The following is a 540206-nucleotide window of genomic DNA, read 5'->3' on the forward strand; positions in this document are numbered from 1 at the left end:
TGGCTGCTTCTTTGGGGCTGTTCCATGGCTTTCTGTGAGTAAGGCTGTGGCAATGCATTGTTCTTCTTGGATTTGGAAGCTCTCCAATTCATATTCAGCTGCTGTGGAAAAAATCCTGAAAATGCACAGACTTGTCTTGTTTCCAAAGGCACTTCTGACCCAGGCAATGTATTCTAAAATCCTTAATCATTTTCTGCTTACTGAAAATCTTTACTGACTGAATAGGTATTTTTCCCAAGTCAGATATTAAAGGAGAGAAGAGATTTCTAACATGATGCTTAAAGATTAACATATATATATGTATGTAAGCACAGTGAGAGTATAAATTTAAAATATGATGCATATATTTTCTTCTAAATTTAAAATGAATAAATTAATCACTTGCTTTCCATTTTGTATTTAGGAATATTTAGATGCTATTTGATGCTATTTATATTTTCCAGGGCACCTCTTCATAAGAATAATTTTTTTATTAGGTGCTATTAGGACTGTATTTTAGAAGACATTTAAAGCCATATAAAGAGGTAAACTGCCAACCAGCACCATCAAGGTCATTTGAAAAAGATGCTCAGACTAGAGAGCTGCAAAAACAAACTTTGTTTCTTCCATTTCTTGTACTAAACTTGTGAAAACCAAGTGGAACTTTGCAAATCAATAATTAGACTCAAGGAAAAAAATAAATAAACAAGATCTCTCTTGTGGTGTTTACATCTACTTTATGCATCGGCAGAAGTAAAGATCAATATTTGTGAAAGTAATGTCCTGAGCAGATTTCCTTCCCCATTGAAAACACTGCGTGACTCAATGGGAAACCTTTAGAGGAGGCAGTGCAGGATCTGCCCTGGGCTCCCAGCCCAAGGCTGTCAGGACAGAGCTGGTTGCATATAACACTCCCAGCTCTTCCACTGAACAGTATGAACAATAGACTGATATCCATGTGCCTGTTCTCCTTTTCTTTTATACAGTCTTTATCCCAACTGCATACTCTTCTAAACTGTTTGGGTGTGTTCTTCTGATCTGCTACTGCATTTTGTTTTCTTTTCAATGTAAACCTGTTATCAGTCAAAACCACAAGTTACATTAAGAGCATTTTAAACGATTTTCAGTATTTTTATATAATACATTTTTTTCCTAAACAGCTGAAAGCCGTAAAAAGTTTGCTTTGAATTCTTCCCTAAGATATCTTTTTAAATACCAGTAGAAAGGAAGTTTAAATTCTGTGTTTTAAGCAGTACAACCACTTCAGTATCCCCTATTTCAAATACAAAGCCATAATATTTAAAGCATAAAAAAATAAATATTTTACTTCACTTATCAGTATGACTGTAAATAAAAGGTGTGTCCTTCATTGCCTGTTTTAACATGACGTGGAATAGGTTTCATTTCAATTAACTCTCAACTAAGTTAGCTAATAAACAGGAATATCAGGCAATGGCATGGCACCACCCAAGCTGCTAATACAAAATGATGAGTGAGCAGCGAAAGGTCAGTCCTGGAACTGGGGCCTGCAGATGCAACCTGATTTTCATATTGATTGTGTTTTCCAGTGGGCTTCAGGTCAGGAGCTGAGACCTCAGGGCTTGCTCTGTCTGCAGCTGTCTCACGGTTTTCTTTGCTTACCTTGAGCAAGTTCTGCAATGTTTCTGTACTGCTTCTCCAAGGATAAAGTAGGTCTAATGTTTATCAGTATTGCAAAGGCATCAATGCCTTAGAAAAGGTCTTAGGTGTTCCCCATGAGGAAGTTGCTATGTACAATAAAAGATTCACTCTGTGTGTGTGTGTGTGTGTGTGAGATCTCAAGGGTTAATGTTTCTCTGCAGGTTTGCAGGATATTTATTTTTACCTGTTGTTAAATCCATTGTGAGTTAATGAGCTTTTTTTTACAAAATGGGTTTACAACCAGGAAAAGAGAAGATACAGGCACCTGTTCTGAGAGGGGAGCAACACAGAACTGTATATGTTATACCAAAAGCATTTGTTGATACATAACAGATAAATATGCAACTGCATAATAAGGTTGAGATATGAGACTAAATGTTCAAATAGGTATTCTAATTAGAAAGGACATGTACATCTACGTGTAGAGAACCTGATGGTGAGAAAATGACAGAGATTCAGCACTACAGTGAATTATAAATGTCAAATTACAAGGATGCATGTAAAAAAAGCTTGTAACTGTTAGGAACTAGACTCTGTATTCATGTGAAAGCTGTTGCCTTTATCATCTTCTTAGATCCCTCTAAGGTGTTCTGTCATTCACTGTCAAATTTTCTACGTAAGATAGTAAGACGTGTGTCACACAAGTGTCCAAAACTGCTCCTCTGCCTTTGTCAGGACACACCAATATATTTTGAGGGGTTTGTAACCAGAAAGAATATTAAGCAGGGGCTCTGCTTAAGAATTAGTAGTTAGTTACAGAATTTTTCCCCCTTGGATGTGACAAAATCTAACACATGATGCCCAAAATGTAGGGGGAAAGGGAAGCAGCAATGAGTGTTCGGATGGCTGTGGGCTCAATAGGTTGTTAGAGAGCCATAGTCTGCACAACAAAAATGGATGCTAACTAAATTTTGATGTGCAAGAGCATGTCTTTAATTTGCTAGGTATTTTTTTAATTAAAATGTAAATAGCATTTAAAATTCTTCTCACAGACCAAGAGCAGCAATAACACCTACAGAGCTCTCAAGACACCTGAAGAACTTCTTTGATGCATCTGACACATGGGGTAGGTACATTTAAATGAAAACAGTTGACTACTTTGAGTGATATTTTTGTTTCCACACAATATTGATTATTGCTTCTAAAAATTTCTAAACATCAGTTGCGAGATATTAGTTGCATGAAACGTGCAAAATACTCAGCCATGAAAGTGTGGTGAAAGTCCCTCCCCAAGTATAACTGACTTGGCAGGACATTTACCATGGTGCAGATGAGTTGCATGAAGTCAGGGCTTCACATGAACAAAGTCTGTCTGCACAAGCTGTGCTCAGAGCCTTGTGCACACACAACTCACTGAAGTGCTGCAGAGCAATCACCTGGAGCCTCTGGAGGTCCCTTTTCTTAGCTGTACCCTCTCCTTCAACACAAATCTCCAAGCTTGCAGAGCTTATAGTGCATTTCCTCTAAGGCCTTGGAGACTCAACACCGTGTTACAAGTTTTGGGCAGTGGTAGTTCTTTCAGCAGCACCCATCCTCCAGCCAGGGTGCTCCTCACCCTCACAGGCTGAGGCGAGGCCATGGCTGCACCCATGGCAGAGGCTCCCCGAAGGTTTCACACGTTTGTCAAACAGAGCAGCTGAAGCCAGAATGGAATGGAATGGAATGGAATGGAATGGAATGGAATGGAATGGAATGGCAGGGCCAGCTCAGTGCTGGGTGCTGTGCATGGTTGTGTCACCCTGCTCACCACACTCTGAAACCTGAGCATCTTCTGCTGGCTGCTCAGCAGCACTCACCAGCCACAGATGCTGTGCAGGGGAGCTGCCCACTCTGACAGCTGCCTCTTCTCTACTGGTCTGAAGGGACAGCTTCTCCAGGTCAGCTTTTCCAGTGGGGAGCCCAGCAGCTCACATTTTGTTAGGTTGCTCGAAGTGAGTACAATGGCTGGGAAAAGAAGCAGGCTGCTGACACCAATCTCTCTAATATGCTAAAGCTGGATCATGTTCTGCTCAGAGGGTCTGATAGTATCAGCCTCCAGAGAATCAGTGTCTGACACTCCCAGTCTGTTGTTCATATTGGTTTGGTCTCAGCTGAGCTATTTCTAACAACGAAGAACATATCTGAGCGAGTTACAATTTGCTGTAATCATATTTTTCCAGTTTTTCTCTGTGATAATTACTCCCATAAATATCATTGCTTCACCTCAGCTCAACAGAGTGCTCTCTGTTTCTGTGCTCAGTCCCAACCTTCCATATTTGGATTGCTGGGGAAGAACAATGATAGCATTTGTTGTTACCAGAACCACTCCAGCTATGGGGCTGTTGGGGCTTCCAGGGCTAGTTCTCTTTCTTTGCAGTATTACTTGTTTAAAAATGCCTTCTGAATTGAAAACCAGTGAAGAAAATGCATTAAATTTCACCTATGTTTAAATTAATTTGATGATGATTATGATGATAATAATAATAACAACAATAATAATAATAATAATAATAATAATAATAATAATAAATGTTTGATTTGTTTTTCAACCAGGCAGAGACTTGAAAGCCAGAAGCCAGGATGCAGATTTTCAGTTAAATGTCTCTGGCTTTACTGCTGGTCCCTGGACTTAGTTTAATGATAGAAAATGTTTTTAATGCAGTCAATGGGCTGAAGACGTCCGGAATTCCAGTTCCTGGCATGGTTACTAGCAGCTTTTCTGATAGACTCTTAAAGCAGGCTTTATAAGACTATTGTCTATTTTCAACTAGTGGTTAAGAGTCACAGACACTTCAGAGTGCCAGGCACAAGCAGTACCCAGAAAGGAGGTGCTTGGTCTGAGACCTCAAAAAGCAGTGAGTATAAGGGAAAGTAAAAGAGGCAAGAATATGAAGATTGCTGTCCCCATTTTAAAAGTGGGAAATGTGGCAAAAGATTAAAGGACTAGCCAAAGTTACCTCTGTTGCCTATGGCAGACCTGGCATTTGATGCCATGTCTCCAGATTTCTAATTTACCCTCTTCACTACAAGGCCATCCTTCCCCTCCAGAAAATGATATATAGGTATATAAATGTGCATTGATGTAATGCCAAGTTATAAACCACAAGCCTTTCAGAACTCATGTCCCTGATAGATTACAAAAGAACTTGAAGTCAGGAGAATTGTGGTTTGTCTGACCTTATGCTAATCATTCTCCCTACTTGTGTCTTGGTCAAACTGAAAATGGATAGAATAATGAACCCTTTTGAAAACCGTAATTTCTGGGTGTTGGTCATGACCCAGTTTTTTTAAGTTGCTAGGATATGGGTATAATCAGGGAAATGAAGATTCTATCTTATGAGACAAGACTGGAAAGCTTGATTTAAACAAAAGAAATTATGAGAAGGAATAATAGTACGATGTGAGGGGAGTAAATACCAGCACTAATTAAGTTCAAGGACAAAATTGGCATCTGAACAAATTGATATAAAACGGGCCCCTAATAAACACAGCCTGGAAATCTTAAGTCAAGTTATGAGATTCTGGAACAGTTTTCCAAGGGGAATAGTAGGGCCAGAGAAATCCTGATCAGTTTGTGAACTGAGTATCATGCCTAAGAAAACCAGAGAACCAGACTGTCAGTCCAGGCAAGTGCAGCGTCCCCAGGTAAAAGCCAGGACATCACCAAGATGTAACGTCAGGTGATGTTCTGGAAAAACATTGCAACTGGCTACTTCTAGCTCAAATTCCATCATGTGTATTTTGTTTTTTAGGCTTCTCAGCTCAGAGCCTATTCAATTCCCTGATTATCTCACCAGCCTCACACTTGAGGTGTTATTCAACATTTCCAGGTAATCCCTCCCTGCTCTCAAGAGCCAATGCAGGAGCAGACCTGGAACAGGTCAAGGTAAGGTAACATTAAACAAGAAACTCCTCGCGTTGGCCGCTGAGGATGGGAGAGTGGGGTAGCGGCGGGCAGGGGCAGGTGGCAGGGCAGCACACACAGCCTTCTTCTAGAACGGCTGAAGCCCTGTGCAGAGGCTGGACCCTGCTCCCACGGCACAACCTTCTGGACGGGACACCTGCGGCCCGGGCGGGGCCCGAGCTCCTCGGGAGGGGCCGGGCGGGGCTGGGAGGGGCCGGACGAGGCGGGCGCTCCTCGGGAGGGGCCGGGCGGGGCGGGAGGTTCTCGGGCGGGGCCGGGCGGGGCGGGCGGTTCTCGGGCGGGGCCGGGCGGTTCTCGGGCGGGGCCGGCGCTCCTCGGGCGGGCCCCGGTCCCGCCCGGCTGCGGCCCCGTGCGCGGCCAGCAGGGGTCTCCGCCGGTGCCGCTCCGCCCCGCGCCGCGCAGGCGGGCTGTGCAGGCGGTCTGTGCCCGGGGGCGGCCCGGCCCCGCTCCGCTCCGCTCCGCAGGCACCGGCAGCCCCGGGCAGCGCCTCCCCCCGCCGGCTCCAGCCCCCGCCGCGGCTCCGCGGGTGCGGGACGGGCCCGGAACGCCCCCGCGCAGGTTCCGCCCGGCGCGGCTCGGGGCCGGGCAGCGGGACCGGCGGAGCGGCAGCCCCGGGCCGGGAGGGGCGGCGGCTGCCGGCAGACAAAAGGCCGGCGCGTGTCCGCCTCTGCGGCAGCGCGGGGTGCGCTCCCCCTCCCCGGGCCGCCTGCGGCAGGGACCGGGGCCGCCGCCTGACCGCAGCCCAGCCCAACCCGCCTCGCTGCGGCTCCGCGAGCAGACCGCCATGTGTGAACGGGGATGGGCGGCGCGGCGCGGCTCCGGTGTGGCCTCCCGAGCGGGTCCGAAGCCCGTGTGCGCAGTGTTAACCCCGGGCAGGGAGCGGAGAGAGGGTATCAGAGCCGGTCCTTACAAACCGCGTGTAGGTGTGATGGGAAAAAGAAAGGGAGCGGCCACCTTTTATTAGGCACTGAATCTCCTGAATTAAAAGCAGCAAAACCCTAACTAGCTCGCCGTAACGCTGGGCTGGCTGGGTTTTTTCCCTCTAGTACAGCATTTTGTTCGTTACCGTGTGAGCGGTGCCGATGCGTGCGGAGGCACAGCAGAGCGTGACTGCCGGAGCGGCACCGGGCGGTGCCCAAAGTTCCGCTGTCTCCGCAGGAGCAGGAAGCATCCCTTTGGGTTTGGGGGGCGCGGGGCTGGGGCGGAGGGAGGGGCTGCTGCCGGGCTGCCCCCTCGCAGCCGCCGCCGCAGCCCGCCTGGTTTCCCGCGAGGTCTCCCTGGGATCGGGAGTGAGAGAAGCAAACTCTCAAGTTGTGCCCGAAGAAAAGTTGCGCGACTGGAGAAGTCGGGGGGATCCTGAGTGTCGCCACCCGCTCAATCCTGTTTGGTGCTGGGTTCTTACTGCTTTTTCTTCAAACCCAGGGAAAGGGTTTGCCTAGGAAGCTTGCCGCAGTCTTATGGAGACAAGGGGAGAAAGAAAACAACGCGTCTTCAGAGTGACATCTCGCCTTGTTCAGTCTTCGCGGGTTGGAATGGAGGCTGAGGACGGCCTGAGCAGTGCTGCTGCCGGCTTTCCCCACTCGTAGCCCCTTCCTAAAGAAAACACGTCTGAGCCCTCGTGGTGAAGAACCAAACCCAAAAAAAGTTGGATCTTTGTCGAAGAGGGCCCCGGGGGCGCCGAGCCCGGCGGTTCCCGTCCGCGGAGCGCTCGACAGCAGCGGAGCGCTCGCCGCGGCTGGGACTTGACCTGCAGAGGGCAATAGTTGGACGCAAATGCCAACAAAGGCAGCGGGGCTCGCTGGCTCGGCGCCGCGGCCGGGACCCGAGAATGCTGTGTAGGTAGGCAGCAGTGCTTAATTAATGTGTGTTGAAACAAAAGATCGGGTAAAGTGTTTCATTTGTCTTTAGGCTACGTTTTTAAGGCTAATCTAATTCATAACTGTTAGATTTATTTTAAAGATATTAGCAGAAACTTCCAGGAGAATCATGGGGTTGACTCCAGAATTACCCTAAACGATAATTGTTTACCGGAATGTTTACATTCGGCTGCTTGGATTCGTTATTATTTGCGTTATTATTCTTTGCCACCCAGACGGGAGAGGTGGGAACGAAGGGGAACTTTCCTAATTGTTGTAGCGATTGTCAGGCGCAGACTTTGTAGGAGGAGGCGGCGGGGCCATTGTGTGCGGGGCCGTTCAGCACCGGCGGGCGGAGAGCTCCGGGCGGAGAGCTCCGGGAGCAGAGCTCCGGGAGCAGAGCTCCGGGTGCGCAGCTCCGGGCGGACAGCTCCGGGCGGAGAGCTCCGGGTGCGCAGCTCCGGGTGGGCAGCTCTGGGCGGACAGCTCCGGGAGCAGAGCTCCGAGAGCAGAGCTCCGGGCGGACAGCTCCGGGAGCAGAGCTCCGAGAGCAGAGCTCCGGGCGGACAGCTCCGGGTGCGCAGCTCCGGCCGCCCGGGCCCCGCGGGCCTGCCCGCAGCCTCCGCCTCCGCTCGGGGCGGGCGGAGCAGAACTCGCCTTCGCTGGCCCCAGCAGCCCTTCTCCCCGCATCAGGGAGTGGGAAAGAGCATCCCGACGGGCGCACTTTGTCTCCCCGTCGGTGTGTGTAGACGCGGCTGCCGTAGGCGTCTGTGGCTTTTATAATTACACATAAGGCTTTATAACCTCATAATTCAGGGAAGACTAGAAAACGCGACCGAATTGGAGTGTTGGCAGCAGGGGTGATTGCAGGTCTGGATGCATACTCCGTCTCTTCCCAACTCGCCGCCCCCTTCCTCCCCCCCCACTCCCAAATCATATTTATCTGAGATTATGTCAAATTTCAGTGATCGGAAATGTCTTGCCCAACCGCCATTCCCGCTGGAAAAAGTCAAAAGGGTTCCTGGCATTAAAACGACCTTGCGTCATTCCTGATGAAATTAGCAGAGCTACTTGTTTAGAGCTTTGCTAAGGATGCACTTCGGTTGCAGTAAGAAGTAAGAAATGTGGGGTTTAACCCCACATCTGAGCAGGATCCGTCTGCTTTCACTAGCTGCAAGCCTGAGACCTGCACTTGAAAGCGCCTTAGACCTGCAGTCCATTTTTCACTTGTCTTTAAGTGCAAGCGATGGGAATTGCTAACCTCGGCTAAGAAAATTTCATTTTCCCCATCCTGCTAAACGGTTCTGGTCGACATATGTTTGTTATCAGAGAGAGGTGCTATGAACACAGAGCCATTTTCTTAGCAGCTCTTTGACTCTGTGTTACCATAGTCCCACACGGCATTGGTCCTTTCCCGTTGGGAAGTCATGAATAAGAGACTATGAAGCTTGCACGTCAGATCTTCCTCAATTAATCCACCATTAGCATGTTCGGGATCCTCTACTGGATGGTTAACAGCAGCTTTGGTAACTGTATGCTGTCCATACCCAATTATGCTCTGCTAAAAATGAACTCTGCAGAACAACCTTCCTGAGCTGTCAGTGTCTCCCGTTTTCCTATTTTAACGCTTGTGTGTAGTGGCAGGCGACAGATGGTGTAGATCAGATCGATTTGATTGCATTAGGCGATTTTTTTTTTCCTCCTCTCCCCCCCGACTCCTTTTCTGGAAGCCCACATTCATCTGAGAGGCGATCGCCGGGGACATGGGAAGCAAGAGCAGCCGCCGATGTGTGAAAGCAACGAGACATGGCCAGCCAGAGGCGCCGGGGTCCCTTCACGGGGTTTGTTAACATGGTAATCCGGCACCAGGAGAGAAAGCTGCTTTCTGCTGCCCAGAGCCCATTCCCCATCACACATCAGATGACTCCCTGGCTTTACACACAGTTGGAGTTCTGCTCGAAACCTGGATTTAAAGGGTAAGCGCTTCAATAGAGGTGGATTTCTGGTGGTTAACTCGGGTAGGTGGCTAAAGGAGCGATCTTCCAGCGATTTTAAAAAGAGGCTCCCTTTGAGCGGGCATAAATATTTTCTTCTTTTTTTTTTTTTTTTTTTTTTTTTTTTTTTTTTTTTTTTTTCTTTTTTTTTCCCTGTGCTCCCTCCCCTTTCACCAGCGAGCCCCCTAATTCAGAACAATTTCTCACACGGGAAGATATCTCGCCTCTCTATTGACGGATGGGATCAATATTCCCCCCTCTGAAATTTGCTTTTCGTGGAGAGCCCGAGCTCTGCTCAGAGCTCCGCTCCTCATAGCTTAATTGTTTAATTCTCTCCGTCCGATCCCCTCCCTTCTGTGCGTGATGTGTGCGGGCGCGGCGGAGGAGGCGGAGGTGGCGGAGCTGCCCCCGGGGCCCTTCCCGGCCCCGCCGGGCTGGCGCTCCGGCACCCGGGCTCTTTGGGCGCGGAGCGGGGCTCAGCGCCGATAAACATGGCTTTCCGGAGCCGCTGAACAAAGGTATTTAGTGGCGCGGCGCGGCGCCACGGGCACCTCCCGCACGCCGCGGAGAAGGTGCGAGGCGGGCGGCGCGGCGGGGGCTCCGCTCCCCGGTGCCCCAGGGCGTGCTGCCGGCCGGGAGCGCCGGGGGAGGGCAGGGCTGGGGCTGGGGCTGGGGCTGGGGCTGGGGCTGGCAGGGCCCCGGCAGCCGCTCGGGGCGGCTCTCGGCGCTGTCCGCCGCCGCGGGTGCTGGGGGGTGCGGCGGGCCGGGCCGGGCCGGTGCGGGGCGGCGGGGCCGGGCACGGCAAGTTTCGGCAGGCGCTGTGTTGGCGGGGAGTAGTGGGGGGGCTGCTGCTCGGGGAGGGGAAGGGCAGTGTCAGATGGACACAGCGAGAACAGCGCTGGCGCCGCGCGGGGCTGCTTTTCCCCGAGAATCGCATTCTTTAGTATTAAAAAAAAAAACCAAAAACAACCCCCAAAAAACCAAAAAACCCCAACCCCACGCAAAGTTTGGATTTCTGCCTAATTCTCGATGCATTTGTGGAGCGCCTCCCAGTTTCGGAGAATCGGTCTAGGGTATCAGTATAGAGTGTTTTCGCCACGATTCGGTGCATTTCACTTTTTCAAACGGCTTTTGTTCAAGTTGAAGGAAACCCACCGCATCAGTTATTTGAGTTCCAACGCCTGCTAATGGGGTTACAGCCTTCAGTATCACAGCGGGGCAAAATTACAGTGTTTGTTATTTACTTTCCAGCTGCCATTTAGAACACGACTTAAAAGCTTGCTGTGTTAGAGGATACAGGAAATTACACATAAAATGAGATTAAAATAGAGGAGAGTGTGTTGGAAATTATTTTTAATTATTTAATGTAATGTAGCTATCAAAGTATTTTTTTTTCTCTTTCTCTCTTTGTTTTTCTCATTTGTTTCAAATTCAAGCAAGAGTCTGTGATACAAAACAAATGCTGTCTTCTCGTATGTTTTCATAGGAAGCATAGTGGTAGTACGTCAACAGAGGCAAGGGCTCATGTTAAGGGAGAAATCTCTAGGAAAAGCAAGCATCTTGTATTAATTTCAGTTGGAATCTTATCAACAAGCTGGTCAGTCACCGAGTGCAGTGGGTAAGGAGGGCTGTGTGTGCTGCATAATTACTCATGGCTGAAGAAGTGCGGAGTACCCCTGCTCTGCGCGGGTTCGGACCGCGCGGTGCTAATTTCATTGCCCCCTCCCCACCGCTCGCACGGAAGCTGGGGTGAAATAGCACGGAGAAGTTCCTTAGCGCTAGGCGAAGTGTGCTGTGCCATGACGTTGCAGAGATCCTTTCTATTTAGTTGGCGAACAATAAACGTTTATTATCACCGCGGCAGATCATCAGACAAAGCTTCCCCCTCCCGCCTCCCCCAGGCACGAGCGCCGCTGATAAGGGGACTTCTCCGGGTGACAGGCAGAGCCGCAGGCACCGTTCGGAAATAACTTCTTTTATTATTGTTATTTTTCGCCCCGGTTGGCCCTGTGCAGAGCTCGGCAGGGCGCGGCAGGTGCCGGGGCGGAGGTGCGCGGAGCCGCCCCCGCCCGCGCCGCGGAGCCGCTGCCCGGCTCGGCGCCCGCAGCCCCGGGCTCCACACGCGGGGAGCCGAGCGCGCTCCATTTGGACTTTGAAGCCTTTTTCGCCTTAGATTTTTATGGCGCTAGGAGGCCTGACAGAGGAGTGCCTCTGCTGAGATCGGAGCCTTTGCTATTTTTTTCTTTGATTTTTTTTTTTTTTTTCCCCTCTCCATCGCCTTCCTTTCCGCCCTCCCTCCTCTTGGTAGCACATCGAGTCAGTGTGAGTCAGGACTTGTAAAATGCATTTCCAAAGCCCAGATGAGAAGTCTCTCAGGCGTGTCTGCTGCTTTATCGGAGCTTTCCCAAGCCCACCTATGCAAACAGATTTGTAATATTTGTGTGCTTGACCGTGCATCTCTTTTACAGGAATCTGTTGCTGCGTATGACATCTCTTGCAAGCTCCCAGAGAGAATTGATGGAGCATACAGCTAGGGAATAGGATTCCAGAGAAGCACAGAGGAAGAATTCAGGCAATCACCAGGTAAACTCAGCCTTACTTTGATTTATTTCCTTTCACCTCGCCTGCAAGCCCTTGCCCACTCCAGTAAGGGAGCAGGAGAGCAGAGGGGTCTGTACGTGTGTGTATTAAATGCCTGCTCCTCTCGTTCGCTTCCTCAGGATGGGAAGGTTCAGCGTCCACTGGATATGGGACAAGACCGCTTGGCAACCCTTGTGGATTCTCCTTCTTCTAGAGGCGAATTGTAGTTATGGATTTATTGTCCCGGTGCAGCACTTCCACCAGCAACAGCAGCAGCTTTCTGACTCTCTTCGGTGACGGGTATTCTTGGGTGGATAATACGGATTACGTTGTTATTGCTTAAGAATACGCGTAGTCGAGGAGAGTACCGGCGGCGGGCAGGCAGGCAGGCAGCGCGACCGCCCCCAGCCCACCAGCTGGCTCCTCACCTCCTCTAGTTGCCAAGGTAGCACCTTTTCCATCTTTTCCTACGCTTCGCAATGTTTCATTCTGTGTCTCTGCCCGGGCGGGGGGAGCTCGAACGCCCTGTCTCTTGCGGAGGGGGGTGCCCGGTGTGTGTGTGTGCGTGGGAGCAAGCCCAGGGCTGGGAGGGCCGCGGCAGGGCTGGCCGGGCTCTGGGCAGAGGGTGCCCGGGGGAGCCGCGGCCGCTGCGGGCAGCGCTCTTTGGGCCGGGGGAAGGCTCTCAGCCCCGGTGCCCGGCACTCGGGCGGCAGCCCCCAGCCCGCTCCGTCCGCGGCCCCTCGCCCCTCTCCGGGGAAGCCGAGGCGGCCGGGGCTCCCTCCCACCGGGACACGAGTGCCCGCAGCTGCCCCCGGCTCCGTCCGCGCCCCGGCAGAGCCCGAGAGCCGCCCCGGTGCCTCCCCGGTGCGGGCTGGGGGTGCCGCGGGCGGGCAGGGCCAGCGCCCCGTGGCTAGCGTGGCTAGCGTGGCGAGGGACACCCGCCCGGCCGCAGAGCGCCCCACGCCCGGGGAACCCCCTTTCCCCGGCTGCCGAGGGGCTCGGCTCCTGGGCAGCAGTTTGAGGCCGGTTGCTCTCAGTTAAAGCAATGCCCCTCTCGCTCTTTTATCCTCCCCCTGCAACCTGGTGAGGGCAAGTTTAAGAATCCACCTTCACACCAGCTCCTGCTCAGCAGAGCTTATCAGCTTCTGAGGCTCCAGATTGAGATGCATGCTCAGGGCCAGAGCTGAGGGTTTTTTTCCCCTGTGCAGCTCAGGTGGTGGCTTATTTGTGCCCTTTCCGAGGGCTCAGGACTCCCCAAATGCTGCTTGCAGCTGGGCAGGTGGGAGGCACAGCTAAGGGAGTGTTGAGTCCCATAACCAGCCAAGACATGCCCCATTGCTTTAACGCAGAAGAAGTGGATCTGTCCTTCTCTCCAGTCTCAGCAGCAGGGCACAGGATTTGGTTAAAACCCTGATCAGTCTTTCAGATGTTGTGCTTAGGAAAATCCAGGCAGAGTGTTCATAGTTCCAGTATTTTTTCCTCTGCTCCCAAGCCTGGCAGAGAAAAGCAGCAGGGTGTGATCATGCCTGTATTTTGCCATTCAAGGCCTCTCCACATGCCCATATGATCCCAGGTCTTGTTGCCACGTAGTCACAATTGTGAGACCAGATTTCAGCCTCAAGTGAACTAGATCAGAAGCCATTTTAAAGCAAGACCAGGAGTCCTGTGATAAGACAGCCTTTTTGAATGCATCCTTCCCCAACCTCAGCTATGATGGGGCTAGGAATGATTTTTAATGTGGACAAGCCAGACGTGGGGTGATCGTTGAGAGTGTGAGGTGGGCTGATGGAGAATGTCTTTCTCTCTGTCTCTTGCATAGAGATTGAAAGGCTGTCAATGTTCTACTTAATAATTTCCAACAACTGCCAGAGCAATCTTAGTCTGTTGCCTTTAGTAGTGAGTGGAGCGCTCGTTGTAACACAGACGTGTGGATCTGTTATTCTTTAGACACATCTTTGATGCTAGCACTCTGATCCTTGTGTTTCTCTAATACTACTTGAAAGCAGATTTTTTTCCTTGTAGTTTAGTATGTTCAACAGCCTCAGAAATAACGTTAAATTATGCTTTAAAAATACATGATCAGCTGCTAAATCATAGTCAGTTCAGCACCGTAACAGAGCCACATTCACAAGTGCTGCAGGAACAGCGATGGAAACAATATTTTAAAATCCAGGTTTGTATTACAAACCTTCCTCTGGTCAGAGCTTTTAGTTGACATTTTCCCTTGAGCCATGACTTACAATATTATTAAGAATTCCCATTTCATCACATAAAGGGTGTGGATTTGTTTGTTCTTTGCTTGGTTGAGTACCTTGTGTAGTATGTATTGGACTGGTACCCATAAATACAAGATCAGCAAATGGTTCTTTATACTTGGTTTCTTCTAGTTGCTTTCTGTAAAGCATGATGAGATGGTTTTGCTGAATAATGCCTTAATGACAGGGCTGATGCATTTTTAATGCATGTACTCTTTGTCATTGTCAGAATTAACATTTTGATGATTGTAGATTTCTCTTCTCTAAAATCTTTTGGGAATTGCTATGCTATGTGGGTTAAAAGAGTGAAAATGTAAGATCCGATTGGAGAAATACTGGATATGCTCACCAAAATGATTCTAGAATATTGTGGAAATGCTCAATGTGGACTCTTAGATGATGTTTCCCAATAGCATGGTCTCAAACAGACTTCCCCCATTTATTAGCAGTCACAGGGGTCTGTCACACATGTATATTGAAGGACAGAAGGGGTCATTTCTGAACAACAGACCTCTAAGTAGTGACTATTCATACTATGGGTCTGATCCTGGCAATGCACGTAGCTTCCGTGGGACTCCTCAGGAAGGCAAGCTTGCTCATGTTAAATCCAAAATATTTAGGGCCAAATCCTACTATCCAATAGAATAGCAAAGTCCCAATTGATTTCACTGTGGGAAAGATTAGACCTCTAGTGAAAGGGATTTTTTACAATGCTGCAGTTTCCTACTTTGCTTTAGAAATTGTGAATCCTGTGTGCTAAAAAAATAACTCTAAAACCTTTCTGCCTCTAGTAGTCTAATGATAGTTCATTAACGACAAAAATTGCACTAAAAGTTTACAATGGAACATAGTAAGAAATTACTTTATAAATAAGGGGATTTAATTGTACCAGTATGAGCATTTCCTAGGAAATTTTAGAATGAGGTTTGTGGCAGCACCAACTGTGCATTAACAGCTGTTTTGGTGAGGGCATATTTAATTAATTCAGAATGCTAAATTTCTGTTTTAAAATTGGTTTTGTAATCTGCATCCTGGTAGAAAATTAAATAAAAAAATTACCCGAAAAATAATTACTTGAACTTAGCCTTGTCTTTAAAGGCCACAATCCTCTGGAGATTTGTATCTGTGGGTAGTTTTCTCTGCTGGAGCAGCCTCGAAGGCTGCTGCCATGGTAAGTCTTTGTCATGCCAGGGCCCCCAGAGCGGTCCATGGCAGAGCAGACGCTGGTGTGGCAGCAGCCCTGGGGCACAGCAGGTGACACTGTGATACTGGCTGTCCCCCACCCTGCTCCCAGAGCAGGGAGCTGCCCAAAGGGCTCTGTCCCCAGGCACAATGGGCACATCCTGCCCCAAGGCTGGAGAGGGAGAACAAGGAGTAGTTTTGGTCCCTACTGTGAGCAGGGTCACAGCCCTGCCTGGCTCTGCATAGTGTGAAGCATTTCTCTGCTTAGCAGTACCCTAAATTAAGTGCTAGGGACTGCCATTTGACTTCAGGCGCTCTTCCAGAAATATTTAAAACTCCAGCCCTTACATAGGTATATATAAATATACAAATATATATATATATATATGTATATACACAGGCAGCCCTCTCTGAAGAGAGGCTAGAGCATAGCAGAAAATCCCCATTCTCCCAGACCTGAGAGAGTCACAACACCCAGCAACTCACCACAACTCACCTCAGCAGGGGCTGTGCTGTTGCAGTGCGTATTTATGACCTGTGTTCTGATCCCTCTTGCTGCTGCAAATTTGCCTGAAATAAATGCCCACAGTGTTGCATGTAGAGGTGTATGGTTATGCAGATGCTTTTGCTTTCTGCTTTTAAGACTACATATGATTTTGAGGGGAGTGTAAGTTTTCTTCCCATAACAACTTATTGTCTTTCGTGCCTGTTCAGGTGGCTTCTAGTGCTCATAGTGTTTCTTGAGGAAACTGAAAATAATAATATCTATGCATCCACGCAGCTCCACACATACTTTTCAGCTGTAAGAATAAGCCTAACTAGCCTTTTTCTCTGCCTTTTTACATCACACTAGCCATAATGTACACAATTGGATTTTTACACACTTTTTAAAATAAATCACGTCTTTACGTACACAAAAGGCTTTTTCTTCTCTTCCTTTTAATAGATTACTATTTTTCTGAAAAGCATCGCCCCCAGGTATTACCCATAGCTGTTATGACACTTCACCATTTAGTCTTGTAAAGGTAAATCATAACACTCATTATTAAGAGCCATAAATTTTTACCAGAATCATCATCTACCTCCTGAAAGCTTTAATGGTAGAAACATTTCCTGGGCTAGCGCCCATGATGATTACATGCTTTTTATTGCTATCATTTAGTAACCAAATTGCTCAAAAATCAAAGGACTTGATTATCACATACCTGCAATGCATAGAGCTATTTATAAATGTTGGCTCGATAATAACAATGACTCAAAAGAAATTTAAATGACAGGCCAAAAATAAGTAGTCTAAAAGTGAAAAAACAAGCCAGAATTTGTAGAGGTGATGGGAAGAGTCTGACTGCAAAGGACAGAGAGGATCCTGAGGAAGGTGAAGAGAAGAGCCTAGGAGGTGATGGTAGAAGGTTGATGTGACCCAGCTTTTCAGAGTCAGAGGGCAGAGGAGAGGTGAAGCACCAGGGACATTAGGTGAGGAGGCATCGCAGTGTGGCGCTGGAGGCATGCACCAGGGGTGTTGAAACCAGGGCTGGAACATCACACAGGTTTGGTAGTTTGCTTCCTGGAAAAACAAAAAATTAGGTGAAATGTTCCAGAAACTAGAGTGGATTGATTGATGGGAAAAATAAGAGCCTTGAATATATAGCTGAAAGGTGGTTTATACATATTTTTATATATGCACACACACACACATATATGACTATACATACCCAACCAAAATTATATAATAATGCCCATATACGTAAATGAGATGAGTATCCTGCTTTGAAATCGTTCTCCTGCAGAAACCAGTGGGAATTTTCTGTTGATTACAGGGGTTTCAGAATTTCTCCTCTCTGCAGGAAAGCAGTGTAGCCTGGTTTGTGCAAATAGACCTAGAAGCTGTGTATGGAGGGCATGCAGCATGGCTATCAAGAAACATTTCCTTCCAGTGAACCCATACCCCTCTAGCCAGTGGGGATGATATAAAGCAACAGAGCAATCTCCAGGCAGGAAAGCCCTTGCCTGGGAGATGTAAAATTAACTTGGCCAAGACATAGCAAGCAGTAGCCACCCCAGGAGGGCTGGAGAGCCATCTGGGGAGGCCTCCTCGCCTCTGACTCTTGCAACACAGCTCCATGGAGCTGAAATGGCTCCAATCATTTCTCAGCACTTCATACCACTAGAAAGAAATGGCTAGGCCCACAAGAGATAACTTACACTTTCCAAACTGCTCGAGTATTTCAGATTAAGTAGATATTTTTTCTGTTTTAGGGTCAGTTGTCACCACTGTGTTGTTCTGTATCAGCTCATCTGAGTTGCACCCAGTGTACACCCCTTTCACTTTATTGCATGAGGCATGAAATGTTGGAAAAATATAGCTGACTTTGATATTAACAATTGCTGATTCATAACCTTGTTTGTAATGTTAGCGGTTGCCTTACTGAATCAGGATAATACCACAAAGTTTATTAATGATCACAGGTCAAACCAATCTTTTAAATCATTGGAAATCAAAGATAAAGTGATCAACATGGGGCTGGTCTTCTCTAATTGGAAAAATAGGAACATTCTGAACCAGAACAGTACAGCATGCAATTGTGCAGCCTGTTACCAAAAAAAGAACCATCTCACTGCATCTTCCAGACACATTTACATAGATAATGTAGATTTCACATGACTACTTTTAGATTATCTGATAGTAAAAGCTGTGTAAATATTCACATTCTCCTAACAAAACGCTGATAAAAAATCAAATAAAAAGGCATCACTAATTAAAGTATTAAGGATTTATTTTATTTCTTTAATTCATATGGCAAATAGTAAGAGCAGGGAGGTTTGATGCACTAATGTTTCCCACCATCTGGAAACTCTAACAATCATTCTTCAGGAGATAACTTACCTGGTTATTCCAAGCAAATGCATTTTGTATTACCTTTTCATCAATTTGCCATGATGCATTCTTCTGTTTTACAGTTTATTGCTTGCTGTTTTACTGGAGCAACACTTATTACAGGTTCAATGCTCTGGTTGTTAAAAATGACCACTATGATAAAAACTGTTTCTTGTTCTCCTACTTTCCTCCTCTGCCTTGCTGTCCCCCTTCCCGTTTACAATATGTGCAAAAGGTTTGAGGGGATGGAAAGGATTTTCTTTCTCAACATGTTTTATTTTAGAAATGTCAGGTTCATTTAATTTCCTAATTTTTTTTCAGATGGTTTTGAACTACAGAGGAGAGCAGTAGAAACTTTCTCAGACCTCAGCTTAAGAGCTGGTGATTTTTCCATTTTTAAGAGACCTTTTTCCCCAAGTGTTTGCCAGGGTCTGAGTTATTCAGAACACAATCATATTATTACTTGCAAGGTTTCAGTACAATCCCTTTTGTTTTGACTGCTCATTGTCCTTTGTGTTATGACATCATGTGGCTGTCATATCATGTGTCACACATATGATAACATGAATCTATTTGCCTTCAGTTGTTCCAAGAGCCCCTTGATGAAAACTGGATCTCTAAGTCCTGCTCCAGGAAGCAAGAGCCATACCCACTCCCTTTTGCTCTTCTTGGTTAGATGCTTGTGATTTCTGTCGATGTAAATTCTTACCAGCAAAGAGGGCAGGACCAATCTAGACCTTTGGTTAGAGATGAACATAGGCATGTTTAGTTTTCTTTTGCTGGAACTGCAGTGAGGCAGTGCTGCTCACTCTGCTCCAGCCTCCCTGGGAGAGAGGGAGGAAAAACTCCAGTGAGAGAAAGGATGCTGAATGGGCTTGATCAGAAATCCAAGGAAAACAAATCAAATAAATAAATACACACACACACAATACCTAGCTAGAGTTTTCAGGTTTTATTTTTTATCAAATGCAACTCTATTTTAAGTTTTCCACATTTCTTGGATGCAAAACTTAAGCATGTGCCCTGTAGAGAGGCTCAGAACAATAGCTCTGCTTTCTCTAATAAAATCCCTCTTCTGAGATTAACTCTGGAGCTAGCAGTGAGGTCAGTGCTTCATTTCATATAAGTCAGCTCATGCTGACAAGGGTCTGGCCTTCTTAGTGATGGGCTGTTTGCTGCTCAGAAGTGTGAGGAATGGCTTTCTGCAATATCGATAGCTCGCCTTCGCTGGAGTTCATGATCAAATTTAGCTGGCAAGTATCAATGTGCACAGCCAGACTGCAGGGCTGAGAGGCTCAAGCTTGGGCCAGCCACTAAGGTCTGCTTCCTAAATCAGAGGCTAACTATTCCATTAGTGTAAATCAGTGGTTTATAACAATGTCAAATGAGATTTGTGTCAGAGTAGCCCAGACTACCGGTCTTGGGATTTGAAAAGGAATAGAAAAATTAGGCTGCGACTATTAGAATTCTTTTTATTCATTTGGTTTTGTTGTATTTGTAAATGTGCCTGCACACATATGCACGCACATGCATTTTGTTCCCATGGACTTGTGGCCATGTGGCTGCCATTTGACATGGACCTAAGAGCACAGAATCTTCCTCGTGGTGTGGTTTGATTGACATGTGCAGAGATCTCACATAAAGGCTCTGGGATCCCGCTTTTCATCCATAAAAGGAAAGCAGGCAAGCTTCATCCCTGGCTAAACCCTTTGCACAATATACATCAATAATGAGGCAGCATCTATTTATACATTGCTCACTGGAAATGACTGAATTCAGACAGAAGTTGGTGAGGCAGCCTGAGCTCCACCAGCCTCCATGGAGTCTATTGTTAGTACCCAGGATGACTCCTCAGGCAAATGGGGAAGAGAGGCATGATTTGGAGCCTACCCTGCCACGGGAGGAACACCAGCTTCCACGCTTGGCAGGTGGTGTCTCCTCTCAGAGAATGCCTTCTCTGGCTCTGCCAGAACGCGGCAGTCGTGCAGGGGGAGTGCAGCAGAAATGGTCACAGGAGAGCAGCCCTGCTGCTGCTCCCCAGGAAGGGGAATGCTGACTTGGGTTTACCCACAGCTCCCTGCCTTTCTTCATGAGAAAAGGACATGTCCAAAGGGAATGGGAGGAAGGCAGTTCTGCCTTCATATGCACTGATGCCGCCTTACCATATTGTTGCAGAAGGTTTTCAACAGCATTTCTCTACCTAGGAAAAGAAAGGTGCAGTAAAAAAGCCCTGTTCGGTGTTAAGGCATTGGTTAGGTACATCTGTGTGCCAGTTGTCCACCAGCACGTCTCTGATGATGAACACTTGCTTGTCTGTGAGATATTTCTCATAAATAAGGTACTGAGAACCCCTTAGCAAAGCACAATGCAGACAGTGCTTTTGCTCCATATCCCTCTTCACTCCTGCTTTCCTCTGTGGCTCTTGTGTACTTTGCCCATATGCTCTAAAGCTATTTTGTTTTCAGTTTTATGTACGCTTTATGTAAATTAGAAGAATCAAGCTCCTCTGCTTGCTAAATTATAAATTGAGTGGAAATTGGCCGACTCTCTTTAGACTATGTAAGTTATACAAGATGTAAGTAATCAAGCTCAGCAGGCTGGGCTGGGGAGGGAAAACACGTCAATAGCGTGTGCCACGTGAGCTGTGTCCACGTGTCTCTGTGCACTGCTGCTTGCCTTTGCAGCCTCAAACATCTCTTAGCTCCAAAGAGCCAGTCCAGCTGCTTTAGACCATTCTCCAAGATGCAGGGTTATTGCCTCCTTTGGTGGTTTGCTCGGTGTATTCAGTATGCCTTGTATAAATGAACTGCTCTTAAATGCCTGTTTCCACTCTCTTGCTTTAGGATCAGAGTAGATTCAGACTGCCTCCTCTGGGAGCACTGATTCATTTTCCTTCCTTTCTTCCCCTGTAAGTTAAAGTGCCTGTTGATTTTAGTGTCTGTCTCCTTGGCTTAGTCCCTGCTTTGGCTCTATTTCCCCTACCCCACACTGCTTTTCATATGCCTGAATCTTGCCCTGGGTTATCTTTTCCTTAGTAGCCCACTGCAACCTCACAGAGCAGGACTGTGGTGCAAGAGCAGGAGCTTGGCAGTGGCTGGCAGCCTGTGAAACACTGACAGGACAGCAGGGAATTGGTTGATGTCTTGTGTCATGGTGAGATGGTGGAGAATCTGCAGGGCAGAAAAGACAATCAAGTTTTTAGAAAAAGGGGCCTAAAATCAGATACATAGATCTATCTTTACATAGCCAGGTAGGACTAGTGTTATTGTAAGCAGATATGGGCAAGATGCTGCAGGGTCTGAATGCAGGGTCCTCTTAAAACTGTCCATGTTCAGATGCTTATGACACACCAAACAGCTGCCAGAGTGACCAAGAGCAGCCTTGTGCTGTAGGCAGCAGCCTGTGCACCCCTGCAGCACCAGGTTGCATCAGGCAGAACTCAGGGTAGCTCTGCTCTCTGTCTTTTAGCTCCATGCCAGGCAGCAAACAGAGAAAAACATCTTCAGAGAGGCAGTGTTGTACAGTTCTTATCAACTGAAGAACACTTTAAAGCCAGCATCATGGAGATTGAATCTCATTGCCATGGAAAATCCAGGTTAGAAATGTATTGCTGGTGGGGGGAATTGTGGGCATTGGAGGCCTCTGCAGGCATGGCCCCAGGCACAGACCTTTGGTGGGCAGCCTGTTCCCAGGCACTGCACAGCCCTGAGTGCCCTGCTGGCTCTGGCAGGGTTGAAGCATGTGCTCAACAAAAAGGGATGCCAACTGAGTAGTCAGATGGCCTTCAGGAGTCTCAGGCTAGGACTCACAAGGCACAAAGGGGACCCTCTCTGCTCAGGCTCTGCCCTGGAGTTTAGGCTCTCTTTCACTGAGTTCATAAAATACACCTGCTTTTTTAAATTCATCAAATACCTTGATTCAGTGATGTAGCTTCAGAATGTGGTTTGTTCTGTGCAGTCAAATATTTACTGAAGATGATAAAATATATCCAACCTGCCTTTTTAGAGCTGCTTCTTTTAATTCAAAGGGAAGGCATAACCTTTTGTTTCCTGGTGTGATTTTTACTGAATCTCTGCCTACTTTATTTATTAGGCCACATATAAATTTATTACCACTTGTGCTCCCAAATAAAATACTCATAGATTGGTAAGTAGTCTATAAGTTGAGCTGCTATTCCTTGAAATTCATAAAAGGATGGTTTTGATCCATGGAATGGCTAATTAATGCTGCTTTTCAATATACAAAAATTAAGTTAACAGTAATTAATGTAGCTAGCCTGGAACCTTAGGAAACTACTGCCAGCAAGTGTCTTTTGGTGCACTCAAGAGGATGCAGTTTGATTGTTGGCACCAACAGACAGGTTGGGAATTGTAAACATGGTAATTAGCAGTAAGTTTCTGGATCTCAACTTGCCAGACTGGCAGCCTGATTCTTGGAGTAGTTGTCGCATGGGAGGAGGGAAAAACAAAGTAAGGGAATTAGAGCAACCTTGCATTGCTCCACCAACATATGCTGCTGGACCAATGTTTTTCTTGGCAAAAATCTCTGACAAGCCTTAAAAGCAGCATTGCAGCCCTACTGCAAACTGTGAACCTCACTGCAGGCATCAACCAAGCAACTGTCTCTGGCTCTTCTGTTTAAGCTATGAGTGTTGCTCCATGGTAAGGAATTTCAGAGCCTGAGATCCTTCCACTCCACCTCTGTGGTGGAGCAGAGCGTTGATAAGGTTATCAACAATAATGGGATTAAAAGAGTTAAAATCCAGCTTTTGCGGTAATCCCGGAGTATTCTATTGTTGAGCTATCAAAGATTAAGGTTATAGTAACCTTATTAATCCTTGGTGTAGTGTAAATAAAAAGGAAATGTCAACCTTAATTCCACCATGAAATTAAATCTTCACTTCTCTAAATGATGATTCAAACGCAGCTTACTGCAGCCAATGTGGTTTATGAAAATGTGTGACCCATGTGAATGTAAGAAATCCAATCTGAGAGACAGAGAGGAAGGGGTGATAAAGCATGGCACTTGTTTAGTTTAAAATGAAAAAAAAAATAGTATTAATTCAGCTTGTATGTCTGCAGAAACTATACCTAGAGCCAAAAAAGTATACAAAGAATTAGGAAGGGACTGAATGCTCAAGGTGTACATCCCTGTGAGGCAGAGAATGCAGCTGCCAGCCCACAGCAGGACAGCCATTCCTGTGCCAAAAAGCAGCCACAGCACTGCTGGTGGTGACCCCATCCCTGTGCCCTGCTTGCAGGACACTGTGTGGCCCTGTTAATGCTGCCCCAGGAGCAGGGACAGGGGGCCCTGACACAAGAGCTTACCCGAGCATTGATCCACTTGTGCTTCCAGTGCCAGAGACAACGTGATGAAAACCAAAAAATGTCAGAACTGGGATGGTTGCTGAGCCTTCTGCAAACAGCAAGCCTCCACAGGTGCTGCTGTGAAGGGCACAGATTTTCCTGGATAGGGTGATTTCCAGAGGGGTGAGAGCTGCCTCTTTTGGCAATGGATGTTTTCCTCCTCACCTGTGCTGGGCTCAGCCCCTGCTGATCCTGCCCACATAGGAATCTATAAATAGGTGTGACAGTGGCCTCTGGGACTAAGTACCTGAAGAGAGGGAAGGAAAAACAGACAGACAGACAGAGCTTTGCTTAGAAGTCAATGGGATCTGGACCAGGTAAATCTGTGTTTCTTTGTGAGGAGTGGGTGGGGAATTACAGTAAGGGGAAGTGGGCTGAGTACCCCTTGTTATGCTTTTTTGACTTGGAGTAAAAATAAAGTAGTGGTAAAGTGGGGTGATTCAGAATGATTCTGCATATTAAATAATCACTCACTCCAAGTGTGGGAGAGTGGTAGTTAAGCATCAAGGAGCTGCCTATAGCAGGAACTGAGCTCTCTGGAGAGCAAGAGGCATTGCCAGAGAAAAAGAGATGGTTTTAGTGGGGCTATTCCCAGGGAAAGGGGCTTTTTCACTTCAGGAAAACCCATCTGCCCCATGGTCTCTGCAAGTCTCCTAGAAATTGGTGGGTGTGTGCACTGACAGAGCTGGAGAGTGGGCATGTTCTGCGTCTTTGTATTGTTTACTCCAGTTCTCAAAAACTGATAAAGTTGCATAATGAAACCCCGGCTCATAAAAGCACTCATTTTAAGATGTGTTGTTTTTTTCCTTCTTCACTCACTGAATCATGCTCTTCTCTGGCATGGATTGTCACAGCTCCAGAGCGTGCACTGGTTCAGATGTGCCTGCTGGGTCCTGGGGCTGTCTCCATCCCTCTCCTGCTGCAATTGGTACCAAAACACAAATTGGCTCGCTCTGGCTCTTCTTGTCTTTCTGCAGTATAGGAGCAGATAATGGGCCCATGGGGTTGTTCAGAAATATTGCTGGTTTCCAGTGCTAGCATAATGGTCCCTTCTAGGTAGTATCCCTTTCCTGGACAATTTCCCAGTAAAATAGTAAATGGCAACTGCAGAGCAGTAAAGGCAATGGCGTATTTGTTTGACTGACATTTCAGAGCCTGCAGAGCAAATGCAATTAGGATCCACAGTGTGCTGCAGTTTCCTTTCTTCATTTCCCTACCTTGGAAGAGCTACTGTTAGGATCAGCTGAAGTCTGGTCCCTGCTGCCTTAGAGTGGTGGAGATGCTCCAGGGATGGAAGGCAGCGTGTGCCCAAGCCTGTGTGAGCTCCCTCTGCCCTGGGAGCAGCACCCCAGAGGGCTCAGCTGGGACAGGAGCTGCTGCCACTCCCCTGCTGGCACTGCAGCCACACTAGTTTTGTGAGTAGGTGTGCACTTCCCCTGGACTCAGCAGAGCTGACACCAGGGTGGCTCTGTGGCACTAAAACCTGCCCTTCTCACTGGGGAGAAATCTGTCCATGCCCATGGATCTGTGCTGGGCAGAGCAACACAGGGTTTGGGCTACCCTGGCCTTCCCCAGGAGCAGCTGATCCTTTCTTTGGAATATTGCAGGATAGACAGTTGATGAGCTTTGAGCACTTTGATACAGACTTGGCAGCAGAAGGAAATGTGAAAAAACTGGTGGTAATCATTCGGATTTGCCTGAAGGAGGTAATTGAAAACAAATTACTCCTAAAAGCCACGGCCATGGTTAATTGTGGTGAAGCAATGTGGGCCACTCACCTGTAGGAAAAGACTGCTAGAGGACAAACGGGGGTCAAAATTGTTTCAGCCCTGGGGAAAGAGCATCTCAGCCATATAATTTGGTTTGTAGGGTTATTCTGTAGCTCCTAGATTCTGACATGAAAATCCAAGCCTGCAGAGCAACAGTTTAATGGCTGGAAATAATGCAGCCAGTGATGGCAGGAGCAGCTGTGGCTTGCCTTGGTGGCAGGGGGTGGCCAGGCTGTGGCATCCCTTCTGCCACAGGCAGGTCTGAGCTGACCCCACAGGAGAGGCACAGGCAGCTGCCACATCCCCTTGCAGCAGGATGGGGTCTGCAGTGTGCACAGAGCCACCACCTACAGCCTGCTCCAGCTGTGGGTTTTACTTTTCATTTGGAACATTGCTGCCATGCACTGTTTTATTTGCTAGCAAATTTAATCATTGCAATGTCTGCTGTTCCTGGTGCTTCTTGGATGCCTGGACACAGGCAGATGCTGATGCCTGTGTGAATTGATGTTTTGCAAACCTCTTTGTCTCTCAGAGAAGCTCTTTCCAAAATGCTATTGTAAGGATTCAAGAGATGAAAACAATGATGAAAAGGATGATCCAATTTTTACTAAATTACACTTTTTCTAGATATTCTGATTCAGAGTTCCTGCAGGATAAAAAAATTAATTCTGCAGCTTCCTGTATGTGGTGACATATTCCATACCAGCCTCTTTCGGGACAGATCCTTGCTCCAGCCTCTTCCATCTTTGCTTTGTATTCAGGGAACTAAGTACAGGAGCACACTACAGCCTGTGCCTCTCTGTTTGCTCCCTGTGCCAAGGTGCAAGTGGAGGAAACACAGGACAGTATGAAAAATGGGAACTAAAGTTTCTCAAAGCACTCTAAATGCAGGGCAACCCTGCTGAGTTTGTGATGTTCATGAGCATTGGCTGAAACTGCTCTGAAGTCCGGGCCACCCCAATTGGAACCTCAATTGCAGCATTTCAAAAAGGACATTAAAGTATACATATGTAGCACAAGTATTAGAATATGAATACTCCCATCTAATCTGAGATATGGGAAGAGGCTCTCTTTGGAAGAGAGAGAGTTATCATCCTTTGATAGTTCAACATACTCTTATATAGAAAACTAAAACATGCTGATTTGAATTATTATTATTATTAGTTCTGACAGCTTTTGGGAAGTTTGATATTTTAGCTATTTCTCTTCTATTACAACAAAATGCCCAAGTGCAGAAAAGCCTGTCCCAAGCAGTGAGACAGTGTTAGGGACATGAAATCATGCTCCCCTCTGTGGGAGTCTGGCCTGCACGAGGGCTGCAGGCTGTCAGGCTTTCCCAGTGGAATGGCAGCTCTTGTTTTTAACATGTTGGATCATGACTTGCTCTTCCACTCGGTATTGGGGTTGAAAAATACTGTCAAAATGAAAATACAGGGGGCTGACTGAGAAATCAGTGAGTATGCTACCTGGGTGCTCCAAATTTAAATATAATGATTGATAAGGGATATAAAATGGGTGACTCTTTTGTCAAGCCAAAAGATACTCTGTTCATATGATGCAATTTGAAGATGTTTATTTTACAGTTGGTGTGCCCCTGAATGTGCAGGCACATGTGAATGGAATAACTGCAGTATTCCAGCTCTGCCTGGAGTTAGGTGCTGTAGTAAGCTGGCAGTATGAAATGTACTATCAGTTCCCCAGGGGCAAGCACTGTACCTTTACAACAGTGTGGAAGTCTGAGTAGTGCTGGGTCAGAATGTTTTATCCCACATAAACATGCAGGTAGTAAATTTAATTTCACAATCCCCTTAGTTTCCTTTATTTCCTTTTATTTCTTTAAGCTGGAGGGAAAAAAGGGGGGAAGATGTGTCTCCTATGGAAGGAAAAGTTCTTGGCAGGACAAAAGCTCTGTGCATGCTGCTAAAGGTTAATGGACACAAGGAGCTGCTGGACATGAGCTGTGTGTGGAAGGGGCTCACAGGGGCCAGATGGGGTCACCTGGGACCTTCAGTGGTCAGGGGGTGGATCATTGTCAGGAGCAGATACAACCTAATCCCCCAGAAAAACATCAGATAACCAACCACACGCTCAGGGCCATGGCCCTGGGTTTGTCCTGTGCTGCTGCTCCTCATCTCAGGGTGCTGCTGAGTGCCAGCACTGCTCTACCTTGCTGTGGCTCTGCCTGGGACACGAGGGGACAGCCAGTCCCTGGGCAGGGATGGCACCCCTGAGCAGTACAGCAGCAGCTCCTCCCTGCCAGCCCAAGGGATGTGGCTCCATGGCTCCAGCAGGGTCCCTGGGCTCTCCACCTTCAATTTGTGCACAAAGCACAGTTGGTGTAAGAGGATGTCCATGGAAAGAAACTGATGAAGCCAGGAAATTATTTTCTATGGTAAATATATATACTTATATTATTTACACTAATACAATATTAATAGTTCAGTGATTTTTTCCCTCCAAAATCTGGTATTACCTTTAGAAAATGAAAGCAGGAACTCACAGGAAATCATAAAAGAGAGGAATCTTGGTTAAAGAAACTGCAGCTAAGGATCTCTCTCTTTAGGAACTTCCAGTCTTTCTGCTGATGGATTCCAAATAGCTGCTCTAAAGCTCTGTAAGACTGAGTATGATTTCCAGAGGATATATCCATACAATGTTTTAAGCCTGAAAGGTACAAGACAAAAGCTTTTGTTGCATTAAAGAAATCCCTGCAGTTCCCTGGGTTAACTTGCTGCTCAGTGAAAAGCTGGGGACACCAGATTGCCAAGTGGGTGAAGAAAGGTAGAGGGAATTGGTCTGATGAGCTGAGGAGTCACAATCCAGCACTGCAGCCCATGCTGCACCCTCCCTGCCCAGCACTGTTCTTTCAGGCAGGAATAAGCCTCTGATACCTCAGTTTTCCTGCCCAATTACATGAAATGAGATCAGGAAAAAAACCTGTTTACTACAGCATGTTCTAGTTTTCAGATCCAAACAGATTGCTGTACATTGGGTGTGAAACTCCCTAATGTTTCAGAAATTATGCTGGAACGTCTCTGACTGACAGCTCTGAGCAAAGCACTTTCTGAGGTTATGTAAATGCCTAAAAAGAAATCTAACCCCAAATCTTAATTGTGTAGCAGATTTGAGGCCTGTGAATTCTAGGCACTGCCAGATTTTAAAGCCCTGCTGCTACCTTACATAAATACTCATAAATGCTTACAGTAAGTGTCCTAAAAAGATCTTTGGTTGCCCAAGTGAGCTAGAAGGCATTGCAGGGCTGCCCCATCTCTGCTGGTCACAAGGAACAAGCAGTTCTGCCCAGGGCTGCTTCAGCAGGGGTTGGGAACCTGCCCCCTTCATGTCCAGCTAGAGCTGCACATACCAGGGATCACACCCCAGGGAGAGGAAGGAATTTATTTTCATTTAAGATGCCCAGTGGCAGGGCAAAGAGACCTTTCTTTCTGTGTCTGTGCTCTAGCATGATGCAGAAACAATTTTAAGAGGTGTTTATAAATTCCACCTGGGTGTTGCAGCCCTTGCCATGAATCTCAAAAGTGTATTTGAGATTTATTAGTATTGGGCTGCTTCTTACACAAGGGAAGTGGGGGACAAAGAGCAGAAGCTTCTGTGCTATAAGGAAGCACAGAAAATCCTGTCAGTACACTTGTAATTTCATGCTTCTAAATGTTGTTATCCAAATGCCATTGTACTTGCAACTATTCTGTGTGCATTAAATCTGAGGTGCAGAACCCTCTCTCATATTAAAAACCTGATAGCAGCATTATATCTCTCTAATGTTTTTGTGAAAACTCTTGTTAGCTCTTATTGCCTTGTCCTTTGTATGACTAGGGGCTGAAAACCAAGAGTTTACTGCATTGTAGAAATTTCAGAAAGATGTGCTTAAGTTAATAGAAGTCTTTATTTTCAGGGTTTGAATAGGCATGTGAAAATAAGGGATTGAATAATGGCAAAGTTGATGGGACAGAGCTCACTAAATAATGGTTGTGATTAATTTTGTAGAATTGTTCATGAATAACTGGGAAAATGTTTTCTGTATGCGGCAACATCTAGAAGGAGCTGACTCATTATTGCATTTAAGGAGTGGCACCTTGAGTTGTGATCCAATGCCTGTTAAAAATTGCAATTGATTTTTTTTTTTTTTTTGAGGGATTGAATCAGGGTCCTAAAGGACCTGAGACATTTTTCAAACAAAATACCTGTTGTTTCCTTATTTCTTTGCTGCTTATCTCAGGCTAGGTAAGAAATCAGTAAATTATAGCATTCCCCACTACTTCTCTAATGAAGGGAGCAGAGGAGAGGGACAGAACACCTGAGCAAAGGGGAAAGATAGGAGAGGAACAGGGCAGGAAGGGATGACTGGAAATACCAAAGAGAAGAAATGGAGAAAAAGCAGAAAGGAAAGAGAAGCAAAAGGAGACCAGGGAATGGAAAGTAGGAGAGCTGGGGGCTCGTGTGCCCCATGGCTGCCCTAATGAGCTGCTGCTGGCACAGGCACTGTCTGGTGTTCAGCCACATTCAGCTGGCCTGAGATCTGCAAGGAGCATGAGTAAGCACCAGTTCCCAGCTAAATCTCAGCAGGTTTACTGTTTACCAAACCATGACAAAAGATGAAGTGATGTCCTATCTGGCCACACACTGGGCTGTAGGTCCTCTTTCTATTTTATTTATTTTTCTAAGAGAAGAGCTAGCTGATGTTTCTTGCTACTGTCAAAAAGAAAAAAAAAAAATCAGTGATTGTGATTTTGAGGAGCTAAATATTTAAAATAAAATATACATTCATGTAAAGTAATTTCATATAAAGATTCAATGATAACTAAAATCAATGCATCCTTATCAAAGTCCAAAGATTATTTTGTAAGGTTTTTATGCACCATCTCTGTTCTCATTGTACCCTCTTACAGTTACAGATGGGGACAATGAAAACACATGTTCCATGCAATTACTAGCTGCTTCCTTATAAAAAGCCAAAGCCCAATAAACTTCAATATGGAGTAAACTAATAGTGTCCTTGTGAAAGAGCAACCTGAGCAGTTCTGCCCTACTGCTGATAGTAAAAGCAGACCTGTCAATGAGATTCAGCCTTTATAAAAAGCTAGGTAAAAATAAGATTTGAAAGACTTTGGCTTGGCTTGGGATGTTAAAAATACTGTTGTGCTTCCAAGCTGCTGGTGAGCCTGACTGCAGTGTCTGGCTCGGGGTGACTCTGGGTGGCACTTTCACAGATATCAGCAACGCAGAATAGTCCCAAGCACCTCCTGAAACTTTAACATGTGATGGGGCCAGAAGGTAGTTTGGTGCAGTGATAATGATTTATTTAATGCAACTAATGTACTTAAAGATGCATCTGAGATAGTGTGAAGTCTGCCAAGAGCACTTTCTTGGACACCACAGTGATCAATCCAGCCTGGAGGTTGATGGCTTGAGTACAGGTCTGTGGGATCAAGCTACTAATTTTTAGTGGGTTTGAGCTGTTCTTAAACAAACTTTCATTAGTTAGGGTGGCACCACTAAGTCTACTTCCTACTGAGCAATAGGAAGACAGAAAGAGCATCTGCTACAGTAATAGTTTAACACAAATTGATTTAATGTCTGGAATAATAGGAAGCTTACAGAACTTGGATGAGGGATGGAGGAGGTGAGCAGAAAGAGGTGGAAACAGAGAGGAACAAAGCCCAGCTGGCTGCAGACAAAGGAGAAGTGTGTCTTCTCTGTTTTCTTCTGTCAGCTGAAGCACCCCATGCTGCATACAGGAGCAGGGAATGCTTGTGGCACACCTCTGATGCCATTCTTGACTTTGTGAGCTGTTTAGTGACAGGTGAGCAGCCCGTGGGTGAAGCGGGTGTGCTGCATTTTTACCCTTTCAATGTCTCACTCCACAACTGGGAGCCACAGCAGGGTCCTGCAGGCTGTGGTTTACTGAATGGTCTGCTAAGGGGCTTAATTACAGTCTCAAATTCCCAAAGGTTTTTCTAGTCTGTCTAAAATATTTATGCCTGCAACGATTCAGACCTGTTTATGTCTCTTTTTTTGCCTGCTGGGTAAAAAGTAGTTTGGCTTTTACAATGTGTCTGTATGCAGGGTTTTAGTAGCTTGGATTGCTTTTATATGTTTATAATGAAAGTAACAGCCCCTTAAAAATTGGATTATTGATCATGGGAAGACAATAGATATTTTTAATCTTAGAAACAAGACTACAGATAAATCAAATTATATGAAGTATTTTATTTAAAGGCACTTGATTTTATTAAAACTGCTATATCTGGTGTTTGCATAAGTGGAATAAATCTGTTTCTTCCTATGAGGGTTCAGAGGAAACTATGGTAGGAGTTAGCTGTTCTCACTCAGTAAAGTGCACTGATGTCAATAAGTCAAAATTAGTCTCTTCCCAAATTGCAAAAAAACACTGAAAGATTCAAAAGTAAGGATTGGATGGCTGTAAAACTCTCATTTCAGTTGATAAATTATCTGCAGAAGCTGTGATCTGTTTGCATAGGTGCACATGATGGGCTGAAAAATGCACTGAAAATGTGGGATACCATCACGTGCACCTTTATTACACCCACGATGTGTGTAAGTGTGTGTATGTATCTCAAACCTAAATACCCACACACATACTGCACTGGCATGAAGCACCAAAGGCTGCTTTTTGCAGTCTGTGCCACTTTGGATGTCCTGTCCCACCAGTGCCTGTCACAGTCTGTCTGACTGTCCTGCTTGGAATGCAGCTCTTCCCACCCCAGTGCTGGCGAACTGCAGCACAAACACCCTCCCTGTCCTTGTTATCACCAGGTGTCTGAATCTGAGGGTTTGTCTGCACGTTCCAGATGTTTGCTCTGCCAGATTTGACCACAGGAATGTGAGTCCAGTGGGCTGAACCTCATGAGGCAGAGAAGAGCAGCATTTAGCCTGGAGTTTGCACCTTCCATCTTTTCCAGGGGCAAGGCAGAAACCTGGTTTCTCCCTGGGAGAAAACCAAAGAGTAGCTGTGCATTCAAGGAGCTGGGGCTGTGTGAATGCCAGTGGCCTTTGTCATTGACCAGCTCTCTTCAAGCTGGCTGGGGAGCTGACAGGATCTGTCAATTAAATCTCATGCCTTCAGAAGGCAGGAACAAAACCACCATTGCAACATTTTGGCAAAGCAAAATGCCTTTGTTTGCTGGCAAGGGTTTGACTCACGTGCAGCCATGCTGCCCTCTTAGGATGTCAAAGGAAGAGGCTTTGCAAGTCAAATGCTGCCTGCTCACCAGCCCATCTTACCCCAGTGATGAAGTGCTCCAGCACCAGAAGTCACCTTCTGTGTTCAGCTGAGCTCAACTGGAATTGTGCTCTCTGGCTGTGCTGTTAAGTGCTCTGAAGATGTTGTAGGTGCAGAGCTGTGCTGCTGTATTTCAAGTGATCATAAAAACTCACTGGATGAATTGAGAAAGTGTGGCTTTTCATTGTAGCAAGTTTGGACTGTATAAGCAACTCCATCATTGTGCTAAGGCAGCAGATGCAGTTTGGAGGAAATGGTTTGTGACCTGATGATCCTTTCCAAGAGAGATGCTGGGGGCTCCTCATGTCAGAGTAACATTGATGGGACAGGCAAGGGAAGCAGAAGGATCAGACAGTGGGAGAGAATGAACAGAAAGGTGCAATGCAAGCAGAAAACCCCTTTGCCATCCTTCAGGCTTACTCTTGTGCTCAAAGATGTGGGACAAAAAGCAGTAGCTTCAGGAAAAGCTATTTCCTGAAGACCAGCAGAGCATGCCAGGAGGGTGCTGCAGCCACTGTCTCTGCAGCTAAAGAGAGGAGCAAAGCCAGTCCAATGGGGTTGGGCTGCAGGGGTCAGATTCTAGAGCTGGATCTCCCTGAGAGCTGGGTCTGGTGGGTCCCCAGAACCAGGGAAGGCCCTCAGGCCCTCTCCCACACAGGGATTCACAAGCATCTGGAATTGGGTACTGTTGGATGCTGGGTGGGCACTCCCCACACAAGCACCACATCAAAGCAATGTGGATGGCTGTGACCAGGGTGTTTCATTCCCTGAGCTGCCAGCCCTGGGAACACGTGGGTGTCCTGAGTGTGAGCTGTGACCTGTGTAGGGCCCAGGGCAGAGGGCCAGATGCTGTCCAGGGACCAGACCCTGAGGAAGGGCAGCTGTGAGCATGGCAAAAGCCAGGCTGGCCAGGTGTGGTCAGAGCTGGCTCCTGGCTGCCTGCACAGGGCACCTTGCAGGAAGGGTGTGCAGGCATGGAGCCCTCCACTCTCAGGGCTTGGCCATCGTGCTGCCCCTTTGGAGACTCACTGAGGAGCCCTTGGGCAGAGGTGGGCACAGCCCTGCTCCCTGCTGACCACACAGAGGGAGCTGGGCAGCCAGGCTGGGGCCATGGCTGCTCCCTGGAAGGAGGAGAGATATCAGAGAGGGGAGGACTGTGGACTGGGAGAAGGGAGCAGGATAAACCAGCTCCTCCAGGCAGGGGCTGAGGTTGATATGCTGCTGGGTTGAGCTGCATTATCTGGCAGGACTGGCCCATGCTGGGGGTAGTCATCTTTCCTTGTTGGGGGATGTGTTTGCCAGGCCCACAAAGCAGTCACTGCTGCACTGGGTCTTTACATGGTCAGCCATGGTATGTTCTGCTGCCCTGTGATCTGCAATTTCTATTTTATTATTTACATGAACTCAGGCTCTTGCTGTCTTGGGGGAATTTCACCTAAGTAAGCGCTGGGCAAATTTACCTTTATTCAAATCATAAGCAGGAGCACCTTTGACATAATTTTTTGCTGTATTACTTTGTGTAGCTCCCATTTAAAGAAGTTAATAAAGCTGGCAGCTCAGCTCCATTGACTCTCAGCAGAACAGCTCTCTCATTCCTGAGGTCCCTTTCACAACCAGTTATATTAGCACCATTTGTTAGCATCCTGCTTCTCTCTTTAGCACTACCATGCAATGTGCTTTCTTTTGTAGTACTTCCAGCTTGTGAGATAACTCAGTTTGCCTCCCAATGGGGGAGAAGGTATCTGTAATCTGTGTTTCGTGTCTTGGGTCTCTTGAAAGGACTAGAAATCCCAAATGCAGTAACTTGTGGGTTTTCTGTCTCAGAGAATTAGGATGTCTTTGCATTACTGAGCAGGCAAACAGTGAGCAGAGCTTGATCAATAAGAGGCATTGCCAGAGGTCTGCTATAGTCTACCACAGCTGACGGTAAGTGTTGCTATAGGCTATGGAACTAGGAATATAAAATGTCAAATGACAGTAATAATTCATGCATCCTGGGACATATAAAACCAACAGCATGTCAATAGCTGTGGCATGCTCTGCAGAAAATATGCAGGATTTAGACATTGCAGGAGTCTGCTTTATTTTTAACCACACTTTCCTTGGTGAAATATAGACTTTCCCTGTTTGTTAAAAGCATTTATTTTCAGTTTCATGTTGCTACTTCTCTATTAACATTCTAAGAGCCACACAGCTCAAAAGGGGTCCTGAGATTCAAAAAGCAAAATATATGTATTTACTGAAGAAAAACACATAAAATATTTATAAAACAGAGGGTGCAATACTATTTGAGATTCATGGACCATTTCAGCATTCATAAAAGCAAATATGGTTCTCATGTTGGCTTCACCTGGAATCAGACTTTACTAGAGAGGTTACCCAGGAGGGACCTGCCTTAAAATGAAACTTATTACAATCATTAATTTTACATGGAAAATCATTACATTTTACATGGAAAGCAGAATGTCTTGTGAAATAAGTAAGAACTTCTCCAATATTCATCTTCTTTAAAAATACTTCAGGATAATTAATATAGCTTTTCTTTTATGAAAAGATACAAAGAGGGTGAATTACTGCATCTGGGAGGGCACAGCAGGCATAAGAAAAAGATTGTGTGTATCTGATACTTGTTTTCCCCTGTGTCCCTGCTGCTTGGGAATTTAAAAGTGATGGGTGCTGTTTTACTGGTTAAGGCTCCCACAAAAATTCTGCAGATGAAACTTTAATGAGAGAAGTGTAAAAATATATTTGAGCAATCCCATTCTTATGCTTTCAGCTGTTTGCTCCTGTGCACCTCAGCTGTGGGATGTCAGGCCTCAATTTCTCTAAATCTGCATGAAAGTAGTAGGGCAGGACAGAAAAGCTGCATATCACTCATGATTATGTGAATACAGGGCTTAATGTACAGGTAATACTTCTAAAAGAATGTAATATATTAACTGAAAAAAGAAAAAACATCACAAAGAAATCCACTATGCACTCTTTAAATCTCCTCCTGTGAGAGGCTGAGGATTCAAACACACATGAGTCATCTGCTCTTCCATGTGACAGCAATCCCTCTGCTTCATATGCTTCCTGGCTCTCTGTTGTCTACTTGAGAATGTTTTATAAAAGTTATATATTCATAAAATCTCTTAAATATAATCTCCATTATTTGAAGACCATAAAGTGCTTTTGGTGCAGTGGACTGTACCTATATAGACAGGCACTAATAGATATTTTGGCACATCTTGCTGAAAGCTAGCTTGAAACAGAGATGATTAAAATAAATAAAAAGCAAAATTAATCCTGCTAACTGTCTGAGACCTAAGAAAAGGGATGTCTTTGTTCTGATGAGAACATCTTGGCTCGTTCTGCTCCTTTGGCTTGGTTTGGGGAGGATGTATTTTACAGTCCTCCCATGATACTTGGCAAATATAAAGCTGTCACATTGGATACTGCTTCTCTTTGTATTAAAAGAATGTCTATGGTGTTTATATTATGGGGAAAAAGCACTATTTCTACTTATTGTATTTTCATTGTCTCTTTTCTTATGACTGTACTGTTTGCCAGCAGCCAAGGGGCCACTTTGATGCTTGCTTTGATGCCATGGTTTATTGTGTTGCACAGTTGAGCCTTTGGTTTTCCTTTCATATTTGAGCTGGCACACTGGGTGAAAAAAAACCAAACCAAAAATAAAGCTTTTCTGTAATTATGGTTATCTCACGAAGTCTGCATTTGTTACAGCTGCTGGGGTGTTGGAAATCAGTGTTTGTAAATACCTCTATATTCTGATTTGTTTTCAGCCTCAGAGATGTTTTTGTCTGTGTGTGTTCCTCGCCCCTGGGCACTCATAAGCAGCCTTGCCTACCTGCACTGCCTTGGAAGACACCAGCCTGTCACCAGCTTATCTGCATGGTACCACCTCACCTTGCTCCCTCTTCTCACTCTGAGGGATTAGCATCCAAAGAAAACCAGATCAGTCTGGTAGCCATTCAGCCAGGAGAGCAGCAGCCAAAGGCAGAGCTGTGCTGCAGGCAGAGCTGAGTGCAGGGGGAGGCTGGCAGGGCTGTTCTCTGTGCTGCCCTGCTCCAGCTGCTCCAGGCACTGGTGACACCGGGGCTCCTGCCATGGGGAGCCACACCCCTGTGCCCACGGGGAGCCCCACTAGCTGCTCTGTGCTCCACGTGGCAGTGCCAGGTGGGATGTGCACAATGCCCACCTGGTGTGCCTGCTGCTGCTCTCCACATGTCCTGTCTGCGAGCTGCTGAGGAACCGTTCTGTTTCCTTTTGGAAAAGGAGAGGCTTTCAGAGGCTGAGTGATTTGTCCAGGATTGTGCAGCAAATCAATGGGAGAAAAGGGGATCAGGCCATTCCACACAGGAGTGCCTTTAACTGTCCCACAGGCTTTCTAGGGAAAGGCATGCAGGTCCCCAAAGAGACCAATTCCAGGAGTGTTCCTCCATTATTTCTGTCAGATTATTGCTGTGCACAGTGGAGAAATGTATTATTCATTTCTCCTATTCCTAAAATCAATACCTATCAAAATACAAATACAATTTAAATCAAAGGGCACTTATTGAGTGCAGATCCCACTAATTAGGTATGATTTCCCAACAATTTCTTAAATTATTTATCCAAGGGATGGGTGCAAGGCACTTTATATGTCCCAGAGTGAATATTATAAACCTCTTGTCATGATACAGAAAATGTGAAATGTAGTGCAATGCAGTGTGATTTGTAATCTTGATGAACTAATGTAATATCAATATACATCAATCTGTGCAAAAAAAAAAAATCTGTCTCATCATAACCTCTAACAAGATATGTCGAAAGTCAATAACCTTGTGAAATGGACACATATCAGTGAAGGTTACAGACTTTGCTGCTAGGAATCAATTAAAAATGTAATACCCACTTGCAATGGAAATTACTACACCATCACCAAAAAGGAGGTTTACATCATGCATGGACATTTGTCATAAGGGCAGCTCCCTTCAGGCTGGCTACTGGCTCTGTAAGCAATTCCACTGTAATGTATGGCTTCTATTTTTTTTTTTTTTTTTTTTTTAATGCTGGTATTGCTTAGTTTAGCCCCATAATCAACAATCAACATGCAAAAAATATTTATGCCAGATCCAGTTAAATAATTTTTTTGAACCTGTACAGAAAAGAGCCAAAGGTTTGGAAGGCTTTTGTGTACAAATTAGAAAGCAGCTCTCCTGTAAAATGAAAGATTTACAATTGTCAGTCAATAATGTAGATCAATGTTCTTCAATTTTTAATCATAAGGATTTTTCTCATGCAGCTTCTTTGGATCTTAATTTTCAAACTTATACTGCCATCCATACAGCAGATCTCAAGGTTCCATCACAGCAACCAATTGAAAATTCTTGGTCCCATCATACAGATGTGATACCCACTCATCAAATGCTTTCAAATTACTGGTTTAAAAGAAGTGTATGAAATATTATACATGTTTTCTCCTCAATTTTTGAAAATGATTGATAAAATACTCACTTTTTGGCATTTTACTTTGTCCTTGTCATCTGATAATAATTTCAGGACAAGTGTAACTTTGAGGCCAAAATTAAATATTTGAATGGGGAGGGAGGTCCTATGGCTTCAAAGACCAGAGGGGCTGAAGTAAAACTATCAGAGTAATTCAGAGCTTAAACTTTTAGCTTGGTGCTTTCTTCTACAGCCTTAGTGGTGATCAGCTCCCAGGAAAGCCATCAGGAGCCTGAGCAAAAAGCTGTAGGGGTGCAAAGTGCCTGTGTGCTCAGCTGCTGCAGGCAGCTGCGATTGCACTGCAGCCTCAGCAGCGCTTGAGTGCAATTGTGCAACTGGGGATGCAAGGCAGAGCCATAATTCTGAATTTCATGCCATTTTAAAGCACAAGTCAGAATTTTAATGGTATTTCCACCTTCCTTATTAGCTGCACAAGAAGTGTCTTTCAGCCAGTGTTCTGCAAATTCCTTCCTGGTGGTCTGCAAAAGGCATGTTTGAAAGACAGAGATTGGAGGTGAATGCTGGGTGTGTGGAAATGGATCTTGAATTGATGGGAGGAAAAAGGGATTCTGAAATAGCACTGCAATAAGATAACATGGGATAATAAGGGTAGCAGCAAAAAGTTTAAAAAAGCATGCCACGAATGAATTGGATATATAGGATAAATTCAACTTCAATTGTTCAGCTATCCTGCTTGTATTTTTGTTGGTTTTAATTAATGGAAGTTTGTCTGTCAGGTATGAAAAAAAGTTCAACCTCAGTGTTTGAATTAGAGCTCCTAGCTGCATCGAGTGAAAACAGGTAGTATTACATTTAATGTTTTGCATTTTCTCATTCCATTTCAATGTGAATGAACTATCTGGAAGGAATATCAAACACTGCAGATACTGTTTAGTGATATATTCTTCATATCTTCATTCTTTTCTTCTGTCTAATGCCTTTCGTGCATGGTTTAAAAGTGTGTGATTGTATACATGATGGTATATTAGTGACTGCAAGGGTTACCTAAATTCAGACCATGGACTAATTTTATTTTAAGTGCTGGGTGGAAGCATATCTGTTCCAAACAGGTTTGTGAAATGAGTTTTCTGAGTTCAAATCACATACGGTAATGACCACTTAAGTGAACTCCCACACACAAAACAACTTATGTGCAACAGTTCTAACAATGCATCTATCAAATGTCACCAGCATTTTAGTGTTCTGAAATATGTTCATCCTCTCCATTGCCCTGGAAAATTCAGCTCTCTGTTATTGTGTAGAGGATACTAAAGAAAAGCATGTGTTCTTCCTCAAGGAGGAGGTGTTATCTACTGTATAACTATACTCAATAGATATTTTGTGTTTTGCTTGGGTCTCCCTTTGAGAGAGGCATAACATTTTTTTGAACTGTAACTAACACTGTTTTTTAGGCATGAATTGTTATAATTATATAAGATGATGAATATAGTTGAGGTAATAAAACCAAAGGAAACAGTCTAGATTATATCTCTGGATTGTATCCATGGGTTAGAAGTGTGTGGTTTTGCTGTATATCACAAGATTTCAGAAGGGTATAGTTTGGAAATGATCACTCATGGAAGACACCAGCTGAGGGCTACACCTTACCTATGATCCTGCATCAAATAGCTCACTCAGCCTTTTTCCACAGATGTCCTTCCCAAAGATAAAGGTGTGCACAGCCTGCAGCTATCTACAGTGGGCAAACTGAAAGTAAACAAATAGAAATGTGTTCATTTGACAAATTTCTGCTGGAAATGATTTTGCCTTAAACTGTGGAAGGATCAAAGAGCAGCCTTGCAGAACAGTTCTCCATCATTTTGCTGGGGTGGCAGAGGATGGCAGCGGTGCTGCCCGGCCTCTGCAGTCTGTCCTGCACCTGTCCTGTGGAGCAGGAAAGTGCTGTAATATTTAATTTTTAATGAGAGAGCTAAAGCAGGGACAGAAACCACAGGACTTGTCTGCACACCAAAGGGAATTCTGCAAAAGCTGAGGGGTTGAAGAAAGCTGTGTGGAGGCCATGGCTAATAACCTAAACCATTAGACCATCCTCACAAAATCTGTGTTGCCAAGTCTGTTGCCACTGAAATCTGAAATCAAACATTAGCAGCCAAGAACATCATGCTAATTAATTGCCTCAGGAGGACACAATTTCCAAGATGTAATGAAAGATGGAATCCAGCTCCCATATGTCCCATTTGATAGCCCAAGAAAACATGCACACATTTTTCAAAGAAATGGTGACAAATGTCCAAGTACTTGTCTCTCAGCTGAATAAAACTAATCACCAGGCCCAGGGATAGAAATGGCTGCTCATCAGCACCTAGCCTGAAAAGCCAGCCCAGGATATGTCACTGATGAACCATTTTCATTCAGAATGTTGAATGTTGAAGGCAGCTTCACAAGGTGACAGCTGAGCACCAGAATACCTCTGTTCTGCCCACAGAACAGCATTACTCCTGCCTTGCATGCAGCTACCTTGTCACAGGGCTGGTTTATTTTAAAAAAATAATTAGGAACAAAAAAAGGTAGCATGTCACATTCTTGACAAAATACTGGGGAGAAGTCAGAGGGATCAGTGTAGTCACAGATAAGTGCCAGGGCTGCCTTGCAGTGCTATAGGCTTGTCCTTGCTTGAACTTGACATTCCTGTAGATGGGCTGTTAGTGCCAGAGTGCCAGTGGAGCATAGCCCCAGGGAGCAGTGAGGGCTGGAGAGCCTCAGCCCTCCCGGGAGAGGCAGGGCTGTCTGCTGAGGAAGCAGAGCCCCACTGTGAATGGCAATGTCCTGTCTCTGTGGCTCTAAGGCACATGGAGCTGTTCAGCTGGCTTAAAGACATAAAGTTTCTTTAAAATATTAATTTAAATATGCATGAGAACGTCTTTACTATGTAAATACTGCATGCTGTACTCACAGCCTGGGAGCTGCAGGAGTCATTCCATGCTCAGGATGCTCTGCTCGCTGGTGAGAGCTGTTCCACACCATTCCCAGGTTTGCTTGCATAGAGTTGAACAATCAGCTTGTTGTAGCAGACCTGACCATGAGGCATGAACATATTTTGCTGGCCACAACAACAGCCCCAGCCCAGCTCCCCTGCTCAGAGGATGGTGGGGAATGTCTTGGTGCCCAGGGAGAAGATTGGAGAGCCCAGGGCAAACAGGAATACAGCAGGGCTGTGACAGCCTTGCTGTCTGAGCCAGGATTGCCAACTGACCCCTTATCCCCACAAACATCATTAGTATTTGCTAAGTGGTCAAGTCTTGCAAACATACAAAATTTTCACTTTCCTCTTTCACCTTTTACATATGATGCATGGGAAACTTCTAATCTAAAAAGAGTATCTTGACACCCTGTTTGGTAAAAACAGGCATGAGAAAAGCAGGCACAAATTGCACAGCAAATTTTCACTCTAAATATTGAAGAAAATGTATTTTATTCTGTCTATCCTGAGGAGATTAAAGAGCAAAAAAATAAAAAAAGAAAGGTCAAGGTAAGTAATTGTAGCACACCATCTATTGTGTATTTCCTCAAGGTCGCTCCTGTTGTACAGAATAATGGCATTTCTGAACTTCAGTAACTTCCACCACAGAAAGGCACAGCATTTTGACAGGACTCATTAAATCATTTAAAATCATAAGGGCAATTATGCAGACTGTGTGATAGAGACAGGGTATTTTTCTGCAATTGGTCTTCAATTTCACTCTAGATTTTAGGTGACATGAAGCTCAAAAGGAGATCCTAGTGCTACTCTCCCAGAGATGAGATCAACACTTATGAGTACATGTTTTGATGACACAGCTCAGAAAATTGAAGGGATTATTATTATGGAAGGACCAAGGTGATAAGTACTGTGTTATATGTGAATAACTGTCAGTCAGACAAGCCAAGAAAGGTCATAATCCATTATATTAATGTCATAAATGTTATCATAAACTGACATCAGGATGGTAAACTGGGATTATTGCACTTTCTAAAGTGCTGATGTTCTTAAATGACACTGTCCTGTAAAGACACGTTGATATTAATTTTTCTCTCAAAATAAAAGACTAAAGATTTTCAGCAAAACAGAAGTAGTATTTTAAATATTTATTTGGGGTTTTAATTTTTTTTAAAAGAAACTGACGGAATTGTCACAACAGTATCCAAGATACCATGAACAGATGAGAGAGGAGAGACACAATGATTTCTGAATATTTACTGTCCCCCTTTGCTTTATTTGAACTGTAACTTTCACACTCCACTCAGACACCCTCTGGGGGCCACTCCAGCTGAGGATAAGAGAAGCAGGAAAGCAGAGGTGGAAATTCCTGGTCCAGCTGCTGCCCATCCCAAGTGAGAACTGCACCTTTCTGTAACTCACATGACATCAATATTTTTCCCAATACCAAATATGAACTGGGGTGGTGCTCAAGAATGTATGACAGTGGAAAAAGACAGTGGAAGTAATATTTTATGGTTTTTTTGTGTTGGTGAGCATTTTGATGCCCACAGAGAGCAGTTAGCTCATTGGATGTTACCAGTGCATGGCTCCTCTGAATTCACCCAGGCTCCCAGAGGAGGATCATCCGGGATTCAAATGAGATTTCTTCTTGCCAGCATCACAGAGTGCTCCATCCATTGCTGACCAGTTATGAGCCAGCAGTAAATTACTGTCACTTATGTCAGTCTGTTCCCACCACAGGCTCCCAAGGGAGAGTAAGGGAGGTGAACTCTGAGCCCATGCAAATCCAAAGCCTTGTGTCCACACTCACAAACATTGCAAATTCTATATAACTCTGGCATGTGGGTGCACTGGGGGTGAAACCACTATCCAGCTGGACCACTGGTTTCCAGCTTTGGGGGGAATGGTGTGGTAAACTCCAGAAATGCAAGAGGAATTCAAGGTGAGTTTTCACATCCCACACAGAAGGTGAAAGAGAAAAGCAGGGTAAGTACTTCTGGAAAGTGCCATGCTGTATTTACTGACCACATCAGATCAGAGCTGTGGGTTTATGTCTATGAACTTAGAATTCAACATGTCCAGCAGACTCCTGCTGATGCATGGCTGTGATAACACTGACGTGGGCAGGAGGCAGCCAGTGAGTCACTGCACCACTTCTGCAGGAGCTGCCTGTCTGCAGTGGGCACCCCGCTGCACTGCTGAGCAAGTGTACCTCACAAAAACCACCCCAAAAACCTACTCTAGCTTGCACAAGCTACAGATAAACCATGTGTGTTCCATGCAGGTAAAATGTTCAGGGTGAAACCAATGTGGGCTAACTTGAATTGTATGAATAACTGCAAATCATTACTTCAAATGAGAGCATAATGTCTGGAACCACAGGCAGGAAAATACATTTACAGACTATCAAATTATCTTGGGATAATAGTGTAATGCTTTTCACTGCTGTACTTTGTGTTCTTACAGCTGAGCAAAGAATACTACAGCTGGAAAAGGCTCAGAATTTCAAAGAGAAGAGATTTCATAAGTAGACTGCTTCCACAGAAGAGACTGCATTTTCTGTCTTATTTTAGGGGAACATTAAAAACCCCCAGCAAACAAAAAAAGTTATTTTTTTTATGACTCAAAACTACACAGAATAACATCTGATGATAGACAAAAGCTTTAGACAATTTGTCTATTTTATAATATAACCTGCAAAGTGCTTCCTTATTCATATAAGGTTTCTTATCTCTGTGATTGCAACAAAATGCTTTTGATCAAGTGTGTTTTCAGAACAGGCACAACCAAATCAAGTAGCTAAGCTGCTATAGATAGCAGTTTGCATGCATAAATGCTGTTTGAATATAGAATTTTTTGAGCACATTTTTAGAGAAAACAGAGTGCCCTTTGAAATCTTGGAACTAAAGCTATATAAATGCCCTAATGCTGTTTATGGTGTCTGTAGAAGTATATGACACTCAAAGTGCTTTAGGATGCTCCAAAGTATATCAAAGAGCATTAACTTCAGCACAGCTGGGAATGTCCCCAGATTCACTTATGAATGCATGTTTCTTACATCCTGTACATTAACTATAGCTACATACAAGGCCACACTGAATATAGCCTTGCTCATTGAGAATAATCCACAGAGTAAGCCTATTAGGTAAGGTTTAGCATCTACATTTTTCTGCTCACATCTGCTTGCCTGACATATATAATCTGCCTGGATGTCACAGTTTACATCCTATTTTCATTGGATGATAATGAAACTTGATCAGTGTCTTCATCTCCTTCTCTGTCTCTCCAAGAAATATTTCTGCTTGTCAGCTCTCCCTTAGCAGGATTCTCTGGTGTGACCCTTAGCCAGGTCCTTTATTAAAGGGTAGTGCATGCAGGGCTCAAAGGCAACTGTACAATTTATCATTGTGCAAAATGCGTGCAGAAAGTGCTACTTATAAGACATTAAGGAAATAGAAATAAAAAGTGATATAGCAATTTCCCAACCTGAATTTTCTGTACTTCTTTTTCTCTCACAAAAGTCTGGTATATCACTCTTTTAGCAGCAATAAGTCAGTATTGCTTTCTGAAGACTTATGTTTCTGCTGAAGTCTTATGAAACTGAACTGTAGGCACCTCAGTAATTTTAGAACAGCTTAGTCTGAGAGGTAAATTAAAATTAGGGAAAATTAGACCATTTCTAATGAGATGGTTATTACACTGAATAATGATGATTATTGCTTCTGCTTAATAAAACTGTCAGCCAGTGCAAAATATATATTAAGGGAAATTACATTACATTATATTTCTATCAACTCAGAAATTTGGTGTGTTGCTTTCCCAAAAACCATGGAAATAATGAAATGTTAGATAGGGCTTCCTTTTCCAAATAGGATCAAACATGGAGCTTTCAGAAACAGTCCTTTAAAGCCCTGATTTAAAGCCCATTAAATCTAATGTTGTGAAGATTTCTGCTGATTCTGTGCCATGTAGATCAGCACTTCACTACAATGAGCAGTGTCCCCCTGTTGTCTCTACTAAATACCTACACCTGCTTTTCTGTTCTGATTTACCTGGACCAGGAGATGGACTGCATAGGGTGAGACACACTGTTATTTCCAAGGTAAAACAAAGAGGAATATTACCTATCATCTCTCTAAAAATTAAATCCTGCTGTAGAACCTTGGTGGTGAAGCCACAGACACGTAGAGGTGAGGCACCAGAGACATGAAGGACCAGGAAATTCGAGTGCTCAGTATTTTTTTGTTTAAAAGTAGGCACAATATCAATCCCTGCCTTCAGCAAGAGCTGCTGTCTTGAGGAATGAGAGCTGGGGTGGCTCTCTCCTCTGTGCTGGGAGTTTACATTACAGTAAACTGCAAAATGGGCAAAAAGAAGGGAGGTGGGAAGTGAAGAGTGCATTCCTGCTACCACCCCTTCTCTGTGTAGGGCTCAATCTAGAATAAACTATAAACTATATAAACTAAGCCACATGTTTTCTTACAGAAAGGTGTTTATTGCAGATGCAGTAGCAGTAAATTTTACAGATTCTGAGAGAGATTAGATAAACAGCAAAAACTGCATGACTCAATACATGCCTATGCCAACTGAACCAGTGAACCAGGGCACAGAGGTGAGTGAGTCTTTCTGTGGTGCATGTTAAAACCTGGAGAAACAGAGATTTACCATATAATTTTATTTTTTGAGAGCACTATTCTCATACAAAGAGCAATGTATTATCTTAAATGAGGATGATAACATGATTAATAAGTCACAGCACATGCGTTTATCAGGTTTTCATCATGCTCTGAAACATTTCCTAATCAACAAGATTTCACCTTTTATGAAGCCCATTTTGTAGACTTCCATAAAACAGGTTCAACAGTCACAATTTCATTAGCATTATATTGTTGCCATGGTAATGTGGTACCAATTCAATTGATGAGCTTTTCATCCTGGGCTTATAGAATTGCTCCTCCTGTCAAAAATACGTCTATATGGAAACAGCAAACAGACCTTACCACTGGAGTACAAGCACAAAATATCATATGCTAATTTGGCTAGGAATGTATAATGTTACTGGCAGCAGACCCAGAAATCATCAGAGACAGGGTAGAAGTTACTAAGCATGGTAAAGTCACACTTCAAAATTAGGAAAGTTACATTATTTGCTGCAGTATCTGAATGTGTTATTGCAAAAGCACTTGGCTCTACTGTGATCATTCTCTGAAATCCTCTTAGGAGGGCACAGTGCAACTGGGAATATTGGAGGACACAAAAGCAGTAAAGAATAAAATGTGAGCTGCAGGTGTGTTGGCCCTTCTCCCATTCACATGTTGAGCATGTTCTGGGCTAATTGCTGTCTAATGCAACACCTTGTTTCTCTGTCTGTAAAACTGGGATAATGCCCCCTCTGCCCCTGTGCAGAGAACCTAGTGGATATCAAACAGTGAGTGATGGCTGGCACTGCTAAACACTGCCATTAGGTAAAGTAGAAATGCTTTTAACAGCTCTGGGGAAATGCATGCACAGATCTACAGTCTGAGAAATGTCACTGGGAGGATCTGGACTCACCCAGGGAAATGCAGAAGAGATGACAGACTGAGCAGGTAAAGGTACATACGAAATTATGGAGGAAGGATATTCACATCATTAAAAAATCATGACAGTTCGTAGTTTTAAAAAAATACATATTGTAGGCTTCAGGAGAAGTATCTGCAGCAATCTGAGCAAGGAATGCAATGCAAGCAACAATAACATATAAGGCAACAGTGGGGTGGCTTGTTTATAATATGTTAAAACACTTTCTTGTGTATTTGTACTGGTTTTTATGATTGTTTCCTATTTCGGTAGGAAAAATCTTTTACCATCCTAACACATAATGTTCAGTCTATCATTTCTTAGTTTAATCATGTTGTGTCCTTTGAAGCAGCAAGGGTAATTTACAGACAGGATAGTATTCAGTATAATCAAAGATGTGTTCCACTTTACATGATAAGTTTTGTCTGATTTACAAAAGCAGTATCTCCTCTGGCTGACTGAGGAAAGAGAGACCTTAACTTGCAGATAAAACTCAGAGAAGAGGCTTTTCCTCCATTAGGAACTTACTATTCACACACAGAAAGATACTGTTGTTACCAGTATTATCTAGTTATTTATTTTTACCATGATATAGCCACAGGACCCAACTGAGACCAGGACCTACTTGGCTAAGCGCAGCAAAACCACACAGAGTGCTGCAGTCTCTCCATCAGACAATTGAGAAGCCACAAGAGAGACCAGAGAGGCAAGAAAGAGAGAGGAAAAGAGAGCTTAAGTAACTAACTCTAGGTCAGAGAAGAAGCCAGTGGCAGAAGCAGCACAGATCTCCAGTCCCTGCACCCTCCATTGGGATGCCTGTCCTGGTGGGGGAAGGATATACTTGGAGATATCCTCCACCAGATTGTGAGGATTCACACTCTAACTCGTACAGAGTTGTGATTTACCCCCTAATTTCACTGGCTGCATGTGTGTTGTGAGCAGGGGCAGCCTGAGGCAAAGCTTGAAGCCAGCTGTGAAGCCCACCCCCATTACCTATTAAAACACCTTCAGGCTGCCTCCAGGGCAACCCTGGTAATCCTCTCAGGGACAAAGGCTCAGCAATAACCTGTGTTTCTTTGAGCATGTTCAAGGGCACCAGGGTCAAGGTACCTGCCAGAGGAATATTAATGGGTTTCAACACCACAACTGAAGCGATAAGGGATCAGGCTTTCTTCCTTGGGAGTAGGGACTTCCAAATCCAAGCCTGAACAGATGGAGGGAGAGGGAAAAAGAGAGGAGATTTTGGTCACAAGAGCAAGAAATCAGTTTACATCAGAATTTGAAAGCTTTGATCCAGAAGCAATATGTTGTTTTAGAGAAGGAAAGCACTGGCTTGGAGTTTTTCTTGCTTTTTCCTCTCTCTGTCTCTCAGAAATTGGTATAAAGTAAACCCAGTAGATTCTCAGTGAAGAGACATTAATCTTCTGGTTGGTAAATACTTCCTTGTGTTGTGTGGTGCCTGCTGACTTTACTGCTGTTGCAGCCTTTTAAAATTCTTCCAGGAAATCTCATTGGATTTTAACTTCATTTTTTTTTTTTATTAAGGAATCCGAAGGGAGTTTATAATAATCCCAATTTAACTTTTTAATAAAAACTGCAAATAATAGGCTAGCATAGATTTGATCTCATGTACATATCTGATAAAAATTCTGATCTGCAGTAAAATTTGTTAGCTGGGAGTCTGTTGTCATCATATTAATGAATATAAAAGCTGGCAGCTTCAAAATGGCAATATTACAGTAAGCCTACTTTTTTTTATAATGGTTTTGTGTTGTGCATTCAGTATTGATGAAGATTAAGATTTAGCATGCAGATGTAATATCCATTATGATGGGTTTGTCCACAGTGAATTGAGTAGGACATTTGCTTAATTAAAAGTATTTATCTTAGATGATTTAAGACGTATGTCCTACTACTGGACTGATGATATAAATTAGTTTCTTATAATCAGTTCACCACTGATGACTCCTTATACTAAACAGAAGAAGAAGAAGGTAAGAGAAGAGTCAAAGGAAAATAATAGATACCACTGGCTGAGAATTTAAAATAACTTTAGAAATAATGATTAATTAACACTATGCTATGAGCAGGAAATATACATAATCACACCCCTAATGCAGAGACCTAATAAAGCCCTAAGAGACCACACTCTAAGCAGAAAGTTTGGAGATGAAAACATGAACAGACACTCAGATTGCCACCCCTGCCTCCTGTACCTGTGCCTCAGAGGCACTGGAGTTTGGAGGGCAGAGCCTGGGATGGAGGTGGCCCATGGGGTGCAGCCCTGTGACACGGGCTGGGTGTCCTGCAGGGACTCAGCAGGGCGATTCCCTGGCTTGGGAGGCTGGGAGCTGAGCTGCTGGGGCTGGCAAAGAGGGGCAGGATGGAGAGCAAGGCCAGAGCACCAGCAGGGCAGGTGATCTGCTCTCAGGGTGGTTTCAAGTGTGTTTGTAAAGACATACTGGGTGGTTTAATCCCTTATGCAAATATACTTTTAAGGGAGAGCCCCAGTGGGTGCAATGTTTCAATCTTTCTCAATTTTACAGCCCTACAGCCTAAGTTTCCTGGACTAGTCCACCTTCCTTTCTTCCTTGCCAAATGGCTCATGGAAAGCTGTTGATCTTCAGTCTATGGAGACAATCTAACATCAACAACTTTCTGGGGGTGCTGCTACAAGGTAGGGCCACATCTAACTCCCCTGAGCCACCCCATCAGCTCAGTGCTGCTGACTGAAAAGCTCGTGACTCCCACTGCACAGACTTGCCTGCTTCCTGGAAACTGCAAAGCTGCCCCTGAGACAACTGGGCCTTCCACCAGCCAGACACACAAATCACTCACTGAATAGTTTTGGCTGAGGTTGTTGGACAAAAACTTCATAGACAGAGCCAAGAGGAAAGGCAAGAAATATTTATCTTCTTCATGCCACAAGTTGTTTTTTCATTATTTCTTCTTTTCTCCTTTTTACACTCCAGGCATTTTTTTCTTTCTACATAAGCTAATAGGAAGAAATGCTGTGGCTTACTCCAGTCATTTAATTTAAGTAATTTGTTTTAATTCTAAATATGAGCATTCAAATAGCAACTAAAATTTGTTGATTCATGTTACACTTCTGAAACACTAGAAAAAAAATCTGACCTATTGTCTGCTAATGCCTAGATGACATTTTAGGAACAGGAACCACCCTGGGAAGGGCATGTGCAGGATGGGACCTGTCAGTGGAGTGCATGGCCGTGAATCTGGTTTTGATCTGTCCCTGTAATTTTGCAGGTGAGCCTCGGACTCTGCCTGCAGTCTGTGCTCCAGACGACAGCCCCACGATGGCAGATGGAGGGACACTGTCCCAGAGCTGCCACACGCCATGGGACCCCGGCTGCTGGACCCTGACCCAGCTGGCTGCTGCTGGAGATGTGCTGGGGCTGCTTTGGCCCTGCTTGCTGCTGCCTGCCTGCCTCATTGCTCTGAGTGATGCCCCAGCCTGCTCCTGCCCTGTTGTGCTGTGCCTCGGGGCTGGATTGAGTTTTCAATTATCACAATATACAGTGCAGATGCAATGCAAAACAGCCAGTGAGGCTGAGCACGCTGAACTCAGGAGAAACACCGTTAAATAAAAGTACTGCTATAATACCAGGAGGCTGATTGGAACCACAAGGTACCAGTGCCATATCCTGTGGCTTTTATGTTGGTAGACATAGATTTCAGCCATTACACTCTAGCTATCCAACAGATAACTAAGGGGAAATGGATCTGGGTATCTTCACTTGTAACTGATGCACATTTCCCAATAAATACAGAGCCTGGTAAACTGCAGAAGAAAGAAAACATTTGAGATACCTACAAATACATTATGGGGTAGCATCTAACTGTGTGCAACTTAAACTCCCTGAACACAAAATATATTTAAAGTGGTACATCAAGAGAGCTCTGACTTCAGAGAACCAGTGTGTGGTTACTTGTCAACTCCAAATTCAGGCAAGGAAATAAACAGCAAGTGTAGGTCTCAACTTCTCTATTTCTACATGCAGTAACAAGCTCCTAGATAATGATATTGTGATATCTATGTGGGGGTAAAAGATATGACAAAAGAGGAAGAAATAAGTAATAAATACAATAATGTCAATTTTTTTCTGTTATTAACTTCTAGAAAAGCTCAACAGCTGGAATTTTAAAATATTTCATGTAGACAAATGTAAAGAGAACAACACATAAAGTGTGTTTTTTTCCAAAGGAAAATGAAATAAGCATACAGAGAAAATTATTATATTTACTATTCTAGTAGGCAAATTCTAGTTTAGGACTGTGAAATAATTTGAAAATATGAATTATTTAGCCTCACAGCTAGCTTTCAGGTAGATAATAACGATAATTATTACTAGAAATAAATAGTATTATTATCATTCTTGCTTAGAAGAATGGAATATTGATGCATAGAGAATTCTGTATTTGTCCAAAGTCTGTGTTTTACTACTGTAACCATCCTTCTCAAGAACTATTATATATTAGGATTATCCTTTCCCAAAAACTCCTTGATATACTCTTCAGTTCATCAGTTCTAAAAACCAACAAAGCAAGCTTCCTTGTGAGACAGTGCCAGTGAACATCTCCATTTGCATGTGAATTCTCAAGCAGCACCAGTCTTGCCAAAAAAAAAAAAAAAAAAAAAAAAAAAAAAAAAAAAAAAAAAAAAAAAGACGAAGCAGAAGAAGAGAAATGGAATCACGAAAATCAGTACAAAATCTGTCAGGGCCCCATCTGCAACTGGGTATCAGAGTATCAGTAAGAAGCTCTGAGGAACAAAGTTCATTCCAAGTCTAACACATAGTGTATTTTGGTCGATGAAATTAATTCAAGCAGGGAGAAATGAGAGCGCATACCATGAAAAACTCTGTTCCTCCTCTGAGATTGAAGAAAAGAAGCATCACTGTGTGTGGTCTTGGTTTTGGTGCACAGAGCCATGCTTAAACACTAAAATAATCAGTGTGCTCATGTCTCATTTTGATAGCCAGCTGCTCCTCTGAGGAATGCCAGGGAATGAGGGACCTCTGGTCCTGACAGGATGAAGATTTAGATTACCTGTGATTGTTGCAAAAAGCAAGATTTACAGCCAGCTACCTGAAGTAGTATGGAAATAAAATTATAGTCTCTACCCTGGCCTTGAAAATCCCTCTACAAACATGTTTATTTCCTTCTGAATGGGAATATATAAAGGCTGGGGATACTTATTTGTAGGCTATTTTTATATCTCCTCTTCAGAGTCTGAATCTTGCATATTAATGAACTACGGGAAAGAGAAAAACCAAACATTAACACCATTCTGATGCAGCATACTATTTTTCTTTCCCCTTTTTCAACTGTTAGAGTATGCAAATGTTCAGTTAACTGGTCCTCATGTTTTCTCTTTATTGAATTGCTTTCACTATGGCAAATAAATATTCATAAAGAAATGTGGACAATAAATCATTTCAAATAGTTCAAAGCCATTTTCTTTCTAGACTGCATATATTTTCAGCTGTAACTCGCCTTTAATATTTCATTCAAAAGACAGACTTGTAGAAGGACAATAGAGATAATGTGTCAAGTAGTAATTAAAACAGGGAGTAATGATTAAAACCATTTTGATCTACATTCTGGTCTGCCAGATTAATAAACTCCTGTGTTTGTTAGGATGACTTTCTACTTGCTTTATACAGGAACTCAAAATAAACTTCTGTTTGAAGACACTGCAGAAAACAAAGCATTTCATCCCTGAGCTTTGGGGGTCCAGAGCCCTTCCCAGCCCTGGACTTTAGGAATATCTCCTGTACCATCCTAGCAAGATAAACTCAATCAGAAAATGTCTTTCCTGCTAATATTGTGACTTCTCTGGGAAGCAGATCCAGATGCAGAGCAGAAGACAAGGAAGGGCCATCCCAGTGTGTACAGGTAAAAGTAACCTGTCTCATCATTTAGATTTATGCTAAGAGCTTCAAGAGAAATGAAATTTAGAGATCTGGTTAACTTATACATTTAGGGATCTTGGTTCAAATCCAAGTAATAATTATGTTCCTTGTCTCATTGTATGTTTTCGCTGTTAACACACATATTTGGCCCAAACTCATTATCTTTCCTGATATGTTGCTGACTTTAGGCCCTGATTCAACAGAGCACTTACATACAGACTTAAATAAATTGATTTAGGAAAGCATTCTTCTTTGTGTTTAATCTTGGGCAGACATTCAACTTTCAAATCAATGGGACTTATGAACAGCCCTGACCTTTGGGTCTAAATATTTGCCAAATCAGTGCACTGATAGAAATATATTGGAAAAGATACATGTCTAATCAGAATTTTAGTCTCCACTTTCATGGGTAAATACCCATAGATAACACATTATTCTGCTCAAGAAATCCATTTTATAGAATTTATCAGAAAGCCTTAAGTCACATTTTCTGTTTATGCCAAAAATACCAGATGAACAGTAATTCTTTGATAGTGTATCTGTAATGTTCTTCAAATAGATAAGTAAAAGACAGGAGAAGTGCTGCCACAACAAGACATTCATAATTATTTACCAATACCTTCTCAATTGCCCAGTATGTGGCAATGCTTTGGAGAACAGAAAGATGGAAGGTGAGGCAGAGAGATTCTGATATCCCACAGACTTGAAGACAATTGCATATGAAATATCATGGGGAATTCTTCCCTAAACCCAGCATTTATAACACATTGAATTTTGAGTGATCACATATTTTTATTACACAATGAGGGCAGCCAGGGTAAAACCCTGGATGTTTCAGGTAGCACTATGTAGAGGTTATACAAAGGCTCCTATAGTCAAATCTACAAGATTAAAAGAAGTAGCTGGTAAAATAATTGATGCAATGATTCGATGAAATAAAATAATCTTCTTGCTGTTCTTAAAAAAATATTTCACACTTTAGTTTTATTTATTATGTTATTAAGAAGGCAAACAGAGGCTCTCAAGCATTGTTTATTGAGTGGAAACACAGAGATTGTTTATTGAGTGGAAACACAGAGATGAAAGGGGAAGTAGATCACAACAGTTCCTATCATATCATGTAATCTGAAGAGCAATGAATATGAAGATCACAAGAAGATGCAGGAAGAATCAATGGGTGCTACATCTCTGTCAACCACAGAGCAATACTGTGATCCACATGATCCCACTGGATTCTGTAAGTTTGGGAATAATGCACAAAAAGCAGCTGTTCAGCGATCACCTAGCTCATACAATCACATGGATCTATCCTCATCCACCTACACTCACTCTGGAGGTGGTGAGCTGCTGTATTGTACACTCACTGCATGCAAGCTCTGCAGCAAGGCCACTTCCAGCAAGGGGAAAGCACAAGGGTCTTATCCTCTGTGACTCTCATATAACCACAAAAAAAAAAAAAAAAAAAGAAAGCTCAATCTTCCTTTTCCATCTACTGTGCCCCAGGGGAGGAGGAGATTACAACAAATACAAGACAGTCTCTGCCTCTGATAGACATTTCCATACTTAGTCATGAATTGGAGCTAAATTTGCTAATTTAAGTGACCTGCTCTCAATGATATCAATTAGTGTCTAGCAGACAAAGCTTATCAAGCTCAAGGTGAGCAGGAGCAGGTCCTTGGTGGATGAAAGGCTTTTTTCAGTGTGAGGAGAGGATCTCTTTGATCAGTTCTTTAGTTTCCCCTGAAATTTTACTGCTTTAGTGAACTTCATTCTAGAGGTATGTTTTGCAACTGATTTTAAGAGTTTGGGATTTCACATTTTTTTCCTGATACCTTTGCTTACAGTACAGTACTGGCTTTTCTATGCTGCATATAACATACAGGTCATAGAAAAAAAAGTGTTCCCCATTCACTTCACTAGTATTTACACTGCATCTTTTATATTATATTTATATTATATCTATTGAGAAACTAGAAGAAGTCACCAGCTCTGCTATGAAAGGTTATCCTTTTAGGCCTATTCCTGCTGTCAAAGTTTTTCTTCTTTTAAACTGATAATGATTATGATTTGTATCTGAAAGTCACTTTGACGAATCTGCCTTTTGACTTTATTTTTTTGGTTTTGCCTACTAATACTGGGTCAGGTTCTGAAATATAATTGATTTGCACTGGGATTTTCAGGGACAGGCAGACTTCTGAACTGCTGTATGCATAAACTCACATCCCAAGCAATTTAGCTTTTGTCATTATCCTTTTCATTAAAGAAAAGACTAGTTTACTCTTTTGCAAATGTGTAATAAGAAACATGTCAAGGCATGCTAATCATAAGGAAGAAAGTCCTACAGATGCTCAATTTGCTATGCTTTTAGCAACAGTTTAGCATGTGTTACTGTAGATCCCTATGGAGGCAAAGAAGTTCATGGCAGGTTACACTGCAGGAACTGATGGCCCTGATGTAGCAGTCAAGCTAATGGGAGATGAAATGTAGCACAGATTAATTTTATAGGGAAGAAATACTTGTCAATGCTCAACCACAGAAGTGGGGAAAGGAAGAACAAGCATATTTCTTTCTTTCCATGTCTACCTGGAAATTGCAAAACCACCTAAAATAAGTGGGATACAAAGAACTCATTCATATCTTGTATTGTGTTTAAATAATTTAATTATGTTCAAAGCATCTTTATCAGAAGGATGCTTGGTTATGAGTTTTGGGGTTTCTTCTTCCTTTCTTTTATATACATATATATATTTTTTTTTGTTTGTTTGGTTTTTTTTAATTTTTTTTTTTTAATTTCCCAGCCCTCTGGCTTTTCTCCAAGCAAGAGAATAATTCTAACTTATAGCAGATGTAGTCCATCCCTGAAGACTCAGGATCAATCAGACAGAAGGTGATTGTTCTCCTTAGCATCCTAAGATTTACTTTGGCTTAAAAGTCAGCTTTGTGTCCTGCAGATACTTATTTATTTACTAAAATAAATACTACAAAAAGCAGCCATACTCTGCTTGAAAATTAACAAAAACTAGATTGACTTTCTACTCAAAGATAAACAGTTCATCACAGAGGAGTAAGAAAACAAAAGGCTCCTGATGCTACAGAGTTTTAACAGAGTTAAAAGCAGAAGTTCCACATGAACCATGGGCAAGTGAGCAAAGAGAATGAAGAACAGCTGGTAGAATGGAGAGAAGGGGAGGGGATAAAAAAAACAAAACAGGGGAAATGTATATTAAAGGCAAAAGCTTAAACTAAAGAAGCACATGCAGCCCCAGAGGTATCATTGGGGCACTTCAAAAAAGTGATGAATAGAAAACCTCTGAACTCTACTGTGATGTGTATACTGATAATAGAAGTGGCATCTTCAGATGCTCATTTTCTCAAGTAGGAATTGGAAGTCTCTTCCAACCTTGTGATTCTGTGTGAATTGAGGTGTTATGTACTAAAGCTTGGCCCAAACAGACTCGTCTTTTGAGCACTTTCCTTTACTCCTTGTATGTGATATGGTGGCATAGTAACCATAACCTTAGTTGGCAGCCTCTAGGCTGCTGTGGTGTAGTAAAACAGCTCTAACAGAGTTGAGGATCTGGACCTAGATGTTCCCTTAAAATGGGACATGAAAGGTCTGGTTTACCTTTTAAGTTGGCAATAGTTAATTGAGAAAGACTTTAATCAATACTTTATGTGATTTAAACCTGATGCAACCAAGTAGCCTGTCTGTGAGAAACTTTCCAACATGGGTTTGCAATCTCCCTAGGACTCAATGGTATTTGGATGAATAATATTTCTAGCAGGCTAATTTTCTTGCTAATTATCATCAAACACCTAGACAGACATTCTGCTGTAGAAGATATGCTTTGACAAGAACTAAAGTCCCTTCAATCACGGGCAAAAGAAAATTACAAATTCATATATAAAGTGATACAAAGATTTTGAAATCTTAAAGTAGTGTTTCATTACAGTATCTTGGTGCTAAGATACAACATCTTATAGTTCATAGATAAAACACCCCCCATAATTGATTTTGAAATGAAAAGTCACAATCCATGGATAAGAGTCCTAAATTTTATATTAAAAAATAAATTAGGTTGTTGCAATTCTAAATGGCAAACTGTGTTCTCCTCCAACCAAATGTGCTCTGACCAAAGAGATTCTATGCATTTTTAGTTTTGTTGGGTTGAGCTTTATTTCTTACTTTGAAAGGAAAAATAAACCCTACAATACAAACACCAAAATTCACAGACCTATAAAGAGCTTTTGGCACATAAGTCCCAAATGTATTATTCCTATTCCAAAACACTTTGAGGTTACACTTAGTCATAAATGTTTCTTCATTTCACTCTGTGCAAGTAGTATGAGATGAAGGAACAGACTTAAAAGGGGAAAAATTCTTACTGGAAGAAACAAAAGCAGGTATGTCTCTCTCTGCCCTAGTCTGCATCCTTCCAAACCCATCCTGCTGATGCCAAGGCTTGTCCCTCACAAGATCTCAGCTACATCTGTAGTGAGTAGTACGTGCTGGATGTTGCTTTACTCAAGCAGTGCAAAACCAGGTCCAAGGGTGTTGGTGCTACCATGGCTTTACTGGGAGCAGGGGGAGCCCATCTTTAAATGTCTGGGACGTACTTGCAAAGCACATAACCCAAACTCAGAGCAGGCAGTTTGAGGATGTGATGGGAGAGTAACAAACCAAACAGATGGGCCAGCCAGGCTGTTACAACAGGCTTCAACTGCAGCTCTGGCGCTGTGTGTGGGAGCTCCTCCGTCAGGCTGTATTGACTTTGGTGTTTACAATACCTTTGCTTGTAGGATTATCATTAATTTCTACTGTGACTGAGAAAACAGACTTAAAAAATAAAAAGGTCTTTTAAATCCTACAATATTCTGCTCATTTCAGGCTTATAACAAATATCCAGTGACAATGATACATTTTGTCTCTGAAATAAGTGTGAAATTACAAGTATGCATATGTATATGATCTCATTGTCAGTATTTGACAAGCTTAAAAAAAATGTTTTGGCTATAGAAGCCACTGATGTAGGTGTTATGAGACATATGGGAGGGGTCTTTAGAATTTTTGGAATGCTTGAAGCAGGAATTTGCTGTGTGGGCTAAAAGGACTGTATCTGTGGCCCAGCAAGGTGGAGATCACACTTTCCTAGCTGGCTGTGTGGCAGTAGTCCACCTAAGCATTCTGCAGGAAGGTGGAATGCAGCATAGCCAAAAGTTGCCATAGCAATAGATTATTGTGCAGTTAGAGTAAAATCTTGGATCGATACATACTGCAATTGAAGTGAAAATTGGTTTTAATTTTTGGGAAGGAGCTCATAATCTTAAAAAACACAAATGAAACCCCAACAAAACTAATAAACCAAAAGGGGGAAAAAGGCAAAAGAACATAAAAAGAAAAAAACCTTTTATTAATCTGTGTAAGATGTGGGCAGTTCCACAGCACCATGATTTACTTTTTCTCTTGTTAAAAGCTAAATTTGTGTGAGGTAAATGACACCCAGCACAATGCAGTACTTTTTTTGTCAGATGTATCTTTTAGTTTCCGTGAAAATTGCTGTTTTGCAGCATGAGACACATGCAATACACAGTGAAGAAACACAAACACAAATTTAAGCACAAGATTAGACAATGTAATCTTGCTTTATTTGGTGGGGGAAGATTTTTTAAAATCATGATATGTGTTTTATAGCAGTAATAATTTTCAGTGGAAATAAGATGCATTGATGATAATGTTTGTTATAAAGGGTTAATGTCCAAAAGGAATCTGGTTTAGCTCAGATTTTTTTTTTAATGAAATTGATTCTGCTTGATTTGATGTAGTGATCTAATATGACCTTGATTAAATTAGAGAGAAAATGATGATGCAGACTGTTTGTCCTATTGACAATTGCTACCCTAGGCTAGGATGGCAGTGAATTAACGTCTGGCCCATATTTCGCAGGGACCTTGGCTAGAATTAATTTTTTCTATTTACTTTGACCTTGCTAAGAAGGCAATAACTGTTGCTGATGGTGAAGGTAGCCTATATCACTGGTCAGGAATAGCTTCAGGAACTCAGTCCAAACAGCCCAAGACAGATGACTAGCTTGCCATCTTGCCATCAGCACAGTAGTTCAGCAAGGGCATAGGGAGGTACCAGAAGCCATTTATATTATTTGAGCATCAGTTCTTTACTCAACAGCTGAGATTGTGGATAGTCTTTACACATCATCTCACACCAGCAGTTGGGGGCTACAGCTCCATCTGAGATTATAAGTGGAAATTTGCTTTCTTCTATGCAGTGTAAAGGTCCTGGGTAAAAGTCATCTCTATAGCAAGATAGGGAAGAGATTTCTTGAACTGTCCCATAGAAAACCTGGTTAAGTGTTCATTTCTTTTGCCCTATTTGATGGAAGCTAGAGGAAAAGATTTGCTGGTTAGTGCTTTGGGGGCTTCCATTTAAATTTCATCCCAAGTACTATGTTACTTTACAGCAAATTTTTATTAAATGTAAAGCAATATAGAACTTTTTTCTGCAGCAATTTTTTGTTTCTTGGCTTAAACAAAACATTCACGTTAATTACCTGTGTCTGTTAGTGTTGATGGCTGTTGAATATTAAAAAATTCAAGTTAAAATTGAAGTTTGTTGCACTGAGCACTGTAAAGATCTGTGTAAGACAATAGTCTCTATTAGAAAATGATTTTCAATATATAGTCTTTTAACTGTGTTGTGCAATAGGCGCAATACATTTTACTGTGTGTATGGCCACAACTGCTGAAGTTACAGGACAGTGAAAATGAACTCTGTAGGAAACAACTTGCAGGCATGTAAAGAGTACAGTTAAAAATGTGCAGAGTCGTGTTAATGTTTATGTACAACACTGGTGGAGGGAGGAAAGGTTTGCTGTTTTAACGGTAATCCAGTATATATTGAAGTCAGCATGGAAAGAGAAAATGTTGATTTTTGTGTGCTATAGTACCTACATGGGAATATGTCTGAGAATATAAAATGAATGTGTTTTAACACAGCTAAAAAAATAATAAACTTGTAAATCACCATTTCTAAGTAAGAAATTATGTACAACCTCTTTTTCTTTTGCCATTTCTGTTAAAACTAAGACTTCTCTGGTAAACCTGCCTACCAAGCTGACTTATGATGGGGCTAGCACACAGCTACGGTTTTTCTTTTGTAGTGCTCTCATTGGTGCTCTAATAATAGATTTTGCAATGACTGGCAGATTATTTTTTTGGACACAGTGCATAGTTGGAGGTACTAAACCTAGCCTAAAACTGCTGCTGTTGGTCAATGGGCATTACCAAGTAAGGCTGGTGTCACATGAAAAGAGAGACTTCCTCAACCCTTAGTGTGGGAAGATTTACTTGATTCTTAGTGTTTAATTTGTCTGTCAGAGCCCCAGGAAAGCGGAGACCCTTGTACCTGACCAGTCTGTCAGCATCCCATTTGGGGGATCCTTCACTGAGCAGTCCTGCTGGATTGGAGGGAGGTTCAACTGATTGAGGGAAACACCAGCAGTGTAAGGGAGACCCCAGAGGGCTTCCCCTTCGCTGGAATATGTGACCTGCTGCCAACAACTGCCAATGCCCCAAAGAATTCACACTAACTGTTTACAGAATACACTATTAATATAAAATTGTGACAGGTTAAGGTTAGCAGGGTGTTGGTGATAGTGTCTGACCGCAAAAATATACTTGGAGGAATAAAATTTTCAGCATGCACAGAGTATGATTCTTACCCAATAGGCATTCTACAGGGGTGAAGACTGGTTCAGCCCATTGACTGATCTCAGCAGTTGTGATGGAGTCTTCCCTAACTTCTCCCCCTTTCTTGACTGACTTTTGTACCATTTCTTTGTGTTTAGGTGGAGCTCAGTGACTCTATATACTTTGTTACTGATTGTTGTCAAAACTATCAGTTACTGTGTTTCTCTTAGAAAAACACAACTTCTTTGTTCCTTTTTGAAGTAGTAAATTTAGAATGATATAAACACAGTTTGTTTCAAGGATGTTACCCCGGTGACAGTTTGTCTTTAAAAAATAGTAATTTTAAAAAGGGAATAGCAGCCATTTTGTTTGTCAAATGTTTGTTTTATGAGGCTTTTGGAAAGCTATCAAAGTTGAAATGAATTATGCTGCAACTATAGAGACCAATAGTTAAAAACTAGCAGTATTTTGTAAATAATTCAAGAGGCTGGCTTGTACCACATTAGTATCTCTGACAACAAAAGCAACAAAACTGCATAATCCCTTAAAAGAAATAAATCTGCTGATGCTGGGATGAATTCATGCCAATAGTTCAGTGAATATGTTGGCGGGGTCTGTCTGTTTTGGAGGCTGATCCTCCTCTGATCTCATTGCATGTTCCCCTTTGGAACTGCAAGCACAGAAGTAGTTAATTTTGCATGGTTATATGATAAGCAGTAACTCACCATCTCTCACATTTGTCTGAATGAAGAAATACTCGCTGCTGACACAAGTTAGGTATGTAGTAAACCCATTCTGTGGTAGCTTGGCAGTCTGACTTCATGGAGACTTGGGTGCCTTCTGTGTCCAGGGGAGGGAGGATTGGGAGGTCAGCACTGCATCCAGCCAGCTGATATCTACAGGACTCTTGTGTGAATTTAGTATCATTTTCCCTACTACACTGCTGCACAAGGAAATGGCTCCAAACCAGGTTTCACTCAAAGGGCAGACCTCACCCTTGTCAGAAACTTGCTGCCACAGGGAACATAGAAGATGCAAATAATACCCTGTATTGGGCCTCAAGGCCCAATTGTTCCTTCAAAACAAAATTTACTTTTCTCTCTTCTCACCCTAGAGATGTATATGTCTGGAAGGCAGCACCCTCTGCTTCTAACACCTGCAGCTTCCACCACAACAACTATGAGATGTCTCAGAGGCAACTAAGAGATTTCAAAATTTCAAATATTATAATGTTGTTTTTTGTTTTATTTTATTTTATTTTTTTCCCACAAATGATAATTTTGTCACATCTAACTGAGTGGCTGCTCAGAATCTCTAAAATTAAGTCCAACATACTCTTCCTATAAAGTACTTACAGCTTTCTCTCCCTCATGCTTAGTGGTCCAAAATCGCATCAGTCTGAGCTCTGTAATTGCCTGTATGCAATCATGCTAAATGTGTACACTTTTTAGCTCATAAAGACTGGTTTCTTGACTATTCACTTAGCTAAGGTCCAGTAATATGAGAATCACATTAAGACCCTGAAAATAAATTGGGGCACATACAGAGAAAAGATTCTTAGAACAGTACAAATCCAGCACATTAATTTAGCAACTCTCAGGCTTAGTAAAAAATGCAGAATTTGTCTACAAATGCCATCACTGGAGACTGGAAGAGGGGGGGAAAATAGCCAGATTTTTTCCATACCCTAAAATATCCTAATGAAACATTTGGTGGAATTTAAATAGGAAAAAATATATCATGCCAGGAACAAGTTTTACTCTTCAGTATTTCTTTGAATTGCCATGATAGTGATTATCATAAGATGTTTGTGGTGTGAAAATATGTGGGTTCGTTTTTCTTAATTTTTTTCCCCCAAGATGATCATGTTGAAACTTGTGGTCCTCGCTACATCTTAAAAATTATTAAGCACTTTAGGAGATAAGCTTTTGTTTACACTGATACAGATGGCTGGAATAAATTAGTGGACTCACTAAAGAACAGCTCATTTGTAGTTTTAAATGCACTTAGGCCCACATGGTGGCCATTTTGTTACTTATTCATCTATTTGTGCTTTACAGTTCCATGCCCAAAGGCTGTGTCTGACTGATGGTCAGAGCTTCCTCCCAACAGAATTTATAATTGTTATCTCACATCTAAAGAGCACTGGTACTCCTGCACTGTGTTATACTCTGGGTGATCCTGTGTAACTGTCCTCTCTGAAGAGTACTGAGTAAATCCAGTTGCAAACAAGCAGATTAGAAAGGCAGTGCACATCTTCACTGCTCTGAATGTTTTAAGGTTGAGCATTTTCCCTAGAGTGGTGAAGAAATGCACAAGGTTGTAATTACATACTGCAACAAGAGTGCTGCTGTTTGGGAGAGGTAGTCAGAGCAAGCTTCCCTAAATGAAGTCTTGAATTCAAGTCCTCCTGTATTGGATTAGGATGGGGGAGGACAAACAATGACACAGTTACTCTACAGCTCTTCACTTACACACCTTTCAGAAACAGTCCAGTAAAACCTCTCCCTTTCATGCTTCAATGTGCATACACTTGTTTCCTTTCATATTTCATGTGCATACACTTGTTTCCTCCTTGACACTGAAGATGTGCAACACAAATCTACTCATGTTGATGAACCTGGCTTTAACAGTGATTTACCTTGTCCTGTAAAACTAACAACCACTGCTACTATGACACTAGCGTAAGGGAAAAAAATCAAAATAAATCTGAGAAGCTGTTGTGAGCCTTCAGAAGCAGCTTGCATTCTTCATGGCATTTTCTTGCTAATCCCATTTCTCTTGGATTCTATGCATACTGGATATATCACCTTTACTTTGAATTTGGTCGAGCCAAACTAAGACGGCAGAAGCAGCAAATAATTTAAATATAATTCTTTGCCCTTTCTTAAGCAGTAAGAAGGTAAAAGAGCAACTTGGGTTCACTTCAGGCTTTCCCAAATCCCATGAATTTGACAGGTGAACTTTCTTAAGTGTAATGAGCAATCTGGATAGTTAAAACAGGCATTCAGATGTTGGGAGATGCTAGCTGTGAGACTGTAACCATCACTCTTCATCATATGCAATGAGTGAGGAACCTGATCCTGGAATAAAAATAGCACGGGATTAAAGAGTGCCCACTGAGTTCAAGGTACAACTGCACAGCAAATTAAAGTCTGGAATGTCTGCCTCTCTAGTACTTGAACTGACATGAATAAGGGGCAGTTTTGATGAAAAAGTGGGGAGCTGCTCGTACCACATATCAGTACATGGAGACCTCTAGGCTCCCTAATACATCACTGCCAGAATTTGAATGCTGAACTTTCAGAGTTTACAGTTTACCCTTTAAACTTGGAGATTAACTACTGCAATGGCTGGAGGAGGCATCCTTTGTTTTAGATTGCAGATTGTGTTCCTGGAACTGTTTGAAATTGAAGGATATGGCTTTTCTCACCGTCTGCTGCTCTGCCCTCCTTTGCCCTCCCAATGAGGCAAGTATTCCCAGCACAAGGCTGTAGCTGCTCTGGTAGCAGAGAGTGCCTGGAGCTTTTCTGAGAAAGTTCACATGCAATTATTTCTTTGGCATGTGAGCAAACTTTACCTGAAGAGCACCAGGAACAAAAGGTTAATGGCAATTTTTCAAAAGCTTATAACTCAACCAAGCCTCAATAGCATTTCATGTCAGAAGTGAAAGTTAAGATTTTAGTATCCCTGCTCTGTTTCTTCTGCTTTAAAAATCCTGCTGGCAGGAGAAAGAAGTTAAAATCAGAGAGTTAGCACTTAATGTAAAAAGCCCAAACTATATCTAGGCTGTGTAACACCTCTTACTAAAATTTCTTATAACTTCTACTTTAGGAAAGATTAAATACTTGTATTCTGAGGCATGTTTCGCATCTCCTTTTGTCCATTTCTTCCCTGAAACAAAGTTCAGCTGTAAACATGCTCAGTGTTGATAAAAGCACTATTTCCCACAGTTGAGAATCTGGGGTTCAGATGGGTGATCCATGGAAGGCCAGCTCTCCCAAACTCCTGGAGAAAGCTGGCAAACAGCAGCAGGCTGATATAGACTGGCTTTAAAGACAGTAAATTGATTCTCAGCAGAAATATGGGAACAGAAATAAGAGAAGCTGTGATCTAAAGCAGAGTATTAGATTTCTCTGACCTGTGTGTATTGACAGAGTAAGTTTTGCTCCATTTGCAGAAAAAATTTCTACTTCCATGAAACCTAAATGGTGCCACTGTTTATTGGTTTCACTGGTCAAAGATCCTACAGATGTCAGTTTCATTTGAGTTGGTGGATTCCATGGGGGTAACCAAGAATTTACAACTTGCTGAACAAGCCAGAAGATGTCTATAATGGAGAGTTCAGTGCCTGCTTATAGTCACTTTTATGTAAATGCTCCTTTAGAAAAATGGAGGCAAAGTCTAAGTGGTTGGTCACAAAGCAGTTCATTATTTTATGTACATGGAAATATTCCTTGTGAAAATGACTTGCACCTAACGCACTTGTATAGTCAATCTTGTGCTGTAGGTCAGGAGCAAAGACAACTAGAAAACTCCCTAGCTAGCATCAGACCACTGAGCTGCTCAGCAATGTCAATATTAGTGAAATGAACCAAAGACTCTTGGATTTGCTAGAGATAAGTACTAGCAGTGAAGGAGATCCTGCTTCTGATTTTCGTGCCAACACTTCTGCTGCTTTACATGGGTGATTGTAATCAGCAAGAATTGTTATGCAATAGTGCTGAAGCAGAGACTTGAGAAAATATAGCTCTCACTTGAGACACAAAAGACCACAACCTTATTTCTTCATATCTTACAAGGGAAAAAAACCCCCTCCACTGAGCATCTCTAAAGAGCTCATTTACAGAGATGGAAAGAAATAAAATAATTACAAGGTAAAGAAAAATTTCCATCCTATTCTGTGAGAGGCATTATCTCTGGAGACATGAAAGGAAAAGGCAAACCAATTCTCTACTGCACCCAAAGGGTCGCTAGTATCCAGAAGCTTTGTTTCCCAGACTTTTTGTGAAGTCAATAGGAGTGGGAAGCTCTTTTTAATTATTATTATTATTTTTTAATACTGTACTAAAAAGGAGAGAATAAAAGCTAACTGGGTAAAATGAGTGCTGTAAAGAGAAAGAAGAGCAAATCTGGGATATGTTTTAAGAAGGGGAGGAAGAACCCAAGAAGTTGCCTGGCATAAACATTGGAAAAAAACCCCAAATATCAGTTTTAAACTCCTCTATCCTTGGGAAATCATAGAATTTTGAGGAATCAGAGATGTGGCTAACTTAAAGTGCACTGCAGAAACACGTTACAGTTTTTGGTTGGCTAGTTGGTTTGTTTGTTTGGTTTGGGTGCTGTTGTTGCTTCCCGAAATGGAGAATACTTGCTTTCTTTGCAGGCTGGTTGCAGCGGGAATGTTTGTTTCCGCGATATCGTAAATACTGCTCTTCCAGCGGTGAACAATTGCGGCGCTCGGAGGCGGTGACCCGGCCCTCGCTCCACTCCCACCTGCTGGATGGCTCCCGCGGGGGGCGTCTCCGGCGGGGTGGAAGGCTGGCTGTCCCTGCGGGGAGAAGGGCAAGGTTCAGGGGCAGCGCCGGCCGCCACGGCCGGGAAGGTGCGGCCGGGTCCGCCCCTCTGTGCTGGGCAGGAGAGTGACCCGAACTCAGCAGGGCTGGCTGCAGCCGCGGCGTGCAGGGTGCTCCTGTGGGATTGTCATGAGTGGACAAACACTGCCAGGGTGACGTTTGGCTCTCCCCGCGCAGTTTCTCATCCACCACCAGGGAATGACGGGGCAGGGGCGCAGGAGGCCGGGGGCGAGGCACAGGGACGGGCGGAGGGTGCAGCGGCCTGGGCCGTTCCCGGCGGGGCGGTGTGAGGGGACACCCCGGGCAGCGGGGCCCGGAGCGCGGCTGTCCCACCGCGCACCTGCCCCGGCCCCGGCACGGCCCTGCCCGGCGGGGCGGTGTGAGGGGAGACCCACGGGAAGCGGGGCTGTCCCACCGCGCACCTGCCCCGGCCCCAGTGCGGCCCTGCCCGGCGGGGCGGTGTGAGGGGAGCCCCCGGGCAGCGGCAGGACGGTGCAGCCCCGGCGGGGCGGCCCCGGCCCGGCGCGGGGGGCGCCCGCCCACCTGGGCGTTGCTGCCCGGGCCGCCGGCTCCTCCTCTTCCCGCTCTCCGCTCCCTTCCACTCCGGGACTGCGGGGAGCCGGGGGAAGGCGGTGCGGACAGCATGGCTCGTGTGCTGAGCCGGGACCCGGTGGACATTGAGGTACCCACTCGCCCTGCCGGGATGTGCGGCTGTCACTAGCGGGGAGGGGGCTGTGCCCGGCGGCGCCGGCGCCCGGTAAAGTTTGGCGTCGTTAGGAAGTGCCTCGCTGCGGTGCCGGAGCCTCGTCCCGCCGCCCCGAGCCGTGCCGAGCCGAGCGGCCGCGGGCAGCCCCGGCAGCGGCCCCGAGGCTGTCCTGCCGCCCGGGCAGCCCCTGCGGGCAGTGAGTGCCGGGCATTGCCACTCCAGCCCTGCCCCTGCCCCGTCCTTGCCGCGGTGAGCGCTGCCGGCGCCCGGCCGAGGGGCGTAAGGGGGTGGTGCCCGGCGCCTCCCCTCTCCTCGCCGCCTCCTGTCACTCCCCGGCCAGCTCGGGGCAGGGTGTGACCGCCCCGGCCCCCGGCTCTGCAGGGCTGCTCGGGGCCGTGACCTGGTGCGCCCGGGACGGTCTCACGGTGCGTGGCCGATGGCCTCGGGCTCAGCGTCTCGTAGGTGCCTATGGGCCAGCGGGGCTGTGCGGACCCGGCTCATCGCTGTCCCAAGCCGCGCTCACCGACTGCACCCAGTGTCCTCGGGCTGAAACAGCTGCATGGGAGGCTGAGCAGGAGGGCTCAGGAGGCTTTCTCACCTGTGGCATTTGAGGTTTTTGCATGACATTCCTGCAGGTCGTACTGGGTGCTGGAAGTAGGGTCCGGACCTGTTCTTGGGAAGGCGAGCTGGGGTGCAGTGTGACCAAGGCTGGTGCACACGTGGAGAGCTCCTGCTGGTGTTAGCCAGGTTGCAGATCTGGACTTCAAGGTAGCATTTTCCCACCTTTCCCAGGACCTCACATTTGGCTGGAAACGTCATCTCTTTGTGAAGAGTCTAGTAAAACAGAAGTAATAATAAATAAACTTGTGGTTCACAGTCTCATTCTAGCCTGACACAACTTTTTGTTGAGGTATACCTTGAAGTGTAGAATATTAAGTTTGGATTGGGCTAGTGCAGCTCATTGAGGCCCAGACATAATACACAAATACACACAGCAAAAACGTGAACACATCTCTAGGTCAATTGTAACTGAATTTTATCATTAGTTCTCGTATTGAGTTTTTGTGTCTAGTGCATTTCCTAGCTGAGCTGCTGTTCAAACCATGACTAATGTCCAGAAATGGTCTTACAGATACTCTGATAAAACTGAAGCATGGAATGAATGGGAAGAATGAACTATCACAGAAGTCTTCCTGGCAATTAGGGAGGCACTGTGTTATGAAATCAGCACTGCCTATCTTTTACCAGCTCAGTGTTTTCAGAGCAGCCAGTCTTGGATTTTTCTTCGAGTGTTAAAGTTCATTTTTCTATGACAAAAGTTTGATTTTAGTTGTTCAAGCTTTTGAGTATTTTCCTTAAATTTTTAATGCAACATATTTCTTGTATTGCATTGTTTTGCATTTCTAGATACTTAAGACTTCAATTCAAAGAACAATGTTACGGTAGGATCCTGTGTTGGTAATAGTATGCAGCAGTGCATGATTTAGGAGATGAGTTGATGGATTTTGAAAATGCTAGTGTTTGCTTTATTCTGAGGTTTCGGATAGAAACTTTGGTTTCTATACTTCCTGTATTTTTGTTTTCAGTAGTCATTTAAATTAGCAAGGAAATCAGCGCAGTCTCTTTCTAACCAAATGTACTGTCCTGTCCTTCCCCCATCTGTTCCAATAAATTTAGTCATTGTATGGTTTGTCTCCCAGATGAATATATCAATAATTACCCATAATCTAATTGCAGCATTGCAGACGTGTGTGGTTTTTGTAGGTTGGTTGTAGTCCCCCCCTCCGCCCCCCCACCACTTCCTCCCACATAGGACTTTATTTTTTTGGCGGGAGGAAGTACTGCATTTTCAAAAAAAGTGTTTTATCTTTATCTCTGAAGTAGGGACAGTGCCTGTTAGTTAATCCTATCATTGTAGATAAATATTCTCAGTAATTTGTATGTGGAGTGGCAGAGTCTATCAACGTGAGCACTGGCAGCACAACTTGAATGTTGGTCACTTTCTTGGCTACAGTATAAAAACTGCAACTGTCTCCCCTCAACTACAAGCAACTCCACAAACCCCAAACACTGCCTTTTTTTTTTTTTTTTTTTTTATAAAGTCAACTATCAAAGTGTGCTGCTAATATTCCTTGGACACTGATACTCTAAGCAAAAGGAAAGAAAGGTTGTTTAAAAATAGCTACATGTCAAAGTCCCTACTTTGGATTTATGGTATAAGGACTTGCCATGGATTTTTGATTGTTATCTCTCTAAATCTTTACAAGAATTTTTGAAATCTACACTATGAGGGCAGTATTCCCTTTCTAACTTGTAATGTGAAACCCTGAAATGTACATTTAAGCTCCAGAGAATGTTCACAGACTTCATGTAAACTGCCAAATGATACTCTGGGAAAGAAAGTCTTCCATTCTTTTGCCTTGTCTTTTGTTTCACCTGTTTCCTGATTATCACCGTCTGTAAAACATATATTTACATCTATTGCAATCTTCAGAATTCCTTGAAGAATTAAAGTTGTCAAATCAAGTACATGGAAATTCATGAATTGCAAAATGGTTAAGGGTCGAATAGACTCTTGAATGACATTGTTTAGCACTGCAGTCTCTGGTCATTTCACTTAGTGATGTTTGGGTAGTGGATACTTTCCAGCTCTTTGCCACCCAGATGACATCTGGGGGGAAGAGTAGGTCTCCCAGTTTTTTGGAAGGGGAGTGGAGACACTTTGCCACACTGTTGTCACAAACCCAAAACATTCACAGAAAATGAAAACCAACGCCCCAACGCAATTTAGTATGAAACATCGGTATCTTTCTTACAGTAGGTAGGCAGTATGTTGACACTTCACAGATCTATCCTTCCTTCTGAATCATGCTTTGCATATGTTTAAAGGGGAATTGGGTGCTGATGAGTGGGTAATTCCCTGCTAGACCAGCAGCTGGATACCTAGAATGCTGTCACAGATGTTTCCACCCCAGCACTTATGCTTGACTAGTGAGAATAAAATGAAAGGTGTGAAGGACTAGAACCATGCTCTGAAATTGCAGCTGGTGAATTGTCTGAGAATGATCAGGGTAAATTTGTATCACTTTCGCTTATAATGCAATTAGCATTGTCACTTGCAACTCTGTTACGCTTTCTCTTCATTTAGCTTCAGAAAGTATAAAAGGCTTTTAAATCACCTATATTTATTTCAAAAGTTCACCCACATATAATTCATTCCCGTATTTCTTTGGTGTTATATCAGGGTTCAGAGAAATGTTTTTTAAGGGCCAGACTGTGCCCATTGTGTCCTGACCTTAGTGAGAACACAAGAGGCTCCAGGAGTTCTTCAATGCTCGGGAGGCAGTGTGTTTGTTGATTTAGAGTTCCTTCAGCAAGTTCTGCAGTGCTGTCTGAAGGCCCTAATGAATGCAGGATGAGGTTATGGGCTGTTTGAGCAGCTCACTCATGCTACAGACAGCACACCTGCACTCAAGGGCTGCAGCAGGTTCCAGACTCAGCCAGGGGAACACAATCCTTTGTGCCATGCTTCCTGCTGCAGGGAAGAGTCACTTGGGGAGTGCTCCTAAGTCTTGAGAAAGCATTATTTTGTACAGCCTGGAAATTCCACAGTGTTTTAAGTAGCAGGTTTGATAATGGTGGCAGTTTTTCATTCCCTGGGATATACTTAGTAGCTGTTACCAAGCACGGGCTAGGATAGCAAGGTAGGCAAGTTCCACTTGTCAGGCTTATTTTACTCCCAGTGCGAATGGACAAGAACAGTGGAAAAACTGAAGGTAGAAAGGTTTGTCTGAGAGCTGGGCTTTGTGTGCTCACAGTGGGAAGCAGGGCTGGGATTGAAAAATAAAGAACACTGTAAAAAACAGGAAACCTCCAGCAAGATCTGCTAGTCAGCATGGCTCACAAAGTTGTTAGGCAAAGGTTATGTGAATTAATAACAAGCTAGCTTTCTTTGATCTAGGCTAAACTTTTATTTTAAAAGCCCCAGTTATTACAGTGTCTCTCTCTGTTGTAGATACCTGTTAGTTTTTTGAAGTTCCATAATGAAGCTTTAATATGTAGAATATTTTTATGCTGCTGCTTTATAGCTTGTTGTGATGATCAGATGGCTGTTTCAGATTGATGGCTGTGTCTTCCTAGGGTCATTTGACAAGCAGTCAGTGAGAAAACAAAACTTTCTATTTAGCCGTTTTTGCTTAATGAATTTCTCAAGTCTTTTCATTGTTTTAGTGGTTTTATTGTAATAAACTCTTAGCTGAGTGGAACAGCAATTATAGCATGATTGCTTAGACCTTGTGGAAGATTATAGACCACAATTATCATGTCTGTCTTAGAGAATTGAACAATGATTTACTCATCAGGTTAAAATTTGATCTGGCAAGTAGGAAGAAAAGTCTTCTGTGTGGAACATTTTTTCTTTTCACGTTTTATATGCAAATCCTATTGATGCTCAAGGAATTATGTATGGTCTTGCCTCTACTGATGATCCTCTGCCAGATTGTAGCAGTCAAGCCCTCCAAAATAATTATGTCAGGAAAAAATTGACTTGTGCTTTTCATTTTTCTTCAACCTTTGTGTTTTAATATTACTTATGACTTAAACTCCCGTTTTTTCTCCCATTGTTAAAATTTTTACTCTTTTTGTGAGGATTTTCATGTGAGAACTGCTATTCCCACCCTTCTTGTGGCTGAGACTTTCGAGTAGTCATTGCAGTTAGCAACTCTGAAAACAAGAAGGAACTGAAATTAATTTTCTTTTAGTTACAGAAATGAATTTCATGATGATTTTATGTTGTAGACCAAACTGGAATTTTCATTATTTTGTGTTCTTAGTGTCACATCTTTCAAGAAGGTATAAGTACATGCTGATATAGAAAGCCAATATCCATGAGGCAGGATTTTGCTGATCAGCACAGGAGTGGAGCACTGAGGGCAGGCACTTGAGATGCATTTGAAAGAGTTTTAGCAGCAGGGCAGGACTTGCCCAGTTTTCAGTGCAGCCCAGAGGGGTGTGGCTGTGCCTGATGGGCTGGGATTTGCTTGGACCTAAGATTGCTTGGCTCTCTCCATCCTGCTGGTCAGTGTACATGCATGGTGCAGTTTGTGCTACCCAAAGACACAAGCTGCTGCTTTTCCTATTAACACTCTGAAAAATTCTACTGTCCATCCTATCCTGTACCATTTTGCTAGTGTCATTAAAATGACCCAGGGAACACAAAAGTAACTGGCATTGCGTTGGAAGCACAATTCTAGTTAAAATATTGAGAAAAGCTGAAATTCCTGGTGGCTGCAGACAAGCTGGATTGAATATGTCCTGTTTGTTCTGGCTATGCTAACCCTTTGACAGCATCGAGTTCAAATCAAAAACTGCTTTCTCTCCCTCCCTGGTTGCCTGGCAACCTCCCTCCTCTTATTAGCATATGATTTCTATTCCTTTTTTTATTTCATCAGTACAGTGTTACACACTCTGCTCCCTGCCCTGTGCTGTCGCCTTTGAGAAGAGCAGGATTTGTGCCTTTATATGAGACTTCGGCAAGTATGTGATTTGGCAAAGAAATCAAACATTTGGGATTAGGAACCTTTGGCCATAAATGCCTTATCAGAAGCTCAGAGGGTGGTGTTTGTGTGGGCATGTTTTTCAAAGTCTTTTCATTTTCATTTGCAGTCATTTTTATACTAAGGGCAGAATTCTTGCAAATCAGCACAGCATAAATCTCTGGCATCCCTACATGTGCACAGCATCAGTTTGTGAAACGTGCCAACAGAGATTGGCTACACAGATCTTGGGGGGCATTTTGTCCTCTTGGTCTTTATGCAGTTCCATAATGCAATATGCAATGCCATAATTCAAAATATAAATTTTAAAAAAGTCATGTATATCCAGGTCAAATTGTGACTGGGGAAGAAAGCAACTAAAGAAGTAATTGAGAGAATTGTACTAAATTCTCTGGTTTTCTTCTCATAATAATGCTTCTTAGAAATGAGAACATTTTGCCTTTCAGTTGGCCAGGTGTATTCTTTTGTGAAATAACAGGTGATTCAGACTGGATCTATAGTTTAAACTTGAAATTGTTTTTTTACTGTTCATAGCCTCTTACAACTATAATATAGACCCCTTTTTTTTTTTTTTTTTTGCTATTGTATATGGCAAAGAATGTAAGATTCAAGTAGGAGTAGAAAAAGACAACAGTAACACCAAGAATTAGAACACACAGTGAGGAGGAAATGACAAAGCATGTAAGTTTGAGGAGTGTTTATATCAAGAAATAAAGGAGTTTTTCCTTAATATCACCCAAATCATAAATCACAAATGAAATTACCTACTTTTTTGACATCCTTGTTCTCTTATGCTGTGGTTGGGTTTAGCAGTTTCACTTCTTTCCTCTGTCAAAATACGTAGATCTTCCTGTGAAACATCTGGGTTCTTACTGTGGTCACAGAGGCCTCCCTAAGCCAATGTAGAATTTTAAGTGGTTTGAGGTCTTGCAGAGACTTCACCATTTGAATTAAGAATTAGCACACCTATAAAAGTATTTTGTTTTTAATAATACTTCCAGTATTTAAAGATACCATTTTAGAAAGCATTCTTAGTTTGATAAATATTAATGTATGTGATGTTGGTATTTAATTTGTAGATTTAAAGTGATAAACACAATGAAGTCCTTGAAATGCCAAACCTTTCATCTCTGCTCCAGCCAAGGTTCAATTTTATTTTCAGTATGACATTTGCTGCCTGAAGTGTTACAAGTGACTTGACCTTAAAATTACGTTTATTTTAGTTCATTGAAATGGTTGGCCTTTCCAGTTCAACTTGACACTAACGGTGCAAATGGAAGAAGGCAGACATGCTTGCCTGTGACTCTATTTGAAAGCAAATTAAAAAGATATCTAGGTGATGAATCTAAATATTTCCATTTAGATGGGATCCTAGTCATCAGTTAAAGGCAATCATGGTGCATTCTGACATTTTAATTTCAGGTTCAAAAACAATTATATATGTAATTAAGGAGCAAAGTGTCCAGGCAGCCAACCTGTCGGATTTACACGTCTTGTTGGGGTGTGTGGTTTTTTTATTTTTTATTTTTTATTTTTTATATAGGCACCTGTGCACACCACTTTGAGACTGTAGAAGGTGGAAAAATTGAAAGTTTGATGTTAGTTAATGTGTTCTTCATAAGGACACTCTTCTTTCAAATATTAGTCACACACTCAGTGTCATTAAGTTTATATTTATCATGGAGATTGGACTCTGTGCCATTTGCAAAGAGGTTGTTGTGGTACCTAGTTTATTTATTAATATATTGCTACATGTTTGCCTTGGTTTTTGGTGTTAATGCTCTGAGATGCCTTATGTAAATTGGAATGAACTGTCCTGGCTGGGCTTTTCTCAGTCAACAAAACATTTGGCCAATGTGGAGAGGATGAAGCATGCTGCTGTGTAGGAGATGCGTGTCTCCTAAGACAGGGATGTTTTGTTGAGCTGTTCACTCTCTGCAGAGCTGTCTGCCCAGCCTTGAGAGAGGTCCTCGTGTTGCCCAATTGCATCTCTGTCAGTCGATTAAGGAATGAGAATACTGTGCTCTGAAGGGAGCCCTTTGCACTCTTGTGATGAAAGGACAGAAGGCAGGATGAGCTTCTGAGAGAGGAAAAAAGTGCTAATAGATATGTGGAGGGATCTACGGGGAAGGAGAAATAAAATATGCACTGAAAGCAAACTATTGCTGAGTTTAATCATCACAGCATTTTCCTGTCCAGCTCTTGCACTGTTAGCATCTATACTAGCGTCTTGCTCATTATAAAATGCTTGGATTTTCATGATTGTGAAGGGCAGTCTATGAAAGCCAACTCTATTCTGCTCCTAACAATAAGCTGACTATCCTTCCATCCAGGCATGTCTAGCATCCATGCAAAACTCCAGAATTCATTTGTGAAAGTAGGTAGAAGTGTTAGAATAAGTTATTAAAAATGTAGACTCATAATGGGAGTAAAGAAGATTGGAAGTATAAAGAGAGATTTTACACCTGGAAGTTATTATAGTTATTTAGATTGAGCGAGAATAATAACCAATTGTTTTCTAAGATGTATGACACATTTATGAAAAACCTTGAAGGATAAATGGATCTTTTTAGTATGCTACTTCCACAAAGGACTCTATGAATAAAATAATAGTGAGAGAACTCTCAGTGGATGCTGAATACTGCTAATTGATGAAATTATTACTTATTACACTGCAACTGAACTCTGCTTAGAAACACTGTTTTCAGTATGATTTTTTGAAAATGACAGCTGAAATGTAAGAGGCTTTGTATTGAAAGTGAATAGTGATAATTTCTTGATATCTTTGAAATGAAGGATATTTCAATGACAGTTAAAACTGAAAAGTGTTTTTTCTTAAGTGCAGAGATCATGGACTGTGACTATGAAAATAAAATGAACTTTTCTGAAATCAATAAAGTTGACTTAATGTGGATTTATGAGGCATTTTAAAAATAACTTCAACTATTCTATTTATAATAAAGCAGTCAATTATTTGTGTTGGCAGTTTTCATATTATGTCACATTTTAAGGTTGAAAATTAGGTTTGTGAGATAGAGTGTAGCCATCATATTAAGGAAAATTCTTAATTCTAAATTAAATCAGTATTGAAGAATACTGCTGATTTACTGCTCAGGGCAAAAATGGGAATGAGTACCAGATTTTCCTTGGTTTTCTATTGATGAAATAAGAGCCTCTGCTCTTCTTGGTGTGTCTAGTTAGGTCTATATACTAACTCTCATGGATTGTTATCAGTAATTGGTGTAAGCATCTGTGCTCAAAAGATCATGTGTAGTGTAACATTTTGGAATATAATTGCAGGTGAATATGAGATCTAATTTTAGTCTTAACAAATCTGTTCATCAGTGCTAAGATGAACCTCTCTGTTAATTCCAACAGACTTAAGAATCAGAGGGACAAAGTAGCCTTGTGCAAATTCGTGCACATGCTTGCGTGTGGATGTGTGCGTATGTTACAGGAACACAAGATGGGAGATTAGAAGTGGTTCCCAGACTTATTTTGCTTCCATTTTAAAGTTGTGTTTGTTATTGCCCTTTTTTTTCTGTTCCAATTGAAAATGCAAAATTTGAAAGATTTTAGTAAGCACGAACATAGCTTTTCAAAACAGATGGAAGTGAGAAAGTGACAAAAGAGTTGGGAGAAAAAAAAAAAAGTAAAGAAGATAACCACAACAGAAGCTGTTCTAGAATGCTGCTGATGAAATGCAGAAATAAAATGAATACAGGACAGAAAAAATGGAAATATTATCTCTTCTCAAAGTATCTATAGTCTGAGTAAAGTCTCAGTAGTCAGTATAACCAAAACTGTGCTGAAGGGCCAGTACTCTTTTGTTAGGATAGGGTATGATAAGAAAGAGTTTCTGGGAGACTGTAGAATAAGAAATGCTTCTTCAGTAAAGCAGAATAAATTGCATGCTGCTAAATCATGGCTAGGTGAAGAGATATGATGAAATGATTTAGGAACCCTGAGAAGCAGTTAGCACAAAAGCAAAGTTAGATCATTTTAACTCCCACTGTAATGTTCTTTATGCACTTAATCAATGAGTCCTTAGTGAAAAATACGTGAGAAGTCTTGAGTTTTGTTGATTGAAACTTAGATGTGGGTTTGGTTTTTTTTTTCAATTATCACACATTTAATAATAGCTTATAATATGGCTCTACATATACTTTTTATAGGATACAATTAGCAAATCCTTCACACTTCCGTTTTGTTTCTACATTCTAATTATTTTTTTCCTTTTTGATTAGGGTACTCTGGTGTATACATAAAGTTAGTAGAAAATCTGTTTTCCCATCGTCAATTTTGCATTTTACCATTGTATTAGACAGTTGCTACCAAAATTTTTGTAGAAGTTTGAAAACTAGTTGTAAAAAGGTAGGTTTACTTGTTACTTCTTCGTGTTGCAGCAGATTTAGGAAGTCAGTACTGATAGATAGTTGGCATGTTCTTGGAAGAAGTACAAATGTTCACATTTGTTTCAAGCACTGAATGTACTAGATTTTTTGGATGCATATTGTTACTCTCATCCTTGCAATACAAGTTCATTTATTGGACTTTGAAAATCACCTTTTAACAAAGTTTTCAGAACATTGCTTTTCTCAGCTAAAATTAGTTCCGCTGATTTTGCCAATGATTAAACTCAAGCAGTATTAACTTTGCTAATTTCTCTCCTCTGATCAAAAGTTAGTAGAGCATTCACTTGTCATTAACAGACGTGTCTCTAATGCAAGTTTGGGTTTTGCTTAAGCAAACACTCACAATTGAGAGTCCAATTCAGAAATTCAGTTATGGAGATACAATGGCCTTTTTTTGCTTCTTACAAAGTTTATTTTCAAAGGCAACTGAGGTTGCTTTGTCTTGTGATCTGTTTGTCTTGTAGATGTAAATGTATGTATATAATCCTTTTTGCTGTGATCCTTTCAATAAATGACTCTGTGAAGGAGCAGTTACCAAATAATATTTGTATTCCTCATGTAACAGAGCAATTTAATGTGCAAACATTTGAGATCAATTTTATACTGAGGAAACGAAAAAGTTCTGATATACCTGTGATGCAAACCTAATGCTTTAAATTTTGATTTGTAAAGGAGGAAGATGTTTTTGTTAGGAAGATGAAATAGGTGACTTTGAGTGTAGTGGGTATGGCAGACTGGAGACTGTGTATGTGCTTTCTTCTAAAGTAGCAGCAGTCATGAAGCTAGGAATCAAGGCTATGACATGAATTGCTCTGTTTTTTTTTGGTTTTTTTTTGCACTTCACCAAGTAGTTGGATGATCAAAGAATGTCCAGTTAGGGAGAGAAACTACTGAAATATTAACTGTAGAAGGGTAGCTGTACAAAAATTTTAAAACCTTCTACTTTTAATGGCTCTAAATTAAGTTATGTTTTATTCAGCCAAATGAATGCATATAGTGAATTCAGTGCTGAGCAAATCGACCAGAGCTGTGCTCAGCTATGTCTTCTCTGAATTTGCAGTGTAAAGACTAATATTTTTTGGATGTGTTTAAAGTGCAAAAACCTGATCTTGTCACAGAGTAGGTGTCCCTGGAGGTGCCTCAGAACTGATCCTGTGTTGTGGTGAAGTTTGAGCCTGCTTTAGGCTGTATGGTTCTGATATATATATGCTTGTGTTAGATGCATGAATAATTCACTGATACTGGTACTCCTCAGATACTTCAGTAAAGCCCGGAGGGTGAGTATTTGGTTTGGTTTTCCCTGCAAGGGTCAAGGCATTTCTACAGAGATTAGTTGTGTCAAGGAGATAGCATGCAGAGTTTCCAGGAGCATAGTTTACCACCCAGAGCTCTTCCCATAGAGGAGAGTGGTTGGTATCTATGGGAAACAAGTAACACTTTTTGGGTTTCATTTTAAAAACTTTTTAGAGTTTACAGTAATACCTAACACAAATGCATTGGTGAGTTAGAGAAATGAAGCTCTGAATCCGACAGTTAAGATAGCAGCAGGATTGTGTAAACCATGCTTAGGGTTGTGTAATTTTGCTGCTTTGTTAATGTGTAATGCATTAACTTTGTTTATGTAACAGAAAGTGCATGAAGTATAACACACTTTTGTTAAAATAGACATATTCATGACTAAGGCTTTCCCGACTTCTGTGGGAGTGATTTAGAAAACTGCTCATTTTGTTAAGACGTAGTGTTTACATATTGCAGGAAAATCTGCCGACCAAGAAATTCTGTAGTGGTACAATTGGAAATCCCACTATCTAAGTACCTAGTAATGAATCTAGGACTGCACCTCTAGGATACTGATATGCTATGAGGGTGTCACAGGGTCAATTGTCTTTAAATATTAGTAATATTTATTAGTAATATTGGTAATTTACAAAAATAATTTCGTGGGGCTTTCCCTTGGATTTTCCTAAGACTGCCACATTCTTCCCCTGATATTTGTGCTCATTTACATTTCATCAAGCTTTCTCTGGCCTTTGTTGCTTCACAATTAAACCAGGCCTGAACTCCTTTGAAAGCATGGTTTTTTCACCTTTTTGAAATTTTTGAGTGAATTCCTAAGATACATTATCAGCCAGTCACATAAATTGTTTCTCAGGGTTCTCATCAGTTCTGATGCTCAGTAAGGAAATGCATGTTTGCACATATATACAAGTATCAATTTGTGGAAATACACAAGTATCAATTTGTGGGATATTCTATCATAAATAAGCATAGGGGAGAGATTCACAACATTGTCCTGTATTCTTTCAATAATGGAAAATAACATGGAGCTAGCCTTGCAAAGGCAGGACACCATAGATACTTACTTCTTGAACTCTTGTGCTTATCTTCTAGTGAAACAAATTCTCCTGTGACTAGAACTTGCTCTTTCTAATTTGGCAATGACATTTCCATGTATAATGGAGACTTTACATGGTGTGTGAAGTCCTGCATCTGACTGTCAGTGCTTCATGCTGCTTTCCAAGAAGTAGACTAAGTGTGAGAAGTAAAATGTGAATTAGGCAATTCAAGTTAAATATTAATAGGAGTTCATGCCTTGATAATTTTCTGCACTCATGTGATTTTTCAGCTAAGTTCCTTATTGTGGGTCATCTAATCTCATGATAACAAATATGTTTGAGTTCTTTAGCCTTTGACTGAATAGCAATTATACAATTAGTTTCATATTCAGATATACTAGAAAATATTAGTGGAAAAGCCCCAGGTATTTGTTTCTGTCAGTGAATTAACACTTGCATAGCTTTGAAATTAATTGTTTAGTATGCTCATTACTCTTAGAAAAAATAAATTCGTTCTCATTATGTTCACTTGGTAAGAACATATGTATCTTGCAATACATTTAATGTTACTTGCTGTGAGGGAGATTACAACTCTTTTTAAGGAAATTGGGTAGATTAATGGAATGGGGTGGGTTAAATTGCTCTCCACATGCATTCCCTAGCATGCCTGGCCTACTCCTGCATTTTAATTGATGTATAGAAAAGTGTTCTGCTGGGGAGACTCTGAAGCAACTGGATTAAATCAGGATGTAGCCTGTGTATGGCAGGGCTGGGCTGGGGAAACGAGCTGTATGCTAAACCAAGGAGACTGACACATGGGACCTTGTTTTATCACAGACAATCACAGTCTGCACGTGAACTGTTGCATTTTCAACAGCTTCACTGAGGCAGTACACATATTGACCTGTGGTGAACTTCAGGAGGTGTTCGTAAGAAACTTTTCCAACAAGCTACTGGAAGTCCACAGAATCCTTGAAATGAGCAAATATTTACTTATCTTTTTGAGAATTTTACACAATTTTAATATCACAACCTGTGGCAGCCTGAAGATAGATTTTCTGGTCCTTATTCTGGCTTTGAATGAACATAACAAATATTACTATTAATAGGATTACTATGAACTAAATACTCCTGGTGCAACTCATTGGTTTCAGTAGGAGGGTCTCCAGGAGAAGAGTGATCTTTAACTATTGATTTTTTCTAAATGTATTGTTTTGAATGAGAGCAAAAGTCCACATAAACAAGACACCTTTCTAAGGTTGTTGCTTTTGGGGAGAAAAAAGAAAAGCCAAAGATTTCACACCATAGTGCTTTAAAGAAAAGCTTTCAAAATTTGAATTAATGTCACATAATTTGCAAAGATGCTGCTAGAGTTGCAGGACTTTTTGGTGACTGTCTTAAAGTTGCTGCAGTCCCTCCTGTGTTCTAAATTGTACTATTTTTCATAACATCTCCTTTCTGCCTGCCCACCCTCACAGTCCCACTGCTTTTGGAGCATTCCCAATGAGCCTAGTGCTTCCATAACTTTATATTTTATTTTGCTGAATATGCACTTTATTAAGAATCATGTTTAATTGAAATAGCTTCTGATTTCAGGAAAAGGGTGGCTTTATGAGATGAGAATAAAAAGTGTGTGACACTTTTAATGAAATTAAAAGCAAAATTAAATGTCTTTGGAAATTTATGTAGCGTCACTGCAGAGCATGTGCCAAACCTGTCTTGATTTACCTGAAAGTGCTGTATCAGAGACAGGACTCCCAACTGGAGAGTGTATCCTATCTTGCATGACTGCTCTGAAATCACTTACTTGGAGTAATATTAATTCAAATTCCGGAAAAATTACTCACTGTGATATAACTTGCAGCTTTAAAACTTTTACAGCCTTTTCATTAATAGATGATAGTGAAAATTAGAGCTAGTATTTTTTGTGTAGACTTCTTAATCATGCCATTTAAAGTAGAAGCTAAGCAATAAACATCTAATTAATAGCTTATGGTAAGTTTAATCTCAGAAGCTATGTTGCTCTTGGCACAGATCAACATAACCATCTATCACTAAAATTTAAAACTGTATCTCAAAATTTTAAAACTGTAGCTATGACTTATACATGCTAGTCATTCTCAATGTACATTACACGAGTAGATTATTATATTTTAGGATTCTTGCAACCTAAATCAATATCTATTAAACATAAAAATATATATTCCTTTCTAGAAGAGGATGTGTTCTAAAATTGAACCATTCTTCTGTATTTTGTAGCTTATGAGAATTGTTGTCTTTTAAAAGACCTGAAAGAAGTCATTGTCATGGGTAATTATTAAAATAATTCCTTAAGGTAATTATATTTGAGGAGGTCATCTGCAAAATATATTTGAGTTGCATTCCACAGAGATGGGCTCCTTGGCTTTTTTCCCAAAGTGAAGTCTTCAAATTAATCTATGGAAATAGTGAAGGAAGTTATAATACTTTGGTGGTGCCCATAATCATCAGTGCTGTGCAGAGCTGCAGGTTTAACTTGACAGTGTATGTTGTGCCCTGTGCCACAAGTCACAAACTCAACATGGGCTCAGTTCACTTCTGTGTTCTTACTCATAGCCTCATCTCTCTTTTGTTCAGCAGAGTACCACAATGGATTTCTGCTGAAATAAAGTATCCTTACGGCTGATTTGCAGCCATTAATGATAACGGATTTATATCTACTATTAATGTAATAAATGGAGCCACTTATGTAAAACTGTAAAGGTGTAATTCATAGGTTCTGCTTTACTGTACAAATAGCATGTTAACGTGAAATCCAAAGTTCATAGTACTTTGAAAAGGCATGCATTATGCACCCACATCCTCTATTGGGGAACTTGTCTTACCCTTTCAACATCTGGAGGGATCTAACAACAGCTCATCTGTCAAGAATGTGAATTTATATAGCAGAATAAGCTTGGGATTCAGACAAGCAAGATTGCAGGTGCCCAAATAATTCTCACCAATGAACTCTTCCCCTGCTCAGATGACCAGTGTGATTGAGAGATTGGAGGTATCAGGTTTCCTTTCTTGCGTATCCAAGTGGTTTATTTTTTGTTTAGTTGTGTGTATTCATTGTTATTTGTAGTACATACTCTAGAACTTTCTTCTCAGTAATTTTGCACTTACTGGCTGACCCATCAGAATTTATTTGTTGAATTTACTAAATGTCTGACTAGCCATAAGCTGTGAAAAGCCAACCAGGGAACTGAAATGAATAGGAAGAAAACACCCTCACTAATTTCACTTCTGACAGTTCAACTGACCCAAGAGAATTTACATTATTTTCCCATTTAAGCAGTTAACTTCTGAGTTATTCTTAAACACCAGGGACCTCTAGCTAGGGCAGCCACTTTGGTCAGCAATCCAAGATTTAGGCAGATAGTATATTATTTATGTAGTGGAAATATAAGCAATTTTTATATTGTAGATGTAATTTACTATTTTCTGTGCCAGTTTTATTTTAGATTTAATTCTGGGACATGCTGTGCTACGTAGTCCTTTTGGATTTCTGCAACTGTTGCGCTTGGAGCCATGCTCCTGCTGCAGAATTCCAACAGGAGCAAACATATGGGGATTCTTCCGTCCTTGGCTTGCCCCACCATTTGTTCCATGTTTTAAACCAACTGGTGCTGTACCCAGTGGAGTACATCTGTTACAGTTTATTGCTAGGAATTTGCAATTCATTTCAGTTTGCTAAAATAATTATAATATTCATGGCCAAGCATTAAGCAATTATAAAAGAGAGTAGACTAAATTTTACTGAAGTTTTTATGTGATTCAGAACATACTGCCCAGTTTGGGTAATTTGGACACTCAACAGTCAGATAATGCTCTGACAGTTGAGTTTGATCATCCTGAGAAATTCAAGTATCCACTGAGATATTCCTTATGTGGATGTCCCTGCTCTGTTTTAATTAAGGGCAAACTAAATTGGCATAAATAACCACTGAATGCATTTGGTTGCCACATCTTGCCTGAGGTACTCATCTGGGGAATATCCTGAGCTGGAGCAGAGTCTTTGCTGCTGGAATTGCAGCACAATTGTAACACCCTGTGACTCTTTCTGAAAGTCAACAGCATGTAGGTTGCTAAATAGTCTATATGTTTTTTGGATGTTGTATCTCACTTTTTGTCTCTGTGCTTCAGGCAAGCTGGGAGTTTCTGTGTTGGGCTATGTTGCTGTTTGCAGGTAGAATTTTCAAAGAGGTGAGGTTTCTGGTTTGTGGGAAAGTTGCATAACCAGTCAGTTCAGAATAAGGCATTACATAGTTGAATAGAAAGTGACTCCTTCACATTTAAAATAGAAAGTCCCCATAATCAGCACAATAAAATCTTAATACAAGAGATGACTGTTTCATCATTATCACCCTCTGAAGCAGATTTTTAAAATTAGGAATACTCACAGTATAATATTCACAACCCCATCATACTCACCACGTTTCTGTAAGTCAGTCTGGCATGTCTTTGACATATAGTAGCAGAATAAACACACTACTCACCACAGTGGAGACATGTAGTGCTAAAGCCAAGGCTTTTTTATAGGTAAACTGGCAAGCTAATTCCAGAATTTACAACCAACAATGTGCCTGTTTTTGTTCTCTATCACAGACCTGAGTCTGGATCTGTCTCTTGGATCTTTCACACTCATCCCTTGAAAGAAACAAGGTCACTTTTGCTATTGAAATCTGTTACTTGCCTATTTTGAAAAAGAGTTTTGTTTCCAAAAATGGATATCATTTGTTGAGTTACACTAGGATAGTGAAAGATATTGCAAACTTCATTCTGCCTGTGTTGTCAGACCACCACTATGACTTAAAAGTATGGCTGCATTCCTGAGATTTGTGTCCTTGCAAATAAAAGCTTTCTAAGATAACTGAGTTAGCTCATCTCCTCACTAGGCTTAGAAGGGCATTATTTTGATTGGGAAATCAGAGTTTATACTGAAATGATGAAACAGTCAGAAAGAACCCAGGTCTTTTAAAACATTTTTGCTTGTTTTGCTCTACAAGTGTTACTTGGAGTGGTACAATGAAGCAGAATTATGTATTTCTATATGCTGTACATTAAAAATATCTGGGAATGGAAAGAATTACTACTAAATATAATTGTGTTTTCTAGTAATCCTAGAAATGTCTTTAAATATTCATCATCTAAATGGCATGGACAATACAAATCAAAGCAAATTAGTATGAAGTTGGAATATAATGTTGAATAATTGCATTTGATTTTACATAGCTCTGTAAATAAGTGTGTAAAGTGTGATCTACGAGGCTTTGAACCTTAATAGAAATTTTAATCTATATTTTAATGCTTTTTTTTCTTTTTCTACAGAACATTCTGGCTTTAAATCCCCGAAAACAAACACATGCAACTCTTCACTCAACTGCAGCAAAGAAACAAGTCAAGAAGCAATGGAAAAGGAATTCTGACAAAAACTGTTCAGTAAGTGCACATTTATCATTGCATCTGGAACGTGTTTGTCATCGCATCTGGAACAGCCATTGAGGCTGAAATCACAGCTGTGAGAGAGAGAAATTAGAGTGTCTTGTGTTATTCAGTAGCCACATTTGGCTTCTAGTTTGTTCGTGTAGATACAAAGTCTTTTTGTGATGAGCTGTTTACTTTTCAGAACCAATTGCATTCCATACTTTTTTCATTTTTGGTGATTTTAGTAAGTGTTTGATACAACTTCTGTCCCTTTTGTTATGGAGTCTGATCCCTCTCAAGTATCACATCCTGAGCCGTGCTGAGCCCCTTGATTTCCCTGGGTAGCCTCTTCTGCCACTTCCTCCTCTTCATTCTGTTTTCCAAGAGTCACACTGGGCAGAGCAGCACTTCACTATCCTTTCTGAGACATTTAAATCTAATTTTATTTTGCTACAGAAATAAGGGAGCCTGTCATATGTACCTATTTTATACAAATACATAAAGCTTAGGTTAAAACATGACTCTGGATTTTAAATTTTGTGCATTGTATTTATCAGGGAATAGTTGATTTTGGAATAAATATTTTTCTTGCTGTAAACTGTCTATACTCTTCTTTATTTCTGCCATTAGATATCATGATTTTCTCTCTAGGTATTTGAATTCCTAGTCTCAGTGTGATATTTGACTAATCCCATCAGACTTTTTTGTCTCTTTGATCTCTCTCTCATCTGATTAAAAGGTTTGTAGTATTTTTACTATCTTCCTACAAGTTGTCTTACATAATCCTCTAAATTCAGAAATCTTTTAGAGTACTAGCTTCCTTATGCGTCTAATGATATTGGTGTCTTTTCATAGTGTTGTGAAAACACCTTCTCCCACTAAAAGGGATAATTCAGGTAGGAAGCTGATTTTGTTTTAATCAAAAATATGTCATCCAAAACCCAACAAAACACATACCCAACCAAAAATCTCACAAAGTTCTTCAGTTTCTTAAAATCACAAAATCCAGTATGAACAACAAATATTTGCTGGGAGGACCAACACAGGATATCCTTAGCATTTCAGCAATGCTCTTAGTAGAGTTTTCTGTTTTATAGTATTGATTATAAGAATCTATTTCTTGCTATAGCTGATATTCCTATTTTCTTGTACTTATTGGCTTAGATAATGTTATGTGAACTAGAAGCTTATGTACATGAAAACCTTCTGTTTTTGAACTTGGATGATTATTTTGGGATGTCTGATGCAGATATTGCCCACAACTGTCTGTTTCTGCTGCAGACAATGTTGGGCTGCTTAGCAAGTGGCTCCTGGGCAGGTGCAGATGACATTGCCATGTGTTCAGGTGTCCTGAAATCAATACCAGACTGTAAACTCCTCTGTTTTCAGAAACTGTTTGTTAGGAAGCTCAGGAATCCATGCAGCAGGGCAGCTGGGTATCTATGTAGTAACCTAATTAGTCCTTATTTTCAGATGGATAATGATCCTAGATTTTAAAACTCTCAAACTTTTCTTCAGAGATATGCAGCTTACTCTTACTGTGTAAGGTTTACCCCATAGCTTACTATTAGCTTACTATGGCAGAAAAAGTTCTGAAAAGTGAAAAAAATAAAATATTCATCTGGCCTCCCATTACATAAAAGACATCAGTAAAAAATAAGAGACCTTTTACATTCTCCAGATCATTGTTGTTGGGTGGTTTTAATAAAAAAAGGGAATAAAATGGTTGAATCCTTTCCTTGCCTCCTTAAATTAAGAAAGCTAATGTAGGAAAGGATTCATTGAGCAGTTTTTTGTTTTGGTCTAAAGAGCCATTGACGATAATGTTTAGGCCTGCTAATGAATAGATTGAGCTCTATTTGAAGTCCATATCAACTTTATTTGTTTCCATTTCCTTAAAATTTGAATTTGGCTTTTAGCTTTGTATTCTTTTAAAGCTGTTCTGATGCTGCCTTTGCAAAACTACTGTTGAAAGGAAGGTGGGAGTATGAAAATACAAAACTAATTAAATTAACAGCCATCAAAACTCTGAACAAAAGCTGCATCTGCTGAGGCATGCACACAGTGACTTTGTAATGTCTAATACACTTCCAGATGGCAGACTTACATATTTCTTCAGAATAATCACACAAGTGAAATTTTAACTCCTAGCCTGCTCTGAGACACTTTGGGTTACCCATTTAATGAGTTCTGAAGTGGAAACAGAATGTCAGTATCTTTCCTCAGCACTGGAAAAGTATTCTTTTCCAGGAAGGTTCATGTATGCTTTCAATGAGTTCTATTGCTTATTTACTATGTTAGCAACCAAGTGTTGCTGTAAAAATTATTTATAGCTGTAGGTGCAAGTTTAGTCAGCTTTCCTTCAGAAATTTTAACTTAGACATTTGTATCAGAATAGGAAAACTCTTTATTGCTGTGTCACCCTCAGTAACAGTTAGACCTAAGCATTAACACTCCTGTTTCTTATGAGTCATGCTGAAAAGAGGTATAAACAGATGCATCTAGTTATCTGGGGGAACAAAGATTTCTGCTGTCCAGAAAAAATTAAAAGTAGAAGAGTTTTTAAATGGTTGTTCTAATAGTGAGCATTAAAGAAGGGTGCAACATTTAGGTCACATTAGATCATCAATTTACAGATAAAACAAAAGCAAACTGTGAGACTGCGAGGATTTGCTTTAATTTCAGGTCTTTCCTAAGTAGTTCAGGATTGTTTAGACTTTGGATTAATATTTTCATTTGTGGTTTCCAATTCTTTATAATTCAATTTCTGTGTGTGTTTTGTATTTACCTCTATTTAGATCACCAGCTAGGGGGGTGCACATTGTGTGCATTTGCACTGCACCCAGCACATTCACTGACTTCCTTGCTTTATGAACAGGATTTCTAAGTATTATAGAATGAGTTTTGTTTTACCTTGTACATGTGCAGGTTTGTAACTTAAATTAAATTCACCTCCACAGCTTTTATAAATTGACTTGTCACTGGGGAATTCAGTGGGATATTTTGGTTCAGCTTTCTTTTTGATAATGAAATCTTGTAGTTACCTACTAAGGATAGGTGAGAAGTTGATCTAGATCCACCTATGCATTCAGACTTGCTTTAATTTCTGCATTTAGAAATAATTTAAGATTTGCTCCAGATGGAAATGCTGGAAGTATTTCAACACAAGAAGAAGGTGAAAAGGAAATGGGATTTAAATTGGTTTGTAGCTAATTGCCATAGCCTGTAACAGTATTGATTTTCTGGCAGTAGTAGCATTGTTCTTTGTCCTTACATGTGCTAAGCCTGATCAGCATTGTACAAAAAAAGCCTCTCTTCCGTGAACAAAATAATTTTGATGCTCACCTGGTTTTTTTTTTGGTTTTTTTTTTCTTTTTGGCAGGGGCTCACGTTGAGAAAGTACTGTAATGTACTATAATTCTTTCCACCTATTAGAGAAAACCAAATTCTTCACCTTGTCTTTTTCCGTGCAGCATTAAGTTGCAACTACCAGATTGCTTTGTGCTAATAATGGAGTGTGAGATCTGCAATTCACTGCAAGATGTAACAGCTCATGTTGCTCTTCACGTTCAGAGGACAAGGGTACTCCCTTAAAACACTAGTAATAAGAGCTTGCTAAAACTTCAAACTGCTTTTCACTTTGATAGTATTTCTGTGGCTGTCACCACTACATATAAACATCTGTGTAAAGAAATTAGTTTTAAAAAGGTATGTAAATACATCTTGATGTACAAATGTCCAAGCTTGCATAGAAATATCTGTAAACAAGGTGATCTTTCTCAGCTATAATCACTTAATCACTGTGTTACTCTAAGTATTGCCTTCCAGTGAGGTGCAAAAAGTTCACATGATTTTTGTGCCTAATCATGCATCATGCTTACAGAATAATCAAGTTAAAATTTCACAAATAACTGATGGATTGAAGCAGAAATAGTGCAAATTGCAAATAAGTAGATATGAAACTCAGTACACCGAAGGCCTGAAATCAGGAACCTTAATGAATAAATGCTTTTTCAGTGAATAATTTGTCCATTTCTAGACATGTATTGATGAAAGATTCTATATTTATAAATAAAAAATAATTCCAAATATTGTAAAATAGAGAACACTCATTAAAGGAAATCAACTCAATTATATTTATAATCTAAACGTATAGTTTACCTTTGCAAATATTTATTTTTGTCTTCATTGCATATGAATATGCAAGTTTAGCTGTTTTCTGAATGGGTATACAATGGCAGATGTCTCTCTAATCGCTGCTCTATTCAAACATTAATTGGTAGAACATATGTAGAATTCTACTAGTCTGAATAGGTATAGGATAGCAGCAGTCTTTTTAATCACATCACTATTCAACCACTAATTGGTGTGATGATTAAGGGACATTAGAGGGAGCACTTTGACATCTGATTCTTTGAACTGATGTCTGCTCGAGCTGTGCTGTATTCATCATGGCCAGACTGATTTCTTAAATAAAACGCTCTGATTCCCAAATGTGGAAAATATTGCGTTAGGATCTATTGAGGTGATTAGGGAATTTGAGAATGATTCTTTTATTTAACTACTGATTGACTGTATATGCACAAACTATTCATATGAATAATACATGTGTTGCTGAGTATCAGAAAGAGCTGAGAAGTAACATCAAGAGATTTTCTCTTTTCTCATAGTGTCAATAATTAAATATTAATACGCATTTTAAAATGTACCAGTTTAATCATTTAGCAGTCAAATTCCTACTCATGCATTTTTTAGATTAACTAATTACTCTGCATTTTCTCTTATCGATAGCATATGCTGGCATTTATCCCTTTTACTGGAATAAAGTGGTTTACATGTTTATATATGATATCGCTTATACTTGCTCTAAGAAATGCATATGATGAATTTTCTTGAATTTTGTTTTATATTAGTTTCAATATCTTAAGGTGTTTTCATTAGAATATCTCAATAGCTCCGAACTTGCCTGGATGCAACAAATTATGTGGGTTTATGCACATTTTCTCTGTATTAAATTGCAAATACTGGGTGATGGCAAGTTGTGCCAAATGCTTTCTTAGTACTGTGCAAAAGGTTCCTTCTCAGGTGTGTGAAACCATCTCTGCTGCTGTTCAGAGTTCTTCAGGTTTGGTGTTCCTCTTACTTGATGTTGGATGATTCTTCTTTTATAGAGCAGCATTCACCATTTAGTGAGCAGCATTTTGTTCCAGGTGTATTTCTGATCTTAACCATTTCAAAACTGAAGTGTTTGAGAGCTGCAAATTGTTTAGCTTTGCACATAATCATATGACAAAATGAAAAATGTTTGTCTGCTTAAAGTGCTGAATTCTAGGTAAGTCCAACTCATTCAAAATCAGAAGTTAAGAAAACTGTTTAGATCTGTGAACTAAGCTAAACAGTTCAAAACCACTAGTTTTGAGAAGATTAATAGTAATAGAAATATAAAAAAAGTTATTTGGATTTCAAATCCTGATTTGTAAAGAATAATTTCACACTGAACTGTAAAACAACTTCAAAAAGAATATTAAGACTATGAGGATTACCCATAAGGAGTTGAAAAAATGGGATTGATTGGCAAAGCAGGAAATACAGAGGAAAAAATAAGCACTTTCAAAGAAAAAATAAGCACTTTCAAAAGTCAAGTTGAGTCACTCTGGGTGAAAGAAATTAAAACAAATAGTAAAAGGTTATTCAGCTATATAAAACAAATAGTAGAAGATTCTTAAGCTATTTAAACGAAAAGAAATAAAAGAACAAGCAAAGCTAGTGTGAAGACAGGATTAAACATCTTAGGTATTGTCTGAAGTCTTTGTAAATTGTTGTCCTAGTTTCAGTAAAATGGGAATAAAGCAAGAGGTGGCTAAATGGGCAGAAAAGTGCAGAAGTGGAAATTACCCCAGACAGGCCAGAAGGAAAACTTAGAATGTTTTATGTTTGAAATCAAAGGTACAGAACAACATCCATAAAAGTATCACAGAAAAACTGACATGTGAAATTACAAGCTTTGTAGTAGAGCAAGTCCTTGATTAAAGAATAGCCAATGCAGTTTGTGTGTGTTTAAAGATAGAAAATTGATGGGCAGCTCTCGCTCTCTTATTGGCAGCAAGCAAAATTTTGAAAACAAATTTTGAAGCAGAGATTTATTAAATGCATCAAGGAAAATGGAAGATAGAATAAAGCATATTGGGCTTTATTCTTAGGGATAAATTATGACACACTAACAGGGGTTTTAGGTTTTTATTTTTGCCAATCAATAATGAAGTGTCATCTGCTTAGATTAGAATAGTAGCATGGATAAGGAACTGGCTGGAGAGGAAATGAGAGGGAGAAGTGCTTAAAAAAGATCTGCTGGGCTTTTAGCAGAGCTTTTTAAAGGATCAGTCTTCAGATTCATAACATTTAATATTTTCATTAATGAGCTTGACATAAATATTAGGCGCATATTACAAGAAAGTCGACAGGCACTGTCAATACAGAAGGAACTAGAACATCATAAAGAACCATGTGACACTGAAGTTTAGAATAAAAAAAAAAGATAAGAATAAATTTAATAGTGCAATTAAGAGGCTGTACAGCCAAGGGCTGAGGATGAGAATGACTAGGAGCCTAATGTCTGGAATTAAGCAAGAAGAGGATTTAGAAATACCAGCTGATGAGAAGGTGATGGTTCCATCAACTGGGTAAGAAAATCTGAATGTGAACTGAATGTGAAAGCAGGAAGTTGTCACTTCTAGCCTCCTTTATGCTTGAATGTTTTGGACTATGGGGGTCTAAGCATACTCAGGTATGTGGATCTTTATGCAAATTACTACCCTTTAAAAGGAAAAATTAATAGTATGTAGAATAAATTGCTTTTAAATCACATCAGATATATACTGATGAGTGTCATTGAAAAGTTCATGGGGAAAAATGGGTTTGCCTTCAGGTAAGGATCTGGTTACTGGCCAGTAAAGAAGGCTGCACACTAAGCCCAAATGTTGAAAGGCTAGTGATTAGGTGAGTCCCCTTTGTTCTGTTTTTCTGAGTCATGAAACACTTCTGTGTAAAATAGCATCTGACTATATAATTAAAACTTGGTTTGCTTCAGTATGTGCAGGAGCCAAATAAAGTTTTGAAATCTTTTTAGGCATTTTAAATTTAAGTGCCTAACTGCAATGCCTATATATGCCTATATCTATATGATCTATGGGTTCTACTGCGTTCTCTAGTCAGCTCTATGTACCTTACTTCAGCCTTTTATTTTTACAAACAATGCTTTGGGAATGAGGTTAATTTTGTACCTGAAAGTTAGTTTCTCTTCTTTATTTGTGTGGATCATTTGCAGCCTGTCTTTGCTAATGATGTTAAATATCTTTTTAAGGTACATGCTCTCTGATCTGCTTTCTTTTCACTTGCTACTGGTGCAAGTGCTGTGCAGACATCAAATTGCTTTGAGGCTGATTTAGCTATATATAAAATTTCCAAGCAAGAATGCTGATTTTTGATGCTCTTCAGAAATACAATGTTAACATTTTCATCATTTTCTGGAGCTTCATCATAGGTTTGTCCTCAGCTTAATTACGTAGTTATCTTTTGTTTTAGCGTTTCTAGTTTTTGACTCCTCTTCCAAGAGTCCAAATATCCTTAAAGTTTTAGTCTGTTGAATAAGTATAATTTCATCCACTTTCTTTCTCAGAGGTAGTTGGTTGTTGAAAGGAGTCTTTCACTGCTGTGGAAGAAAAAGCAAAAACAAAAAGCAAACCAAACAAAAGAACCCGGTCTGTTGGTGAAACTAGATTAGTATCTTTATAACTCAGTCTAGCTCATGCTGAATCATCAATACTTTGAGAAGTGTGGACTTAGTGAGCATTTGGTTCTAACTTCTGAAGATGGAGCCCATAAGCTTGCATTTTAAAGAGAAGTGTTTGGGGGAGAATTTCACTTCTGTCACGTCTGAAGTAATAAGAAGTAATATCAGTAATCTTTTAATATTGAATCTATAATTTTTCGGTACAAACTTCACTTTATAATTCCACTGCATTTTTGATCATGCTTGGACCATTTTTCCTGCCCTATACAATCTGCAGCCTATCTTTTTTTTTAGTGTAAATCTTTCAGAAGAAGCCAATTAATCTCAGCCAGTAATGCATCCACAGTAACCATTACCAACTAAGAGTTGGTTGAACTTAGCACGTTTTAGTTGCATAAGAAATCTTCTTTACATTCTGTGTCTCAACGATTGTGACAGTAGTAGTATAGGTGAACAGCAATAACATAGAAGTTGCACATGTTTTACAGAGTACATTAGAGACAAGAGGGCAGCGTGCATCAGAGTAGGTGGCCATTTCTTGTGCTGTTGCTGATGCTTTCTCTGGAGTTTTTCTTTCTCATTTATGTTTTCCTCTGCATTTATTTGTCAGTGAATGGCCAAACAATGTGAGAAGGATCTTGCATATATTTGTAGCAATAAGTCTGAAAAGCTCTGTTGCCACCAGGGCTCTAGAAAAGCTGTGGAGAGGTACAGGGCGTTGCTAGGCAACACCGCATGGCCACAGATAGTATTTTTCTTTTAATTTATTTATTCTTCAGTTTGAGTGTGTCCTGCTTGGAGCCATTTGGGTAATAGTTAAGCAAGCACATAGAAATCAGAGAGCTGCAGGAGTGGAATAAAGGAATGCAATATAAAAATGTAAGAAAGGAAAAGCCATGGCACATAATTAAATGACCAAGAGACATGAAATAATTAGTAAGGACTAGGGGAGACAAAGTAAACAAGCATGAGGAAATAGGAGCAGGAGAGGAAAAAAAAACAAGTTATGAAAAAAAGGAATAAAAAAGATAGGGCAGTATTGAAGAAAAATTAAAAATTGGAAGCTCAAACAGTGCATACACAAGGGAAACAGGGAAACTGCTGCATAGGAATAAGAATTAAAAATCAGAGATAAAAATGACTTCAAGAAGAAAAGAGAGAAATTTTGTAATGATGTTAAAAGAATGATGATTTTTGTTTCTTTTTGATTTGCATCATCCTGTTCATTCCTATTACTCTGTTTGCACATTTGCAATAGTAGCAGTGACACTCAGAAGCTGGGGACTGATTAATAAGTCCAATATGTTCCCAGAGAGGAAAAATAATTTAAAGTAAGAGTTTCAGTTTTATTTAGAAATTATTCAGTTGGTTTGGAAATAGCATTTTCAAAACTAGGTTATTGCATTTTATTGAAAAAATGTGGGTGATTATATTAAGGGTGCCAGGTCAAGCACTGGTTGCACAGAGGGAGTGGGTTGTTCATACTCTCCAAGTTAAACACAATAAGCAGGTCTGTCCTGTGCAGTGTTCAGGGACCTAAAAGGCCTTCACTTGCAATAGCTGGAGCCATTTATAGGCTTGAATAGCATAGCAGTGTGAGGAAAATTCTGTGCTAGAGCCAGGCTGGCTGAGAGACCCATTTAATTAGCTCAGGAGCTGTGCTACCTGGCCCAAATGTCTTAAGCACTGTTTGTGGGACCCGAATTACACTCCTCCAAAGAGTGCTAAGCCAATTTCAAATCTAGGAGTCTTGCACTGCAATTCTCTTCTGGTGTATCTTGGCTCCATATGGCCCTATTGCCTAGGAATTGCTGGGAAGGTGCTTGGCTAGTGCTTTGGGCCATGTTTGTCTTGTTCACCTCAGCTTGAGCACAGCAATTTCCCAGAGACTGACAAGAAGGGGAATACAGCAGCCTGAGCTGTCTGAAGGCAGGCCAGAAGGTTTTGGGAGAAGACAACATTGAGACATGAAAGCATTCAAAGAAGTAAAAACCTTACAAAGAGAACAGTAAATGAGATACAGAACTAGAAGAATGCATAGTGCCATAGTGAGGTATTGAGTAGTTAGTGCTCCTCTCTCTAACACAGTAAATGGAACTGAGACCTGAGGCAATATGTTTATCCTGGATGTTGTTCTCAAGCTACATGTGAATAAACAAGCAGCATTACAGCAGCATTCTCTTAATGCTCTTTTGAATGCCTTGCTGAAAGATGTAGCTACACATAAACCCTGTTCATTTCTATGTATAGGAAAATTCTTCATGTAATTTCTTATAGAAAATAAGTCAATACCACTTATTTTCTTATATTTCTTTTGGAAGATTCTAAAGCTTGTTAAACATACATGGTATCTTAAGCAAGATTGCAGTTATTTGAGCAGTTTTCCCTAATTTTTGATTATGCCTGTGTGTCTGTAAATAGATGGCACAACAGATGGTGATAACTTCATAGGATCTGCAACTATTGTAATAGCCTCATACCTCTGATTTTCTGAATATTTTTTTGAGAGAGAAAAAGCATTTTAAGTGTTTGTACTGTCCTACTTTGTTGTTCCTTTCCCACACCCTCCCCAAGACTTGACTTTCCGCCTTCTTAGCAGTGAGTGTAAGCTTTTATTTTGACTAACTTGGCTTGATGCATGATATTTAAAAATAGGTAGTTGTGTAGACTCTTAAACAGCTTTGTGAGTCTTTCTGCATTCTTATTCATGTTTTCCTTTTTTTATTTTGCATTTCCATTTGTTTTTTCTGACCCTGTGTATATCTCAGAGTCTGAGATTGCTGTCTTACTGTATCTTTTGCAATAAGGGTTGAGATGCCATTCATTGCTAAGCACAGTAAGGGATATGTGTAATTATAGTAGTCTATGCACAATTTTTTCTACATGGTATTTTGAAAACAGAAAATTTTAGAAAATTCTAAATCATGATTAGATGATAATTAATGTAATGTATTAATGTAAAATGTGCTTAAATACTTGGCTTTTCTGGACATCTCAGCACAAGGACATGTCTTTTGAATCTCAAAGAAAATGAAAATAGAAGAGAAATTACAGCCTTTTTTTTCATGAAGATTTGTCAATTCACTTCTGTATCTCCTCCTGGCATCTCTCCTACAGTTACCTACAGTTACTTCTGAGTTAACATCTAGTTAAAAACATGAGAGCTGAGGTAACATTTTGTTGGGTGTTTTCATATGGTGTCCAAAGTTCATTAGTAAAATTCAGATTATTATTATTAAATTATTATTATTATTATTATTATTATTATTATTATTATTATTATTATTATTATTATTACTACTACTACTACTACTACTACTATTGCTATTATTACTGTTTTTATCCTTCAAGCTTTCATGAGCTACTATAGTGATGGAAAATCTGAAACAAAATGCCAGCATGTAACATAACTGCACCAAGGTTTTGATACAAGGGTTGTGGTTGACTGCAGCCTTTTCTCTAGTACTTATTTTTTTGACTTGGATAGACACTTCTCAAGTGAATTGAGTTTTTCCAGTTATTCCTATGAGGAAATTTAGTCTCAGTTTCATATTTTGCTGTGTTTCATTGCTACTTAAGTAGCAATGTGATACTGATGCTAATTTTAGATAACATGGTAAGGCAGAATATAAGTGTATATACTCTTCTCTGGATAATTCACCTGGTGAGATACCTGGTAATATTAGTAATATTTTTTGTGGAATTGTTTCAATCACAGCACTGAAGTATTTCACATGTGGCTGTTTCCTTCTCCTAAGCCAAGGACAGAGATGGGATTTTTCCCACTCCTTCTGCCAGACAGAAACATTGGGTTGCTTGGAGCCCAGAAGTCACAAATCCTACAGTGTTCACTGTATGTGAGTCTAATCCCTTGGTACAATTCCTCAGCTGTTGGCATTGCATTTAGCATCTTTTCAGGCTCTTTCCAGGGGAAGTAAGTACTATTTTATGTGAGTATTTTAGATGTTGGAGAGAATTAGGAGCCCACAATTTAGTAAGAAGTGTGTGGAAAGGGGTGGTGCACATGTTTCTATAACTGGCAATAGAAAGACACGATCTAAGATGTGATGTGTAAGATTAGGAGAGAAGGACCTCGGTATGACCTTGCTGTTGTGGTTTAACCCCAGCTGGCAACTAAGCACCACACAGCCACTCACTCACCTCCCCTGGTGGGGTGGGGGAGACAATCAGGAGGGTAAAAGTGAGAGAACTTCTGGGTTGAGATACAGTTCAGTAGGTAAAGCAAAAGATGCACATGCAAGCAAAGCAAGGCATTCATTTAGTACTTTCCCTGGCAGGCAGGTGTTCAGTCACTTTCAGGAAAGTTAGGCTCCACTGCAAATAATTTGGACTGGGGAAGACAAACACCATCATACAGTCATTAAAGTTGGAAAAGACCTCCAAGATGATCAACTCCAACCTTCAGCTACATACCACTATGCCCAATAAACCTTACTGCAGAGAGTAACCACTCTGAACCTCTCTCCTCACAGCTTTATGAGCTAAGCATATGGTCTGGGATATCCTTTGGGTTAGTTGAGGTCAGCTGTCCTGGCTGTGTCCCCTCCACAGCTCCTTGTGCACTCCCAGCCTCCTCACTTGGGGTCTTGGTGCTGTGCAAGTGCTGCTCAGCAGCAGCTAAAACATCCCTGTGTTGTCAACACTGTTTACAGCACAACTCTGAAACACAGCCCCAGAGCAGTTACCTTGAAGAAAATTAACTATACCCCTCCTGAATCCAGGTTTTTTGCAAGAATCTTATGCAAAACAATGAGAAATAGCTGAAGCAGATTAGCTTCAGCAGAACTGGTTGGGAAAACTTTTATTTACTTTTTTTTAAATACTGAGGCAACAGCACAATGAAAGAAAATTTTTGGTTATGGCTTGTCTCAAAATACTGCTGTTGGACAATAAAATGTGCCATGTGAGAGATGAGAGGTGGTGTCTTGGGCTGAGGCAGCAAGCCTGTTATATAGGATTTGCTTTATTCCACTACATAAGGCAGGACTTACTGTCTTACTATAATACTATTTCAGGATGGTGTTTAAGCATTTAATTTTAACTTTAATTTAAAAAAAAACAGCTTTCATATTTGATAATTCTTTAGCTATGCATGAAAAAGAAGAGGTATCCTTTAAGTTGGTACTCTCAAATATGTGGGGTTAATTCCTTAAATTCTTGATCATTTGGGTTCTAAAAGAGCAAGGGGTTTTGGGTATGTTTTTTCTTATGTTCTTTGTTGAAGGTCAAGAACATAATCTGTTCCTTAGGAAAACAGTTCTACCTACATTTTAAAGATTCTTCCTTTTTTCCCAGGTTATGAGCTCTGTAAATGTTAATTCTCAATATGAGTCTGGTCTTTACCTGCATACTCTCATTTTATTTAATCTCAGTGAGTCAAGGGAATATTTGCCTAAGCAGAGTAAAGAATCCCAAGGGAAAAGCAAGCAGGGTTGAGGTATGTGAAAGTAATAGAAGGGGAAGGGAGTATAGCATTTGGGATTTTTTTTTCTTAGTCATTAGTTATATTTTCACTATCAAGTAGAAATAGTATATTTAGAAATTCTGTGAAGAGCCTGTGTCTCTTTATTTAAACTTCATGCTCTTAAAGAATTAGATTGTAAATTCACGTTGAGAATACCAGGCTCTCCAAGAGGAAAAAAGCAGGACTGCAACCGCATTAAAAAAGAAACAGTATTTAGAGGAAGCTTTTGATATTCATGATGTGCATTGTTCCCTGCTACAGAACCCTGTCCCATAAAGGGAAGCAGTCTTACAAGTGTCCTCCAGATGCAGAGGGACCAGTAGTTTGTTGACAAGTCTTCTCATTCATCTGCTGATTAAGTTTAACATTTGTTTTGCAAATAGAAAGAAAAATGTGAGAGGCAAAGGTTTTCCTTTTTTTTCCTCCGTGAAAGTTTTCTCTTTTAAAGCTGAGTCATAAGAGAAAGGAGCATTATAAATTGTCCTGTCTAGTTTGTGGCATCACCTGTGTTCTCTGTTCCATTATTATTTCCAGCTGTGCCTCTGGTTTCTTGCATATCTTTTGTAGTGCTTTATTATTTTGAGCTCCTTGGTCTACTATTTTTTGTGTTGCATGCTTGGTCCTTTCAGAATGTCTTTTCTCACCCTCTCTGTATCACTACTATCTGATGTGTTATCTATTGCCAAAACACGTGGTGTCTGCATCTGCTCTGACAACAGCAGGTTGAATTCAAGCAAGATACCATACCCTTATGTGAACATGAAGGCTGTGATAAATTTGCCACTTGAAATTTGTGCGTGAAACAGCATGAAAAAGAGAGTTAGCAGAATGCCATCTCTGAACTGAACATCTTTCACAGCCCCAGTAAAACTGCAAACTAAAGTGTTAACTGTGTTTAACAAGTAATTAACTTCTATATGATTACCTGTCTTTAAGGATTAAGTGTGCCATATTTTAAAATGGGAAAAATTTAAAAAGTCCAAAATTGCCTGCTTTCACTTCAGAATTTCTAGTTGCTTTAACTGTAGTATTTCAGTAATAATTATTAAGAAAACTCCACACTTGCAGTTTCAGAAACCAGCACATGCATCAGTATTTCCTGGTATCAATCCTGTATTAGCAATATATTGGGATTTGTGGAGAAAATGTGATACTTGTTCTTGAGTTTGCACGTTTGTGCTATTTTTAGGGCCTTAAATTAATATACTGCTAAAAAACCCCCGAGAAAATTAACGTGGTCATGCTAATAAGGCATTGATGAAAGTCTCCCACAGTTCTATTTAATGATTTTTCTATTGATTTTTATTTGACTACTAACACTTAGGCTGGTTTTCTGTTGGAATTCTGCTTTTTTGGATGTACTAATATCTATATTTCTCTAAGAGCTTGCCTGGCCAATGTGGCTGTATAACGTAATGAAAAAAATATTATAACAAATGTTCATGTATTATGAATGGCATGCAGTCAGATGTTCTGTAAATAAACCTGAGGGCTCAATATACTTTTAGCAGATATTAGGAATATGTATATATTTTAGAATTCTTTTAAAGCGTCTGTTTTTCCTTTGTGCATGACTGGTCAGTTAGCAGTTTAAAGCTGCTCTTTCCCCATTTTTGGGAAAAGAACTCCTTGAGAATGAATCACAACAAATAGGAAGATGGAATTTAGTAAGCAGATGTTGAAAAGATGATAATATGTTACAGATAGGATCAAACAATCCTTTTACATGTTTAGGTTTTAGGATTGCTCTTAAGGTGAGGCTCTCTGGCAAATGGCATCAGTTTTGTTTAGTTGCTCAGTGTGAAGACAGTTTCAGGAGGCTTCCTGCATGGAATACAGCTATTGGCTCTTAAATAGCATTAGAATAAATGCAATATATGTAAGTCATTTTACCCTATAGCAGATGGGAGCTTGAGTCACTGAGAGAAGATCAATGGAATCATTTAGCTTTTTGTATTGTTTCAGTGTATACAGTCTGTTCCAAATCAAGAGAGGAGTCTGCTAAGAATATTTAGGTTTCATTGAAATAAAGCGCAGTTTACATCAAAAGATATGCTATTTCAAATTCATAACAATTGACTATTAGTCTGTTTTTAATATTTTTCTTTGGCATGTAATCCTGTTTAATTAGATTCTACTCTCTCTGTTGTTTCAAGATTCCATAAACTGGAGTCTTATATGGCAGCTGTTAAAGCAGGAGTTACTGTCTAAATGATATTCACAATGAGTATTTGGAAGGTTTACAATTATACCCTTGCTAATAAATTGTGCTATTTTCCCCAACAGTTTTAAGTGCTAATCTTCAGAAGGCATTTTAAAATTAGCTAAAATTCTGTCAAGAGATTTACAAAAATTGTTAGCATGAAGATAATTATGTCACAGTCCTTGGACTCCATCTCTGATTGTGTGCATAAATCAGAAAATGTCAGCTGTGTTTTCCCTTAATAATTATCCTTGCAGCAATATATTGCAGCTTAGATTACTATTATAGTGTTGCTTTAGGTTTATAAAGCACAAGTTCATTATTTCTGAAGTTTTCTGCTGATGAAATAACTCAGATTTCTGGAATAAGTGATTATTTGTGTTAGCATTTCATATATATCAATAAGAAGATCAATATGAAAATCAGCTTTCTTTGCTTTTTTATACAACCCCTCAAAAATAGTCAGGTTTTTTGTTACAACTTTGTTAAAGGAGATTACTTCTACAGTGTGGCCAACATTTTCAAAAGAGCTAGGTGATGTGGTTGCCCTTGTAGCATGTGTGGAATTTGAAGTTTTAAGGACTTTTTGGACCAAAAAAAAATTGAGAATCTTCCTGCTGAATCTGTCCTGGATGTAGGTGTTGACAGATTTTTTAGGTCCCCAACAGTTTTGGTAATCTGTTGTTGGAGCTACCTCCTTAAACATAATGAACTTAATTATCAGTGAGCTAGTAAATCCTTCAGAATTTGGACCAGGTTGTCTTATTTTAAGGACTCAGAAATCTAGGTACAAATACACTTAATAAATTAATAAATTAAATTTGTCTGCGTAGACATAGAAAATTGACACAACATATTCTAGGAACCTTTCTCATGGATTATAAAAAGAAAATTGCAAAAATTAATTTGTTTTAGCATTAGCAGTAATAGTTAAATTGAACTGAATAGGTGAGAGCTGTTCTTTCAATTGCTTTACATTCCTTATGTTTAGTACAGAGAATGTTTGACATTAAAAATGCGAGATTCACTTAAGCTTTCTAAGAAACTTTTCTGAAACCATGCAGAAGCAGTGAGTTCCGAGAATTCAGCAATTGTAGCACTAACCTTAAACACCTCTTTCACAGAAGAGAGATGATATTTCAAGTAGGGCTTTTAATTTGGCAGTGTATCAACAAGGATAAGAGATCTACTCAACTTCAGTGGTGCAGGCTGCTTTAGAATAGGTCTTACACTGTTGTCAGTACAAAAGATTTTTATTTCTCAACTATCTCAAAATGTCTGTAGAGACGTTATCTGTAATTTTGAAAGTTTTCTGTGAAGTATTTCAGGATAGATTTAAAGTAGCAGGATATAGCTTAATGTGATCCCACTCTTGCTTTGATGCTTAGAGGATTTATGGTTGATTTCAATGGGAGTGGGGTCATATTTGCCCTACTGTATCACAGAATGGGCAAGTTTGAGTTATGGTCTTCTCAATAACAGCTCTTACTCTTATTGAGGCAGCAGTGCTTTGTGATTTAGGGAAATCCTCAGTGGTGACACCTGGCAATAGACTGCCATTGGTTTCTCAGCTACTTCTTCAAAGTTCTTCACTCAAGAGGCTGAATGAAGAATTGCTTTTCCAATAAGTCAACAATGGGGGCTTTTTCATCCAAGACAAAAAAACATATGCAAGGAAGCTAAGCTGATGAATGTTGAGAGATGCGTTTTGAAAAGCGTGACTTCACTTTTGCCAGAATATCCTAGGTTTTTATTTAAAACTAGAGGGTTTCTTTATTTCTATTCTTACTTAAGCTAGATGGTTTCTTCAACCAGGCCAGAATACTTTGGACTTGTCACCTAAAATAATTGAAAATATATAATTGTGAGCACACAGTCTTTGCTCCTAAAGCCTGCAGTTTATTTTATACATAAAAATAAATTGTAGCAGGGAAAAATAATATTTTTGTGGCTATGAGAAGAAAAGCTTTTCAACTTGTTTATTAATCTTCCTTCTTCCTCATCTTCATACACTTATTATTCATCTTATTTCTGATTAAACATTTTTCGAGTATGCTGTGTGTGGTGTCAAGGGTAGTTGTGAATATCCAGTCACCATCTCCATATTTAAATAGTTGTCATGTCTCATATCATAAACAAGCCATTCATTTTTTGGTAAAAATATAAATACTTGCTTCCCACTCTTGCTTTATGGTACAATAAAAGAATTCCAAGTATTTATCCTAGAATCTTATAAGAAGGAGTATTTAGACACTCATGTGTATTTTTTTCCATGTAATGGTATTTTGAGTTATGATGACCATGTTCCTAATTTCAACTCTGTACTTTTTTTTCCTCCAGAACTTCTCAAGGGTGATATTTAATTTAGTATCGTGCAGAACTATAGATCTGCCGACAGCGATAGCATATCGACTGCTGTATAATTATTGAATCATAGAGTTAAAAATTCTAGACTGCAGCTATGCCCACAAAAAAATCTTTGGCAGTCAGCCACCAAAAGCAATTTTTTTCTTTGCTTGCATTTTGATTTTTTTACTTTAGCTGCTGCTCAAAATGAAACACCTTGGAGTTGTTCATTAGGCTTAAATCTGTGATGAATAATGGACCAAAATACACTGTCCTATGCAATATGCTTATACATAGGAATTATTTGGTAGCATGAATAATAGAATGATCTCAGTTTTTGCTACTGATTTAATACTTCAGAGTGTAAAACTCCCCCTGCTTATGGACAACTGAAGTTTCCTCATTTCCTAGACACATTTTTCAGAGTATTCTCATTCTTACAACTTTATTGGTACTGGTAGCATTTCTCAGAAACTGATATCCTTTCAGATGATCTACAAATACTGCATGTGAGCTGACACTCAGACACACATGAAGTACCATCTATGCACCTCTAGCTATGCTTGTATTTGGTATTTCAGGCGCCCTTTTCTCCTTCCTCTGAGAGGATTAAGCATGCTTGCATGAGTGGAAAAGCAGTGGGTATGATCAGTGTTTGCCTACTCTCCTGTTCAGTACAAATGCAGTAACTGATGACACAGTCCTGTGAGGTCATTCTCCTTCAGGAGTTTGCTTCTGGCTCAGTTTTTAGCTCATTTTCTCCTAATGACTCTATGGTTTGCTCTCCAACTACTGTACCTTGCATGAGAGCTATTTGGCTGAAAGCAGCTGAGAGGGACACTGTCCAGAAACAATTCTCAGAAATGGTAGAAGTAAGTTAATCTTCTTGCCAAGTGAATTGGTACAGCATCTATTCTTCGAGTCTGTAATTCTTTTCTCGGTTGTGTTTTGGTTTTGATTTTTTAAAAAATTTTTTTTTGTTTGTTTGTTTTTGTTTTTTGTTTTTTGTTCTGCATTATCTGGTTGTCTTTATAATGGGTGTATAGGTGAGATGGAGTATTTTGTATGTCAGGCTAAATGATCACAGCATTTCTTTAGTTATGGGCCACCTTTGTTATCCTCCAACCAATTAACACAGTATGGTCTATATAGACAAATAGCAACTGAACTTATTTCAGCATTTTCTACATGGACAGGACTAGTTATTTTAACTTGTACAATCTTGAGATGAGTTAGTTGTGCTTGATAAAAATCTGTGTGCTTTAAATTGTCTGTCACTTTTACATGCTTTATTTCACAAGGTTAAGAATGAATTGTGAGATGCTCAGATTTTGTGAACCTGTCCTGAGGTGCTGGTGACACAGGGTTGTTAAAACGTTGGCTCTTGGAGCAATATTCCAATTTATGTTTCCTCTGGCTTCTGTTTTCCTGGAGGATGGAAAGTTTAATTTTTCTTACACAGTTACTTGCATCTTAGCATTGATGAATCAAGAATCATTAATTAATTAGTATTGTTGATTTGGATTTCTATTATATATTTTCAGTTACTAGCCTGCCTGTGTGTGCTTGGAGCTGAATGTCAGTGTATGTTTATCTGAATAATGGAATATTTCATTGTACAGCTTCCATTTCTTTTGCAACCCCTTTGACTCTTTGAATATGATTTTGCTATGCAAAGGACAACTGATTGTAATATAAGCAAATAAATCACTTTAACTGTGGGACAAGACCTACTGTGACATGCGTAGGTTTTACAAAGGAGAAAAAAGATGTCAAAAAAGCCAAATATGTGTAGCTGTGTTAATTTTTCTGCTCAGAATTGCATTGTTAAAGCGGTAAAACTTTGTATTAAAAGGTCTATAATCTTATCTAAAAATAATGATAGTTTAAATGTTAATTGGACAAGCTAAAATATCTTGCTAGGTCATTTACGAGAATCTAATAATTTCCTTTTCAGTAATGTTTTTGTAGCCTCAGATTGAATGTAATTATAAAAATAAAGAATCAATGCAAATAAGAATAAGCAATAGGTAACTCTTACTGTATTTATTATAACTAGTTTTAAAATGTGGTCTTAATAATTAATTCACTTGTTAAATACTATGAAAGCAATATGAACAAATAATAGTGCCCATAATTTCTTTTAAATTATGGCTACATATAGAGCCTGGCAATCCTGCCTTTGAGGTTGTTAGCAATAGGAACTGTTCTGCCTGCAACTTGTTTCTGTTAAACCCATATGGCAAAATTATGCCTCCCAGAGGTAACTTTTGGTATTGGAAAAAGTTGTGGAGGACAGGGTAACCTGAAAGCTTCCTGTATTGATGAAGCCTCAGGAGAATATGAAAATCCTGTGGAAGATGCAGATGATTAGAGAATTCTTGTTCTCTGGTATTTCAGACTCACTTTGCACAGACACAAATTACTGCACTTCCCAGCATCTTCTGAATCAATTTTACTGTCTTTGTGGCAGCAGAAGAAAAGGATCAGTGCTATAAAGTAATGGAAGCAGTCACACATTTAGTAATAATTTACAGAATATATCAAAGTTTTACTTCGTTTATTGTGACAAAATTGTTGATTTCATATTACTTTTAGAAATATTGGTGAGCTCTGATTTGGAAGAAACATTGTGGTTGCGATGTCTGTAAACAATTAATCTTTTAAATTTCTGTTATGTTTTAAAAATTATATTAAATAGGAATTAAATATGACTGGTTTGTTCCAACAGCACTGCCTGTTTTATTGGGACAAAATTTATAACCTCTATTGTAATTCTAAAATGCTCATTTAGGTTTCTGTTCTCCTGTCTGTTATAGTAGCAATGTAGCCTCAGATAGAGATAAATGAAAAAGAAATTAAAGAAGAAAAAGTAAAAATTCTATTAATTTCATTATGGAAAATTTATAAGGGGATTTCCATGACAACCATATAATAAGATTCATGTTTACTTTAATTCTGAGTTCTCAATGTCTTTTTAATGACTCTCATGTAATTAAAACAGAATGCATAATTTGAGGTAACATAATATAAATCAGTTTTGTTTGCGTGATGCTGAATACTGTTAATACATGGACAATGAACTGTTTAAGAGCCTTACATGGATGTGTCCATTTGTTGCAGAACTGTGAGAAACTGGAAAATAATTTTGATGACATCAAGCACACGACTCTTAGTGAGCGAGGAGCACTTCGAGAAGCAATGAGGTAAGTCTGGGTCACCATAGCAACAGTCACAGATGTGGTAAAGAAAGAGTCATTCTTCATTATTGGGGGAACAAATGAGTTCATTGCCACCATTCAGCTCTATTCTCTAAGGTATTAATTTGTCAGTGGAGAGGCTTCCCTTGAGGCTGTACTTTGGTTTTGAAGCTGCATAAATGTTAAGCCTGACTGCACAGTAAAAAATGTAAATGTTTAATTTGTTATTTAAAATGCTTAAGGGGTGCCTTGCTTTATATTTATACTAAACTGTGAGTGAATGAAAATATTGTTCATCTAAATTCTGTAAGTGTTAAAGCAATTGTACAATGGTGTTTGAACAAACCTGTATTTGCTTTAAATTGAATTTGATTTTTATGTACGTAATTCCTATGTACTCTGATTTTATCACCAAAATTACATGATTTTGGTTTTGATAGTGGAATATAAAAATCTGTCTGGACCTTGACGTGTTGTAGAGATATATGTTTTGTTTAATATCATATTGTTGCACTTAATACTTATTAGAGGATGTTAAAATCAACCAGAAGATGAATTTTCTGCCATCCTTACTTGCACTGCAGAGTATTTGGGTAGAGGACTCCAAAGAAACTTGGCAGCTATGGTGCCTGGAAAAGGGAGTGATTACTATGCTGAAAGGTGGTGGAATTGAAGACAGGTTTCTCTAAAGGAACTCACTGAATAATCAGGAAGATGTTATTTATAGTATTATCTGTGAATCAGAAAATTATATAAACTTCACTTTTAAAGGTTTTGAAATTGGATAGTAAAATGTAATGATGCAAACATAATGCTTCATCTCACTTGCCTGATATCAGACTTAACTTTTTAAACTTGAACCAGTGCAGTAAAAAGTAAAAACAACAACCACCCCCCTAAGAATCTACTTGAAAAAATAAATACACCTATTTGCTTTGTCTGTGTCCTTTATCCCTTGAAATTTATAGATATGTGTGAACGACATGATTTGCATAACTTATGTTCATGATGCTTGTTTCATGTACACTGTCTGCCTGAAAAGGTATTCTTACCTACAAGTATTCTGAACATTTCAACTACCAGTGCTGCAAATAACTGTAAAAATAATGGCATTCACCTTGCTTCATGCTTGTATTGCTTCATACATTTAGGGTTTTCTCCCAGTGTGGTCAGTCATCTGTGCTTGTAAATCTTGCATGTAGTGTCAGTGAATGGAAAGTGATTTAAATTAAAGATCTGGGGAATTTTTGGCAAATGATGCCAAACTGGATTTCAAGTTGCTGCTGTCTTGTAACAGTGTTCAGGTTTGTGATGTTTTGCAATACATGACTCAGCAGGGATAATATTTTAAAAACTTGGGAGCTGACAGCTCTTTGGTGATCAACATTAAATAGCAAGGGGAGCTTTGGCATTTCAAAGGTCTTGTTTCTGTTACAAAGCCTATTTAGAAGATTCTCGTGATTCTTTGCTGTGCAAAGGCACTTTACTATCTCATAAATTTGTATCCTGGCTATTTCTGCTAGTGTACAACCCATTCTGAGAAATAGTTATTGATTGTGAAGAGTGACAGATACTGTGCAGTGCTGGAATTCTCTTAATTGCAGTCAGTATTATATGGTTGGTTGTTTCCCTAGTTGCTTTTTCATTTTGAGATAAAGAAAATACCTCACTAAATTTATACTGTGATGTGTTTTTATAACATAACTTGAGTGCCACATGAAAGGTGCAAAATGTTAATTTAGAGAGGTGTATGCATGTAGGTGCACATATTTTTCTAAGTGCATATAGAAGACACTTGTTATTTTAGGTTGGACAGTTCTTTCAACTGCTGTATAGTTGTGTCATTTACTGGGTGGCTGTGTTTTTCTGTTTGGATCCCAAGATTATCTGTACAAATGTAATTCAAAGGGTGCATTTTTATAGATTCAAGTTCACTTTTCCTTTCCATGACAAGAGTGGACATTGGACCAGGCATGGGAGGGCACAGATTTGCTGACCTCAGTATTATGAGGTACCTGCCTCCTTTGGGTAAGGGAAGCTTGTGGAGAGGCTTGCACATTGCACAAAAGCACTAAAATCATGTGGGCATGAAAGCAGCAGCAACAAAAAATCCTAGTTGGGTAGCTAAGTGGATATGTGTGGATCTCAGATGAGCCTTAAGTTGAGTGGGCAGTCTGCCCAAATCCTCTCTGATTTCCCAGAGTGGTGCTATTGGTCTGCCAGATGAGAAATACAATGAACACTTTTTCCCAGTGCTCCTGTTTGGAACGAGACCTTCCATTTTAACTTCATCTTTGAGAAAAATGGTCAATTTAATATGGGTTTCAGTACACTTCTAATCTATGAGTATCACTGTGCTCTGCATAAACAAATACTAATATCCAGGAAGGGTCTTGTTCTGTTTCCAGCTCTTCAGTATTCAAATTAAGGACTACATGAAAATTATCTTTCTTGTTTATGTATATAGATGTATGTGAAATAAACTTTCTGTAGGGTTTTGAAATTATTACAAAGCCTGTGAACCTTCTCTACTTCTACTTTACAATTATTTTAGATTCTGAACGAGATAATGAGCTGATAGTAGTTTGCCATTATTCATATATAAAGAGTGATATTTTAAGAATTTTATTTACTTGTGATTGCACATAAAATCATAAAGCATTCAATTCAGTTAATGTTTTGCTTATTTTGTTAATGTACTCCAAATGTTTTATTTATTGCTATATTTTAATGCAGCTGCAAAGCTGAAGTAAACAATAAAAATCCATTAGTTTTTTGAATTGGAGCTTATAAATGGACAGACTATTGCTTTGCTTACCTTGAATGTGTATATAATAAATTAATTGGGTATTTTATGTAGCAACTTGGCAGAAAAATATAGATACATACCAATGATGTCAGGTTGTGTAGGTAAGAGCACTGATCTTTTGTTAAACAAAGCTCAATTTGTTTTTAATATATAATCACAGAGAAAAATCTGGATCCAAATCATCAGTAAAACTTCATCTGCAATTTTAAATGTGCTTTTAGACTGGTTTGTCTGCTACAAGGAGATAAATATTTGAGGAGCAGGAAGTGGTGTAGCTGGGTGCTGATACTGGTAGTCTTTTCATAGGTGGTGAAACCAGAATGTGGACTGCTGCAGTAAGCATTCCTCTGGGAAAGTAGGGTAGAGTAGCCTTGAGGAGTCTTAAAATTTAGGAAGCTATAATGAAACCTCTGCTCCCTCAAATTATAAAGTACCTTTTAGGAGAAGTGTGGCAGAAATCCAAACCCAGTTATTAATATCAAATTAGATATTAATAAATTACAAAGGTAAGGTTTAGTGAGTTACTGGGTTTAAAAAGGATAGATTTCAAAAAGCAGCAGACATCAGCTGGCAGGAACTCTTTTTCCTGCTGAATCTGTTCGTTCTGTGTACAGGCATTCATTGCTGTCATCAAGAGAGAGAATCAGAATTGATGAAATTGGGAGGTTGAATATGATCTAAACCTGTGGTCTGTACATTTTATTGATTGTATACCAGCAAAATATTTTTGAGCATGCATCTTCCATATTTGTATGTTTATACATGTATTACCACTATAGTAATATTTTATGTGCATTTTAGAACACACCCAAGAGTGAAAATTAGGAAAAAAAAGAGATGAAGATTAAATAAAGACTACTTAATTTTTTAAAAAAATCATTTATTAATTACACAGAAAATATTTTCTTCCCACATTGATGTGGCTTGTCTTACACATCCAGTGCTTTGGATATCATTGATCTGGACCATCTTTCTGGCTCAGAGCAGGGTCAAGTAGAGCAAGTTGCTCAGGGCTTTGTCCAACAAAAATCTTCAAGGATGAATGTTTCACAGACAATATAGGCAAACATCCTCACATTAAAAAACAGCAAAATTCAAACAAAAAAGCCACAAGCACCCCTCCTGCCATATTTTTTTTTTAAAAAAACAGAATTCCACTTCAGGTTGTGCCTGCTGTTTCTTGCCCTTTTGCTGGGGACTGCTAAGAGCAATCTAGCTCTGTTACCTATTCCCTCCCATCAGGTATTTATACATTTGATAAGACTCCCCCCTGAGCCATCTCTGCTGAGGGCTGCATGTCCCCAGGTCTGTCAGCCTCTCCTGGTATGACAGACTCTCCTGTCCCCTAACCACCTCAGTGCCCCTTTGCTGGGCTCCCTCCTGTACATCCGTATTTCTGTGTTGGGGAACCCAGCACAGGACACAGCTCTCCAGGTCTGGGCAGCAGAAGAGAATCTCCACTCTCAACTGCAGGAAATGCTCTATGATGCTGCCCCAGGTGCTGCTGGCCTTTGCTGCAAGGTCTATCTCAAGGTCCATCTTGTCCTTCAGGACCCCCAGGGCCTTTCCTGAAAAGCTGATTTCCAGCTGGTTGGTTGCATCCTGTACTGGTACCTGGGGTTGTTCCTCCCCAGGGGCAGGATTTAATGATGAGTTTGTTTGTTTTTAATATGGTTCCTGTTCCTCCAGCCTGTGGAGGGCAGCCCAACCCTTTGGAGTGTCACCACTTTTTCTGAATATAGTGTTGCAATTGCTTACTTATCAACTGAGTAGGTAAGCCACCATGGTGGGTTAGGGCAGTGAGCAATCAGCGAGGCTGGTGAGGTGTTAATACGTAAATGGGTCCTATTTGTAGGTGGATATGGATATGGTCTGCCTTGTGAACACTGAGTATGTGTGAAAGCTTTGCAAGTGAAAATTAAAGCTGAGTATTTTTGTGTAGTCTTCTTGTTATTAAAGGAAAACTGGAACGTATATTCGTACTTTGAAATGGGGAAGTTTGCTTATCTGTTTGAATCAGTATAAAAGATACCAAAGTTCATTTAGAATTTTCTTTTGCATTCATGTATTTGCATATGGTTTTGGAAAATATGAACAAGGGAGTGGAGCTTCAACTGTGATTTCCAGTTTGCTAGAAACAGTTTCTGTTAATGATGATATTCACTGTTGTCTTGACAACTGTGCAAGCTGGGGTTAGTAATAATCAGGCTTCTTTTAATATGGTCTAGACTCTCAGATGTATTTGACAAATAGTTTCTATGACTGGGCAAAACCCAAGAAAATTGCAGTGTAAGAAGTTCCAAGGTTTCACAAGTATTCATTAGTTTGCAGAGTAAAAGCTGGAAATTTAGACACGTAAACAAAACAAGTCTGCAGTGCAAACTTGCAGTGTAAAATGTAGTAGCTGACTTCTTAGGGCTCTGGCCTGAGATGTGGCAAATATGGGTTCATGTTCTGGTTCTGAGTCAGACAACTTGGTTTTCCTATTTTAAAAGCATCATAGAGCTCTAAAGTTAGAGGAAACACAGACATGAAGTATAAGGAAATAAGAACAATGAAAATGTAATGATAAATATGATTTTGCTTTCCTGTATTTTTCTTAAACTGTTCTGAGAGATGGGATCAATCTCAGGTAAATTGAAAGGGAAGGTGAGTTAGGAGGAGTAAAGGCTTGATCCGGGTCTCAGAGATTGTTCAAAGAAATCCTTCATGTTCTGGGGAGGTGGAAGCCTTTGTAGTGAATTCCACTATTCCAAAGTTCTGTACTACAGTAGAGCCTTCAGTACTTTCCAGCATTCTCCTGGGGAAGCTGGCTGCCCATGGCTTGGACAGGTGCACCCTTTGCTGGGTTAAGAACTGAGGGAGTAAGTCCAAGTTTCTCTTCTACCTTCTATATTTACACTTTTCTCATTGCAATCACTTGAATGCTGCTTGGGGCATACTTTTTGGGAAAAAGCATGTGATTGCTTTTTTAATTGCGTATTTAACAAAAATGTCGTGCTGCTTCCAAACTGCAGCAACACTTTGCATCTTGGGTGACTAGCTCGTGTTGCTCTGATGTATCTATGTCAGCACCAAGAAAAAAAACACCCTTTGCCACAGAGGACATATTAATTAGGTAAGCCACTGATTGGCTTATTGATTTAGACCCTTATTTACACTGCATTTGGCTTAGAGATATTCCCTAAAAAAATTAACTGCAGAAGTGTTCTCAGAGTGAAAACAAAAAAATCCCATAAAATGGTGGAGTTTAGGGAGTGTTCATCTTGCTCCTCTTAGAATTTATTTTCTATATATGCATCTTCAGAATTTTATAAATTTACCATATTATTAATAGCATATGGAGATGAGGAGATGCTGCAAAATGCTAGTGTTTCTAGTCACGTTTAGTGTTGCATAGAAATGCATGCAGAATGTTAGAAGCACTTGAGAACTTTTAATAGTACATCCATTATAAAGACCCATGTGGCTAATATGAGTTTAATTTTGAGTGCCATTTTGAAATCAGAACTTCACTATCATTCTTAGTTTACATTACAGATCAAACAGATTGCCAACATCACTTGCATTGATGAAGCGTTAGCCATATGCCTTTGCAGTGCAAGGCTGCCCTGGATAAGGATAGCTATGACTAACCAAGCTGCTTATGTGCTAGAAGCTGTTTAGTGGCATTAACAAGGCACTCTTAGGCTGTGCCCATGCAATTTTACCATGCTCTTTGTTGGCTAACTAACTTGTGAGTCACCCTCTAGCCACCCTTTGAGAGCCAGGGATGAATTGCTCAGATCTGGCCATGATGGAATAATTTCTGTCTACAGACAGATGCTGCAGAGCTGTAACATTAAGCATATATAGGAGCCCATGACATTATTGTGATTATTTTTCTCATAATTGTTACAACTCACATTATTTTTGTCATTTCCATGGAGAATTAACTTCATATTTCATTTTGCAATTAAAAAGAAAAAGAAGGTTCTGATACATGTTAAGTCCATTTTTTCAGGTGTCGGGTATAACTTGCACTGAAAATTGTGTGAAACTAGTGATAATGCTTAACTTCTGCACCAAAGAATGCAACTGCTCCAGTCATAGGCTAGTTTATTTAGACGTTGCAGGGAAAGAGATCAAGTTAGATTGTTTCCCTTTGAATGTTCTGGTAAACTGACAAACACAACTTTTCCTGACCTGAAATAGTGTATTGATGATGTTTCTGAATGGACAATATGAAAGGATATTGAATATTTTTTGCTATTCCAGTTGGCAATGTAGATTTGAATGATGCCTTGTAGTGTATATAACCCATACATGGATATAGAACAAAAGGATTGTGAACAAAATAGCAAGCAATATAGTAAAATAGCTAAATAAATAATACTCTCAGATTTGGAAACTGCATTATAATTGCTACTTTTGTTGATATACTGAAATGTGCTTTAGGAAGCATCCTTACATGAACACTTTTGATAAAATCTTGTATGTTTCTCATATGCTCTTTTATATGTATTACTGTGACTGAAATATGCTTTGGGTCTGTTCTGAGTCTGTTATGAGGTAAATACATAATTTCTGTATTTATGTTTAGCATTCCCAATAAATATTTCAGAGGGGAGAGGAAGAAAAAATCCTACTTTGTGTCACTTCCACTGAGGAGAGCCTGATTTTGGTTTTAAATCATTTAGTTTTATGATTTAAAGAAAAGAATTGGATAACAGTCAAAATTTGGTTTTTAACAAACTGCAGGAGATGGTTTCTGATGTTGGTGGTGAAAGAGGTTTTGAAAACCACTGTGACAGATGGCTTACCACAAAGACTCCAAAGGTGGTGTGCAGGGGGTGCAGCATCGTACCTTTCAGTGACTAACAGCCACTCGTGTGCAAATGGAGTAGAAAATTGCACTATAGAATTTGGAGTTCACTCCATGGGTTCCCTCTTTGTTACTTTTTAAAATAAAAAGTTTGAAAATATTTCTGAAATGTGTTCTTTCATTACCATTCAGGAAAATGTGCTCTGGATTGCCAGAGAGACAACGTATACAATATGGACTACCAGGCTATACACTTCAAAAAAGGTTTTGATTCGTGAGATACAGATTTTTAAAAATAGTACAGATATGAGTGAAGAAAATTTGCTGGTGGTTTTGTTATGAGCCATGGCCTTTTGTAGATTACTGATGCTTGATTTCATGTTGCAGGGCTTTGGATGGTTTAGGTAGAAGGTGCATTTTACCATTATAAACCGTAATGAAAGTCAGATGTACACAGAAGCTGGGTGTGTTGCAGCTTGGCAAAGAAGGCAGATGTTTTAGTGGAAGATGTTGAAGCTCATGCTGTTTTATTTAGAAGTCCTTAGTTTAATCTGTAGCCAGCCTATTGAGAGTACCACATTCCACATGTATTTAACAAAGGCCATTTCCTACTTTTGTCTTACAGTCAGAAACCATTCTGCCTTTACAAAAGCTGTTTTACATATATCTGTACTTGTTTCTTTTCAGATGTTTACTGTAGTTCTCAAAAGCTTGAAAAAGTGTAATCTTTTTTCCTGCTTTGTCTTGTCCTTGGACTTTCTGTTGTTAGGGTGTCTTTGAGTACTTTCTCTCTGGAGTTGAGGATACAAAGCAAAGCTATGGGTTTGAGGAAAAAATACAATCTTCAGTCAAAACTGCATTATAGTGTGTCTTTCTGTTGTATGATCACTGTTGCCAGGTAATCATTATCTTTTCTGATTATGGTGGTGTGCTGATTTGGGTGGGATACAGTTAGCTTTCTTCACAGTAGCTACTCTGGGGCTGTTTTGGATTTGTGCTGAAAACAGTGTTGATAACACAGGGATGTTTTTGCTATTGCTGAGCAGCACTTGCACAGCATCAGTGCCAGTTCTGTTCCTCACCCTACCCCTGTCAATGAGGCTGGGAGTGCACAAGGAGTTGGGACAGGACACAGCCTGGACAGCTGACCCCAACTGACCCAAGGGATATCCCACACAGGTGTGGAGGGGGAAGAAGGGTGTGGTAGGCATTTAGAGTTATGATCTTTGTCTCTTCCCAGGACACTAGCCTGCCAATGGAACACAGTGAATGTGGTCTGGGTTTTGCTTTGCTTGCATGTGAGCTTTTGCTTTACCTAATAAACTGTCTTTATCTTTTACCATTCTGATTCTCTTCCTCATTCCATCAGGAGGGTGTGAGTGAGTGGCTTGGTGAGGCTTAGTTGCTGGCTGGGGTTAAACCATGATGTGTGTTTAGAACCCCTTGGTTATAATGACTATTATTAGCTACTGCTACTTTTTTTGCTGCCTCTCAAAGAGTCCTAGCTTTATATTATACTGGCTGTTGTGGTTTTTGGATGTAAGAGCAAACTCCATTTTCCTAGCAGTGTTTTGTATGTTGGTGTGAGGGTGTTTCAGAGATTAAACTGTGGGTCCAGCTGTGCCCTAAGATATTTACCTTCCATCAAAATTAATCTATCTTTCCCCTGTAGACTTCTGAATTTAAATCCTGTTTATTTACTTGAGGCTGCTTGGGAGACCAAGAAAAGATTATCTAAATTTAATGTTCTGATGGAATCAACCTGTTTATTGAAAGTAAGAGTGTAAAGTGTTCTGGGCTTTTTTCAGTAAGACAGTTGTTAAGATATACTGGAATCAGTACCATGCATTTAGCTAATTGGATACACAATTTCACAGAAAGTTTTCCATCATTATTTCTTCAGAACAAAGATACTTTACATGGGAATCTGTTTCATTGGAGCTTGATGTTGAAAAGTTGATGGGCAACCTTTTAAGCCCAAGACCACTTTAGACACCACCTCTGGACACCACCCAGAGGCTTTCACTGGTAGTGCCTAAGGCAAGGCTACTAAGTCTCTTTTCCCAAGAGGGGGAAAAAAAGGTCTCTTCTTTAAAATAAACCCTGAACTCTTCTAAACATCACCATAGAATTGCACCCATTCAAATAAATTTTAATAATTGAACTGTGTGTGGAATGGAATGGAATGGAAAGAATTTTGATGTGATTTCCATCAGAATGCTTACAAAAGACTTGATTAATAATCATAAATAATCTGATACCATTACAATACAATAATATTTTAAAACAAGTTATTTTAAAATAGAATGATAACTTTTTAAACTCCTATTTTAATAATATTTAATATTTCTACTATTGCCACATTAAAAATTAGTGATTTCTATTACTATATATAGTAACTTTTTTTTATTTAATAAAGTAATTATGGCTGCTATCTTTGTAAAGACTATTACCTTTATTACCCCTATCAAATAGAAGTGTTTAATGGTACTGATTAATGCCACAAATACTTTACTTACTGCTATATTGCTTACTGAAGATTTTTCCACGTTTGTGGTCATTAATTAGTATTAACCAAGAATTTTCTTTATAATTGTTAATGTATCAAATGAGGAAAAATGTTTTTAAACTGGTATCTGGCAGTATTACAAAAAAGACAAGAAAACACTCTTTGAGGAGTGTTTTAAAATAGAAAAAATATATTAATAAAATAAGTTTTATTTTTATCCTACCTAATATAGCTTCCTGTTTGAGCAAAAAGTGGTTTTCTAGCCTCTTCCTGCTTAGCTGTGTTTTTCTAATGAGGAGAAGATGCACTTGAGCACGTGTGGAATGGTTTCTGTTCCCAGGGAGCTACAGTGGCTTGCCAGGCTGTTTCATGTTGGGCTGTGCCTCTCAGTATCCACCCCTCAGTCTTCCCATTGCAGATTTGCTTGCATGGCAACTGCTGGTGTTGTTAACCCTCTTCAGTCCTGAAGGGTGTTCCCTTGTGGCTTCTCAGATTAAATATTTAATTAGGGTGGGAATTGTTCTTGTAATTAAAGAACTGTACAGAGCTGTTTAGAAATACTTAGACAGGAATGGTTATATATTTAAAAGAGATTCTGGGTCCATTGAGTGTGTTCCACTAAATAGAGCTGTGGCAGTGTGGCTGAGCACCACTGGCCATGAGGCTGCAGTAGCCCAAGCAGAGGATGTTTCTCGAGTCCATCTTTTCAGCTGCACAATTAGCAGTGTCTGGCATGGCTTCTCTCACAGGAGCACAAATGGCTCCTGTGTATGGTCACATGTGTAGCTATGGCCTGAGAGGTGCCTCTGTGTCACCTCCTGGACACTGGAGCCAGCTGTGCATGGGGTGCTGGGCAGGGCGGTGCAGGGTGGTGCAGGATGATGCTGGACAGTGCTGGACAGTGCAGGGCAGGGCTGGGCAGTGCTGGACACTTCATGGCAGTGCTGGACAGTGCTGGGCAGTGCTGGACGCTTCATGGCAGTGCTGGACACTTCATGGCAGTGCTGGACAGTGCAGGGCAGGGCTGGGCAGTGCTGGACACTTCATGGCAGTGCTGGACATTGCTGGGCAGTGCTGGACACTTCAGGGCAGTGTAGGACACTTCATGGCAGTGCTGGACAGTGCTGGGCAGTGCTGGACACTTCATGGCAGTGCTGGACACTTCATGGCAGTGCTGGGCAGTGCTGGACACTTCATGGCAGTGCTGGACAGTGCTGGGCAGTGCTGGACACTTCAGGGCAGTGCAGGACACTGCAGGGCATGGTGGGGCTGGGACACGCTGCTTCTCCCAGTGCTCCTCCAGGCAGGTGAGTATTTCCATGCTGTCCCTGGCATGGTTGGCACAGGGAGCTGTGACAGGGAAGCTGCAGGGACATGCATGGCCATGGTGGCTGCTCAAGCCCACAGGACTAGGTTAGAAGCCAGCTGAAATAAGCGTTTTTTCAGGAAGGGTTATGTCGGGTGTAGTGCCAGCTGCTTTGTTGTAGAAATCCTCTGCTCCTGGGTCACACTGCTCATAGACACAGTCATTTTGGGGTATCTTCTGCTATTAGAGATCTAACCATTCTAGGCACAAATCCTTCTGTGGGCAAAATCATAGGGAAAGGCTGGTTAAGACCTCAGAGGAGACAGACCCACTCTTCACCCCACAGAAGATGAAATCCCTGATTTTCCTTTTAAACTACAGGAAGGCATTTAACCAGCAGGGACTATACAGAATGAATTTTCCCCTTTTTCTTAGTTGAGATAGATCTGTTTCAGTAAGTGTAAAACTAACTCACTGATTCTTTGATCAATTTTTATTCCTTTATTCTATTTGGGTGAATGAAGACTTTACCTCTAATTTGAAAAGGTCTGAGTAATCTTTTTGCTATTGGCATTGCTAACTATTCTTTCTCCTGCTAGCATAACAATGTCATAACACATAAAATTTATTTTGTTTTAAAACTAAAACTGAAGACAGAGCCTTGACATGCAACTTCTCTTAATATTTTCTCTTCTAACCTACTCATTTAATTCTTGATGTAAAACAAGAATTCATTGCTTTTGTGCTGGGAGCACGAAGCCACAAGTTGATAATGGTAACTCAATGTTTGTAATATAAAGTGCTGTTCCTGTAGTGTGGTCCAATTACACAATAGTAAAGCAGGGATGTAACACAGCAATGCTGCTTTCCTATTTGTTTCAGTAAGTTTAGCACAGCAGGAAACGTGGCATTCTTCCAAGGTAATGCGTCAAGCTTACAGTTGGATGGAGGTGCAATGGAAATTATTCCAAGACTTCGTGTGCCAGCTAATAACTCTCGCTGAATGTATGCGACAGTCGTCGTGTGAAATGTATTTGATGTTGTTTCATTGCAAGGATTTTACATTTTAATTTTGAGATATTATGGTATTCTAGAGATATTAGAAGAAGTTTCTCTGTAGGTGCTACATTTATAGCATTGTAGTTTTAGTAATCAAATGCAATTTCTGTCTGGTTAGAGATCATGTACGCCCTTTTAAAAAAATCCTGCTGTATATTCTAAAATCAGAAGGAAGTACTCCATTAACTAGATCAAATTATGTACATTGTTCCTCAAAAAATGCCCTATTTTTTGAGAATGAATGTATCTAAACCAAAATCTTAACTGCAAATATATGCATGATAGCAACAGAATGTCTCCTTTCTTTTTGAAGTGTAGAAAGTAATAATACATCAGCCGTTTGGCAGCTGGGAGAAATCAGAAATGTCGAGGCATGTTTTTCTGTAGTCATTTTGCTGTGGAGACCTGGGGGTTGGATAGAAATCAGAATTTTTGCAGTTGGTCTCATTCCTGACTAGTTTTCACACTGCTCTAAAGCCATTCCCCAAGTCAGTAAATAACACTGGCGTGTTATTGTGGCGTCAACCCACTGCAACTGCCTTAAAGATACGTTGATATTCTTTACAGCTTTGAGCAGTCCTCAGCAAAATACATACATTTAAAATATCATGGCAGTGGTATAAACAGCTCCGTGGTATATCTTTTCATGTTTCAAATGTGGTGAGGAACAGCCACCGCTTATGGAGCATTAGCAAATAGTTCATAATTAAGGAGTTAATCTTTAGCCTCACTAGCAGTCTTGGAACAGAGGGTGTCAGTGCATATTAAAAACAGAATTAGGTTTTCTTTTTGTGAACCACAGAGAGCTCAGAGTACATAATTTATTTCCAAACAGGCTATTGAATGCTATGATAGGTAAAAATACCAGCTGTACTGCACTTGGTTTGATTTTATGATTATAAAGGTAAAATTCCTCTATATCAGGCTTTTTCTTTTTGTTTGTTTGTTTTTCCTTATCCCCACTGCTCATTTTTCAGTCAGTATTTTTAGAAGGGTATCTGACACCTCTTGCTCACAGATATACAGACATTTCCTCTGTGGTAAGTTTGGGTGTACAATAAAGACAGTGATTACTACTAGTGTTTAAAGCTTTCCAAAGGTCTTTAGTTACATACATACATATACCTTTCTTGAAGCATTTCTGAATGCCTTTGGCAGCATTGATCCAGCAAATGGAAGGTTGGTTGTCATTGGCAGTGTTGGTGTGTTTGTTCCAGCTGGTGGGAGTCATTTCAACACTGACATGTGAAGAGTATATAAAAGAAAATAAAGAACAGGGGAGATGCACAGGGGTTAATCAGATAACCATCAGCCTTGGCCCATGCTTCTGCAGGCAGAAGTAGTGTCAGGTTTGGGAAAAAAAACCAACAAACTACTGAGATAGCTGAGCATCAAGACTCTGCATAGGTCCAGCAAAGCAAACTGCAGACAATTATTAATGGGACTGAAATTGGGGATTAATCACTATTGATATCCCACAGTAATTCCTACTCGTATCAAGAGCACCAACAAATTCTCCATGTGGTTAATATGGTGAGCTTGCTGACTACAAATGTGTGTTGTGTATGTTGTCAGCATTTAAGGGTCCTTGTGCATGAGAATTGCCTCACACAGTGGGAAGTGATAGAAGAGTGTGTTGAGTGGACGAGGGTACATGCTGATTTGGCAAAGGATATGGGATGAATTCCTGGGTCAATAGTGATAATGATCAGAGTGCCTTTCTGATGAATAATTAAGTATGGGGTGGTCAAAATTTTCCTCTCAGTAGTGACATGATTTGGCACAGTTTGTGTCAATATTTAATGAAGACTACACATTTGGGATTGTCCAAGCTGTTTTTAGGCTTTCAGAGCTTTGAAAGCTCTATTTTGGATTGTAAAAAAAACCCAAAAAAAACCAACCAAACCCCTCCCTATCTGAACATCACCTGTCAGGGGTTTTGGGGACAGCAATCACAAAAAGAGGATCAGTCAGAGATAAAGATCAAAACCACAGAGTGACAAAACATGGTTGTCCCTGGATATCCTGGATCAGCATATCTGCTCAACACCTTGCTTTGCTTTGATGACTAGTGCTGACACTGAGATGGAGCTGCTTTTTCAGTAACAAAACTCCAGCTGAACCACCCAGTCAGTATATGTAACATGCTGTGCTTTTTTTCCACCTATTTCCTTGCAGACAAACAAACATACAGTGAGCGAACAAGTCATTACAGTATGCATTTATAATGCTATGAGCAGGCCTGAATTTGAAATAAATAAAGAAATCCAGGTTCTAGAAAAATAAACAGCATCTTTCTTTAATCCAAAGCCTCATACCTACTGCTGTACAAAGCAGAATGATTGCAAAGTCTAAACTTAGTGTTTTGTTTATTGTTATGAATCACTCATTAATTCCTTTGTTAAATTTCATTATTTGATGTTTTCCAGATGCTCAATTATTGTTTTCCTGATTTTTCACCAGTAAATTTGCAGTTATTTCTGTGCATTGTGTGGCAGTGTTGTCTTTTATATTTAGTATGGAACTCCTATTTGACAGTAGTAGTACAAAATAATTTAGAATGTTTGGAGGTGGAAGGACTGTACCACTCAGATGAAGTGAAGATTATTTCTGAAAGCATAACCTACACTGTTGTTGCTGTCTTAAATATGTCTTAGTGCTTTATTTGCTTTTATATCTAAAATTGCAGTTTGATGGTTAACATTGGAAATTACTACAAGAGGGAAGAAAACTTTCAGCCGTTTTATACTGCATCTTGGCTGCAATTGGAACAATAGGTCAATGGCACTAAATATAGTCTGGTAGTGTTCTCATTTTATTTTGCCTTTCGTCCAGTGGATGGATAACAGTCAGTTAATACCTTTAAATATTTTATTTATTTTTTTATATTTAGAAAAAAAGCAGTGGGGACGATTTTTTCTCATCATCGTCTTTGATTGCCAGGTTATTTGTATGTAGAGGGAAGATTCTTTTGGAATAATCAATCTGCTGCTACCCATTTTACTGCCAAGCATTCCTTCTCTATGGTAGCATAATGTTACCTAGGGAACAGCTTAAAGCTGACACATACAGTGGTGCCACAAATTAATTTCACAGTTATCAGGATATAGGGTGATAACAACAACATGAGCTACTGTGAAATTACCATTGTTCCCATTGAGTTACAGTGTAATTATTACTTTTGTGGCAACTATGCAAATAACTCATGTCACCACTGTAGGATGGGATGTGCTTTCCTTTCTCTGATTCAGTACTTTGTGCTTCAGAGACATCTTTATGTGCTATAAACTAGAGCTCTGCTTTGAATTAAAAGCTAAATATGGTTATATCTTCACAAAAAAAAAAAAAAAAAAAAAAAAAAAAAAGGTGAAAAAGAGAAAAGCAATACTTAAGAGACTAAAACCCAAATTCCGTTGCAGTCTGTGCATTATCACCTGGAATCAGGTCTGCAAATATGTGATAATTTAATAAAATAACAACCACACCGTTATTCTTTTGTTGCTTCCAGAATGAAAGTCGGAACTTTCCTTCAAAAAGGGATCTTTGAATTAGGTACTTGTTATGGGACATTTTCAGGTTTCTTTGCTGCCATTTAGCTTGGTAGAAGGAACAGGTGAAGAGATGTTTGATTACATTTATTCATATTAACAGGTAGGAAAAAAAATTGTGAAGCAAGGCTGAGATGCTGTTTCCAGTATATAAAATGGAATGTATCCTTGGCCCTGGACATTGGACCCTGGTTAAAGCAAAACAGCTGCTGAGGCTTACTGATGGTGGAAGATCAGGTCAGATTGTGTGGTGTGTTGGCACAGGTGCTCCTTGCAGTGCTGCAGAACCAGGAAGAAGTAAGCATGCTTTGGGGCTGCAGGGCACCCTGCATGTTTTCAGAAAGGCAAGATCCGTGAGGTGGTTTTGGTTTTATTCTTCTACCCATAGGCTGAGATTTTCAAAAATTCCTACAGAGAGCTTGGATGTGCAGCTTGCAGTTATGTCTGGATAGAGCACCATAAGAACCTTTCAAGATTTTTATTCTAGATAAGTGGCTAATGACCAGATTTTCAAAATTGCTAAGAATTCAAGAGCTTTTAATGTTTAATTGTTAAAGAAAGAATATTTTTGAGATGTGCCATTTAGAAAAACATCACAGCTACTATTGCATGAAAAACATGAGCAAATGAAACTTGATTAAATAAGTCCATAACCAAGAGAAAATCTATACGTGTAAGATAACTCACTATTGTAAAAATTGAGAGCAAGATAGATTTCCCTGAAGGACAAGATTCTGATGACAGGCAAGTTTTCTTTCTTTTTTAGAGTTTAGTGAACTTCATTGACAAACAATCCTATTGGAATGATACCCTCTGGTTTTTTTTTCCCCGAATTTAAATTCTTGGTTTATATTTTTTAGTATATTAAAAAAATGAAATTGAAGAAATCATTTTCTCATTTTAGTTATGACTTTTCAGATATTCTTTTGCAAAATAATGTTTTTAAATCAATATCGAAGTACTGTTTTAAATTGCAAGTAGCTTTTCAAAGGAATCTGTTTCCTCAGTTCTTGTTTCACTGCATGAACAGAAATACAGAACAGCTTGATGAGCCTGCTTCTATGAAGGAATAAATATGAACAACGTTCTGAAGGAGCTGTCTGTGTCCATGAGCATTTCTAAAATGTATGTCTGAACTGTATCACCAAGATTTGAGCTGCAGTAGTTGGGGTATTTTTCAGTAGTTTGATAGTTTCAAGTCTGTCTGTAGAAAGGCAATGTTCAGTTTCTTTCTTGTTCTGAATTTTTTTTCATTAGGTCAACACAATCTGCTCAGGTTTTGCACTGATGGAATAAAGCAGCACCATAAAACCTCTGCAACTGATGATCTAGGGGGAAGTAATCACAAGATAAATAAACCTTATGTTATGGCTCATTTATTATCCGTGTGATGAATAATGGTGGAAAAGTGTGTGGTAATTAATGGACTGGCTTCATGGAAAGACTCCTTTTTATCATATGGCTGTTGCTCTTTTTAGTGGTTTGCTGACAAGTATATTTATTGCAGTATGAGGAGGTCACTAATTAATATGGATATTAGAAAGGCTTTGTGACAATACTCTGAAAAATCTGATTGTTTAAAAATTTTTCTCTGTTCCCTGTTCAGTTATTTCAGTTCTATGCATTGAAGAGCTAAGTTAGTACTTAAGAATTTGAAGAGCTAACTCAGTCATTATTACCTGGGTGCAGTAATCTTTAACCCATATTAAGTTACATTTGAAAGAAACAGTTTGGGCTTAGCAAGAGTTTCTGGAAGATCTGGTGTAATCCTTGCATGCTTTGTTAGGAAGCAAGTCATAAAAGTTTAGAGCCACCAGAGGTGCTCATTGTCCCAGTTTTGGAAGGATTTGGGGATCAGGGTGGGTAGTTGTGGTACTGCAGGGAGCTTCTACTGGAGCCACTAGTGACCCACAAGTAGAAGCTCATCAGAAAAATCAAATGTTGAGTTTTTTATACCTGATAATGTTGTCGAGGTTTGTTTTTAGTTTTTTTTTTTGTTTGTTTGTTTGGTTTTTTGTTTTTTTTTTTTTGGTTTTTTTTTTTTTTTTAATAGATGCAATTTTGAACTATATGGTGGACTCTTTTGTTAAAATGTAACTGGGACCTACCACCACAACTGCTTGCATAAAAATCTAAGGCAAGCCATAGAGCAAAAATTTTCAAGAATAATTTTCTTGCAAAATAGGTAGCACCAATTATTTTGGTCATTAAGGTCAATTATTTATGGTTTCTTAGCTTTACTAGACAAATAATGGTAATTCTGTGCTGCATGTTGAGGTAGATGCTGTTTTAAAACAGCAAGGAAATTTAGATCTCTTCCCATGTTTCAAGTAAGAGGATGATCTCAGCTGGTTATTTGGATGGCATTCTTCCCCCTCATCCATGATGACCATTTCAGGTATCCTAATAGGGAGACAGGAGTGGACTTTTCTTTTGTTGTTAGGCAGCTAATTTTGTCCGCTTTTGTTCCTTTGTAAAATTTTATTTTTTTGTCTCCAGATTACTCTTTAGTAGTTTCTGATGTGTCCCACTAGCATATCACTAGCAAAGAGGGACTGAGCCAAGTCCTGTATTGTAATCTCTTTTCTTTTGCTTATGGAATAGCTGTAGGAAAGGTGGTAGCTTTCCAGACTGATGTTGTGTTTTCTTCTTCAATCTCTGTGTGATTGATGAGTGCTCAAAGTTGTCAGAAGCAGCCTGAGAACTGAGGTCCAGCCCTGACTGCCAGGGAAGTGGATTAGGATGAGGTAGTTTACAAAGGGTCAAACCCCACATAATAACTGAGTCACTCTGCTGCTGCATGGTCAGTTTAAGCCTCTGAAGTGAGGTCTGTAGCAGAGTCCTGGGAAGGTCCTTTGACAGGTTCTCATGACCTCTGTCACACACAGGCAGCCTAATCTGAGCTGGAAATATAACCTGAGCTATAGTATGCACTGTAAGTACTGAAAAGTGGATGTGGTATTGGAATGGTGGGATGTAAAAGGTGAATGAAATCTTGCTGGAAAGGGCATCAGAGGACAAGATACCTGTTGTTTTTATGTTCTCACAACTGGCACCATTTTTGCTTCATGCTGTGACTTTATCCTGAAAAAAATGAACCATGTGAAAATGAGAGAAGTCCTTAGTTATGTTTAATTTGATGGAAGATGGACTTCTAATGTGAAATTTGCATGCCCCTTCCTGTTTGTCACAGGTGCTGGCACTGAGAGCACCTTGGCCACGTCCTTACTTGACGAAGATTTTCTTGCAAGTTCCACCTTCCGGAAAAGACCTAAAATGTCTTGACTGAAGTTGTAGCTCTTTATCAGATTGAAAACTGTGGTCTTCTTGTTTCAAAATAATAAACCTACTATTTCTTCATGTAGGGCCACTGAAAGTTAACAATTATCATCTGTGCTCTGAAGAATATAAATAGTTTCTCCAGGGAAAAATACATAAATCAGTGCCAAATCTCACTAAATTAAAAAAAAAACAAATAACCTATTTCATTTTGGCAGGGTTGATAATGTTCTGATCCTTGGCTTCAGGGCCAACGTATTTTTCTAGGTCTACACAGAAAGATGTTCATGTCATTTCTGCCTCTACAGTAAATAAAAAACTGGATCAGCTCTCCTATGTTGTCTGTAATGAGTTCCAACTGGAGTACTATCCCTCCATCCTTGGCAGCTTAGGCAGCTTTTCAGTGGAGAATTTTCTGTTTTTCAGAATGCAAGATTTTTAACCTCTTCCTTGCTCAGAAAGATACAGACATTGTAACATATGAGATTACCTTAAAAACTGCATCAAAGTTCTGAGATTTAGGGACATTAGTATATTTTGTGTTTAGCCAGACGACTCCTTCACGTTCTGACACGTCTTATTTCTTGTTTGGAGAATTAACTTTCAGTTTTGTTCTTTGTTATAAGATAGAGGTTCTGGCATCCTTTGCATCAAAGCTTGGTACTAAGAGCTGTCTCATACCAGCTCCTTCTATATGATATGAATTTCTTTATCTCTCTCTCACTCCCCCTGCCCCAAAATTACTTTGCTCAGTAGTCTTTCTCATTAGTTCTTTCTCATTGAAACACTAAAGCCTGTGAGAAGTTAGTTCATGATGAAATGATTGCCTGGACAGTTCACCTCTGACCAAGGCAACGAGCAGTATTGAAGTTTTAACTGAAGACAATCTGTGACATTGTATGTCAAATAATGCCAGATAGGTAAAAGTGTATTAGAGCAGTAGTGTGATCTATACTAGCTTCTCTAGGAAATTCTATGTGATTAAGGAATTCCTTGGGGAAGAATGAACCCTTTTCATTGTTTCTCATTCTCCTTTGCTAAGATCCGTGACAAGCTTGCTTTATCTTCTTACTTTGCCAATTTTCAGATTCTCATGGTGGATAAATCAGACCTGGCACATCAGTGTGCTGCTTTACAGCTATGAATTCCTTTCCTCAGCACACAATGGAGACTCAGGAAGGTCCTGACAACTTTGGCCAACACTGAGAAAGCTCTTGCATTTAGTTTTAAACAAAGCCAAATTCTTATGCTTAAACTTGACCATGAGTTTTAGTGTGTGCACAGCATAGAGCCACAGTGCTTGTCTTGGTAAAGGCAATATCTGTACTGTATGTTGCATTTATGTTGGCTCATGGAAACAGACTCAAGACCTTGGAATTCAGCTATTGCTTCTATAGAGATGATGCCCTGGCCAGTGACCTGCCCTGAAGCAGCTCATTTGCTGGAAGTTCTCAATGGATCAATCCTGAGTTTCATCCAGAGACTACCTGCTAAGAACACTAATACTCCTGTGACACCATGGATAGTACTGATCTTGTGTGAGTACATTTCTGTGAGGAGTAGGATTAATAATTAATGCATGTTCCCTCTGTGTAAAACAGGATAATCTCTGACAGATGGTGATTTTTAACAAGAACACTGCAGCAATTCAGATCAGGCTAAGCATGCTTTTTCTGTGTCTCAAAACTAAAAGATGCTTACATGGAAGTATGTAAAGCCTGTATGGCTTTCTTGTACTCTTTTACTAGTTTTGGATCATGGATATACTTCATTTTCTCGAGGTTGTAATAATAGTGGTGGTAGTCTGGTTTTGTCAAATTTGATGACATTATAAAAATGTCTGAATACTTCCTGTTGGCTGTGTCTGTCTGTAGGTGAACAGCTGAGAGAAAAAAACAAATTGCTACCAATAGTAGTAACTTATTAAAAGAAGTCTGTCAAAATATTTTTTATCATTTTTACTGTTATGGTTAATATAAGCTTATAAAAGTTGGGGGTTTTATTTCTTAAATGCCTTCTATAGTGTTGTTGAGGAAACAAGATATTTAATCAGTTCTTAATATTTTTTTTGCTGTGGAATGCTCCCCAGAGATTTAGAGGTCAAACTGGGCACCCATCAGTACAGTCAAGCTGTGCTGGCCTCCAAGGGAAGATCATCTGTCTCCTTCTGAAAGCTGCAGGGATATATATTAATGAGTGATGGAATGGTTGATGTGCTGTCAGGTGCTCGTGCAACATCAGCACCAGGCTGATGTACCAGAAAGACTGCCTGATATGCTATAAACATGGTGTATATTTAGATTTTCTCATTGTATGTAAAGAACTGTTATAAAAAAGCATGCACCATTGCATACTTCAGATGGATGGGTGTCATTGCTTAAATGAGGGCTTTGAATCACAAATGTATGTGCAAGTAGCTATTTTCTTCCATTTGTAAAATACTCAGCTAACTATTCCTCAGAATGAGTAATGTACCATATATAGCATCAAAACAGTGTCTATAGTGCTTCATATCATTTTAAACAGAAATAGATATGTTTATTGAATACAGCATCTAGTTTGCATCCTTGGAAGTATCCATTTGGACCTTCTTTCTCTGGAAATGGGATTTTTGAAATGCTGCACATCTGTTCTTCAGAATATATCTATTTTTCAAACTTATTGAACAGCATATTGTATTTTTCAAAGAAGAACAGTATATAGTATTTTTCAAAGGAACTGGCTGATTATTTAATCAGTTTTTATATTGAGGAGGTTGAGAATATGTGAGAATATCTTTAAGATTACCAGGTCAAATTTAGTACCTGGTAGTTATGAGAGACTGGAGAGGAATTAATAAAGTCACTTAGGAGTTGGCACTTTACCTTCCTAAAGCCCAAGAGCACCTAAATGCTGTCAGAGTACTTAGGCTGCCCTTCCATAAAAGAGCTTCTCAGCACTGAACTCTGCAGTAGGTTTCCAAATGGGCTCTTCCTGCTCCATGTTGGTTCAGTGCTGACAGGTTAACCAAGCCAGATGTACAGAGGGAGCTTAGAAACTCTCTGATACCAAAAGCTACTAGGTTTACCAAGTATTTCACATGTTAAATATGTGAGTTCAAATCCCTGCTCTTCCTGATTTTTTTCACAGCTTAGGGCTCAAACGTAGGTTGTCTGATAATGGTTGTTGTCAAACTGTTTTGATATTTTTTTTTTTTCTATTTTCAGATGGAAAAGCAGATCTCAAATTTATTTCCTCATGAGCAAGTGCACAGTGGTAGCCTTTGGTAAAGGAAAGGCATGGCTGTAGTTTATCTCTGACCCTGTCAAATATTTAGCAACTGAACTCTTAGCAGCTAACATCTTGGCTGCTTTTTTGAGAATCTCTTACATATACCCCTACTACTCTGTCCATTCATTTCGTGTGTGTTAGAAGCCTGAATATCCAAGTTGGGTTGAAGAAGTCAGCTTTACTTAACTTTGGGTCTTCAAAGCCCAAGTCTTGCCTTTGAAGATGAAACAGCAGTCAAAAATACTGTTTCAATACTTGTCTTTTGAATTGATGGAAAAGGAATAGCACGTGCCTGAATGACACAGAAGACAAGCAGTCAAAATAAAAGCTAATTCTCTGAATGAGAGGTTGTGTTGCTGAATGTAAGATTTAGAAGGTAGGATATTTTAAAATACCTCTAAAGTTTTGGAATGGTGAGAAGAGTCAGTCTTTCTTCTGTATCTTCAAGCCTGACCCTGTAATTGAAATCACTTGGGTGATTTGAGGAAAGGTAATTCTGATTTTTGTGGAAATGCAAGGAGGTATATTGCAATTCTCAAGATAACTGTTATCATTCTAATCTTGTTTGTGTTGAGGTGAATTAGAAACAGCTCAAGACAATATGGGATGGCTAGGTTCACTTTAGACTTCAAAGCCTCTTGGATTTTATCCACACGTATTTTTTATGTATCCATTCACATCTCTGTTTTTTATACCAAAGCCTCTGTTTTTCACAAGTGTAAGCAAATGGGAGAGGATAACTACAAAGACTCTAAGAGCTGTGTTAAAAATTATGGATCTGTCAGGAACCCCCAAGAATCTCCCTGCCTTGGGCATATTTGAGCTCTTACTCTTCTTGATTTAATAATTTGATTCAAAATCTTCAGATGAGAGTGGATCAATAACTGGGTGTCTGCCTGGGTAACTGACTTTGTCTCCTTTGAAGTGCAATGAGATTTAGTTTTGCATTCTCTGCATTTTGAATACACACTTCTTCTTATGCCTTGATTTATAACGTAATTTCAGTATTAGCATTAAGTCATCAAAATAATTCCTCTGGATACATTGCTTGGCCCTGGACTATGGGAGAGAGATTTTATGATAGGAGCCATCCCAATGTCATCTCTGTTTTAGACTGCTGTGGAGATTTGAACCAGCTTAAGAAGTGTCTGGGAGCTGTGTATGCTGCTTACCACTGATGTCACTGGGATAAGGCTCTGTAAGGCCTGACAATTTCTTTAGGTGTGTAATTAGTGTGTAGTATGTGTAGAGTATGGATGTGTTTAGTAAGTGACCATCTCACTGGATCTACTGGACAGAGACTGGAAGTGGAGTCTGCACTGAAGAGTAAGAACTGTAGCAGACAGATCCAGAAATACTCCGCATTGCAGAGCCATGAGTGAAAGGGTAGAACTGGAAAGCAGTGTTCAAAAGGGGAGAGGTATGTCTATCCCCTCCATGTGAGCTGAGTTTGATAATGTGGTACTGAGCAAATAATGGTGGTATCTACTGATCCACTAATCTGTAAAATCTATTGTCTCTCTTTAGTTTTGCATATTGCCTCATTGAGATCAATGGGTTATTGACTCTAATAGATTGACAATTGTCAGCTTTACCTGTGTTTACAGACTGAGATAAAGAAAAGAAGTTGGTCTTCTCTGCTGAGTAACTTTCATTGGTATGTTTTACATCTGAAAGACTGCTCTCACCTTCTAGAAAATCTTTAAAAAGTCCTAAGATCTACAGATTTTTGTGGAGCAGTAGTCTGAAGTCTGGTTTCTTTTTCCTATAGAAGTAGATTGACTGGTAAGAATATAAAAAATTTGAAGTTCTGAGTTATGTTAGTACATGGCATTAGTACTGCACTTTTTATGTAGCATAGTGGAAATGCTCTGAGAACATTTTCTGTAGAGTTAGGAAGAGCCTAACAGCAGTTTATTGCAAGAACAAGGAAGATTGTTCTTGCTACACTGATTTGCAGCAAGTTTATTAAATATTATGAGACATGCTAGGCTATGCTGTTGTTGCAGTGGATTTGGGAGACATACTGATGTTACAAGCCTTGCACTCTGTTTTTATTTCGTAGCATTCTGGTATTGTGAAGTTGAGGGAAGCATAAGTATTTCTTCACTTTTTGTTACTCCAGATATTCCTGGGCACGTTGCTGATGAAAATACCTCTCGCATGAATGTGTACTGGGGTGCTATGGTTTTGAAAAAGATTTGAGTAAATAGTAAATGAAAACCTAGGATTGGTGATACTGCTTTTACCTTTTCTTCCACTGCAGTTTGTTGATATTAGCATTTATTTCCACGCAGACAAATAGGATGGGAATTTAACCTGGAAAAGTGATCATCATTCTTATTAGTATGCCTTTGTAAAAGAAATCCCAATGAATCCATGTTCAAGATTTTAATCTTCTGCTTGTTGTGTTTTGTGATCGTGGTGTGGCATGGTATAGCCTTCACATGGGAAGGGCTGCAGTGCTTGTACTGATCCTGCTCTATAGCTCACTTTGGGGAAGTTTGCAATGCTCATCTTGCAACTGGGATGTGCTTTCAAGGAGGAATAAACCATTGGTCCCTTGTTCCAAGATTGGATTGGTGAAGGATTAACAGTTTTCTGTGGTGTCCAGTATATTGGGTTCTTGTACTAAAGTTTTCTCATTAGTGCCTACCTTTTTGCTTTCAGTTAGTAGACCCACTAAAAAGAGAAGTCATGAAAATAAGTTAATGTAATAAATATTTTTCAGCTTTTTGGTTGTGTTTTTAAACAACAGTCCTGTTAAAATTTATGTGTTTAAATCAAAGGTATTGCACTGTTAGACAGAAGTTACAATATCACCATGAGTGGTATGATTTTATTAGTGATATATCTGCCACATGAAAGATTGCCAAATCAAGGTCTGTACCCATGTGACAAAATTAAAAGCTTTAAGTACATCTCACTAATGAATTCTGATATTTTTATCATATGGTAAGTCTGTTCTCAGTGCAGATTTCCTAGTGTTGCTTATAGACTGTATTTAATAAGAGGGAGTGTGGGTTTGTACAATGCTGCTGTCTGGTGCAAGTCAGAATGTGCCTCCTCCCGAGTAGACAGCTGCTGCAGCAATGTCAGGAAGACTCCATGTTACCTTCCCTGTGGCTTCTCCAGGTGCTACAGTGCCTGAAGGAGGTAAAACTTTTCCAGATGTTAGCATCTGCAGCAGAGTAGGGCTCTGTTGATTAAAACTTGAATAGGCTAACCACCTTAGCAGTAATTAACCCAAAGTACTTGTGTGCTATGAAAATGACATTTCATGTTACTGATAGCTTCTTTCTTCCTCTTCCTCCCTCTGTATTTTAAAATAAATGATCTGTTTCTTCTACTGGTTTTTAATAAAAGTTTTTAATACCTCCAAGGGTGGTTACTTTACAGTCTCTGTGGGCAAACAGAAAATGTCTCAACATTATGCTGAGCTTAAATTAACTGGCTGAATAAGAAATGGACAGAGCTAATTCTTTCACATGTGGTTATAGGCACTGACTTTATTACTTCCAGATGCAAAGTGGAGGGTTATGGCTTTATTTTCACCTGGTCCACTTCCCCAAGGATGGCAGATCTGAACAATGCTGAGGGTTGGGCAACACCCTGAGAGTCAGTTATATTCTTCAGGCTGCTGAGATGTCTCAAGTCAAAGATCCTTATATTTAAGGGTCAAAACTGCATTCAAAACTGTAATAGACCATTTTCTGGATGAACACTAATCACAGGAGTCACAAAGCAGCTAAGTTTTATGTTAGCAAGAAGTCATGGTTTACAAAAGAATGTTTTTGAAAAGTGGCTCCTTGGTTCATGATGCTTGGTTCAGGCGTCTGCAGTTTTGTCTCTTGGTTAGTGAGGCAAAAGTTGTGTCACCTATTTTTAGGTTGTGGTGTAAGGCTGAGTTCTGAGCCCACAAAAAAAAATGCTCCTGGTCTCTATTAAAATAAATAGTTTGTAGCTGGGCAGAAAAATTCAGACTGGTTGTGTTAGAACAGTATTTAGATGCATGTTTGTCACATAACCCAAGGTGTACCAATATAATGATTTAGTACAATGCAGTGTGCATGTTCATAAAACACGATGCAAATTTAAATATTTGCAATTTGTAATATGACTCAAATAGCTGTTTTTGTTTAAAAGGAGGATGTGACATTCTGAAAAATCAGCAAATAAATATTGGTTTATTTGTAGCAGAACTGTGGGTTTCTGTGCTGTAAGTACTAGTCCCAGAACTGGTGTCTGTAGCATTCTGAAACACTTGGCCACTTGGAATAGGTTTGGCATTAAAAACTTGGCCTAGCAAGGTGTTTGTGTTTACTTAATGCTTGCTACTGTTGGGTTTTTGTTTTCTTTTTCTTAAGTGACATTTTTCCCACTTGTATTCCCCCACCCCTGGATACAGTGTGTCAGTAATTGAATCTCTTATTTCTCCAAGAATAAGGTAGTAATGTCATACTTTATATTCATGATAAATTCATAAAATATTTAATAGATACTAGCAAGAGCCATTATGAACTGACTATGTAAAAAGATGGAATACTTGAGGGCATTTGTCACACATAATTCATGACTGATGACTAAACTAATTTCAACTCTTCTGGTTGAGTAGGGTTGAGTCCCACACCTTGCGTTGCATATATTGTAAGAATAGTGAAAATGTTGAACTTGTTAATTTTTTGTCTCAATAGAAAAGTAACACTAAATCACAACATCTCAAAATCAGTCAGGTTTCCTTGTTCTTTTGGAACATAAAACTTAGTTTAAATGTTCATAATATTATTTTTATTGTGTGTATTGTGTAAATAGTACACAGACTGTAGAAATGAGGTAGGTGCTTTAAGAAGAACATTTCTTCTTCCAAAAATGATGGTGCATGCAGAGCAATACTGTGAAATATAGCTATATGATGTTTTGCCTGAATCTAAAACGAAAGTATGATGTTTAAATTTTTTCTTAAACCTGCATCTAATTTGAGATTTATCTCTACGTAGTAACTTAGCCTTATATTATGGGAAAAGTGTGTGTTAGAAAAGGATTAGGACAGGTATAATGTTACTTGTGTGGCAGTAATAGGATTCATCCAGTAAAGAAATGACTTTAGTTTAAAATATGTGAATAGTAGTGCTATCAGGAGCTATTCAGAAAAAAATAGCTTTATATTTTCATGCTAAGCAGAAAAATGCTGGTGAGTGATATACTCCCACCAGGCTGATGTTGAGAAATATGTCAGGAGGTTGTTTAGAGCTATTTTCAGGTTAAAAATAATCACCCAAGGATTTCATTTGACCATGTAATATTTTTTCATCTTCTCAGAGGCAACAAGCATGCAATGTATAGTATAAATTTGATGTGCATTTTTAACTATGTGCTAGAAAATTACTGATTTGCACTAATGATAGGGAGACTCTTTTATGAATTACTGAATCGTGCAAATTAGGAAATGAACAAACACAATCAAAAAAAGAATAATGTATCACATAATGTTCTTAGTCTGTTTTGACATTTGTGGTTCAGTGTTAACTGTTTTTGCTGGTACATCATCTTGCACAGTGCTAGTAAACATATTCAAGTATATTTTAGGAAAGATCATGCTAAGCTATCAGTAGAGCAGTTTTCCAGTCACTCCCTCCTCTTTGCTGAACACTGAGAGGGTTATATTGCCCTATGTAATATATTGTGCACATTTCTATTGCTTTTGTTTTGAATTGAGGACAGAGTTTTGCATGGTCGTGTTTTGTAAGCAAAAGAGTATTACTTAAGTTGCTGGATCTTAGCATGTGTAAACCACCAAAATGGATTTGTAGAGAGATCTTCCAAAATACTGTCACAAACTCGGGTATTAATTACTCTGATTTGAATTGTTTTTTTGTATTTTGGGAATTGAATTTTTTTTAAATTTTATTTTTGTCTTTGAGCGATAACTGTCAAAATCCTTTCTTTCTGAAATGCTCCTGCTTTTTGAAAGGGCTGAAGAGGCTGGTCATGGATAAGGGAGTGAAGGGATGAAGAAAAGGTAGAGCTTTTACTGTTCTTTACTCCTGTCTTCATTTTCAGAAAGACAGACGTTTTATGATTGGAAAAATATCCCATCTGGTTATGCAAAAAATTGCCTCAGTATAGGAAACAATAATAGAGGCTATTTCCAAGAAATTGTTTCCAGTCATGAGGTGACTAGTAGTACATTTTGCATCCTTGGTGAAACAGGAAATTAGAGAGTGGATAATTCTATCTTTCTGCTATTGTAGGCTTGCAAACAAAAACAAATTGCATTGACTAAACTAGAAGTTACTAAACACCCTTTAGTTGCATTTGTTATCCTCTGTTCCATTGCTTCGTGTTACATGCTTGAACACATATTGACAGCACAACAAACTGTTTGGTTTGAATTTATATTGTTTTAAAACCATAAGTGTTGATTTGAATTGATATTATTTTCTTTGAGCTGAGTAAGTTCAGTTAGAGGAGGAAGATGTAGCCTAAGTAGCTCTAGTATATTTGGGAGCCTTTCTTGACAGATCAATGTGTAACACACAGCCTATCATAGAAAATATATCCTCTGAATTTACCTGAAAGGGGTTGGAGTGGGATTCTAACACAAAATATCTTCCCTTCTCCTGCTTAAATTCGGTAAGCCAATATCAAGATATCTTCATGAAAATGAGCTAACTGCTTTTAAAATTGTTAACCAGTCAAGTTCTGACAGAACGGAATCTGATAAATCAGCAGCATCATTCACAATCAAAACTCTCACTAGTCTACAGTAACCCCAAACTGGAATATATTCTGCTGGGATCAGATCCAGCCAAGGACAAGGGGAACAATAGGTAGGATTGGCTCCTGAGGTCCTGCAGCCAGGGATGCAGGAATGGAGCAGACTGACAGTAGTAGCTGTCAGGGAGGTTTTCTTGTTGGCTTAATTTGTAAGCATGGGTACCAGAGCTCAGGATTCTTACTGCCAAGAAATTTAATAAGAGCTGTCTGAGTTTGCAGCCAGCAGATCTGGGCATTCACCTGGAGTAAAGAAAACAATTGGCAGCCCTCAGTGTTAAGGAAGAGAGGCACTGGTAAGTGAGCTGTACCTGTGATTGTGTTGGTATCCTGTAAATCCTGGGGTATGAAACTCTGGAAGTTATCAGATGCATTCATTAAACCCTAATGTTTCTGGGTTAGAAAGAGCAATGCTAAAATCCAGGCATCTAAGTCTGGGATGCAGGAATAGTAGGGGAGTTGCTAATGTGTATTGTGTGTGATTTTGTGTAAAAGAGGTACTACTGGAGAGGGTGGAAGAGAAGAAGCATTTTGTACTGATTCACAGGATTTCTGAAATGTCTGTATGACTAGTCTGAGAAATGTAGATCTTTGTGGAGTATTTTTTTATAAATAAATTTTAATATTTTTTCTGTAATTGTTTTCAAATAACTGCATAAAAAAGAATTGCCAAAAGGCAGACATCTGCTCATTTGTAGCAAGCAAAATTATCTACCAAAAGAGAATATTTAAATCCTTCCAGCAGGTTTTTGAAAATGCAGTGCCTTTGGGAAATGAGAAAAGTGTGCTTTTTCAGCCACACTACATTTGCAGTCCTGGGGTTGCTGTGTTTGATGTAGGTCTTACAATTTGAGCATGTACAAAGAAGAACAATGCCACAAATTCAAGAACAGGTGATCTATCAAACTATCATGAACCAACAGATTAATGACTTTTTAATGCATCCTAAAATTTCTTAAAGCTGTGTTTCTCTGAAAAAAACCCAACTATTTCTTTTAATATTTTCCAGTCAGCACTTAACTGCTGAGCCATCACAGCAAATGTATTCGTTCTTATGCCATTAACTATAGTATGGGAGGAAATGTGACAAATGCTTTCCTTTATATAATCTTTTCAAAAAAATGTGAAAATTCTCCTTACTTAGCTTGTAAAGCTGAAACCTAAAATGCAAGATTTTGGTACCTTCTTTTTAGCAATAAATATTTGTCCCATTTTTGCAAACACTGATTATTCTCTAGTTGCCCTCCCAAAGCCTTCTCAATGTTGAAAATCCAGAGTCTTTTCTATCTTTAGCTAGTAGATGGAGTTTTCTTTGTCAATATATGTTGACCTAAAAGACCATGCTGTAGTGCTCAGAAATCAAACTGTTTTTGAAAGATCTTCATGTGGTTATACTTGGAAAATCGTTGTGTATAATCATATTTTAGATCCTTTGGGTACTTTTATTTTAACCACGGTCCTTTTTATTTATCCTAATTTTGGGGTGCCTGGTAAAGTGCTTAAAATAAGGATTTAATTTATAAGGAAAATGAATACTCACGTCACTCCTGTAGTCCTAAATAACTTGACACAGACATGAACTCTTAAATTTTTAGAGTCTGCTTATCTGTATGGGAAACCTCAACTGTAGATAGATAAATTTGCCATTTTAAAAGGCCATTATTCAGCATACTAGGAGAAATAGGAAAGATAGCATAAACCTGGTGGGTCACGTAGTCCAGCCTTCTACAGGTCCATGTAACATGGTGAAAATGTAAAGCTTGAACAGCTCTCTCCAATTAACTAGTTTGCATAAGAGATTTGCATGTAGATTTCTACACTGGAAGAATGAAACTGTGAAAAGGTACAAATATACAATGGAGTGCTTCTGTGAAGCAGCCTTGCTACCAAGGGGCCAGGTGTTAAATTTATTTGGTGATCTACAGACAGGCTTTGTCCATATTTTTTGTTTTATTTTGTTTGTTTGGTGGGGGTTTGTTATTGCTCTGCTTTGGTTTTGGTTTTGGGGTTTTTTTAGCTGGTGGAGAGCCCCAGCTAAAAAAATATAAATGGTGTATTGGTTTCACATAATGTGAAGTCTGGACAGTTACTTTCAGCTATGTCATTTATTCATATTATCATACTGTGAATGTATGAATGTTATAAAATTTCTCCCAGTGAGGGTGGTTATAGCAAAATCTGGATATAGCACATACAAGACCAATACTTTTGTCTTAATGAGTTAGTGTATTTCCCTCTTGCAAACCATTAAGATTGAATTTTCTGCTATCTACTATTAAAATGTTACTTATATCTTTAAGTTCAAGATAAAAAGAATGCAACACTGATTCTTAGTGTAATTTGCTCAGGGTTTGTCTTTACTCTGTGCTCGCCTCTGTCATTTCCTTCTGTGATTTCTGTAATTGTGTCATAAAGCTCTTTTTATTTGCTGAGGGGATGCTGGTTTTGAATCTACTTTTTGAGTAAATTTAAGGTAGAAAAGAAAAGCCAAATAATTATCTTAAGCATCAAAGCATGCAAGAACATGCCACCTATTTAAAAAATGCTTATATATTATAAACAGGGCAACATTATTTTCTTATGACCAAAAAATGTACCAGTTGTTTGCAGCACAGAAAATCAGAACTGAAATAGCAAGCAGATTTCCTTTTTTCTGGTTCTTGATGACTGAGGGTATTAACAAGTTGCATTCTCACTTAAAGTATCTTAGACAAACCTCTTCATTTGAAAAAGAGGATGAAAGACAGTCCTTGTACACATGCAATTTCTAGATGAAATATTAAATCTTAGAATCCTCTGCTGAATTCTTGTAGTTTCCAAAAGGAGGAAAAGACAGGAGTAGTGGCACATGGCTCTCAAATCTGTAGCTGCAGATTTGGTGTAGTTGCAGATTAAGGTGAGGAAGAGTGAGGTCACTGGAGTGCTGGGAACTCACTTCTGGAAGACTTGCATGAGTCTGGCTTAAGAAATTGCTTAAGCATTTTCATTATAAGCAATTGAATGGTCTGACTGGGTCCCACTGGGGACTACATATATTAAAATAGAGCGCAGTTAAGCAGTCTGATAATGAATTGGAATGTTCACTGTCTGGAAGGACTGAGCTTTATTTACTAAGGAAACTGCCTTTCTTTCCATGTTTTAAAACTTGGTAAAAGGTGGTCAGCTGGGATTGATGACTTATCTCCTCCATTGGAAGAATCATCTTTATCAAGTTTGCAGTGGAAAGGTGACTGACCTCTCAATATTCTCTGGAGTTCTAAACAGTGGCAGCAGCCAAAACTGATAATTCTTTTTTGTTTCTGGAAATGTGAAAACAAGAGCAACTGGAACCTTTGAAGTTTTTACTTTTAGTCCAAAATTCAATTATTTAATTTGTGCTTTTGCCTACCTCCAGATTATGCCCAGTATAGGGTCAGGCGTTCAGGTGACACCAACAGCAAAGCTAAAAGCCTCCTGGACTTTTGCCTTCTTTTCTTCCTTTCTCCCACATTCCAACCCCTTGCTAATATTAGCATCATGAGTTGGGAAACGGTGGGAATGCATTGTGTGCAGAGAGCAGTGCAGCCTGACCTGTGAGTGGCAGGGTTCTAGATCAGTATTCAGTCAGATCTGTGGATAATTGCAGGGTGATGGAAAAGAGAGAACTGGGGAATTTTTTGGTGCTCAGATCCTAAAAAGGGAAACTTTAGCTTATGCTATTACTGCCTTTCCCATGACTAATTCTCCACAAAAGTTCTTTGTTTAAATCACTCTTCTGTTAATTGTGGTAGAATTGCTGGCATGCCTAAATTGCAAGACAGATTGTGGTGCTGTAGTGAGGAAATCCATTTCTTCTGGGTTTCTAGTTTTTAATTGAGAACATTTTCTTGAATTTTCAATTAATGCATTTTAGTTAGGTTATATTGTATCATAGATTGTTTATATATATTATTCTTAAATTTAATCAATGTTTTCAGTCTAAATAAGTGGTAGATTTGTGCTTGTGATAATAATGATATATTGAACAGAGTGGCATTTGTAAGATGAGCGTGTATGATGAAGGCATTTTGGGAGAAAAAACACCTTTGACTAAACTTACAAAGTGTATTTTGCCTGAAGTGAACCCAGAGGAGTTTTGTTGACATTAAGATAAACAGACAACAGGTGTTTCATATTCTGGAAAGGTAATTTACACAGGACAAGAACCATGCCACATAAAACTAATTTCTTGTCTCCTAAAAACCCTAGAAAGAATTCTTGATGTGAGTCAAAAAATCTGTAACGCTTCTAGGAGAATAGTCCAGGCAAAAGAAGATTATTGTGTACAGGACAAGCCATAATAAAAACTGTCAGTTCTGTCAACCTTTCTGTCTACAGTCTATAGAGGATTAAAAGGATATTGAACATCGTGTAACAGCTGTCTCTTATGTGAAAGGGATCACTGTTGTGGTGAACATAAATGTAGCCGTTTAAAAAGCTCCACAAGGCGAGGTGTGGCTGGGCCACAAGTGGCTGCTTTGGCAAGTAAAATGCTGCTTTCAAGGACTTGAAGAGCACAGTGTGAGGTCTAAATAGGTACTATCAGTGTTTTATCAAAAAGTGGGTTTCTTGTGTAAATTTTGCACAACTGGATAGTATGGGTACAATCAAATTTATTATCATAAGCAGGAAACTATTGTGTTCCTATGAAGCTGAGAAAATACTAAGAAATATGTAGTATGAAATTTAATCATTAGCAGAGATGTTGCAGATTGACTTTTAAGTATTTGGTTTTTGTAACTAAAAAAATTTAAGATTTAAATAAAGGTATTTTGTTGGTGGCAACAAAACCTTTGACTAGACATAGTTTTTCTGGGACAATTTAATGAATTTTGAATGTTGATTAATACTGTTGAAAACACAGCAATTTCATAATGCTTACTATGAAACAAGAAAAAGGGGACCATGCTTAGAATTAACATTGCTGTAATGAATGGTTGAAATTATTTTCACCATCAATATAAAAAAATTGATTTCTAATATGTCAAAAGGATGATACAGTTTTTTTGATTTGGCATCAGCTGATCTATATGCTTTGTGCTACAGTATTCTGTAAATGGAACTGTGTTTTCTATTTTTAATCCCTCTAGTTTATATAATAGCTTTATTCAGCAACATTATAAATTGGAGAAATGCGATTAAAGTAAATATAAAAAAGTTATATAAACAAAGTGAGTGAAAGGCTGCAATCCTTTAGGTTATATTGCAAAATGATTGGTGAATAATTCTGTATCCCAGTGAAATGACAGGAAGAATTGAAGGAGAGCATCATAACTTGCCATGAGCTGACTGGGAGCAGGCTGCTCCCCTCGGTGCAGGGTGGACAGAGCCCAGCTGTGTTCCCACTGCTCAGTGAGGGGTTAAGAGGAAATCCCACCAACCTACCTTTCCTCTGCTTGGCTCCATTTGTGTGTGTGATCACAGACCAAGATAGCACTGTACAGAGTATGCAAAGACATGGCATTAGGCAATGACAGTTTTAGTGCAGAAATGGAGGTTTCTGAAGGGCTGAATGGTAGTTGACAACAACTCAGAGGATGGACTGTAAAGTGACTGGTGCACACTTTCCTACACCATTGTCATAGGTTCCTGATGGCAGACAGTGGCTCCTCTTTTTATATTATCAACATTGTCCATTAAAATGACGCTATGATGAAAGATGATAAAAAGTTACAGGACAGAGAAGTGGAAAAGCTTCAGACGAATGGGGAAGAAAGGCTACAGAAAACAGGAAGACAGCCAAGCAGAAGCAAAGAGGAGGGGAGAGTTCCTGCACTCAGAGGGGATTCAGAAGTAGATGAGAAAAGAGTTACAGCTGTGTAGAGAGCCAAAGAAGAAAAGAAAAAGATGAGGCATTGATGAATAGAATGATTTGGAGCCCATGTCCATATGATTCACCACCTCTTAAGTGTCCAAAAATAACCTTGTCTGTAAGTGCCATTATTCTGCACTAGGGTAGGAGGTTTTTGTGTCTGAAGACTAACTTTCAACTCTGATCATTTCTTCTTTTCGATAAAAAGCACCTCCCTTACGTGTCCTGTAACTGCCAGAAGCAATGCCATGTCTGTCTCTAATCCTGTAGAGTGCCTCTATTTAAAATTTGCTTCCTCTGGTCATGTGAACTTAGTGACAGAGAAGTAGTGACATTTTTTTATGGATCTGCAGAAGGCTTATGGGACTTCAGGTGACTGAAGAGGCAACAGTGACAATGTGGGAGTCTTTCTTCTTTCTTTAGGTATGAACTGGCATTGCAAATTTACATGATACTGAATGGTTTGTTTCTTATGGCTCCTGTGCACTGCTAACAGGCTGGGCATTTCTCACAAATAGAATATTTTACATGTCATTTTGCAATATAACCTGAAAGACTGCTGCCATTCACCCAGTATGACATATCCAGGACCAGGACATGTACTTGTCTGTAATGCTGTGTTTCTGGTGCCCTTTGTGCTGAGTGTTTCCTGGCAATTAGATTTGGGTTTTCTGTAGTCCAAAATTGTTTTCATAGTTGATTCTAATTGAAGATGTTGTTGCTTTGCCACATTGTACTTAGGCAACAGAGTTCCTGGCCTTGCATGTGAGAATTCTTTTTTCTTGACTTTGAATATTCCTGTATCATTTGTCTTTGGTATACTTATCAAGTGTTTATGGTGTTTTGATATTTAAACCTGGTAAAACATTCCTGGTTACTTTATAATCTCTTTCTCATCTTCTGTCTATTGTGAAATGCAATGAACACAAACACAAAAGGATGTGGGATTTTTCTCTGTGAATGTTAGTTTTGGGTGCATGGCTTTTTGTTTGTTTGTTTGTTTGTGGTTCCTTACCTGGTGTCCCTTACCTTTTTAAAATGAATTTATATATGTCCAAATCTCTGTTTAGGTTGGTCCTTGACCCTCTTTCAGTACAGAAAGAAGCAAAACCAAATAGGGAGAAGGAAGCCTAAATTCTACAGGATTAGCCATAAGTAATTAAAGGATTGAACCTCAAGAGAAAAATCTATGTAATACTCTTCACTTCTGCCCTCAAAGGCAAGGGGCATTCAATTTGGGATTTAGATTTATTTGGAAATAATAGATTCATTTCTTCCTGACATGCACCTTTCTTATTTCAATGCTTACTGTCCCCAGCTCAGTGTTTAGAGTGGTGCAAGAGACATGGAATCAAGAAGAGCCTTGGTTGGGTCAAAGTTTGGTCTCCTGTTCAAACCAATCTTTCTACCATTCTCTTAAAGTTAATTGACCAAAGCCTCAGCAAATACATACAGAACTTCATCTGGGCTATTTCTCTGAGCAGTGGATAAAGTTTTAGAAATTCTACAAGTAGTAGAGCTGGAAGCCTTTTTTCAAAATGACTGTTTATGTCCTGCAGAAACCTGCATAAATGAGTTAGGATTCAATTTGCTTCTAAACCTCTGCCAACAGTAACCATAGTAAAGGTTATTTGGCCTGTTTTGTGATACATGAGGATTTGATGGGTTAACAGCTACAGTTTGTTGAGGCATGTTACTCTGGATTATCTGTTTCAGCCCTGGCCTTTCAGCATTCATGTGATTGCACTCCAGGTGATGTTATTGCCAGTGAGGTAGACAATTGTTCGCTGCATTTTTAGGTAATAACAATACAGCTACATTGCCTTTCTCTGTTTAGAAGCAAAAGTGTGTTAAGAGCTGGCCTATACCTGGAGATGGGGCTGTGGGCCAGATAGTTTTAACTTCAAAATAAAATATTGGGTAAAATTTCAACAACTGTACAACAAAAGCTATTAACTGAAAATTAGTCTTGGCTGTGGCTTCCATTTCTCTTCTGCAGTGAAAAGACTGGTGTTGCCTTTTATATGGAAATTAATATGCATGTGAAGTGAATGTGGTGTCTTTTAAGATTCTAAACAGCCTATATGTTTCTTAAGGAGATGCTATTCCATGAACAATGGGAGAAAAATTTGTGATATAGGGTGTTTTCTGATAGTTAGTAGGATTTTTCTTATATTTTTACTAAGAAATGCTAAGATATATGTTCTCAGATTAGCACAGGTCCATAGGTAGTCGAGAATGTTGTTTGTTTGTTTTTTTTTAGTAGTGAGCATGCTCCTCTTTATTTATTTTTCCAGGAGCTGGCGGGTGAATTAGAAACATTTAATCTAAATTTCTAATTTTTTTACGATATTTTGAACCAAAATCATAGTAATAAAATAACCTTGTAAAATGAAAGGTGGGATTTTTCAGGGTGGGAGGACAGATGAAGAAAAACAAAGGAAGAATAATACTTAATGTTTCTCCATTGGAGTATATGCATGTGGAACTGAAGCTCCTAGTAATTGTTGGTGCATTCCCTTAAGCATGGTATTTTGCCTGTGATTTTTGAAAGGATCAATCACTTGCAGCAATTTATGTAATAACTTTCTGGTGTGTGATTCTACTACTTTATTTATTCTTTTTGCTGATTTGCCAGAATGCAATACCTTTGCTCCTTTGTACAGTAAATGCACTCTGTAATATCTATGATGGTATGGTCAAAGGATAATTTATTGTCAGATAGAAAAATAGGTCAACACTAATGTCACTTGATGATCAACCCCCCCAAGTTTAATAGAACACCTCACCAGCATGCATTCAGCACAGTGCTTGATGTTTTATTAGGACTACAGTACCTTACAGTACCTAGCTATAGCAGGAGTGTAATTACTGAGCTGTCATGGTGATAAGTGGGATTAATGGCAGCCTGGTGCACTTTAGTCTGCAGAGTGCCTGGAAGATGGTATTATTATGAGAGAAAGTCTGGATTGGCATATTCATGGCATCCTCCCCTCCTCCCCAAAGCTCACATTCAAGTTTGCATTACCTGCCCCTCCCAGTAGCTGACATTTTCAACAGCTGTTATTTGTGAAGCAGCTCAAAAATCAAAAGAGAAATAATTTGGTAAAGATGCTTGCTAGTCTGAATGAGTAATCTGTACACAGCTTATTCTGCCAGGTGCCATGCAGTTTTGACATGAGACTGTTCTATATATAATCCACAGAATGTATTTTATGTTCAGTGTGCTTACTCTGATTTTGAATACAAGACTGTTGTATTTTAAAGAAAACCACACTGAGGAAAGTGGAGAGTAAAAAGCCATAATGGAATTGATGTCTTTTTTAATTGCATGATTTTTGAGTTCTATTATTTCCTTACTGCCTACACAGTCAAACTGCTCATCTGAACCCTCGTAGTGGTGTTATTCTGTCTAGTGCATCTCCTTTTTTGCTGGCTTCTAGAACTAGAACTTTGCTTTTTTTCAAAGAAGAGAAATTCTTGTCTGCTTAAAATGCTAAAAGCATCCTCTTGACTCGGGCTGTTCTGGCCACAACCTTTCGAGGTCCCCCTCTCCCACCTTTCCTTGTTAAGGCTTTTATAACATGTACCTGTCACAGGTGGTGCTGGGCAGTGTTATGCTCAGCTGCACAGCTTTTTTCACATCCCAGCTCACTGAACTCGTAATCCAGTGTGGTCTTGAACCCAGGTTTGGCTTCTGCAGGTTTCCCATCGTTTGCAGCCAGTGAGACCTGTTTACTTTAAGTATATCCTCTGGGGCCTTTTTTCCATGACTAGTCCTGTGAGAAAATCCAAGCAGCCACTACCACATGTGCTTTCAAATTTTTCTGGTGCCATATTGTCTGCAATACCCAGCTAGATGATAATGCATAATAAGATGAAGGGCTAATTAACTTAACTAGCCTTCCCCTTCTCTCATATTCCACCTGAACTGAAAAAGCAACAACAAAAAAAACCCTGATGTGTGTGATTGACAAAGTCAGAATAGTGTTTTGCTGCAGGTAGTCCAGTAATTTATTTCCTTTTAAACTTCTCTTCATTTCTTTGTATTTAGTCTACTGGCCTCTTGCAGCTGTTCTGTGTTTTAAAATACTCTGTCCCAGGCAGTTCCACAATGTTGTTACCTAGCACTGAATAACAATAATTAAGGTAGACTTGTGGAACTTACCTAAGTACTTAAGTATCTGGGCTCAAATAATATGCAAAAATCAGATTTTTATTTAGTTTTCCATAGATTGTTAAACTTACAATTTGCATTAATTCAAAATGTTACTAATATGATATTCAGAGAGCATTTGGAATAACCTAACAAATTCTGAGACAAGTAGTGAGGCATTTAGCCTACAATAATCATTGATCTATAAAACCAAGGCTGTGTACTAATACCTTTGTGCCTAATAGAGGACCACTTTACTCCTTCAGATGACTTCTTTTTTTTTTAGGTTTGCTTAATGCAAGTTGTGTAGACTGTCCTAAGGACTTAATCCTTGGATGGGACTGGTGCAGGCAACCAGATCATTACACTGACTATGCAGAAACAGAAAATCAATCTTTATTACTTAGGATGTTTTGCCACCTTATTACTTAGCTAGGTTTTGTCATTAGAAATGACAGGAAGAAGGTCTTAGGGACTTTGGTTGGAAGTATATATAAGACTACTGAATTGTTTTTGAGAGTCACAGACTTATCACAGGAAATTCATCGAAAAGTGACTTGAAAATTCATCAGCTATTCTTATTCTTTGGACATACAGTAAAAAGTAATTCCTTCCTTTGTGGAAATACTGTTGCTTTTGTATGTCTGATTGTCCAACATTCAACATTTAATTCATAATGAGACTTCCAGAACTTAGTTAATAAATTTAGGTTCACAGCACAGATTTTTTCAAATAGGAAAATGAACTGGTCAGAAGTTTAGCAATCATGGATTCCAGGGAAAATATTCCCTCTATGTAATTTGAGGGTTTCCTGATATTTCAACAGTGGTGTTTGTGTGCTTGTAAGTGGTATCCTCTGCCTTCCAATGTAAAGTTCAGTCAAAAGACATAACTAATCTCTGCTGATGACAGTCACTAATAATCATGTAGTGCTTTGAGGTTTTAAATACAAATTCTGTGAAGGTGTTATGCATTACTGCTTTGTGACTTATCTTTTAGCATGCTTACTTGAAAACCTTATGCTAAGGGCAGCATTTGTATTCCATGTCTCCTTTTTTTTACACATTTTCTTTTATTCCTGTAGATGCTTAAAGTGTGCAGATGCCCCCTGCCAGAAGAGTTGCCCAACTAATCTGGACATCAAGTCATTCATCACAAGTATTGCAAACAAGGTAAAGTCAGGCTTGCAGTTGTACATGGCAGGAGATAACAGCAGTTACTTGCAATTTTGTGGGTGAGATTGCATTTCAAGGCTTATCTTTGTAAAGGCTTCAAAATAAAGTGTTTAGAACAGACATTTTCAAGTTTGAGTTAGCTAATTTTGTTTATTTTTACTTCTGTTCTGTGCCCATACAAATAGTGTATAGTGCAGTTCTGTTTCTTTGTGTCTCTTTTAATATAAAGTTTTTGGCTTTGATGGTTTTCAAATACAATGGTATTCAGAAACCTGAGCATTATAATATTTAACCTTTCTGCTACCTGAGGTATTACAGTTACAAACCTTTCCTTTCATCAGAGGTGGGGGGGTGTTGGTGGTTTTTGATTTTTTTTAGATGTGATTATAATTTAAATTTCCTATAGGAAGAAATCTGGTATAAAGATGATAATCTCAAGGAATATTATCTTGCTCTGTGCTGTCCTCTACTCTCTTTTATTTTCCTGCTATGGTGGTACCTGCACCATATACTTTTAGAGCAGATAGAAGACAAGAATGGTGTGCTTTTGAAAACTAAAACTTATGATTTATAATTTTGATAGGATTTAATGGAACCAGTAAGTAATTTTTTACTTTGTTATGCATTTTGCTAAACTTCTATTGAAATAATAAGTTAGATATTATAATTCAGCAATCTGAATATTCAGCTTGATGAAAACTTCTGCATTATTGTCACTGAAGATCTTGCTTAAGATGATCAAGGATATTTTGCATGCCATTGAAAATAATTTTCAATATGATACATTTGTTTTTGCTGTTTTCATCTTATAAATAAACTTCCATTTTTAATTTAAATAAATATGTATGGTAGCCTCTAGAAGAAATAAATAGATGAAACATAGAACTTTCAGCTGTTTGAGGTCAATAGATTCAGGGAAATGGGGTACATTTTCTAGACTTACTGAAGTCTGTGCCCTGCTTCTGAATCTCTCATCGTCCACTTGAGAAACTCCCTTCAGCTGGTTACTCTTCTGCTTGTTTAGAGAAGATTGTGTTCAGTAAATTCCCTGTCCTTATCCTTGTGTAAGCAGTATTGCACATAGGTATTTATTTAAACATGATTCATTATTAATATAGACTATTTAGACAGCAGTAAACTGAAAATGAATTACTTTGTTCAGGTATTAAAAAGCTCTATTGTTTGAGGTTTGTTTTGTTGGGAAGTGGCTATAGCAATCATAAAGGGTCAGGGATTCTTGTTCTCTTAAGCCTGAGGCTTTTTAGATATTTACAGGCCATGTACAATGTAGCTGTTCTGGCTGTTCTGCCATTAGACCTGAGCTCTGGAGTAGAAGAGGGACAAGGGAGGAGTGTTGTTCCTGGGTTGAGAGGGTAATTGAATTGCCAGACTCAATGAGCCTTGAGCCTCTTTGAGAGGAAGGATATCACTTATGCTGTATTGTGTTTGCTGCTGTGGTTCAGTAGGGTTTGGGGCACAACTTCCATTCTCTTTTTCCATACAAACTGGATTACAACTCCACTTTATAAAGGTACAATCTATTCCATTGTGTCTTCCCAGTTTGTGTTTCTTGGTTCATAAAGACTGCTTGTAATTGTGTCTCTCAGAGATCAGACTTCAAATTCACCAGGCACACGTTACTATTTTTGTTTCTAAACATCAAAAGATGGTAAACGAGTATTTTGACTTCCAGCTGTCCTCTTTAAATACCACCACATTGCAAAACTTGTATTCCTTGCTTTATGATGAACAAATGCTATCTTAGTTGTTTATTTCTTTAAAAAGGTAAAAATACACTAAAAAGGTACAAACACGTTCAGCTGCTGCAAGAGAAGCTTTTCCCCCCAGCCATGAAGTAGTACCAGGAATGATTTTAGGATTTTATGCCCTCCTTTCCCTGTGTTGATATGTCAAAGCAAGAAGGAATTTGTAAAATGGAGCTTTAGCACTTGTCATCCTTTAGGACTGGCACAAGCAAATGTTTTACAGCAGCAGAAAATCCTACAATTTCCCAGAAGCATCTCTCAGCCTGAACACTTGTAGGGTGTGCAGCTTTTCTCCTGTTCAGCAAAACCGTGCCAGAGAAGCAGCTCTTTAGAAAGCAACAGCTCCTCACGTGCTTTACCTTTGAACTGCTCAGTGAGAGGGTCTTGGAGCTTTTTGTTATCACAGGCCTTTATGGTTTGAGTAGTAGCATTGAAAAACAGCCGTTGGTGCACACAGGGATATCAACTTTTGTTACACAGCACAGGCAGGAGGAGTGAGTGACTCAGCCTTTATAGTCTCAGTCTGTAATGAAGAACTGGGGGTGCAGAAGTATCTTTTGTGTTATCTGTGCTTGTAGAACTCACTTTGTTGCTGTAGCCCTCTGTGACTAGCTATCACATTTTTATTTCAAGCCATGCATTATTACAATAATTCCTGACATTGATGCTACAGTTTTTTCTGTGTTCAGAAAGACCATCTTCTCCCATATCCCTGAATAATAAACTGGTTTGCACTGACATGTCAACACTTTTAAACAGATTATATAGAGGCCAGCATTAAAAAAAGAGCCCAGTGCCCCTCAAATATCCAAACCAAATGAAAACTCTACATTGGAAAATAAACTCAAAAAGAAACCCAATCCCCAGAATCAGCAAAGCCATGCTGCCCTCTGGATCAAAAGTAAAAGGTTGTCTCTGGCCTGGGCAGAACACTGGAGGAGGGAGAAATTCATGTTAGGAACAGTGCAAAGAAACTTATGGAATATGGGGTAAGTTTTAAGATTTCAGAGGAATTTTTAGGTTTAAATAAAATGAAAGAAAATTCATGTGTGATTTTCAGGAATGAAATTCTGTTTTTTCAAAGGAGAAATCAGAGAGGGAACGAACTAGAAGATAGAGATGGATACCAAGAGATAAGGGTGAATCTGAAGTTTGAGAGATTGAGGGAGTAAAGGAAAATGTGTTTGTGGTGATACACTAGAAATAAGAAAAATGAAAAGTGTGTAGACAGAGGGAAACAAGATACAAAAAGTTGTGGAATTGATAAAAGAAAATAAATGAAGAGAAGATTGCCACAGAGAAAGGGTGTTGAGAGACATAGGATTATGACAGGTGAGAAAAACAAAATGATGGGTTTTTTCCTGTGCCAGAGGAACTCTGACTAAATTAACAAGACATCTATATGCCATTGCAAAGACTGTAGAAAATGAGTCACAGTTCATATGTAAAATACTGAACTGTTAATACAATGAAGGATTGTGGAAGTCAGAAAGCTGCTAGGTGACTGGTAAAAATTATGTACAGATATTCATCACAATTAATCTTTAAGTACTACTTTGAGTCCCCAGGTTTTTCAAAAGTGCTGTTTTATTCAGCTTTCTCTGTTAATTGTAGTATATTTCAGGTCACTAAATAAAATAGTAAGGAAAAAGAAAGCATTTAAAAGAAAAAGTAGGGCTGATGTTAAATTGATGCACATGAAACAGTGACTTTTCTTGAGATGTCTGTTTGTACTTAGTGTAATGGAATGGCTGACAGCTGGTTTCAGTTGCCGTGGTGTAATTATGTAGAATAGACTTTTGCGATGACACTATGTCAATTAAGGAATCTCTCACTTTCTAGACTACAAAGGACAAAATGACAGTACAAGATATTTCTTCCGTTCTTTTTCATAAAAAGATAGTGACACTGTGTGAAATTACAGTCCTGTTATGATGACACAAGTCAAATGATGTGAAAGATTTCGGGATTGATTAAAAATCATCAGCATTATAATATAGAATATGTATGATTTGATAAGTTGCTGTTATGTTTTGTTCATTCTTCTTCGGAAGATATTTGGGGGGGCTGACAGACTGAGGGCGTTTCTTGTTATATTTGAACTGGTGTGTGTCAGAGTGAAAAATGCTCCTTATATAACAACATACTTTAAATAGTGACTCTTCGGTCTGTGGAAATATTTTAATCCAATACATCTTGAGTAAATTTTAAAACCATTGCAGAACATGAACTAGAATAGGTTTTGGTGATATTTTTCCCTGTATTTTGCTATGTCTCCCTTTTTTAAACTTAAGCCCAGATGAAAAAGAAATTATGACTTTTTCTTCTTTCCTTTTTAAGTATTCATGCTGTCTTTAAATTCTGATAAAGTCTGTGTATTAATTTTTATTACATAAAGCTTAATAATGCATATTCTTCATTGTTTTTGAGAAAACTGCAATATCAAAACACCCTGATGCATAATGAATTTATTTAAAAAGCTCTTGAATTGAATTGAAAGAAAGGATGCTATAAGCATTTCCTGATAGTAAATGCAATTTCTTCTGGTCTCTCAGTATTGATCCTGTGTGTTTTAATAGGTTTTTTTCCAAGTAAAAAACAGTCTAATTTGCATGCAAATTATATAATGCTTCCAAATGATACATGTGGAGATCCTCCTCTGTCTGTTTTCCTCTGATTATTGATATCAGTTTAAGGCTTGTTTTTGTTCCCTGTGTTAGAATGTAGTATTTATTGACATTTTGATGTAGGAAACCACAAAACATCTTATTCAGTTAGATTAATTTATTTCTATGGAAGTGCACAGGAGAAAGGATTCTGTGAACAAAGACAGGAGCAGACATTGATCTCATTAAAAAATTCAGAAACATTCTGGTTTTAGACTTGCTTCCTCTGTGACGTCTGTAAGAAACTGGCCAACTGAGTCATCTTATTATTTAAACATCTACAAAAATTACTCCAAACTGTTAAGGTAGCTAGCATTATTCCATGCACTGAAGTAACTGTGTCATTTTAATGAAGCCAGCCTCCCTTTAATTATGATCCTTTCTCATGTACAACATGTGCCTAGTTACCAGCCTGCCAGGTCTGCATCTCTGCATGACTATTTTACATGCAGCCCACTACACACTTGTTTTGTGAAATGAAGTGATCAATATTTATTTTTTTAAACGTGAATATTCTATGAATATTCTACTTTTAATATCACTGATAAATGTAATGATCATTAACACGTTTTCAGCTTGAAATGGAGAAAGCTGCATAAGCACAATGTGTTTGTGTGACTAAATATTTAAGGTACTATACACATACTACAAACTCTCATTTATGACTGTGCTACAATGCTTTGTAGTTTGGTAGCACAGTTTGTATGACACCACTCAGTGGAACTTACTAGACTTACTGAATTTGTCTGTCAGTTTTCGTCAAGTGTTGTAAAACTTTTTTCTGATTGTTTGGTATGTTAGATAATTGCGCAGTAGATAGGATAAATGGTTAAATAGAGTAGAAAAACAAAGAGATGAAGTGACTGAGGGCTATCACATGAATCCTGCCCAGAGCTCAGCCTCCAGGCTGCAGTGTGCCCTGGCAGGCAGGAGGTTTGCAGGTGGGCTTGCCCCCAGTCCACTGCACAGTTGTGGTGGCAGGACATGGCAATAGCCTTTCACTGATGAGCAGGAACAGTGGCAATGGGAACAGTGCTACACTGATCTTCAGGAATGTAGAAGAGGAGAAAAGGAACTGCACCTCTTCTGAGAGAATGTTGTAAGTTTACCTATGGAGAATTAACACAGAGTAATTATTTTTTGCCAGACCAGGAAATGAAGTCCACTTCCAACCTGTGCTTCCATTTCATCTCTAGAGGTGCCCATGTTAGCACACTAGTGAAGCAGTTCATAAGCCTTGCCCTGGTGTTCTCAAATGTCTTTTAATTTATCATTAAAATTATTTTAGGTGCTAAGGCAAGAGGATTTATACCAGTTGATACAATTTATTTAAGGTCTTAATATTTAGCATGGCAGTGTGTATTATATAGTTTTTGATACTCTTATTTGAAGAGAATGCAGTTCCTTTTTTCTCAGGTGCTACCACTACTAGTAGCAGCTGCAGGAACTCATGATCATGACAGCAGTATCTCAAAACTCCCCAAATCAGGTCTCTACCTTCATATACTCCATCCCGTTTCTCCAAAAGTAAGAGTTTAGCAGCAGCTGACCTTTTACCCCCCTTGAGTATTCTGTCTTCAGTTCCAGTTTCCTTCTTACCAAACTCTCATATGGTGTTCTGAGACAGATTTCCTTAAATAATCCCTTAACAAACTGTGATCTTGGTCCTAAACCCATGGTGTATCTGGGCCTTTCTCTCTGAAGTCACTTTAACATACCCTGTCTTTCTGTAGCATAGCTGTGCTCAAAGTTGGGTTTGAGCTTGCAAAAGAAGTAAGATGTGCCAGCTGTGTTGATGTTGCGTGTATTGGCACAGCTCAAATGTGAGAATATACTTTATATATGTAAGAAAATTAATTTTGAAAAAGGAATATTTAACAGCTTTGCTTTCTATGCATAATAACTGAGTCTGTATATAGATTTTATTACAAAGCTGAAAAATGTAGAAAATCCTTAATGAAGTTGCTTAAATGGAAATGCATTTTGTTTCCACTGAACCAGAGTTGAAGATAATAAATGTAATGATCCTGGACAACACAGGAAGGAAAACTATAAGTCTAATATGTGTGAAACATAAAAGAGAACAAAAGTTCATTGAAAACCATTTTGTCTTTGAGTTAGTGAGAAAAATCACCAGTACTAATTTGTAATTATTCCTTTAGAGTAGAAGAAAGGAATGCCTAGATGTAATTATCTGAGGAACAGGCATCTAGTGCCACTTAAGATGCTGCAGGGTATCTAGGCTGGTCTCATAGCTGCTTCAGAAAGATGTGGGTCTCCTGCATTCACTGTCACCTCTGCTGTCTGCAAATTTGTGTCAGTGACATACTTTTGTAATTTGCTGCCAAATTGAGCTTGCAGTGTCTTTACAGTTTTTTTTTAAGCATCCCTAATAATCTCTGATATCAAAACAGTATAATTAATCTGGAAGAACAAAACTGTTTGCTAATACATACAATTCTGGTTGAACTAATACTCCTTTACATTGGAATAAGTGAGAATTGGGGATAATAAAATGTCTTACTGGTCACCACAGGGGAAATGGCTGTAAGTTCTTCAGAACAGTTGTATAAAGGGGTTGGTTGCCTGTTCAGCCAGGATTAGAAATTCAGTGGGGCTTAATTGTATCTAAGGAAATCCCATGAAAGTGTACCCTAGGCAGCTGGTTTGTGTTTCCAGGGGATGGACAGAGGCTCATGGTGTGCAGTAGACCAGTAACTGTAAGCAAGGAGTTCAGTTACATTTACAAATACATTTCTTGAATGTTGGCATTTTCTTGGTAATCTCTGTATGTGTCTGTATGATCTGATTTAACTTCAGAGAGTTGCATGCTCAGTGTAATAATATGCCTGTAATGAATTTGAACCTCCCAAACAAAATTCTTGTTACCCATTGTTGGTTAAATTGTCAGATCTTGACACTGCTCTTTTTATTCCTAAGGGGATTCTTACTCTATGTGGCAAAGTAGTTGCTTTGAATAAACACTTCTGTGTGCATTAGCCTACTTGACAGGAAGTCCCATGCATTGCACAGGGTCTGCTATGACCAAGTACTTCACAGTGCTTGAATATCTTCTCTCTGTTCTGCATCAGCTATCCTGGGACAGGACAGGATAAAAACAGTTATAAAAACCAGTTCCTTATTGATGATGACTGTTGAAGCCTGGGATATGGAAGAGGTAATGGTAGAGGAAGGAGATATGCTGTTTTTCAGCCTCTCCATTACTTCAAGTGTGGAGAAAGCCAAAATGAGATCCCATCATTAATTTCTCACTAAAGAAACTTCCGTGGAACCTCAGCCATGAGCTGATTCTAAGGGGTACTGTATTGTCTTCTGGTCTTAAAAGGTTACTCTAGATTGAACCCATCTTCATGGACTTCCCTTGGTGGGACTTTTAGAGGAGGTGGAAAAACTGTTTAAGTGAAGGAAGAACTCCACTCTACTATTAACTATGTTTCTATACTGACAATGCATAAAAAATACAGTATGTAAAATGTTTGCTTTAATTACAATATGGTTTAATTAATGTAGGTGCAGAACTGCCATCAGTAGTTCTCTCCCTTTAAATGACACTCAGGTCACTCCTGGCATTTCCTCTGATTTCCTCTTAAGACGATTATCCAGCTGAAAAAGCCACCAGAAGTTGTTTTCCCACAGCATGAGACACTGGGAACATGCTGAAGTTCATTCCTTAGAGTTTTATTATGAAAAGAATTCTTGCTAGTTCTAATATATCTGCTGGCTATTCCTTTTCTGAAGAAGTCCACTGAATACTGAGAATCTTTGAAGTTCCCTGGTTTATGATTTAGGGAAACAGGAGAATAAGTGTATGCCCTGATGAGTATGTGTTGAGAAAAAAGAATTCAGTAGTGCAATATCTGCAGGTGGCTACATGGAAAATCTTCTCATCATGTGTCTGGGAAAATTGGCACTACTGCTCTGGTGTGAAGGACAGGAATATCTGCAGAGATGGTGTGCACAGACGTGTTAAATACAATTTTTATTCCTGAGTTGTGAAGAACTGGTAACATAACAGGCACTTTCTGGTCATACCTGTAACAAAGGTTGCAACTCAGTAACTGCCCAATTGACCTAGAAATGGAGAGAATATTTTCAAATACATAATGCAGCAGTTGTACTTTTTGAAGGTACTTTTGTTAAGCTACTAAAAATCCTACAACCACTTCAGACTGAAGATGCTTTTAACCATTTTGCAAGCTAAAAAGTAAAAGTTTACCTCTGCATAATCCACAGTTTTTGCTGACTTTCTTCTCAGTGTCTTTAATAGGATTTTGCATAACGTATTAGTACATTTAAGTAAAGTCAGTCTTATTTAAAATATGTATTTATAAATTATTGCACTACAAAATTCTCTCTTGAAGGTTTGAATTTTTGCTTCATTGGTACGTGACTGTCATTTTTATTTCTTCTTCTTCTCTCTTTTTCCTTCAGAACTACTATGGAGCTGCTAAAATGATTCTTTCTGACAATCCACTTGGCCTGACATGCGGAATGGTGTGTCCCACATCAGATCTCTGTGTTGGTGGCTGCAATTTGTATGCCACTGAGGAAGGACCAATTAATATTGGTGGATTGCAGCAGTTTGCTACTGAGGTAGGTAGGACTTGGAAATGTCTTAAATTCTTTGCATGTACTATTGAGTATTGCCTGTGGTTGCCTTTGTAAATGAATTTTTTTTAAAAAAAGTTAATACTAATGAAATAAAGGTTCAGAAAGCTAAAATAATTATCTATTTTCTTACAGCATTTTTAAATGCTTAGAAATGCTTTCATAATGCAGTACATTGCAGAAACATAAGGAACATTATTTGTGAACAAGATGTTTCTTTATACATACTGGTAGTTGAGACAATTTCTTTTATTATAAAAGATTTATCTCAGGTGAAATTGTGGATGTTACTCAAGTAGGCTGTATAGGGGAAAAGATCAAGTGCAGCTGTATCTGGAAGTGCATATTACAGAGATGTAGAACTGCTCTGGGCATAGGGTAGATTCTATAGCAGAATTAATGTGTGTTTATACTGGCTTTGAGATAAAGGATAAGCTTCAGATGATTTTTTTCTTTTTATTGTCCTGTTTTTCCAAACGTAAGTAAGTACATAGTTCGAGGTTGACCTAAAGTGTCTATCCATGTGCATTTATTTATATAGGTACAGATTCACAGCATATATGTGTAAATTTTCTTGTTCATAAAGGTAGGTGCATGTTTTGGCTACTGAAGCAAAGGTTGTTACTTGCTGCTTCACATTAGAAATTCTTTGCATGGCTTTTTGTTGAGCTTCTTGTGCATTCCTTGTGATTATGTAGTTTCAATGCTCCAATTTACATCTGAAGAAGGACAGAGGCAACTACTCAGTTGGTGACTTCCTTTGTGAGCATGGAGAATTTTTACCTAATTCAAGGTCTCACTCAGATGGTACCTCATCTGATCTATCTGAAGTAACATTGGGTACAAATTATTTTTATTTTGGCCTCTGTAAAAGTGAAGGAGTTGTGGCTATATCAGAAATGGCAAATTCATGTGTTAAGATTGCCCATTTCTTTACAGTCCTTAATTAATGTGCATGTCCCTGTTCTGTATCATGAGCCATTTGGCTGATCTTGTTTACAAACATACAATGAAGTTCCAGTCAACTTTGCAAAGCCTGGGGAAAAACCAGCTTTGTAGGACAGACCAAAGCAGAAATGCAAATCAATCTGGAATTAACAGATGATGTCTGTAAGACCAGTATTTTCCTCTGGTGTTGTGCATAGACTTCACACCCTCTTCTCAATGGCTGTGGATCATGATTTGATGAGCAAATATTACTGCCTGCTGCTGCTGTTCTCATTTATGTGTTTGTATCCCTCCTTTCTTCTCTCCAGGAGACTTAAATTTTCTGGAGCACCTCTAAACTTTTCTGCTAGCTGTTGCTGAATCTTCTCTCCTCTCTGTCATTTAAGTAGTTATCCACTGAATTTTTCTTGAGATTTGAACACACAAGTGTAAAAATCCAAAGTTCTCATTTACAAGATGAGACTAGAGACACTGAACTGTGTTGGTTCTATGTGTGTGTTGAATAGTTGGGTTTTATCAAGAAACAGTTTTATTAACTTTTCTAGTGGCATTTATTCTTTATTTCTTAAAAAGCTAGTATTTGTTGCAAAGCAGAATTCTTTCTTACTTAAACTCCCCACAAAACCAAAGATAAAAACTCCAAATCAGCCAACCAAACAAAAATGATTAAACAGTTGTCAAGTAGATCATAAATACAATGGTGAAATATTACTGTTTAGGAACCAAATGCAAGTAATATCTGTTATAATTTGATTTGTGTCTTCTTTTAGCCCTTATTCTATGATTAATAGAGAGGAATTATGGCTTGATAGATAATCCTAAATATCTGCCATTTTTCTTCAAAAATCTTTAGAAATCTATTAAAAAAAGCTCAGTGCTAGCATAATGATTGATATGAAAACTGCAGAGGATGAATAGTTTTCAATGGCTTTGCTCCTAATGTTTCAAGTTTGTTTAACATTATGTTAGTTTCAGGAGCTCTAACAGAATAAAATTGTTATATGGTTCTCTATGGCACTTCAACAAAAAGAACATTTAAGAAAATTTTATTATCCTTAGTATTATATCCTTAGTATTTTTATAGTACCATCTATAGTTCTATACATCTAGTATATAAAAATGTAAAAGAATGTAAAAATTGTTATTACTAAGTTTTAGGGTTTACTGCTCTTTAACAGAATTTGTATTTATTGTAGCACTCTTAATTAGTAAAATAGGCAGTCACTTTTGCACTTAGCACTTTTTTATTTTTCAGTTAAATTTTACTGTGAAAGTAGGTGTAGTTGAAAAAATACAATGATATAAGTGCTTCCAAGTAACAATCATTATAAAAATATAAATTATAATATTGAAGAAAATTGTAAGGTACTACTTTTCATAAGAGAATTGGCCCAGACAGTGTTCACAGCTCTACCTGTACAGGTAACTTAGTAAATTGTGTAATTTAGCCATGCAACATGTGTTAGTCTTAATGAGAGCTGCATGGTGATTCTCATGCATGGTGTAATATTTGTCCCACAGGGGCTTATTTACTGAAAACTCCATTGTGCATGGAGCCAGTTTTAGGCTTTTTTTTCCCTTGGAATTAGTCTGAGGATCATACACTTGATGCATTAGGAGAGTGAGCAATAATAAAAGGGCACAACTGCTAGCTGAGATAATAGATAAAATTGCAGTAAAGCAGGAATCTGGATTTAAAATGGAAAATATATGGCTATGATGTGTGCCCGTTTGTGCTTGTGAACAATGACTGATCATCTGTTCATACTGCAGATAAAGCTCCCTAATTGTAAAATATTTGTCTTGCATACGGTAGAACAGTAAAAAAAAATGGCACCTTATGCTGCCTGCATTTTCCTTCTGCCCTTTCATATAGGTTTGTAACTATGTTTGGCTCATTCTCAAAATGAATTGTAATCCAGCCTGAGAAAATGTGAATTTTGACAATTAAATGTTTAAGTGGAAAAAAGGAAATGTCCGTTTGTGTTTGTGATGTAGAATGTGTATACTGGGATGCAGTTACCATGGTAACTGTTGCATCTAGAGAATAACATGGTGTAAATCTCACTATTATAAATGACGAGTGTCAAGCTCAGGTTACACCTGCTACTGCACAGGTCAAAATTATATTAATGTCTTTATCTGTCTCCTTTGCCCAAGTACTTCAGATTCAGGAAACATCCATTTCTTGAACTTGAGTTCAGTGAAAATATACTGAGGTTGCAGTGACAATACATATAAGTGTGAGCTATATGGCCATCAGTCCCAAAATGAACTAAAATCACTGGTTACTTAAGTAAAAGTTTGCAATCTTGTAGTTAAAAGGAAGTGAGGTCTATTACCTTATCTGCTGTAGTATTAGTAAGAAACCCTATGTTTATTATGGTTTTGGATAGATTTTATTGAATCTAAAGGCTCTCTTCGGTTTCTGTTTAATCATTCTGAATGGTGCAACACAGGCTAAATAGAAAATATATTATTTTAATCTCTGCATACTAGATACAAACACTAGATCATTTAGTACTGTGGCTCTTGTGCAGGCTACAGTTCTGGTGATTTGTTCCTCTTTGCGGATGCATTCTGACTGCTGCTGCAGCAGAAAGAATTTGGAAAAGGAAAACTGATATGTGCTCTTCTAAAAGAGGGATTGTGTGATGTTACCTGCTGTTCACCTAGGGACATCTCAGAAGAGTACCTGTGCTGGAAGGAGTGCTCTGGTGAGGAGCAGGAGTGCTGAACCTCCCTTCTCCCCCAGCCCACCGCATCAGGGAGGAGATGAGCCCTGAGGAATTGCCATGGAAGGGCACACTGTGCCTTGTTTGAGTTTCAAGTGGACAGCTCTGCTCTGTCTGTAGTGCACCTGTGAGGAGAAGGTGGTTCTCATGGGGCTGCCACTCCTACAGCTGGATGGCCTTGAGGTACCAGGCTGGGCATCATCACAGGCACAGGTACATGAGCTGCATCTGCAGGAGATTGTTCTGGGGAGTTCAGGCAGCAGCACAAGTAGAAAAATCCTTTTTTTGTCAGTATTAATTTTAATGCATCTTTAGGTAATTTTATCCTTTAAGTCATGTTGAAATCCATGATAATAATAAATAAAAATTCAGGCTTGTCTGAAGGGGATGGTGTAGCTTTCTAGAATTGTTCAGGGAGTGAATCTGAGGACTTCTGGTTTCTCTGGCCAATGCTGAAAGATTTGCTGATATTTTAGCAAGTTATATAAACTTCTCTACAGCTTGTTTTACAGATGTTAAAAATTGTTTTTGTTTTCTAAGGCATTTGCATGCATATTTCTAAGTCCATTTAATGGTGAGATTCATGAAACACTGAGATTTGGACTCTGCAATGTCCTAGATCCATGGCATATCTTAGGACTAGAATAATGGAGGTTTAAAAAGTCTTTAATAAGCTTTTACACCCTAGTTTTGTAAGCACTCACCTACTTCCATAAAAATTTGAAGTATTGCAACTTTAGCTCTCAAATTGTGGAGGGAAAATCAAGGTTTCATTACTAGAACATGTCTGTGGAAAAAACACTTAACGTAACATCCTATGCTATCCACTGCAATTAAATGCAATTAATTGGGTGATCATGTAATTTGACAACTTCAAGAAGATTACTGTGCATGCAATTTGCTTTATTTTGCATTAAAATATGTGCAGAAGATGATTTTCTTTTTAAAATATTCAACTGCCCCATATTAATGTAAACCAGCCTACAGATAAATATCCATGGAAACCAGTGGGAAAGTGTGAAACTAATAAAACTAGTTTGTAAATGTTCCTGATTTCATTGCCTGTATTTTACTGCCTGTGCACTAGTAAAATGTGATAACAATTCAGTGTATACTGACATGTTTCACACTAAAATGAATCCTAGCTAGATTCTAATGTCTATGTCAGTAGCTATTTGGTATCTCACTGCCTTAGTGAAGGATGTTTAACTGTAAACCTTACTGATAAACTTACTTCTAGAGCCTTTTAAGCATGGAACCAAGCATTATATCTGAGGAATAGAAAAGATTTAGTTATCAAGTCAAAATATATTACTAAAAGGCTAAATTGTCCTTCTGTTTGTCCTTCTGTGTGTATCTTGGATATACAAAGTATGTATGTTTTGATAGTCTCATTTTGTAGGATCAGACAAAGCTTTCTCACATTTTAACACTGGGATTAAACTTTCAGTCTATTTAACTGCTTTATTTAATGCATTTTCATAGTACAAAAATGATTTTAAGCAGTCATGGAATAGAAGAATGGCTTGTGTTGGAAGAGAGCTTAAAGATCATCTAGTTCCAACTCCCCTGCCATTGTCAAGGACAACTTTCACTAGACCAGGTTGCTCCAAGACCCCTCCAACCTGGCCTTGAACACTGCCAGGGATCATGGAATCGTTAAGGTTGGAAGAGATAGCCAAGATCATCAAATCCAACCTTTGATCAAACAATACCTTGTCAACTAAACCATAGCTCGAAGATTGAAATTAGTTATTTTATTTATTCTAAATTGTATAAAATTTGAGGTAAAAATTCAGAATATCAGTTCTAGCCCATTTTATTGGTTTAAAATGTTTTAGACTCATTTAAGTCATGCTTACCATGCCATAAAATTATTTTCATCTGCTTAGCAAAATACATTTCTCTGCGTCACCTGCTACTCTTTGCCAAATGTCACATCTTTTCATCAAAACATGCTAATACAAGAGTGGTGCAGTGAAGAAATGAGCCAGAATTTTATTACATGAGGCTAACAATAAGCTTTTCCCTATCTGCATTCTCAAAATCAGCTAAAATGAATTGGCTAAAAGTTTCCAGGAAATTTAAACTTGAATCAGTTGCTCATCAATTGAAACCACTGTATTTTGCTCATTTGGGAGATGTTGTGGAACCTGAGTACAAACTCAATGTTATGTGTTATTTTTATATGTTTTGGAATTATGCTTTTTGTTGAATGTTTTGGAATGTGAACCAACCCCTTTGCAGTGAAAGGATGCTTTATTTACAACAGAGCATCCAACAAACTGTAAGATTTCATAATGTAGAGAACCATGCTGTAGAAAGCATTGAGCAAGTGCACTCATCTTTACACAGTGAAGTGATGGCAATAGGAGAACTATAATATGTTATAAATGTGTGAATCAAGAGAGAATTTTTTTCAGTTGGAGCTTAGCAGAATAGATTGGCTGTTTTGATTTGGTCAAATTAGATCTCACTGTCTCCATGTTTTATAAGCTGGGATATCCTGCTGGAGACCCTAATGGACATGAGGCATAAGAAGTGGATAGAATCAATGTGGGTTTAATTTGAACAGACCCTAGGCAGTGAAGTAATGATAATTGTGTCACATTTGATAAAAAATTGAAGAATAAATGCCTAATGTTATTAATGTCTATTATTAATCTGTCTAATCTCTTTTGAATGTGTATCAGAGAGAGCCAGAAGAATAGGCAGACATGAGGATGATGACTGAGGCTTTTCACTGAGATTTCACAAAATTCATCATTTGGTCTCATTTTCCTGAATGGGTCTTGGTTAAAAAGCCCTGCAATACAAAGGAAAAACTCCATCCAAACACCAAACAAGAAAGAAATCATGTTTCTGAAGGAAAAGTGGGAAGAAGAATATTAGTATTAAATTTACCTGCATCCTGAACATAGTCTGAAGAGATTAGAAGCAGAAGGGACAGTTGAATGTAATGTGCCACTGAACAGTTGCTTGCCAGCTACTCATCTCTGGCCACCAAAGGATTTATACAGAGGAATTCAGTGATATTTAATTAAGTGACTTGCAGTATAGGGAAACTTCACCATGAGGTGAGTAAAAATCCTTTGAAACGCATTAAAGCAGTTTGCTATTTTCACACAGTTACCCTGCCAGCCTTAATATGCAAAACTGCCACTGAATTCCAGATGGCAAGATACTGCCACACAAGCTGGCTGTGCTGCATAAAGACAGTTTTACCCTGTTTGCAAATAGGCAGAATTAAAGTTGACCATTCAGCCTGAACTCCTCGGATTTTCTGCATGAGTGCTTGGTTTCTGAAGCTTAACAGTGCACTACAGTAGTGTGGAACTTCAGTGTAACATTTATTTGATGGGTATGACTATTCAATAATACATATAAAAATAGTTATGTTAACAATAAAGTAATTTTGGTAGTAAAGCTGTTAAGCATATGCATGTTCAGAGTATTCAATATACACATTAAATATGCAAGTTATGTAATTTTTGTTACTGAATAGCCTTGTTAAACAGCTACTAATGAGACTAATGAAAATTTGGTATAATTCAAGCAATTTCTTATGAATATAACAAAGCAGACATTTTAGAAATATCATTGCATTTTGATTATCATAGTCTAGTTTCACAGTACAATATGAGCTTTTCAGCCTGTGAAATCCATTAATAACCACATTAAACTTTCCCATATTGTATGAATTGTCAGGTTTAAATGATTCTTTCTTTAAAACAATTATCTGTCTCTTGCTTCATGCAGTTTGTTAAACCGCTGTGTCAATTTACAAAGACTGGGGGAGTTTGACACAGAAATTTTAGAGAGGGAAGGAACTAATCATTGCTTTACCTAGCATGAGTGCTCAAGTGCACATGAAGAAAATGAACATTGATTCAAAATATAAATGAAAAATTCTAATCATGAGTGGAATTGCCAAAGTTTAAAAGGGTTGAAAACCCTTTGCTTCTTGAGTTCTAAGGGGAAAGAAAAATCTGTTGGTAAGCTTCTAAATAGCTTGAATATGTTATTTATTGAAGCAAATGACAGTGTGTGCATTTTAGAGGACTAGTTATACTTAGGGAACATAGTTCTGCATTGAAGAAGATGGGGAACAGTGTGATCTGCTGGAAGTTTTTGAGATGATGCATTAATGGTGTTTGTGGTATGACTGAGAATCCCCATGCAATGCACTCTTGAATTCTTTTGTCTGCTACAATTATATACTGCTTTGGGTAAACATTTTTCCCCTAATGCTTAAAGTAAAAAGATGTACCTGTGGTCTTCCATGCTTCTAATGTTTAGTAGCCTCTAAGGCTGTAAGTCTATTCTTTTTCCTTTGGTAGATCATACAAGATAGAGACTCAACTCTTTTCCCTACAGTTTATATAAGTGCAGGGGAGAGTGAAATCTAGCTTGGGGAATGCAGAATATTTCTGCCTTTACCTCTTACCTGTATACCTGAGTAAAGAACTGATTTAATGCAAATTATAAAAACTGTGTGATGTTATAACCAGTTTAGCAGCCCATTGCATTGGGTACTGTAGAAATGCACAACAGTGGGCAGAGATTGTTCCAAACTAATTTTAATAGTCAGGACAGATTGGAGCAGATCATCACCATTGTGCAAGTGATGAATAATTTGGGCATAGGGATAAATAGTCTAACTTTCAGGTATGTCTACAATTTTTGGAAAGCAAATTAAAAATGGGAGAGCAAATTAAATAAGATAGATAAAAAATAGAAATAAAGTCCTATAAAAATTTTCTAAGAGGAGGCATCTAAAGCATGGGTTACCAGTGAAAATATAGCACTGAAAACTAAGCATGGTTCCTAAAAAACGTTTCAAACCCACCTAAAGTTTGTCACCAGCTCTAAAATTCAAGCTATAAGTGATTTTTCCAGGATCATGCAGGTTGTCTCTTGAGGAAGCAAAGGCCCTTTACTGGCACTATAATCCTTTGCATTACTTGCAGAGGTATTTTTCTGCTAGTAAGAATAATTTGTTTGCAGGGAAATTTTTTGGCATTGCAGAGATTCTCTGCCATCTGGCTGACTTTGCATTCCTATTCTGTTACTGGTAGTCTGGCTCTGTCTTCTCTGTAAAATTTGCAGTAGTGAAAAATCTGGCTTCAGAGATATTTAAGACAAAAAAGATCCATAGAAGGACCAAACCCTGCAAATACATCCCTCACAAATGCACAGATCATGTCATTTGGAGACCTCTATAATGTTGTGAATTTGCTATAATATATCAGCTATGTGACAGTACTAGCAGAAGCTGCCATCATGTCAATCATAGTAAAATTTAAGGAGAGTATGTAACATATTTAACCTGTTGATGGTGTTTCTTTTCAGGTTTTCAAAGCCATGAATATTCCTCAGATCAGAAATCCTTCCTTACCTCCTCTAGAAGATATGCCTGAAGCATATCAGGTGAAGATAGCTCTTCTTGGTGCAGGACCTGCAAGTTTAAGTTGTGCTTCCTTTTTGGCTCGACTGGGCTATTCAAACATCACCATATTTGAAAAGCAGGAGTACCTTGGGGGCTTAAGGTAATAAAGCAATGACAACAAAGCACTGTTTTCAATTATTGTAGAAAGCATAGAGAAGACTGTTGTACATGCATAGTTTATTTGTGATCCCTTGGCTTTTAGCAGAGAAAGAGAATAGAAGATTTCAGATCTGTAAAAGTAACTTTTTATTTAAATAATTGATCATCCATGTTTAAAGAGGCACAGTTACAGGCAAGCTTTAACTGAAAATCTGGTGGCCATCTCCTATATTCTCTTCATATGACCTGTTAAATTCCAGGGTGCAGTTGTTATTATCAAATTAACATATTAGCAAATTGTGTCAGGAGCCATTTTCCCTTATCCAAAACTTTTAAAACAAGACAAAATACCTGTAGGCCTAGTGAAAGAATGTTTAAGATGCTTTAGACAGATATTAATTTCATGGAGGGTTTTATGTTTAGAATGCTTTCCTGGACTACCTTGTGCAAATAAAGGTGCAGTGGCAATCATGGATGCAGCTTTAGCAGACCATACCATATGGGTGAAATTCTACAATTCTCAACCTTCAAAAAGTTACAAATACATAAAGGAAGGTATGTTTGCAGTTTTCCTGTATGGTAAGCCCTTGGCTAATATTTGCATGTTGTCAGTCCTCTACATTAAAAAATTGATTTTTGCCACTGCAGTAATGGCTGTGATCAGATCTGTCCTGTGTATAAGGTAATTCAGACACTCAGTAGTGGATACCAAGCCACTCAAAATCAAAACTAAATTCTACAAGATGTGCAAGAGGACAAAATGCACTTACACAATATGTTTAAAAAATAAAAAATGTAATGAAACAGGGATAGAAAGAAGCGTGATGCACTTACATTTCTTGATGCAGCATCACTGAGATCAATAGAGTTGACACAGTTAATGAATTTGATCCATAATATCATATAGTCAAATAGTTATTCAGTGCTCTGCAAGATAGAGAATCAGTTCTGGACAAGTTGAACCGATTAGTTGCATTTTTCCCAGTGAGGTTCAGAATTATTCTACCTAATTACCAAGGTGTTAATCCATAGGCATTTAACTGTGAAGCTGTTTTACTTGAACAAGTTACCATAGAGGATTGCAAATTTATATGTGAAGTACCTATTTACCTGTTCAGTAGCACATGTTATCATAAACACCAGATTAAAATCGGTTTTCTTGCTGTAAAGTAGTCAGAATTAATTAGAGGTTTTTAACAAAAAGACTCTTTTTGGTAACAGTTTGGACTTGGCAATACAATGCAGGACTTCCTGCAGCTGCTTCAGTGCTCTGGTACAATGCTTAGTATGTGCTTGTGGATTTGAAGCAGTGTGGTCTTAAGTTCCTTATGGTTTAAATGGAATTTAAAATAATGTTTTACCTGTTGTTTCTCCTAATGCAAAAAGCCTTACATGAGTTTTGCCTGTTCTGTTAGTATTCCTAATGGTCGAGGAGTGTATTTTAAAATGTATTTCTTTCTTTTGAGTCTTAACATGTATCAATCAAGGTTAAATTGTGCTTCCATTCACTGTAGAAATGCTCATGTGTGGTTTAAGGGCAACAATTCCTTTTGTCCTTATTAATTAAGATTAATCTTGAAACAGAAGGGGGCTGGCCTGTGGCAGCAGTCAGCCATTATTGCATTTCTAAATATTTCAGCAAATCTTTTAACAAATTTTGATTATTGATGGTGTGTTTTCTAGACTTCATAAAATATTGCAAATTGCGAAGAAGACCAAGTCCATTTTGTATTTGGAATCAGCTGTTTATAATGGCAGTGTTTGTGCCTTCCTGAAGTTTTTTCCAATTGTTTTTAATTAGGGTGCTTATTGCATCATAGCTAATTTTTGTAATATCATGACACTAGAATGCTGTCTAGTGATTGCAATTCCTGTGATGGGATATTTAAATATAACATAAATCCATGCTTCTCTAAATATGTCTGGGTTTTTCATATTTATGGACAGGTTTTCCTATATTTCACTAGTTGTGTAAAATTTATGCTTTATAGAAGAGGAAGCATGAGCACACCGTGCTCTTGCTTAGAGACCATGAACAAGCTTTACTACTTTTGCTCCTGAACCACTGCTTTGCAATGTACCAAAATACTTCTCTCACCAGGCCAAAGAGTTGTCCCTTGAGCAGCAGTAATTTGAGGCTGCTGAGAAACACCAAGCTCCTGTCCAAGCACCTCTGACTTGGGTCACATTTGAGGCTGACATGAATTTGTGGAACACTGCATCCACTGCATCCCTCCTCCATGTCTGCCCCATTTCCTTTTCCTGTCTCTCCATCATAGCAGTCAGCTGCTGCTGCTGAAAGAAATTGCATCAGAATTATTGATGTGTAGTTGACTTTCATAAAAAAGCCTTTTTTCTTAGTTAATGTGCATGCATGTGGGTAAACCTCACAGCATAAAACTAAGTAAGTGTATAATAGGAGTAAAAAAAAAGTGTTTACAAATGTGATGTAACACAACCATCACTGTTCTGGGACGTGGTGGAAATGACAGGTCTCCAACAAATACACAGGTGGCCTGGAAAATAGAACTTTCCCTTTATTGATTAGATTTCTTTATTGAATCTCTGCTGTAGAATCATATTGATACATTAGTTTTTGCCTCAGACACCTTTATTTAGCATGACCTATGAAAGTTGTATTGACACATTCATTATATCTGATATTTACAACACTTCTCATTGCACACTGGTCAAGAAAGGTGGGAAAAGGGCAGTATTAGAAATAATGAATAACACCAGTTTCTTATCAATATAATTAAAGTTGATGGAACTTAAAAGAAATAAAACTCATCTGGCCTGTCAAAGTTAGATCCTAAAGATGGTGTGGTCAATATCAATATGTAAAATAAGCCACAGTGAATCTCTTGTGCCTGTGCTTTGTTATGGATATTACAGATTCATTAATTTGAAAACAGATTAGACCGTTTGAAGCTTAGAAATATCTGGGGAGAAGCCTTTGCTTTTCTGCATATTTAGGTTTTTATCTTCATTGAACAAAAGTATCTAAAATATAACTTCACTGTGTTTATCTGCAATGTGTTTTACAGAAGGAATTTTGAAATGGCATATATAGATGTCATTTCTCTGGAGATAAATATATATTTATTGGATCTGTATCAATAAATATAAACTGAGATTCTATACTGGCACAGCAGTTTTCCCTTCTGTGATTCTGGGAACTTGAACATCTCATTCCTAATCTTCCCCAGGAGGAAAAGATGCCAGTTAATAAACATTAAGTCAAAAATCAGACATGAAATCAACAGCTGATAAAGTGTTTGTCCATCCTGAAAAATCATTAAAAATTTATGAAATAGAAATGGATGTACAGTTTTAAATACCACAGCTCAAAATAACATATTAAAAAAATTGTATGGGAAATTTGATACTCTCCTATTGGATAGCTTAATGAAACATTGCTATGTCACTTTGCTTTCAGTAGCCATGATGTCATTTTTTTAAAAGGGTATCTTAAGTTTATTGTTATGTATTCTGGTGAACAAAAGGAATGGAGCTGAAGTCCTTTAGAACTCAAACATAACATGTTAAATAGTCACCTACAAGAGTGGGCAGTGTTGGCCTCAGGGTACTGCCTTCCTGGCCTGTATTTTTAGCATTGGATGAATAATGCTTTTTATCACTCTAACAATTAAAAAAAGTCAAGAGTCACATTTCAGCACATTTTCATTCATGTATGTCAAAATGAAGTAAGGTACATTAGAAGTATTTTAGCTAAGAATAATAATAATTTTAAAGTTGTTTTTCCTAATAGTTACAAGAATTTTTATTTGTTTTAGTATGTCTGAAATCCCCCAGTTCCGTTTGCCGTATGATGTAGTGAATTTTGAAGCCAAGCTTATGAAGGATCTTGGAGTGAAGGTAATGAAAAATATATCCTGCCTATGTATAGCACAAAGAAAGAAAAAGAACAAGAACTCTGCCAAAGATTAACAGCAAAATGTCATGCACATTAGTAAAGAACGATTAAAAGCTGTGCTAGACAGAGGCAGGAAGATGCTTCCTCTTGCTCAGGGCATTTGTCTGTCTCCTGTCTGAATGCCACTAGTTTGGAAAAGGGCAATCAATAGCTCTCATCTGGCATGCCTGCATGTGATTAATTGTCTGTAAGAAACAAATTCCTAAATTGCTTTAGGGGTTCAATGTAGCCATTGGAATGATTTGATTTTTTTTTAATCAAGTTTTATTCCATGCAAGTTTGGCACTACTTAACCATTCATATTTGATACTTATTTTTTTCTTTCTCCTTGAGATTTTTTTTAATGGTTTATCATACAGTCTTGCATCCAAGTTAATTTTATAACAAAATGCATCAAATTAAAGTGTTAACATGATCATCTATTATAAACAATAGCAGTCTATTCAACTTCTTGGAAAGCAATAGTTATGCATTATTCTGTTAAATAAATGTGTGTTTTTTATAGATAATGGGAACAGTGATTTATTGTAATTTAGGACTTGAGCTGAAGATTTCCATAGTATTTACAATTGCTGCACATTTTAATAGAAGTTATCACTGGATCAAATTTTTGAGTACCAGGAGGGATACTTTATTTTTAACATGTTTCTAAAGCCTTCAGTGAAGCAAGAAATTCTTCTTGAAATCTTTCATGTTAATTCTTTTTGTAAAAGCAGTAGACTGTTATCCCAAGACCTGAGTGAGAACATTATCCTTCCCTAATTTTATAAAAATGCTGGTGAGATACAAGATAAGGTTTAAAGTGCTACAGGTGTGTTTTTCTGCTTTAAAGTTCCCTTTGCAACTCTTGAAAAGACTGACAGAATGGAGGTTTAGTTAGGGATGGTGTTAAGCAGAGCTCTGAGACAGCTTCAGACAAAATTGCTGGGCACAGACTCCTGAGAGTCCTCTGCCAGCCTCAGTTCCCAGGGCTCTGTGTAATGACAAGGTCTCCAGAGTGGACTGATGGAGCCACCATGTCATCTTGACCTCTGTGCTGCTGGAGTGCAGCAGAGAATCTCATTGTAAATTTGCTTCAAAGCTCTGCCATTGGTTTGCAATTGACCCTTTGGCAAGCTGGTTAAATAAGTACCTTAGCTTTATACCTCTATAAGCTGGAAATATTTTCTGGTGTTTACTTAAAGCATTTCAAATCGGTGGTGGAAGGTGCTGTGTTGTGTAAATGCTCAGTAGTGCTGTTTATTCAAGTAATTCCACTGAAATTAGTAAGAATTAGTCAGCTGAACAAGGATTACAGAGCTAGGCCCTAGAAGTACTATGAATCCTCACATAAAATAGTATTGCTATTTAAATTCCTTCCTTGGGTTTTCATAACGTATTTACACAACAGGATAAAAAAATCTAAAGACAATTTATTGAATGTCTTTTGTTGCAAGTGGGGATGGAGTCTATATTGTTTTAAGGATTGCAATAGTACATGGCTTTTTCACCTCTGATAAATTTTATACTAAATCTCCAAAGACAAAAAAAGTCAGTGTTTTAAATAGTGTAAATTGTATTTTATCACTGCCTTTTTTCCCCACCAACCTGAAAAGTATATTAAATGAAATACAGGCAGATCAAATAACAAACAAGATACACAGTGACTTGAAGCTAAACTGTTAAGATCACAAAGTACAGAGCTTACACAACAGCACAGCTTCTTTTTGTAAAGTAAAATCACATGTGATATAAAACCTGGGGGAAAGCATTCAAGTTCAGAGAGTCTAAGATGTGGAGATAAAAACACACATACCTATGTCAAGAAGTATGAAATATCAGAAGAGGAATCACACACACTTTTTGTGCTCAAAGGCCTTGGGGTTAGGAGTGCTGAACAAAAGGTGTGTGTATCTCCAGGTGCATGACCTCTGCACAGGGACTGCCATTGTTGGCTGCCTGAGCATGCAGAACATCATTCCTGTCTTACACTCTTACAGCTCCTCTAGGTGCTCAGCCTGTGCAGGGGCTGCTCAGAGCAGGATTGCTGGTGTAGAATGGCTCTGCAAAGAAAATACACCTTTTGCTTCTGGAAGTCAGAAGTAATTGATCAGGAACAAGTATAGATTATAGGTGTGTTTTGATTGCTATGAGTTACTTCTTTCAATAAATGAACACTAATTGCTGTATTGTGGACACTATTTCATGTCTAAATTAGAATTAACAATTACAAGTCTAAATACAAACTTAAGTAATTCATAATTTTGAAAACCTTTATTAGTTTACCATGTAGAATGTTCTGCTTCATTACATTGAAATTAAAATTTTTACCAAGCAATTTTTAATTCTTTCAGATAATTTTTAGGAAAGGCCTTGCAGTGGATGGAATGACACTCCACACCCTGAAAGAAGATGGCTATAAAGCAGTCTTTATTGGGATAGGTAAGAAGAGCTCACAGTCCCATATTTTGTCATCCTGAAATTGAAGGACTGCCTAGGAATAAGCTGGAACTTGTATCTTTGTTAATAGCATGATGGGAGAAAGCTTTAATTTGATGAATTATGGATGTAAAAAAAAAAAAAAAAAATTAAAATCAGAAAGCTAAAACTAGTGACCTTAAGACAGTTATTACAATTTTAGGATTTATATTACAGATCTTTAAGTAAGATGTGAATGTAGCTGAATGGGTTGCTTTATTGTTTGTTTAGAAAGTCAAAAATGGATGAACTAAAAATTTGGTTGTAATTAATTGCCATATTGGCCTAGAGCGATACGCAAGTTTAGTTTTCAATTTTTGTGAACAGCTTACTACACCCACACAATTACTGAGTCTATATGTAAGCCTGTGATATCATGCTTGGTTGCTTTTTTTTTTTTTCATCCATATAAAATGTGTAACATCCTTCAGATAGGCTGTAGTGAAATGTGCTTGTGGAGTGGGTTAACAAAACAAGCTGATTTTGGCTTATGCTAGAACTGGCATCATAGGTTTGCCTTCTCTCATATACTAGAGAAGTCCTGCACCTCTCTGCTGTTTGAATCATCACTTCTTTGTAATGTTAGATTAGAATTATTATCCATTTGCAATTATTTTGAAGTACAGCTGGACCCATTGCTGCCATATGATAGGCATGTTGAGCAGGCATTGTCTGCAGTTGGTATGAGGCTTAATGCTCTTTATTGATCTAGACGTTGCCTAAGTGAACATAATAGGAAACAAGTTGTCCAACTGTTCCTCATTCCTATTATTGATTACAGAGATGTAATTCTTAGTACAACGACAACTGTTGTTTACCATCTGGTTATGCAGTATAATAAGCTTTGCAGGTCTATTCTGTTGTGTAATGATAGCACAGAGTGTTGTGATTTATATAATCCTAAATCCTCACATTGTTGGAGAACTTCCATGTGTAGGAATTCTGATGGATCATATTTTAATGCAATTGTATACAAGGCAAATAGAGCGACTTACATTTTTTATTGTTTTCATCTGTGTCTTTCAAACCACATTGTGAAATCTCACCAATGAAGAATTAATTCATAAGCATTTGTTTTCTGTGAGTCTAGCACTTAGGAAAAAATTCTCAGTCTTTTTTTTTAACATCAGCATTGTTCCTCTGCATTTCTGACTCAGAATCTTAGAAGAACAGTTCAGTTTAGTATTAGCAAAAAATGACCACTGAGCACTACACATAGAGTTGGAGTGTTTGGTTTATGTATCTGGGTTTATTTTCTGACCTTTATAAAGCTATTCTAATATAAAATATTTTTGTTTAGAAATATATCTGTATATATCTATATCTATATATATATATATGTATATCTAAAGACAACATTTTGCCATACAGATGCTAAGTAAAGGGACGCAGCCAGAATTTTAATAAACAAGAGAAGGTATCTGAAGCATAATTCTCCTGTAAAGCATGTGTTCACTAGGAAACAGAGGGTATAAATGCTAATGAAGGATTATGTGTACCTACAAAGTTTTGTTGTTGGAAGCTACCTTGCATTTATGATGCCCTTTCTGTGCCCCCTTGTCTGCCTGTCATGTCACTTTTGCAGTGCTGTGTAAGCTACTGGACAGTAATGTGGCCTTGCATGCTGGTAGTGAGAGGGGGAGGACATGCTAAGGGGTTGCATATTTGTGGAGTTAATGATATTAATGCAATAGAGCATTTATAAGCTCTCAGCAACAGCCGGTTTTCCATAATGAGTCTGAACTGCATTTCTTTTTGTGTTCTTTGCCTACTGAGCAAACATATCCAATGAAATACCACATTTGAACATTACCCTGAATCATAGGGGTAAAATAATTATGGAGCTACTTACATAAAACAGAAGATTTGTTTTTTTGTTGTAATTTGCTTCTGAATGAATTTGTACCTTGATGGAAAATAAATGTGGTAGTTTTCAATTTTCCCTGTTAGTGGAAAAAATAAGTAAATGAGTGTGTAAAAGAAAATGAAATCCCTGATGGGGCAAGAGTACAGTGTAAGAGGACGTTTTTGCAGCAGTGTGACTTTTGAAGAGCACACCTTTATTGCAAATGAGATGGAATTCAAGGTTGAGATTGTACAAAAGTCCATGTGTGATTCATGAAGCAGAAGAGCACTTGTAAATAACCAGCTACCTGAGGGCAGGTGGAGTTGCAAAGAGAACTTTGAAAACTATTTTTCACACAGTTATGCATCAGGGAAAATCTGTTGCCTGTGGGAATACTGTATGTGGTAGGGAAAGTGCCCTCCACTGCAGGTTCTGTCAGTGGTAAAACAGAGTGACTGAGGTTTGAGCATTCTAGTGAGTGACCATATTGAAGAAAAATGAGTAGCAAAGGCTTTTTGTGAGAGCTGTTTGGACAGGTGTTAAATCAGCTATTTGCTGTGGTTCTGACATAAGAGGAAAAGAATTCCTAAGTTCACAGAAGGATACAGGTTAACAGACTTATTTGAAATGAGTAATAATAAAAAAGTGTGCTTTGATTCAATTCTTTGCTTACTGGGGTATTGAGGCTACGATGGTTTATCTTAAGGGGAAAGATGTAAGAGGAAAGATGCTCTCCAGCCAGTAAGTCTGGTACATTTAGTCACTGGTTCAAAGTTGAGATAAGCACCTTGTACTAGACTTGAAAACAAGCAGGTGGCCAGTATGTGTCACCAACCCTGGACAACCTCTGGGGTCTCAGTGTGAGTCACACCTTACTTCCATTTTATCTTTCCCAATTAAGTTGTGAAGACTGACGTGGAATTTGGGGTTATGAAAGCATATGTTGAACTAGAAAAGACTAAATCCTAGGAAAAGCTTTCATAGTTATCTAGATAAGCAGTAAGGATCTGGCTGGGCAATGGCAATGTAAGAAATTCTGGTTTTCCTGCTTCAGGTTTTCTCCAGCAGTCACAATTTCCGATTACAGCTAACGTAAGTGTTAGCGAGTAGTCCATGAATCTATTTCTTACATCAGAAGTTATAACAGACAATGGCATGCATGATAATTTTTACAGGACCAAAAGGTAGCAGCTAAACAATAGGAGGAATAATATTCTTGGAGACTCTACTGTATTTCTTTAGTTCTTTTTTTCATTGTCATTTAGGTAGGTGCAATTTCAAAACTTAGTCTTATTTCATTGGGCAATTAAAAATGCTAATTCAGAATTAGAGGTGAAGAATCCTTAAAATTTTCATCTTAGAATTCTAATTCTCTTCCAGTTACAAAACTTTTGGGTTTATTTTGTTACTCACAAATATTAATTAATAGGAATTAAATCTCCCAATTGGACTTTCAAAGTTTTAAAACCAACCTCTAAAAGTAAGCATAGAAAAATATCCCATACTTTCCTGATTTGGAAGATTACTCAATGTACTCTGCCTTGAATCAGCTCTGCTTTTTGATAAGAAGGGTTTGTGAAGAATTTGTGACTGAACTGACAAATCAGTTTGAAAATTTCGCTTTAAAAAAAAAAAGAAAAGTCTTGCATCAGTTGCTGCCTTCTGTAAACACCGTAGAGACTCAAGGCAACAGAGAATAAGCATGCTGAGAGCAAAAGGAGAAATCAATGAAGGGGTGAGGGGCTAGAGGAGAGAGCACATGGTCCTCAGAGACGGCGGAGGAAGGCAGCCAAGGCTGTCCTGCGGGGAACAGAGCGGTCTGAACGCTTTGTGTTGCTGTTCTCTTCATGGATTTTCAGAGTGGAATATGATTTTTACCAGTAAAAAAAAAAAAAAAATTTTAAAAAGCCATGTGTACGTGTCTTTCATGGCTATCAGAGCAAATGCAGAAATACCAGGCTTTTATTACTCATCCGTCTAGAAGTTCAGCTGCATTCTTTGGAAAACAGGATTCTGTCTTCTAAGACTCCACAAAGCATTTTGTATCCTTTTTGAAAGAGAAAGCAAAAAACAGTTTCTTTACAGAACTACTTAATTGAGTAAAAATGAACTAAATATTTAAAGTATTTAAGGACATTTTTCATGTGACATTCAAACGACTACATAGAAATGCTATCATCGTAAACATATTTTCTGCAGACTTTACACAAACCTCTATCCTTATTCTATAATATTTTATCATAACATAGGTGTTTTATATAGCATTTAAATTCTCCTTAGATTAATTTCAGATAAAAATATATCCTCAAATATTGTTTTATTTGATAATATTTTATAAACATAAAAAAACCTAAAGCCCCCATTCCCAGAAATTGCTTAAACACTTTTATTTCAGTGTTTGTAGATTTAAACTTGCAGCACTAACTTTCTGCTTAACTTTTCATTAAGTAATGAAGCTTGCTTATTTCTTCCTCCATCTTCTGTTGCTCAGTTGCTGTGAAGTTAGCTTTATTGTATGTGAGTATTTAGAGGTCTCTTAAATACTGTGAAATAGTGAGTTAGGTGAGTGTACCAAGTACATCTAAGCAGATTGTTGTTTGAATGTATTCTAAATAGTTTATCCTGCTTGCAAGGGTTAAAACTGTACGTAAAAACAAAAAAGAAAATAAATTCCTTGTGGAAAGAACCTTTGTTGTAATTGCAGTCATTTCATAGTTAATTAACATAACATTCAAACAATGATATAATCAGATCATGTAATTGATTGGAGTGAAATTACACACCAAAAAAAAAAAAAAGAAATTAAAAGTGCAAGCATTAATGTACCTTGTTTAAAAAAAACAAAACTGTGAGATTGATTTACTCTCTCTTCCCCAAAAAGTAAGTAATCTCCTCATGCCTGTTATTATCTTCTGATTAACTATGCAGTGCCACCTGGTGTGCAGATGGGAGGACTATTACACATCAAGAGCTCTGTTCACACCCACCCACACAGATATAAACCTACATGGCAAAAAGTGAACAGATGTTCATTTTGCTTGTGCTATAGGAAAAAATTGTGCATCGTACTCCTGATTCATAAACTAAATTTGGAGGACATGAAATCTGCATATGGGGCCCGTAGGCCCATGGCCAGCACAGACATTTATGGAGGAAATATGTCATGTTCAAAATAGTTCTCATTTCAGGTTGTGAACAGACTTTTATTTGCTTGCTTCTCTGGTTTTGGTTTACCTTGTATTTCTGAGTTTTCTTTTTTTTTTTTTTCTACTTATGATTTCGCTTACCTCCTCCAAAGGAGGAGTTTAGAGAGAGAGTTATTTGAAAACATATCCAGGATTTATCTGTTAGTTGGTTGCTTTTCAGAATTGATTTGTGCTGCTTGGTGTTGGTGTTGTGGGAGGCTGTTGGACCCCTTGGAGAAGAGCTGTTTGTCTCAGTGGTAAATGGCAGTGCACCTTGGTGAAAGATAGAGCTCTAGCACAGGCATTGTGCAGCCTTTGGCTCTTAGGATCAACAGCTCTGTTGCTGGAGGTTTTTTGGTATTGTTTTGTATTATTTTATAATTTCATAAATATTTTGATACTTTATAGGTTATATAGGTTTTGCTGCAAGAAAGCCAAAGCCAAAAGACAAATACTAAGGGAGAAAAATAATGCCTTGGAAGGTAGCACAGGAAAGAATGATGTTGTTGGAAACATGATCAGCTAGATACTCAAAATAAATGTGTGTCTGGCTTAGTTTCTGGGTTTATTTCATTGCCCCGTGTGGATAAGGGAGATGACTTTCAGAATCTTGCAAACAAAGTGCTTTCACCAAGGATTTTAAATAGTGGTCTGAGACCACTATTAAAGGCTATTTAAAAGGCCTTTAACAATGGCCTTTTAAATATTGGTATCCATATACAGTTGAAGATATTAAAGGCTACAGAACCTGGGAAAACACTGTAAATTATATTTTATTGTTGAAAACCAACATATTCAAATTCATGTATCTGCTAAAAGCCATGTGCCTTTGGTATTAGAGATAATGAGAATGAAATAATTGAGATGAGTCATGAAGTCAGAGTACTTTAAAGAGTTTGAAGAAAAGCAGTGGTGAAGAGCAGTGGCAGGATCTGGACAAAGCTAATTCAAAATATTTCATAATTGCCTTACAGCACCTTGACTAATATTAAAATTAAATTTTAAATTTTTTTTTTTAAAGTAAAGATTCCGTGAGAAGGCCAGTGATAGATGTGCTGCACTTTGTACAAAACAGGATCAAAAATTCACATTGAACTGCAATTGCCTGAAGTGAAGTCCCAAGGAAGAAGGTCTGCACAAGTCTGTGCAGTCAAATATAGGAGTTCTTTCTAATCTGCCTCCTGGAGAGCCTTAGCTCATGGCTCACAGCTTGGAGAATAATTGCCTCCTTCTTTAACACTACATTTCTTGTTTCATGTCCCATGTGAATAATATTCTAAATGAATTATACAATCAATTGGTTCTAATACAAAACTTGTTTATCTTTATTTTATTATCTTCTGCTACTCTTTAATCTAAAAAGCATTGTTACCAAGAACCAAATACTTATATTAAAAGAGGAACTCTTTGAAAGAACATGTTCTTACATGCTATAGGAGGAATTTGAACTTGCCGTTACTCCCAATGCAGCATCTTTCCTGGAGACCAACCACGTACATTTATGTTTGAGGCATTTTTTTCTACTACTGGCATTTGGAGTAAGCTGTTTTTTCAGCTCTTTAGTCCTCGGTACTGCTCTGGATATTGGTGGAATATTCCTGTATATATGTTGGAGGCACTAGGCAGTTGATAGCTTTTAAGGCTAAGATTCACAAAACAGCTTATTTATTATTAATGGTCTTAGGACACTTTCAAAAAATACTAATAATCTGCCCTTGGGCATCCTTATGATATTCACTTGTAAATTACACAGATTTTTGTGCTCTTACTTACTTATCTTTCCTACCAAAACACTGCTTAGCATAACAATCTCTCCTGCACATGTTTTACAAAACACTCTCCCATATTTTTTCATGGTGCTGGACAGTCTGCCTGAAGAACTGCTCATCTAAATATAAAGACAAAATTATTTTGTTTCTTATTGTTTTAGGAGTAGGTAAATTTTTCATATTTTAGCAGATTATGTAATCTAACATTATTTAGCACTTTTTTATTCAAGCATATATTTTTAAGCATTTTTATGTTTGAGATGTATAAAAAAAGCAAAATGGTGATGCTATTTAGTATATTTTCCTATTTTGATGTTACACACTTGAATGCTTTTCACCTAAAGAAAAGAGCTTTGCTTGCTTGCCTGTAGTTTCCAAAAGTTCACTCCATGACTCAATTACTTTTATCTTTTAGATGTACAAATATTTATTATGCTGCCAGCTTTTTACTTCCACATTAAGACATAGAATGAAAAACCTCCTAAAGTGCAGTTTGTGAGTTGATCCATATCATTTATTTTAGCTGAGCTCTCTTTTTTCTTGGTAAGAAAAGCATATGTGGTCCCATATGGGTATAATGCAATCAGACACTTTTTATTGTTCTACCTAATACTATAGGAGGATTGCCATAATACAAAATCTAAAGAAGTTTAGAAATTCCTTACTTTCCTTCATCTTGTTTGCAAAAGATAAAACACTGGTTAAAAAAACAGGCTTGTTGCACTTAATTTTTTTACTTTTTAAAGACTATACACAAGTAGAGTATCACAGTCTCACTTACTTAGTGCCAATTATTGGTGAGAAGATGACAAGCATTTTTTTGTGTTAATGAATAAAGTTTTAGGCAGTCTTCCTGTCATATTTATGTCTCATAAATAAAATGTTCCTGAATTCATATTCCTTTCACGGCCCACTCAACGAGGGTTGTATCTCCTTGAGTTGAATTGACAAATTAAGACAAAACTGGATTTGTGCTGTGGATTTGTAGTATATGTTGAAAGAATTTTAGAGGTTTCTATAGATCTTCTTGCTCTGCCATCTCTGGTGAGAGCAGTGCCTTGGAAGTCACTGCAGGGCATGGGCAGGGCTCAGGGCTTCCCTCTGACCCAGTGCTTCTCAGCATTTGTAAGTTTATTGTCCAATACAGCAGCCTCCATCGTCATGGGAAGGCACATCACTGCCTTTCTCAGTTTCAATGCCATGCACATTTTTAAAGGGAACAGATATCTGAGAAAAAAATTACTCCAATAAGTAATCTTTAACTAAGATTATGTAAATGTTAATGTTAAATTAGCATTATGTTAATTTGTTAAATGTTAAATTAACATGTAGATGTTTGTGCTGCTGTGTGTCTGCTTTTGCATATATGCAGGTTGTCCAGGCTTTTGAACCACTTGCTATGGTTGTGATACTTGAAAGTTTGTTGTTTTTTTTTTTTAATATTCTAATCTATGCTTTTCAGATAGGCCACTCATATGGTTGCTTTTAGTATGAAATTTAAAATAAATAACTATGCAAATTATTAACTATACAAATGCATATATTTATGAATACAAAAATAAAAGGCTAAGAGGCATACAAATATTTCTCTGGGTTTATGTAATATGTTGATGTGTTCTATATGTTGATGTGTTCTATAGATTTAAGATCTACTTTGTCATTCCTTGTGCATAAAGTCAGATAGTTTTCTGTGTGCATTTTATAGTATCAAACCATATTCAAAATGTGACACTTGGTGATGCCATAAGATGTGGAGTACGTATAGTAATTAAGATTGACTTTGTACTGTTAGAGTTTTCAGTGTGTTAATGCTAAATTTACTGTAAATTGTTTATAAAAACTGTTTATAAGATTAGAACACAGAAATAAGCACACTAAGTACTTAGAGTGTTTGGATAATGATAATACAAATTGCATGTTTATCTAACAGAGGAAATTATTTTCCAAATGTTGTCCTTGACACTATTTTTTTGGAAATCCTTGGGCTATTGTTCATTGATTTGTACTAAAAATGTACTGAGCTGAATATGAACCATTGGAGGAAGTGAAAATGCATTCAACAGCTAGTGTGATAACTCAGTATTCCCTCAAATGATCTTTGGTGATCAGTTTCATCGAAAGAAAAAGGAAGAATAATAGGAATTTAAAGATCAGCAGATTTCAGCCAATTAATCTTTAATGTTAATATTGCCACTCTGTTGAAATGGTAGTCACCAACAACTAGAAACTTGCAGTGTATTACTACACTTCTCAGGGTTGTCAAGGTTTTATTTGTTACTGTTCCATTGGTGTAATGGGAGATGGTGTAACTAACTTCAGATTTCATAGGATTATTTTTATTAGAAATGATTCTTTGTTTATTTGTGACTATTGATAATAGATGTTTATTTGGGTGTGATGCATATGCTTAAATAGATTCTAGCACTTCAGTAGATAGTGGAATGTTAGTATCTGATTATTATTTAAATTGAAATTAGATTATTAACCATTGTTAAAGATAATTTCTAAATAATGCAATATTTATAGCTTTTTCCTTAATACATTGGATTTTTAAAATGAGAACAGAACTATCTTCCAAAGGAAACAGTTATTCTAATTTTATATATAGCCTGTTGCTTAGTACTTAGACATTGGAAATGTCAGAATTCATGATTTCAACATCTGATTGATTTAGACAGGATTGCATTTCTGTTTGTTGGTAAACACAGATGTTTCTATTATGGCCCAGCACAAATCTTTTGTAGGTGAAAAATGATGGCCAAATTTTTATTTGTGAGAAATTTACGACCCTGAGATTAGCTCAGTTGATTGGAGCATAGTGGTAGTAACACCAAGTTTGTGGTTCAAGCCCTTTATGGGTCCTTCCCTTAAGAGTTGGACTTGATGAACCATGGGGGTCCCTTCCACCTCAGCATGTTCTGTAATCTGGAAATAATTATGTTTTGTTATAATTTACCAAGTTAGATAAGAGTCTCTTCAAACAAAACATGTTCTTAAAAAGAGTTTACATACTTGGGTGACCAAATAGCTGCTGTTTACATTTTTTTATTGCTTGTCTCCTTACACTCAAAGTTTGAGTTCTTGACTGAATGAAGTCTTTTGCATAAAAAAAAAATTGCAGTTAGAGGAGATAGAGTGACCATTCTGTGTATGAAGCATAAAGTACTTGGTTGTGGTCTCTGTACTAATCACTGGAATAAAGTTCCTGCCTGTTTTCTTTCTGTAGTAGCTGCTTGACAAAAAAGCTTGGTGTTAATTTACATTAAAAACAGAATTCCTTCCTGCAGTAGATAGAATGTGAAGAAATCACCCCTAATTGTTACAACCTATGCCTTCTTTGTGCAGAGCTTTTTCTGGAAATCCCAACAAAACGAAATAAAGTTCTGAAATCTTAGCACTTTTTAAATTGTGGGGACATAAGGGTGTTAATACAACCTCTACATTTACAAGTTGGTTTCTTATTTTTCAGATGCAAATATGAGCCTTTGCATGTGCTGAATGTGCCCTTTATTGTATTGAGGCATAGAAAATACACATTGTAGCTCAGTCACTTCTCTAGACTGCCAAGAATGGAATGTGTTTAATCAGCCTTGGAGGGTGAATAATCCTGGATACAAGCGTGGCGTTCAGTGTTCATTCAGAAAGATGTAGAATATGCAAACAAAATGTTTAGTTAAAGGAGAGTTGAGTGAATTGCTGCTGTGCAGGAGAGGGTAGTAGTTTTTCACCTGAAGCACGCTCATTGCCTTTAATCTTTCACTTGGTTAATAATAAAAATATGAATTTATGAATCATGCACAGCACAGTAGAACACTGGAAGGAGGCAGCATGGTGTGATGGTCTGCTGAGAGTGAGACTTTTGGGTTCTGGCTATTGGCATCCTGACTGAGTTTATTCTTCTCTGAAATCATGTTGGGAGATTGAAATGTAACACTAAAAGTGCTCAGTACTGTAAAATGCTGTGGGGAAGCCATACTGTGTTCTTGCTGGCAAATGTTCAGGCTGTTTCTTGAAGCTGCAGAAAGCACTTGCAGTTGTGTGGCTTACCCAATTTAATTTCTATTCCAGCATTTTGAAAAAGATGTGTAACTACCAATAGAGTAGATGAAATAATGCAGATTTTATTTGGCATCATTGGCATGAATCCAGCAACATATCAATGATCACAAGGAAGTTGAAATTTTTTTTATCAGATAACTTCTCACTCACATTGAAACACTTTCTTTAGATTTTCCCCTGCAGGATTATGCTGGTAAGGATATATTGTGTCCTACATAATGTTTTCTGAAATGAAATTTTAATAATTTATCAAAAATAAAATGTATCTTGCATAGTTACTAATATATATTTATTTCAGCCTTTCAGATATGAAACGATCTAGACCAGAAATAGTTTGCTTACATGGTTATATTTTACTTAGATGTTGGAAAAGAGCTTTGAAGACAATTTTATTGCATTTGTGTTGCCAATTTGAAGAGCAGCCTGACTTTCTTTCCTTTGGTTCTTAAAGAAAAAATGCTTCTGCTTGTATAACACCCCTTCTAAAACTCAATGTAGTAGGATCTGCCATGCACTATGTATTTCTAATAAGCAGACAGTAGTAGAAGGGTCAGGGACTAACCAGTGAATAAAAGTCAAAACTCAAAATGAGGTGCCTTTCCTGTTTAGCACTGGGCAGTGATAGATACTGATAATGTTTGATTAATGAGCAGCAGGCTTGCACTGGGTGAAAACATCTGTAAGAAATGATTTATTATTTCAAAGGTATTGGAAGCTTACTGTATCTTGTAGATTCAACTGTGTGTGCCTGAATAAAATAAATGAGATGCAACATGTGAAAAATGAAAACACATTACTTGTAAAGGATATGTCACAAGCAGGGTATTTTTGTTCAAGTACACTTTGTCACTTTGGGGATTTTTAATGTTGGTCTGAATACAAATCATTTAACTGGCTCATAAAATCAACCTAGTTGGAATTCTTGCATCTATCATTGAGACAGAAATGAGGGTTAAACTTAATATGCTGGAACATCCCTTAAATTTTTGCATTTGGCATCATACACAGCTGTGCCAGCTGTACATGTGAACAGAAAGAATTCTCCTAGCAATATAATAGGAGTGAAAAAATGTATTGATGCAATTTTAACATTGAAATTAAGAAAACTAATTAATTTGTAGCATCATTAAAAGGTAGTGTCATTAAAGTTGGCTAAATTTCCTGTAAATATGTCCATGAACCACTGTCTGATTCTCTTCTCCCTACACCAGCTGTGTTTGAAAATGAACAGTGACTTGTAGATGGAGATTTTACTTTTGTGTAGTTGCAATGTAGTCTTGTAGTTGCTGGGTGTTCCTTTAGGCTGCCTTTGGTTTATAAAGTACCTTATTCTGTGCTGCATGTCTGTGGCTGTGGATCTGGTGTCAGGTCCCTCAGTTCTGTTCAGAGCTGCCATGGATCTGGGAGCACAGAGAGCTAAAGGTGGTGCAGACTCACCTCCAGCAAACTGCACTGAGTGCTCAGACAAGCTGGAGTGCCCTGACTCCTGATTAGAGAAAACTGCCTTCTCTACTTTTGGAAACAGGAAAGGTGGGACAGTGGAAATGGAGCCTGCTCTCCAAATTTCTCCTCTTAGGCTGCATCAGTGACTGTGAAGCACTTCTCTGTAGTGGGTAATGTTTGCAAATTCTGATACATGCTGTTCCATAAATCTGCACCTAATATGTGTATATACCTTATATGCTTTCTTACTTTGCTGTTCTAATTCAGTAGACAGCTAAAATACTTTTCTTCTTGGAATTCATCACTGATTATTTATATGTATATAAATGCCAGTCAAAAAAATACATGTTTTTATGTTAAGCAGAAAAAGTATAGCCTGTTAAAGGTCTTAATAATGGTGTGCCAGTTTTTGGCAAAATTGTATGATATGCTGCAATGTCCCTTGAACCTAAATTCACACTGCTTTGTGTGTGTAATTCAGTACTAAATGGCAAAAACATATTTAGTTACTTAGGGTCAAAATTGTTTATCAGAAGTTTTGTGTAAGATATTTTTTGGTAGATTCTATTAACAGCATTTGATCTGTTCTTCATCTTGTTTTGATCTTACAGGGTCCAGTATAGTGGGAGTTAAAGAGTAGGAAAAAGCATCTTTATCTTCAATTCTTTTTCATATTATATCTGAAATAAAAAGAAAAGGAAATTAATCTTGTCCTTGGACTGTGCCTCCAGCCAGTTCTTTAGAGTCCTTAAGTAATGTCAAAGCTTTGAGTTACAGGTTCTCTTGTTCATGGAGAGGTTGGCTCATCCTCTCATCAGGCCCTAGAAGTTACTTTTCTAAGATGTACTAGACAGTTAAAGTTATTATGAAAGTGGAGGGCATCAGGTTTTACTGTCACTGGATTTCATAAAACAGAGCTCCAGCAGTGACAGCTCCCTCTCTTTAATGTGGAAGCCACAAATGACTACATTAAAGGAGTGACCTTTCAACCTACAAACTGAGAGGAGTTAGAGCAGCTTGCCAGCTGTGAGGTCTTGGTAGCATCTCTGCAGCAGGTGTTGGCCTGGAGAACTCTGAGCCCTCTCAGGATCCCGACCATTTGTATTTACAGAGGGAGAGGGGAAAAAAAAATCCCAAAATCCAAACCAATCAAACCTAAAGAAGTAGATAACTAGAATTTACAGTGATGCTGCATGGACATTGCAGTAATTTAGTCTAGCAGCCAAATTGAAACTTCAGAAGCAAAAGCTGTCAGAAGCTTTGTTAATGTGATTATTTCTGCACTGGAGAATCTGGATCCAGATTCTTTGGTCGGGCAGCTAAGTCTATACACAGTGAAGCATGGAAGAGGTCAGATCTGCTACAAGCCTATTTGCAGGCTTCTTTTGTAAAAAGTATGCAGACAGCTTCCCTTGTTGTCCACCAATTTCACAAGAAAATCGTGGTATACTTTTAGTTAATACATCTTTTAATGTAATTTTTCATTCTTTTGTATAGTGATTACTTGCAGCTTCTGAATTAAACTGGCTCACTGTGTTGCAGATGACCTCTAAAATGCCACTGAATTAAGGCTGTGGTTAAGGATGGAACTGTTTGATGCAGTCAGATTTTTACATGCAACATGAGTTTTTTTGTCTTTTTTCTTTAATATCTTTGTAAAAAAAATTGTACTGTGAAATCTGTGCAAGCTTTTGATCTGTATTATTACACAATATTTACAGCAAGTTTTATGCTGGCCCTTTGTATTTATGCACAAATAGAAAATGGAAAAGGAAAATGTTATCATGGCTTTTCCTTGCAGTTCTGAGCAGGAACCACATGAAATACATGAACACTGCTCTCAGGAGTGCCAGAACTGTGCTACTATTACTTCTTGGGATATCATTTTTTCTAAGCACTAAATACAACTATTTTATTATCCCCAATTTGTGGCAGAGACCTTTTCTTAAAGGCAGAAGATAACTTTAATGGTTATGGAATAGGCAAGCAAAAAGCCAGACCAAGTTGAAAAGACAAGTTAGTTCAGTCTCCAGTTATAACTCTGGAAATTCCATCTTTGTTGCTATGACTCTGCAGGCAAAAAAATTTGTCCCAAGACTGACTACTGGTTAGGTGGCTTAAAAGATGAAGCAGGAGAACAGAAAAAAAAAAAAAGCTTGGTTTAAGCAAATTCATGCTTGCTTGATATAACTAGCAGACCAAAGAGTCACTGAACATCCTTTCTCTCCAGCTTGTCAGAATTCAATTTAAAAAATGGATTACCTTTCCTCATGTATGTGTGCATCTGTGAATATGTTAGAAAGGGACTCTGTCAAGGGTTGGTCCAGCTGCTGTTTCAGTTGCATCAGTGGACAAGGGAAAGGAACAGTGCCACATGTAGGTAAGGGTTTGAATCTATGATTTAAGTTCCATGTGTTTGCACACAATCACATCTCATTAGTCAAGGAAGACTTCCTGGTACATACTTAAAATCGTTTGGAAAATCCGTGGTTGAACATATTGGAGCTATATTTAATTAAAGAATAATAGGGCCTGGTTGTATAACAAATGCAGTGTCTACAAAGGAAACATTTTATACAAGAATAAAAAAGTATTCTTAAATTTTGAGATGATTTTTCACTATTAAAAAAAAGTTCATAAACTGATTCATGTATTTAAAAACATGTTATTAGGATTTGTTTTATGGTGCCTCTTGAAGCTTCTACCACCGTAGAATCTATTTGTATGTTTTGTTGGCATTTTAAAATTTGAAAACAGATTCAGGACTTAGTGCTTCAAATGTGCATGGAAATGAGTGATTAATTGTAAGGATCCCTCTTTAAGTCAGGAGTTACTCACAAAGTAATTAGTATTCACAGATGTTGAAATATATTTTGCAGTCATCTTAGTGGCTGTATTACCTCCCAGGGGTAAGCAAAAGTCCTGTACTCAAGCCACTGTTATTTTGAAAAGACTCTGATTTGGGGGTCCTTCAGCTGTCATTGTTTTCCAGTGCAGTGGAACTTCAATAATAAACTGCCCTATGCAAGAATTATGAACTAATGCTGCAAGATAAAGTTCATAATGCCATTGTGTGCTTTTAAAATCCTGTGCTACTTTTGCTCGTGTTCTTCAGCTGGGATGGAAGTGTATCTGTAACAGTATGACTAATTATCTTTACATGCATTTATCACTAAATAAACTTCACACAAGACAGCAAGATTGTTTACTTAAGCAGTATAATACTGGGAATGGAAGATAGCTCTAGAACATAGGATTACATTGCCAGAATGGCACTATTTATTAAGCTATGATAACGCTAATGTTCTTTTTGATGTATAGCATGTGTGACTTCAGCTGAACTTGTAGAGAGCCTTAAGGATGTTTCATTGAACATTTAGTATGGCAGCAAGCCAGAATACATTTAGCCTAAACCCAGATGACAGGTTGGTAATGAGGTAGTGATTGATGACCACTGCTTCCATATGAAAACCTGCTTGATATGCTGGGGGGGAAATGCATTGCTAGCTCTTTTTATTTCATTCCGTCTGTATTAGTTATTCTGACTATAGAGGAGCAGCATTGGCTGCTGGTTATTCAATCCTGGTTTCACTTTTGGATGACAGTTGAGTACTCAGCTGAGATTGTAGAAACACAGCCCGATGGCTACATTTATATGTGTTTCAAATCCTAATTTCAATGGATTTTTATGGTCAAAAATAACTGCAATTATATCACTTATGAAACAGCTTATATTATTACCTGCCTCTGTAATTTTACAAGTCTTTATGATTCACCTTCTGTGCCATCTAAATGGCATTGCTTTCCCTTCTGATATAAAAAGAGAAACTTGTCCCAAAGGTTGTAACATATGGGTCAGGCAAACAAGCCTAAACAAATGACTGCTCATTATTTTGTCTAGTCCTGTTGAACACTTCCATGTAAAGACACTGCACTGTTTATTCAGATGAGGGGCAAACTGTGGTTCTTTGCACTAAGAAGGGTATTTAAGCCATATCCTTCAGCCTGATGTCTGGATTAGTAGTAAGAGTTAGGAGGAGGCAGCAGAAGCCTGTAGGGGTTATATCCATGGCTGTACCCAGTCAGACAGAGTGGATATTAGATGTCCCCAAAGCTGGAGGATAACTAATGGGATCACATTAAGGCCTGGTCAGAAATCACCCAGGGATACAGCAAAGGGCACTAGAGCAGCATTAATATCTAATGTCAAAAGAGACTCATTATTAATGTTTTTCCAGGCAGAAGTGATTTTTGGTCATGAAGGGGTGAGGAAGCTTGTCACCCTAACCAGAGTGACATTGTACTTCCTCAGAGCAAAAATGTGAGCAACAAAAATTGTGATCAGTGGTAGAATCAAAAGCCAGAGTAAGAAGGTTGTGAAGCAGGGCTGGGGTAGTTTCCATTCTTCTCCTGCTGCTTCCAGAGATGTAAGGGAAGTTTTCATGCCCTCTGGGGGTGAGGTGATTGACTTCAGTAAGGAACTAATGCAACATTAGAATGGCAGATTTGTGGGGTGAACATGCATTGGACCTAAATGAGGGAGTGAGTCCAGCAGCGTGCAAAGTAAGAGCTAAAGTAATCAGTAATGCCTCTTGGTGAAAGAGAGGGTTCTTGGGGAATTGCAATATCTACAGATGCCAAGGAAAGGGATAGTCAGTCCTGTTGTCAGGTGTTGGCAGAAAGGACAGCCACAGCACAGGGCTGGATTCAGATATGCAGAGGAGAAGTTCATCTCTATATGCACAAATGGAAAATCATTATGACAGGAATCATCATCTGGTCTATCTGTTAATTTAATTTCCACAAAATTAACATTGTTTTTCTTACTAAGCCATATCCCTCTGATGTCTTCCTTCTTGTGGCTTTTGCTTTTACACTAACTTGCAATCTTTTTTGCAAAACTCTGTTTATTGCTCTTTGAGGAACACTGGTCGGAAGGTACCCACATCCCACATGTTCAGTACCAGAAATTAATAACTTTTAATTTAGATATGTCATTAATTTGAACTTTCAATTCTTTTGGCACTTCCATTCCATAAATTCCTGTATACAGTTGTAGCATCCCCACCCAGGCGTCCTGTGAGCTGCAGAATTTGTCAATTCAAGTTTGAGTTAAAAAACTGCTTTCTTTTGAATGTTTTGAGTGAGTTTACACCTGTAAACTGTCTCTAATTGAGATAACTACATTTTGTTGTTCACTGACCAGTGACAAGATGGAGCAGGTCCATTGGTTTTTACCCTCTTCCTCGAAAGACCTTAGTTTTAACAAGCAGTGGCAAGTGAGGACATAATCTTTTGGTGGAGATTAATGGCCATATGGTGTTGTTGCTTATACACTGGAAAGCTTAGTTATTTACTGTAAAATCTGACTCAAAATTCTATACGCAAATCAGAAACTCCTACTTGGTTTGTTTCCATAACAACACACAAAACAACATCAATCACTTATAGTAGAACTCCACACTCCATAATTAGGGATGCACTTTTAAGAAGTGTGGGAGGAGTTCTGTAAAGTGTTTTTATGTTAAAAACAACATTAAGCCTTGTTCTCACAAAAGCTTATGCACAAACTTCACTTAGCAGAATGTAATAAATTCCACTGGCGTTTATGGCTGTGTCTCCACAGCTCTGCTGAGTGTCTGGGGTGAGTGCGCATGCCCTGCTCTGGCGTGTCTGAAGGACTGAAATAGGAGCAAGGTTTCCTTCAGGGCAAGGGAGCACATGTGGGTTCACCCCAACAGACAGTGTCAGCTGACCACTTCATGCCCTACCAGGAACAGGTTTCAGTATGACAGTAAATGCTTGCAGCACAGCAACCTGTAATATTGGAGAAGAGTGATATCAAGAAAAAACTGCTTAAAGCATTTTATGTAGAAAAATAATTATGGAATTTGCTGTGTATCTTTTTAATATAGAATTTAAGCCAATGGGACATCCACCATTATGGTGTTTTTCACTAGTATCAGGAGTATTCCTACCTGATATGGTGGAGAATACTCTCCACGCTGTCTTCACTACTGCAGTCAAGGACAGATGCTGCCATATAAAGCTGTTATAAGATCATAACACCTTCAGCAATGCAGTCCCACAGTCCCACTGGTGCCTTGCAGTCATCTACAGATTGGAACAGTTTGAAATAATCAAATGCAAAGTATTACTTCTCCACTCCTCACTATTTGGCTAAAAAATGGGGAGGGTTGTGTGTATTTGGATTTTTTTTTGTTGCTTGTTAGTGTTTGGGGCTTTTTTATTTTTTTATAAATTCTCATTATCTATATTTTAAAGAACCAACAAAACATGCTTTAAGTTCTCCTGGCATTTTTGAGGCAATAACTAAGTTGTAAGAAAACATTTTCTGTAAAGCATCTTGTAGCTGACAAATGCCTGGGCCCTTAGGCAAGCTGTGCTTGAGTCTTGTTGCTTTCAGCTACTCCAGAGACAACACGTGGTGTGTGCTTGGGCAGGAAGGGCTGAAGGGGAAAACCCTGAACAAAATGAGGGACAGTTAAAAAAAATAGTAGATAAATGGGAAAGAAGACAATACTAGAGAAATTGGAGACAATAATTTCTGTAATTCAATGTAACTGAAAAAAATTAAGGAAACAGAAAACGTAGACAGAATACATAAACTGGGGAAAAAAGTCAAGTTGGGTAAATAAAAGCAGAAAGACATAAAATTATCCATAAAAATGATAAAAATTAAACAGATGCTCATATAGCTGTTTTGGCTACATTTTCAATACTTTTCTTCCTTTGATAACCTCAATGTCAGCTTTCTCTTTAAAGAAAAAGAACAGGTGAATGGAATACGTGTTTTACTGAATTTTGATCCTTTCTGTCCTTCATAAAATATTAATTGTCATGTATACCAAATAAGTAAGATCTAAAAGTTAAAAAAAGTATTTAAATGAAAACTTCTCCTGACTGGTCAGCTGTAGTAAGTTAAAAGATGGGGGAATGTGCATATTCTGGGGATTTTTACACCAGTTTTGACTGTTTTCTTATGCATCTCAAAGAATAAGCATATTGTTATGTCAGTGACTATATTGTGGGATTAAAAAAAAAAAAGGTAATTAAATCGCAGATAAGGTTTCTCGGTGACAGGTAAGAGAAGCTATATTATTAGACATGTCCAGAAAGAGTCAAACAGTGGAAAGTAGTAATCCTGAAGGAAGTTTGCCATTGTTTGTGCTGACACCAAATGACCATCTCATTCAAATGTGCACTTCATTAAAGAGTCACCTCCTGCTTGGCTTCTGCAGCTGAGCTCTTACTACTCTGTGTGGTGTTGGTGGAAACAGGGAGACTTTTAATTAAGTGTGAATTTTGATTTGCTCTCTGAATATCTCTTTAGCAGCATATTTTTCCTTGGTTTATATTATTAGCAAGCACATGTTTTTTTCTAAAGACAAAGGTAGTAGCTGCCCACTGATACATGTGAATCTTTCTACCCATGTCAAGCCTGTACAGGCTACTGGCAAAATGTGACACAGTCTGTAGATGTAATCCATCTCCTTGAAGCAAGGAGGGGAAAAGAGTTGCAAAAATAAGCATTTTACAATAATTAATAGATGTCAGGAGCTCAATTCTTGTCACTAGTAATTGAGGAGCTCTTCCAGTCCACAAAGCCTTTCTAAGACCATGGAGAGTGGCCTTGCAAGGACGTTAGGACACGAGTGGTTTGGGTTCCTCCAGAGCTCCAGTTGCAAGCAGGTTAAGTGTTCAAACAATGCTTGCACTGGCATGGTTGGAGGTGTAGTCTGCATGCTTCCCACACCATAAAAGTTCTACCTTGAAGATCCACCCTTCAAGCCTTTTAAAATCCTATTGTGTGGATTGCCCCAGAGCCATCACAACCTTGCTTCTGTTGTATGGTCCTCAACAAATCACTTAAATTTCTTTGCACATCTGTAAAATGCAGGGATAAATGTTGATCTGCTATCTGGGTCCTGGATATTTTGAGGATTGACTGTGTAGCACCTTGCAAATAGAAAGTGCTACAAATAGTAAATGCTATTTGTTACTCTTGGTATCAAAATAACTCATGCAGCCAAGCGCAGAGTATGGCTTGCTGTCTGCCTACCTGATTTGCATTTCTGTATGCAGTGAAAATAAGAAGGTGTTGTTGTAATATCAATACCTGCATTTTATAAATTTTGTGGCTCTGCTGTATGGTCAGAAATCCTGCATTGCATCTGCTACACGTTTAATTACAAGGCTTCAGAAATTTTAATTATATTTTCTTCCTTTTTTCTTCAATGTCACAACAGCATTTCATTTATGGCATCTTTTTCATGGCTTCATTTGCTGAATCTGTTGTTCTGTTAATTTCTTCCCAGGTGTTTAGTTGGATGTATGATTTACCCTTTATTAATAAATGTTTGCCCATTCCATACAATTTATACAATTAGGAATTTTGGTTTCAGTCCAGTGTTCTAAGCTATCTGTGTAAATGATTGAATGAATAAATAAGTAAATAGAAGGTACACCTATGGTGCCTCAATAATAACCCTTTTTATCTTGCAAAGACTTCATTTAGAAATTGTTTTGCTTGCCTCTTCAATAGTTTTTTATTCAGATATTCTCAAATGTAGGTTAGTTTTGTTTTTTTTTCCTGAGCTATGAGTCTCTGAAAATGGATTTTTTCTTTTCTGTTAAGTTGGGGAGATGAGCATGGGGAAAAAAAAAATTGTCTGATATATAAATTTGTATCTGCTCAGCATTTGATTTCAGCTCAAGAGTTATTATAATTGTAATCCCTCCCTCCAAAAAATTGGAGGGCATGAGCTCTTGGAAAGACGTGTACTTAAAGGTATGGAGCTGTATCTGTGCATGTGCTTGGTGACATGATTGTCAGTGCAGGGCTAATGAACTTTCATCCCTCCTGCTATACCTCCAACATGCAGATTGGATTTTGCATTTGAATGCATAAGTGAATACTTGTTTTCTATTTATATGTATACTATAATCAGGAATAAAGAATGCAGAATCAGAGGTAGACTTTGTTTTAGTAGACGATTCTGTTTATCTGAGTGTCTCTTCTCACACAACTGTTGTTGTTGCTAAGGTTAATTAAAGTCATTCTATGCCTAATTTTATATGTAAAGCAAAACTAATTTATAATTTAAAATATTTCTGTAAAAGGCTTGGTTCCATATAACTGATTTGGTTATGCTGTACTTCTGAAAGATAATTTTATCAATAGGGCAGTGGATGTGCAAATCAAGTTTTTGCATCTATGTTGTGGAATTTTTGCATGAACTTTTAGGAAACTCCAGCATTGATCAGTATCAGCTATAACCTGTTATAAAATGGCATGAGAGGTAGAATTACTGTTGTTAAATGTTGCAAACATCCACAACTGTAGACAGTGATATTTGAGAAGTTGTTTTTAAATGCTAACAACTGAAATCATCTGTGAATGGAGGAAAATTGTATTCAGTTTTTGATTTAAAGTTCTTGTCCTTATCCTATGCTCTGATTTTACAAGATTATTGAGTCATTTTGTTGAATAAGGCAAGCCCAATTGCATCATTTACTCAGAAGGGGACTGTGAGTAGCAATAGGTGTTTTCTGCAAAATATAGACATGGTACTAATTAGAAGGATGGAAGAAGGTTTTGCCGAGAAAACATTTCAGAAATTAGCTCTTGACCCTTGTGTGAGATCTGTTTTCTATTTTTCCATGTCTGAGCTCTGTAGTGTGGGTGGAGGAAGAAGGGGTCTGATTGCTGGTACACTGCCACTGGCTCGGAGAGCTCTGGAGCTGATAGAAACACACCATGAATTTCTCTGTTCTGTGATTGTCTGGTACCAACACCCTGATAGGGAATACTCTTCTTTTACCTAACTGTACTAGTGGATTTTTTAAATCCCAGATGAAAACACAGAAATCTTTCCGTGGCTTAGGAGCTCAACCAGGGCATATTTCATAGAATTGTAAAATAATTGGAAGGGACCTTGGGCGATCGTCTGGTGTTGCCCCCTAGCTCAGAGCAGGGTCAGCTGGAGCAGGCTGCCTAGGACCATATCCAGGCTTGAACATCCCTGAATACGTAAGAATGCCTGCTCTGGAAGTCTCCTGGCACTCCTGAGGTTCTTTTCCTCCACATCAGTAATGTACAGACATAAGATCTTTTTGCAGACAAGGGATGGGTCCCAAAGGTACTCAGGCCCAAATCAATCAGAGTATTTAGGTGCACACCTAGGAAGGGCTTTGTTTGAAGTACTGTACTCAGTTTGGTCTGTAACACCTGTAACTGTGTTACAGTTAATGGCATATTTCTGCAGGGAAACCTTTTCCAACACTTGATTTTATTGTGAGTGCTTTCACAAATGTATCTGACTTTCACTGCCCAACTTGCCTGCAAATCCCTGCTAGGGTTTTCTTATGGCACATGGGTAGTCACAGAAAACTTCCAATTATGTTTCTAGATGGGTTTCTGTTCAAAAATTTTTGTACTAATGTGAAAAATAAGCAAGTTTATTATCTTTTGATCTTCTGTGTATTTTCATTTCAACTCTAAACAACATGTTATCTGTGGTTTTATTTTATAATTGCGTATAATTATGTAATTATATCAATTTTTTACTAGTGTCAGAAGCTTTTAAAAAGAGTTTGGTGCTTTTTAAAAATTCAGTTCTACTATTATAATATTACACTGATAAGTTGTTTCTCCTTTGTGCTTTGCACGGACAATGATGTAAATAGAATGTAGCAATTTTTTAGCATAAAGAAATTGGATATAATATCTGCTTTCTCAATTTATTGATTAGCCCAGGAAAGTTCAATAGCTAACTGAGGATTTCCAAACTGCCAAAATATTCAGTGAAAGTTGATGTTGACATAATTGAAGTTGAATGTATTAATTTTGTCCTAGTGATCTAGAAATCAATGCATTTTAATACTGGCTTTGTTCTGGGCTGGATCCAAAGTACAGTGAATGGTCTAATGTTGTGAAAAACTAAACTTTTTCTTTAATTGTGCAGCTCACAGCTATTTCAGACAGTGGTGAGCATATAAAGTAGGTAGATCTAATTATGGACAGAGAGCAAAAGGTTTCTTGACAGTGTAGAGATTAATTAGTGTAAAAAATTGTGGAATGTTTTAAATTAGTTTAGTCTGTGCTTGTATGTTGGCATTATAGCATATCCTCAAAGCCTTTGACAGTTTTGAACAAAAGTTACCTTTTAGTTCAAAACACAACAGCAAATCCATATAGTTCCATAGACCCCCAAATAGTCTTTGTTTGAAGGAGCCTGTTTTTGTGACTCTCACAGAAATCTATTTTCAGTTTTCTTCTGATGGATTAATAGAAAAGCTGCATTTACTAGTACCACCAAATTCTACATTTGACAAGAAATTAAATCTGTTTTGAGAAGAAGGAATAGCACAAGCTGCTTCTTAGATTTATGCTCGTGCCATTGAATTTAGGCACTTGAAAATAATTGTAAGAGCAGATTTTACACACAACAGAAACCTGTAAGCAAATTGAAAGTGCTGTTTAGGATTCATAGAGGAACAAAATGCATACTCCATCTCTGACATAATTTGTCTTGAGGTTTATGAAATAATTTTTCATTGGATTATAATATTTAAAGTAATTAAAGATACAATTTGCTATTTAATAAACAATATATTTTGTAACTTCATTAAAGATGCTGCTGTTCTTAATTGTAATGGTCCAAAAGGTTGTCAGTGAACTGTACATTAACTGCAGAGATAATAATGATTTTATATGCTAATAATTTTTAAATTAATAACTCATGTAGTTTTTCAGCCACACAGGGAAAATAATTTAGATTCTTAAAGCTTACTTTGGTATTAACCACTTTACTTGGGGAGAGTGGATATCCTTGTATAAAATGTTCATTTGTTTTACATTAGCACTAATGCAAGCATGTAGGACCCACTGGTGTGAAAGGATTAAAAGCAGCAGCATTAGACAAGCATGAACATTTCAGAGAGAAATCCTTGTTAGAGGACAAGTGACTGTGGGACTGTGTAACTTGATTTTCTATTTATTGATCTTGTTTTTGTTACTATTTGAAACTCTGTTTGGAGAGAATCTTCCTATTGTAGTACTGCAAAGACAAAAATGTGCATGAAGCAGACATTAAGTATTCATGCTCACTCCCAGGTAGATTTGTGTGCTTTGGTTGACTTTAGCATGGGTTGGATGCCTTTTTAGAGAAAACATATGCTCCTTGGGAGCATTTGCATCATCACTGCTGGTAATTTGAGAAGTCTCATTTTAACTTTCTGACATCTCTTTGTCATAGACATCTCTTCATGGACTGAAAAGGGACATACAGTCCTACTTCACTGGTGCTTTATCACAAAAACTTTTTGCTTAAAAGAAGTATAAATTTCCCATTTTGAATGTTTTACTTCTCCAGCAAGAGAATAAGTTTAGGAGGAGGAGGAAGCTTCTGTGCATGTCTGTGCAGGTATCTGCACCTACAAGCCAAGTACCTGACCTGTGATCTTCATGACCATGTTTCACATGTTTCAGTTCCTGAGTGCTGATCATCGAGGAGGCATTTGGAGATGTGCACCACCATTTCTCTGTCTGTTTTCTACACTGTAGCCTTACAGCATCTGAGATTCATCTGCATTGTATTTTTGACCTCGTCTCAGATTTAATACCGTGTCATTAGTATGGGAGATGACCTAGGAAAATGCAGGCACTTGATGAAAATGGTATAATTAGTTAATAAAGATACTCTGTCTTTAAGTAAAATTTTACATGAAATGCCACATATGCTGTTCTTGAGAGAGGAATTCAGATTTACTTAATAGATTTTAAAAGCCTTAGACAATTAATGAGTTCTTTCTGTCATTTGCCCTTATTCAGAACAGGATTTGGTCAAAGCATGAACTTGCTTAGTTATTTCCAGTATGGATAATTATGAAGGGATAGCTGTGGAGTAGCTTTAACATTTCTGAGCTGATCTACCTGTGTAGGAGAGTATCAGTTTAACAGGATATTTACATGGAAGCCCTTGCTACAGCTGCTTTTAAAAGGAAAGGCAGATAAATATGTGCTTAATGATAAGAACATTGATGTGTGGGGGTAAATGACCTGAGTGAGAATGCTCATTGACCCTCCAGCATGTTACAAGAATGTCATATTTGTTGCAGGGTATTCTGTACTGACAGTGTGTGACAATCTGAGAAGATAAAGCCTCTGATGACACATACTTATTATTCACCTGCAATTATAAAACTCTGTGTGCTTTTTTTTCATAATTCATAGTGAACACTGGAGCATAATCATGTTGAAAGTGTCTCTTCAGAATGTTGCTCTAAAGAAATGAGTAAGAAAATCTTCTCAAATGTTTTGATAGATGATTCATGGCACTGGAGCTGCTGATGAGGAGCCAATATAGCCAAGTCTATAAATATGCAGCTACGAGAACTCTGGAAACATGAATTCTGGTAGTGTGACAGATTCAAAAAGCACTTTTTCTACTAGAGTAGGTTTCTAAAGTTGCTCTCTTCCTGTTCTACATTCAGATGTCATTGTCTAATTAGGCTAATTGGCTGGCAAATTTGCCAGCTTTTAAATAAAATTAGTTTGGAGGTGAGAGAACAAATACCATCAGAAACCTGATTTATTCTTTCTTTCCATAATATTTGTTTCTTTTTAACTAAGCAGAGCTAGACTTTATTATTTCTAGGAAATTTCTGTTTAATTTACTGTATATGACATGTTTCCAGAAGAAATTAATATTGGCAGCCTATTACTAAGCCTTTAAGCAAAGTTATCATAATGGAGAGACTGACCTCCACCTTACCTGGCAGTAATGGATAAAGTTCTAGCAAATAACAGTTACTGTTATTTTAACAAATGTTATTTTAAAAAATTCAGCTTACCTTAAGTCAGTACAAGTGCATTTTCCTGTTTCTCATTGCATCTAAAGATCCAAAATACACTGAGGGTAATGAGAATGAATGATAGCTTAGATGTGTTCTTTCCTTGAACTGCTGGTTGTATTAAATCCACAGCTCCTGTGCAGACCTACAAATCTATAACATCCGTTCCAGATGAATTTGGAAACGAGGGGCTGCGTTCCTTTATTCTTGGTGCAGAGATTAAAATTGATCACAGCAGACACAAGGGAGCAGATTTGAGTATCACAGCTCAATGTGGTTAACTGGGATAGTGCAGGGCTCCTGTACTCCTTAGCTGTGCACATACAGGTTACAAATATTATTGATTGCAGGGGTCAGGGGAGGCTGCAGGGAGGTTATGTTGCATGATGCTATTTGATAATTTTTAAGGGACAAGAGCTATGAACTCTCATAGCATCTGGGACAGGTACAGTTTAAACCTGACAAATGGAGATTTATGTTTGTGTGAGCTGGCAAAGCCCTTCAGGTAGAAATAATAAATGGAAATTTGATAGGATGGGGTTTTTTATCATAGGTCAAATATTGTGATGTAGAAAAAGAGAAAAAAAAGATTTAACTATTATCTTTTCATCAGAATGCACTGATGATAGGTTTTCAGTTGTAGATCTGTGCTGCAGGGTAATGATTAATGTTTAGAAGTCATTCCTTGAAGCATCATTTTAAAATATACGTGGAGATGGTTTACCTGAAGTGATTAAAAAATGCAGTGTAGGCAAAAGATACAGTAGTAATTACTGAATACATTTTATAGTATCTTTTTGTTCTTTCATGTGGGCAAAACCAGTAAATAAATATGCTAAGATTTAAGATGAGACAATATAATACTTATAAAGAACTGGGAAAAAATATTTGTTTCCTATTGAAACATTTGTTTCCTATTGTTTCCTATATTGAAATTTCACATGGAGAACTAATTACTCATTAGCTTTAGGAAGACCTTGCTGAATTACTTGGATGACTTCTACATATGAAAAAAAAAAAAAAAAAAAAAAAGATTAATCCTTGTAATGTTTTAAAAATAAGAATGACCAGAAAGTCCCATATTTTCCAAATATTACTTATCATACTTATTATTACTTATGTGGGATTTTCTTCCTGAAGGAGTAAGTTTTTACAAATATTTCATATTGATCCAATTGCACGGGGTGCAAAGCTGTGATTGACTCAGCCTATTGTTTCATAGTCACGATATTGAAAGAGAATGGAAGTACTGTACAGCTGAGGATAGTTGTAGGTTTAAGACAAATGGCTGTAGTTAGATCTCTCTATGATTCTTTAGTGCTCTCTTCCATCAAATTTAGGAAACAATATTAGAAAAATCAGTGTTTAGAACTGCAACACAGATACCACCAATGGGCTATTATATTCCTGATATATCAAAAACTCTGGTTGATTTTAGGTAGTGTAAGCTGATGTTGTCTCAGTATACCTCATTGCAACTTCCTTGCTGTACTGTGCCTGAGGTCTGACAAAGGTGTTATTCCAGAATATTAATGACTTAATTACTCCTCATATATTTCTACAGGGTAAATTTGCTGCCTTTGATGTTTTTTTTCAGCTGTTGCTTTGTGATAGCATAGAGGCTTAGTATTTATTTTTCTTCATGATGTCAACTAATTATTTGTGGTTTTTCTATGTGAATGTTTATAATCCATTTTGCTCTCATTTTATCCATTCCCTGTGTATTTATTGTATGTAGCCTCTATTGATCCAGCTTTTCAAGATTTTTTTTCCCCATGTTTTGAAATGAAAAATTATTATGAAGAGATCTTTTCTGTGCTAACATTTGGTTTTCCATTTATAAATATTCATTTGCTTACATTATTTCAATATACCAGCATGACTGCTTATAAACAGGGCATATTAGATAGCTAAGTTATAACGAGTCTGCTTGGGGAAAGTTACTGTTTCCATTGCAAACAGGTATAGTAATATTTTCTTTCCTTTCTGCAGTTTGCTGCTTCTAGTCTCACAATCCAGTATATTTTGTTTTCACTTCCACATATTTGGGTTTTCTGTATTGGATAAAAATCACTTTACTGTGACATATGGTGTCTGAGACCATAGGTTTTTTTTGTGTCCTTCAAGTTCTTGATAGGCAGTCCCTGAGGAGGTGATCCTGCCTTGGGGCCACTCAGCACTGTTTGCTGAACACGAGGGAGCACTGGAACCCGTTTCTGTTCCTCAGAGTGGTGCAGTGTCACACTGGCAAATACTATCTGGCTGGTGTCTGGAGGAAACACAGCCCCCCACAACACAGTCTTTCCTTTGGCAAGTTACTGCTGGGAAAAAACTTGTAAAAGGAAGAGGGAAAGGAGCTGACAACATTAGCATGTCAGATCTGAAACTTCAGCCTTCCTGATTCAAGATTGCTGCTGAAAAATAACAGCTCAAGTCCATGGTGGGAAGTGACCAAATTCCAGTCAGGATAAAATCTGGTTTAGCTCTGTTTTAAGCAGAATGGAGCAAGCTCTGCTCCTGGGTGGAGTGATCCATTCTTGTGGTAGAGATGGATTGGACTCAGACTGCTAAATGCATTTTCGCTAGTGACCTTTTCAAATTTGTCGCCAGTATAATAAATGTTGCCAGGATGACTTAAGAAAGGTTTGCAGCAACATTCCACTTTATTTTTTACAGCAGATGTTTCTTCAGTTACTCTGTATTACAATTTACAGAACTCTTATGTTCTACAAATCAAGATTCATAGCAAAGTGTTTCAGTGCTTTAAGTCCTGCAATAAAGAACACCAGGCAGAACAGAACCAGAGGGAAGGTAAGCAGACGTCTGCATTCATCCTTCTCTGTGCTAGGGTTTGCTTCATAGTGATTTTCACATTTCAGCAAGTTCATTCACCAGGGCTACCAGCTAACTTCCCAACATCCTCAATTTGATTACTTCAAATATGGGGAACATTAAGTACCAGTTTCCAAACACAGAAGAAAGGCTGGAATTACCATCTGTTTCTTAATTTAGAAAGCTGTATATGTTTGTACAACCTAGTATCACTTCTTCTAGTGTGTCCTTTAAAGAATTAGGTTTAAAAAATGCTCAGTGATACTATATGCTTCAGTTCTGAGGTATGCATTTTTAAAGAGTGCTTTTAGAGGATATGAGCTCAAAATGTTGAGTTCAAAATCTTCATCGTTCTTAAATGTTACTGAGATTTGAAAAATTATTAGATTTATCCATATCTGTGTTTTATTATCTTGAAACACTGATGTTTTTCATTAAAATGCAGTATTTTAGCCATACTTGAGTGTTGCCCTATTAAAATTCAAAGCACAGGTCCCATAAGTTGACCATAATAAAATTAAAAACAGTAATTAAGACTTGAGGTAGGATGTAGAGGGTACACTAAAGCCTTCAGTAAGGCCGGACTGATTACAGTAAAATCAAATGAGGAGTGGAGTCTGTATCTGATGGGGCTAATGAGCTATGGTTAACCTTTGGACATTTTGTCTGGCATTGGATGTCAGCCTGATGTAATCATGGGGTCACTAAATGTGGTGAGGGCAGACCACAAGGCTGCAGGGTTTGTGTCCCATGCTCAGGCAGACAACACTGATTGTGTGGTCATAATCCTAATTTCCATCACTCACATGGATTGATTCTGAGCTGTGCCTGTCATTCCCATCTGCACTCTCTGATGTCTAACTCATGTGAATTTTGGCTGCCTCTAAACTGGGCTTGGATAATTGGTACTCAAAGAGAAATTGGACTATAAGAGCAAATTTAGTTCTAAATAATCTGACTCCCTCACTCCTATTATTTCTTTACAATTTGCAAGAATTCAGATACTTGTCTCTGAATAAATTAAGCAACAAAGTAAGGTGTGAGATCAGACTGCATTGCTTCCAGGTTCAGCTGCTTATTCAGATGTTTCTAAAAGGCATGGTATGGATATAGCTGTTCAATTTGGAATGCACTGCAGCAATTGTGTATGGCTCATGCTGGTAGATGTGAAGGGTGTTTTCACATATGCTGTACACACTGTTCATTCTAACTTGAGGGTAAGAGAAGGCTGACCCTGGTCTAGTTCTTTTGCTTTTCTCCCTTTACTTTTAATTTTCTGTGAATGAGGCCTTTAGCCATCATTAGGGAATAACTCCTAAAAACCTTGCAAGCATACCTCTTCCAAAGGAAATAAATCATTAATAAAAACTACAGAAAAGGAGCAGAAAATATTACAAAATTAATATACCAGGCTTACAGAGAAAACAAATTTGAAGGAGCCACCTGCTGCGGAGATGAGGCAGTAATCTCAACAGCAGGAAATAAAGGGAGAGAGGAAGAAAATACAAAAGCATAGACATTAAAAAAGTAATTAAAACACTTATCTCCATCGACATACATATCAAACAAAAAAAATCAACCACCTAGAAAACATACTGTATTGAATGTCTCAACAGGAAGTAACAAAGCTGTCCCCATAAAAAAATCTCCAGCAAAATGAGAGAGATTCTTTACAAATATGAGCCTCAAAAGTATTTACTGAAGTGCTAATCACTAATGGACTGACCTTGAGAAAAGCTGAGCACTTGCAGAGTATTTGCAACTTTTCTGAAACACTAGATGCCCAGTATCAAACCTTTTAAAATGTAGGGAAATTTACTCTCTAGATAAAGAAGTTTGTTCCATGCAAGGTGCATGTCATAGCATGAGTTGTAGTGGTGTAACCAGCTCTGGGACACAGCTTAACTACTGTATTTGGATTATGCATTTCAATTTAGTGCATTTCTAAATTGTGCAGTATTGACCTGTGGGCAGCAATGTTAGCAGTATGGATATGAGTGAATGTGGCTTCTTAGAAACAAATAGCTAGAGCATATCCCACTGCATACAAGTAGTTTCTGTCATGTCTGTTAGAACTATAAATCTGACAGTTACGAAAGTTTGGAGTTTTGGTGTTATCCTTCAAGAAAATAACATATTTAAAACTCATGGTCCAATTTATACATATCATGGATTGTGTGACATTAAATAAAACTGCTTTAAATATATAGATTTTGATCTCCAGTTCCCCAGCCCACAAAAGAGACTTGTTCAAGAAGATCAGAGCATTTAGAAATATTAAAGTAGTGCTTATGTGCTTGGATTTTGCAGTGTGCCATGTACCTTTGTAGTCACAGTCTAACCATATGGTACCTGTAGCTGCAAGTCTCTGTGCAAGTGTGAAATGTCATCAGATGTGCTACATCTGAAATGTTTTTGTATGGGCACACAAGGAACAAGTTGGAACACTCAGTGTGTGAAAAGGCAGGGACATGGGACAAAATGGTGCTTTTCTGTTAGTTCAGAAGGACCCTTTCAGGAGACAAATGGTGGATTTAGAATTTACCTTCAGAGGGAAATTACCTTAGCTTTGTATCTACCTTAGCATATCCTTTTAAGAAAATTAAAACAAAAAGCATAAACAAGCTTGTTAGCAAAAATAATTTATCAGAAAATGTCGATTCCTCTGTAAAATTCACATCAGTCTCTGGCCATCAGCCTTCCAAGGCTCCTTTTCCCAGGACACAGGAAGGGGCACAGCCTTTTCCTGGCCAGAGGTGCAGAACTGCTGCTGCAGAATCTGTGCTGCCTCCTTGCTCAAATTTCTTATGCTGAGTAGCAGGCTGGGGCTCAGCTTGCCTGGGCTTGGCCTCTCCAATATGATTTCAGAAGATTTGCATTGCCACCAGAGCAGATATGCAGAAAATCAATCCAGTGTTTTTCTCTCCAGTTTTGTATAGGATTCATGGATTTTTCTCCTCATTCTTGGTGATATCTGACAGTTAAAGGCTTCCTACCCAATCCTAGGATTTTCTGTAATGGAGGCCGTGAAGGACAGAAGAGTTTTCCCTGTAAATGTGATTTTAAAAAATCTGGTTTAACTCTGAAACAGAAGCATGGGGATGGTACAAAGGTGGAAAGATGTCCTTGCCCTCTAACTTTCTAGCTCCAGATGTGTAAGGCAAGGAATTTGGTGAATGGGGTTTGATGTTTGGCTTCCTTATTTTAAAAGTTAGAAAAAGAAATGTGCATAGCCAGTCAAGCACATTTTGTTTCTTTTTGATTGAATTTGGATAAATATATGAATACAATGTCATTTCAAAACAAATTTGAAAGATTCAATATAAAAAATGTACAGTGTCTTCACTTTTAAACAGTAGCTCTTGGTATTTTCAAATACAGATTGCATTCACCAGGAAAATTCAGTATTATCACAATTTAAAATGAAAGCAACAAACCTTTTCAGTGTTTGATATGAAAATGAGAAAAAAGATTATGCTCTCGTTAGTTTTGTCCCTATAGGCTCTTGTATATTTACCCTTCACCTTCAGCTCCATTTTATTTTTTTTTGTCTGGAGATGTGTTTTTAGTCAGCTGCCAGTGAAAACTACATTTGACCCTTATCAGGACGAGAGCTTATTTTGTGTGTCAGTTATTAAGATCGGTTGAGAAGTTCATTTGAAACTGCAAATTTGCCCAACCATGTCAGATTTAAGTAATCCAAACAGTAAGTTCAGGCTCAGAAGCATAGCTGCTGCTGGGGAGAGGGGATTTGGTCAAAATAGGAGATAGATATGCAGTGCCTGTACTTGCTTTAGTTTCCCTTTCCAGATGAGGCTCATAGTTACAGTAGTAGCAGGCTAGGCTGATTGATGTGTTGACATGCCTGGGTTTATTTGGTGCAGCAGCAAGTGGACTTGGTGCTCTGCTCTGCAAACCAATCCCTTACATAACTCTGGTACTGCCTTGTACAGCTGACAAATTTACTCTAATCATTTAGCAATTCATATCTCAACAGAACTAGGGAATTGTTTCTAGATTTTCTTTAAAAGGAAACAATGGACTTGGGACTGTGCATGAAGAAAATGGATATGCAGCAGTATTGTGAGAACAGAGAGTACAAGATCTTAATAGCAGATGCTATTTCTGCTAATACATCTGTGCACAGATATATTTATATGTATATATAAAGGATATAAAAATGGGAAGTTAAAGTCTGGGTTTTCCAAAGCTACTGCTATAGTGGTTAAGGATTTTGGAAAGTATATGGTGTGTCATACATGGGAGAGACTTTGGTGCTGAGGAATTGCACACTGGAGAAGGAGTTGAGTGTTCAAATGAAGGAAAGAAGCAAAGAGAGCAGTGATGCCTACTGAGAGGCAGCTGGAGCATCTGGAGATGGAAGGCAGAGCACAGCAATCCAGAGGGTCAGGAATCAGGATGAATTGCTTTCTGTGCTGCACCTGACCCAGATTGAGACTGTCTAGGTTAGATTTTGCAAAGCTGAACTAGATCTGTCATGCAAGCTGTTATTTTCACAATGTTTCTACTTTCTCTATTCTTAGTAAACGCAGTTTTCCACAGCCCATGAGGCTTCCTTGCGTGGTTTGGATATCAGAAGTTGTTCCCTGGCATCAGCAAGCAAAGGAGCTGAGGCTTCAGGAAGCCCAGGGCTGTGGCTGCAGAGAATGAGGGGCTCAGCATTGCCCTGTGCTTGTGTAAGGATGTGCAGAATCTCTCCAAGCACCACCAGGGGAGCTGCACTTCTAGGCTGCCTCCTCTTGCTTGCCCTTTGAAAGAGTTGTTCTACAGTGCAGGGAGAGGAAATAATTGTTATCTCTACATTTCAATGCAGATTATTTAAAGACAGGAGATGTGGGATAGTAATAGATTGTTTCAGAACACAAAATGCCAAATAATAAATAAAAAAGTATTTTAGGTGGCTTGCAAGCAGATTTGGAGAACAGAGAACTGACTTACTTGACTTCAGCCTAAAAGCCAGGGAAAAGACCTAGATTTTTCTAAACATTTATTGTTGGGTGGCTCTTGGGTATTTTGTACTAGTGTGTGAATTCCCTTTTTCCAAAGGATCTCTCTGATTTATCTTCAAAGAGTATTTCTCTTGGTTCATTATTTTGACCTAAATTGTGTCTTTCATAGGTGACTGGGTTTTTAAAAATTTTATTTTTTCTCTAAAACCATTTGCTCAAAGCTGTATTTTTCTGTACAACTTTTTTTTCATTAAATATTCTCTCTCCCAAGAGGCTGTTGGCTATTTATCAATATTTGATCTCACTGTAAAGCATACTTCTGTGGGGTGGATTTTATTATGAAATGGTGTCTCTAAAGTGAATCTTATCTGTTCTTGATCTCTTTCTCAGTCTGCCTCTGTTTTAGCTTGCCTAGTGGCTTGAAGAAATACTAAGTCTCTCTATTTTAACAACAGTAAATGGAGTCATTACAATAGCAAATACTGAACAGCAAAAGGAAATGCATCAGAATCCAGTACAATACAACTTCCAGCAGGTGCTCAGCGAAGAGCTTCCATCTGGGCTAAGTGTTTATAAGTATAAAAGGAGAAATCCTCTGCATTTCCTTCAAATGTAAATATCACAAAACTGTTTTCCAGGGTGTTTTCAGCAAAATGAAAATAGTAAAATAAATAGCAGATAATGCCACATCTATTGACTACCTCTTTGGCAGTTGTTTGGTCATATCAGCCAGGCTAAACATTATTGAACCCAATGAGTTCTTATCCAACTCCTTTGATTTCAGTGATTCCTAACTAGTGATCAATCTAGACAAAGAACATTGCAACACTTCCTTTATTATACTCTTCATTCAGCCAATGGGAGCTAAAGTACTGATGCTGTTAGAGACCAAATGGTTTTCATTAGGAGATGATAAAAGCAGCAAAAAATGAGTGGGGAAAAATATTTTCAGGGTTTCTCTTTGGGTTTGAATGGAGATACATATTAGGTGGAAATTATCTTTAATGCAGGCTGCACATCCTACTAATGACAAGAGTATTTCTCCCAAGAGTAAACAGAGGCCTCTGAGTTGGTTTATGGATATCTCAATAGAAATGGTTGCATTACTCTGTCCTCTGCCTGCAGGCAGTCACTGAGAGCTTTTTCTGAGGTACTCTTCTTGCCATAGATGATTTTGCAATATATACATAAAGGAAATTCTATGCCCTTTTAAAAATAGTTTCTTTAATGCATTTTACATATTGTACTTTCAGTAGTACTAAGTATTTCTGGCAGCCTCTTAAGATATCCATTATTCATTATTCATTAGCTGAAATTCCAGTCTACCCAGAAAGTGCAGCATTTAAAGGTCTTGAAGTTCAGGACATGCTAGTATTTTTTAACCTTATTTTTTTTCTATATCCAACTATAGATCAGTGTTGGTTTCAAAGTCGAGTGTTCAGCAACTGAGTCATGATTTTTCTTTATAAATAGAGATCAAATTTCAGAGATTTTTAATTTTCTTTTTGGCTTGCAAGCCTTTTGAATTCACTGAGACTATATTTTGTTTTGCTTCACTGAAACTAATAAATCTAAAAATGCATTTTATTTTTCTAGTATTATTGTAACTTCATTCAGAGTTCTAGAGGTTTGAAAAACATCCTTCATGTAGGTAACTCATGAAAAAGTACTAAATTTTCTCATTATGTAGTTCTGGCTGTATGCTGTAATGAGACAGATTTTTGTTGCTTAATTGATATAACAAGACACCAAACCTTCCCTGTTTGGAAAAGGGCTCCTCAACGTGCAATTCTGCATTATTGTAGATGCTAAAATTGTGTTATTAGGGTTTTCCAGACCACTCTGTCCCAAAGAGGAGCAATGTTAGTCTGCTGCCACCCATGCCTGAGAATGGAGGGCACACAGATTGCTTTGTATGCTCCAGTTCTTCCTGCTGGCTCTGAGGATTCCTCAGTGCTAGTATGTTTTGTTGGAAAAATTGGTGACATTTGCTCCATTTCAGTATGTAATTATTAATTAGTATACTTTTGATAATATTATGGGGTTTTAGATGTAAATATGAAAGTTGAGACTCTTGAAAATACCCTGATTGCATTTGAATGAATAAAATGATTTAACTGGTGTGTCAGCTGGGCTGGCTTTTTGTGCTGTCCAACCACTCCAACCAGAATGAGATGATGTTCTTTGGTTAATTGGAAGATGCTTTTTGGTGCTTTCTTTTAAATTAAAGATATTTGTTGTGAGGTAAATCCTTGTCTGTATGCTACAGATTCTGTCTAAATATGTGCTTTAAATAACTAGGAATAAATGTCAGCTGATCAGGACTTCAAGGTTTTGAGAAAATAATCAAGAATGGCAAAAAACTGATGTCATACAAATGCTCACAGGTCAGACCTACAGCACTGCCATGTGTCCTCCATCCTCATCAGTTAAGCTGCTTGTTACTGCCTCATTTGTATTATCTGCTCTTGCACCCTTTCTCTCTAATCCCTTCCCCTGCATTTGTTTTGTTATGAGTCCTACAAGTACACACATTGTTGAGGAACCTGATTTTCAAGTGCCTGTACTCCTAAAACAATCACCAGTTACATAAGCTGCAGACTACAGATGTGATCATTTGCAATATTCTTTTGGAAGCATCTAAGGGTTTGTAAAAGTCCTTGTATTGACAATGTTTTTGAGAATATGTGTGTTCAAACTATATATTGGTCACTAAAATTTCCTGTGTAATTCTGATGTGCCATTAAATATCTATTTCAGGTTTGCCAGAACCAAACAGAGACAGTATATTCCAAGGACTGACAATGAATCAAGGATTCTACACATCTAAAGACTTCTTACCTTTGGTAGCAATGGCAAGTAAACCAGGTGTGTGGTACTGTGTTCTTGTTGTAATCACATTCAATAAGTCATTAGCAGTTGTTATTAAATTGTACTGGCTACAAAGCAGCACACCCAGTTACAAAATACCTTCAACTGAATATGTCTGGAACAAGGCTTTCTCTTGGTGAGTGGCAACCTCAGAAGCATGGTCAGGAAAGTTAGTGCCAGAGATTATAAACTGAATAATCATATAATCAAACCTAAATTTATAGCAGATTATTTCTCCAAGTTAGTTATATTTGTTATTTTGTATTATAGTCAAAAGATGACATAAGCTTCTCCTTTGTAGAAAGTATCTTGATAAAAATAGTTTATATAAAATGGTTTGAAAAAATCTGATATTATAAAGGTGTTTCTGACTTATGTAAGCAGCTGATTTGTAGATTGTTGATAAATTCTTTTACTTAATCCCAAGCCATGTTCTGCTGGTTTTACAAGCACATTTAAATCAGCACTAGCTCCTTACCCAATGAACTTGTGGTCTAAGACTCAAGACAACAGGAGTATGATAGGAGTTAATGAGAAAGTGCTCAGTTCATAGGCACCAAATGCAGTCCTGTTTTATGGTTTCACATCTTTCTTTGAGCACAGAGATAGCTGCATTGGCTCCCTAAAGACTACAGATGCTTTCAGTGTCCCTGAATAGGAACTCATAAGACTCAAATATGTGATTTTTATGTCCATTTCTTCATGGTCTAAATTCCCCAGATAAAAAAAGAAATTAATGTACAGTGGTTTAATTTGGTCGTTTTTTTTTTTTTTTTTTTTCGTTGTTGTTCTTGTTTGGGTGTTTTTTTTTGGGTTTTTTTTTGTTTTTTTTTTTGTTTTTTGTTTTTTGTTTGTTTGTTTGGTTTTTTTTTTTTTTTTTTTTTTTTTTTTTTTTTTTTTTTTTGTTTAACTTTGGACAGACTGTGGTATTTTACATATGACTTAATATAACTTGTTTTATCTACAAACTGATTTTCATTTCAGCATTCAGAAATTTCTTTTAGTGTGATATAGGACTGCCTGCTTATTTAGTAGACTTTTCTTAAACACTTTTAAGGAATATATATTCTGTGGCAGATTATTCTGCTTATAAAAGTAAAGTTTATTGCCCCATTTGATACAAAATATTTCAGAAGTGAAATTCTGCATCCCATCTGTCCCATTTCTTTGCTGTTTTCATCAGATGCTTATTTCTGTCTGTTTTCTTAAGCTCAAAGTAATCTTAAATTATTTGGGAGAAAAGGGTTTTCTTTTTGAAGACAGAGATGTTTAAAAATAAAATAGATTGAGAATATGCAGTGCAACACATTTATAGATTAACAAAGGAAAAATAAATTCTGCAAAACAATTCTCTCTTGAAACAATATGACTAAAAATACTCTGTAGAATTCTGAGAAGATATGTAGCAGTTGTGTGCTGTAAGTTACCTGCCTGCATGAGGATCTATATCCTGTAATTCATATATTTCAAAATATTGCAAAGTAGCCCTCTTGATTTGCTAGCATATGTGACAATATGTTTTTTTATATTAAGTCTACAATGGATAAAAGGATGAACTTGGAAGAACTAACCTTTTCTGATTGACAGTAATAGATAGCTCTTTGGTGTTGTCTGTTAATTAACATGCTCTCTTTCACTTAATTTTCCTAGTGTCTGTCTGTAGCTATAGCCACCTTTTGCTCTCTAAGGCATGGAATTTTGAAATAAAATATACACGTACTACATCCTCCTCTATTCTCCTTTTTTCACTGTGACAGTTACCTAAATAATAGACATAATAGACTTATTCATGGTAAAATACATATTCTGCCTGCTTATTAGTTCTGAATGCCACTTGTTAATATACTTTCCTCCAAAAGGGTTTCCCCTCACAAATACATAGCTGTGAATTTACCTTAGGGGAGTGTGTTCCCAAGAGCAAAGTGGGCTGCACTGACTGATCCCTTCTAGACTCATACTCTAAAGGCACTCTGAGCTGCCAGCCCCCTGCTTCACTTGGGCTTTTTCCACTGCTCAATTGGTGTGAAGTATTAAGTTCACTAAAAATAAATGAGAAAAGTTCAGAGAGGATTTTAGACTAAGAATCCTATTCAATAAATAGTAAATGTGATGCCACATACATAGGAGGGGGAAATTATATAATTTGTCCTACATTAAGCATTTTTCAAATGGAGAGAGAGCAGGTGTATTAGGATGTTGTTTCTCACTCTGTTTATATGTCTAAATGAAAAGGATTGTTTACTTCAATAATACTTATGTTCCACAATTGCATGTGAAAATCTGCTTTAGTAGGATACTTGAGTTAAAGTACAATAGGTAAATGGACAGCTCAGTGCCTCCTGACTGGAACTGTCCTGGACTCTAGGAGAGCGTAGCTTGTATTATTTATGTCATTATTTTTCAAGTTACAACCATTTGCCTAATCAACAGTTACTTGTACTTAAACATGTGATGAAGTGCAGTCTCATCCAGGGAACAGACACAGTTCAGTTTTACTTAACTATTTCTTGTTTAATGGAGTCATCATACACAAGCTGTAGATGATAAACACATAATGTTGTCATTTTCCCCACATAACTTTTTACAAATGGTTTGTAGAAAACTACAGTAGATTAAACATTTTCTCCAGTGGAAGTACTAGGAATTACTGTAATAATATTTTTTTTCTTCATGTTCAGCTGATGAATAGCCTCAGAGAATCATGTCACAGCCAGAACTGTGCCTGTGCTTTATAGAAATCTGTGGGGACTTATGTTGGTCTACTATTACACAAAACTGTAACTATCAACAACTGGTCATATTTTTTGTTGTTGTTGTTTTGTTCTGTTTTGGGGCTTGGTTTGTTTTTGGTTTTTTTTTTTTGTTTTGTTTTGTTTTTGGTTTTTTTTTTTTAGCTGGGAAGATAATGAATCTGATGAGAGATAAATTTGCTTATTTGAATAGAAAGATCTCACAATTCTAGTTTCAACCTGCCAGGACCCACAATCCTACAAACTTGTTGTCATTTGAATTCTTTCTCAATAGAAAGATGCAGCTGCTTAGAGTACTGACTATGAAATTATGTATATGAGCATATCTTAAAAGGGGAATAAAACTGTCTTTCAGCAGAGCAGAATAATTTGATAGTGACACTCCATGCTTGGAAACTGTAAGATGCAATTTTACACTGCTTTGAGTACAAGTACCTTTTGAGCTGTCATGCAGAAATGGTTTCTCTACTCGAAAATGGGGTTTTCCCTTTATCTTGCAGGGATGTGTGCCTGTCAGTCTGCGTTGCCATCAGTCCATGGCACTGTGATTGTGCTGGGGGCAGGCGACACTGCGTTCGACTGCGCGACGTCTGCCCTGCGCTGCGGAGCTCGCCGCGTCTTTGTGGTCTTCAGGAAGGGATTCACCCACATCAGGGCAGTCCCAGAAGAGGTAAAACTGGATAGCAGCACCTTAGTTATTGCTATGTGGCTTGAAAGTGTGCTGTAGGTACTTAACAGACATCTGCTAAAGGTTTTGTTTATAAAAATGCTTTTAAAATGTAGGAACGTTTAATAAAGAGCTGAGGCTCATTTTGTGTACTCTGCATTTAAATAATTTTCCTTTGTTGTATCTGTTTCCTGTCAAGTCAGAAAGAGGTATTTGCAAGCAAGGGGTAGAATTTCCTGTAAGTTAGGAAATGAGCTAAAATTTTCTAATCTTAAAATCAAACAGCCATTAGAGTACTGTAGGTGGCTCTTCAGATCGTGGTTAGATCCTGGAATGATACGTTCTGGCTGTTGTTTAAGGAATCTGAGTGATTCTGACATTGTCTTGTGAAACTATAAAGGGCTTTCTTTCTTTCCTTTCTGTCTGATAAGAAAATTACTTACAGTGAGTTTGGCTTTGAATCACTGCCAATGACAGTGAAAAAATGTTATTCATTTTATATTTCAGCATTCAATTTGGTTTTTAGTTTGGCTTTGCACTTTGGCATTTATCAGGTCATCTGCACATTTTGAAATTATTCTGCTTCCTCAATTTATATGTACAACAGGAGGTTTTTTCCAGAATTTTTTTTCTTATTTTTGGTAGTCTTTCTCTATTTTCATTTATTTGGTACATTACACTTCCATAGACTTGAGAATAGCACACCACCTAATGCATCTTTATCGTGGGATTTATGGTAGTTTGGTGTCTGTTTCAAGAATGTGGGCCCCTTAGATCTTCCAGAAGGGGAATGGAGCTGCAAATAAAGTAACAGAGGGTTTCTTGGTGCATGATTTACTTCTGTAGCTCTTCAGTCAAGAGTTCTAGACACAATGAGATTACTGAAGCCATGTGCTATTCAGATTCTTGCTACAGTCTGAACCAAAATCTTTGGTAGAAGCCTGGGTAAAATTCTGGAAGTTGTTAATGTTTTTACTCATCCAGACACACAGTGGGCCTTGAAAACAGTAAAATAAAAGTGGCTTCCTTTAGTAATGGCCATGATAGAATCATATCAGGTGGGATATTACCTATTCAAAAAAAATTGTGTAAATGGAGACAGTAAAATTCTGAAGATGATTGACTTAAGCAATTTTACCACGGCAGAGATTCAAAAGTTCTTAAGTCTGGATTGTCACTCAGAAAACTCTTGCTTGTGCATAGTAGTCAGCATTTAGTACTGTCTTAAAACCATACTACACACAAATCAGAGCATTGACTAAGTTATTACTAGGCCACTTCTTAAAAGTTACTGATATTCATATAAGAGAAATCTTTTGCCCTCAAAGAAGTTAAACATATTCAAGGTAATAGAAAAATGAAAAAATATATTGGAGAAATATTGCCTTGAAAGATTACCTACTGCCACTGCTTGATTTGATAGCATGAGAGGCTATGAAGCTGACAGTAAGATGCCTATCTGCACACTGGACATAGCTGATTTCTGCTATAGAGGAATCCATGGCAACATCTTGAGACAAAAAAATGTTTTCTGTTTGGTTGGTTTGGGTTTTTTTTTTCCCATGAAAATGCAGCATGTTAAAACTATATATTTTATTGCTTCTACTCTACAGATGGAACTTGCAAAAGAAGAGAAGTGTGAATTTCTGCCTTTCCTCTCTCCTCGGAAAGTGGTTGTAAAAGGTGGACAAATCGTTGCTATGGAATTTGTTCGAACTGAGCAAGACAGCGATGGAAACTGGAGAGAGGATGAGGAGCAGGTTGTCCGTCTGAAAACTGACGTGGTGATCAGTGCCTTTGGCTCCATTCTGAGTGACAATAAAGGTAACCCTGACTCAAGCAAATACAGATTGCTCTTGTAGTTGCAACCACGTCCTGTCCTTTAACAGTTTTGTAAATGAGTCTTCTGGAGGTTACTCAGCTTGTGAGTGCTGGTCCTCATAGAGGAGTCCCTGCATAGTGCTGTATAGAGCTGGTACTCAGCATAGAAATACAGCTCCTCAGCATGTATTTTTCTTCTCAGTTCAAGTGGGATCTCAGATAAACTCTTGGGAATTTCTTCTGGTCTCATTAATTAACTCTAGAGAAACTCATTATATTACATCTTTAAGCTGGACTGATCTGATCTCTGAAATATCTTTTTTTTTTAAACCTAGCAAATTAAACAGGCATTGAAGCATTCATTATTCTGGTTCAGCTGGTCTGGGTATTACTTATTTCTTGTGCATATACAAGAGCACTGTGACTTCTCTCTTACACCGTATTTCCTAGTTGGACTTTACAAGGTTTAATCTTAAAAATTAGCAGTTACTTAATTCTGTATTAAAGATACAGAAATTGGCACATTGATGACATTTCAGAGATTGGATGAATTGTGTCCATTCAGCAGAGAGATGAACATGAATACAGTTAAGAGCATGGGAACTGAGCAGCATTTAGATTGTTCTCTGATACTAGGTTATACTTCAGGAGTTCAGACATACATTGAATGTTCCTCAAAAGTTAAAAACACTGACTCAGCAGAAGACACTTTGACAAAATGAGAAGGTGTTCAGCTTGGAGACAGTCATCTAGTTAGCAGGTTGTGAAAGCCTTAGTGAACAATGTGCTTGCCTCTCCAGGGCATGGTCATGCCAGCCAGTTAACCCATGACATGTTGTCATGGTCCTTTGGGTATAAATGCTCTGACAGAGGACTTGGCAAGTGCCTCAGATTGCACAAGATCAGAAAATTTGGTATTCAAAATTTCTTAGTGTAATGTACTTTTGTACATCTTTACAATCAAGGCAAATGGTAAATCCTAAGTGATGTATAGAATGGTAAACCCTCATGCTACCATGAGAAGAGTCTAAACCCTCTCCTACAGTAAAAAGAAGGATCAGCCTGGTATTTTGAGGAACATGTGAAGTCAATAGCAGGAGCAATCCTATCTTGTGTGTGCTACTAATGCTTTGGGGTAGTTCCTTGCATCCTAGGCTGTTTCTAGACAGAGATTGCACCCAGCTATTTACAGTGCTGATTACTCAGGGCTGCCTGCTGCCTCCAGCCCTACAGGGCACAGGAGAGAGCAGACTCCCTTTCCTCTTGGAGCTGTATTGCTGTGGAAAGACTCTGCCATTTGTGTGTGTCATATTTCAGGGCCCAGTCTACCCTCCAGGAAGCAAGAAGATGATTTAGGATTTTTTTTTTTTTTTTTTTTTTTTTGAGAGATTCATTAACTATTCTGATGATGGCATTGATCGACTGAGAATTTTGGCAAATTTTGTTGGTGTTGTTTTTAAAACCCTGTGTTTAGGTTTTTTGGAAGTTTTTCTAGAATCTCATGTGGTAAATCAATATTAACCTATGCAATCAATATATTTTGTTGTGATTCACAGACCCCATGATACAGAATGATTCTGTTTTCTCCCACATTAAAAATTACCTCAATTAAAACATTGAATTTACTGTGCTGCTTTGCCATAGTACTGTGCCAGTCTTGTATTTCCTAGGGCATGTTCACAGTCTAAATTAATTGTTGAGAGGTTTTTAAATAGGAACATAAAATGGGAGGAGAACAGTCATGCAGTGAGCTGATCATGAGAGAAGAGTAATTTACTTTGGGGGTGAGCAAAACACCTCTGTTTCATGCTGTATTTTGGGTGAAACCACTGTTAGAAAAGCAATCAAATAAAAAAGGAAAAATGCAAGTCATTTTTTTGGATGTTGTGAAAGTGAAAAGAAACTAAGACTTGAGTGCATAAAGTACTAATTCTGAGCAGACTATTTCAGTTCCTTTTAAGTCTTTTGTTTTTTAAGCTGTCTTAATGAAAGTCAAATTTGCTTTTCACCATTGAGCTGGATTACAACCAAAACTCCAGACTACTTCAGTGTACATAATAAAAAGAAATCAAAAAGAAAAAAAAACAAAACACCAAAGCATCACAGTGTTTTGTTGTGTTTTTTTTTTTTTTTGTGTGGTTGATTGGTTTTTCTAAATGAGGTACACTTCTGTATTCAAGATATGAAAATATTCAGGTATTCCTATCAATGGAAATGAAAATACTTGAGGTACTCAAAACTGGACAATGCCATGAGCAAACTGATTTGACTTGGAACTTTGAAGGGAATGGAATAGGCAACCTCCAGAGGGCCCTTCTCATCTCAATTATTCTGTGACTGGGTGACTCAGGTGCAGGTTGAATAAACATGTTAATTGCTGCTCATACAAAGAGCTCCATCAATTGACCTAATTCGTAAGGCACCTTGGGGAACTGCAAATGCACTGTTGGTATGGGCTAAGGTAGCAGGTTTTATCCTATCAAAGTGGTTCTACTGGTAAAAGAATAAAGAAAAGACTGTCAAAACTAAGAAAGATTAAAATTACACTTAGCCCCAGTTCAACAAAGTGTTCAGGGCAGCCTTGATGCTCGTGTTGGAAAGTTTTCTAAGAAGCCATAAGTGTGTGGGTGACTGAGCAGAAATAGCTCATAGGTTAGAAAGTTTTTTCTAGTCTATTATCCTCAACAAGATGTTTCCTATTCTTGCATGGTAACTATTAAATTTGCAACTGAGATTCCATGCATTCACAATGGGTATTTAGTCTTTTTTATTTTATTAAAATAAAATGCTGATTGTGTTTTTAAGTAACAGTTCTAGTGGATATTCATCCTCCCATTGGCAATCATATAAATGCATCACTTACTTAAAAAAATGACTCCTAGTTTCATTTTATGGTCCTGGAGTTGCTTATAGACAGGGGAGTTGCCTTCTAGACTGTTTTAGGAAGGTTACTAGTAAAAAACCAGCCCAACAAGTTGTTCAAATCCAGCTACTGCAGATGGAGTAAGAAAAATGTTTTGCTTCTTCTTGAAGAAAAATTCTTTTGCAATTACAAGCTGCTTTATTTTAACTTCAGAGCTTACCAGAGCCTTCAAGCCATCCTAAGTGACCCACAGAAATAAAGAGCTGTGAGAGGAATTTTGTACTTTTCCTTTGATTCTTGCTTTTTTGGTTAGTTTATTATTTTTGAGGCTTGCAATGTATTAGTGAATTACTGAAATATCTTCTGTCACCATTCCTAATTGCAACTACTCAACATATACAATTGCAATTCTGTGTGCTCCCTCACACTGTGTTCAGCCTCTACATCCCACTTAAAACCAGTCCTATTGGTTTTAAAGTCTGAACTCTAAATAACCCTTTTCTAATCTGTTTCCTTCTGATAGGCAAAGGGAACAGTTCTTTTGGACTGTAAAATTATGTAGCAAATGCCCTTGTTCTGTTTTATTTTCATGAATTTCCAAGAAGAACCATGGAGAAAGTATGGAAAATAGTGCTCCAAATGCACTACAAAATTCAGTGCAGAACAAAGGACTAAGCCAGGATAGGGGACTGGCAGCCTATGTTTAGTTTGACACTCTGTTTAGCAGACAGCAGTAAATAGAAAGAATTCCCATGTAACCAGAATGCTGAATCTTAGCCATGATAATGTCTATTTTATTTTCTTGGAACAGCAAAAAAGAGAAATGAAAAATATCCAAGCAAAATCCAAGTACTGCCTTTGTAAAAAAAATTCCCTGAAATAGTAAGTTATTTGTGAACCAAGATATGTTTTATGAAAATGTTGGTAGTAGCTAACTATTGCATCGTGACTGAAGGGAAGAACTTTATTTCATAATTCCAGGAATCAGTCACAACTTCACTTTTACTTTTAGTACAACCATCATCTTTCTTGGAAACTGCAGCAGCAAACCCCAGGCTTACTGGTCCCCTAGTTCAACATACAGTCAAGATAACTTTTCCCAAGTTATTTACAATTTATACTTTAACCTACTCATAGTTAATTTTTATTTTTACAGTTTGAGAAGCATTTTCTAGGGAACAAAGGAAAAAAAGTTTGCAGAGCTGTGCCCTCATAAATGAAAAAGATTTTAGTTTTCCTTTGATCAAATATAGAACTCCAAATGGCACAGAAACCAGGAGTTCTGGAACTTAGAAGGACTGTTGAGTTTCTTCATGGAGCCTGCTCAGACAACTGGGTGACTTTGACCTCTGGGTACTGAAGCCTTGATTATCCAATGAGAGAGTAAAGGGGAGGCAGACAGGCTGTGATAGCCCAGCTGGGAATGCCCTGGCATCTCCCTGCTAGCACAGCATCTGCCTCTCACCAGCAGGCTTTGAGTCACCAGATTTGTAACTAAATTGTTACATAAAACTGAAATTTATATACATTCAAAAGATTCCTATTGAAATAGGCAGGAGTTTTCCTCCTGAGTCATTTGGAATAGGATTTTTCTCCACAAATATGTTTCCTGAACTAGTTTGGGTGCAGCAGTTCCACACTCTGAAATGGTTACCCATTCTCAATATCCAAAAGTGGCTTCATGATGATTTCTAAAGCCTTGTTTGCTTAGGGCAGAAATTCTGCTCTTTGACTCAATAGACATCAGGCACTTCTCCTTGCTGGTGACAGACAGAAAACAAAGTCAGTAGCAGCTTGAAGCAGGATTCTCTCCCACTGTAACTGGACCCAGCTTTATCCAGTCAAACCACTTTGTAATCCTGTTCAGGACAGTAGTTGGGGTAGAGAATGCTGGAAGCATGATTGTGCCTTTCTTTAGTTGGGCATTCAGACTGGGCAGTGTCAGCAGTTTATCTCTCAGTGCATGTGACAGCTGCAGTTACACAGTTTAGATTAAGAAAGTTACAGTGTATTTGCATTTTTCAGAAGTAATGCTACTGTTCGCTCTAAAGGAATTCTGTAAGATGGATATCAAAAATAACATTAATGAGCTACTAAAGCTAAAATTATAGGAACTTATGAAATTGGTTAAACATAAAAACCATTAAACTGTTTATTGAAGCTTCACAGATATACTGCAGCTAATGAGCATTTCTGCTATTTAAATAAGCCCAAATTGAACACACATTACATAGATGCATAATTAGTCATGGCAGTCACACAGAGACTCACTTTTAAAGCTTTATTTGAGGAATCTTTTCCATTTGATTTGTTTTGTTAATTAAAATATTTTTTTCTGTATTCACTTATATTTTAATATTGTTTTTCAAATGCTATAATTTGCTGCTGTGTTTCCATTTGTGTTTGTTTGCACTGTGAATATAGCGAATTTGGAAAATATATTCAGCACTGTCCTTTTGTTTGGTGTTATTTATGTTAGCATCACTTGATAGCAGTAGAATAATTAAATTGTATGGTGTCTTTCATCCAGAAGGATCTTTTCAAATGATATATAATATCTCACTAGGCTGGGGAGGAGATGGCAGCACAAACACAGGATTGTAATTTGATTTTCAAGAGAAAAGATATGTTAGTTTTAAACTTTGAAGACTGAAACTGAGAGGGTGAAGGTATTTAAAGACACTCTTTACCTCTGTCCCACATATTTAATATCTGATTTGCTTGTTCAATATCAAACACCAATTCAGAGAACCAATAATTCAAGCTCATGTTTGGCTCTTGGGCTCTCTCTCACCCTTGCAGGGGCAGAGAAGGGACTGAAGACAAAATTTCTCCCCTTCTTTGTGCAGGTGGTGTAGGAGGTGATCCCTTCAGCCTCCCAGCTGCACCACCCAGGAGTATCAGACCCAAATTGTGAGGATGTTAGGAGCCCTTATATAAAATGCTTTTGAACCATACCCTTTTTTTTTTATATAACCTAAATCTTGGAGATTATAAGAAAGAAAGAAAGAAAGAAATAGCAGTTGGATATCATGTCAACCTTGCCACCAGGGAAATGTTCTTTCTTGATTTTAAAAATACTGCTCAGGCAGACAAATCCCCAGGCCTGGAGAGATGTTTCAGGTGAAGATATGTTGGGCATTCTTCACACTCAAAAAGCTTTTGGTATAATTATGTCCAGACAGCTATTTTAGAACAAAGCAATTCAAAGAGATTTGAGAAATGTAATAGATACAGGATAACAGAGGTAATACCCTATTTTTCCACAGGATGAAATAAGTAGTCAGAACTTCCAGTTTTACATAAGTTCTTTTGAAAAACTACATTTTCAACAGCATGTTGTCCTCAGACACCTTTACTGTGGTCCAGTCCTGTCTCAGACAGAAGTCATTTATTAAATCCTGAATACCAAATCCTGCAGTACCAAGTTTTCCTCTGGTTTTTTCCAAACATGTCTTTACAAGCCTGTACATATTTAACTTGTGAGAGCTGTCTAGACCACATGCTGAGATGGTACCACTGCATGCAATAATTTATCCTATATATGACAAATATAAGATGATCAAAAGCTTTCTTGAAGTACAGACAGTCTGAGGCACAAAGAGAAAGTTAATGTATCGATTTCTGAAGGATTTTTGATTAAACTGCTATCGGCCAACTCTTTCCTTTTAAAAAACCCCACAAACAGAAAAAGCCCAAACCCAAACAAACCAAAACCTTCATTTTCCAGATGAAAGATGTCTCAGTCTGAAGGTTGTGTTCCATGTCATCTTTCAGTAATTTAGATATTTTTACAGGAAATAATTTCTTTAGTTTTTGAGTTTGTTGCCAAATATTGTTTTTGTCAACTTAAGCCACATGTATATGCCAGGTGGGAGAGACTGTGCAAGAAATAGGTCCTGCAGATAGATTAAATACTTCTTGTAGAAAATCTGCTACAGTCTTTCAGTTAGAACTGTCTTCTCTGATTCAGGCTTCTGAACAAGTTGCAAAAAATTCCTTTGAGTGCTCTGGGTATGTTTGTAAATGCCAAGGTTGGGGAGAAGAGTGTAGGTGGGACAAATAGGTGACAATGTTTGTGCCTTGCTTCTTGTTTAATTATTTTGCCCCTGATTGTACATAGCCTCCACTTTGAAACACACTTGTTATATATGATCTGGAGGTGAAAGGAGACACAGAACCTTGGATGGAAATCCCATCACTGATGTGTGGGAGAGCTGTGTTTGAAGCTTGCTCTGTACTGCTCTGAGGTGTGTGCTGGGACAATACCAAGGTTTTGCCCTTAGAATTGGAGAAACCTTCATTTTAAACTGGCAGGTTTCTCTTACATTTATGGCAGTGCAACTACATCAGTTTAATTGACCTTGGCAATCTGCATTATCCAGTGGTATGGCCCTGAGAGACATTGCAATTTTAAATTACATTTTATTGCAGAATGTTTGGTTACTGCAGACAAAGCTGTATAGCCCCACCATTTTGATAGATGCCATCAGAATTTGCTAAAAATATTTATTGAAAAGATTATTCTCTTAATGAAGCTACTTTAAAGTGCCTTGTGAATATAGTAATTTAAAAATATTAACAATATTTTTCTGAGCATTTATTTGTATTTAATGACATTTATATAATGCTATGCAGTATATTTTTTTTTTATTTTCACATCCACATTATTTGGAGGACAATAATATTTCACATCTATTTCATGTCTATATGTGCTCTTTTCTAACAGCATGAAAAATATTAAGATCTCTTAATACATGCTCTAAAAAATTGAGAAATTGTAGTGAAAAAGATGCAAAATATTTGTCTTCTTGTAACCATTTAATTTTGATTGTGGATTTATAGTTTTGTTCTTAATATGTGTAACAAGGTTTGAAGTGAAACTTTCTTCCAGGATGTTCTGAATTTGAATATTAAGTCAGATGGCTTTGACTTTAATGAGAGATATCTTTCTCAACATTAAATTTTCTAATTGTTATAGGCATATATTTGACAGATTTTAGCAACAGGTTTTTCTTTCTTTAATGAACATATTTGTGATTTATTTGATTGCAGTCAGAGAGGCCATGGCACCTATCAAGTTTAACAGATGGGGTCTCCCTGAAGTAGACCCAGAAACGATGCAGACAAGTGAGCCCTGGGTGTTTGCTGGGGGTGACATTGGTGGCGTTGCCAACACGACGGTGGAATCAGTGAACGATGGCAAACAGGCTTCCTGGTACATGCACAGATACATCCAGGTGACTTCTGCAGAACTCTTCTTCTGTTTCCCAGTTTGATCTGCTTTTAGATACTTCTAGAAAGAATTTCATTTTGATTAATTATACAAATTTTGAGAAACTCATACCTGGATTATCTGGTGATTAGAACATTACAGATTCATTCAGCTTGGGTCACATATTGGAGTTTGGGTAGATGAACTCAGCTTTCTTACATTATCTTAACACTAAAATTCAAGCAACATTTTCTTGGCCTCAGCTCTGAATTCCACTCAAGGGTAGTAAGCCTCCCTACTCAAGAGACACTGCAAGCAGAAGCCTTAATTGGGTAATTGGGGAAAAGGAATGAGCTCCATAAGTATTCAAAAGTAAAATCTTCCAGTAGTGCATAAAGTAAAAATTGACTTCTGCCAATGTTGTTACCTTGGGAAGACATTTTTAGTTTACCAACAGCTTACAGAATGTTGGGGTTATCTACACTGGAACATGAGTTTGCTCTGATAAGACTGATCAGCTGGGTACAAGTGCTTGACACAAACTAAATATTGAATACACAGAGACAAATAATGCAAAGGAGAATTTAACTGAGAAATGTGATATCTACAGATGACTTGAAAAACCTGGTAACCACATGTCTCCCTTTGGTTATCCTTGCATGTTGCTGACTCGTCCCTAATTTTTCTAGTAGAAGAGCACAAAGTCTGGAGGAGCTGAATAGAAACCTGCTGAGACAGAGACACACCCTAGAGAGCCGACTGACAAAAAGTGTGTTGGTAGTGCAGGGAACTTTTAAGAAACATGATACATGATTCATTCTCCCACATAAAGAGGTTTGAACAACTGAAGTTGGGACTGTAACAGCTCAATGTCTTTCTCCCCCATCCATCTGCTCAAAGCCTCTCTGATTGCATGTTTGTGCAATTTCATGCTGTTGGGGTCTGATTTCACTTCCTAAAAATACTTCAACTGAAAGCTTGTTGTTAGTATCTGTGCATATTTTTTCGCACTTGTTCTAAAGCTCTGTTTGTGTCCTGCCTTCTTAGACCCTAAGAAAATGCTGAGTGTGAAACATCTTTAATCCCCGACCTGCTTGCTTAATTTCTCAATGCACGGTGATTTTTGGGTAACTATGGTAGGGAGAGAAGGTATCTCCTTGTTTTTGTCTCCTTATTCAACCTCTTAGAAATACAGACATCATTTATAAAACCCTCCTTTATTGTGTTTCTTCCTCCTCAAAGCTTTCCTCCCTCCCCCGTTTGGAATGTATTTAATACTTAGGAAAAAATCTGAATAGTCATGGCTTGAGAATCAGAATTTTAAATCAAGCAGACTTGTGATATTAGAGCATTTCTGTTACCCTTTGCAGGTTTCAAGGCAGCTTATTCAACCTTACAGTCTCACCAGGAAGCTAATGGGAAAGCCTTACAGCAATCTTCACAGGAAAGTTTCCAAATGTCAAGTGTCACCTTTCCAGCTGTTAGATGAATGGATTGCCCAAGGGCATTTATTTGGATGTGCAGCCCTTGTACAATCTGGCTGCTGTGGTGCAAAATGCTGTAATTTGGCAATTTACTTCACCAGTGTTTTGACCTGGTAGAAATTTTAGTGACTGGAGGAGTTTGTTTTAAAAGAAGTTGTTTAGAGAAGGCTGAGAGAATGATTGTATGACCCTACTGTTCATAGGAACAGGTGTGTGCATGTGTGCCTGCCTTTGTGCACATGCACTCAGTTCACAGCAGAACTGTATTCTGGAAACTTCCAAAAGCAAATGAAAAAATACTTTGCACTCCACCTTACTTTCTCTCTTCTGTGGGATTCTAAAGCAGGCAACCATCCTGAATCAAGTACACAATAAATTTTAAAGAAATGTAATGATAGTGTCTATGTTTCAGTTAAGGGGTGGCCATTTCCAAAATCACTGACTATCTCAGCACCAGGACCTGTAAATGATGCAGTCAGTCTTCATCAAAACAAAACTATTCCACAGGATTTCTCAACTAATCCGAGACAATGTCAGAGTGTAACTCAAACCCACCCTGCTGACTACTTGCAGAATGCAGTGTTTGAACAGCACGCTGCTTGTATCCCAACCTACTCCAGGCAAAAGGCTAAGGGAACAGATGGGGCTGGTTTGTGCCCTGGAACTCCAGTCACTGCAAGCTCTGGCACGTGGTCAAGTCAGGCGTGAGATCCAGACTCCAGGACTCTTCAGCAGAAATGCCTTATGTTCAATACTGAGAGTTATTTACAGAAGCTTCTTGGCTGCTCTTATGCTGGAAACTTTCCATCATTAGTTGCCTAAATATCTCCTGCCTCTTAACATATTCCTCCCACTATATGAGGCATAGGTTCAGCTCAGAAATTGTTGCCTGCAGCTGTGTCAGGTTACTTTCTATAAACATGACCAGTCAAAGCATAACTAAGGATAGCTGTAGTAAACCTGTTGGGAAATACAATCAGTCTTCCTAGAACCATTCCTTGCAAGGCTTTAGAGATCCAAACAGAATCAGCCCAATTCTTGCAACTTTCTACTACTCACATTTTCTCACAATTCAGGCTTCTTTTGTTATTCCACAAATGATGTAAAAATTTCAATTAAATAATAGTGATTGATTTACTTTGGGGATTGTAAGCCTTCACTTTTTTCCAACAATGACTTTATGATCCTGTGCAGAAGCATTATAGGCTTTCATTTTGACCATTCATTTATTTTTGATCTGTGAATGGATTTAATAGTATAATAGTTATATGCAGGATAACTCACAATTATTGCAGGATGAACTTTTAATTTTCTGTGCCTATCTTGAGGGCAAAAACAGTTCCAGTGTTTTCTTGGATGACTGTGCCAGTCTTAATGCTTCACTCCTGTTCTATTTGTACACTAACTTGTGGGCTATTTTCCCCATATATGACAGTCAAGCTGCAATCTTCTTCTCACTAAAATCCCTCTTTAAAAGTGACTTTTTTTCTAAATCACAGTAAGTTCTCATTTATTTAAATCTATTTTCTTCTTTACTGTAGCCTTCCAGAGCAAAGTTTCTTTTATATTTTTCCTAGACTGAAATGTACATGATACATTTAGAGAATAGAGGTCTGGATCCCAGCTGATATAAATTGCACTTCACTAAGACATTATTTGAGATGAATTTTGAGCATATCATGGTGATATTTTGAACTATGATTGTACATTTTCTATTTTTTCTTTACCTATGCTGTCAGAAAATATATGGGCTTTGTATCTGAAGAGTATAGTGTTGATTCTTTATCAAGATTGACCATTCTCATATATTCCTTGAGCATATACATTATTTCATGATCAGTACCAGAACTGGGAGGTTCCCAAGAAGCTTGAATTTGAAGCCATTAGTTATATTGTCTGTTTCTTTTCAAGATAACTGCAGGGAAAAAATGAATGTCCCTTTGATTAGCTAGAACAATGTATGAAACACTAGCATGCAGCAATAAAGCAGCCTTTGCAAAAAAAGGTGAAATAAAGGCAGGTTCAGGAAGCCTGGTAATTCAGTTGCTTGCCTCTGAATAAGCAATATGTCTGTTATAGAAGGAGAAAAGCAGGAAGGAGCTTAGAAAATCTGTGTCAAAGTGGACAGAGCCTGAGCAAACCTGATGTAGCTGACACTGCTTTGAGCAAGGATGGGGGATGAGATAGTCCCCTGGGGTCCTTCCAACCACAACCATTCAGAGATTGTGTGAAATAATATAAACATATTTACCACAAAGCTAATAAATGGATAATTGGAGAGAAGACAGCAGAAGCAAGGGAAAAAAGACATGTTTTAAGATCAGACTTTTAATGGAGAAAGTCAGAGTAAGATGGAAGTATTCAGAAAAACTCTTCTAGGCAGTAGGACTTGTGGAGAAGTCACTCTGTGAAAAATAACAGTAATACAACTACTTGCTTTCACAGTCTGTCTTTGTTAAAGGCCAGAAAATGTAGTTAGACCATATCACTCTGGTTAGGAATTTTCTCCATCTAAAGAAAATTAATGTCAAAAATTGCATCAGGTCTAAAGCTGAATTCCTGTCTCTAGCCCTGCACAGCAGCTCCTGTGCTTTTGCCTTCAGGCCAATCCTTTACCCTGTTTAGGGTAAATCAAGCCCACTGCCTGCAACGTGCTGGGGATTTTCCCCCACCCTGTTCCAGTCTCCAAAAAATTGTTCTGATTGTAAAAAGTACCTGCAATATTGGTAGCTCAGGTGGTTCGCATCAAATTAAGAGGAAGAATGGGCCACACTTTTTGTCCCCTACTTCTAAAAATCAAGAGAAGAGTTATTATAAATAAACTCTTGCCTGCAGGCTTTCTTTTCCTATTTGTTTGTGCAGTGTCAGGGAAATCCTGCATTATAAAGATGATTTCACTTTCAGGAATCTATATACCATTTTTGTTGCCTTTGTAGAAAAAAATTTGCTTTGTAAAAAACAATGCATCAAGGCTTATAAAATATATTTATTTTATAACTATTGTCCTGAAAGCAAAAAAAACAGAGCAAAAGAGGAAGTGATAAATCTCCAAAGATGTATTGCCACTGACTACTGAACCTTCAGCTGCATCTTGCCCTTGTGTTTTTTTAGTTACTTGGTTTATTCCATTGAAACCTTTTGTATTTCTCCCCCTGCCACCTCTGCTTGGGTCACTTCATCATTAACAAACCATAAGGCACATTTTGCAGGGCCTGAGTGCATATGGGTGGAATTCTTTGTGGTTCTGCTCTTTGGAAGGGAAGTAAGGCAGGAAAAATGGGCCCCTGTATATGGTTTGGGAAGTGGCTTTAGGCTGGTTTGAATGATGGCATGCAGGAGGCAAAGCCTATTCCTACATGGGTTATTTTCAACCATGTGCTTCAAAAGTCTTTCACTGCTTTGGTGGTTTTTTTTTTTTTTTCTTTTTTTTTTTTTGTTTTAATTGTTCTGCTTGGGCAAAGAAACAGTACAATGGAACTTCAGGTTCAGATTCAGCACTCTCTGCCTGTTTGTCTATAACAAATGATATTTACATTTGTACAAGCTATGAATAGCTTGTGATCAGTCCCCAGACTGAAATGTATTCACAGACAACATTTGAACAATTCTGAATAGCAAATTAATTCGAAGTAGAAAATTGGGTTTATTGCTCACATGTGCACAAAGACTGGAGTTGACCAAACAATTTTCCTTAAGTCTTTCTGTGATGTCATTCTCACAGAATGAAAATCCAAGAGTTTTTGGTAAGAGTTCAGAATATCAGTGTTGATTTCAGAGGACTTCCCCACTTTCAGATATGTAGGAGACAAAAAGTGCTAGCATTTAAAAAATGCTTTAATTTGAATTGTGTGATCCAGGATTTTTGGGTTTGGGATTGCAAACAACATTTTACAGTTGAAATATTAGATAAGAAAAACAAACAAACAAAGTTAAAAGAATGAAATCAAACTCAAAGTAATAAAAAGATAAAAAGACAAAACTGTCTTTTATTTTTAGGAATCTTTAGAAGTTGATTTTTCCACCCATCATACAGGCTAGGACAATTCTACTACTTTCAATGCTTTCAAGCCATTAGAAAATTTGGCCCCAAAATTTGTCCTCTTTGTCCAAGGATTCAAAGATCTGGGGTCAGAATAGTGTGAAGGGAATCCACACAGTCCCAAAACCAAACAGACATGAACTCTCGGGTTTTAAACCAGCCTGGGAAACAAAAGGCACTAAAAAAGACAAAAAAGTCCTCATCTGTGCTTATCAGTTTTCACTGGTAAAAATTGATTAAATGAGTTTCTTAAAAAAAAAAAAAAAAAAAAATCCAAAAAGCCAGAAGGCAGCAATTCCTGGGTGGCTGAGGTTTTTAGTCTGCTAAAGAAAATCTTCTCCAGACTTCAAGTATTGGTCCTTTTTGTTCTGCTGAGAAAAATCTTCTTTTTAAAGATAGAAGAAACTGCTGTGTTCTTAGCTGTGACTTATTAGGAGCACAGACATTGCAGGGCTTCACTGTGTTGGAAGTTCCTGCTTTGTTTCTTCATGATTTTATTGAGTCAAACATTTGAGTGAACAGAGATTTCAATTCTACCCATCACAGCCCTGATTAGGATGCTGTTCAGTATCCATAAACGGAAAAAGTTTTTCTCTCTACAATTTTTATATTATTAAATGCAACACATACATTGAATGCTTTTCACAGACTCTTCAGGGAAAAGACTCTTTCAAATGAAAACAAAGCTGCCACTGTGGTGGCACAGCCATAATGTATATGATGCTTTTGATGGCAGTCAGGCTCTTAACTTTTTTCAGTCTTGAAGTATATTCATACTACTACAATTAAATATAAACCTAGTTTCATATTTAGTTTTAAAAATTAGTTTTGCATAGGTATACAATTCTGTAGACTATATAAAATCATTCAGAGTGGGGGAAAAAGGCTCAGAGGTTCATGGAGTTAGGGCTGTGATCCTCCACATGATGCTTTCCCTCATTTTTCACAATTTCTTATACATTTTAGATATTGGCATGTGAGAAGAGAACTAGAAAAGCCCTGTCTGCACACCCTGGATTTTTTTTCAATCTCACTGTTACTGACTGCTGTAAGGAGCAGAGGTGGCTCTTCAGAAAGGCTGAACACACCTTTGGACTGAACCAGGCTTATCAGTACAGGATGTAAAGCACATCCAGATGTTTCTTCATTATTTTTGTTGCTGTCATTCAGTTATTTCTAGCATAGCATATTATTTCAGCATGAAGACTATTTGGGCTAAAGATGAGTGGTTGCATGCTTTGCTGATTTTCAAGTCCAATCACAGAACAGAATACTTAAACTTTGGGTTATTATATATTAAGTATTCTCTTATTAGGATTAATGATAAATTGTTTAAAAATAGATCAGAAATTCGGTGATTTACTGTTGTTTTGTTTTGTTTTGTTTTGTTTTGTTTTTACAGTCTTTGTATGGTGTTGCAGTTCCTACAGTTCCAGAGCTACCTCTCTTCTATACTCCTATAGATTTGGTGGATATCAGTGTAGAAATGGCTGGACTGAAGTTTCCAAATCCCTTTGGCCTTGCCAGTGCAACCCCTGCTACCAGTTCTTCAATGATTCGGAGAGCATTTGAAGCTGGATGGGGCTTTGCTGTCACTAAAACATTCTCCCTGGATAAGGTAAGGAAATATTTTAATGTGTCTGTGCATAACTGAAAAATCTGAATCTTTGGGGAATGGCTGTGTTATAGCCAACTAGCATAAAGATAGCAGGGCAAGTTATAATATGTTGTGTAGTTCAGCTGGTCTGTGAGCTTTCCACAGTGCAGTGACACAATTTCTGGTTCTGTTTGTTGTTACATTCTTCCCATATATTGCCCTAGCTTCTAATATTTGCCAACCATTAAGTGAAAAAATCCTTTTTTTAAAATATTGCAGTGAAAATGTGTACTGTGAAGGATCAGAATGTAAAAGGAATGAGTAACAGCTTTGTCACATAACTCATGAAAGGCAGATTCTGTGCCAGAGGCTGCCAAGATAAGCCATTGAACTGGAGGTGCAGTTGCAAAGTGATAATGTGGCTGCAAAGAGGAGGCTGGGTGGGTAGTGGAAGAGAAGGATGGAGGCAACATAAAACCAACCCATGGAGAGAAGAGCACAGTGACATCAACCCTAAGGAACATATAGTGGAGGAGGAAGGAGTTAGAATGAAGTCTTGGAGCCTATGGCTCCGTGTGGCACCTTAATAAAAGCATTTGGTGTAGTTTTAAGCTTGTTTGAATTCAGGAGAATTGCAACTTCTTATTGCTACATTCAAAATGGTAAAGTGAGAATGAGCAAGAAGTTTAGACAGTGAAAGAAAATAACAGCTTTGATAAACAGATCACAGAGAAAAGAAACAGGTTTTGGATTGAGATGTAGATATGGTTTGACTTGTGGAGAGAGGAAGAAAAGCAAAGGTGAGTCCTTGAAGATAGGCCTGAGTAACAGTGAGTAATAGCAACATGTAACAGTATGTACATATAAACCAGTAACAAACAGTAGTGTGGGCTGAAGAAAGCTTTTGAATTTAATTTGGATACAAGGGCCCTTTATTCTTGGTTCGGAGGGGAGATATACAAGGGTACTGATGGATGGAGCAGAAGAGAAAAGGTGGATTTGTTCCTCCACCACCTTTCCATGGGTACGTACCATAGGTGAATTAACTATAGTGGGTGCCCCTCTAGCAGGAGGAAGATCTAAGGAAAAATGGTGTATTGCTGCAGAATCCTGTAAAATATGTCAGGCTGGATTCTGCTGTCACACCTGAAACAGCCTTGAGTGTTCATCTGGATTGCAGTGGAGATTCCAATCTACTTCACAGGGCTTCTTATTAAAACACTTTTTAGGACATAAATGTCATTAAGTGTGTTTACAACTGACTTACATGTATAACATACATAGCTGTAATTATTCAGTGCCTAGGCTACAGGCAACCCATAGCAAGTACTGAGACTTATTTTTTGATCAGTGTTATTGCTGGTATGCTGGCAGTCCTGCCAGACTGCACGTTGATTACTGTGCATCTCGAGAGCTAAACAGACACAGGCTGAGTTCCAGCTTGGGTGGGAGTTCAGGAGGAAAGACATGCATGCTGTAGGAAGTGATGTTGGTGCTATACTAAGCAGCAGACTCTGAGTCATTTCTGAAATGGCGACTGCAAAGTGTTCCACTGGATGCTCTGGAGGTGTGACTCAGATGAAGAGCTTCCAAGTTTTTTTAAAGTATTTGTTGCAATAATATATTGCAGGTATTATTTAAGTTAATAAGTTCAGAAAAGTGCTACCTAAAAGTGAATTCTAGTTCAGTGCCTAAACTCTGGAATTATGCTGTGTCTTGTAGAACTGTGTCCCACCTAAGTGCTGCCTAGTTTTTCTATTACTGTATTCCTCCCAGTACTGCACTTCCCACTGGTGTATTTGTGGCAGGATTTAAGATGCTTGGCTGAGAGGTGCTGCAGAAGCAAAATTGCTTTTATTTATCAGAGTAAAATGTACTTAATACTTCAAAAATAACTGTATCAGATGGGAAGAAAAGCTCAGTAAGGTAACAGCAGTTCTTATGTGAACTAGCTATTGTGGAAAGGCTGCTCTTGTACACTTAATGCTAGAACAAGTTGTTATGAGAGAGTTTGAAATATTATAGGTTGCTATAATATGCAAACATTTTTATTTGTTTGTTTGGTTGTTTTTTTATTTTAACTTAGCTTCTGATTATGTAGATGTGCAATTTTCAGCAGGGAGCAGAATGCTCTCTTGGGCTGGGGTACCAAAGGTGGGATTTCAGACTGAGCTGTCCTGCCCAGCTAGTCAAAGCAAACTGCACAGCAGGATTAAGAGTAAGGATCTCCTGTCTATGTCTGCAGAGCTGGTGGGAGGAGGAGGAGCAGCTCCCCAGACAGTGCAGCTCCCAAGAGTGGAAGAGGTTCTGGGAAGGGAGAGAGCTTGCTAGACACAGTTTTTTTGGCAGCTGAAGCTTTTCCACTTCAGCCTTGATTGTGTGTGGTGCAAGTAGGATTCTGTGTTCTTCCCTTGTCTCCTCATTTGATGTGTCCTGGTAAGGCTTAACTGCTGGGCTTCTGTCTGACTTGCCCAGCACAACCTGCCTGTGTGGCCATGGGGAACTTAGCAGCAGCAGAAATTCTCCCTTTTCCAGAACCAGTGACTGAATTTGCCACTGTTCAGTCGCTGATAGGAGAAACCAGTGAATTCCCTGTTTATCATGGGCATCCCTTGGCACTTCAGCAAAAGTGACTGATGCAGACTAAATATGAGTGACATATAGGTGGTGAAAAGCAAATACAGCCCAATCACAAATTTCCATACATTAACTACAGTGTGATGGAATAAGGTCAGAGAGAAAAGCATGATAAATCTTGGAAGAAGGGGATCCAAGGACAGAGATAAAAAGGACTCAGGCTGGAGAGCTGTGATTCTTGTAAGACACAGGATTTATTTCATATGAGCTACTTCTCCTTTTCTCTCTTTCATCTTCTAGCACAGAGAGATCTTCTAAAACACAAGGCCAGGGATCCCTGCAGCCCATGGGAGACCCTGCTGCCTTGTACAGAGGAGCTGTTGGGTAACAGTGCTGGAGCTCAGCATCTGGACAGGAATTTACTCCCCTGGTCTTTTTAATCCTGTGTCATTGCCTCACCTTGAAAGCTTCACATGCTGCCCAGAGGGAGGGAGCACAGAGCACAGTGTTTCCTGCCGTGCTCCTCCCTCTTTAAACACCCACGTTCCTTGTTCAGAATTGTCTCCATACCTACCCTTGTAACATTTTCTGTTTCTAGAGTGAGCATTTCAACTGTGAGTGATTCAGCAAAGTTTGTTCTTGCATACTACTGTACTATTGTTGAAACCTACAGAAAGGCTAACGTAAGAACTAGCTGAAATTCCTTCTGGGTATTTATACTTCAAAATATACTGCACTCTGCAGGTGCTGGGTATTATAGTGTATAGCAAATATTAATCATAGAGGACTGTACCTCTATGTGTCTGTTGGTATCTATGAGGGAGATAGTGACTTGTAGAATTTTATTTAATAAATTAAACATCTTTGCACAGCTGCTTTAGTATCAACTAGGTTTGATTTCTTCCAGAAAAGAGAACTTCTGCTTTTGAAATGGGCAATCACTAGGAAAGACAAATGGTAGCAGAATAGAAGTGCCCCTTCACATACCTTTTTCTATATTCATGTCTTCCCTTTTTGACTGCATCAATAGCCCCTTGCTGTGTTAGTTCAAATAATATTTCTGTCTTATTCAGATAACTGTATGCAGCAATATGTTATTTGTAAATTCTGTTTGCAAGGTATTGAAGGGAAATGGGGGAGCTGCATATCATAGAGTCCACAATAAATGGATACCAATTATTACCTCTTTTAGAGCTTAGATGAACAGAAAACTACATGCAGAATGACAGATACTGCATTAATTAGACACATAACTGTGAGTGGGAGGGTCTTAGGAGAAGTGCAATACTGAGCTGGTTTATTTACTAAGAATTTATTAGTGAGTATTGTTTAGAACACAAAATTTGTGTTAAAACCTGCAATCAGAAAGTTTATATAAACATAGTATCAAAATAAGTCAAAGGTTATATGAGGTGTGTAAATCCCTATGCCATATTCACTACCACAGTGAGAAGTTTATAGCAGGAATTAGGGTTTTATCAGCTGAATCCAGGCTTTGTTGTTCTCTCACTGCATTGTATGGGCTGTTTAGAAAGATGAAAAAAACAACTGGGTTAGCAGAAATGTTTGCTTTGATTTTTAGATGCTTCCTTCACTTCTAAAATTTAATTCTGATTAATCAGATACATCTGTCTTTATTTTGTTGTGACATGCATTGATTTGTGATGCTGTCGCTTCCAATAATGCAGAAACAGTTGCCTTTATTATGAGAACCAACAGAAATCAACGTGCAGACTAACTTCATTTCTAATCTTTAATTTTTTTTCATTACATATGGAGCAAGTTGCGTGGATGATTTTAAAAACAAAGCTACAATTAAAACTAGATTAAATTTGAACTAAACCATAACAAACTTTCTAGCTATAATATATGTTTATTCAGTTTACAGATGTAGATTTTAAAATACATTTTCAGAACCATTTCTAAATAAAAATGATTGCTGGCAGAGAATTAATTAATTTTCCCAGTGTATATTGCATTTCTATGTGCTGTTATTACAATATACATATTCAGACTTCAGCTAGTTCTGTCTCTGTACATTTGCACCTCACTTCATAATTGAAGGTGGTAAAAAAATCACAGTACAATGATGCATTGTTTTCCATAACATTAGTATTTCACAGAAGTGAATCTGTATTACAAAATGTATATTTTTTTATGATATTACAGCACAGTAATTTAGATTAAACTAGTTATAATTTATGGTGCCAAGCCAAAAAGCTATTTAAGATGCATTAAAATGCAGAACCATGACATTTGAAATTCTGATGTTCTTAATATGACAAAGGTTATTCTATGGAGTTTTGCTATAATATGAAATATTAATATTTCACAATACAGTTTTGATGAAGTACAATTTGCCTAGCTTGCATATGATAAAGAAATTAAATGCTTACCAAGGGAGTTCAGTGAGAATTAGAGCCCCGCCTGAACATCTGCTTGAAATGTTATTATCCTGTCCTACTGACAGCATTGCTCCCTCATTGTTTTTCAAGATTGACAGCTGAATATTGTACTGCTTTCTGCAGCAAATATGTCTAGGTGAACTTTGTTTGGTTTTTAGGAATTTAGAACATGCTTTTGATTTCCATCCTATAATTTTTTTTATACTCTTGACATTTGTAGATGCCAGATTGAGGTCTAGTATGCTGTAGCAAAGATAGACCATTGACTTGCAACGAAATGCCAGTTGATATCTCAGTAAACAGAAATATTACTATTCTTTATTGTGTGGTCTGTATGAAAGCTGTATGGGCTTTCTTTGGGGAGACAAATGATCAGATTGTTAATGTCAAATATAAAAGGGACTGTTTGCCTTTCTACTAAACAGCAATAGACAACTTTTATTAACTACGTTTTTTGAACAGAAAAATGAGCATTTTGTGGGATTCCTTAGCATGTAACACCCTTAAGTAAAATTATTTTCTTGCTTTACAAGTTTTAAAATTATTATTATTTATTTTAGTATTCTTAGCAGTTATTTATGTCCTTTATTTTATTCCATATTTCTGAAGGAATTTTAGTAAGTACCATCTTTATTGTTTCATAATTTTTGTATTTTAGATCAGTGTATAAAATCAGCGAAGTTCAACAGGAGAGGTAAAAGGCTATGCTAGGGAAGTGCTATAGAATGTAATTATTAGATTTTAAAATGCTGTAGTTCTGCCATTTTACTTTTTTACAGGAAATGTGTTATTTATCCACAAAAAAGGGACAAATCATTCTGTGAATCTGAGTAAGTAGCAGGAAAGCAGACTTTCCTCCTCTTTCCCTGAGAAAAAGTATTTCTCTGATATGTTCAACATAAGGACCAGATCTCATCTCTCTACTTAGTTTTACCCTCTCTCTGACCCAGTTTAAAGAAGGCTGGAGACTTCTTTGTATGCAGATAACTTTAAAAGCTTCTAAATTGCTGTCTGAGGAAGTGGAAAGGACTGCATTTAACCATTCTTGTTCCTCAGTCCATACACCTGGTGATGTAGAGGTTTGGCATATCTTCCCCCTGGAAGAGATGTAGCACAGCCTGAACACAGAGAGAGACCAAAGCCAGGACTGAGAGCTTTAAGAAAATGATTTTTGATAAGCCAAGGCCTTTCTACCACAGCTGAAGTCTGCACAGGTAGATGCACACCTTAAACTGATCCAGGTATGCATCTTGACACCACTGACTTGGCAAGTGAGGCACTTTGTACCATTTAAAAATCTGTTTTTGCCATCTGGTTATTTTGGCCAATTAGTATTTTGAATGCTGAAGATAACAAACAGCATTTTTAAAGCAAGAGTTTAACAACAATCCATAAAAAGTTTCTCTCTCTCTGTGATTGTATTTGCTACTTTGGAAATAAAAACTTCTTACAAGTTCGTGATAAAAAATGAAACCTCTGGGGAAATGTTTAGTCCCACTCTTCCTGTAGCAGTAAATATCACAGAAATGCTGCACTTCTTCTGCAGTGGGAGTCTCATTTCTGCCCAGAGTCTCTCATGGAGCAGTCTGTTGTCTCAAGGCGTGGAGCACAGTGTGACAATTCATCAGTGAAGACAGAGGGATCTGTCATGCAGGGGTGTTGCACATTGAGTCAGTAAACCTCATCTGTGCTAAAGGACAGACTTTTACAAACAGAGCATCAGCAGTTTTCTTCCCATGTGATCTTTTTTTCTGCCATCCACCCTCCTGGAGCAGAGTGAGTGTGGCTGTAACTTTTACACCTTGAGCTCGTGGTGTCAGTTCCACAGAGCCTAAGCTGGCAGTGGATACCTTCCTCAGAGCTGCACTCAAAGCTGGCCAGCAAAGGTAGAACCAGACACATGTCTAAAACTGGTTCTCAGTAGGCTGCAGGATTCTCAGATATGTCTAAAGGATTTGGTTTTTATTCATCTGGGGATTTTTTACATGGTATTTAGAGATTGTTTCTTTTTCCCATCTTTTTCTTCTGGAGTCTGGTTTAAAACAGTGTAGCCAGAGTGCATACACATATATCGAGTGTAACTGTGAACAGTAATCTTGAGCTTGAATATTTCAGGCAGTTTGTTTATAAAAGACTTATTTTAAAAAAGGCATTTTTTAATCTGAAAACTGTTGTGTATTGTAATTAAACTTAGAGTGCACTTAGACTGGCATAACTGAGGAGCAGTTCAAGTGTAATTCTGAATGAGCATACAGACTGCAACACTGAGGATTGTGCTACATGAATCTTTATATAAAGCATAGCTTCCAAAAGTAGGAGTGTTCATTCCTGCTCAGCATATGTGCTGTTCTGGTAGTGACCAGTACTTAAGAGAGGACATAATTTCTATTCACAGTGCAACCATTACCCTGTCAGTCAAACAAAATGGATGCAAATTTTACACTGGTTAAAAATCAGAACAGTATTTCTTTTTATATTGAAGAAGCTGCTTTGATCTTTACTAATTTTGCTTTATTTACCTTGTTCTTCTGAAAATACCTGCAAATATTTATCAAGAGAGAGATAAGGATAGCACATATGCATGACTTTCCAAAACTGCTGAGGATCTGCAAGTCCTGTTGGCTGTATCTGAAGTACTCAACATTTTTGAATATCACATCCTGAATAAACAGGATTCTAAAAAGCAAATATGTAACACACTTGTGTAAAATACCACTCAGCTACATTTTTCTGTGGTTGTTTTGTATGTCCTTGGAAGGTTGTTGATGATCTTGGAGATGACTCACGTAATTTTTTGTCTGAAAGGAATTCAGCTAAAAAGGTAATTTGCATGTAAGCTAGAAATTGGCAAGTGTAATTTTGAAATTTAGAATTTTCACATTTTTCCATTCTCAATTCAGATTTGTTGCAAACGTTTTAGTTTTCTGCCAACCAACTGCATCTAACTTCCTTAAGTGGCATTAGTTTATTTTGTAATTTATTAGAAAAGATTGTAGTATATTTTTCTTAATAGTTATATTTAAAACACACCTAAGACAATCACAGCATAAAGCCATACTTAACATTTTTGAGTTTTAGCATAAATTACAAACTTCCCTATTTTTTAAAATTATGATGCACTTTAATAGCTAACAACAGATGTTCAGGGAAAAAAATAAAATATTTATTTTGCCAATATAGAATTCAGAAGTTTTCCTTCTGTCAAGCTTTTTTGCTCTCCCCACTTGGTTATGTGCATGTGTCACAATTTGGTTTTTTTTCTCTGATTTCTACATTCTAATTATAAAAATAAATCCAGAACACCATGTAGGCTTCAGTCTAGGCTGAAGTGGAATAAAGGAGAAGTGGTTGTTGCTGATTTACAGTTCAGCAGTTTGGGCTGCATTCACTGCTGTGGCCAAAGGCTGGCTCTGCCAGAGCCTGGGTGACACTCTAGATGGGTGTCCAGCATTGAGTGGGGCTGTACAGCTCCACATTTGAGTTGTACAGGTAATAGCTGAAATAGCTGTCTGAGCTGGCATGTGCTTCCACACTCAGGTGTGCAGCGTTTAGCTTGATCACTTTTCAAGGAATTTTTGTAGCTTCTATGTACAGGCAATGCACTTCTCTTAAGTGTTCAAGTTATCTCAGGTCTTGAGTTCCCACTTGGTAAATGAAAAGGGTAAGGCTGTGCTCAACATCTGATGTGCCCACACAAGAAGTTAAGAAAGCAAAGAGCTGATTTTTTGAGTCTCATGGTGATATAATTGCTTTTACTCCTGATTGACATTGTTGCAAAAGCAGAATGAAGTCCCATATGTTTAAAAAACCTGACAGGTTCTTATGTTAAAATACCTGTTACTAATCCAAATATGTATATGAGTGTATTCTAAATAACATTTCTTATCATTATTTGAGATACATAATTATTTATTTTTTTGAACTGCAATAGTGATTGTAGGATTCTATCGTTCAGTCAGGAAGTGTAGGATATTTGTGAATAAATCTAGAGTTCATTCCAGGAGGACACATGTGTTCCATTCTGTGAACTTCAGAATTACTTCTTTAAGAATTATCCAAAAAGCTCTTGTCAATGCTAATTGCAAAATCCAATTTTTAGTCTATAGAAAAAGGAAATAGGAACACACATTTTTAGTAATCCCTTAATATCCACATTATATTAGTCTTTAATTTCTCACATTTTGTATTATTGTATTAAAGGATATATAACTTTAGATTTGTGTGGAGGCCTTGATTGTACTTCAAAAATTACTTCCACTGAATTACACTAATGCTATTAAATTATTATTGAGTATTGACATTTTATATTTTATTTTGGCTTTCCTGGTGCATTTTTTACTATGAAGCAGTTAATTACAATGCAAACTATAGGTCTCAAAAGCAGCTATCACCACCTTTTCACTGTTCTGGAACATCTCTTTAAACCTACAATATGTTAGTAAGTTTTAAGGTTTTTTTCTTTAACTTCTGCTTGCCTCACTTCTTTAATAATTCAATGCAGTTTAAGAGGAAAAAAAATTAAATTCCTTAACCACATTACAAATAAAAAAGACAAAAGCTGATGTTATAGCTGAACGTTTCTTTGTTAGCAGCTGACCTTCTACTCCTAGAGAAAAGAAAGTCTTGGCTAGAAGACAGGTCAATAAATGAACAGGCTATATATTGATTTTTCTCCCTCTTCCCTTGTTATGTAATATGATTTCCCCTCCCTTGCAAGGGTTGCTGTTGTACAGGATGGGGCTGGGATCATGGTCGTGGAAGCGTATGGGAATGTGTAGACTAAGGAAGGCTGTCACAGCAGTCAATAAGATCTGAGAGGTGTTGACTAATTGCCTGCTAATTACACAGTAAATTGTCTAATTAAGCTGATGGTTAATTAGGGTACGCTTGCACAGCAGTCTTATGGAATTTTTGTCTGATGTCTGGGAAGCAGCTTGTGTAATTGGCAAACTGGTAAGGACTGGCAGAGAACACGACTGGAAGCACGCTGCCAGTAGATGACAGAATAAGGATGCGTTTGCACAAAGGTTGTCATGTGAACACGCAGGGGTTTGTTAGCCTTCTCCAGCACAACCAGCTGAGAGCTGAGAGCTGCTGGAAGCTGTAAATAAAATAAGGCTTAAGCGTGTAGTATTAGAAAAGCAGTGGCATGTACTCTTTTATTTTAGTCAGTTTGAACTTTAGATAAACACAGGGTATCAAAATTCCCATGTACAGAACTTCACCAAACCGTGTGACTTGACCATGGCAGTAATTATGGTATTGTGATCTATTTAGTGGAGTCCCAAAATGATCCTGTTTCCAGGGAACTGCTGTATGTATGTTGTTGTTGGAAAAGTATAGTTGTTAATAAGGATGCTTGCCAGCCATCATAACCATCATGTGTGGCATTCTGAATGCACTTTAATTGGCATGGTGTTCATCCTCAATGTGACAGACTATGAGCAGGTCATAATGGTGCTCAGAGTAAAAAATGTGCACTGTGCATCACTATAATATCATTAATGAAAATTCAGATTCCAGATTCTGACCTAAAGCCAATGGAAATGGTCAGGAATATAAGGCTGAGAGAATCTGGGTAGTACAGGAGTACAGACACCAAAACCAGCCAAGCATCAGTTTGCTGTGACTTAAATTTTTCATTCAGTAAAATAACACGGTACAAACACTTTAAAAAGTTAATTACAAAGGTAAATATCCTGCAGAATCAGAATTGCACAACACAGGATTGGGTCTTTGCATGACATTGTGGTTTAATTTTGAGTTATGCACCCGCACAAAAATCTGTGAACAAAATAGCTCTTTGTAGATCATGAGCTAAACCAAAGAAAGTGTGCATATATAATTGTACTTATTTGTTAAGAATGTTTTGATGTCACTCGAGCAGAGTGAGTTTTAATATCCACTTTGATTCCTGGAAATCATATTTGTTTCAGAGATCCCCATGGCCTTACTCCTAAGCATTTGTGGTATGTGGTTTGGGCACAGTGTCTTTCTGGAAGAAAGAGAAAAATTAAGTGAATTCTGGATTGCTGCTGAAACTTGGTTTTAATTTTTTTCTTTTAAATTCAAACCACATATATGTTTCTTCTCCCATAGAAATAGAATTTTAAAACAATCAAAATTTGAGAGATTAAATTATACTTTCTTTGAATTAATAAAGCAAATTTTATCCTGTGATCTTGCTGCTTCTACTTACCTGCACAGTTAATAATACCTTTATGTATCACCCTCTATATTGTGAACGTTTGTTTATGATTTTTTCTTCAAAAATAATTGGGTAAAATCATGGTACACTAAGAGCATTCTCACTGTGCCAGTCATCAGACACAGGACTCCAAACACTCACAGAAGGCCTTAAACCTCATCTGAGGGGAATTATAACAATACTTGTAATGTTGCTCCTCTGTGTGTATTTCCACAGAAGAAAATGGTACAATTCCCCTGAATCAGATCCTGTGAATTGTTACATAAAATGAAAAAGGTGAAGTACATTGATTCAAATTGAAACCATACAGGGAAGCCCTGTGTACATAAATTTCTTTCAAATAAAATATACTTAAATTTACACTGAATATTTACATGTAGGATTTTTCCACACCCATCTGCATATGTGTAAAAACAAATCTCTTCAATTATTTTTTCTTACTGTTTTTAAGACTTATTCTTTAAAAATATTGGAGAAACTATTGTTTTTGCCTCTGACAGCATATTCAGGAGCAAAGCTCACTTCACCAGCCAACTGCAGGAACTGAAAGCATACAGTGCAAAACCATCACAGTGCTTTCATTTTCTGTCATGGGGCAGCAAATGGATACGTTCTAATGCATTTTATTCTCTGAAGACAAAGAAAGGAGTTCAGAGGATAATTGTTACCTTATTATGTCCTTCAGAAGGAATTTCTGGCACATGCTATTGTGATTTATGTTTTAATAAATCACACAAACATAGAAAAGCATGTTTCTAGTAATTCACATGGTGTAGTAAATGTCTGTGTATAAAGCCCTATTGCAACATGACAATCTGTAATAAAAAATGTATGGCAATAATGTTGTTAAGCAGCATCAATAGCCAACTTATTTTAGAAATAATTTGTTTTAAACCTACCAATCTCCTTCATATGCAGTTGTTGGTCTATCTTATATGTCTGTGGAATCTATAAAAATTGGAAACCTTTCCCAAATGTCCCTAATGCAGTCTGTCCCAAAGCACCTTCCTGGTCTGTTTTCAAGCCTCATGTTTAAACAATGGGGCGAGAGGAGCGCGGTGCTGGTGCTATGTTCAGCTTTATTGCCGGGGTGGTTCTCTCCCTGTGCAGTTCAGGAGGGTTCCTGTTTGCACCCTTTTATTCAATCTCTATATCAAGCCACAGAGAAGGTTTAGTAAAGTGACATTGATTGAAGTGTTTTCAATATGTCGAAACGCAGCTTTATAACTCTCAGCTGATTTAGCTGCAGCAGCTGATTGCATTGTTCAGTGTTTGTGGGAGACTGGGGCATGGTTGAAAGCATGCTGAGCAAAAGTCAATCCAGACAAGATAGGAGTGATGCTGGGATCGTTAGAGGAAACATCCAGAGGCTGCAGCAAGAGAATTATCAGTCCTTCTGGCTGAGGGATGTAGTTCCATTCCAGGCTGTAGCTGCAGCAGCAGATAAGAGCCAGAAGCCTACACTCCTTTTATTTTCTGAATGCAAGCTTTGCCATGAGTATCCATGCTTCATATTTCAAGATTAACCTACTGCCTGCCCGTGCTATATTGGACTGAGTATCAAATCTATCCATATATTGTCAGTGGCAATGACCTTACAGGTTGAACTCTGCCAAGGGAATCAAAACTGCCCCCAGCCCGTTCTGCCTGTTCTGGGTGTGCTGGGATGGAGCAGAAGGAGATGCTGGCAGTTCACAGAACGCTCTTGTTGCCCAGGGTGGTGTGTAACAGCCCAAATCCCTTAACTCCAGCACAAACTCGAGCTTGTTTTTCCTCCCTCAGTCTGCAAGAATCGAGGAAAGGATGAATATTGGGTTTCTCGTTGCTATTGGATTTTTATTATTCTGTTTAAGTTTATACTGCTGCCAAGAACAGTGTTCTCAGAAGGTCAGTTGATTGCTGCTCTTGTGTAGGAGGTGTATTTTAAAGACTGACAGGAGTACCTGAAATAGGTGATTTCACATGGAGGTAACACAGCTCTCAAACACATAAATAAGCAAAGTCTTATTTTCCTATTTTCTGGATATATTCAAACTTGGATGGATTTCTCTGTTGACATTTGTGGATTTTTTCACTTGATATCCAGAAATGTTTTGTGCCTCTGAGAACAGGATATTGGAATCCATGTCGAAATTTTTGGAGTATATATTTTTGAATGTCACGTTTCTTAAATGGTTATATTTTTGTCATTTCTTATTCTAGGCTAAAAATCTGCATTTATCCTGGTTAAACTTGAAAAATTCTATCAGCCAGAAAATTCATAGTAGTATATTATAATTTCTTTTTCTAGAAACAGAAATGCAAATTCAATTTTCATTTCATTATAATACTGTGTATATACAAATACATAGTTTATTTACTTGAGGAACTCTACTCTCATAATTTACATTTTCATTTCTATTTTAACACTATGGTTAGAGAAGGCTCTAAAAATGTGTGAGAGAATAAGAATATATCTGAGAGTAAAGTATTAAACCGATAAACCAAGGACCATCAATCTTATGACTTCTTTCTTATGTCCCTCTGTATAATACTAAAAGTGATGCTTTGCTAACATAACAAAAATTGTTCTTACTCTGTGTTGGGAGTTGTGTACCTGTAGATATGTAAGCTCTGTCTCGTGATGTTTATTTCATTGCTTTTTGGATGGTGCTTTTTGTGTTTCTTGCATTCCTCCTTGAACACAATTTTAAAAAAATAGTTCCAGAGAGTGCAAGAATTTAATGAGATTGTAAATGACCAAAGAATAGCAGTTTCTACAGAAAGAGAGTGACATATTTCAAGCTCTGCTAAAAATGTATCTGGTGGTTAAATTTATGCAGAGGATAGACTTGATTCTGTGTCCAACATCCTCCATGTCTAGCCTGTTCAAGGGTTCACAGTCCTACCAAGTCTCTTCCTTAAGTGTGTCCCTTGTCTTTTAAGAAATCTTTTTCCAGCCACCCATTTCTCTGCCTAAATGAGCAGGTACTATGGGCAGTGACCATCTATACTTGCTTGGCTTTTGCAGCATGCACTGGACTGCTTCCTGCTCCTACTGCAAATGTTGGATCACATCATCACCCATATTCCTGCTTGTCTGTCTATTAGGCAGGAGTTCTCAGTGTGCTTGCTCTATTCAAAACCACAATGTTAGTGCCTGTTACATACAAAATAAAAACAGCATATTTAATAGCATAATTGAGGATGTAGTATTTGCATTCAGCACGTGTGTTTACAGTGAAGTGTCTTGGTATAGCTGAGCTCTCAGGGACAGAAGCATCAAGTGCAACAAAGAAAAACATTTTTTTTTCCCAAGTGGTGGAAATGAGAGTTGTTTATTTTAAGAGATCTTATGTAAACGTAACTGGGGGAGGAAAAGTAAGCCAGCATTTCCAGCCAATCCACGCCTGCACACACACATCTCACTGGCCAGGGCTGTCCCCTTTGGTGCTGTTAGCATTTTCATTTCAAACAACGACAGTCTGCACTGGAAGCAGTAAAAATGTTCAACCTGTGGTTTAAATTATTGATTTTTTTGAATATTGAAGCAGTATTTCAAATGGGTTTTGTTTGAGTTACTTCTGGGTAGAGGGTTCCAGAGGTAATTTGATATCTAAAAGCCTGTGTATTTCAAAGCCATTTCAGTCTTTTGAGTTCCTTCATCTGATCAGCTGATTGGGTAAAATACCTTATTGTCTCCTGAATTGCAGGCAATAGATAAACTGCAGCTCAAGGTTAGCACACAGACCAGCATACAATGCTCTTGGTGATTTATTATGTGTACTCAGTGTCCAATCAACTGACAAAAACTACCTCATTTATTTTTAATGCCGTAACTTATCTTCACTTTAAAAAGAAAAAAATTTGAGATGCTAGTGTTCACAGTCGAGATGGGGGAGCACTGTTTCCTGTATTGCTATGCAATGATGCATAATTAAAACTAGGTGAATTCATGGTATAAAATACAGTATGTGTAAATAAGTAGGTGCATGTATTTTCACAAATAGGTTGTTACATGCCTGCAGAACAGAATAGCTGTAGTGAAAAAGAAGACACATTTACAGAACTCTCTTTCACAAAGGGCTGGGTTGTTGGTAGTTGTACATGTAGAACATTTAGGAAATTAGCCATTCTCAGAAGCCTTTGAGTCACAGAAAAAAAAATGAAAAAGCATTACTTCAATAAGGCTCAGATCTGACAGTGAAGCCATATTGGAATGAATATTGGAGTTGATGTGGACTGTGAAAAATAAATTAATTGCAGGAATGGGCCCAATTAAGAAGGGTTATTACACTAATGACACTAAATATTACAGAATAATGGTGTGAGTCAGGTTTTTCCCTTAAGAAGGCTATGGGTTAAAGAGTACCAAGACAAACAAACAAAAAAATTTACTAAAGTATGGGTTATGCAAATTAAGTTATTATGCAATTTATTTTGCAAATATGCATATATATTGCATATATGTTTAAATAAAATTAAAATATACAAATATAAGTTGTGAAAAGATTGTGGCATAAAGAGCTTATATAATGTCCAATTGGTTTCCATCTTAAAATAACACTACAACTGCAGTACAGTCCTACAGTAACTAGTTTGTGTGGGTGTAGCTTAAGCACTTGTTCAATTTCATCGATCCTCTTGGGATCTGCCCTACAGTGTTTTGCATTGTAGTTTACAAAATCCCATTTAAATCCCATGAGTTCCTGCTGTACTGGTGTATGCACAAAATAATTTTATCTGTTCTGTCCTAAGTGTGCAGCAAAGTCTGCCCTGCCCTGCACTGGCTGCACTAGGGGAAGATTGTCTAAAATAGCAGAGGTGTAAAAATCCAGACCCCTAAAGCCTCCAAAACCAGAAACATGCAGTCTATACCTGCCTATACTAATTGTTTTTCCCATTAAGCATTGGCTGTGCTGTATAGATTATTCTCCATATTGGGGATAAGCTTTGTGCTGAGAAGTCTTGGTAATTCCTGGGTGTGTGAGGTGATGCTGAGTGTCAGAGCTCTCCTTGGCCCTGATGAAAACTTGCCTTCATTGCCCTTGGAGTGAGATTGCTCCTGTGGTCTGGCATGTGGAAGTAATGGGTCTATCCTCTTTCTTAGTGATGTTTTGCAGTGAGCTGTGCTTTAAACTCCACAGTTCCATGGTAGGAGAAAGGAGGCAAAGACAATCCCTACATTATATTTATCACTAGTATAATTATCCCTAACCAAGGACTTCTTGTGGGGCTAAACCCCTTATTCCTCCTTAAATATTTTTGTCCCTGACTTTTTGTGTTTAGCATCAGAAGGCTTTTGAATCCTTGCCCAATTTTAAATCAATATTCTATTGGAATAAGCAGAGAGCCTGCAAGTCAAGCTGCTGTCTCTAGCTCAGGACAGATTTACTCCTAGTATTTCAGGTTTGAGCATGCATGAGCCTTTTGCAGCAGGTCTCAGCTGGCTGTGCCATTAATGGTGCCAGAGATCCAGCCACAGCTGGTGTATACTTTCTTGCACCCCTGTGGCAGTAATAGTGGGAACATTTACCACAGATTCCCAAATGAAACCCTAACTCAATTATAGTGTCTAACAACCACCTTCCTATTGATTTTAAGGAGAATGGACTTCATACCAACCTTATCTGTGTGTGCTGCTATATCCTCTGATGAGCCTGTTTGCTTAACTGGCAGTTCTTAGCAATCCAGAGAGGGCTGGGCTTTGGGACCTGGTATATATTTAATGAAATAGGGCATGCTTAGCTTAGAATAATGGTTTTCCTCAGTGGTAAACAGGAGAATGGTCCTGCTAGGAATTTCCATATATCATGGCTGCTTTCAGTTCTTACAAAAATATTTTAATGAGCTTTGATCTTTTTGCTTTATTAGATTTGTTTTATGTCCCACAGGGTGGATTTTTAAAGCCAATAGAATGTGCCATTTTTCATGGGCATTTAAAAAAGCTAGTAAACATTGACTAAGCTACTGCTATGAAAACTTCAGGTGAAGGTAGAGGAAAACCAGACTTGGGATGGGGCCTCTGTGTCTGCCACAAGCAGATGGGAAACAGGGCTTGTCCTTTGGCATAAAAATTCTATGTGCACTTCAGCGCTTCTCTACATGGATTTCTGCCTGTCAGAGAGGGTATAACATCTGCAAACACTGAATGTTTATTTGCTAAGAGCTCAGTCTGGAAAAGCAGAATCAGCCCTTCAGGCTGGAAATCTGCACCTTGAAGCTCTCAAGTGGAACAAGCCATCTCTGTCTAGATTATTGAGGTGTCCCCATGATGAGTGATGGATGATCACACGGTGCTGAGCTCTCAGGGGAGCTCAGCTCTCCCATGACAGACCTGGGAATGCTGCTTCTACCCTTCCTGAGCCTGGGCCACCCAGGGTCTGCATTCCCAAATGCTTCCCTGGGATGTACACATCCTACCCCTATTCTGTAGGAGCTGTCCTGCCAGGGAAGTACAGTGTCATTATCAATCAATATATGGCAGCAGAGTTTGCTCCATGATTCTGAGAGTCAGAAAAACCATATTAGTATTTAAAAAATGGTAACTAATTCAGAATGATAGTTTAATTTGCAGTATAAGATTTGAGATGCCTTGCAAGTTCATTCGTAGAAAAGTAATTTTGAAACAATCTTGTCAATTATTTGATTTTTCTTTATTTAGCCTAAACCTATTCTAAAAAGTGGTTTAACTACTTTTATGTCTGTGAACATAAAATCTAACAGTTTACATGCAATACTCTTATGTCCATCCTTATTCTGGTAGCCAATACAAAGAGGAAAGTGCTAGGGCTTTTTACAGAATTTTAAGGTAGATGAGACCTCCAGTAAAAATCAGAATCTATTTTAAAGATCCTAAAATGTAATGCTGAATTAAAATTGGTTTGAATCTCTTACAGGATGTTCAAATGCTGAGTTAAAATTCACAGGGGCTGATATTTTCATGGTTTGTTTATCCCCATGATTATGTTATCCAGATCTCTGTATAATCAGGCTCTGAGAATGTGGCTTAGCCTTGAAATCCCTGCTCTTATGAAATACCCTTTGACTTCCAGAGGACTTTTACACAGAAAAAGATAAAAGGAATGTGTTCAAAACAAAGTTAATGTTCAAGAGCTCAGTTATCAAAATAGTAATCTATGGCTAGATTATCATTGGAATGTAAAGCAAACTAGTTCTTTAAATACTTCCACCTTTCCTGTGCCTCTTTGTTTACAACTTGAAATTATAGTGCTACCTGGAGAATTGATACTTTTGAAGTTATATACCTAGCTATTTGCATAGCATCCCAAATAGACTTGGTATTGCTTCCTTGCCTTTCTGACCCCTAAATACACTGGAATGTTAATCAATGCTCATAGTATTTAGCATTCTTAATCCTAATGGAAAAAGAAAATTCGTAAGTAGGTTCAAGACGTACCTCAATGTTTGCAATTCATCCCCAGCAGAAAATTTAAATACATGCTTGAAGGAAGTAATGTGACTCTCATCTTAATTACTCAATCCAGCAATAAAAATATTTTGGATTATACATAAATTTAAATATTACTTTGGTGATCTGTAACTCCCTGATGTTGATTCTTTGTGCAAGAATTTTAACAAGTCTTTAAATAGGATTGTAGTTAAAACATTTTTATTCTTGAAGAAATTATATATTTTTCCTCTGAAGGACAGCATCTAGTCTCCCCTCCTCCTAGGAGAATATAATAGTCTTGATTTACTTATAGACATCTGAAGGAAAATATTTTAGTGATGGTTCACAGTTTACTAACAGAGTTTTACAAAACAGCCTCTAGGAACAGCTAGAAATGCATTGATTATATGGCTTCCCTGTGAGAAAACAGTAATTAAAATTATACCACAGATTCTATCAGGACATGTTAATATTTAATTAGGCAATAAATGAGCTTGGTACAGGTGTCCTGAGTTGTTGACAGAAGCTTTTTTAATCCATGTAGTATTGTCTCTTAAATAAATAGTTACCTCTTTCCTTTTTTCCAAGGTGAAGTTACATGCCTAATTAGCAGTGATTAGTATTGCTGTGTTGGAATTATGAGATGGAATGCAATTCTCTTCTATTTTTCTTCTATAGGAGCTCATTCTGTGGTCTGGTGTTTCTTGGCTTCCAGGTCATCCTGTTAGGAACCTCCTGATACTGATGCTGTCCTATTGCTTTCTTGCACTCATTTGTTTAGCAATTAGAAAACAGCATTATAGAAACTAACATTTCATTTTCTCTAATGATGATGTTTGAAAAAACCATATTAATTTGGCCTTCCCATTAAGTACAAGAAGAGAATTTATATTCTCCTTTTGAGCGTTTAGTGACTCTTTCAAACTTACTCCTGCAAATGTGTAATGTAATTCTTCGTTCTCTTTCCCGAGTCTCTTTTTTTTTTTTTTTTTTTTTTTTTTTAGGGATCTTACCTGTTTTTCTTCCTCCCTGATTTTCTTAGGCACACACTTTTATAAGTGCCTTTTCATGGGACCATTCAGTAGCACTTATCTAGAAAGAAGTCTTAAGAATTGCTGCTCCTTTATTTGGTAAATTAAGTACATTTACTTCACAAGTTTTGATCACTGATTAGAGCATGATGTTCCCTAACAGCTGAAAATGGGCTAATATTTTTAGATGTCTGTAAAGTAATTAATCTGTTAAGGCAAGCTAAGTTTTTATGATCTAAATCCACTGTAGTCCCAAGGGTAAGCATTATAGACTGAAGTACTGTATTTCAGTTATCATGTATTAATTTTCCATCTTTATGAATGTACACAGGTCCTTAGGAGCCATGGTACAGAAATAACCAGTTTAGGATAAAGATCAAAAGGATATAGATCAACCAGTGCAGACATTTTATTTACCCATGTACTGCTATTTATTTCATTCTCTTTTCCTCCAAATCATTAGCATTGCATCATTTGCATTGTGGTTTTCTGTTCTTGTGACCTCTTACTGAAAATAAATTAATGTTTTAAGGCAATTACTGAACATTTTTCTCATCACTCAGCTAAAGCAACCATTTGTTGATTAGGTAGTTTATGATATTGAAACACCAAGACCCAACACTCACAGAATCATTTAGGCTGGCAAAGACCTTTAAGATCATCAAGTCCAACCAACAACCCTGAACTGTAAAACCTGATCCAAAAGTGAATGTCTGCATGCACATTCCACTTTCTTTCAAAAACTGTAAGTTCTACTTCTCTTTTCTTTGATGGGTGTAGCTTTTGACTACAATACAGTTTGACAGCAGCAATTTAATTGTGTCCTTCTGGTTAGACCTTTATCAGGAAGCTGATAAAATGTGCGCTCACACTGATCGCTAGCTAGAAATTCTTTAAATGTCCTTCAGGTTTTTTTCCCTTTCTCTCCTTTCCATCCCTCACTTTCCTGTCTCACAGAGAAACTGATATAAAGCTGATGAGAATTTGGATTTGCTTTGAAAGCATCTTTTGTTCAAAGACTAATTTTAACCTTGTGATAGAAATTGCTTTTTGTATTCTGTTGAATGTGATATGTAGTAATTGTTTGTCAAGACAAAGTGCTGTAGGACATAATACATTTTAAAAATTATCTTTCATAATTACAGTAGAAGTGCCCTTATATTCTAATGCCTAGAAAACAAGCAAATACGTAAAAAACACCGAGAAAAAAAATTATATGTTTTAATTTTAAAGCAATATGGCCTTGTATTGTAAAAAGTGGGTTTTTTTAAATTGCTCAGGCAAATGTAATTGTCAACAAAGATCAAATACTTAATTTCCTTATGAAATATGCAACTCAACTAGAAAATATCTGTAGATTTGATTTAAACATTATAGTTGCTATTCTATTTTTTGGTACTTTTTACTCCTAGTTTGTATTGTATTTGAATCTCCTAATTTATTATTTTATCAAGCTTAAGTTTATAATATTGCGACTTCAAGACAAACTGTTGTATCTGAATTAACAAAGTTTGGGGGATGGCTGTTCTTTTAAGCTAGGGCAGCAAACCATTTCTGTTTGACTTACAGTGGGGAAGGGATTGTTCCACAATTATTCTGAAGTAAAGAGAGTAAATGGTTTTTATTTAATATGCTGATCTAGTGAGATTATCTAAAGAGCTTGGGATTTTGCATGCTCATCACAAGTTCTCAGTACTGATGGCCTTGTGTCTGGGAATTGCCTTAGTAAGGAAGGTGTGCTGAGCAAGCAGCACTAATAAAAGATTAGGTGGAAATGAAGTTTGGGGTCTGTAAATTTTGAAGTTTTTCATGTGTTGTCATGGTTAAACCTTAAAGCACTAATGAGACAGTATAGAATAATATTAAACATGTGGTAACTAAACCTCTAACTTGTCATTTGTCTTTCACACAATATGAGTGGTTCAGCAGTTTTTCTCCAAAGTCCTGACACATTGCTTTTTGCCTTATGGGGCTGCAGTTTTCTGTGCTAACTTAGTGATTTGGAAAGCCAGCTTAGTTGCTGAAGCTGTAGTGTTAAATTGGTTTAATAAACACAAATGTTATAGTTTAATGTTATAAAAGCATTTATGAAGTAATGGTCTATTTAAAAAAAAATAGTATGCATAACTCAGCTTATTCAGCCAAGAAATAGAGTAGGATATTAAGGAAGATTTACAAGCATTGTTTGTGTTCCAGACTTCTGGAATATAGGTACAGATTTGGATTCTTTCATCTTTGGAAACACAGGACTCACAGACTTCAAAAGACAGATAAGAATATTTTTAAGGTATTCTTTTCCCCTCTATAGCATAATAGATCTTGTATGTTAAAGCTGAAGAAGCCCAATTGTAAGTTACAGCAAGGTTACTTTTCAAAATGTCTTCTGTACTAATGGAGAGATCAGAACGTTTATGCTTTGGATCACCAATGTGAAAAATGCTGGAAAGCTGAGGAAGTAATATGTTTTTAAATTCAGTTCTTTTTTTGGTAAGGAAACTTAAAAATAATTATTCTACATCATGCTATCATGGTATACTATCTGTCTTCAAGAAAAGGAGAGGAATGAAGAGGAAAGTGAAGGCTAGGTGTAGGTTTCATTCACAAAAGCAATAAAAAAAAGAGGTGTCTTTATGGTACTATATTTTTCATACTGGGTAGGTGACAGATTAGAACTGTTTCTGCATGGTGGGATGTTTTGAGGTAAGTTTTTCTGTCAGGGTGGTTTTCATTTTTAAAAAATGCCTCTGTGTGCACTGAGGGAAAGAGAGGGAGAGAGTGAGGAAGTGACATAGATGTGGTTTTGTGCTTGTATGGCAAGAATAAAGTTTGTCCTATTCAGTAACTAAAAAATGGTAAATGCAGTGTTAGAGATTAAACAAGCAGCCTTGTATGCAACACAATGGTTTGTGCACTGGAAGGTGACAGCCAGTGGCTACATCAAACCTCCTTAGGCAGAAATCATAAGCAAATTTTCTTGCCTTTCTTCATTAGCCAGTAAATCTTGCTATGTTTTGCAAAAATCCTACTCTACTAGATAAGGTCTTGTAACTGTTGGGATGGTTTTGTGTTTGTAGAGCTCCTTACTGTGCACTTATCTTCCAGTTCAGCTGGAAAAAATTCTGACTTGGAGAAATTCAGGAGAGCAAGTCAGTGCTTTGGGGCTCATAAAAGAAACCCTGCAGAGATGTAGTATGTCTCAGTTGTGATGGAGAGGAGGGGAGGAGCAAGTCAGGAGGGTTGTGTAGGAGCAGCACTGTGTGCAGTGGTATTGTTTCTGCAGGTTTCACTTGCCTTTTGTGGATGGTTAAAACTCCAGAAGGGGTGATACTAGACACAGTCTGGCTAGACAGCTGAGTCACAGAAGAGGCAAATCATCACAAGACCTTGAGTGAGAGTTGGCAGGGAATTACGAGGACATAAGTCTGGGATGCCATTCGTATCTATGAGGGTGTGCAGACAGCAGCGAGCCAGATTTCCAGAATGCTTTAACTACTGTGATATTAGGCAGCAAAAGGCAAAGTCTCATCCATGTTTTCACACAGGTGAAATCATAATAAAGTTCCACTAGGGAACTTTAATTAGGGTAGTTAGGGAAAACTGAGTCTTGATGTTGGGGGTTTGATTAAAGCATTTTAAAAATAAGCTCTAAAAACTTTTCTCACATACTAGATTTTGAGATCTATACAATATATTTTTGAAATATATATTTTTGAGATGTTGAGGAGAAAAGCACATCATAATTTGGTTAAATAACTGCATTTTTCAGCTACTATACTTTGATGTAGGAACTTCACATTAGACCTGGGTTTTTACATTGCAGTTTACTGGTATTCTCTTTTGAAATACTGGACTGAAATTACCTTAGTAAGATATTTATTTAGATCTCTCCTTCACAAAGAAGCCATTGTGGCTGCTTTGGTGCTCACTTTGACGTTTAATGAGCAGCAACCCCAGGAATGTACAGATGCATACTCCACTTGGCAAGTATAACGCCCTCCTTTCCTAGAAGAAAGGTCAAATAAATTAGCTTTGTTAAAAATAGTAATCTGCTCATTGTGTTTAATCTTTTTTCTCATATTAATGAAAAGAAACTGACAATGGTCACTAATTCCTATCTGCTTTCATATGTTAAAGCTGAGAAAAGCTTTATTTGAAGTGTGAAGTGACTTTCATTGACTTTCATTGGGGGCCAACACTGCAAGGCAGGTTCTCTGTGTCACTTAGAAGTTACTCAGAGTGAAGAAAACTCACATTAACAATTGCTATAGTATGATTAAATGTATTTTTAAAATCCAAAAATCTTATTTGAAACCTTAATTGTGCTGCAGCCATTTACATTGCAGAACACCTGTACTTCAGGATTGAATAGTTGTACAATTGCTTAATATATTAATTAATGCTAAAATTAATTTATATTTTTCCATATCCAGAATGAAAATGCCCAGGTGTTCTCTTAAACAATTGTCATGTAAAAGGGTGATTTTCTCAAACTGTTTGTGTTTGATTAGTCTGTCAGTGGCCCAGGAAAGCTGATACCCTTGTGCCTCACCAGTCTGTCAGTCTCCCATCGTGGGGAGCCTTCAGTGAGCAGGCACTGGATCAGAGGGCAGCTCCCCTGATGTGTTCAGGGTCCCACAGCACAAGAGACAGCCCTTCCTGGGGCTCCACAAGTGAGTGTGTGACCCACTGCCAGCACCTGCCAGCACCCTTGAAGAGCTCCCACTGGCAGTGTACAGAATAACATTCTTTATTGGTATAAGAGAAGATTGTGACAGGTTAAAATTGAAAGATTGCTGGTGATACTATCTGGCTGCAAGATTATATTCAAAGCAGTATGTGGATAAGCTCTAATTCCTAACAAAAGCTAGCTTGAGATAATCAGTGTACATAAAAATACAGTTTGTACCCAATGGGCATCCCTACGGGGGAGAAGACAGCTCCCTTTGACTGGCCCCAGAAGTGATGGAATCTTCCCTATATTCTCCCCATTTTTAACTTACTTTTATTCTATTTTTAATGTGTGGGTGGAGCATGTATTGTGTGTGGGATGTTGGGCATGTTGAGTAGCATCTGCATTTTCTCCCTATAATTTTCCATACTGTTGCAACTGTGTGTGTAGCTTTCCACTCCTCTCCATATTCTGTTTTATCCCCCCTTAGCATTTAAATTAACTGCAATTTTTGTAACTTTCCAGTTTTCTTTACTTTTGCCCCTCTTTTCCCCACAGCAACCCTGTCATTTCAAGTGTTCATTAACATACTTTTAGCAGAAATATTTTGAAAAAAAATTGGGCAGAAAAAGAATGTTTTGAGCTCTGCAAATCAATAGAAACACATCACAGCTTTGATATGAAAAATCATACAGATTTATTCTCTTGGTTCTTTTGATATTATTATATATCTTTTATTTGCCTAGTACAGCTACATCAACTGAATAGGCACGAGGTGTCACAACTCTTGGGAGACTGCTTTTCTGCAACTGGCCTCTTAACATGTTTTTCTCCCAATATGTATTTTTCCACCCCCCCTTTTTTTTTTTTTTTTTTAGTTTCTAGGAGACATTATTATGAAATAAAAAGTGAACTCAGTTAATGAAGAGCTGTCTTCTTGGTTCCCCTACAACAATAAGTCTGAGAGAGAGGTGAATGGCTTGATTAATTTCTATGTGTCATTAACTTCCATGCCCCCAGATGACAATGTTAATATTCACAATGTGAATTATTTCTGTGCTGCTTGGTTTAGGAGAAACACACAAAGGATGTACTTAATGCCCAGCAACCCTTTGGATGCCCTAAAACTTGAAATGCCCCTGCTGTCCTGCTTTCCTTGGTCATTATAGGCAGCATGGTTGAGATTTTACAATACAAAAATCTGTGGCAATTACCAGCTGCAAATATAGACAGTGTGAAGCAAAGCAAAATCCAGAATGACTAGTAAGGTATAGACTGATATATTGATACATGCCTAAATAAATTTAGCTGACTAAAAGCTGCTGAGTGTCTGGACTTTATCTTTAAAATGTTGTCTCAAATCTCCCAGCCCATTAGACTTAAGTAGTTTAGAATTCAATGATCTGATTGCAGAGTTCAGAGATTATTAGAGCAAATGGGGCCTGATCAATGCCTTGGGTCGTCTTTTCAGTGTGTTAATTAATTAATCAACAGGAACAGAAATATATGTGTAATGCAAATTAACTCAGTCTCAAGTTACTAGAATACCAGAATTGGTCATATGCAGAAGAGGGGAATCCAAAAGCAGCAGGATATTAGTGCTTTTATCTGTGTAACACCACTTTCTTTGGTGATATCCTGAGCTAGAGATATTTGCAGCATTAGTGTGATTATTTCTGCTGTGCTCTTCTGAAGAAATGAATAAGCTTTTGAGGAAATGGAAGAAATTCAGTATCTGAAATATTTATGATTCACGGTTGGCCCTTGATTCTATTTGCTGTCATTGTTTTTCTTAATTTACATTAACCCCCAAACCAGGTTCTTTTGCTGTAATCTAGTACCAAATACAGTTTCCCTGATCCCTAAGTCCACATTTAATTGCAATATTTCCCCATGAAGCAAAGTAATTTTATGTGGTATCTTCTGTTTTCTTTGACAATTATTTTTTCAGGTCTTTTTATTTTTCCCAACAGCTTTGTCTTTTAGTGTGGAAAGATATAAGCTTTGTTCTCTCCTAGTTACTCCATATTAAAAGTCTTCAGAGTACATGAAAATGCTGTGCTGATTTTGTCAAGGACTATATATTGCCTCCCTTGAATGAAGGAGGCAGATACTTGATTTGTTTTGGACATTGGAAGCATTCTTCTGTTCCTGTGTGTGAACTTCTCCTTCCACCTGCATGCAGGAACCAGACCAACTCATTGCTCAGGTCACCTCTCTGTGTAGAACCAATCAAGTTTTTAGGTTCAGACCCTAAAGCACTTCCTGTCAGTATTCTCACTTCAGTTTTTTGTGGCTTTTTATGCACACGGTAATTTTTAGCAACAAGAAAAGGGTTGTATACACAGTTGGGATAAAAGGAAAAAAATGAGGGTTCAGAAAAGAAAAGGAATTATCAGTGCCAGCTTTTGGTGTCACAATTCCTGCAAACTGGAAAAGTCAATGTTCAATTAGAGCTCCAGCAGGGGGTTTGTCACAAACCCCATGGACTGGACACAAGGGCTGCTTCAGCTGCTCTGCCATTACCTGCTGTTTTTGGAGACAGCAATGGCAATTGGCCAGCCACCAGAATTTCCTGTTTCAGTGAAACAACCTCTGGTACCGTGTAAAATTCATTCCTAAGACTGAGGGTAATGAAGTTGGCTAACCCAGCCCAGAGATGCTTGGTCCAACTCTTCCCTTGATCAGCTTTCTCACAGCCATGGCAGGGGACAGAAGAGAAGAGGTTGGTAAGGCAATTTCTGTGTAGGTATTTCACACTCAAAGAGACCATTTTCTATTCTGTCACTGGTGTGGTTTTATTTTGTATGTACATAGACAGATTCCTTGAATCATCACATAAGTTATAAATTCCATTTTGTTTCCATGAACTGTGAGTCTCCCTGTGCCTGGGGCTGTCATGTGCTAACAAGAGACAGGAGGAGTGCCAGAGTGTCAGTCATTACAGTCTCTTTCCATCTAGTTTACTCTTAACTAGGAGGGGCAAATGAGGAACAAGATCTTAAATAAGGACAGCATATCCCTCCCACATGGAACCAAGACAAAGAAGCCAGGTGGTAATGTTTGGATTTCAAAGCCAGGAAGGATTTTTAAGAGCAGAAATGGCTTGGTTAGAAAAGATAAAGTGATGCACGGACACACCAGAGGGGTCTTGTGGCACAGAGGCAGTGGGGAGGTGGTGGAAGCCTCTTCTTTTTCCTTGGAAGAAACAGATGTCTGTAATTCTGGGGAATGGGAGGGGAAAGTCCCTGAGCATCAAAGGGGATCTCACAAAATCTCAAAGAAAATTCAGCAGTGAGGAAACGTAGGCAGAGAGATGTACGTGTGTTTACTATTTCATATGGCTCTCTGCTTCTCTTGTGGTCATTATAGTGAAGAATGGCTTCACTTTTGAGACAGTGTGAAAAGTCTGTGCATTCCCTGATTCAACTGTGGGATCCTGGAGAGAGAAATTGTCACTGAGGTGTTGACTGTCACTGAGCTCTGGGAAAGACTGTGTCAAAGCTGTGGGGTGTCCACAGCACTTGCAGGGTCTAACCAGGGTCTCTCCTTTTAGAAGGGGGAAGAGGCTGCCTGGAGACCCCAGGCAGATAGGAAAACTGCAGAGTTTTTATGTGGAAGCAGACAGAGGCTCTTTGAGAGAGCCTCACTAGAGGTGTAATATCTCAGTGTTTGAATTCTTACCTGTAGTAAAAGGAAACTGAGTGGAAGAGCAGCAAGGCTTGCACATAGTGAGATAACAAGCAGCACCATTGGTGGCTCCAGGCATTATCTGGCAAACACATTCACAGAGGCCAGCTGCAAAATGGAAGTCAGGCCACGTACAGACCACATGATCATGATTTGCACTAAACCAGGAGTAATAATTCCCAGCAGCAGGCAGGCTGTGAGCTCCATCCCAGTAGCTCCATAGCTTGCTGCCCTGCAGCTGCCACCAGGGACTGGGGACACACTGCCAGTCCCTGGGCACCATGGCCAGGGAGAGCCAGCACATCTCTGGGATGCACTCACACAAGCTCCTCTGAGGCAATTTAAAAGGGCTGAAATGCTCAAGGGGATAATGTGGAGCAAACTGATGTAAATGGTGCCTCTGCATAAACTGCAATTTTTTGTAATTTGTTTAGGGAGCGAGGGGAGTGCATTTTGCTGTGTGGTTTTGGTTTGCATAAATTCAGAAAGTGCTCTGAATTTTTTTTTATGAAAATATAACTTAACTGTTGAGAGTGAGGTGAAGGTTTTGTGATGAAAGGAAAATAGCTTAATAGGAAAATGGGGGATTAATGTGGTGTCCATGTTCCAGATTTTCTACACGTGAAAATAGATGAACTGGTGAGATTATGTTGTATGTTTTTTACATATGTAAATGGACATATAACTATCTATCAATATAAAATATTAGTGCATATTTACTGTATAATAATTAATTCAGCTTTTTAAGCAAATTAAGATTGCCTCAAATTTACATACAATGTGAAGAAAAGTCCCTTTATCCTCTGTAACTGCAGCATTTGGCAGATTCAGGAATAAATAATCTTTTGTGGCAAGGGTATGCCTTATCAAACATATGCAGATCAGTGCTAATTAATGCTAATTAAGGTTTCCTGTCTATCTAGCTGGAAAAACGTCCAAATGTTATGAAATCCAGTTAGTATGCCTATTACCCTAATTGTTTTATATGGGATGGTTCTTAATTAAAATATGTAAATTTACCTGAATTGCTATATACTAATAGAGGTTCATGTTATCTCACTAAAAATGACAAGATGGTGAGGAGGGGTACTTAAACAAATAGTTCTGATACGTTTGTAAATAAATGACCTTTACTCAAAATTATTTTTAATTGGATATTGGCAAAAGGAACATTTTGCCATCTATGTTTCTCTTTAGTTTTAAATAACGTCAGAATTTCCAGTTCTTTGTTAATATAGATCTGGTGACACTGCGGCTTAATTAAGACTACTAAACAAGTCAACATTTTGTGTGTTTACTCTGTGTTTCAAAATTGTTTGCTAACCTCATGTTGACCTTCAGAAATGTCATACTTTACAATATTAATCTTTATTTTCACTGTTTTTTTGTTTTGCATTTCGATTTTTACCTCTTGTAACCGTAGGGTTTTATTAGTGAGGTTTGATGTCCTGGTGTGCAGCAGGGAGGCTGGAGAGCTGCACCCATGAGTGTAGGACATGGACTTGGAGCACCTTTGGGGCAGAGTTCCCGTGTCTGCTGGGACATGACTGAGGCCACACAGGTTTCTACACAGGGTCTTGTGTGCCCTCTGCCCAACACAGACACTGTTTGGATGATATCTTGTATGGCAGTTCATAAGTGTACAATTTTCTTTATAATTATCACGCCATTGCACACACAGAGCAAACATTTTTCTCCTCTGATGTAAAGAATTTAATTGGAGAACCTGCTAATTTAGAGAACTGCCCTATAGTTTTAGCTTTTGCCCATGATAGCAGACTTTTAAAACACTTGGTACATTTTAGCTTATGTTATATAATGTGCATCATCAACATAAACCTCACTTTGCAAAATCCATCTGAATATATTTCCTATTTTGCAGGATATTGTAACCAATGTTTCTCCAAGGATTGTGCGTGGGACTACTTCAGGCCCCCTGTATGGCCCAGGGCAAGGCTCCTTTCTAAACATTGAACTGATCAGTGAGAAAACAGCAGCATATTGGTGCAGAAGCATTACTGAACTGAAGGCTGACTTTCCAAACCATGTAAGTGCCACTTAGTCATAGATGTAACATACTTACTTGGAATCTCTTGTCTACAGGTCTGTGAAACCCACATATTTAGTATTTATTCAATAGAATGCAAATTGCTTTACTGACATACAGGTACATTGTTAAAAACCAGAAAAACCCATCCAAATAATATTTATGACAGAAAATTCTGTGAAATTGCTGTCATGCAGGACAGTCATGATTTTTTAGTTAGGCTGATGTTCACTTTCAAGGGAAAGTAAACATAATATCAAGGGAAATAGTTGATCCCAGTGTGGATGCTTGGCAGTTCTCTTGGGAAAAATTTTGTATTTAAGACCATATGTAATTTATAATAAGAATTGTTACTGTGAATCGAATTTGATCATAAGACTAATATATTTTCTTTTAATCCAAATGTGAAGGATGCTTATAGTATTTCTATAGGCAATTGAGTGCTCTTGGTGAAAAAACTCAATACTTAAAGTTAACTTCACTACAAGGACAGAGTTTTGTTAGAGCCTGTTTGGCTGTGGGGAATATCTGTCTCAAAGGTAATAATCACAGTTGGGAGCAATGACACCAGCTGGCTGGCATAAATGGTTTCCAGCTACTGTTCTTGTGCATAAGGACAACGAGGTACAAAGTAAAATTCTCCTCAATCATTATCTGGAATGGATAGAACTACACATCCCAGAGCCTGCATATCTTCTGTCTTGGAGTTATTACCTCCATGCTTCAGCTATGAGCAAAATCAGTGAACATTCCTGAATATATTATGGCATGAAGGTAATCGAGGTTTTTTTCTTATTCCTAGTTTTTAAATGTGCACATCAGCAAGTACAAAAGTGTTTAAACATTTCACATTGACAGTAAAAGTGCTGCATGTTTAGTATCCTACTTCCCTATGAATGGACTGTGTGTTTCTTTGCTGAGATTCTCATCACTTTATTTACTGTGACTGAGCTTCATCATAATGAAAACATGAATCAAAAGATAATATCCTATTCCCTGATTTGATTTTAACATCCTTTGTCAAAGTCCTGGATATTGCATGCAGGCAGACTGTTGGCCATTTCTGCTGTGGGAATGGTATCCCACTGCAGTCTTCACCAAAAATCCCTCACAGCACTTTATGCTTGAGATCAAACCATTCTCTTCTGTGAGGAAAAGCACTAGCAGCATTTCAAAAGGAAGTTTTGAATTTTCTGAGACCTAGTGTTGTGTGTGGGATGAAGAAGTCCCACTCTTTCAGAGTTCCTGGGGTGAACATCTTCTGATCATCCCTCATTATATGTGAGTTACTACTTTGAGAATGTGAATTCAGTTGCTGCATGTTGGCTGTGGCTGCTACTGTGGCATCTTTGAGGCTGGTAATGCCTGTGTGGGCAAGCAGCAGACCTTGGCATCGCTTACAGGGATTTTTAAAACATGCCTGTGAACTCATCTAAGAACTGTCATATCATTATAATGGTAAATTTGTTGCTAACTGAAAGCAGAATTTTGTTCACTGAGAAGTCTCTTGGTGCTTATTTTGTGATATTCTGTGTAATTACAGCTTGCAGAATTTTCTTCACCAAATGCTGTTCACTCCTCTAGAAAGGGTTTTTCAACATTGTGTGTTTTATTAAAACCACGACCAGTTTCTGAGAACTGTTTGTGTGAACTTAATTAACAGGCAAAGAATGACATTTTCTGCTCAAATGAAGGTCAAACAGATGAGGAAACAAGTGATTACAGTAAAAAAACTTACCTTACTTAAGCAAATTTTAAAAGCAAATCAAAACTTACACATAATTACTTTTGCTGTGAAATACAAGTAAGTTAGAGTAAGATTTATGTTACAGATGAGAAGGATATGAGCAAAATAGCCACCTCACTAGAAGGTGATCCCACAAAACATTCTGTTTCATGGCACTGGGAAGAAGCAAACCATACAGGGCAGCTAAATTCCCCAAGAGGCTAGGCTGTAAACTGAGTTTGCAATGGGCTGTGCAGAAGAGCACCACCAGTCCCAGCTCCCTGGGCAGTGTCACTGAACTGTGGCACGTTTCCTCTATGGATCAGGAGCTGGCCTCTCCCTTGTGTGCCTTCACCCCCTGCAGTGGGTGGCCTCATGCTTTGTCTCTTCTGTCTTCTGATTCTTGCTTGTAGCTGGCAAATATCTCTGACTGGCAGTCTTTCCCTTTCCCCTCTTCTATTAGCTTCTGCCTTTGACCCCAAATCCACTTCAAGTGGATGAGGGAATAGCTGCCACCACCAGGAACTTGCTTCAGTGCCACCAGCAGCAAATCAAATACTGTAAGGGTCCAAGCAGAGGAAAAAGCAGAACGTGTCTGGATTTTGTGTGTTACCTGGTAACCTATTATCAAAGCCTGCTTGCTGGGGTCAACCTACCACAGGTGGGAAATGCATAAACTTGTCAGTTCATGGCTAGGCCATAACTGGGACACACAGTGGTTAAAGTGCTTTAGTTAGTGGGGTAAAAGAATTAACACTAATGTCACAACAAGTCCCACTTTCATATTTCATTCACCAAGGACATACCTGATTATATGGTGTATTGGATGTACTTTTCAGCCAAAATGTGGCTGGAGAAATGACAGAGTATGGTACATTCAAGAAATTAGTTTACCTAAATATACAAATTTATGAACTCACCTAATATGAACAGGACAGAAAACTGTGTGGAAAAAAAAATCACTTTTACATCAGCCAGCATCTACAAAATTTAATCATTGGGGAGTGGCTGAGAAAGTTGGAAAAAAAAAGAGTTTGTAAAGCCTGGGAGGCAAACTTACTGCTAAAATTTTATATTCACATACTTGACAATAGCTACAATCTGGCCATTATTTGTGCTGGGAACAGTGAATACTGGTGGTGCAGTATGTCGTGGTGACCTGGTAAAGCAGGGAGCTGGAATCTCTATAGCATTTGCTGTGAGAAGAACAAGCTTGCAAAGATCAAGGTTTGAAAATAGTAAAATACTTCTCTGCAGAAAAATATGTACCGAGGTTTCACTGAGAAGTTCATGAACACAGTTGCCAAATTTTACTTCTATACCTTCCTATAACTGCTGCCCTGTACATGATAATAAAGTTAGCAAATCAATTACAAACCTCAATATGCAAATTAGTTAGGGTCTGGGTATGTGCAGGAGGTCACAGCAGTACAAATAAGGGCTTTGACAGGACACTTCATGAAATAGATTGCAGGGGAAATGTCATTCCCCTCCAGACTAAGAGAAGTCTATCACAAACCAGGCAAAAGTCTGAGAAATTTGTACCACAGAAGGAACTGGGATCTTGGAAGAAGATGCCAAATTTAATATTTTTTAATATTGCAATGTTATTATACTAAAGTCTTAAAAGTAAGTTTTTGGCCTCCTAGCTCAACACAAATGAGTTTGATCCCCTGCATGACTCTAGGGAATGTACATATGATACCAGATTGTCAGCTGTGACACTGAATCTGTGATTCAGATATCGGTGTCAGGACGCGTTGAGTTGAGAAACCTCTTCTGCTAGAAGCAGTAAGGACTCATGGACCCCCAAACTAAGCTGAAAACTCTTGTCTTAATGTTTGTTCTGCTGCTTGCAGAATGTTGCTGACAGTCTCTCTGACAGTTACTCAGCAGAGAGCAGCTTTTCAAGGCTGGAGCTGTTAAAGATGTATTTTTGTCCAACATTTTGTTCAGAATGTCCCAGGAACACCTGTTGGGAGTGTGCAAGAACAGATCACTGGATCCCAGGCTGGTAATGATCTTCTTTGTAGCATTGTAGGGGTTTTGTTGGGTTTTGATTTTTTGGATTTGTTTGGGATTTTTTTTCAATCTCATGGAATGGTTCAGTTAGTTTTTATATTTTTTTTTCTACAATAGAAGTATGAAATAAGGCTGCCAGTTTTGTTTGGATTTGGTCTTTGTGGGTTCTTGGATTGATTTTTTTTTTACATTTAGGAAACAAGCCCAGATTTGGTTTAATTCTACCCTGTGAGGATAGGAGAAGTTAAAGGGCTACAGAGGAAGAAAAATACCATCTTAACAGGCATATATGAGTGCATTGCTCCTACAAATAAATTTTGGTGCAGAAACATGCAAAGTTCAAAGAGATGAAGTTACAGGGTGAATAGAAATAAACTTGCAACACTTATTTGGATATTTTGCATGGGGAGGTTTAATTGATTTGCCAGTGTGATCCCTGAAGTGGTGTCCTACATACCAATCTTGTGTTGGACCAGCTCAGGTTTTAAAAACAGGTTTCATCTACAGAGTGGGAACAGATTTACCTTTTTATATAAACCTTTTTCCTCACTAAGTCTGCACTAATAGTAGACCCTGTAATCTGCTTATTGAGAGGAATTGACCAGAATATCTAAAATTGCTGTAGATCTCCTTCGAGGCTTAAAATTCAGGGATGTTAGGTGGAAAACTTGTTAAGAAACAGAGGACTCATAGGCTTCACAGCTTTACTGTGCAAAGGTCAAAGTTGGATTTCTCACTATAGGTATTAGGAATAACTTGTTTATTTTTGCAGGTATTATTATAGCTTTTGCTTTTAATGGGCGTTTAGAGGCCAGTGGGATGTTGTAGATAGTATTTGCATTTTGAGATGCCAGTCACAGACTTGCTCAGGTTATAAAAATCAATAGTTCTGCTCTTCCTAGGCCTAGGACAGATGGCTTTACCTTTCCATCACAGCAAAATGATACTTTGTACTCCAAATACCTACTGAGTTATATCTGCATGTGATAAATCTCATGCATCTGGACAAGCTCCGTGTCTATAATCTTGGAATAAAACATTTCTAAGCAATCAGGTAGGGCCATGCCCTCGTGGACCTCACTTGGTACCAACATCAGCCAGTGTAGAGTCATCCTGCTGGGGAGGAATCCTGTTGCATTCTCAGGCTTATAACAGGACTTTGCTCAAAGTGCAGGTGCTTTTCCACATGGACTGGAAAGGACAGAGCACCACAGAACCACAAGCTGGGCTGCCTAGAAGCCTGCACACTCCCAGAAGTGCAGAACAGCTACCTGGGTTGCTTTATCTGAATTTCAGGCCCACAAATCACATTTGAAAAGCTCCAGAAGTTGTTATTGCTGCAGCTTAAACTTCCCAAAGCCAGCCGTCATGGATGCTTGGTAGGAGGTGAAAAATCCCACACAGCAGTTGTTAAATGCACCATATGGAAAAGATCCCTTTCACTACAGAAAACTGGCAGTAGGCCCATTCCCTTAACATCAGAGGAAATCCTAGCTGAAAAAGGAAAGTGAGGTTGGAATAAGGCACTCACACTGATTGTCCAGGAGCTAAATCACTTGGCCCTAAAGAGTGTGGAGCATGAGAATTCCCAGTGACTGCTGGGGTGCCTAGAAAGGAGGAGATCTCAGAGCACATGACCACATTTACTTTTTCTCTTTGGCATTCACCACAAGAAAAAGGGAGGATGAAAAACAGTAAAGAAAAATGCTTCCTAGAGAAGGAAAAAAGCTGCCCTGAAAGAACAGCAGACACATTGACAACATATCTCTGCATGTTCCATGAAGCTTCCACTTTTCCCCCATCCTGAGGGTGTCCCCATTGCTCCTGATCCTGTTCAGCTCTTTGTGAGCCAGCAGGATGCATTTTCCCATGTTCAGTCTAAGGAGGAATTCAGCAAGAAGTCCATTTTACACTGAACAAAACCAGAGGCTAGTAACAGAAATATTGATGTATTACGTCTTCAAGATCTCATTTGCTTATAAGGAAGGAATTTCTTTTTTGGAAGGCTCTTCCACAGCACATAAAAACTGCTTAAGTCTCACATGACCTGAATATTGATAGGGATGGATCTGAGCTAAAAAATACTGTGGTGTAAATTGTCACTCCTTGAGGCTTAGGTGCTAGTAAAAAAAAAAGAAAAATACAGCAAAATTCTCATCTATCATCTCATCTACCAGCATGTTATGATAGTCATGTTGGTTGTAGCAAGCAGACCTGCTTCAAGCTTGAAAAGTAGCAGAGAAGTGATGTGGAGTCAAGGTAAAATCTCTTTCCTGGGAGAGATCTGGGGAACTACAGGCTTAAAATCTTTTATCCTTGTATGCAAATTGGTAAAAGCTGTTCTAAAAAATACAACTAGTAGAAAGAAAACAAACAAAAGAGTAAAATAGTATGTTATTGTAGTATATGTTATGCCTTAACAACAACAAAAAAATTCTTTGAGGACATCAAGAGAAATTCAGATGATAGAAGTGAGCTTGAGTTTCCAGAAGTACTTGGTAGGGTCCTTCATTGAGGAATTTGAAAGAAATTAACTTATCATAAGATTAGAGGAAGAAACCTACATGAATAAATAACCAGTTAAACATAGGAAACAATGTTAAGGAATAAATAGTCAATTTTCACAATGGATAGAGAGCTGCAGGAAAATACTTTAGGGATCTGTATTTGTTCTGTGCTATTTAAAATGTTTATTAACAGTCTGGAAAAAAGAGAGAATTTTAAGAAAGTAAACTGCTGATAATAGTATGTAATGCAGGGAGATAAAGATGAGAGCTGATATAAAGGTTTGTGAAGAATCTTCCACTGTTGATTGACTGGCCAATGAACTGCCAGGGGAAAAAAGTGAAAGTAGTATGCAGATAGGATAAACCAATAATAAATTTATATATACAGTGAGTGATTTTAAGCTAACTATACTAGGATTACAGTAAGAGAGCACTATGAAAATCACAGCTTAATGATGAATATCATTGAAATAAAGATTATCAAACACACAGTTTCTGGGAAAGGAAGAAAACAAAGCAGAACCCATCACTGTGTCAGCATGTTGACGATTTTTTTTTTCCCTTCACATTTTGAATACTCTTTGTGGTTCACATCTTTCTGGATTGGAACCAGGAGGGTGATAGGTGGAAGTGAGTGATAGGAGATGCTTCAGCACATGGCTCAGCAGCTGTGGGGCTCATACTCGTGGGGCATTGCCAGTCCCAGAGGCACAGGCAGGCTGAGAAAAACCTGCTGGAAAAACTATCTGAAAGCATCACCTCTGACTCAGGGAATTCTTGTGCCACAGGTTTCTTAAAAGATGGGCAAGCTTTTTAAGGCAATACTACTTGAGCTTGCCCTGGGGAGCTGCTGCTGGTGCACATGGGAGGAGGGGACTGAGCTGTGTGACCCATTCCTGGGGATTTACACTGTCAGTGCACAGAGGAGATCTTAGATTTGCACCCAGGATCAGAAGCCTTCTCTGCCTCCAGTCCTGTCTCAACCTTTGGACCATTGTTCCTGTATTACATTCTGACAACCTGATTAGCATGTTACTACATTACTTGAACTGAAGCTGAGATACAGATATATTTGTACTAGTCTGAAATGATGTGCTAAGGGGTTTGGAATTCAAATGCTACTTTCAATTTTCTTAGATCTGCTGCATTCCCAGAGGGTCACCTCAGACAATCCTACATATAGTACTGCAAGAAATTCTGCTAAAAATCTACCCAGAGTTTGTGTCTGATCATGCATGTTCAAATGACCATGCAGTGCATATCATAATGTTTCATCCCAACTGCACAATATTCACACTGGGCTGTTTTTTTTTTTTTTTTTTTTTTTTTATTCTAAATTTTTCAAAAATATAGTTATTAATCTGGCAGATAAGTGAAAACACATACTCTGGCCATCAATTTGAGAGAATTTTATTTTAGGAAAGCACGTATCTGTTGCTGGAAACCACAATTTGTAACTGAGAATAGGACCACATGGTAAGTTCAGTGAGATCTTTACAGTCAGTTTATGATTCAGATGTACATGTTTGTGATGACAAATTAGGACTTTGAGGAAAACTGTGAGAAGGTCTTTTATGTTTTGTACTTGGAAACTACTGCTTTGTTGAGAAACCTGTCAAACGAGTTTAGAGCAGAGCTGTGCTTTCTTCCTATGCATGTTATAAAGCCATGACTTATTTTGTTTGTTTTACTATCATGGCTGAGGTTTGAAAAATAGTGAGTAGTTCAGTATGGCAGAAGACTATTTATACATATGCTAAGAATATACTTTTGATTTATAAAGTGATTTATTGATCCCTGGAAAAAAAAGAGCAATTTTCGCAGTTCTGTGTGGACTATGAACACATCTTTAGAACTTTAGCCTTGGGGTAAGAAGTAGGAGAAAATTAAAGCAGTTTCTGAAATACTTCACCAACCATCTCCTAGAAAATGACCCAATCTGCTTGATTATTGGAAAAGACAAACTCCTTAATGGCTAACATCAGCTGAAGCTGCTTCAGGACGTGCTTTGGCAGTTTCTGCTAAAAATTCCTTTTCTGCAGAGACATGTGAGCGGTCATTAAGAGTATTGACAAAGGAAATGCCCTGAACATAAAGACAGTATGATTAAAAAGATATTTCTAGAATGTAATTCTGCTGACAGTGACATGAAGAGTTGCATATTTCTGTTCATCTTATTAAAGTGTGAACATGCAGACTAATATTTAGGGGGAAAAGACAATCTCTTAAAAATCCCAACTGTTTTCTCAGATTGGTGAGTTACTGTGTGTACAGTGGAGTGCTTCAGAATGATCTGTGTGATGTGGTTGGGTATCAGGACTGTAGGTTGTGGAAATGTCCTCCATAAACTGCAACAAAGGAAATGGCATTATGCTTTAAACCCCCTGTATGCTCAGATATCCGTTTTGCCCCCTCAGCCTGTGCTTAAAATAGCAATAAGAGCCTTGGTGCAGGGCATTTCCTGGAGATTAATAACTGGCCAGGGTTAATGGCCCTCAGCAGTGCCTCAGGCCATCAACTCCTCCCAGCCAGTCATTACTCCCTGGGAAATGCCCTTTTCTGGGTAGTTATTGTTTTAGAATTAAGATGTAGATGCCATTGGATGGAGATAAAATGACCTTGTGGCAGCCTTATAATATAAAATAAAGGCAAATTTTTGAAACTATTAAGAGTCAACAATCCATCCAAATGAAAACCTAAAGTTTGTAAAAATGACAGAATTCTGCTAGTCTGATTGCCTATGAAAAATATATATTCCCTAAATATGTCTTCCTAATTTCCATTTCATGTTTGTCATAGGCAATTGGCTGAATTATAGAATTTGATCTTTTAAAATGCACAGTACCTTTGACATTCATTTTACTGTCTGCAATACGATTTTAGTCTTTCATGAAGCACTGAACATATGTGATTTAGATAATTCTGCTTTTTTGTCTCTTATATTACAGTATTTATATTACAATATTTATATTACAATAATAATAGGGAAGTGATTGTATACCTGATCAAAGTAGTAAGTATGTGCTGTTCCTGTAGCCCATATTCGGGATGTTCTGTGATGTGGTTTACATTTTAGGCATTCTGCTAGAGCTCTAATGAAGAAAAATATGAAGGCTAGGTCTATATTTAAAAGGCTTGCTCACATACTTATGTAGGCTAGGAATACTAAAAATAAATGGCATCACTGCTGTCCTGGCAGAACCCAGTGTAGATGCAGTTATTCCACCAAAGTGTTTATTTCTGTTCGGCAGCGGGTGGGGCGTTTGCTGCTCTGAGCTGAGCTGTTGTAGGAGAGCTGGCTCTCTGCAGACTGTTGAGCTCAGGCAGAGAGGCAGAGGCACATGCTCCAATCTATCACAATTAGAGCCAGCTCCTCAGAGTGATTGACAGCAGCTGGACTATATCCCAGCCTCCTGTGCTTTCTGGGGAGGGGGGCTAGGCAAAGATCTCAAGTTCTGAGCAAAATGTGGGAATAAAGTGTTCCAAGATGTTTTTTCTTTTCTTTATCTACCAAGAGGAACATGTAGATGAGCAGAATTCTTAGTGGGCTCTGAACTGATCTTATTCTACACCCTCAATATTTCTAGTAGCTTCTAAACTTTTTATGCACATTGTGTTTAGGAACTATGGCCATAAACTTTTACTAAACTTCTCATATCTGTCACAAATCCATATTTTAGATCTCAATTTACCCTGTTTCATATTTTAATTCTTTTGTTTGTTTGTTCTGGGTTTTTTGGTTGGCGTTGGTTTTGGTTTTCGTTTTTTGTGGGGTTTTTTTTTGTTGATTTTTTTTTTTTTTTGTTTGTTTGTTGTTCTTATGAAGTGTGCTAAAAATGCAAAATGAGGTGGCCAGCAGGATGCAAAAAACAATCTTGTTCTCTTCATATGGCCTTAGTCTAATACACAGTTGTGTGAATGTGGACATGCCAACCAACTACCACAGGATAGCAAATTGCTAAAAAGTGTGTCAGTGAGGTAACTACCCCTATTGGGAACTTGCAGCAAATACAGGCTGATTCAAGTTAATATGAATTTCTTCAATTTTGGACACAGCAAACCAGCCTTACCTCCTGTTCTATGGGATTTGGAAGAGCACTAGAGCAGCCACTGGCTGCAGGTGTGCCCATGGGTGGTAGCTCATAAATCAGCAGTCAGATGTTTCTGTGTTGAAAACTTGAATGGAGATGGTCTTCTGAGTGTTGAAGGAAATGTGTGACAGTAAGTACTTATTTACTGAGCACTTAAACCAAGTAAATATTTTAAAGGAGACTTAAATACATCCTCTGTTGTGAGGGAGGTAGGTTAAATGTAAACTAAGAAACCAACAGAGTGCTTTTCTCTCCTGTTTCCTGCCACTACACTTCCCAGTCTCACAAATGTCAGGAATAATTCCTTTTCACTTGTTATTTTTACATTGTCTCGCATTTTTAAGTGCAGGGTTCCTAATCTGTTTCAAATTTAATTTTCTTTTGCTTCCTTTTTTTTTTTTTTTAATATAAAATTGTAGTTACGTTGATTTTTCTGTCTATCCATAATAGCTAATTTAAGTCTTATGTTTGGAAAAAAATATATTGAAGCTCTAGTCCTAAATTTCAGGGCAGCATTTATAAAAATCTGCTTCATTTTTCTTGCAGTGTAACATGATAGATGTATTCTTAGCTACACCATTCTTGGCCACCTAGCCATTTCTGTTTTGCTATATAACTGTATTAAAATCTGAATATGCTCATGGAATGTTTCATTTAAGTTATATACAGCTCAGATGAGAGTATCTCAATTTTGTAGGTACCCCAAATTCTTACCTGTGTGCAGTGTGTGAATCTTAAAGCAAAGGGTGAGCATTAAAAATGTATGTGTGTTATATTTGCATTCTCTCAATGTACTGTCAGCATGCCTCTGGTTCCCAGTAGGACTTTTGCCTTTGATTCTGCCAAAGGCATCCACACTTCACATGATTTGTTTTCACTTTATCTTTTTGGGAACACACGTACTCACAGCTGGGTCATTGATAAAAATCTCACCAACATTAGGTCTTCCAGTGCTTTAATTTCAATGAGGGCTATAAGGCTGTAGAAAATTCAATGCATTTTAATTTTAAAATGTCCAATCACACAGCAGTATGCTGAACAAGTTAGGTAGTAATTTTATTAAACTTCCAGATATACAGTGAAAATAGTAAGGCCTCTTCCAGTTTCTCAGCATCTTCACATGAGCTTCCCTAAAATATGAAGAGGTGGGTTGAACTTAGATTAGTCAGAAGGTAACTGCCAACTTACAGCCCTTAATTTTGGATCTTCTTTGCTGCTGGAGCGTAGCCTAAAAACTACATGGGTCATCAGACATAACAGCTAGCTACTTAAGTAAATTCTAATGCCTGCATAGGGAAAAGAAGCTACCCACTCGTGAGATCTATGTGATCATATCACAGATGGGAGCACTGCAGACCTGCCATCAGGAGGGTCAGGGCACCGTGGCACTGTTGTGCTGAATTTTTGGCCTGGCTGGGAAATACCAGGGGATGGTAGGAAAGTTGTATGAAGAGATCAACAGAAAACATGGATTTTCATCTTCACTTCTTGAAAAGTTCTGTGCCTGACAGAAAGTAGAATTTCTTTCTTTGCTAATGGACTATTATAATTTTCACTATAGAAATACTTATATAAGAAACATTTTTTTTTTTTTTCCAAATGAAAGGTTCTGGTGGGCATGGATCCCACTGGTCTTGCTTTGGCCATTTTGAAGATACCATTTTAGCCCTGTGAACATTTGCAGATTATCTCTGATCATGAGATGAGCCTGCCCCATTGATCAGGACTGTGAAGAAGCTCTCCTTTTTGTGAAGGCCCATACCTGGACAGATATCTAGGGAAATAGTATTCATGTACTGTTTATATACAGTATTTAAATACAAATAGTATTTAGGGACAATGCAGCTGGCATTGAAAGCCATCATAACTTCCTGAAGACAGGATGAGCCTTATAGCCTGTTCCTACACTTCATAACTACCACACCCTCACCTCTCAGAGCAGCCTAACTGAAGAGTGGTTTGTGCAAAATTATCAGGTAAATTATCACTGATTTTCAGTATATCACTATGAGGATAATGGAGCACAGAGGGAGAGTGGGTAAGTTGTGGAGGATGCAACCTGGCTGACAAAATCATTTAGTCCTTCCAAGCATCCCTCTGGCACCAGCAATGTCACATGATGAAGTAGATCACAGGGCTCTGAAGTGTAAAAAGGGAGGGGTTTTTCTCTGCTCTCTGAGTCACAATTTTCTCCTCTACCAGCACTGATACTGCTAGCTTTCTTGAGCCTTCAAAATCCAAGGAAGTGAATTAAAAGAAGCCCTGGGGGGTGATGGAACAAGAGAAGAGATAGGATGGACTTCTCAGAGATGCAAAGAGACAGATTTGACCTGGGGAATTGCTAGCTGGCAGAATGCTGGGGTTAGGAAACTGTGATGAAGTTATTAATTCTGTATTTTGTCTCTTTATATTTTCTGCTGAATTTGTTTTCTAATAAGTTAAGCAGCCTTGCTGCTAAGTACTAGGGGAAATACATCTGTGTATATCTAGAATCAGCCCAGGTCTGGAAGGGCTCTTAGGGTTCCTTTCAGTCAGCAGCTGCTCGTTCCCTCGGTGGGAGCAGCTTACATGCCTTGAACATCTTTGTCTCCATTGGCTTCCCCTCTCAGAGGGGCACCCTGCAGAGCCATTGTGAGAATAAAGAGCAACAATTAGCGAGGTGCTCAAAGGGCTGTGGTTAAAGGGACTGTGTGTATCTAGGCAGAGAATTTGATAAGAGAAAAAATTTGTGAAGGTGGAGGAAAAAATTCACAAATTTGTGTAGCCTTTGGCAGCCTTGTTTTCCTTACGTGGTTTGAGAATCAATAGTGTGTCAGCACCCTGGTGAAAAGCTTTTGCTACAGGTCATAGCATGTGTCTGAAATATCATAGAATTAGATATATCCTTTTGCTTTTAGCTTCTCCAATAATGTATTGGCCTCCTCTGCTTTCTCTTTATATTAAATCAGAGTGGAAAGCACAGAAATACAGCAGGGGCATACCAATTCCACAAGGGCTTGCAGGCATTGTTAGAAAGAAGTACTGCCAAAAATTAGTGTGTGTCTTCACTCTTCTCTGGATTCAGCCTTTATTTTCATGCACTCATGTATTTGTTTTCACTCATTACCAAAGAGACTAAAGATTGAATTAGGATAGGTTTCCTATGATCCCAGAGATCCTATCAAATTTCCAGGGAAGTCTTTATCCACGTAGGTAATTTTCAATGTAATTTGAAGGGTTTACCTGGAGTACTGAAATTTTCAACAGTCTATCATAAAATGGACACACTTCTTCTAGTCATGTTAAATATTTGAGTTTCCCTGAAGTGCTCTATACAGCTGCTATATTCTCTTTCATTGTCCATACATTTTGGGGAACTCTTATTCCATGGTTCCCTTTTCACTGTTCAGAAGTTACTACATCTTAGAGTGCCCTGAGTCATGAGAGATGCATCTGATCTTTTTTTCTTTTTGACCATTCCCTTTTTTTTGCCGTTGCATTGTGAATTAGCAGGACTCTCATTATGTCAGCTTTTCATGGATGCACATTTTCCCTTTCTGTGCCTGTACATTTCTGTGTAAGCAGGGCCAAGGGCATGGTATCTCCCCTGCTGCCCTGGTGGTGCTGATGTGGTGCTGAGTCTGACGTGGTAGAGGGGCACTTACAAAACCAAGTGATTCCCTCGTTTTTCTACAGGTGCAGCAAGTTCTAAAGTGCAACCTGTTTAGCTTTCTGCTCCCATCAAAGACATGATGTTGTTATTTTACAAAGAAAAATGTTCATTCATAACCTTTGGGTTTTCTTTGTCTGAGGGTGTCAGAACCTAACAACTCTAGGTGTGATTTTGAAGTTGTAGCCCAGTGTACTCACTGAAATCCATCAAATAATCCCATTAAATAGGTGGATCTCATTAATAGAAGCAGAGTCATCGTGTAAAAATAACTGCCTTTAAAAATAAGCATCTCCATTTCGCCTGGGATTAGTGTCTTTGGTGGTTTCTGCTCATACTGACTTTTAATAATGTAATACATAGAGCAAATAATAGCATTTTTTAACTTTTACATCACCTTTCTAGACTAAATTTTGTGCTGATAATTTTTGGCCTGTTTTTGTGTTGCTGTGTTGTATCTATCTTCCTGTTCCTTTAAAAAACAAAGAGATCTCACTATAAAGTAACAAGGTACAGAAAATGCTTTATTCAGACGGTTTGCTACAGCTGAATAGTAAACATACTGATATCTCCTACTTGTCTTATTTTCATATACTCAAATATATGTATTTGAAGTGCAAGTGAATGAGGAAAACAATGGATGGTTAGATTGTTAAATTATTTACTGGAGAGTAAATTCCCTGAAAAAAGAAGAGAGACAAGAAACAGAATTGCAGGTCAGCAGTGTCAAGACATTCTGCATTGCTTGTCCTTATCATCATGCAGAATCTTTTTATTAAGGTAGTGCAGAAAGAATAGATTTATGGACTGAAGGTACAATGTTTCATATGTCCATATCCATCTAGATTGACAGTTCCTACCTACATGAATTTCCCAGGAGAGACAGTGTTACTGGTGTCAGTGGATGGCATCATTTACTTCAGTGTTCCATTATTAAATTGATAACAAGATAATTCCTCTGCTTCTCAGAGACATGACAGGTTTTACAATTGTTAACTTTCTTATTGCATGGGATTTGATGTTCTAGGTAGTTTTTAATAAGGAGCTTATTTTTATTTCAGTTCTGCAACAAATCAAAATTTACAAGAATGTACAGAAAAAGAGAAACCAGGCTGAGTGTACAAGGCATCAAAATCAGGCTGGTTTCCAGAGGGTTATTTTTATAGCAGCAAATGTTTGTGCTCACATTGTTTTTCAGTACTGCACATTTGAGTGTATTTGTACAGTACAGAATGTTTGCTGTGCTCATACTCTTGTCTTGTACAGTGGGTGTTAAAAATGTTCTGTACATTGGTAATTCTGGTACTATTTTTTTTTTTTTTTTTTGGGAGGGGGGGGATCATTTCATCAGCCAGTGACCATTCTGAAAAGGAGAGGGTAGCCACAGGTGACAGTGAATAGCAAAAAGAGGAACTTTTCTGCTGGCTCAATGTGGCACAGCTGGGACTGCTCCTGAATCTGAGGCTGTGTGAGAGGCAGGGTTAGAGAGGAAGGCTATTCTACTACTACTAGTACTACTGAGTGTAGGTACCCCTCACTGACAGATGTGGGTCTAATGCTGTGAAACAGTGATGCAGCTGCCAAGAAGTGTGTTTGTGGAGATGAAGGTGCCTTTTCCACTCATGAGCGGTGAACTGAACATCTCATTTTTGCCATTGCTCTAGAAAGATTGTATCATCACTGCTAAACTCCTTCTTACTAAAGGAGCAGGAATTTTGATTTAAAATGTTTGAGTTTGTTCAGACTAGGCAGGTCATGTGGCAAGGCTGTACTGTGTTGTTTTAGAGGAAAAAACGTGTCTTGAAAGGAAGTTTCAGGTCTTTCCATCTGATCCAAACAGACCTTTTGAAGTTTAGCTTGATCAACAGTATTTCTATGGGTATTGAAATCTGGTTCTTAATAAAGTCCTCAATCTCTGCACCCCCTCTTTACATGCCTATTACCCTGTTCCTTATCTCTGTTTCCCAAACAAATAGCAAACTCAGTCCTTCAGCCTTCTTGAAAGCTTCTCTTGATTTTACAGCTTCCAGGGGAGCAGTCTTTAAAGATGATACTAAGAATACTAAGAATCTCTTTCTATTTTTGCAAGGACTGTGCACTTAAAAAGTAAAATACTGTAGATTTTTGTCACTGTTTGAGAAATCAGAGAGGGGTGCATGTGGCCAGCAGCAGTGTCTAAACAGAGCATCTATGGACATGATGCAGAGCTGCCCTCAAGTCTGGTGAAGCAGTAAGAGAAGGGGCAGGCGGGGAAGAGCAAGCAGAAATTTTGGTGGCTGGATTTCCTGAAGTGCAGGGAGATTATGTAGAGGTCTGGAAGAGTAGGTTTAGAACAGATATAGGCTCTGGCCAGTGTGAGGTGGCCAAAATAAATATGGTTATCACCGGCATGAAGATCGAGGATTATTATTTCATTCATATGTTGAGAATTTTTCTTAAATTTGCAGGAATTGACAGTGTTCACATTTAAATCCAGACCAGTGAGACTTTTTTTTCAGACTGTTTGAGTGTACTGAAACTCCCTTACTCCCTGCAGAGCAGTGCAGGACAAATGGTAATTGTCAATGTAGAGTTTTACTGCTCTCTGCCTTTAAATAGATGTGACCCAAACTAGACCCTGTTGGGTTTTTTATCTCCTTCTTTTTGTTTTTAAACTTCTTGCAGTGAATTCTGTGTGCTAGGAAGAAAGATCACTTGAAAATGTACACAGTGGCATACCTCATCCTTATTATTTCTTTTCATTCTATTGCATTCATGAGACGTCCACATAGAGATAATGGATGAGAAAAAAATACATTCACAAGGGAAATATATTCTAGTTTAAGCTTCCAGGGGATTATTATAAACAGGGAGAAAAATATTTTAAGGATTATGAGAAGTACCTTGTCAGTGTTCTTTTAAGTAGAACAACTACTAATGCATTAGTCACAGAATTGTGTGAAATGTAGCTTTTTACTGCTTTAGCTACAGTATATTCATCTTATAATGGTGTCCTAACTAGTACATTACATACCCTCCCCTGCCCACCTCCCTTCCCTCCAACAAAAAACAAGTTTTATTGTGGACCTTTTTGTTCCAGGAGCGATCAGGAAAATGCTGAACACAGAACAGTGTGTGATGCTGCAAACGTGCATCTGTCCCTTTATAGCGTTTGGAGAATTGTCAGCCACGCAGAGCGGTGCCAGGGCACAAAGCCCTGTCGGTGTCACCGTGGTGGCTGGAGGGACAGTCTGCAGGGTGCAGTGCCCCGGGGCATCCCCAGGACAGGCAAAATAGCAGCTTGGCTGCGGGAGGAGCGAGCAGCACTGCCAGCCGTGATCCAGGTCCCACCGTGCCTCAATCATGCACAGTGTGCAGGCTGCCCACACTCGAGCTGTGACAAAGCTGCAATTTAGTCAACCCTCATTTACCACTTACTGCACCTGAGCAGCAGCTTCGCTGTGAGATCTGTCAGGAGTAAGCTGGGAGCGTGGTGCAGCTCACTCTTGTGGCTCAAACCACTGTGATTAACTCATGCCAGGCTGCCACTGAGAACTGCAGGAATCAAAAGGAAGGATGTGCTCCCTTCAGGTGCACCTGGGCTGGGCCATGTGCTGGACTTTCATGAGATATTAAATTTGCAGGGTTGGTAATGTGGTACATGAAGGCACTGAAAAAATGAGTGAGAAGAGACTAAGGAGCCGAAATGTTCTCATTTATTACTTTCCAATAAAACCTCTGCCGTTTATCACTTGTAATTCTTACTTTGTTCCTGCTATTCTCTTTTAGGTAGTAGGAGATAATAGTCTATATTTTCTTTTTAAACTTCCATGTGTGATTTTAGGAGTAGATCCAAACCTCGGGCATCACAGATAGTTCCCCTAAATGTTCACACATGACAGGGATTATTTCTTTTTCGTGGGCACTTATTCCAAATGAAAAGACTGTAAAGGTGTTTTGGGGAAGAACAGTCACTTGAGAAAGGGCAGTTCTGTTAGCACAGAGTGCTGGGGGATATTCTTCCACCTAAGAAATAAGTTTATTTTCAAGTTATAAGAGAACACTGGGGGGGGATAAAACAATAAAATCCCTACTATTTTTAAATTTTCATTATTCCCTCTGAGATCATGGCTTTCCTCTGAACAGTCATGGCAGAAATGTAGTTTTTGTTTTCAATTATTTTTGTTATTGTAAACCACTGCTTCTGTCCAAAAGTATGGGCTTAATTTTAAATATGAATCCTAAAACTAATAAATATTTAATAAACATGTTGTCTTAATTAGCAGCTCTTTGAAACATCACAGATCATGTTCCTCCTCTTTTTTACACTCCCAGCAGAATTTTCAAGTTTCATTAGTAACACTTGATGTAACTTAACTCAACTACTTATGAATCTAGTCAGCCACCCTTGTTGTCTCAGAACTTCCCCCACTGAAAAATTTGGTTTCTTTTAAAGCTCAATTGTGCAGATTTCTGATGTACTTTGGATTGTGACTGCAACTGTGAAAATCCTTATCATGTTGTCAGTGTCTGAGCTGCTGGGTTGTTTTTTTGCTGTAGTTAGTTTATAAAAAGCATGAATTTGACAAGATATGGTTTCTAGATAAATTCCAGTTGCTTTAAATTTTTCTCCTATATAATTTCTTAGACAGATTTGTCACTATTTTTGCTTTTAAAAATTAAAGTAATTTAAAAGAGATTTCTGTTTATTTCCAGAGCCCTCAGTTTATCTTGAATATTTAACTGGGACATAGAGCAGATGTTGTTTCATTAACATTTGACCCATATATCTATATAAGATTTTTGCCAGTTTAAAAAATATATGGTATAGCAGAGAGACTCTTTTTCCCTGTTAGAGGGGAATGAAAGCATGGGCAGTAATAATTGTGTGTGTTTAATGAAGAGTTTGGTCTCATATTTATGCCAGAGGTGAGCACAAATGGGCACCTGCAGGCAAGGCAGGCACTTCATCACACAGGTCCCTTCTCACCAGGCTGCCATCCTGCAAACAGCAGCCAGAAGGGTGGGTGGGTTCATTGTAGAGACCCATCAGAGCAAAATAATGGAAATAATGATGATGGTATGTGGTATTGTCCTTTTAAATTAATAGAATATAAGCTCACCATGTCCAATTTTCTCCATACCTGCCTTACTTTTCAAAGGGTGTTTCCCTCCCTTCTGAAGATGCTAAATACCTCCTCCTTCTTATGGAGATAATTTGGGGTTTACAAGTTTTCAGCCATTGTGTGTGTTGGACAATTTTTCTACACCATGCTTTTCTGTATTTGTTTGAAATGAATGAGTCATTAACCCTCAGCATTATGGGAAAGTTCAAGAGAAGTGTTAAAATGAGGGGGTGACAGATTAAGCCAACCCTAGTATTAATGAGACAGTAAAACTTATTTGGAAAACAAAAAGATTAAAATCAAATGTCACATTACCTGTCAATCAAACTTTCATGTGAAAGTTTCGTGTAAGAGGGCCAAATAAACAAGAGCATGGCCAGATGCTTCTCTATTCTCCTCTCCTAGTGTTTGCTTTGAACACAGAGTGAGCTGGTACACTTCTGCTAAGTTCTATGATATCTTTTCTGATTTAACCTTTTAGCTGCTGCAATACAGTTTTCTGCCACGTTTTTTCTTCCTAACATCATCCTCCTAAGAAGCCCTTCATGCAGGAGCTCCTGGGCAGATTTCTCTGCTTATCTTACCACAAATGTATCAACTGAAGGATTTCAATCTTTGGGTCCAGAAAGAATGATTTTATTTTTGTCTTAAATAGAAATTAGCACAGTGACTTGAACTGGGCATTGACCAGAGGAGTAGTTAACTTTCCTTTAACAGTAATTAAATAGCACTGTATGCAGCAGGTAAGTTGTGTGTCTGGGTACCCCCTCACACCCCAAAGAATCCTATTAGAACTTACTTTACCTAAAAACATGAACCTTAAGAAATATTTTAGAGGGAGCAGCAGCTAGAGGCAGAACCCAGACTTGAAAGGTGCTCAGTGTAATGAGAAGGAAAGGCAATTACACAGAACAGCTCTGGGGAACTGGGGCCAGCTAGTGAGGAGGAAATAAAATCTGCATCGTGGGGTAACGAAAGCTGGAGGTTCCCTGGGCCATTCTCCCACATCCTAAAACTCTCTCCACTTTTGCTGCCTCTGGCTGTCTGTCACTGTCCTGAAGTTTCATGGTAAGAGACTCCAGCCTGGATTTGGTGTATCCTGGGTTCCTGAAGGCAGCTGGAGTGTTGTGTTCATACAGTGCCACATTAGAATGTAAACTCATGCACTGATGTCTTACCTACCTCTAAACAGTCAAAATGTTTCTGTCATTTGTATTAATAGTGAATAACAACTTCATTCCTCAGACCTCATGAGCAAGGATGTCTGACAGTTTCCTGCTTGGCTCTGTGTGTGGGACAGACTTGTTCTCACTCCATCACATGGCACAGATGCACATGGACAGACCTTCTTTAAAAGCCAGGGATATAATGATGGGTTTGTTCCCTGTTTCTTGTCCCCAGTGAAGTCTGCAGCTCTACTTCACTCTCCAGCTCCTGGCAGACAGCTGGTAGTTCCCAAATGCAGGCTGTACAGTTCATGTCTGGAGTCACAGCAGTGTACAGTGTTACAATAATGTGTGTATGCTCTTTCCAGGTTCTGATTGCCAGCATCATGTGCACCTATAACAAGGAAGACTGGACTAAACTTTCAAAAATGGCTGAGGTAATGGTTTCCTAAATGTGCTTTCACTTTTTTTTTAAATTTCTTGGAAACAAGAGCTGCAGTAAGGAATTTCTTGAAAGAAATAGATTCAAAGTGAAAAATGAGAATTTAAAACTGGTCCATTATAATTTGTTTATTCTGTGTTTTCACACAGAATAAACCCTAACCCTAACCCTAACGTAACCCCCCAACCCCTAACCCTAACCCTAACCCTAACCCTAACCTGCTGCCCAGGGTGGGAGACCACGCCCACTGATTATAAGGCCACGCCCCTTGCGGAGAGACCACGCCCACTGATTATGAGATCACGCCCCCTTAAGGAGAGGTCACGCCCACCGGGCATGAGACCACGCCCCTTACTGAGAAGCCACGCCCCCAGGGCAGGCAGCAGTTGAAAATTTCAGGCTCCTGGGGGGGTAAAGATTTTATTTAAATGTTTAAAAGTTTTTAATTTTATTTTTTTTTTTAATTTACTCCCAGGGATTCTGAAATTTTCTGCTGCTGTTTGAAACAGCCAATATTGCCCTCTCCTGCAGCTGTGGCAGCTTCCCTCCTTCCTTCAGCCTTGCCCTGGCTTCTGAGGGGCCAGAGGCACCACACAACCCCAAAGTATCAGCACTCACACCCTCTGCTAGTATGGACATCTTCATGGTCCATCTTTGGCCAAACTAAACCCCAGGATGGTTTTGCTTTCCTGACAGACTTGGCCAATTTCATTCCCTTATCGAGGCAGCAGACCCTGTATAGCTCAGGGGTCAGAGCCCCTCTGGCACACAAACCTGACAGAAGATTGGAGGGGAGAATCCAAGAGCTAATTGAAATCCCAGCTATGCAGTGAAGGCCTGCTTTGGCAGGTTCCTTGTGGCTTTTGGGGCACAAGAAAGGCCTTTAGACCAGAAAAACATACGTGAAAACCCCACACCGAGCACTTGGCTTAAAAGGTGTTGCACTTAATGTTACAGACACAGAATTGCTTTGGGATTCGGCATTTCCTGCACCCACACAAACACATTAAAAGAATTAAGTACAGAGTCCTGAAGCTCAGTTCTTCCAATCCTGTTTTGGTGGTGTCACTTGACATACCAAAATCCACAGCAATACTTCAAAAAATGAAAAGCAACTTGCCCCCTCCCCCTTTTTAAGCTTCCAGTTTAAGAGTCCTTTTAAGAACGGGTTAACGAAGAAGAAGAAAAACCCAAGACCTACTATCAGCTAGTGTGCCAACCACCTGTTTTCCACAGATTTTCATTACACCTGATGGCTTCTCTAAGAGAATAAATTTGTACCCCCAGCCAGCAGGGACAGGTATTTCTGAGCCCATACCTTGCAGGTAAAGGGTCAGAGGAGGAGTGGCACACAGGGATTCAAAAGAGCCCAAGAGAGGTTCAAGTTCACTGTATTTAGGCACCATTATTTGAAACCACAGTGCCCTGCAGCTGCCCCAAGCCAGGAGTTCACAGAAACAAAACCAGCTCCTCCTCCTGCCTCATCTTCTGCCTTCTCTCACCAAGGGAGAATCACATCATGCAAAGGAAAATAGAGAAGATGGTAACACCAGTCCAGTGCCCCAGCATGGCTGGCACCAGGGTTCATTCCCTCCTCTGGCTGATGGACCTTAAACCCAGCTGCTGTGGGATTTAAGGAGCAAAGCCCAGCTTTGCCACTTGCTGTTCCACTCCCTCCCAGGTTTGCAGAGCTGGAATATTGCTGGGCTCCATATTACATCCCAGAGCAGCAGCCCTGGGAGTACTGCTCAACACCAACCTGACTAGTCAGCCTCACACTCCTCCAAGGGCAGAAAAACCACAAATAAAAAATGGATAGAGGCCTGCTAGTTTGACAGCACCAGAAGAAATTTTGAATATGAAACTCTTGAATATTTAAAATATAAAGGGCTCATTTAATGCTGTTCTAGTTTTAATACAGACTTTCAAAAATGATAGCTGAGAAAGTCAGCATATATACTAACAGTCAGCAGGCTTTCTATAATATAAATCCAATCTTACAGAAATGCAAACAGACTATGCACCTGAAATTTCTATTCAATTTGAGGAAAAAACTATTTATGTACCTGTGCCCATAGGGAGTAGTATAAGAAATACTTATTAGGACTGCACTAATTTTATTCAGAAAGGTATCTATATGAGATGCTTTTATATGAGAAGCAGAGTTGTTATGTTTAAATTAAAGTGTATGTTCCAGATAAAGTATGTAGAGGAAATTAAAAGCATAGTATTAACAATTTTAAGCAAAGAAAAAAATTACCTTGTCATAATTGCTGGCATTAGCTCAGATTTAAATGTTTAAATTATACATATGGTTTTATATGTGTATGGATACAGGTGTGGATATTTTGAATTTGTGTTTTCATATGGCAGAAAGTTTGGACATCATTGTTGCTTTATTCAGTGTCCTAAGCCCTCCTGTGGTTACGTGGGATGACACTTCTCGATTTTCTTTGAGCATTTTAAACCTATGAGGAAAAAGTCACTTTGGGGACTTAGGGAAGTGAAATTAAACATTATCAGTAGTTAGCTTGGTGATCTTCAGCACTATTTCAATTTATACCTGTATTTACCTAATTGACCATGAAATCATATTTTGGAATCTGTGCTTGACAGAAGCAGTGCCCCTTTTAAACTGATTAAGATGAATGGCTTTATTGTGCCGTTTGCTCCCGTTTTCTTAATCCAGTGGTACTGCTGTCCAACTTTGAGACACACATTTCCAATCTGTGCTTGTATTTATGCTACCCCTTTAGAAAAAAGGTGGTTGTTTAAATGCAGTCAGTGATGTGTAAGCTGTGTGATAGAGCCTTGTTCTGGGAGCAGTTGTTGGAGAGCAGCAGCAGCTTGGGGCGCCCCAAAGAGCAGGGATGTGTGATGCATAGCATGCTGCCTAGGAGGTAAAAGATGTGGCTTCCAGAAGAGCAGAAGCCCCAGAAGGTAGCAGAGTGTCTCAGCAGGAGGACGACCTATTCATCCGAAAGGTCAGGTTGTCAGGGAGGCCGGCAGCCCCGGCTGGCCGGGCTGGAGCAGGAGGCTCCTGCAGTGATGGATGGCTTCTCCCTGCTCCCGCACCTCGGGACTGCTGAACCATGGCCACGCAGCAGCCCAGGGCACTCAGCTCAATAAGAGCAAAATGCAGATGCACAGCAAAGCCCTGGTTAGAGCTGCTGGAAGGCAACAGGAGAGATGTTCGTGTCAGGCCAGAGCAGTTCAGAAGGAAGAGGAGCGTGTCTGTGTGCTGCCCTCGGACAGCTCGGCTGCTTCCCCTTTTAATTGTAACTAACAGAGGGCAGTGAGCAGGAATTACCATGCATAATATGTTTGTTTAGACTTTTTTATTAACCTCTTGTTCTTCAGAAACAAATTTACTTAATGACCAAAGCTATGGCACAGTACAGGCGCTTGCAGAAAATTTGGAGACTGAATCCACTAAAGGAAAAAGGAAAAATTTATTACTGACTTACAGTTCTTCAGAGCACAGCAACACCTGTGTAACACTGCCTGCCAAGCTCTTAGTGCTGCTCTTAGGCCCTGTAATTACATTTAATTTTTTAACATTTTCCAGAACCAACTCTATTCTGCTCATATCTTTTAATTTTTTTTTTTTTTTTTTTTTTTACTCTAATTCCTTAAGAATCTTTGGAAACCACATCAGTTTTTGAAGTTTTTATCTCTAATGATCAACATGCTTCTTTTCTAGGGTATCATAACCATAGCTTTTTCTCTTAAAAAAGAAAAATAAGTCAAATGTCTGAAGAAATCTATTTAACATGAACAGTAAATGCTACAGAAAATAATACATTACTTGAAAATAATTTTTTATTTTTTGTCCTTCCACTTGTTCTGTAGGTCGCTGGTGCTGATGCTCTGGAGTTGAATTTATCATGTCCTCATGGTATGGGGGAGCGAGGCATGGGACTGGCCTGTGGGCAGGTAGGACTGTAACCACAATCTCTTTAATGCCTCTCCAGCAATCCTGCACTGCCACGTTGGTAGTTACACCTCAGGGGGCAAGACACAAGCAGCAGATTACCAGCTTGAGATTTTTTTAGGTTGAATGTGTTTAAATATTTAGTGATGAAAAAAAAAAAAGAAGCTGAGAGTGTACAAAATGCTTAGTTTTGCTGAGAACAAAAATGCATTATGTATTTGACAAGGAATATGATGAAAACAATTTCAAAAGAGCACTTAGACAGAATTTGTTGATTTCCATTTCAGTGCCCTGTAGATGTCTTTTAAATCACGAGCTAGTAATTACTGCATGTATCAGTAATGAGTTTGAAGGACATGAGATATGCATGCATTTCAATTTCACAATTTTTAGCACATAAACCTAACTGTATTTCAGAATCCCAGAAGAGGAGCCTGTGTTCTGTAACCTATAGATTTGTTGGCTGATAGGGTTGAGATTGGAATTGTCCATGCCTGATGTCTCTGCCATGTAGAAACATGTTGCAGAGTTTATCAGTACATCCCATGACTTCAGTTGGGAGAATGTGTGTTGTTTTGTCCATGAAAAGAGAATATGCACATACAAACCCTCATTTCCATACTAATATCCTTTTGAAGTTTGTAGATTTTTGTATGTTTTGGTGATGGTTTGAGATTTCTTTTGGCTGTGAAAAATGACAAAATATGGTGAATTGACAGTCTCTGAAAAATCTTGGTTCACAATCTATCAGGAGAGATATTCTGGAGCTTGACCATCAAAGTTTCCGAATTATGAAGCCTGTTTGATTTCCCATCTTAATATATTTTGGGGACAGGGAGAAGTTGCATAACAAAGCCATTCACTTTCCAAAATGAGGGAGGCAATAGGAGCTGCAATCAGTGCAACACTTCAAGTGGACACACTTCAAGTATGGCTTTATCATAGCAATACTGTCAGGCACAGTGCCCTGGCCATTTTATTGTTTTCTGTGAAAAAAATTATGTCAATGTGGTCCATGCTGTAGATTATTATTTTTAATGAAAGTAATCTGGATGCTTTTTATGGCCAGTGGTAGTTTACTGAAGTTATGATTAAAAATGGGAGAGGATAATAAAAGCCCTCCAGGATAACACTAGCAAAACAGTAGTAGTTATTATTAATTTTTTTTCCCTGAATTGCATTCAACAACCAATTGCTATTTTAGCCAGCTTTATAAGTTTTTGAAGAAATTCCCTCCCTTCAGTCTGCAGAGCATAACTCAGAAGTTTGGTGTGTCCCTGCCTGAGAAGGCAGGACAGTGTGGAAGGTGCAGCCTGCTCAGGGAGAGCCCTGGAGGTTTCACACAGAAACTGAAACAGACTCCTTTCAAGCATGGGTTTTTTATTTTTTTTAGGTATGTGTTATTTCCAGCTCTCAGTGGCTGCAGTAATGTATGCATGTGAAGTTGCTTAGATGTGTAGTCAGTAGGGAGCTGTCTGGCTACATGAGTTTTTACATATCTTTCAGCTGTTGTAAAATCAGAGAAGCAAATGCAAAATCTGAGCACTCAGGGCTATCGTGTGGATTTGTGACTCTCCATGGAGGAGATCAGATCTATAAAGAAAGAAGATTACTTTACATATACATATATGTTTTTATAATAATAAAATTTCCTCATACAATATGGATAGTCTTTGGAATGTTTAATATATATTATTCTTGCTTAAACATTTTCCTGTGTTTCCTTAACTGTCTCTTCAAAATGAGAGCTCAGAAAGGAATCAGCTTCTTTAGATGAATAAATGAATAGAACAAGCCATGTTTAGAGAGCCAAATCCTGAGATTCTTCCTCAGAGTTGGTTAAAATTAAATTATAGTGATTTAAAATGTAGATTATTGAAGTAAAGGGTGGGGATAAACTGGATTAAGTAATGATATGTGCAACAAGATTTATCAGTAGCCCTTCAGGGGTCTTCCACATACAGTGGCCCCTGGAGGCCCCATCAGAAGATACAAAAGTGCTAGATAGTATTTTGGTATTTTAGTTGTGGTTTTTTTTTTCCCCCAGAGCTGAAGTCAAATAGGTCATACACAGGTGGTGTGGGGAGGCCAGGGCTCAGATATGCTCTGGAAAAAAACCACCACTCGATATCTGGAAGTCAGGGCATGAGGCTTTGAGAGGCAGAGCAGCTTTCCTGGTTGTACAGTGAAGCAGGTTTTCTTAAATCTTTTTGATAACATAATCCATGTCTTCATAGGAATTTTTTTCAAGGATTAGGTCTCTTTCATGCCCTAAGCACATTAAATCCTCAGGAAACTACAGAAATTGCTGAGATGAAGAATAATGGCAGAAAACTACGTATTTTTACTATTTATAATGTCTAACATGTTCTGCCTTTTTGTTGTTGTTGTTTAAAAAAAAAAAAAAAAAGGAAAGAAAGGTTAATTACACTGTCTACTTTTTCTTCTCATTCCAATTCCTATGGTGTGCCTTCAGGGTAAATGTAGAAATCTGGGAACATCAGATTTGTTTTTTTCTTTATCCTATTTTGTTGTCTAGTCTCAAACGCTTTCACTGTTTTATATCAACTGCAAATTAAAAAAGAGTCTGGTGTATCCAAATTATATATATATATAAATCGGTTCTAAGCATGGTTATTTGTTTTATACTGAATTACAGTTCTCAGCTTTTATTTGATTTTAATTCCAAGTCATTAGTGCAGACACTCTGGCGCCCAAAGAGCATAGCTAGCCAGAGGGTGATATTAAGAGGTATCTGTATTGCTGCCAATAAGTTACTTAAAGCTGGTTCTGTATAAAATGTCAATTATATTTACTGATGCTGATTAATGATAATAAAGTTAAGGTTTGTATTCTTTCAGGACAATCTGCAACTCCATAAAAGTGGCTATTATTAAAAATTGTAATAGAATTTGTCATTAAGTTTGCCAGTGCTAATGCACAGATTTTCTTTGAATCAGATAACCTGTGTGTACAAAACATTTAGTAGTAAACGTAAAGACAACATAGTGAACAGCAGATTATTAAAAAAATTACAGTGCTGCTTTCCCACTCTAGTTAATTCCTGTAGTGATCTTAGCATAAAATTATGAAAATAATAACTCAGGAATGTGAGATGGTAGCACTCACATTTCAGCATCTGACTTGTGGTGGTGTATTTGTGGTGCACTTTTTGTCCTTCACTGGAAACAATGCAAAGATGTATTAATTTTTTTTTTCTTACTTACCCTTCTAAAATGTGGCATTGAATATTCAGAATTATTAATGTCATGTGAAACCAACAAATTTAAGTGTTTGTCTTTTTGATTTTGCTCTAAAGGTCAACAAGTCTCTCCAGCTGCTCTGCCTGGATAATAATAAATAGTTAAATAGAGTCAGTAATCTGGTTTTTCTTTGCAATCCTGCTATGATGAAACCCAAGGTCTGAGACCTGTAATGTGCATTTCCCAAGAAATGTTAGAAGAAGATTGATTAGGACAAGTGATACCCAAAGTCTTCAAATTTATCAGTGAGTCTCTTTGGCCATGAAAAACCACAGAGGGAAGGGAGGAGCAGCCTACAACTGCCTGAGAGGTGTGACAAAGATGCTGCAAGAGTAGCTGCAGAGAGGGGAAGATTATTCTGTCATGTCAGATGACACACAAGGGGCAAGTTGTGGGCTCAACGTTTCAAATTGTGCATTAGGAAAAGAATTCTGCAAGAGGATGATGCAGATCAGGAATGTGTTGTCTGGTGGAGCTGTGTACTCTCAGTTTCTGCAGTTTTTAGGGCTCAGGCAAGCAAAGCTGTGGCCAACCTCACTGGTGGTGGTGTTAGTCCCACTGAGAGTGGGACCTCCCAGCACCTGCCCTCCTGGAGTCCTTTCAGACAACCATTTCTGTGCTTTCACCCTGTTCAGTTCCTAACCACAGGCCTTGTATTCTTTGTGCCAGGAATAGGGAATGAGTACTGGATGAAAGAAAGCACAAGGACTCGGGTATTCACTTGGAGTGACATAATCAGTATGAACAAGGTCTCAAGTCAAAAGCAGCTAATCTCATATTCAAAGATCTCAGCCTTAGAATTATAAGCAAATATTGTAAAATTTAATAGCATCCTGATATATAACTATTTCTTATTAATTACTCATACTTCTAACCTCCAAAATATAAAAAAACTTGCCTATCTCAGCATTTAAGCTCTAGTGATTTTTTTTAGTTTATATTGCATATGTCTCTTGTGAGCACTGAATCCCAGATTTTGGTGGTTTGACTATGCAGATCATATGTAAAATGAACTTGCTTTGTGGTTCTTTTCTTACCTTTATTTTCATTTTCCTTCAATTGTGCTTTCTACAGTCTCTGCTGCTGGCTGTGCTTATGTTTATTGCCTGCAATTAGGAGGCAAGTTTCATAAAAGCCTACATTGCCTCATTCAGAAGACGACAAATCTGTCAAAAACAAAAAGAAAAAAAACCCCAAAGCCCTGGTTACTCTGCAAAGATGAGAGCTGACTGCATGGCACAATTAGATTTGCTCTGCTGTACCTTGGAAATGGGAAAGATGAGGCTGCTTTTTAATTGAAGTGCACAGCATAGCATGCTAATTCGCTGCTGCTCTGCCAGCAAGGAGCTTGAAGTATTTTAAATAAATGATGCCCCAAACAGAATTTGATTATATCTGTGTTCATGTGACATTCTACTATCAGCCTACAATAATATCCTGGTTAAGTATAATTCATTGAGTCCTGCAGGCAGTATTAGTTCTCGCTCTTCTCTTCTGTATCAGTTATTGCAGCAAATTAATGGGAAGTACAGCAGAGTGCTGCTACACTGGGCTGTAGCAGCAGGGTGGACATTGCTACCCAAAATCCAAAATAAACCAGTGTGAGTGAGGTTCCTGTTGGTGTTTGTGGTGGGGTTTCAGGATTTGGATGTCTTGTTCTCTTGCATTGGCCACTTCCACTTTTGGCTGGCTCTTCAGAATATAGTCCTAGCTGATCACAGTCTCTTTGTGTCTGCCACTGCCCTCTTGCTTTGGGGCATGTCTTGACCAAATGACCTCTTTCAGTTGTGTTTCTCAGAGTCCAAACTGTTTCAAAGTAAGTTCCATAAAACTGGAGATTGAGGAGGGAAGGGGAATTGCTGCTGCCCAAGCAGATGAAGAGGAGCCTTGATATTTCAGCTGAGCTAAAAGCTCAACAGAGGCAAGAAATTCAGTTCCTGAGAAAAAAGGATTCCTTGGTTGAGGCAGTGATGCTGTTACTCTGTGTGTGCAGGGATGTGCTGCACTGGGCATTGTTTTGCTGGGAGGGAATCTGGGGTGTGCAGGGAGAAGGGAGGCTGCAAATTGCCTGATTCAACTCCAGCAGATGTAGACTTGAGCACACTTTTTCACAGGTCAGGGGATGTGTTGTGTGGGTAGGAGAAGCTTGTTGGCTTTATGGTCACTCATGGGTAGGTGACATCATTCACCTTCCTCCAGTACCTGAGAATTCATTTCTTTTCTGTTACCATTGCAGGATTCAGGTGTAATTAAATGTTGGGATTTAAATGGATTTCTTGCATGTGTCCTTCATGTCCTCATATATTCCATGTTTTAAAAGGAGACAATACTTAATAATGAGGTACAACAGTTAATTGGTATTTTGTCTAAAGAATTCTGCTTTTTATACACTCAAGGAGAAATGAATTGAAATGCAAAGTTTAATAAATTCATCATCAGAACTCTATTCTGTAATTTCATATTGTGGTTTGACAACATTTAATCCACTGTTATTGCTTTGAAGGATTTCTAATTGAATTACTCAAAAGACAAAATGGAAAATAAAAAGGGATTATAAATTCAGCAGTAATGTTAACAACACTACCAACTTACTGAAAGTTTTTAATGACATGCTATGGCTGTTAATAAGGTTTTAAACACTGGCATTCTCTACAGAATGTATTTTCTTAGCAAATGTAAAAGTGATTCTCTTTCCTTGAAAATCATGAAGACATGAAAGCAATTTGGGTTTACACTTATTTTCAATCTTACTATGATGGAAACATTTCTGCTGAAATTCACATTATGGGTGACAGATGTCACAGAGGTTAGTTTGGTCACAACATCAGTGACCTGGCACTGTGTGGCTGTTTTAATGACACTTCAGTAACCTAACAGCAAAACAGTATATAGTGTAAAAGAGCAACCCTTCCCCCCTCCCCTCTCCAACCAAATAGCAACCTGTACTTGTTCTTGAAATTGTATTTTAATGCCCTGAGAATTTTTGGATACGGGATTGCACTATAAGGCATTGCAGTTTTTTGTGGCCATGATATCTGGTAAACAGGATTTACTGGAAGGAAAGTGATCATCAAGAAATAGCTGTGCAGGTAAAATAAAATATTTTAAGATTGTTTATCTCAGTGCACAATAATATTTTTTTCTTTCTGTGGTTTCAGTTTTATGCCAGTGTTTGATAAAGTTAATTAGCAACATTAATTAGTCTCTTCACTGCCTCCACAAGAGTTTTCAGGATTAGACTCATATTTATTTAAATTTTGCCTCAGCTCCTAGGAAAGTTAGACAGTTTGCTGGGAAGCTTGCTCTGTATAGTAGGCCAAATCTGAATAAATGCCCACTTGATGAACATTTTAAAACTGAGTGGCAAATTCTTCTCAGAGCATAGATTTTAAATTCCCTAGTTCTGTGTTTCAAAGGTTTATGCTTTCCTCAATTATTTAGTATTTTCTGCCTTATTATGATAGGAAAGGACAGAGCTTGCCTACCTGACCACAGGAGAAAGCTATTTGTAGCTGCAGCCTTCACAAATTCGAGTTCTGTGCTTCCCTTTAGAATATTTCATGTATGACGTAAACCTAATCAAACCCTGGTGCCTTCTAGCAGGTGACCTCTGCATGAACTAAAGAGCTGAAATATTATTTAATCATGCTGCATACCACTTTTTACAGTGCTATGAGCAGCATTAGTTTGGCTAGCTAGAAACAACCAATATAAAATATTTTGTTCTGTCAGGGGTAAAAAGGCATTTTTATCAGTCAACACTTTACGTACACCAGCACTGTTAAATAAATCTTTCTAGTCAGTGTGTCCAAGAATTTTACTAAAGGTAAATGTGCAGTTTTGTATTTTTCATTTGAAATATTTAAGCCCAGTTGATACTGGAACAAATGATTTGGTAGTTTGGACTGCCAATCTGCACCTCAGCCTTTCAGACCAACTATTAGTGATCTTTTTTTCTGAAAACCAATGAAAATCATCTTACTTAAATGCCTTTAATATTGCATTAAAATCAATAGCTGTAAATACTCATTTTCTAAAGTTTTAACAGACCTATTGCAACAAAACAAAGGACAGTTTTCCCTCTCATGTAAGGTAACTATAAAGAAATATATAATGTCTTATAGTTAATTTTTAAGGTAGAAATTTTTCAAACAGATGTTTCTTCTGGTTGCTCAGAATAACGTTTTTAAATTAAAGATAAGTGAGACAAAACCCAAACAATCAGGGTAAGAAAAAACTTTTATGTCTCAACCACCTACATAGAGAGAGGAATCAGTTTTCAAAATAAATTCAGTTGTTTTCCTTTTTGTGCTGGGGAGGAAACAAAAAGCTTTTCTGTAATCCAAAAAAGGAGCAATTACAAAGCAGACTAAAGGCAGCAGCCAGCCTTTCAAATCTCAGTTCTGCTTGATTTTGACATCCCTCTAATTGTTGTTCTTGCTCCCAATACAAATACATGTTTTTTACTTTTCTGTACTGGTCAATCAAAAATCTCCAGCTCATTTTTGACCTTGTCCACTCGGGGGTTTTCAGTCACGAGCTGCAGCACCATCACAGAAGGGATGTAGGAGTGCCGTGCTGCTAATAAGATGCCCAAAGAGCATCTCCCACACAGCACTTTGATAAATGTATTCTTGAGCTGGGATGCTGACCTGTGTTAAAGTGGGCAGCTTTTAGAGGAGATATGTGAAAACCCATTGGAGTGGGTTCTTTTTGTGTGTTTTTTGACATATGTTAAGCATCATTCGTTTGTGCAGCTCCAGTAGAGTACTACAATAAGAAACACCATAACAAGTTGCTTTTCGATTTTTTTTAATAAATTGAGGCAGTCAGAGATTATTTTTCTTGTGCTTTTAACATCTTTCAAAGGTTATAATTGAAGAGTGAATGTAGGGAGGAATAGTTGTGATACTGAAGGAGAGGAAGAAAGAAAAGGGAAAAAGGGATCTGCTAAAATTAAAAAAATTATTGAAATTCTGATTCTGTGGAAACCCTTTATGTGTCTTTTAAGGTTTATTATATGCTTTTATTTTTCTATGTATACCAATTTGTTCTTTCAGTTTTTCAAAGTAGTCTGAGAAGAGCCTTCCTTTGACAAGTAGGAGCCCCAGTCTCTTGTTGGCTTTTCTCAGTGCCCACTGTTATCTCCCTCAGGAGAGACAGGGTCTCAGAGTTATGACTTCTCAGTTCAGCCATAACCAAAACCTGGACCTAATCCAGAGTGACTTGATTTAGCCCAGTGACACGTTGGTATCACTGGAAGAAAAGGAGAATCTCAATTAGGCTCCCCTGAGTGGAAGTTGCGGTGACAGATCTGAAGGAGCAGCTGATGAAATTTTGACACCTTGCTTGCAGCTTTATTTTAAATTAATAAAGTCCAAACGTCTAGGAAAGGAGCTAGGTGACAGGAGTTTTTTAGTTCTTATAACTTACCACAGGAAAAAGAAAGTTCAGTCAGGTCTCTCAGTTCTTGCTTAGATTTTTACTTTGGCAAAAACATCTATGAATTGGGAGTCATTACTCTCTGTAAGGTTTTTTTTTTCACCCCATTAAATTTAAAGATAAAAATATAGTCTTTACATGGTCTTGAATGTTAATGTTTTTGCCTAATTGATAAGTCTATAACCAAAAGAATGTAGTCTGCAAAAATGAATGTGAATTTTCCAAGCTATACTTCTACACCTTTATATGCAGTATTTGTAAGCAAAAATGTGCCTGTTTCACTAGTAGGGCATGCTTAGTTATAAAAGTCATATGATATCTTTTCAGTTTAAAAATATTACAGTTTTTGTTCAAATTATAAAGAGAACATTTTGCTATGTAAAAACAACATAAATGTCTTCATTTAGTCAGTAGGCTTATTTCAAAAGACTTTTTTAAAGGAGGGAGCATTTTAAATTGTGTAAGAGAGTAGAAAATAAGTATGTCCTTGAATTAAATCAGTGAACAATAGTCACAATGCACATTGTTGCTATGGTAGTTTAGTTAAATGGTAACTATGTGGAATTTGCTTAATTTTTCTCATCTGAATGTCTGATCTTTTAGAAATGCTTCCAAAAACCCCACCTCTAAAATCTCCCTTCACATTGAAAAGACCTCTTGTCTCAAAGTGCAAGTTAATTAAAAAAAGCTGTAGGCTTAAGTAGGATGAAACATTTTTATTGTCCTAGAACAAAATATGAAATTAATTATGTTTGGATGTTTTGAATTTTTATCCTGAATGGGATTTTTCTGTACCATTTTGTAGAAGATATTTGATGAGATTTTGAATTTGGGGGGTTGTTTTTTTTTATTTGGCTAAGCTAGCAATACAGTATTGACTGGGAAAAAGTCATGAATTCTATCATTATCTCTAAAAGTTTATTGTGTGGCATTGGTTTCACATCACATCACATCACATGATGGATTCTTGCTGGAGGGATATAAGCTCTCAACCAGCAGCTACATTTTTGTGAAGCTGACCAGGCTAACCCAAAGCCTCTGATGTAATTTAGGCCAGTTTTTTTAAATTTTTCCTAATATATATAGATAGCTTCACATACAACTGTGAAAACTGCTATTCCTGCCTTAGGTTAAACTGCTTCATTTCTTTCTTTTTGACAGCTGCGGTCAATAGATGTTGACCAAAAGCTGTCAAATTCCTGAGAAATGAGGAAGAATTTTTTACTCCTGATGAGAAGTGGAGAGTTATTCATCTTCTATCCTGGGAAATCCTTCCCTTATTCTGACAGGCTTTAAACAAATTGTTAGTTCTAATTAAGTTTGGAATGGGACAGATGCACCACCTAAACTGCTCCTTTCTAGGATATAAGAAGGCAGTAAAATTAACCATGAGGTTCTGCAATGGTTGCTCTTGCTATAGTGATTGACTGTAATTCTCAATTTAGGTACTGTGGAAATTTTCTGTAGGTTTAGAGACAGTTTTATGAAGATAATGTTGGGCCTCTCATAGGAGCAAGGAGAAGAGATAGTTGTGTAAAGGATAAATAGTAAAATACACGTACATAGGTAAAGTTAGGATTTTGTCTGAGAAAGGTTGCATTTTCAGTCTTCCCACTACTGTATGAGTCCTTGTCCTGTTTTTAGTGAGATAGAACTGCCATCATTATTTTGGAACAGCCTGAAGATTGCAAGATATGGTCCATTTTCTGTAGTACTAATTAGATAAAATCAACTAATGTGCTCTACTGAGTGTTAATCTTCCTTATGAAGTTCCTGGGGAAAATTCTGAACAGGTTTGGTTTGGTGGGGTTTTTTTTTATGACATCTTCCAGACTGCTATTTGTATTCTTTCTATATATATTCACATATGTACATGTACATGCACTAACACACGTGTTTCCCAAGGAGTGTTGCATAGTTAACAAACACATTTGTTACCCTCAAGGAGTTGTAATTCTATCTTCTGCATAATTCATATGTTCTGAAAATCTATTTAAATCCAGGTATTAGAAATATTGTTAATGTGTAAAGTATCTCGTGGTTTAAGGTAGTCCAGAGAATCAAGTGCAGTTTTCTGCCAGACAAACCTTTTCAAGTCCTTACACAAATGATTTTTGCAGAACTGGGCACCAAAGCAAGGTGAGTTGTAGGAGGTGCACCTCAGGCTATCTGACTCTCCTCTCTCCATTCATTGAGCAGGTATAATTGTAATTCTCTGCCTCAGAGAGGTGTTCTGAATACAGTGTGAAGATTATGCAGTAACAGGACAGTGCAAAAATGAGGGCCCTGAAAGAACACTGAAAATAGGTCACAATAAAAATTTCCAAAAATCTGCAGCCAGACATTTCTGTGGTAATCTCATCATGGTTTTGTTTCTTTCCATGAAACACAAGAGGAGGTGACCTGCTCTGCACAGCATTTTCACACTGCTTTTTAAGCATGCAGGATGTATCTGCCTTGGGGTGATAGGACAGGGGATTCATCTCATTACTGATGCCAAATTCAATCAGTAGACAACTTGCTGCTTTAATTTCTGAGGACTTATACTCATAGTTATGGTTGTAGTTAAGCTTATCATGTGATCATTTAGAAAAAAAAAAGGTGAATAGTTGTTTTTCCTCTGGTATATCTACCCATTGGCAATGAGTAGTTAGGATTAAAAGCTTCATCTAGCCCAAGGCTATAATGAATATTCAGGAAAAATGATTCTGTACTGTTGCTTAGGGAAGTAAAAAGACAACCCCTGTAACATTCAAATCCCCTGTGCCTTTGGAATAAACAAGCATTATTTGATTAACAGGAAGACAGAAGACACGCTGATGTACAGCTTATACCAAAAGAGACTTTATATGGTATTAAATTACCAACAGATTCTTTTAGGTACAGTGCATGAATCAATATTATGTTTTAGCCAATGATAATTTCACCAAGCTTTTGTTTAAAAAAAATTTAAATTCAGAAGATAAACAAAGTGTGCTGGCAATGGATGTTACAGTCCATTGGAGCATTTGTTCATTCTTCTGGATTGACACACACTGCAAAATTATGCTACACATTCTATTACAATCACACTGTATTATTATTAATGAGAGAACCAACAAACCCAGTTATGTGTCATAGAAGAAAATAATTTTTAGTAACATGGCAGACTCCAAACTAAAAACGTACAATCCTCTACTAAATTAAGTAGAATAATATAATATTTAGTTCATATTGTTGGTTTTGTGAATACAAATGTCCAGCTGTTTTTACAGCCAGTAAGATTTTACATATCAAGCCTTTTAGAAAATATTTCTTGACTATGCAGGCTTCATCAACCACTTTATCAATGATAAAAGCTGCAGGCACTTTCATAAACTTAGATAAATGTGAAAAAAGATATTTGTGTTGTATTAGCACTGACAGTATGTTTTATAATGTGACTTACAGGCCTTAAGATTCATTCTTTCACAAGTTACATGCTCATCCTTGAATGTTTTATAAATCCAAGAAAGAATTGGAAATTTGTGAGCTAGGGCCAGTCTTTCTGAAATAAAAGTAGGTGGGAGGTCCTCAATCAGTCAAATGAATTTGGCAAAATGAAGCCTGTAGTAACCTCTTCAAAACTAGGTTTTGGTATCATGCTAACTCATTTTGCTAAATTTGTGCCTAAATTTAAGTCTTTGCTGAATGGGACAAATTAATATTCTCAAGAAATCTGAAGTTTTGAGCTGCATTTCTTTAGTCAATGATTGCATTTAGAAGTGAATTCTCTATTTCTAATCACTTTAGTGTTTCTCAAAATTGTGTTCTTGTGTGACCTCTGCAAATTGGTCTTAGTCTAAAGGTGAGCAAGCTTCTGTGAAGATGTTGTGCACCATCCAGGGAGCTTCCCATGGATTATAAAAATGTAGGTTATTAATTTCCTATGAAAATTTTCTGTCCAGTGACATCAATATCTTCTGATTTCAGCCATCTGATTGCTTAGAATGCATTTTTCCAAGTCCTTAATGCAAATATAGTAGGGAATTACAAAATTTATAAATTAACAAATAACTTCTCTTAATGATCTAAAGAAGATCTGCGTTAAAACCAGATAAGGTTATTATTCCTCTTTGCAAAAACATTAGTTGTCTGTAGAGCACAAAAGCTCAGGTATTCTCAGGCAGTGACTCCATGGCAGAAATCCCTGTGGCAGCAGGGAGGAGAGGAGGAGGAGGAGGGTGGAAGAATGGATCATTGGGATGTTCCAGCACAGCTCCATTGCACTGTCAAGGGAAGCAGCAGGATACAGCCTGTGTGTGCAGCTTTGGGTGTGGCACAAGGGTAAATGGCATCTTTTAAAGTTAGCCAGCTTTATCTTCATACAAGAGTTATTTATTTATTGTGCAAATTAATTGGATAAAACATAATGGGGAAAAAAACCCTTCAGAAATACCTGTTTGAGTTCAGAGTTGACAAATTTAATGAGAATTCTAATTTGTTTTGTATAAAATTAATCACGTTTCCAGTTTCTATCAGTAACTGTCTCACTATGCAACAAAGCATTGTTTTAACTTTTGTTTCATTTTTTCAATGTTTACTCACTAAAAATTCCTTTTTTTCCCCCTGGAATATTTAGTGGAATAGGATGAAAGATTTTATGTCCTTCACTTAAATTTTTGAATTATCTTCCTATTAATTTACCTGTGATTTTATGAATTCCAAAAATGGGCAATTTTCCAAGGCTGATACAAGTGAGCCTTTCCAAAGGGCTTTTTGTAATCATGTGCAGTCAGATATTTAAACTGTTTACTAGCATGAGAAATAGAAGACCATTCCATTGCATTAATTGCATTAATCTCGGTGCTTGAGAAGTAAAACTGATTAAAAATAAAGATCTTTACTTACTTTCAGAGAAGAAAACCCCAAACAATTATTGTTTATAATGAAAGACAAACTGGTTATATTGTCTTAGGTAGGATGAAAAACTGGGCTTTACATCTGCCAAGAAGTTATTCAATGTGGTTTAAAATAATTGTATATTTCAAGGCTTTAGTGTGTTGGAGTAAGAATTTTTATGGCAGCACTATAAGCACATCGAAGTCAGCATAATGAGTTATGTGGTGCCAACATCCTGAGCATTATCACAAGGATTTCTAAGGAGAAGAATTAACATAGAGGGTGTACAATTCATGTCTTCTAGAGGGTCTCTCATTTCTGCACTGGGCCTCAAGGAAATTCAAAACAGAAATGAAAGTCAAAGCTGCAAGTACTTTCATAGTGCTGGTGCAGGGTTTCATACATATTTCATGGCAGCTGCATGGGCAGGAGATCACCCTTTTTATTGGGATGCCAGAGCTAAGTCCTAGGATTTTACTATTCATGTCAAGCACTGTAAACTTTCTAGGAACACAGCCTGTGGGGGTTCTGTTTGTATTTACCCATTGTGTAAAAAGGGAAAACAACAATGGGTTGTTTCCTGTCTGTTCACTAGACTGGCAACCTTGGTGTCTACTGGATTGTTTTAAATTAAATTTCATTTAGTTTCATCCCATTCTCAGTTAATACGTAGCAATGCAGCTTTCTGAGTTTTTGCCATATCCAAATGGGAGAAGATTATTCATATATGACAGATTTAATTGTCCAAGATAGTGATAAAGACTTAGTAAATGTAAATAATTGCAGCAGTACCAATTAGCCTACTCATAGGTAATACTTGTACTCAATCTTGTAATGGCACTTGTAATTCAATTTTTAACCAAAATATGCACCACATTCCATATGCATCAGTATTGCAAATTTTAAGGTATTAGAAGAGCATTATGAATTGCCCACAGAAAAATGAAACAAGAGTTACATTGAACAGGACCCTTGGTACGTGCCTGATGCAGGTGTTAGTTCCACTGTGCTGTCCTCAGTGGGAAGGGTAGTTGATTACTGTCAACATGAGATGTTTTCCATAAGAGAAGTCAATGACTGGAAATCAGGAAAAGCCAACACTTGGAAGATTTCGATTTCTGGCTTTAACAGAGAAGATTTTGATCTTTCATTTATACTAGGGCCATCCCAAGATATTCTCAGAGCTCAAAAATGCTGAATTGCATTCTGATAGCCCTGCAACCTCGATTCATCCTTGTTCTGATCCAGGTATAATCAGACTGCTTTGGGTTCACATTATTTTATAGGATACTGCTTGTTTTTAATGTACCATACATACAGTGAGTTATTAAAACTGGAAAGTAGTTTTGAAAAAAAATCGTTAAAATAGTCTCTGTCATCCAAAATGGTATTTTCCTCTCTCTGGGAAGGGAATATTTTGTGATATCTTTGTCTTCTGGAAAAAAAATTTCCTTTTTTTCACAGACTAACCTTTATGTAGTGGATTTGCAGTTAGTTGCTGTGTCTGAAATAAGTTATCTAATGAGTTGTTGTTCAGTTCTCATGTGCAGTTTCACAAAATTGCAGCATAGCCACTTATAGCAAAGTTTTCTATTTCCTTAATATACCTTTTGTTCATATTACTTTTAATTATGTTCTATATTTATCTGGCCTATTTGAACAGGATCCAGAGCTGGTACGGAACATCTGTCGCTGGGTTAGACAAGCTGTTCACATTCCTTTCTTTGCCAAACTGACCCCAAATGTCACTGATATTGTGAAAATTGCAATGGCTGCACAGGAAGGTGAGTGACTCCAGTGCACAAGTTGTGCAGATTTACTAATTTGCTGCATGGGGTGAGACAGGAACGTTGCTGGAATAACAGAGAACAGAAACTAAAATGAAAATATTTTTTTTTATGTGTTTGGGATAAGCACAGTGCTCAAAGGTTTCCTAATTTTTTTCATGCATCTAGAATAGAGCAATATATGAAGAGAACCATGTTAGACTGTTAACAATAAATTGTATAGTGTTTCCTTGCACGCTCGGTCTTCTGTCATATTTATGTTTACCATAGCACTGTAAATCCTCCTATTCCTATGTTTAGTAGTGAAAATGATGTGTGTGTTCTCAGAAAACAAAAATACACTTCTTGAAGGTATATATATTTTTTCCTTAGAGCTTAAAGTACAACATGGCAGCAAATAAGTTTGGAGGTAGTGATTAATCCATCATTTAGAACCTTGGTAATTGTTTCTTTGTCACATTGCTTCTTTTGTCTTGCTGCACAGAAGATTGGAGGAGGTGGCCACAGTTTTGGGGTCCCTTCAGGTGTTGAACAGCTGCTGTAGCAGGTTCTGTCCCACACAGCTGAAGGGCAGGGATCTGCCTGTCAGCCCCCACATTTCTGACACATGCTGTCTCAGAGCCCTTACAGCTCTTTCAGCTGATGCAGCCTGCCTTGAAGCCAGTGCTAAATTTATTAGCCCAGGATCAGTCATAAGGACCTTTCTGTGCATCTTCCCCTTGCAGTTTGTTGTTTTTGCTCTCCAGCTGTTTATTTGAATTCCTAGTTATTTCAGAGTTTCACAGGTTTATTTTTTGTTTGGGTTTTTTTTTTCTGTATTTTATCCTCTCTTGTTCTTATACACACGATTTAACAAAAAGCAACTGACCTTTCCTTTCGCAGGTGGCGCAGATGGTGTTACAGCCACCAACACTGTGTCAGGACTGATGGGACTGAAAGCAGACAGCACACCTTGGCCAGCAGTTGGTCGAGGGCTGAGGACCACATATGGTGGCATGTCAGGTAGGTGTTGCCCTTTTTGATGCATGGTACTTCCTTGGAGGCTTTCAAAACATCAGGAGGTCCTTGTAGTGGGCTAGAATATCATGTCTGCAGTCGCACCGAGTCCTTAAAGCTCACTGCTGGTCAATGTTTCTAAGTCATGACAGATGGAACAGATTAAGTGTGAAGGCTCTTGGGTTGCCCTTTCCTTAATGGTAAAGCACTGCATCAGAATACTGTGATAGGGTCACTGGAGAGGGAAGGAAATCTCTTCCCTCGTGACCCTCGCTTTTCCTCAAATTTTTCATCCTGTCACAATTGTCAGGCCCCACGTTAGACAGAGGCTAATGAAAGGGCATCGCAGGGGGAGATATCAACAATCCAAATGCAGTGTGTGTTTCATAGCCCAGTCTCCAGCCTTCCTCCCTCCTTCCCACTAGGTGCACCTTTTCCAGAGAGGTTACTTCCTCCTCTTCCCACAGTGGTAAAAATGATAGAATGTATTAGGCAAAATATATGCATATTTTTGTAGCCTAGTTCTCAAGATATATAGGAATATCTTGTGTAGCCCATGATTTCAAGTCCTGCTTCACAGTTTAATTTTCAAACCAGCTGCAAAACTTTTACACTCCAGTTCAGTGCCGGTGCACACTAATGTAGAAATCTATTGACCCTGTGAACTCTGTTGCTGTGACAACACAAACTTGGCCCTGCAAAGACAATACTGTGAGCTTCTTTGGCTTTACTGGTATGGAGATTAGTCTCCTTGGTGATAGAGGGAGCAGTAAATATACATAAATGAAGTAATAGCATCCTCCTGGTTGAGTCAAACGTTATTCTATTGGACCCTCCTCCTACCTCACCCTGAAAATGGAATCAGAGGAGACCAGACAGGCAAAAATATGCTTTATTTTATGTGACTGGTGTTATCCTTAGAGAACCATAGGAAATGTAGCAAAAGATGACTTTTAAACAAACTTTAATTCAGATGAGTGTGTTCAGCAGCAAATTGCGTTATTGCCTTAGATAACTACATAGAATTTGGAATTTTTTAGAGAATGCTGAAAAGTAAGAAAGTGATAACAATCAGAAGAAATCATTATGCCTATCGCATAATGGTTTCACAGTGACAGTCCAATAAGATGTTATATTTTAATATTATGCAAAATGGGAGGAAGAGGGGAACAAGAAAAGAACAGCTACAGCCCATTTCAATTTCTCTAGCCTGCCATGTTGACAGGGAAAGAATAAAGGAGGTCACAGTGGTGCTGTGCATTAAAAATTAATAAAAGAACTATTGCAGTAGTATTTTATATAAGTAACACCATTCACATTTTCTCATTTAAGCTGCAATTTCTGAATATTCCTTCCTACCATAATTCTGCCTGATAAAAATCTATAAAATGGCTGCATTGTGAGAAGTGTGCATATGTCACAAATTTGAAACATGTATGTAGTGTAAATTACAGTGGCACCTGCATGCCCAGCTGTAAGTGAAGATGTACCAGCACTTCTGTGGTTTATAATACTAAATGGACCTGAGGAAAAGTTCTTTCTTTATTTTATTATTTATATATGGAGTGTATGCGTGTAAGTATAATTATTTTTTCCTGGAGTTTTTTATGTAAAAAAAGTGGGGAGAGAAAATTTTAGGATGCACCATTACCTATAATGCAAATCTGCTTACTTAAAAAGTATTTCAAATACTGGGAGTGCTGTCAATTTATTGTCTTGAAAGAGTCATCACTGGGTCCCAGTCCCACAACTCCTTGCACAAAAGAAAGCCATGGAGCCAGTAAAGTCAACAGCTCAGCAGCGTGTTGCAATGCTTTCTGCTCAGTGGTCAGGTATAGCAGTATACAAATTCCCAAAAGCAGGAAAGCAGTTTTAGATCAGGAGAGCTAGCATGCTTACAAGAGGACAGAAGCTGGGAGAGCGTGTCACCTTGTCAGAGCAAGGGCAGGGTGGCCATCGCTGTGCTCGGGCTGTGCCACAGCGCAGACGTGTGGCCTGCAGCCAGACACTTGACCTTTCTGTGCTCTATTTCTCCTGTCTGAGGAATGGCAGGAACACCACTTACATGCCTACAGGCTTGCTGGGAAGTGCTCTGTGGTCCTGGCATGAAAGTCTCTTCTCAGCGTAACATATTTGGTTCTATTTTGATGTGCGTAAATTTGTTTTGTTTTATTATCTGATAGAGTCAGGACGTTTTAGCTGTTTTTTCCAAATAATTCCTCTCAAGAGAGAATTAATTTTTGAAGTGAAAGACAGCACTATTATAGAAGCAATAAGTCTGGTTCATTTTCAGCATGTTTTCCCAAAGCACAGCTGGTTCATTGTTCTGTCGTGCACAAACCTAGGGCAGATACAGCACACAGCCAAGCTGGATCAGGCTCTCTGGATTTTTCCATGTGCATGGATTGTGGACTAGCAGTGATGCTCACATGGCCTAGAGGTACAGTGAGTGAGGCAGGAGCTCCTGTCCTTCAGGCTGCCCCCTGACAGTGCTGTGTGACCGTGGGTGAGGTGGGAGCTGGCCCCAGCCCCAGCACAGGATGCCCTCAGGTGTCTGAAATGGCTCAACACTGGTGACTCTCATCATTGTCCAGCCCCTGTGTCTGTCTGCTGGCCCTGGCAGTGACCAGGTCATGGGACAAGAAGTCAGTCTCTTAAAGGACCAATGTTCTCCAGGGATTTATAAATTCACTGTATCCACAGTTTGTTAGGGCAGTACAGGTTGCCTTCTCCAGGTGAGTGACAACTCCCTCCTCTGAGTCTGATGAAAGTTTCCAACAAAGAGCAAATAACAAAGATGTGTTAGTGCCCTGACATCTTGACTGACAGACCTCCCTGTCCTCCAGTGTTCAAAAATGTTCTCCTATGTGGCCATGTACTGAAAAAGTATTTTCCATATAACATTTCTCCTTGGCCTCTTCATCCCTTCTCTTCCTGTCTGCCTCACACAGAAGCAGCTGTATGCAGAAGGTTCAATCTTACTTTTTCTAAATGAGAGGCATTGAAACAGGATTTTTTTATAGTTGCTCTTAAATTACTAAATGATAGTTAGTTTCCTATGATTTATCTAACATACACAAAAAAAGTAAGAAAAAAAGTTTATTAACATCACTGCCAAATCCTGAGATGTTTTGAGAACAGATTTTTGTCTCTGGGTTTTTGGTTTTTTTTAATGTTTTTTAAAATTTTTTTCAAAGAAGGAGAGACTTACTGGGATTACTTTGAAACCCCCATTTCGTTTTGAGTTGTCACAGTCAGTGTTTTCTTGTGAGCCAGTGCTCGGGCAGTGACCTTCCTGTTTTGATCTAATTTGGTCAGCTGAAAATCACTGAGCTGCAAGAGGCATCACTGTTTCCTCCTTCCTACCCTCCTGTTCCTTGGGTGGTTTTGACAGGGAGGGATCCCAGTATCCCAGGTGGATGTTTGACTACTAGACTGTAGGATTAGTCTCTCTCTTCTCCACTTCCCTGCAAATATTGAATTATTAATACAAGTGAAACAGCTCTCACAGGATGCACACTCATACTAGCACAGCCTGCTGACCTGCACATGAGCCTGCCTTGGGAGAGCCAGGTTTAAATCCCAGGTGTCAGCCCAGGTCATTGCTGGGCCCCCTGGATTCCAAGTTTACCCTACAAATATTGAGAATTATAAAATATCTCAGTTTTTTCTTCTTCTGTTGCCTCTAGCCTGGTCACAAAAAAACAAAAAACAAAAAAACCTGGAAAAATTTCACTTTAATTTTGATATATTTTTGTTTTCTAAAGAAAATTAATTTCCAGGTTGCACTGTGGAGCATCAGATGAGTCCAAAGGCTATGGTAGCCCTGCAGATTTTTGTGGCCCTGTTATCTGAGAGGATATTGTGTTTCATCTATTTTTTAAAATAAATCTACAGGACCTGCCCATTACTCAAAAAGTGTAGTTGTCCTAATGAAGTCCATACAAAATATGGTTAAGGAAATAAGCCCTTATAATAGAAGAAAAGATACTAAAATTAACATAGCATTTTTCAAGCTGTATAACTGTCATGTGTGTTTGTAGCATTAGAGACAGTTTGATTTCCATTAAGAAGCTTTTAGAATGGATCTAGCAGTATTTCAGGTTTGAGAATGTAGAATATATGAGATTTGATCATGAATTCTTCCTATACATGGGCAGAGTATTTGCAAGGTATTTGTTTATTAAAAAGAGGTGGGGTTGTTATCCTCACAAGGAATAATGACCTCTGGCTCTGAAAGAAATGTTTTAGTTTGTATAAGTATAAATTATTTTGAAAATACTGATTGTAGAATTTTATAGATACCAGAATAAGTTGCCAGGTTTCTCAGAGAAATGTTAACATACTGTCAGCAGCTGCATGCTTCTGTAAGATTTTTTTCCTTGAATTGTATTTTAAAATTAAAAAAAAAAAAAGTTTTTTACATGAGCTTTCATACTGTGCTTCCATATTCCAGATGTGTTTTATAAAACACATCACATTGCAGCACAATGGGATATCTATTGCAGGCAAAATAGAGCAGAGCTTCTGCTCGAATTTCCGTGGTTTTTTGTTCTTTGTCATCTGTTTGTTTCTTTGTTTTTGTCTGGAAGCCAAATCCTTAGGGGGTAAATTTATAAAACCATACACTGGACTTAGCAAAAAACTTAGGTTAAAAGCAAATCTCTCTACAGTGCACTCACTATGTATTCTTTTAATGCTTTGTTTCAGAAATATTGCAGTATTCTACAGTAGCAGTTCAAATACCTCATGCCTGTGTGCTGTTATTGCTTTGTCCATTTATTATATGCTGTAGTACTTTGGCATTATTTGCACAAATTTATTGTACAGCATGTGCAGGTACATGTGCTTGTTTTCCAGAAAAAGAGATTCAGGAAGCTGTGTGTTATAACTTCATGGCTGCCCACAAGGGATATCAGAAGGAGGATATCTAGGTGGTGGATTCAGTCATTAAATGCAGGAATGTGCAATTATTGGAAACCAGCAGAGACAGTTAATTTTAGTTACTTTTTGAAGTTAGTGGAGCTGTCTGTTTTTACAGAAAAACACTGTCCAAGAGCAATTGTGACATTTAAGGGAATGCTTTTTGGGAGTTATTAAATTAAAATGTATATTGACATTTTTAATAGAGGCATATATTCTAATCTGAAATGTATGAATTATATTGAAAGAGAAAAAGTTGAAGCTATAATAATAAGGGCTGCCTTTTAGTTTTAATTCGATGACACATCATTAAAAGAAAAGTGAAAAAACCAACCAAGAGCATTCACTTTACTCATCACAGTTCTGTCAGTGACAGTGCAGTGTGGATTTTGGTCAATAGAAATGAATGAAAGGCTGCCCATCACTGGAGACAAAACAAAATGTATGTATGCATAGGCACTCCTGTTTAGTATAAATATTTACCAAGAGTTAAAGACTATTTACATTAACATATATTTATAAAACAGTGTGGAAAGGGGTGAAAAACAAATATATGCCGTAGTACAATTTTAATTTTGTTTTATTATTCCTATTCAATGTAGCTCAGCCATTAAAAGCCCTTATTTGCATATATTATGTCAGGATTCACAAAGAGCCCTCTGTTTTCTGTCGTGTCCTTGCAGCAGTCTGATTTCTCTTAGTGTTCTGCCATTACTGGTCTGTGCAGGAGAGATCAGAGCCCTAATAATAGATTTTTGACAGGGAGCTCGCCTGCTACCTGCCCTACACAAATCCTCACTGTTCATGTTTGCTTCATGGCAACAAAGCAGACAGAAGGAAAATGCCAAGTGCTGAGTTTGAGGTACAGCCCTGCCATAGCTTGACATTTCAGCAGAATAGCAGTTTATGAGATGCATAATTTTTCATCTGGGACTCAGCTGCCATTTTCATAGAGGCTTGCAGCTCATCGACTGACTGGAAGTAGGGCAAAGGTTTACAGCATAGATCAAGGTCTACATCCTTCCTATAGCTATTTAAAAATAAGTATTATTCTCTAGATAAGAACTAAGCATTTCTTCCCTACTTTTAATATTTTCTAGCCAATTTCATTCCCACAAAGAAAACACTTTACACTTTTAGCGCAGGTGCCATTTGTAGTTGATTAAAAACGATCATAATTGATTTCATTCACCAAAAGATTAAATGAGTCCTGGAGAAAGAATGAAGGAGGAGTCATTACACAGAGCATTTGAACAAAGCTCTGTTTTCTCCTCCTCTTACTTTGAAAAAAGCTCATTCTGATCTTGAAATGAGTGAAGAATCTTCACTCCTTAAGTGTAATTGGTTTGTAGTTTATTATTGTTAGAGATTGGATTTAGATTTTCACATTCATGCACATGTACTTGGGAAACAAATGCAGTGTAGGTACATGTAAGTGAGTGTTTAATTTAGAATTACACATCTCTGTGAGCTTCAGTAACAGTTCAGCATGTCAGAGCCTCATATAGAACAATGGTACAGTGCACTGGATTAATTAAAGAAGCCTTGCAGAGAACTGAATTCTCAGTATGTCAAGATTTCAATTTTATGTTAAATATTTTCTAAAGGCCAGACCCTTAAATCTCAGGGGCTGTACCAAGCAGTGAGCTGTGAATTTAACCATAGGCTAACTGCTAATGATAAGGAAAAGAGTCCAAGTTGAGGCAGCTGTAATACAGTCATTGGATTAGGCTATCAATCACTCGGTTCCCTGAGGAACAGGCAAAGACGACAAAACAGTGAAAAGGGAAATTAGGAAGGGAGGGCATGACTGGAATGAGATTCTTCACCAAATGTATCTGTTAGTTGGCTGAATCCCCCAAGCATCAGACAGGAATGTCCAGCATTGCTCTCAGACTAAAAGCCAAGTATTTGTTCCAAAGTCCTGGGAAACCATCAAATCATCATTAACTGTTGCTGTTCTGTGCAGGCTGCTAGAAATGCAATTGGCTACATTCTCCTGGTTTAATAGCCTGTAATTAGGTTAATCTCTCAACTGCTGCTGTTGAACACTCTGGATTTACTGTTTGTATCAGAGCTCATAGAGAATATGTACAGTTGAAATAATTCATTTCACAGTTGATTGGGGTTTTTAATAAACAGATAATAGTTAAGCTATTGATTCGTACTCATGGCTACCAAAGGTACAATTAATATAAAACCTTAAATTTTTCTCAGGCAATATGAGAAAAATTAGAGAAACTCACTGTACTATAGATTGGGGGAAAGAGCATGGGGAAAGAATATTAAGGTTTATTCTGGGTGCAGGTAGATAAATGGGAAATCTGTTCATATAATGGTTTAGATTAACATGATTAAGTAATGAGTGCTTTCATAGTTAGCATCTTAAAGACACAGTCTGATTAACAAAGAATGGAAATAAATGGAGAGGGTAAAAAAGATGTCAGAGTGTTTCAAAGCAGGTTGGCAGAGCAGGGGCTTGTATTTAAACCTGATTACAGTAATGGGTATAGGTGAATGTACCTAAGGCAAAATATGCCCTGATAAGGAGGAGTAAGCTGGTCAGGAACAGAAATTTTTTCCTTCTGGTAATATCAGCAAGATCAAACCCAGTGGTGGTGACTGTCAGCACAAGTTGATTGTCTTCCTGTGTCTGTCAGGTCTGGGGAAAAGGTCTCTTATGGTCACCTCTTCTAATTTTAAGCAAAGACACACACAAAAAAAATCTCTCAGAGTATTTTTGTGTCATGTCTTTTTGGAGATTAGTGTGTTTAAAACTGAAATATTTCTGTTGTAAGAAGATTGTTATAAATAATTTCAGAAGTAATTTAACTACTTTCAGTATCTTATGAATTATTTATTTGGAAAGTACTTGGCATTTAAGTACTTTTCAGTTTATTCTATCTCAGGAATAAAGATACTATCAAAATTTTCAAATGGACGTTAATTAAAATAATAAAAATAAAGAAAAACTGTGGTGAAGTCTACTGCTAGGTTTGTCATTAAGTCTCAGCAGGTCTCAGTCTTGCTCACCTCTCTCCATGGACAGTCACGATGAAGTCAAAATTTCTTTTGAAATTTCTTTTTTTCTTCAAGGTGATGCTTGAATGAGGTCTAGAGACTGTGATGGCAACTCTCCAGCCTTTCCTACAACTGAAAGGCTACTCCTGACTACAAAAGTGTGTCTGCACTGAGAGAGCTGAGTGCCCTGTCCCAGTACAGGCTGGAGGAGCTGCTCTGGCTGCTGACCTTCCTCTGGTGATCACTAACTTAGAGTTGGGCCAAGCTTTCCTTGGGATGGCATTCTGTCATTCCAGAAGTGGGCAGGCACGTGGCCATGGACTGGAGCACAGAGAGGATGGTTCCAGGTGGTAGTGTTCAAGTAGGCTTGTAAACCTACAGAGCTTTCATGCAGTGTGTGCATTTGATGGATCAAAACCTGCATGCTTATGAGAGTTTAGGGAGCTTCAGTGTAGGAGGCAGAGGAAATACCTGACAAAGGAAATACCTGACAAAGGAAACAGGATCCCAATTCATGGGATTTCATGTTACAAGCTCCCTGTTGCTGATTGTGCAGGGCCCATAGTTATTTTTCCTGCTGACTTGTTATTCCCTACCTGAATCAACAGCAGGGTTTGTGGTACAGGTGGTACTTAAGAGTGATCAATGATACAAGTGCCTTCTGTGGAAATATAAACTGTACCTGTCACTCAGAGCAGAAGCTCTAATTATAATCTCCCCCTCCTCAAAAAAGCCCCAAAACCGAAACAAGATTCTGGTAGAATTTGTAAACAATTCTGAGTAACAATTGTATCAGCAGAGGTTAAAGCCCTGACTTTGACCTGATCTGTCTCAAGCATGTTCATTTTTTCAGTATTACTTTGCATGTTGATTTGCTCTAGTCACCAAGTGGCATATATTGTCTGTAGAGCCCAACTTTATTCTGTGGAGGGCATATTCTCCTGTGAAGAATAAACACGTTTGCATTTATGAAAAAAAAAAAATGGCATCGCATTAACAGATCAAAATATGAGCTAACAAATAATTAGAAAAAATTATGCCTATTTAACATTTACTAGCCTGGAATTCCTTCCTGTTCTTCCTTCTGTCTGTGGAACAGCTGTCCTTGCAAAATAGGCTGACTGACTTCTGTCTGCTCCCTAGCACTGCTGACAGAACACCCCAGCTCTCCATTGTGTGTGAGTGGTAGCCTCAACAGCTTATGCATCTCTGAGGATGTTGAGGCTCTCGCCATTCCCACCACCTACAAAGTGCTTGATTGATGTGTTTTAGAAACAGGTCACAAAGTGTCTTGGAGAGAAGGTTTCACAGTTACATGGAGGTGTGCTTCCTGGGAGTTGCAACATCCTGTTGCAGGATATTTTGACAATCAGATATGTGGTTTAGGAAAAAAAAAATATATCCTTAGAACAAGTTTAAACCCAAGGCATTGGTTTACCTCAATCAGCACCAAAAGGATGTACTTACCTCATTAGTGCTGCTGTCCTGCTCCTATGTAGCCTTGAAAAGTTCTACCACTGGTTAGCTATGATTTATTATGAGCTCACCAGGGAATACATCTTTATTCACCTAAATCCTGCTAACATTCTGTATTTTTTAGTATCCTGCTCGAATAAAGAATAAATCCTAATGCCAACTTCACACATAAAATACAGAAGACAGAATAGAGCAGATTTGTTTAACTGGATAGATCCTGGGTTTGTATTTCACTGGGCATCACTTCATCCCTAGTGAATGATTGCCAGAAACATTTATAAATGTATTTTGCAACCATCAGAACATTTTTTTAACCTTTCAAAAGAATGCATCTAAAATATAGTAGCCAGCTAGGGAATCTGCATTTTAATGTGCCTTTTTATGCAAGCACCTCATTGTATACAATGAGCTGTATAAATGTCCTGCTCACACCCAGGATATACAAACATATCCTACAAAATTTTTTAGACAACCTGCTGTAGGAATTCAGTTTTCCAATTTATGATCAATTTGCAGTTTCTGCATTGCTGGGTAATTGAAATTGTCTTTCCTATTAACATGCACCATGTAACCATCTTCCCTAAGTTCCCTTTAAATCCCAGAAGCCACTGGTAGTCAGGGGTTGAGCCACTGTAATTTGGGTTAAGTGAGAGCCAAGGCAGAGCTGTTGAGCACAATGTCCCACTGTTTCAGAATGGGAAATCCATTGCAGATACACAGAGAGGGTGTTTGTAATGGCATGAGGTCTGTCCATGTGTGGTACCACACCTCAGCACCAAGGTAAGGCTGATGCTGTGAAGAACTTTGTTACAGGCAGCTCAAAATGAGGAGAAGCTGTGTGGTTTTTGCAAGCAGGCATGTCAGTGAAGACACTGTGGTGCAGCAGTGTCTGTCTGTTCTCAAATGCTTCATGACCCTATTGAGCAACCTGTTGGTTTCCAGAAGAATGTATGGCTACTCCAGTCCATATTTTGGCTGGGCCAAGCTTGTTTTACTCCTGACAGCTATTGTTCTACTTTGGTTGTTAAGGCCATGTCAGCTGCTCACCTATTGGAGTAGCCCAAAATTGGCATTGTTTTCACCAATTTTTGGGTATGTGCCCATTCAAGAGTTGCTTAGCTTTCAATAGTGAATACTCAGAGAAATCTTCTCATTCTAGGCACCAATAAATTTTCTGTACGTGCAGAGAAGGAACTGCCAAACAATACTCATAAGAATCTGTTTCTTATTTTATATATAAAAGTAGAAGTTTCTTCAGAACTTACTGAAGGTGGGATTTGAAGAATTCAGAATTCCAAGGAGGATCTGGTGGCACCTTACTTTCTCAAGAAATGTTAGGAAAAAGTCTACTATGATTTAGTAGACATTCTGATTTATTGCTATACTTATTTATTGGTATAACAGAGAGGTTGTTTGCATCATTGTTGTTTGTAAAAACACTTCAGATGATCAGTTCTTGGCAGGTATCCAGCAAGGAGGTAAACCCTGCCAGATGTAGGGAAGTCTTGCTCTATTCTGTTGTGGGGAGTTTTTGTACAGTTCCCCTCTATGTGGGGCTGGCACACAGATTTCTTTCTGATGTGTTTGTGTTTCTTTTCTTTCAGGCTTAATATTTTACAGCTCTGAGGACATCCCCAGCTTGCTGTTAGAGTCAGATAGTGTAAAAGGGTCCTAAAAAGTAATGTCACTCTTAACCTCTTTTCCAGACTTGGACTTTTCCAGGGCTGCCTCCACTGTCCTTTGCCATTTCTTTCTGTTTCTCATAAATGAGATGCTCTGAGCCAGAGGTTGGTGTGGAAGGCAGGCAGCAGTGGTGCTCTCTTCTGCCTGTGCTGCCTGCAGTGCCCTCCTGAGCTCCTGAGCTGTGCCAGTGCCAGGGTGTGTCTGTGTGTGCCCTGCCCAGCAGCTGGGAGCTCACCAAGTACAGCTGAGGGTTATCCCCTAAGGGAGAGCTCCTGGGCTGCCCTCGTCCCTGCAAGGAGTCAGGCACTCGGAGGTGGCTTCCTTTCCCACTCTATTGATGCATCAGAAATTATTCCTTACATATTAGTACATGTACTGCTGTCAAATGCCTAAGGCAGCATGCACCCACATTTTGTGGTGAAATTCCAGTGGTTAGGCAAGTAAATGATGCAGGATTTACTGGTGCAGCTTAGGTTTCTCTTTTGGAAAATTCAGGTGTATATTATTTTATCCCAGTCCATTTTCTGATCTGATGTTACAGGAGAAAGTGATATTTTTTAGCTTGGCATTAAAATATCTTCCAATCAGTTAATGTAAGCATCTGGTGTTTTTATGTATTTTAAAAGCCCTAATAGCAGCATTGCAATCCCTTAATGCTTAAAGTTTCTCACTTTCTTGTTACAGTAGGTATACGGCACACATCTTCTGGTTTAAAAAGCTCAGAACAAATTTCAGCAATTTAATCTCAGTGTTAGAAAAAGGATCACAGCAGCTGCTGTAGTATTTTGTATTTATGCTAGTTTTTGTAGAGATTCATGACATGCTCCCTGGGAGCTAAATATTGACAAGCATGCTCTGGCAAGCAAGATCAAGCTTGGTGAGATAGCACAGCTCAAGTCTCTGCATTGACACTGTAACCCAAGTCTGGAAACTATTATCCTACACCATTTATTTTGGCTTTATAGGTGATACTGTCCACTTGAATTAGGGATTTCTGCTGTATTTTTAATACTGTAACTGTGGATTCATATTTGATTTAGGACCACAGTACTTGCAAGGTTGGTTATACATCTGTGTTTGATGACATCTTCAGTAGTGTATTGTGTATAGAATCACAAATGACAGCATAAAACCTACATGATTTCAAACCTACAAGCCAGAAGTAAACATTGAGCATAAAATAATTTTAAAATCACATTTATCTTTTAAACTGTAGAACAAACCATGTCCTAAAACTGTGGGTCTATGAAAGCTATTGATCAAAAGTGAAGTTGGGACATGTATTCATTATGGGAGGTAATTTAGGAGATACATTTTTTGTGTATTCTGTAGGTAAAAAGAAAAATCCACTTTTTTACTAATTGTAAGAGCACCATGTTTGTAATGCTTTTAGTTCACTTTTTGAATTTCTGAGTAAAGAACTTAAGCCAATTTGGGCTTCTAGTAAGCTTGGCATATACATTAAATTGATTACCTGATGCATTGTGCAGCATATGGCATTGTACAGCTTTTGTGTGCTTCATAGTATTTTCTTAAATTACCATCATTTGTTTTGATTCCAAAAATGCACTTGTCTCAGATTTCTAGTGCTTTGGACTTAAATGCAGGCTTTTCAATGCTGAACAGATGTGTTGGAGTTTCACACAGAACACTTCTGCTTTTGTGAGTCTTCCTGTGAGTTTTCCGTGCACAGTGTTGTGTCAGTGATAGCTCATGCAAATGGGATATCTTCATTTTGGTGTGTACACTGCCTAAAATAACCTTCAGAATTCCTAAGAATTCTACATAACCAAGAAAAACATGGAAGCAACACAGTTTTGCCCAAAGTGAGTCAAATCTGTTTTCTTTTAGGTTAGAGAAAGACAGGAAGGAAGGAGAAAATTCTTCCTTTATGGGTGACAGCAGCAGCCAGCTGCAGTCCTGGATGCTGATGTGAGCCCCTGTAATCCATGTTGGGGCTGTGGTGTGGATGGGCATTACACTTCATCCATAAAACACAGAACAAGGTGCTTGGCACATTGGTGTCAAGAGAGGAGACTGCTTGAGTTGGTTTACAAAGCATACTTCTAGAAAGTTATCCTTTCAATTACAAACATTTTCAAAGAGGGTAAGAGGACATTCTGGGGTGAGGGATTTGTGACCAGGAGGGCCAGTGCTGCCTCCTCTGCTCAGGTGGAATTGCTCTCTTTGCACACAATCCCAGGGCTCCCCTTGCAGTCTTTTATTCTGGTAGATAAAAATATTACACTTTTGTGTAGCATTTGGGCATCTTCTCCTAGAAGGCAGTGTGTAAGTGCCAGACACTGCTGGTGTGTGTTTAGCAGCAGCAGTGTGTGTTCTGATCAGTATTTTAAAATCAACAAACGCTTTGTGGGCCCCTGGCTTTCTGTTAATTGGCCTTTACTTTGATCACTGAAGGCCAACAAATGCAGTTTAGGAGTTGTGTTGCTACCATTTTTCTTCAGTGGAAGCTAAGGGGATGAGTAAGTACATCAATTAAGTCCCTTACTCACCCTCTGAGCTCCCCTCATTGGATAATTAAAGTGATCTGGCAGAGCAATACACTAAATTCCCTTGCACCCCCTTCTGTTGCTCTGAATACATCAAACAAATGAATATTTAGGCTTATTAATGCTGTTATTTTTTATTAATGCAGAAAGCAGAGTTATGATAAGGGTGTATAATTTCTTCTTGAAATCAGCACTGAGTTGTGTGACTGGTCACAAGCAGGACTGATATAACCATGTTATAATTACCAGCCCTCAGTAATATATCCAGAGCTAGAAAAGGCCTCTGCAAATAGGGTTTGGGGTTTTCCTTAATTCCACAAATAGTTTACACAGCATGGACAGGCAATTATTTTGCTTTCCATTACAGCACTGACTCCTCAGCTTTTGGTACATTCTCAGCTAAAGAAACTGCATGAAATTTCCCATAATTGTTAAGGTTATAAAAGAGAAGATAAAACAAAATTTAAAATTGTCATCCATGCACATCTAAGGCCTCAACCAAATCCAAGGTATAACCTCTCTGTTGTAAAGGGAGTCTCTTTCATTCATGGAAAACTAAGGGTTGTCCTGTAAATTTATTTTTTTTAAAAAATCACAGGATGTGTTGAGTTGGAAGAGACCCTCAGTGATCATTGAGCCCAGCTCCTGGCTCTGCACAGAACACCCCAAGAGTCACCCCCTGTGCCCAAGGCTATTTCCCAAATGCTTTTGAACTCTGCCAGGCTGGTGCTGTGACCACTGCCCTGGGGAGCTGTTCCAGTGCCCATCCACCCTCTGGGGGAAGAACCTTTTTTAATATCTGCCCTAAAAAAACCAAAATTGAAGTGTAAGGAACTAAATATTTAGAAACATGTGCACCTAGTTACGAAACCACAATTATAAGAAAGCATTCTTGTGTAATGAGCTCTGCATATCTGTCATACAGTTTTTAATGTCTACAGTAGTTATTAGCTGAATATTTCCATTCTTTGAGCAACTGCCATTCTTGAAACTGATTGATGTTTATGAATAAAGCACTTTTATTATGTGTTGCCAACTTCTGAGGACCAATCTTACAGTGCCTACAAAGGAGTGATGATACCTGCTCTTTCTGGAACTAATCACATCTGAAGAAAGTGAAAGGCTGAAAAAATTGTGGGTCTTTTCTGAAAAACTTTAATTGCACTGTAGACTATTCTACTACAAAATAGTTGTATTGTTTTATCTGACAAAAATGACATGGGGGAAAATAATTTTACAGGAAGAGACATGTTTGAATATAGGCAGCTAGCATGGTGAAATGGCTTGGCTTGAGGCAGTGAGTTTATTTATGAGCTGATGAAACTGTGGTCTCAATTTTTCATTGTCTGGGTGCAAAACAGTCTTCTGATAGGGCATGCTGGCTGCAGAGTCTTCAGTGACCTTTCATTGGTTTGTTCTGGGGGTTTGTGCTCTGTCCATTCCAGCTAACAGATCTGCAATTTCAGAGAAGAAAAAGTACAAGAAAAAGAAAAGAATGTCCCTCCAAGTGTTTATCTTCTTAAGGCCACACTGTCTTGCTAGGGCCTAGACAATCTCTAATCATGCTTTTAAAGTTTTTCAAAGGAGGAAAGCTGTAAGAAAACATTACAGGCAAGTTAGTGGTAAATATTGCTCAGAGAGAACTCAAGGTTTGTGGGGGTTTTGTGCATTATTAAAATTTCCTCATCCTCATCCTGCCTCTGTCCCTTGGAGACAGATCCATAAAGGCACAGTGCCCTCTGGCTCCAGCAGGAGCCACCAGAAAATGGGAGCTTCTTGTGCTTTCCTCCCAAAATAAAGCAGAGAAAGAAACTCATGCTAGCCAACACTGGCCTATAATGGAATGTCTGAGCTCAGCTTATAGCAGTGAGTTCAGCTGCTGACACTAACCAGTGCACCAAGGGGAACCCCCAATGACTGTATTTGTACTTTGGAAACACTCTAAAGCTGTAAGATGGCTGCTCCAAAGACCATCAGGTTCTGTATTATTAATAAGGCAAGTCTTGAGCTGAAGAATCCCACAATAAACTGTTTTCTGCAGGTAAGGTGAGAACCCAGATGTTCTCTAACTCATAATTTGATCACCAGATTATAGCTGGTCCTGCAAAAATCACGTTCCATCCAGCCCTCAGCATGAACAGCTCTAGGCTTTGCTCTTGATCACATAAGTCTTTGTCTGCTCAGATGCTTTTATGTCAGAATCAGAAACAGCAAAGGGAAATTCTCAGAAGCCCCCATGCTTTGCTTCTTTTCCCAACCCTACCTGGTAGCAGCAGCCTGCTTCCCAAATATCTCAGTATGGCCCTTCTTTCCAAATGATGACACAGCCCAGCAGGGTACAGACACATGCAGATCCCCATGAACAGCCAAGGTAGGTAGTTTCCATTTATTGTTGGGAGGAAAAAAAGTGTCAAGTAACTTCCTACTCATCCTATGGCAAGCAGAGTAGGGCTGTGTGCTTCAGCTACCTTAGGTATAGCTATCAGTTCTCCTACTCTTGGTTGTGTGAGTCTTGAGAAATGGGAAGTGTTGAAATAAATGGCTATGATACACACAGTGTTGAAATAAACATTTATTTTAACACATTGTATGTGATGAGCCATTTATTTTAACACTTTTCACTTGAAGTGTTGAAATAACAGGTTTTATCAGGGGACGTGTCATCCACTGTTTTATGTATATGTGAATATGGAAATACATCTACTGAGTGTGGGTTTATATATATACTCACACAGATTATATGGATATGTAATAATAATAATATGGTAGATGTGTATCTAATGCACAAGCAAATACTGTTTTCTACTCAAATTGAGTCTTGCTTCACAAAAATTTGTGTTTGTGACGTATTTTTAATATATCTATGTATCTATAAATAGATCTAAATATATTGGTACATAAAATTATTTTTTACTGGGTAACAGCAACTGGATGAGAGATAAAATAGACAATAGATAACCCTCAAAATAGGACAATGATTAACTTGGGTTATGTAAAGCAAGAAAGAAATAGTTCATCTGAGCTTTCTCATTCTCTAGACCTGGTTTCTTTAGTTTGCCATAGTTTCTGAAATTCTGCTTCTCTTTCTGTGATGGACTTCTTAGAAAAGTGCTTATTAAACAGCACAAGGTAGGAGCCAGGTTTTGTAAATGACCTGAAAAGTTGTACTACATTTTTCAGTAATTCTGGCTTTTTAAATACAATGTAGGAACCTCAATTCCCTGCTCAGCAGGCAGTCACTCTCTCCCAGTGTGTCTTTGGCTGTACTAAATTGCCTTTTTGTGGTGAGAGCTGTGGATGTGCTGAAGCCCTGGCACAGCCACGTGGGCACAGTGCTGGTTCCAGGTCATGCTGACCGTGGTGGTTGTTATGGAGGTTAAAACCCGCTCAAACAAAGGCAGCGCTGCCTTTGAACAACTCTGTAAACAGCCAGAACCATTTCTGCCACACTTCAGGTTAAATGTCAGTCTCTGCATTGGAAAAAAAGGGCAGCAAGACCTACCCCATGATAAAGTGAACTACTCACATCTTTTGAGGGCAGGAATTTGGCAGGAACTCATTTGTCTCTTTGTGATGGCTGCAGTGATCTTGTCTGGTAACAGGAAAATATTTCTAAATGAGCTTTTTGTTGGCTCTTATGCTGGTCCTACTCACCTGTCCTTTTCCTTGCATTGTGCCAGGAGCTTACCCTGGCTATTAGCACTATTTTATTACCTTTCATGCCTGTTGTATCATTATTGTTTGACTGATCAGCAGTGGCACTCTGGGCTGCAGGCAAGGTTTGTCCTGGCCAGGTTTCAGTGCAGAAGGTGCCAGAATTTCCACTGCAGTTCCAGCCCCAGCACTGGAGCAGCTGGCTCGGGCTCCAGGTCATGGTGGGCAGCACGAGCCAGGCACTCAAGGCAAAGCAGGAGCTCCCTGAGCCCCCCAAAGAACATGGAAAGCATTCTGTCAGACAATTTCCAGCTCCAAGTAGAAACCACGAGTGAAATTAAATAATAGAGGTTTGATGAATTGCAGCAGAAAATGCTTTGCTAGGTTTCATGCTGACGACCAGAAGTATTGACTTTTAGTGAATCTGTAGTTTTCAGTGAGAGAGTGGCTTTGTTAGGAAATGTTTAACCACTTCTTGCAGCATTCACTAAACAATTTGTATCTGTCCTCTTGGTTTTTCCTACTGAAGTTTGATGTGAGGGAAAATTCCCCCAGGTCTCCATGGATAAATAATATTTACAGATAAGAAAAATTTAATTTTTCCCTCTCTCTTTCTCTGATTCTAGCCTTTTTTTAATTGAGAAAATTCTCTGATGAGTACTAAACATTTATTGCATGAGAACTCTGGTGATTTTATGAATTTGTAGCTGAAAGAGCATAAAGAATTATTTGTATTAATTAAAAAATGTTTAAATAAATCCTAAAAAGGACACTAATTTTTCTCTGTGATTATGGAAGTTCAAGATTTTTTTTTTCTATTTGAGTACAAATTTTTTTTAAAGGAAATATGAAGCAAAATTATTGCCTCTTTTTTCCACACAGAGGTTGGGTTCAATTCTGTATGTATCAGAAACAGAATCACATCTGAGGAAAGCTTTGAAATTTAGAGGAAGAGTCAATAGTTATCAGAAGAACTATTGACACACTATCAGTGTATCAAGATAGTCACAATATGCTGACAAAAATCATGTCAGTTGATATGGTTTCAAGAGCCTGCTATAGCAGAGTTAGAGAGAAGTTATTTCAAATCTGCAGAATCATTAACTTTAATCTGAACTCTGTGACAAAGCCCTGAATTCTCTGTAGTCAGCAGAACCTTTGCCATTGACTTGGTAGAGTTGGTGCATTGCCCATCCCAACTTTTGAATGACATGAAACTTGGGGCAGCCATTGGTTTGGAGGTGTAGGCTGACTGATGTGGAGATATTCCATAAAAGAACTATTCCCTCCAATTCTCCACTGGTACATGAATAACTAAAATTTTTTGGTTAGAAATAGCCAGAGCATGAGTAAACAGTACATTATTGTTAGTGATTTTGGCAAATGGCTGTTAATGAGTAATAATGGGCTGAAGGACTGACCAGGCAGGGAAATGGATGGAGAGCAGTGAGAAGAGTCATCTCTGGATCTTGAGAAGTGCTGAGCTGTGAACATCCATCCTGCTCTTGCTTTCTGGGAACTTCCTGTATGTTTTAGTGCTCTAAATATTGTGTGTCCCATTTGCAGACTTCATAACAACAGTGGATAGTCCTCTCTAAACACGTCTGTTCATTGGGTTTTCTTCTGCATATAAATGCATTCTCTGGTCATTTTGAAGGATGTGTCTGCTACACTGTTTCATTAAACTGCCACGTTATCAGGTAATTGTTTAAACATAATGCCATAGCACTATCAAAAGGAAAGGTGAACTAATGGCATTTGCAAATGTCAGGGATTATCTTAACACTTTTATTATAGTTTATAAAAAGTAGGTTCGGGGCATTCCATGGCAATTATTTCCACAGAAATTGGTTATTTAAATAAATTGCTAATTATCTGGATATGACAGTACTGAAAACCCTGCTAATGAGTTATTTGATAAGTGTAGCTTATGGTGGCCACCTACAGGTGGCAGAAAGAAAGAACTTGCAGAATAATTGCAGTCAGAAGGAATGTGATGCAGATGGTTTGTGTGCAACCTGCAAGTTTCCCTGGACTGCTTGCAAATACCTTTGATTGCCATTATTAAGTAGCATGTACAGGATGCAGAAAATGTCTTAAAGAATTATGTTTTCTGGGCTTTTTCCTGATCTCCAAACTTTCATACCTACTTACTTTCTGAAGCATTGGATTGATATCTGTGGTGCCTGGTCTTTTCCACACCAATTTCCTTGTATAATGCTTTTCACTCAAGTTTGTTATTTGCTGCCATTGGGTTCTTTTGTCATTAGCATGATTCATTTTAACAGTCTGGGAGATACTGTTTTCTTCAGTCAGTTTTCTTCCAAGAAGGTGTTTACAGAGGGAGGAAAGGTGATGTTTCTTAGATTTAGGGACTTACAGTTTTTAGCAGCACAGACTTTAACGATGACTTATTAGCAAAAAATTAGGTATCAGCTGCTGCTTCTGTAATATTTAGACTCAGTGGTTTAAATCTCAAATTTGTAATATAATATAATGCAAATTAAAAAATAATTTTACTTGAAAATACACAGAGTGGGGAGAATTGACCCAAATTCATTTTATTCCATCTAGTATCCATAGTTACAAAAATTTGGTTTGAGTTGATCCACTATCCAAAGATATGAGATTTTGCTTTCCTTTAAAATCTGTTTCTGTTGTTCATAGAGAGTTTGATAAAGACCATTGAGACTATTTCAAGATTCAGTCTCAGTTTGAATTGACTCTGTTGGCTGTTTTTTAATGGACCTGGATCATCTTTACTAAAAGGCCTCATTAGAGCTGCTGCACATATGCACTGAAAACTTTAAACTATTAAACTGGTCTTATATTTTGCAAGTGAGAATGTAGCCCAGTATTTGAGATGTCTGAGATTATTTTTCTCCCATTTGTGGATCACTGGGATCAGAAAATCTGAATTGTTTCTGCTAGGAATTCCCAAAGCTACTGGGATAAGAAAATCTGAATTGTTTCTGCTAGGAATTCTCAAAGCTACTGGGTTCCTTGGAACTTAGTACCAGGCTTCTTGAAGAAGGTTTGGCTCTCAAGCCTCAGCCTAGTGAAGATCTTTGGTGTTTGACAGGATCAAGTCCTCTCAGGACTCCTAGTACTTATGAAGTCATAGTAAAACATGATTCTACTGGCATTGGTAAAGGGATTTTTAGTTCCTAAGAAAAAATAGCAAACAAATAAGCAGGTATGTTGTCTTTCATCAGTTTGTCACCAGCCTGCCATCCTCAGTGGACAAGAGCAGCTCTGCCTACCTGTGCTGATGAGGGAGAGATATTTGATTGATGCACATTCTGCTTCTCCTTCATGTTGTGTTTTCACTATTGGATTTCCTTGATTGATAGTTAGAAAAGTCTTACCTTTTATTAAAAAAAAAAAAAAGGAAAAAAAGGTAGAGAAAGCCAAAGCTCTTTGTTTTAAGGCAAGAAAAAGGTCAGGGACTTTCATATCTTACAATTATTTCATTGTTTATGTCTTTCTAAATAGCAAATATTTCTTCCATAATGAATGAGATTTGAAAGTGAAGCTTTCAACTCAGAGCAGTAGCATGTCATCTCCACGAGGTTTTTTTCTGCCTTTCATTTTTATATCTCACTCGCCTGCCTGAGGTCTTGATAAATGGACTTTGTTTATTAAATCTCATTATTTTACAGCAAGGTAAATGATAGCCACATCTAGCATCTGGTAGCAGCTGTAGCACTTCTATCAGGAGAGCACCATATCAGCAGTTTCCTCAGCTAGGGTGCTTAACCAGTGGAATTACAGATCCCAACCTGTCAAAGTATGTAGTAGATGCTTATCTTTTAGTATGTGAGCTGTCTTTCAAATGCATGCTGGATTTTGACCTCAGCTTCTTAAATACCATTGGATTTGCAGAAAACGTTCTGCAAATTCCCACTACTACTTACAGATCCTTTAAAATTTGGCATTAAATCTCCTTTATTTCAACCTTTTAAAAACTCCTTCTCCACAAATCTCTATAATGGAGTTTATTACCTTCCTGTGTACTTGTATGAAATGCAGGAAAATAGAGACTGTGAGTCAAATTGAGTGTTCATTTCCTTTTTTTTTCTTTTTTTTTTTTTTTTTTAATTGCCTTATTTTTTAATAGCTTGGCATTACTATTGTTTCTATTGTTTTCATTCTTTTTTTTTTTTCTTTAATCTGGTAGGTTGTTTCATTAGGCAGTAGGATCTCTATGACAAGCAAATCACATTGTATTCCAGCCCAGCAGCTTTTGTTAGAGAGGGGGAAGCTTCTGAACTGTTGATGGAAAATGTGAAGGAGAACGGCTGCAGCTTATATTGTGCTTGTTCCATATGACATAGAGTAATAAAAAAAATTCTGGGATGAATGGTGAGACCTTAGTGAACCCTCTGATTGTCATTACATCCATTTATTTACTCTCATCAGAAGCACTTCTGAAATGTTTTTAAATTCATTTGGGTGAATTATAAATGAATGGAATACTTTTGCAATCAAACCAATTTATCACTAATTTACTAATCACCAAATGTAAGTAATAACTCATATTATGAATATCAAATTCAGCTGGTGCTAAAAGGTACCTATGTTCTGTAATAAATTCTGAGTCTCATTGCTGCTTCTGCTAGACTTCATTGAATCATATTCCTGATTTCTTTGGGCTGAATGAAGGCCCTTCTGATTAACTATTGTGTTGCAACCTTAAATAAGCTGTTGGTCCTTTTCCTGTACTGACCATGTACAGAGACAGTCATTTAAGTGAGAGGGGGGCTAATTATATTCTGGAAATATTTTCTTGTGGAGCTTCTTGCTACAAGATATCTTTAAGGCCAAGGGTCTACAAACCTTTAAACCCCAATGAAGGCAAACTCTTAAGAGTTACACTGGGATTAGAAATGTATGAACCTTCATGCCTCAAAGCAGATTGGGAAAAAAATTCCCTATAACCACATGATTTCAGAATTCCCAGTGTCTGTGTTCTTTCACCTTTCTAAAAAACAGCTGCTGTGAGATTCTGGAGCTGTGTCAGCCTGAAAGCAATGTAGCAAGTCTGATGCTTACTTCTAGCTTCAATTTCAAAAACTGAATATTTGAAGAATTTCCTGACCTACTGTTTTTAATGAGATTACTTTCAGTGGTTTTGGCTGTGTAGTGTATGTTTTGGCCTGTATGCCTTCCAAAAGGCTTTATTTATAAATCTGTCAGAGCAAACAGCATGCTATCCATTTCTCTTCCCTCAAGCATTTCTCTAAGGCTGGACCATTAATTGTGTTACAATATTTGCTCTTTGGACACTTAGAAGTCATCCTCTTTTAAAGAATTGTTCTGTTCCTTTTGAACACATTACAGTCAACCCAGCCCAAACAATGGGAAATAGTCCCTTGTGTCCTAGAGAAAGTTCCTGCTCAACTCCAGATCCCTTCTGTGATCTGTTTGCTTGGGATCTTAGATACTTTAAAGAAGTTTTGGTGAGATTTCACATTTTTGCCTACCAGGCTCTAGTTTTCCTGAAAACATATCAGTAGTGTGTATTGGGTTAGGCTTGGGTTAGTAGCTGTTACCTCATTCAGTATTGAGAGTGAAAAAAACTTCCTGACAGCCACAGCTGTACAGGTCCTCTGGGAGTGATGTCTCCTCTCTTAAACTATTGCTGCCCAATGATGGCATCAAATTATACTAAAGCTTCTCTAAATTAAGTAGAAATTTTAATAATGTGGGGGTTATCTAGAGAAATCCCAGCAAGCCTAAAAAATAACTGGAGGTGTCATCTATCTATGCTGTCCATCATTTAATGAGCAGCATCTGTAGGTGTATTTTTAATATTTGCATACCGTCAGTAGAATGTAGTCAAAACAGATACACTGCAGACACAGTGAATTCAGACTTTAATCATAATACTCTAAATATAGCAGGGGGTTGTCTGACTCAACCTCTGTGTACCGTTTGAAATACGAGCTCCAGTTTTGGAGCTACTCCCATAAATGAATATACTTTTTCTTTTGAGAATTTGGATATCATATTAATTGTTAGAGAGGGCTTTCTTAAAGAATTATCTGAATCTACAAACATCCAGAAGGGGAAACAATAAAATATGAAATGCCAAGTGCAGTGAAATGGCACTTTTAAACCATTTTTAGTTGAACATAAATAAATGAGAAGTTTGCTCTTACTGGGACAACGTTTAGGTTAAAAAAATCAACCTGATTCTTGTGTAGAAACATAGATCTCTTTATTTACAGTGTACTGTATGGTAAAGTATTGCTTTCTGTCTCAGACATTGTTGGTGTAAAATGTCCAAGCTGGCTTTGCACTGTTTATCCAAATGTTTCTGCCATTCTCTGTATTCCAGCCTCGTGCGTAATTTGCTGCACAGGTGTTGATACCACTAAAACCCTCTTGGTGTGGGTTTATAGGTGAATGTGAGCTCTGCAGCTCAGAGTGAGGTGTGAGCTGGCATCTGCTGCCCCGTGGGGATGTGTGTGGGTGCTCTAACCCGTGCCTGGTGCCCTGCAGGGAACGCCATCCGGCCCATCGCCCTGCGCGCCGTGTCCGCCATCGCCCGCGCCCTGCCCGGCTTCCCCGTCCTGGCGACCGGGGGCATCGACTCTGCTGAGGCTGGCCTGCAGTTTCTGCACACTGGTGCTTCTGTCCTACAGGTACTGCTTCTTTCTTTTTGTGGTTAAGATCGTAAGATCTTCTTTTCAAATATTCTCATATTGTGGAGTTTCTACCATTGAGAAGAATGTTCATGTTTTTAACTTCATGCTGCTTGCTAAGAAATGTTCATTTCACATGGAGGAGTTGCCAAAAGAAGACTCAGGGTGTTGCAATACCAGTCTGGGAAAAGGCTAACCATGAGTTTGTTTGTACTTACTATCTCAGCTTAGATGATTGAAAATTGAAACATGTCTCTCCCTTGTCATACAAACATGGGTGAGGCAGAATTAAGCTCGACCTATCTGTTCTTGCATTCTCAGTTCTTCTTTTCTGCTAAGAGCCTTCTCAAGGTGAGAGGGCTTCCAAAGGGTTCTACATTGGTCTCTCAGGGAGCCAGTTTAAAGTAACTTTTGTTTGTCCAGGCACCTGTGTCCCTTAAGGGTGTTCATTGAGACAGGAGCTGTAGCACTGCTCCTGCTGCATGAGGTGCTGGCATTGCACTGGAGTGAGGAGTGAGCTGCATCCAGCAGTGCAGTTTGCATTGCTGAGGGTTGCTCTGAGCTGCATGGTTGGTTAGTCCCTGCCATGGAAGGAAGCCTTGGTGGCCTCTATTACAGGCACCAGAAATTGGCCAAAAATCAGCCCCTTACCTGCAGGGCACCATTGCAGCATGTTAGAATGGCTGAGGGGCAGGTGGTCTGTGTGTCATATTGTTCTGTTCTATATTGTTACATTCTGTAGATGTTCAGCCCTTTATCTGTCAGTCCCACCATAGACAACAGCAGCTGTGGCTCCTGTGAATATCAGCTTTGTGTCACTCCATGGGATGACTAGAGTGGTTTCATTCCCACAATTCACTTTGACATTGAAATTAGATTCAGTGTGACCATCCTTTTTACACAGCTACAGTGACTGCTGCGATTACTCATTTGTTTGCTATGTTTCACCAAAAAAAAAAGAAAAAAGCCAACTCAATATTTTGGTTTGATTGGGTTTTTTTAATGCACATCACAGTTAGCATCTCTGGAAGCTGAAGCAGAAGGCTGTTCTTTTTTTATAGACTCACTGTGTTCCTTGGATTTATTAGTTCCATTTACTTTTTTTTTTTTTTAGTTGTATTAAAGTGATTCAAACTTTTTCTTTTTTGTGGACAGATAAAGTTTGAAAAAATTTTGAGTTTGAAAGTTTAAAGTTTGAAGAAAATTGTCTGGGAGGCTTCTACCATATGAATATTAAGTAATGGTGCAAATTACAGGGCAGCATTTGTCTACCAAAAAAAATAGGATTGACAAGGAAATGTTTTTAGTGCTCTAGATTCACTTCATTTGTTATTGCTAATAGAGCTGCACTTTTGATGGCTTTGTCTGCAGCAATGTTACATGATCTGAACTGCACAGAATGAAATTATTTTCTGTTCTATGTCTGCTGTATCTGTTTCTGGATGACTAAAAACCAAGGGGTTTAATGTCTTGCACTTTTATTTTATATAGATTGTGTAGCTGATTGGTTTTTATTCTTTCTTTTCTCTCCCTGTTGGTTTGTCCCAATGGTAATGGGAAGTTCTGAAATATTATTTCATGCAGACATCCCAGTCAGTGCTTGAGAGAAAGACTGTTTTATTTATAAGACATTAATTATTGTTTTCTTTTTAGTAGTAATCAAATTCTCTGACACTGGCTTTCACAATTGGCTTGGATCTATACAGAGATTTTGCCCTTTACAGAATAATTTCTCTTTTCAATGTATTTTTCTCAGAGATGCTGAAAAAACTCTTATTTTGTCCTTAGGTTTCACCAGTTTAACTTAAGTCATCTCTAGAACTGATTTTAAACTCCTCTGGATCAAAAATATCCTCAGTTTAAGTGGTTTCTTTCTGTTCCACTAAAGTAGGGAAGTAATTTCAGATAAATGGATTCTAAAGTGGCTGTGTAGGTAAGGATCTGAACTAGTTCAATTGCATCCATTTTAAAATAAACTTTTAGTAAGCTTCATGCAAGATTGTGAATACAGGCCATAAGTCTTTCCCTCATGGTGGGAAGGACACTTGGAAGGGAGAAGGAAATGAGTAATCTCTATAGAAAGTCAAAGAAATGCAGTTACTGGGACTAGACTAAAAGGTGTTTACTTCTCAGATGAGATACATTGTGATAGACAGAGGAAGACACCCATATCACACAGATCATCTTTGGACCCCAGTTAGGATTATGAGGATCATTTCCATTGTTTTTCTTCTAAACAAGGTCACACAAATAGCCAACCAATATTCTTTTCCCTGAATCCCAGTCTCTCACATGTCCTTGGTATCAAATTCCCAGCTTGCTCCTTCAGCAGCTGTGACCTCCCAGTACTGACATACAGAGTACAGGATTTGTAGATAACATCAAATAAAGTGAACCACTGAATGATCCAGTATTTAAGATTCACTGCATAGCAAGTCCCTGAGTTAAGCAGGTAAAAGCTGGGACAGTACTGGGGGAATTCTGTGTGTCCCACACCCTTATCTAAAGTATCTGCTTTGGGTACTGATGGAGGTGGTTCTGAAGAGACAGACTGACACAGTCCTGCACATCTTGTGACCTGGATTCACACTGGTGACTGATCCAGAGGCAGGAAGCAAGCAGTGATAGAGTGACCTCTGTGCTCAGCTGTGCCACAGAGGCAGTGGGCTTAAAACTGGGGTGTGTCAGTGCTCTCAGCACCCTGTTCCCCAGCAGGGCTTGCAAAGGGTAGGGGCTGTCAGATGATCCAGCACTGAACATGCCCATTCTGCAGGGTAGCACAGCTGCACTGATCCACGGAGCCCAGCTGGAGAGCCTGGGACAGCAGCACCTGCCTGGCCCCTGGGCTTCCCTTCCTTGCATCCCAGCAAGGGTCCTGTGTCTCCTCTGCCATGGGAGCAGGATGCTCATGGCCTGGGTTAATAAGGAGGCTTTGTATGAGTTGATCTAATTGCAATGTAGCATATCTTTTAGAGGAAAGGCTTATGAATAATAAATGCTCTTCCATTAAAAGCAAGATCGGGTTTTCCTCTTCAGATATTTCACCTGCAATCAGTTCTCCATTATTTTTTCCAACTGCTTTTATTTTTAAAACGTGGGGATTTATTTTCCATTTGCAAAATCATCGTACACAGAATGCAAGTCAGGAGTCAGGTGATAAGCCATATTTTGCTGTATGCCATAACCACCTCAAGTGGTTTTAAGCAGGTGTATTAGGAAATGGTGTGGGGAGAGAATTGCAGTAATCAAAATATGTTCTATCCCCTCCTTTGGAAGATGGAGGACAACTTATTATTATCATTTCTCATAAAAAGTTTTGGCTGTAAGGAATTTTGCAGAAGATATAAAAAACAAACTAGTTTATTGTACTCAGTAGTAGCTGGGCTTAAGATTTTATACAGCAATTTAACAGAGAATTCTTCCCCTTTTTGACCTCAGAAACACTTGCAGAAAGACCCCACTTGTTTTTTAATTTCTTATTAAAGATGCTGAAACATTTCAGTCATTCTTCAGCTGATTCATTGCATCATAGTTTTTTTAACATACCTGAATTACCAACCCCATTTCAGTAGAGGCATGACATAAAAAAAAAAACCAAAACAAACAAAAAACCACCAAACAAAAAACACAAAACAAAATAAAACAAAACAAAAAAAACCCCACAATTTTAATATGGAGGTAATCCTGCACTCAGTGTATACAAGGAGCTCCAGAAATGTCTAGAAGCCCCTTTCTGTGATGAATGTCATTATTACAGTTTTCCAGTAAGGCTGAGGTATTTTGTTTCTAATTTAAGTACGCTTTTTTTTAAAGCCCAAATTTATCAAAATTAGATGTCTATCAAAATTTTTTGCATGCTCTGCAACATATATGTGACTTACCATGTCACACTGATGGTTTGTTAGATTTTTTTCAAGGTTTTGAAAGTGACATACATTTTTTTAAAGTAATCTTGCTGCAGGAAATGAAAATGGGAAACAATTATAAAAAATTCCAGCGGAAAGAGAAAACGCATTATGGAGAAAGCAATAAAAGCGTAAAAATATTAAAGTAAAAATCACTTCACAGTAGCCTGTATGATTCAATTGTAGATCAATATTGTGTGGTTAATGCATTAGCAGTAGAGCATTAATTTGCAATTACAGTAGGTGATCTGATCCTCTGTGTTCTGTCCATTGACATAAATGACCTTTTGTTGAAAGAGATTCTGTAGTCATTATTTCTAGCAGATGTAACTAAAAAAAAAGAGGTAGGCCAAAGGGGTACTTTCTAAAGTATACTTATTCCATGGTAGAACCTTTCAGCATTGTATTCTGGTATGGAATACTTTATTCATCTGGAATATTGGACATTTTCAGGTAAAGAATATGGATTCCTTTTCAAATAAATGTCTTTTCTCACAATGCGAGAGGTCACACACGTCCTCTGTTGCAGACATGCATGTCTGTAAGGTTTTCTACCCAGCAAAGATTTAAAATCCACCCATGGAATGCTGCTTCTCAGTGGGACAGCCTGTGGCTTTACCCTGAGCCCTTTTTCAGATCCACCTTCATCCTCCCTCACCTCCTCCTGTCCTGGCTGGGATGCAGAGCCTTGCAGTGCTGTTCTGTCCCTTGCAGTGCTGTTGTGTCCCTTGCAGTGCTGTCATGTCCCTTGCAGAGCTGTTCTGTCCCTTGCAGAGCTGTTCTGTCCCTTGCAGTGCTGTTCTGTCCCTTGCAGTGCTGTCGTGTCCCTTGCAGTGCTGTTTCTGTCCCTTGCAGTGCTGTCCTGTCCCTTGCAGTGCTGTCCTGTCCCTTGCAGAGCTGTCCTGTCCCTTGCAGTGCTGTCCTGTCCCTTGCAGTGCTGTCGTGTCCCTTGCAGTGCTGTCCTGTCCCTTGCAGTGCTGTCGTGTCCCTTGCAGTGCTGTCCTGTCCCTTGCAGGTCTGTCGTGTCCCTTGCAGGTCTGTCGTGTCCCTTGCAGAGCTGTCGTGTCCCTTGCAGAGCTGTCGTGTCCCTTGCAGTGCTGTTGTGTCCCTTGCAGGTCTGTTGTGTCCCTTGCAGTGCTGTCCTGTCCTTTGCAGGTCTGTCCTGTCACTTGCAGAGCTGTCCTGTCCCTTGCAGTGCTATCCTGTCCCTTGCAGAGCTGTTCTGTCCCTTGCAGAGCTGTTCTGTCCCTTGCAGTGCTGTCCTGTCCCTTGCAGTGCTGTCATGTCCCTTGCAGTGCTGTCATGTCCCTTGCAGTGCTGTCCTGTCCCTTGCAGTGCTGTCCTGTCCCTTGCAGAGCTGTTCTGTCCCTTGCAGTGCTGTCCTGTCCCTTGCAGTGCTGTCCTGTCCCTTGCAGTGCTGTCCTGTCCCTTGCAGGTCTGTCCTGTCCCTTGCAGAGCTGTCCTGTCCCTTGCAGGTCTGTTGTGTCCCTTGCAGTGCTGTCCTGTCCCTTGCAGTGCTGTCCTGTCCCTTGCAGAGCTGTTCTTGTGCTTGTTCTTGTGTGTTGTGCTGCCCCCAGACCTTGCCCTGTGACCCTGCCCATCTCCCAGGTAAGGGAGGGAGGTGGCACTGTGCCCCACCCCAGTCAGAGCTGCCATGAAGTTGGATCTGCCCCTGCCCAGTTTTGGGTGGGACCTCAGAGATCTGAGGAAGAACAAAACCACTTTTCAGATGTAAGTTCTTTGATTGAGATAAGTATAGTCTCCTGTAGAAGGAGCAGCTTTTAGACTGTATTTACAAAGGAACTTGATAGGTATTTGTACATCCATTTGAGTATCTTCCATCACATTTGAGCTTTTGTGGCCATTTTCACTGAAATTTGCCAGAAGGGAGAAAGTGTTTTACTCTAACAAATTTTGAGAAGCAGAACAGGCAGAGGAGAGAGCGTGGCTGCATTCCTTCACTGTGAGCACGGGCACACCACGAGCTCCCCTTCATTAGAGCTCTGAGCAGCCCATGGACAGCGCTGTGCCAGCCACAGGACAGGCTCTAATTGGCAGGCACACCTTGTTCAACGTCAGAGAACCCAACCTGAGACACTGAGCTGCTGGAAGCCAGCTGTCATTAGCTCACTGCTCACAGAGCCACGCTCTGAGGAAAGTCTTCAATGGCTGCAGCACTGAATGGAGTGGCCATTCTCTGCAGAGATGAAATTTGCAGTACATGCAGAAACAAAAGAGGGAACAAAGTGCTGTTTGAACATGTCGACATAAAATCCTAAGTGGAATGAATGTGGAAGAGAGAAAAGAGTTGGGATAGACATATCCAAGCATTTACTTCTGAAAACATTTCATTATTTTCTGTTTTTTCCTAACCCAGTGCTAATTACAGAAATTCAACCTGTTCTCAACTGTCTGTCTTTGCTAATAAAACAAAAAGTAATTAGAGGACTTGCTCCATTACAGATGATTGGGAGAGAAATTGCTAATTGATAGTGAGAATCTTCTGTGAGAATTTCTTTTAAAGGAAATCAGAATTTGTCAAACAAAAACAATCTACAAAGTTTTTTGTTATAATTGTAAAAAACATCAAATTAGAACAGGTTTTCATTATTGATTCTTGTGTATTATTTTGCCACTTTTAATGAAAAGTTGCAATATTCAAATCAGCACATTGTAAAGTTACTAAATTCAACACTAATAAAGCCTTTTATTTTGTGCAGTTTTGCATTAGTTCTGCATTTTATTTGGAGCTGCTTAGGGGAATTATCTATTAGCTTTCCTTTATTTCTGCTCATTTCACCAGCTATAAAATGAAGTCTGCATAGATAGGATTGTCATTTCATAAATTTGTAAGAATGAATTAAAGCTTATTCTGTAACAATTGCTATTTGTCATTCTCATAATGAATTCTCATGCAAACTAGTTTCAACTATCACTATATGGTAATAATTATTTACTAGCAATTAGGTCTCAATTGAGCATCAGTTCAAATGCTGTCCTATAGCAGTCACTCCCTTATAGCAGGGTTTGTTCTCCTGGGAGCACTGGGTCTGCTCCCTTTCCTGCTCTGCCTGGGTGCCTGCCCTGCTTCCCTGGCTCTGGCAATGCCTTCAGAATTGAGGGGATGGGAGGAATAATTGCTTTGGCACTATGTCTTTTTCCCTCTCTCCCAAGGATCCACAATATTGCTTGTCCTTTGAAAACCCAGTACTGCTGCACCAATTTTTAATGCAGGTTCACTATTTATGTGGATCCATGCTGCTGCTCTCTTGCATGAACATGCACAGAGCTGTTCTCCATGCAGATGAAGCACATGGTGTGAATTGAGTTTTGTTTGAAGTTTACAAAGTAAATGCAATATGGAGATGACTCTTCACAAGAGGCTTGGTTAATTGTTGATGAAATTATAGGCAAGTTGTTTTATTCAACTCAGGTTGCTTTCAGACATGAAGCTAGGCTCTGTTGTAGACTGAGTTCTCTTGAGTACATCTGGGGGTGACTGGAGATTGAATCTGAAACTGTACCCAGTTCCTTGTTATATACTGAAAATAAATAGCAGGCAAGATTAGCACAGTGGAAAATGTTGTTTCTTTATTCCTTTCTGCCATCTCAAATAATTACATAGGAAAATTCTTGTGAGGTTGTTTTTGTTTTTTTTTTTAATATATATGTTGTAACTGCGGGGGACTTGTTTTCCAAAAAGGAAGAATGTAAAACGTTCAAAGCTCTGCCATCAGAGAAGTTCTTCCTGGAAACATTGTCAGTCATACAAAGAAAATACATGTTTAAGAAATTTTCCTTTTTGTATCATAGCAGCTTTGTTGATCTTTCAGTCAGAGGCTGCAGTGAAAGGAAGAAAGGGAAAGCAAGCAGTGGAAGAGGTTGTGCTCAGGGAAGGCACAACTGGAGCCCACACTGGCACAGGGACACCCTGCTCAGAAAGGGCTTGGTGCTGGGCTAGCTGCAGTTTGGTCACTGATTTTTTGCTTTTCCCATGGTAGATAAGTGGGTTTTCTGCCCAGAAATGAGGGAGCAATAATTTTTTTTTTCCTGTTACAGCACAAGCCCCCTGACACAGCTTGATCTGACTGATGAGGGGTTCTTTTATCCATGCAATTAGAACAAAAGAAGCAGAGAAAGCATTTGTTTTCTAAGCTGGCATTTTGGAAGCTGGCAGTACATTTAAGGAAGGGTTTAACTTCCTTCAATATCATGAGTTATGTCGCTGCTTTTCTCGCTGATATTTGTTATTTGGATGGAGATAGGTAAAACAATCCCTAAGGAAATGTAGAAGTGGGTTTTTATCTCTGACACGAAGGATTCACAGGGTCAGAACTATTTTGTTCACATGAATCTCACTCTTCAATGGACACAGCAGCTGCTGCACAAATTCGTACAGGCAAGCTGATAGAGGATGAAAGTAATTTTAGCTGAAATATAATGTGAGAGTACTAGAGGGAAAGACTCACAAGGAAGAGGGGTTAATCATTGCAGGATTGAATTGAGGTTCCAAGATAGAAAAATTGCTTTTCTGTTTGATTTTGAGAGGGCTGCAGCTTTCAAAATTCTGGTCACAGGAGGATGGCCCTCAGTAGATGGTTCTCATTAGAATTTGTTGAAAATTTCTTTGAGGGAACTGTTTTTCATTGACAAATTTCATTTAATCAAAATAGATCTCAAATCCCTGCTGTGTCTGATTCAGAATGTCCTGGATGAACACTGAAGGTCTACCCTGGATCTGTTAGTGAGACTGAATATTGCCAGTGATGAGGAAATAGTTATTGTCACAGGGAAGTTTAAGCATGGAAAAGTTTTCCAGTTTAGACTGATAATCAAAATTCTAAAAACGTGTGGAATTAACACATTTAAAGAAAAAATATTATTTGGGTGAATCAAATCTGTTTCAATCTTTTTGCAACATATTTTGGTTTTGACCTTTTCATTCCAATTAACTTGGATTACAAAACAGACATTTTCAAGTTAAATGGAGCCATTGCATTCCATGTTGTCAAACAGCACATATTGGTAGTTCTGAAACTCTTTTCCACACTGTTTTCAGAACACCATTCTTTCCTGAAAAGCATGCTTTCCTAGAACTATACTCATCTCTGACAAACACACCTTTCCAAAAATGGGACAACAGACCAACTCGCTTCTAGAGATGATGGTGTCCCTGCTCTCAGAAAGCAAGAACTTAAAAACACTGCTGTGTAATGTTACTTGATGGCTTTTATCATCAAACCACCAGATCTGAGTGACTTAATTGGTACCTGCTATAGAAATTTCTTTGGAGCTGAAGGTTACAGCGGGTGGAAATGGATCAGATAAATCTGCATCTACCTGACACATCTGGTGATGCTGTCCCAGCAGCTGCAGAACCACTGGGAGAGCTGAAGGATTTCAGAAGAGTACTTATAAGAGAGGGGTGAGACCTTTGGGTGTTAATAAATGAAGTATGATGTGATATTCAGCATGTATTTAAAGATAGTAGTAGAGCCTCTGTGTGAGATTGGACTATTTACCCAGGGGAGTTAGTTCATCTGCATTCAAAGCCATCATTCATTTTGTAAATCTGCAGTACAATGATGCAATTTGCTATACATGGCTGATTATGAAGCTGTTTCCCAGACTCCTCAATGCTCAAGGCATGTGGAATCATATTTGTTTTCTTAGGAAAGATGATCACGATCAGCACTTTTATCAGTGTGTGTGCCCACCTACTGCATAAAGGTCCACTTTGTAGTTCCAAGAACTGACAGAATGCTTTAGTGAGATAAGGAAATATAACCATTCCTCTAGGGGTGCTTGACAAGGAAAAAACCCACAGTTACCTCAGGGAGCCTTCTGAAAATTCTTGATTTATTCTGCATTTCCCCTCTCAAAGACACAGGATACAAAATTGCATCGTTCAGGGTCCCTTGATAAGTGCCAGTTTCCCACTCCCAAACACCCAGTTTAGCTATTTAGATCAAAGATACATTAATTGGCAGTGGAGAACTTAAGGGGAGGAGAAAAGATTTGAGTAGGCTAGGAATTAATGCATTGGATGGCAATCCTAAAGGATCTCTTACAGTGCTCTTATCTCCTGATGTGCTCTCATCTGATAATGGCTAATGGATTCTCAGCTTTTTTCTTTCCTTTATTGTTGGCCACTCACAGCTGCCCAGGGTTGCTGGAGTGCACTGCATGGACAAGGTCTGTCTTGCAGCCCCAGAAGCAGGTCCTTTGAGGTGTCTGGCAGGAAGGGTAGCCATCCCCTTGGTGCTGGGGTAGTTTCTCTGAGATTCTGTGTCAGGAGGCTGCAGTGGCTTCAGCACACACTGTGGGGCTCTTCCTGCTGCCCAGCTGCTGCCCCTGGATTTCTGTACCTGCACTCCCTGCCCCAGTGCTCAGCTCTGCTTGACACCTTGTCAGCATTATATTGTCCTGTTGGAGAGAGGGCCCAGGCTCTTGCAGGAAATAAACATTTACCCCGTAAGCTTGTCTTGCATGGGCTCTTTTTAAGTAATTTTGAGCTCCATTATTTACTGACATTAGCCTGTACTTTTAATTAGAATGACAATTTATCTCAAGATTGTCTGATGAAATTTCTTGAGGTATAACAAAATATCTGAAATACTTCACTGACTGACTGAGACCCACATGGCATAGGAGTATCCAGTCCCTTTATTTATTTTATTTATTTATTTTTTTCAATATAGATTTCTTAAGCCTTATGTGAATGGCTGCCTGCTTTTCAGAGCCTGGCCTGGAGTTATTAGCATTTTTGAATCTTTCTTCTGTTTGTTATCCCTCAAAGTGTCTAAGTAAGCCCTCCACTCATTAGGAATTTAAGTCTAGGACTCAGTCAAAAAGACTGGCTGGGCTTTTTCCCCCATAATTCAGACAATTCATGGATGTTATATTTGAGTCCTTCAAACTGCTTTCTGAAGTCTGTACTAGACTCTGAAACAAATAGTAGTTCATTAGCTGATGTATATTAGTTCAGTTGTAATGTTTTAAAAAGGCATCAGCTATCATCCAATTCAGTTTTGTGTCAATCCAGTATCTGAAGACTTGTTAAGTAACATCCCATCTGCTAACCTATATCTCTAGAGTCATTTAAGCAGCTCATGTGAGTGAATGAAATCATTCCATCTGCACTATATCAATATTTTGGAAGCTTTTTCTTTTCACAGATTTGTTCTTTAAAACAAAGAGTCTTGAGGTTTTTTCCCCGAGATTGTACTGCATTGATAAACCACTTCCCCTGATGTTCTTAATCCTACAGCCCTCTAGCAGAAGTGATAATTAGATAGCAAGGGTAATGCAGGCTGGGCATTTAATGTGCTGGTCAGTTGGTGTTCAACGAGACAGGAGGAGGAGCCCTCGTTATGGAGGCAGCCTTTGTGTAGACACTGGTGTCCTGAAGGGTGTGGGGACAGAAACCCTCTGAGGAGAGTCTGTTTGTCTGTCCTGAAGGTTGTGGGGACAGAAACCCTCTGAGGAGAGTCTGTTTGTCTGTCCTGAGGGTTGTATGGACAGAAACGCTCTCAGAGGAGAGTCTGTTTGTCTGTCCTGAGGGTTGTATGGACAGAAACGCTCTCAGAGGAGAGTCTGTTTGTCTGTCCTGAGGGTTGTATGGACAGAAACCCTCTCAGAGGAGAGTCTGTTTGTCTTCATGCTCTCACATTGCAGCTCTGTGTCAGACAACCTGTGCAGTGTCTGCTGCTCTTTGCTTTGGAGATCAGGGCACATCCAAATTACTGTACAGAGGCTAGAAAATGTATGATTTCATTTCCATGGGCAAGAGCTATGCTGCAGATAGATTGCATGGGCCAGAAAGATCTCCCATTAGTCAAGTTTTTTTGCTTGCCTTTGAGAATAAATCCTAAATTGTGTGTATGCCTCACCCAGATGCTCTTGCCCTCTACAATAAAATTAGCCTTCTTAATGCTGGCAATTCATACAGATACACAGGTGGGCACAAACAGAATCCTTCCTGAACCATCTTGCATTCCTTCACAGCTTCAGATTTTTTTCACAAGAATCCTGATCAATAGAACCTAATCAAGAAAGCAGTAGCTTCACCTAGACATTAAATAATGGTTCAGGCATATTCATAAGAAGGTGACAAGAAGGGGAATTTATCTCTTCAATACTTACCAGGAAGATTTTTTTTAAGAGAAAAATAAAGCTTCTAGACAAAGATGATTAATGCTAAAATTGAAACCTTTTGTTTGGCATTTGTACATACCAGTAAAAATATTTCAAAGGGAGTCAACCAAATTAATGGCAAAGCACAATTTTTAATGCATTGTAAAGCCTCTCACAGGTATCTCAGAGCAATAATAGTTGTTTATCCCTTTGCTGTGGTCAGAATATTAGAAATTGTGAAGTCAAAGGCCAATTTCTTAATCAAATGGCATTTTGAGAGCTATTTTATTTACAAATTCTTTGCAGTTTAGAACCAAAGCTGAAATAAGTCTCCATCTTCTGGGGAAGCAAGATGGCATTCTGCTAAATGCTAGAATTTTATCATTTGAAGGGAAGAAAGGCAAAAAAGAAAGCAGCCAGTAAGACCTACGAATATAAAAGCATTTGAGATCTCAGAAGGAGTTTAAATCAATGCACTGCCACAGTTACAGCACAGATGAAAGAGCCTGCTGTCTCAATTGCCAGGAAACTACTTAGAAACTCTCACTTTGATTTTTTTTTTTTTTTTGGTAGTCCGTTACATTACCACTAAATGCAATATATGGAGACATCACTGCTTTGATGTTGTACAGCTACAACAAATGGAAACTAATATGGTAGAACAGTCAAGCTATGTGATTTGCATTTGTATATACAAATATATACCCATCAATCTTCTTACTTCTAGACCATGTATCACTGCCACCCATCTGCCTCGTTACTGAATACTTCTGTTTTCATAAAAGTGACAATTATTTTACACCCATATAGTCAAAAGAGATACATATATTTCAGAAGGGTGTAAAAATTAAAATGTTCTCCAAGCTATTGTCTCCCAGAAGAAGTTCCTCACTTGTCTCTTTTGGGATATAAGGGGCAATCATTGGAGTCTGGATCTGGGAGAAAAGGAAGGAGATCCAATGTTAAAAATTAAATTGTAGCAGTTCTACTACCAAGCTTGTGCAAACTTATTTCTGTGCATATTACTGCAATATGAATAATACATGTTACCTTCCCAGAGAGGGAAAACATAGCACCTTTCTCTTCTAGTGCAAGTTCTAGTGACCAACACAGGCAGGACAGCAGAACAGCACTTGTCAGCAGTACAGCTGACAGCTTTGTTGTGAGCTGGACTTCACCCTGTCCCATGGGATGCTCCACAGAACCAGTCTCTCATCCACAGAAGATACTTTCTACTAAAATGTTTCAGGCAAAAGGCTGGGTCAGTGAACAGCTGAATGCTAATTCACTCATTAAACAGATCCACTTGGATTATTTAGGATTAAGGGATATTAAACAGGTGCCATCCCTGCTGTGCAGAGCCCCAGCACTGCTGCTTGCCAGGACCTGGGCTGGCAAACCACAGGAGCAATGGATCCAGGACACTCTGTGTGTGCACTGGTCCATGGGCAGCTTCTGCTGGCCAGGGGATGAGAGCCCTGCTCTGGCACAGCACAGCAGGCTGTGCTGTCCCTGGGAAGTCTCAGTGCTGTTCAGGCTGGTGCTGAGGGCTGGTTGCAGCTCTCACACAGCACTGCTCACCTTCATCCTGAGCTGGTTCACCAGGACATGAATGGGAGGTGGCAGAATCATTGTGGGTACAGCAATGTCTGGGCTTTGCAAGTGCCTGTTCCCAGGGCAGGCAGCTGGAGCAAAGCAGGGGCATTAATGGGCTGTGGAGATGGGCTGGCTCAGTTCTGGGATTGTTCTGCATGCCTGAGCTTGAGTCTCACCTGGTCTATTGCCCTGCCACTTCTCCTGTGCTGAAAAGAGGACACACTGTCATTTAAACTGGGGATTCAGAGGCAGCCAGGTATGATGCTAAAAACCTCTCTCTGTGGTGTAGGAATTGTCATGGCTGATGGGTCATGGTGACCTTTTATCCTGACTTTGTTCAGCACCTTTTAAAATTCAGCAAAGGCTTCTACACTGATTGATGGGAGATACAGCAAGCCTAAAATACAAATCTCACCATCTGATTTGTGCAACATAAGCTCAGAATTTTGGAATTTGCCAAAAACGTGGCCAAACTATTTCAGTTGGTTTTGTATGTGTTAATGTTTGAAGTCTCTTCTTCTAGGAAAGGCCCATGAACATAAGCACTTGCTTTTATCCCAGTGAAATCAGTGAAAGGCTTGCCTTGCCACACCATTGGGCACCATAGTCATAAGACTTCTACAGAAGAGGAGGATTGTTTGGGACCACTTGTTTGTTCTAAGCCTTTCCATGTCATGTAACATTTTTCTTTAGTGCAGAGATTTGCATTTTTCTTAAAAATTGCATTTTGCCTTCAGTTTGCAACTTTCTTGGCTTTCCAGGGAAGACAAATAGTGCACTGCGTATAGAATCACAGGGATCAAATAGTTAGCTCTTAGTGTGTTATTATCTTCCACACATTTTTATATTATTGCAGTTCATAACACTGCACCACAAGCTGGAAAACAGTAAAAGCCTTTATTTATAAGGTTATTACAGGTATCCTCCCGTGTATCTCGTGTGTATACATCCTGTCAAAATATTTCAGCATTTTGACAAAAGTGTCTGAACTTGTTTCAAGTGACATGACATGGCTTTTAACTGCATTTTTTTTTTTACAGTTTTAGTATTTTTAAGAGTAGATAATAAAAGTGTTACCCATGCACTAAAAAAACCCAGAGAATTCCTTGCTGTGCAAAAAGGTTTCAATAAGCATCAGTGGAGTTTTGCAGTTAAATAACCTGTACAGGAAGTAATTATGATCGTCTCTATAATTGCCATTAAAAAAAACAAAGCCACAGTCTTGAAGCCTGTGGAAGGTATAACAGACCTAATTAGTGCCCACACTGTTTCTCCAGAGGAACAGATTTTTTTTTGTAATGTAAATGCACTGCATAGAAAATGTTATTGTGCTTATTTTATAGTTTCCCCTTATTTTCTCTCTTGTTCAGTGGTAGTAAAGGTATTTCCCAATGTGGTGTGTGCCTGTCTTCAGGACTGCAAGTTGTACTGTCATTTCTGAAATGGGGAAAACAATAGTGTATTGCCTGTGCTGTTTAATGTTGGTGTCCATTATGAGCTGTAGTGTGGATGTGTTTGTGCATGTCTCTGTGCACCCATTCATGTTCTAAAGTAGGTGCCCATTTCATTGTTGTGTTCACTATGTGTGCATGGAGTCAAGGTATTATCAGGAGCATTCCTTTCAGCTTTCCCAATAAAAGCTGAATCAGAGGCTGAAAACACTGACACATCTGGAATTTCAGAGCATTTCCAGGGATGTTAATTAATGGCACTCAATCAACCCTGCACCTCGTCACTGATGGCTGATTAGAGTTTAGCTAATGAGAAGGTGTTCAGACAACAGTCAGGAGTTTCTTTATTCAGTTGTCTGTTTGGTTGGGGATCTCTGTGGGTTTAAGCCTGAGCTGACATCCCCAACGTGCTCTAGAAGAACTCGTGTAAATGGTCAGATTATTTTCTGCTGTCAGTGGTTTTGTGTTTACATGTTAAGCTCTGCAGGTCAGGGATCACTACTCTATATGTTTGTAAAGCTATATTGCTCTCTGTGCTCCCAAAGTATCTAAAACAAAGTGGGCTTGCCTCCCAGTTGCACTGAGTGGCAGAAGGGGATTGTTCTGTTCTGTGCCTGGCAATGCTCACCCCCTAATAACAGGTCAGTTTAATGGGTGCTATTGCTGAGACACTTCCATTGGATCCAGATTCATCTCAGGGCTGTCTAGTGGAATGGGCACAAACAGAAATTCCATTTAAATATAAGAAAAAAGCTTCAAGGGAGATTGAACACTGAAGCAGGTTCCCCAGAGAGGTGTACACTCTGTATTTGGAGATATTCAAGTCCTGACTGGATACAGTGTTGGGTAGTCTTCTGTAGCTGACCCTTCTCTGAGCTGGAGGTTGAAAAATAAAGATCTCAAGAGATGCTTTCCAGTCTCAGCAAGTCTGTGGTTCTGTGATTTGCTAGGCTGGGACCTAACTGGTTCTGCCTGTGCTTGCTGAGCAGAGCAGGCTGGGGGATACCACTGAGTGTGTGCAGGCAAAGCTCTGAGCACAGGTGGGGTTTGCCAGTGTGCTGGTGTGCCCAGCACCAGCTCCCCAGCAGGCACATCTCAGGCTGGGCTTGCAGGTTTATCTCTGAACGGCCCTCAGGTCTTGTCCAAGGGCTGCTGCTGGGAAATCTGGGCATAACTGGGGTTATTGAGCCCTTTCTTTCCTGAACTGCAGTGGTGATATCATGACACAGGACTAAGCAGGCAATAATCCTGAATTCCTGTAGTTCTTCCCAGTGGGGTTGCAGGAAGGGCCACCTGATAATCAGTAAATCCAGAGTTTGCTGATTCCCTATGCTTCCCTGCCAGGATGGTGCTGATAACTGACTTGCATTTCACAGGTGTGCAGTGCTATCCAAAACCAAGATTTCACTGTTATTGATGACTACTGCACGGGACTGCGAGCTCTTCTGTACCTGAAAAGCATCGAGGAGCTTGAAGACTGGGATGGACAGAGTCCTGCAACCATGTGCCACCAGAAAGGAAAACCAGTACCTAGAATTCCTGAGCTGATGGGAAAGGTATGCTGCTTTATTGTCATTCCTGTATAATAACACTATGTCTTGGTTTTGAATGTAATTCCATAATCATTGTATGCAGTTTCTGCTATTACCTTGATTAATCACTGCTGCTGTCACAATTAGTCACCAAGTCATTTTCCTTCTGAATATTGATGAATATGTAGGCAGCTTAAGAAGACAAACTTGAAATGACTTGATATGGGTTAACTTTTTTACTGTAAATATGATCTCTTCACGTGATTCATAACATCATGTCTTTAAAAAATGTATAGGATGTAAAATTGCATTAGAACAAGTTCTGGTTCTGCTTGCTTTAATGAAACTCAACTCACTTGAGATTGATCCTAATATTGTGCAGAAGTTCCTGGGTGTTTCAGCCAGGGTGCAGCATTCAGGAGACATGCAAAAACCCTCTTGCACTGGCTCTGACGAGCTGGGACAGGTAGTCACAGACCAGAACATGAGATCAGGTAGGAGTGGTCCTTCAATCACCATACCTGAGCATCTCGTGGTCTTTCATGTGTGCTGATGCCCAAACCCTCTGCAAGACAAGGAACTTCTAGATGAGGATCAGTGGCACCAGACAGTTTAATAAATTCTGCAAGATCATTTAAACCTAGAAAGTCTGTGATGAAATAGGAATGTAAATGATGGTCAGCATGAAATCCTAACCTCTGGACTGTCTTTCCTCTCTGCTCTAGTAGTTCCCTGCTACAAAAGCATTTTTGGAGATTTTTGACAGGTGCAGTGGGTTGCAGCTGCCCAGCCCTGCTCACCCCTCCACCAGGGCACCTGCTGATCCCTGCTGGGAAGCAGGAAGTGTAACTGGCTTCCTGCTGATGCCCGGCTGCCTCCTGCTCCAAGCAAAATACCTGCACAGCAGGGAGGCCAAGCTTTTGTTTCTGGTTACTAGAGGGGATCACTTTGAAGACTGATTTCAGTTATACATCATGCCTATTGATTATCCTTCCAAAAATCTGATGTACGACTGTTGAAAATGTTGTAAAAAGTAAAGAATTACAAAAGAATAGGATTTGGAGTGTCAAACGCCTCCAAATCTCTGCTTATCATTCCTGATGACTGGAATTGGATTTAGCAGGAGATTAGAGACTCCTATATTGGTGTTGTTCTCTGTGGAGCTCTGAAAATTATAACATTACCTTCAAGGAGGAAAGACAATCCTATTCCTAAAGCTCTGGATAATACACTGCTTAAAAATAAACCAAGATATAAGCAGTTTCATTTTCATCTACTTATGTTAAGCAGTTAAACCCAGCTCAAAGGGTTATAGCTAAACTTCTTTCCTTTAACACCTGTGGAAACCTACACAGCATTTCCAACTCATGTTGCAGATTTTTTGTAATTCTTCTTTAAAGCTGCACTCAGTGTTCTGTCTTTGTATTGCCTTTGTGTTTTACTAAACAGATCACTATTGTCAAAGATGCTTCTCATGTCCTTTTGAATGAGGAAAAAATTGTAATTTTTAGTCTTTTTTTGCCTGTCATTACATCAATAATTAACTCTTAAAAGGTTGCATGAAAATATGCTTTAAGGAAGCATTTAATAATTCAAAAGAATCTTAACTTGAAACTGGTCACATGAGAAAGAATGAAAACAAAGCCCTGTATAATCCTGTGTGGCTGGCTCTGTTAGACATTCAAAAGACATACAGAATATAATTGATTGTGTACTCATATTAGCACTGAATTATATCATTGTAACTTTGCCACTAAATAATAGCATTTAAAGTTAAGCAGGCTGCATCAGTCATAAACTATTGATACATTTTAGGCACAAGCTCAGGATGGCTATTTGTCCAGGAATGAACATTCAAGGGAAAAAGAAAAATAATACAACTCTAGTAACTGGAAATACCATGATAAATGATCCTACTAGGGGCAATCAAATACAAAGACTTGATATCATTAATATTTATAATATCCTAATTAGCAAGACTGTGCCTAAGCAGTGTTATTAGTGTAACTAATTATGTTATCATAAACTAAGTTTGCAGTATTGTAGGAATCAGTATTCTTACTTTCATAAATTATTATCAATATTGGATTTCATGTACTTGTGCCTAGTAAATTTAGTTAAGTACTGTAGTTTCATCTCAATTCAAACACAAATATCTAACTTGCTTGGCAGCAAGTCATAACAGACATTTGTGAGTCTCTTTCTGAAATGAATTCACTAGAAAGCATATCCCTGTTTGGAACAGAGAAAACAATGTATTGATATGTTCTCATCAATAAAACAATGTGTGGGAATGTATATGTGATATGTGAAGTAAAATGTGCCTTACAGAAACATAAGGAGCTGTCCCAGTTTGTGTTGGTATGTACCACAAGAGGAAATGCAGTTTCTCCAGTAAGACCTCGTGAGAAGCTAAACAGCAAATACAGATGAACATTTGCATTAAAAAAAAAAAAAAAAAAAAAAAAAAGGGAATTTGCTGATTTTGGTGTATTGTGGGTTTGGTGCTGTAGATTTAAAAATATACAGGAATCATCCTCCTTTTCATTACAACTTTACTATTATTTTCAAACAGAATCACAGGAAATTCAGACATTTGACGTTTTAGTAATACGGAGCTGGGGGAGAATTATTTTCACCAGCATCAGGAACCACTTGTTTTCTGATTGTATAGAAATTCATTGAACCTTACCAGTTTTAAATATATTACAGATTTAGGAGCCATTCTGTTCCTGGATAAGTATGTTCATAATGGTATCTGTTTTGATTCACAGTGCAATATTGAATGTTAATGTCTGTATTTTTATGTGATGATGGAGTATTCTTTTTATAATTCATTTTCTATCCTGGTTTCAGCATCAAACAGATGCTGATTGCAGTGTGTTGCCACAGGAGAGTGACACAGTGGAGTTTTGTCATGAAATATTGTAGTATTTGATGACCAGAGTAAACTAAAAGATAAATACCTTCTTCTAAATGGTACACCTAAGCTCAAACTGAAGCTGTCTTGCCATGCAGCCCCCAGATAAATGATGAACTGAACAGTTATCACTGTCAGATGTTACATTTATCAAAATAATTTCCTTCCTAAACAGAGAGAATACTGAAAGTACTGTGCTAAATAGTGTAATATAACAAGCAGTTAAATAGCAAACATAAAATGCTTTGGCTGAAAAAGACATTCATGTTGATTAGTATCTGTTCATCCTTCTGCATTAATGAAACTAATACTTCTGATAATTTATAGCCCTTGAAATATCAGAAGCATCACAGCACTGGAAAATATTTTGGAAACTTGAGTGCTCTTTTTCTGTTTTTCACTGTCGCAGAACCTATTTTATTTTTGTATGTAGACCCTAAATTTATCATCTTTGAGCCAGCAGTATTTATTTTCTGATAGTCTTTTCAGTAGCTTTTTCCCTTTTGCTAACACAGCAGTTGCTGCTGGAGGCATTGTCCAGGATGTGACTGTGGTGATGCACTGCCTGAATTAGGAGTGAGATTCCCACTCAGAAATGCCAGCCTCACTGCTTTCCAGTCACTGGATGATAGTTTTCCAGAGTTCCACCTACTTTACTCATTCTTTCCAGTGGCTGTAACCATTTCCATAACAGCTCCAAAGAGAGTCCTAGCACAGATGCTGTCAGACTCACAGAGGTGGCCAAAGCCAGAGATCTGGGCTTCCTTCCTCATTGCTTTTCAGATGGTTTATTGAGCAGGGTTTTGGGGTTTTGTTTTTCTGTGGGAGGACCTGACACTTGAAACCTTGGCACAGATGACTGTCATTAATAGCAGCTCTGAGTCACCTTTGCATGGAATAAAAGTTGTCAGCCTGTCTCAGGTTTAATCTCAGTGTGCAAATCTTGATGCTGAGATGAGAGAATGGAAAGTAAAGATGACACCACAGGGCTTCTCAGTGACTCCTTCAAGGAAGAGCTGTGTAAAAACACACCTCAGAATGAATTTAGGACTGAGATCAAGTGCATGATGCAGTCAGGAAGGCAGCTAAGATGTAGTACACACTCTTACAACCCAAAGTTATTATGGTGCCTGCATAAACCAGAGGAAGGGCACAGTTGGTCTCCTTCCAATACAAAATTAATAGAATGATGTTTTTAAATAATGTTCACGAGTTCCTCAGGAACACACATGACCAGGAGCAATAAAGATAGCTCTGTTCTCACTAGGTATCTGAATAAGGTGCAGTATTCCCCAGAGGTGCAATTTGATCCCTGGTGTGTCTCACTGTCTCACTTTGTCTGTTTGTTACAGGATTCTTTTATTAGTTGCTCACTGATCTTAATCCAGAGAGCTGAAGTGATTATGCCCCAGAAATGCACTGGTGACAGCTGGTGATCACAGAAGTGGTACAGTGTGTCTCTGCACAAACTTCCATTAATGTCAGCTGTAAAAATCACACTTAATCAGTGGCTGCTGTATATGCCAGGTAGCTAAAAAAAAATCTGGCCATATATTCAGGTGTGGATTTATAGGAAGAGAGGAATACATATGGAAATGTCATACTTTGCTTTCAGTACCAAGAGTTATGCACAAGTGACATTTGTTTTATCATGTCTAAATGATAAAAAATTAAAAATAACAAAAACTAATAATTTAAGCATCTTGATTCCAGAAATATACAAAATTCCAAACAAACTGTGGGTAGCTCTCAACTGTTAAGTTTGTGCTGTGCTAAAAATGCTAAAATTGTATCCGGTAAAAACACATTTATAGACAGTGGCATTATTCAGCAGACAGATGAGAGAGAATTAATGCTGTACATGTACAGTGTATGACTTCAATGAAATTTCATCACCTTAATTAAGCAACCTTCTGATTTTCTTCTCTGAATGGACTTCCCATTGGAACAGACTTCCCATTTAGACTATAATACTCATTTCCTACAAGTTATCTGTGGGTACTAAAATCTGAGTCTTCTGAACAGCATAAACCTGCTAAATTTTAACTGTACTGCAGTCAAATCTAAGTAGTCTTTTGTATGGCAGAGAAAAAGCCTTGCTATACCTACCAGACTTCATACTAAATATTAAATTAATTCTTCTAATAAATAAATTAATTAAATGGGAACTCACAGCTGTACAAGAACCACTGTTGCATCATAAAGTTTTGTCTGCCTCCACATTCTTCAAGACCTCTGACTGCTATCACTGAGCAGAGGTTTTCACCCTTCATTTTTGGAAGTGCTCCTTGTTCTTTAGGAAAGCAAATTTGCCCACTGTGGTAAAGAACTGTTGCCTTGTTTCTAGCACTGCATTAAAAAATGGCAGAAAAAATGGTATTTGTGGCTGGAAATACAGACTGTTTAACATATGTTGATATAATGGTTGCAATAAGATAATTAACACTGGGTGAAAAAAAACATTTTCCCATATTGCTGTCACCAGTTCTGAAGAAGAGTCAGGGGGGAAAAAATTAACTGTAAGCTGTGGTGGATTGACCCTGGATGGATGCCAGGTACCCACCAGGTACTCCTCTGCAGCTGGACAGGGAAGAGAAAATATAACCAAAGGCTCAGGGGCTGAGATAAGGACCTGGAGAGATCACTCACCAGTTATCATCATGGGCAAAACAGACTCAATTTGGGGATATTAACTGAATTTATTACCAATTAAAATCAAGGCAGGCTAATGAGAAGTTAAATCTTAAGAACAGTTTTCCCCCTCTCCTCAGCTCCTTTCCAGGCTCTCCTTCCTCCCCTAGTGGCCCAGGGAGGCAGGGAATGGGGGCTGTGGTCAGTTCATCCCTGTTGTTCCTCCCACTTCTCAGGGACAGGAGCCCTTCCCCTGATCTCTGGATCAGTGCAGTGTCCCTCCCATGGAAAACCAGTTCTTCCCAGCCTTCTCCAACATGAGCTGTCCCCACAACAGTTCTTCATGACCAGCAGTTCCATGGGGTGCAGTCCTTCAGGAATAGATGCTCCAGTGTGGGTCTCCCATGGGCTCACAGATCCTATCAGGAAGGCTGCTCCAGCTGAGTCCTGTCTCCACAGGTGTGCAGCCCGGGAGCCTGTTCCAGCCTGGGCTTCCTACAGCCCTCAGCCCTGTCTCAGACATCCACCCACTCCAGGGTCATCTCCTCCAGGGGCTGCAGGTGGATCTCTGCATCCCATGGACCTGCAAGGGCTGCAGGGCACAGCTGTCTCACCATGGGCTGCACCAGGGGCTGCAGGGGAATCTCAGCTCTGGCACCTGGAGCAGCTCCTGCCCCTCTTTCTTCTCACTGACCTTGGGGGCTGCAGGGGAATCTCAGCTCTGGCACCTGGAGCAGCTCCTGCCCCTCTTTCTTCTCACTGACCTTGGGGGCTGCAGGGGAATCTCAGCTCTGGCACCTGGAGCACCTCCTGCCCCTCTTTCTTCTCACTGACCTTGGGGGCTGCAGGGGAATCTCAGCTCTGGCACCTGGAGCACCTCCTGCCCCTCTTTCTTCTCACTGACCTTGGGGGCTGCAGTTTCTCCTCTCACATGTTCTGCCTCTTCTCTTCTCCAAGTGCAATTACCTCTGTGCAATAATATTTCTTTCCTTCTTAAATACACTATCACAGAGGTATCACTGTAATTCCTGGTGGGCTCACTCCCAGCCAGCCACAGGTCCATCACTGGCTGGCATTGGCTCTGTTGGACAGGGGGAGCCTTCTAAGAGCTTCTCACAGAACCTCTCCTGTAGCTCCCCTGCTTCCAAAACCTGGCCTCACAAACCCAACAGAGCTGCTTGTTCCTCTTTCCCATTAGCTAAGAGCTGGACCTGAAATAAGGCTTTCAGCCAGACAAAGCCTTTGAAGTGTAAGCCAATATTGATCAAGAAACCTCTTACTTTAGGATGTTATGGGAACTTGCATCAGCACACTCAGGGACTCTTGGTGCAAATGCTTGTTGGGTTACCCAGAAATAAGACTCTGCCAAAATATGTCTGCACCATTATCTGCAGGCAGATGAGGAAATAAGTCCTTTCCTTCTGCTCCCCACTTATTTCAGCTCCTCACCTGATGATGAAAGGCCTGCACAGGCACTGCCTCAGGTGAGGGGCTGGTGGTTCTCTGTGGGTGCCACCAGCAGTGTTTTGGGGGTGCCAGCAGAGCAGACTCTGCTCCTCCCTGCACAAAGTGTATTTTACCAGCTTTGCTGCCATTGGGGAATCTCCCAGCCTTTCAAGCTGAGTTCAATTATGAGTCTGACAAATCTGTAGAAAAAAAAAAGGACTGCTTTAAAATATTTTTTTTCCTAATGGTTCTGTTATGGAAGTTTATGTTGTGATTACCTACAGTGCTGTTTCTCACAGAGAGAGCAGGTTATGTAAAATGTATCTTCCCTAACGGTGAAGCCATTTGCAGTAGAAATGTATTAAACAAAGGCAGCTAGGATTATTAAAGTGTATTTAAAGTAGTTTAATCTTTGTGGGGTTTATATGTACTGTATGCTAAATTTGCTTCGAGCATGGAGTTTAAAGTTTCAGATGCACAGGCACAAATGTGGCTATTAAGAAACCATGTATTCACATTAGCACCTTGGCTGTGGCAGTTTTAGTGCATTCACTGCTGGCAGTGGACATCAAGCCAGGAAAATCCAACTCCTGATGAAAAAGGATTAAAAAAAAAAAAAAAATCCAGGCACTGCCAAAAATACATAATTCTTTTTTTGTACTCTGCAGTTTGTTTTACTTAGGGAAACGGCCTGGTCATACCCTGCAGCATGCATTCATTACAGTGATCTTTGACTGGCAGATGCAGAGTAATAAGATGCATATTTTAGTGCTTATTATAATACCCTGTCCAAAAACAACTTGACAAATTTGTGATTTCGACAGTATCTCATTTTGCTGGCTGCAGTGCTCTGTGATTGCCTGGTCCACGTGGCTCCCAGATTATGCATACCACCAATACTGCTCATTAAAATGGCCACAGTTCACCAGTTTCAGTAGCTTGGAAGGAACTTGGAATGAATTATTATACAACAAAGAGGCTGCTGTCATGCAGAACAAAAGACAAGCAAAAGAGAGCTTCGGCTTAATGAGGCTAAGTGAGTGTCTCCCCTGCATCACCAGCTACTTGACGGCCTTTGAGCATGGATTTTTTTCTCCACAGGCCAAAACCTTTGGTCTATTATTTTGTGTTTATGCACCTTGAGGCTAATATACATTTTAATATGCTGCACATGGAGAAAAAAATCAGCCATTAGATTAGAACATGTGCACTCCCTGTTAAGTTAATGACAGCCGAACATAGAGATAAATTTAGGTTTTCATATTTAATTATAGCACAGTGCAGTACGTTTAGCAAGGATAAATTGCACTATTATTATGCTTCATTTTTTTTGACATCTTTTCATATTAACCATGCACACTTACCCCCACTTCCTCCCCAGTGTCACACATAATGTCTCTGTGCATCATCCTTCTCTAACACCATTAATTTTTTATTCTGTACAATTGTATATGTATTGTTGTATTTGTTACTTAGGGTTAGCTTGCTGGCTGGATAAAACCATTCAAAACAGCCCTTGTGTTAGGTGATCTACATAGGCAGTAGAGACAGAAAAGACATAACAAGAACTGGCTTGTGTGGCCAGAAATGGCTCCTCATTCTGCTCCCAGAGCAGGGTTCCCAGCCCTTCTTCCCTGGATGCTTTCAGTGTGCTGTACACTGACTGACTGCACAGGAGTACCCCTTTTCTCAAGGAATTGAATTGGAAAAAAACAGAGAAATAGTGTGTGGAAGGTTAAATGAGTTCTAAAGCGGATTGTAGTTGGATAATATTAACATGGATGATGGTGATGTTAATATAAAATGTCTCTGCAATTGTATAAGAACTAAGCCAGACCTAATGTTTCAGGTAGTATGTGGCATTTGTTGGGTTTTTTACATGTGTTACCTCTGTTTGTCAAAGCTCCAAGAATGGCATCAGGAATTAGGGCAGACAGAACACAATATGAAATTAAACATAGAGGCAAGCTGGCATGCAATTCAGTCTTTGAATGTTCTTATCAAGTTTAATGTGAATATTTGATAGTTTCTGTGCTGCCATGAATTTGGTGGTGATGCTGGACTATTTTTTATTACCTGAGAGAGCTTTAAGATTTGCTTTCAGCTTCAGTCTGAGCTGTTCATGTAGCTGTAGTTTGTAAAATATATGTTTGCATGCTTCACAAAATTAAGAAAATACTGCTATTTTCCAAAGTGGATTAGAGCAGGTAATAACTCACAGGAAGAAGATTTTCCTCCTCCTGCTGTGTGTATAAGCAAGCAGAAGATATTATGCTACAGGCTTATTCCTAGATTATTCCTTATTGGATAGTTGTTTCGTGACAAAAGACACTGTGGCTTGATGACCAGAGGGTCACGACAGGAATAATAATCACCATATGAAAGGGTGTCTGGATCTGGGTGATAAAGCATTCCTCATCACAATCAGTCAGCACTTGCTGGTGCAAGAATTTTCCTCAATGGCAGAGATCAGCTTTTTCATATTCATTGAGAGCAATTCGGTATCTCTCTCTTTCCCTCTCCTCCCTCCTTCTCCAGCCTTCAGTTCTCTACCAGCTTTTACTCCCAAAGAGTATTTTCTTTGTCAGTGAAGACAGATTTTGGGGATGTTTAGGATGCTGCAGTATTTGTTGATTGGTATTAGTTGCAGAGCCTTACTCTTTGTGTCCTCACTGAGTAAAGCCCAGGTCAGTAGTGATTGATAGCTAATTGTCTGCAGTTCAACCACTAGAAAATGGGTTGGCAATTAATTTATGTGTGCAAAACTCTTCTCCCTGATTTTGTAAGAGCAGATTTTGATGCAAATTGCATTCATGAAAGCAAGGTTGTGGCTTTCAAAATGTAAGCTATAATTACTAGTCTGAGAACCTGATGATATGAAATTCTTCCTCTAGAATCTACCCCTAGTGAGAGAAGACATTTATTAACAACATTGTGTATTTCTAAGCAGTACTTCTAACCATCTTTTAGTTCATTAAGCCCTGGTAAAATGCTTGATATTACATGAGGTGTAGTCTTAGGGAGTTGCAGGCTGTATCCTACAGACATCCAGATGGCTTGGAAATATCTGTGCAATCAGAATGGCCTCTTCTGTATCTACAGGTAGCTATTATTAGTAAAACCTGATTTTATTTGTGTGTTCCCATGTTGATTATGGTACTAGTCACAGACACACACACTCATGTGCAGGAAAAGACTTGGGCTTTTACCTTCTGAAAGAATCAGTGTCCTTTTAAGGTTCTCATCTAAGAAAGCTGTTTATTTGGATAGCAAGGTACTCTGTGGGCCACAATGTGCACACAAGAACAGTGCAAAATTAAGTAGGTGGTGTTGATCATAGACAGCAGACTTAGAATTCATTTTCAGCCTGTTTTCAATAACTCTTTTATTCTTAAGCTAGTTTTGAGAGGGCGTTTGCAATAGTATGGCCCATAAGAACAGCCTGAAATGTAGTGGCATGCAGATATGTATGAGAAGTACAGGAGTTGTTTATGGGGAGAGGCTAAAGAAGCCTAAAGTCCCAAAGTGTCCTGCCCAAATGATGCATGTAAACATAAGGGGTGGAGAAGTCAGTGAGGTACAAATGTTTGAGGTTTGCAGTCAGTGAAGAAAGGGGATTTTCTGATGCAGAGTGAAAACTAAGCCGAGACTGATGAATTGAATGGGAGGGGAAGTGTTCAGGAAAAGTAGGAGAAAAATTATCCTGATTAAGAAAAGTGTTTTTGTAAAATGAGGGAGGTTTCCTGCTGTGCTGCTGCAATTAAAGGGGGCTCCCCCCTTTAAAAACTTGAATGCATGGAGTCTAATGGAAGTACTGCTGGGAGAAAATTGGAGTTGCCAGGACTCATGTGCTGGACTTGCAGACTTTTCCTGACCCTGGCCCTTTCTAGCATTATAGCTGCACAATAGGGGCTACCCATGGAAGCCACTGGATCCTTATAAAGTGTCCAGACAGTGACTCACTGTAAGTCACTGGAGCTGTAAATATCTAATAGTATGCAATTGAAATGTCTTTTTGCTTAAAGAATAAGATCACACTTAAGGAACATGATTATGACCTTTCCCATTTACTTTATTTTTATTGCTGTTGAAAGCCCTTGAAGTTTTTTCTGTCATCTTGAGCAGTTTTGATTCAACCACATGGGTTTCTTAGCAGTACTTGCTGAATTTTTTATAGGCAAATGTCATTCTGTTCCATTGTCCATGAGTCATACACTGGCACAGGACAACTGTCCCCAGTACCTGAATGGAGCTGGTGGCACACCATTTCTACATGGAGAAGTTGAGGAAAGAGATTTCTGCTCTCTGCTGACCTATTCATGCTGAACAAAACTCATTAAAGCCCAAGAACTGTGTTTGGGTTGTTCCAGGGAAAAATTACAGCCAGCCTGTAATCTGTTGCTCCACACTGGGGCTCTGTAATGGTTTGAAGTGGCCTGGCAAGAATTTTATTGATTTCTTGGGATCTCATTCAGGCTGATTGAAGTTGGGTGCTCTGATGGTGGATGTTTAGGAACACCTACCCTAGCTGTTATTAAGAAGGTGGGTCTAATCCTCATGCAGGTAAGACCTTGTTTGCCCTTCATTCACCTCAGCAGACATGTTTTAATGAAATATCTCCTTTTATATTTTATGCCATGGCTGTGTTTTTGATTTCTACCCTTGTAACTATCCAGTGTAATTTACATTTATTGGTCAGGATATGTCACATTATATACCTGTTCTTTGGTTAATCGTTTTGTGTCTTTCCTGTTTGACTGCTTTTAATAATTAATACATTCTTTTCTATTACTATGTTATATTTTTTCCAAGTAGATTATTTATTTATATATTTATTTATTTATTTATATTTATTTTATTTTATATTTATTTGTTTTATACATAATGTCTGGATTCATGAGAAATGCAGACACATATCATTGAAATACAGTTTTTTTTAGATCCATCAGGACAAGGTCTTGCAGTTGAGTTTAAAGCAGTTGAAGTCTAGAACCTATAAACTATAATTATATTTATTTATATTAACCATCATTACAGCATAGAGCATTATATCCTAGATGCTAATCATTACTTAATATTTTCTGAATATTTGCTACTATTACTGCAACTAATCATAGTAATATTAAATATATGCCAAAAGGCATATTGTACCAACTCCAAACCAAAAGTCTAATCTAGTCTCTCCAGCAGTTTTTCCTTGCCTTTACTGAGCCTTCTTTCAAATGCTGAGCACTTCTGACATTTTGAAATGTCATTTCAAAATTTTCCATTTGTAAATTGACAAGCAGAAGACTCATTGTAAACACAGAAAGCTCTATAAGCACAAACATATCTATATTTTCTCTTTTGCTAAAAATATATCTCCAAACTCTAAGCAGCTCATGTACCATTTCCATTAGGAAAAATTATATTTTGAAGCTTCTGAAGTTACCAGTTAAATCAGGAGCAACCCCAAACCCTTTGGTGATGAGTGTGCCTTTTGTAATCACCATTTGCTGGGGGCACCCAAAGGAGCACAGCCTCAGGACTGTTTTGGTTGGTGTAGAACAGGGCTAATAAATGCCTCACACTTCAGAACCCCCCTCTCTTTCTGCACAACAAAGTCAATTTTCATTTGATAGACAGCACCTATTTTCTTATCAGTTCTGTCATAGCTTGGTTTTGACCTTCAGTCCCTGGTCTGTGGGTGGGCTTTTGTGCCTGCTGCTGGATTTTGGACTTATTTACCAGGATAAAGCAGATGGAGGAGAAACAGTGTTTACATTTTTCCACAGGACCTAATTTATTTCTCTGTTGTTTATTGCTGAGCTATTTTTGTCTGCGTAGTGTGAATAGTTTGCAAAGGTATTTATAACAACATTTAGCTGATCAAAGTTCAGTCTGGAGAGCTTGAACGTCTGTCTCTCTATCTCCATTTAAAAAAAACATTTCCTCTCCATCCAGACTGTGTCTTTAGTTGCCCAGCTCCTAAATGGCAGTTTGGGAGGGAATGCCACTGGTTTTGACCACTATTTTGGTACTGGCTCATAATTCACCACACACTGGGAATATAACTTTTAGTGCAGAATTGAGCATTTATTGACATGCAATTAGGTGAAATCTTAACACAGTCTGCTGTAAGACTGTAACTCTCAAATATCATCCCCAGCTGGTGCAGAGAAAGGTCTCAGTGTAAAGTGTGTGACAGGGTGAGCTGCCCTTGGGATTGTCCATCACAGGGGGTGCAGTCCCTGGCCTTAAGCATTGGCCAGGAGATGCACAAGTGCTGCTGTGGAAGGGACTGTGCCACAACATACCTCACTTTGGTTTCAGCACTGAGAGCTTGTACAGTGTTATCAGTTCAGTACAAGATAATTCCATAAAGCAATTGCAATGGAAACTTGGAGACTCAAGAATTACACAGGTAGTGGTGGATATATCAAAATCTGGCCCTGCCTCAGTCCCATAAGGGCACTTCAATTTTCTTCTTGTCTTGCAGCTCATAAACCTGCTTCTTTTGAGACCACACCCCAAATGCTGTTGGAAAAGGGCTGTAAAGTTTTATAGATATATTTGAGGGTATTATAAAAGTATAATAAAGTAAAATTACTGCAAAGAAATAGAAGTTATTGAACAACTGGATTAAAATTTTAGGCTCGGAGTTGTTTTATTGCATATGGTGTCTACTTGTCTTTTACAGTCATGAAGGAATAGAAATTTTTTTGGAGTTAAGAAAATTAAGAATTTTGATTTTAATGTACTGATTGACTTTAAGGTAACAATTGATTTCAATGTACTTGTAAACACTTGCTTGAACAAATAATTTCAGTATATTGCTGAAGACCATTCTTAGCTCAGTCAGTAAAAAACACAGTTCAGATGTTTACCTATTGAAAATGTCTTACTTGATTTTAAGAAGAAATTTCTAGATTAGAGATAAAATCGTTCAGTTATACAAAGTGAATTGTTAAGTAATTAAGTAGCATTAAAACAAAGGTGCTAGTACAATAATGGTGGAGAGCAAATTCCAGAGACTTTGTTTAATCTGAAATCAGTAACTCCCCAAAATGTGTCTGCTTTCTCTGAAAACTTGGCAGAGAAAATGACACAATTGTCCTCATTAGTGCTGTCTTTGTATAACATACCAAATGCTCATCTTGAAGGCAGAGGAGGTTGGTAGGAAATCTGCTGCCTCAATGAGTACTGAAGCTTACCTCCATTGTCACAGACAGGAGTTTCTGAAATGTACAGTTCTCATGCTAATTCATGGGGATTTTTCCCCTCCAAACTCAGCTGGAGTTTGAGACATTTGAACTTTTCCCATGGTCTCTCACTTTCTAAGAAGCAGTTGCAAAGAAGTTCAAAACATTTCCAGTTTTTCTCTGCCTCAGTAGCTCCACAGTGGCTGTTCCTGGCACTCCATGCCCCACTTGCCAGCCTGTGCCCATCTGGGGATGCTCTGCAGCATAAACCCTGCCCCAAACCATGAACCTGCAGTGGGAGACCTGATAACCCCATGGCCAGGTCCTGGCCCCTGTGTGACGTGTGCTGTGATAGCAGGAGAGCCATGAAACATTTATGTTGTGGTGTTTATCTGGGCTTAAGTCCTTGAGGAATTCTTGAAAGATAATATCTGGCTTAGTGATCTACACTGGAGCCAAGCTGCAAGTTGTGAAGTGAGCTCAGCCAGAAAGTTCAACTTTGTTTGTGCCCCAGATGGCTTTATATGCATAAGAACAGTAAGACTTTTGAAAAAGACCCTTGGAAGTTTTTACTGTGATCTATTATAGCTGATGTATCTTAAATTATTCTTCAACCCTTATCCCAACAATCAGGAACTTCAAATAAAGGTTGAAACATGCTTTCTTTTGTCTTGCTACAGGAGCATGTTCTTCTCTCCAACTTGAAAAAAATAGGAAATCTTTTAAGACATACTAAAATACAGCATGAAACTCAGTGTCTGTATCTGGTGTTCATGGGGGATGTTTGAAAGGGATTGGATTCTTTTCCAGGGGGAACTAATGGCAGAGTATTTGTGTATAAATTACCAGCAATGAAAGTGATAAATTAAAATTGCGACATCAATTTCATTCTTAGTTCTGCTTTGCATTTCTGTAGAAGGATTTATTATTTCTGTGATTTACCTTCTACTAAGAAGTAGAAGAATGGAAAGTATGAAGTAGCAGCAGTTGTAATTACCTTCTGGAAAACTTCACCTTGTTTGCAGTGCTGCAGCCTGTCTGCTCAGAGCCTCAGCTGGTGTGAGCACACCAGACCATCCTCCCTCCCTGCCAGGCTGGATCTCCAGCACTTGCCAACAGGGCAGCTCAGCTGCAAGGTTCAGCACTCACTGAAGGAAACATCCATCTTCCATCTCAGGTGAAGCACTGACCTCCTTGGCTGTCTCCATGTGTTTTATTTTTGTTTTTCTCCCTGGCTCCCTGCACGTGCTGGCAATGGGAACCCCCCCATGAGCCATCCAGGCACAGAACAGCAAAGTGCACACTTTTTATAATTTTTTTTACACCAGTGCTGTGGAAGGTGGCTGGATTGGCTTAGGGGCATGGACACAGCTGTGGAACAAGCTCTCACAGCACCTTGGGCTCAGGCAGTGCCTTTGCCTTTCACCCTGACAGCAAAAGGCACTTTTCCAGCTTTACCTTCTCTGTGCAAAAGTGTATCTCTGTTGCTACTTGCTTTTGCTTTTGATGGAAGGAAATTATTAAAATCTTAACCAAAACCAAGCATCCTGTCCCATACCAAAGAATGAGAATGAGAGAGCAGCTGAGGTGTGGAAGATGGGTGGAGTTCATTAGTTAAGAGACACTGCTGGGATATTTTAATGATGAAGGTGGCATAAAACCTTTGCAAGGGAAGGCAACAATATGAAAGCATCCATTTTATCTGGTTTCTTTTGTCCTCTGGAACAGAAACAGAGACACTTAGAAGCAGGCTCAAGGAACCTAATTAAATACTGAAAGGAAATGAAAATGAGTTCACAGTTCTGTTCCCGAGACTCATTCTGTGAATATTCAGTTTGTATTATTTTCAGAAAAATGTAAGACATTATAATTCTCAAGATGTTTCTCATTCTTAAAGCAGGAAACTAGGTGCCTAGTCTGGTCTTTAAATATGATCCATACTCTCAGTAGTGTCATTGGGATCTGCCACGTATTTGACCTAGATCAGTTTCATTGTTACCAAAAATGAGTCAGTGGATCCTTCAAATCTGCTCATTTCTGTTAGGGAAATGTTTAAAGACTTTAAAGCAAAGTTTTCTTAAGAGATAAACAAGTTATTGTAAATTATATTAAAGAAGCTGGAAGCAGTCATCAACAGTAATTGTTTTAAGCTCTTATTTCACTTACAGAGGAGTATTAAATCAAAATACTATGTTTTTATGATCTGCCTGTACTGGTGTCAGTATCTGTGTCCCTGATATCAGTAAAGTGTCAAAAAGAAAACTCTATAGCATCCTGAGATTGCTTTGCTTCCTAATTGAGACTACAAGAGCATTTTAAAAAGTGTGAAGGAGCCCTGTGTAGTGTAAAGTAGCCATAGAATGGACAAACCATTTATTCCTGGTGCAGGAACTTGCTTTAAGACTAGGTTGAAGATACAGCTCATTCTTTGTCTCACGCTAGAATATTGTTCATTTTCTTGTATTTTTAAAGCTGTAATTGGACTTCTCTTATTTTGGGGGAAATAAAAAAGAAAGAAGGTAAGGTGTTCTTAAATGTTAAAAAATGCAGGGATAAACAATGCCATCCCACCACATCCCTTTTATGATTAGCATTGGGCTTTGTCTCTCTGGTTCCAGGAAGTCCCTTATGACAGACAATAGCATTTTTTGAAACTAGTTGGATGTAACACTGCTTCATTCTGCCTGGGCACTGACATCAGAAGTGATTAGATTCCTGTAGGCACCTAACTTCAGACAGGAGAGAAGTGTCTGTAGCTCCAAATGAAACGTAGCCGGGAACACTCCTGGGTGCTGAGCCAGCTGGCACCGAGCAGCCTGTGCTGCTGATCAGAGGCTGCTGGTCTCCAAACAGCCTGGCTGCAGGCAGCCTGCCTGCTGGGAATGGCTCCTGGAGCATGCTGACTTCCAAAGCCTTCCCAGGAATTGCCTGGGACACTCATAGCCAGCACAGGCCAGAAGCAGGCAAAAAATGTTGTAATGCTTTGTTAGGAGAGATGAAAACATCCTCGTGCCCAGGAACCTTCCCAGACACTGATTTACTGCTTGGAGATAGACAGTATCTTGCTAAAGACTGAGAAGCAAGTAATGGCAGTATGTGACTGGGCATGAAAGATGGACAGATGGACACAGAAATGAGCTCTGTTAGATGTTGGTGAAAATTACACTCAGAAAAGGAGCTCCAACAGTCTGAGGCTCCAAAATGAAGAAAAGCAGTCAGAATTTTTAGAAAATCTCCAGAAATATCTAAGATATAATAGGATGTGACAATATAAGTATGTGACTAATACACATATTTCTGTATGGATGGTGTGAAAACCTGGTAAGTCCCTGTCTTTTGTGATGATATAAAGCAGCTAACCCGTGAGTTCATTGCATCCCAGAGACTGAATTCAGTTTGTAGGTGGGTGAAATTGCAGTGGTTCAAATGAGAGCACCCAGAGGTTCTGTTTACATGAAGGACTAGTGCAGACAGACAGGCCAGACAGGAACAGGGGTGCAGAGTGAAGTGGTTGATGCTGCAGGCTGGTGTCCACACGTGTGCATCCCAGGGTTTCTTACTGACTGCTCGCTCTTGTCTGCTCTCATGGGCTAAGTGCCCATTAGCAGCTGGAGCTCATTTCAGCTGCATCCCTGGAGCACATACTCAGGTTTCATTTCATCCAAAATAAGATGCAGTTTGTGCTCCCTGCAGCTGTGCTGCCTTGAGTGAGGTGTGGTGTGTGGGGACAGGGAAGAGATTCGCATCAAAGGTGAGCTCTGGTCTGAGCAAACCACGGGTGCAGAGCTCGTGCAGCAGCACAGCAGCAATGCAGGGCTCCTGGGCACCAGCTGAGACCACCAGTGCAGTGGAGACAAGCCCTGAACTGCCCAGAAAAGGTTTGCATAGACAAGGAAAAGTTTTGTGCAAACACAAATGCGTTAGGACAAAGCAGAGGAGAGGAATTGACTGGTAATTGTCTCACATATGGGGCTTTTTTGCATTGGCAAGAAGATTGTTTTGCCAAAGCTTGCTTGCAGTAGCAAAAAGGAAGAATTCACCACATCAGGAAAGCAAACTAACTCAAAAAATGTAACTTTCCTCATATCTGGCTTTGATGCACTACACAAGAGCAAAAAGAAACTTTTGGTGCCGTTTGCAGAAGCGTGAACTTTAAACTAAGAGCAGCAGCACTAAAGCAGAGAAGAGTTTGAATGCCAGCTGGATAGTTAAAACACCAGTAAATACTAGACAACAGACTTTGTTGGCATTTTCTGGGAGTCTAAAACTGCTGACAAAAATGTACAGCATAGAAACAATCAAAAATGTACATGATAGAAACAATCAAAATGCCAGCAGGACAATGCTGATTATCAAAAAAACAGCTGAACAAATCAAAATACCAGGAAGTATAGATAACTCACACATACTCTGCTTTTAACTAAATGAAGTGAATAAATGAAGGAAGCATGTGACAAAACTGGGGCAAACAGTTCATTAAAGTTACAGACAAAAAGTCAGAAAATTTAGCTGAACTTGGTAGCAAAGTATTTACATGGTGTTTTAAAGATCTGGGAAATGTTCTAGGCAAAGAAAAGCTGGGAATGGACACAGTGATGCAGCCAGGAGGGCACTTGATTGATAGAATGTCCTCAGCACTCAGAGAAAAAGCATTAAGGCAAGTGAAAGTAAGGTGAGCATGTCTCATTGCTGAGGTTTTCCAGAGCCACAGGTCAGCCAGCTGCAGAGAAGATGGGAAGCTGTGCATATGTATGCACAGTCTTTTAGCAATTTAACAAGGCATTGCACAGACCTGCAGGTGGTAATATACTTTCCATCTCTAAAAAGTCTTTTCAGTTTCAGATGCAATATTAATATGTTAGCAAATGTATTAAATGTAAGAATTACAGACTGTAACTACCTCAGTATCTTTTGAGCATCCCTTAGTGTGGATACCAGTGGAAGAAAATGCAATTTGATATCAAAACTGTGGTTGAAGAATACTAACAGTATCAGCAAGAACTAATGGAGCTGGCTGGGAGCACTGCCATAGCTGTTTAGGTGCAGAAACAGAACAGCAAAAGCTGTAGCTGGTCATGATTACATTCTCATCTATCTGCTTGAAATGACCAAGGCAATAAATCTAAAATGAAATAAAATGAGATGAAATTGCATTTGACTCCTGGAGCACTGGGATAATTGCTGACCTCCTAAAGGCTATTACCTAGCTCCTAAAAAATAAAAACCATGCAGGATAGACCCACACCTGAAAATGTCAGTTTGAAGATTAGCAGGATTCATAAACCATCTCACAATACCTTTCCATGCTTTTCAGATCTGTACAGTCTCCTGAGGTGATTACTAAACAAAAGCATGCCATGAATACAGCTGCTGTAATTTGCTGGAGTCTTCTCCTGCATAAAGGAGCTGTACAAATACCCCAGTGCAGCATGTAAATGCTGAGGCCATTACATTGCACAAGGCAGGGCAGGGGTGTGGGGCTCACAGGGGGCACAGTCCCTCCAAGGGGGCCTGTACATCACCAGCAGTGCAGGAGCAGTCCAGCTCAGATCACTGGAGTCACGTGTGCCAGTGGAAACATCAATCCTTATGTTCTAAGGGCAGGAAATTGCATGAGTACAAAGTGGCCATCAGTTATTAGAAAGGATTTTATAAAGCCCTTAGCATCCCCCAGTAAGCACAGCCTGCAGCCTTGCTCAGCATCTGGAAGGGATTGAGATGCACACCCCTGAGTTCCTACCCAGGCTGCTGGACACAAAACCAGGCAACTGAGCAGTTGCTGCAGATGGTGTGTCAGGATGTGCCACCCTGCAAGTCCCACTGCCAAACTGCACTTGGCCGTGGTGGAGCCTGGGCTCATTCATTCCTACAGATAACCTGGGAACTAAACTGGAGTCCACTCCTCACCACTGCCATCGCCTTGCAGCAAACTGCAGCTTGCCCTGCCTGTGCCATGGCTTGGAGGGCTCTGCACACAGAAGGACTGGATATTTGGGAACAGACTTATGCTCATGTGTGTTCTCTGCAGGCAAGAAATGGCCCAGCCTTCCTGAGGAGAACAGCAAATCTCTCCTGTGTGGTGACTGCTCCTGCCTTTGTAAGCTGCTCAGACTGGAGCTCTCCTAGGAGCTTTATCCATTGAAATACACAGCACCTCTATAAAATATGGAGAAAAAGAGTCAGGCAGACAGATGACATGGATTATCTATAATAACATAAATTATGTCATCTGTGACCTTTAGAGCAGCACTGCTGTTGTAGACAGCATTAATGTAGAGAAGCTGCACTAAGTAGAAAATTTTGTTTCCCTCTCTGTCTTAATGGTTGAAATGGCCACAGATGATTTGTTTTTGAGCTGTAGATTGAATCACTATAAATATCTGGCATAATTTTAACAAGCTGAATTATGTGAAGAAATATTTTTTTATTTAAATCTTGTAATTTAAATGAGGATGAGATTTGTAAGTATGGCAGATTTTTGAGTAGCAATGCTCTGTAGGACTTGCAGGATCACTCACATGTGAAGAGGTTATCCTGTGGTGACATTATCTGGAACTGAGTGCAGAATGGCTGCAGACAAGACAAGTTTATTCAAGCAGTACAGGAGATGTGTGCACTGAGCACTCTGTTTCACGTTTCCAGGAGGGAGTCAGGGGTGCACACCCAGGAAGGGTGGGCTGGCTGTGGTCCTGCTTCCCCAGTCACTGCAGGGAGGCTCAGCCCCAGGGTAACTCCTGTGTGCTGAGCCTTGGAGAGGCTTTGCAGGACCAGGACAGGAGTTCCTTTGCAAGGATCATTTAGAGGGTTTCTTGTGCCACGTCTGACCTGCAGAATGCTCACAGTGAGTGCACAGTGCACAGTGAGAGGTGAAGTTTGTGCATCTCCTTTGTTCATCTGCAAGGAGAACATGAGCAGTGCAACAGGGAATGGCCTGTTCAAGCAATAGGTGATTGTGGTTATACTTCATAGCAGAAGGCAAGCTGAGTGCATCTACTCACAGGCCTAACTGCATGCAAATCAGTGAAGTCTTGCAGTACCAAGATGATAAGAACTCATTTTAAAGCTATTACAGTAATTTAAAACAAGATAGTTTTTAAAAGTACAGTGATGTATGCCTGTAATCTGTATTTCTAATGATTTGCATGTTAGATTTTTAAAAATCAAATTCTTCCTCTGATTGACTGAAGTGAAAATCTAATCAAATTAGCATTTTAGAATATATGACCATTGTAATGCCATATTCAGAATAAAATGATACTTTAGATACTTTAGCTGTTATAAAGACAGATAAATATGCAAGAGAGGCACTGTGGGGGACTTGGGCTCTAATAAGGGCTCTTCTGGTTTTACACATTTGGTTTTTATATACTGTCTGTTACTTTAGTCCCTACATATTGGTGTCTCCTCACTACTTGATGGTGACATAAGAAGCAGTTATATCAGTTTAGTGAAGCTCCTTTGTAATGTATTATTTATATTTGATTCATAAGTTTGATGTAATAATAATTTTAAACTGTTTAGCAACTACTTATTTCTTTTCAGGTCTGTTTAAAAGTTTTAATAATTTGAAATTACAAAAAATATTATCACTTTCCTTTAGTGCACCATTCCTATTTTTTCATCTAGCTATATTCTTTTTTTTTTTGTCATATGTTTTCTGTTGCTTCATCACATTTCCAAAACTGCTCAAAGGCCTTAATCAAACCAGAATAACCAAAATCTTTATAGGAGATTTTTCAGCATTGTGTCATCCTTCCTCTTACCAGCTGAAGTGGGAGTTTTGACTATTGAGGGTAGAAGTACTTGCTATTAAGGCTAGAACTATTTATATTATGGCTCTTAGCATGAGATTTAGTGAGTTTGGGATATTGAGGTGATGATGAAAAGCATTGTGTTATTGAATTTGAAGACTAAAAGATAGCAGTAGGCTCCTTGGTCATAACTGCAAGAGTTGACTAGAGCTCTTTTGTCTGCACTGAATACTTTACATTTAAATTAGGATTGTGTGAAGTAGAGATGGAAGGATTACATGTGTGAGAAATGAATGAGGGAAAGTGTTGGAGTCTGTGCAGGAGGAGGATAAGTGTTGTAGTTCATCTGCCATAAGCAATGGATTACAGTGAATCTGGAGTGGAAGAAGGCTTAGATAGGAATTATTAGCAGTGGTTTGCATTTAAGTAATCTATTAGTTCAATAATATATGTATAGTTATTCAGTGTGTAGTCTACCATGGAAAAGTGGAGTTTATTACTAGATGTATGCTGTTTACAGTATAGACATTTGGTAATAAGTCTGGAGTTTCCATGCAAAAAAGTAGATCAAAACAAAAAGACAGGATAAACAAAAATCAAAACAAAACAAAAATATGCAAAGGATCCAGCAGATGGGAGAAGTGTAGGCTCTTACCTCTTTTGGAAGGTTTGATTGCAAGCAGAAAGTACTTGACAGGCAAATTTGCAGCTGAAACACATACAGCAGTGGTGGAAATGCACTTTCTCTGCACACAGGGGAAGCAGCAGTTATTTTACTGAATGTACTGAAAGCCTTGTAGAGTGGCTTTCAGAATCTCCATTCTTTCCAGAGTCTGGAAGAGGAGGTAGCTGGTTGCTGTCTCTGTTTAGTCTCTCATTTCCTGAGAGCAGGAATTTGGTGGCAGTGCTGACTGGACTGTGAATGCTCCCAGTGGTGCACACACAGGCTTGGATGGGTAAGTACTGCAGGGTGTCTGGGGCTGTTTTCCACCAGGAAATGATGGATTGGAGTGTGGAAGAGCTAAGGCAGGTGCAGGTGTTGCTCTTTTCATCTCCTTTGCTGGGCCCTATGGTAATGTTGAGCTGCTCAGGGAGCTTTGAACAGGTTCAGATGGGTCATACAGGCATCTTAAATGCAGCTTCCTTGGCCCTCACTGTTCTCAAAAAGGGCTGTGCTGCCTCTGGAACCTCACCCAGCTCATTTAGCACAGGTGGAATTAGCAAACTCAGCTTACTGCTCACCTTGCTGGGGCAGCAGTGTCTGAGTGAGAGGCCAGTTGGTGACCAGCAAGGATATCTGTGCTTTCTCATAGCTGTAAGAAAAGATTCATTCCTCCCTTTTAATAGTCTAGCTGGCATCTCTGAGGCTTCTTTGAAAGAGCCTAGAAAACACACAGTTCTAGGACTGCTGGAGTCAATCCCATCAGTTCATGTAGCCCCAGAAGAGAATGGTTAAATACAAACAAACATGATTTTAGCATTGGTCTCAGCAGCTCAGTTACCAGCCAGCTTGGAGAGCGTGAGTAAAAGTGTCTAGCAATGGCATTTTTCATGTGATCATGTAATTTACAGCATTGATGTAAGAAGAGCATAAACTGAATGTATAGTTATGTGTACAAATGGTATAGAGATACACATGAAAATGTGAATACTGCACTCATTATTTTTACTTATGTATCAGTAAAAGTAAAAAATATTCCTTGAAGAAAGTTTTTTCCAACACTAAGGCTCAACTGATACTGGTTCCTGTTTCCTAAACACATTTGAATACAGTTATATTTGCTTGCCTGACAGATATTTGTTAATAGCCATTCTGCTGACAACTCCTTTATGCTGCTGCTTAGCTGACAGGATTTCATCTGCATAAATGGGTGGAAAGTCCTTTCCTCACGTGTCCAACAAACTGGAGACAAAGTGCCTGCCAATGTTTTAATTTCTTTTCCATGTTCTGGTTAGAGAGTGAGAAGAATGCTTTCACTCCACAGTGTCATGAATATGGTAATCTATGGAAATCACAGAAAGCAGGTACTTAAGTTAAGCACATACTGTACTACAGGAATCCCTGATGAATTCAAGTCTCTTCTGTTTAGAGAAGATGTTGTTGTCTATTAAGTGACAGACTGCCAGATGTTCATGAAGTAGCACAGTAATGTGTATCAGTATCTTCTTTTCTTTACCCCAGAAGGTAACATTTTCTTTATCATCTATGTCATCCTGGCTTTTGATTGTAAATGTCTAAGCTTGCTTCAAATATTAACTCTTTTTTGTTTTATTGATGAATATTTCATGACTTCAGTACATTTGTAGAATGTAAGTTGTTGCTGCACTACAGTAAGCCTATAATCCTGAAATCTTTTTCCTCACTTGGTGTATATAAACCAAACATTTGAGTTAGAACATGAAGAATGTTTCATTTTTGATTTGGAGCTAGGAGAGAAAATTGTGTCAGTGTTAGAAAAATTACAAAAGGAGAAATAATTGGTATTTTTAATGGTATTTTTATCTGCACATTCAAATATGGCACTGTACATCTCATAGTGAGGTCACTGCAGTGTGTTTTCCTAGAACACACATTATTGTTCTGTTTAGTCTCAGAGTTACTGAAGGGCTGGGGATGAGCTCACTCACTTTAAATAATCATGGTTTAAAGAGCAGACAAAATAGCTGAGTAACTAACTGCAATGGTATATGCACACACTGTGGGCAGCAGAGCTTAGAGAACAAGTATATGGGCAGTAATTGCAGATTACTGAGACAGTGCTGTTTACCAAGCAAATAAAAGGTCCAAGAACAAAAATGAAAACAACTGAAAGGCAGAGTTCATTTTTTTTTTCTGAATAATTGTTGTGTTCTGTCCTTTATTTTGATGGCATTCCCACATCATTAAAGGCACTGATGCCAGAAATGTCTCAGCTCTAAGAAACAAAGCCATGAGAACCCTTTACACAAGGGACAGAGTCCTTGTGGCTTCTTGCTAATGCAACTGTGCAGCTCTAGGGGCTGCAACAGCTGATGCTGGCCCAAGAAATTCTCTGTCAGGTGGAAACTAGATAGAGTGAAGTATCCCATCCTCTGCATGACACTCTCCTGGAGGACTCTTGCAGGATTCCCTGCTGGAGGTGAGCCCTGGTGCCAGCTGGATGGGCTCTGACCATGCAGTGTATGGGACTGGCACAGGACAAGCAGCCATGCAGGAGGATTTAGCATTGAATGCCTGAAGGAATAAGAATGTCTAACAGAGTAAGAATTCACAGCTTCACTTTCTCCATTGCCACACATAGTTTTCATTAGTTAAGCAAGTTACCCATGGGAAAAGCTTGTGCAAAATATTCTCTCCATATATCTATGAATATGAAAATGTGTGTTATTTCCCATCTTCAGAGGAATAGAATTCAGCTGTTGGTGTTATTATTGGGTTTTGGTTTTGTTTTTTTTATTTTCCCAGAAGGAACACAAGGTACCTTGACATTGTGACAAGATTTTGTTGCTGTTGCTGCTGTTCTTGTTACTGGGACCTTGTGTTTTCTTTTCTCTCTGGAAATGTTGGAGTTATGTTTCACTGTATTCTCTGAGAACAAGGAAGAAAGCAGATACCATTTCAGGAAACTTTATAGTAATCTTTCTGTTGTTGTTGTTGTTGTTGTTGTAAAGTTGCAAGAGGATGGAGGCAGACCACTGCTTGGAAATTGTAGCACAGATAAAGTGTGTACCTGCAAGTATTACATATACATGCAGTAGGCAATAAGGATTCAATTACATGCAGCCATTTTGAGCACATCAGACTTTAGAAAGAATAAATAAGGATTCAGGATCAAGTGGGAGAAAAAAGAATAAAATTGAAACTGCTTTCTCTGGAAAACTTTCTACATCATATACAGAAGTTTTCCATTAATAAATGGAGGTTAAACATTACTAAAACCTTCATACTGAAGACATAAAATTACCTATACAAACCTGATTTAAATTCTTGTAGCTCCTGGGCAGGGGAGCTGTCTACCTCACTTAAATGTTAATGTTTCCCTTATCTGATTGCCTTTCCATACCATGCTCCCACGTTCAGAGATCCTGCTTCACCTGTTTCACTCTCCTCAAAGCTATTAATTCCTGTCTGCAATCTTCACACCTTTCACTGTGTCTGAGGTAGTCACTTGGCTGTGACAAGAGGTGTTTCACTCTTAGATTTCACCTGCCTGGCTGTTTGTCTCCCCAGCTCTCTGAAGCCAGTGAGAAACCTTCCCAGATGTAGTCCCAGGAAAGGAAAGGGATGAAGCCCAGCTTTTCTGCTCATTTACAGAAGAAAGTGGCATTTGGGGAGGATAGTGAAACCAGATAAAAACAGATCAGTTATTCTTCATAGGACAGGGGAAAATGACTGACTTGGTAGATTAGAGGGCAGTAGGTGCTGCCTTTTTCTGGAGACAACTCAAGTATAAAAGGAATGTGATAATTACATTCAATGTGGGAAATTCACACATGAGAGAAACAGTATTTTTTTAACTATGTTGCATCAAATGTCCATTAGCCAGTGATCCATAGAATGGAGCCCTTGGCTCAGTCAGACACAGGGGAAGCCTCTCCCACTACCAAAACCCTGCCATGCAAACCCAGCTGAAATCTGTGTCTTCTAACAGTAGATGGCATCCAGCCCCTTAGGAGCAGACAGGTCCCAAATAAGCAACCCACTGCTACATCTTGGAGACATCCATGGGTTTTCCCAGAGTAAGGATCGGAGCAGTTTCCAAGTGAGGAATAAAGTCTGAGTGCCTATTGCAGTGCCCTGCTCTCTGCCTAGGCTGCTTGCTGGAGTGCCCATAAAAACTGCAGCAGTCTGAAGGGCAGGATTCTCTCCACTTTTAGCCATTAGGAAACAAGCACCTTTTTTAGTTCATAATATGCTCAATTACCTTTAGATTGATCCGTGAATAAATTATAATCAAAACAGACTTACTCACCTTAAAGCTCTCTGGCTTAAGGTTTCATTGTTGATTCATTAAGTTGTCAGTTCTCTATTGGCAGGGTAATGCCTTTTTATATCTGAATAGAGACAGGTTTAGTGGAAGATACTGTTATCTTTAAATGAGCAGGATTTAGGTTTTTTGGTAAGAACAAATTCATCAATGATGAATCCCTGGAGAAAGTACTGCAACAAAAATCACAATGTTGCTGAAGATTTATACAGTTCATCAGTTAAAAGGCAGCTTCTGGAAGCAGAGGTGGGGGGAGGATTTGGATTTTTGTTTTCTTTCTGTAAAATACTCCAGCAAAATATTTCAAGCTTAAAGTTCTGTGATAATGCAATTATAAACAATGCAATAATTCCACTTAATATATTTATTTACACTCCGTTCTTGATGTTATCCCTCCAGCAGAAACACACTGAATTATGTCTATATAGAGACAGATGGATACAAATAATGCAGCTATAGACATCACTGATACAGATATATAAGTAGACAAGAATTATCTAATTACTCTGCTTGTTGCAATCTTGTAAGCACTTGCTATGCTCCACACATTCATATTAATTGTTTTTTTCTAGGCAGATGTTGATATGACAAAGATACCAGTGTATGGAGAGTTTAGTGACACTGGAATATCTAGAAATTAAAAAAATAGAAGTACTGTATAAAGATTTCAAAAGCAAACAGAGTTGAACACCAAGCTCTGTGCTTTTGCTTTCATTGGGAATTTTGTTGTTAAATCCCCCATGTGCTTAGGAAGTTGTCCCCTACAATGATTAGACGTGATTTAATTTTAAAATCTCTTCAATATCCATCTCCTCTGCAGTTATTTCAACGTTTTTCCACTTTTGCTATATCCAGTAACACACTTCATTAACTTTTTTTTTGCCATTTCATATGGCCTTTGACTGTAAAATGTTTGAAATTGCAGCTCTGAACAATAAGCAGTCTCCTCAGCATTCCATATGTCTGTGCATTACTCATAAGGGGAACCATCAGTAAGTCCTTCCTAAGCTCCTGAGGCTACATTTTCATGTATTATTTATTGCTATAGAAAAGATTGCTGGTTTTCAGTGTTGTTTAATGAAATTTGGCTTGGCTGCTTGTGAACTATTAGACCCCAAACACAGAATAACCAGCCATTTGTATGGGCACACAGTCACCTTCTGTGAAGTCACTGGAAGCTCATTGTGTGTGTGCCCAAGCCTGGACCAAGACCTTTGTGTTTCCTTAATTATTTTAAATTCCATTTAGCCAAATTCTTGATGGAAAAAACAGCAGTGTGCACAGCAAATATGAAGGTTGGATTTCAGTTTTCTAGATTAATCATAATTTATTTTTAAAATATGTGGATTATATGGTTTAATTTAACTGCATGCATGTCTTTACAAAACATCAGAATTATGGAAATGAAGGCATTGCACACTTCTCAAAATGCCTGCTCTACATTCCAGCTACCAGCTATGCTAGATATAAAAATCTAATTCCATCTCAGAACCATGAAAATTAATTAGCCTTTGTAATTCACTTCTCACCTATACACAAAAACAGATTCTTTTTCCACACTTTTCCTAAGATCATCTATTTAATTTCAATATTCTTAATGTTTCTGTCTGCAGAAATTGGGAGGTGTGGTGTATGTTAAGAGAACAGAAAAGTAAAGGATTTATTCTGCAAAGGTTTGGCTCTTGTTCCCAAAGATGATCTTCAATCAGTCAATCCATGAACAAGTGTCTCCTCTCTCTACTACCTCAGTTAAAACCTCAGCAAAATTAGCTTTGCTACCTACTCTCAAAGTCAGCAATTCAATTCCTGGCCAGACAGGAAAGAATCCAAAAACGCTCTGTCATCAGTCTCCTGCCCTCTCAGACCAGAGCTGTTGGCATCAGCACATAAATTATGGAGAGGAAATAGTTCCTCAGTGACATAGCTACTACTAACCTGTAGCCAAAAATGTATTTCTAATTCATAGACATACGAGAACACTTTTAATCAGAATTTGTAATTTTTAGAATTCTGAGGAAAGTTTTAGGTTTTCTAAAAGTCATATGGAGAATGTGTGTTGAATATAGAGTGTGGCAATAGAATGTGTGTGTCATATAGAGAATGTATGTGCTTTACAGCCTATTGATTAGATTGGAATTAGACAAATTCATCCTTCTACTCATTTTGCTGTCTAAAATAATTCTGTTTTTGCTGCCTTATTTGATTTCAGTATGTAAGGCCACCACCTTACTGCTGTTTGCTGAAATACTCAAAGCCTGATTTTAAGATGTCCTGTAGCATTTCATGTACAGCAACTGCCCAGAAAGGGGGGTTGGATGCCCATAGGGAAGCCCTTGAGCATGACATGAGGGAACAAAGTTCCCATTGAACAGACCAAATGAGAGTCTGGGACAGGTGGATGTGCACAGCCCAGCCCTGCCTTGCCTCGGGCCAGGCTGTGGCTGTGACCCAGAGCAGGCTCAGCTCAGAGGGAGGCACCAGGTCAGCTCCTGGACACAGCAGGGCTGGAGCTGACTTGCTGTTAAAAATGTGTTGAGACCACAAACCAAGTCTTGGAAGCAGGGGAGCATTTCCAGGATCTCACCCTCTGGCTGTATGCTCAGAGTGCCCAAAAACCAGCAGCCAAGAAAGCTTTTGTCTGGCAGTGCAAGGAGCCTGAGGTGCCAGGGTTGGGTACTGTGACTGACGGAGATCATTGAGGAATTGTTCTCCCAAGGATTAGCAGGAGAGCATGGTAACCTCTACTGGATTTACTTCATTTTAAAAAATAATAATTTGTAAATTTTTAAATAATCTGGGGTTTGAAATTCACATTGAAATTCCCTCTTAAAAAATTGATAAGCACAGCAGTACTGTATCTTGTTGGATATGCTCTTTGAGGTTGTATTATTAGCGTGAATTAATGCCAGCAGCTGCTCAGGCTGTGTATCCCCTGTTACTACCTGCTGCAGCTTCTGAACAGGCTTCAGTTAGGTGGATAAAATACTTCTGCAGAATAAGGAACTAGTTTGAGGGGAGGAAGGGCATGGTCTATTGCATCAAGGAAAAGTCCATTTTTCTGCTGTTTTTTGCTCACATAAATCTGCGATTGTGGCACACTACAGCTGTCCATATCTCCTCCAGGTAAGCAAAAGGATTATTTTTTCAGGAAGATGAGTGTTTTAGGAATTCTGATCCAGCTCTTTCATGTTCTTGGGTGAGACATGAGTTTTTCAATTCAGTGAAATCTTCCTCTGGAGTTTGCTTAATTGGGTTCGAGGACTGAATGTTGCAGAAAAGGTTCCAAGTGGGACACAGAGGAAAATTAGGAGAGTATAATCAGTTTCAGTTCATTTGGTGTTTGCTAGCCTTACTTTGACAGGTCAAAACAACCCTCTGTTATCACACTGCCAAATATATGTTTGTAAGCTTTAAAAATATGTATTGGTTTATTCAGATATTGATACAAATATTCTTAAATACTGCTGGAACCCTTCTATGTAAACTGATAATTTTATGATACCTTTCCACATAGTATAAAATGAAACAGAAATAAAGTTAGCATTTGAATTATTTAGCATGATACATTTTTATATATAAGCAAGTATGCAATGGGGAAATAATATACTCTTGGATGCTGACCTGCAATTCAGCTATTTTTCTGCTCTGAGATATTAATATTTTAATATTCAGTATATATTTCCAAGTCAGATCCCAATGTTCATATTTGATTTTTATTCACTTCTCACTCTGGTGAAGTCTTACTGATTTCAATTTCAGCTTCCTGAATAAGAAGCGAGTTGCAGTCAGCATGGACTTGAGGTCTCACCCTTGGGTCAGTCTCAGATTTTTACTACATCCTCTTACTAAGCATAATCCTGTTTACTGATTTTTGTTTCAGAATCTGCCCAGTTTTGGGCCTTACCTGGAGCAACGCAGAAAGATAATAGCTGAGAACAAGATTAGGCTGAAGGCACAGAGCATGGCTGCTGAGCTGGCTGAGAAAAAACACTTCATTCCCAAGAAGCCCATTCCAGCAATCAAGGTAACAAAAACACATGCATGGGAAGTGATAGGCAGTTGACATGCACAGTCATTTCTAGCAGTTTGAGCTGGTTATTACTGCTTTTAAGCTTGTTAGAGGGCATCAAAGACAGCTCTTTATGCATCTCCCTAGCTTTTAACCAAAATCGATGGGAAATGGTTTGTGATGTGCATGTATAGGTATTTCCCTAATGTCATTTTTCAGAGTGAAGATGTTCAGGCAATGGAACAGTAGGTGCAGATCAGGCAGGGGTAATGCCTTGAAGAACAAAGCAGAACTGTTTAGAATTTCTTTCAGTTTGAATGCTACAGCATGAGCTGTTTTGCATGATACCTTTTGATTACTTGCACTCTGCTAAATGCCTCCATCCCTCATGTAGGATCGATGCCAAAGGCTGGTGTTCAGTACATATAAAAGCTGTGTCATAGGTTTAGAGATTGAACTTTTAAAGCTGGAGAATGTTTGTCTTAGTAGCTGATCCACCATCTACAATGAGTAAATGTCAAGGTAAAAATAAAACCTGTGACCCCTATCTACTGCATAATCCATACATTGAAGCTTTTCCCTTCCCTTAGGTAGTCAATAAATATCAATAAAATGAAATGGCATGAGCTAATTATTCTAGGTGTTCACTTTAGAGCTTACTTAAACTTCAAGTTTGAATAGAAAAATAGTTTTTTTAAATCAGGATTCTCGTGTAGACCATTTATAAAACAATGTGACAATTAAATCTGTTGACCTTTTTTACCTTCTTCATATATGGGAGAATATCAGATATCTACATGATCAGACACATAATAATTCTTGAAAAAATAAGGCCAAGCGTGAAACAGAACATGAGCTGTGGCTCAGAAAACCACATAATCCCCAAGAGAATTTGCAGTTTACCAATACATCCAGTATTCCAAGCTAACTGGTAGGATGACAGAACCAGGTAAGGAGAAGTTTTGAATTGTCTTCCTGTTTAAGTTAATTAGTTTGCCACTTTTGTAGACCTCTCTCTCAGGTTTTTGGTTTTTTTATTTTGGTTTATGTCATGCTTTTGAAAATCCCTCCCCTTGTGCTGAGATTCCCTTCTATATATAAATATAAAAAATTGCAAAGAACGGCTATCTACTCTTTTTTTCTCACCATGGTGAGCATTTTCAAAGCCTGCTTGACCTCAGAGGTTTCATGGTTCTGTTCTCTTTGCAGGGAGAGTATTGATGTAGGGAAAAAGAGAAAGAAGAAGCAACAGCCAATAACTGCATTTTCAATGAGATGGCTTGCTTCTGAAAACAGCAGAAAACCAAAAAACTGATAACCATCCAAAAGCAAATAAACTGAATGAAGGGGAAAATTTAGCAAGAGGAAAAAACAGACATGAACACTAGGAAAAAAAAATTAAAAATTGAGGTCAATAATTTATCATGCCTAACTCCAAGTAGAAAAGCAAAAAAAGATCCAAGTAGTTGGAGATAGATTAAAAAGAAGAAAAGAGAGCCCATGGCAGGGAAAGGAAAATGAATTCCCCCAAACACAAACATTTGTTGACACAGATATTGAATACTTCTGAGTGGTGTCTGAGGAGCTCCTTGGCCAGACAAATCAGGGATCCTCTTCCTCCCCTCTTTGGTTGGATGCAGTGCAGAGTTGTGCAGTAGCTCCTGGGCAAAGCCAGACACAACAAGGATGCCTCAGGGAGCAACCAAGATGCTCAAACAGCAGAAACACCTTTCCTGTGCAGACAGACTGGGAGATCTGGGGTTGTTCAGCCTGAAAAAGAAAAGGCTCTGGGGGCACTCTGGACCCCACTCCTGTACCTAAAGGTGCCCTTGAAAGAGCTATGATCCCTGAATTGTCTGGTTGTGTTTCTGGGGGTTTGCTATAAATTTCCTGAAGCCTCCCCAGAATTTCCTCACCCATCTAATTGGTTGTTGGGTTGGTGATATGTAAATTCCAACACTTACATAAATTCCACATGCTGTCAAATTGCCATTTATTTGTCAATTTAAAACCCCTCTGTGATTATCCAAAATCTAATTTATTTTTGGATGTCTTTTTCCATGGCTTTTCTCTTTATTTTCTCTATTTTTTAATGTTAATTGAAACTGCATATATTGATATTTGGTGGAGTTGTTTATTCTTTTCTCACTTGTCTGTAATATTAGAAATTGTGGGTACATGCCCTGGATCTTTTCTTTTCAGTTGCAGTTTTGTACAGCTCCCACAGATGTCTTTGCCTACCTCAGGTTGCCTCCTTATTACTTTAATTTCTTTCCTTATATGTTGCTATGTTTTTCTTCCTAATAATTTAGTTTTTTGTCCTTCGGGGCCCATACCACAATATTCAGTCACCATTTATCTGCTTATTCTATTTCTTCTTCTTCTTTTTTTTTTTTTTTTTTTTTTTTTTTCAATTCAGGAAGCCTTGATTGATTGGTAGTTCAAACATTCTGGCACAGCTTTCTCAGCTAGGGCATGACATGCTGTTCTACCTGCTGGAAAAATATCCACAGAGATCCTCAAACTTAAATTCCTTGTGTTTGGAATATTTTTCACCCTTCTTTGTACAGTTACATTTACATGATCTTTTGCACATATATATATGCAAGTGGTTTTTTGCTGATGTGGAAGCTCCCATCTAAAAGCCAGCAGGTGAGAGGCATTAGCCACATTTAGTCCAGTGCTGTGCTAAATCTCTAAAGCCTCTTGAGAGGTGAGGAATATTGAGGTGAGGATAGCTCTATTTTACCATAACTATTTTGTACCATTTGGATCCTTCCTGGCATGTATCTGTGTGTGTAACAGGAGTAGTTTTGCTTTGTGCTTGCCTGCCTGGAAAAGACTGTATTGTAATCTTTATCATGAATGTGGAGATGTTGCATATTTCAGATGGAACTATGCATGTGTCTCCCCTAATTTATGGGACTCTAAGGCTGTTTCTCCCAAGTATATACTCCAATATGAATGAAAGAGCCCACAATGCTTCTCTTTCTCTTTCTCTTTCTCTTTCTCTTTCTCTTTCTCTTTCTCTTTCTCTTTCTCTTTCTCTTTCTCTTTCTCTTTCTCTTTCTCTTTCTCTTTCTCTTTCTCTTTCTCTTTCTCTTTCTCTTTCTCTTTCTCTTTCTCTTTCTCTTTCTCTTTCTCTTTCTCTTCTCCTCACAGTACCTCAGAAAATATTCTCATTATACATATTGGTTAAATAAATGTTAGTCTTTACATATGGGGAGAAATCCTAGAAATCCAAACTTCCTCTTTCCCTCCCCACTCTGACTGTGGCAGAAGGACTGCCTCAAGTGGCTCAGCAACATAATAGGATAGAAAAAGATAATCTCAGTGGGGAGGGACTGAGAATGACCACCTAGTCCAACTGACCAAAATCCAAATCCCTCTTGAACACTGACAGGCTTTGACCACCTCTCTAGGAAACTTGTTCCAGTGCATGACCAACCTCTCAGTAAAGAAATATATCCTCATGTCCAGTGTGAACCTCCCCTGGCACAGCTTGGAACCATTCCTACATGTCCTGTCACTGAATACCAGGGAGAAGAGATCACCAGCTCTATCTTCATTTCCCCTGGTGCTACTCTATCCTAAAGTGCAGAATCTGGCATTTGGACTTGCTAAATTTCAGCCCATTAGTCACTGTCCAGTGCTCCAGGGCACTGTGCTTCTGTTGGTAGAGCTGGAATGACTGATGTTCCACACCAGGGCTGATTGATCAGAGCCACAGCACTGCAGGGCTTATGGGGCTGCTTAGTTTGCCCCTGATCAGGACAGTCCCATCAGCTGTCAGTGGTGTCTCCTGCCCTGTTTTCTCTTGAAGCTGCCTTTAATCTAGGATGTATCTGTTGGCAAGATCAGCAAAAGTTACTCCCTTTGATAAGCTGCTTGTTGAACTGTGATAGTACCTGTTCATCTAGTTCTATAAAATAACTACAAGTTCCTTGGCTTTTAATTTAGTTTAAATGAAAACTTGTATCAACTCTACAGTCTCCTGGTTCAAAGCTTTTTCTGAAACACAATCAAGCATATTAAACAGCAACATAGCTAAACCAGAAAATTGAGACACTTTGTTCTGCTAATACTTTACCTTTTCTGAACTTTGATCATTGTACTCCAGTCTGTTATTTTTTGCTCTGTTTAACCACTTCATGGCTAGTTAATTTTAGAGCTTTCTGTCAGAGGCTTTGTCAAACATTAAAATTACTGGGGTTTTGTTTTTTTTAATAGGGTTTTTTTTTTTAATTTATTACTTCACAGTCTTCATAAAGAACTGTGATCAATACAGCAAGCATAATTTTCATTATAGAAACCATATTGAATTATATCACAAAGGTTCATTTGAGTGGACAACACTCACAGGCAAACAGTGTGATTTTTTGGGATTGTCCTGAGCACAGCCAGTAACTGGACTCAGTGATGTGGGTCCCTTCCAGCTCAGGATGTTGGATGATGTAGTGTGATTCTATGATTTGAATTATTTTCTAAGTCCCACCTTAACTAGTACTACAGCTGTTATACTGAAAACAAGGCTAAGAGGTCCCTAAATCTCAGGGCACCTTTAGTAGCCTTTTTAAAGTATTGGCAAAGCATCTGTAATCTTTCAAGAAAAGTTAGTCTTACGTATTTTTGTAAGCTACTTTACTGTAAATTGACCTTGGTCTTGTACCTTCAGATTCTGGGGACATTTTATTCTTTAATCCATAGTTTTACTTCTAACATTTCTTCTTTTCATCTCTCACTCTCTGTACCTCACCTTTATTGCCAAAAAAGATCAGGTGGAAGGCAGGCACCTCCCTGGTGTGTGTTCCCTTTGACTTGCTCTGTGACATGCAGTACCTGCACTGTGTATGGCTTTCTAATGAGAGCCTGTGATGCTCATCATCCCTGGAACACAAAAGCATCTGCATGAAGATGGACACAGCAGGTCTACAGGGACTAGAGCTGAACCATGAATTGTATTTACAAATAGATGGTTACTAATATGATGACTAATGAAAAGCTAATCATCATAAAATGGTTGATACATTAACATTAAATGCACCTATTGTAGAACTGAAAAACTAATATCCTGCTGAACAGATCTTCTCCCTATGTATACTCAAACCCACATCTGCTTAGCTTAGTGACAAAAAGAATTTTTTTCTGTATTCATTAGTAACATAAAACTAATGAATTCTGCTCTGATTCTCTCCATAGCAACTAAATTCTCTGACAGTTCCAGTTGCAGGACTGTGTTCCTTTCCCAGTTTTTTCATTTATGTTGAGAAGAGGAGGACAGCACAGCAGTAATCAAAAAGAGTACTCTAGGTCCCTGCTGTCACAAAGGTGCAAACTTAACTTTCAGGTTTTTTGTTTTTTGTTTTGGGTTTTTTTTTTGTTTTGTTTTGTTTTGTTTTGTTTTGTTTTGTTTTGTTTTGTTTTGTTTTGTTTTGTTTTGTTTTGTTTTGTTATTTTATTGCTGCTGGTAATGCATAAGCCAGAAAGAACACAGCTTGACTTTCAGAACCTGGCTTCTGTTTGCAGGCCTGGCAGTTGGCAAAAAAAAAAAAATTATCTGTAAACAGTGCAAATTTGATCCGGAGGCCATAGAGATGCACCAAGTGTGGAATCCCATAGTGCCATTTTAGGCAGTTGCTTTTTGGAGTGAAACTGCTTTAAACAGTGAAAGCTGATTATTTCTTGCTGCACTGTTTATTTTGTTCCAAGCATTTATGATCTGATGAAAACAAGAAGCTCTGAGAAGCTGTAAAAGAGTGCACCTGCAGAACATCTTTTAAGTACCATTGCTTTTTTAGCCAATAATATCTTGAAACTTTGCAAATGAATAAATATACAGACTTTGCTTGAGAGAAAGAAGTGATTAAAAGACACAACACCAATGAGTGTAAATGAGCAGTAAATCATTGACACAGTCTTTTAAAATCACTTTCAGGCCTCTAAAGTGCCATCATCCTCCCTATTTGGGATTTTGAGTCCCCAAAATTGTATTTTTGTGAGCTGTGAGAAGTGAGACTTGGTTAAAAATGCAGATATCACCATGCCTTATGCATTGTTTTTGTTATTTCCTTTGTAAGTTTGTGGCTGGAAAAATCAATTTTCATCATGTTGTTTCAAGCAACCATTTCCTGAGCTATCTAATGCTACCCCAAACCTTGGACTGTCTCCCCCATCTCCTCCAGCTATTTCCCTGGAAGGGCATTAACCACCTCACTCCTTTCCCATTTAAAAAGCCTTCTCTAATTTCCAGCTTTGAATTTATTCATGGCTGGCTTACAATCGTGTGTTCTTGTGCCAACATTGTCATTTAACTTAAACAGCCCTTTTTCCTCCCTGATGTATATATAGAGAGACATTAAATTCCTGCTCTGCCATCATCTTCCTAGGCTAAACACCTTGTAAGGTTCTTTTTGTCTTCTCTCATAAGCAAGACACTCCATTCCACAGTTATTGGAGTAGTACATCTCTGCAACCCACTTGAGCTCTGTGGGTTTTGTTAACATCCAAACAATATTTAAAGAATGTGAATCCAGAACCTCCCTGAGAAAAGACTGAAAAGCTCTTCACTATCAGGAATCTCCCCTGTTGATACTTTTGCTATGCAGGCAGGCAGTGGAAAGCTACTTAGTTGTATGTTGTGCAGGTTTAACATCATTTCTTTAAATTCCTGAGCAAACAGCTCATCACTTGCAGGCAAGATGCATTTGTGGCAGTGGAATGTTTGGGGCTGTTACACACAAGAGAGGCTCAAGGATCCTTAGCATTGCTGGGGCCAGTAGATCACACAAAGACATTTGTGTTTTGAAACCTGCAGCAGGTTCAAAAGACAAGGCTTGTCAACAGACAAGCTTACATGAGAGCTGAAACAAGCTGGAGCTGAAGTCTACCACTGCAGTATTTCAGCTGACACAGAAGACTGCAGACACTTGAAAACTGCTGTAAATCCAGTAAATCCATGAGTGTTCCTGAGTAAGAACTGGAAATGAAAAGATGGGGGTGTAAGCAGTTCCTAGGAGATCACATTTGATTTAGTTACCATAGTTCATCAGTGGAGGCTCAGAAAAGGGCTCCGTGTTCAAGGCTTGTTCTAGTAAAATGCATTAGCTGAAACACTTCCAAGGTAGTTAATTGACCTTTTACAGTGGTTTAAGCAAACAGATCTCACTTCAGATTTGCAGTGATTTTGGGCCATGCACAAAATCAGCTTGCACAGCTCGAGTGATGAGTGTTAACTCATTAAGCTGTGAGACTTGCACACAGTCATCTGTCCATGCTCATCATGCTGCCTGTAGCAATGTGCCATAGCTGGTTTATGCTGAAAGAGCATTAGTGTTCTCTGCATGTTGCTGAGAAGAACTGGAAGGCTTTTAGCATTGAATCAATGCAACCAAGGTATTTCACCTGGCAGCAGCCATGGGCTTTGGCAGAGAGAAAACATTGGAGTGTTTTTGGAGCAAGGAAACAGTACAATTTGCCAGTCTTTCTTCCTGGGCATAGGATTTGGTTGAATTTTCTACCTCAACAGTCACTAGGAGTAACTTCATAGATCCTAATACTGCATCCAGTGAACAAAGAAATTTGTCTATTTGCTTAAGATACTATTTTGCAAGTGCTGAAGACCAGGTAGACCTTGCTGGGTTTGCAAGTTCTTAGCAGACTAAGAAGACAAGGTTGGACTAATTTCTGCATTTAATTCATGTAACAGAGCTCTCCTTTTTGGTGTATGCTGTTCTGACACACACCTTTTGCAGCAATGATGTGTAAGGTTGATGCAGCAAGTTCCTACCTGTGAAATTAACAGATCTTGCATGATTAGACCCAGAGCTTACTTCTGTATTGCAATAAACTGATGATCATGTCATTTGTGCTAAAGAGAGAAGAGCTGTTATTGTTCTGTTTTTTCTTTCCTTGCTGTGAGTCCTTAAATCTGTGCTAGTGAGAAATGACCAAAGGTGATCTGATTATAGCATGTCACTCCTCTTTACATTCCATTTTGTTCCTTGAAGTTTCACCCAATGTTGGCAAAACAACAGCACATGCAAAATTGACTACTAAATGTGTAACCTATTTGTAGAATGTGTTTGTACAGAATGTATACTTCTAGTACTGCCTACATTCAAAATGTGCCTGTATGGAAAATTCTTTTTATTTTACAGGGAGTATAAAGGTCAGCCTCTTGGAAATTTATAAGAAAGACCCTAAACATCATCAAAATACACCAAATCTTCCATGTTAAAGTACCAGAGAGTGATCCAGCTGTAGAGACTGCCTAGGTATTTTATAAATGAGTCAATAACTTTTTTCCCCCCTAGGATGTAATTGGAAAAGCACTGCAGTATATTGGAACATATGGTGATCTGTGCAACACAGAGCAAGTTGTGGCTGTGATTGACCAGGAAATGTGTATCAACTGTGGCAAATGCTACATGACCTGTAATGATTCTGGCTACCAGGTAAGAGCACAGCTGTAATTAGCAGAAAGGCACGATGAGTTATCTTTCTGCTGCTGGGAAGAAAGAATTCACCTTCTGTTAATGAGCAGGTGGTAAAAACAGATGCCTAAAATGTTGAATTGAAAGCCCATCATGCTCCCAGGCTGTGGCTCACAAGCCTGGTCCTGGGGGGCTGCACAGACCATGTTGCTGTCACAGGGCCCTGACTGCAACTGGGATTATTTTTAAGAGAAAGACAGTGGAGGAGCCCCACGTTGAAGGGCAGTAAATGTAGTTCTTGATGGTTTTCAGTACATGAGGGAGAAAGGGCAGAACACATCCCTTCCCACCAAGGGAAGACATGGGCTGTTCTTACTGCCAAATGCTTTTTAAGAAACCCAGTTCTTGTTCCCTCAGAGTAACCAAACTAATGCAGGTTTCAGGCAGATGGGGTTTTGTTTTGATCTTGATTGAGCCACAAATCCTTTCTCCAGGATAACTGCCAGGGTTTTAGAGCAGCAGGTTGAAGCTTGCAGAAATCATTGTGACCAGAAAATGGCCCAATTTTGAGCTGAGGCTCCTGCTTGCAGCAAAGTGTTCCTCTGATTGCTCAATATGGTAGCAAGCTGTATGAAATAAATCATGTCTGGGTGCCATTCCATGCCATGTCCACTGGAGCTGATGGACTGGTCTGCAGTAAGAAAAACAGTACAGGAGGACTCATTTTCTTTAAGAAAATATGCAGCAAGCAATAATTTCTACATAAATGTTTCCATACATCTTAGTCTGAGAAGAGCTTGTCAAAAACAAATACTTTAATTGAGCACCAAGTGTCCTCTGGATACCCTGAGTTTTTGTTTGTCTTTAATTCTGTCTAACCAATAATAGGCCTGATGACTTGAACTACATAAAGGCACAGAAAGAAGTCTTCCATTGCAAATCAACTGCATTTGAAACAAGTATGTCAGAGCAAAGGTTTTTTCCACTGAAACAAGAAAATTAATGGTGTATTTATGGGAAAATAGATTACTACAGCAGCCTTTTAACTGTCTAAATTTCTTCTTGACATTGCAATCTTCGCCTTTCCCCTTACATCAGATTTCTCAGGAGAATTATATTTTTCATATAACCCTTAGAGAGCAAAAGACTGGGTTTAGATTTAGTACATTTTATTTTCTGTAACTGGAAAAAAAAAATCAGCACCAAAAGAACCAAAGTTTAAACCCCCAGAAGGTTTTTTTAAGCACAAAAGAAAAATGTGTTTTCTTTATTTATTTAAGGAAATTGAAAAGAAATTAATTGAACAGAATTGCAGAGGAGTTCTTAATTGCAAATAAATCAACAACCACCCCCCTTCAAACCAGCATCTGCTTTATGCTTCCCTTTGTTTCAGAAATATCCATGCTGCTCTACACAGCTGTCACCTTGTATGACTCCAGCAGAAAAGCTTTCCTTAAAGTCAGCACTGTAGTCCTGACTTCCTCTCCCTCCTTGAACTCCCTTTCAAGATGTGCATTGTTGTTAGGGAGAAGAAAGAAAGGAGCCAGAGCTCTCTTTGTGCTCGAGCTGAAGTAAAACTCAGAGATCCAGGGCAGTTACTGCAGACTTCATGTCCTTGCTGGTTGCTACAGCAACTTGTGTGCTTTCCCATTGCTGAGCCCCAGTGCCTCCAGTCTGCCCGTGGAGCAGCCTGCAGCAGCACCAGCGCTTCCCAGCGCCTGCCCCAGATGCTGCCAGTGCTCAGGGGCTTTGCTAAGGCTCTGCTTGTTTGCCAGGGTTCAGCTGCCAGGCCTGATTTTCCCTCCTAAACTCTTCAAAGTGGATATTCAGTGTTTCTGGTGTTTTTTAAAATTTTTTTGCTTTTCCAGTCTTGCTTCTTAGATATTGACATTTTGTGGTTGTGTGATACTTTTGTTTTTGCTTTTAATTGCCTTTTCCATTACAACCAAGAGCTTATATTGTTGAGACTGCAACTGTTATTTCACATTCAAATACACTTATCACCCTAATTGGTAATGAGGATTCACTGCATGGAAAATGAGAACTAAAGCAAGCTCTGCCTGTCCCAAACTCTGATATTCCTTTCAAAGATTGCAAAGAAAAGTAATCACATGAGGCACAATGAGCTGTTCATTAAACTAGATTGTTTATCACAGAATGACTAGGTTGGAAGAGACCTTCAAGATCATTGAGTCCAGCCCATGCCCTAACACCTCAACTGGACCATGGCATCAAGTGCCACATCCAGTCTGTTTTAACACATCCAGGGATGGTGACTCCACCACCTCCCTGGGCAGACCATTCCAGTACTTTATCACTCTTTTTCTGTTAAAAACCTTTTCTTATGTCCAACCTGTATCTCCCCTGGCTCAGCTTGAGACTGTGTCCTCTCATTTTGCCACTTGCTGCCAACCCCCATGTGCTGTGCTAAAGCAAAAGACAAATGAACTCCTTGTGGTGGGCGTTGTGCTGAACTGTACAGGTGTGGACTGGTGTCTCCTCTAACCAACAACCCCAGCATGGAATATTTCCTTTACATCAAGGAGAAACACCCTCTGGGAGTTTCAATAGCATGGTGCAAACTCCTCCTTTTTTAAAGCCCTTGCGGCCACGAGCTGTTGCCGAGGTGTCTGTAACTCCGGTGTCCGGGGTTTCACTCCCTGCCGGCGGAGGTGAGTGCTGGGAGCCCTGGCAGGGCTGACCCTGTCTGTCTGTCTGTGTGTCTGTCCTGCAGGCGATCCGCTTCGAGCCCGACACGCACCTGCCCGCGGTGACGGGCGGCTGCACGGGCTGCACGCTGTGCCTGGGCGTGTGCCCCGTGCCGGGCTGCGTCCGCATGGTGCCGCGCACCGCGCCCTACCTGCCCGCCCGGGGGCTGCCCCTGCCCTGAGCTGCTCACACCGCTCTGCTGCCGCCCATCCCCTCCCAGCCAGCCCTGCCAAAGCTGCTCCTGTAGAAAACGTAACACTGATGGCTGCTGCGGTCAGCGCTGCCTTCCCAATCGCGATTTCTGCAGCAATGAAGGTCTGAATTACAGAAAGGTGGTGGTCTCTCAGTTGTCCACTATTTGAAGTGTAACTTCCTTGTTACAATTCATGCTGTGATTTCAAAACTTCTCAATAGACTCTTTAATCTCTCTTATTTTCTGGCTGGAAATATAATTAAGAAAGCATTTTTAATGAACTACAAATCAATGTACAAGCTAACTGTTTTCAAGGAGAGCGTTTTGTAATTAAACATTACATTTAGTTTTAAAAGAGTATCTTAGAAGATGTAATTAACTACATAGCATTCAAACAAAGCGATGTGCCTTCTATTTTTCTATAGACAGAAATGAAAGGGAGTTTAAAATAGGATTTAAGAACTGGATTAATCACTTTCAACAACTACAGCATATGGTAGTGTATTTTTATAATCCTTTCTAATTCTTTTTCACACTAGTCACTTTATAGAATAAATTTGCTTTGCACTGACACATGCTGGACTCTTCAGATTTGTGTGTTTCAGGGGTGGTTTGATTATTACACTCCCTCCTCAGTGAACATTTATAACATCTCTCCAAACAGTTAAAATGGCTTATTAGGAAGTCCAGGTTGTGTTTCAGGATTCTGAGAAACAACAGCATTTTTTGCTCCAAGCTCATCCTCTCAATAAGGTTTTAATTGTGCCAATTAATGTTGCAGAATGTACACGTTTCAGGTCAGAGATCTGACTGCACACCCTGCAGGCTGCGTTTGCCAAGCACAGACACTCAGGGCAAACTGGCAAGGTGATTTCCCCCAGAGCTGTGTAGAGTTCTGGCAGTTTCACAGCCAAAAAGAAATACAGGTTCATCTGTCTTACTAAACAATATCTCAGTTTAATCCATTTTTCACTCACAGTAGGAACTTTCTAATATGAACATATTGCTGTCTGCTTTACTCCACTTTAGAATATAAAGCTTTTAGTTTCATAACAATAATAAATGATCTATCAGTTCAATTTCTTATACCATATATTGTGAGCAGCAAAAGCTTTGATTACAAAGATACCCTGCCTTTTGTTTCTTGATTTATGAATTGAACACTGAATTATAAATAAATGTTGAAACCAACTTGGGTTTGTTTGTGATTTTTCTTTTCACATTTACTAAACAGATTTTCTTTGTAGAGCCTTGTCAGTTGGTGTTTCATGATCTCTAAGATTCACTCCAGGAACCATTAATGAGTTAATTCACATGTACATTATTCCATTGATTGCCTACAGTGCAGAATGTATCGTGCTCTTTGCCCCTCTCTGGCACCTCTTTGTCTGCCTTTGACTTGCCTTCCTTTTGCCTTCCTTCCCACACACACAGGGGGCACACATTTGTCAATTTGAACATTTTCAAGTGTCATTTCAGTCAGAGTCCTTGCTCCACCAACGCTGGTTTGCTGGTGCTTTGGGCTTGCTTGGCAGGCTCAAGCCAAGTGTCTTTACTAATAGTTTTCTCTTCATATTTTAGTTTTCCTATATATCATTGTGGATTTTTCAGACTCATATGAAACAGGAACAGAGGTCATAGTGCTTAGAAAATATTTGCTTGCCACTTCTTTAAAGCTCCTAGTCTTGCAGTAGTTTCTTATCTTACACAAGCTACTGTGGACAAACAGGAAGAACAGGTTGTTGTGTGAATGTTGGTGACAAAGTTTGGAGAGTCTCTGCCTGTACTGCTTGTCCCTCTGCTGAGGAACTGCCTAAGAAGCAGCATGCCCTTGGGTGGGGCAGAAAAAGACATCAAAATCAGATGGTCTGAAAATAACAGAGGTGCAGGGAAGAGTGGCTGTCTTCTCCCAGGCTGTTTCCATGTACTTCTTATTCTATGTCCTGGCCAGGAGCCCTGTGGGTGAGAGGTGCTGTGTCACCCGTGGCTGAGCAGGGCACCTCCCCAAGTCCTCTGTTCCTGCATCCCCAGACCCAATTGTCTTACTGTCCTGAAGGTGTCACATCTGGTAGTGTGGTTTCTTTGAAGTACAGGACAATGCCATGAGACCTAATTTAAGTATCTTAAGCACAGGCACCTGATGAATTGTAGCAGCAAAATTAGAGCCTTTCCAAGAGTATTCAGTAGTCACAGGACATTCAGTATTCCACAGTGGCTGTAAAGTAATCTTTGGAGAGGTAAAGGCATTATTTGTGAATCAGGACTCTAATCAAGACTATAATTTGTTCACTAAAGAAGGTATCTTGGGTTGCAATACAGGATGTGACCAAAAGTGTGTATTATCACCTTCTGTTGAAACCAGGTGGGGCAGTGACCCTTATCTCTGTGGGAGATATTCTCTGCTAATGGGCCACTGTTAAACCAGGTGGGGCAGTCATCTTTATCTTTCCACAACCCACCCCTCCTCCAGGAAGATATCATCTGTTAATGGGCCATGGAGTCCCACTGCATGACTGATAAAATTACATCATCCCACTGGGAGATGCTCCACCCAGGGGGAGGAGCCAAAACTTTCCTACCAAGACAAAAACTGAGATTTGGAACACCAAAGCAGCCTCCTTTCTGCTGGATTCCAGAGGAGAACTAGACTTTTCCAGATCATCACTGGACCTTCAGAGGAATAATGGGTTATGCTACAGAGCCCCTTTTCTTACTACCCACCCTCTGCCTCTTGTTCTGCAAAGTCAGGTAACAGTTTCAGGAAATGCATTCCCAAATGCATTTGTTTCTGACTCTGGAAGTTGGCAATAAATCTGTACGTTGCAGGAACTCAGAGAAATAACCACATTTAGGGTTCCTGCAGGAATGTCTTAAGTCATCAGAGTAAGGTGAGCTGTAAACAGGCAGGGGAGAGAGCCACAAAGGACATATTCCTGGGGATTGTATGTTTTTCACGTTGGTCTTGGGGAATCATCCCATTTAGTGTATTTAAGAGCCAAGGAAACAAAAATTTTGGTCTAGTCTGCAAATTCTGTAGCTGGTTATTAAAAAAGAGATAAGAATTTTCAAAGTGTAAGAGGTTCCAAATTAAGCTCATATATTTCAGTGATTTAGTTGCACATTTAAGGAATTATGTATTATTAAAGACATGATGGCTGACATCCTCCAATCCTAGCCCTTGCAGTTTTTAGACATGTTGTGCTATTGATTATTATTATAAAATACTGTAAACCATATTTGACAAATTAAATTGTGATAGAAGTGCCGTAGCTCATCCTCTGGTAGCACATTCTTATTCATATCATATTCCTGAACAAAAAATGCTCCCCATGTTTAGTGGATGCTCTGCAGGCCAAAAATTACTTGAAAAAGCTGCCAAATATGCTTGTGTGAATCCCAATGAACCCATACATGTTCATTGGAAAAAAGAGATGTTTTGCCTCCCTAACAGACTATCCAGGCAGTTTGGGTTTTGGCCTCTAAGATGAACTGACATAATATTTCCAAGGCACTGGATTGGCAACATTAACACAGGATTTTTAAAATGCATAATTTCCTGATTTAAAATGAAATATTAATTCGATCTCATAGCAAAATTAAAACTAGTTTTTGCACGAATCTGTTGGGCAGCCTGTGTGTCCGGTGTTGAAGCCCTGCACGTGTATAGTGCTCCTTGCTCAGATCCCCTACCAGTTGCTAGAAAAAGCCTCTTTAGCTGCCATCCATTTGCTCAGTTCATAAAATTTGGCAGGAGCAAAATGTAAGTTATGCACCTAGAACTGCTGCTCCTCTTTGTTGTGTCCTGGGGGACACAGAGCTCTGGCAGAGGTGACCTGGCAGCCACAGAGTGGCTCAGTGTCATTTCTGCAGCCTCCCCACCTTCCAGTGCCTACTGCTGTCACCTTTGCCTCCTCCAGCTTTGTTGTCTTTAAGCCTTTTATCTCAAGGTGGCAAAAGTGACTGCTAGATTCAAGGCAAATTACCCAAACCCCAGCTGAGTGCCATCAACCTCGTGCCTCATAAAACCACTTTGTTTAACACAATCCAAGGCTGTAGCCTTAGAAAAAAAATGTTAAGCATAGGTATTTCCCAGCAATAAGGTCTTGCAAGTGCATTCTGTGTGTATGTTTCATTATTTATCTACTGTAACATCAGGTTGGACACGTTAAAATTTTATATTTTTCAACGATTCCTAGTAGAAAATATTTTTTAGATAAAATATTTATTTTATTGGCAGAGGTTTCACTTCACCAGGCAGCTCTACTTCTTTGATGAACTGTGGAAGATAGGTTTTCATTGGCAACATCTGGCAACCTGGCAGACGCTCTCAGCAGCTGGATTGGTAACTTCAGAGTTGCTTCTGGGTCTTTCATGTAATTAGTCTGCTTATGGGCCATCTGGGTTGTTTTGTTTTTGCTGTTGCCATTTCCTTTCTTTCCTGAGAAACTAATCTTTGCAGCTGTTACTCCAGGAGATCAATTTTTAATAACTCTTCTTCAGGTTAGTCTGCTGGATCTTGTGCACACATCCATGCTGGCCTTGCCCAGGAGTAGAGATCCTGCTTTTATCCCTTCTTTCTCAGAGGTCTGAGTGTGCTCACCATGATTTTTGTGATGTGGGAGCAGATCTCATTGCTATCAAGCACCTCTGCACAAAGAAAGCCCTAAGCTATCCAAATCTTAACAGTAAACACACACATGCACTCTCCCCTTTTCTAGCTTAAGCACACTGAAGTTACCACAAGGAAATGCAGTTGTTCCTTTTCGGTGAAAGTGATTAAGCTTTCCCATGGCAGCCCTGCCTGGGTGCTGGGGCAGTGTGTGGGAATCAGCTTGCACTCAGCCCTGAGCAGAACAAAGTCCTTTCTGCTGGGGCTCAGCAGCTGAGCTCTGCAGCCCTTCAGTTTATCTGTGCCTTGACAAAAGCCTCTGAACCACTGGGGTTTCTTGTGGTGCTGTAGAAGTGCCAGCCTGCAGAGAGCTCCTTTGCAGCTCGTGGCAGGGCTTTCCCTGCAGCATCACCTTCCAGAGGTGCAGCTGACACAGAGCTCACCTGCCTGCACTGCAGGGCCTGTCCACACACACTCCCTAAAGGACAGCCAACAGCCTAAAGCTGTTCCTCATCTGCTTTTGAGTACTGTGTAAGGTTCAGGAGAATCTTAATAAATTATTTTCATACAAGTCGACTTAAACAGAGGCAACTATTGATCTGCCTTGTTTTTTAGGTGAGACCCAAACATTTTACTTCAGCATACTGATATAGTTAACTTTGCTTCTCAGTGTTTCTGCCTCCAGTGGTGAGCTCTCTTTTATTGCATTTCAGCAAGAGGCAAACAGTGTCAAATGCCTGCAGTCAGCAGCTCACACTCACAATTGCTGATTAGAATCACATGCCCCTGACTGGAGCTAATTATGACCCTAAAGGAAATCCTTCTCACCTGTTTAGTCTAGAGACTACTTATCATCACAGCTTTTACCTCTGCCTGTTGCAGACAGTGTTTCAGCACTGAAAGCTTTGTATTCAATTGTTGAGAGATTATGTTTCTCAGGAACATAGCTGCCAATCTCATGGCCTGCAGATAAAAGTCACCCATGTTGCTTGTGCAGGTGTACGAGGCCAAATTCTGTAAGTCTGAGTTCAACAAGGGGAGCCAGTGAATTCTGTTCTCCTGTCAGTGTGCTATATTGACTTTTATTTGTCACAGGCAGAGTGAGATTGATAAATCCCACTGTAACAAAAGGAGCCAGAGGGATGGAAGTGGTCCTGGGCTTGGAGAGGGGCTCCAGCCCATGGAAGCTCTGGGGCTGGGCAGCACCATGCCCTTTCAGCAGCTCCTTTCCCAGGCAGCCCTGTTGAGCCCTGTTGTGCAGGGGCTGCCCCAGGCTCGTCTGAAGGGCAGAGTGGGCACTGCTCCTTCCTTTGCACAGGCTTCAGTGGTTACAGTCTGTTCTCTGGCTGCTGGCAGGACCAGGGGTCACCCTGTCCATGGCTTTCACATTAAACAAAAGCAAGCACTGCAGGATTCCTCATTGAAACCTTATGGAACTATTACTTTAATCAAAATCACATGAAATGCAGGTGAAAAGAATATGAAGTCTGTTTTCCCAAAGGTGAAATAGCTACCAGGGTGGTGTCTGGGCTAGTGCTCCTGCAGGCACCTGCTCCCTGGCTGTAGGAGCTGCTTCACCATCACACACAGAGCAGTCTCCAAGTGTCCCACACTGCACTCTGTGGCTCCTCTTGTATTGCTATGCATAGGTAAACCCCTTCCATAAGTTTTATGAGGTGCCAACATATATGCTGTTTTATGCTACTAGCCTATTTATTGGATTAGCTTGAGGATTTGATGCAAAAGCTGATGATATTGTAAATACACATCACTTCTATTGTGGCTAAGAAAATCAGCTTTAGAATTAGAGAGACCTTGTATCTGGCATTATGTATGGCCCTTTAGCTTTTTAGCATGGCTGTTCCTTGTTGCTATAGCAACTGAATTAACCATTTCATTAATATAATGGAATAAAACACATTTATTCATTTTTGCACTCACGGGTAATCCACATTCAGCTTTCAGCATGCTTGTCAAGCTGTGCCCCTTTCACCTCAGCCCCAGATATTTCTTCAGCATTGCCAAAGGGTTTCTATTTGTATTTTTCCTTGTTAGAGAGAGAGTGAGCTGTTGGTTTTGAAGAACGTTATGGTTTTTGTAATTAAATTTACCTTCATTTCATTGGTTAGCTTCTGCTTAGCATCCCTTAAGTGGAAAGCAGACTTCACAAGCAGCATTTGGTGCAGAGAAGAGGTGTTCCTCCCATCAGAAAAGAATAAATCACTTGAAATAATGAAACCTCGTGCCTGTGACCAGCTTGCAGGCTAAATTTGGCATGAGGTGTTCCACAGTAAATGCCAACAGTCCTCAGCTCTGTGTGCTGCCCAAGCAGTCGTGTTGCTGTTAAAGGCAGATGGACTGCTACCCTCTTTGTTTACCTTGGCTTTAATGCTCCCCAAGCCATGCCACACACTGTAAGGTTATTGAAATAATAGTTTCATTAAAGTAATGCCTGCCCACCAGGAGCAGGAAGCAGGGCTGCTCCCCATGTGTGGCACAGCACCCAGCAGCAGGGCTTTGGCCAGCAGTCTGAACTCACTACAAATGAAGTAATGTGTCTGATACAAAGGGGGGTTCACTTCTGGTTTGTTTTTTAATGTAACTCAGAAGTTGAGAAACTAAGTTTTACTGGAAGCAGAACAGATGTGTAAATGATTTTGAGAAATGAGTTAATTAACTTTGAAGGTATAAACCCCTTCATTAAAAAGACAAGGCATAGAAGTAACAGCCCAATAGCATATTGCCTGCTATAATAATGTTCATTCACTGCTGTTTGAGTGAATGTATAAATCATGTAGTCTACAAGGGCTAGTAGAGTCTGTATCATTCATGTGTGCTGCCTTCCCTACCTGAATTAAATTTTAAGTGCTGCATCCTAGGCAATTCACTGTCTAAGAAATGCCCAAAGACCCAGAAGGAGAAAGTTATGTGGCTGGCAAGGTGAAAGAGCTGTGCTGGACAGAAAACCTGAGCACAGAGGCTCTGTGTGCATTGCAGGCTGTGCTGGTGCCATATTCACCTCATGCCTTTGTTTCTCCTGCTGTATGGAAAGCATCCTCTGAGCTGGCTGTAAGTAATACAGGACTGAGCTATTTTACATAGTGGGATGCTGTAGGCTAAGAGTTTGGACTGCTACATGTTTTGGTGATGTTTAGCCTTTACATCATTTGGTTTTGGGCAGCTTGTCATCTGGTGTAAGTTTAGCCAGAACATCACATCATGTAATGGTTTATAGAGATCTTGTGGCTTCAAAAACCTTGCATCCAACACCTTTTCCCCCACAGAGAGATGAATACTGGTACAAGAATTAATATGAATTACTTTTTTTTCCCCAAAAAATTTTTCTATCCTTTGCTAGAACTTGGTATGCATTAAAAATGGCAGTTGGGTACTTTATACATTCAACAAATAGGATGAAATTATTTGGGGGGGGTACCCTTAGCTGCAAGTCACTGAATTTCCTCTTGCCCAACCATAAAGAAAAATGTACTTAAAAACTCTCTGTGTTTCAAACCAAGCAGGAGGGGAGGGAAGGGGAAGGGGAAGGGGAAGGGGAAGGGGAAGGGGAAGGGGAAGGGGAAGGGGAAGGGGAAGGGGAAGGGGAAGGGGAAGGGGAAGGGGAAGGGGAAGGGGAAGGGGAAGGGGAAGGGGAAGGGGAAGGGGAAGGGCTGCTATGTGCCCTGTTCAAGAGGGCTTCATTATTTTTCAGGATTTCCATTGTTTTTATTTCAGTAAAAAATGTATTGGCTTACAGGAGAATTCCTCACTGTAGATTCAGAAGCAGATTCCCATGGTGCAGGCATGTTTTGAGGGGGTGAATACAGGCACTCATCTGCCCTCACTGCTCTGAAGACAGTAGCTCCCTGCCTCCTCACTTTTGCACATCATGGCTCAGTGTCATGTCTGGAGGCTGGATGGGGAAACAAGCAGAATTCTGGCTCTGTTTGGAATGGCTCCTTGTCTCTCTGCCTGTCTGCTCTGAGCTGTGAGCACAGTGTGCCAGAGCCCAAATGGGCCCTGTGGTCCAGCATGGTGTGTATGCAAATCCTTCTCCAGGCTGGTGTGCAGTAATTACCTGTGATTATTGCACAGTTCAGCTCCTGAGTCAGCCTGGCATGCTCACTGCCTCTGAAGCATCATTCACCCTGCACACCTTCCCTGACCTTGCACATCCCGTTTCTTCACAGACACCAGTGCCTTCTGTCAGCTTCAGGCATTCATCACACTGCTTGCTCATTACTGCACACCCCAAATCAAAACTAAGGTCACCTAAGGCATTTCCAGAGCCCTGAGCTGTCTCAGGGCAGGATATCTCAGCAGCTCTCTCCGTGCTGCCCTCAGCAAGCAGCAGCCCCACTGCCTGAGCTGTGCTTCTGTCAGGCCAAGCCCCAGCCCTGTCTCACAGCAGGCTTGAGCTGCTCAGCCAGCCATGCCATGCTACAGCAGCAAGTCTCACCATTATAGTTCTTATGACATCCCAGATTTCTCTGACCCTTTTGCAGGGAAGCCCATGACATCAGCCAGCTGATCCTTTCAACCTGGCAGGAAACAAGGCAACTCCAGCAGCCCATCCATGAGGCTGGGCTTCTCCTTCCTCTCCTCAGTAGCTCTGTCCTGGCCTGTCCCTGCACTTCAGGAGCAGCCTGGAGGCATTTAACATTGCCAACATTTCACATTGCCAACATTTAACATTGCCAACATTTCACATGGCTAACATTTCACATGGCTGGTGTGGTGTGAACACACCAGGTGTTATTACACTGCACCTCTGCTTTGCATACTTAGTTACACACCATGCTTACCAGCAGGAACCTGGTCTGGATGAAGGTGGGCTGGCCCTGGAGGTGAGCAGGGAAGCTTGGTCACTGCAGGGCACCAGGGACACAGCCCAGGGCTGCCTGCAGACAGCTGTCAGGAGATTTAATGGTGACACCACTCTGAGCAGCCTCTGTAGCATCTTCCATGGTTGCTGCAAGGCATGAGGATGAGCAGCACCCTGTGAGCCCAGCCTTTCACTCCTGTTTGTTTTCTGTCGTGGAATTCAGCCTGTTTTAAGGCACAAGTCTCTCCTTTGTGTTGCAGCTGTTAAATACCTGTGTTGCAAGGGGGCTGCCTCACTGCTGGGAAGCCAGTCTCTCTCTGTGACTTGCTCAGAGCCATAAATGAGGCACTGCCACTCAGGGCAGCCTCTTGGCACCCTGCAGGCACAGCACACCCTGCTGCCCCCCCCACAGCAGCAGGGTGGAGATGCTGGGACAGCACAGGGACAGGATGCTCTGGGAGAAATGGACCAAGGCACATGCCAACCATTTAAGAATTTTCCTGACAGCCAGCTGAAAAGATGCAGAACTTATTTCCCAGACATAAGTGCTGTGAATTTGGTAAGAGCTTGCAAGTTTTAGTGTTTACAGATGGCTTAATTTGACAGTCATAATCATTATAGGAGCTACTAATCCAATGGGACCTAAAGACTGCCAGAAGAAAAGTATGACAATTAGAACAACGCCCCATTCCATGAGTGCTCATAACTTAGTGCCATTACAAGCACCATCAGGTGCCCTAATGCATAAGCATCAGGTGTTTGGTTAATTGCACGGCAGTTCAAGCAAGCACTAGCACCAAGGAACAAATGGACAGTGAAAATCACACCTTCCTCTGTCCCTGCCCACCCAGCTCCTTGGCCACACAGCTGTCATGATACCAGGCTCAATTACTTGTAATCCAGAGTAAAAATGCAACACAAGAAATCTAAGGGGTAGCCACAGAGCACACAGCCAAAGAACCTGCCGTGTGAAGACATGTTCACAGTGCATTTAAAGCTTTTCATTGTTCCAGTTGTTCAAAACCACATATCTGTGTCACCAAGGGCACAGTCACAGACCAAGCCTATGACTAGGTCAAGGCAAGATGCCCAAACCAGCCTGCACTGCCTGGCACTCACTGGTGATGTGTGAGTGTCCAGCTGCAGAGAATCTGGGCAGTACCTGCTGTCCTCTGAAAGCTCTGGGGGTGTGCAAGTCCCCAGAGCCATGAGCACAAACACACACAAACCACCCTGTTCCTTTTTGTTTACTGTTCTCCATCTAGTACACTGGCTGCCTGTTTTCTTTTCCCAGAGGCCCTGCACTGCTGGATATATTCTTTGGACCCATTTTGAAAGCAGCTTCAGAAATCCTGTAATGTCCACATTAGAGGGATGTTGTATTTTCCTTTGACATAGCCCCATCATTATCTATTATTCCTGCTCTTAAAATCCCACCTGCAAGGTCTGCTGCAGAACCTCCTGCTGTCATGGGAAAGGCTGATTGCTAAGTCACTTAGTAATCTGCTGCAGGCTGGACAAAATACTGCTGCTGGGCTGATGCTGACATGCTGGACTGGGACATTTTCAGGGGACTGCACCTGCTGGGGCAAAAGCCCCCTTTGCTGAAGGGGTTCTCAGGTTCAAGATGGGTTTTTTTGGCAGAATGAAAAATACACTCTGCACTTCCTCCCAAGTGTCATGAAAATATCCATTAAGGATGGAGGTGAGTAAAATTCAAGTTGAGGACATTGGATCTTATGCAATGAAAAGCTGGTTCCTCTCTAGGGCTGGAGTATTGTCTTTCAGTCTTTCCTGCTACATTTCCTCCTCTGAACCAGGAAGAATCATAGCCCAGTTTAGGCTCAGGAGTCACATAAGAAGTGGGAGGTCTTACTACAGTCTCTGCACCAATTAATAGTTAATTAGTGATAAGAGGAAGAGCTGCAATAATCTATAATGTGTATGAAATCCAGCATCTGGGTGGGTCTCCCCAGAGAGCTACAATCAGCAAACACTTATATTTTGAAGAGAGATTAGGTCAGGACTGCTCACTCCAGCAATGCAGATTGCAGCAGAAAAGCCTTAGTTTCTCTTGCTTTTGCTAGAAGATGTTTCCATCAGCAAGAGAGGAAAACAATTCTTAACCACCAGACTTCAACATAATAGTGGCAGTAGCAAAACAAGCTCTATTATTAAACTAACTCTTGGTAAGAGCCAGATGATTTCTGCAGACAATTTTACGTGCAACTGCTAGATGTAATTTGAAGAGTGAGTGCCAAATTGCCATCCTAATTATTTCTGGGCTGATGTTCCCTCTGTGACATGGTGGCATTTGGAGAATGGGGACTAACCAACAAGTGAAGTGCTGAAGTGGGAGATCACTAATAGTGTTTCTGAGAAAGAGAAATATAGCAAATACCAATCTCCCTCTTCATATGCTCACTCTCAATTTGCACAGAGACAATTCAATATGCTGAAGCATCATCTCTCTTTCTGGCAGCCTCCAAACCAAGGATGCCAGGCAGGTAGAGCTCAGGGGGCTGCCCTGGAGGACACAGCTCACTCAGATCTCTGGGGAGGGCTGGCAGCAGGCTCCCTTTGCTCTGTGAGCAGTTGTGTGTGCCTGCTCTCACTAGCACTTTGCTCTCAGTCAGGTTTTCAAACTGGAAACGTTTGCACACTGCATAATGTGAGATGGAAAAGAAAAGCCTGCCTGGCATACTATGAATTTTTCTTGCTTTCTGTTCATTTATCTGTCATAGTTTCCTTTTTTTGTTGTTGATGCAGTACTTTATCAAGTTTAAGCAGCATAATTTTAGTCTGGCACTACAGACATTGTGTTTAGTGAAAAGCAACAGGAAAAGAAAAGAGTAGGTTGGCTTCAAAGACTTCTAGGTCATATTTTCTTCTGTCAAAAGATCATTTTAATGTGTTAAAAAGATTAATTACTGAATGTAGAATAAGCATTTCATATTTGATTGGAAAAAATTAGCAAATTTATTTAGGTTTTGAATATCAAAAGTTGATGGATGACAGTGAAATGAAGGGCCCAAGGAGTAGGAATGTGAATTGTGTCTGCTAAAATGCTGACCATTTGCCATTGCCTTGTGCATTACTGTAGCAGAGACCTTGGAGTAAGGGAGACATCTGAGCTATTCCCAGTGGGACAGATGGGTGGATGACACTGAGCTGGCATGAAACCACCACCACCACATCAGTTCTGCATTGCAACAGCACCACATGGACAGATTTTAAATTCCTTTATACCACCATAAGACCAGAGAGATCCAGTGGATGGTTTAAGGGTGTGGGATGTCAGAGCTGGTGACAGAATACACCCAAGCCTGTCTGGGGCCAGGGCTGCACAGGGCATGCCCAGGTTGCTTTTTTCTATTCCCTGTATATTTTTTTACTTAAACTCATAGCTAATTTAATCCATCCCAGACAAAATCTGTTTGCTCAAGGAAGCACAAACACATGCTGCCAGGTGTCCTGTTCCAGCTCCATTTATTTAAGGCTGCATTAATTCCCTTCCCTGCCCCAATAACCTGCCCTCCTGTGCCTCCAGCCAATACCCTGGGGGCTGCAGCCACAGCATCCCAGTGCTGCCCAGTTCCTGACCCTTGGGACACAGGAGGGGCTCCACGTGCCCTGTCCCCCTCCTGCTGCTCCAGGCACAACCCAAATCCCACTGATCCCACTCATGAGCCCCCAGCACTGGGGCACTGCTGACAAACCTCCCACTGCTGGGCACAGCCCGTGGCATCACAAGTGTCTCCAGCTCTGACCACACAGTTCTCACCAGAGATGATCCTTTGAAGCTCATTACATCCATCTGCACCACATTCCTACAGCAAGGTGCATTGCTCACAGCTGTGCCCCAGGAAGGAGCAGCCAGCAGCTCCTGGCATGGCCCTGGCACAGCCAGCACCACTCACATCCTCCCTGCTGCTGCAATTGCTTCAGCATTGCCTCAGACCAAGATGAACTCATCAGTTAGTCTGTCCAAGGCTAATCTCATTATAAGTAATCTTATCTGCCACATGTATTGGCCATAAAACAATTTTAGCTGTTAACTCTTCCCTCCCCACAAGCCAGCCTGACAGAAACACCAGCCAAGTGCCTGTAGTCACCCAGCACATCTCCACTCCTGACTTTCACATCCTGACATCTCCTCTCACTGACAGGCTGTCAACACCCTCCTTCCAGTGTGGGTGCCTTTTGTGATTGAGGGTGACCCTGCCAGGCTCAGCACAGCCTCATGTGAAAGACTTTTCTCCACTGACATCTTAAAAACACACCTAGAACACCTCTCCCTGATGCCTCCCCCAGCTGCTGCCATGGCCTGATGGAGCAGGGTGTGAGAGGGACTGTCCCACACTGCTGCCACCAGCCCTCCAGTGAGAGTTCCTGTGTCCATGGGCACAGGCACACACATCCAGTACAATCAGTGAGTTCTGTCCCTGCTGTGTCCATGGGCACAGGCACACACATCCAGTACAATCAGTGAGATCCTGTCCCTGCTGTGTCCATGGGCACAGGCACACACATCCAGTACAGTCAGTGAGTTCCTGTCCCTGCTGTATCCATGGGCACAGGCACACACATCCAGTACAGTCAGTGAGATCTGTCCCTGCTGTGTCCATGGGCACAGGCACACACATCCAGTACAGTCAGTGAGATCTGTCCCTGCTGTGTCCATGGGCACAGGCACACACATCCAGTACAGTCAGTGAGTTCCTGTCCCTGCTGTGTCCATGGCCACAGGCACACACATCCAGTACAGTCAGTGAGTTCCTGTCCCTGCTGTATCCATGGGCACAGGCACACACATCCAGTACAGTCAGTGAGATCTGTCCCTGCTGTGTCCATGGGCACAGGCACACACATCCAGTACAATCAGTGAGATCTGTCCCTGCTGTGTCCATGGGCACAGGCACACACATCCAGTACAATCAGTGAGATCTCCTGTCCCTGCTGTGTCCATGGCCACAGGCACACACATCCAGCACAATCAGTGAGATCTCCTGTCCCTGCTGTGTCCATGGGCACAGGCACACACATCCAGTACAATCAGTGAGTTCCTGTCCCTGCTGTATCCATGGGCACAGGCACACACATCCAGTACAGTCAGTGAGTTCCTGTCCCTGCTGTGTCCATGGGCACAGGCACACACATCCAGTACAATCAGTGAGATCTGTCCCTGCTGTATCCATGGCCACAGGCACACACATCCAGTACAGTCAGTGAGACCTGTCCCTGCTGTATCCATGGCCACAGGCACACACATCCAGTACAGTCAGTGAGTTCCTGTCCCTGCTGTATCCATGGGCACAGGCACACACATCCAGTACAATCAGTGAGATCTCTGTCCCTGCTGTATCCATGGGCACAGGCACACACATCCAGTACAATCAGTGAGTTCCTGTCCCTGCTGTGTCCATGGGCACAGGCACACACATCCAGTACAATCAGTGAGATCCTGTCCCTGCTGTATCCATGGGCACAGGCACACACATCCAGTACAATCAGTGAGTTCCTGTCCCTGCTGTGTCCATGGCCACAGGCACACACATCCAGTACAATCAGTGAGATCTGTCCCTGCTGTGTCCATGGCCACAGGCACACACATCCAGTACAATCAGTGAGATCTGTCCCTGCTGTATCCATGGCCACAGGCACACACATCCAGTACAATCAGTGAGATCTGTCCCTGCTGTGTCCATGGGCACAGGCACACACATCCAGTACAGTCAGTGAGATCCTGTCCCTGCTGTGTCCATGGGCACAGGCACACACATCCAGGTGAGGTGCTGCAGATCCTGCTGGAGGAGTGCCCACTACATCTCCAAGGGGGGAGATGCCATCAGATGTCCATCTTCCAAGCCATCAGGGATTGGCTCTGCTGGACATGCTGGAAGCTTTGGGCAGCTTTTCACAGGACCCACCTCTGCTGTGGATTTGTCCAGGTCCTGGCCAACAGCAGCAAGTATTTCATAAATATTCCACAAGGCAGCCTGCTGCCTTCTGCACTGTTTTCACAGACAGCACAGTAAGTTAATTCCCACCCATAATATTTGAAAATACCTTAATTATGGACTTAGCAAGTTAACTGCTTGTTAATGCAGTTTTCCCTAAATTATTTCATGCTTGAGTGAGAATTCAGTCATTAAAAAGTAGTAATGAACAGACAGAGTGAACAAAGTTGAGGCCTTTGGAAGGCTGCCTGGCAGAGCAAGGGGAGGAGGGAAAGTCTGTCCTGTGTCTTTGGGACAAGGTCTGATCTTAAGCTGTAGATTTGGTATTTCTAAAGTAAGAAGTGCTTCAACCTGAACATCTCTCCAAACAGCCTGAGCAGGACCTGCCCAGGGAGCAGAGCCAGGGATCCCATCCACAGAAAAATCCCACCTATCCAACACCTGAAGCCCCTCATTCTTTAATGCACTAACAGGGACACAATTGTATCTTTTTCTTTGCCAAATGCAAATACTGCAGTGCCTTCAGTCCCTGAATGACATATGAAATTAAAATCAGAGAGCAGCTGAATTATTAGTCTCTATACTGAGCTACTTTTAATTTTCTCCAAAATTCTGCATGTAACACAAATGGCAAGGGTGATTGGGGCAGTGATTACCAGGGAAATATTTGTAGGAATTAGTGTTGGAAGTTTAGCTGTAAACCCATCCTACAGAACTTGTGGATTGAAATTTAGAAATAGTTTGACAAATGCTTTTGTTTTCAAAGAGTGGAGACATCATTCTTTATACTCCTTTTTATGCATTTGTATGCATCAAACAGTAACATATCTTAGTTTATATATTTTTAAGATGTCATTCTAAAGGATGATCAGAATCCAGGATGTGTCTACCAGATACCTTGGGAATCAACTGGAAGGTATTGAATAAATTGACAAAAATGTTTTGGTTTGTGTATAAAGGGTGAAAGGATGAGTAAGTCACGATTTTTTGCCACTGTTCTAATCATCCATGCAGTGGAGACAGGAGACAAGGAGACAAAGGTTCAAAAGTCCCTCAAAGCATCTGTAAATCTATAATTTGAAGTTCTAGAGACTTCTTTGCAAGAGAAAAATATAACAAGCCCTGTGAATACATAAAAAAAAAGTTGTTTTTCTATTACAAATGCATTGCATCAAATTTGTCTCCATTTCTTCCCTTCATCTCCAGCTAGGAACTCAGATTTGCATAGAATCAGAATTGGCCATTCCTGTCAAATAGCAGCTAGATATAAAACACCAGCATTTTTCTTTTCCCATCCTAACTTTAACTGTAATTTTACATATGTCTTGGTCTCCACTGACTGATTTGAAAAAAATATGGATATTTAAAGGAATTACACTGGGAACTACTATGGCTTTTCTCAGCAAGTGCTACCCCACATCCCCTACCCTGTGCACTCCCTGTTAGCCATTCCTAGGTAAGAAAATAAACAATAACAGAAGTGGCTCTGGCAAGCTGCAAATGAGCTCAGTACTTAGCATTCACTACAGTGATGCATCCCCAGGTGGAATGGGAAATGAAGAGAGAGTGATGGATTTGCTTGGTGGGTAGGGCAAGGGAAAGGACAGGGCTTGCTGCAGATAACATTTTCCTTTAGAAATTCAGAAACATTTCTGCACACTGACCATTCCAGCCCTGCACACGATGTGAAATGAAGGTTTAGAGATTACTAGGAGAATCTCATGAGGACAACTTTCAATCTTAAAAGGACTGAGCATAGACAGGGGGAAATTATCTGGTGTGCATTACTACCCTGGCATCCCCCATTCATCCACAGCACTTGGGCATGTGCTGCTCTTCTGCCAAGATGCCCACTCAGCATTGCAGATCTGAAGAAAAAAGTGTGAGAAGCAGCAGGAGTAAACCTGGGACTGACTGCAGAGTCAGGGGTACAAATGAGTGATATAAAAGAGACCATGGTGAGATTCAAAATGCAGGCCAAGCCTATTCAGCTCTTGCAATCAAGTGTTTGCTGTCTGCTGCAGCATCATTCTGCTCCCATCCTCTTCCCCTTCACTCTGAACAATGCAACACTTCAATCTTCTTTAAACTCAAGGACACCAAGTCCCTGGGTCCCCTCTCACTAGCACTGAATAGGAAAACAAACCTGCCTGGCCTTAGCAGCACCTTGGCTTCCCTCAGTGATGCAGAACATACTGCTCCAAATGCAGCCTCTTCCAGGGGGCCATCCATCCTTGTGACAAGAGAGAGAGCCTTCCTGCCTCTGTGTCTGAGAGAGGGGGATGTGTGCAGCAAGGCTGAGTGTGTGAAATGCAAATGCCAGCCACATTCCAGCCCTGCATTTCATTTCCTGCATTCTCTGGGAGCAGAGCAGGGCTGTGGCCTGGGGATGCTCAGCCCCCCAGCAGATGGCCCCAAATGGGCCCTGCCCAAGTAGGAAAGAAGCAGCTCTGAAACAGCCACGAGGAGCAACATGAGGCATGGCAGGGGCAGAGCCACCCCTCCATCCAGTCCTGCATATCCAGGCTGGAGATCACCATGGAAGGTGTTCTATCAGAGATGATACCTGCTGTGAGCTTTTTGAAAGTAATAATAAAACAGATTCTTGCAGGGTTTGAAATGGAAAAACCTTTTTATAATATATTGTTTGGTGTTTATAGTAGGATGTGGAGATTTGCATCCACGCTGGCTTTACACACAGACACTTCTGCATTTGTATATGGCATAAAGTCCATTCACAAGGACAGTTTGCCACATCTGGGCAAGGGAGATACACACAAGTATAGCTGGTGTCACAACAGTTCTGTTGAGATGCCTTGTTTTGGGCCAGTCTGGCTACTTCTCAATAATAAACTCTCTTGTTCTTGCTTAACTACATGCATCAGGCATGACATCAATGCATATGTTTAAAACAAACAAAATAACATGACTGAACCACTGATAAAACTTGGAGATTATAAAAGAGCTAATCTGAACCAGCTCTTTTTTCTAGATATTTCCAGTTGATGACTTTATTGTAATGCATTCTCTCTTTCCCAAAAGAATTTGAAAACAGAACTAAGTCCTGTGTATGACTTCAGTACCATGGGCCTTTACAAAGACATCATGATATCTTTGTGGTATTTTTACTGTCAGACTTATTTTAAATTGGTTGTTGTGGTTGACAAGTCCAAAAGGAGGAAAAGCTGTGAGTTAACACATCTGTAGCATGGGTATCTAGATTGAGTTTCCCTGGGAAACTCAGTAGTAGTACCACTATGATCCCTGAAGAAATTGTATGAAGATAACTTAATTATGTTAAAGTATTTGGGGATTCAAGAATTTTGCTGGTGGCAACTTGAGACTGTCAGTCATTTTTATCCAGTGGATAATATTACATTTAGCTGGTGAATGCAAAACAAAACAAAAAAAAAAATGAATGACACTGTCAGTGCTTTGAGAAAACTTTCTGTGATATATTTAAAGTACTTAGTGCATGGAGAGCCAAGAAACCTGATGCAAACTTGCAATCTACAAACAACCAGCAAGAAACAGCAGATGAAATGGCCAGTCCCAGCAGAAGATCCAGAGCCTTCTGACAGAACTGCCTTGACTGATTTTGCCACAGGCATTTGGTGAGGTCTTTCTTGCTATTTCTTTCTCTGAGCTGCAAGTATTAATTACCAGCAATGTGCTTGTGATGTATTTTCTGCATTGCTGCAATTTGACCAGTCCCAAAATTCCTTCCACAATATCACAGGCATACTAAACAAGCATAGCACTAATTTTATTACTAAAACCTGCTTTCCTAATGGATGACCAAAAAACCCACAAAATCCTACAATATTGCCAATCTAAAATGTGCTCACTTTTTTGATTTCCCACTGTTGTTAATAGTTACTCTGCTTTGGCCAGTTTGTATCCTTTTTGGATGCTGAGCTATAGAAGGAAGTAGAAGTACACTGCAAGTAGAAAAATGTGTGTCAAATTCAAACCTTTAAGGAAAGTTCTTTGATCTACCACATAAAATGAACAGGACAGGACACTTATCTTCCACATTTTTACTGATTTGTATGTGGTCTGGACTGAAGTTAAGATAGGACACAGTTGCACTGTCTTGCCTGGATTAGAGCTGTATATCCCAAACACTTTTGTTTATAAACTATATTTATCCTATTTTCACAATAAACTTTATCCCTGAAATTCAATTAATATGAAATCAAGGAAAACAAAATAATCACAGAGACTCACAGAGGATATTTGTGCTTCAAATATCACCCTGACCCCCATCTGCTCTGGACTTACCAGGATTAAACCTGTGTAGCTGTCACCTCACTCCTCTTGCAGGTATTTGACTTCAAAAGTCAGAGCCTCCAAACCTCCTTAAGCTACTAAGTAACACTGAAGATAGCTCCCAAAATTTCATGATCATGTTTTAGGCATGAAAATGCTGTATTTGGGTAAAAAACCTCCCACACCCTACTAGGTTGAGAAGTAAAATATGAAATTTTTTCAGAAGCATCTAACCAGTTTTTCTGTCTGTCCTATTTTGAAGAAAACTAAAAACTGTTTTGAGGCAGTTCTACACAGAAAATGATTTGCTAATGCCAGCCTGCCTACAGGTCTCTGCTGCTCCAGTGTCTTGGCTTGATCCAATTATTGCAATGCACAGCTTATCACACTGACCCTTCTCTTCTCCTCCTTTTCTTCAGAGCTGGGCTTCATTAAGGAAAAATATGACTTGTCCAGTCAGTGTTAAATTCAAACTCTTGGGTCAGTTCTGTATTTGGAGGCAGCCTTGAGTGAACTTCCATTCAACACAAAAGCAGCCTCCTGGTGTTCACTCTCTTTAATGGATTACACTAGTTGTGTTTGCCATTTTGTTTTCCCCATTTTGTCACTAATAAAGATTAATATTTATATATGTGTTTGCACATACACATATTTCTATGAAATGTCTTTCAGCACTCAGGTAAAACAGCAGGAAGATATTTTCCAATGGATTGAAAAGATCTCTGGGGGTTTTTTTCACTCTGCTCCTCCAAAATGTCAGAAATATCAATGAAGTGATGCTTGAAGGGAAAATGTAGCAGTGTCCTATCTTTAAACTGGAATCATTCTGAAGACAGAGGTCCTATTCCTTTAAATTCTTCCTGCCCTTCAATTTTAACTCTCTTGTACAGCTTCTCAGACATACAATAAGAAATAACCTATAGTTTTATTTCCTTACAAAAGCATTCAAGAAAAATGAGTACTCTAGCTTCTCTGGGTCAGATCTCTTCCACTGTAACACTTCAGCACAAACACAGAGCAATGCTTACATGCCAATTTAGTTCCTTGTTTAGATGTAAGAGCAAGACTTGCAGCAGCAATGCACTTAGTGAGCTCACCCCTCCAGTGAAGCCCAGCTCTGGTTCTCCTGGGGAAGGTCTCTCCTGCTGGATCCAGGGCTGGGTGCTCCCAGCTGGCTCTGCCCACCCAATGCTGTGGGACCCTGTCCCTGCTCAGTGGGGCTCTGTGCACCCTGGGTGCCTCTCACAGCCAGCCATCCCATGCACCCACTGTCTCCTGGCTGTTCCTGATTCCCGTGGCTCTGGCTGCCCTGCCTCTGCAGCAGGGAGTGCTGCCTGGAGTGGGGGAACACAGCTCCAGCTGTGCCCTACTTCACAAAGATTCCAGTGGGGAACCAGGAGGGGGTGAACTCATCGAACATCATTGAACATCCTGATAATGGGGTGAAGATGTGGCAGATATGGAAAAGCATCCTTATCTGAAAATGCTGAGCTGGCACAGCTGCCCTGGAGACACATGACTGACAGTCAGTCACTTTATCCTGTGAAGGTCCAGTCCCACTTTACCAGCAGGCTCTCCTAACACACCCCTTCTTGGACTGAGTGTGGACACTCCTCCCTTGGGTGGCTTTGCCCTTCGAGGCTGGTCCTGCAGGATGAGATTTGCCTACAGTCATTGGTGGGTGAGTTACATCACTCTACTCAATAACTGGGGGGTTTTGCTAGCTTTAATATAATTGCTTTGATATAGCATACTATATTATACTATACTATACTATACTATACTATACTATACTATACTATACTATACTATACTATGCTATGCTATGCTATGCTATGCTATACTATACTATACTATACTATACTATACTAGTAGATTTATCTTCAATACTGTGTAGTAAATAATTCAGGCCAAGATCTTTTTCTCTAACCCTTCATCATAATAAGTAGTTCATTTCTGTATAAATCTATCTGGTTTGCCATCATTAATCCTGTGGGACAGAGTTGTAGAAGGCTTCAATCACACCTTCCTAATTCCACAGACTGTTGGCAGTCTGGGGCTGAGATTGGATGCAGCCACTCCCAGGCTCCTCTGTGGGAAGGAGTTTAGAGAGCAAGGGGCCCTTCCTGCACCCTGTGGCTCAACAGGAGGGCTTCAGTGGCACAGGTAATCCCTTCAGCTGTGTCCTGGCTGGATGGAGCAGTGCACAGCTTTCCTGGGCAGTGCACAGCCTTCCCTTGAGCCTGCTCAGCTGGTCACACCCATGGCTTGGCTGTCATGCTGGCATTACCCCATTCACTGCATTCATGGAGCACAGCACCTTCCAGAGCCAGCAGAGCCACAAAGGTTCTAAACAATAAAACAAATAAAAATAAAACTATAGACATAGAAAAGCTCAGGTCCTGGGTTGTGCTGCTCCTCAGCACAGGGGAGGCAGTGCAGGAAGGATTTAAGGAGCTCTTCAGGAGTCAGTGTATGCCTGGACAGCTGATTAGCCTTGGCAGACATCCAGAGATGCCAGATCCAGGGTAATTTTCAGTACAAATGGAAACACAATGCAGGAAGCCACAACCCATCTGTATGAAAAGTTAGGTCTGCAGAGTTTATTAGTCTGGGCTCCTGGCCACAAGAAAATACCTAATTTGCTTCTGGGCTGCAGCTAGCCCTGGAAAGCACACAGGAGGTTTTTGTTGGGCTATGTGAGCAGTGAGTAGGTGTCACTTTGATTATCCTCTGTTATATAGATATCTTTAAGCAGGACAGGCTGTTTTGCACCAGTAGCTCTCATGATGCCTAATTGGTGCAGATAAATAAAGGATGAGGTGGGCAAGTATTCCCTACCTTTATTCTTGCAGAGATGGGCTGTAAATTAAACTGTAATGATGCAAACAGACCTGTGTCCTGCCTGGCAAACAGCTGGAGCACCCCAGGGTGGAGTGGAGGAGCACAGGGGTTAAAGGATGCTCCACTGGACCAGGCAGAGGAGGCCAAGCTGCTGTGCACCACTTGTGGGCTGGAAAAAGCCATGCCAGGAGCAGAGGGGCTGTGCCACAGGCAGCCCAGGGGTGCCCACAGGGGCCTCTCTTACACAGAGGGAAATTAGCTGCAGAAAGGCAGAAGGGGATTATCCAACAACCTGCCACAATTCTGGGAAAGAGAGCACAGGTTACAATTCTGGGAAAGAGAGCACAGTTCAGGTGTGCTGGGAAGATAAAGAAAGGATTCAGGGCAGCCTGGCCTCGAAGGGATGAGACCCAGGTTTTGCTCTCATGGAATATTAAAGCATTGGTTCCTGTTGCAGATGAAGGTCCAAGTTAGGCACCACATTGCTGAGTCCTGACAGGACTGTGGCACTTTTAAACATGACCAGAAGCAAGATTTCAGATACCATGGAAGCTTCAGTGTCAGAAATACAGGTGCCTGGTAATTTGGGCCATCAAGGGCAGAGCATCTGCTCAGTGTGCATTTGGAGGAGCACAGTTTGACAGGTGGAGGTGCTCAAAGTGGGACTGAGGTGTGCAGGAAATCTGGCAGTACATCCAGTACATCTGCAAGCTTCATCCTCCTGCAAGTCACTTACTCAAAGTTCATTTTTAACCTCAAACCCTCCAGTATCTCCCTGCAGTAGAATTTGAATGTCATAATTGTAATAAAAGACACAGAAACCAAATTAAATGAACCAACCAAAAAACTCTGAACACATGAACTGCAAAAATGTGCATTCTGCTTTTCCTGTGTGAAATCTGGGCACTTTGTGAGTTCTTAAGTTCCAGCCAGCTGTGCAGCAGAGTGCCAGCAGACATATAACCCCCAGCTCCACAGTCTGGGCATTCTCAATCCAGCAGCAGCAATCTGGAAGCAGGGCAGCAGAATCCATGCACTCACAGACAAGCTTGCACCACTGATGGTATTTAGAGAATGTGCTTATCATACAACTCTTCCAAATCCCCCTTCCAGTTCCTGCTTTCTTCTTAGTGTGCCTGGTGCAGCCTGTGCCAGGGCATGGTGCTGTGTGGGTGCTGACCCAGCACTGGTCCTGGGAGGCCCAGAGCTCCCCAGGGAGCTGGATGGCAGCAGGGTGGCAGCAGGATGGCAGCAGGATGGCAGCAGGATGGCAGCAGGATGGCAGCAGGATGCTCCACACCCCCTGCTGCCCCTCTCCACAGCCCTTCCCACGAAGCCCTGCCTGGATTTCCCCAGCTGCTGATCTCCATTCACGGACCCACCCATGGCTCCAGGCTGATGGGGGCAGAGCAGTCTCTGCTTTCCTGCAAAAACTGCTGCAGAGAGACCTTTTCTCCAGCAGAGAAACGTTGCCCTTTTTTATAGACTCTGCTTCTAAGGGAAAGCATGCTTGAAGCTGTAAGAAGTGTTAAGCAGCATCCCAGGTTACCTTCTAAGAGGAGAGCTTTACCCTCCTTTCACCCTTCTCTTACAGCCCTTAGAACACCTAAAATTGCCACTGTCTGTTGTGTAGCAAGACAGAAAAGCTGTCTCACATGCTGATGGGCTGCACTACTACACTGACTTTTATCTTCAGCAACAGGCTCCATGTATATCAGGACAGTTAAAAGGAATGATCATCTTTTTAATAGATCACATACTGAGTCACAAGCTACATATTCAACAGAAAATCAAGCTAATTGCTCACTTCTTCTGAGATATCCCTGAAGGATAATCGACATATACAGAGCTGTTTCTTAGTTGGAAACTAAATAATTAAGCTGAAGAAATGCATTTCTCTTTCAAGTTTCTCTCTGGATTTTCTTTTATTCTTCTTCATACCAAATACATCAGAATGAATATAAGCTATTGACTTTAATTAAAAATTAAAATTAGCTCTGGTTTTGTTTTGTTAAATCCACAGCTGAAAAACAAAAGACTGTCAAGACAGAAAGAGAAAACAGTTCAACCTTTCTGCCAGTTCCCATGCCTAGGAATTTACCCAGCATCATCTTCTTCTTGCATGTAACTCAGGAGTCTTCAGCAGGATTTACTGCACTTGGAATTCAGCTTATAACTACAGCTGTGTGGAATATAAATAAAGAAATGGACAGAACCACAACATGATAGATTTGTGAATCCCCCAAATTTGATAGGAATCTTCTTTATTAATTTAACCTATTACTGGCTAATTGCTTATGTACTGTAAATCTGCAAAGGTCAATCACCAAACAATAAGAAGGTATGAAACACTAACAAGTCCTAATACAATAAGAATGTAAATCAATAGTGTAAATGAAGCCTTGTATTGCCAATGATGCATGAAAATGTATTATTGTCAGGGACTGCAAGCATGGGTTTCACTGAAAGCAATAAAATAAAAAGCCATGTCTTTTGAGAGGAAGACAGTATAAACAGCATCTGTAAATACTGACTGTACAGTGAACTTTTCCAAAAGGGCAGCTTCAGGAATGGGCCCTCTCACTGAAAGACACTTTCTTGCACAAAAAGGAAAAGGAAAAAGGTGCTGATACAATAAAGAAGTACTTGACAAAGGCTAACTCTGAAGTATATGGATGTAATGGAAGAACAAGTTTTATATATTAAATACTGCATTTTAAACATAGGTAAGTGACTATTTCTACACATTAAACTTTAGAGCTGTGTATTAACTGCAGCCTCTCTCCAGACAGAATCCCACAGCTGACTCCCCTCACACAGCTGTGCCAAGAGGGCAGAGCTGCTGCAGATGTGCACAGCTGGAGGAGGCTCCCTGCACTGTGCTGCTGCACACCCATTTGGAAATTCCTGCCTTCTTGAGCTTCTAACTGGCTCACATGGGTGTTAAGGCAAAACACTGTTCTTAAAGCAGCCCTTAATTCTAAAAGGCTGCTGAACAGTGCTGTGTTTGCAGGAGCAGTTTGGCTCTGTTGAGCAGCCTGCCAGGGGCTGGGTGAGCTCAGAGAGCCTCATGCAGAAGCAAATCAGCCCAGACCCTGAGAGAGCTGAGCTGACACTGCAAGGAAGGGTGCCACACTCATCCCCCGACCCAGGCACCACCTCAGATATTACTGCAGGAATCTCTCATGGCAGCAGAGGTTTGGCAAATACACTCCTCAAAATATTTTTGTGTTTCTCCATTTTCATTAAAATTCTATGCCAAACTGCCAATTGTGAGGGTCATTTCACTTCCTGGCATTTTTAGAATATATTTCACAAGCAATGTAGACAGCACCTACTGTGAAATCTGTATTTCTTATTTTCCTGCTGGTAGGAAAATAGAACACTTAAAATCAGTTGGGAACCTGAAGAGTTAGACCTGGTACAGGCAGGTCTAAATTGCTATTATAAAAAGGTCCATTAGCAGGTTTGATCTGAGCAAGGAGGGTGTGCTAGTTTACCATATTAGTGTGATTTCTTCCCAGCCAAAGTCTGCTCATGAATTTTAGCAGTATTGAATTAAAGGAGTCTGGTTTTAAGGCCAGGCATGGATACTGGAAACAGTCATGTAATAATCTACTCTTATGCTTTAGGCAGAAAAAAAGGAAGCATTATTCTTTCTGAACATTTCCTTCCTCTTTATATCTTCAGATACTCTCCTTTTGCTAAGGTCATTGCATGAATTTAAGATACACCATTCTGGAAACTAAATTAGCCCTCATTTACTGGGAAGTTGAATGCAGCCAGACTAATGGTGGTGCAAATATAATTGGTTCCCAACATGTGTCAGTGTGTATACTCCTCAAGCCACGGAAAAGATGCATTATGGGACTAATTTTTAAATGTTAATGGATATTGGATGTTTGCCAGACACCCAGCTGTGCACAAAACATTGAGATGGTAAATAGCTCTTGATCTGTTTAGAAACAAATTATAATGGCTGTTTGGATTCCACATGACTGAAGGCATGGTAACCAGCACAGGCTCACAGGCTGACCCTATTAACTGCACTAAGGGGAATGTGCTGATTTTTAAAATCAAAATAAGAGACATAAAATAAGGCTATTAAGATGCCATTTAAATTATTTTAGATTAATATTAAACAAACAACATCTCAACAACAACCCATAGCACCTGTTACCATTGCCTACATGAGCTAACTTACTTTAAGGGACTTATTTTTTGCTAGGTTTCTTTGGGAGGATGTAAAAAAATAAATGCTTTGATCACACAATAACTGAAGCTGAGGTCTGAGTGAAAATCTTACCTGCACTTAAAGAATAAAATCTCTCCTGCCACACATCAACAATGGGTCTCAGTTAGATGCACCAAGGAATAAGATCTCTCTTCATTTGATATGTAATTTTACATATCATAGTTGTAATTTAAGGTCTACAATTATCAGTATTTGCAAGAAATTCCCTACTTGAAATGTCTTACTAATTGTATTCATTTGGTCAGCACAGCCCAATGGGGAATTTTTAATCAGCTGGATTAGGTGCTTTGATTACTATACCATAGCATTAGCAGAAAGCACCAAAGTGAAAAATATACTAATTGTCAGCAGCACAGGAGAGCTCTTTTCCATAAACCTGTGTTCAGCAGTTTGAGGCCCCTTTTCACAAATAAATAAGACTGTCACATGTATATTAGGAGAGCTTCCCCTTTAGGACTTTGCTGCTGAGTTTGAAAAATTCTGAAAAAAAACCCTTCACGTCCAGTCCATACCAAATTTTGTCCATAAAAACCCACAAAACCAGTAGGCAATCCCAAGCAGAAGAGTACAGTTCCATTGGATCAACAGGCAGTGAATGACTCAAGGCTGCCTGAGAGCTGACTGTGCAATGCCATTGAATCACAGACTGTCCATAATGCAAAATTTGTACTCCCCAAGTAACTTCACAATTGCAGTTTTGTACATTGAATTTGTCCTTCTTAGCATCTACCCTGTAGGTTGAATTTCACCTGGGTGCTTTCTGCTAATTTTGGTCCCTACAAAGTTCACCCTCTAGGATCAGAAATACACCCATGTATTGGGGAAGGAAGCCTGAGAGTCTTCTCTGAGTTCTTCAAAATTCATTTTCTCTTTCTTAAAAGAATGTTGCTTTCTCCAGATGTAGAACCTCTATGAAAATAAAAGCATCCTGACCATTAGGAAATATGTTATTCTTAGATGCACCACCAAAACATGTCAAAGGAGGGTATTTTTTCCTGACAGCTCAAAAGTCCTGATCCATTCTTACAGAGTAAGTATCAATCTTGGAGCAGTGTTTTCCCTACTGCCAATTTCAAGTGACAATAAAATGGGAGGATAAAACACAAAAACAGAGCACACCCCCCTCCCTTAACCCTGCACAAGACATGGCACTGTCACCCCTCTGTGGGCAGGAGGGCACGGCTGCCACCCTAGCCTGACCCTGAGCACGTCACCCCAGTGCCACCAGACACCACAGCAGAGTTCTGCTCTCTCACAGAGCAGGAACATCATTCCTGAGCACATCATCCCAGTGCCAGCAGACACACACAGCAGAGTTCTGTTCTCTCACAGAGCAGGAACATCATCCCTGAGCACATCATCCCAGTGCCAGCAGACACCACAGCAGAGTTCTGTTCTCTCACAGAGCAGGAACATCATCCCTGAGCACATCACCCCAGTGCCAGCAGACACACACAGCAGAGTTCTGTTCTGTCATAGAGCAGGAACATCATCCCTGAGCACTTCATCCCAGTGCCAGCAGACACACACAGCAGAGTTCTGTTCTCTCACAGAGCAGGAACATCATCCCTGAGCACTTCACCCCAGTGCCAGCAGACACACACAGCAGAGTTCTGTTCTCTCACAGAGCAGGAACATCATCCCTGAGCACACCATCCCAGTGCCAGCAGACACACACAGCAGAGTTCTGCTCTCCCTGAGCCCAGGAACATCATCCCTGAGCACATCACCCCAGTGCCAGCAGACACCACAGCAGAGTTCTGCTCTCCCTGAGCCCAGGCACTCACAGGGCAGGACCACAAAGAACATCACCTTCTCCCTGCCAGCAGAACATCTCAGCACTGTCTGCACTGCAGGAAACTGGTGAAGAGTCTAGTTTGGAGCTTTGGTGGTGAATTATTCTTGGAAGAGGGCAGCTGAGGAGGTAACCAGCTCTCCTCTGAGCTTCAGCAGGGAGGGCTTTGTGCCTCTGATGCTGCACTGAGATCTTTGTGCACTCTGATGCTGCCAGCTCACACTGGCAATGTCAGCAGGCAGACCACAGAGGTGATGTCCCACAGGAGCTGTCTGGGTGAAACAAGCTTGCTGCTCACTCCTCATCCTGCCTGGGGATCAGGAGTGTGCCCACAGCCACCTGGATTTCACACCTTTGTGATGTGGTGCCATCATCCACTCCAGCTGCAAGCACACAAACAACTGGAAGTTCCCTTTGCTACTAAATCACTGACTCAACATCAGAATTCAGACAGCACAACTATTTCAAGGATCAAGCTATAACCTCAGTTGTGTTAGCACAAATCTGAAATAATTCTGCTAAGGCTGGAGAATCTATTCTTAATTTTCAAAAGCAAATGAGAACAGTCTGACCAGCAGCATTCAGGGTTTGAATGACCTACATACAAAGTGTGTTTTTGCAGATACAGAGTAATTTCATTAGAGTACCCTGCAAAATCTTTTATTTGCATAACTTGTTTCCATTTCTTTTTAGTGTAATGAGATTTCATGATGAAAGCCAAATACAATCTAGTATAGCAAAAGTGCATGTTACACTGATCCTAATAAGCCCAATGAAAATCAATAATGCTGCTAGTTTCCCTGAAATCAGCCTACATAAGCTCCAAGCACCATGTTCTGCCTAGAGCAGAGTATTAGCAGCTTATACAAGACAGATATTTCCTAGCAGAAAATCTGAAAACAGCCAGAGTTGAGGAAGAGAAAATAAACAGCTGTTACAATACCACAGAAAATTTGGGATCGTTGCCTCCTGTTCTTGAGGTGTGGATGAAAGGTCAGTTCCCTTCCCTTTTCATCCAGTCTCCAGCTGTACCAAAGCACTGTCCTCACACCCTGGCTTTCTGTGCCTGCAGAAGAAAAACAACATTGTCCACCCATTTGCTGAAAAAGGATGAGACATTTTGCTCTGAGAGCAAAGTCCCATTTCTGCTGGCACAGAAGTGAGGGTTATAATAACACTGGGGGGGGAATAGTCAAAGAGTGATATTAAAAATTCAGGCAAGCTGATGCAATGGACTTTGCCAAGATGCATGTATCATCTATCATATCTCACTCCTTTTGCTTGCAGCTTGTCCTGCATTCAGTGATGGGAAATGCTGAGCTAAGGGGGGAGCAGAGGGCAGGTCTGAAGGCAAAGACAAGAGCACACAAACATCAGGAGGCAGAAACAGACAATTCACCTGTATTGTACAGGATGTCTGAGAGCAGCAGCCATCATTATGGAGGTTTTCACTCTGCATGTATTTCAATAAAATCCTTCTTTGAAGTTTGCCTCTTCTTAAATAAGCTAATAAATGTAGGAAGCTTAAAATATAATTTACATTGCATTAGCAGGCTATTTTTTATTTGCATAAGAAAACATTCCTCTGTAATGATCTACCTTATGAATGACCTGGGGAAATAATTTCAGGTTGCTTTAAAATGCAACCATTTGTTTCTTATTGGTGAGTTCAATTTCACTAAAAGTTATGGAGTGAGCAGCAATTTGCAATATTGGATAGCCAAAGGTGCATAATTATTTCCAGTTTACTATTAAAATAATATTTAAATAATTCAGCATACAGTTGCTTTTTTCTTTTAATGACATACTATTAACAGGTTGGCAGATTTGCAAGAGTGAGGCAATTTATGAATTTTTTGAATTAGGAAATTCTTACAGAAGCAAATGTGAGCACAAGCTTTTATTTTGTGTAACGTTTGCATTGTGAAGTCTTCCCTCAGGACAAGAATAGATTGAATTTTTGCAAGTGTACAACTTCATGTAAGTAGCATATTTGTATTTATTTACCAAATGTAAGCAGGGTAATCCTGAATAGAAGATTGTATATAGGGAGCACACACAGGCAGCATCCAGCAAACTGTGCCAGGGGTATCAGAGACACTTCAGCCCTGCACAGGGGAGGGAGCAGGCTCATTCTGCCTGGTTCAGAGGTTGTAGCAGCTTCTGCCTGTACATCACAGGTGTACAGAGCTGTTGCCATGGAGACAGGCTCAAATGAGCAGGAAATTTCATTTTGATAAAGTTCTATTCTTGGGCAGAGGAAGAAGGCTCTATATTCAGCACCACATATGGCATTTTTTAATGTCTGAGACACATGTTCTGTAAACAACAACAGACTAGGAGAGAGAGTTGCATTTTCCCTCCTGATGCCAGCACCTGAAGTCTCCCCTTGGAGGAGGAGGAGCAGCTGGGAGCATCCCTGGAACACAGCCCTGCCCTGCAGAGGGGCAGGGAACCAATGGCCAGCACCAGCAGGGCTTAGCTCAGCTGGAAAGTGGGGAATTGCAGGTGAAATGCTTTGTGAATTTCAACTTATGTAAATATATCAATATTTTTTAAACAAAGAAATCAAACTTTTTAAAATGGGAGATCTTTCCAGTGCAATAAATCAAAGCATTGTTTTGAAAACAGTGAAATTAAGTGTTTCCACTTCTTCCAGTTCTCCATCTACCAGGGTTTATCAACCCTATAATTTCACTAGGGCTGACAGAAATTTGCTAAGCAGTTCCACAGATCAGAACCTGCACTTTTCAGGAGAAAAAGGACTCGACAATTTGATATGAATTGATATTGATATTTGATCAAATTGGTGAAACCAGTTCTGCTCTGGCATATATGAAGCACTAGTCATTGCTGGGAAGGCCTGTTGGCAAAACTGAGCCCTTAGCTATCATATGTCTTTTCCTAAACTAAATCTTGGCTTCCATAAATAACCAATGAAGAGGAATCTCCTTTTGCACCTCAGTATTTTGCTCCTTTATTAAAAAAAAAAAAAAAAATCGATTCTGTACCATAATAATATGACTTGCCACAATAAAAGACAAGGATTTGCTTCTCCCCCATCCCCTCCTGCACCAAGCACCTAGACTGCAGTAAAATAAAGAAAAGCTAAAGAAAATGAAAAATATAAATAGTTACACTGGTAAATTGAAATACTTACTATCTTGGGAGGAAAACCTGTTATTAAAAAAATACCTGAGATAGTGTCAGGCAGTGTGACAATGAAGATGTCACTACTAAACAGGACTCTTTGGTCCCTTAGCTGTCAATAATTAATACATTATTTACACTTGCACATTCTCATTTCCCAGCTTTCAAGATTTCATTTACACTCTGATCCTTTGCTTAGCAGAAAACTTAACATCATTGTGACCTTCCTCTTCCTGACACTATACACCTATCAAACAGAGAAAGAGAATAGCATCTAATATCTGCATTTATTAAAGCAGAAAGCATCAGATACTGGAAGAAATGACAAATGCCAGTGTTTGCCACATTAAAATAGGAGTGAACCAAATTGCTCCCAAAGAAAAATCAATTAAGAAACCATCTCAATAATACTGTTTGTGGGGGCCCCAGCATTTGCATGTTTTAGGGAAATGCAGCTGAATATTTCTAATAAACCCCAAAGGAATTAGCAAAGTTTTGAAAGCCACACCACCAACTGCAGACAACCTTATGTTAAAGATACACCATTTTGACTATCTGAAATTAAAATATTCTGTTGGATTGAAATAGCATTTTCCTCATCATGCTGGGGAGATGCAGCCATTCCTAGGAGAAACAATGTCAGATGGTCACATGAGATGTAAATCACTGTTACCTCACAGTGTACATAAATGTACATATTTATTTAATATAAGGATATGCAAACTATCAGCATAAAATTTAACATATGTTAAAACTGTGCTGTAAGCAAGGATTGCCAGAACACAGATTACTGGGATAATCCTTCTGAAGTCAGTGCCAAGTTTCATGTTGAAATTAATTTTTCTGTTTTGAAAACCAAGTATTCTGGACCTATCCTGGCACACTGGGGCCAGACAGTGGATGGGCTTGAATTGACAAAACCCCATAAATTTGTCATTTGGGGTCTCAGGAAATTTTTCTGTTGACTTCAGTGGTTTTTGGAGCATGTCCTCAGTGCAGTCAGAAACTATTAGGAGTAAGGGCAGCAATAATCCTCCAAGGGAGGAAACACTGGGAAGAGGAGATAACCCAGAGATGCTCTTCCACAGGTCAAAGAAGTTACTTTGCCATTTTTTTGGCTGGATTGAATTTGTGGTCATGGTTTAGAAGACCTTCTCCTCAGTCTGCAGAAGGTGAAGCTCTGCTGTTACTTTCTGCAGCTTTGCAGAAGGGGCTGCACTCTGAGCCAAGCAGGCACTGCCTCCAGCTGCAGTTTGCCTGCACTGCCCAAACAAAGGGCTGCACCATCTGCTTGGCCAGAGGGAGCACACCAGCCAGGAGGAAGCACTGAAGTGATGTAAACCTTGTCCTAGCTGAGCTGGGCTTTGTCACTCTGTTCAGACACAGAAATCCACCTGAGTGAAGTTAAACTTCAGTTCACCTGGGCACAAACACAGCAACCATCCAACAGTGCCAGAAGTAATTGCAGTGCTAAGCATCTCCCACTTTCCTCTTGTGCTGCCAGCATCCAGCTGTAAAACAGGGAGGTCTGCATTAACTGTTTTAACCACTCCAAACTAATATCCCATTAATTGATTTGCCATTGCATGACATACTGGCTCCAGTTTGTGCAGTCCTCCTTCCCTCCTCATCAGCTGGTGACCTCCAGTTGGCACTGGAGTGGGCACATGTCACTGCTGCATCCTACATCCCTTTCTCTTCCCAACCAGCTTTACAACAGCTGATTGCTACAATGCCATAAAAAAACCCCCAAAACAAACAAAAAAACCCCACCAGTTAATATTCAACAAAAGGAAGTTCATGCATTATTTTGCATTCTGAGAAATTAGTATCATTCTCTGCAAATGAAAATTTCCAGGATGAATTCTTGCATGCCAGCTCTTAGCCAGGAGCACAATATATTGGTTGAATTGTGATTTCTTGTTAGCAATACAGATTTTACAGCAGAGGGCCTGGCAGTCTTTATGATGGAGGAGCAAACATTACTGCATCCACTCTGACATAAAAAGTGATCATTTCTGGTAGACTCTATCACAGTGAAAATTCCAGGCTGTTGGCTGGTTTCAAATTGGTGAGCACCCAAACTGTGCCCAAATGCTGCCCACTTGCAAGGTCTGTTCCGAATTCCTGAGCTCTCAGGGGAATACAGTGTTTATGAGATGTGCCAGATTGATGGCATCTGCATGTAAATTCTTTTTTCTTGCCACAGAACAAATGCACATGGAAATCAGAATGAACATTTTCCTCTGCTGTCCCTTTCTGTAAATACCTCCTGGACAAGTGATGGGCCAGCTTTATTTAATGAGTTAAGAAAATATATTGCTCTCCCAGTACAGTGGTTCCTCAGTTCTATTTTCTCTCATTTCTATGATTAACAGAAATACTAGTTATTACAAATGAAGAGTTTTGCAATATGAGTAATTCTGAAGAATGTTGAAGAAATACAAGGGAAAGTCTAGCTCTCCATCACTATGCTCCCCTTTGACTGTGAGAGAACATTCTTGTGAGATTGCTGCTCCAAAGAATGACTTGAGCACAGCTGAACCCTCATCTTCTTAGGCTCAAAGTGGGAGAAAATACACCAGACACTTTTGAGGACAGAAGTCTGACTAGTTGAGTTCCTGCTTCATAGCATGGGAGTGCTGTGTGCCACATATTCCACATATCATTTGGAGGAGGAATTCACCAGTCTGTGAAGCTCTGAAGAGGACAGGCTGTAAGGACCATGTGGCTGGCATGGAATGGAGCAAAAGGAAGAAATGGCAGAGCTGTTTGAAAACTGGAGGAACAGAAACCATTGATGAGAAGAGAAGGACTGAGGAAGCAGAAGCAGGAGTGGCAGGGAGGGACCAGGGCAGCCCCAGCAGAGCAGGGAGAGCAGCATCTCCAGCAGGACTGGGCTGGGCTGCTCCTGCTCCCACTCCCCTCTGCCTGGAAACGGGCACAAAGCTCTGCAGTGGACTGCACGGGCTGCTTTACTCACACATCAGCAAACGCAGGCGCTATGTGGTTAAGCAGAGCTAAATACTGAGAGGGAAGCTCTATTCATGCTCTTCCCCAAATCACAGGCTTTTTCCCTTTTTCTGTTCTCTCTTTTTAAAAATGTTTTGTCTCGAAGATGAGAGGGAACAGCAGCAGCTTTGGTTTTACAGGGTCAGCTTGCTGCGTTGGGTAGTTAGATACATTTAGAAATACATTTAGAAATACAATTCGGCAGCGCCGCCCACGCTGCGCGCCGTCTGCCGGGCGGGGATGGACCAGGATCGCAAAGTGGGAACCTGAGTAAAACCACACCAACTCCTCTCCAGGAGAGAACTTCGTGTAAATTACCATTAAAGCCTTTACTCTTGTTTGCTGATAAATTTATAGACATTAGCATCAAGGTAGCAATCAGGATTCATCAGCTTGACTTTTTTATAACCTGTTAGTCTCTGATAACTTCTCTCTTCAAGTGACATACTGTAACATTGTGCAGTATTAAATGATATGCACAAATAAGTACCTAATGGTAGATTTAAAGGTGTTGCAGCAGTCCAAGTTCTTTCATTTTCCTGATTATAATGGCATTTGCATAATGTATGAATTCAAACATTATTGCTGTTAAATAATGCATAAATATTCTCCCATGCTGAAATACATCTATTTCCTCTCCATGAATTATTTTGAATGTATCATTCAGTTGTTTTTCTATTTAAAAATGTAGTTAGAACTCTGCATATATCAGTATTATGACTGGAAGAAGTATCATCACAAGTAGTTGGCTAACACTCCAAACTGTAAATGAAGTATACATTATTAAATGGGCCATTCCTTCCTTCTTCAGAAAGCATTATCACCAGAATACAATATTTAGCATTTCTGAAATGTCAGAAAGAAATGCAGGTACATATTTGATTATCTGCCAGGTCTTAGGAAAGAAAAAAAAAAAGAAGGACAACATATTGCTACCTGACCCAAAGGGAATATGAACATGGTCATATATAGAGATAAATCTGTAAGAGGGGATTGTGTGAGCTCTTGAATAGGTCTTTGTGAAACTAAGCACCTTCAACACCCATTGACTTCCAATCCCACATCCCCCAGGTGATGGACCCTTTTATTTATATTTGATTCTGTCAAATGTGCCATCCAGAAAACTCTTAGATAAATTCTGTCAACACTGTCACAGAAGTCAGTTACATCAATGACAGATGACAGGATAAATAAAAGGACTGCAGGATTCAAGTAGCTGAAGTCAAGCACAAAAAAATTTAAGTCTGCACAACATTTAATGGTAAAAATGTCAAAATGAAAATAACATAAAGTGTATGTCCCTCCTGGGTCTATAGCCCAGCTGAAATGGCCAAAGAAGGTAAGAAATGTAATAAACACCCAAGGACACAAAAATATCTTGTCTGTATGCTTACTTAGAAATGTGCAAATGTACAATTTACCTGCTTCACTCCAGTTTCTTTCCCCCCTCCTTGTGGCACTGCAAAATCTCATTTATGAAATATCTGCTTTTTGATATTGCAGTAAGTAAGATTTAAGTATTGACTTCTAACTGTGTTTCCTCTCTCTTTTCCCTCCTCTAAAACTGGTGATTCTTTTTTTAATTACTTTTTACTTGCCATGTAGACATGACTTAGTGTTTCAATTTGGACTCTAACTTGCTGGATTCTATTGTCTCAGTCAATTTTCTGTTTGGGTAAGGTAGGAAATAATCAAGTCTCCAATAAACATCATCTTTTTTTAACATGTGCCATATTTTACAATTTGTCATTGTAATGCTGAAACATGTCTGCCTCATCAGTGCCATCACCATTACTTTACCCATATAAACCCACACACATATATACACATATGTGCAAAGAAACTATTTATTCTGTCAAATAGATTTTCTGTCATTGCTCCTCCCTTTTTTCCTTTACTGCTGTCGATGGTAGATTGGAAATGCACTTTTAAAACCTAATAAATTGATCTAGTGGTGAAATGAATGTATTTTGCTTACACTTATTTAAAGTGACTTTGCATAACACAGAGAACATTCTGAAATAGATTGGATCAACTTGAAACTACTGCAAATAAAGCACAGAAAATGCAGTTTCTTAAATTCAATGCAGTAGCTAACCCAAACAAAATGACTGTGAAAATTCATGTCAGTTCCTAATGCAGAGACATCTCAGAAAGAGAAGTTACTGCACAGATGCTTTACCATGAATAAAGTCCTTGATTTACAAGGCTGGCTGCCAGTACACAGATTGACCATGGAGCCATGAGCACATAGTCAAAAATACTCCAGTTTTCTCACTGAAGATATTTTTGTAGCCCAGCTGTGATTAAGGAAAATCCCACCCAGACACTGCCCAGTGAGAATGAGCTGCTCCTTTCCCTTTCCCTTTCCCTTTCCCTTTCCCTTTCCCTTTCCCTTTCCCTTTCCTGTGGGGTGTTTTCTGCAGAGAGGTGGTTTTCCAAGCTTTCCAGCTGCCTCCTGGGAGCCCAGCAGTGCCCTGTGCCCAGCACTGCAGGGATCCCACACCTGGCTGGCTCTGCCAGCAGCAGGTGCCACTCCCAGGGCTGAGCTCTCAGACCCAGCTAATGGGGCTGGGCTGCTTTGGGAGAAAATCTGCAAGACCTAGCTGGGCTGGAATACTCTTTTTTCACCTGTTCATACAAATTGTCTTGATTCCCAGTGTACAATTAGTGAAAGGCTGGAGACAAATGGGCTCCTGGAGCACAGCTGCCCTCTGTGATGTGGGACATGCTGGACTTGAGCAATTTTCACGAGTCATAAAGAAAGGACAAGGCAGGTGGAAAGATCAAGCTAAAAACACCTTTGTTTAATTCACAAATGAATTAATGAGGCATGACACTCACCTCCTTATCTCATTGTGGGTTTGCTGTCAGGAGCAGGGGGCACAGTTCAGAGCAGGGACAAAAACGAGCAGCAGTGTACATTGGAAACGCTGCTTCCCACGGGCCCCGTGCTTTTGATTTCTGCCTTTAATACTGATAAGAAGTGACAGTAGTTGGATAAAACAATCAAAATTGGAGCTGAGGAGCTTATAAACCTCCTGACACTTCAATAAACCAAAAGCCAATACAAACCTTAAAAAAAATCATATATCCATTTTGACTCTGCAAGGCCACATAAAGCAGAACTGAAACACACTCGGAGGGCTAGAAGTTTATCTCCTGATTTATTTTACTCTCATTTCATAAATTTTAAATAAAAAAAAATAAATGCTAAATTCTACATGGAGAAGTAAAATCTTTTATAATCTTTTAGATAGTTAGAGCCAGCTCTCAGAAGAGCTTTATGCCTGCTGCTAAATGTCTACAAATCAATATTTAATATTTTGGAAGATGAAGTCTTAATTATCCATCTCCCCTTCAAGCATCAAACCAAGTTTCATTGAAAATACAACCATTGTGCTTATTAACACGTCTTTTCCTGTGGGTCAGAGAAAAACACTGCCAAGCACATTTCTTGTTTGCCTGACTTTAATTTCACCTGATTTTATTCATCTGTAAGTTGATCTCATATGATTTCTAAAACTCCTGCCATAGTCAATGGCACATCCAAGCACTTTGGGCAAGGGTGTTGTTTCAGGTAACACTGTGAATTGAGATTTGCTGCCATTCCCAGTGCCCCCAAACTGGCACTTAAACCACACACTCACTCTTACATGTGTTTACATGACACCTCCCACCAGCACCTTCTGCAGAACACCCCTTGAAATGACCAGAACTTTTGCATAAGAACTTGTGGCCTCATGTGGCTAATATGTATTTTAAAATGGTCATTTAAAGAAGACAAAATCCCAACTCAGGGCACTAGTTCAACCTTGCAGCACAAAGGGACAGAGGATGGGCTGTGTGGGGCTGGGCCATGGCCAGGTCACACCCTGTCAGACACCCCAGTGCTCCCAGCCAGAGTCTTTCCCTTCTGGCAGGCTCAGACCCCACTGCCTGCTCCTCTGTGCCTGTGGGCAGCAGGAGCTGCTGCTGCTCTGCCCCAGTGGGAGCTGAGCTGGGATGGTGTCCCTGCACTCAGAACAGAGGCACAGCAGCTGCTGTGGCATCCTGGCTCCCTTTGAAATGATCACCCCTTGGCAAGGTCTCTCCAGGATCAAAAACTGTCTGAGACACCTCACAGGGAAGAAGAGGGGAATGGAGCCTTCAAAGAGCCCATCTGAGCAGCCTGGCAGGCTGCCTGTGCAGGGAGGGCTCCCTGGCAGGTCTGTGTGCACACCTCAGTCTGCAGCCAGCTGCTCTCGTGGAGCCTTCAGACAGCTGGAGACATGCAGTGCTTTTAGCAGTTGTCGTTTCTTTGAAGAGTTTAGGTGGAATGGGAACATCCTTCCACCCTTTCCTATTTCATACTTGTGTTCAGGCATTGAGAGAATTCCATGGCACAATTCAATGACAATCACAGGTGACAGCCATCAGTGCAGCTCTGCTGAATCCAAGAGCCCCATGCTGACTTACTCAAATTTCTGGCCACAAGCTACTTCAAGGGATTTAATTTACTGCACAGAAAATGTCTTCAAAAGATTTTTTCTTCCTCTGGATGGAAACTGTCCTCAATACCATGAGTGCACAGCAGCTGTATCAAACATTTGGTCCACTAATTAAGAGAACTAGAATAATCAGCTTTAAAGCTCTAATACCCATCTCTAAATACCTCTAAATGAATTCAAACTAATTTCTACACAAGCAATACAGAGTACTACTTCTTACAGAGAGACATATTGGTGTAACCTGAGGCCTTTTTACTTTTTCTGGTTTTATTTTTGGGGGGGACAATCATTAGCAATCTGATCCTGCCCACTTAGGGTTAAAAAAAAGAGACTTTTTTCTGGCATGAGTAGAAGCAAGATCAACCCCTAAATACATGCCTTCCCTAGAGGACCAGGATATGCTGATGTGAGAGATTGCTTCAGCAAGCAGAAAAATGAGCTGGAACTTCTACTTTTGCTTTGTCCTTTGCATTTTTCATACTCTGTATTGACAGCTTCTAGATGTGCAGCATTCTGTGGCTGGTGATCCTTCCTACGCCTCTGTACTGGGCTGTCTACAACCCTATTAACCTCAGATTTATTAGCTAGTTTGTCAGCCACTTACACTGTCAACTTCCCAAAAGGCAAATACATCCCTCTCTGAAGATGCACCAAAAAGACAACAATGGAAAAAAAGCACAATCCATCTCACCTTTTAAAACTTTAAAACCATTTTAACAAAAAGTGAATATTCTAAATATATTCAACAAGGTTTTTAAATTTAAGTCAAGCTTAAAACACATGTAGCAAACTTCATTATTCCTCTTACCTTCAGAAAATATTATTTTCTTGCTATTTTGTATTGCTGGGGAGGGACAAATATGTTGACTTGCTGATAAAGATCACAGTGAATATTTGGTAGGAAAGTACGATATTAATAACGAAAAAAGCTATAATTATGAAAAGATTGTTTTTGTGATAAGGGTTGGTGATCAAATGTCTCAAAGAGGGGTTATTTTGTTTCTTGTACTCGAGGCTCCTCACAGCAACACGCTGAGATTTCAGTGCTGGGTGCAATATCTGGTGTGTGGACACAGATTTGCTTTGTCACCCACTCAGGAGAATGGCTGTGACACCAAAGCAACAGGTAAGACCTTGAACTTCACAAAAACCTGGCTCTGTGTGCTAAGTGGAGACTGGAAATCAAACCAGCAGGGGCACAGCAGGAGAGCCTATGAAATACTGAGATGGATAGAAAAATAACATTAATATTTTTGCTTGCATGTAAGACAAGCAAGGAAACTTTACCAAAAGGTAATGAACACCTTATGGGTTTTCTCTGTGGAAATCACTGAACACTTATTTTTTTAGGCATATTTCTGCAGTTAGGATGCATTTGATAAGTAGCAAGCTCACCAAGAAAACTCATAAAACACCAGCTGCCTCAATGTTGCTGAGGCTATTTTAAACAAAATCTCCTCCTGCATTTTCCCTGGTGTGCATCTTGGAAATTTAGGAGGGGAAGTGTTATTTTATTTACCTTTTGGGAAAAAAGTATGGGAATGCATGTAAACCTGGCTGAAAGGGAGGCAGTGTTGGGGGATGTAAGAGGAATTCAGGAACTGATGTTGAGTATCTAGCAATCCTATGTTTTATCTCCCCACACCATCAAGAACTCAGTGGTAACTATTGCACTAAATGCAAGATGTACTTGGGACAAACAAATTATTTGCAATAAGCTTAAATGAAAAACAGCCTGGCAAAGTGGATTCTTTAAAGCAGCATGATATAAAAAGCACAATGAAAATAAAATCCACGATGGTCTACTGAAACAGTCTATTTCACTTATTGAGCAAGTCTGTTATTTATTGAGAAAATAAAAGGAACAGAAAAGGGGAAGTAGAAATAGTGGAAGTTTTACTGTTGTTTACAATGATTGCAATTTAATTCTAACAGATCTTCTCCCAGCCATATATTTTTATCTCTATACAGTTCTTCAAAAATGGGGGAAAAGGTGCTAACACATTTCTATAAAGTAGCTTTCCTTTTTTATTTTAAAATTTCCTTGCAAAGCCGTTGAATGCACCCAGTCCATGAAATGCACAACAGTGCAAGCCTCATTGTCCTGGCAGGTCCAGGGCAGCCCTGGTTATCACAGTGATGCTGCCCAGGAGAGCTCAGGGTGCACACCTGGTCCTCACAGGGAGTTTTGCAGTCCAGCCTGCCCCTCTGGACACCTCCCACCTACAGGACTGACTGGCAGCACGTTAATTGCAGGAGTGCTCATTAGCACTGTGCTAATTGCTGCCCACTGCCCTGCGGGCTGGCCAAGGTCTGCAGAAGAACCAAGCTCTCAGGTCCAGCTGCACTGCCCAGGACAGCCCATATTTTAATTGTGTGAACAATTAAACTCCTTGTCCCAGCACAGAGGAGGAGGAGGCTGTTCCATGCAGGACACTGGAAACTGCTGGTTTGGTCAGAATCACAGCTGGATGGAAAAGGCTTCATAAGCTGTTTTGGTGAGAAAGCAATAGGGAACAAACTAGCAGGGTAAGTTTTCCTGACTTTGGGGAATAAGGGTGAAAATATTTTTCAGAAAACATTTCCACAAACTCAAAGGTTATCTCTGGATAATAGGCTGGAGCTTCGTTTCTACAAATGTATCTGTATGAAAGGCTTCATGAAGCTTGGAGGACAGAAATCTGTGCTGGAACACAGAGTTTCTGTAAAAAGGATTCTTAAGACAAGGTGGAAAGAGAGTTCCACACAAGGATGTACACAGGCAGATATTCTGAAGTGGGAATTCTTAAAAGTGCCATAGCCTTCTCCTTTTGTGCACAATATTTTTAATACAAGGCACTTAAAAGCTTTTAAAAAGCAAAGTCTGGCCCAGTATTTTCCCTGAAAGGTAGCCAGATGTGCAGGTATAATGGAAGTCTGGGGAGTTCTGCTACATCATATCACATCCATGCATTCCTTTTGCTTTCTTCTACCCATTCTAAACAGGAACCTTTCTGGATATAATAGGAGTAAAGGCAATTATTTTGATTTGTGCTGTCCCATTTATGAGCCTTTTCCTATGATTTTATCAGGCTGACTCTTTCATAATGAGGTTGTGATATAAAAGCATTCTTCATTTCAAAAATAAATCACACATTATTAATTCTGCATGTTAATTTGATGGTCAGTGTTGATAACTATGTCAATATATTTTCTAAAAATAATAAATGCATTAAACCCAGTTTTTTCAATTTATTTCTAAATACTTACTGTATTTGACATTTGTAGCCACATACTTACAACCAGTTACTCTTCACTATTGTGTTTATTGATTGAAATGCCATTCATTTTTGTGCAGCTAAAAGAAATGTGTCTTAGCCTGTTTCTGCTTATTAAGATGTTGCAAGCAGGATTTTCACTTCATTTTAAAAAGCTCAGAGAACACTTTCCTTGCACTTACTTGATATAAACACTGTCTGAAATTCTGAAGATGATTACTATAGAATGCACTCATTCACCAGTGTTTAGCATACTGGTTTCTACAGTCTTGTTTGCCAGTGGTTATCCAGTGGTTTACACACTCTACACACATGCATAAACTATAATGCTGACTTTAAAACACAAATAAAAGATTATTTCTAACTTGAAACCAATGGCAGACTCTTTAATTGCTATGACTAAATAGGATTCATTCCCCTCTAGTGATTGAGAGGGAGGATATAAGACTTCTACTGCTACTGGATAACAAAGCAGATTGAAGTTCAGATTACATGGCTTATACCCACTGATAATATGCAGTCAAGAGATCATTAAAAAAAATGATATATTTTAAATGTTATAGCAGAACTTCCCTCAAGAAGAAAATATCACAGTTAAGAAATAATAAAGAATTCTTCTGGAACATCATTAGAGATACAGAGAAAGATGGGTTCAGATGTGGCAAGAAAAAGCAAAGGAGCAGAGTGACAAAGGTCCCCAGAGCTGAAGATAAAACCTACAACCTGACACTGCAAAAAAACCAGGAAGATATGAAACCCAGGAAATTATTAGCCCAAACCAATAAGCTTCTATATTTTTCTACCTTGGTAAGATTTCTGTGTACATCAGAATGATCACAAGAAGAGACTTGCAGGAGAGGAGGCTGAGGGATGCCCAGTGTTCATAACCAGAAGTTCTGAGGTGGCAGCAGGGACCAAAGCAGCCCCACAGCAGGACCCTGGGCACAGCAACAAACTGAGCCCATTGGCCTCCACCATAAACCCTCCCCTGAAAAGGAGCACTGAAGCACAGTGGGATAAACAGCACTAAATAATGACTGCTTGAGTGCTGACATTGCTTCAGCCTCAGAGGGACACAGCAACAGCCATGAAATGGATCATGCTCTTTATTTGTCTATATCCACATAGCTGCTGTGTGTAGAAGTTTCTTCTTTACCTGCTTTCTGATGCTCAAGTTTAACCACAGTGAAGGAGACAAATGATTGCCAATTCCTGATCCTTTGGAAAGTTATTCAAGTTAGCATAAATTCCTTGTGATCCGTCCACGATTTATTAGAAGGTTGGAAATGAGTGTTGCACATCTCCTTCCTCCATTTGCTATCTTCTGCCAGCTGTGTAAGGACTCAATAAAAGAGTCATCCATCCTCTTTTGTCAACCAATAGTTCTCTAGTCTCAAGCTGTAAATGAACAGCACAATAAATTAAATGTTTGACAGGGAAGATGTATTGCTTCACAATACTCTGATCTATGTTTTAAGGAGAAAGCATTGAAACCCAGAGTTCCAGTTATGCTATTGATTACTGGAAAAAATGTGTTTAAATAAAGAATAAAGAACATTTCTTTTTCACCCAACCTTGGAAAATATTCTAATTCACAATCAGGAGAAACAATAAGAAGATAAGAGGCAATAACTAAAAATCAGGGCAGCAAATCCAGGTGGTGCTTCACAAAGGCATTTTTTCATAATTAAAAGGAAGGATATTGATAGTAGAAATGGAAAAGATACTCTTGGAAAACAGAGCAAAGAACAGAGCTTCCCTTGCCTTGCTGTCAAAAGCCACTAACTTAAGTCAGAAAGAGTGGAGAAAAGCAGTTACCTCCAGAGATGGCTTAACCCCCTATCCCTGCCAGAAACCTCTCTTGACACAGGCAGTGCTGAGCTGCTTATCTCTGATGACTAATTTTGAGACTATGGTAGATGACTGGTTCAGATGAGGTGTCTAATATTTGGGCAGCTAAATTTAGGGGGGATGAATCACACTGAAAAGCTGGCTTAGCTGCTGTTAACAATCAACAGCAAGACAAGGTGTATTTGACTGGTGCACTAGGAAAGGCAAAGTGGCCATTTCAACAGCTCAGCCATGCTGTAACACCCTGTACCCAAACCTGCACACACTGAGCTGTTTCCAACACTGCAGGATGCCTCTAATCCGGGTTAAGCACAGCTTTCTGCATTTATCATCTGAGACAAACTGCAGCCCAGGAAGCCACAGATGTGGGCAGTTTGGCTGGGTTGTTACAATGGGTTTCAGACAAGCTAGGGAAGGAAATTTTATGGTTTAGTCATTAAAAGCACTAAAGATATAGAGTGTGATTGGAGGAACTTTTATCCATGGTGGATACACAGACCTGTGAAACTGCTGTACCTTTACCTCTGTGGATAAGGAACAGCAATACTCACAGACTGAGAGAGGTGTCAATAGCTGGCACTCAGGAGTGAGCCACAGCTCCAGGAATCAGGAAAACCTTGCACTGTAGTTCTGTGTCAGCCTTTAGGGGCACTTCAGTGCTATGGAAAAATCCTGCTCTACATTTCAATGCCTTCAGGAAGACAGGCCCAGACTGAGGGTAATGACCCTTTCAGTGAGCATCAGCAAGTCCAAATTAGACCAAGATCACAAGTGCACACAAGATAACCACCCCCAACAGGGCAGCACGGGGATGTCTTTTGTAGATAAAAAAGTCTGTTATTTCCATGTCCATCTTTTCTTGACATATGAACTTTCAGCTTCCAGTGCTGTGTGAAATAACTGCAATTTTCCTTCAAGCACCTATTAACAGTGATGAGCTGACAGATGGGAAGCACGTGATCAGCCCACTCAACTTTGTTCATACCTGCCAAAACAATGATGCTACAGAATGAAACCTGCCCTCATCTCCAGATCTTTTCTGAGAAGCTGGTGTGAAAACTTTTGGAACATCTGTAAAGTAATAGGAGAATCAGTAGCAAACAATTTGTGAGGTGTCAGCCTGACATTTGTTTCAGGTAGTACATAAAGAATGGAGATAAAAGGAAAGTAGATGTTTTCTGCAATTTAAAGTTTATGCAAAGCATAATTTTTAAGAAACTTTCCTCCACCAACAATTCACTAATCTGTCTGTAGGAGGCAATTTTCAAGTACTTCCCACACATAGACACAAAGATTACAGGGCTATCTCTCTCTACTGCAAACCTTAGGCTCCTTTCTACTGAGCACGTTTTTCTTGTAGAAGGAACTACAAAAGACTGAGTAATCCTCTGTTTTAAAAACAGCTTTTTAATCAATTTAGTTATCTGACTGGAAGGAGTAACAGAAAAAGAAAACATCTCAGCCCGAGTTAACTCCTCCACCAACCACAATTTTTCCCAAAGTTCTCTCTGAAAACAAGATTCATGCTCCCAACCTGACACTCCAGGAAAATCCTGAACTCCTGAGATCAGCTGGAATTTCGGGGCAGACTTAGACTGGGTTGTATGAGCACAGAAAAGTGTGTCATATGAACACTGAAGGTCTTATTTCTTCCTCACACTAAATATGAATTCAAATACCTCAGTTTAAGGTCAATGCAAGCCATGCCATCAAGAGGTTGTGCCACATTTGCCCAGGTGGGATCAGGTGGTGGATTCCATTCAGCTGAAGTGGAAAAGAGCTCTGAGCAAGGGGGCTAAGCTGCATGTTTCTCCTGCAGGTGAAGCAGCCTGGTGAGTGCTCACCTGGGTGTCTTGGTGCCACATTTCAGATTTAAGGGGAAGCCTAAAGTTCATCTCCTCCAGGTTCACCTGTATCCTTCCTGGTCTCACCCTATATTACCTGAAGAACTATTGTTTGAGCCATTTCAGTCAGAAAACAGTGGTGCACCACCAAGAAAATATATTCATCCTCCTGAGCAGGAGTCTTCCCAATGTCCCCAAAGGGGTTTTTTTGGAAATCAGTTAGCAGTTTTTTGGAAATCATCTCTGCCTGTTTCTGCACTGCCCCACAAGTCATGCAGTACAGTCCTTGTTCTGAACCCATCAGAGATACAATAATTTGGCCAAAGGCCCTACCTCACAGAAGAAACCCTAGGCCAGATGGACAACATACAGAACAGGTGCCAATTCTGTGGTGCTTGCATGGCCTCAAATGTGTTCACTGCTCAGTCTTCAGCATCTGGCACATCTGATGGCCTCAAGGCACAAGAGCCTGAAGTTTAGAACGAGGTTCATGCAAAGTCTTCAGACAACTGGCAATTGAAATGCATTAAAAGTGTTCCAGAAAATCCAGTGCCAGCTGCTCCTGGGTTTTTAATTGCAAATACTGTGGGTTTTTTAAACAGTATCTGGTGACTCTCTAGGTAATCCATGTCCTGTTATCCTCCCAGGACATGGTGCCCACACCCACGTGCTCTTCAGGAGAATGCAGCACTGGGTACAAGGTGGCCAGGGATTGATCTGAGCAGCAGCACCAGGTACAATGTGGCCAGGGATTCATCTGAGCAGCAGCACTGGGTACAAGGTGGCCAGGGATTGATCTGAGCAGCAGCACTGGGTACAAGGTGGCCAGGGATTCATCTGAGCAGCAGCACTGGGTACAAGGTGGCCAGGGATTCATCTGAACAGCAGCACTGGGTACAAGGTGGCCAGGGATTCATCTGAACAGCAGCACTGGGTACAAGGTGGCCAGGGATTCATCTGAGCAGCAGCACCAGGTACAAGGTGGCGAGGGATTCATCTGAGCAGCAGCACCAGGTACAAGGTGGCCAGGGATTGATCTGAGCAGCAGCAGTGGGTACAAGGTGGCCAGGGATTCATCTGAGCAGCAGCACCAGGTACAAGGTGGCCAGGGATTCATCTGAGCAGCAGCACTGGGTACAAGGTGGCCAGGGATTCATCTGAACAGCAGCACTGGGTACAAGGTGGCCAGGGATTCATCTGAGCAGCAGCACTGGGTACAAGGTGGCCAGGGATTCATCTGAGCAGCAGCACTGGGTACAAGGTGGCCAGGGATTGATCTGAGCAGCAGCACTGGGTACAAGGTGGCCAGGGATTCATCTGAGCAGCAGCACTGGGTACAAGGTGGCCAGGGATTCATCTGAGCAGCAGCACTGGGCTCAGGAGCTTGTTTGGGGGCAAGATGACAAACAGTTGGTAGGATGTGTGTAACGGGAATGACACAGTGAGATTCCTGGGAAAATACAGAAAACTGTGTGTGTGCTGCAATCCAGGGGTCACTGCAGGCTGCTGTTGGTATTCCTGCCTGTACTAGTGGGGTCACAGGTGTGCCATATGTAAGTTGTGTAAAGGTATCATCAGTGTTTCAAGAAGAGTTCAGCACTCCTTCAAAGATAAAGTAACCACCATTAGCCACCATCTCATCTCCTACAGCAGCAACCAAGATATTTTTCCCTGATGCAGAGCCTGGAAACCACAGTAAAAAGAAAAATCATGACTTAGAAATGGAATCCTAAAAGACTGCTCTCTTGAAGAGAGCTCAGTAAAGCTCTCTAAATTAGACTCTGAATAGCTTTAAATTAACTTCCATTCAGGACTAGATTAAGGCAGGCTAGGTTCAGAGATGCCTTATGAGAGAAAGCCACCAAATGATCCTGCAATCATCCAAATAATCCACCTGGGACAGTCAGAGTGATGGAAAGTATAGCTCAGGCCCTTCCTCCCTCTCAGGAGCACTGCCCAGGTCTGATCTCCTGTCTGAAGAAGGGAAACCTTCACTGCCAGAAGGGAGATCAGCCCTGGGGGACACATGGGCACTGTGGCACTCCCCAGCCCCTCTGGCATCCAGGCTGCTGCTCTGGCTCTGGTGGCACCAGGGGATGTGCTGCAGCTCTGGGGAGGCAGAGGCAGCTCCAGCAGTGTCAAACACAGGCTACATTTCTGGCATCTGCTTATTTATTGCTTGAGACACAGCGGCACCATATGCCTTTGCACTGGAAGGAAATTAAAAAAAAAAAAAATTGCCTGTAATCTGGTAATTCCTTAATAGCTTGTTCAGTATTTCCAGAGCACTAGTGCTATTTTTAAGTACTAGTATCACCTTCATCTGAACTCCCAAACTATTAGATTTTGTTCAACCCAGAATATTCATTTTATATTCAGCTTTACAAGTTTTTTGCAATATCTTGCAGCTCTTATGTATGGAGGTGATTCCTGCAGTTTGCAGTTAAATAGAGAGTTTTGCATACTTTGCCATGCCTCTACCCATTATTTGACCCTGTTTTGTCTGTCTTACCCTCCCACAAAATAAACAACCTGCCTCCAATGACTTTTCCCCCCATTGGTGCCAGTTTTGCTGATTTCTGTGCCCCAGGCTGGTATTTCTGACACATTTTCCAAGGCAATCCCAGCCTGATGTGGTATGACTGACAGGGTTACCTGGCTGCTGTTGGCCTTGCCAGACTGCCAGAAGCAGCAATAAATATGTTGAAAAAGCCATCATAACTGTCAGCTCTTTGAAACAAGATTCACTTTTAAATTTAAGTGGTAATTTCTAGCATCATATCATGTGACTAAGATTTGACTGAAGGAAACTCCACACTGCACATTCTACTTCTGCATAAGAAATGGTCTTAAGGTAAAAAAAAAAAAAAAATCACCAAAGGAAAGCATCATGCACTTGGAACTTGTGTTTCTCTCCTGCTTGCACAATGATCATCTAAGCCTCTGTGAATTTTCTGCTGTTTCTTGCTCTTGTTTAATTTTGAACAATTCTTTCTGTGAACCCAAGATCCATACCACAGCAGTTGATTATTCTTTTCAGATGGTTTCCTTCACTAACATCCTGAGACTTAATTCTTGTTACAGTCCTCTCCCTACCCTGAGGAGCAAATTTCCTATTGACCAATACTCAGCTCAATTCTGATTATAATTGTAAAGGCCCTGCACTGAGATTAAACCTCCTACTTCCACATCTCATGCACAGCAATCTGAGAGGGTTATTAAAATAGACTCCCTTCTGATCATCTCTGTAGACGTTTTAATCTTACATTTAGTGTTTTTATATCCAAACCTTGTTCCTTACACACAGGGGGAAGGGAATTAATTGAATTGAGTGGGAGGTTGATTTGGTGAGTCCATTGGAACCGAGCAAAAGTATCTCTCATCTATTGAAAAGCATTTACCCGGAATTCTAACAAAATAAGCCCATTTTTAAACTGCTCACTTCAAGGGGAAGAGTGGGAATTGTTTGTGCTCTGTCTTTCCCCACTAGTGTTTCTATTATTTTTCTTAAAAGCAACACGGGCACCTGGGAAAAGATGATACAGCTGCAATGTATGGAGTGGAGTGTGGCTGGGTTTTTTTTCCTGCTAATGTTATTTCTAGTACAGAAATGTGAAAGGCTTTTCAGTGGACACATGGGATGAGAAAGGGCTGAAGGAGGCAGTGAGGTAGGCAGCTAACAATACTTCATTTTCTCTCTGCCCACTGTGAGAAAGCAAACAGCCTGGGCTCACTTACTGATGTTCTCACATCTTCTCATTTATATGTAAAGGACAGAGTAAGTAGCTACAGTAGGAAAAAGCATGTGTCTAAAGCCTCTACTCAAGATGTCAGTGCACAATGCAAACCGGAGCTTCCCCACCAGGACTGTGGATCTTCCCACACACCCCAGCACCTCCCAGAACACCACGTGCTGTAAAGAGCACAGGGTTTGCTTTGGAAGAGACCAGGATCCTGAACTCTGAGCACATGGGGTGTGCTGCTAGGTTTATTCTCATGACCTGCCAGCAGCTGTGGAAAGATGTGCTCATCAGGAGTGAATCAGGATTTGCATGAATCAAGAAAATGAGGATGCACATTATCCCATATCCTGCACTCACACTGCACATCTTCAGCAAGGAAGCAGAGACAAGGACCAACACTAATACTGAACACAGGAATACTCATGTGTCTGATCCCCAAGTCTGCAGCCAAGGCTCAGAAACAGATTTGTTAAGTCTCAAAACCCTTCTACCTCTTTCAATAACATAAACATGACACAATAGCAAAGCACTTTAACGTAACACGGAGAGCGAGCTCAAAATCTCCTCTGCTTTCCTGGGCCATGTTAGGACTAATTAAATACAAGCCTCTAAAGAAAGTCTGGGTGCTTGCAATCTGGCTAGAAATCCTGGGAGGCAAGACCTTATTTTCTGCTGTGCTTCAGTGGTTGGTTCAGTGTGAACAGCATCAAATGCTGAAGCACAAGAGGCGCTCAAATCAAAGCTCTCTCTAGCAAGTAACAAGGAGTCACAAGTTCGTGCATAACTTCAGGAACATCAGCAGTTCTGCAGCATCTTGTTCTTCCAAATGTTAAAACTTCCCTTACTTTTATTCAACCTCCTCACTATTTTCAATTAATTGCTTTTATTTACCAGATTTTACATTTGTTAATCTGATCAATATCAAATTAACCTCACCTTCAAGTTCATTAGAGAACATGCTGAAAGAAACTGTTTTAAGAAAACCCTGAGAGCAGCACGTACATTTTCCCTGCTCAACACTAGCAATCACCCTTTCTCTTGTCAATTGATCCTTTCTTATTACTAGCCCTTCCTTTAGTATAGCAGTAGATTTTGTGACCTAAAAAACCCAAACTAGCAATTCTGCCATATCCCATAGGTATCTTGCCTGAGAAACAGGCTCATACAGAAGGGAAGGGACTGAGCCAGAACCTCAAAAAATCCCCCTCATTTGGCTTTGCACATCAATAAAATTGAAAGCTCTGGCATGTGTTTAGAAGTGCTGTTACCACCATTGTAACTATCCTGCAAGACTTAAAGTCTGATTTCTACCTGTATAGACATCCATAGAGAACACATCCTCAGCATTCCCAGCCCTCATTCCAGCATTACCTGGACATCTTGCTGGTAAATGTTGTGATGCTCTGAACAGACAACAGGTCTTGCTCGAGTCCCCCCTGCAGGTCTCCTGGGCCAGGGCTCCACACACAGGACAGGAAGGATAAAGCTGGTACCTCACAAGGCAGCGCTCTCTGTGCTCAGGTTCAGAATCATTAAGTCCTCCCAAGGTCAGCTGTGGCTGCAGAAGACAAGGAGTTCCTGAAACTTCTCCCAAACCCAGGAGCTCCCAGCGTGCTCACACCTGCAGAGGCCAACAGCACATTTGGGTGCTGGGTGTGCCACAGCACCATCACACCTCCAGCAAGCAAAGGGAGCCCAAAGCAGGAGCGTGGGGAGCACCGCAGGGGAAGGGTGGTGCTCAGAGGACAAGGAGGCAGCAACATCAGGGCAGTGAGGCACAAGGATGCAATGTGGATGGAGAACAGATCAGGAGAGCAGCTTTCAAAACCAATGTAAACAGTGCAAATGCTCCAAACTTGGGGAAGGTGGTGTGATGCCAGGCAGATGGTAAGGTAGAGAAAAGAAAAACATTAATTTAATTTAAGACTTGGTATATTTAGGTCGAGAAAAATGGAAATTGAAAAGATGATAGAGCAAGGGGAAAAGAGGTGCAAAGTTTTAGAAAACAGTAAACCAAGTCTAGCAGAATGTTTTCTTTTTTAAATTCAATTTCCAATCTGCTTTGACTCTAAAGAACAGAGCTATTAATACACTTCAGAAATTTAGTACAAGAACTCATCTCTGCAGCACACGTAATCAGCTGTAAGAATGACACTGCTTATCACCTTTACATTGTCATCACATATAAACAGAAATAATTCAGTCTATTTCTCAAGAACCTCCCTTATTACAGCTTCTTAAAATATTCCCATAGTACTGAATCAATTTGGTAAAACACCTTTATTTTTGGCTCACTTTCTATGACATCCAGATCTGTGTTAATATACATGGCAATTACGTTCTAAGTAGAAATGCCACAATATTTTACTGCATTCATTACTACATAAATATGTAGATTTATGTGCATGGCTCATGAGTAGTAAATATTACCATTATCTGTCACCATAAAGCAGTAAAACCCTGGCTTACATAGCACCATTTTTTTGTCTTTCTCCTCTTATACTAGTGATGGGGCAAAACCCAGAAGTGTTTATTTGAGAATTTTTATGGCCTTTACAACATGTCTGACACCTCAAAGAGAAGCTTTGCTTTAAGAAACTAAAGGCATAAATGTCAGCCCAATTCCATCGTTTAAGAGCAAATGTAATTCTTAGCATAATTAACAAAGAACTAACACATTGTTTCAAAAGAGCATGTCTGGAAACAGAACAGGAAAATCCCACCCAGATAATAACCAGAGACTTGAAAAGAGCTGTGTCTGGTGAATCCTACTTGGACCTAAAGCAGCAGTGACAGGAACACAACAAAAGAGGAATAATAGGCAAAAGGTAGTGGAAAAAAGCACAATCCCCCAAAAAACCCATGCATAATAAACAGCATCCCAGAGATCATTAATCCATGTATTTTCTCCTTTTTCATTGAAGGAAAAACATTTAGAAGCTAAATAACTTTACTTAAGCAAAACATCTCACATAGGCCATGAAGCTGATGTAATCCACTTACTTGGCAATGTGTGGCATTTCAAAAGATGCTGTTGCAAAGTGATGTGTTTATTATGTTAATTTATGTTACAACACCGTGTAATATACAGTATTTTAGTAATTATTAATGTTTAGAAACTAAAGAAATTCATATGGGCACTTAGGTCAATAAACACCACAGTGTTTATTAGCTCAAGTCCTAGAATAACTCAGTATTTCCACCTGTATCTAAAATCTGTGACAGTTCCAGCCTTTAGGGCCAGAACAACTATATCAGCATAAAGTGTTCTAAATATGAGATTTTGTTACAGTTTAGCTGATATTTGACTTCTGTTGAAGCAGGCAGAGTTGTTTTCCCCCTCCTCCCAGGAGTATGCTCCTTTATTATTTCTGTAACCATTCAGTGACCAGGTTCAGTCCACCAAAGGGCAAAACCTAATACCAAAAAGGAGAGAGGGAGAAGGCAAGGCAGAAGTTTGACTTTTTTGGTAGGGATGCTGTTATTTTAGCAGGTTGAATCATGCAGATGAAGGGTTAGAAGGCAGGCATCAGAGCTGGCAGAAGATCCCAAATAAGAATGGCAGGAGCAGAACTAATCCCTTGAATAGCAGCAAGCCTTAAGAGCAGCCCAACTATAAAGTGAAAGCACCTCCTGAACGATTCCTGGCTACTTCTTGCAGTGCAAGAGAAGCATTTGGAACATCTCCCGTCCTTGACAGCCATGTTAACAAAGGGATGGGAAAGAGAAATAGGTTATATCATTAGTACCAATATATTTAAAGTTGTGTCTATTGTGTGTAGCTAAATCTTTCACCACATTTTGTACAAGCAATCAGACAGCTGTACATGCTACACTTTAAAAATCCAGTTGCAATTTTACAAGCATTAAGTATCTTAAATTCAAATTTGAAACAAAGGTGACACCCAAAATATTTGGAACTTGTAACTGTTCCATCTTTCTTACTGCTTGAAATGATTGCAAAAGAAGACGCTTAAAAGCTAACAAGTATAAGATATTTTGACATTTTAACTTTTAAAATTGCCAAACACAGAAGAATAAGGAAGTCTGTAACAAACCTGATAACTCATATAAATCAACCAGTTTAAAGCATCAGCTCTTTATCAGTAGAAGGAGATGTTAATGTCTCTGAACAATAGAGTGGTGGCAAATAGGCATTCTGTTCCCTGACAAAGGCAACTTGATGCACACATACTTACTCAACAGGAGATTTTGTACTATAGATTAAGGCAGCTCAAAGATCAGAGCTCTATTTGTGGCAATTATGAATCTGCAAAAGTGAAGTCTCAGCTACATTCAGTGTACATTCATTATTTCCAGTTTTAAGTGAATCACACCTGGCCTCACAGTGACACACAGCTCATCTGCACAGTGCTGCTCGGCAGATTTTAAAAAGTCTTAAAACACTGCAACTTAAAAACTTGCAAATTCATTTTTGAAAGTGGAAAAGGAAGAAAAAGAAGTCTTATAAAAAGGAGTGCAAGAATATAGGCTGAAAGCAGCTGAGAGCCACCTTTCACACAGTGTGTGCAGAGGAAGCTTTTGCTACTTGTCTCTTGGGAGCTGAAATTCTTGTGTAGCAATTCGGTATTTACTGGATTTGTCCTCAGTTTCAGTTTCTTTGCCTACTCAGTCACTACATCTGGATGAACTTTCTCTTCTCCCTAGGAACATGGTTTTGGCAGGGCAGATGTCTGCACAAGAGAGGATCTTGGCACTCAGTAGCAGTTGCCTAGATACCACCTTCTAAGTGCCAGAAGCCTGGACTCGCTTTTTCCAGCACAGAAAACTAATGCACATTGTTCCAAGTGGTAATCCTCCTGCCAATTCACCAACTTCTACATTGACTATTATTAAATTCTACTAACCTAAATATAAGTAACATTTACTACAGAAATACAAAGTAGGGGACTGAAAAATCTAACTTTCTGGTTACAAAAGCATTATCCAGAGCATAACATTAAGTTCCAAAAATATTTCCAAAAAATGAAGCATTTTAAGAGCTTCTCTCTGAGTGTCACAAGGATGTTGCTTATTCAGGATTCAAGCAGGTTGCTAAATCCTAAGTGAAGTTGAAATGAATATAACTTGGAATATCTACTAACTTCTTATGAGGGAACTTTCTCAAAACAGACTGAAGGGTTGCCAGATTTTTCTAAGGCTATCCAGTATCTTAATCCAAAAGCCTGAAATGCAGATAGCCCTAATCTCACTCTACAGTACTCACCCCAAAAGTTCTGAAATCATGGATGCAACCATGCTATTGTTACCTAAGGATCTCAGAAGAGCTGAAGAGTGCTATAAACACGGAATCTGCAATGCCTGAACTCCTAGGAACCTGCAGCAGGTAACCAGGTTTTTCTTCTTCAAGTGTGATGTCTTGCTAAGGGAAGTTAGGGTTTGTACTACTGTCCAGGTACTCCAAGCACAATGTATTTCCCTTCCAGTAAATCTGTCTGGAAGCTTACCAAGCTTACCAAGACCAGAAGGCAGCTGGATAACTGCTCCCAGCATAGGAAGAATCTTTGTACCTTTCTTTAGCTATGCAGGAATATGTAATTCATGTTGTTTGAAATCATCATGGAAAAAAGCTGTTCTTTACAGAATTCCCATCTTTAGAAATTGAGGAAGCTGCTGTGGACTGAAAAAGATGTGTATGAAAGGGTATATTATTTCAGATCAGCAAAAACCCAGGTTTTCAACTGGCTCAAAACTTGTAACAGCTGGAATTAGAAATTAAATGAAATGTGGAGTCCCTTTCCTTAGGGCAATTTATTCAGAACTACTGTGTAACATTTATAGATCATAGCTTATATAAACCAACAGTCTACATTCCTGTGAAAAAAAGTTCAGATACTCGACCTGTTTGCTTTGAAAAGCAAACTACTTTTAAAGATTTTGAGGTATCCTTAAGAAAATTGCAAATAAATGTTAATATTGATCTATTAGCATGATCACTTGCACTCTATAGACTTCAGTTTTGCTGAGCAACTCCAGTCACTTGCCAGTGATACTGGGTGGTGATGTGGCAGTTTTTCATTGCCACAAGTAACAGAACATCCCTTGATGGACCAAAATTTGTTGTACATGTACTCAAGCAAGGTATGCCACCTGCAGGAAAAGAACCATTTAGAGTTCACCCACAGCAATGCAGAAGTGCTTGGCATTACCATTCTCTAACTAAAAGAACAATTTTTCAATTGAAACAGGATGGCACCACAAACACCTCTGTTTATAAGAACTATTTTGAGTGAAGAGCCACCAATAGGAAAAGGTTATCTGCTATTAACCATGTATTTTAAGTAACTACACTTGAAAGAAGATGAGGTTTAGCTCCATCTTCCACCTGAGAGGAACTTGAAAATGACTATTTTCTAAAAACCAAAGCAGACTTTTAAATTGCAGCAAAAGATTTAGGTCAAGATTATTTTTTCCCTGAAGTCTAGGAGTCAGCATGGCAAATAGTGATATAGACTAAGGAATTTTGTGTGAATTCTACCATCAGAATTTAAACAAGTTAGACACACTTCTGATCAACATGGCTATGGTCAACCAAAATTTGCTTAAGAACTGGAAAATAGCAACCTCTTTTTATTTTATAGTTTATCTCTTTATTTTATAGTTTATTTTCTATAACCAACAGGAAAATCTCCATCGAGGAAAAAGGAAAAGCTCCCTCATTTTGAAAGATGAACGTAGTTCACAAAAAGTTTACTCAAATTATCTAAGTTAATACCTGAAGGTTAATGTTTAAACAACACAGCACCATGAAAGGAGTATTTTGTTGACACAGCACCAGGACTCTTTACCAGCTGAGGATTACCAGTGTTTTAAAGGGGAAAGGCTGGTGTTCCACCACTCAGAACAAATCACTGGTTCTTGTCAGATGCAGCTGCCAAGAAATCTTTCTTGCTTCAGAGAAGAACAGACTAGTCCAGCATGATTTCAGCTGCACAGTGGAGATCTTCAAAGAGTGTTGATGCTGTCAGAGATAAGCCCCAGGCATTAAGGAACTGGGAGGAATAGAGTCAGCTCAAAGGACACTGGTGTTCCCTGCCGTGGAATAGTCAGAAATCTTACAGTTTCTATTTTTCATCAAAAAATGCCAGTCCCCACATATGTCACTTGATGGCTCCTCTAACAAATCTCTTCCTGGATCCCACTAGCTTACTTTATCTAGCTCTTTGGCCAGCCATCAGTGTCAATCATCCTAAAGTACCTGACATGTAGCCTAACCTAGGGCTAGAGGCTTCAGGCTTTCAATCTTGCTGGCTTCCAGGGATGCCAAGTACTCATCCTAGGAAAACCACCTTCCACAGCAATCTGCATACAAGTGCTTAGCTCTGACACCCCTGTACCTGTTGAGCTGAAGTGAAAATACATCACATCTACCTTTGCTCAGACTAGACTGTAAAATACCCCTACGAAATTATTCCGCCAACATGTCTAACCCTGTCAATAATTTTTCACGTTTATGCATGAAACAACTCAAAGCAAGCTACTGTGACACCCTCAATGCTCCTCTCTCCAATACTCTGCTCCTCCTGCAAATTATCCCTTTCACTTCTCTTGTCCTCTAGCCAGCATTTTGCTACCTCACAAGCTGCTGCCCATTAAGAGGGAGAGAACCATGTCTGACAACTCCCAGCAAAGGACAAGGCACCAGATCTTCCCCTTCCCTTGCCCACAGCACTGGAAGTAAGGGCTTTGAGCTAGCAAGCCAACAAATCATGAGGATAGGAACAGAAATGCCTTACTACTGGAGACCTGCATGCCCTGTGCCTGACAGGAAGCCAACCAAGGGGACAGGGGTTACCTCAGGAACAGCACATTCACACAGAGATGGTGCAATTACACACGCCTCATTTCCTAATGAAACTGGGCTAAAACTCATAAAACATGCAGAACTCTTCCATAATAAAAGTGCTATATTCAGCTAAGTTTTTTGAGACATTTAAGTCAATCTGCATTTAATCCACATTTTTCTCAAGGAAGAAAAGTTTTTCACTTTTCCTTTGCTGCCTGCCTGCAGAACTAATCAAGAAAGAATAGATTTTAAACATCACAGGCTGTCAACTTTGAAAGGGAAAAAACAAAGCAATGTAACTCTCCTCCAAATTTAGTTTGTTGATCAGAGGAAAATTCACTCAACTCAGAAAACAACAAATATAGCAAGCTGTAAAATTTTTTTAAGGTGAAGCAAGAACTCACCAATCTCATTTTGTTAACCATCCTCAAGACCAAACACATGCACTAGAGAGAACTTCAAACCTCAAGATACTCATATTATGTGATGCTAAATAAAATTCTTACATTAAAGGAAAAACAAGGTAAAGAAATTCTTTAAAGCTGCATTATTGTGGCCTGTAATTCCACAGCAAGGCAGGAACTTTGTCACTGGCTCTAGCAAGCCAACACTCTAACAGAATAATTAATGGTTTATCATTATCTATAGTTAAGATTACAGCAGTCTACCAACCGACTAACTTTACCAAGGCCCATTAAGCAGAAAATACCATTTTAAGAAAAATCATTCTTTCTTCTTATCCTCTGTGTGGCTGGAACCACAGGCTGCAGCTGCTCAGCTCCCCAAGAAACCAAGGTAAGAAATACTGCAGATGTTGTAATATGTATCTATACAGATGTATAGACATACACATTTTTATATATACCCCTTTCTGCACACATCAGGACTACATGACATGAAGCATTCTAACTAGTTATTTAAAAGAAAATTTGTTCACCTCTGCAAAACTAAATTTCAGGTTGTCTCAGAGTCTGGAACAGAACAAGGATTTCAGCCTCATCCCTAACTAACACAATCAAACCCTTTGAGCAGCCTTGCTCACTGTAACACATCTGATATTGGGAAAACCATTTTTTGAGATGGGACTAGTGGATTTATATTCCTGTTGAAAGAAAAAACAATTCTTTTTTCTAATGTTTTGACAGAAGTACATGTTATCTAAGCACAGAACTAGACATATTATCTGGAGTAAGGTAGAGTCTGGAATCACAGTGCCTTAAATCCTGCAGATAGCAGGATCTGATTAATCTTGTCACGCTGTAAGAAAATTAAAAAACATAAGGAAACATATAATGAATCAAAGAAACTGTTTTTGTAAGATGGCTTATAAAACGAATTCTTAATGTAAAACATTAAAAATGGCAAGCTACAAATAGTATGAACTGTTATGTTGAATCACAATATACAGAAACACTTTGAAGCATATTCCCTTAGCTTTGAGGTTTCCCCCTGTTTCTAGTTAGAATGCTATAAGGTTTTGGTTTATTTCATTTACATACTGTATTTGCCGTTGAACATTACCTGATCAATCATTTTTGGACTTCTCCAACCAATCTCCTTGCTCCACCAGAGAAAATGTAATGATTCACAAAGAAATAAAAATCAGCAACTGCTCTCTGACAAAACACCAGAATTATTTCAAAAATCTGAAATTGAGTTTGGAGAATCACTATGCCTATGGTAAAGTTTTACTAACAATCTGAAAACTCACATTCCATGGAGTGTAAGAAGTTATTCATGAATCTTATTTGTAGTAAAATTTTAATAAAAGTGATGCTTTTCACATTCTGAAGCGCTAAAAATACAGAAAGTTATTTACATTTTATAACAACAAAAATGTACAAATTACTATACAAAATTCAGTACCAAGTCATGAAAAACAAGTTTTTGGAAGTTCTAGGAGTTAGGACATTACTAAGTTTGTATTTTCTGAAGAGATACCACTTTAAAGACTAAGTATCCATAACTGAACAGTGATTTTCTTCAGATTAATAAAAAAAAAGCTTTCATGACAATTATGACTGTCATAATTTTGGCTGATACAAATATATCAGAATATATTCAGAATAAAAGCTGCTGAATTTATAACAAATCAAAGCCAATATATATTCTTTCCCTTGAGGTTTTTTGCCACAGAAATTATCAAAATGAGAAAAGTATAGAAACTTCTTTTTAAGGAAATAAGCTTAGCAAGAAGTATGTAAGCTACCCTTTTATAAACCCCTATATTTGTACACAATGAGACTGCAGATGTTTACAGTTATTTCAAAATTACACATATGGCAATCACTGTATGCTATCTGATACACATCTTAGAGTGGAAATAATTCAGCACAAGCTGAACACGCAGAATGGCAAAATTCAAGTCACATTTCTAGTTGAAACACGCAAGCACATTCTGATACACAAAAGGAAATCTGACACACTTTTATTTTAGAAAAATATGGAACATCATATTGTACAGATGAAAAATGTAACAGATAGCTCAGCCAGACCCTTAACTACTGCTTTAATAATTGGAAATAGTCACATCTGTGTGTTTGGGTGCTCAAGTTGTAAAAAGATGCTGATTCACAATCTCTGAGTATGTATGAATAGGATTCTACAGCACTTCAGATTGGGTGATCACTGCAATACCTGGAGCATAACTTAAATCATATATTGGATGTAATTCTGATAAAATGCTTTTTATTTAATGTACTAAGACTAATGCAAGCCCCTACATTATACCATGACCTTCAAAAGCTGTTAGCTATTTACTGATTTGAAAGCCACCCAAAGGCAGACATCAGTTCACAAGTATTCTGACATCAATGTATCTACAGTGGTTGTACTGGAAAAGTGACTGAAAATGCTCTGATTTGAACACTGACAGCTTTTACCAAATACTCCAGGATCATTCAGTTACTCTTAAATGGCAACTGTGTAAAATCCTATTTCTAATAGAAAGGGAAAAAACCCCCACAACAATCAGTTCAAAGTAATATAAAGTAAAACTACTGAAGTGCCCAGACTGTTCTAATACTCATTTGAACCCATGACTCTGAAAAGATGAAGTTCTCAATGTATCCATGTACGGTCCACGGATCTCATCTGAAATCCTTCGTTACTTTCACTCATGAGTGTACTTTATGATTAGTAGAAAATCTTTAGCAGACACAAAAAAAATGAAAGATGAAACTTGCAGCAAGAGAGCATGGCAAACCTGAGAGATCTATTAGTGCATAAATCTGCTTAAAAACTAAAAAGATAGAAAGAGAGAGCTAACAAACTACAATAAAAGTTATGTCTTTAAAGCAGTAAGTTGTAACAGGGTGGGAAATGTTTAATTTGCACATATGCCTGCAAAGGGGTCACTATCTGAAATAAAGAGTTGGTATTTTTCACAGCATCAGATTTATGGTAAAAAGCCATAAATAGCAGTTTTTGATATTATGCTTTTCCCACCCTGGTGAGAATAAACATGAATTTAGAAGCACAGTAGAAGTGAAAAACAAAGAAGAGGAGAGATAGAAAGCAGCAGAGAAAGACAGAAAAGGTGAATACAGAGCTACAGAAGTGTTTATTGAGCATGCTACAGGGTAAGCAGAGTACACACAAAATGAAATTAAACAACCATCAAACCTCCCAACTTTGTTAGAAAATTAATTTTTAATTGTGCCACTTCCAAACTATACTGAATTTTACAATTCTAAAGATGTAAAAACTCAACTAATAGAAAATATACATGACCTTTCTTTTTTCTACATAGATAACAGAATCTATGAATCTTGAAACTAAGTACATCAATTTCAAAAAGTATTGGTCATTTAAACAGAATCAAGGTAACAGTTCAGACTGTCAGTGAACTGCTTTTAAGTTAACTGGATCTGCAGATTCTGAGCCATGTTTATAGTAAAGTCAGATCAATTTCTAAATACAAAATATTTTGAAGAGATTTATTAAAACTGAATATTACAATGCAAGGTAAATTAAGACTAAAGGCACATAAACTTTGGTCCCACCTGGTTGTCAGTTTTAGAAAACTGCCACAAAATTTCCTGCAAGCATTTGCAGCAAACTTTCTTCATCATTGAAAAATACATGCACCATTTCCTGAACTAGCTTGACCAGTCTGTACATGCTCAGAAATCCACAACCATATTCCATATCTTAATTACAAACTAAAGATGGCAATATATATTGAAATGCACATAAGTCATGTCAACTTCAAAAACATCTACGAAAAATATTCAGCCACAAACAAGACATTACTTAGTGCTGACATTTATATGATACATCCCACAAGAGTGTGTACAAAAAGGTTAAGATTCCACAATGCTTTTCACGTAGGGCTCAAAGTCACAGAAGTCACTTTTTGTCCTTTAAGAAATTAATATTCTGTACCTTGTTAATTTTAACTAATGCCTACATTCATAACTGAATCTAGACCAGAACAATGAAATATAAAAGGCCTTTTTTAAAAAAGAACACAAAGCAAAAAGTAGCAAAAATCAAATAAAATTGCTTTTCAGCATAATGCATCTTATCCAATTAAAAAGGAAAAATAAGTGACAAGCCAGCAGGTAAAGCAATCTATCAAGCAGGAGAAAAAAACTTAACCTTTTTACACACCCCTGCCTAAACATATTTAAATTATCATGTAACAATGTGCCCCAGACAACCAAATTTGCTTTTTACTAGTTATGCAATTCCAGCAGTACTAATTTTCCTTTTTAAGGCACGTACGTCAACTAAGTTGAAAAAATGTGGTATTAACTTGAAATCTTTTAAACAAAACAATGGTTTACCTAAACAACAGTTGAACAGTTGAAAAGCAGTTAATATCACTGCCTTTTTCTTCTTTTTTTTTATTTTTTTATTTTTAAAACAATTGAGGAATGATAACAGCATGAAAAAAAATTAAAAAAACAGAAGACAAACTCTGGTCCCCACTTTCCTGAACAGTCAAAAGGTGACAACACCAAACAATGCAATACACCTTCATTCTCTATCTGCCTTTTTAAATAGTTGACTTAGAGAAAGAAACTCTCAGATGGTGACTTTCTCCGAGATTGTAATTGTGAAGATCAATCAAAGCCTGAATAGCTTCTTCTACTGTTGACATCTGAAGAAGTGCCATCTTGTGATCTCTTCTGAAACAAAATAATGGAATTAGGAACTTGAACACTACAGGAGTTGCTCCTAATGTTTGCTATCTGATATGCACTTTCTCTTAAGATGTGCTGCAAAACTCTTTCTTTAGAGCTATATGCAGAACAGGTACTTACTGAAAAAATTTAAATGCTTTCACAGTGCCTCCAGTGTTAGCAAACAATGTGCGTAGATCCTCTTCTGCTACTGATGGTCTACAGACAGGAAGAAAAAAAGCATAAGCAGGAAAGCATTAGTCAGTTCAGTGTGCTGTGAGTCACACAAATATTATCAGCTCAGTGACAGTGAACACTTACGGAATATTGGACAGATGAAGTGTTGCAGAAGGAGGGAATATATTTTGAAAGTTTTTTGAACCAGGTTTCTTGAAGCGGTGCAAAGGCGAATTACCAAAATCTTTAGTCAGCCCTTGGTCATCCAGTCCCTCTCGAGGTAGTTGTACTGTCTGATGTTTAGAAAGGGTAACCCGAATAATCTTTCCATACATTTTTTGTCCATTAAGATGGCTCATGGCTGAAAAAGATAAGTTTACTCAATTGAGTGCTACTTTTCAATAGCTTGTGGTACATCACACAAGCAAATCAAAGGGTCAGTGTGCTAAAGGACTGGAATCAAGAATTAGGTCTGTAGACTCTTTGTCAATATTTAATTTTATTTAAGGATCATCATATTTGATTCAGCTGTTGAATTCATTTAGGGTATTCATTTAGATGCAGACTTTCTGGAACACAAGTGCATGCAAAAAGATTTTGGATCTGGTGGATAACCAGGATAAGAGACAGATTGACAAATATAAACACATCTAGTTCACCTGATCTTACAAAGCCTAATTTCCAAGTATTTAGACTAATGGGAATATAAACAGAAAACTAATCTTACCCAGCTGTGACTGGTTTCCATCAGCCATCTGTATAAGAGCACTATCTTTCTTATTGTATAAAATCTTCACACGCTGCACATCACCATAAACACCTTTTCAAAGTCAAAAGTAACCCAAAAGAAAAAGTTCATTTTAAAGCCAGCCACCTAAGTCATATATTTTGACATATCAATGGAACATTCAGACAGCAACAAGATCACTCACTCGAACTCAACACACTCACAAATGAATAAAGGAGATAAAGATTTTGAATAGTGAATTTTGAAAAGAATAATTTCTGATAAACCCTCAAAGCTATGTGAATGATACAAAATTAAAGACCATGCAAAATATATTAGCATGCATTAAAAGAAAATCTGTGTCTATGGAGAGGTTTAAACAGCAAAAGAAAAACAGCAAAAGATTTACTATTCAACTTTAAGCCAAAGTGCTAGCTACAAATAAAAATTAAGGTGAAACAAAAAAAAAAACCAACCAAACAAAAACCATAAAAACAAAATCAAATCAATAATAAAAGTATAGTGCTAACAATAACATACCGAAGAGGGTAAACAGACTTTGGGGCGTAACCATCTTTAGAAGGAGAGAAGAGCAAGCAGCGTAAGACAAGAAGAGAGAAGAGTCGAGGAAGAGCGGAGATGAACAGATCATCCATAACGAAGGGTGGTTCCCGCAGAATGGTGAGGTGGTCATGGATCATGGTTTCAAGGCGGTTAATTGGGGCAAGTTGGTCCGAGGAACATTTTGTTCAAGCACAGAAGCATGAACATAGGGAATGAAGACAGGGAACGTAGACAAAGACGAGGAGAAGGGTAAGACAGGGAAGGGCATGGGAATTTGGGTAAAGACAAGGAAAGGGAAGTTGAACACACAGGGAAGAGGATGAAATGGGGGAGGGAATACAGCAATGCAGAAGAAAAAAAAAATAAGGAAGTGGGGAACAAAAAAAAAAATAAAATATAGGTCAGTACATAGGAAATGCAGGAATTTGGTCAGAAAATGGTTGGTTTATGTACTGTACAAGAAAAACTGAGTAAAATGTAGTCACCCAAGACAAATATGGGTAAAGTACATTCATATCAAGAGTAAACTACAGCATTTCATCTCAACATGAAAATAAATTAAAAAAAGCATGCAATAGAAATTTTAAAATCTAAACTTTAACTGCGTAAGCATGGCTGGTTATGAAATGCAGGCAAAATATCTTTCAAAATGGCACTCTGATCTAAAACATTTTAACATGCAAGACTGTGGATGACAAAATAGTGCTAAATGATAAAAAAAGCTTAATGATTTACAGTGACAGAGGCCAGTTAAAAATGGAACAGCTAGACTGATACAAACTTCCCACATTTCATACCAGCTTTCACAGTCATCAAAATAAATGTAAAGGACAGTAAAAATGCAAAACTAAATTAATCCCTTCAGATTTCAGAGTAAGCAAGAAAGATACAGTTAAGGTGAAAATGCTTTGCCACTACTTTTTTTTTTTTTTTTTTTTTTTTTTTAAGACAAATGAGTAACTGCAAAGAAAAAAAAAATTACTAAGAGAGACTGGAAGAGTGCCTCGTCAAGATCTTTGGGAGAACCTTCAAAGAAAAATGTGTTAGAGTAGTTCACATAAATTAAGACTCAAAAATGTGAGATACAAGCATGAAATGAAACAGCAAACAATTAGAAACAAAACACAAATTCTAGTTTTCATGATTACAGTTACAAAAGAAAGAACAGGTGGTATTCAAATATGTAGTTACCAAATTTTTCTTAGAAAAAATAGGTAGCTGACTGTCAAAGGATATTTTAAGTTGTTAGCTACCTAGGAAAAAAAATGAATTTAACAGAATCTTTAAAATAAACTTTGGGGATTATTAAAAAAAAAAACAGCAAAAACACTTTGAGCTTAAAATCCAAATGTAAGAGGCCAAATGCAAAGAAATTATAAAATAGTGACAAATGAAGTGTGACTAAAGAGGGAGGGAAAAAAAAGTAAAATTGTTTCACTTACCTCTTCATTTAAATTGCTAACCAGGAGGACTGTATTGCCACCAGCTGAAACTCCAGGCATTCCCACACGGCCAGCAGCAGCAGCTGCAGCTGCAGCAGCAGCATTTGGAATAGCCAAAGGACTCAGAGCTCCTGGAACAGCTGCAACAGGAAGCCCTAATTTTAAAATAAAGCATATTTTACGAAACACACACAAGTCGTTTTAGAAAAAAGTTTCTACATCAGTATCAGTCCTGCATACACTGCTCTACACAGCAAACAATCCCCCAAAGTCATCCAACAGGTTGTGAAATGGGTTGGTAACTTAAGGGAAGAGAAATGTAGAATTTTTTTTTCAGATCAAGTCTGCAAAGTTATGAGGTGTAAGAAGTACTTTCTATTCAAGACCATTATTGTGCAGCAAACCTGTTTCCACTGCACTCCAAAATGCTTGAAGTGTCTAGTTTATCAAGATGGTCTAAAGTAAATGTTGATTAATCAGTAAGAATAAACACTAATTGTGCTCTCCGCATCATTACATCCTCATTTCCCATCATCATTTGAGAGACATTCCTCACTTCAGCTTGGTGCTTGACTAAGTACCCAACAGTGCAGCTGGCCACATGCTTCCGCATCGCTCACAACCTTCGCGTAATGAGGTGGGCAGGCAACTCCCAAAATTCAGGATTCAGCATGCTCTGTGTAATTCAGTCACCTGAAGAAGCATGTTACCCTCAGCTAAAGCTTCAGCTGTGCTTTTACATTTTCTTCTTCAAGGAAGCCTGGACCCCACAGAAAAACACTGGTTTTGTGCTCCAGTCTCTGAGGTATGAGTTGAGTGTGCTACTCCCAGGATTCATGAAAGCTTCTTGTGATACATATGCACTACACATAGTTTATATAGGAACAGCTTTATCCTATTTAATCAACATTGCATTTGCACATCATGCAGGGTTTGGTAAAAGAACACTGATACATCAAAATACTTTTCCAGTATGTAAGTAAGGTGTGACAGATCCCCACCTGAAGGAAACACAACTTATTTTATACTAGGTCAATAGCAATCACTTAAGTTTTAGAAAATGTCAAGCCTATCCAGTCTTCTAGTATGTCTAGACATCTCTCCCCAACCTTAGAAACTTTAAGCCAGTCCTCTAATTTTAGGAATAAAGGAATCTAAAGAAGACTAGTGAAGTTTTTTATGGTTCCTTCCATAGCTGGGCACAGCACACCCAAGTAAGTCATACTTTAAAAAGCAAAATTCTTCATAGCATCAGACTCTCCCAAGGACATTCTTCGGTCCCACTGAAGAAGTTAAAAAACAATGATTAATTAAACACCATTCCTATAAAAGTATTTTCAATTATTATCCTTCAAAATGTCATCAAGAATCTCAAAAAGGGGCATTAGTGGAATATGCTAACAAAGAATGCCAGCATTGACAGCAAGGGATAAAGCTGTGCAAGCCCTAAGCACAACAATGTATTTCCAGCTGTAATATTCAACAAATATCTACATTGTGAGTAACATATATCAGTATTTGCTATTTTAAGTAGTTCTTACATAAAATATTTTGTTTGTTGTGGTTCAGTAATATACAGCTGTTGTTTATCCAAAGCTTTATTCTGTGACATCTCTAATTTATTTTTTTTTTTTGGGGGGGGGGGGGGGGGGAAGGGGAAGAGAGGAGGGAGACAATATCTATTATTTCATATTTCATATGTGAGGTAAAAAACAGAAAAAAAATTTTTAAAAATTGGTAATTCATTTGAAATCAGCTCATTTCATTTCCTAGTAATTTTCTCCTTCTTTCAAAAAACACTCATAGAATATTGTCCAATTTACAGTCTCAAAGATTTCCAAAACCTTATTTTATCACAGGTGAGGATGTAGTAGATGAATGAGTGATGATGCATGCAGGCTAGATCATCTATTTGATTGATATGTTTTTAACTGATTACACAGCACACATAGATCTCATTTTTTGAAAAGGTCAGCCAAATTACAAAGCCACAGCAAATAGCTGTGGAACAGAATTCTTGCTCTACAGACTTCACTATACTTTGACTTGCCGTTCTGATTTAAGCAATTAAAAGTTATTAATAAATAAAAATAAGAAGAGTTTCTATTATGAAAAAGTTACCACATAACACGCTGTTTAGGACTTGTATGAAACTAGTTAGAAATATAAGCTACTTTTTCAACATGATCAAGTAGTATTGGAAATCTTTGTCACTAGCTTTATTTCAGCTTCCAAAAACTACAAGTAACAGGCTTTTGTTTTTTTCAGGATATTAATGAAAACATACAAATATTATATACCTTCTTTCTAGCCTTTTGAGGACTTTTCCTCAATGAATTTAAAATACAACATGTCACATTATTTATTCCCTCAGCTTATCCTTTTGTGTGACTTCTGAAATGCATATTGCTAATGTCATTTTCATAGTAGGCAAATTGAAGCTATACTAAAAATATATTATTAACTTCTGTGAAATCTACAGGCACTAGTTATCATCTTATTGCAGGTAAGCAAACCTGACTGAGACCTGGGTTTATGAACCCTTTTTGTGGCTCTGTGTCTAGCAATCACCCTCTACTTGTACTGACCAGGTCCTGTCCTGCTTCTTAGGGCTTTGGGGGAGACAGCAGTTTAACAACTTTGCTAACAGCTTACAAAGCTACAAGAGTTACATCATAAAGTTAGTTTACTGAAGTGGAGCATTAACGTCACCCAAAAAAACCCAGAGATATCTTTGGTTTAGAATTAGTGCAGATTGAAGCACCAAGACTAACAAGACTTACATCCTGTCACTAAAACTCAAACCACAAAATTGTGTTGCACCTAAATCTCACTTTTGACATATGGATTACAGTAAAAGAGCCAACAACAAAATGTTGCACCCAAGTTTTGTACAAGCTTGCAGCATATAAAAATGTATAAAATGTAACATAAGCAAAAAGAAGTGAGTCCTTACTGCATTTTCTGTCAGCAATCTTGTGATATACATAGAAAAGATCAGCTACATCAAGAATTTTAGAAGAATGCCACAGGTCCATCTTGTGGTATTCTTCTTGAGCACGCAAAAGAACTTGAAGAAGAGCACACTAAACTCAAAATGGAATTCTAGTCTCTCATGGGGAAATATGCCCTCTGAGAATCACATGTGAATAAGGCACAGCAGACACTAGCATATGATGAAGACATTTTTATCAACATTAGAGAAAGAAATTATGTATCAAACTGAAGGAAATAAACATTAAGATTCAAAAAATATTTTTAGAAATTATTTTTAATATACACAAAATAATGAGTGATTAAAATAAAAATGTTAGAAAACTATGTAGTTTTGCAGACAAAAAACCAGAAGTATCTTAGTAACTTTCAGGGCTAAAGTAGTAGATCATAAAAGTCCACTAAAGCCTCTTGGACAACTGCAGAAAGTACAGCAATCCAAATTAAATACATCCACACTAATGCAATGATGCAAGCATCCACAGAGTGTGATTTCACCAAGCCAAGCAAATGAAACCTGTTAATTTGATGCATACTGTAAGTATTATCTACAAAGAAAGACATTAGTAAGCCTGAGACTAGAAATCAACTTCTCAGGATTCAGGAAAATGTCACATCTGGAGTTATATAAGTAACTGCATTTGGCATTGTTTCATAACTCATGAATCTTTACTGTCTCCTCTCCTAAATCACTCATATTGTGGGTCTCATCAATAAGCAGCTTTGCTTTTGTCTACTTACTACTCATACTGCAGCCCCATGTCTACTTTCTAGTCATTACAGGCTGACAAAAGAATTAATTGCCTCAAGGGTGTTCCTACAGCACTCATCTCTATGGTGTAAAACTTCTACATGAACACTCATCCACCTTCCCAACTGAAGCATGAAATGAGAGATTTCAATTTTTAAATTATGGAAAGTTAAAGGAGAGAAAAAGAAAAATAAACTTTAGATAGTTTTTTCCTGAGACTTTAGATTCTTACAGTATTTTTTACTGTCCAAAACTTCTGCTGTACCTGCAAGTGATACTAGAAATGTAAAGTCAAGCACTCTGGAATTTGGTAGATTGGCTTTGTGGGTTCTTTACAACTAGTGAATTGTATCCTTCAAGTAACCTGATTTCAGAGAAGGGGCAAATACAGTACAACATTCAGTAGCCCTAACTACAATAGTTACCTCTTCCTGGGCTCACATCATTCACTAAGTTCCTTCTATCTTTCATAATAGAGCAGAGGCCCCTCTTTCCTACATTAACTCAAACTTACTGCAGTTTGCAGACTGCACAAAAAAACATGAAATCTATGTTGTTCTTATGTTTTCTTCAGAAAAAAAATGGGAAATTACGAAAGAAAAAAATAAGAAGACTAAGTGGGAAGAACAATGATCACAACATAATATATCAGCTTTTACAAAAGTAATGATTCTATATTTGAGTGCCATTACATTTTAAAGAGTGAAAGGTGTTCTCACCAAAAAACAATTTGACAGGAGTAGGAGTTTGCATTGATTATTTTGGTAATAGTCAGAAGATAGATATATCTTCACCCTTCTCAGATCATTTCACCAACTTCTGACAAACTCAAAGGCTGACAGGATATATAAAACTCATATAAGAGCACTAGAAGTGCAACTACAGGTTGCTTTTTTGTTCCTTTTATTCACAGAAACTACAGGTAGCACCATAAGGTTTGGGTATTTTAAGCAAAGAGCATAATCTTTCCTCTTTGAAGTAAACCAGCAAAATGTTAGTTTCATAATCTGGTATTACAAATAACCATCAGCATAAAGAAATCATACAGTTAAGTCTCTTACAAACTAGGTGGGAAGGTGGGCAAGGTGGACACAGACAGGAACATATGAAAGAAGGAAGGACAGATTTTGTGATACAAGCTGAACTAACCTGATTTTTTCTAATAGTTTGTGCATTTGTCATTTTGTCATGCAAGTTTTCATTCCATTTTTTCAGTACTTCTGAAGACAATATAATTATGTTACTGCAATTCAGACCACAATATAGACTGAACCCTGAAGGGCATTTGGAGACTATTGTAATTTGTTAGAAGGATTAATGAATATTTTCATGAAGTGGCTTTGCAATACAGAAGAAGAATGTCAACACCATACCTAGAAGAGAGGTCTCCTTTGCAAATGCTGCAGCAATAGCTGGGTCCAGGGTTGGCTGTCCATCACCGGATGGGAGGTCAGGACGAGTGTAGTCCCTGCTTTTATCGTTGTTGTACTTGACATTCAAATTCACCAATTTGGAAAAATCAATTCTTAGGGTACAGCAAGCATTATAAATATTTTGACCATCTAAGGCCTGAAAAAAAGATCACAGTTTATTTAAAAGACACGTAATACCAGTTGGTTGCACAAGGTTGGGGTTTTTGGTTATTTTATTGTAAACAAGGTCAGTGTATAGATATTTATCTGTCTTACTGTCTAGCTTAAAACCAATTGAAATGCATTAACCTATCAACATGACTCCAGCAAGCTCGATGTTCCCTTCTTACCTGAAAGCTGGTTTTATGCACCAAAGTGGCAAAGGACATTTTAACAGTGTCAAACTTAAATTTTGTCTGTTGAATAAAGCTAATTAACCTGCATTCCATAGCACAGCTTAAATTCAGACATAATAGCAAATATATTTCTCAAAGAAAAAAAAAAAATAAATCAAGAATCGTTCGTGGAAAATCAGCTGAGGAAAAAAACCCCTAGACTTAACCACCATGTTAGACAGCCATCTGTTAAGGCATAATATATACATTATTCCTGCATGCTTCCCTCTTCTCTTTAAAGGTAATTAGTGCCAAAACAGAGAAAACCAACTTTAACTGCTAACCTGATGTTACTAATACTCTTTTTTAGAAATTCCATTTTCACAATTAATTGGTACTTCTGAAAGAATGCCTATTAACATGATACACAGTAGTCTCCGAAAACACTTTAAAAATATCCAACATATATATACATGTATAAATGTTTCCTCCATCTCCATTATCCCTCAGACAAGTTGATACCTGGATGTGAGTCCCTTTACATTTTGGGCATATCTTCCTTTCACTAAAAGCACTAAATATGAGAGACTTAAAAATATGGAGACTTCTGTAATAATGAAGGAAATGCACTCCTAGCAAGCACTGTAATCAAACTCTAGGAAAGTATTCAAGCATCAGAACCAAAATAAACCCTCACCCCAACCATCTCTATCAGTAGCATCATACACCTCTACCAATGAAAGAAAGATTCTCACCAAGCAGCACTTTTTTCCAGATTAACTGTTCACATATAAAGTCACAAAAGTGAATGCATGTCCTGAGCTCTTAATTGCATAGCAAAAGAATGTACAACAAACCCTCAAACACTGCTCCTCTCAGACATTCTGAAAAGAAGGACATCAGCCATTCACTGCTAGTGAATGTACATACAAACACCATCTCCAAGAACTCCAGTTACTTCTTTCAAGTATTTATTTCACATGTGATACCATGCCACATTATACGTGGGCCAAACCGAGAAGATCAAGAATCATGAGACCTCCTAAAAATGTATCATCCTTCATCTTGCCTGTGTCAGCAAACCCAAAAAACTAAAACCAAGATTTTTAGAAGGGTGTAAGAGCTAAAGGCATTAAAAAACCCAAACCCAAGGAAGCAACACTTACAAAACAAACTCCAGCTCAAATAAGTACCTCAAAGTAACTGAAGGTCGTATGGTTAAGTATCTCTTGGGAGAGATGTGTCCCAAGTGCATTCTACAGATATGCATCTGAATGGAAGTAATTTCTTTTGAGACAAATGTCTTAGATACAAGAAGTTTCTGCAGCTAAAATGAGTATGTAAATACATTCCATTCTCAAAAATTAACATATTTTATGTGCAAAGCCTGGGCTTTTTGATACAATGCAATCCAGCACTCTCCTGTTTAACTGAGCACAACTTACCTTTTCTGAGCATAAATTGTGCTACTCAGAACCAAAGATGAACAAAAAATCCTAATACAATACTAGTGGATAATAACCCTGCAGCTCAGTATCTTATCTGGAGATGTCTTTTCTTCCATTCTGCAATGACTACCTGAAGTTCCTACTACATATTTTAGGGCAATGCAGATTAGCAGAGATCTTTTGCAGACTGCTGCCAGCACAAAACTACCCTGAAATTTTGAGTCAAAACAACTGGAAATGTGACATGTGCACTCAAACCTCACTGGAATCTTGGAATCACCTGTGGGCCAAGGAAGGATCCATTGGTCAACTGCATTAGAACGTCCAGTGATATTTTTAACCTGTGCTGGGTCAAGATGACTGGCATGCACTACACATGAGCCTGAGTTAATTGTCAATAGATGAGTCATTAATAACTCTTAATATCCATGATTTGGCAAGAATACTTCCAGTACATTTGCACCAAGGCAACACTCTGAATTAGCCAGCTTCTCAGACAAGAACACCAGCAACCCTCATTTCTCCATGGTATACCGAACTACTGGTGTTCAAATATTTAAGTCTGCTGCTTATGCTAACTACCCATCATTTACAAAAAAAAAAAAGGCTATTTTTAATGCTTAGAATATCTTCATAAGCATACAGACATCTCCAGACAAAACCCTCATTAGCAGAAGCATGGCAGTTCAATGTGCTCTACTCTTGCCCATTCTCAGTTACATTCTCCATCCCTGGCTAGACTGCTGCATTATGCAGAACCTGCAGTCCCCAGTCTTCACCCAAGGAACCTATAATGACCCAACCTGATGAAACAAGGATCAGTGGAGCCACTATCTATTTTTTCAGGAAATTAGTTTCTTACAAAACAAGCGGAGCAGGAATCAGGTTTTTCACTAGTTGCTCATTCAAATCACAAGAGATCCCACAGGGCTTCATACTGTACATTCTTGTTAGTGTCACTGTTTTCTCAGAACCTTCAAATGCATAGCATCTCTCCTTAGTACTTACATCACTTGAGTTTTTCAAATTGCTCTTTAACTTCCCTAATGAGTCTTCAATTTCTATTAAACCCACATTCTGATTTCCTGTGAAGAGGGCCACCAGAAAATGAAATTTCCTCATTATCTTCTACAGTAACTTGGATGGAAAACAAATTGAAAACTTTACTCCTTTACCATGTATTTGATCTTGAACTCCATGCAACTCAGTTGTAGCCACCACATCATCTTGGTTCTATTTCCAGATGTATTTAAACTGAAGGGGTTTTTTCCTATCACCTGACTGCTTCTTTCCTTCAGGAATTTTTCTTCTAGTAGCACTTCATGTTTTATCACAGTGAGTTAACCATATGAACTGTATTTTACTCTATTTAGTTTGTGAGGGTAGTGGGGAAATCAAACCTTCCTTCTAATTTAGCATCCTTTAATAATAGTAGCTGGCACTATGCTTAACATTTTGTATATTTACACACAGTAAAGTTTAGTTAAAATCTATAAACCTAAAGTTAACCTATAGTTAAAAACTATAAACCTAAAACCATTTCAATTTGACAGTAAGACCCCAACAACACTCTGACAATGCCTGTACATACAGGAGTCACTTATTCAATGAACTTTAGTCATTCACACACAAGCTACTACAAGTGAACAGGCACTCTAATCAAAACATGCAAAACTGGAGACACAAATACATGCTGGGTTTTTTTAAAGACCAACAGAGTCCCACAAGCTGATATCAGTTTGTCTGAAGTCAGCAACAGCAAGAGATTCTTAGATTCCTTTCACACCTACATAATTCATCCTTTCATTTGTAACTTCTTTATAATCTGTTCCTAGAATTACACTGATAATTTTCACATCACTACAGTCCATTTTGCAGACGTCATTTTTCCATTAAATTTCCTAATAATATACATGACTCAAATAACAAGGTCAAAAGATTTAATACTTGATGTCATACTTTGCATCAGAAAAGCACTTGAAAAGCAGCAGTAACATCTACTACTGAAAAATGGCTTTCAAACACAAACACACTCTCTGTAACAAACACATTTAGCATCCAACTATATATCAAATATAAATCTAAATGTCCACAACTGGTTTCTGCAGAACTTGTTGGTTACGTTCTAGCTTCTGCGCTGCTATTTTAAACCTGCAAGGTCCATCCCATCCATAGAAATCCTTATGCATCTCTCTCTACTCTGAGGCATTATCTAATATTTGATATTGTTTCAACTCTGAAAAAGACATCCCTAATTTAAATTGTGTTCCAGATCTACAAGTATTTCCAGACTGCTTTTCAGGAGTAGATTATCTTAAAGTGGACCACCATAAATCAAGCTGCAAATCATCTCTCTTGTTTTCCTCAAGAGCATGAAAACTTACACTCTGCTCTCTGAAAACATGTTTAACTTTTTGTGATTCCCAGTCTTGACATCTCACAGTTCTTTACTCAATGCCCAGTATTTCATTTGGTGATAGAGACAAAAATTACCTCCCTCCACCACTTAACAAGATCTTTACTTCAATACAGTCCCCAATTTTACAACAGAAAATTAAGCCTATTTTCGTTTTTCCTCTACTCTTCTCTACTAAGAGAAAAATTTGCCAGCTTAGCCTGAGGTGTGAGCTTTTCACTTTTGTGAAGCTCTCAGCTGGTCTGTCATCTACAGGCAATGAGCACTTTCTATGCTGCCAAGCAACATTTAAGCAGCACATCAATTTTAATCAGCCTTCCTCAAACTCAGACTGTATGTGAAGGTTTGAAAATAGAAATTAATTCCATTTATCTCTTGAAAATTATAATAATAATAATAATAATAAAAATCTCACCTTCCCCCTTGATTCAACTTTTCTACTGCCACAAATGTGAACATATCCCATTCAATTAATTCAAACCATCTGGTCTAGATGACATGCTGTTGATCTTTGCCATAATTTATCCATAGGCTCTCTCCTGCTATAATGAATATAACCAGTTACCTGTTCTTGCCTTTCCTACCCAGGATAGGAGAGTTTCCTATAAAACAAAAGCAAGATCCTGCTCACCCATCACTGCTGCAAAGCTTCTTCACAGTCTGGTCACATGAGTAAATTGCCCTCTCTCTTCTGGGCATTTATGGTTACAAATAAGTTTAGATTTTTTTTTTTTATTTTTTTTTATTAGGATACTATAACTGAATACTTTCACAAATCTGTAACTAATCCACAAATCACATCTCTGTATGGATGCTTAAAAGTACCTGCCAACAACAATCCAAAAGGGTAACTAAATTTGCTGCTTTGAGTGAATGACATCCTACATTCTTACTTCTGGCTGACATTTTTACTATTACAGTCTTGCATATTATTTCATCTCTGTGCAGTCTTACCATAATATTTGCTCATACAAATGTCAAAAAATAGTTCAGACACAGTATCCATAAACACACTAACATTAAACACTGATTTCACGTGGTATAATAAGATATTACATAATAACTTTCACTTTTTTTTAATCTCAAAAAATTCACACACGTGGTGGAGGAATATGACACACTATGGCAGTACTCTAGATCAACATTTTACAAATGCTGAGAGTACAGGAAGATCTCTAGCCTTAAAAGAGAACTATACTTACTTGTTTTGCTTGCTGTGCATTCACTGGATCACCAAACTGCAGTAAAGCTTGAAACTGGTTATTCTTTGTGAATGTGATTATCTTCAATACAGCACCAAATTTAGAGAATATCTGCCAAAAACATTGTACAGTTTTACACATCTGCTTCTCCCAATTATAGCTCAAGCCAAAGTGAAATTTGACTTACCTGATGAAGAACATCCAGGGTTACTGGATAGTACATGTTGTCAATAATTATTCTAAGTACTGGACTCTGAGCTGGAGTCACTGCACTCTCACTAACAGTGGTCCCACTGATGGGAGCGTTTGATGCCTGCACAGCCGTCACAGCCTGAAGAACTGCTTGGGCCCGCTTAAAAAATATGACAGAAGAGAGATTTTCTTAATATTTCAAGATAATAGCTTGAGATTAATTAGAAGTATTAATATAGTTAACTCCAGAACCACAAAATAGTCCAGTTATCTAAAACACAGAGCTGGAGACATAACACAACATTAAGTTCAATGCAGTTTGACTCTGTGAGAAGAGCCAACAAAAACAAAAACATTGATTAATCCTTATGTCACATTAAGGAGGGGCTTCAAACAGTACCAATATCAATCTTTCTAGTAGAAAGTTTATTTTTCTACTAGTAAGGATAAAGCAAGTGAGGATTTTGTAGGTTTCAAGATTCTTCCTTTACATGAAATAAAACTAAACAAGCCCACAAACCAACCAAGGAGAAACCTCAACCGTACAGAAAACAGAGGTTACATTCAAAAGATTGTATCTCAGCTAACATTTCACTGTCATTTTAATTATGTAGAAGACTCTAGTAGGAAGGGAAAGCGCTAAACTAACACATCCAAAGTTTTCAGTTTTAACATAATGAAATAATACACAAGACTAACAAATGTCAGAAAGTAGAGAGGCAAACAAACTGGTGTCTGTTATCCACCCTGTTTTATAAAAAGAAAAACAAAATCTTCTCCATACATAGTTTTTTTCTGTTTTTAAACAGAAGCAGGATTTTAGAAATTCAAAGGTAACCATGTGATGATGCCACAATAATACACATCTATGTAACCACTGCCAAAACTGACAGTATCAGAAATTTAGACGTCTTTTTCTGAGAAAGAAAAAGTGCAGAAAAAAGGGTTTCCATTTAATTCTTTCATTACAGTTGCCTTATGAAGCAAAACAATACAAAACAAGAGAGAGAAGTGAGCATGCTGGGTAAAAATAATAACCATCCTATTAATGCATACTGCATAATTTAAAGGTATTAGAGATCACACAATTTCATTTCTCACAACTTACATGATATTCCTCATACCAAAACAAATCAATGAATAAGGAAAGTGGTAGGGGGGGGGGAGGGGAAAAAGACTTGGTGAACACCATCTGGGAAAACAAAATTTACCTCTACATTTAATATTAATTACGGTAGCTGTGTAAAAATGTCTTTTCATTACACTTCTTTTCCCTAATGTATGAAACACACAACTTTCAAGATGGCCAGATACTTGGCCAAGTTGCATAATTACTCATACTCTTTCTATAAGCACTTACCAAATAAACATCTTTATAGTGACTGGAATAACCCAAAGAACTACAAGTCATGAAATCATTTTTAAAATATGACCCTTGTCAGCACTATCTATACTTATACATCATATTTCATTCCATTAAAATTAATGTGAATACATGAAGGAATACAGAACTAAACAATGGTAAATATTACAATTCTTATGGAGTATTTTGTCAAACAAGTTCAAAATAACATCTAGCATCATATATAAGTAGCCAATTTGAAGGCATTTAAGTAGTATGTAGCACCTTTCTTGTTTTTGAAAAATTAAAACTAACTTCAGATCAGATACACCACCCAAAGTACATTTATTCCTACATGTTGCAGTATCTGTGGAGAAGGAATAAATCCATGCATTTATGGCAGGCTAACGATTAAGAAGAAGCACAGTTAGAGGCCATTCTATTCTCAATTCTCCTGCCTCTTGATAATGCACTGAGAGATACTTGTTGTATATCAGAGTTTAAGTGCTCCCCTCTGTGTTCTGATGTCTCACAGGAAAAGAATTTTCATAGAAATATAAAACTGAAATCAAAAGTAAAAATAGTGCCTTTCCATAGAGTTTATTCAGAACGAGATACTATTACTATTACTGAGCAGTTCAGAATGACACAGGTGAACATGCAAAGCAACAGACGAATATCAGCAGAGAAACCAGAGGACAACATAAGAAAACACTTCTTAAGGGAATATGTCCATCCACCCTAACTGAAGACAGAATTCCATGACATTGGGAGTGTGGGGAATCTATGTTTAAAAAAAAAATTAAAAAATCAAAGTATTCTATGGAATGAGATTATTTAGAAAGACCAACAGGAAAATCAACACCATACTTGATCTAAACCAAAATGTCTTTCAATATATTACCCTGAAATTGCTTTCAAAGGCAACAGCTATAACTTTACTATTTACATATCCTAATAGGGGACACAATAGAAACTAATTTGGCACTTACAATGTTTTTTGTATCATCAAAAATGCAATGTAAGAAACTAATCTTAAAATAACCATCAGACTTGTGGTAGGTTTGAGTCTCTTATCTCTCTACAGTTCATATGAATTGGTCACCATGTTAGTTTTGCTATTTGTCTCTTCTACTTAAAACAGACATATGTATCTGTATTTATTGTGAAATAGGTCCTGGAGAGGCAAGAGCAAAATGGAGAGCAAAATGGTGTTTTGTTATTAAGTACATATGTCTCTAGAGTGATCATTATAGAATTATTCTCCAGAAAAAGCAGATCACAAGCTGAGGTTACCAGTGCTACTGGAGTGATCATCCAAAGCACTGAAACTTAGGCATTGGCATTAGCCATTGCCACTAGGGGAATTCAAAATGGCACTGGAATCTCAGGTGTCAGAACAAGAAAGTTAATTCTACCATCCTACAGTCTATAAACTAAGACAAAAACTCTCAAGTTATTTGGAACTTTTAAATAACTGTTATAACACACTTCAGAACCTTTGCCTTTTGATGGTAAGGAAACATTAAGAAAATTTATTGTAATGGAAAGATCATGCAGAAAGTAAATCCCTTTCAGCGTCACAAAATGGAACACTCATGGGTAAGACTACAGGAATGTCAGAATGTGGACACAACAAATGATTCAAACCGATGGCACATGAGCCAGAACACATGCCATGCCTCATCTTCACCTATCTGCATGTGCCATACTACTGAACAGTAAATATACCTGGTTAAGTGTGTTATCAGTCTTTAGTTCTTTATGATTGGAATACTGGATATAAATGGGTTGGTTACGAAGATGAGGTGTCACAGCAGAGTAGTAATTAACCATAGTGATAGCTGCTTCTTCTGTGGCAAGTTCCAAAAATGCCTGTAATTAGAAGAGGGCATTTTCAGTATCTACAAAGCAGGTAATCTTCATATTAGTCACACATAAAAAACCAAAAAGGTTTGATAACACATTTTAACAAATATCAGGCTTCAGAAAATGTCATTCTACACATATCAACTTTATTTGCTAAGCTATTCTATCTTCAAAAATTCATCTGTAAGATGTAAGATTAAATATTTATCTTCCAGCTAACTTTTTGCTTTAGGTAGCTGCCAAACATCCCATTTCCCCCCAAAATTTATTAAAAGATACTATAAATTCATTTAAAAAAAAAGGAACAAAAGCTCTATTTTTCTTTAATACTTACTGCTTTATGACTTACTTCAATAACATTTTAACAACATATTTTGAAATCAGACAGTAAGCATATTAAAAAATGGAAAGCAATAAATTACCTGGTTTTTCCCTTTCAGCATCAGGATGTTGGTTACTTTACCAAAAGGTAAACCTAAAGCAATTACTTCTGTTTCTGTCACTTCTCCAGGCAATTTCCTGATATGAAGAACACGAGAAGGAGCTCCATCCATTTTATCATCACCTTTGAATTTCTTGTTGTCATTACCATTGGCTGAAAGACATATTCATACTCTATTTGAAAAGTTTACTGATATTATTAATGCTTTATTAAAAATGCTTTTAATTATAAACATGAAATTAATTTTAAGTGAGCCATCTCCTCATTTGGTTTAAGTCATATTTAAGGGTTCAGAACAAATTCAGCAGAGAAAAATACTAGTTTCATGAAAGGTGGACTATTTAAGATTTAGTCCTCTCACAAAGACCACAGCATATCCTTTAGACCTCATTTTCAGCAAAGCACCTTATATAACATATACAACATGGAATAACACATTAAGTATGTCTAACAAGGGCTCACATGAGAACTCCAACATACATTAAAGTAAAAACAGTCAGTAGCTACCCAGAGTTTTTTGAAAGAAATAAAATGGTGGTGAACCATTAATAGATCCCAAAGTTTTTTTAAGAACTGTCTGCACCAAGGAACTGGACACAACAAGTAGAAAAGTAACAAAGCAAGACAGGAAGTGTCAAAAATGCTGGGAAAGATCAGAGTGGAGAAAGGGGATGACCCAGAGCACTGACATCACAAAACACTGGTGAAACCAACAATTTAAGACAAAGCAGAAAAATGTTCATTACGAACTATGAGCTCACTCATAGAAAAGAAAAAACCAACTAATAAACACAACACAGCCAACACAGATGGGGGTGGGGGAAGATCCAGATAAATTTCCGTAATAAAATCAGGGAAGCACTAGCATCAATGCACAAAACACCAGAAAGACTATTTAGAATATCCTCCAGAATCCTTGTAAAGAACTACAGCAAAATTCCAACTCAAGTTTCTTTTGCTTCATATGCAGCTAACCAGTTGGATGGAAGAAATCTTGTTTTTGAAAGAAGGCCAGAAAAACATTATTTGCTTTGGTTCAAAATATGTTGGTGGAATAAACCTCAGAGTCAAGAGCTAAAGAACAACACTATCATAAGATATGATATTAATGAATTAATCAGCACTGGAAATCAGTATGTATTTAGATACTAGTGAAACAAGTGATAAGACTTCCCTCTTTTCTACCAAAAAAAGCAAGATATTTAAATATAAAATTTGAAATATTCTATTTGTTAAAAACAGTACACCTTAGAGGCACATCATGAAGTAACTCTATACCCACACCCTTTCCCACCACCAACCCTACTCCAAAAAAAATTTCCATGACTAAGCTTTTGAAAAGTTCTTGAACAGAAGAACACAGTTTTTTTCCTTACTACAGGAGACAAAACAACAAAAGCCTAACAATCAAGACTGGCCAAAATTCAGCTAGCAGTATCTCCAAATGACAATGCTAGAATCCATGCAATAGCAGGTATTTTATTTTGGTCTGCTGCAGAGAAAGAAATTTTGGTGGAATACAGAAGAGTAAAATTTGAAAAATACACACTGAACTAGGATCTGAAGTCTACAGAGGACTCTAACCTGTACCATTTTGGCAAACATGGTGAGATTGAGCTTCCAGATAGCAAGATTTCACCTGCTCAAAAGTATAATAATATAACACTACCTCAAAGAGACAGACAGCCAACGCTTGTGAAAAACTGCTTTCACTTTTCACCTGAAGCTCATCACACAATAGTCTTCCCTAGTTCTCAATTTAAATCTCTACAAAAATTAAAAAAAAAAAACAAAAAACAAAACAAATAGAAGAAACACGGGAAAGTGTGATAGACTGAACAATGCATTACAAGCAAAACATTAAAAACAAACTTGTCAAGGATAAAAGAATTAATGTGATACTGAAACTACATGTCCAATGACCTTCATACTTCAGCTTTCTGAATAATTTAAATTCATTACAAGTTTCAAAAAATATGAAACATTACCAATCAAAAATGAGAATGTGAAAAAGTTTTCAAAAACTAAAGGACTTTCTGAAAGTAAGAAACTTCTTTTTTATCTCTCCAGAAAAATATCCACCATGACTGCTCATATCAGTACTGACAGAGCTGTTTTGTCTTTTGTGTGGTTTTCACAGACAATTTTGACATATTAACCTTTCCACAGCATAATGTCCAAGAATTTACTTTCTGTTACACTAAAGCTCTTGTTTAAATTAGGCTTTAGGTAATCCCAGCATTTCTAGTAAAAGTATCACTGGCCAGTATATAATCACTCACATATATGTATATTAAACCTTCCTTTAATAATTTTAACACAATAATTTAGTAATTCCTGTATTCCCAAATAATTTTGCATCTATTAGCATTGCTACCTAATACTGGCATTTTACACAGTTTTTCAACTTTCATGTGATAAGTTAAAGAACAAACTTAAAAGATGTATTTTGCTGTACTAAATATATGAATCTTTTCCTAAACATCAATTAAGAGCTTTAACTTAATTCACATATACAAGCCTCTCATATAATTTTATTTCTTACATTGTTTTATGCCTCAACTACACTTTACTTCAAACCTTTTTTTACTTATTGTAAAAAAAAAAAAAAAAAAAAAAAAAAAAAGAAGCTATGTAGACAAGGGTCTGTGCAAAAACATTTATATAAAAAAGCCAATAAATATATTACAGTAATATATACAAAAAATACAGAATTAGGCATGAAAGAACATATGGCAATCAGAAAACAGGGGCAGGAGGGATAGGATGGGGGGATTGGCAACAAGCCTTCTCAATGCTATGGAATTGCCCAAAAAAAGTTTTTAGCAGCAGGGCAAGTAACCACAACAAAAGCTGTTTATTACGTATTGGCAAAAGCATCTCTTGTACAATGAAATCTGAACTGGTACCATTCATTAAGAAATGAAGTCTACCTTCTCAAAGTAAAATTTATACCAAAAGATTTAACAATGGATTTTTGAAGACAGAAGAAATGTACATGTCAGCTGCTGAATGCAAAGAGAGTATGTACTTTTTCTACTTTTGGTTATCCATTCAGCATCACCTAACAGAAATTTCTGGTTCCAGTAATGAAGTGTGCATCATATACTAAATATGCATGCACATACACAAGTGAACTTTTCAAGACATTTGTGGAACAAATTAAATTTAGCTTCTAGGAAAGTTATTGAGACATTCTGGCACTGTATGAAACCTCTCTAACTGTAGTCTCTTATTTGTCATTATAAATGGTACTTCTCAGCTGAAGATGCATCATTAAATTGCACTTGGGAATAGAAAACCACATTTACAACACAGGAACACAACTTGTTCAGAGGCATTGAAAGGTAAATTTAACTACTGTTAAAACAACAATCTCATTCTCTAACAAATTTTTATTAGTAGAATCAGTGTCCATAAAGGTTAAAAATCTAAGTCAAGGGGAACAAGGTACTAGAGGTTTTTTGGTAGAAATAGAGTCTATGCCTAAACAGCAATAACCTGAAAGAGCCTTCCCTATACAGGACTTAAAACAAAATTGCTGAAAACTGGGGGGGGGAGAAGGCCAAGGGATTTTGGAGGAGACCTTACAAGCTGACTAATAACTACTGCTGAAACTGCTGATAACTGGACACTTACTGCAAGTGGCTATTTCATGAGGTAGTTTGGCTTTCACTAGACTTGAAGATCCTGAAGCAATTCAAACATCCTGCTGCTAACGCTTTAACAAATATAAATATACACTGAAAACAGCAGGCTACATTTACCTTGGGGGAAAAAGTTTTAAAAAGCACTGGGAGAATGACTAAAACACAGTGTTAGTTCATTTACAAATCAAGTTATAGCTGCAAATACGTAGTTTAAAAAAATATAAACCCAGCCCTGAATCACAGAAACATTTAAGTTGGAGAAGATCTTTAAGATTGAGTCCAACCATTATCCCTGCACTGCCAAGTTCCAGTGAACACAGGAATAGTTATATTCAATTCAGACTACCATAAAAACCCATGTTCTGCAACAACCATAGCACTGATCTAAGTCCTCTGCATCTCTCTACCAAGGAGATGAAAAATTCAGTTTCCATGTGACATCAGGCAACTATTTCTAAACAAGATCTCATTTTTACTAATGCTATTCAAAGCATTATTCTCACATCTAGATAGGATACCACAATTTAAATATAATTGATACATAAGCCACACCCCTGTTGCACAGGACTCCCTTCAATTCAGCATAAATCAACTTGCTGAAATTGAATGCTTACAGCTTGACAAAGTCTTTAAACGGCCATAATCAGGGCAATTCAGGTCCTGGCATTTCCAGTTAGAAACTCTTATTTTATTAAACAAAGAAATAGGAACCTATATTAAAAAGCAACAAAATTAACTCCAGTATACACAAGGCATACTGTAAGTCCAAGTCATCCAATCTTCAAGCTATAAGTATTCAATGCAAACAAGGAGTTTTTGCAAAAAAATACTGTTCAAGTTCAGCATAACTTCTAGCAAAGAATGAATAGCTTACTTCTTGATAATAACTTTTTGAAAATATATTTCAATAAAATTGCATCCTAGAGGAGCTTTTCTCTGCACTTTTTTTTGAGAAATATGAATATGACCTGAGAGTTCAGAGACCTTTATTTTAGACGCATAATTTCTCTGTGCAATAAACTTTTCTCATAAGCACACAATCTCCTAATACAGAAATGTAACTATGTGGGCACAAGCAAAAAATTTTGGATAAAATATAAAGTTGCTTTCACCCATTAGTTCCTGAAAAGAAGGGAAAGAAAAGGTAAAAATGACCAGACATTGGCTATAAATCCCTCCATATCTACAGCAGTGAAATAACATACAAATAAACATCCTTTCTGCAGAAATCACTCTCTGTTTCACAACTGCTAGTACATATCAACATCCAACTAAAAAAAAATAAAAAAATAAAACGAACTTTCAGTTTGTAAATACTAAAGACAAGAAGCCTAATAGCAGTAGTATTAGTATTCAGTGCTGTTAGATGTAGAAAGCACTTCTTGTTTTACCTTGGCTAAATATATGTAATTTAATGTTATCAGCTAGTAGAACATAGGACACATATCCAGACAGGAAATAAGTGACTAAGAGAAAGGCAATGCAACTGAAGATACCTAGTTTACAGTTGAGGATTATGACCAGACAGAAATATTAAAATGTTGCACTGGCTACTGAACACAATAATCTGCCTCAACCAACCAGCAAGAAACTGCAGTTAATCACAAACTGTATAATAGAGACCACTGTGGCTTCATTTCTGGAAAGTTCTTTTCTTAAAGAAAGTTTTCCTGTATGTACCCTACCCTGAAGTGATAGAATGTAGGAAGAGAGCTGTTGTCTGATCCAGTGACGTCCCCCAAGCTCCCAAAAGCAAATAAACAGCACCTTTACTTTAGCATGTAAATCTTCAAAAGTTCAACTTAAAATCTGGGATTCAAAATATATGAAAGAACAAAAAGGAGATACTACACTCAAAAAGACATAAAAACACATAGAATATGAAGTTGTCTGAAGTCCACATTTGTTAACCTTGAAGGTTAGGTTACATGGTCAGTGCTAACTACACTTTTGTTAATAGAGGTTTTTTTGCTGTTTATCACAGACATGGGCAATGTGCATATGAAAATCTTGACCAATCAATATTAAAACTATCTTACAGTACAGAGACTATTGCTCAAGAGGAATTTGAGCTTAAATAAGCAAACATAGAAAGAAACATAGAAAGCAAACAAAAAAAACTTAACTCCAGCTTTCAATTGGCATATCTGCACATAGGCTGCACCTGTTTCAAAATGCACTGAGCATTGAGTTTTCTAAGCAACCACAATTAACACATTTACAGTATGGTATAGAGGCTGTTCAATGTTGCAGGCTAAAACTAATGCACTTCAGCTTAGTCCTTAAAAATACATGAAAATACCACAGGCTAGAGTGAAATCCAACTGAAGTAGAACAAGTTACCATGGCATAGCGATGGAGACAGAAATTACCTAAATTAATAATAATAGCAACATTTTACTTCTTCCATCCTGAGATTTATTTTTGTAAGTTTCTAAATCTGCATATCTGTAGAAATATAAAAAATATACAGTACTATTAAATTACTATACTTTCCAATCACATGTAATGTACTTCTTAAAATCCTTCCAATTATTAATTGTAATCAATTTGCAAACTTCAGAAGTAAATTACTTAAGTTTAGGCATCGTTAATTTTAACTAATAACCAATTTTATTTAATGCGCTAACAAAAATGGCACATCTATGGCACTTCTATGTTTATTGCCCAAGTTTAATACAACACTTCAAATATTATTAGCTTGTATGCCACAGAGCTAAGTATTCTGTTAATACAAGAAATTACCTACCAAAGTCACTCCTAACATTCCCTGCTAATCAAGCAAAAACAAGATCAACAGTATCATTCAAAGCTCCAGGAGTTTGGTGAGCTCAATTGCAAAATGATTTTGGAATGTTTCTACTGATCTAACTTTAAACAAATATGTGAACAATGAAATTGATGGCAGCTGTAACAAGAAAACCTGCCAGTTGTTCTTGTCTTTGACAAGCCAATTTTCATAAAATTTTCATCAATATCTTTTACTTTTTATCTACATCCCTTAAAAATTTTACTTTTTTTGTGTGTGGATTTCAGCAATGGAGTTCACGGTATGAGCAACTCCATATGGAAACCTCTTCCTACTTCCTAACTTCCATTAAGCAATCTTCCATTTTGAACAGCAAAAGCCTCCCACAAAGTTCAGTGTAGAAGTAATCCCTTTACAGAAGAAACTCTTCTTCCAGTTTTTAAAGGTAAGGGAATTTTTTTCCTTGCATTTGCTGGACATACAGTACTGAAAGGTAAAAAAATTATTTATGTACAATCATTTGCAATCTGCCTTACTAACGTCTTCAAAAACATAAGCAATGTCAGAATCAGCAATATTTATTTAGAGATCCTGCTTTCAGCTCGGTTTTCTCAGAATCCTGTTACCAAATAATATTTCAGCTTACCTAAAGAGCCATTCTCGTCATTGTGCACCAACACAAAAAAAATTAACTCACAGATCTTTATGAGAAGATTATGCTCTCCAAAGAAATCAGAATCAAGCAAGATTATGGCAGAAAATAAGAACAGACTTTGACAGTATTTTCAAAAAAAGCTAAAGGAAAACTAGCAGTAGTTTAAGCAGTAGTAAGAGGCCCGTGGTTCTGACAACCAACTTTAATATACTCATGTCAGCTGGTGTTAAAAACGTCAGAAACATCAACAAGTAACATAAAAAAAGAACTTTGTAAAAAAGCTTAGGTATTTGCTCATCTTGTGCTTTACAAGCTGTTCTCCCTTGCTACAAATTCTCATCTGGTGGATGGAATCCTTCCCTTAATGTTTACAGAATAATGTTCTGCCATACTGTCCTAACCTAGCTCAGGAACAAAAATAAATCTTGTATATTTATATATAAATGCTTAACCAAAATTAAATTCCCCAACAAAGAAAGTAATAAATTTGGGTTCAGAACAGGGTTCAGAACTAAGAGGTAAAAGTCATCTTAAACCAAGTCTAGATTTCTGCTCTATTACAATTTAAAGATAGCTCTTTTCCAAAAGACACAAAGTACCTCAAACAATAACTTCACCTTTAGTGAACGTTAATGTAGCACGCTGTCACCTCACAGTCCTGAGGGTGAATACAGAGACAAAACTGTTTAGAAAATGCCTAAGGATCAAGGCCTTGTACAACATGCTAGCCTTTTTTAGAGAATTACCAGTGGTTCAAATCACCAGTAAGAATGCAAACCAAACATTTGTACATCAATTTCACAAGTTTCTTTCACAAAAAAACAGGAAAGGATTCATCTGCAAGACTCCCTACAAGGCAGAGAAACCATTCATCTTTCACTAAGAGAGAAGATTAGAGCAAGAGTATTCATAAAAGCATTGAAGTACTACAGTATTCTCACTGAATGGCAGCTGAATACAAGGAAAAGCAAAACCAAAACCTACTAATGGAACTTTTCCCATGATAAAAAGGTAGGATGTTCATTTTTTAAAAAATCATCTTCAGTCTCACCCATTATGAGACAGCTCTCAGTTCCACCAAAATCCCTCCCTTCCAAGAAAAGGTAGTTTTCTGGACATCTTAGACATTTTGGTTTAGGTTAATATTTCTACAAAAGAGAAGGAAATGAGGCTGTGATTGACAAGATTTAGTTCAAAGTTTAGGCCTGCTAAGGCACTGCTATTGGCCACTGTTTTTTTGACTGTGTACACTCTCACCGATAATAGGCTCAGAGGATTACAAGGACAAACCATCTCTTTCTTCTGTTCTCCTAGCTATCTACTTAGAAAAATATCACAGGATCAGATACTGGAAATGTCACAGTCAAAAGCAGAAAAGCTTCTATATTCTCTCTCCAGAAAACAATGGCCAAATCTCACAATATCCTGACACTTCCCAGCTCTAAGAATGAAAGGGCAAAAACAAGTATTAGTTTTACATAGGCAGATATCTACAACATGTCTCATTTACAAGGGACTTAAATGATCACATTAGGTTCCCTTAAGCATTAGAAAATTTGGGAAAGATCCATCACTACTATACCTTGGCTGCAGCAAGAAAAAAGAAAATGTTTAATTTACCAAAGTTTTAAATTCTTCTGGAGAAAAACATAATAGCAGAACTGAAGCAAAAGGAGGACATCTATTCAGACAGAAAGAATACTTGAACTCAACTGGCTTCAGTAGATGGTTACAGAAAAATTAACACACAGGTTTCCAGTTTGCATCTAACTACTTCTGAGTTTACGATCTGAACTTGGAAATTGTGCAAGTCTGGAAAAAGTACTTCCTGGTCCACAGTAAACAATGCAGCTATGGGAGGATATATTCAAAAGCTGAACAGTGGATTTATCCTACTCTACAGGGGGTTTTTGTGCTACTTAAAAAAGGCAGGCAGAATAAACTTTGAATACCAAGAAAATGTTTAAAAAATAGAATACCCAAACAAATTGGCCCCCTTTTCACTAACTGCTATAGAGAATTACTTGAATTACAGCACTGCGTTCAGATTGCGGTTTTTTGTTTGTTTGGGATTATTTTTCTACCAACCTTCTTTACATATATAATAGAATTTATGTGAAACTTTTAATAACAGGCATCTGATACTACAGGAGCCAGACAATTACTCTGACCACTGCTGCTAACAAGCTCATTTCTTGAGTAGCCATTTATGATTGTGGATGCCAAAAAAACTCAAACAGAAAACCCCCATGCACACAAAAAACCTCCCACACAAAACAAAGAAACTCCCAAGAGTAAAGCCCAAACCCTTAATCAGCTTAAAGAGGATGGAAATAAAAACAAAATTGGAAGCAACATTTCTGTTAGATACATCAAACTTCCATCCCGTACATCAACCTAATGGGATTAAAACATGCTTTTCCATTCTCAGAATTTTTCAGGAAGAATTTCTGTGTAGAGGCTCCTTAGACAAGCTTCTATATTTCTTCTGAAACCTCAAAATTATAATTCTTATTTCACTTTTTCCCTTTACTTCTTTTTTCCTTTGATAACTTAACTTGCATTTAATTTCCTAGAACTAAAAGTTTATCTAAAAATGTATGGAAAATTTGGCAATATTTAGGACTTGGTCCTGTCTTAATGTCCACTGCCCACACCCAATTCTTTATGCACACAACTCTTCCATAGTCATTTAATTGTTTAAGTAAAATTGTTTAAGTAAAGCAAACTGGTAAAGCAGTAATTAATATCCAGGACTGAAGAGGACATCAAGAAAATGAAAACAAGAGCAATCTCTTTCAGAACCAGAAGGAAGTAAGAAAAACAGGAAAGAGAGACAAATGTTCTGAAGTTCCAAAATGGCTATGAATGCACTACACTGCATTTCTTACTTATTCCTAAGTACGACCACCTCTTCACCTCTTCACAGAACTGCCAGGGGAAGTGGTTTCCTTCTGCTGCCACACTCCTCCACTCAACACTGAACTGTGTCTACAACTGTGCAATCATATCACTGATCAATGAGTTGCTCCAAGGAAAAACGACTTTATTTTGTTAGAATAGATTAATGCTGCATTAACTTAGTCTGCAAGTGTATGAGCACTACAACAGAAGAGAGTGTAGCAGAAAAATGTGGATGTGGAGGTTTTTCTGCTAGTGCAAAAGATGTAGGATGAGAAAGCACAGAGCAACCCATTCTTGCAAGAGCTGTCACCACAGTACCCTAACTGTAACATGAAATTGCACCCTGAATCCCAGTATCTTACTAATAAATTAAAATGGAAAGAGTCTGCTATTAATGTCAGTGATTATACTGCTGACCCCATGAATACAAAAAATCAGGCACAGTAGAACGGTGACCAACTGGAAAGAGCAGCAACCCTCTGATGCCATGAATCAACTCCTCCACACCTCTAAGGCAAAAGAAAAAAAAAGAAAACAAAATAAAAAACCCACAAAAAAAAATAATGGCATGGTACAAAAAGAAAAAGAGAACAAGCAAGACCTCTGAAATGAGCTTTCCAAGGAAACTCAGTGCACATTCAACACAGAAGCATCAACTGCAATAGAAGGCATTTTAGTGTATGCCAATTAAGGTTTTCTATCTAGCATCACCAGAAGACTGATTCAAGAACAGCCACAGTCACTTTGCACTGACATCTGAGATTCTACTGCTGTAATCTCAAACTGAAGGAGCAAAGTGAAGCTTCCTTTAGCAGAGAAGCAGATCTTTCTCTTCCCAAGTTATGAAACTGGCACAGCAGCCTTCCCTTAATGCCCAGACTTGCAGATGTCCACGTGTAAAGAAGCTGATGTCACATAGGAACTGAGCTGTTTAACTTTGCCTGGCAGTTGAGATTCCTTACTTTAAAGGTAGCTGTACAAGACAACAGTGATTTTTCATTCCATCACCCACCAACAATTCAGTGTGCAGACATCTGAAAATTGCCTGTTGTTATGTGGGATTATTCTTCTCAGAGATCCAAGGTTTGTAGGAAATACAAAGTCACTATATTCTAATACAAGCCAACAGTTTATCCCTCTATAGCACAACGGATTCTTGTTTCGGTGTTCTCCCCTTGCAAACAGGAAATGAGTCCAAGTATAAATTATAGATTTCTCCTTTGAAAGGGCATCACTTACCAGTAACTACCATGCTGCTCATGTTAGAGTTCGGGCTACTGAGTACACTGCCTGAAAGAAGTTCGTCAGATCCTCTCTAAAAAGAAAGAGACAGTAAGAGATTTTTTTTCCTCTATTTTGTGATTTTTAAAGATGATACTTCCTCTTTTCAGATAACTGCAACAATTTGAAATCTAAGTAAAGCGGAATATTTACATGGCAATCTGAAATGAGAGCAGCTTAAGAACAGTTGTTTAACCCACCACTGAAAGAAGCCATCTCTGGACACAATGAGAACTGCTGAACAATAATTTTGTCCAGCATTTCAAATTAAAATAGAATTAAATATATTTATTCTACTTCAATAACATTTAAATTAATTTAAGTTTTAATTTTTTAATACATATATATATTAAACTATTATATCTACCTGAAACTACAAGGGAAATCTATGCAAATAGAAATATGGAGTTTAGCTCATTTTTAACACCCCTATTTAAAAAAAAAAAGATTTCATGTTCACAGGAAAAGAAATCAGTTTTCATTTTGGGGATATCCATTTGTTCTGCAAAACAGAATTTAGGGCAAGGAATTACATCTTCACTGTAGTTCTTATAACATGACAAATATCAATTAATGAATGACTTAAAAGTGAGCTGCAAAAATTAGAGGAGGGTTTATATTGAAACCATACAAGATAACCCTTTCCACAAATTGTTGGTAAGATGGGCATTTGACAGAGCTGAAGAGGAACTTCTTTTCACACCTTGTTCTTTGTTTTATTCTTTTATGCCCCAACCCTCTTCACCCTCAAGATTTCATCTCTCAAAAAGCCTACAAAATCTTCATGTGATCTTTCAATAAACGAAATATTTAAACCATCCTTTGAATATTGTCTTTAATTTCTTATACACTCTTTCCCACTTCAAAAGTATTTCTGCAGCACCCTTAAGACTAATCCAGGTCACTACTAAAATGGTAATGAGGAAAAAAAACAGTTTGTACCCATCCTTATTAAAATAAATGAGTTTAATTCTGTTGTGGACACTACAAGAGAATCAAGAATAGCTAATGAATATGTTTTACAGAGCACTTCAATACTTCATAATAAACTCATCTGAGACTATTACCTTCACAGACAGCACAGTTGAAAAACTTATAAAAATCAAACCCTTACCTTTTCCTCCTACTGCACTGTATCTGTGTCCACACAGAATGTTAAAGTTTATATATGTGTACAAACACATAGAGCCATTAATGTTTACTTGGTTTTCAACATCAGCTCTGAAGAAGCTGTACAGTTTATTGAATCCTCTAAGCTTATAAGGGTCCATAGCAAGCAACAAAGCTGTGCCTATCAAATCAGCAAGAGCTCCCTTAAGATTGCATCGTGCCTAATACCAAGATCAGGTAGAACCATGAGAAGGACCAATGAAGATGCATTTCTAATCGGATATAACTAAGAAAAATTTAGTTAGATAGAACTGAGAAACAACACAGGTAAGATATAGAAACCTTGTTACTCTAACTGCATTGCTTTCCACTGTTGATGTAACACGCAGGTACCCGGTATAAGCTGAAACAGAAACATTCTTTCTCTTTCATGTTCTATTTTTTCTAACATAATTTTGACAAGGGTAGAAATGCTGCAAAGTTGAAGAGTAGTAGCAGCATTAGGTTACTCTCAGTGGTAAGCATAGTTTCTTCTACTTGCAATACACATCTAGCTTAGCTTGGGAGCCCCTGTCTGTAGCCTGGCCAGCCCAGAATAGGCAGAAGCAGCAGCAGCAGACACTGAATCTGTTCATAGTTCAGCTGATTAAGATCATTCAGCAGCATTTTCCCCCCTTTATATGACAGACAGACATTTGTAATGGTACAATAATTACTACATAAATAGCTGAAGCAACTCCAGTACTAAATGAATGCTCTTCCCAAACCCTATAGGAACTTTACAATTCTGAAATATACCAAATTTGGGTTGCCTTCAGTTTCAGAAAGTTACTTACAACAGCAACTGCTGAATGAAAGAGTGCAAGAATGATTATATAAACTTCTGGTTCCTAGTAAATCAGGCTTTCAAAAAAACCTGTTAATTTCTTAATCCACAGCAGAAAAATCCAAAAGGAGCACAAATTACTCAACAGAGTTAATCCACAGCAGAAAAACCCAAAAGGAGCACAAATTACTCAACAGAGTGCATATTCAGTTCCTGCATTTGTGTTTCATGAACAGTTCTCTCTTCATTTTCCATTTCATTAATACCTCCACAGTCAATCACAAGATTTTGTCATTGTGCTTGAAGGTTTTAATATTTTTGCTTCAGAAGAGCAATTAAATGTGAACTTCCTGCACTGGCCTGTATCATAAAGTCTACACTTGTCTTACCTGTATAAATTAGTGTTCAAAAGTCTGATTCATAGACGTACAGGTTCATACATGGAATGTTCTTCCAACTCCCCCATGAAATCACAAATGTATAGCAAACCTCTACTAACTCACTCCTGTACATATTTTCCAAGCTTTTGGTCAAAAACAAAGATGTCTCTTATCCTGTGAGTAATGATCTTATTAGATACAAGTGGTTATTTTTCCTAATTGGTTCTTAAGCAGCCTAGACCCTTCTGTACTTCAATTCCATAAGTAACTTTAAAACCCTCTCTGCAGCAAAATACATGAGGGACTTGCACACAGAGTGATTAAATTACAAAATCAAAAGCAGTACCTGTCTGGTTATTGTGACTTACTTCAAAAAGATCTTGGTTGTCTAGTAAAGCAATTTCATATAAGCATCTCAAGTAAGCCAATGTGTGGTTTTAGACTGGCACTACTGTGTAACCATCCCTCCTGAATTACATAGACATAAATACCTATTTTCCTTACATCTGTTTAGCAGATAAGGCTTTATTTGATCTGTGGTTTGGGGTGCTTGGTTTTGGTTTTATGTTCATCTTCTATTGGAGGGTGCTAAGCCAAAAAGGACTGACACCATGATCCACAAGCAAAGCTTTTCATCACTCTGCTATGTCACATATGAATTTCAAAATCATAACCAATTTTTCAAGCACCCAGAATATTTAATTAGTCTCAAGCACAGAAGTTCTGCTTGTCAAATAGCACAAACCTTTAAACTAAATTAGGTAACTGTATTGAGTGTTTCAGAGCTAAGGAAACCAAACTCAAATCTTTGAAGAAGACAGAAAATCAGACTCAAGGAAGGAAGATCCAAGAGCAATGTTCGCTTAACTCTTTTCCCTGTCTGTGCAAACTGCTGTGTTCTGAAGAATCAAAGCAAGTTTGGGACTGTATAACAACATTGAAGATCACAAACACAGAGATGGCAAAAATGTTCACATGAAAGTTAAAAAAACAAACAAATAAAAAACCACCACAATGATTATATTTCACCATAAACTGCAAAGGAAAGTTACTGTAATAGCAACAAGGTAGAGACTAATTGAATATCCATTTTAGCATGAGGCAAGGAGATTATTAAGAACAAAATAAGAAGTACAAACTGCTATTATACTATTAATAGCAGATAATGAATCTTCTGACATCTAGTCCTCAACAGCACAAGCATTCAATGCAATATTTCTATTCCTACCAATGTCAAGAAGAATAATCTACATTAATCTTCCACAAAAACTAACAACTAAGTGCTCAGATTAGAACTATCTAGACCATTTCTTTATGAAACCAGAATCTACCAAAATATGTGTATACAAAATAAATAAGGGAATTGCCAAGCTAACACCTTGCAGTGAGTGAACCCTGAATTTGTCACAGAGTCAATACTGCCCTTTCACTGAAGCCCATGTTATCACCCCCATGACCCCATGAGAGCATTTCCATGCATGATGGGAAAACATCATGTTTAATGCATGGCTTCAGTCAATGGATTTATGCAAAACTGACATGTAGCATCACTTTCAAAAAAGACAAAAATGTACCAAGTCAGACTTTTAGTGCATATTTAAGTGAAAATTCAGAATTATATATACAAAAATTATTTTACATAATGTAAATTAAAAACACTATTTTGAATTTTTTTTAAGCTAATTTTCCTAAGTGAATAGTTACTTCATCTACTGTCACTTCTACAATTTAAAAAATCAATTAAACAAAGAGAAAGAAGAAGTCCCTAGCTCAGCAAATGAATGTCCTAGGTCCTTGCTTTAAGCTATAGCTAACTCAAAATCCCTCACTACACAAGCTGGATTTACATAGCAGAATTTCAGATTTTTCCCCCATAAAATCCTACTATAAAGCTTCATTCTATCATAGTTTATATTACATGGCTATATAATTTCAGGAAGTCATTACTGTCACACTATGCTTCCAGGCTAATCAAAAATATACCATTTAGAAGTCTTTGCAAACTATTTCCCTCATATTCCAGATCAGGCTTTAAATACTTCTCACAGTCCCCAGATTTTATTACATCCATACATTTAGTCAAAATACTTTTTGTCAACTGTTTAGGTCAGAGACGCATCCACTTTTTTCCCAATAATTCAGGGCTGTGGAGACTCTGACCAGAAGTTATGGCCAAACCTAACCTAACAGTGTATTACAGAGAGCTTACTAGAAGCACTACAAATGTGTAGAAGCACTACAATACTCCTAGAAACAGCAAACAAGTGACTCCTAGAAACAGTTAACGTTTGTTAAAAAGTCAATAGTATCATCTAAAAAAATTTCTTCAACTCCCACGAGGAAATAAATAGACAACACTCAAGAAAGATATTGAAAAATACATTTTTCACAAATACTCTCATTTGTGGTATTTATATTTGCTGATATTACAAACCTCTCTCAAAACCAGGATGCTTCTGCCTTTCCCATTTCCCTCTTTCCTCCCTTCCCCCCAAACAAACGATAAGTATGAGAACTTCAGCTGCACTGCACATTTACCAGTCATTCTCAGCCTACAGGCAGGAATTTCCCAAGGGGTATGACAAGCCAGGAGACAGATCTCATGATTTAAGGAAATCCAACAGCATTATAAAACACTTTATTTCTAACAACATCTGGGAACAATTTAAAATAAAGAGCCAGAAACCTGATGGTATGTGAGAAGAATAAGCACATTCTGGTTTCAACCAAGACATGAAAACATGCTCCTCTTATAGTTACACATTGTAAACAAACTGCTTCAATATCTGAAGTAACTTTGGGGACTGGATGTTTGAAACAACAGAACAAGACACTTTAAACCCCCAAAAACAGTATTTATAGACTTTGTTCAGTTTACATGTGATGGATTAGAATTCAAAACATGCTTCATTTTTAACATGACAATTTTTTATATGAAACACTGCATAAATATATCCTCACATGATCTTTCATGAAGAAAAAACACTTCATCTGCCTTATATTCTGATTACACACACAACTATCAAAACACATAATCCAAACTACCCTGAGGAATTTGTTACACCTCTCATATGTACAGGATCACAGAAGCCCCACTCAGGAGAGCAGAAGCCAAGTCTACACATTCAAAAGAAACTGCATGCAGGTTCGTAAGTATTTTACAAAGGATATAGTTTAACTACAAGCTTGCTATTACTTCACCAGAACCTTACATGCATGGATTGTTTTAAAGAATACACCATTTAACTATACTGGCATGAAGTCAGTTAAGGTCGTGAACTCCACAGCTGCTCAATAACTCGCTTATAACATCACTTGCTTTTCATTCAGTACTAGCTGTATCCAATATGACCACCTTCACATACTTACTCTCTCTATATGTCCTTCCTTACCCTACTTCTAGGATTTTCGTATTCTCCTCAGCCAAGCGTATACTGTTTATACAGCCTAACAATGAAACCATTTTAACTCTATTTTTCAATAAGAAAGGGGCTAGGAGAAAAAAAAAAATTAATAAAACCACATCAATTTTGTAGAAATTGAGAGTAATCAAGGGAATTTGAAGAATCTAAGATTGACAGGAGACAGAACTCAATTTCCTTAAAAAAATCTCCACAAAACACAATGTTGAAAAAACAAATTTCTCAAAGCTCCAGAAGATCAAAATGGATTATTAAACCAAAAAGCCAAAGAGTAAAGAATCAAATCTCAACTTACAACATGTCACACAGCCTCCTTTGGAAACTTCCAAACTTTCAATTGTAATCAAAGACTGCTGGCAAGAATCTCTTCTAATACAAGTCAATGCTTTAAATATCCAAGAGAAGTACACCAACAAAATAATTTATTCCAGCATTTCAGACTTTCAATTCCACTTTAATCAGGAAAGTACTACTCTCAAACATTACTGGTAGTAAATGAGAATAGATGAGAATAACTCACTAGAGCTACCACCTGGATGCAATCTTTGCCTTCCAGACAGACAACCATGGCACCTGGATGTACAGAATTGCTCCTTCAATAGCAGTTTCTACACCCCAAAATGTGATCCACATGGAATGTATTTTTCACTCAATTATCTGCTATTTTTCACTAATAAATTAAAAGTGCTAATGCTGTTTTGTCTATAACTCAAGACTAGTGCTACACATGCACAGAAAAACTGATTTTATGAAAAGCTAAACATGGCTACATGTACTTGCATGTGTAAAAAATACCAAGCCCCTAAATCTAACATCACAGTCCCATTAACAGCTTGTGAAACCCAACCTCATTTGAATCAACTAACACCAAAAGCAAGAATCCTAACAACCTCCTTACCCCAGCAACTTGCTCCTACTCTGTCCTCCTAATTCTGTATTGTTACAAGCACTTATGCAACCACACACTCTGGCACAAATCTGAGTAAAAAGATGTTGTGTCAGCTTAGCTTTATCCTGGTTAAGTTTGTGAATTGGCCCCCTAAACATCTGTTGCACAAGTATTACACTGACAGAAAAATGGAATGCAGCTTGATTTGCTTGTGAAAACATGGCCCGAAGCTCTAGGAAATGGGAAGGGTATTTCCATACTGGTATTAGTGCATGTTTTCAGAGATGGTGCAGCTGAATGCATTTCTCCTTGTACAGCCTCTCAATTAAGATGCAAACCAACCTAAGTGTTCTGCCACAAATAAAAACTATGTGATTTCAAATTAGTGAAAGATATCAAAACTTATCAAACAGGTATACTAAAGCTTCCTCATATTGCTGCATACTTACGACAGAGAACAAACTAAGTTTCAACATGCCTCCTTCCTTTCCATTTTCAGCTTTCCTTACTTTTTCACATATATTACAGTGGCAGAATGAGCATTACAAAAAGAAACCACCAAAAGTTCAAAGAAAAAAAGAACTGGAATCAGCTATTCTGAGAACAGATATGAAAGCCATTTCAAACAGGGTCAATTTATAGAAGTTACTGTTATCAGATATCCTTCCTGTTAACAAATATCTTTCATTATGTTATTTTTTTTCACTATGCCCATACCACAGCTGGAAAGACAAATCCAGATGCCAGTTCTAAACTTTTTAACATGGCCAAAAGTTTACTGACTTCACTGCTATAATGCTAACATCTTTTTTGCTGTTTACGGCTGCTAGCACAACTAAGTATTACTGAATACAAAGGTTGTCTAAAAACATTATCACAGCTAATGCAAGATTAAAATACCTCTAATTCACAAACAACCAATTTTTCTCATATCACTGTGTCTTTGTCTAATCTACCAGCAACATATTAGACATGCAAGGTTAGCAATATAACAGACCATCACATGGCATTTATCTGTATGAATAAATCAATTTTTATCCCTTCTTTTTCAGCCAAAATTATAACCATGAAGGCAAAAAATTTGAGAGTAAAATCTGAAAGGAACAGGCACTTGTGAAGTAAGTTTAGACTAAATTTCAGAAGTGGCAAAATTTATCTTCTGACAACTCGCTAGAATCTGACTTTCAATCCTACTTTCATTATACAGTGAACTGTTGAAACAAAAAATCACAGCACATCTACAGTATCTACTTGTTTCCACCATGAAAAAATTCTCAGTTATTACTAGCAAAAAGGGTTCAGAGAAGACTACTTCTCAGAACATGAGTTAAAAATTAAAAGTGGAGAACATTTCAAAAGTACTCACAGACTGCTGCTTGTGCTCTCTCCCCTTTCTCCATGAGTTCCTGGCTCTGTCAGTTTTTAGCTACTGTCCTTCCCCCACACTATTATATTCCTCAATGTTAAATTTCAGTGACCAGGAAAAAGGTGAACTAGGTGATACTTTTCTGTTTGGAATGCTTAGAAAGTTCTAGGACATTGTTTCTTAGCATCCTCTACCCATCCCAAATATAACCAACTAAATCCACACCACCAATTCCCTCATCTCTTAAGTGCACTGCAAGGGCCAAAGCCCTGACTTTGGGGGGAAGAAGGCCATCCCCACATCTTTAAACATTACAAAACTGTGTTTACAGGCATAAGTTCTCCCTCCTAGCTATAACTGGGGCTGTCCATGCCTGGCAGCTTGGTTTTTGGCCAGTATCCAAAGTACTGTCAAGAAGGACAAAAATTTCCCAAATGCTGTGTACCAAATAATGCATCCAGGAAGAAATGACTGGTTCTCTTCTCCTGTCAGATAGAAAAAAAGCACCTCAGCCATTGTGAAACACACATGCACAACATGAGTCACTCAATTGTTCAAGCCCCATTTACTGCACAGCTACCCATCCCATCCAGAGAAAGATCATCCATTAGACTCAAGTGGCACACACTGAAATACAGTAGGAGAGAGATCACCCTCAATATGCACCCAAAGTTCACCTAGGTGATTCCCTACACCTATGTGACACAGATTCCTTATACCATGTTTTATATCCCTCCAAAGATTCTTTAATTACTTCAGAGGAAAGATTATATTATATACTTCATACATCCAATGGCTGAAAAAGGCTCTATCACAGCAAGTACCAAATCAGTTATCAAGATTAAAGCATTGTAATGTAAAGAGAACACAAGAGAGCAATTCAAAGTACAGTTATTAGATGCTGATGCTTAAAACTACATAACCAGAGAGTAACTAAGGACCTGATGTAATAAGAACAGAGCAACTCCAATGTACTTTTTAAAAAGAAAAAGAAAACATTTTATATAATATGATAATTTTTTGAAACTATGCACCAAGAAATCTACAAAATGTAAAGAATTTCTCCAAGGAACTGTTTTTTTGTTTTTGTTTTGTTTTTTTTTTAATTTGAGCAACTATGTAAATATTACCATTACTGGAATCCTTAACTCTCCTTTATTCAAGTATACTTTACACAAACTGCTTATATACAAGTTCACAAATCAGCATCAGACAGAGAGCTAAAGCTCACTCCTTTTTGCATTATTTTGCAAAATGTAATATAAGGGTGAACTGTGTGCAGTGACATTTCCCTGCCTCCATGAATTCTAGGTAAGCAAAACAAGACATTACAGACCAAATCAAGTATGAGTTATTTCATTTGTACTTAGAAGATGACTGGGTTGTGACATGTTCTAATGCTTTCAGAAATTAAAGCACGCTGCTGCTCTGACAGATTTGAGCTAGGACGTGTGTTCCCACTGCATATTTTGAGTTGTAAAAATCCCCAAATTTACTCTTTCTGAACCAAGTTTTGAAGTTGTATTCATCATTTTTTCCACCTCCACTCTAAGTTTTATGTTTTGTATTGGTTTCTAGTGTTAATTTCTGGTGATTCAACATGTAAATCAAATGACGACTGAACAGCACATGAACAAAAATGTTTTAAATCAAATCAAGTATACAATACAAATAAAAGGTAATAGTTTCAAATGTATCCCTCATTTGTAGATGACTCTGATTATAAAACTGTCAATAAAGCATTATAAGGAAGCATTCCTTTTACTTTGTACTTGCCTTGACCATATGCAGTCCCCAAAGCTAAAAAACCCTCCTCTAAAGGTAATACCCAGACTACAGTGAAACTTTTCTTACTTTTTTTATAAATGGGTTTAAAAATATAATATGTTCACTTTTCTTTTTATGAGAACAGCCAGACAATAGTTAATATTAACTTTTAAATTTGTATTGACATGACTGATGATGATAAAACAAAGCAAATTTTCCACACAGAAGAGTCATGTCACCATCCCTTTCTCCAAGTATAATTGAATCCACCACAAACACATTTTGCAGGTGATCAGTATATATGCTCTAAGTGAAAAATCTCAGAAAGCATCAAGTGAAAAAAATATCCTGGATAAGGTTACTTCTCACAGGTGAATCCAACGACTATTCAGTCACAATGTTGGAAGAGTATTAAAACTCGTAATGCAGCTCTTTGAATTCAAAACTTACTCCTTACACATTCCCATGGCACCCCATGAAAAAGAAAAATTCCAAGGGAAGGCCAAATAACCAATCCCAGTAATCTATATACATGTGATAGGCAAAGCATTCCTCGACTTTAAAACATCAGTCCATCAAGAGCAAAGAATAGTCCTCATAAGGACAAATGTTCCACATGTCCTTCCACAAAGCACAAGTGAAGCTTGCATAACATCACTATGCACACTGTACACCTCAATTAGATAGAAATCCCATTTTCCATTCTTACCACAATCCTGAGATAATTAAAGCAGCTCCAGAATACAATCCAGTTATTCCTCCCATAGTTAACAGCTTTCTTCAGCATATCATCATCCTTATTTACCTGCACTACCTCCATGCATAGACTGTTTTCTTTTAAAAACCAGACAGCAAGTCCATTTTTACAAACAAAGAGCACAACCTTTTGGTACTTCTGAGTCTTTCATTGTATTTTTTAAACACTGCCTCCAATACACCTGTCTTGCCTTCTTTCTTAAATTCATAATATAACTTCTACCATCAAAAGAAGAAAGCAGTTAAGTCATCTGAAGCATCTTTATTTCATTGTCTGGCTAGTATTTTAAAATTTGGTTCCCAAACTGCACTACCCACTTAGGACATAGTTCATAACACTCAAATTCTCATAGATTGAAGTTGCTCACAATGAAGAGTGAAAGGGATACTGAATCCATTTACTCCTCCTGAAGTGAGAAATGTCAGAATTTAAGGTCCAAGTAATACATGGTCTACCTGAAAATACTTCTCCACTAGAAAGAAAAAAAATTACTAAGGGTAATTTATGGTTTTATATGCTGTGCCCTGAAGCTGTATATATATGGAGTGCAGTTTGCTGCTGAAAGACTTGGAACATCCTCAGGTATTCCTCTAAACTACTAAATACACTGCTAAGTTTTAATGAGTTAACACTTTGTCCTCTCATCATCAGAGAAATAATCATGTCAGTTCACATTTCTATTGTGATTAGCTCCCACAGAAGTACCTTAATAACTACACTTTACTCATGATTCAGAGAATGATTTTAAGCTTGTCTCCAATACAGCATGAACATGTGGAGCTGATGGGTCCAGAATCCATGGAACTGACTTCTCACAGCTCTTCCTTTAGAAGCAAGCTTACCCAGAAACATTATAGGTACATCTGACAGAACAGCTGCTGCATCTACAGGCTGGCTGCACTATAGAAGAACTAGTCCAAATCCAGCAGGACCAATACTGAATCTGAGCAACTGGCTCTTCCTGGACAAAGCTGGGTTTAGCAAGCAGTTAACACTGATCAGCTTCAGCTGAAAAGGCAGGTACAGAGCACAGGCTACGAAATCCCTGAACAAATGTGAAGATTTAACTGCTCACACTAGAAAACTTCAGTTTCTACCACTGAAAGGGAATTGCTCTCATGCATTCATTAAAGTTCTCTTGTCCTACATCCCTTTGCATTAACATTATTTCTCTCTCTGCTACTATGGAGTACTGATCTAATTCCTGTGACAGATTTGAATAAAAAAAGCAAAATAAATAGTAAATTACCAACTATTTGGAACTCCTTTCCTTGCTATAAAAATACAATAAATTCGTAACTCAACCTGAGAAATAAAAAGTACAGCAAAGCAAACACCCACTTCTGTATCTACATAACAAATTCTAGCACCCATTTTTCTGTCCTATTACAGATAGTCACTTCTTTTTTAACTTCATTGGGAACTGTTTTGAAAAAAGGAGAGGGAGGGACAGAAGAAAGTATGACTTTTACAGGCCCCATGTATCAATGCAGGAGTGTTGTTTTGAAAAAAGTATGATAAATCAAGTTTTGGAGTGTTTTGGGGGAAAGTATGATAAATCAAGTTTTGAAGTAAGAAGCTGACACCACTATATGAATCCAGAACCACTAGTACCTAGAAAAGTCTTTTGTGTAGAGGCAACAATTTACCTCTAGGGACTTTTGTTTAATAAAGCATATAGGCTGACTAGATATCAGCTCACAATGACCAGTTAAAATCTTCCAACATGCAATTACGGATGCCAAAGCAGTTAATTTTGTATAAGCACTCAACCCCCTTATTTAAGTGTACATCCTACCTTCACACCAACTGCAACATCAGTGACAATGCTGTAAAAAAAGAAAACAACAAGAGCATAAGTCAGCCAATTTATCCTCATAAACCAAACTTTTCAATGTATTGCAACGACAAAATAATGAGGAAACAAATAGGCAACAACTTCCCTGCAAGAAACAGTATTCAAAGAACATACAGGACTGAAACACCAAAGAAACTTTAAAAAGCCACTTAGCTCCCATAGCTTACAGGCTTTTCCAAAGAGTACAAAGTTTCAAGTAAATGTTACTCCAATGCAGCACGGCCAAAACATTTATTCGGGAAACTCGGGTTTCTGGACTACATGAGATTAAAGGGTGGAAATAGAGTAACTTAAAAGTAAGTACAAAACTTCTCACACACCTCTATTAACTAACAGCTGGTTCAGCAACATAGCTGAACCTTTGTTTGACCTACTCTTTGAACAGCAAAAAGCAATATTCTTTTTTTTTTTTTAACTAGCTTGGAAAAATACTCCCAACGCATTGGCAGCCACACCTATATGAAATTTAATGAGGCAGACCTATGAAAAACGCTGCAACAGGTATGACAAGGTACATCTCTTCCTTAGAGGTTATGACATCATCACACTCACAGTGTATACCACAATCCTAAAAGAAACCTTAGTCCACAAACACACAGACACCACAAATGAATATGGGAGAGCATTCCACAGTGTACTACTCATTAGAGACAGTAGTTCTCAGACAGGACTTGTAACTCCTACCATTATAATCACAACCATAAAAAGCCTTTGAAACTCTCACAGTTCAAAGGTTATAGCTTAAAGTATACCAAAGAGATGGCTTCTCTTTTCGAAGCAGAGTAAACAACCTAATAGGAGATTTGGAAGCTGAAAGCTGCTGTATTTACACTGACGAAGGCTACAGCCAGCAGCCCCATTTTCCAGGTCCAACAAAAAGCAGGCCTGGCGTGTAGTGCCTGCCCATCCCAGCCCTCACTGTCCCACACGAACGGCTCCTTCCAACATTCCCTTCTTTGGCTTGTACAGCCAGGCCACTGCATATACAAAGGCATCTTTCCACCTGGGGAGGGGGGGAAGCCCAAGGGCTCATTAGGCAGTTTCTGAAAACAAAAGAGCTCGACATCTGGCTCCTGCTGGCATCGCTCCTCCCCTCCAGCCAGCTCCAAAACAAACCCGAGCCCTGCAGCGCGCCCCTCCTCGCCCCTGGCCGGGGAGAGATGCCAAAGGAGGGGGAGAAGAGGGAGCGAGAGGCTCTGGGGACAAGGATGAGGGCAGATCCTTTACAGCGAGACGCGGCGTCTCGGGCACCACACTTAAGCAGGGGGCGGCCCAAGGCCCTCGGCGACTGCAACGGGAGACCCTAGAGAGGGGCCCGAATTACGGAGAGGCTGAGCCCCTCCGGCCCCGCTCCCAGCCCGTGCGGGCCTCAGGTTTCAGCCGTCCCGCGGCGGGAAGCTCATCGCTCCCCACACCCTCGGAGCCGCCCGCCGACAGCCAGCGAGCGCCCGGCACCGGACGGGTCCCGGCACCGACCGGCAGCACGGAGCGCGGCAGCGCGCCCGCTCCCAGCGCCCGGTGCCCACTCACCCGTCCATCGCCGAGCAGGACAGAGCGCGGGCAGCGGGACAGGAGCCGCGCACGGGGAGGCTGAGAGAAAATGGCGGCCTGGCCTGCACGGAAACCGCCGAGCGTTGCCGAGTGCCGGGCTCCGCTCCGCGTCCCCCTCCGCTACCGCGCACGCGCCGGCCCGACGCGCATGCGCCGCGCGCGCCGCTGAAGCCCGTGCCCTCAGCTGCCCGGCCCGAGCGGCGCGTGAGGCGGCGCGAGCCTGCCCCGCCTGGGCCGGGGGCGGGGGCGGGAGCGGCGGCGCGCTGGGAGCCCGGCCCGGGCCCGCCCTCCTGCCGTTCCTGCCTGTCCTGCCATTGCTGCCCCTCCTGCCGTTCCTGCCTCTCCTGCCGTTCCTGCCTCTCCTGCCGTTCCTGCCTCTCCTGCCACTCCTCACTCCTCAGCCCGCGGCCGTTCGCCGCCACCCCGCCCGACCCCTCTTGTTGAAGGCAGGGAGTTTCCGCGCTCGGTCCCGGCGGTTCCCGGCCCTTCTCCTCAGGGGAGGCGTTCAGAGATCTCCGCGCACCCCAGCCCGACGGAGCCTTGTCCCAGCGCTCGCCCTCTGCTACCCAGGCACTTCCCAAAAAACGACCTGTTGACTATGTAACTGATCACTAACACTGCATAAAAGTGATAAAGAGGAACGTACAAAGGAACTGCTGCAGTGAATTGAGTTTGTTCACAGAAATCAGTGTCCCCGTGGTTCTCTGTAAACTGTCACGTCAGGGTACAAAATACTCGGCTATTACCAAATACGCATTTTCTCATTTTCTTTTGGTCAGATCTCAGTATTTCATCACAGATCTTCAAATGTTTGATACAGACTTTCTAGAAGACTCAGCTGTGCACGAGAAAACCCTGAATTGCTTTCAAACAAAAAATCAAACTTAAGATTTTATACCTGTGAAAGAAAATATGAAGTTGTGATCCCAATGTTCCTGTAAGATTCCAAACCCAGAAGAATCTTTAAAAGTGTTCAAAACGTCTTCTGTGATTTTTATATTTTGATCTAGCAAAAGTATGTTTAGAGAAGGTAGCCTATTACTTGATTGCACTTTAAATTTTTTCAGGTTAGTGTAAATTCCTTGGAGTCTGTCATCAAAACTGTTGCAATGAAGCCTAATGAAGAATTTAGGAGCCAAAAAACTATAAAACTATACATCCATCCATAACTAGAAATTTTTCAGTATGCTTTAATACTCGGTATCCTTCTCCTCTAAGTGACACCACAAATAGCTCAGTCACTGGACTCACCACAATTAGGAGCGTGGACAAATTCTCTTTCTACTCTGCAACTTTTTGTTGTTCTGTTCTGGAAAAGCCACTCTGATTCTCAACAGCTGTTTACTGATAATGCTTCTCCTAAATGCCATTATCACTTGGATATCTGCAACTGCTTCCTCTTCCAGCAATTGTCTTCTGCACCCATCACTGGCCACTGGGCTAAATTACTTATTATTCACTTTCTTGGAAAATTCCTGTTGATTTGCTTAGACTGTATATAAAGCTCATCATGCCAAATGCTATGCTTTAAGGGTTTTGCCTTCTACATTGTTATGTTTTGGGGTTTTTTTAAATCTGTGGTTGTAATATTCTTTACTGATTACGTGTGATAAAGATCATGATTGAAAGTTACATTGAAGACATCAGAGACATAGAAGTGCACATAACAATCTCCATAAATCCAGGGCATTTTTATGTATTTACTTTCTCTCTCTATGTATAATCCCTGTATATTCTGGAATACTTACTAGGCTTTATACCATTGGAGGTTGGGTTTATAGTTAGTTTCTCTTGCTTCCCATTGCCTTCAGTCCTGTTTGTTGCCACAACAATTTTTTATCTTTTTCCCCCCTTATAAATCAAAATACATCTTATGCATTTTTGTATTGATAGAAGTACTAATCCTTGAACTTCTTAACAATTAGTAGAAAATCTGATTTTCCTCTAATTTCTCTAACTGCTTAATTTGCTTACCTTCTTTGCCTTTATAGTAATGCCACCTTCAAACCTGGTTTTCTCTTCTGCAATATTATTTTCTCCTTCTTTCATGACACCTACCAAAATCTATCTAAGTGAGCTAATACTTACTCAGTTCATTCTGTGAGTTAGAAGCTGTTCCATATAAAGGAGGCTGAGGAGAACCTGTTGAGTATAGCAGAAAAGACACTGGAACTGAGTCTGCAAATCTGGCTGAAATAATGGATGTGACTTTATACAGCAAAACTCTGGCCCCTCATGAAGTATCAATAAAAGTGATAATCAGGATTTTACCTAGAGCATTTAATTTTAGAAGGGATAAAAAAGAAACGAGCATTCAGTGTGTTTCTAATAAAATGCCAGGGCACCCTCTTGATCAGATGTTCATGCAGTGTGGTATTCCACTTTCCTATTCATATTGCTTTGCCTGTTTTTACTGTTAGATCATTTTTAGTACACTTCTGAATGCCTTGTGAAATGTCTGCCATATTTGGAACATTGTGATAGCATCATCTGTTTATCTGGTCATCTGTTTTCTCTGTTGCTAGAGTGCATTTTTGCTTTGTCTTTCTCATGTTTCAGAAAGTCAGAAAAAAAGTTGTTGCCAAAAAAACACTTTGTCCTTAGGAACTGTCAACTTTCTGCTGAAGTCCTGCATCAGTTGTTTCAGAAGGCAGCTGAAATGTCCAGTAAGAGACAGCCATTAAAATACCTCGAGCAAAGCCCTCCAAATTCAGTTGTTACATTACAAAGCACACAAGCTCATATCCTCTCTCCATGTTATTCTAACTAAAATTTAAGTGCAGATACCATTATCATCAGCTCAAAAGTTCCATACTCTTAAAATCACAGTAATCTTACTGCTGCAGCAATATTTTGTTTTCCTAAATAATTTCCTTTGATCATTGATACACTTAGATGTTTCACTTTGATCGGTTGTTTCCATTTTATTTCAAGAACAGCTAATAAATAACCATCTGTGTAGTTCAGTAGCAGTATGAGTAATGTTTGCTTCGTGGAAGATTGTAGGAATTAGAAAGCACACAAAGGTGTTTTCTGCTGTACATTGTCCCAGACTGAGTCTCTGGAGTTGCTAGGGCTAAAACAGCATCCGCACTCTGAGAGAACAGCTTGTCCAAGAATTTGCCTGACATCCACAGCACTCTAGGGCAGCAAGTCTTGTGATTTAGGAAATCATTGTCTGAAAAATACTTTCTCTTGGTTGTGTCAAGCCCACTGCCTGATAATTTCCTTTGATGTCCACTAGGTTTTTTTTTTGTTTTGTTTTTTTGTTTTTTTTTTTTTTACATAGATGGACAATTTTTCCTATGTACCTATACTTCCTGTTTTGAATGCAATACCTCCATCATACTGTCTTCAGTTCTCTTTCAGGAGTTCTAGTAAATTTTGTGTTTCCTCTATTAGAAGTCATTGCCTGTTTTCAATGATTTGTTTTTGTTTTTTCATGCCTTTCATAATCCTGTTCTAAAAGACCGTAATGGTTCTCATTATTCAAGTTACACACTCAATGGCTTTATATAGGTGCATAATAAATGCTTACTGGTTTTATATTATTTTTCTTTCTTATAACACCAATCTCATTTGCATGCAATCCTACTGAGCCATGAGCTGGTGTTTTCACAGAACCCCCCACAACTCAAGCACTCTTTGCTGTGTGAGCACCATTCATTTAGATTCCAGGATTTTGCATGTAGATTTTGGCTTGTTTTCTCTCTCACATATTACTTCCATTTTTCAGCACAGAATTTAACTTGCCATTTTATCATTCAGTCACACAGTATCATGAGAGCTTTCCACAATTCTTCATGGTCAGCTTTTGTTTTTATTACCATGAATAATTCAGCATCATCAGCAAACTTGGTTGCCTCGATAATCACTCTTTTTTTCCAGATCATTTAAGAATATGCTGAACAACACAGGTCCCTGTGGTACACTACCAATGACCTCCCTGTACTGTAACTAAATGGAGAATTTTTCTTGTTCTTCATTTAATATCTTTTATTAATCTAATATTAATAACTCATAATTAACAATTTATTAATATATCAAAGAATGTATCTGTTAATCTTGTGTCAGCTTAGTTTCCCCCAAGAGCTTTGGGCAGAGAATTTCAACAAATTCTTTTTTTAAGAAAATGTTATCATGTTGTTTCAGACTGTGCTGAAATTCAGTGACTCCTTTAAAGAATATGATGCTTCTTGCTATTAGAGGCACTTACACAGTAAGAATTCTTCATTTGTCCTTATCTCCAAACAGCCCTGTCCTTCAGTTTCCCCAAATTGTTAATGGTAGTGTCACTAAATGGTATTGCTTAGAACAGATCCTCGGGATATTATGGGAAAGGTTGATCGTTTGGTTTACCAGTCTTTGTTATATTAAACCACATTATTCTATCTTAAGCCAATCCTTATCATCTTCATAAATTCCCCAGATGCCTTTGAGCAAAGTCCCAACATTTATTAGTAGCTATTCATCTTTTTGTGCTCCTGTAAACAATGTCCTTAATCAACATTTCTTCCCAGCAGTCCATGTTGATTTACTTTGTTTTCTTAAACTAAGTTTTGAAGCTATTGTGCAGCTCTTACAAACACCTAAATAAATGTCTCTTTTTCAAGTTCATGTCAGAACTTGTCTTGCTGGCCTGAATCCCACAGGCTGCTCTGCAGCATTTTAGTTGCAGCATCCTTGCTAGAAAGACAGCTTATCTTGGGCAGGCTGGGAGTGTTACTGCTCTCTACCATTTCAAACACTGGAACATGTGACATGGCTCCTCCTGCACCTAACTGAACATTCATGTGGGTCCAAAGGTGTGCTCCTGACAACCAGATTATTATCTGTCTGCCCACTCTCCTTCTCTTGCTTCTAGTATATCTACCTGGAAATTTATTTTCCACAGCAAATTCACCTTTTTCTATCACTGTGTTTAAAAACACGTACATTTACTTTCTTCAGGGCTGGAGATCAGTTTTGCTTTTCATTACAAACAATATATGCCAAATATCTTTCATTCCATAGGGCTTCCTTGGTTTTGTCTTGGAGAGGTGGTGGAGTAGAGATCCTGTTGTGAGTCATGTACAGCCATGGCTGCAGCTGTTTTCTGTCAGGGGAAAGAAGTGAAATAAATCTCTTTTTCTTTTTTTTTTTTTTTTTTTAATGCAAAATGGTCTGTTGATGTTATAAAACAAAGGGTAGAACTTCTCCTCTTCTTGGTCAAAAGAAATGTAAAGATCTTTCTATTGTCACAAGCAGCTGTCTAAGTGCTGGCCTGGCCCTCTACAAGACACAAGTGAAATATTCCAACACCATAACTATGATTGTTCTCCAAGTACATCAGTAAAGTAATTTAGTCAGGCCAGAGGTTTCAGCCACAGCCTGAGTAAATATCCCAAACTAGGCTTAGATGCAAACTTAACAGTATTTTAAGGTGAATTTTGACTTGCCCTCTATCTAACTCACAGACCAACATCAGTCAGAAGACTTTATGTAATATACACAATAAGCCCAGTTTTGTACAAGGTTTCCTAGTTTTGCAGATATGATAATTATGACTACTAAAATGGTGACCAAAAAAGTAAGGGAGAACACTTTAAAAAAAAAAAATCAACACCGGCATGGAAAAGATTCCAAATCTCCAATAATATAGCAGTAAATTAAAGCAATACATTCTCAAACAAAGAAAGAAAACTCATAGCAATTTCAAAGAATATTCTTTACACAGCTGGACCAAAATGGGATTTTTGCTATTGATTTCAGGCATATCAGAACTTGAACTTTGAACTCAAATAATTTAAAAGGAGTAAAAAGTGTCTCACAGTAATTTTTAAAAGGCCATATAAGTGACAGATGAGCTCACCTTTCCACTTTACCCTTTGATGTTAGAAAATGGAATTTTTTGGTACCATTTTTCCAAAACTGTGTTCTCATAACATCCTATCCTAAGTTCTTCCACATGCTTTTGCACCTTATGTAGGAACAGCATTATGTTCCTGGGCTTTTTTGATAGGGATTATTTTATGGACTCCTACAAGACTGTATAAATTATCAAAAAGAATATCACAGAAGAAAAATATTTTCAAGTGGATGATGTCCATGGTGGCAAAAGATATTTAAAATGGAAACCTTTTAAGTGATACAGAAAATGTCTTCAAAGAGGACACCCCAGAAATGTGACTGTTTTTTAGGCAATGAAAATCTTCAAAGCAGACATCTCTTTCTGTGAGTAAATCCTCAAAGGGGCATTCCTCCAGAGTGAGAATCTTTGAAAATGAAATCTCTTAAATGATCTGAAAACTTTGAAAGCATTAAGCCATTCCTAAAACTGAAAGCAGTATTTCTTGGGTGAGTATAGGCTGTTCCTAAAAAGAGAAATAACTGCACCATTGTTAACTATGGAGATGATCAATGCTTCTTCTCTTACTAGAGAAATAAGTGTTATTTAAAATCTTTATTATCTTCATAAAGTTATTAAAATACATTATTACAATATTTATAATCTTCACAAAGTTATTAAAATATATTATTACAATATTTTAATCAATAAATAGTATTGGTGGGAGCATACTCTTTCATCAGTGGGCAGGCAGTTGCTAACTTAAAAATAAATTCTTAATTTTGAAGATGTAAGAAAGAAAGTCCATGAAGTGGAGCTTGTTGAAAATATTTCTGTGATGATATTCCCATGGAATTGCCTTTTCTTTCTTAAAAGACAGGAAATGGCAGCTTTGCAGTTGTTTTTCCAGTTAAGAATTATATGACTTTTGGACTATTTCTACAGGATGGAAATCCACATTCAGATGTTTTCCAGCTAGCACATTCCATGGATGCTTGCTGGTCAACAGCTTTACAGGGAAGTGCTAGAGAGGCAAAGTTGTGACAAGCAAAGTGAATAGCCTCTCTTAGCTCAGAAAGGAAACAATCAGAAGACAATCTGTTCATTTTGCCACATGAAACATCATGGCCTTGAAGATGGCTGCTGTTGAAGCCTTTCCTTGAGCAGGGAGGTGGATATATAATATAATCTATAATTGCATTTAAATGCTGGGGTACTAGACAAGCTCTTGGGCTGTGAGGGAACTGCAGCCAGAGCCAACAGCAAGCCAGAATTATTTGCAGGATGAGGCATTGGAGTTTAAAGCATTCTGGGGAGACACAGTCTTTTTTTAATTAAGAAATTCAGAAATTAGCAGATGAAATACGTATTTGCTTGCCTGAGTGGCTGTTTTTTCTCTTACCCACAAGACTCATGGAAGCAACATTTTAGTAATCTTCTACTCCTGGTTGAGTGAACCTACAGTAGTACCACCACCTTCATACTGTTCCTGTGCTCAAAAACATTCAACAACATAGGGTCCCCTCCACTCTCCTTTATTATCTTTCCATGCTGCCCTCACACACTCCTCACCTCAGGATTTGGGTGTCATAAATACCCCTAGGAAAATGTAGCTAAGGGGATGCATTGTGACACTGGTGTTTAATTGCTTTACTGGACATGCTTTTCCCACTGGTCTATCTGATATCACATAAGCATCTTTCTGTATTAAATATTATATATAATATTACTCTTTCAGATCTACTCAGCTGAAATAGTTTTTAGCATATCAATTTCACAGACCTGTGATTTCTGTGGTGTGCAGTACTGGGAGGTTCAATATGTACACACAGGAGACAAATCTGACCCAACTCACACAGACTATACAACAAAGCTCTTTAATACAGCTTATAGCTGGGATGTGGGTTTGCATCTTAGAAAAAAACAAAAAGATGACTGTAAAGAGTAGAATTTGCTTTCATGCTGAAAGTCAGATGTGAATAGTGGTTTTGCTTATAGCAGAAAAGAAATTCAGATTGCAAGGACCAATACCAGAGCCTCACATCAATTCTTGAGAAAATACCAAATCCCCTTCCAGGCTCTGCTCAGGCTGGGACTGGTGCATGTACTCCCATGCTCCAGGTGAGATTTTTTGGAGAGGTGCAATCCCTGCAGCTCTGTGTGGCACATGAGTGCCTGGATAATCAGAAACTGAGACATCACTGTCACAAGTAGAATTAGTGACTTCTGTCATGCCTTAGGCTGCAAGGTTAAAAAAGCACCAGAAAGCAATCCATAAACTAATGTTTTGCAGGGTTTTTTTCTATTCCTCATACTCCACAGAAATTTCATGCTATGTTAGCTGTAATTTAAAGTTGACCTGCTACAGCAAACAGAAATTTCAATCATGGTGGAGTAGGGGCAACAGATCAAGGCACCGCAGTAATTTTCCTTGTCAACCTAACTCTTGTCTTTTTTATTTGGAAATAATAGAAAAATCCCAAGGTGTCTGAGGTTCCAAATATTCTTCTCTAGACTAAATGATATTTTCCATTTAAAAACTGTAAGTTGCTCTATCAACCATACAAAGCAAATATAGTTTTCTTTCATATGTAGCATAAACAGTTACAGAAATATTAAGTGGCAAAAGGCACATCAACCCAATGCAAATTTGAAAATGGGTACTGAGTACAAGAGCAACAGATTAGAGGTTTAAGTCAGAAATAATTCTGTTCCTAAACTCATTATGTGCCCAGAGTGGATATTATTTTTTAAAAAAATCAGTTTGCCATCCCCAAAACTAATTTACTTCATAATTTTAAGAGTAATCTTCTGTGTAGTCTACTGTCCTTTAGGAATGCTGATGTAGCTGGAGAGCAAGAGCAGCTTGTCACACTGCATTATAACAGTCTGCTTGCAAATTTCTGAGAATTTCTGGCCACTTGTTGCATAATATCTCATTAACCTTTTGCAATATCTGAGCCCAACAAAGATATCTGCATTTTCAGAATAAACAGCAGCTAACATCTCATTTCCACCATGAATAGCAGCAACTTTTAACAAACACCATCAGCAGTATGAGATGCAGTCCAGTGATATGCTCATTCCTCATGGCTTGGACTATAGCAATCATCTTTGTGTCACATTTACATGTCTATATTTCTTTACTCATTTCTTAGCTCAGCTATTGGTCCAATATTGTGCTTGCTGTCCAGTGTGGCAACTTAGCAGATGTAAAATATTATTTTAGAAGGGCAAAATGGATAGTTTACAACCACTGTAGGCACAGAGCATGTACAGTAGAAGCCATCATGCTGTAGCAAGTAATCAAAACACTGCTGCAGTCCTGGTGCAGGTTCTCTAGGGGATTGGAGTCAGGTAGTCACATCCCTCCTGTTTCCTGCACAAGGGCAGGCTGAGTTAAGCCTTGGCCTCGGGGCACAGGAGCTCACTGACAGGAGTGAGGAGGGATCAAGGGCACTGACACCTCCGTGCTGGTCAGGACGAGCGGGGGCTTGGGAGGCACAGAATATCTCCCAGCTCCAGCCCAACCCCAGGCAATGCAGCTCGCTCCTGTTAAAGGCACTGCTGAACAAAATGTGGCTCTGCACAAACGTGGGGCTAAAGGCTGTAGAGACTCTGCTAACCCATCTCTGCACTCCTTTTTTCAGCTCTGCCTTATTATTTTCATTCAGGCAGGAATTGCCCTGCACTGATTTTCACTCTTAGTTGCATTCAAAATGTTGCTGAGATAATCTTAGACTTCAAGCTCTGGGACCACAAGACCTAAACCCTAAAAACTCTGGATTTGGATTGTCTAACACTGCTAAAGGCAAGTTCTTAATAGTAGGGAAACGTCACTCATGCTCAGTTAAAGGGAAAATTCTGGTGCACAACAGCTCTTATGTATTTACTACCAGCAAACAAGGAAGCACCAGGCTGTCATTATGGTATCCAAGCTCCTCAGCTTCTCCTTCCTTGCATCATGCTTCCCCAGAGCCCTGCTGAAACCATGGCTGGACAATGCATTAATTGTGCAGGTTAAGGGTAACAAAAGGCAAAGCCAACAAAAACTTCAGGACTGATTCTCACTGTCTTCTGTTTTCTTTTTGCTCTATTTTTCTCTTCAAGGACACAAGCAAACCAAGCTTTGGCTGAAGCACTACTTTGGAGAGGTTTGCAACAAGATGTGAAGTTTTATTAACACACAACCTTTCAGCCAAAGATCACAAATACCATACCTGTATAAACTAAGTCTAACTTGTCCTCTGTAAGACATATAATAATTATTATTTTTATATATTCTTATTGTTGGATAAACTGATTCTTTCAAGTCACGAGAACAGCAGTGCAGCAGCTGAGGAAGAAAAAGAACTTTAGGAGAGAGTCCAAAACTGCCAATGTAACCACAATGTTACCTTCCAAACTTTAATACACACAGTGAAAGTCCTTGGTAACTGGACAGTCATGCCTTTGAATTTCTTATCTGCAACAATAAAATACCCCATTCAAAAAATGAATTAAAATGCAAATTTTATGGGACTTAAAAAAATTGTATTTTGAATTCCCAAGTATTCAAGAAGATTCTGATCAGCTACAGGCTCTTTCCCTTGTGGTGGTTTTACACTCTATATGATCAGTCTTCAGTAAATAATACAATGATCTCAATGGTCATTGTCAGAAAGAATTTTTAAACCATTTCAGTCCTGGAGGTAGAGCCAGATGTCAGTAGATGTATTAAGCTGTCTAAGGTATGAGCTGCCTTACTAAACTGATGTGAAGCATCAACTTAGCAGTACAAGTATCAAGATTTTTAACTGATTGAGAGACTATCAGAATATCTCTAAAACATAGGACATGCAGTGAAACACCCCAAATCTATCACCATCCTAAAGTGATCCAAAAATCAATCTCTCATGAATGGTGCCTATCAAGAGTCAATAATAAGCCACAGGCATTAATCTCCATTGTCAGTTTGTATGAAGTATGACACATGTATAAATGCAGGGCAGATTTGGACATTTTCTTACCACAAAAGTAAATCACTTCTCAATGGCCAATGAGTTTGAAGTTGCCTCATTAATTACAGGGGATTTTGGTGCCAAATCTACCAAATGGAAGTAGGCATCTCCAAAAAGTACTGGCCTTTGATCTCCCAGAACAACTTTGAAATTGCCTCCTAAATTAGCTAAGAATCAATCCCACACGAGGTGAGGAGAGATGATGTGATTTTGGATGACCCACAATCCAGAGAGAGGGCAGAGGGCAGGTGAGGAGGCTGGCTGAGGGAAGGCATTGCCCTACAGCCTGGATTCACTGGCCACCCACAGCCTGTCAGCTGCACACAGACAGGAAGGACAAGCTATTAAATTCGATTTTCAGGCAAGTGTATTTCTCTTTCTGTATTTGGCATCGTAACTTGTTCAATTTTGGATTTTGTGAAGAAATGCGTCACTTTAACATGGTTCCCATTAGGGCAAAATTTCAAGGTTAGTGGATAAATTCACACCATTCCATGCCTGTAGCTGTAATGGTCCATAAATCCAGCTTACTGGAACCCTTTTGAAATGCCCACTCTCCATTTCTCTAGGTATTGAAAGCATTAAGCATCTGGTATTGTATTAACTGCACAATTTGGGCAATGGTGATGCAAGAAGTTCCCTTGGATGACCTGTGTGAGCCATGGAGACAGCAGAAAGGAGAGAAAAGTGCCAGAAAATAACTGCATTCTGGTCTAGTCTCTCCGTTTGCAATTGTCAATTAATAAAGCAGGCAGATTTTAATTAAGCTGAAAGTGATGTAGAAGTTTCAGCAAAGCAGCACTGACTCCACAGATCTGCCTGCAGAATTTAAGCTGTTGTTAATTCTGGATTTATAGGACTTCTATTAAATATCACAAGAGTAAATGTGGATGAAGGTGAAGAGAGCTGCTCCTACATGCAGGTCTTTACCTAACGTAAATGTAATTAAACTACCAGGAATTCTAACACAACTTGTAAATTAAAAACTATACACTGTATTAATTCAAGCTTGATTAAAATTTTAAGGAAAACTAGAAAGCTGCACTCCTGAAAAGACCAAGAAGAAAAGCAGCTGTAAAAGCCTCTCTGTGAATCTGTTAGGTTTATGCAATGGAATTTCTGATCCGATGAGAGGAAAAGTTGAGGAACAGAAACGTTGCACAGTATTTCTTTCACAAGCTGGTAGAGCTGCCAGAAGAAATTCCTGGCGGGTGTGGTGCTGACCACAGCGAGCTTTTAGTTACATGCTTGTTCCCTGAGTCACACTCTGCAGCCTGGCTGCCCTGCCTCCATATAAAGAAAGAAGCAGCACTTCAGCACATCATCAACAGCAGCATGACATTAAGAGGGTCAGTCCCTTGCTTCTTGTGCATCACAGTCCTCCCAGACCAGCACAGGTCTCTCTTTTCCTCTGAACAACCTTCATTTATTGTAATATAAATAGAAAAAAAAATAGCTTGTATGTTTGAATTAGTAAGTGTGCATGGATGGGGCCATGGGCAAAAAGCTAAACATTTATTTTGCTTTTTTAATTCCTAGTTTTAAACCCATCAGTGCTGATAGCAAAATAGCCAGGATATTAGAAGCCAGAGTCTAGAATATAATTTTTATGTGAGGAAGAAACACATGAAAAATATTTTTTTCAATGTCAAACAGGGCAATTTAGTTAGTGACTTGCAAAAAAAAGATTAAAATATTTACAAGTAAGTGTAGGTGAAGACTGTATATTGCCCATCTTTGCCTTCCCTCCTGCTCCTGCTCTGTGAACCAAGGGTTTGCACACTAACCCATCTTTATTTTAGCTTTATTTCAATGTCTGCCAAGAGAGACTCCTATGTCTCTCAGCAGGCTGGAACAGGGCATATTACAATTTTTGAAAATGAAGAAACTGTGATTTACTGGCAGCACATGCCAGGCTATGGTGTATTTCTTTAAGCATTGTTTATCCCAGTTTCCATAGTACCTGAAAAGAAACAATTAATATTTTTCTGCTAACCGAATTAAAGGATGCCAAAACTTTAATGGCTGTTGGGATGAGCACTTCATTACCAAACCTACAGCCAGTTCACAGAGGACACAGCTTTGTTTGAAGCTTGCTGGAGCTGTGCTGCAGTGCTTGCACTGAGGGATGAAGCTTGCAGACAACTGCTCCTTCTTTTCAGTAGCAGTAACTTTCTCATCTGCCTCAAGCAATTCTTTGGGATGTCACACATCAAAACACAGCTTTTGTTCGTTCATCCTAATAGGTAGCAAAGAGTTTAGAGTTTTTAGGTTCAGAAGCTGATGTAGTCTTGTTTTGACCTTTCTCAACATGCTGAATGCCCTCCAGTGCTCTGCACTGGAGTGTGGCAAGCACAGCAGAATCCCCATCAATCTCATGAAGGGAGGCAGAACAGCTGAGCTACACCACAGTCTGAGAGCATTGGCCCTAGATATTAAAATCTGATGTTGCAGCCCATTTGCTGCAATGGTAGGTGCCTCAATAGCTGCACTTAACCTTGCTGAATATTCAGCAGGGGCTCTGTGTTCCTCAGCACTATCAATTCACTGACAGCATTTAATATCTTTTAATTAAGAGTGAGTGACAATAACCTTAACCAAATGTTATCAATAAAAAAAAAATATTTTCTTTTCCTTTTTGTTTGGAGTGAGATTGCCATTGTCAACCCTATGGCACAAAAGTAATCTTTGTGGTTATTTTATTCTCTGCTAAGATGCAGATCTTGCCAGAGTGACTTACACCTAATTTTACACTTCCAAGCCTGCTTAGCCAGCACCTCCTCAGTCTCCCGGGGTAAGAAACTTCAGCTAATGCCAGGTGCTAAATCTGTGTAATGGAGCACTAACTGCTTTGTTTTTATCTATAATGCTGCTGTTCTCCCAGCACCTGGCAGAGGTACCTGTCATTAACATCATTTGGTGGCTCAAGGAGGTGAGACAGGGAAAGCTTTTGTGACTGGCCCAGCAAAGGGTGCTGGAGAAATGCAGCTTTTCTCATGCCATCTCAAGCTTCTTGAGGCCAAAATCAAAATTGAGACAAAACCTGTTACACTTCCAGCTCACTGGGAGATTTTTCAGTGACCTGTCACTTTGAGAGGTGACAAACCTCAGAAGAACACAGTGTAAGAAGGCAAATAAGAGTATATGAAGTGAAGCAGAATGTGGGCAACAAAGAGAATGCTACCATAGACTTATAAATTAATTAGGAGACCTCTAAGAAAGTTTCTCACATCATCTGTTTTAGGCAACTTTTAGCAAATGAAGTGTGCTGAGGATTGTTTTGCTCCTCATCTACTGTTGGCCAGTTATCCAAACACTGGAGCACACCCTATACCCTCATCCACCAGGTAAAGAGGATTTTTTCCCATTGTGGGAAAGACAATTTGGTCATACTCAAAGTCCTAGTTACATGACCAGGCATGAGATCATCATGCAGTAACACATGGCTTTTTTGTCAGCAGCAAAGAGAGCAGCAGCTCACAGGGAAGATTAGTTCTTCTGGAAAACCCTGAGGTAGATTTCCCCTGAGCAGGGAAACAGCTGCTTTCTAAAAGTTAGGAGCATAAGTTTCCTGTAAAAGCAGTGGGTGGAAATGAAAGGACAATCTAACTTGCACATGTGATGTCAGACACTGCAGTGTTAACTACAGAATGCACAGCTCTGGCTTTCTGCTGTACTCCCATATCTCATTCTGATTCACAATCAAGGTAAATCAAAGTTAACATTTGCAAGGTAAGGCTAAGACCTGCTTCATCTGGTGTGCCCTGGCCATTCATACAGCACATGTGGGGTCATTTCCACAGCCTGGCTTTCAAGGAATCTCAGCAGAGGAATGAAAGCCTGGACAGAGAGCTGCCCTCAGCTGGCTGCACAGGTCAGGCTGGGGTGCCTGGGCTGCTCTCACTTTGTCCTGCAGCAAAGAGCTCAGGGCCTGACTGAGAGCCAACACCCAGGGCAGCAGGGCTCAGGTATCCCAGCCACAGAAAATCCTGCTGAACAGTCAACAAAACACATTTTGCAGTGCAAAGTAGCTGAGAGTTACTGCAGAGCTGTATATTGTTGCGTGAAGAGAATCCAAACTTTATCAAAAAGTTAATGATGTACAGTGTGTAAGCTAGTTATATCAACACCTGAAGCACTTCTACAGAACTTAATTTAATATTCCAACTCATTAAAAATCTTATTATATAAACCACTTACAGGCTTTATAAACACATTTTAATATTATTAAGAAAAGATCTTGATAAAAAATAATTTGAATGCAAAATGCACCTGTAGACTAAGTTGCTTATAGTAAAACTAGCTAAATGAAATTTGCTGTCAGCAAACTTCCTGACAAGTTTTCCTGTCTGAGTTACAAATAGACTGCTCTTTTGTGCACTAGGACCTTTTTCTAATAGAAACAGTGGGCCAGAGAATTCAGGCAATGTAGATCATAGTACAAGTATTGGCCATAATCCCCACTCTGAGGACCAAAACCTTCCAGAGCAGCTGATTATAACAAGTGATGGAACTCACATCTCTATACATTTGTCTCTCAAGCTATAACAATTCCTTAATATTGAAAATGAGAAATTATACTGGCTCTTAGGACAAGACTCTAGTTCAGGTGGAAATGAAGTTTTGATACACACAGAACACTATTTGCTATGTTTAGCTACTAAATAATCAAGTTGTTTTTATTTTAATTGATTATAATACTGTGACATTGTATGGTGATATACCAGTGAAATTACTCATTGGAAGAATGACCTAAAAGTGATTCAACTACATAACTGATTTTTAAATGAGGCAATAGACTTACAGTGATTGGTGTATGATTTATTGTCAGAATAGAAGCCAGTAAAGATTTACATCACCTGTATTCTTCACTGACATTATTTGGAGTTGCTATTCAGAGCATGTACATTTTAGAAGCCTGTAATATTTGAATCTTATATGATATTTTTATACTTGTGTTTTAAATCATGTGTTGTAACAGGTTCAAGTAGGTAGAATTTTAAATCTTTATAAATAACAAAATTTGTTGTTTTCAATAACACTTGAAACATCAATCTGCAGATCCCTGTTTTAACAAATTTGTAGTGTTTTCTATGTAAGAAATAAATGCAAAAGGTCAGCTTATTATTCCCCAAAACTACTGTGAAGTCATCAGAGAATTAATTTTGTTATTCTGCTGAAGCTGCATGCAATCACCAAGGTTCATATGGGTGAAGTATTATTAAGTTCTGCTCACTGACATGTACTGCAATACACAAAATAAGAGCTAAGAAGTGCAGACCACTGAAATTACTCCTACTTGCAATCAGATTGGTTTTTAAAACAAGCTTTTCAGATACTTTGGCAGCAGCCCTGTCGGTGCAGCTAATCATCCATTGCTGCTCCCAGTTTTTCCAGTCTCTCTGTCTCCAGAGGCGCCCCCTCAACCCAGAGCAGTGGGACCCACATCAGGGTTTTACTGGGGCTGTGAGCACCATCTGAGAGAGGGAAGGAGAGCCTGCTCCACCTTCATGGCAGCCAGAGCAGGAGGGAAAGGATGGGAAGGGATGGAGAACCTGCTCCACCTTCATGGCAGCCAGAGCAGGAGGGAAAGGATGGGAAGGGAAGGAGAACCTGCTCCACCTTCGTGGCAGCCAGAACAGGAGGGAAAGGATGGGAAGGGATGGAGAGCCTGCTCCACCTTCGTGGCAGCCAGAGCAGGAGGGAAAGGATGGGAAGGGAAGGAGAGCCAGAGCTTCAGAGCCCAGGGAAGGGCAGGCTGTGAGATGCACTGTTAGTGACACACTGCTGATGATGGAAATGCTGTCCCAGACACCAAAACCTGCAGAGCTGCCCAGGGCAGTGCAGTGTGCACTTCCCCTTGGAAAACCCTGGGCAAAGCCAGACTGGGCTGGACTGGCTGCCCTGTTTTTAAACAAACTTTTCAAAGTCAGTATTGCATTCCACACAGCTGTGCTATTTCATCCTCCTCTAGTGCATTGGCTCGTGACCCTTTCATTTATCACAGCAATAGGTCTCACATTTACAAGTATGGAGGACTTAAAAAGAAACAGGGTTTTTTTTGTTCTTTTCAATATCTGTTCCATTGATGCTGCCCTTGTGGGCTTTCTGCTGCTGTACCTTTCTCCCAATGCAAATGTCATCATCAGGTAAAAATAAACTTTAAGACTACCTAGCAAAGTAGTTTTGTTTGCCTTTAGCAATTTAATATAGCTTCAACATAAAAGTTTGCCCACATGTGGATGAAAAAGCTTCAGTGCATCTGTGTGCACTCTGGAGCTGACTTTTCTCTCCTCTGGGCCCATGGGCTGAACTGATTTAAAGGTGCCAACTCATCTTTTAAGTACATAGCCACAAAGTTCAGCTGAGGCTTTGTGGTTAAATCTTAGCTCAAAAGCCAGAAATCTGAAGTGGCAGCACTGAGCCTACAACCAAAGTGCCTTTAGCAGTTCTTTTGTATGGGGGCTGTTGACACAGAGCCCAAGAAAAGATGACAGAGAAAATGCAGTTATAATGTAATTATGATCATGCTCCCATGCTTTTTTAAAATGCCTGATACTTAAGTAAAACATCAAATATCCTTTTATTAATAGAACTTACTGATATAAGCCAAAGGCAGATTGAAGTGATGAGGGCTTTTCAAGCCACAGATGTTAGGTTATCTCAGGAAAACAACAGCAGGTTCTGAGGCACAATGCTGAACTTTTCCACTGTATCTGCTGTTCCATCAAATAGGCTGTGGTGACCCCAGCTCTTACTGTGATGTGCCAACAAAACTGGTTTTGTATCACTTCTAAGGATCCCATCACAGGGTGTTATTCACTGCTAATGTATTTTGGTTCATAGAAATGCAGAAAGAGTCTGTGGCAGGTCACAGTGTATCACCCTGTTATTTTTAGTCCATGTACATAATTTACTTTATTCATTGATACAGGGGCTCCACAGCTGATTCAGGGCTGTGATAGAGGCTCAAATGAAGCTAGAAGAAAAGCTTTAGCATTTCAATCTTTCCAAAGTATGAACCAAAAGACTCAGATTCAGTTTAAGGGGTGTGAGACTGGAGATGCTTCACCTGCTCCTAATAATGCCATGAGTGCTACACAAGCAACTTTGTTAGATAAGGATTTCCCAGTTTAATGGTGAGCAGAAATAAAGAACAGTGCTCTGATGATGAAAATTACATGCTTTTGTTAAAGTATTGGAGCTACAATGATCAAGCAGAGTGTCTTGAGACAGTTTAAAGATACTGTTTTCATGTAACTTGGCAGGATCACTCAAATCAGTGAAATGAGAAAGAGCTGGCAGATGATCAGAAAACCTTTTGCCTGTTAAAATTCAAAGCTTCCATTTCTCATCTTCTGAAAAACAAAGGGTGGGCAGATGGGTTCTGTTTGTTCCTCCTTTAATTTTATCAGTTAAATAGCTAACCAGCAGACTTACAGTTACTGCATCTTGACATGACAGTTAATCTTTACTTCTTTCATGACACTCATATTAAATATTGGGGATCAGGTTTTATTTACTGCTCTCACTTTCTGCAATCCAATAAAATGAGTCTTTCCAGCTGCCCTCAAAGCAAAGTAAATCTTCTTTTCTAAACCATTTGCAAACAAATCCTCAGTGTTCATTGTCAGATCTAAGCTAGGAGGTATTTTATATGACCACAGGCAGATCACTGTCAACAGAAAAATCAGCCAAAATATTTCCATAGACTAGCATACATGATATGTTTTGAAGCAGAGAAATCATAGCATGAAGTCCTAACCTCCAGACCACATAGTGTATTCCATGTATGTGGATAAAAATATGTGCTATGGAATCTATAATATGCAATTAATAATTACCATATTTGTCTCCTCAAATCATGTTCTTTTCCATGAAATCAGACTTATTTCCAAGGTACTGCTCTGCTTGGAAAAGGTAAGATGTGAAATGTCAAACAGTAATGAATAACTGAAAATCTTGCTTTGCATATATCTGTAAAGCTCTGAGTTAAAAAGCATCTCAGATAATGCTTCATAAACTTTAATTGAGCTGCCTATATCATGCCTATGACATAGGAAAAGATTACTGCCTGTGTTTTATAGCTAAATGATGGCAACACAAACACAGATGCAAATCTTGCCCTCAAGCAAATGGTCACAGGGTCTCCTCATTGCCTTACCAACACAGTCCTGGGCAAGCAGCACTCTGAATTTACTGTACAGCCAGGAAGCAAGGGGAAGATGCTCTAGCTTTGGCTGCTAAAGACCAAGGATCTTCTCCAAGGCACCCAGAGGAAACAAAAAGGAGCCTGGTAGAGCAGGAGGCAGAGCTTTGCTGCTGTCCTCTATAGTGAGTATGCTGAGACAGACTGGACTGACACCATCATCCTTAAATAAAAGCTTTTCATGCCTTCTCTCAGTGGACTCCTTTCAGGCAACTCTGACTCCTTTCCTCACAGGCAGCTCCTCACAGCACTGACTCCTTTCCTCATTAGCTGCTTCACACAGACTTACTGCTTTTCTTACAGGCAGCTCCAACAGCTCTGACTCCTCTCCTCCCTGCAAGTTTCCTTCTTCCTTCTGCATGAGTGGCTAACCCCAGCCTGTCCCTTTCCCAGCCCCTAGCCCTGCCTGTCCCTCACACAGCATCCCCTCACCTTACCTGTCCCTTGCACTGCCACATGTCCCTTCCTCCCCACAGCACAGCCAGCAGCTCCATCCCAAACTGCAGCACACTCTGGATCTCAGACCCCAACCTGTGCCCAGCTAACCCACTCCTTTATAGCCCCCATCCTCACTGGGCAGGCAAGGCTGTCTCCTCTCCTCTGCAATCAGTACAGCTGGAACTCATAGAGGAAATTGCCTCCTGCACTATCCTCACAGACTATTCTCCTACACACATGAAGTAGAAACCCCCTGTCTGTAGTGTAGCAACTGGTCTTAGCTGGGCTGTCTCAGTGGTCACCCTTCTCTCTGCTGCCCACAGTGCTGTTATCAACCAAGCCCTGTTTCACATGATGAACACACTTGCCATTGCCAGGAGGACAGCACAAGGCTGATATGAAACAGGCTGCCCAAGTGATCACTTACTATTCAAATTCCAACACCACATAAGCCAAGATGAGCAAAGTACAAACAAAGGAATGATTTTGCTCCACAGGATGGCATTAAGTGGTCATAAGAAACAAGTAACAGCCTCACTGAGACAACAGCATTGTTCTATTTAAGTCAAAGAGTAAGTCTCAAACAGGTATAATCAGGAGTAACAAGACAAGTGTGACAAACAGCAGGGCACAGAGCATTTTACTGGGGAAGAGAAGGGCATGATTTGATTAGTGGTAATTTTCAAGACACGTGACTGTTAGTGGGTTTAGCTGCCTCTCATAAAAAGGCATTTAAAAATATTTTTTACTAAATTAACATTGGTTTTGTTTCCTAGTGAATGCTCTATTTTGTGTTCTGTTTCCAAATATGCAGAGCAACATCCTTGATTCTCCAGCAAATCCTTGTTTCCTCTTGAAGAAACAAAAGGTTCCAATCAGAGAGATTTCCAGGAGAAATCACTTGCCTTTGCTGTTCAGCTCACCACAAATCCATCTTCTGTTCAGGCACTTGTTCCAGACAGGGAAATAACTAATGCACCTGCATTGTTTTGAGCCTCTTTGCAGACACAGATATTCCTCAAGCTCTGGGGTGCAGCCCTGCCAAGCCACCAACTGGCTTTCTAGGATCCTTGTTCAGCTGTTTATTCTGCCATTTTTGGACATCAGTCCCTCTTCAGCAGGAATATTTCTGTGGATGGCCAGAGGAATTTTTAAACTCCAAATAAACAGCTTGGAATTTCAGTTTGTCCTGTATTTTCCAAAGTTCTCCAAGGTCACATACTGTCAGGTTGAAGCAGTATCTGTGACTGAATCTGTCTGAAAAAGCAGAAGGCAGGGCACTGAATCTGTCTGAAAAGCAGATCAGGTGTTGTCTCCAAGTCACTCCCGTTCATTATTGCAGAAGGATTTCTGACCTGGGGAAACAGGCATTTCTTGTTGCTGCTGAGCTCATTTTCTCAGCATGTGCATGATAAGCAGGAAAGCAGATGAACTCTTAAGAAACAAAGATACTTTTTTAATGCAAATGTTTCCAGTAACTCAGAATAAGGATAAGGAAATATGGAAAATATAGGCTATATAAGCAGAATTGTTCTTACACAAAGAAACATTTAGTGAGACTTTCCATAAGGCAGCTGCAGCTCTGTGAAGTCAGCAGAATTGTAAAATGACAACATTCAGTGTTTATTGTTTATAATTAGTGACTTATCTCTCCACTTCAACTTCAGTGGCCATATTACTATGTAGGAACCCAGCTCAATTATCCTCATTTATGGATATTTTGAAAACTATCTTCTCCTAGACATTATAATTCAAAATGGCTTTGTGTGTGTATATGTGTATTTAAATTTGGCAATATTATGGGTAGGATACATAAAATTTAACAATAACAGCCCTTTCCTAAAGGTGTGCGTAAACTTTTTCTGGAATGAAAGTTTCTTGTCCTTTATATTTTTAAAGAATAGAATACATAGCTTCTCAGTGATATGAAATGCAGAACTGAGCGTGGAACTTTCTGATGGGCTCCAGCAGAAAGCCAAGTTAGTCTGGCAATTAAAGACTACACATGAAGAAACATCTGGACCTCTTTGGCAGAGAGAAAGAGCTCAGAAAGCTCTCATGGTTCTGGGAAAAACAGGATGTGAGAGTGACACCGTGTCAAGCTGAGATGGGCACGATGGGTGACACCTCTGCCCAAGGCAGCAGGTGCCACGATGTTGGGGAGGGAACAGAAAAAGCTTGTAAGTGCCTAGCAAGTAGTTCTGAAATAGAAATGTTAGCATATTTTGATATAAATGCTGAAAACACCACCCCAGGCTGGGAAGCCCAGTTTGGCAAAGGTCTGACACTGCTGCCAGGAGAATACTCAGCCAAACAACTTTGTTCTGTACAAAGCTCTGCTTTTGGGTCTTTCAGTTATTTCACTTCAGAATGCTTTAAACCCTAAAATTTTAAAATTTCCTATGAAATGAAACAGCTGGGAGAAATGCTTTGCAACATGAGCAAGGTGTTTTATCTCTATAAAACGAGCTGTATGCTGGTTTTGACCTTTACAACCTCTTGCCATAGGAAACCATATCATGCTGAGAAAAATACTTTCATAGCTAAAAAGATAATTTCTCCTCTAAAATATCAAAACAGGTTGAGGATGGGAGGTTGGGTTTTTGTCACTTTTTTTTTTACCCACCCAGAAGGTCGGGTTGTGACCATAGGAAATCCTTTCTGGTGTGATGCCACGTGGGGCTGGAAGGTTTTGCTGGCTGGATGCCCCAGTCTGGGGGTGGGATTGCTCCCATGCACCGTGCAGACCTCCCAGCCACCAGTTCTGCTCCTTTCTGCCTGGGCTTAGTTAGAAAACATCTGAGATGGTGTGTGATGAAGGGCCATGATCTTGTGACAGATAGATCATTATTGCTGAGACTAATTACCCTTTGCTGATTCCTGAACAATGAGATTAGCACCAGTGAGGCTGGGGAAATCTGTCTGAGTGAAAAGGGACACAAAAGACAAACAAAGGAAATTAAACCCCTTGGTTAAACAGAGCAGTGAGCCACTGCTCCCCAGGCAGAGTGAAGCCAGCGTGCTTCACTGCTGCAGGAAGAGCTGGGGAGGAGAGAGAGACAAGCCACAGCCCTGTGGCATGGGGTGCTGTGCAGACAGCCCCAAAGAGCCAGCCTGGGCTGAGCTGCATGTGCTCACCCCGGGCACAGGCAGGACTTGGGAGCTCTGGCAGCTCTGTCTGGGACACACCTTCCCTGGAGCCACCTGGACCCTGGGCATCAGCACCTGCTGACAGAGGCTCCTGCAGCCACAGCAATTTGAGCACAAATGCTTAAAGATAACCATGTGCCTACAAATTCGGGTCTTAAGAGAGAAAAGTGGGGTGACATTTTTAGAAGCGCTCAGCGGTGATAAACTTCGCCTGTATTGAGGTCAATGGGATTTCTGTCTACGTGTCTTAAGTGGGAGCTGAATTAGGTCAGTGCCAAAGTGCTTTTGTAAATCAGACCTGGTAAGCAGAGAGGTACAATGTTTTCCTTGCCTTTAATGGCAGCTTAGGGACATCTCCAGTGCAGTGCAGTATGAAGTCCCTCTTCATGGCAAAGGCACTTTTATGTCTGAAACCCCAAGATAATTGTGGATATGTGTGCAAAAAAACCCTTTTCTATGAAATGTCCTTAATAGGTTACAAAATTATGTATTTGAAATTTAAGGGAATTATGGAATGTATCTGCTTCAGTCTCCCTTTCAGAAATTTCCTGCCTAATTAGGAAAAGAATACACCTGCACTAAGACCAAGAATGAAAAGCCATCTTTCAAGAGAACAGTCCATTTGCAGTGGAGAACTATTAACCACTAAAGAGTCAGGAAGGCTTGGAACAGAAGAATTTTCAAATCCTTACCTCGAGCAAGAGTGTCCCAGTAATGCTACACCAGAGTAAAGGGTAGGAAACAAGAAAAACCATCAGAAAAAAAAAAATACTTTGAAAAGATTAGACACACAAGTGTGTGTTGAATATGCATGCACAATTGCATGCTTAATTTGCACACCCAATTATTGCCATTGTGCATAAAATTGAATAATTACCCATGAAAATAAATGATTATGGTTATTTACTTCCATAATTACTTGATTTGCACATACAATCATGGTAATTAGGCACACAAATTAGTCATCACACAATTGCATGCCTAACCTTATTAAGAATCAGAATCAATGCATTTATTTTAAATTGCCTTTGTCCAATTTGTACTATTTTTTTTTTCTAGCTGGGTTTGGAAAGGATGTATGTACCAGGGCCAAGCTTCCAGTGTGCCTCTGTCCTGATGCCACCTCAGGCATCAGCAGAGCCCCAAAATGCCCCCATGGCACAGTGCTGCCTCCATGAACAAATCATACAGGAAAAAAGGGGGGAAAATCATCCAAGTGCGACAAGAAATTGGGAATAACACACTTTTTAAGTTGTTCCTTTCAATTCAGGAATGCAGTCACTAAAAAAAAGTCTCAGACATTTGTGAGGAAGAAATGGGTCATGTTATAGAGGAAACAAAATGTTAATGTTTTTTTTGGCATGAAAACTTTAAAAAATGTAAGTGCTACAATTAGTTAGTATTTTTAAAAATCTAGAAAAATTCATTTTATAGGGAAAGCCAGTTAAGAATAGAGATGTTAAATGCCCAAGCCTGCATCAGTTCTTTGCTGCACTCACAGAAATAAAATCCAATTTCAGCTTCCAGATTTGTGATTTCACTTATTAGTCTGAATGTCTGCCCCTTGTAGATGTCCTGTCTCCAGGTGCAGTAGGTGAGGATACCTTTATTAACTTTCCTATAAATCATATTTTGCTAGGAAACATAATAAAGGCCTGGGGAATTAGTCAATAAAATAGTACTGCTTCTCTATCACTTAATAAATGCCTGGGTCCTGTGGTTGGAACTTGGTATGCTCTCTAATTAAAAAGAACAAATATGAGAAAAAATACTGGCAACTTGAAATATTGAGCTGTTTCATGTTTGTTATTGGAGCCTTCTTGAGTACAATTTTCTAATAATTGGACCAGATGGACAAGGAAAAAAAATTAGCATGACAGCTTAAACTGAGTCTATTACTATATAGAAAGGATCATGCCTGACAGATCTGTGAATCTCCCTTCATAAATCAGTAAAAGCCCCACTGTGTCTGCATGGAATCTATATTTTTCCCTACCAGTTTTGAGTTAATGCCAAGGTAGTTAATGCTGGAAGAAATATAGGGGTTAAAACATTTTGTCCTTAATGTATCTTCCTTTTTTTTTGGTTGTTGTTAATTATGTGCCTTAATTTAGTTCTTGCTTAATGCACTTTAGAATGAATTGTATTTCTTGTAATTGCTTTATTATTACTTGACATTAGACCTTATGTTAAGCAATCAAAATGGTCTGGCAGAAAGAGAAGTAGGGAAAACCATCAAGATACAGTGAAGATGAGTTTACATCTTTAAAGCAATCACACAGTCTGCAACTGCCAGAAATGTTACAGGATTAGCTTTACATTTTATATGTATTACATCCTGCCAAAGGAAAGGAAGAGAGAGAGGAAGAGAGAAAGAGGGAGAAGAGAAAGAGAGATAAATAGGGAAAGAGAGAGGAGAAATGGGGAAAGAGGGAAGGAAGGAAGGAAGGAAGGAAGGAAGGAAGGAAGGAAGGAAGGAAGGAAGGAAGGAAGGAAGGAAGGAAGGAAGGAAGGAAGGAAGGAAGGAAGGAAGGAAGGAAGGAAGGAAGGGGAAGAAAAAGGAAGAGAAAGGAAGGAAAAGAAAGGAAGAGAAGGAAAGGAAGGAAAGATCCCTGAGTGTTTGGTTTATTAGCTTGTGACAAGGTTTTGCTTTGAGCCATGGCAGGTGGGAGCTGCTGGCAGGCTGGCCCCTCTGCTCTCCTCTTTGGGAAGGTGTGGGTCAGGGGATGTGCAAGCCCTGTGCTGCTGTGTGTGAATGTCTGGAGCACCCTCAGAAACCAGTGGCAAAAATGCCTTAGTAAAACTGGTTAATGCCATTAGACAGGAGCTCTCTTCAAATCCCTTAAAATATGAGGTGTCAAAACATGCCAGAAAAATATAGTGCCTTTGCAACACTGGCCCATTAGTATTTTATTGGTAGTAAGAGCCTTAAGACTTCCCAATCTTAAATCCTAGGGAAAGCCATTTAATAGAAATAACTCAGGACTTCCAAAGTAAATGTTAACACCTCTTGCTAGTTTAATTCTTTCACAAGGCTATTTTTATAAATCACAAGTAAATGATGGTTTAGAGTGTCATTGCAACCAGCCTGAAGTTAAGTCATGAAGACAAACCCAACCCCAGGAGGAGTTTTAACTTTAAACCATTCATTCTGCAGCTCATGGTCCTGCTGTATCCTGACAGCATACTAATTTGATGTGCTGATCAAGTTCTAGTCCCAAGCAGAAAACAAGTATTTATTTACATGCATAAGGCTACTTAAAAAAAAAATAAATCTGTATATTTCGTGCTGCTAAGGGGGTATTTGTTTAGTTGGTGTAATATTTTCCATAATGATTTCTGATTACCAAAATGCATAGTACAAATGGTAATCAGTGCCCCTTTCAAAGCAAATGCTGCTGCTGAGTACCTCCTATGAGTTTAATCACAGTGTGCAATTCACACCGTAATATGTTATAATTGCTCCCTACAAAGTTGGTCCTGTTTCATTTTAATATCACTGGACTAACTGCTGAAACTCAACATGAGTTCCTCGAATGCTGCATTCTTCATTGAGAATTTTACATACATAATTAATCTCAAATAAGGGTACCATAAAAAAGGTGAGGATTTTTTTTTTAAATGCCCTTGGGTTTAATAGCTGTAAAATCAGAGGTGGTACTTTGAAAAGTTCACCCTGTTGGACACTTTACTCTGAGATCCAGTCTGATTGCCATTTCCTTCAGATAATTTTACCTGTTCATTTGGCAGGGAAAAAGTACATACTGATGTTAGTACCTCATCCTTATTTTCATGCACCTGTGAATACCATTCATGCCAAGATGAGATGACAACTCTTATGATACTCCTTACAAGAACTGTTGAACACAATGCACAAAGGTAAAATAGCATGAGCAGAGAGAGCAGGCACAAAACCCCCCAAAATTTTCTAGTCACTATGTTACCAGTGTGTGGCTGATGGCTTGTTTGGCCACAGTGCTTAGTGGTGGTTAGAAAGGAGAGCACATGAGAAGAGCAGGTGTTATTTTTGCTTGCCTGCTCATTATCTCCATCACTTCCCAAACCCTAAAACCTACACCATCAGGCATTTATCTGGGCCTTCATTGTTCAGCTCTAAGAGGCAAAGTGAGTAGAGGTACCCAAAAGCAGTCTGACCCAAAAGCCAGCCTACAAGCTGTGACACAAATCCTTGCTATTTGTCCTGCCCATGTGCTATTTTCCTTCCCTCGGCTTATGTCTCCTCTCTTTTCCTTCTGCCCTTTTTAGCCACATCTCCTTGTCTCCTTGCCCTGCAACACTGAGCAGCCAAGAACAGTTAGAAGCAACAACCTCAACAGCCCAACACTAATATATTTTTTCCTGGGTTTTAGACAGGTGCTAAAATTGCATGCAGTATCTGGTCCTTTTCCTTTCTCTCCCTGCACCAGATTTACCCAGGAGACATATATATTTTCTGTTTCCTCCCTATCTTCTTTCTTGACTTCTTTTGTGTAAAAACAGAAAAAACCTCAGCCTTGGCTCCAAACCATTTTATTCAGTTAATGCCGACTTAAAAAGAACTTGCTAATGTCAAATCCAACTGAGAACACTCCATGCAGCACAATGAATAGGAAACAAGATAACAATCTATTTTAAAAGTTAAAAATTAATCTTATATGTAAAATACTGTTTACTTTTTCTAACCTTTAACGTGAGATGGAAATAAGAGCATTTATCAAAAAGGAGATGTGGCACTGCTAAAGGTCACAACTGCCCTTTACAGTATCGTGGTGTAGCATTAATTGCTGGCAGGTTTTTTTCCTGGCTGAACCCCAGCCCTTCATTGTGCACATCCCACCCTGGTGTAAAAGCAGAGTTTAGACTTTTCCTTCTTTGGTGGAAGCCACTTGGATGTTTCTGGTGTGTTCAGGGTAGAGGGGCTGTGAGGGACACATGCAAGGGAAGGGCATAAAGACAATGTTTACATGAGCACTGTGACTTTTCCTCGTCACTGAATCCTCTAACACACACACAAACACACCACTTTTCTGTTTTCAAATAATTATAAATACGTAACTGTACAAATTTAAGACCCAAGGACTATTTCAAAGGTGAACTTCATAATAGATCTTCCAAAGCTATTGTAACCATTGTCAGAGAGCATTCATGTTTTCAGAAGTAATTAAGAAGTAATTAAGGCAGAAATTCTTGGGTATACCTTGCCAAGGTTTTCTGAAGCTCATTCCCTGAGCTGCATTGTTTGAAAGGGGGCAACAAAAAAGAAGGAAACAAAAAAACAGCAGCGTGAATTGTAATTACTCAAAAGCAGTGCAGAATAAAGCTTCAGTAAACGCCTTCACAGTTGAACTCAACTGTTTAACAAATGAAAACTCTAATTGACAATTCTGTACCAAAGTGTAAATTTGTCAGGGAAGGATATGCAACAAGTTTTTTGGGCTTTGTTTCTTTTTCTCCTTGTACATCATAGTGAGTGCTGTTGTGATTTGGATCTATTACTTCTGAATATTGCATGAAGCTGACAAGCACTTGTCATTTAAAGACCACATGGAGGCATTTAGTTTTCCATTTAGACATAATAACACATTATGCAAATAAGCTTGCCAAGGAAAGCTGGAGGCTTACATGAAATAAACTGTCAAACACCAGTTGCTAATAAATGAACATTTCTTTATAGATTGTCTTAATTTGGGCAACTGGAAAATAAGCGTGACTGCACGGATAAACTATCTTTCAATATGAAATTCTGTTGATCGTGCAGAGCAGAAATCTTCCCAGAAAATTGATGTTCCTTGCCTTGATTCAGTTAAGCAAACACAAAGAACTTTAAGCAACCCTTTTAAATATTTACACTGAACTGTACAAAACAATAAAGGTTTTGAAATTGGCTCCCCACGTGGCAGATGCTGAGGGGAGCTTGGCCTTGCCTGGAGGGGAGCAGAGTCTTCGTGCTTGTCCCGGGGCTGCTGGGCACGTCCTGGACATCCTGGCACTGCCTGGCACTGCCTGGCACATCCTGGCACTGCCTGGACATCCTGGCACTGCCTGGACATCCTGGCACATCCTGGGCTGCTGGCACTGCCTGGCACATCCTGCTGGCACTGCCTGGGCTGCTGGCACTGCCTGGACATCCTGGCACTGCCTGGCACTGCCTGGACATCCTGGCACTGCCTGGCACATCCTGGGCTGCTGGCACTGCCTGGACATCCTGGCACTGCCTGGACATCCTGGCACTGCCTGGCACTGCCTGGCACATCCTGGCACTGCCTGGCACATCCTGGCACTGCCTGGCACTGCCTGGACATCCTGGCACTGCCTGGCACTGCCTGGACATCCTGGCACTGCCTGGCACATCCTGGCACTGCCTGGCACTGCCTGGACATCCTGGCACTGCCTGGCACATCCTGGCACTGCCTGGCACTGCCTGGACATCCTGGGCTGCTGGCACTGCTTGGACATCCTGGCACTGCCTGGCACTGCCTGGCACATCCTGGCACTGCCTGGCACTGCCTGGACATCCTGGCACTGCCTGGACATCCTGGGCTGCTGGCACTGCCTGGACATCCTGGCACATCCTGCTGGCATTGCCTGGCACATCCTGGGATGGTGGCACTGCCTGGCACATCCTGCTGGCACTGCCTGGCACATCCTGGCACATCCTGGGCTGCTGGCACTGCCTGGCACATCCTGGCACATCCTGCTGGCATTGCCTGGCACATCCTGCTGGCACTGCCTGGCACATCCTGGGCTGCTGGCACTGCCTAGCACATCCTGCTGGCACTGCCTAGCACATCCTGGCACATCCTGGGCTGCTGGCAGTGCCTGGCACATCCTGGCACTGCCTGGCACTGCCTGGCACATCCTGCTGGCACTGCCTGGCACATCCTGGGCTGCTGGCACTGCCTAGCACATCCTGCTGGCACTGCCTGGGCTGCTGGCACTGCCTGCTGGCACTGGCTGGCACATCCTGGGCTGCTGGCACTGGCTGGCACATCCTGCTGGCACTGGCTGGCACATCTTGGGCTGCTGGCACTGCCTGGCACACCCTGCTGGCACATCCTGGCACACCCTGCTGGCACATCCTGGCACACCCTGCTGGCACCCCCTGCTCCCCCCGCAGCACTGCCCAGGCCATGGCAAGGGGCACGGCTTCCCCACTTCCTCTGTGCCATGTGCAGAACTCACCAACACCTGCAAGGAGATCTCAGCCTAAGCTGCTCATGGGGCAGCTGGGTGTTTAAAATAAAGCAAAACCCAGGCAGTGGGAGCAGTGAGGGTCCCAGGTACCACATGCAGTCATCTGCACAAATGGGCAGCTCAGAGATGCTCATGTGCATGGGCATCACAATTACATGTATCAACAAACAGACCACTATGACAGCAAACCAAAATAACACCAAAAAGATAGAGGGTGCCAGGGTCAAATAAGAGGTTTTGTTCAAGTGAACTCTTTCTTAAAATGGAGCAGTAACAACCAACCCAACCAGTCAACACACCACCAAACAAACCCAAATGCATCAGTGTTCTACTTGTGCAAATTAAGAGTTTAATGGAGGATGTTGATTTACCAAATCACTCCAAGTAAAAATAGCCTAATTGCTCTACATATTTTATATTATTTTGAAGTGAAACTCTGGCCAATATTTAATTCCAATGGTTAATTTACTATGTCATTCCTTGTTTCTATTTTTTATTAACAAGAGCAACATACAGTTGTTCCTAAATTGGCATATTTTCATCCTTAAGGAAACTACACCCTAAAGTAATATTCTGTCAGAAATCTGCTCTTAATTGGGCTAATCAAGTATTATTTCCACATTAGGAAGGAAGGATTATAGTTTCATTTACTGAGAAGTTCATATGACAGTTGCAGACATTTATATTTGAGTAGCTGGTTTGGGATCTGTCCAAATCTTTCTCTTTTTGCTTCTTTTTAATTAATATTTCAGGCATACAGGATAGCTTCTTCTTTTTTGGAAACTGAATTGAAGGATTTGATTTGCACTGGGCATTTTGCCACGGGGGGAAAAATAAAAAATAAATCAAAAACCTAAGAAGGAAGTCATGAAGTTTTGCTTTGTAACTAAACCAAAGTTTTTGTGCGTAAGGGAAACTTCACCTGATGAAGCCCCACTGTCCCTCTGCCACATAGCTTGTCTGAGGGGACACTGACTTGCCAGCTACTTTAAGACAAAATTCAGAAGTTGAAGCTTTGTTTGGTCTGAGCAATCCTCTTTAAAATGACCAAAAGAAGCTATATTCATTCATTTGAAACGGAACATTTACATGTAACTTAAGAGCCTTTGTAAAACTTCTGCCTGTTCAAAACCTGACAGCTCAAACCCTCCCTGCATGTCAGGAGCCTGTGCAAACCTCGCTCTACCTTCACTCTCCACAGAGCTGCAAGATTTAAATTTAGTTTTTAATAAGGCCTGTCTGCTGCTCGTGAGTGGAACAAGTGCAAAGCAGCATCCTGGTTTTAGTCAGAATTTACCCCTGTGGTGTGAGAATGAGGAGTACCTGGTGGAATATGGAGATTAATTCACAAGAGGGGAGGGAAAGCACTTCCTTACCCAGGGAGCAGCAAACCCACGGGAGGTGCTGCCCAGGAACCTGGAGAGCCGTGTCAGCAGAGGCAAGAAGGGTTCTGGCACATTCGGGGACAGCAGGGTCCCTGAACAGTGCCAGAGCCCAGAGTCACAGCTCACAGAGTGTAGATAATCAGAAGTTAGCCGGAATTCCAGCCTGCTCTGAGCCCCAGGATGTGCTGGAGCCCCAGCACAGCAGGGGCAGCACCGCCTGCCCAGGCACAGAGCGCTGCAACCAAAGCGGCTTGGGAGAGAAGTGTACAGCACTGCTGGGGCTAGAGTGGAAACAAAACCTAAACCCAGAGTAAACCACTTCCCTGGCAGGTATTCCCTGCTCGTTTGATCCATGTGACAGCTGGATCCAGAGCAGCACCGGGGCTCCAGCAGCCCTAATCCTCTGCGCTGTGCAAACACTGCACATTGCCACGGGCTCAGAGCAGAGCAGCACGCACAGAATCAGCCCTGATCCCCGGCAGGAACACATCCCAACAGCCTTAGCACTGCCGAACAAAACTGCTTTTCAATTCGGGAATTAGCTGATGCAACGTGGTGAAAAGACAGAACTACTGACTCTCGTACTGGGATCAGACAAGGGCATCAGGGTAGAATTTTATTAGGTTATTATTTCCTTGCTCTTTTCTTGACATAGTCAATCTTTCTTGCAGGGTTTACATTAATAAATAATTACCTATGGCAAGAGACTGAGATGCACAAAAAGGCCTTACAAGTGCTCTCATTCAGCAGGCAGCCTTTTCAAAAACAAAGATGGAATAGAAAACTTTCACTAATCTGAGCCTTGTCATCTACAATGCTGTTGAAATAACCCCCTAAAGCACTGTTAAAAGGCACAAGAGCAACGCATCAAGCAAGAATTGGTTGACTTGTAGATGATACTGTCTCGACTACAAGGGCATCCCTTTGTAGCAAAGATTAAAGGGAGAGTGCCTTTTCCTGTATGCTGTTGACTTAAACAACTACCATTTAGCAGTTTGACTTTCTTTTTGTGGTCGAGAATGTATTATTAATGTGCAGTCCTTTAAAGAATGTGCTAAATTCCTCCTGCGTTTAGCACTTACAAAACATACAGAGGGGGGACAAACCCGCCCGTGGTTTTCACAGTCTAAACAATAACAAAGTGCCTCCAGGATTCATTTTAATGAGAAACGCCAGTGTGGCACCCAGGCAATCTGCAGACGGACAGCACACACCAGCAGATTAGTTATCATTTCGGAGGCAGCAACTCTGTGGAGTTTGTAACACAGCTTGTGGAAAATAAAAATTCTGTTAATCACTGCAAGATTTGTATTTCCTCAAAGGTACCATTAACCTATAAATATACGTGCCACATACATTCAGAAGGAATAGGAAATTAAGGAGCCCTTTCTCTCTCCCCTCCCCAACACTATGAGCTAGGAAATTTTCTTCCCTTCACAGACAGAAGTGGCTTTTTGATTTCTATTTTGGGTTGATTTTGTTTGTCTGGGGGTTTTTTGTTTTGGTTTGTTTTAGGTTGAGTATAAGTTTTTCTGAGCTTAACAGAGACTTCAGCAAGCAAACAGCATGACACCCACTAGTGCTCCACACATCTGCAGGACAGATTTATCACTGCTGGCATGCCATGTAAATGATGGCTTCAATCCCTGACGGAGCAGTCATTGACTTTCATAAAGGTTTTATGGATCACCGAGCCCAGGGGCGTCTCCTGATACCTTTTCTCGACTTATGGATAACATTTGCAAGGCAAAGCCCTCGTGCAGAAATGCTCCACTGGAGAGGGCACTTCCCTGACTCCAGCAAACCCAGCTGGCAGCTGACACTCAGTGGCTTCAGCCTTCAAAACAGGAGGGGATAAGAGATGGGAATTTTAGCAGTGCAGTGACTTGAGTCATAACCTCACTGAGCATATTTGATAACTCCAGTCTAATTTCTTGTTGTAATTCAGAGGAGGACTGCATTGTTTTATAAGATAAATGTATTAATCCCTATTCTTCTGTGGTGGGTATCTAGGAGATTAACTACATTGCTGAGTGTGTGAATTTGTCTGTGACCAAAACCTGACATGAATACAAACTATATGAATGATTTCTAAGACTCTTTTGTTAAGGAATAATCTCCAGACAGATGTCTGTGATAGCTGAGCAGTCAGTTCCACATTGTATCATTTATTTGGAATTTGCACCCCAAATAATACTGACTTCACTATAACCTGTTTAATTTCTAACTTCTGAATATTTTCACCAGTTTTATGTTCTAGCCTTCCCTGAGTCACAGCATTTGGAGGGCTCAAGCTTACCTTCTGGCCTTTGAAAACTACACACATGATGAAATAGGTTTGGTTCAGTCCTTTGAAGGAGATAGTTTGTTTAAAGTAATACTTTGATAGTTTCCTCCAGGAAAACAGTTCTTGTGAAATGGAAACAATTTCCATGTACCAGTCACAAGAGTGCAGGAATGTACTTCTCTTGCTATTTCAAATCCTGACAATGCTACTGGTCTCACTGTCCCACTGAAAGCTTTATCTTGGCCCCAGTGGTGACAGTCTCACTCTTGCATGATGCAGGTTTGGAGTGCCCAGCTGCTCACCTCTGGCTGAGCAGCACTTTGGCAGGAGCTGCTGGCACAGAGGAACCTCCCTACCTTGCTGTCATTGCTTTGTGGCCCAGATATTAATGATCATTAATTAACACCAGTAAGAGTAGGGCTGGTTGTGCTGCACACATACCAACTGCAGTGTCTACACTGAACAAGTGCTCTCCATACCCCAATATTACATTCAAGGTGACAGTGCCTTTTTTTTTTTTTTTTTTTTCCCTGGGACTAGAAATACATGATACTACTAGAGAGTCATTAATTCTTCCTCAAATTATATTTTGCAACTTCTGCATTTTTCATGTATGAGGGGTGAGTCTGATTCCCCTGAACAGATTAGTTACTTATAAATGTTCAGGTAATCCATGCAAATAGATTGTGGTAAGGTTGTTTATTATATTTTTTTTCCTCCTGCAGTGGGTACAGAATGTGATTTCTCATTTCTGAACAAGTTTTACAAGCAGGTGGAAAAAGTGTGTAACAATAAGTAATGCATATTTAAATTAAATTTTTGAATCCATGTTAAAATTTGTGAACCTTTTAGAATAAATGAACATCAGAGAGAGTTTCAGAGAGAACTCTCTCTGCATTTATAATTCAAAGTGCCCTAGCTGTCTCCCAGAGTGGGGTACAGAGAACACTGCATATAGATAACATCTTCAGAGAAGCTGAATATTATTCTTTTCTGAAAAATGAGGGGAACAAAGCCTGCATCCCAAGGTGTCCCTTGCAGGATCCCTCCCTGGCTGGTGTGGGGAGGATGGAGCAGAGGAAAGCAGAGCAGGGCTGCTGTGGGGAGTCACAGAGTGTGTCTCTGCAGCTGCCCAGCCTGTCCTGGCACAGGGGCAGCCTGGTCCCCACCCAAGTGTCCAGGCAGAGGAGGACAGTGTCCCAGGCTATCAGCAGAGCTCTCCCTCCTCTTCCAGCTACTAGAACTCCAGATTACTGTAATAAAGCCACAGACATACTTCCCATTCCAGGGAAGTGACCTAAATACTCCAGACCCCAGCCTGTCTCCATCTCTGGGTGCTTTGCCAGAGGCACAGCCACAGCAGTGGAGAGCACAGCAAGCATGTCAGACCTGGCAGCCAAGGATGCCCTTTCCAGACAGGACTGGCAGGGCTCCAGGTCCCTTCCCCTGAGCACCTGCAGTGTTTCATGCCTGTGCACAAGGTGCCAAGATGTCTTTTGTAAGAACCAGCAGGACTGAGGGCCCTGAGCTGCTCCCCATACCCACAGCAGAGTGACTGCCTTCACCACTGAACATTTCACCCAGGAATATTAAAAGCTGCTCTGTTAGAATGAGGAGAACTTAAACAATTGCTATTATTAATTTTAAAATAATTAAGTGAGAAGCTGTAAGGCTATCATTTTCTCAGCAGGACCACAGAATCTTTCAGTTCTCTGCAATGTTTTACTATGCCCATATGTTTGGCTACAGCTGAGTCCAACCATAAAAGTATGACATCTTTTAATTACATTTTAATGAAAGCTGTAACTAATCCAATAGCTCATTTGTTAGTACCTTGTGGGAGAAAGAAAAGCTCAAGAACAATCTCAGAATTCTTAGGTTTGGAGTCTGTGGAAAGATGCACGACAATGGCTGTGCCAAGTTCCCAGTAACAGCCTACAGCTTCAGAGTTTGCTGGCATGACCAGAAACCATCCAGCTAAAACAGGTCTGTGCTTTGGTGTGTCTCAGTAGTGCTTTCCTCCATTTGCCAGTTTTCTCAAACACTGAAGGAAGCAGAGAAATGCACAAGGGGCACACAGGAGCATGTCTGGCTTGAAAGACTGTCCAGTGATTTCCCTGAGCTTTGAATCAGACCTTTACTGAACCATCTCCTGTTGAGCTCTTTCACAATCACTTCAACAAGGGAGCAGGATCATTTCAGCTATTACACACATTGAAAAAATTGGATTTGAGCCTTCAATAGACATAATTTCCCCCATCTCAGAAAACTGACGTTTCCTTTATGTTTGTCATCAATAGACTGACTTTTATATCTTGCCTGCCTGCCCTATAGACAAAAACAGTCATAATATTCATAATTGCTGCACATTTCTCTAGAACAAGTGAACTGTATCTTGTGGATTCAGGGTGAGACTTGGAGAGCTCAAGGACAGTCTGGAATTGAATACATCAAGTAGTGGGCTTGGGGAAAAAAAAAAAAAAAAAACCAAGGCAAAAAAAGCATGCAATTTCAACTGCTAGTGAAGAAATGTGCTTCAGAAAGGAAAGCAAGCCTTTGGTGGGCATAGTTTGGCCCCTAGTGGATAGCAATTCTCATTGTCACATTGAATTGGTAGCCTTTGCTTAAGCAAAAGCCAGGACAGAATAACCCTGGAAACTAAATTACCTCCCAGCTTTGGAGATGAAACTTGCTTCAAGCCAGACCTGGGATGAATTTGCAGTCCAGTGACAGAACTGAAAACGAAACATTTGCCTCCTCAGCAGGACTGCCAATACATTTAAAATTCACATCTAGAAAATGAATCCTCCTCTTTAGCTTCAAAATATTCATCTGAAAGGAAAGGTCAGTGAACATTTTTCTCCTCCCCTGCTAATTGAGAGGCAAGTCATATGCTTAATTTGCCAAGCAAGCAGGACCTTGTACTTCTCATGTTGAGCAGAAGGCTCCAACAAATACACTTGGACCCTCGTCCCTGGCACCTCTGGATAGCTGCCATCATTCACCCCCTGAAAATGATGAGGCTTGCTCGTGATTATAGACTCCTATTGATTTCCAATTTTCACCAGACGTGCTCAAATCCCTTGGGATCTAAGCATTTGTAGATCCCTATCAGTCTTGCAGTGCAGAAACAAAAGTGGCAACATAATTGGCACAGTGGAGCAAAAAAACTCTCCCATTCTGCTTTCAATTTAGGCCCTCACTGCAATTTCTTAACAGTAGATTTCTTCTTAGTGCTAATGGCTTCACATAAGGTTCTCAAAGACAAGATTAAAATTTAAAAATAAGTACATGTATTTGGGCTTTTTGAACTTAATAACCACACTCTGAATAGGAATGCTATCTCCAGAGTAGACTGTGCTACCTAATGTTGGCTTTGTTTGGTTTTGTTTTTCCTAACAATATCAGTTAATGCTTTGTGTGTTCCTGTGCTGCTCAGTCACAGTATCTAGTGAACATTTGATCAAAGCAGCTCACAGCAGTAAAGCATGCTCGTAACAACTGCATATTTGTAGCATTTAAATATGGCAAGCATAGCCTCAAGATGTTGCAAAAGGGATATTTGCACAGCCTACAGTAAACCCAAGGTGATGCATACATAATCTGCCCCTGAAAGGTGAAAAGGGAAAGTGCATCAGCACTATTTCTGTTTAGAACAGCTCTTTTAGCACAGAATTAATTCTGGCCCTCCTCTGTAATACCTGTGCTCCAGTCTGAAAATTCTAACTGCTAACACAGAATACAAAGCTTAAAATGTGCTGCATTACAGAACAAAGCATTTACAGAGGAAATCAAAGCAAGTACATCTCTATTTGCAGGCAGAAAGTGGCATGGTGTTTCTTGTTGATGATGTAGGCTCCCCTGCATGCAGGGGATGGGCAAATGGAACACCATGGTTTGCTAGCAGGAAGCAGAGCTATGCTATTTTAACATCTGCAGAGCAACACCACTTCTGATGTGACAGCTCCTTGAGGAAGGAAGACTGGTTTTACCACGGCACAAGGCAAATAAACACCCATTCAGCTCAGAGGACTTGAGGTTGAGTGTCTCAGAAATGCTTCTGAGGGGCAATTCCTACAGCAGGAATGCCCAGAATGGGGGTGCTGTACCTTGCTGCTCAACCAGGGAGCATCAGAACCCGAGCACAACCTAAACAACTGTGTTTGATCAGATCGTGCTTTCTTATAAAGGAAAGCCATGCACACAGGAGATAATTCTTACCTCTTAGAGATGCAGGGAACACAGGTACCCCTAGAGTTGCATGGTTCTCCAACTGATTTTCCCTCAGTGGATTTAAGTGATTTAAAACAAGCATCCTGGAGACTGATGATTATAAACTCCTCAGAACTGCACTTAAGTGTTTGGAAATATTTATCACCTGTCATGGGCACTGCTAGAACTGAAACAAATTTAAAGTGTGCAAATGTATCTGTAGCAATGAGAATCATTGTATAATGATCTCAAGTTTGAGGCAAACCAAGTTTTATAAGTTGAAATAATATCCTACCCTAGATATGGGAATATAGGGAGAAAAGGACTTCATACATACAAATCTTTCTACAGACAAAAAATTCTTCAAAGCTCACTTTCTCTTTGAAACTAGATATCTCCTCATGAACCTCATGTAGCTTAAATGTGACTGAACCTTGAAAAAAAGCTGGTCCAAAAATAGCTGCAAGGCTCTTACAGTAATAAAAAAAGAAGAAAATAGCAGGTAAGCTCATTCAAAATTATCATGATGCTGAGAAAGAGTTGCAACAGGAACATGTTCCTCAATACTTTTATATTTAAATAAAATTTAATAGAAAAATTACAGGTACTGAAACCTCACCACAGTCACCTTAAAAAGGCATATTTTTTAATGACAACCTGATTTACTGCCTTGTTTTTTTTTTTTTAAGCACTAACATCAGTAATAGAACATAAAGATTAGAGAGGTCTTGATGGCTTCCTAAGCAAGAGCCCTGTGCAACTCACTGAAATCTACAGCAGGAATTTTCTCCCAGTGAAGCCCACCAGGAGCAAAACAAGACTTAAAGAAAAAGGATTTGCTAAGAATAAAGAAGAAAGGGCTAATGTTTTAGTGTCTCTCTTTTTTCTTTTTTTTTTTTTTTTAACAATTACTCTGAAATAATTCTAGCCAAAAATACTGAGAGTAGGAGTAATGTCATCCTGAGATAATACCTGGCACCCTGGGTCCTCAAATGGCAAAGAAGTTCAAACTCAGGACTGATAGCAGTAGCTGGCATGTCTAGCAAAGAGAGTGAGAAACACAGCATGAAAACCTGAGGAAGATGCAAGTTTTCTAAATAAAAAGGAGTAACTCCTTCACTTAAAGCAAGAGGAAAAAAGGACACAAAATCACAGAAAACACATGCAGAAATATAAGCTCACAAAAACTGACAGAGTGCAGTCAATTGGGAGACTAAAGGGGACAGGGAGGCTCACCCTGGGCTCTGCTCTTTGAAATGCTTGGTCTGATGTAAAAGCCACTCCAGTTTCAAACAACTGATGAATTAACAATTTTATAAAGATCTCATTTGAATGATTGGCTTGAAACCCTCTAAGAAGTATTCTCTTGAAGGCTGTATGTGGAGGATCATCCAAGTCAGAAAAACACTCAAAGGCTCAGGGTTCAAAGGTAATTTGACCAGAATATTAAATCATCAGGTGAAGGCACAATGAAACTTGCTTATTACAAAGAGGAGCTACAAAAGATTACAGAAAGCAACTAACCTAACCATAGTAAGATGTTGAGAAAATAAATGTTTAGGGACTACACCAAAGAACAGGTCTTTGACCTGTCCTGAAAAACAACCCAGTATGACAGGCCTCAGTCTCCACAGAGAAGGGCACCAGAATACGTCACCTGCTGACCCCATTGTCCTGCTCCCATCACACAGAAAACATCAAAAGCTCAGTAACCTCTCTTACTGATGGATCAAAGATTGTTAGGGCAACTGAATCACAGAAACAAAACCTTGATAAAAATCAAGCTATCCTGGATTTTTTATTTAAGTGAAGTGAGTCCTTTTAGTTCCTGCCTGCTGCAGGCAGGAGAGAGGAAGGCACTTCCAGCTGAAGAGTTTAGCAGCAATCCTTGATTTCATCAAGTAACCACTGCCTTAGAAAATGCAGGTAGTAGACACAAATGTTATTTTAAAACTAACTCCGTGACCACAACACAGCAAAATCAGTGAAGTGCTTGTGTTAAGTGAGGACAATGCCCTACCTGGGAGATGGACTCAGGTTCAAAACTCTTAGAAAGAAAAACCAGCCTGAATAACCTTCCACGATGCGAGTCATGCCAAATTAGTGACAGCCGTGACACAGCAGTGGAGCCAGCAGCTCACGTATCAAATTGAGATGAAAAATCACTGTGATGAATCAGATGGTGGGTAAAGGCTCAGCATGGAGACAGAGCAGGACCTGGGCAATGGCACTGGCTGACATTCAGAGAGGGGAAGCCACAGGAGTTCAGATGAAGCAAAAGGCTAGAGACAGGTAGCAGCAGATTTGCTTTGTCTGCCATTATTCATCTCTGAAAAATAAAGAATGAGAGTTTCACCTTAAGAAATCCTAGCTACCAGAATAGTCTGTTAGGGCACAATTGTGCCTTAATAGTGTAACTTATGTTCTGGGTCAACTTCATTTGAAGCCAGACCTGGAATGAAAATGGAGGACACAGCAGGAATTGTAGCAAGTAGCACAAGCCACAGCACAGGCTGGGGTCTCTCAGGACTATGTGTTTTTACCTGTCTGCATTTCCCTGCAGACAATTCTGCATTTTGTTCTCAGACAGGATTCTAATCTGGAAACTTGTGTGTTCAGGCTCCTGCAGCTGGTCATTTCCTCTCAGTAGCATAGCTAAGCAGTATTGAATATTTATTTCGAGGAGCATGAGACGATCAACCCCTTTGGTCAAGAGCTCATCCAGCCTCATGCTAAGTGTCTGTAATTGCATAACTGTGCCAATTATCCCACAAGGAGCACTCTGAGCCCTGCTGCAGAAAGGCCAGGGCTGCTCTTGTCTCACCCACCCCATGGTTACAGGGCAAAGAAGGGAAGGGCTGGTTCCCTGCCTGGGAGAGCAGCAAGGCAGGGGAACCAGGCTCTTCCCAGCACACCCCCTGAGCCAGGCCTCCATCAGCACACCCCAGCCCTTCCTTGTAAAGGCTGCCTTCTCATGCAGCTTTCTAGAAGCTGAAACCCTTTCTAAAACATCCTCGATTTTCTTCAAGGTTCAGCATGCATAGACTGAGCTATTCTTGTTGCATTAATGCTTGTGCAAGAGAAGGAGATGCAGCACTTGTTTAGAGTGGTGATAGGCAAAGTGCAACAGAACTCCAGGTTATAATTCTGGGCATAACAGGATAGGACACTGTCAACCTGAAATCTGATTTAAGAAGAAATCCAGTTTAAAGCATTTCTAGGTGTTGTGCCTGACTGACTTCAAATGAACTCTTAAAAATCATTTTACAGTCTTATTTTCCCTCTTCTAGAGATGTTTTCCTGCTCTGCTGAGTTAGTACACACACAGGAAAAAAAAAACCTGCTTAGTTAAAGGGATGCTGTTGTCACTGCATGGAGCACATACATTTTAAGAAGCAGAAGCTAAATACCTTCTAATCTCTTTCAATTATATTTGTATCAGAAATTTAACTACAATGTATTTCAGATGGAAGCCAATTTAACATTTACAATTTAACTGCTGCATATATTAATGTGCATATTAACAAAAATGCAAGGTATGTATATACATATAAATACACACACACTGAACTTGCATGGAAAAACACCACTATGAGTTGTGTGCTATATGCTCTTGGTGACACAAGCTAAATTTCTGCTCAGTAATAGCAAAGCTCACGGTATTTCACTCTCATTCAAAAGAAAAATCAGGTAATCTTTCATATGCTTAGTGGTCTTACTTGAGGTTTAACTTTCAAAACTCAGTGAAATAAATAATGTGCTACAGGAATCAATTCCTACGTTTGCTCTCAATTTTGCTTGCCTGTGATAGTCTTCTATTAAAAAGTCTCAGTAGAGGCATTTTAATAAAGCAAAGTTATATGAATTTGGATTGAGATCTTTATGAAGTATAAAAATTATCTCTATGAGAATTGTATCATTTTAGAGATTGTAGAAGTAAAATTATGGAAATACCTGAGATGCAGTAGATCACTTATTTCCCATTCCCCTCTACCTTACTAACAAGTACAGGTAGTCCAGGTAGTCAAGACCTTCTCTTTACAAAAGGTTTTGGCATAAACGTTTCAATTTGGTATTTCAAATCTCTCTTGTGCAGGACGACTCCCATGAAATTAACTCCTTTCTGTTCCCTGCTGCCGTGACAACTCTGGTAATTGCTTTCATGGGGTAAGCAGTACTCAGGAAGCATGAAGATTCCTTTGTGAAATTCAGCAGCCACACGGGGCTAACTGGAAACCTTGTGGGCTGTGATCCCCAGGGCTGTAGCAGGGGACAGCTGTGCCAGCAGCCCTTGGGTATCACAAGGAGAAAATGTCCTGATGTGAGAGGGGACAATGGACTTGGCAGCACATGCAACAGGTATGCCCTGCAGATAGAAAAAGAATGGATTTTCAACAATGTACTAAAAACACCTTCTGAAAATTAGAACTGCTTTAATACCTCCAAAAAGGAAAAAAAAAAAAAAAGGTTATGCCATCTCCAATGTCTCTCCAAATACAGCAATGCTTGGATCATCTTAAAATTAAATATACCTTGATATTTGAACTGCTCAGGCTTCAGAGCCTCAGCCTCTGGCATTTCATAATACTTAGATAATAAACGAACAATCTTCTTTCATAAAAAAAAAAAAAAAAAAAAAGAAAGGATGGGGGTGGGAAGGAGAATGCAGAGGAAATAGTAGCTGTGAAATGGAATCCACATTTTCAGACACCAGGTCTCATTAATCTTGCTGATGAATAGGACCTTTATAAAAGGAGACCCCGCACCGAGAGAATTGAAAGGAAATAGTATGGAAAGTGAAGCAGCAGTTTCTTGTACAAGTTCTTATATGTTTTAAATTAAGTGGCTTTTGTGGAGGCTTGAGTCAGAAAAACAAATCCGAGTAATTCCTTCTTTACAAGAGAAATGCATGTGGATGACACTGATGCTCCTTTTGCTGCAAGCCTTTTCTGGCAAAGAGATTAGATCAAGAATACAGCCAAAAAAGGAATGGAAATGCACTGTTGGGCGATTAGTTTATGACATTCTACCCTATATATAGTGCCTATTTGGCAAACCCTCCTGCAGTTCTGTGTTTTTCATTGCAAGTGGCTTATATCAGTACTGACATCTTGCAGATGTTAGTAGCTTTGATTTTTTTTCCCCCATGTTGCAAATGAGTTGGCATGGAAACAACTCTTTTCTGGCAACATGACATATGATTCAAGGCAAAATGCATTTAACACAGATGAATAGTTCAGGAATATGCCTATAACAAAAAGTCATCTTGAAAGCTGCTTTGCATTTGTTGGTGTTTATGACAACTGTTTCAAGGCATTCTAAAAAAAAAATAAATAAAAAAAATCAACTGTTTAAGGCTAGATACCAATGATTAATTTCCCACTGCTTGATGCTACATACTCTACTTCATCCTGGATATATTTGTTTTAATAACAAGAAGAGAACATTAAGGAAAGAAAAGCATTTTGAGAGGTTATTTTCCTGTTCTTTTAAACGACCTTTGTTGTGTTGATTTTTACATTTGGAGACAGTTGTGCAAGCCCTGAATTAACTCTGGGCCTGCCACAGGCATTCAGAGTGTGCTGCAGCTTCCAGGGACCCGTCAGACCATCCTTGGAGGAGCAGTGCTAGTGGGGCACAGCAGTGAAAAAAAAGTCAGCAAATAAAAACAGCTCTGAAGGGAAGTACAGTCCTCAACCAACTAAAATTTGGACACTTCCTTGTAGTACTTACACATCAGACAGGCAGTTTTTATTGGGAAAGGGAAAAAAGGGCAATCTTTAAATTGTAAGCAAGAGTTTCAAAGCAGGAGACAAAGAAGCAGAGCCTGCAGCAGGGAAGAAGAGATCCTGCTCAGGAAACAAGGCACGAGAAACCTCATGGTTTGCAATGGCAGTTGGACATACAAACAGACCTTTGTCCAAACCTAATCTGAGGTCCAAAGCTTTTGAAATATTATTGTTACTGGAGGAGTCTGACAAGAACTCACCTCTGTGGTTTAGAAGAGTCTGAATTCAATAAAATTAGCATTTAAATGAACCCAATTAAGAAATGCTTTAAACTGAGTGTGCAAGAAGGGAGCATGGGCCACTTGTCTATTAGAAAGCTCTGAAGGGCTACTGCAGCATGAAAAGCTAAACCCTTTTGGGTAACAATAACCAGGGCAGAAAACACCAGGTTCTGTGTGTGGAATGTACTACCTGATAGCATAGGTAGCTGCTTTTTATTTCATTTTTACAAAACAAACAAACAAAAGTCTTGCCTTATTCAAAATAAAGAAAATTGGCAAAGGTGATGTATAAGAAGATGGTGACCCCTGCCTGCACAATATTCATCTGACTTGCCATCTCTGAGCATTCAGAATAGTTTGCAAAAGGTACACAATAAACATAAATGTCTGCCATGTAACAAATGTTTGTTGAAGCATCGTTTATATACTTGGTCTCCATAGTGTGGAACAGCCCAATCAGGAGAATAAGAAATCTGAATAAACTCCATTTATTTTACTGGTATTTGAATGCAACTTTTCACCTAATAAATGCATCTGTTCTGGATGATAAATTGTCCATTAGAGGAAATTCAGGTGGGCTTATTTTGTGTTCTGTGTTTTGAATAAGCTGCCATTAACATGGCATTACATTTACTATTTTATCATTGTTTCTGCCTTCAGCTGAGCAGTACAGAAATAAAATGACAGAGTGAGCTTATAATCACGAGTATTTTAATTTATTAAATAAATGACCTAATTGCTTGCCTGAGATCTATTTTTCTTCTTTCTCTTGACCCTGTTGAGAGTTAATCAGTTTCTTGGTGCTAATTAGATGTCAGCATTAGTAGCCTGCTAATACATAAGAGATAATGACACCATCGTGCAAGACACGGTGTCCAACACATGACCCTGTTTCCTTAAATTATGCCCTAAGGATTCATCTGGAAGTCTAAAGGCTATGAAGCTTTACAGCAGCAGTTCCTTCTGCTTGTGGATAGTGGTACAGGTTTGACAGGCAAGTGGAGAATTAGACAGGAGATGTATCTTACCAAGCAGGGTGAGGTTTTAACAGGAATGCTGCTGACTCTGTTCTAGTCCCAGTATGCAGTATTTGCTCAGTATGAAAACAATCATACAAAGAAGGCTTAAATAACAACTCTGTATCTCATTTTATAGACTAACAAACTGCTGGCAGGTAATTAAGACATACATCTTCCCTTTACAGCTCCATGAGCCAACCTGTGCACTCTGAGGGAGTAGCAGAGAGCATTTTGTGCAGACACACCTTCAGCTGCAGCTCCAGGAGATGCCAGCACAGCAAAGTGAGGTTTCACAGGGGCTTTTGCAGCAGCCTATCTGTGCCAGGCAGATGCAAAAGATGCACATCTGGGGAAGGGAGGCTCTTCACATGCAGGTGAAAGCTTGAACTTGTGACACAGTCTATCACAGCACTGCTGAGCTGCAATTCCTCATTTACAGCCCTGTACAATCATCCAGCTCTTGGGGCTGGTGCATCTCCAGTGCCACAGGCTGCATCCTCTCCCAGGTGGGCAGAATTAACTCAGAGCTGCAACACAGCCACATGCACAAGACACTCAACCTCAGTGTGGAAGTGTTTCCCAAGTGCAGCAGAAATGTCTTTCAGGAGTGCCTGGGATGGAACTTTCCAGAGGCCAGCAAGGAAGCAGTGCCTGTAAGGGCTGAGTGAGTTAAAAAAAATAAAAATATAAATATATATATATAAAGATAAGCACTCAACAACACTTTTTGATGGAGCACATAATCCAGGCTGCAGTCAGTGCCAAAGGCCCAGAACAAGGCCTGCAGCATTACCAGGCTTTCTGTGAAAGTTTCTGCCAGAAGAAGCAACTGCAGTGATTATGTCAAGACAGACACAACTGGCACCATCACCAGGCCCTTACTAAAAACTTTTCGTGCCTTCTGTTAGTTGACTTCTCTCAGGCAGCTTCACACAGCCCTGGCTCCTTCTCTCCTCTCTGCAAGCTTCCTTCTGCATGAGTGGCTAACCCCAGCCTGTCCCTTTCCCAGCCCCTAGCCCTGCCTGTCCCTCACACAGCATCCCCTCACCTTACCTGTCCCTTGCACTGCCACATGTCCCTTCCTCCCCACAGCACAGCCAGCAGCTCCATCCCAAACTGCAGCACACTCTGGATCTCAGACCCCAACCTGTGCCCAGCTAACCCACTCCTTTATAGCCCCCATCCTCACTGGGCAGGCAAGGCTGTCTCCACTCCTCTGCAATCAGTACAGCTGGAACTCATAGAGGAAATTGCCTTCTGCACTATCCTCACAGACTATTCTTCCCACAAGCAACCTCACAGAATTTTGGAGAGCTGGTTTTTTTCAGCTCTTCACCTCCACAAAGCCATGTTTGGAGTTTGAATCCTAGTCCAAGGCAGCAAACCCCTGCCAGGTAAAGCCTGCTGTCCTCTGGCACATTCTCCATTGTTCAACAACCACAGAGGTTATTTAAACGGGCTCCTCTGCCTCTGAAAGTAGAGGGTGAGCAGTAACTTTTGTAGTAAAACGTCTACAAATCCTACTCTTTTCTGGGATAGGTTTACAGGGTTCCACTGCCATCCACCCAGGGCACTCAGCATCATGTGGGAAAGCAGCTGATCTTAATCCAGTCTCTTGGTGTCAGAGGAAAACATTACCTCATCCAGCAGGATATCCTTCCAGATAGACACTAGGACCTCAAACCTTTCTGATATAAATTTAGTGAATAAGCCAGCAATAATACCTGCCAGTAGAGAGCTGTTAATCAGAACTGAAGTTTGGAAATAAAGTTTCTGGATCAACACGAGTTTTTGAAGTGTTAAGCACTTACACAAAAGTTACCTGCCATCTAGCAGATTCATGATGGCAAAAACCTCCCTGAGAAGAGTTGACCTTAAATGTAAATACATGTAGGGCAGGAAGCAGAGCAGGGGAGAGGCAATGAAATTACAATCTTTTCATGATGGCTTGCTCTCAAACACCGACCAGTTCTGCACCTGAAAGTCACTAAATGCATTTTCTGTTTGATATTTTTAAGTGCTGTTGTGCCAGGGAGGTGTTAATGGCTCATCCATTAGTTGTGACCCAGACTTCACAACTTCACCCTGGCTTCATTAGAGCAATTGTGGGGGTTAATGCACTCTACTTTCATCTGGCAGTTCAACCTCCCAGGTTCATTTGTATCACAGCTGCCATACAAAGGAAAGGTCTCCTTTGAAGGCCCTCGGACCTGCGGAGGAGTCTTTGAAGGAGGGACAGGTGCCGAGGGGAAGGCTGGAGTGGAAGGAAGCCTTGTTTGGTGCAGGCAGCCTCGGAGGAGAGGAGCAGGGCCAGCCCAGTGCTGGGAGCGAGGATGGCAGGCTGCAGAGTGCAGCTCTCAGCACAGAGCACAGGCCTGGCCACACAGCCACCAGCACATGGCAGCCCTGGGGAGACTCACCTCCCTCACACTGCCCGGTGACACTGCTTTACAGATCACAGCCCTGGGGAGACTCACCTCCCTCACCACTGCTTTACAGCTCACAGCCCAGGGGAGACTCACCTCCCTCACCACTGCTTTACAGCTCACAGCCCAGGGGAGACTCACCTCCCTCACCACTGCTTTACAGCTCACAGCCCAGGGGAGACTCACCTCCCTCACCACTGCTTTACAGATCACAGCCCTGGGCAGCACAATCCCGAGCTTGTCTACCCCCGGAGCCCAAACACCCCAAAATGGGAGGGAAAGAAAATGAATTAGGTGTCCTGGCTCACTCGTGGACATCCAGGGAGTCTGTGTCTACACAAAAAAAAAACAAAAAACAAACTACTGCAACAAACCCTCTGCACTACTGGCAGACAAAAATGGTGTTGTTGACTACAGGCATTAAGCATGACTAATGCAGCAGTCACCACTTTTTACACACCCAGCTCCACAGCTATTTTCATGGGCACTATAACAACAGAAGAGAGTGGGAAGCAGCCCAACCCTTCAGAATCCCAGACCCAAAGGAAGCAAAATGGGAAAAGAGAAAAATAAGGAAGAAGATAGTGTTTTGGGGTTTTTGTAACCCTGAACATATGAAAACATGTACCCTCAAACTGGATTTGCTGTAGCTCCTGGAGAAACACATGTGAAATTCATGTGAGGGAAAGCACTTCTATGAAGAAAAATTGCATTGTTGAACACACTGCCCCCAAATTGGCAGCACTGAGAGTTCTTGCATTTAAAGAAAACAGAGTTATGATACCCCAGAGTCCAACAGCAAGTTCAGCAATTAAAGTTGAAGCACAAAGGAACAAAGAGAGAAGGATGAGAAATGAAGGGCAGAAGCAGAAGCAGAAGCAGCCTGTTCTGCCTGGTGGCATTGCCCTGCTGGCAGCAGAGCAGCACCCAGGGGTGCAATAAAAAGGTCCACCCACTCTGTCATCTAGCAGATGACATTACAGTTCATTAAGTGAACACTATCAACAGTTTTGGGGGTTTAGTGAAAGGCTTCTCCCCAAAAGGACTACATTTATGGTAAGTCAAGATTCCTTGCTCAGGAGAGATTTCCTTGAGACTGGGAGTCCTGGTCCCACTCCAAGCAGCTTTCTGGGTGCTTTCATCAGGCTCATGCTGCTCCACTACACCTGGCAAGGGACTCTCATAGCAACATGAGAGAGTATGGTATGCTTAGGTATGAAACATAAACCTGTTCATACTTAGGGACAACATTTATAACTGCACATGGAAACTTGCTGCTTGATATTGCTAGCAAGATGCCCAAAATGCAGCATTACCCCTCAGTGCACCACAGTATTCAGGACCATGTGCAGCTCTGCTATGAATTATTCTCTGTCAATGTCTACTATATTTAACCAAAAAGAGAACCTGAAAAAAAAAAGAGAATCAGGCAGTATTTGTCAAAAGCCATAGGAAAAACGGAACCAAAATTATTTAAAAAAATAAAAAACAACCTAGAGTCAAATAATAACAGATCACTAATTAGCAAGCTCTTGTGCTTATTTACTGAATAGGTGATAAGTTAACCAATATATGCCTGACCTTTTAAAGTCTTATTTCCAGCCAGGGAAGTCATGGCTATTAACTGCTACCAGGGTGCCATGGGATTTGTGTTCAGAGGCTCCTTTTTCACTTTGTTGTTGTAGCCTCTCATCTTTTACTGACATTACACACCACTCATCACGATCAGTGTCAGAAGCTATAACAGCATCTGTTGCAGTGGCAGCTTCTGCTGGATGAAGAGTCTCCCCCTTTACCTTAAAGAATGTCAATCATTTCTCATTCTCAGCATTCAGACTTGCTCATCAGTTAGTAACAACACTTTCAGCTACACCAAACATGATTTTTGAATAAACACTGGACTGAGATCATTGGAGATGATTGACAGCTTATAAATCACACTTTTCAGAAACCAGTAAGGAAGGGAAAAAACCTTATCCTTTCCTATTTCTAATATTTCACTGTCATTTGAAACACCTTCTACCTGAAGGGGCATGGGAGACAAAAGGTTTGATTTGTGATATGTGAGGTCCTTACAGAGGCTTTCTATAGGATATTTTCCAGAGTTCCCTGTCTCCTTTCTGCTAGTAGCCCCACTGGAGAGGAAGGGGAGGTAACAGAAGTTAATTAAGGAAAATTAAGATCGTTTAACTATCAGCCTGGGTGCCTAAGTACCCAGTAAAGTTTTCCCTCTGGAATAACTGATATTCATTATTCTTAGCATAACTACCCCCTCACAATCTTTCTGTGGAGTGTTCCCTACAGCATCAGTGCAGGAGGTGCCTGAGCAACCACAGGACCCTGCCCTGGCCTGCCCTTGGCTGAGGGAGTGACAAGCAGGCACCCAAGGGTTAGAATTTGCATGCATAAAAAGTTATTTCTAAAACCAAGTGCAATAGATCAATATGGGCACAAGAGAACAAGAATCTATAGAAGAGAAGAATGGTGGCAAACTCATTTCCAGAGAGGAAGGGGGAAGGTGCCTATCACTGCACACAAGCAGGTGGTGTTGTGCTCCATCCTGCAGATTTTCCTGCTCTCCCATGCCATCATGCTTCCCTGGAATATGGGCACTGCTTGGGACTGCTGTGCCCCCAGCCCTTGGGAATGCAAGCAGAGCTGGGCTGCACCAGCTCCTGCCCAGAGCCCAAGCCCAGATGTGCTGCTGGGGCTTTCTCTTAGGAGAGCTATGGACATATCAATCACAGCTCAAAAAAAGAAAAAAATTAAGCAATTGAGCAAGGAGGAAAACAAACTTCTGCATTTTTCTGCCTCTTGTGTCTGAACTATTTGCTCAAAAGCTTAGCATTGCTTTTCCAAGTTTTCCTTCAGCTTTATTGGATGTCAAGAGCTGTTGACTCACAAGCGAGCCTGAAGAAAGGCAGACTTTCCTAAAGTTGTGTTAAATTTAGAGGCTTCATACACCCTCTTTCTCCAATATGGATTAATCAGGCTCTTCCCCAGCAGCTGCCTTTCCCCTCCATGAGCCAGCAGCTCGTGGTGCCATCCTGCAGCATCCTGACACCACCTCTCTCCTGGCACGGAGGGTCTCACTCAGCTCAGCCCAGCCCAGCCAGGGCAGGAGCAGCCCCACGGAGCCTGCAGGAGCTGGGGCTTTCAGGACAGGCTTCTTGCTGCTGTCACTCATTCCTGTGGATCATCAGGACCCAAGCACCCAGCCCAGCACCCACAGCCCCAGTGCCAGCAGGCTTCAATGTCACCTCAAGAACAGCAGCTGCACTTCAGAGTCTGCCTCTGCCAGACCTTAGCAGTAAGGCAGAAAAATTGGATAACACAACGTTTTTGCATGTTCTTAAGAGAAATGTACTTTAGGATAATGCTTCCTGTAATAGCCAATTTTTGAAAGCTGTGCTATGCTCAATGCTTCCTTTTTTTAGTATTGAGCTTGTCAAAAACTCTTAGGAGCTATCTTTCTTAAATAATAAAAACTGCTTTTTTCTTCTTTGGAACAAAGTATAGGCCTCTTTCAAAACAGAGGACTAGAAATCTCCAGAAACAATTTCTTACATAATTTCCCTCAAGCAAGGCTTCTCTCTGATTCCTATGCAAACCAGAGGACCATGACTTACCAGAGCAGAATTGTCTTCACTGGAGGTCAGACCCTCTCCAGCTCCTCCTGCATTCCTTATGCTTCAAAACACAGAGAAGATACTTACCCCAGGCTTTTAGACTGGTGTAGATGGCAATGTTTTGGAATATTTTTAATGGGAAAGAAGTGGATGATTCTCACAAAGATACTTCTCAATTTTAGCAGAAGCTTTTGAGAATAAAGACCAATGACTTCTTTTTCTTTTTTTTTTTCTACAGTAAAAGACTGTTTTACCTTCCATTTGGTAAGTACACATAGCAAACTACAGTACCTAAAAGGTATCAATATCAGCCCTTAACACAAGTACTTCCTCACTCCCTGGGCAGGTACAGCTGCTCCTCCCCAACTCAGCTCAGAGGTAGCTGGCTGAATTACAAAATCATGCAGAAATTAACCAAACACTTTGCTTTTTCACCACCAGAGAGTTTATCACCTCTCCAAATAGCAGCATGGGGGGAAGAGGAAGAAGAGGAGGAGGAAGAAGGGGTGGGGCAGGAGTTCATTATCTCACATGCTCCAGCTATGCATTACCTTTTGCTCTCCCTACACAGATGGTTTCTGGAAACTTTCTCCTCCACTTCCACCTTGCTTTTAACAGAGGTTCTAAAATATCTTATTAAGAGTCTGATCACATCTATTGTATTCTTCTCCAGCCAGGGTAAACTTTAATTCTCTTCCCCTGCTTCCAAAAGCCCTTGGGAGGTCTGAGGTCTGGAGAGAGCTGAAGAGGGGGTAGGAAGAAAGCTTATTTAAAGTTCTCCTCTTCTGCTTTACAAAAGTCAGAGTTGACACAATAGGAGGAACTTAAATCCATAAAATGGATCAAAAAAGCTCCATGTCAAAGCCAACAGATAGCACACAACCTACTGCTACTTCTTGTCATTCCAGGGAAAAATCAAGTGCAGAAAAGGCCCAAGCATCCCCAGGCTGAAGCTGAAGTCAATGCAGGGCTGGATTTTACTGATAGGTGGATTCAGTGGGTGTTTTCTGTTTTCAAAGCAAAAGGTCTGCATTTAAAATGCTTCTGCTTTTTAGTGCCAACTCAATACTCTGTAAAGGGCTCTGAATGTCACCATGAAATTCATTAAAGTGGATGGAAATTCCAAATTACTACTTTTTAGTTGTGGGTTGAAAGGAGAATTTGGACACTAGGATTTGTCTTCAGGGTATGACCCAAACTCAGAGTTTACATCAGTCACCTATTGATCTTTACTGAACTCTCAACACTACAGATGCAAATGCTCAGTTTCTCTTATAGAAGTTGCCAAGGAGCAAACTAACCCTCAGCAGCCTTTCTCCAAAATTCACCCAGTCCCACAGCTGTAGCTTGTCATGGTTTGTTTGCCTGCAGAATGCTCAGTGTTTCCAGCTGAGCCTAGACTGAATGTGCAAAAGTGATGAACATCCCTGTTTCTTGAAGTTTAGCACTGCAATTTTGAAAATCACTGCATATAGAAGTGCTGCTTATAGAGTCTTAGTGGCAAGATTTGGGCTGGTACAGACAAGGCTGGCAGGGAGCAACTGCTGTTATCAGTACCTGTGATCTGTTGAGTCTCCTAACTAAGCAATTCTGAGAGATGTGAAAAGTGGTGTTGCTTGAAACAAGTGGTATAGAAAATGATGGAAATACTCAAATGTGAGATAATCTTAAAATAAAAATGGAAAGCAAACTCAAAACCAGTGTAGAATAACAATATATTTTATGAACAAAGAAAAGCATGAGTTAGTTAATTCTGGGTTGTCTTTTTTTTTTTTTTTTCCCTGTTTATTTGGGTTTTTTAACTTTCTGCATACTAATACATCACTTTTCAAATTCAGAGTTCTGGGATAACATCTCCACAAATGGAATTGAAGTTTTACTTAATGAAGGTTTTGCTTTGTTTATTTTCTATTTATGTTTTACCAATATTGTAAAGTATAAAGTAAGTCTTTTAGGATAGATTAAACTGCCACCAGAAAAAACATATTCAAAGCAAAAAATAAAATTGGCAAAATTAGTCATTTTCAGTGAAACAGCTTTCTGGGTCAAAGATTACTTGCTGAAGAAACACTAGCTGAAGATGCAGCATTATAAATGGTCTTCTCTCAGCCACTTGTACCAGTGGTCGAATAATTCATTTCTTAGTAAGAAATATGATGGTCTATTAACAGAAAGAAAGATTAGGTGCACATTAATCAAACATTTCAGAGACATATAAACATGCATATAGCATCTAGGAATATCCCATTACCCTATTTCAGAAGATATATGTAATCAATATTTCAAATATATCTATATATATCTATAAATATATAGTTAGTTTCATATAATTGACTTTTAAATATTCTCCCCCTTCCCCTCTTTGTAAAATAAGCAGAGCTTTCAAAGGCAGCATGAGTAATTTTCTGAAGTGCTGTTTGACCAAAGTAAGTATT

The 540206-nt window shown here is 39.3% G+C and overlaps 2 protein-coding genes across 7 annotated transcripts; one reads left to right on the top strand and one right to left on the bottom strand.

Moving 5' to 3' along the window:
* The first annotated feature begins 66419 nt into the window (after positions 1-66419).
* On the top strand, positions 66420-382858 carry DPYD (dihydropyrimidine dehydrogenase). Of its 2 annotated transcripts, none has more exons than XM_056497180.1 (23): positions 66420-66586; positions 84269-84379; positions 105311-105393; positions 145816-145903; positions 154791-154952; positions 164003-164199; positions 167996-168077; positions 170469-170556; positions 207335-207442; positions 210696-210865; positions 212476-212686; positions 220602-220786; positions 227687-227902; positions 257737-257901; positions 278536-278604; positions 282462-282545; positions 297772-297892; positions 298778-298897; positions 322666-322808; positions 339273-339452; positions 370205-370348; positions 378646-378786; positions 381500-382858. In XM_056497180.1, the coding sequence occupies exons 1-23, from the start codon at positions 66548-66550 to the stop codon at positions 381653-381655; spliced, it is 3063 nt and encodes a 1020-aa protein (XP_056353155.1). In that variant the 5' UTR covers positions 66420-66547; the 3' UTR covers positions 381656-382858. The 2 variants fall into 2 exon arrangements, with proteins under 2 accessions (XP_056353155.1, XP_056353156.1); XM_056497181.1 differs by lacking the exon at positions 66420-66586 and adding an exon at positions 67270-67378.
* A 61354-nt stretch (positions 382859-444212) lies between these two features.
* PTBP2 (polypyrimidine tract binding protein 2) lies at positions 444213-487183 on the bottom strand. Of its 5 annotated transcripts, none has more exons than XM_056497424.1 (14): positions 486965-487183; positions 485375-485405; positions 473018-473093; positions 461801-461973; positions 461241-461384; positions 458163-458327; positions 457976-458086; positions 452536-452731; positions 447418-447557; positions 445952-445985; positions 445412-445504; positions 444829-445045; positions 444649-444726; positions 444213-444510 (listed from the first exon to the last, which is right to left on the bottom strand). In XM_056497424.1, the coding sequence occupies exons 1-14, from the start codon at positions 486970-486972 to the stop codon at positions 444381-444383; spliced, it is 1596 nt and encodes a 531-aa protein (XP_056353399.1). In that variant the 5' UTR covers positions 486973-487183; the 3' UTR covers positions 444213-444380. The 5 variants fall into 5 exon arrangements, with proteins under 5 accessions (XP_056353399.1, XP_056353397.1, XP_056353396.1 ...); XM_056497422.1 differs by having other exon boundaries at positions 444213-444513; XM_056497421.1 differs by having other exon boundaries at positions 447418-447572; positions 486965-487174.
* Positions 487184-540206: the final 53023 nt, after the last annotated feature.

The sequence above is a fragment of the Oenanthe melanoleuca genome, chromosome 8, assembly GCF_029582105.1.
Source record: "Oenanthe melanoleuca isolate GR-GAL-2019-014 chromosome 8, OMel1.0, whole genome shotgun sequence".
Classification (NCBI taxonomy): Eukaryota; Metazoa; Chordata; class Aves; order Passeriformes; family Muscicapidae; genus Oenanthe; species Oenanthe melanoleuca.

Coding starts and splice junctions, on each gene's coding strand:
- DPYD (XM_056497180.1), top strand. CDS start 66,548: ATGGCTCGTGTGCTGAGCCGGGACCCGGTGGACATTGAG. Junction 168,078..170,468: donor TGAAGGATCTTGGAGTGAAG/GTAATGAAAAAT, acceptor TAATTCTTTCAG/ATAATTTTTAGGAAAGGCCT. Junction 220,787..227,686: donor ACATGCACAGATACATCCAG/GTGACTTCTGCA, acceptor TTGTTTTTACAG/TCTTTGTATGGTGTTGCAGT.
- PTBP2 (XM_056497420.1), bottom strand. Junction 473,094..485,374: donor ATGTTGCAGTTGGTGTGAAG/GTAGGATGTACA, acceptor CTTTCTTTTTAG/AGAGGATCTGACGAACTTCT. Junction 445,986..447,417: donor TTAGCAATTTAAATGAAGAG/GTAAGTGAAACA, acceptor CTCCTTCTAAAG/ATGGTTACGCCCCAAAGTCT.